Source organism: Catharus ustulatus, chromosome 3 (assembly GCF_009819885.2).
Source record: "Catharus ustulatus isolate bCatUst1 chromosome 3, bCatUst1.pri.v2, whole genome shotgun sequence".
Classification (NCBI taxonomy): domain Eukaryota; kingdom Metazoa; phylum Chordata; class Aves; order Passeriformes; family Turdidae; genus Catharus; species Catharus ustulatus.
The window spans coordinates 46,939,693-47,513,508 of NC_046223.1; the positions used below are offsets into that span (position 1 = coordinate 46,939,693).

The 573,816-nt window shown below is 37.3% G+C and overlaps 2 protein-coding genes across 22 annotated transcripts; both read left to right on the forward strand.

The window, feature by feature from the left end:
- The first annotated feature begins 2,339 nt into the window (after positions 1-2,339).
- Positions 2,340-52,950, forward strand: MTR (5-methyltetrahydrofolate-homocysteine methyltransferase). Of its 7 annotated transcripts, none has more exons than XM_033055027.2 (33): positions 2,340-2,363; positions 8,176-8,387; positions 10,830-10,919; positions 11,752-11,821; positions 12,895-12,987; positions 13,077-13,183; positions 14,412-14,471; positions 16,969-17,063; positions 20,663-20,763; positions 21,120-21,181; positions 21,897-21,964; positions 23,188-23,264; positions 24,370-24,482; positions 25,808-25,948; positions 26,585-26,770; positions 27,349-27,528; positions 28,497-28,613; positions 28,712-28,852; positions 31,328-31,417; positions 32,055-32,207; positions 32,762-32,869; positions 35,674-35,774; positions 37,706-37,773; positions 38,625-38,745; positions 41,715-41,796; positions 42,555-42,653; positions 43,310-43,385; positions 44,523-44,678; positions 45,380-45,576; positions 49,502-49,702; positions 50,439-50,631; positions 51,335-51,447; positions 51,604-52,950. In XM_033055027.2, the coding sequence occupies exons 2-33, from the start codon at positions 8,190-8,192 to the stop codon at positions 51,694-51,696; spliced, it is 3,750 nt and encodes a 1,249-aa protein (XP_032910918.1). In that variant the 5' UTR covers positions 2,340-2,363; positions 8,176-8,189; the 3' UTR covers positions 51,697-52,950. The 7 variants fall into 7 exon arrangements, with proteins under 7 accessions (XP_032910918.1, XP_032910916.1, XP_032910915.1 ...); XM_033055025.2 differs by lacking the exon at positions 2,340-2,363 and adding an exon at positions 2,554-2,609; XM_033055024.1 differs by lacking the exon at positions 2,340-2,363 and adding an exon at positions 2,564-2,609 and having other exon boundaries at positions 8,173-8,387.
- Positions 52,951-84,682: 31,732 nt separating this feature from the next.
- RYR2 (ryanodine receptor 2) lies at positions 84,683-471,676 on the forward strand. 15 transcript variants are annotated; one of them, XM_033055730.1, is made up of 107 exons: positions 84,683-84,777; positions 180,290-180,409; positions 199,023-199,127; positions 217,765-217,785; positions 228,093-228,107; positions 237,332-237,406; positions 238,156-238,234; positions 238,696-238,808; positions 252,248-252,347; positions 256,607-256,703; positions 266,659-266,733; positions 269,707-269,863; positions 275,919-276,083; positions 277,148-277,269; positions 279,212-279,395; positions 280,077-280,212; positions 282,941-283,036; positions 289,920-290,038; positions 290,426-290,559; positions 294,107-294,348; positions 297,535-297,727; positions 299,346-299,562; positions 299,785-299,889; positions 304,008-304,111; positions 308,220-308,303; positions 311,262-311,421; positions 322,669-322,816; positions 325,759-325,967; positions 327,842-328,016; positions 332,915-333,123; positions 333,988-334,340; positions 334,569-334,683; positions 337,461-337,621; positions 338,254-338,413; positions 338,553-338,639; positions 339,373-339,599; positions 340,954-341,755; positions 342,265-342,465; positions 342,597-342,702; positions 345,049-345,192; positions 347,010-347,283; positions 349,948-350,062; positions 350,676-350,808; positions 351,971-352,074; positions 353,439-353,574; positions 354,256-354,442; positions 355,301-355,406; positions 356,557-356,677; positions 357,737-357,906; positions 359,571-359,791; positions 361,060-361,150; positions 363,581-363,721; positions 364,388-364,551; positions 366,458-366,536; positions 367,109-367,198; positions 368,300-368,437; positions 369,306-369,383; positions 372,128-372,203; positions 374,060-374,186; positions 377,266-377,381; positions 378,915-378,979; positions 381,000-381,121; positions 384,124-384,173; positions 387,840-387,900; positions 389,571-389,809; positions 391,999-392,080; positions 394,034-394,164; positions 395,944-396,264; positions 397,609-397,849; positions 398,261-398,348; positions 400,519-400,611; positions 400,981-401,151; positions 402,099-402,158; positions 405,923-406,057; positions 409,328-409,440; positions 410,072-410,168; positions 414,467-414,570; positions 415,112-415,163; positions 415,298-415,351; positions 416,948-416,971; positions 421,777-421,833; positions 422,931-423,030; positions 423,918-423,997; positions 426,562-426,638; positions 427,949-428,022; positions 429,830-429,847; positions 435,906-435,986; positions 436,972-437,060; positions 438,466-438,594; positions 439,881-439,985; positions 443,515-443,596; positions 444,414-445,717; positions 446,134-446,198; positions 447,987-448,134; positions 449,642-449,728; positions 450,557-450,781; positions 452,801-452,931; positions 453,530-453,572; positions 455,637-455,770; positions 459,722-459,782; positions 461,052-461,198; positions 462,096-462,230; positions 464,540-464,696; positions 466,486-466,550; positions 467,309-467,409; positions 468,897-468,948; positions 470,620-471,676. In XM_033055730.1, the coding sequence occupies exons 1-107, from the start codon at positions 84,730-84,732 to the stop codon at positions 470,713-470,715; spliced, it is 14,976 nt and encodes a 4,991-aa protein (XP_032911621.1). In that variant the 5' UTR covers positions 84,683-84,729; the 3' UTR covers positions 470,716-471,676. The 15 variants fall into 15 exon arrangements, with proteins under 15 accessions (XP_032911621.1, XP_032911622.1, XP_032911624.1 ...); XM_033055731.1 differs by having other exon boundaries at positions 374,063-374,186; XM_033055733.1 differs by lacking the exon at positions 429,830-429,847.
- The last annotated feature ends 102,140 nt before the right edge of the window (positions 471,677-573,816 follow it).

Genomic DNA, 573,816 nt, shown 5'->3' on the forward strand with positions numbered 1-573,816 from the left:
GCCCTCTCTTCCTGCTGCTGTTCCTACACCATCCCTGGAGACAATTCTGCTGCAGATTAATTTGGGACTGACCTTTCACAGCATCACACAGTCCAACTGGCTTAATTTGATTGCAAAACTGCAAAGGAACTGGGATATGTGAAACGATCCTTTTCAAAAGCACCTTCAAATCTGCAGCTTTTTTTTTTTTTTGTCCCACTGACCTACTTTGCAGCAGTTACACAAACAACTGCATCAGCACATGCAAGGACGTGCTGAGCTGTGGTACAAAGATCTGTCGCCACAAAGCAACTGCGTAGACAGTGAGCTTTTTAACCTGCATTGCTGCCAGAGGAAATTTTCATAGTGTGACATGACAAAAAAAGTTTAGAAGCTGCCAAAAAGTCAAGCAAGGAAATGCACCCCCTAAAATCTCACAAAGAACAGTTCTCAAAGCATTGCCCATCTCTGTAATACATGCAAACTGTGTGTATTAGGGATCAAATTAGGCACTCATTAGGAATACCTAACTTCTACTTGTGTTTAGTGTATTTTACTTCTGTTGTTAGGTTTTTAAAGATTATCAGTTTCCCAACAATCACATTTTGCACTGGAATTTTGGGACATATTTTTGCCCTAGGAGCTCAGGCTGACCACTGCAATGATTTGCTGATAGGTAAGGTCTGCTCTCAACAATGTCTCCTGGCATTCAAAACTGGAGCATGGCCTCTACAACTGAAGTTGTAGTTGACTTGTGGGCTCCCTTGTATTTCTTCTGAAAAAACATAAGGCTATTTTTTAAATGTATATACTTGACTTACCATTGACCAAAGTAACAGTTTATTATGAAAATTCTTACATCACACAGGACTCAAAAGAGTTAGTAACCACTGCTTCTGTGTCTCAAAAGAAGATTCAAGAGTAAATATTTAGCTTCCAGGAATTGCCTACATTAGCAGCTTTTAACTCATTCTGAGTCCCTTAAAGACTCTCCAGGGGAAATGCAGAAGCCATTATTAAGTAGCAACCCATACTCTGAGCTGATAGAAAGCTTTACATTGCCGCACACGACTGAGGCCCAAGCGCCTAAGGGAGGGAAGCCACCTCAGTTTGCTCCTGTTGACACAGAACCAGCAGTCCCTGCGTCTTCACCTGCAGCATTTGCTTTGCTTGCTTAACTTATTGCAACAGGAAGGGCTGGTCAATGATCCATTTTACAGGCTTCCTTCTTTTCATATTTTGACCACTGAATAATGACAATGCTCCCCTTGCTTGTTATTGGCACTTGAATTACTAAGATGAAACGATAGGACCAGTTATTCCTTTGAGGCACTCCAACTCTTGCAGCACATTCTGTGCACAGCATGGTGATTGCAGAGCTGCTCTGCAAATGTATCTTTCTTTTAAAAGGTGCATCCTTATTGCGATAATTGATAAAAGATTCGTGTTAATCATAAAAGTATTGGGGTTTGTATAAACCAGAATACTAAGGTCTAAAGCGAAGCATAGGCACTTAATAGAGAAAAAAATGTGATTAAATCATTCTGTTTTAAACGCCCCTGTTATGAATATTATGTTTCTAAATAACTTGTATCTACTACTTGTCTGTAAAATCAGACTTTCCAATAGTCTGATTGATTTTGCAAAATCAGACTTCCTGCCTTTGTTTTATCAATGACTGCCTATCTGTGAAGACCAGAATTTCCTGATTTCTGCCAGTTTTATCTGCCAAGACCAGATGCTTATCTATGGGACTGACTCCTAGACACTTTCACATGGGTGTTTATTTCGGCTACCACTGCTTGCCTGGCAAAATTATGACAGCAAGAAAACAAAAATTATTAATTACAACGAGAAACCATGTTATAAGAAGAAGCTGCAAACCAAGGTTCGACGGAGCATGGAGTAGGCAGTGGCCTCTCACACTTCCCCAGCGCTGTTTTGATCTGTCAATATAAAATAAAGCAATCTAAATTTTGCTGAACATTGAGACTTTTGTTTCTCATTTATAACATCATTTATAACATATAAGCAGTTAAAAGGATGGACCACCTGGAAAAGAAACCCTTGTTTCAAAATATGTCACATTTTATTTGTTTTGTTCGACTGTCAAGCAAACTGTGACTTAGATTTGATTCCTTTAGTATCATCTTTCTTCCAGGGCTGTATGTACCCATACATCACTGGCAAGCTCGACTTCCAGTTTCAGTAAGGCACATTTACATGCCTCCTCTCAACACCACGTTCCTCTCCAATTGCAGCACATCTGCCGCGTGTGTTTGAAAGAAATCATCCCCCTACACCGCATCCCCGCGATGAGAGACAACTCAATTTTACTGAGCTCTGCCTGGCTCCAAAACCACCCCCGGGTCACTTGTCGAGAGGTGAGTTAGGTCGAAGGGCGAGCTGCCGCTGGGGTCTGTGTGTCTGTCTGGCTCTGTGTGTCTGTCTCGCTCTGTCTGTGTGTCTGTCCATCTGCCAGCCACAAACGCCGCCGCTCCCCTCAGGCCAAGGGCAGCGCGCGCTCCCTGCCCGCGCTCGGGGCGGAGCTCGCGCGTCACGGGCTGCGCGCGGGCCCCCGGCCGCGGGCGGTGACGTCTCGGCAGCGATGGCGCCCACGGGGCCGCCGGGTAACGGCCGCGAGCGCCGGGCGCGCGGGGGGACGCGGCGGGGTGGCCGGGCGGGCCGTGAGGGGGCGGCGGCCGCGCCTGCCCTTGCCATTCCCTGGTGCTGCCCGCGGCTCGGTGTAGGCGGGGGCGGCACTTAACGCACCGCGTGTAACTTAGCGCACCGCGTGTAAGCCGCGTGTGGCGTGTCTGGACGGAGTGAGCGAGCGAGCGAGTGAGCGGGTGTGTGAGTGAGGGCACTTTTTGACGCCGGCCTCTTGGAGCAGCTGCATCCTGCCAGGGAGGGGTCGGGAGGGACCTCCGGGGTGCCCGCACCGACCCGTCCGGCCACGCATTTATGCCGGGAAAGTAAAAACTGGGGTGGGAGGGGCTGGGTGTGCTCCAGCCGCTCTGGGCTCTGAGTGAAAAGTACCATTTTATTTGTTAAACAGAAGTCGTTGGATGGGGAGGATAAGTAAAATTACAGCTCCTAACTGGCGTTGGTGATTTAAAATGCACTGGTCTGTCACTGGCTGCTTTCAGTAGTGCTGCCGCCAGCGGAGATCCCAAGCCGCTTTTAATACTCGTGAGGGAGCTGGTGGTGCTGAGCCTGTGCTTCAGCTCGGACTTGCATCCTTCGGTATGGAGAAACAGCCTGCGGTCCTGCTCGGCACCGGCTCCATAGCTAGCTTCGGTGGCCACAGGTTTCTCCAGGTTCCTCTGGCAAAGAGGATGTTGACGTGACCTGCCCTGCTCTTTCTCCCGTGCCATTTGGGGTCAAGCCGTGGGCTAGCGACTGTCCTGCTGCAGAACCGAATGGGTTTGGCTGAAATGGGAGGTGTGAAGGTGTTGTGGCAGCAGCTTGAGAAGTGGTGGCAGTGGGAGAGAAGTGCTGCATAGACAGAAGCAAAAATTGCATGATGGGGGTGTTTGTGGAGGCCCAGTGAGCAGGCACGAGGCAGGAGGTGCTGGTGTGTCCCTCTGTCAGTGAGGCAAAGGACCTGGGTTCAGGAGTGGGTTATGGAGAAGCTGAGCACAATGCTCCTCCCTAGCCTTTGAGGGGCAAGGCGTCCCACAAAGTGAGGCCATGCAGGTCTGTTTGCCTGTGAGTCCTGCCTGTAAATCTGTTACGAACAGTTTAATGTCAGAAAATAAACAATTGTGCTTTCTAAACCTGGGATTTGCATGTTTAGCTAGAGGCACTGGGCACAGCCAACAGGACTCTGCTGTTCTGAGAATTCAGTGACTTTTGTAGTGGTTGTTTGCCTTCCAAGCTAACTCTGTAAATGCATTGGCTATGTAAGTGTCTTGTCTGTCTGGGCTGTCAGAACGAAGTGGTTCATAAGACAGGGGCCCACGTGGAAACACTAGCAAGGTGCACATAGTTGCCCAGGGTGAAGTGCTAGGATGCAATACTTCTCTCTTTGGATAGGCTGGGTAACAACATAGCAACAGGGTGCTGCTGCCCCGTGTTGCAGAGTACCTGTGTAACATCTGTTGCTGCAGTTCAAGAAGCTCTTACTATTGCCAGAGGGCATCCAGTTGAAGACAATTTAATTAATTGAGCAGCAAATAATACTGAGGTTATGAGCTGTCTGTGGCAGGCTGATAGCAAGAGCATCCTTTCTAGATACTAATACTGTAAATTCTACATGCTGCACAGTAATTTTTTGAATGATGGGGAGACTTGTGCTTGGAGCTGTTGGGGGAGAATGCTGATTTGTTGAATTTAGATGTGCAAATATGGAGAGACAAAGACCCTGTTTCCAGTCAAGAGAGGAGCTGGTCAGCCTAGGAAACTGAGTCCTGTAAGTGCCTTTCTCTCTGCGTAGTTCCTCTGCTTGTGTTCTGGCACACTAATGTGATGAAAATACTTTAATACTGTCACAGTTGGGTTACTCCTTTATAAAAACTTTGGAAACAGCTTCTAATCATTTATTCCCTTCCAAGTACTTGTATACAGGACTGTTTTATACTAAAAGTAAATTTGTAATGGAAGTGCATCAATAATGAAAAACAATACCTTTTGAGAGTCATTGCAGGCATCACAGAAGTTTGATTTAGATCAAATTGCAACCTTTGAAGTCTCGTTTCTTGTGGAAAACACACATCCCTTTAATTCTGCACATATGGCCTCTGTTGTTTGGATTGGGATAAGGCGATGAAGGAACATCATCTTGCCTTATTCCCTGAGTGTTTAGCTGCTTCCATTGCGAGAAATGAAAGTTTAGAGTTGGGGGAAGTTTATAATTGTTAGTGAATGACTGTAGGGGTGAACAGCTACCCTACAAGGAGCAAGAGTTCTTGTAACTCAGATCATTTCTCTGTTGCAGACAAGTAATTCCCTTGTTCATATGATTTCAAGACAGAGTATTTATCTTGGGGAAGTAAAGCAGGGTATTAGGACTTTTTATTTTGCATTCTGTATCCCACTGACTTTTAGGCAAGAGCTGTTAATTTTGTTCGTTCGCTATGGTCTTTAAACTAGTTCCAGCCCTACAACACTCTCTGGTAATGGGCTTTATGTTTTAAGTTTCAGTAGAGCGTAAAATCCAGGTAGTTGGTCTTGGGTCCTGTTACCACTGCTGATTTGCTACTATTTCTGATATAGCTATAGCAGCAGTTTGTTTTCCTGGACACTCCTAAATGTAAAAGGATATCCATTTCCCAAAGCTCACCAGTGACAAAACAAAGCCAAAATTTTCATCAACTACTGGCTGAATAGAGGTAGGAGCTGGGTTCGTAAGCAAAAACAACAAAAAGAAAAGGCTGACCTGATTTTTGCCTACCTAGGAATTTATGCAGACATTTTTTTCTTTTGTTCTCTAATATTTTGCACACTGTTTATGCTGGAGAGGTAAATTGCATGAGCTGAATGCTGAATTCAGATGATGGTACTTGTTAGTAGAACTGATTCCCAGCTCCCTCCCTGCTTTTGTTCCAAGGGCAGAGTTCAGCACTTCCTTAATTTCTGGAGTGTTTTTGGACCTGTCTGCAGACTTTGTTTTCAACATGAAATTGCACCATGAGTATGCCAGGGCACGACTTCAAGTAGTCCGTGCTGCTATTGGAAGAGGAGTCAGATGTTATCCATAGCAAGGACAGGTAAACTGGCTTTTGGTGGGCTTGGAGCTGTTGCATTCCTATGTAAAACAGAGTCTGCATACCTCTGGCACTGATGGCCACCCTCATAATCCCCACCCTGTTTTCTTCAGCTTTTTGAGATGCTGCTGAAGAAGCACAAATTTGGAAAACTTGAGTAAGGCTCTTGGAGCGATGAGGCAGGAATTTGTGCTCCTATGATCAGAAAACCGTAGACTGCTCATTGCTTCTGTTCAGTGAAGCAAGCATAGAGAAAGCAAAATGGACTGGGTGAGGTGCAGGATTATAACCAAAGGGTAAATCTTCGCCTCCCAGTGTGGATGAGGAGATAGTTGAAGCTGTCTGGGCTGCAGCTCTCAGGGCCAAGGAGTTGGCTTAGGAGGTTTATTAAAGCACCAGTGAGCTTCAGTGCTGTGTGTCTCCCTGGGCTGTGGCTTTTGGAAGCACATGAGTTACACTCCACTGGGAGTCTGCACTGCAGACCTACTTTCAAATACATTTTTTCGTGTCTTGTTTCTAAAAGCCTTTAGCTCAAGGATTGATTTTATTTTCATGAATAATTTGATGGTTTAGTGTGAGTAGATTTAAGCTCTTATGTAAGAACCTGCTGAGCCTGCCTGTGTGATGTTAAAACTTTCAGCTTGAAGCAAGGGTGGCTTACTTTTTTGGTATTTTAATCTGCCTTCAAATGCTTCATACTTGGTAGAGAGCACATTTTCTTTGACTTCTCTTCATGCTGAAACTACTTCTGATTTAGAGCTGTTTTTTCCAGAGTGTTGGTAGAAATGGAACCTTGCAATGCTTTCCTTGTGACCTTAGCTTCTCTCCATCACATTGCTTTTTAACAGTACTGATGTCGAAACAGAAGATGCATTGCACAAATGCAGAAGGAAAGAAGTCAAATCAGTTAGCAGTTGCCAGTGATTTTTAAGTACCATTGTGTGCAGTAGTAAGTTACATTGTAAAGAGACATGAGGATATTTTTGTGCCTTGGAAATAATTCATTATTTTTACAAGGGCTTTGATGATAGTTCATAACCCAAACACAAAACAGTTCTTTAAAAGTAAGATGAAGCTAAATTAAGGAAGCAGATGAAGAATATCACATCATTCACATGTTTATGAAATGTCAGTGGGGTCCTACTCTTGTAGTTTGGATTTTTGGTAAAGAGGTTGTTTGATTATTTTGCTGTATGTACAATCCTATCAATGCCTGTAAGTATGTAAAGGGAGGGTGCCAGGAGAATAGATCCAGGCACTTCTCAATGGTGCCAACCAACAGGAGAAGAGGCAATGGGCAGAAACTGATGCACAGGAAGTTCCACCTAAATATGAGGAAGAACTTCTTCACTGTGAGGGTGACCAAGCACTGGAACAGATTGTCCTGAGAGGTTGTGGAGTGTCCCTCACTGGAGATATTTTAGAACTGCCTGGTCTCAATCCTGTGCCAGGTGCTCTAGGACGACCCTACTTGAATAGGGAGGTTGGACCAGATGAGCCCCTGTGGTCCCTCCCAGTCTGACCCACTCTGTGATTCTGTATGTGTGTTTGCATTCTGAAATAATTCTGTGTATGTTCTAAAAGGGAAAAGTATAATTATTTTTGCTGTGGTCTTGGGGGTTTTATCAGGGTTTTAGTTTGTTTGTTTGGGGTTTTGTTTGGTTTTTTAATGCCTCAGATTAAGCTTTTTGCTTAATGTTTGGGATCTTGAAGCAGTACTGCATCTTACTTTCTAATGATAGTGCTGAAATGTCTACAGTATTTTGTTTCAGTCATGGCTACATTTACTCTGTTCAATATCTTATAAATAACTGTGTGATTTGCCTGATATGTTTTCTTCTGGCATTATTGTGAAGGAAAAGGGTATCTTTTTACTTTTGTGCAAAAGAAAGTAAAGCCTAGCTATTATCTCTTGACATATCTTGGTGTTTGTCAAACTGTCATTTACTACTGTAATCCTGAGGGAATTTAGGACTCAGTTGAAAGTTTGTTTTTGCTTGCTCAGTTTATTTCTTTTTGTCATTACAATATAGGCAAATAGAGTAGATGTGGGTATTTATTTGTTTTTTTACTGACGTTTACTAATTTCTGTTTTGCACTTGTGTACCACTCTGGTACCAAGAGGCAGCTCTGTATTGCTGTTCAAACATTGCTGGGGTGGAAATTATCACACTTTTCAGTTTTGGAAACTAGTTTATGTAGAGATTTTCACGCATGCCCTTGTGAACTTCTGTTAATTTTTTCTGTGGTTGACTGTGTGGGTGACTGTCCTTAGGTAAAGGACCAGTTGAGCCTAATTGTATTTAGATAGATGCTAAGCTGTTACCTTATATCAGGTGACTGGAACTGCAGGTGAAGTAAACCAATTACTGTCTGATTTCAGTAGAGGATTAGTTACTTTACTTGAATGGGAAGAGCTCAGGTTGGCCATGTGTATAGATAGGGAATTTCAGAACTACTTAAATATTTGGTTTGTCTTTTCCAGCAGATCCCCAGAAAAGTATGGAAGATGAAATTGAGTGTATTCTGCAGAAGCGGATAATGGTTTTGGATGGGGGCATGGGGACCATGATCCAGCGACATGCATTGACAGAAGAGGATTTCCGAGGCCAGGAATTTAAAGATCATTCCAGGCCTCTGAAAGGCAATAATGACCTTCTCAGTATAACTCAGCCTGATATAATCTATGACATACACAAGGTTGGTGGTTCTGGTTTCTGTCTCCCAACATGAGAAAGGGGGAGAACTTGGCCTCTGCACTCCCCTTTTCCATACACAGACTTCTGGCTCTTCACTGTCTTTTGGGGAAAGGGAAAAGAATGCTAGGTAACCATGTGAAAAAGAATGAGCAGATTTGACTGTTCTGGTTGTGTGAGCACAGCATTTTTGTCTTGGTTCCTGATGTCAACCAGGCAATGGTCTTTTAAAATCCCTTTTTGATTCATGTCCCTGATGTATTTCTATTAATTGTAGATTCTGTTTTATTTCATTTTTATTTCCTCTTATTCTCAGCTAGCACTTGAAATACATCTAAGTAGGACATATCTGAATTCTGGATATGTTTCTTTAATTTGTATTAAGGGGCTGTTAAATGTGGCAGCCTGAAGCAGACCTCTGTAGTTAATGAGTATATGAGCTTCCTAATGAGTGTATGTGCTTCCACAGTCTTGTTTTTCCCCTAGAATATTAACATGTGGCTCAGAGAATAAAACAGTCTAATCTTCTGATGATTAGGAATTTGCAAACAGATTTCATTGCTTGCCTGTCTTCAATTAGAAAATTTAAAAAGCAACTTCCTAAGTCTTGTCTTTATTGAGTTGCAGGTATTCATAGGTCTTACTGTAATAATTGGAATGCTTGAATAGTGTTGCAGCTCTTTGTTATTCAGTTGAAGCCTCACATCTGTTGTGGGCTTTTACAATTATTTATTGACAAAATCTGTATTTCATTTATGAGAATAATATTTGGCTTATGTTGGTTAAACTTGGAAGGTAATCGGTATTTTTAAATTAAGTTTTAACTGCCATTCTTTGGATTTTAAGAATGATGAGCTGGAAGGAATCAGTCTTTGACCTATAAGAATTTCAGAAGGAAGTATTTGTAGATTGAGTTCAACTGTGCAACAGTGCTCATGAACCTTGGAATTTATAATAGTATGTGGTTTTAATAGGGTAAGCTACTTTAACAGTTGAATTTGGCAGGTTTAGCAGAGCAGTAGTGATGTGATTTGAGAATGTATGTATTGACTCAAACCAAGTGACCTACTGTTATCTCTGTAATGGCTAGTTATAAGGGCTTTAGGAAGAGTGCAGAAAAAGAACTGTCTTTTATGGTACCCATGCCTGCAGCAGCTATGGGGTCAGGGGCTTTCTGAGCAATGGGTGGTGACTTCATATTTTGCAGCTACCAGGGGTTGTTTCTTCTGAGAACTGGACAGAAGGAACTTGCAATAATAGATGAAAATATTTCTACAAAGAAGTACTTTTTTTTTGTTGTTGGTGTTGTTAATGACCCAGTGCATTAGATCTCACAGATATCAGTAGCTTAAAAAGTAAATGTTAGCTGAACCTTGGCTGACAAGGTCAGATTCAAAGGCAAGAGACGTGATGTATTTTCAAAGGCAAAAATTAACTTCCTGCTTTGAGTATGTTATTTCCTTCTGTGGTGGTAGACAGTAAAGTTGGAGGGCTTTTATACATTTAGCACGTTAAGATGATTTTCAGAAAATTAATGTTATTGGTTGACATGTAAGAGTTGCATATATTCATATATCTATTTGTACATATTTTTATATGCTTTCAAGAAAATTGAGAGAAAGCATATTTGTTTGCAGCAAAACATGTTTTAAAACAAATTTATATTCAGCTGTCATTTGGATCAAGACTTTATTTGCACTGTTGAACTCAACAAGTTCTTCTGCTTCTTGTAGGAAAATCAGAGAGGTTTATGTTCAATGGTGGCATCAGTATTTTTGATTAACTAACACTTCAGGTGTTTTAATTTCCTTGAATATGATCATGCCAGGGTTCAAAAAAATAGGTTAGGGAGAAGGGCAGCTGATAGAGCTTATAGCAATGCAGGCTAGAATCTGCAAAAATGTTTAAGTTTGCCTTGATTTTGGTTTACTTCAGTGGGAATTAGACAACCAAAATGTTTGGTGAATCTCGGTCGTGAGTTAAACTTTAAATGAGATCTGCACAAAACATAATTCTCCTAAGCTTGTATTCTGTCCCAGCGTGCTCTTGTGCTGTACAAATTCCATCAGAACATTTAAATTTTCTAATCTTTTCTGTTGTCTAATTTGAGCCTTCTCTGGGACTTCATACAGCAGCCCTTGCTTGCTGATGGTGATTGGACTGTGTCTGACCATATCCCTTTGCAGAAATCTAGAGTGGGCTCCAGTGGCAGAGGTGAACATAAATGTCACTTGTTAGTAGAAAGTGTGGCTGACACTGAAACTCTGAAAATTGGTTGCATGAAACACTTCAATTGCTTTGGCTCTGTGGTTTTGAATAAAGCCTTTAGAGTTTGATCAGCTTTGAATTGGGAAATGATTTATGACTTTTCGTCAAGTGGATGCTACCAAGTAGTTGGGTTACTTGCATTCCATACCTCAGGCTTTTTTTCTCTCATGTCTTGCAGGAATACTTGCTGTCAGGTGCTGACATCATTGAAACCAACACTTTCAGCAGCACTCGAGTTGCACAGGCTGACTATGGCCTTGAGCATTTGGTAAGAATGCTAGACTACTTACACATTAAAATATTAATCATGTCCTAGCAACCAAGATTAGTTTAGTCCCAGGATTCCTTGGTGTTGTGCTTATCAGCTGCATGCTGCCTCTTGTGCCATGTGATGGGATCGCAGCTCCTTTCCGCTGCTGTGGACAATTGCACTTGCTGTCACAGACATAGTGTGCTTCTTGTTGGCAGAGGTACAGGCAATAATAATTAGCCCTGGTTTTTGTTTGAGCATTCACAGGATCTCTCAGTTCTGTGAACAGGGATGTTTTGCTTCAGTCCTTCCAACTTACCAAATGCCGCAATAGAACTGCTTTTTTCCTGGTTATTACTTACGTGTAGTTTGTGCTGGTGTATGTAGAAGTCCTTTCTAGTTTGCATTTATTATGCCTATTCTTTGTTATGTATTGTTTTGAGAATTTGCAGAAATATATGAAACTAAATACTTGGAAATACACTTGAATAAAAAGTGAATTTAAGAGTATGCTAATTTTGTCAAAGTCCTGTCCTTCAACTTCTGTTGGTCTCAGCAAAATTTATTTATTTATTCATTTAATGAAATTAATTCATTAAAGAATGAAATTTTATGATTGGCGGCTGTAGGCTGGGGCACGCGCGGGGTGAACCTGCCGTGTAACTTTGTTGCTGAGATGTATTTAACTGTTCCTCTTGAAGCCTCCTGATAGTGCTGATACATACTTGTGTGACTTGGGGACCCTTCAGAGTGTATGGCAGCTGCTGGATGCAACTGTTGTGTTTCTTTGAAGATGAGTTACCCTGGACTGAACTAAAGGTTGCTCAGTAATTTTCTGTGATTGTTCCAGGCATATCGATTAAACAGAGTCTCTGCACAAGTGGCCAGAAAAGCAGCAGACACGGTAACAGCTGAGACAGGTTAGTATTATTTTAACTTTTTACTTGTTTGTGTTTTTGACAATGCTACAATCTTTGAAATGTTGTAACTAGAGGATAACTTGATGGTTTGCATTATGGGGACATAAAATGATGCTGTGCATGTTTACAAGTTAGGCACAGTAACAGCAATTTCGTATCTCTATTTATATCACACTAATTTCATTATGTTTGAAGGATCTGGTCCTTAGGGTGCTCTTCAGCACAGCTGTCCGGTGCCTGCCTGGTTTAGACTGCAGGTGATACACATCTTCAGACATGTTTTAGAGAAAATAAATTCAGCAGGGACTGTTAGAAGTTTCTTAGGTTTGTATGGCTCAAGTTTTTGTACTCCAGAACTAGGATAGCTGATTGTAGCTTAATGTGGATTACCAGTTAATCCTAGTGTTTGTCTAGTGGTTTAACTTTATTTGGCAACTAATGGAATCATCTTAATATTTTCATTTAATTTCTACCAATGCCTTTCAGGCATTATGTGAGAGGGGTTTGAGCTCCTTTACACTCCTGTAGACAGTGCTATCTTTCAGACTCATTTCTGCTTGTATTCTACAATCAAACTGTGTTTCAGTCTAACAGTGCTGCTGCTGTTCAGACAGCACCTTACTGATGTGATTCATAGTATGCAATAAAAAAGTAAGATTTGCAATATGCTTTTTAAAAGTGGGGGTTTTATGACACATGCCAGAATATTCAAATAAGGTTATGTAGTGAAAAATGCCAGGACAGTTCTATGCTGTGCATTTAGAGTAATTAAAGAAGTTTCTTGTGTTAGAGACAAATGATTCTTAGAAGATAAATTAATTGAGACAGGTGACCTTTTCAGAAATGTTCTTCTGTCCTGTGAGTATACATTGAACATCTTGTTGGATTAAAATAAAAAAGTCAGCTGTGCTGGATGATCCTGTGCTGACTAAATTCTAGATTTGAGACAAGAGTTTCCTGTTTTAAAGTTCTTCATCTTTGAATGATATGCATGTCTTGGTATCCTTGGAGGTATTTTGACTGTCACTGTAAAGCCAGAGGTAAACAGGGTCTTTTTCCCCTCCTGTGCCTAGGAATTAGGAGATATGTTGCTGGAGCCATGGGTCCAACAAACAGGACACTCTCTGTGTCACCATCTGTGGAGAGACCAGATTACAGGAACATAAGTAAGTATTCATAACCAAGTTATTTGACCTAGGCAGTAGTCTTGAAAGACATTTCTCCAGATGAAATTAACATCGTTCCTGTTTTACAGCTTTTGATGAACTGGTTGAGGCCTATACAGAACAAGCCAAAGGACTTTTGGATGGAGGAGTTGACATCTTACTGGTGGAAACCATATTTGATACTGCCAATGCTAAGGTGAGACTTCTAGGGAAAAATCCCCCCCACACTTATGTAAGTATTTGGTGTACTACTTAAGGAAATTCAGGATAATATTCTTTGAGCTGCTGTTTACTAAATACATGAAAAGGCTCTTCAGTTGATAGTGGGTAGAATGTGAGGAGATGGTTTTTAATCAACCTTTTCTAGAAGGTTTCTCTTAATATGTGCCATTTTTATCTTTCTGGCTGTCTGTGCCAGCTGTCCTCTTATTCCCAGAAGCTCTACTGTATTGCTCAACATCTCCAAATGCATCTGATGGTATTTTTCACTGTAAGCATGTCTATCCAAAGGATACCCACTGGAGATGGAATGGCCAGTGAATCTGGTTTCAGGCATGGGAAGGCTTGTAAGGCAGTTCTATTAAAAGGTGGTTTTTGGGGGAGAACTCTGCCATCAGTTTTAAAAAGGAGCAGTTTGGAATAGAATATTAGAAGGGTAAAAGTAGAAGGAATAAAATGTTGAAACATGCCACAATTCATGGGATTTTAACACCTTTTTCTTTATCTAACAATTGCTCAGCACAGGGGGTTATTGGGGTACTTAAAACTGTCTTGGGATTTTATGTGGAAAAGTCTGGCTGGATATGTACACATTGTTTCTTTAGGCTTTTGCTACAGGCTGAATAACGTGTGCAGTGACATCACCTGCCTTTTGCAGATGTGACCAGTCATCATGGAGGTTTGGCTAGGAACCTATAGGTTTAACATAATGCTAAGGGCTTGTTCATGGGCAGCTGTCTTACCCTAAGGAGAGAGGACATTTTCAGGACCTTCAAAGGAGTCGCTTGCAGTTACTGTAAAAATTTGTGGTGGTTGGAACCCTTTGGAAACTGTGTGTCTAAACAGACTCAAGGGCAGTAAATACAACCATGTTTGGGATGGGGATTGTGCTGCAGGTATGTGGGAGAAGTATGTGCTGACGTGGTTTGGGTTTCAGAGTTGTCCAGTTTGTTTTCCCTGTGATACTTCCTTTCTACTTGTTACCAAAACATACTTTGGAACATCTGGAAGATTTTGGGGCTAAGGGTAAAACTTCCTGAATGTAGTAAGTTCTGGCAGGCAATATGAGCTAGCAAGTTGCATAAACAGCCATAGAATAAATAAGTAAATACAAAAGGGCACCAAACCCATAGAAACAAAAATAAATGAACAATCTGAAGAACTCTTAAAACATCATTAATGTTTTGCAACATATTCTTCTGTAGGCAGCTCTTTTTGCACTCCAGATGTTGTTTGAGGAAGAATATGCTTCCCGACCCATATTTGTAAGTATATTTCAATATTTTACATATCCTTAAGCTTCATTTGTGAACTAGCCGAGATGGCAGTAGATTAAAGTGCTTTGAAGTGAAGGAAATGAGTTTATTGGAAATGTACTTTTTTCCACATGATTGTGAAAGTAAAACCTCTTACAATTTTTTGAAATCAGATTTGGATAGCTCTGTTCAGAGATCAAGCCATAGACTAAGGAATGACTTTGTGCCAGTTTGCATTCATTCTGTGTGTTTCCACAAGAAAAGGTCTAATGATTTTTCAGACTTGCTGTCTTGAGGGAATAGGAACTAGTACTTCAAGGATGAAATTAAGCATATTCTAACATATTTTCAAGTAGAATGAGTGGCCATTTGAAGTCAGAAAAATCTGTCTTACTCCATATTCTTTCTCTGATGTGTCTTTTTCTGATAGTTGTTGGTCATGAATGCATTGGAAGAAATACAGAAAAAGAGGAAGATTGTTTTGAAAGTTCTGATGTATTCTTCGAGTTTTCTACAGTTTGCAGTCTAGGCTTTCTGATTTGCAGTTGGTATCTGTTTGTAGGCTTTTGTTGAATGCGTTTACTCCTTCCTTGCATCTGTGTTCCAACCTGTGTGGGACCCAGGCATCTACAACATAACAAGCCAGTAACTTTCACAGCTTATGAATATTCTGGTTTGAAAGTTTGCTTACTTTTGGGCAGTCCACCTGATAACTTCTATTGTGTCTTGCCATTTATCTCTTGAAAATGATAATGAGCAGCTGTTCTATGTTCCCTTTGCTGCATAGTTATGCCATTTGTAGTCCTTTGTGAGAGCCTCCTTTAGTCATCTTTTTTTCAGTCTGAAGAGTTCTCTTCTATTTAGCTGTTTCATTTGGTTAATTCATTATTGTCTCATTTTTGTTTTCCACTTCCTCAAGTCAGAGTGGAATGGCAATAGAATATAGCATTCAAAATGCAGACGTCAGGGATTGTGTGATAAGCCTAGTGATGTTCTCTGCCTTTTCCATTTCTTTCTTTGTAGTTTCTGATATTTTGCTTTACTGCTAGTAAGATTGGAAATTGCATTAATAAAAGTCTCTTTAGTATATCTTCTAGAACAGTAAAGGCTAGTTTGGAGGTGTCATTGTGTAAAAGTTCTGTGTTCACAACTTTGTACTTGGTCAGTTAGCACAGAGAGTTTTTTGAGTTGAGTTTTTGTCTTCATTGCCCTAACAGAGTGGTCCTTGAGCCTGGTTCCTCATTCTTTGTTCACTTTTCAGTTCAGTTATGTTGAGAAGTTACAACCCTTAGCACAACTCTCTAAGATTCCACAGATCACATTCCTTAACTGAGTACTTTGAAGATGGGAAGTGGCATCAGTATTAAAGCATGCTTTGGAGTAAATAGTGGATTTACTTTTGTGTAGAGTCTTCTAAACCCATTCCATCTTCTGGGAAAAAGGACTTTTAGACTTGATGTTGTGGTGTAGGAATGGTACTCTGAAAATCAGTGCCCTTACTGAGATTCTCCAACCATGTGCCACTTTCTTCTCCTGTCTCTTTCCCTGTGACAGGAAGGAGGGGAGAATTGGAAGCACAAAAGGCAAAGATTGGGGGTTGAGGTATGAACAGTTTACTGGAAACAGCAGTAAGAAAAGGAACAGTAACAGCAACAATATTAATAACAAAAGTGTATAAAACAGCAAGTGATTCACATGGAAAAATGCCACCCTGACTGCTCACTCTGGCTTGGAACCAGCATCTCCCAAAACCTCTGTTGTCCTAGCCGTGCCCCCTCCTGGCTGCTGCAAGAATTAAGCTTGTCCTGGCCAGAACCAGGACATCTGAGAAGCCTTTCCTGGCTCACCCAGATGCCTCCCAAATTCTTGACTTCATAGTTGTTAGCTGGGGTCAAGACATTATTTATTAATTGCAGACTTCCTTCTGAATACTGCTAAAGAAGTGTGATTATACAGATTAAAACTTATACTTCCACTACTGAGTTGCAACATTTGATGTTCCCTTGTGGTAAAATGAGTAACTTGTTTTTAAGGTCAAATCCACCTCTCCCACCTTTCCACCAAACACCACCAAACAACTTAATAGCAGTCCTGAAACTTGAAATAACCTAAATGGGGAGGTGAGGAAAAGGTGACTGCTGATAGCTGCCTGAACAAAAACCCTGCAGATTGGTTCAGAGGCTGTTTTCAGAGTGATACCATGGTATTCAGGCTACCTTGCTGCTGAGTGGTTCAGGGTAGTTTTCTCCTTTTGCTTTTGTTTTCTTTTTTGCCCTCTGAAGAGGGGCAAGAGAGGGAAAGACAAAAACCTTTGACCAGTCTTTCTTTCTCCTAGAAAAATATTTAAACATTTATATGGTAGAAAGGGTTTAATTTTTCTGTTTGAGTTGTGCCTCATCACTGTAAGTGAGCACAGGTCTGCCTGAGTTATAGCATTTCACCCATTTTAATTTTTCGTTTTGTTGTGCATTTAATTCTCCTTTCTCTGTGTTCAATTGATATTTAGGTTTCTGGAACTATTGTGGATAAGAGTGGACGTACCCTCTCTGGCCAGACAGGCGAAGCATTTGTCATTAGTGTTTCCCACAGTAAGCCACTTTGGTAAGGAAATGTATCATTCGTTCTCTTAGTTAATTATTTGTAGATTGAGATTATTTTCTATTTTAACCCTTGCTAAATGGAAGCTGTGCAAACTGCGATCATGCATAATCACTTGCATTGCTAATGTGTTTTTCTATCATTCTCTCAACAGAAATTATGTTTCCAAAGAAAGCTCAATTTTTAATTCATTGCTTTAAATAATCTGGGGCTCTGTGCATACTTTCTTGGGTTGTGCAAGGAGCCAGTTCCTTGTACAGGCAGGCTTTGTATCTCTTTCTTAGCGGGAAGCAGCGCCAGCTGAAAGGGTTTCAGGTTGTCTTGAAAGAACAAAGCATAAGATACTATTGCAGTGTTCTTTTTACTGAACTCTTAGAAAAATGTGCCCTGAGTGTTTCTCTCAAGAATGTACATGGTTGTTTTGAGAGCTTCTAATTTACTTTAATTCTTTTCTATCTAGGCAGAAAAACTCAACTAAATATGGGGTTAAGGTCTGTGCAAATGGGTAATGTGTCAGATTTGGTCATTGTGCGAGGTTTTGCATGTTCATTTGAATACCTTCCCCTGGTTATCTATTCTTCTGTGTTTTTTTACCCTATCCTACCTCCTTCTTGTCTTGTCTTCTGTCTTTGCCTTTTTTCATTCTCAGGTTGGTTCTCTTCACACAAAAGCTTACACCAGAAATAGATTTTTTTTTTCCTTAGGATATTCTAACTGAAAGCATTTAGTTCACTGTTAGTAGGGCACGCCCTGCACATTATGATGAGCCATTGTTTGTTTTTACAATAAAATTTCAGCTAAACCACGCAATCTGTCATCTCAGTAATGCAGAAGCAGAAGACTGCATTCACAGTTTTCCTGACTGCCCTTGAGGCTCCACTTTCCCAGACCAGACGGTGTTCCAGAAGTAACATATGGAGCCTCTTGGAACAGTGTGGTAGTTGACTTCTTCTCTCAGCATCACGGCCTCATGATCCATATTTGGCATGAGTTTGTCTCAGATAATTTTGCTCTAACTCTCTTGCTTCTGAAGAAGAGAGAAGGGCACTGGAGTGGGAATCAAGAATTTATTAAAGCATATTTCATAAAAGCTGTCTTACGGGTATCAGTGTTTAGGGCCTGTTTCTCATTTGTGAAAAGGCTACTATACAGCAGTGTAGCAGAAGGGTTTTAGTGGTTGGAACAGATTGCATTTAATGTTGTTTCTGTGGCCAAATTGGTGCAGAGTGGCTTTAGGGTTATGAGAAAGCTGATTAATAGTAGTGTCCTAGGAATTGTCTTATACGTGTTCATGTGTTATTGTTTGGGTTGTGTATGCCCTGATTAGCGGGATGTGTCATCCTCACTTCAGTTTGGTTTGGAGCCCACCCTAAAAAGTGTGTGCTTTGTGTCTGGGTGATAGAAGTGGTAACTGAGAAACTTCATGAACTGTACTTAGTAAGTGCTGAAAGATGTGTCAATCTGCTTGCCATGAAAGATGCTCAGATGTGTTGCTTCAGGTCCTGTGATTGTTTCTGCTGTGGCAGCATTGAGAAGACATACACTGAGTTTTGGGCCATAATGTGGATTTTGTTCCCGTCCCAAGGGCACTCTGCTGCCTTATCTTTCACAGCGGTTTATGTACAACTGCTGTGGGGAAATGAGCAAGAGAGAGAGGTGGTGTTTAAGATGGGTGTGTGGTTATTACACTACTGTAGCAGAGACAGAATATCTGCTATCTGGCTCAAGGCTGCTGGCTTTTAAGGCATGATTAACAGTTTGCTTTTCTCAAATGTTTTCTTGCATGATGTTGAGTGCTGTGAGGAGACGCTACTGGCCACAGAAGCTTTTTGTTTCTAAATGAATGTGCATGTCTGTGCTACAGCTCTGAGACAAGTAATGCTTGGATTGTATCATGCTCATGAATATACTTGTCAGCAACCTCTGTAATGGGTAATCATTCAGGCAGTTTGGAGTGTGGGGAGTATGAGCTGGAATCTTGTAAATTGAATGACTTAAGAGTAGGAAATACACTGCATTTTTTCTGCATTTAATAAGGGCAGTCTTGACTTGTTTTGCTTTAAAAATCTTGAGTGTGGGGGAGTCCACACTTTGAAATAAATTCCAGAACCTCATTGCTGTAATGGAATGTGTATTCCTTGGGCTTGCTATTTGTACCCAGGAAATCTATATGATGGATTTAAAGATATGTAAACACCAAATCTTGAAATGAGGGGAAAAAAAGGGTTATTTTCAAATTTTTCTGGCTAGTATAAAATGTATTAGAGAAAGCACTTCAAAGATAGAGCTTGCTGTTTAAGAAAACCATATACCTTCCCCCTCAAACACCAAACCAAACCAAACCAAAAAAACAACCAAACCCTTACTGTCTCAGCCGTAAGTTATTGGACAAAGAGGTTTGTGTGTTATTTGATCATGATCTGTGACTGTGATGTTCAAGATTCTTGGTTTGGATGTTGCTGTGAGCCCCTCAGACTTCAACAATTTTCATTCTGTTCAACAAGTAAATCTGACTGCAAGCATTTATTGCTACTACTGGTGAAGTTACCAATGTCCTGCCTGCTTCCTGGAAACAGGAGAAAAGTCAAAAACCATTTCATGCTCCCAGCCTATGCAGGGCTTTTCTGCTTTTGACCTCTGTGAAACTCAGTGGGTGTACAGGTACTTAATTAGCTCGGCTGCCTGTGAAGCTCAGTGAGCTGGGAGATGTGGCTGTTATGTATTCCTGTTTCAGTGGGTTAGTTTGCATCCTCTCTCAGACTGTTATTCCAGGAAAAGAGAAAACTTTTTTACATCTTCCTCTTCCAGCAGCTCTATGAACACCTTTGAGTTCTGTGGTGCTCACAAAGGGTTTTCTGGAATGGTGCAGAAAGATCAGAAAATATGTCAAAGATATCTTACATACTTTCTGTTAGAGAAAATTCAGTATTTAATACAAATGTAGATATTTTGAGTGCTAGTCTCATTTAAAGAAAATACGATTGTATCTCATGTACTGGTAAAATTGTTTAGACACTCATGTAAAAATTCTGCTGTAGTGTTGTCTTGGTTAGTAAGATGTAGCAGATTCAGTTGCCGAAGCTTAGTGCTGCCATGAGGTTTCTTGAGGGAGGCACTTGCTCTCTTCCAAAGCTGACATAATTTATGTATAATTTGTAAAGAAAATGATGAGTTAGTAGTTTGAAGCAGGTCTTGCCTTTTCAACCTTTTTTCATACTTTTCCTGTAGCGCAAGACTCCTTTCCTATCTGCCATTCTCATTCCACTTGTTCTCTCTCTTACCTAGAAAATACAGAGCCATCGTGTTGCTGCAGTTGCTGTCAAAATGCTGCCACTTTCCTCCTGGATTTTGAAATGAAATCTTGATCTATTGTTCCCAGTTCAATTCAGTCCAGCCCCCTTCCCTCTCGTGCTTTTCTTCCACCTGAGGGTTCTCCTTTTGCACAGTCATGCTGTATTGATGATGATTAAAGAAATTGGAGATCAGGTTGGTTTTGTTTTAGATGATTGCGGGAGTTAGCAGTTGCCAGCACTAACATTCATCTGTTCTGTGTGTAAAAGGTGTTTTTACTTCAACATAATTTTTGAAAATTTATTTTCCAGTATTGGCTTAAATTGTGCTTTAGGGGCAGTTGAAATGCGTCCATTCATTGAAACAATTGGAAAATGTACAACCTCCTACATCATCTGTTACCCCAACGCAGGTGTGTTGGTGCACATGTTCCTATGCTTACAGGCACATGAAATGTGACTAGCCTGTTCCATCTCATTAGCAGCAATAGAGTTGAAGTAGCTTGAAAAGATGATTGCTTTTACTATTAAAAAGAGAGTAAGAATATTTTAAACCGCTGAAAGTAACTGTTGCTAGTTCTGTGACAATGAATCCAAAATGCTTTCTTGCATAATTAATAATCTGCTGAGTAGTGATTGCAAGGGTGATAAGGCCTTTTAGTTCTCATACAATTGTAGCTGCTTTAAATGAGCCTTTTATGAAATTTACTTCTTTTCTTTTGGACTTTAAATGCACTTTAGTGATACTAAAAAAAAATTATGCTTTAAGGTCTTCCCAATACTTTTGGTGGTTATGATGAAACTCCAGAAGTGACTGCCACGCATATAAAGGTATAAAATACTTCTGATTATGTCATATCTGAGGTACTGGTAGACAAGAACTCTGCTTATATCCTGTGCATACTTGTTACAATATTTGGGTTGGATTTTTTTTCCCTTCAGATATCTATATATGCCATTTGGATTGTTTATAGACAACTTGCTGAATTATAGTGATTTGAGGTATCACACTAGGAAAACTACTTAGGAAACTGAAAACCTTAATTACTTTTATATCCTAAGCCAAGGTTTCCTGCCGCTAATCTGTGCAGGTTACTCATTGCACTCCTGTGTTCTTACTGTTATATTTGGAAATTGTTCAAAAAGCTGAGTGGTGTTTATGAACTTGGCACAACTTTGCAGAGTTATGTGTACAGGAACTGCTGATGTTGGGGGTATTCCAGTGCAGGATGTTCTTCCCCATGCCACTGGATCTGTGCAAGACAGAACTGTGTGTCTGAAGCTGCAGTATGTCAGCAAGAACACAGTATAAAATAGGTCATTTTCAAATGTAGTCTTTTGAAATTACCTGTTGAAATTACTGGTTTGCCTTGGGAATCCAATCTCAAATCCTAAAGAGACAATATAGTGCTAATTGGTTTTTTAATTTAGTGTTTTTCTTGTGAGCTCCCTGAATTGCTTCACATATGGAGAAAAACAAATAAATAAATAAATAAATAGAGCATAGCTTTAATAACTTTAAACTAAACATTCCTTCCTCTTACAGAATTTTGCTTTGGATGGTTTGGTCAACATAGTTGGAGGTTGCTGTGGTACCACACCAGCACATATCAGGTACTTCATCTGTTACAGCTCTGGTGGACTGTGAAGTAAATTTTTGTGCTGTTTCTGTGGCACAATGTTCCATGGCTTATAGTTTCTTAGTTTCCTGAAAAGATGGATCACTTGAATGCGAATAGCAGCAATATATGAAGTGGGAACAATTTGGCTTTCATAGTTGCCTATCATGAAGAATGAGTAGAGGTATGGTTCAAACAAGGATTAAACCTCTTTGGTTTTGTCATCTAAAATTGTTCAGGAATTACTTCTCCCTCTTTATTGATGGATAGAATACACTTCCCATTCTCTGCTTTATTGTGCTGCATCTTCTTTCTTTCTTTTTGCAATCTTAGCCACAATGTGAAACTTGATGGTAGATGGAAACAAGGGGTATGTGTGTGTATTTGTTGGGGAAATTCCTTTACAGAAGTTCTCAGAATGCTGTACAGCTGGTACTGGTCCTTGCTAGTCAGAAGGAGCATTTGATGTCTTTCTCACTGCAAGTAGGTCACTGGGAAAGCCTCCTCTTTTCACTTAAACTTGAAAAGCAAAGGCCTGTTGTGATTAATTTTTGCCCTGATATAAACTGGGAAGAAGTGACATGTAAACACGTAGAGGACAGTGTGTGTCAGTCCTGACTAGAGTGAAGAGAAGGTGAATGTGAACAGCATGAGTCATTCTGGCATCTGAGAAATGTGTCTCAGTACAGAACAGTGTTTGTCCCTTGGGTGTTTTTTTTTTTTGTGGGGGCTGGTTGTTGATTTTTTGTTTGTTTTGTTCTGTGTTTTTGTTTGCTTGGGTTTGGTTTTTGGGATTTTTGGGGGTTTTGGGTTTTTTATTGCTGTTGTTGTTTGCTTGGGCTTCTGCAGGGGTTTTTTTTGGTTGGTTGGTTTTGGCTTTTCAGTCATTAGCAGTTGCTCAGCTCAGCAAGTCATAAATATGGTAAGAGTCAGTGTTGTTGAGAACTGAAATCCTTCAAGTGTCCCATTGTATCTCATTCTGTATTTGAAAAACCTTCAACCTTGTACATTTCCTGCAAATAGCTATGTTAGGATCTTCTGGGAATATGTTTTTTGCCTTTGGCCTCACAAAGTGAAACTACTTAATTAGTCTTGTCTCTACAGGGCTAAATTGCAAATGTAGCTATATGTCTAGTATATTCTGTTTGAGTCTTGTCCGGAGTAATTTAATTTTAATTGAAAACTTTACTTCTTTACTTTCTTGTTTCTGTAACTCAGAAAAATTGCTGAAGTTGTGAAATTCTGTAAACCTCGTGTTCCACCTTCTCTGTCTCAAGGATACATGCTGCTGTCAGGTAAAGTGTGTAACGGTTCAAATTTCATAACTAATGCAAGTGTCCTTTATAAATTTATTGGCTGTTTTTTGATAATCAGAACAATGCTGTGAATGTCTGATTCTACCTGAATCCAGCAAGCTTATGGATGTGTATCCAGATCTAAGTATTACTGTTTTGGCTAAAGGACTAGTAGAACATTTTTGTTGCCATCTTGTATAATATAATCAAACCAGAATATTTACTCAGACGCGTTGTAATGGTGAATGAGTATCTTTGTCTTCACTTTACAACAGGGAGGGTCAAGCCCAGAGAGACCAGGTAATTTGGCTCCAGTTATTGGCAGAGCTGAGATCCTTGTACACCAGCTGTGAAAGGGCTGCCCTGTCTCAGATGCTGATTCAGTCATACTGGGACTGTGCTCCAGCAATACATCCAGGTCTAGGACATGTTTTGTTTTAACAAAGTCTAGATCTGTATGTTCCACACTTCAGGCATTCTTTTAAGCCTTTGAGCCCTGTATCTGAGTAAAATGGTACCATCTTTTCAGTCTAGCATTTTAACTTCTGGCCAAATCAGTTTGGCATAAATAAAATATATCATGGTTGGCCTGTGATGTCATGGCTTAGTTCATTTGGTTCTGCTGTAGAGTTTGTTTGCCTCTGCATTGCCTGCTCCCCAAGGGTCCAACTGGCCTTGCTTCTCTGAATTAGGGTATGTGGTTACAAACTACCCTTTTTGGTCAGTCAATTCTGTGGGCTGCTGCTTCTCTCAGGGTGTCATGCATGAGGTAACATAGTTGAAAATTGAGACAACATGCACACAGATGTCCAAAGAATCATAACTTCGCTTCTGTATTGGAAAAGTTGGTTATTATTTTTTATGGGTCTGGTAAATTATTGATTGTCATTGAGGAAGAATAGAAAGATCTCGTCATTGTATTGGCAGTTGTTTTCATTGCATTGCTTTGCTGGTTACTCATTAGAGCACTGATGTGCTGAGAAATCACTATTCGTAGAGAGAGAGAGAGACCTTTATTTTGCAGCTCAGAAAAGAGATTTTTGTCTTTCTTACACAGTTTTTTCTTTTCTGTTTTAATAAATATGTTCAAAAATATCTTTTTAAGGTCTGGAGCCATTCAGGATTGGGCCATACACCAACTTCGTTAATATTGGTGAACGCTGCAATGTTGCAGGATCACGGAAGTTTGCTAAACTCATCATGGCAGGCAACTATGAAGTATACATATTAACAATAATCTCCTATGAACAATAATCTTTCTAGCTGATGCTCTGATTTTCCATTGCTCTATTACACTATTATTGTTTGTTTTGCTGGCATAAAGCACTATTTTACACCAGTTACAAGAGTAACAAAATGTGGAGGATTTATTTTTTCACTGTTCTTTGTTTCTCGGCTTGCCATTTATTTCATGAGAAGGGCTTTACAAGGACTTTTTTTTTTGACAAGTGTTACAGGAAACTTTTGATTTTTAATTAGTTATACAACTGATAATGGTTTAGAAAATTGCCTGGTCTAGGTGGGTGTAAGCCCCTCTTTCGAGATATGAGGTACCTCTGACTCGGGATAGATCGTAGCACGGTGCAGCTCTCACTCTCCCCTTCCTCGCTTCCCCAGTTCTGCTCAGCATTATGATTACATCTAATTTCTACCTACTTTGATCTCTGACTCCACCAATGCTCATGCTACATGAGCATTGGTACAGAAAAAGATGCTTAGAAGGTAATTGCTTTCTTGAAGCTACCGCAGGGCAGAAATGAAGAGGCTGGAAAACTCATTCTTTACTGGTGGGAATTAATACTGTAACATTGAAACAAATAGCAGAGTGATTTTTATTGAGAGCTGAGACTGCTCCAGAGTATACTCTGATGTTACATCAAATCAAAATGAAAGCCTTAATTTGTTTTTGGAAGTCTGATTCTTAGGTTTGTAGAAGTCATGAAGCACATTAGGTGTATTAAATGAAGAAACCTTTAAACACAAGTTGTTAGAGACTCTGCAGAATTACAGAAAAGAGAAAGTGAACAGACATGGGTGTTCAGATGTTTATGTAGGCTAGGGAAAAAGCTTTAGTTTTCCTTTTTAGCACTTGTGATTATTCTGCAGCTTGCAAAAATGTTGAACTGCCTTTAAAAATTAAGTGTCCTGTGTTACAAAACACCAGAGCTTGTGATGCAAGCCCTTATTTCATACCATCACAAAGATGGTATTTTCCTCTAATCTTGTGGAGTCACAAGTCCTTGTTACCATGCAAATCTTAAATTATTCAATTAAGCATAGGAGCAACTCTCTACAGTTGGTGATATTACCAGCACATCAGGTCTCTGATGTCATATTCTGTAAACAAATTAATTATAGGTTTTCCATATTGGCAACAGTTCTGTATTGTTGTACGTCACAGACCATTTCCTTATTTTCTTATAGGATGTCTTACAAATTTTTAAATTTTTTGACTGCATGCTTAGTTCAGAGAAGTGAAATGTTATCTTGAGAATAACTTTTTCTTTCTCGGTATTGTTTTGGTTTTTGACTTTCTTCTCTAGGAAGCCCTGAGTGTAGCCAAATTACAAGTTGAGATGGGGGCCCAGATTCTTGACATAAATATGGATGATGGGATGTTGGATGGTCCTGCTGCAATGGCCAAATTTTGTAATTTGATTTCTTCGGAACCTGATATTGCAAAGGTTGTAATTGAGTCACAATAAAGAACATGTTACTGTCTTGTAAATTTCATGCTGAATGTGTTGATACCATTTCATTTAATAACCAATTTATGTGTTTAGGCAGATATAGTTGTCCCCTGAGAGGAAGTGATACTGTAATAGAGAAGGCCTTTGGATGAAGCAGAGGCTTTTCTGCCCGTTCGTACATAAGTATATGCCAGTCTTTTTCGCTGGCTAGAAAAGCTGGATGCAGGTTTGTTCTGGAGCAGTTATGAGCCGTAATGTATATGCTGGCAGTGCATAATGGTATTGCTTTCCACAAAACTTAAAGTTGCTATGGATATAGAATGGCTTTAAAAGATAGTTCTGCAATGTGCTTTCTCTAAAAATGAGTATCTAAATCAGAAACACAAGATATTACAGGGAGAAGTAGAGATCTCTACATATGTGATGGAGATGCTGTGGAAGCTCTTGAAATAACTTTTCTCGGAGTTTTTCATTTAAAGCAAAGTGAATCTCTTAATATCATGTGGAAACTTATTTGTAAATACTGATTAGTGTTGTGTGCATTTTTATGTCCAAATTGGCAAAAAGCACATAGAACTGTAATTGATAACTTCTGTATATTCTCCTGGCTTACTTCTCTATTATTTACAGGTGCCATTATGCATAGACTCTTCAAATTTTTCAGTGATTGAAGCAGGTTTGAAATGTTGCCAAGGGAAATGCATTGTAAACAGCATCAGTCTAAAGGAAGGTGAGGAAGACTTTCTGGAGAAAGCAAGGAAAATTAAATTATATGGAGCGGCTGTGGTTGTTATGGCTTTTGATGAAGTGGGGCAGGTGAGTGTCACTTTAAAGGAGAGGTGTTTTTCTTCTGAAGTGTAAGGCTTTCTGTTTTTCAGGACAAAGTTGTTTTGTTTCATTGACACAGTTGATTCAGAGAAGTCCTATATAACCTTAGCAGTAGTTTAGACCCTGATTTGTAAGCATTTCTTATGCTGCTCAATTGTTTGAAGAATCCATGTACTGATCTAAGTGGAACTCTGTTAGTTCAAGAGCATCTCTTGCTATTCAGACACGCTGAACTCTTCCTTCATAAAAGATATTTTTAGGTCAGAAACTGTTTCTCATGAGAGTGAAATCTTAGTGAATTAATTTAGTTATGTCAAAAAACACATATTAAGCTTTGAATAGGATGATGAAACATTGGGCAGTGGGATTGCTTTTTATAAGCTGAGTGAAAACTCCAGGTAGGGGTGGTGATATTTAAAATACAGTATTCTTATATATAATCCTTTTCCAATATTTGTGATGTTCACATTCTGAGTCTTGATTCATTGAAGCTGTAAATGATTTCTGGAGAGTTTATTTTTTGTGTGGTCTATAAGTTTCATGTCAGAATTCTTTTTCTTCACTAGGCAACAGAAACAGAAACCAAGATTGCAGTCTGTTCCAGAGCTTATCATCTCCTTGTGGAGAAAGTGCACTTCAATCCAAATGATATAATATTCGACCCTAATATTTTGACCATAGGAACTGGAATGGAAGAACATAACCTTTATGCCATGAATTTTATCAATGCTACTAAAGTCATAAAAGTGAGTTGAAAACTTATTTTAACCTGGAGTATATTACTTAAAACCCTAAACCCCCATAAAACAGAAAAACACCCCCCACCTTCAAACACCACCAACAACAAAACAATGCTGAAAAATGTTAAACATTTTATCCTAGTGAGGAGGACTACTCTTCTGAACTCCAAACATTCCCCAGTATTTCTGTATTTCAGCTTCAGAGTTCTATACATTTATTTCAGTCCATTTTCTGCACTGTAAAGATACTGCCTTAATTCAATGAAGTAATGATCACATTTATATGCAAACTAAAAGGACATCTTTGAAGGTGTGTGAAAAGTGCTTTTTTAAAATAAAATTCCCTTTTCTGTAGAAGGAATTTGTTCAGCAACCTGACTTTTTCTGTAGCCAAAATATGTGTAAAGAAGTATAGCAGTGAAGAACATCACTTGCATATGGCCAAGGATACTGCATCGCTGTGTTTTGCAAGACACCCTAATAGATGTGGAGGTGCTTTGTCTGTAGCAGTCTGGGACTGAGGCCCCACAGGCTGCTTTGTCACCACAAGGCTCATAGAAGTGGGGCTGCACCCTTGAGTTTAGCTGCTCAGCTGCAGCCTCCTCCTGAGACATGCAAGCAGGCAGACTGACTGCTCCTGTTTCCAGAAGACTGGGGACAGGAAGAGCCAAAAGTAGGTTTGCATGGAGAAAATATGGAATGCTGCAGTGGGAGGACTGATGTGTTCAGAACAGCACCTGTGACAGTGGAAACCACAGTAGTTGTGGATCTCTCCTCTACTTGTAAATTTTCCCGCAGATTTGAATTCATTGTTATGAATTTGAGTTAACTAGAAGGATCTGGAACAGGGAAAAGAGGAAGGGTGAATAGCCAGTGCACTGAGCTCAGGGGCCAACTGTTTCATGAACTGAATGCTTTACTTAGATTTCATTTTTTGAAAGCACTTTTCTAAAATCTGTGTGCAATTCCTATAGGAAATGCTGCCAGGAGTCAGAATAAGTGGAGGTCTTTCCAATCTGTCCTTCTCCTTTCGAGGAATGGATGCCATTCGAGAGGCAATGCACGGAGTGTTCCTTTACCATGCAATTAAGGTATGATGTGCTTTTGGCTTCCATATGTTTGCACTTGGCAGATGTGCAGTGCTATGTCTGACAGCTTTATCTGGGGGATTCTGTATGTTTTTTTCCAGAATGGCATGGACATGGGAATTGTGAATGCTGGGAATCTGCCTGTGTATGATGATATCCACAAGGAGTTGCTACAGCTGTGTGAGAATCTAATCTGGAACAAAGATCCTGATGCAACAGAGAAACTTCTACATTATGCTCAGGTAACTTCCAGTTTTAAGCTTTGAACAGTAGTTAGCTTAGCACCTGAGCCTCACCACCTCCCTGCAGGTGATAGGTAAAACAGTCTATAAACTGCATGTGTCAGTATAACTGGGTGTGAGACTTTACTAATGATGCTACAGGTGGTTCAGTTATTAACATAGAATAAAATGAGTAATATGTGACAGATCAGACCTCTCCAGTTTCATGACATGGAAGAGCCTGTGCCAGAATTCTTCATATACTTCAAGAGACCAAGCTGCATAGATATTCTGTAAAGAAAAAAACCAACCCCTCAAAAAATAAGAAGCAAAAATCTCAAAAAAACTTTCCCCCAAAGAAAACCCTTACAAACCAACAAAAACAAACAAAAACCAGAAAAAAGGCCCACTCATAAGCAAGCTGATCTTAGTGCTGGAACTTAATTGACAAATGCATGATGGGAGACAAAGAGTAAAACTCTCTCTCTGGCAGCAATGGTTTGCTTGGAGTATATAAAAAGGTGAAATAGTTGTTTGTGATTTGTGACTGTGCCATAGACTTCCAATTCATGTCATATGTCAAGACTGAGGATCAGCTATTTAGTGTTTTTGAGGTGTTTAATGATGGTGGTGATAAAGGACAAAGATTACATATTGTCTGTAAGGTAACTGGTGAAATTCTGTTCTGAATGGAAGATCCAGCAAAAGTCTCTCTGGGTTAGGTGGCTCTTAGATTCAAGTGCACAGGAAGATTTGCATGCCTGTTTTGTAGCTCCTGTAGGCAGTATTTCTGTGCAGAGCTTCACTTGGTTTGTATTTTGCCCTGTGGTGGTGCATACTTTATAGCAGCAGTGGCAACATGTCAAAATCTAGTACAGGAAGACTGACTCTCTTTATCCTTTGTGCTTAGGCTACTTTAGATGATGTTCTTGGTGTCCAAGCAATTCACCTGGGAGTGATCTTGACTGTTTAAGCTGAGTTTCACCATTGGGGTATTCAAGATTGCATAAAGAGGAAGAAAAATAAAGGGAGAGTTAGAAAGGGATTACTTGAGTCTTTCAGAAGAAGACTGGATGTGAATTTAAATGAAGCCTTAAAAGTGGACATGAAAGTGGAGGATGAGTCTTAGGTCTATAAGTTTGGGAAGCCATTGCTGGAAAATCTGCTTGTATTTGTGGTGGTAATTTTACTGAGGGAGTAAAATAGTCTAGTGGCAAGAAAGAGGAACTTAATCCTTGCAGATTTAGGGAATCAGTCTTCATTTGAAGTTTGAGATTAAAAACCATTTTCCGTGTTCTGCAGACATTCTCAAACACTGTTGTTCTTGCATGTCCACCTTACAGTGTCATGGGTTATTTTTAGGCTGGAGTGGTTCACTTGTTAAACTCTTTGGCCAGAGGTTGAAGAGCACTTGGTATCATTTCAGTGAATCACATGAGGTGATTCCTGAGGTGGAAAGAGACTTCTGGAGATCATCTACTACAAGCCCTCTACTCAACTCGGGGGCCAGCCAAGATCAGGTTGTTCAGGGACCTGTCCAGTCAGGATTTTATTATAACTAAAAATAATTACAACTCTGCATTGTCTCCAGACATTTTATTCCTTCTTTCATTCCCTTCTACAAATTAAACATATGGGGGAAATAAGATTAGGCAACAAGAAGCGATTAAGTTAGCTAATATTTATATAAACATGAATGAAAGCTTGTTCTGTTTTCTGTTCCCTTGTATGAGGTCTTGTCTCCATATCTTTATCTTTAAAAACTTGCTGATGAGCATGCAAAAGCATAGGAAATTCATGAGGCCTGAGAGATGTCAGATTATGTCTAATGACTGAGTAAGGAAAAGACATTACTTGCCTGAAGTGTGTTGGCTGAATTAATGGATAAGCTGCTTTTCCACAAGCCTTCCTGGGGTGGGTACCCCTGGAAAGGGCATGAAGCCCTTTTGGCCTCTGAGTTCATAGCCAAGGGGAGTATGAGTGTGAGACAAAGAAGATACGTGGTAGCTTGGGGCAGTCTATGTGACAAACAGTAGTTTTGTAGGCTGACTGATTGAAAACACGTCTGTGATATGGAATAACATAACCTATTCCAGCAGAAACTGAATTAGTGCCAAATTAATTAGAATTTTAAAATTAAATGTAATGTGTGGGCCAGGAATCAATTTAAAATATGTTCCCAGAAGTAAATCCCTTAGGATTAGTCATATCATCAATTTTATGAGCATAAAAATTGTCAAACTGCTCTCTCTATTTTAAAAAAATTATTTTGTTTATATTTTCATTGAGGTATGTACCTATTGGGATGCAGACTCCCTGGGTGCCTGTACTACATCACAGGTGTTTGCAACATGATTTGCATGTATATAAACATTTTGAATAGTCTAAAATTGTTTTACGAGTCACTACTTTGAAATATCCTCGTTTTTCTGAAAGGGAAGTCCATAATTGTACTTCTTCTGCTTGCAAGCTCCTATGGATATCTTTTCTTTTCAGAATCATGCTGAAGGAGGAAAAAAAGTTGTACAGACTGATGAGTGGCGTAAAGGCTCTGTGGAGGAAAGACTGGAATATGCTCTCATAAAGGTGAATCTGTGCAGAAAACTGTCCTACCCATCAGCACTCAGAGACATGATCTCAGCTCACACCTTAAGGGAAATACTTGATTTTAAAAGTTCTTCAGCTACCACTTTTTCACAAGCTATTAATTAAAAGTGAATTACAAATGCAACTGATATATTTAACTTCAATAACAGAGAAAACTTTAGAGGTGTGTCTTTAAGCTTAAGAACTTGAAGTGTTTGACCCTTAGTATTTTATTCCACTGGTGTGGGTAGAAACATACTGCTTTTACTTTGAACACACACTTTTTACTTCCTAGGGCTTTTTTTGGTCCTTTAGTAGTACTGCACTGAGTGGCACTTGCACTGTGAAAGCAACCTTTGAGTGCTGGGTTTTTCTGATTACATAGTTAAGGAAAATGAACAAATCTTTTAATACTGGGGGCATGCTGTGACTAACTTTATATGCCTAAGAGCTGCTGTGTTTTGATTCCTAAGAAATCCTATTTTCAATACACAATTGAGCTATTTTTAAAGGCTATTGTTATCTACAGTATCTATTTGTACTTTCATTATGAGGTTTTTCTGGGGAGAAGGCAACTAAATAAAAGTTGTATTTCTAGCAAGATAAAAGCTTCTCTTTTTTTTTTTTTTTGTCTCAGGGCATCGAGAAGTATGTCACTGCAGATACAGAAGAGGCAAGATTAAATCAGGAAAAATATCCTAGACCTCTAAATGTAATTGAAGGGCCTTTGATGAATGGCATGAAAATTGTTGGTGATCTTTTTGGTGCTGGAAAGATGTTTCTGCCTCAGGTAATTAGAAAACAATATCATATAGTTTCCTACTTTACAATTTCCAGCATTGTAAAATGTAGCCAAACCATTCTGTACTGGCTGTTTTTTCAGATACAGCACAGGAATTGTAAAAATTCAGGTACAGCTGAGAAGCAGACATTTTCTTATTCTACTTTGGAACTTGACTTTCTTTGTGTATGATTATGTTTGTTTCAGTTCTTCCTGAGTGTTTTTGTTTTATTTGAAATGTAGTTTTAAGTCTTAGCCCATGAAGCAAGAGAGAAGAAAAGCCCAAATAAAATTTGCTGTGTTTAGCACCTTCCAAGTCTGGGCCCATCTGTAGGTTCTGTTGGGAGTGGTCTAGGAGGCTGCACTGTGGAATAAAGTGTTGTGTGTAGAGCCTTATCCCAGTAAGGCCAGCAGCCTGCTGCCACAGAATGATCTGAAAACTGGCACCTGGAGCTGCAGATGGAGTTTCATTTATTGCCTGAATGAGAAAGCTAAAAGAAAACTGAGGTTATTCCTATACCTTGTCTTTTTTGTTTATTCTTTCCCCACCTTTATCTATGCAGGTGATAAAGTCTGCTCGAGTTATGAAGAAAGCAGTTGGCCACCTTATTCCCTATATGGAAAAAGAAAGAGAGGAAAGGAGAGCCAAGCAGGGCAGCACAGAAGAAGAGGCAAGATACAGTCCTTTGTGCTATAGTTCTTTCGTAGAATACTATGACAAATACAGGAACTATTTGTTGCTATTTACATGTATTATACTGGAGAGTTGATGCAGTTGTATGGAAACTGACAATCTCAGCATAATTTGAAGTAGGTTTGAAATTCATTAAGCGCAGATTTTGTGGAACTCTGCTTGGTATGTGGCTAAGCTCACATAATTTTCAGAATGATGCCAATGAGCCTTTGTGGGTGCTTTATGTCACCGTTACTAATTTCTTGTATTTTGACAGGCATTTAATTCTAGTGTTACTTATTCTGACTTTATGGCAGATTTTGCTACTTGCTTCTAATACTTCTGCCCTTGGTGAACTCTCTAATTTTCTTTTAAAATTTTTAAAGATTCCTAATTCTTTCCCTGAAATCTTACAGTATATTATTGGCTGTGCATCTGTGTGATTGTCCAGCATAAATGTAACAAATACAGCAAATAATTTGGAAAGAAAAATGGCCTGATAATTAAACCTGGCTGATCTTAATGAAAGAAGAAGAACGCATTGTCTCTTCTCCCGTGTTCTTTCTGGATGTGAAGGTGTCTTCTCTCCTCTATCTCAAGCAAATCTGTTCTCTGGCTGACACAAATCACCTTTCACTTCGTCATCTCTCTCCAGCTCATGCTCTTCTCATTTAATTCAGATGACAGTGCTGGTATTTGGCACCCTCTGTTTTGTTCTGATGTGGTTTGAAGTTGTATAAAATCACTACCCCATTGATTTTATGAGCAGTGGATTAGGATCTTCTGTGAACCCTCCGGCACTTTATTCTCTGGCTAAAAACAATTGAAGTGGAATTTGAGAGGTTCTAAAAAAGATAGCAAACACTCTTTAAGAGAGTGAGTGAGATGTTCTGTGTGGCTGAGGAGAGCAGGAGGAAAAAGGCAGGGCTTCTGTCATACTGCTTTCTCTGCCTTCTGCTGGGGAAGAGATGTGGTGACTTCCTCTTAAAAAGACATGTCACTGTATAGAGAAGCAGTGAAAGATAAAAGAGCTGCATCTATTCCCAAAGAACATTGACTTGAAGGAAAACAATTTGCAGACTCTAGTAACTGATCAGTCTGATGTTACCCAGGCCACTGTACCCTCCAGGACAGTTTTAGTCACAGACTGCCAGGAAATGCAAAGTGTTGATAGTTACATTTGAAGATAAATAGTTGTGGCTGTGGATCTCTATCAAAGATGAAAAATAAAGAAGGCCTTTGGATGTATGCCCAGAACTTAAGGACTTCCTTGCTTAAGACAATTGAAATAAGTGTGCCTTATATAGGGTTTATTTAAAGTGGTATGTACTGTTGCCCATGTTGTTTGCTACCCAGCAAAGATTTTTCTTCTTATGTGCAAAGCCAATTTTGTTTTTGTTTCAATCAAAAATTAAATAATCAGTAATTATTAGCTATGATTAGGTATGATACCTAATGTGGGACAGCATGTTTTGTTGTTCTTACAGTCTTGATTAATCTCTTTCCCCATTCTTCTATTCCGACAGTATATTTTCACCTGCACAATTTTCTGTTGATGTATTTGAGATGGCTGACATACAGACCTCCATTTTGCTTCCTCTGTTCTCTGGACTTCTGTATAACAGAAGCACTGGGGAGACATTAGATTTTAGTAAACAGCAACATTGGTGGGGGTCTAGGGATTTTATTCAACAAATGTAATAGAACCACAGGAAATACTAATACCACTCTTGGTAATATATCAAGATTTTTTAACCCATAATACTGCAACTACAAAAGCATTGTAAGTTCATGAAATAGAAATCTGCTTTATACATCCAGAAATATCACATGCTTTATAGAAGGATTCAGTCATCCATTTCTGCCATGTGCGAAGGAGATGAGATATTGTCTGGAAAAATCTTTTGTAGTTTCACATAGGATATGCTCAGGTTTCCACTTTATTTAAATTCTGTGCAATTTATGTAGTTGCTTACTGGCACCTGATGCTGCAGCAACTCAGACATACTACTGTTATAGCCTGGAGTTGTTCCAAATGACAGCAGTGATTATACAGCTGAAAGGGTATTGCCAAGTCCTGTGTCCTGCTGGAGAACTGCTGTGGGAAGTTCCACTGTTGTGCTGCTGGCAGCATGCTTTGTCAGGCTGAATGTCATCTACCCTAGGACCTGCTTGTGACAGAACAGCTTCCTTTCTTCAAGTTGATCCTTCTTCAGCCTGTTTGTTCAGCTTGGGTAGTCAGAAGTAGCCTGATCACTGCACTAAAAACTCACTTGTTATTTGTGTTGCATAAAAATGAGCCTCTTCTGCTTTTGCTAATTCCCTAATTTCCCTTCTAAGTTTGCTAATATCCCATTCTTCTCAGCATTGTACCAAAGACTGATCTTGATAAACAAGCAGATGTGTAATCATAAGTATTCATACCCTTTTATTCTAAGTATTTAATCTCTTTATTGGCAAGGTATATATTAGGAGCTGAAGTACCTTAGGAGTTCAGTTATTGCACTGCAAAAAATGCTGTCCATATTTGAAATGGTTTTATCTGCTATTTTGTTTTTTCAAACACATATTTTTGAATAACATCCATGCATTTTATAAGGATAATTCATGTGTAAGTTTCTATTACCTGAATCTTTGAAGATGTTTTTAAATACTTACTGTATTATCTGTATGATGCTTTGCAGTTGCTTGTACTGTAATAGAAGTCTGGGTCATGGATTATGATTGCACTGTTGAAGGATGTGTTCAAACATAACCAAGGCTTCTGAGTAATTTAACTCTTGCTACTTCTTCAACTTCCAGGATCCTTACCAGGGTACAATAGTACTGGCAACTGTGAAGGGAGATGTACATGATATTGGCAAGAACATTGTGGGAGTTGTTCTGGGCTGCAACAACTTCAGGTAAAGAGACATTGGGTAGCTGGGAGCACAACTGTAGAAGGGTCAGTAATTAGTACCTTTCTGTAGCTGCAGCTGTGGTGATAACAGAGCTGGGCATTTCTTGAGAATTGTCCTCTGTTCCCCAGGTTGTGATTGGGAGCACAGATCATAGCAGCTATTACTAAATGGGGAGGCAAGAAGGGAGTATTACGTCCTCCTTGAATACTGTTTTGCTAACAGACTGACATCTGAGGTGATTCTGCAGTTTAACATCAATTGGAATATAGATGAGAGCATCAATTTTTATGTTTGTTTTTATATCAGTTAAATATAACAACTGAAGAGATCAGATATGACAGTTGCAGTAGGCAATATGTAGGTTATGTTTGGGAAAATAGTCTTGTAAGATTCAAATGAATCTTGTAGTGTATTTTTCACATTGTTAACAATGCTGAGGTATGTTTTCTTAAAAAAGAGATGAGATTCTCGTTTCTGAGTTTCAAAAGTTAAAAATTCAAGAAAAGTCAGGTCTTTCATGGGCTGTGTACGTGCAGAAGGGTTGGCAGCAGTGTTGGAATGAATGGTCACGTTTTCATCAGTGTTCTTTTCAGGGTCTGTCAGACAATGTGCAAAGTTGAATTGGGTTTGGAACTCTGTCTTACTGTTCCTTCCTTTAGTTTTGACTTTGGGTTGTCATTTGCTCTAAAAAGAGCCAAAATTATCCCTTTATTTTAAATCACAAAGTGTTGAAGTCAGTAACCTTACTGTATATATGCAATATATTAAATTTAAATTTCTTCTTGAAATTGTTGAATTGTTGAAATTGTTGATTGGATTCAGGCTCTCTTGAGCTTTGTTTAGACTTACTGAAAGGAAGCCATAGTGTTTTCTGTCACTGTCAGTATGAGTCAGGCTGAATGAAATCAGCAGGCTGGGGTGGTTTGCTTGAAAAAAGAAAAAAAAATTTAAAAAGGAATAAAATGCTAACAAGGGAAGTTCAGTGCCCTGTTTCATAAGATGTATGCTTTAATAAGGCAAACAAGCTTGCTGTGAATCATCATATATTCCTGACGTAAGATATGATGTCCACAAAAGATTTTTGTACAATTCAAATAACTTGAGAAATGCTACTGCTGTAGGTAACCTGGTAGGTAGCTCAGCACCACACAGCCATTCACTCACTTCCACTCAACCAACCTCATGGGAAAAGAGGAAAGGAAAGAGAGAAAGCAAGAAAAATTGTGGGTGGAGAAAAGTATTTAATAATTGAAGGAAAAGTGGAAGAAGAGAGAAAGAAAAAACAAGTGATGTAAAGGCATCCCCTTGTCATCTCCTACTGACAGACTGGTGCCTAGCCAGTTTCTAAGCAAAATATGGCTAAGCCCTGCTAAGCCCCTTACTTTCCCTTTTTATTGCTGAGCTTGACTTCATGTGCCATGGAATATTTCTTTGGTTAGTTTGAGTCATCTGCCTAGTTGTGTCTACTCACAATCTGTTCCTTGGGGTGCTAGAGAGAGAAACAGAAAAGGCCTTGATGCTGTGAAAGCATTGCTCATCAGGAGTTCAACTTTAATTTGCAGTATTGTTTTGGCCACAGATCTAAAACACAGAACCATACCAGCTGCTGTGAAGAAAATTAACTCATCTCAGCCAGACTTAGTACAAGCACAAAAAATTGTTTTAAAGAAAAAGCTCCTCTTACACTTGAATTTTTAAACTATTATGCCATTTGGAACTCTTACTAAAAATTTTACCAGACGTAGAGGTATTTCCTATGAAAAATTTCCCCAATTTCGGATTTCCCAAAAGGTCTTAAGAGAAACAATCAAAAATCTCAATCTTAACTTCAATTTTTAGGTCAGTTATTTACAGCAAGAGGACTGTATTTGCCCTGTAGCAGAAATTTAATTTGTTATTTAAAGGTTCTTGTGTCATCTCCTTTCTTTCCACAGAGTTATTGATTTAGGAGTCATGACTCCATGTGATAAGATATTAAGAGCCGCTGTTGAGAACAAAGCAGGTATAGAGACTTCATTAGTACTTCTGAATTGTTTGATTTTTAAATCCCATTTTTTATTCCTGCTTATTGCATTCCTGTACTGTCTATGATTTGATCAGATTATCTTAAGAGGAATCAGAACTTCTGCTTTAATCATATTAATTATTTAGCATTTGGCACTTCTATGAAATATAGTTTGAGGAACTAAAACACTATATCAAAAGGACAACTCCAAGAGACATGTTGTAGTATTTGTTTTACAGATGCATAAATGGAGCCTTGAAAAGGTCTAAGTAACTTCTTGTTGGATCTTAAATCATTAAAAGAACTTGGCATTTGACCTGCCAGATCAGTGACTGTGAAATCAGGAATGAATTTTTTTAATAAATAGTGAACTTTCTGAACCAACTTGCAGTTGCTTTAGAATATTCCATTGCATCTTGGAAAAGATTAATTGTGTGGTGAAGGTGGTGAAGTTTGAAAGCACTTGCTGTTTCTAAAAGCAGAACTTAAAATTATTTTGTCTTATTTTCTTCCTCAGTGCTGAACTTCTTAGATTTGGAGCTTGCTAATCAAAAGGGCTGTTTATTTATTGCTGAAACTAGAGCAGTAGGTGTTCAGCAATTGTGAAGACTGAGAAATATCTTAAACTGGGGATTTGGAATCACTGTCATTCTTGGAAAGCTTTCATTTTCTAATTGGGTCAAACCTCCCTTCTAGACTAGTGACTATCCTGCTTTTTATCTCTTTACTTTCTATCTGATGCATGAAGCTATCTGATGTATGAGATAAACTTTTCTGTACTAATTTCTGTGTCTTTCTAGAATGGATTGGCTAAAAGTTTTGTGCATGTGTTTGTAAATTTGCAATAGATATAATTGGCCTGTCTGGTCTCATCACCCCATCTTTGGATGAGATGATTTTTGTCGCCAAGGAAATGGAGAGATTGGCAATAAAGATTCCTTTGCTCATTGGAGGAGCAACTACTTCTAAGTAAGATATCTCAGTTGGGAAGATGGGCAGCTATATGCAAGCAGTGTTAACTAGTGAAAAAGAAAATTTATAGCCATTTCTTTCCCCCTTTCTCTCATTTTTCTGCAATACACATACTGATAAGTGTATTGCATAGTATTAATATTCACCCTAAGATTGACTGTTATTTCATGTTTCAGAAGTTCTAGATTGTTGAGGTAAAATGCAGTTAGTACATAACAAATAATGGACATCTTAAACATTTAATTTTTGCAAGTGTATATTATATGTGGAAAAACTGTGTTTTCTCTAAAAGTTATTGTACATATGCAAATAAATATAGTTCTGTTCTTCTAAGGGATTGAATGATCTATTTTGATTCACCAAAGCATTCTAAAAATGCAGGATTTTCAGACTAGAAATGGTCTTGTTGACATCAGGGAGCTTTTATCTTTAAGGAAGTTACTGTATTTGCCTGTATCACTGTTCAATGTGGTGATGACTGTGTTGAGCCTCCAGTGCTGCCCAAGCATGCTGGTGGGGGATAAAGCTCTGCTGCTTGCCTTGAAGTACTTATGTTGATTTTGATATACTGAGCTGTTAAAATCTTGTTCTCTCAGATCTGTTCAAATGGAATAATACAGCTGCTGTGATTTATTTCCTGAAGACCATGTTGACAGCTCAGTGACACCTGGCGTTAGCATTACCACAGATGTGTTCTGGGCGTGTATAACAGCTGTGGGGTCATGCTTTGCTGACTAGTTTGTGTACAATATACTTGAGGAGGTGACAGCTCAGAAGTCTGTAGAGGTCATTCTTTGTGTAACTAAAAGCTGTAAGCAGTGTTGCTTTCTTTATCAGAGCAACGCATACTGTATTCTGTATTTTTAGCTTTAGCAAATCATGTCATAATTTGACAGACAGTGGAGAGTAGGATCACTACCTGTCTTTATTGTTCCTGAATGTATAATACAAGGTTCACTGTATCCCTTTTTGCCTTTTCCATATGAGCCTCTTCCTATCGCTTTGATGCCGAGAACAAGCATGGAGGTTTTTATCTTATTTAAAAAAAAAAAAAAAAAAAAAAAAAAAAAGAGAGAGAGGAAAGTCAAGGGAAGGCTTTATTCTAAGTGGAGGTCTTAGGAGAACCTTTTCGGATCTTCTTAGTGTTTTCACCCAGGGCATTGTGGCCTAGTACTTGATGTTAAATAACCAGCATCAAACAATTCTGCAGAATTTATTCAGAGAGGCATGTAGCTAACAGGCAAGCAGCACTACTTTTATCCTTGAATATGGAAATTACTAAAGAATATATATATACTTTTGAGTACAAAAATTTATTTTATTCATGTGAACTGTATATAAATATATACGTGTACATATGCCCAGATACAATGCAGTGTCTATAAAATATATGTCCATTAAAGGTATTGTTTATGGAAGATTGGATTCTTAATGTATATTTAAGGTTACTTTCCTAGTCTTAAATTTAACTTCCCATGGGCATTCCTAAAGGTTGTGTAAATGTCAGAGGTTGATAATGAAAAACCATCTGCATTTTTTTCACTGTAATAAATAGGCATTGTTATTTGGAATAAAGGGATCAAGAGTACTTGGAAGAGTGTATATTGAGATTAGTTTGAAAGAGAGAGGGAGAGGCTGCTTTTAGTCTCCAGAATCCACACAATAGAGTTTCTTCATAATTTACAGTAATGATGATTTTTGCATTCTTATTATGCTACTTTGGTAAATAGCTGAGAAATAATGCTTATTATTTCTTATTATGCTACTTTGGTGCTGAGAAATAATGACAACATTCTCATTGCCGTAAAATTTGCTTAAAAAAAAATACAAAAGTTAGCATGTAGTGGTTGATACAGTGCCATTTTGTTTCCTTTGTCTGTTCATATCAAAACAGAAGAGATATCTTTTTGTAAAAAATAGAGCTGCCAAGATGAAAAATGTGTCTCCTAGATGCAAATTCAGGGGATGCTGAACAGTTGTTTACACGGTTGTGTTGCACAGTCATGAGTAAAACTCCATGTCCAAGTGCTTTAAATATTTGACAGAGCATGAGGAAAAAGAGGCTCTTACCTTTGTTAGGGAAGATTGCTTCCTAGGCTCTGATTTAAGTTTAATTTTAGAAATGTTGTTTGACCTTAGCATACAAGAAAGTCAATTATAAGGCCGATAAGAGCTGTGTTCCTACACTTACTTGCAGAGTTTTGGTAGGACTCTGAGCAGAGCCCATTCTTGCATCACTAGAAACTGTTAGCAGTGTTGCTTTCTTTATCAGAGCAGCACAGATTGTAGCAGACCTATTAAAGTCCGTATTTTGTGGCTTCAGCAAGTAGTCTCATAATTTGAAGGCTGTGAAGAGAAGGGTCTGTCCTCATTGCACCTGTAGATATAATGCAAAGTTCGCTGCATCTTCAAGGTGCAAGTTTGTAATATTTATTCACCACTGGCAGAATTCATTCTTCAGCTGTATAGAGGATTTGTGCCTCTGATTTTGAGAAATGGAATAATCATCTCTGAATTAGGTTAATGCTAATCCACAGACCCAAAAATTAGATTGTGGGAGGAAAAAAATGTAAGATGAGCAAAAAGGATTAAGTTAGTTCTTGGTAGGCTTAGTTTGGAATATTCTTGCTCATTTCTGAGACTCAAAACTAATGAGTTGCTGATTTTCATTCAGCTGGTAAGACATTGAGGGAATGTGAGTTGGCACATTATTTATGAATTGTTCTGAGACTTTGAAGAAAAGTGTTTATATACCTGTTACAGAAATCTGTGTTTAATGATTCATGGATAGCAGATGGATGAATGAATTTCTTCTTTTGAAGTCTGGTCTATGCATTAAGTCAGGATTTATTTCACTGGGGATTTTGTCTGCTTTTTTTGTTGGTGGGTTGCTTGGGGTTTTTTAGTTTTGTTGGTTTTTTTTGCTTTAGTTGTGAAATGCTCACTCTTTTTCTTTTTCATTGAAGAACACATACAGCTGTTAAAATTGCCCCACGGTATAGCGCACCTGTAGTTCATGTCCTGGATGCATCCAAGAGTGTTGTGGTTGTAAGTTCTAAATTATAGTTTCTTGTCCATGCAAAGATATATGCCCTGTTTTTCTGTTGTCCCTTTCATCCTTTCCTCTAAGGCTTAATGTTGGGGCAGAAAATTAGAAGGGGCACATCAGAGACAAGTTTCTAAATTATACTTACTTCAGCTGTTTTGTGCTGCCATGTGGTTCTCAACTGGCTTGTGACAGTTATTGTCACTGGGCATTTTTGTTTAAATGTCCATTACTCTAGTGAGGGTGACATTCACTGAGTTCTTGACTGTAGTTTTGTAGTGAAGACTGATGGAATTATATGTGAACTGCTATGCTGGCTAATTTGGATGTATTTCTGATGTTAGTTAGATAGCAACATTTGTACTGAGAAATGTGTGGCTGGAGTTTTTTGGGATGGATTCTCTTTCAGAGGAATGGGTGGTCTTAGCTGGCAAATATGTGGTGGTAAAGTGTAGGACAAGCTGTGTGTTGCTTCTGTACTGTTCAGTCTCTGAAGTTTTGGAGTATTCTCCTCTCAGGTCTTTCCAGAGCTAAACTTGGCTCTGCTAATGTTACCTGTGTAGTGGATCTCAGTAATAATTGTCGTGTAAACATGGCTAGTTGGAATAGTTTGAATGTAGGTTGCAGATTATTGGTAAGGGTTATTTTAGTGTTGGCAAGAGTCCAAAAGACAAGTTGCCTAGTCTGAAATTCATACTCTGTCCTTACCATAGTGTGTTACACGATGTACTTAGCGCTTTTTCCTTTCTGTTCTTTTCAGTGCTCCCAACTCTTAGACAACAGTGTGAAGGATGATTTCTTTGAAGAAATATTAGAGGAATATGAAGAAATTAGACAAGAACACTATGAGTCTCTCAAGGTACAAATGCAATTGATTATCTTCTTGTTTGAAGTGGTTGGTACTTGCTGTTCATCTCTTTGAAAACCTTCAGGTATATTTGTTTTGATTTAAAACTTGCAGTAAGGGGGTGGTTTGAAAACTTCCAGAAGTGCTTATGAAATCAAATTTTCTAGCCTGTAAGGCCTTTTGCATGAGTCTTAACACATCCTTGGCAAATTCCTGATTGTCCTCAATGCCTAATCAGTGGTATCTAGGACTTCCATGGAGCTGGCAGTGCTCTCCTGGAGTAGTAGCAGGATATGTGGAGGTTCAGCTGGGTTAGTGAAAATGGTACTGGTAGCCTTTGCTGGTACTGAGCCACACTTTATAGAAAATTTTAAACCACCATGCTTTTCTAATATCTTAGTCTTGTTTCGGCAGGTGATCAGAGCAGTAAGAGACTGTCTTTCTCTGCCTGTATTTTAGTGTATTTTGAAGTAATAAAGGAAGACTTATACAGGCAAACATAATGATGTCTTACTTTACAGTTGGGAACTGGGAGTTGTTGAGACTGAAATTATCTGTTGTTAGATTTATCCTGAAGAGTATTTTGAGTAAAACTCTACCATGAAGTCCACAGTTACAGTTTGTGTCTGAAAGGTGGTGTTTTGAAATTAACCTTTATGTCTGTATAGGAAAGAAGATACTTGTCTCTACAGCAAGCTAGAGGAAAAGGTTTCCGTAATGATTGGTTATCAGGCCATATACCAGGTCAGCTATGTGTTGTTGTTTGTGGTTGCTGTGGCTTTAGTTTATTTTGTGTGTTTATTTTAGATATATTTTTAATTTTATTATGCTTGAAACTTCAGAATATAGCAGTGGAACAGCTTAAGGAAATTGGCATGTCTCAACAGAGATTTTTTTTTTGCATTAATTTGGACATTCTGTTTCTGATTTTTTACATCTCATTTAAAAATAAATTAATATTTAATAAAGATAACTGAAAAAAAATCCCAAAGCAATGAGTTAACCATCATGTAACACCATATAATCAAAGAAAACACTAACAACGACTTTTGAAAATAGTGTCTGCTTGGCTCATTACATGGTATACCTTACTGTACCATATTTGGGGAACACACACTGTAACAGCATTTATATCAAATTCCTTCTTACACTCTTTCCTACCCTTCCCCCATCAGTTTTTGTACTATTTTGTTTTTTTAAAATTATACTAGAAGTATAAACAGCATTCAGGTTGCAGCTTGCAGTGATGTTAACGCTGCTTTCTGTTGTTTCATTTACAAGACTCAATAAGATGCTAATTTTCAATAACTTATTTTAATGTGTTACAAAGTATTGAACAGACAAAACAAGTGCAAAGCTTGTGGCTTTACACAGATACTTGCTTTTTCACTTGTGTGTGTGCATCTGAATGTGTGTGGTGGCTGCAAAAGTTCTTAGAAATTACAAAAACATTTACAGGAATATTCTGCAGTGTCATTGTACATGTCTGTATAGAAAGGAATTGGTAAATATGAAAGGCCCATGAAGTATGTTAGAGATTGATAAGTTGTGTAGGTTTTTTGCATGTTGGGCAATATTCAGACCAATTAAGTTCCAAAGTCCAATATCTAAAAACTATTGATTTACATGGAAGAACAAAAGCCCTTAATTTTTCTTTTTCAACTTTATGTACCTTTTATGCTTTTTTTTTTTTTTTTGGTACATTGTAACTGTGGAGTATGGTATGACTTGGAAAAATATGACTATGAGAATTTTAGGATAGTTAGGTTTAGAAGAGGTCATTTACAGGGGTGGAGGCTGCTGAACATCAGTTATGCTGCAAATATAAAAGCAATTTTAAATTATTTTCATCATGTCAGATTGTACTTCTGATTCCTACAGTTAAACCAAAATTCATTGGCACAAAAGTCTTTGAAGATTATGACCTGAGGAGACTGGTAGAGTACATTGACTGGAAGCCCTTCTTTGACGTCTGGCAACTTAGGGGAAAGTATCCCAACCGGAGTTTTCCTAAGATCTTTAATGATAAAACTGTAGGTGGGTATTGAACTTGCATTTACTTCGTGTAACTAATCCTAACAGGCCCAATGTGCTGCAGTAAGCTTACAAATGTTTTGAAATACATAGAAATAGTACAAATACATACAAAGAATGTCACTGAAAGAATTTGTTCAAAGCAACGCTTAGTGAACCAACTGTTGCCATGTGAGGCTGAAAAATAAGTGTGGAAAAGTGCTCAGTCATCTTATTTAGCATTCACTTGTCAAAGCACAGGGAGGTATTTCATTAACAACAAATGGCAGCAGAGCACTTAATGTATCTGTGTTGCTGTTGTGGGTGAAGATGGCAAGCTTCTTTTGAAGCTATTCAGTAGGCTTTGAATTATGTGATAAAAATACATGGGTCACACTGAAAGCAATGTTCTGGGTCTGCTGCACTGTGATAATGTAGGTGCACACACCAGGTCTCTTGCTCGTTTTGTTCTGTGTTCTCTGCCTCTACTAGGTGCTGGCTGAAACATTTTGTGCTTTGTTTTTTTTTTTCCCCAAGATACATGTTGTTACAGCCCTATGATCACACTGCAATCTTCCTATTTGCTGTAGTTGACAGATCATTGCAGTCATTGGACAATTATGTGGAAAATGAATCAATCTTCAAACAATTCTTAAAACTATTTAGCCAGTTATGAAAACATGCCTTTTCTAAGGCAATTTCTTCTTTTCTTTTGTTTTTAATAGGTGAAGAAGCAAGGAGAGTTTATAATGATGCTCAAGATCTACTAAAAACATTGATTAATAACAAGAAATTACAAGCCAGAGGTGTGGTTGGGTTCTGGCCAGCTCGAAGTGTTCAAGATGATATCTATTTGTATGCTGTAGAAGATGCAGTGGGATCTTCAGAACCAATAGCAAAATTTTATGGATTGAGGCAACAGGTACAGTGACAGCACATTTTTTATGTGACTCTTTTTCCCCCTGACTTTTAGGAATATACAGTAATTTCACAATTATAAGCCGTACCATTTTGACTAAAATTTTGGTCCGAACCCGAAAGTGCGGCTTGTAATCAGGTGCGGCTTGTATACGGACAAAGAATGAAAAGTTGCTGTTTTAGTTTGGAGGACAGGTGTCTGCTGAGAAAGGCAGGAGCTTCTCTTTGAATTGGAGAATGTAAACCCCCTCCCTCCAAATTATTATAATTTTGAAATCAAGGGGCTTTCAGGCAAAAATAAGGGAATTAGGAATAACAGTTCTTTTCTAGGGAAATTAAAATAGAAATACAGTACTACAAAGAAACAAACTCCAAACCCTGACAAAGTCAGAGTACAACCTGACACCCCGTCAGGCAGGGTGTTGGTAGCAGTCCCATTAAATGGTGGCTGCATCCTCCTGCAGTGACAGATGTGATTCAGTTGGAGCAGTGCTCCTGTAGAAGGTGCAGTTTCCCTCCGGAGCTCCAGTGGTGATGTGGAGAAATCCGGTTTTCCTCTGGAGTCCAGTGGAGAAAGGGGCTCCCTTAGTGTCCCAAAACCTCTGTTTTTATTTTGGTGAGAAATGTTGGGCTCCTCCCCCTGGCTGGAGCAACTCCCAATGGGATGCAGTAATTTTATCAGTCCCACAGTGGGACTCAATGGGCCATTAGCAGAAAATGACTTGCTGGAGGAAGGATGGGTTGTGAAAAGATAAAGAACAATGCCCTGCCTGGTTTCAATGGATGGCCCATTAGCAGAATATCTGCCGTTGAGATAAGGATCACTGCCCCCACCCTCAACAGATGGTGATGGAATAGATACCTTTTATCACACTCTGTATTGTAACGCAAGACAGTTGCAAACACCCGGACGTGCAGCTTATAATCAGGTGCGGCTTGTAATCATGAAATTACTGTAATAGAAGTACCCTATTAAAATTAGGTGAAAATGGCTGTTGTAATCTCTCTGCAGTTGTTGTGTTGTCATTTCTTTCAGTAATAACGAGATCCTGTCAGTGATGAACCAGGTCTTTGTATTGTAGTATTTGTAGTATTTGGCATTGTTATAGTTTTACAAAATGCTTTGTAGGTTTGATATCTTCAGATATGGTGTGTATTTTCTGTCTCAGTTTTAAGATGTCCTAAAGCAGTGCCTTGCATACATTAATCACATGAATCTTGTGTTGCTAAATCAGAACCTAAACAAACCTTAGTTCTCTAATATCCCTGGATTCTACTTTAGATGGAAAATTGTGCTTCAATGTGTTAATGCTTAAACCCAGTCAAAATTTTAAAAACCTGGAAATAAAGCTCAGTGGAGATAAATGTTTCTGATGGCCTTATTTTTTTTGTAAAATTCACTGTACAAAGGGGCCATTTAGAATTAGTTGGCAGCTAATTTTTATGGAGAGAATCATATTTACTTAGATTTGTATTTAATTTGGTAGATTGAACTTGCAAGATATTCTGCCTCTCCTTTTTCCCCATCTTCTGATTTGACTTCTTCATAGTTCACATATTCAGTCATCGAATGTGGGCAGAAAAAATATTTGACTGCGTACATTTCTGGAGTACAATACTCTGTAAGCACAGTCGTGTGCCAACATGGCAGAACTGTACTAAGAAGTACCTGGCTCTTAAGTTTATCTGTTGCAGTTCCCTCAGATGGATTTAGTGCATCTTGACCGTCCATGGCAGATGTTTGTATAAAATGCTCTCAACAGGCACACAGGCATGGATGTTTCAGAGACTTATGGCTTAGTTAAACATTTTGATATCCCATGTAAATCAACTTTACTACTCTTTCTTTTCCTGGCTTTTTTCCCAGGATTTTCCAAAGGAAAATATCTGATTTGATGTTGTTCTTGTAATGCTTTTTATTATTGGAATACTGTTATTTTCCTTAGCCTTTTTTTACCTTGTATATCCCAATTATTTAGAGTTCTCTCAAATGTTACTGTCATGAAACTCTGTACATACTGTTTTTCTGGACTCCATGTATTTTAGCTGCATCTCTTCCAGCCTGGTGTATACAGTAGCTTAGGAGAGTTTTCAGCAGAGCAAAGTAGAAGAGAATAATGGTCTTCTGTTTCTTATATGAAATGTTCCTTTTAGTATACAGAGTTCTCTCCATGACATTGACACGAATTAAGGATGTGATATAAATCTAAAAGTTGGAGATGCTTGTAATATTTTCCTTAGCTCTAATAATTGCAAATGAACCTTAAAATTAGCATAAATTTCACCTGTGGGGAAAAAGGATATTTCTTTAGTTTTATGGTACTTTCTGTAATCTTGTAAGTTAATAGACAATTTGTTTCTGTTTTTCAGGGGTGGGAGTATTTATTTGTTTTTAAAGTGCAGTTGGGAATGGGTAAAACGCATTGCTAAAATATTGTCATAGGATAAAAAAATGAATCTTCAGCTAAGTGATAGCCATTAAATATCTTTCCTCTCTCTGTAAGTTGGGTAAGAACTGTGCCACCTCCTAAATAGCCATCATGCTTCCACAATGAAATACTGATATGATTCAAGATTTTTTTGGGTGCTCAGGCATCTCTTTCTGTTACTTTTGTTCCATGTCAGAAAAAGATCCAATGAACAGTATAATTCCCTATTCCACAGAGTCAATTAGGTTGGAAAAGACCTCTGAGGCTGAGCCCAACCTATGATTGAACTATTCCATGTCAACTAGACCATGGCATGGAGTGCTATGTCCAGTCTTTCCTCAAATACCTCTGGGGATAGTGAATCTACCACCTCCTTAGGCAGTCTATTCCAGTATCTAATCACATCTTTTGTGAAGAAATTCCTCGAAATGTCCAACCTTAACCTCCCGTAGCACAGCTTAAGACTGTGTTGTCTTGTTCTGCTAGTTGTTATCTGGGGGAAGAGACCAGTCCCCACCTGACTACAGCCTCTGTTCAGGTTGTTGTAGAGAGCAATAAGGTCTCTCCTGAGCCTCAGTTTCCCCAGCTCCCTCAGCCACTTCTCATCGGATGAGAGCTCCGAAACTATTAACAGCTTCATTGCCCTTGTCTGGATTTGCTCCAGCACCTCAGTGTTCTTCCTCAGTTGAGGATCCCAAAACTGAACACAGTATTCAAATGCAGCCTCACAGATGGCTGGTACAGGGGAAGGAATTACTTTCCTGGTCCTGCTGGCCACACTGTTTCGTGAAGGCCAAGGTGCCATTGGCCTTCTTAGCCACCTGGGCACCCTGCTGGTTCGTGTTCAGCTGGGTATTGACCTGCACCTCTAGGACCTTTTCCACTGGGCCATTTCCCTTTGCATAAATCCACTTGAAATTGCTTAGGATTCAACTTTCCAGTAGTTAAACACAACATTTTTTTGTGTTTGTGTGTGATTAGTAAAAAGTCTGCATCCTGGGCACTGTTCTGTCTGGATAACTGAGCACATAGTTCGTATCATAAGAAACTAGGAGTGTTTATAAATTTATAACCATTCTACAATGGGAGTTGCTGAAGAATTCTTCTGTTTGCACATCACCCATCAGTGGAATCTGTTAGAGATGAAACATTCCTCTCTTACCCAGTTGTTAGCACAAGAGTATTCCTTACTTTGTAGTAATTTTTTTGCAGTATAACCTGTTAAATCTTAGTAGCTGTAAATAGAAGTAAAATGTATGTTCAGTGCAACGTCTCTCTTTGGTGTTTTGTTCTTCAGTGGTCCAAACACCCTCAGAGTAAGACAGGTGATTTTCTTCTAATTTAACTATAGGAAAACTACCATGGCTCAAAGACTAGTTAGGTGTTTGTCAGAAATGCCCTAAGCCCTTTAGTCTTAAAAATACTGGTGTTTAGCTTTATAGTGCACTAATGATGTATTTCAAAATGTTCCGATTTATCGCGTTGATTTTGTTACTTTAGGCTGAAAAGGACTCTGCCTGCACAGATCCATATTACTGCCTCTCTGACTTCATAGCACCACTGGATTCTGGCATTTGTGACTATTTAGGCCTCTTTGCTGTTGCCTGCTTTGGTGTAGATGATTTATGCAATGAATTTAGGAAACAGGATGATGAATACAACATCATAATGGTGAAGGCTCTTGGTGATCGGTTGGCAGAGGTATGAAGTTTATCATGTGTTTCCTTGCAACTTTCAGCAAACTTGGAACCTCTTCCGTACAATGCAAGTGGGGGTAGCTATAACTGGAGACTTCAAGCTATAGCAGGGTTTCTGAAAAGAAAAAAAAATAAATTATTATTATTATTATTATTATTATTATTATTATTATTATTATTATTATTATTATTATTATTATTATTATTATTATTATTATTATTATTTACCAGTAACTGGTGCTGGTAAAATCACGTAAGCTGCAGGAGCAATTCAGAAAAGCTGTTACCCACTTTGAGCTAGAGGGAAGATCATCTGTTAAAAGGAGCAGCATCACATGCTTGTTTCTGATCCTAGCATGAAGGCAAGAATGATGTAGCCTTCCATAGGTAGATCTGGGCAAGACACCCAGATAGTGCTATAATGAAGTGTCTGTAGTGTCTGTACCATAGGTTAATTAATTTTTTCTTTTTGGATTACTTGTCCATGTCTTTATCTCTTTGAAGCAGGACAATCAAAAAACTATCACCTACCAATAAGAGAAGTAACTGAAATACTTGAATTAGCGAAATAAGTGTTTCATGTGAATTTTAATTCTTTCAAATGTCAAGAGCTTTCTTAAAAATGAAAATGGGAATGTGAGAAAGCATCTATCATTGTTCATCTTAATCAAACAGCTATTGCATCAGTCTGTACAAAGTAAAAAAAAAAAAAAAAAAAAATCTTTTCATTCTATTCCAAGGCATTTGCTGAGGAGCTTCATGAAAGAGTTCGAAAGGAATTTTGGGCTTACAGTAGTAGTGAGCAGCTGGATCTCTCTGGCCTACGCAAAATTAAATATGAGGGAATTCGCCCTGCCCCTGGATATCCCAGCCAGCCTGACCATACAGAAAAACTCACCATGTGGAAACTTGCAAACATTGAGGAAACAACAGGTAACTCAGCTTTACTAAGATTCTTAAATTGCTTTTTATGTGAAATCAACATTCCAACCAAGGAACAAATTGGGTGTTGCAGAACTAAACTGAAGTGCTTCTGGGAATTGCTGGCTTTCCCTTTTTATTCCCATTTTTATTTTGCTTATTCAAGGAAGAATTTGCAAAGCACTGCCAGTGCTTTTGGTGGAGGAGTTGTGTCCCTAATTAGCTAATTGCATGCAAACAGGCTTCTGATGCACAGAAAAAAATTCTGGCATCCTTATGATTGTAAGAAGACATTCCAGAGAAAAACAGAAAAAAGCCAATTCAGCAGAGTATTTCCTTGTCCACAGGAACCTTGAGATGGTAATTCTTAAAAAGGGATTAATTCCATTTGTTTTCCTCTGATATTTTGCATGTCAAGTGTTTCACTGTACTTTCACAATTCCAAAAATACCTTTCTTTGCTTCAAAACCTCTTTTGCCATAATGTCCAAGCCTTTTCCTTCAAACCGTGGAGTTACTTTACAGTAATTGTAATGAAAGTCTACAGTATGCTTAAAGCTCTGAGGTTTTCTTAATGGTTAACAAGTGAAAAAAGGGTTTGGTTTTAGCTCATGGTTTTTTTTGAGTTTGCTTGAAGCTGCCCAACATAAAAAAGGTTTTGAATTTGTGCTTATTCTTAATTCAAATAATAAGAAAATCCTCATTCTCTTTTCCAGGAATTGGTCTAACAGAATCACTAGCAATGATACCTGCCTCTGCAGTTTCTGGCCTCTACTTTTCCAGTCCCAATTCCAAGTATTTTGCTGTTGGCAAGATATGTAAAGATCAGGTAACTAACACTGTCAATTGTAGTAGTGTTAGAGCATTCAAAATCATCTTATGAGCAGATGTTTCAAAAACTTTGTAAACATTTAAAGCTGGAGTTTCAAAAACATTTAAACCTGGAGTTTCAAAATCTTCATGGCATTTTCTGGTCCCTTTGCAGGTTGAAGATTATGCACTGAGAAAAAATTTGTCTGTGGCAGAGGTGGAGAAGTGGCTGGAACCCATTTTGGGATATGATCCTGAGCAACTGTGATATTTGTGGGTGAACTTCCTTTTTTTTATGGTCCATTTGCCAGAAGGAACAAGAAAGTTCTTCCCACTGGAAACAGCTTTCTCCCATCCACCTCAATAGCTTGTCTGATTGTCTTAAATTTTTAATCAAGGAACTTAATGTTTCAAATCAAATCTGCCTGGTGCCCTTGGCTTGGGACCATGAATGTATTTAGTTTCTCAGTCACAGCAACATACTTTTATTTATTTTCTATTTTTTCACAAAGACTCTAGCAGACAAGCCAGGTGTAGGGTGAGATGGGGAAACTGCAAAGCCTTACTGTTCTTTGGAAGATTTTGAAATCAGGGGAAGAATTTCTCTTTCATGGCTGAGGATATACATAGAACAGAATTTGACTTCTGTGATTTTTGTGTGTTTTGGCAAGTCCAGGGACAGAAATATGACGCATTTTTTCTGCAAAGCCACAAAATGTTTTATACTGAGTGATCAAGAACAACTGAAGTACAACAGATCTCCTTTTTAAAAATCATCTGCTCAGTGTTTAATCTTGTCCTTGGGAACACACATTATTCTCAATGGTAGAACCATCAGAGTAATACAATCTTCTGGAGTACTATCAGAGATCTGGTTTCACAGAGTGTTGTGAAATGGGATGACAGAGCCCAGGGAGTTGTCTGCTTTGCGCTTCCTCTTCCTTTCAGCCAGTCACAATCTGTCTATTCTGTATAAAGGGTACTGGCACTTCCTACCTTACAGTTAATGTTGTCAAGCTAATTAATGAATAAAAAATCACTTGTACATGAAAATTAAGAGAGCAGCATATTTGCTACTATAGACAGCCAGAAAGCTTGGAGCTCACTTTTACAAACTTTTTAAGCTTCTAGAAAACTGTGTTTTAAAAGCAAATAGTACTGTCATATGTAACAGTTAATATTGTAGATATACTCTTCACATTTAACTGAGTGTGCTAATTGTTCATAGCTTCCAATAATCTCTGAAAAGTGCCTCAAGTATTATTTAAATGCTAATTTAGTAAAATATTATGACAGAACCCCCTCATTTTTTTTATCTCTAATTGTAAACAGAAGACCAATATTGTAAGGAAGATGTTCTTTTGATAGTATATTGCAATCTGTTAATAGCTGTGTAATTTTTGTAATGTCTTTATCTGGCTTTATGCTAAAAGAATCATCTGTATCAACAGTTTAATAAAGATGGTGTTATCCAATTAGAACCCTTTAAATGGCAAGAATAAAATGTGTGCAATAATCTGAACAGATAATGTTAAAATTAATATGTGCTTGTCCCATGAACCTGAAATTATAGAAGCTGCTATGGGGTTTTTTAAGTAGTTGCGTGAGTGTGTTCTTAACTGAACCTTTTAGAATGGCTCATCCTTTAATGACTTACAAAAATAATTTCTGAATGGATCTCCCCTCCCCCTGCCTCCCTTCATGTCAAGGGGCTTGTGACATGTCCTTGCTGAGCAGCTGATTTTTGTAGTGGGAATGTTTTCTCAGTAGAACACTTGTTTAGACTGCCAAAAATATAGTAAGATGTTCTTAATATAAAAAATTATTTGTTCCTGAAATTCGTAGCATGTGAAAATTGAAATCCTCTCTGCTTTGTTTTTGTAATTGCACTTCTGCTGATCTATTTAATGCTTGGAATCTCTCCTCTCCGGCATTCTTCCATATTCTTACTTTTGGAAGCAGAGTGCCTTATTAGTCTGAAAATTTGATTGTGTGGATGGAGTCAAAGTTTGACTTGCTCAGCTTGGTTTATTGATTTATTTTCCTGAAATCAGCGGCAGCCAGCTCAGTAAGTACAGCTGACAGCATGAGGTCCCCGCTGTCTAATAGTGGTGGTGTTACCTGGTGTACAAGCAGAGGGTTTCAAATGGTGTGCAGTTGCTTCAGCCCTTCATACATGGCATCACACACTGTGAAAACCTTCATGTTTGCCTGCAAAACTTGTTACTGGGAGAATCTAGAATAATTACTCCTTGTTATTATGCAAATGTTTTTATCAAGGACAATTCCTTTAAAGCTTTGTTATTTTAAATTGTCGGTTGACATTTTGGATAAAACAAATTTTCATTCTTGTCTCCAGACCTAAGGTAAATTGTGAAGCAAAAGAGTCTCATAATTGTACCAGATAAGACTATTTTACTTGAAAGACTGACAAGTTTAGAATGTGTTAGTAGTATTTAGAAAAGCACTGCAAAAACTACTTTACAAAGGTTCTAGATATAAGAGATGATGGAAAACTTAGAATGCTTTGTAAACAAATCTGGTTTAGTTCTTGTGAGTAATTTACTTTGGATACTGATTTTTTTTCTTGTAAGTCAGGCCAGCAGCCTGGAGATTTAAGTTTTGAGGCACATATATTTTATGACTCAACAGGGAATACTACCCTTAAACCTGCCCCTTCATTACCAGGTCTGTTTCAGTGCTCTGTTACTCCCGGGAAGAATCTAGTGCAGCTTATTTTGTCATGAGGGGTTACTATCGAGGTCAGGTAATTTATCAAAAAAACCCTGTAAAACTTGCTTTTTTTTTTTCTTTTTTTCTGTTGCAAGGATTTCTACAGTTTTTGTGAATCTTCTGCTTTCTTATTTAACAATGTGAAAGTTAAACAGCCTTTCAGTTGATTTCTGCTTCTTCATACACAAGTAATGTCCAGAAACTAAGGGGAATTAATAATAATATGATTATAAAATAATTAATAATATGGCCAGTAAATAAAGGAGAGGCCTTTGAGGGCCTTGCCTTTTCTAAAAGGATTTGTTTACTAATAATTGTGACATAGTTTCATTAATTTCCCTTTTTAAATCTTTGTCTGGTTTACCTAAGCGTCCCTTGAAAAAGTGGATTCAGTGTCTTAAAATGAAGAACAAGAAAAGAAATAAATTCATTAATTAGTTCAGGAGGGTGCTTTTCTTACAGAAACAGTAGCACATGTTCTCAGTCACTGGAGAAATGGATTCCTGTGCCCTCAATTTATCATGGCTTTATCAGGGCAAAGCCTGTTCAGCCCTGCTACAAAGTTCTTTCATTTGATTGTCAGGCTTCTGTAGGTGCCAGTTTGCAAATGAAGATGCACCGTGAACAGAATGCAAATATGTCCACCCTGCTTTCACACAGCATTTGTAAACTGTCCAGCTAAAGGCAAAACTGAAAAGCCAGTGGAGTTCACCCCCATGTTTGTTCTAATAATATCACCATGGCTGAATATTGCGAGTTTCTGACCATGCCACGTGCCCGATATAAATAGCTGTGCGAAGGAGACCTCAGCTGAGATTACCAAACTTGGTGTTTTGGATTTGTGATTCAAGTTCAGCCGGGATGGCAAAAGCAAGCAAGTAATTATCTTTGCTGGCCTGAAGCTGCCATGACTGCAGGAAGCAAGGCCTCCTTTTCTTCCTTGCTGCCCTAAGGCCCCAGTGTGTTGTGCCTACAGCTCCCGATCAGGCAAAGGGGAGTGATCCCAGACCGGGGTGGGTGGTCTCTGCCATTCCTTCCTATAGAAAGAGCATGAAGTATGTGGGGGGAGTGTGGAAACTCAAACTGACCCCATATGAGTTCTTGTCTCATGGTCTTTCCTATCCCATCTCCCTATCAAATTGACCTCCTCTTCCTCCTTTCCCTCCAGCACGCCTCCTCCTCCTTAGCATGTCAGGGTTCTCTGTAGTACCTGCCAAAATGAAACTGTAGGGGCCTTTTTAAAAAGTTCCTTTTACATCTGAACAAGTTACTGTTCCAGAAAGAGAAGATTTTTTTCACCTTGTAAGCATTGGACAGTATAAATAGTGCTCATAGCTCTGCCTATAGGAGCCTTACACTGTGTGTATGTCAGTCATTCCTAAAATACTAAGGAGAAGGCCACACAACTATCTCATTCTTTAAGCATCTCCATCTTTAGTTAGATGGTGTTTTTTATCTAGATAGCAAAACCGAAATGTGCATTAATTGCATCCTTTGTCAGTGTGCTGTTTTAGGCCCACAGTTAATAATAAACTGATAGTAAAACTAAATAAAACTAATGTAATTTTCAACTGAAGTATTTTAATTGTATGAACTACTAAGAAGTAAAGAATTTATCTGTGCCCTGCTGTTATAACAAATGCTTTTAAAATTCTTTAGGTAGCTGATGACTTAGATATTTTATGAAGCAAAATTTGTCTTGAGTACAAATTTGATTTAAAAGGCTTTATCACTACTTTCTAGAAATAGCTGATAAAAATGATTTACGAGACTGGAAAGTTTGCTGCACTATTGCAGAAATTTCTATGCATGTACTACATATAACAAAAGAAGCTAGAGTAGTGTGGGATTCACAGAGGGGGGTAGCTTAATTGCAGAAGAACAGGCAGTTCTTCGGAAGAGCTGAAAGATTAAGTGTTATGGCAAACGTAAGTCTCTTAAAACCCAGGTAGTCACAATATTAGTAATTGCAATAAATGAAAATAAAAATGTTTCCCTTATATATACATCAAAGTATAGGTAGAGGAATTTGAGAATAATTTTTAAGAAGCTTTCATAAATCTAATTTATACTTAAGATTGATGAGTTGCATTTGCACGTTTCAAAGTGGGAGAAGGAGGATGAAATAATAATTAGGTTGTCAGTTTGTTCTAGGGTTAAGTTAGAAGCCACTGGGGAAAAAAAAGCGTAGCCCATGTCACGACACCCTCCCCCTGTTTTGAAGTTGTTGGATTTATTGCTTACATGATTGTTTCTGAAAGGATTTTCAGTGACACTGGTATTCCATGACTCTGGAAAGATACTGTGAGAAATGAAAATAGAATAGCCAGTTTTTCCCATAGTTTTCAAATATTAAAACTCTGCATCAGGTCTGTATCTGCACATAGGTGTCAGTGCAATTTTGACCTGGTAATTCCTTAAGTCTAGCAGATAAAATAGGTCTGGGTGTGTAGGTGTAATGGATTTTTTTTTCCTTACTCAAGGTGTTGAAAACAATTTTTCCTCTTTACGAGTGTGCAACTTTTAGGGGGTGTTTTGTTCTTACTTTACTTCTTTATATACTTGGTCTGTACTTCTTTCCCCTTCTCTGGCTTCACAATACAGGTGTGGAGATGTGACTCAGAGTTCTCTAATGGCCTATGTCATATGTTTGTGTTTTTAACTAAAAATACATATTATTTTCAGGTTTTGTTGAATTTCATCAAGGTTCTTGCCAAACAGCTTCTTCCCAGGAAGTGGACAACTTTATTCCTTTTAATCCGACCATCAGTTGGAAATCTAGGTTGAGGTTCAGAAGCAGAGTGCAAATGTGAGGTCTGAAAAAGATGTCAGTTCTCTGTGGTTGGTGGACTCCTTCTGTACTTCTGTTCCTGCTGTGACCTTGTGAGAATGAATCTGTTTGTATCTCTCTGCCGATTAGGGTGGCGGTGGGATGGCGAGTCAGGGAGATAAAACGCTGCCCAAAGGACTTATTTAGCTGACTGTTCTTTGCGGGTGTATGGGTACAACATGTGCTCCTGCCTGCCTGGTCAGGGTGTGTCTTCTACTGCTGTCTCAAGCTTGTCTGTACTCAGCTGCTTTTATTTCAGGAAGCTGCTGCTCGTGAGATCTCCTGCTAAGCACTACGCGAGGCCCTCTTTGCATAATCGGTCATTTGTAATGGATGGCTTCACAGTAATTATCTGCTGGTACAGTTTTGGCCTTATTTAATTTTTCTGTAACCAAATAGATGGCTTCCTTCAGAATACTGATGCAGAGCAAATAAACACGTTTCTCTAAGGCCCATAAGATCAGATTTTACTATCAACACTTGACCTAGCAACTTTACTCATGTGGTCAAGGATTTGCTACTTACGAAAGCATGACCTTGTTTGTGCTTTATTTAGAAAATCAATGTAAGCACTTGGGTTTATTGCTTTTTCTTTCTTCCAAATATTGTTTCTCACCTCTCAGGGTAGCTAAAGCAATAAAAGTTTTGATTCAGTTGTTACAATACCAGATATACACATATGGTGAGGACTTCTAAAGCAAGACATTCAAAACTTAACATGATATAGGAGTGTACAGGGTGCTTACCAAATGCCATCTTGTCTCTAAAGATAAGCATTAGCTGAAGATGCTGTAAGACAGGAGTCGGCAGTCAGCTAGGGATACATGAAGATTTTAGATTTTCAGGTGTTGGATCAACGCTATTTCATTAGGTATAGTATTGCATACTTTGCCTATTTCCATGTCACTGTCTCCCACAGCTGGAGCCTGCTACTGCATCCTAATTCCTGGTTATTCCACAAGAAAGGTTTGACATGGGTTTTGTTGAAGATTTTTGTATGCATTTGCAGGATTGTTTTTTCAAAAGAATTTAAGTCCACACTGTAGATAAATTATTCAAATTCTTGAACCATAAAATACTTGTTTTTCCTCAAAGTCCCCAGGTATTGATATATTTTTTATTACTTAATGAACAGAACCAAATAGCCTTCATTTCCTCAAAGCTACAAGTATGCTGGAGGAAGGAGTGAATATCAGTGAAAGGACTTTTTGTGGTACTGTTTTATTCTCAGTTCTTGATCAGCCTTATCTTTCTGCTGTCATATTCATTGCTTGAGAGCTGAAGTGAGCTAGAACACCTCTTAGCAGGTTTTCTAGTGCTGATCCATCTGCTGTTAAAGCGTCTGGAGAAATTACTACCTCTCCAAAACACCAGTTTGATCAGTTGTAATGCAGTAATCTGGGAAGAATACTCAGTGTTCGGGTCTTGTTGAAAATATTTTTGGGGACTAACAGGATGTGTTGTTAAATTTCTTCAGTGCTCAGCTTCATTGAAATAGATGGCTGAAAAGTAATTTTTACTCTCATTCTGAAGCACTTACCTGAGAGAAAGTGCTACCCTATCAAGCCAGGAACAGATGAACTTTCCAGTCCAGTGTGATTAATGGTAACTATCCATCTCAGGGATGCTTGAGGGAGATTGCCCAACAGAACCAGCAGTGTGGGCATTGATTCTGTTCTGTACTCTGAGTGATGGAAGGTCTTAGAGTGCCTTGGTTCAGCAGATGAAGATTGGCAAATGCTCCAAAAATATTTTGTTTTCAAGCCTCTTGTGATTTTCAAACAAATACTGTTTAATCAGAATTTGAGCTTCACAGTCTTTGATAGCTGTGAATATACATTGTGCTAACTTTCTATATACTGTTAGAGTTTTACTTGGCCACTTTTTAAACAAGAGCCGCTTTTAGTTAAACTTCCTCCTTAAATATATATTTTGTGTTGTGTAATTCTACAAATATCAGGGAAATCACAATACTGTCACATCTTTCATGCTGTTAGTGAACACAAAGTGCTGAGCAATGGCAAGGCAGCTGCTGCAGTATGGTTATTGCTAATCAATCTGAATAAATTTGAGAATTTTACTGTGGTTTCTCTCCAGAACTGCCAGCATGAAGTATACAAAATCTCTTGTTTTTGTAGCTCAAATGAGGCCTGTAATGATGTGAAATTCCTAATGTTTTATAAGACTCTTGATCATTCAGTAAAATATGCCTTGATTGTAAGTGAACTGAGATAATTTCTTCATTTCCTTATGGTACTTCTAATGACCCTATACTTCTGTGGAACTTTTTTTAAAATTTATCATATTTCTGCTGCTGCTGCTTCCAGTCTTGCCACTGTAGTTTTTACTTGCCTTCTAGACCGTTACAATTCTCTTTCAGTCATGCGTATTTGCCAAGTATCTTGGATGTCATACTTAACTGTTTTCCTATCTTCTGTGGGAAATGCCACCATGTGCAAAGAGTCCCTGCTTTGCACTCAGCTTTATTGTTGCTGGGAATCTTCGTGAGCCAACTGCTCACAGAACTGACTGAGGAATTGAGGGTCCTGGAAAATTAGGCAGACGGAGTAAGTGTATGAATGATGTAAATGTTTAACTCTCTGCAGCTGGGTTACAGGGATATCTTTTTTACAGAAGGAGTCCTGATATTCCAAAGCTTACAACAGTGCATTTGCTGATTGCTTAGAAAAAATAAATGCCTGAACTGTGCTTCTGTCTCTTTCCCAGGTAAGAATCACTTTATTTTCTACAAAGCTAATAATTACAGGATTTGAGGAAACTACACATGAGACTGCTGCTAAAGTTAAATATATTTCTTTGCATTAAATTGACTGAAAAGCCCTTATATACCTTAAGAAGAAACATGAGTGGTTTTGGTTTTGTCTTGAAATAAGTTTTCCATAAGACATTTTCTGGTTGTGGCTGCTTGGTTATTTCCTCTGAAGCAGAAACTGAAGTGCTTCATATATTTATGCCACAAACATGGCAAGCTTTTTAGTATCTGTGGTAGAAGATATTTTCCCTTTCTGTAAGTAGTACATCTGTTGATGGGTATTGGGAAAAAGTCATTATTTGATCATAGAATATATTGAGTTGGAAGGGACCCATCAGGATCTTTGAGCCCAGCTCCTGACCCTGTGCAGGACACCCCAGGAATCATACCATGTGCCTGAGAGCATTGTCCACTTTTTGAACTCTCTCAGGATTGATACTGTGACAGCTATGACTGAAGGATAGCAGGTACCTGCACAGATTACTGTTCAGGGGCGCTAATCCCATGTTATCAAAAGTGAGATTTTTCCAAAACTGGCATTAAACTTTTAGGCCCTTTATTTAAGTACAGTAATTTCACGATTATAAGCCGCACCATTTTGACTAAAATTTTGGTCTGAACCCAAAATGCGGCTTATAATCAGGTGCAGTTTATATATGGACAAAGAACAAAAAGTTGCTGTTTTAGTTTGGAGGACAGGTGTCTGCTGAGAAAGGCAGGAACTTCTCTTTGAAATGGAGAATGTAAACCCCCTCCCTCCAAATTATTATAATTTTGAAATCAAGGGGCTTTCAGGCAAAAATATGGGAATTAGGAATAACAGTTCTTTTCTAGGGAAATCAAAATAGAAATACAGTACTACAAAGAAACAAACTCCAAACCCTGACAAAGTCAGAGTACAACCTGACACCCCGTCAGGCAGGGTGTTGGTAGCAGTCCCGTTAAATGGTGGCTGCATCCTCCTGCAGTGACAGATGTGATTCAGTTGGAGCAGTGCTCCTGTAGAAGGTGCAGTTTCCCTCCGGAGCTCCAGTGGTGATGTGGAGAAATCCGGTTTTCCTCTGGAGTCCAGTGGAGAAAGGGGCTCCCTTAGTGTCCCAAAACCTCTGTTTTATCTTGATAAGAAATGTTGGGCTCTTCCCCCTGGCTGGAGCAACTCCCAATGGGATGCAGTAATTTTATCAGTCACACAGTGGGACTCAATGGGCCATTATCAGAAAATGACTTGCTGGAGGAAGGATGGGTTGTGAAAAGATAAAAACAATGCCCCGCCTGGTTTCAATGGATGGCCCATTAGCAGAATATCTGCTGTTGAGATAAGGATCACTGCCCCCATCCTCAACAGATGGTGATAGAATAGATACATTTTATCACACTCTGTATTGTAACCTGCGGCTTATAATCAGGTGCGGCTTATGTATGGACAAAGAACGAAAAGTTGCTGGCACCTGGAAGTGCGGCTTATACTCAGTGCGGCTTGTAATCGTGAAATTACTGTATACTTATTTTGATTATCTGCTAGTTCTACCCAGTGCAGCTGACTGGTCTGTCCCTGGAAACAGCCGTGTAAGTAGGGAAATGTTTTGGAATAAGAAACTTAATCTGTCACTGGATTTATGACTGGGAGATATATTTTCATCCTTCATAGCCACAATAGCCACTTTCTGGGTTCAGTTCTGCACAGTATGGTGGAGAGAGTTCTGACACATTTTTGATTAATTTTTTGAAGACTGCAGTCATTAGGGCCTCTACTTATACATATTTAAATGGTTCTGAGTCTTGGATTAAAAAACTCAAACAAACCAACAAAAACTAATACAAAGAACCCAACAGCAAACAACTGTAAATTTAAATGCTGATCTCCAGGCTAGTCTGTGGTACTTGAGTCCAGTTTGTGTGTTCATTAACTGGTACACTCTTTACCTCCACTTAGTTAATGTGCATGGAACTGTAATAGTTGTCTTTGCAAGGGAATATTTCAAATAAATCCTTCCTGGACAGCTACTAGCAATGACAAGCCAATGTTCACCTAAATAAAACACCAATAGCTATACGGACTAACATTCGTTGGTACCAATCTGATGGCAGAGGTAAAAACAGGAGTCAGCCTGATTTTACACTTCAGCACTTCTGTTTTCAGCAAATTAAAAAAACACAAACATACAAAAGAACCCATGAACAACAAGACTTGTTTCAGCCTGGGGAGTGCAAATTGGTCAGCATTTGCCCTGCAACACTGCTGCAAGGGGAGATGGGCTAAGTGTAGCCTGCAGGATGCATCCAGTTTCTGGTGTACTCAGCTTTAGCATGGCCCTATGCCCAAATGTATGCAGGGAGGAGAGCCAATTGTGCACTTGGAGAATGATGTAGACTCATCCTGTCTGATGGCTAGGGATCAGTGAAATCCAGTTCCCATGTGCCACCTCTTAATTTACCATGAAGCTACTGTGGAAATTTGTCAGCACACAAAGCAGATTGCTTTCTTCTAACAGTTCATGTGAATTTTATTCTCAGTTCTTGGGATTCTTGACCAGCTGTTGCCACAGAGTGGCTGCAACTGTGCATGAAAGTATTGTCTGTAGAAGCAACTAGTGCAGCACAGTCTGGATGATACCACTGCTTATAGGATTATGGAACTGACAGCTGGATAACCATGCGACAGAGCACTTGAGATATGACTTAGCAGCCTGTAATTTGTGCTCCAATTTGAGCCCCGAGATGGTTTTTAAAAAACCAATGTATATGACTCCTTAATGAAAAACTGTAGATAATGTAGTCCCTGTAATCTTTTGATCCTTCTGTCAGAATGCAAGGATTAGCTGAACTCAAATTTATTATATAAACCTGATTCATTTTAGAATGTAACTGGCCTGACTTTAAAATATATTCTGTTAGTAGAGAGCAACCATGTTGCCTTTTCCCAGTAAAATGAAATGTTGCTCAATAGAGTTTCCCAGTTACTCTGTAGAAGCCAAATATACTGTACTCAAAGTTATACTTTATTAGCCAGCAAAATTCTTATTGATTCCAAAATATGAAATCTGTACATACCTTTTTTAATTCTAGAATGCATGGGCAGTGGATGTTGGATTATTAGACAGAAAACATTGCTGGGCTTGTTATATTTTCAAAGGTACAATAATTTTAAGAAATAACTTTTTGCTGGAAAAATGTGTATAACCATAAAATATTTCATTATTTCAGAGAGATAACTGGACAGTATAAATGTAAACAGATGAGTTAAGGACCAAATGCACAGATTGGATTTTGTTCCATAAATATGTATTTAGCAGGTGTGCCATCCTACAAGCACAGCGTTATGCTCCATAAAGGAGAGCTGGGGGAGCAGAGTGTAGTTAATCATCAATGCTTGTGTGGATCAGCATGAATAGTCTTTAGAAAGAGTGAGAATTCTATATTCAGCTTGAGAGTTTACAGCTTTTATACAATATGCTTTCTGAGCAAAGCTAAGCACAGTTCTTCACATGCTTTGTGGGCAATTGTATTCTTTGTCACATGTGAAATGGAGAATACCAACCTCTTCTGCCACAGAAATGTTAAGTGGAGTGATTAATTTTTCTACTGGAATGGGAACTTAGTCTTACAACTTTTGATTATGTAAAGGATCCAAGTGCTATAAAGGAATGTATAATTACCAAGAGACACTGTTCACATGGGAAGAACATTATGAACTTTTAATCAAGGTTCTTACTGAGGAATTCTTAGCACCCATCAACCAAATAGATTTGCTTTGTGCTGACAGCAACTGTGGTTTTTTTTCTTTCATCATTCTTGATGTTGGAGTAAGTATTACAAATTTATAGTAAGCACTGTTTTCAGGTACACGTTTGAGAAGCTGCTGGGCATCAGCACATCAGAGGGTAAGCAATAAAATAAATGCATGTACCGTGCATGTGGAAATCAGATAAACAGTTTGAACCTCTTCCTAGCTGACTAGAAATTAAGGTTTTGAGATATCCATTGACAAAATGTGAAGAGGAGCACTTTTTCAACATGCTTTCACAGATATCCTTTGAATGGTGTTATCTGTACCCCTTTATATTATTTTAGTAGTTACTTCAGAGAAATGCAATTTTAGTTCCTTTGTTTTCAAACCTTCTGGTTTTGCATATTTTAATTCCCATACATGTCATTACCATAGCAGTTTAGTAGATTCTTTGTACACAGTTTAAAATCACTTATATTTTCTCTTTCTTAAAACTGCGCATATGCATATCTCCTGCAACACTGTGACTTAAAATGGAATTCTGTGAAAGATTGACCTGAAGTTTTATTCTTGAGTAGTGAAGACAAACTGCTAGGAGTTTCAAGATTACTTGATTTATTTCTCATACCTAACATGGTACTGAGTTGGATCAGATTGTGTTCAGATTTATGTTCTTTTTGACTACTTCTAGTCCCATTTTTCTGATTTTCACTGCATTGTAGTAATCCTGTAGAAAGCACTGGAGTTGTCAGCAAGGTCTCTCCTCTGGAACCACAACTCTTGAGGCTTCTCTGCACTGTTGCCTCAAGAATTTTGCCTTTCTTTATTGTTTCCTCCTTGAAAAGGGATGCGCTTAGTGCAAAATTAATGATGACATTAAGGAGTGAGATGCTCTCATGTGAGGTGATGTGAGGCTTGCCAAATGCCTATTTAGACTGCACTAATGCACAGTGGGCTGTTTGAAGTGGAAGCCTGCCAGTGTCCTACTGGTGGTGTTCGTGCCTGGGAGCTGCTGCTGTCATTGCCTGGCCCCGTCCCCAGCCTCCCCAGTCATCCCTGCTGGCTCCAGTGCTCATGGCTGCAGGAAGGTGCCTCAGCCACCTTAGTGGCTGCAGCTCTGACCCTCCCTCCCCATGCTGCCTGGGATGTCAAAGCACCTAAATAACATTGTCTTGTGTCACTATCCAGCTGCTTACTGTGAATGTCCAAGAGAGATGCAGAGAGAAAGATGGGCAGGGTGTGAGGAGAAAGGGCAAAAGAAGCCATCATGTTTTAAGCTGGAAGGCATAATGCTACTGACAGGACACCTAGCTTATCCTGCCAGAGTTCATGTTCCTGGTTTGCTGGTGGTGTTTAAACTATTCTGAAGTGCTTACTTGAAAAGTGTAGTAATGAGATCTGGCTGAAAAGTCCACAGTTCAGACATGCACTTTTCTTTAACTAAAAGGGTAATTGACTTAGATTTTTATTGTTCAAGTTTGTTTATTCGTATTGAACCACTGACATCCAAGGACCATGTTTCAAGTTATGACAATACTATGAAGTAAAACGCATAGTAAAAATACCCATGCAGGGCTGTAATTATAACAGCAAGAAGTGCTGTGCAAATAAATATTTTGGACTGTCTAAACTTTGTTGCATTGTACTTCTCCTAAGCACTGAAAAGCCTTCAGAATCCATAAGTATTTGCAGGAGTAAATGTAGAAACAAAAGTCTTGACAGTTTTGCAAAAGACTTCTTGATAAGATCTAAAATGAAGGCCTGCCCAAATGTGGTCATGGAAGAGTGCAGAAGCGCAGTGATTTTTACAAGAGCCAAAATGTTAGCAGCAGCCGTATTTCAATGGGGACAGCTACATCCTTCCACATTCAGCCATGACTCCGTAACCCTTGTCTTAAATAACTGTATCATGTTTGTATGACCTAGCAAACACCAGCTGTGGAGGGCTCTGCTTTGTACAACAGCATAAAAAAATTGCTTTGTATGGCACAAAGAAGCTTTGCCAAGACCAGTGCTGCTTTCCTGATGCGACTATGGCTGCAGTCAGGGGTTTGTCTCCCAGGCTGAGTCGAGGAGGAATCTGCCTCCTCTTCCCCATCTTGCAGAACTAGGTTGGCAGGAGCCTGTAGATCAAACAGGAAGACAGGCTTTTATTTTTTTACACTCTGGTAATTACCTGATCAACAAGTCACCAAGTCCTGACATACCAAGGATTTTCTAACACAGCTAATTTACTGAAAGCTATCAGTCTTTTTATATGCAATTACACTGCAAGAGTCACACAGTGAAATCTCTGTTGCGCAATAGAGAAGTGACATAATGTGGTCAAAATCTGAAACTTGTAACCAGGATGGGACATTGTGGTGGCTCTGTCAACACTTAATTTTAGGCAAAAACTTGTCCCTTTTTTTCCTTATTTTTTCTTAATTGTACTTATTTTTTGGCCAGACTAAAGGACTACTACCCCAAAATATCTCTCTGCTCACTTACCAAAGGGCAATCCAAAACTCCCAGGCATGGAGACAAACCACAAGAGTTTAAGATGCAGAATAGCATTCTAGAAACAATTGGAAGGAACCCTAGACTGTTCTTTGAAGCATAGTAGAAAGCCAGTCATTTCAAAGCGCTTTTCAGACTCTCTGCACAACAGCAGCAAGGTGAGAAAGGCAAAGGTGGCACCTAAATCAAAGGGCAAAATAACTAAATCCCTCATTCAAGTCCAGGTCACTAACATTTTAATTTGTTTATTTAAAAAAAAAAAAAAAAGTGTCCTTTTGGCATATGGCAAAAAAAGTCCATCAAGCTGACTTACTGTGTGGGAAGGAAGAAAATTCTTAGAGGAGACAGAGGTTAAATGAACAGGGAGGGCCATCTCGAGCTTAAATTTTCCTGGACAATGGAGAATGTGTGGGCTACTGATAGGGGAGTCCCTTCCCCAGGCAGTACCCCAGGCAGTATCTGCTGCTCTTGCAGATGCTTTTGAGGGCTGGAAGGATGATTCTCAGTGGGCTTGTATCCTTACTCCATGAGTCATGCAAAGAGCAGAGTTCCCTCCTTGTCATACAGAGACGCTTAGGGGACACTGAGTAGGACAGGCTGAAGGCAGGCTCACGGGAAGAGAGAGGTGACAGAGGGGCTGTATCCAGACTGATCTCCATGCCCTACACCCCATCATCCTGCTCTCCTCCAGGGGCTGCTTGAAGCATGGACTATCTCCCTGTTAGGGATTTCCTCACCACAGAAATGAACCAAGGGAAGACTGTGGGGCTGAAATTGGAATATAGGCAGAGCCTAGAGTGGAGCTCTACAACTGCTCACAGATCTACTGCTGAAAGTGCAGCCCTGCAAAACAGATCCCTTGTAAAACATTAGTCCTTGGTCCTAAATCTTAATATCCCCTGTCCTGTATTTTCACCTTATTCATGCTGCTCTCTGGACTGGGCTCTTCCAGCCTGAAGCTTCTTCTCGTACATCATAATATGCTGCTGGCAGAGCTGAGATTTGGGAGAAGAGTGGTTTTACAGAACAGTGAAATTATCCCAGACATTCTCCATTCCCTTGGAACTGGGTGTGTTAGGAAAAACAGGTAAGTGCAGGCCCCTTGCTTTCACGACCCCTAAACCTCCTGCAGCACCTGGACCTTGTATAATCCAGAGAGATGACGTTTCCTTGGGCTCCCAGCTGGCCATGTAAGGCAAAAGCCACAGAGCACTTTCTGGCAGATCCATGTGGTTTGCACAGGTTTCTGCTGAATTAAACTCTGCCAGTGCATGAGAGAAACCTGCTGTGAGAGTGCTTTAGTGCTTTGCTTCAAATGGCAAAAGGCTCCCTTGGCTGTGGGTGGCAGTGTGTGCTATGCTGAGTAGGGCAGTCACGTTGCCTATGGGCACCCAGTTTAGGAATGTGGCTGTACTCGGTTCCCGGCATGGGCTAGGGAAAGAAAAATACTTATTTGGAGATGGATTCAGAACAGCAGCTAAACTGCTCTTCCAAAAGCTCTAAGCAAATAATTGTTATAAAAGGTCTACACAACATTAACTGGTCTGGTGAAAGACTACATTTGCCCTCCTGTACACACAGCTGTAAGGTCTGTGTTTCTTTACAGCTACTTCAGTCTGTTTTGGATCTTCTAGCAGACTGTGGCATATGGAATGGAAAATTACAACTTCTGATTTATCTGTTGCTGCTTTCCTACTTTGGCAACAGTAGAATACTACAAATATGAGATGACAACAAATATTTAGTTGTACAAATAACTGAGATGGTTGCATCTGGGAGCAGAGGGAACGGGTAATTCATCACTCTAATAGTTTCTATGTGTTGGAAGGGGCTATGTGGTTTTGTTGAAGAGAAGTAAATAGAGAAGCATTCCCAGCCCCCCAAGCTGCAAAGACCAGATAAAAACTTAGCTACTGCAAAACAAGTTTACATGAGCATTGCGAGCCTGATGGACACACTGAGAGTTAGCAAAACAGCAAGTGCAGTAAGAACAGACAAACACTGTGCATGAAAAATCTTGTTAATACACACATTCTCTTACCTAAACTTCCTGTGTGGCTGGTTTTTCAACATTTTCTTTTCCTCAAAAGTTTTAGGGAGTGTTCTAAGTTTTGATAATCTGTGCAATATCTGTATTATCTTGGAACTTGTGCAAAAGGTCAAGAGGCACTGCACTCCTTATGATCAACTTTGGGGGAAAAAAAAAGCAGAGCAAGTCTTTCATGGTTTTTAAGCTCAGAAGAGACTATTAAAATCATCAGTTACCTTAATCTCTTTTACAGAAGAAGATTAGAGGACCTTATCAGTTAATTCTGCATAATACCTTTACCTCAGATTTAAATAGCATCTTTCTTAGAAAGCCATGTAGGCTGTAGGATTAAAATATCTGTCTTTAGCTGGTGTTTGATTTTGTTTCAGAAATACCTATTATCTATAGATAGTATGATTCTTCTCATGTCCTTACAGACAATGACACAGGGGAAAACCTCTGGCTATAGTTTTCCCCTCCCAAATTTTTCAATTCCATTCTTTAATATATTCTTGCTGAGTTGTGCTCTGTTAGAAAGGTAGCTTTTGAGAAATAAAGCAATGAGACTTTTCCTCAAGAATTTAGATTTGCTGGGGCTTCCCACTCTACAGTTATTCATCAGTAGCTGGAAAGTCAAAGACAGGCCATAAAATCCAAATAAATCAAGTTGTCTTGGTGAGTGCATGGATGGAATTGTGCTGTTTTTAACGAATTTTGAAGACTAGGCATCTTTACTGTTCAAGTCTGTCTCTACAGTACTATGTATTTAAACTGGCTAACAATAAATCAAACACAGAGCCCTCACTTCGGCCAGTTATTAGCAAAAAAATATTCTTGTAAAAGTCAAAACATGATAGGGCTAAGAATATTCCGCCTGGGAATCTTGGTATTCCTCTTCTTATAGCCCTTGAAGTTTATGAAAATTACTGTGAAGGCTAACTAGGCAGGATTTAATATCGAAGTTGGATATATAGCCAGCCACCTTCTCAATTTCAGACGCACATAGTTCTTGTTTCAGTATGTGACAAATTACTATTTCTATTCAAAATGATACCTAGTATAATTTTGAAAGAAGTCACCAAAAATACCTGTTCAACTAGATGCAATTCTTATTATAAATGGAGCATAACAATCAGTTTTTTAGCATATGGTGATATATATATGTGTGTGTGTACCACTGGCAATTCAGAAACCAAACTAAAGGTGATAAAAGCTAAATATCAATGACCTTTGCAGGTAGAATTAAATCTTGGATAATGAATAAATATTTCTATCAAGTGTGACAACAAAACAGGCAATTGTTATAAAAGTATTAAAGATATGTAAGCAGAAATTCTATATGGTTAAATGAAGCTTCAGAGTGAGAACACTAGAGAATACCTTTTAAAAATGAAAAGGTACACTCTGATAGTCCCTTTACCTAGATAAAATCACTGAGATATGGGGCTATTAATAAGTCCAAATAGGAAAGAAACAGGGCAGTCAAACATCTTAATCACAACAGTCATTTAAATAGGCTCAGACTGTAATTCCATTTGGGCTGTTAATTGCATATCCACCTGATATCCAGTTCTGAAATTAGGTCTTTGTGTTCTTGTTAAACTGGTTATTTAAATACTGAATATTACTGAAGGAAGTAAGTCTGCTTTGCATTGAAAGGTTTCTTTTAAACGGGACTAAATTTTCTTCCATTAAAGCAAAAGAAAAGAATACATCTCTTTAGAGATTAAAATTATCTCTGTCTTCATCCATTCTTAGGCTACAAACAAAAACTCTTCTCACTCACCTAATTGTGGGGGGCTCTTAAAAAGAAAGGATCTCTTTATCTCCTGCAGCTTTTTCTCAGGGTACTGCTTTGGCTCAGTTAACTGTTGAAGGACAGCATAGAACTATGTTTGTTTTTTCATGTTGCTTAAATTTTATCAGAAATTCAAGTGTTTGTGCAGGCATCACTGTTACACAGGATGCACCTGTCTGGGTTCCAGCCTCTTTGTAAAGTTTGCCAGAGGCCTAGATAGCATTAGTGTATTTATTGTGATTCTTTTCTGCATCTTTCTGTTACAGGCTTGACATGAAATAATGTATTTTTTTTACCAAAAGTTAGCAAATTGCATGTGAATATGAGAAGAATGTAAATGCTACTTGAGACAAACACAGAAGTAGTCACAGGTAAGGAGATAATTTAGGAGATGGTAATTTTCCACTTCTGCATTTCTTAAAATATTTCAAGAAACTTGTCATCTGCCATCTTCTTTACAGTATCTGTATACTCAAAGATGTTTACTGCATTCCTTTCCTCTTGGCAGTTTTAGTTTGAAAACAAAGCTACAGCATGAGAGGTTAACTGTTTCAGTATCTGTATTGTTTAGAAAAATAGGGTCAAGTTACACTGGTCCATGTCACTGGCTGTCCTTAGTTTAACACTGTTTCAAGATAGTGTTGAAATTTTTGTACTAAAAATCTCCACTATAGCTGACAACTAAACGGAATCAAACCTATAAGGTTGTTTTATGTAGCACTGAAAGGGAAAGAACAGACCAGACTAAGAAGGAAACATTCTGTCAGTTGCGTAGCAGGCATTTAGATTTCAGCTCTTCAGTTTTATGTCTACTGCCATCCCTCAATATATGTGTGAGTGTCTGGAGAAGATTATCTGTCAGGAGACACACAAATATACAAGCCTTCTGGTCACCTGAAGGAAATTTTACAGCTCTGGACTTAGCCAGAGCTGTCCCTGAGTGGAGGAGGGCCAGAGAACAGCTTGGAGTTACACTTCAGCTGTAACTTTTGGATCTGTGACTGGGACTATGTAAGCTCCAATGTCTTAAAATTAATATTAAAGAAAAATGGGAAATTCATTGGGGTAGGAAAGAAGCAGAATGTATTTGTTGAGCAGAAGCCAGCACATACAGTGTAATGGCCTTTACTTTGAGATGAAATAGTAACCATCTGTACAATGAAACTCATCCTGCAAGCAAAATATGTGTTCAGATCTAAGCTTCTGTGATTTCCTCACCCTTTGAAATTATCAAATCTCCTTTTATACACTTTTATCTCTTCCACTGTTTTAGTGTCTCTCTGGCCCTCCTGCTCCTCCTCTGGCATGTGGTGTACAGCTCCATGGTCAAACAAGTCATGGTTTCATGCTTTCCTGCTGTCACCTTTTGCTTCAAAAACCCTTCTTAAGCATCAGGCTCTACTATTGCTTCCTGTGATGCACGCGCTAAGAAAAATCATTAGAGCTTGTTGGGGAGAGGTACTTCCTGCTGGCTTGGTTGTTAAGTATTACATAATTACATCACCTATATAAACTGTTTTATGAGTTGATCTTTGTTCAGTAATGCATTGCTGATATCCTCTTGGGTCTTTTGGTCTTCCTCCCATGGCATTGCAATGTTTGAAATTCTCATCTTGTACTGAAACTCTTGTTTGTTATAAGGGGATTAAGCGTGCTTATGCAACAGTGTTCTCATGGATGCTCCTCTACCAGCAGTTTCCCTATTGGCATTGGTTGTCTTCAGTGGAAATGGCTCTGGAACAGTTGTGTAACTTATACTGAATGTGTAGTTAAATTATCTGCAACAAAACAAAATATTGCAGTCCAAGCATTGTATGTTCAGAATGGCATGCAAAAACAAATCCAAGGTGTACTAAATATCCAGGGCTAGAACTGCTTTCCTTGTCAGTGCAGATCTCTCTGTGGAAAGGACATCCATGAAGGCACTTGCAGAAACTTCTTGCTGGGAAGAGGTGAAGGCACACTGAGCACACCAGGAGACACAGAGTTGGCAGGTGTGGTGCTCCTGATCGGTGTGATTCCAAGCAGCCCAGAACAGCCCCTGTTGCTTCATTTCCCCACAAGCACAGCCCTTCATCCCACAGATGTAACCTGCTGCGCCATACCTGCTTGTGGCTGTCGCATTGCCTTTTCCCTGTCATGGAGTGAGTTCTGTTTCACTTTAGAAAATGGGTAGCAAGCATGTGAAGAGATTTTTTTTGCTGTTAATATCACCACAGATGGAAGCACAGCCTCCCTGAGAAATATACATTGGATGTATTCCACTAAATGTAGTGAGAGAGGGCTTTTTCAGGAGTATGTTGTTTGTGTGATTCATGTTCTGATCAAAAAGATGGGAATCATCTATTAATGTAGTTTTTTAAAAGACAAATGACTTGTCTACTCCTGAAACATGTTCAGTTGCTGGGCCATTGTTTCTGCACATGAATTGATCCTTATATATGAATTCATCATTTCAGTTGCATATGAGTCTTGAAAACTTGTTCACATATCTTTTGTTTTGTCACATTCAAAAAGTGCCATTTTTGCAGTCTTATCATAACAAAGCCACCCAGAAGAACAAGAGTTGTAGGAACAGGCCCTTCAAAAAGTGCAAAAAATGCAAAAAATATTCTGCATTCTGCATAACATTTAGTAATAATATCCTAAATTATGTATGCTTTAAAGGATTTTTTGACATACTAAGAAGAATTAATAGCAAAAACATTAATAATTTCAGATTGACAACTGGTTTTTAATATTTGCAATACAGTTTCTGTGACATGAAGTAATATCCTGAAGGAATCTGAAAGATACAAACAAATCTCAGCAAAATACTAAGGAAGCTGCAACTGGCAATAACACTGGGATGGCTGAAAATCTTTATTATCTCTAGATCTAATCTTTATTATGTCAAGATTCTGTGGCAAGAAGAACAAATCAAAGGCAAATCCAATTGGACTTTAAACTAGTGACTTTTGTATGCTCAAGGGCAAACCTGATAATATAAGGAAACTGAGAAAAATAGGCTTTTTGAAAAATGCAGTTACTGAATGTTGCAGGGTTTAAGGAAATGACATGATTATCTCAGCTTGTGCTGAAAGGTTTCCTTTAGTACAAGTCCGATGATGTGCTTCCTTTTGCCGTGTCTGATTAAGACTTTTTTCTTCTTTTTAATAATAGGGAACAGAATATGTAAAATACTCCATTGTGTAAAAACAAACCAAAACTGACCTTTCTAAAATAATTAAACATTTAAAGTAAAGCTACCATCTTTCCCCATCATTGGTTCTTTGGGACTACAAATATTGAAATGAAGGGAGGGGCAGATGGGGCTGATGGACAATTGTCATCTAATCCTGACTGATTTGCCTACCTCCACTGAGGAGAGACTAAAGGGTGTTATCATTCCCCTAAGTTAAGCTAGCTCCATGACACCAAACGGAATGTATACAATGTACAACAGTTGGGTTTCTCCATCACCTCTTATCTTTTCTACCCTCCTCTTAGAGGTCTTGTTCTGACCTTTGTGTGTGGGTGTTTTGCTAGGAAGTGTGACTTAGCTGATTAAGGCTGTGGCATGTCTCGTTTCCCTGCTGTGAACCCATGACTAAAAGGGCAGCTAAAAGCAGCATTGTAGTCACCAGACGCTGCTTGGCGGTTGCCAAGTTTTGGAGTGGATGATAAGACCATGTGCTGGGACTGTCTTTTTCCAAGTGCAAGTGAGTTGAAATAGAAGCCATTTTTCCTTTCTAATTCCCATGCTTTGCACCCTTTGCTGTGTGGGTCTGATTGGCTACAAGGAAGCAGTACTGATTTAGTAGTTCTGGTTTCAACTAACTGTAACTTTGGTGCTCTCTTTCACAGAAAGTAAAGTTTTCCCTTATAAAAACCTAAAGACTGTAGGAAAAGGCAATGGAAACTCCTTTACTGTTCTGCTTAATGTGTTTTATTGTGGCTTTTTTTTCCTATTTAAGAAGAGTCAAAGCATTTTAATTTTCCCTGTGAAACCAACTGGATAGTATAAAACTCTCAATCCAGATGTATTGGCTGTCATATTTAAATAAAGACTTTTGTCCTTCCTTTTCTATCAAACTTCATATACTTCCCTGATCATATGACAGAAAAAAACACATGGGGTTTTTGGGGAATGACCAAACCACTTGGACATCTGTCTGGTTAGCGTCCTACCCTGGATGATTCTTCATAAAACGTACTTTGTACCTCTGACTAGCAAGAACAATTTTATTCAATACCAAAAAAACATGACATAATCTTAGACATAAGCCAAATGTGCTTAGAGTTATTTTCTCCCAGCCCTAATCAGAGACCAAGATATCTTTCATATGCAGAAATCTCCTCTAACATTCATTTTTTAAATGCAGCAGACAGAAAGTATGATCTAAGACTATGCTCTTCACTACTAGGAGCATGGGGCATAAGTATACTAGATAAATTTGAGGGATTTTGGTTTTAGTTTGGCAAAAATTAAAGGTATGTTGCCATACACAATGCAAGAAATAAACCCAGCTCTGTTGATAAAGCTAGTTTTTCTGTGCCAGTTCAAGTGTACTAAATAGTACTTTTCAGCTGCACTTACACTTTGAATGGGCAGAGCTCAGAAGGGGGGTTATGAAAGCACCACAAAGGAAAATAAATGAATGGAAATACCACTACAAATAGCTACCTCCTTGAAATCCAGTATATATTTCGTTCCTAGGTTGTTTCTTTTTTTCACCAGTGGTGAAGGATAATGAGCTTCAGAGACTGTGGGAACCTGCAATTGAAACAGAACCATGATATCTTGAAAACATAACATTGAAAGGACAGTGAGGAATCACACTTAATAGGAGAGGAACTACCAATGTCACTATTTGAATGACAAAACTTTATGTCAATACTCATGAAATGCTCTCCTTTGACCTTGGCCAGGACTAATATGTTTCATTTTAATGTTTTATCTTGTCTGTGAAAAATTATATTTTTGAACTTTGAGAGCAGATCCAAAGTGCAGAGGCCACTGCATGCTAAGGTCAGAGTTCTTTCCCCTGTAGCCAAGGGCATCAAAGTACAGCTGAAGAACCCAACAACCAACTACTGATCATACAAACTGAGGTGCAAGGACTGTAAGCAGTAGCAATATCACTGCAGAAAATACTGATCCTAAAGCTAGTATTACTTGATTTAGGCAAAAATTGTTAAAACACTTCCCTCTGTTATGGTCTTGCTAGGATTTAATTAAAGTAAGTTCAGCTGTCAGAAAGAATGATCTGCTACATGGCCTAAATGGAAGCCTGTCTTAATAAAAGCACATTTTTGCAACAGGAGAAAAGCATTCTTAGTTCTTCATTCTTAAAGTCAAATTCAGTGTGGATGTTGCAGTTGGTGCTGCTCTATTTGCACTGAAATCTCGTCCTCACTTAATGCTGCTGCGTGTACTCACAGTCTTATCTGTGCATATATGGGTAGTCTAATTATACCTGTTGTGTGTGCTAAGACAGGTGAAGAATGCTAACATTATCCTTTAGGATCACTAGGCAGGGACTGAAATGGATTAGCAAATTATTTCTGTTTCTGTTAGGAGACAAGCAGTGAATCACCAGCAAATTGTTGCCTTCTGCTAAATCAGCAGAAACATGAGTGTCCCATTGTTAATTGTTTATGAGCTTCTTCTAATAGTTTCCTGTAACAGTTAGCACAAAATCTACCAATATTGTTCCAAAGCATAAAATCCTTATGCTCTGCTGCTTTGTAGTGATATACATCTGGATTATGTGTATGTAAAATGTTATCAGTCTGTTGTGGGAGAGCTTTACACCCACTTTTTTTTGCTGGTGACTATACAGCTAAAAGGCAAGCATGGAACCAAGCCTTTAAAAAACATTTAATAAGCAGATTAGGCAGAGTTGTCAGAGAAACCTGAGCTGCAATGCTGCTGTTAATGCTGGAAATCATCATGTGTTGCTAAAAAAGAAAATGTTAATTGGACAATTAAAATCCCCATTTATGATATGCAGAAAAGCCTGGAGGTGCTGCTTTAACATAAAGCTGCATTTTTCAACTGAAACCATGCCTGCCTTGAAATGATGTGTGGAAATTTACTTATAGGTGGTTTATAAATATCTGTACGTTTATGGATCTCTCTAATTTCTAGGTGGGTGGCACTGCAGTGCAGTTTTCCTTCCTTGCTGGTCTGTTAGAAATGTTGGAACTGGATGATGCTTCAGTCATCCCGTGGTGTGAGAACATTCTCTTTACTCAGACTGAACCATCCTGCCCTGAGCTGCCCTTTTCACACTGTGATTACCAGGAGGTTAGCCCAACTGAGCTAGAGTTATAAAATCTCCAAAGCTATTGAAATGACCTCAGTAACCTCAAAGAGGAGATGATTTTAAGTGGACCATCTAAGTGGAGTAAGAGTGATTTTCTTGCTTTTAATGAAGTAAAATCATGCTGCTCAGAGTGACTCACTAACACCACTTTTCAATTGTTACTTCATGGATACAGTTTTTAGGTGATTATTTTGCTGTATCATAAGGCACACCATGCAGTGTCATATAAACATTCTTAACAGGCTGCACACTGTTTATTGAAAAACAGCTGTGCACTAGAAGGAGTGAAAAGAAAGATACTACAGTACTAATATTGATATTATAATATTAATACTACATACTATTAAGATCAAAGAGAAAAAATCAATAAGAAAGATGGGAAATACCTGATATATTACTTAATATTGTCTTTCTCTTTCAGTGACTACAAAACTAGTCTCTGCTGCCAGAAAAGCAGAAGCACCTTACTTAAGAATTTGAAATTATGCAAGAAGGAAACAGTTCAGCTTGTTTTCATTGGTTACTTGGTGAAATACCCATGCAAAGATGATAGAGTTGTTTCTTTAAAGTACTGTGTTCTGGGAAATGTAATGGAACTTTGCCTTTGGAATCAGTCTAAGGGGTAGAAAATATTTTTGAAACAGTCAATGATTTGTGTATTGTTGGATCCAACAAGAATCAATGGGTTTTAAGCAAGATTAAACTTGAATTTTGTACACAATAAGAAAACTTATTAAAAAATCAACTGCACAAAAGATTATGAAATAGATATTCAATCAAGATAAAAAATTTATGACTAAAAATGAGGGGAGAACTAGACAGTTTCCATTTGCATCAGTTCTTTGCTTGCCACAGAAGCTGACTAGAAAATAGCTCTCACAGATTTTAGGTCCAGTTCAGTATAGCAAACTGTATCTGTCTTTAAAATAACAATGCAAACTCCCAAATACTTCTTTTTCAGAATTCAGCATATTGTACTCTATAAATTTTGATTTAGGTGCATTTCAGCATATGTCCTTATTTTGTTCAGTGAACAGTCACAAACAGATGGTGTTTCCAGTTTCTAGAGGTGCGGAACTTCATTAGCACTATGGGATGAGATACAAGGTACCTAAACTAAATATTTATGTAAGATAGTTTCCTCACAGAGCTTCAGAAAACAGTTTTCTTTTCAATTATAGAAGGAACTGAACTATAGCAAATATAAGTTTTGTGATCTAGCAAGCATACCCTAAGTACTGTTAATGTCTTAATTTATTCCTGGAGTGTGGTACATGATTCCAGTTTAGGAATTTTGCTGCTCCTTTATAATAACTATTGTTTTTCAATAAATTAATCTATTTGTTTCTGCTTTACAATCGTGTTAATGACTATTTTCTTTCAAATTAGTGAAATGGACAAGTGAATGCTGGTTATTTACTATATATCATTTCCCAGATACCTTATCTACAACAGTTAAGTGCTTGTTGTGACTGGAATGTAATCTCAGTGGTTTTGGTTCTGTTACCTCCATGGAGCTTTCACTTCTTAATGGCTACAGAAACTAATCTTGAGTTAAGAGCCAAACATTTTTTCCTCTGCAATAGTGCAATGTAGTTTAGATTTGTGGCTTTTAATGTCAGAAGAAAATTATAGCTCATGCATGCCTTTCCAGGCAGAATGGTGCATGTAGAAGACATTAGAATAACTTAAAGGAAGGCTGGAATAAACTCATAATAATTATAAAGAAAAAAATATTTAACCTGTGTAATTAGCCTATATTAAAGAAATTAATAATTAACCGTGAAAACTAGGGGTCTGTGTTTATGGTGGCCTGTGAAATAATGGTGGGGAAAAGTAGCCTTGTTACAGATTTCTCTGAGGAGTATATGGGGAACATCTATTTCTTTCCTCAGTTATCTGCACTGGCATGTGCACAGGGTTATTTGTGCTTATGTACGGAATGTAATGCTTGTCCTTCTGACTCTATCACCCAGTGAGGCAGCAGAAACAATGCTCTGTCACTTACATGACACCACAGACATCACAGAAGCTGAGAGGTATTCCGAGGCAAAACCCAAGTGTATACCTCTGAAAACTACAGCCCTGTGTTTTGTTAACAATGCTGAGTAATAAATATGTTAGTGAATGACTTAGCCCACAATTCTTGACTCAAAAAAAGCTAAATTTGGTTCTTCACTCAGAGGGTGGTTGGACACTGGAACAGGCTCGCCAGGGAAGTGGTCACAGCACCAGCCTGACATAGTCCAAGCAGTGTTTGGACAAAACTCTCAGGCACTCTTGGGGTGTCCAGTGCAGGGCCAGGAGGTGGACTTGGATGATCCTTCCAGCTCAGCACATTCTGTGATTCTAACCATTTGTTCACAGTGAATAGTTTGCCCCCTAACTGTTGTAGTCCTGCACTTGTCATAATCACAACTCAAATAAGATGTTTGCATTATGACCAGTTTGAGTTTTAGTTTTAAGTGCTGGATGGTTTTGTGTCTTGTGTGAATATTCAAATCTTGGGCTTTATGTTATGATATACTTGAAGAAGTGTACTACAATGGCAGATAGAAGGTAAAAATTAAGATATTACTGTAACAATATTGTGGTACACAAGTTCAATATTTATAATTGGAAGATCTTGAAAGTTTTCCCTTTCTCTTTCTTTGTTTCATTTCCCCCCTCTTTTATTCTGGCAGCTTCTCCAGGCTACCACATCATCATCTTACATAATATGTATGAGAAAAATACATTTCACCTGCCGGCATAAAGGATATCCAGTTGGAAAATAGTCAATCTGAGTTTTTCATTGCTTACCAAATTCTTTTATCACTAATTTATAAGCATTTTAGGTAATGTAAATATTTCCCTATGGAAGAATATTCTTTTTATTGTCTCTAAAGACAAAAGAATTAGTTGTTTCTCCAGAACCTACCAAAACCTTTGAGCTTTGGTAGGTTATATCTGATTAATACCCGTAATGCATCCTAGTAGTAGTTTCATGTTGTTCCTAGTGTTTGTATTGTCTACTTTCATCCTTCCCCCACCTACAGTTGGTTGTCTCAGCATCCAAGGAAAAAATATTATCTCTTTAGAAAAAATGCAAGTCTGCTATATTGCTGAAATTTCATTTTTTGAAAATTAAAGTATGAAAATAATGCCTTCTCAAACAAGTTTTTTTTGAGGCAGCCAAATCTCTTAATTACTTGCATCACTCAAGTTTCAGAGTAGTGGCTATGGCTACTAAAATCTCTCCCAGACAACTGCCTGTTGCTTTAGGAACAGAGTTGTTAAATATCACAGAACTGAACTTCACATGGTAGGGACAGGGGATGAAGTTTTTCTGGTTTTATAACTTTAATGGAAAATTATACAGTGGATTGCTGGATAATAATAAGGAAAGATTTCCCTGTCTTTGTTTCAGGGAGTTATTTTAGTCCTCAAATATTAACTCAATCAGAATAAATCAGGAACATGGAATATCTGGAATCTTACTTTAAAAGATTTTGAAAAACCTTGAAGAGCTGATTCTCACCAACTGTTTGCAACAGCATTGATTTTTGAGACTGATATATGGTTAACATAAATTATTAACAAAATTAGAATTATCTTCCTGTTGATTCTTTTTCACTGGCTAAAAACTGATGGTATTTCAGTTGCAAGAATGTAATCTGAAGAAGGCTCCAGAAACATCTCCATTCATCCATACAAGTGTGAGAGATGGATATATCCTTATATACATTATAGTCATATAGTACATGTAAACAGTTACACAATGACATAACCTGCTACAAGACTGCTGGAGAAAACCAGGAAATTCTGTTTTGAGGGTGCTATTTAATATGCTCTTTTAATTTAAACCAACATTATTTGGAAACATGATATGTTATTGCCCCCCAAAATGACCAAAGGGGAAAAAATGCCCACCTTCAAAAAACCTATTTCTTCTGGGTTTGTGCTTCCCCACAGCTTCCAGTGAATTTATCAGAGTACATCAGAAAAAGATCAGAAGAGCAATAAAAACCTCAAAGGATGCAGGAATATGAAAACATAACCAAACAATTTTCCCCCCCAAAATAAGCCACAAGATCCATAGGTCCTCCTTAGTCTTAATACCAGCCTCCCCCACCACTCCCAATTAAATAATGAAAAGAGAAATTTAAAGCTTTGAGCTTTGCCAGGAAGGATGCTTCAGGCAGCAATGGTTTCTTGTTCTTAGGTGAGAAGTGCAATTTCCAGACTTTGGCACAGCCATGTTCCAGACTACACTTAGACGTGAGCTCAGTAGCTGCAGAAATGCAGAACAGAAGGTTTTATAAAAGGAAAAGCTTTCCAGTGTAAATGTTACAATTACAATGTATCTCTGTGTAAATTCAGGCTAGATATAGAGTACAGAATACTTTATACAGAGTACAGAACATGTACCTAATGACAGACATGTAATTAACACGACATACTTTATGGATTCAGGATAAACACTAAGTGAAGAAAATGCAGTATATTATTGAACTCCAGGTGATCATGACAAGCATATAACTACGTGATTTTAGACATAATTAATCTCACTTAAACTCTGCTAATCTGCAATAAAATCTTTTAAATTCTGTGTGGAATTGGGTCTTCTAATTTTATTTTTTCCAAATTGTAACTAGCATAAGTTTTACATTGACTCAATTTCATTGACCACAGGATGTTGATTTATGACATGTGATAGGAGATGCAAGCTTTCTAGTTTTACAGCATTTGGAATAACGTTTGCAAGATTGATACTTGGCTGAAAAATCTGACATGCTGTAAGAAAGAGCAGCACCAGGAAGAAAGGATAGTATCTGCCCCATTTAATTCCTATTGGCATTATCTTGTTCTGTGCTTCCAAGAAGAAAAATATTGTGGTAGTATATTCTGCTGTAAAAACAAAGAAACAACTGGGAGTTCATGTTACTGAATACTGAATGTTCACAATACTTGTTATTATTATAAACAGCAAACATTGTTTCATATAGATTATTACTTTGAGTGATGTGCACACAAAATTACCTATGAATCTTCTAATATTTAATTTAGGTGATTAAAATGTATGAAATGAAAGTGCTAAAATCCTTATAATAGTATCAATTTATGTTCAGTTCAGAATCCTGCTGTGATACCTCAGAAGCACTGTCACGCTGGTGCTGCTGTACTGCCTCTGCATCACACAAAGAGACCTGTTTTTATTTTTTTGTGAATATTGCTAAGGGCATATTATGGATCTTCACTGTGCTGCTGCCTTGATAATCGAGGCTTGCAGGAGCAAGAAGCCCTTGCTGTGCAAAGGCAAAATGCACTATCTGTCGTAGTGACAACTACAAACAGACATGGACATGGGCAGATTTCAAGTCAGATTTTAAGAACATAACAAGAACAGGACCAAAAAAGGTCTACAGTAAGTAGCAGGTTATATTAGGTGGGAGAAAAAACTTGAAAGGCTGCTTCTAGATCAGGTGAAAAAGAAGTAGACATACTACATGCATGTCATATAAAGAGAACTAAATGGCTATCAAAATGTAAAGTAGAGCTGGAAGGGGATGCCAATTTTCTTGTGAAAACTTTTTGTTAAACTTTAGAGGTTGTGTTAGAACCTTTACATTCACAAACAAGTACAGGATTGTTTTGGTCGAAGTAGAAACTTTTTTCTGCATTTTTTCTATGGAAAGCACAGTTGTCAGTAATAAAAGTCTTCAGACTTGTGGAAAACAGTGGGCATGATGAGACGTAATACAGATTGAAAATGATCAAATAACAGTGGGGAACACAAAGTGAATTGCTATGGGGAAGACTGGCATCTTGAATCTTGGGACTGATAGTCCTGGAGCAGGGAGCCCTGCTCTTCCACACCCACACAAAATATGCAATTCTTCTGAATTCCACCTGTAAATATCAGCCATGGAGGATGATTATTCTTTTGCTTTTCCCACTAGTTCATCTAAGAAATAATTCTGTGAACCTTATGCTACTTCCTGTTATGATTGAAACTATCATGTTATTTCCATTTTTTACAATTACTTTTCATTCTTTTAATCAATCAGTCCCTTTTAATTATTCAGTGCACTTAACCATAACTGCTGATTAAAACCTCACATCAGCTAAAATGCTGGAACTACACTTAATATGTATTTTGCACATGTGTACATACAATATTCTATGTGCACTACACATATGAGTATTTGTCCTTGATGAATAATTTAACAAGAAGCTTCCATCTACACTAGGCCTTTATCACCCTGTTCAGAATGTTTCTGAAAGAATCCTCACTACTTGTTAACTTTGTTTCCTAAACAAATTATCTAATGTGGCCAGATAGGGTGCATGTGTCTCTGTTACGGTATAATATCTTTTCAACTAAGTGGAAAATTCCAGTAATTTAACAGAAGGTTAATAGCATCATGCATGCTCCTAGCCATTTCATCAGAACTGATGCACAGGTAAAGAGGACAGCAGATAACACTCTTTGGTGTCTGAACAACTGCAGCATACATTTCACTCATATTAGACATCAACAAAGCTGTGTTTTAGAGAAATATTACTGCTGTAGCATGGAGAAGCTTCAGAGTGAGTTTTTTGTCTTCATGAACACCAAGGAGTCTAATTATGAGCTCCAAATCTGTTAGAAACCAGGTATGATCAGTTCCACAGCTCTTGGAATGACTTCCATGATGTCACAACATGCTGAAATGTTTCAGGCACTGATGTTACAGTGAACTATTTATATATTTTTTTCTTTCCTTAATCTCTGTGCTGTATATGCAGCAAACAAAAAAGGCATCTAACCTGATACTCACCTTCAAAGCCTTATGGAAAGTACCCTGGATGTTCTATGATCCATACCTTGGAGCAGGTGTACTGAGATTTAAAACCATATAAAATACACTCACAAATGGTTGTGCTGGAACTGACACATGCGCTAAGCAGGAGAAAGTGATAGGAGAGTATGATAAAAGATATTTATTCAGTGCCTTTTCATGAAATCTAATTTTTCAAACTTATCCAAATTCAGGAATTTTCTTCATAATTGGGGTCTATTTCAATAAATATCTCTCAGTCTAAGTAATTTGGAGAAGAGATGCTTAAGAGGTTTGAATGAAATATGAATGAACAATGTCAAAAAATCTCTTTATTTTATCTTTTTTAGAAGAAAAATATTTTCAGTCTGTAGTGAGCTTGAGAGGTAAAAGTCCCTTGAAGTCAGTGGTAACTGAAACCAGGAAATTATAGAGGAAACGCTTAAGCTGTCATAACTCTGGAGTTCATCTTCAGAACCTCTATATTAAACATTCATACATTACTTGCTCTAGAGGTCTTATGGGTCATGACTGCTTTGCAGTTTCCAATCTGTCAGACGAACAGCTTTTCTACTGCTGGAAGTAATGATAAAATCTCACAGTGCCGCACTTTTTCATGATGCCCTTGAACAGCACAAAGTTACAGATTATAGGTATAGCTTCTCTAGAAACATTTTTCACTTATTTTGCCACACAGTCTGTTTACCAAAATAATTGTGATTTCATTATGTTTACCAGTTTTGGTCCTCCAGAAGCGTTCTGCAGTTATACATCCCACACACATTTCACTCTGTCAATGATCCAGTGTTAATTTTACTCTTTTCTGAGATACCCTGTTGTCCTCCCCTCCATAACCATTGCACTGCATTAACAGAGGCTCTCTGCCATACACTTGTTTCAGAGTTGCTGCTGCTGTTAGGAGTCTGGTGGCTCTCCGGCTTGCCAGACTTCTCTCTGGAGGCCAAGTATCCTCACTAATGGACATAGGTGTCCTTGTAAAGGTATGATGTGCACGAATATTCATGAAAGATGAGCTATTCCGTGGCAACCCTTGACTTCACCCTATGGAAAATGCATGGTACCTGTCCTTCAAGGAATTGGTATTTTAAAGCCTGACATTCACCCCTGGTTAAGCTCACAGGATGGTTCAAGTACAACACCCGGTAAAGCCATATTGTACCTTCCATCTCTTCTCTCCGCCAGTACAGTCTGCTGACAAAATAACTGGCGCAGAGCCGTGTAATTCTCCCTCTCCCGAGGCGTCTCTCAATGCAGCACATCACACCTAACTCCTGCGGGACAGCGGTGCCCAGGCAGGCACAGCACGGGCGGCTTTCCCGGTGGCTCCCTGGGGAGCAGAGCCAGCCCGAGGCTCGGGCCGTGCGCGGTGCAGGCGGGCCGGGCAGCGGCCCCGGGAGCAGCCGCGGCTCCCCCGAGCACCGGCAAGGGGCGCTGGGCGGCGCGTTCCGAGTGCGGCGGGAGCGGGCTGCGGATCACCTGCAGCGGCGGGGGGGCCGAGCTCCGCCTCCCTCCTCCTCCGGTTAATCGCATCCCCCGCCCCGCGGCAGGCACAGCCGGCCGGGCAGCGCTGCCAACCTGCTGCTGCAGGCGCACGGGCACCCGCACCCCGCTCGCAGCCAGGGTCGGGCTGGGGCCGCCGGCTCCGCCGCCCTCGCACTTGCCCCGGCCCGGTGCGGCGCGGCCGTGACCCCCCTGCCGCCGCCAGCCCGCGGGGAGCGACCGCCGCCCGCCCGGGCACCGGGAGCAGCGCCCGGCAGGAGGAGAGACAGGGACAGCCATGGCCGAGGGGGGCGAGGGCGAGGACGAGATCCAGTTCCTGCGAACTGTAAGCGCCGCGCTTGCCTCCCTCCCCTCCGCGCTGTGCCGGGGCTGCGGGGGCGCCGGCCGGGGTGGGAGCCGGGCGGGGCAGCTCGGAGCGGGCTCCGGAGCCCCGGGCCGTGCCTCGCTGTGCAGCTGGCAGCCCCGTGCCGGTGCCCGCTCCGCTGGCCGTACCGGGATGGGCGGGAGGGGCCGGCGGCCGTGCTGGCCCCGGGCAGGGCGAGGGGCGAGTGGGGACGAGCGGGGGCGAGCGGCGCCTCCCCAGCAGCCCCGCTCCGCGCCGCTTCCCCGCCGCGATGTGTGCGCCTGCTGCAGGGACTCACCCAGCAGCCGTCCCCAGCGCGAAAGCTGCAGTCACGCTCCCTTCGCAAAAACAGGCTTGGGGGAAAAGCACCTCTGTCACCCTGTCCCCTCCCCACGGAGGTTCCCGCTAACTTGCGGGCGTTCTCGTCGCTGGGCACGGACTAACACGGCTTTTTCTGGCGTGCGCATCCTTACTTCGGTCCAGAGCATGTTAAGGCGCTAGAGCGCTTCTTCCCTCTGTTTAATTAATACATCGGGGCTGCTGCATCTAGTGCTTATCTGGATTATGGTTCTTCAAGCAATGCTTTTATTTATCTTCTCGGCCATCTCCCAAGTGCCGTTTATATGCACAATCCTAGCAAGTTTTGCAGATGGGCATCTGCATCTAGAATGGTGGTGTGTAAAAACCGTGCCACAGTTTGAGGGAAAATTGCTGAGACATTTGTTTAGTAGAGCTGGAAACACTGAGACTGTAGGATAGAGCTTAACTTCCCTTTTATTTAGTGCAGTCTGATTTAGAAAACGTTCACGTTCAATGGCTTGTAAGAATATACATCTAAAGGGAGAGGTGGAAAGAAAGCAACATAGCATATGTGAAACATACATATGGTGTTTGCTGCATTAAGAATCCTGGATCTCTTGTCTTCTATTTCTATCAGAAACTGCACAATAGTAGATGTATACCTTTTTTTTTTGTTTATTTGTTTGAGGATTCTTGGAAAATCTGCTTTTACAGAAAATACAGCTGTTACGCAACATTGTCATGAAGATTGGTAACTTTTTTTTTCTTCTCAGCGTGATGTGACTTGTAGTGTTGCCTAACACCTAAAGACAAAACAGAAAAATACTTCTGTGAAAGAAAATTTGTCATCTCAATTTATTATTTTATTAGTACTTCTCACTGGTAAAGCTTTTTGGAAGACTTGTGCAATGGCAGCCTTACTGCAGGCTTGAGTGTTAAGCTTAGTTCATGTTATCTGAATGCTTAATAGGGAAGGAGAAGCATTGAGCATGCTAATACAGCTCAGCACATCTACAGTGATGTTAAATTCCAGCACTTGACAGCAGCGTGTTATGTAAAACAGCACTCCTGATGTGTGTCAGGCTTAATATAGATTTGGCAAACCCGGTCTTAGATAATACTTAAAAATGTTTAGAATGTTACACCAGTGGTAAAATGACCTTGAACATAGTAAACTGAGGCTTTGGGGAGGCTTGTCATGTAGCTTAATAAGAAAGGCCTGAGAAACTCATTTAGTGTGAAGTTTTGAGTCTAATGTGTAGTGGTATGTAAGCAGTGATCTTTACTCTTCTCTCCCTTCCACTTTCTCCAAGTTATGAGTATTACTTGGAACAGCCAGTGCTTTCAGACATATTTTTTTATACAGTGTTCCACCTCTGTTGTTAGAAAGCTTGGATTAGTGCTCTCTAAAGCTATTAGATGTAACTTTCTGAATGCCATTGGTAGAAAGCACTAAAAATTTGATATTACCCGGATAATTGCTGCAGTTTTTCTGTTTTTTTTTTTTTCTTTTTTTTTAAAATATTAGTTAGGGACAGATGGATTCATAAATGTTTTGTAGATAAACGAGAACTTTTCAAAGAACACTGTATGCAAGCAAAAAGCATTCTGTGCTTTGAATACTTCCAGGATGACATCTGTAGGCCTACTACATGTAAACAGTGCTCTTCATATTTTCGTCTTCAGTACGACGTAATAAAATTCTGAAAATCTTTAGAGTTTACCCTGGAATGTAAACACTGTATTTTTTAATGTTTAAAATTTCACACGAGATTTTACTCAATTAAAAATGCCCTTTACTTGCATTAAGCTACTAAACTGAATTTGCTTTTTTGCCACGTGTTGATTGGAAATTTCAATTTTTCTCTTCTTGTCACACATTCCTGTATATCTAGTGATTCCTCTTCTTTACTTGCTGTGCTTTTTTTTTTTCCTGGTTTGTTTTTGTTTTGCTAAAGTGGCATTAAGCATTACCTCTTGCAAATTCTGCTGCTAGGATGGATTTCTGTTTCTTTTGGGAATAATTTGAGTTTGATATGTCACTTCTGAGATGTGAACATAACCATATTTCTGGAAGCACCAGAATTTACTTTGTTTGGGACAACTTTGGGCAGGCTAGAGCTCAGCTCTGTGCTGTTCAGTTTTTCTCAAGCAGCTCTTCTGTAGTCCTATGAATTACGTGCTCCTCTGGAAACAGGCATCTCCCTCATTAGTTTGCAAAGTGCTGCAGGTGGAGATGACCTTGTATTTTGTGTTGCCTTCTTTAGGCTTGGAGATGCATTCTTCAGCCTTCTCCCTTGGAATAAACATGTACTGTGCAGGAGAAGTGACGGGAAACAACTATATCCTGCTGTGTCTTTATTAGTTGTGGCAGGACCTCTTCCCTGCAGAGGAGTTTGTTTTTGGTTTGTTTTTTTTTTTAATACTAGAAAGATCAAGGGTATGTGCAGTGTTTAGTCAAGATTCTAAAACATTCATAGTTGATACAGAAGTTACATGGTTTTTGTTTGTTTTTGTTATTTTTATTAGGAGGTGTAATTTGATGAGAGTGAAAATAATTCCAAGTTCCAGGAGAAAACAGAAAATATTTTCCCCCTAAATGCATTGGCTCCTCCCTTAATATGCACGTGCAAGGACTGTTTTTTGTGACACAGAACCCCCATAAGGGAAGGCTTTTGCAAGAAGTATGGTGGCAAGCTGGTGAGAAGATTAAAACCAATTACAAGCTTTCAAAAAAATATTGCCTGTATTTGTCCCTTACATTTTTTAAATGTGTCCTGACTTTCAGGAGAAATATGTAACTAAAAGTGATGGGAAATGTGTAATTTAGCTATTTGATCTTGTGATGTTCCTGATGCCAGTGTGTATGGTTTTCTGGAGTTGTGGAGTTTCTTAAATTAGAGGCAGGTCTGCTTTTAGCTGTTTATGGTAGGAGACACCAACAGAACACACTGAAGTAGGGCTGACAGGGTTATGTTTTTTTTCACTGTCTTCTGAGACAGTGATGACTACCATGCCTGTCAGGAATCAGAAGCATAATCAGCGTGAGCAGCACATGCTCCCCAGGACCGATGGAGTCATCATCTCTTTTCATCTCTCTCTCTTTTTTTTTTTTTTTTTTTTTTTTTTTTTTTTTTTTGTAAAGGTTGGAATGCTAATGTTCTATGTTGCGCTCTTTTCTAATGCCTTTTAAACTTTTTTTTTTTTAAATTAGCTTGCAGTAAAACAGAACCTTTTCCTTGTGTGAACGTATTCTGTGCTGCCTTATTTTCTACATGGTTATAATAGTTATGAGTGATTGCCAGTGGAAAGTGTAAGTGTGCTTTGCAACACTGGAAGAGCAGTTTGAAATAAATTTCAACGTTACTTAGGATTCATGTTTGACATGCAAAAGGTTTTATTCACTCAATGCTGGGGTTTTGTACTTGAAGTAATAAAAGAATGAAGTTTATGGCAGAGAAGTTTGAAATTAACATTATGTGTACACATTTCTAGGACAGGAATTCTGTGATTCCAGAGTTTCTTCTATTCCTCATTACCTCATTCCTCAATAGCTCCAGGTATTGTAATTTAAGTAACTAAACAGTAGAATAATGATGTGAATCTCTCAGTGAAACAAAAAGTTTTTTTTAAAAAATATTAAAAATATTTATTTTTATTTTTATTTTTTTAAATCCCTGTATGTTTTTCATGTACTGCTTATTTTTTAAAGGGATTTATCAGAATATGTGAGATTCTGGTAACTGCAGTCATCAAACAAACATGATTGCCAGAATGCACTGAAGAAAATGCTTAAAAGCAATCATGGCTATTAGAAACAAATTTAGAATGAAGGAATGCCAAAACCCGCTTTGGATAGCCTTTGTTTATTTTAAAAAGGGTTTCTTGTACTTGTCAGTATGTGACTTTTGAAGATACACTAGGGATTGGCACAAGAGACCACTGTTTAACAGCTCATGTGAGGGATGGTATGGCTGAGATTGCAGCATTTGTACCTTCCTCTCTAAGGCACTGCACTGCAGTACAGATACTGAATATGATCTCAAATTCTATTTTGGAATTGAGCTGGGTGGCTTGGTTGCAGTGAAGGGGTTTTAGCTAGGACATGCAGTCCATTTCTTTTTCGAGGATTACATGTGAACCTTTTAGGTATAAGATTTTTTTATTCCAAAGTTGGTTGCCAAACACTTTCTGCCACCTTTAACATTCTATTACTGGATTAAATCACTTGTCCCATGTTCTGCATCTGGAAGTTGTCTGTATTTGATGTGTGAGAAGGCAGCTGGGGAAACTCTCTAGCTAATAGTTGGTCCACTAGGGAAGTTTCTTGGTAGCTAGCCCAGTGAGTTGGCTGACTGATATTCTGAGACAGACCTGCATTTCCTGTCAGAATCTGAAGATGTTTTGATGGATCCCGCTTTTTGGAATTGTGAAGACCTGAGGAAAATCCATTGTAGGAGCTTAAAATGTAGACAGACTGCAAAGAGAGAATACGGCTTATTTCTGACCCAAAATTTAGCATGGGCTTGAGAGCTCAGTCTGACTTGGACTTCTCTATTTACATGCTGTATTATTACAGGGATATTTTAAAGGTGTTTTTTCTTCTTACCTGACTGTGTGGAAAGTGCACAGGATGATTCTAATTCAAGAAAATAAACCAGTCTGTCTTTAGCAGGGATATGGATTTGTTGAAGCATTTCTTTGAATCAAAGTAACAGATTGGAAACTGTGTGGAGAAATGCAGACAGTGGACTGGAAGTATGTGAATTAAACTGAAAAGATAGAAATATTTTTCTTGGTTTTGATTCATGTTGAAAATCTGCAGTTCTGAGTTATACCTAGGATTTTCTTAAATTTCCTGACCTGACTGAAATGAAGCTTTGTGTAGATGATAGAAGGAAAGTATACGTAGTCATATACTTTCTAATAAAATTTTTATGACATAAATTTATTTTGTTTGGTAATAATACATAAATAACCTTTGAACTGTAAAATGACCACATTTTACCAGGGTGAATTAAAGAATTTTAACTTCTTACTGTGTGCGTTTGACACAGTTATACTCTGGAATTTCTCTCTGTAGCAAAGTAAGGATAGTCTGGCATAATTTCCTGTCTCCAGTCTGTTCTGCTAGAGACCTACCCTGTGTTTTGCAGGTGTGTGGCACTTAGGCCATGTCTGGCTGTGTTTGTACCACCCTGGAAATGGGGGGCCTCTGAATCTGCCTGATGCACTTCAGTAGCTTAGGAAAGGCATCAAGGAGCAGTTTGACAACAGTTTAAGCATTTTTATAGGCAACCACAGCAATGTGGGACTTGCAGTATGGAGCAATATGGAACTGCAACCACAGCCACACAACTGTGACCATCAGGGGCACAGCTGTTTTGTTTCTTTGTTCTCCTTGTAAGAAATAGGGCAGCTTAAGGGCACTGCCTGCACCATCATGAAGGGTCACCCCAGTTTCCTAACAAAGACTGGCAGAAGCTCCCGGGTGGTTTTACTGCAGTGTAGTTTTATACTGCAGTCCCTCGTTGTGAAGTGTGAGATTCATTAACTAGTTATGTATTCAGTTATTAAAGAACTTTGTCTTTTTAAAAAAAATTTTTTAGAACATAATGATCATGGTGCAACTTGTGAGCTGAAGGGTTTAAAGTCTTCAAATGTGTTGCTGCCCTTGAGCTCAGTGATGTTACTCAGCTACTATAGGTTGGAGCAAAGGTTTTTGAGGCATGTGATTTAGTAGAAGCTTTTCTTAGCTTCTCAGAATTGCTTAATAAAAACAAAGTGGTATCTAGATGCCTTCTGTTAGGAAAGAGAAAGATACGATAGGTAAGGTGTCATAACATGATCTGTGTTAACTTGTGGCAGCTGCAATTTCTCTATAAATGTAATGCTATAATAGATTTTAAAGTAATATTAATGCATAATGAATAAGAACATTCACACTAAAACTACGTAACATTTAAAATAAAAATGTCAGTCCTTTAGTGTTGCAGCATACTTGAATGTTTATCATAGTCAAGAATAACTTCCTTAGCATTTACATGTGCTTGAAGAAAAGTGAAGTGTATTAGGTTTCCTAGTAATTCTGTAGACTTCCCATTTAGGCAAAAATCTACAATGTATCAGTCTGTAAGATGCATGGATCAGTAATTTTTAAGGTGGATGACTTTTTGGTGCAGGACAAGTTTTTTGTCAGTGGAATGGAGTGACAAGATCATTGCATTTTGTGAGAGAACCTCCCAGAAGATTTGAGTAATAATGCTGCATAACAACAGACCTGTGTTACCTGGTTGTCTTTTACTTGACTGTGGGAAATAGCATCTGAAGGATATTAGCTGGCAGAACCAAGTGCCAAACACTGGCATGTCCTATCTCTCTACCTCTCTGAAAACCTCTCTGGAATTCTACTGTGAAAACTGAGTGCACTGAATTTGAGGTATATCTCTACTTAAATCCTTCTTTCAAATGAATGATGAAAGGAAACAACAAAAAATTTGCATTGACTGTCTGTGAGTTTTCCTGGGGGTTGCCAGAATGTGGAGTTGTATTAATGGAAACAAGCCAGAAATGGCTGTCTCTTACAGCTCTATTTCTTCCTTTTAAACCAGGCAAAGCTGGGAAAAACAAGTACCTGGGATTTGTGTGGGATGCGTTCTTTGGCTTCAGTAAAAGGAAAATGAGAAAGAGGAATGTATCTCCTTTGCTGAATATGCCAGATAATTTCCTGTGCTGCTATGAACATCTTCATTCCTGTGATGGGCAAGCAGAACTCCTTGTATATAAATTTAGGTGGAGGAATGAATTGAATTTTTAGAGTTTTCAGAGTAAGCTTAGGCAATTGGATAGATCTGCAATAAGGCTGAGTAAACTTCTAGATAGTAGAGTGATCCTCACCATACATCAGGAATGTAGCCATGTTGATAAACATTTGAGCATCACCTACTGTGTGTTTATTTCCTAGCTGTAAAATGGAATAATTTAGGTAGAACTGACATGCTAAGCACAAGCCAGATCATTAAACCTCTCTGCAGACACATGGTCTTCATCCTTAAGCTGTCTTTTTATAAGCATTTGGTTCCAGTGTTGACGGAAGCAACCTAAATACCGGTACAGATAGATAAGAATCCCTAGCCCTGCAATAGTCACAAGAATTCTGTGTGCTCCTGACACTGGGGATTTACCAAAAAATAAGTGTCAATCTCTTGACTTGTATTTTTGTCTATTTTCTGCCTGTTTATGAAGTGGATTTTGCAATGCTAATGCATAGATAGTAATGTGTGTTTGCAGTCTTTATGGTAAGTAAATGGAATGCATATTCCCTTTTCCACCCAAGAGGAAAGTAAAAAAAAATTCACAATGTAAAATTCACAAAGTAAAAAAATTCACAGGGAAATACTCAGTAAGGTTTTCTCCATCCCTATTTCTTTCTTCTTATGGTACAGGTAATTTAATAGCTCTTCATTGCTTAAGAGTTGGATTAATCTTCTTTTAAAAGCTTGTATTAAATACATGTGGTTTTTGGGTTTTTTTTTTCTGCCCCAGCTAACACAGAAAGCCAAGGTTTATCCCGGTGCCATGCAGAGTCTGCTGGGGTTTGACTTTGTGACGTGCCAGCTCCAGCAGGCTCTGCTGGGCTCAGCTGCCTACATCAGCAGTGTGCCTAGTTTTATTTGAATTATATAGTGGGTCCTGCAGAAAAACATTGTGAGCAAAAGAAGAACCACTAGTCTAGTATTTAGTAATGGCAGGAGGGTGCTAGCTGCACAGGTAAATCCAGAAAATTCAAATGCCATCGCTGTTGGCTGAATTTCAGTAGGGTAAGCTTGTGAATTGATGACTCATACCCCAAGAGGTTTTTCTGTAAGTCTTTGCATGATGGTCTGACTGCCTGATCAGATATGTCAGCCTTATTATTTAGTCTTTAATCACTTCTAATGTGTCTCATGTAATGAATTATGCATTTAAAGAGTTACTACTTTTGCTAGTGGTATGTCAATAGAACATTGAAAGCCTGGTCTTTGTTTTGATCTGACCAGGGTTCTTGTAGAAATACCCTGTAAATTTTCTTTGATATGAGAAGGTCCCTGATATCTTGTACAGGAAACATTGCATTTTTGGATAGTTTTAGAATATTGCAATGTTATGCTTTCAAGTCCATTTCTGGGATCTGTTAGCAGTATCTTTTACAAGAAGAGTACTGTGTTTGTTCTGGACCTTATCTTCTGGTGCATTTTAATTTACTTTTCTTTGGAGTTTTAAGGTCTGAGTACAAAACTTTTTTTAATCCCTGTCACTTTTCCTTGGTCTTGTCAGAGCCATTGAGATCCTTCTCCTTCAGTATTGGGTTTGATGCCTCTTCCTGATTTTGTGTGGCACAGCTTCAACCTAAGCCTGTGGTAGGATTTGCTATTTCAGTAGTTATGGATTTAAGAATTAATTCAAATTGATAGGTTATGTTCTGGATTTTTTTTTCCTGTTCTTTTTTTTAAGAGGTCTCTTAAATTTGGAATTTCTTTCTTTGTCTTATTTCTTTTTTTCTTTTAGATTTTACTCTTGGTCTGACAAAGGACAAGGTCAAGGTTTTGTTATTTTTTTATCTCTCAGAACAAGAAAATAAGTATTTGAAAAATGTCGTGTAAAGTTTACTAAGATGTCAGAAGTTATCACAAGAATTTCAGTAAAATTTATTCAGAATGTAATTTGTCTTGATGTATGGTTAGTCTGCATTTTCTTTCTTCTTTTCCTTTACATGCTTCACCTCTGGAAAGCTTAATCTTACTGAACTGAAAGACTCCAAAATCTTCAATTTCAACTGAACAGAATTTGTCTAGAAAGGGAGAGGGATGGAGTGTGGGAGGGAGGGATGCCAGAACTTGCAGGTGAGCTTTGTCATCCTTTTGGGAGGCATAGTTTGTTGCCTGGCTTTTCTAAAAAAAAAAAAAGCTTTTGCATAGAAAGTGTAATTTAAATTTAGATGCAATAAGAAGCACTTTCATTTTTCATCAGTGGGAGGTGAAAAATGAATAATTAGGTATTGAGAATTACAATTTCCTAAAGGTGAATGGAAATATCTTTTTCTAGGTGAGATGTGTTGCTAGTTCAGCAAAAAACTGTATACCTGCAGTTTAAAATGCTGAAATATTTACACTTGTTTATTGACTTCAAGCAACTGCAATCATATCTGATTTTTTTTACCATTCTGATCTTGGAATTCTCATACCTCTTTTAATCTACTGAAAATTGAATGAATGTGGTTTAAAGGTATATCATGCTGCAACATTATCATATTGTGTTGAAAATGTTACAGGCATCACTTTATTCTGATACATTATTTTTTCAGAAATAATGTATTGCTGTTTTTCCTTTTGAAATTTCCAGTTGGATTCTATCTCAATTTTTATGTCAGCTGCAATTGCAGCTGAATTTTCTGAATTTCTTCCTTCCTTGTACTAGAAATCTGTTACTGAAGCAGAATTAGATACTTTCTATTTTATGCCCATTTTTTATTCTGCTTTCTGTTCTGCAGTTTATTTTTCTCTTGACAAGCTGTAAAGATAAAAGAACATTAGTGACAATATTTTTCCCTTCAACACCAGTTTGTTTCAGGGGGCTGTCCCTCAGACTTGATAAATCAGCTCATTACATGCACCCTGTGCCTGACTTAGGGAATTATTTACTCAGTCCCTCTGCACAAAGTTACCTAGTGCTGACACTAGGGAAACCTCTAAGTGAGAGTTACTATATCAGTTTCTGAGGCTTTAATCCTGTAAAGTAATCCAATTAATATGGTGCTCAAGAAGTAAGTGCTCAACTTTCCAGACTTGATGGGGGATATTTCTTTCTTATGCATGGCATTTGCACTTCTGTTTACGCAGGAAGGCCCTGCTGCACTTTTTGATTTACTAACAAAATAAATTAACATGGGTTAGAACACACTTTCAATGAAGGAATGAGGTTAACTGGTGGTGAACTGTGTGGGATTATCAGTGCTAACAAAATTACTTCTTTATGTACTTCTGTAACTTCTGTTGATGAGTGAGGTTTTTTTATGATGATTTATGTCTGTTACAGAATTACAGTTTGACAATTGGAACCACACCTAGAGCTTGGGAAGCACACTTTGTTGTAGTAAGTTCTTATTCAAAAGTTACGGTTTGCTATTGGTGGTTGTACCCTAGTAATTTGTTTTATTGGGAGGGCAGAGAAACGAGGAGTTCCTCAAGTGAAATGGGTTTGTAACCTTACTGTAAACCTTTAAACAGAGTAGTCAGATAAAGAAAATAATTATTTTCCTTTCAAAATTTGTAGCCAGATCTCATTTTCCTTGCTTAAGGAGTAACTCTTAAATGAAAGAAATATGTGAAACAGACAGATTGGTATAACAGGTTGTTAAAGGTTATTCTATTAATAAAAGTCTAGAAGAAAATACTTACGGCACAAATACATTTTTTTGGCCAGAGGCCTGAAAACAAATCCTGTATTACAAAGACTGCTTCAAATAAAAACCTGGCTCTCTTAACTATTGTTTAAATGATACTGCAAATCAAATGTAAATTAATTATTTTTGTATGTTGTCTAGAAGAATAATCTGCTCTCTATTTGTTAAACATTCCATGAAATGATTTGTTGGTCCATGACTGCAAGGTCTCTGTATGGCCATGTATGTTTTTTATAAGTCTGGTTCTGTTCTTGCTCATGTTAGCGTCAAACCTCCTCTAGATTTTATCCAGAGCTGAATCATACACTGTGTTGTGTGCTGTTGTGTGTAGAGGCCTAAATGTGTTCAATTCATGTCCTTGTCTGCCATTTTAACACAATTAATATTTATCTTGTTTAGCTGCCAGAAGTGTGTGACCTGGCTTTTGCACAGTTAGTTTAAGATTGTGTGCAGGTTGCTAATTGTCTGTCAAAATATTTACATCTAATGGTAAATCGTTCCAACTTTGCTGCTTGTATAGATCATCTTGTCCAATTCAGCAAGGCTAACATTCTCTCATGTGCTTCTCTTTTCTGAGACAAAACTTAGATTTTTCTTTTTCTGCAAACCTCCCTGATGGTTGAGAGTTGCAGAGTTGCACTTCTGTGTTTTTCTGTTAACAGTGTGCTTTTGCTGTGTCCAGCATAAATTTTATTATGTCCACCACAGAACTCAAAGTCAATTCTAATTTCGATTTGAGATTATGAATACTGTATAATTTTTTCAGGAAGTTATCTATGCTGTGGGGAAATACTAGTTTTTAGGTACTAGATACATGCAAAATGCTTCTTTTTACCTTTTTTTTTTTTAACTCTTTCAGTGTCATATTTTTAATATTTAAAAAAAAATATATCTTTTCACTTAGTTTGTATTACAAGGTTGTGAGTTCTCTTTGTCTTAAAGCATTTACCGCTGCAATTGCTTTTGTTTAGTTACTGAAGAAAGTTTCAATTATACTTCAAAGTAAGAAATTATCTTGTCACAAAGGTTTCTGAAACATCAGCAGTGCACCTGTGATTTTTATTTGGTGTCTGCAAGCCTAAGGAAAGTCCATTTTAGGAATATCAGCACTTGGTGGAACTTAGCTCTTGCTGTGCAACATTGCTTTTTCAGCCTCATGTATTAACTTTGGCAGTGCTGAAATGGCTAAAATTATGTGTGCTTTGAAATTCATTGTAGAGATCAGGTAAACATTAAAATGAATCTGCTAGTTTTCTGAGTTCATCAGAGTAATTTACCTTGCACTTGGATTGGAGCACAATATATAATGAAAAAAATATATAGGTATAGAAATGTGTCTTTTGCATACATTTGTCTAATCTGCCTAGCCCAGCACTTGAGCTCTTGTCTTCCAGTAAAACTGGGAGGCTTAAGTGGAAAGAACTTCAACCATTTTTCTTGATTACAGTAACTTCACAACTATAAGGCGCACCCTTTTGACTAAAATTTTCCCCCAAACCCGCAAGTGCACCTTATAGTCTGGTGCGCCTTATCTGATGGACAAAGTTCAGAAATTTGCCTACCTGGAAGTGAGAGCTGGGAGCCGCAGGGGGAGCCAGCAGTGCCACGGCTGCCAGGTAGAGGCGGGATGGCCCCTCCAGAGGCACCCCCCAGCCCCGTGGAGGGTGCACGGAGGGGCAGCGGCCATAGCCCGGCTCTGGAGAGGCGGCACAGAGCAGCGGCGGGCATGCCCCGGCCCCTCCCGGGTCCAGGTGGACGGGGGGCCCATGGCTGCTGGGTGAAGGCGGGCCAGGGGGTCCATGGCACCGCCCCTGCCGGGTACAGGCAGGCCCCGGGTCCATGGCTGCCGGGTTGAGGCGGGGCCTCGACCAGCAACCGCGTGGGAGGAGCTGGGGGTGGAGCCTCGCTGCAAAAAAAAAGGTGCGCCCTATAGTCCGGTGCACCTTATCTGATCTACAAAGTTGCGAATTTTGCCGACTCCCGGGGGGTGCGCCTTATAGTCCGGTGCACCTTATGGTCATGAAATCACTGTACACATGATTTGCATGGCAATATCGGGTAACAACCTTTCCAGATTATTCCTGATGAAATAGTTGGTAAGTTTCTCAATATTTACTGGATCTTCCATTCGCATAACCAAATCTTCTGTGAATCCTTGAATGTTTTATTTTACAATTTCCAGCTGTCTTGTTCAGAAACTTCTATTGGAAACTAATTACTACAAATTATGGCATGGTCTCATGACTGTGTGTACTTGAAATGCTGTGTAGCACGTTGGTTATTTTTTTCTCCTTAAACTCTGCAGTTAATTTTATCAAAGTTAGGAAAATAGTGATACTTGTATGAAAACTAGTCTTGCTTTCTCTTCTGGTTTTGTGGATGCTTTTTGATTTGTATATGGGGTTTCCAGAATTTTTTTCGCATCTAAACTACCACATACCTGAAATTGAAGCCTTTCTTTCCAAAACATATATCTCCTTCATTGTGAAGAGCTGGGGTGGTGAGCCCAAAGTGATAGTATTTTGTCTTGAAGAGGATGATCTTGAGAAAAATTAAAGCATGGGTAAACAACCTCTTGCTCTCTTTTTAAACTGACCTACATTGTTGTCTTCTCCTAACCCAACTCTTGCTGAAGTGAAGATTAATGTATTTCTTGATTTAAACTTAGCATTTTTTTAAAGCGTAATATATTTTCATAATAAAGATTTTATGCCCTGAAGAGGTAAGATCATTGTCCCTTAAAATCATATTAGTTTTATAATTTAACGAACACAGGTTTCTTTTTTTTTTCAGGGTGGAAAGCAAGTTCTAGTCTGTAATTTGTGTTTCTCAGTAAAGAGCTACAGTATAGTAAAATCATAAATGACTGCATTTTTAAAGATTGGACACATTTTTCTGAAAGCTGCACTTAAATTTGTGACAGAGAATAGAAAAGAAAATGGGTAGACTTGGATACTACAGGTCTGTAAGGCAGCCCAAAATACCTATTCTTTTCCACACCTTATGAGGTGAGGGAAATCTTGTTTCAGAAGAGATTTCCATCACTCTAATCAATCCTGCAGGATGGAAAACAGATCGGAATTGGACTTCACAGATTTGGTGCTGACTTCCAGGAGGACTTTATTCCCCATTTGCTTTTAATTGTAGTAGCTTCAAACTTCTCAGCAGAAAGAGAAAACTCATCAGGAATGGATTGTACTTCTCCCATCAAACCCTCTGGTGTAGAGAAGGCAGTTTTGTCAGGCTCAGCTGGAAACATGAACGTTTTACTTCAACTCAAACAGAAGTTCCTGAGTTCACAACTCCTGGTGGCCAAGGACTTTTTTTCCTCTGGATATGTAAGAGAATTCAAATGAGAAAGTGAGCTGTGTTAGAATTCACTAGGTTTTGGTTGTGTAACTTGAGTTGCGTCAGTAGTGTTCTTTTAATATCTGATCTAGGCATGGCAGCTACTGCTCTTAGCTGTCATTTGCCTGGTATATTTTCAGAATCATCATTTGGGCCAAAGATTGGATTTTTACATGCTGTATGTTGAAATAGTTTATAACAAGTATTAGAGGCAAAGAGCATACAAAGCCAGAGCATTGTGATGAGCCCAATGCTGCACAATGTCAGTAATTGTAGAGAGGCACATTGCTACCTGAAGTTAGCACAGAGTCCATCATGAGCTTCTGGAAGTCAGAGATGTGTCAACTCAAAATGTTGTAATTGATGCAGCACAATGTGGTGCTCCTGTGCTGACTCTGGATGTTGTCAGAAGGTGCTGTTAGGAGATTTGGAGATGATCCAGGGAGCAGAGTATTATTAGAGATTGGCTGACAGAGGTATTGTTCCCATCTCTTTAGTCACCGTGACATCTGTGAAAGTGTGGTACAACTTGAAATGCAGTGTGTAACTCTTCTCTCCAATATTGTTTCAAACATAAGACTTATGCAGAAGCACTACTTGTAGATTGTGGCTTTGTTGTTTGTTGGGGCTTAAGAGTTCTTTTGGTTTGTTTTAACAGCATGTTATTAAGGTTACTTCAGGGAGCTGTTAAACTGCTGAGCTTCCTGAGAATTTTTTAAATTTTTTTTTTTTTTGTTCTGCAGACTTACTTTGGGCTTTAGAAATCTTGTTGCATTTTTCTAATACATTTCAGTGCATTGGTTGCACAGATCAGCTGGCATGGTTTTGCTGGCAAACTGGGTTAAAAAGAGTGAAAAAAGCAATTTTTTGGTTTTGGAGGTCGCAAGATAAAGAATGAAAAGTGTTTTTTTTTTTTTCAAGATAACTAAATATATTTAACTTAAATATGGATTGATTTTTAAACAAAAAAATATTGTGGTATTACAGTAATTTCACGAATACAAGCCGCACCAATTTGACCAAAATTTTGGTGGAAACCCGGAAGTGCGGCCAATATTCCGGGGCGGCTAATACATTAACAAAATTCTAAAAGCTGCCAACACGGAAGTGAGAGCCCGCGGCAGCCCCAAGCCAAGCTGGAGCCCGGCCGGCCCCGACTGAGGTGGGAAAGCCTGGCAGAGGCGGGGCCAGCAGTGTGGGGGGCGGGCGGCAGAGCCTGAGCCAGCAGGGCGGGGCAGGGGGGCGGCAGAGCCCGGGCCAGCAGGGCGGGGGAGCCTGGGAGAACTGGGGCTAGCAATGCAGGGGAGCATGGCAGAAGCAGGAAGGCCGGCGGGTGGGGCTGCCTGGCAGCGGGGGAAGCCCAGCAGAATCGGGGCCAGCAGCGTGGGGGAGCCCGGCGGTGCGGGGGCCTGCAGTGCCGGCCAGGGCGAGGAAACGCGGCGGCGGTGCAGACGGGACGGGGCGGCCGGCGAGCACGGCGGCGGCGGCGGCAGCCCTGCCGGCAGGGCTAGCAAACGCGGCGCGGGATGGCCGGCGAGCCCGGCGGCGGCGGCGGCAGCCCGCCGGCCGGGCGAGCGAACGCGGCAGCGGCAGCACCATCCGGCCAGCCCCGCCGAGCCGTGGCGCTGAGCTGGGCCACCCGGCCCCGTCGGCAACCATGAGCGGGCCGAGCCTTCCTGGCCCCGCCCCGAGCCAGTAAAGCCCGCTATGCCGCGATCCTGTTACTAATTGGCCAATTTGTGAAAGCTGCGCATGGATTCTCGCGACGAACGAAAGTGCGGCTAATATTCGGGGTGCGGCTTATCTATTGACAAAGACAGCAACATTGTCGAGGCACCGGAAGTGCGGCTTATAATCCGTGCGGCTTGTATTCATGAAACTACTGTAATTTTCACTTGGGTTTAGATTTTATTTGGGTCAGGGAGGGAAGTCTGATTGGGGGGCTTGAAAGATAGTGGGATCCAGGAAACTGAGAAGTTAAGTGCCACTTTGTTTAGTTAGAGGTTGTGAAGATCACCTGAGGAACAAATATTATGGATTCAGGCTACTTGTAGCATAAGAAATTTGGAATCTTTGCAGTATATTTAAAAATTTAGTCTCCAAGTAACTCTTGCCACACTATCCTAATACTTGACTAAGAATCTCTCTAGAAAGCACCTCTGAGTATCAATGTCTGTGGGTGAAGATTGAGGATCCGATGTTTTACCACTATAGAGAGTGTGTGGTCTAGCTGACAGCATGTTGGCTGAGGCAATGTGGCTTCTGATTTTTTCAAGTTCATCCTCTGAAGAAGCAGCTTAAGTACAGTGTTGTTGGTAACGAAGCAATCCTCAGAACCGTCTTTAGGTACTGAAAACCTCAGCTAAACTGAGACATATATTCATTATATCCTCTACCTCTGCTGATAAAACTGGATTGGTAAAATGTGTATCAGTGTGGGAATTCATACCCAGATTTCTGTCTATAATATGAAGTCACATTCTACTCCCTGTATATTGCCTGGAGACTGATTGATCAAAATGATCAAGTCCCAATTAATTATAACCATCATTGTTTTCCTGCTGATTTTGGCTTTTCCTAGGAACGGAGCAGGTGTTTGAATTGAACTGGGGTTGCCTTGGTGATTATTGCAGTCTGAATAGTCAAAATTATTAGTGATGCAACACTTGGCATTTTTTGGATTTTTTACACAATCACTGAGGTTGAAAGGGACCTCTCAAGATCATTTAGTCCATTTTGCTATTGAGCTTTCCACAGATGCAGTTCAGTGTCTTGGGGCAATTTATACCAAGATTTGGAATGTCCACCTGAATGGAGTAAAAAAAAAAGTAATTTCTGGAGTTCATCTCAGGGCTCATCAACAGATTTAGAACCAGTATTGATCCAAGAAAGACATCATGAACTGTCTACGACATCATGTACTGATGTCATATAACATGACTGCAGGACTTTTTAATAATGAATAAAAGTATAGTAATTTCACGACTATAAGGCGCACAGGATTATAAGGCACACTTCCAGGTGTCGGCAAATTTCTGAACTTTTGCCCATATATAAGGCGCACTGAACTATAAGATGCATTTTTTTTTTTGCAGTGAGGATCTGCCGCCAGCTCCCCCCACGCGGTTGCTGGCTGAGGCCCCGCCTCAACCAGGCTGCTGCAGAGCCTTGCAACCCCGCCTCCACCCAGCTGCCACGGCGCTGCAGCCCCGCCTGCACCTACCAGCTGCGGCCCTGCCGGCTTCCCCCGCAGCTCACGGCTCACACTTCCGGGTTGGCAAATTTCTGAACTTTGTCCATATATAAGGCGCACCGGACTATAAGGTGCACTTCTGGATTTGGGCTAAAATTTTAGTCAAAAGGGTGTGCCTTATAGTCATGAAATTACTGTACCATTTTAGAAGAACTTAATTAAGAAAAATGGTTCACATTCAGAATCGAAATGGTTAGTCATTAAAGTACTCTTACAGGGTCAGAATTCCAATTGCTAGTCCCTATGTACCCTGCTCCAACTCCAGACATTGGAGAGAATTACAAGACATCTTAACGCATGGCTTTTCTTTATTTTCTAGAAAAAAACACTAGAAAGCAATAAAAAAGTGAGTATTTCTTATTAGGAAGCTACCTACTTTTTTTAAGAGACTTTGTTATGAGAAGAGAGAGATTACAGGAAAGAACATTTAGAAAATGTAAAATATGTATGTGAAATATTTCATCACTATCAGAGGAATTAAAAGGCACAATTAATCTGATGGCTGCAATGAACAAGCAGAATTGTTTCTGCAAATATCTAAATGAAAGATATAAAATTTAAAGTGTTTAAGTCAACTTTGATTTGAGAGAAATAAATGTTGAAGAGTCTTGCAGAGAAATATTTGGAGTCTTCAGATAGTTTCACAGATATATTGCGTGACTTAGCATTTGCAAAGCTGGATTTTCCTCCACTTTTTGAATGGTGTAAATCCTGCTCATGAGTTGCCATAATTTGACTTTTAACCTGAAGCAAGTTCTAAACTGAAGCAATTTTTTTTGGTCAATGTTTCCTGGGTGAGGATGGGGTCCCTAAACTGCCAGACAAGCTGTAACAAATCTGGCTGTGTTTGGCACAGTCCCAGTGCTAGACATGATGCTAAGATGTACTAAAACATTAAAACATCTTGATGTTTACTGTTTCTTATGTGGTGTTGCCTTGGTGGCAGTAGTGATGTGATGTTTTGCTATTGCAGATGACCTGTTTGTGGTTTAATCCAAATTTGACTTGGTTTTACTCAAAGTGGGGTGTTGGTAGTCACTTAAAATGTCACAAGTTGCTTCTGATTTCCCCACATTCATGTCTCTGCTGCATAATGGGAGCTCCTAAATAGTCATGTTAGAGACAGTTACATGGAAAAGACTTGTATTTTCTGTCTAGCAATAGGTACTTGCTATTTCAGAGACTGACACAAAGAAGTTGTTGATGACTGGTCCTGGCACAAAACACTAATTTTGATTTGAAGTTTGCCTTGCCAAAAGAGCTCTGGCTTTGTTGGACTCTTGACTGTTTGTGTGGGTGTTTATGTGTGTATGAGTATGGATGAAAGTACATTAATGTTTTTTCTGAGCATTTTCCTGTGTTTAATGTCAATAGGAATTTGAAATAATTTAAACCACTGTCAGAAGGCTCAATCTGTAGTGGAAGATCTGCCCTGGGTGCAGATTTGTAGTTCTTGTCACCAGTTGATTTGATAAGAGATAATGAAAAAAACAGTTTTCCATGTAACATTGCTATTTTAATTCTGAAACACTTTTTATATTTGTCTCTTCATTGTTTAATCTCTAAGTTTGAGGTAGCACAGACTGCCTTAAATTAGTAAAGAAAGCTTACCTGAAGGAAATTAATTTTGGACCAGAATTTGAACAAGGAGATCCAATTACTGTGTTTTTCTTAAAGAATTGGGTCTAGGTAGGAATAAGGAGAGGGGAAAAATAAATATCTTTTTTAGTGAGACAAAACACGAGCAACTACGATGTATATTCAGTTATCAGAGGAAAGACCACAGCAGTTGGATAAAAGAGAAAACAAGGCACAAAATTAATTACTGTTATTGATTGTATTTCATGGTGCCTGGAGGGCTCAGCTGAGACAAGGGTTGCCACTATGCTACTGTACAAATGTGCAGCGTGTCACAATTCCTGCCTCAAATAGCAGAGGAATGCTGAGATGAGACCAAGGGACAGGGAAATGAAGTAATGTGTCCAGGAGCACAGAGGATATCTTGGGGTTCATTCAAATCTCCTCTGGATTCATGCTGAATTCAAATATGGAGAGTCGGAGGTCTGTGCCATTGAAGATGAGGACATCCAGCGCAGTCACTGTGTGGGAGGATGCTGGAAGTCAGTGCATAGAATCAAGGCCTCATGGACAGAAGACTGAACAAAAAAAGGTGAATTTTTTCACAACTTATTCAGTGGTTGTTATCAGAAACATGAAGATGTCTTGGTACAAAATATGTAATACTGCTTACAATAGCATAGTTGGAAAAAAGATACATCGCAGTTAATTGAATTGCAAGGTCTAAATTGTGGTTGCCTGGTTGGTTTGAAGTAGTACCTGGTCTTTAATGGTAATATAGAATTTAAAGTAGAGCACATTGTGATTCCTGTGTTCATGGCACGTCAGACTGAAAAGACTGGGAAGAAATTCTCTTTTAGAAGCTGTTCTTAAAGGAAAAAATGAAAGGGGGGGATGCGGCAGTTATTCTGAAAAACTGCATAGCCAAATAATAACTGTAAAGCATGCATCCTAGAGACGTAAAAGTGTTGAGCCCTCCTGTAGTTTGTGGTGTGGGAGCATACACATCCTCACAGAAAATAATACTTGAGTAGAATGTTTTGTTATGAATGAGCAGAAACAGCAACCAGTTTGTTCACTGAACTGACTGAAGTTTCAAGTGTTAATGGATAAGCCCTGTCTGCTCCATCCATGTACTGTAAAACCTGAAAGAAGCTTTGGCATCTGTATAGTCATTATGAATGCATGTGCCATAAGTTATTTCTTTTGATTTCATATATCCATTAGAAGAAGGAAGCTAGGCTAACGAAGTAGGGGGGAATTTTTTTTGTCTTCTCTGATTAAAAAACTTGGAATTTCCTGAAGTGCCTGAAAATAAATTGCAACTAGAATTGAATAAATGTAGGAATCCTCTGAGAATTTTTCCAAGGAGATAGCTTTGGAGAAAGAAAGGTCCCTAATGCTAACATAAATTAAACTCTTAATTTGGACCCTAAAATCCCTAATTTTAGTTAGCTGTTGGTTTCCCTCCCTGAACTTCAGTATATTATTGTTATCGTAGAAAATTCTGGATGAAATATTTCAAATGAGGGTAATTAATTCTTACAGTCTGGTTATTCTGTCTGTTCTGTGAAAACAGTGATCATTCAATTTGATTTTATTTTTTAAAATTTGTTTGTTGGAAATTGTAATTTCTTGGTACATGCAAAACAATGAAAGAACAATGAATTATAAGACCTTACAGGTTTTGGGTTTTCTGTTCTGGTAAAGCAGTGAATTAGTAGTTAAAAACTTGAGTAAGAAAAATGTTGAGTGGTTTAACACAATGGATTTGTTTAATTTGTGGAAACTACCTTTCGTAAGCTTTTCATAGCTCAAGATTTTTACCTTTTGTTTCAGTTCAAGGATGTTCTTGTAGCCAGATCTTCTGTCTTTATTATCTTAGTCAAGTTACTACACAGATGTCTTCTCAAGGTATTACTAGGTTGTAGGAAGAACAAAAGATTTTATTGTTGCTGTTAAGTCCCAGTGAGAACCAAGGCTGGCATTTTTAGTGGATTTAATGACTCACCTGAAACTAGAATGCATATCTGTATGAGTGAATAAAAAAGGCAAACAGAAGCAAAGATGTGCAATGTGTAACACATTGTTTCTAAAATGAACAGAAATACCATATGAAGATGAAGTCTGAGGATTTAAGCAAAACAGGGATGTCACTCAGCATGCAGTACCAACTGTTTTCAGCTTATTTAGTATGCAAGAGCATAGTTGCAGATGACTCACAGTTAAAATGCCTTACATAAAATTGCCAAAGTATTTAGTTCACATCAGGTGATGGAAAGGCACTTTAAAAATAGTAATAAAAACTGTATTCAATTACTCTCACTGGTTTATATTTTTGTGGGGGGAGTTTTAGTACTTTTTGAAGATCCCTTCTGTAGTCTTAAAATATGAAAATGATGTCTTAAAATGAATAATTAAAAGAAATTATGCAAGTCTGCACTTTTTACTTGTGATTTAATGCAAGTTTACCTTACTCAGGAAATGCCAATTCCAGTCCAAAGCAGACATTGCTATCTGAATGTAAAGGCTCTTCTAAAACTCTTAACTCTTGCTAACATATTGCTTTTTTACAAATCTGTGTATCTTCTATACACTTCATCAGTGCTCCCAGAGAAACAGGCTAGACTGAATTTATCCTTAATAGCAGTGCTTTTGTGTGCTGTATTTATGTATTTACTACAGATTACATAACAACATAAAAATAACTGAAGATCAAGGGGTACATTTTGTTCAGTACTTTATCTCCAGTGGTGGTCAATAACAGAAAGGGAAGAGGACAAGAATAAACTTTCCCCATTTCTCTTGTGTGCTGTCAGCCTGTAGCAATTTGTGTCTTGGAGGAATTAGTCTCAGGCTTGGTGACACTGAATTTGGTAGCAAATTGAGTTCCTCAGCTGCAATGGATATTGAGGGGGAAAGCATCACTTTTTGTTTTTTGTATTTTCTAAGCTGCTGTTTTTAACTTTTAATTGATAATCCCTCATTCTGGTACTAGAAGGGGCAGTGAATCATAACTGAAAATAGTACTACATGCATTTGTAACTACTGTAATTTTTTTTGGGTAGGCTTATATGAAAGGTTCAGTACTTTTAAAATCTGTTGCTCAGTCTTAAGACCGAATCAACTGTTGAAAAAAAAAAAACCTGTGAGGTTTCTTTTAGCAGTAACTGGGGTTATGTTTTTTCTGTAATCTCACATTCCCCATTCACTTCTCTCTTTTTATACTTCTCAAGTTGTACATTTGCTGAAGACTTTGCAATTGCAGATTTTCAGAATTTTTATAGTCTTGAATCCTACAGTTGCATCTGTGTGTATCCTGTGTTCTGGGGGCTTCCTGGTCCTTTGTAGCAGCAGCAGCAGCCTGTTTGTGGCTATTGGGAAAGGTGTTTGGGGAATCAGAGATATTGTCAAGCATGCTTGTGACTTACACCTGAAGGGAGATCATTGCTACTTGCTTATTGTGCTTTCATTGCTGCACTGGAATCTTTTCCCCCATGGATGTGGTGCTGTACAGTTTTGTCTCTGCATCCTGAAATGGGGTTTGTGTGGCTGGGCTCAGTGTTTGAAAGCTCACAGGAGCATTTCTGGGGGTGCATAGAGAGGGCCATGGTGGCTGATGCTGCTTGGGCAGAGAAATCCAGCCTGCTGTGAGAGGGTGGGGGGTGAGGATCTGGGTGCTTCAAGTGAAATGGTAGGAACTAAGCACCAATGTATTTTCTTGGGGCTGTAATTGCTGATCCTCTCATTTGCCCTTCTGACATGTTGATGCTGTCATATGTTTGAGAGAGATGTGGTTGAGCTGGAAATTAAGAAACCTGCAGTTGTGGTGTGCAGTTCTTTTTGGCAGGACAGCCTAAGAAGTCAACAGCAGCTGTGGTCAGACAGTCATGGACAAGGCTGTGGCCAGAGGAGGAGCAAGGTGTCACCTTCCATGGGTGCACAGGCTGCCTGTTCTGCAGTGCAGGAACAGAGATCCATCCCTCCTTATCCCCCTGGTATGCCTGTGTTGCAAGGACAGGCAGGATGAGAATGGATTCAAGCCCTGACCTTCATGCATGTGTAGGTGAGCAGAGCAAATTGGGAACAGGCAGTGGATTATGCAGTGCTGTGAGGGGACAGGCAGTCTATAATATACTGCAGCTAAATGCTCACCCTTTAGTCAGGCTGGAGGACAAACTTACAGTCTAAATGCTTTATTGTTAAGGTAAAAAGGCAAAGTAAAATCTCTTATTGCATCCTATATAGTTTTACAGTAATAGTGCTTAGCAATTATGTCTTGTCTTTGAGTGCTGGAAAGTATTAGCTACTGCCAGTGCTCAAAGTAAATCTTGGAGGTGAAAAATAACTTTTTATCATTACAATAGCTGCAGTTTGTTTAAAAAGGCAACCAAGCAAAACCCAAACAGCAGTATAAGTATTTTAATTTTACTTTTACAGTTCAACTTGCTCTTTACAATAAAGTGGATTTTCTCTTCAAAAGGAGCTCTGAAAGATTGAGATTAATATTCAAAGTGGGCTGCTGTCTTGAATTTAAAAACAGTAAAGAATAATTAAAAATAAACATTAATAATTACTACTGTTCCATATGCTTAAATTTAATGGTGATGAGAACTTCCTCCCAGTCAAATATTCAAATGAAAGCTCTTGAAACTCCCAGTGTGAGGTTAGAAAGACAGTGAGATGAAGAGAATGTCCTTAGGTAGCAAAGAAAGTGATGTTGTGCCTTCTATTGCTCCTTTTCCATCTGGGCTGCTGACATGGTTTGCAAGTCCCACAATAAAGATTTAAGGAAGAGGGAAAAAATGCCCAGCTGCTTGTGGTGTTGGGAAATGGAAGTGTTAAGTACTGGGATGGCAGCTGAGTGGGAAGCATGTTCTGGGATGGAGGTCACTAATTCTTGCCTTTCAGTGACAGTCGCTAATGCTTGGAGATCCTGAAGGACAAAAATTGAAAAATACAAGGTTGGCTAAAATACTGTTAATTTCAGGCGGAAAAATTGTTAATTTTTAGGTTTCCATTTAGTTATGGTTTTAAGAAAACCATGTTTTTAAAGTTTGGTAATAGATCCTTTTTATTATATAAGTTTAAGGTCAAGATTCTTCAGAGCACCTCCATTCCATTTTCAAAAGCAGTATTTTCATTACAATTTAGAAAAAGTGCACATTATTTTTAATTATTAAGATATAAGAATAGAAAAGTCTTCAGCTTTGGACTTGAGGGTGTTATTGTCATTTCAGCTTTGGCTTTTAAAACCAAATTTATTTATTTTTTTGAGCAGAGAATTATGAGAGGCCCCCACCCTGTTTCCTTTGTTTTTGTTTTTGTTTTTTTTTCTTTAACCCACTGGGCTGTGTATTTTTGTAGATGGGAGGCATATGTCCCTGAGGGATCGTAAGTCTTCCCCTCCTCCCCAGTAGATGGACTTCTCACATTCTTAGGCTCATAGGGAGAATGATGCATTTACATTATTGCTTCATTTAAACAATAAGCTTTGATAAGAAATAAATACTTCATTCCCAAATGGCGTCTGCAGTACTTAAAGGTTTGGCAAGTTTTCAGGAGGATAGGCATGAATTCAGTACTAAACTGCTTCTGCTTCTGTGGAAAACAATGAGCTGTGTCATTTGATCAGGGACAAAGTGACTACTGAGCAGGGGTGATTTCGAGGAAGTAGCTTTTAATAATAAAGAAAAAATAGAATTTACCGTGTGAAACCATTCCCATGGTTTGTTTGTAAAGTAAATAAAGTAGTTCATGTGTTAGGGTGAACAAACAGAAATGGGTTGTAACAATTGCAGTTGCTGTCTGTTTCCCTAGAAATCCTCTTCTGGCTTTTTTGCTTCTTGCTGCTGCTGGTATGCTTGCCCACTGGTTTGTTTTGTGGAAACACCTCCCTGTATTCCCTTGTACTTCTCCTTGCATAAGAACAACAAAATATTTTTTCTTTTTTTCCCCTTTTCCTGATAAAAGAAGCCATGAAATATTCTGTTGCCTCTATTGAACTCATGGAAAGAGTGTTGCATGAATGAATGGAGGTCAGTTGCTATTCTGTAAAAAAATCTAGTCTTTAATTACCCGTTTTTTCTGGTGTGATTTGGCTTGTACAATTCAGTACTGTTAGTTTTACTTTGTAGTGTGTCCTGGTTCTGGCCAGGACAGGGCTAACTTTTGCAGTAGCCAGGAGAGGGCATGGCTAGGACCTGGAGGTTGTTCCATACCACCTCACATCATTGCCAGGGGCAGGGGAAAGGGTTCTGGTCTGATTGAATAAGTGTGATGGAGGGAGCTGAACAATCTGGTATTTGTCTATTTTCAGGGGGTTTCTCTGTGAATTGTTTCTTTCTCTGTCATCAACATTTTTGCTGTTACTGTTTGTTTTATCTCATTGCTGTTTCCAGTAAATTGTTCTTATCTTAACCTGTAATATTTGCCTTGTATACCTCCAATTCTCCTCTCCATTGCACCACAGGGGTGGGAGGGAGGGGAAGGCTGGGGAGCACAAGAGAGGCAGTGTGGCTTGAACAGTTTCAGTGGGGGCACTGAACTGAGCAGAACCATTCTTAAACCACAGCATACTAGGACAGTGTAATAGTCCTGGCAGATTTTGACATACTACTCTGAACTGGGATAAGAATCCGTGGATTGCTCACCCAGAAGCCTCTGAGACTTGTGTTATGTACCTTGGACAGGAGTAGTTTAGCACTGAGGCTTTTGCTGTGTTATCTTCTCTGAGATGTCACTATCTCAGAACTGCCTGACACTGAAGGCTCTCACTGATTTTTACTGGCAGTTGAAGCTACCATTTTTTAAAGTCAAATCCTGAATATGTATGATCTGTCTAAAAGTGGTTATGGTAGGCACGGTTTGCCATGTCTGCACTCCCTAAACTGCCTGTACTGTCTCTTGAGCTTATTTTTCATTCTTTCTGAGAGTGCCATAGCACCTTTGAATTGAGACACCTCATAGGCTGAGCTGTGAATGTTGGGGCTTGCCGAGCCCCCTGTTGCTCTTTGGTCTTACTTCCCATCTTAGCACAAGTCAAAGTTTTGCCCAGTGATTCCTCTCTTCTATGATGGGTAATCTTAAGTGTCTAAGGTTGCTCTTAAGTCCACTTGAGAACAGCTAGGTCGCATCTCTTTGAAAGCAAAGCCCTAAGCAGTTAATATTCTGTTATGAATTAGTAATTTCCTTTGACAATATATTCCTGTGGCTATTTACCCTCACAGTTAAGAATCATGCTTTCTTTTCCTATGACTTTTTACCCCTAATTTGTCCTCTAGTGATGTCTAATTACTGAAAGATAAATTTAGAAGGCATTTATAACCTACAGTGATGCTTGCAGTCTTTCTGTGAGATATGACAGCAGTCTCATTTGTACCTTTAGTTTGATTTGTGTATGGAGCTGGATTTTCCATGCAGCGGCTTCACCATAAATCCTATTCAAATAGACACAATCATTTCCCATATCCTTTATTGGATACATGTATCTCAGCTGCTTTCAGTAAATTTTTTCTACCTCAAGATTTTATAGTAGAAGTAGTTTGTCCTTTAAAACAATATCTGGTTTTGATCCAGTTGTAAATCACAGTTTAGGGCACTTTTTTCCCCTGTAATTTCTTCATTGTGCCAACTTTTCAGTTTTTCTTATATAATTCAGTAATGGTTTATCTTAACTTTTCAGTTTCCTCACAAAATGCATTTAATTGCTCATTTAATTACTGTTTTATTTTTTTCTCAAGGATCACTGATGTATTATTTTAATTTTTTTAGATATTTAATTACTGAGAAGTAAATGGGATAATGTTGGGTTTCTTTCCTGCTTTACATCTCTCAGGTTGTTTAGGTCTTCTGTTTATCTGGAATAAGTAAATTATCTATGCATTTCAGAAGAAATGCATTATGCGCTTTTTATCTTAAAAAAATTCATGTCATCTTTAAAGAGTAGGGTGCAACAGTATTTTTGCAGGTGTCACAATGTGCAACACAGTTCGGTTATGTAGCATAGTAAAAAAAAGGTAGGATTTTTGTAAGTTGCGTGACTAAATAGATTTTTAGTTATTTGTCCTACAGGTCTCTGCAACAATCAATCAACTGCTCTTGAAGCCTGTGGTATTGATTTTGATTTGTAATATCACAAGCAAGCCTGAAGGCAATGTGGTGATGACATGCTGAATGTGCCCCAGCAGTGCCTGTTAACAGAGGGAAGCACAGGAAGGGTAGAAACTGGTTCAATTTTCAATTTTTAGGTGCACAGATAAAAAGTAAATGACCTTATAAGAGTTGGTCTTGCACTGTATATTTAGACTTACTAAACCTTAGGACTTTCATTACATGAATGATTTAATAAATCCTTTCACACTGGAGACTTGTTTTCTGCTGTTGCTTACATAATGGTGATTTCACATAGTTCACCTCAGTGTGAAGCTCCCAGATGAGCATGAGTGCTTGTGTCAGTTGGGAAAAAAGTGTGTTTGGGGGTGGGTACACCTGCAGTTTGCCATCATGGACTAACTTCAAATTAGGTGCATGCATATGCACATGTGAAATTATTGAGATTCAAAATATGCACATCAATATGGCCTTCTAAGTTAGGCTAAGGCTGCAAAAGTGGGTTGAAATCACAGTAATGTAAAGGCATCTTTTCAAAAATTTTACCCCTTTACACTTGTACTGTGCTTGGTTTATCATTATTTTTCCATTTCTTTAATTGTCTCTTGTGATCAGGGCATACAGTATGACTTGAGATCAAAGTGGCAACAGCATTCTATAGTCATAGAAAGGATCAATAATGCAGTGATTTAAATTTTGTGAAACCCTCCAGAAGAGATTGAAGCAGAGAAATTATCAGATTCTTAGGCCTTAAAACCAATGTGTATTCATAAACTACTTCAAAGTTTACAAAATGTTAACGTTCTCAGAGCACCCTTTGCTGTATCTCATGATGCTGAGTCTTCACCATGCCTGAAGTTATTTCTTCTTTGCTGCCCTTCTACAACAACTGCTGTACTAAGGCTGCTCTTCTAGGCTAAATTCAAATGTCCTGTATCATGTTCTCCCTATCTTTGGAGGGACAAAGACATGTCTCTTCATTGGTAACAGCCTTTGTTTGCTTAAGTGACAAGGCAGTGCTTTTTGGCATTCTTCACAGTGTGTTTCAGCAAAGGATGTGCTTGGTGTGTCTTCCCACCCAGGCTGGATAAAAATCAGGCTTCTGCCTTCAGGTCTTGGTTTTCAGTGCAGTTATATTATGGTTTGTCCAGGTGAGGTGCTGACATAAAAATGAGGATGGTGGTTTTTGACTCCTGTCAACAACTATTAAACTAAGAACGCCAAGATTACTTTCCAAGCTCTGGGCTGACTTTGCCTTGGTTCCAGGCATATTGTGGGTTGTGATGTTGGAATATACAGTTCTGAGACTGGATTTTCCAGTGTCGAGTCCCCCAATGACAAGGACAGAGGAGGCAGATACACTGCAGCACAGTTCAGTTTACTGCAGTATACTGCAGTTCACTGTTCAGTTTTGATTCTGAAGTTTGACTTATTCTTAGGTCTATCAAATTTCCCTGAAGTACTCTACAAAAATTAGCATGGGTGCCACTGAGGGCTTCAGTGGGGCTTTGAGAGATTTGTTCATCTTTTCATAATGAAAACTGTCATCCGTTTAACTAGGTGTTAGATGTTTATTAGGCTTTGTCTTATTGATACCTGGTTGTAAGAAATGAAGAATAATAAAACGAATTATAATAAAATGAAAAATAATAAGACTTTATTAATTCTTGATCAACTATTGTTAAGGGCTGTCAGATGAGTGCTTATCATTTGATTGTATGTCCTCAATTTATTTTCAAGTCTAACTTATTAATTGAAAAGGAAGATTTTCAAAAACTCAATTTCAGACCCCTGAATCTATTTGAAAAGTTTATTGATATTCTGTTGTGACCTCTGTGGGAAGAATAGCAACATTTAGACTGTGTTGTCTGAATCTGCCTTCTGTAGTTCTTGAGCATGCTGTGTTTGCTAATACACCACAAAACTCAAGAGTAGCAATATTGATTTGAGTTCTTTCTGCCTTAAAACTCACAACTCCCAAAGCTGTATATTTCTGTTTGTCAGCCCTTAGCTGTCTGAAATCCATTATGTAAACAAGAAAAATTCAGTGTTCCCATGCTGCACCAAATTGTGATTTTTCTTCAGTTTTAAAACCATCACGTTCATGAGTGCATGAACAGGGACACTGATAAATTTGGCTTTCTGTCTTCATGTCTGTGAAGCCTGCCTGGAAGCTCTTAAAATTTGTCTTTTAAGTTCTGTCAGTGTTAGAATAGGTCGAGTTATAATCAGATTATTTTAAAAATCATGTAAGTGTGTGCAAAAATTTGTAAGGAAGTTTCCCCCTTTTTCCCTTGGAATGAAAATGCATAGTGGATTTGTAATTTTAATTTTATATCCCTGGTAGGAGGAGCTACATTTATATAAGCATATTGTACTTTTACATAAACAAAATCCAGTGGTTTGCTTTGCCATCAGACCAACTCACTGCCTGGTGGGTAAATTAAATTTATTGCTAGCTATTTACATAAATCCAAAAATTTGGATTAAGTCTTTTCAACTTGGAAATTCAGGATTTATTATTTGCTTTTCAAATTCAGATTATACCAGATTTTGTCTTACATCTTAAATTCTAGCTGTCTGTAGGATGTCCAAGAGCTTGACTATTTGCTCTGAGTGGATGCCTGGCCTGAACAGTGGGAATTTCAAAACTGTGCACCATCAGGGTTTGGTAGCTGGAGCTGCTGCTCTTCCACCCCTTCTGTGCAATGCTGACCACTGTTGGACCAACTTTCATAGATGGTTGTGTTTTCTTCATTATCTGATCAAAACACCTGGATCTGAGTTGGAGAAGTGCTGAGTGCTTACAGGTGCAGCAGAATCCAGTATGGGATGAGTTTGGCGCATGCAAATTGTTGTTTAATCATAAGCACTGCTCCCAGGCAATGCGTGTTGGACACTCAAAATTAGTTGGTCCATTTTACCTTCAGTTGGTTTTCTCTGTTTGCAAATTAAGGCAATGACACTTTACCTTGGGGGTCTTCTGGATGGGATTCTGCAGTGCTTGTGAAACTGTGAGGTGCTGGAGTGCTGTCTGCCTGACAGGGTGTGAACATGAAATGTTAAATACTCTGGTGGATGGTATGGAGTGGTGTGCAGTAAAGTGGCAAGACATTGGGACACGTACTGAATACCAGAGGTGAAATAATCTATTGAACATCTTTCACTCTGCACTGTTACAGGGCTTCATTCTGTGGGGGTGAAAAAGATGTTTGCTCATAAAATTAATTAACAACTACTTTGCAGTCCATATCTGTTTGAGACAAAGGATATGGTGATACTAATTGCAGAAAATCCAGAGGGAATTGTCTAATGCTATGGTAATTGTACACATATAGAATGGTCCATTGGAGCAGTTACAGCTATTATGCACAACTTGGCCCTCTGAGAGGTCCATGCTTCCTGAATAAGATTAGAAGCTCTTTTCCCTTTCCCTTCAGTTAATTTGGTGCTAGTGCATTGGTCTGGTGTTTTCCTTCTTGCTGCCTTACCTGCAGTCTTTTTCTTCATACCTTTTGAAATTGTGTTTTCAATTGAAGGCAGGTTCTATATACTTTTCTTTACCATGGGTGAAATATAAAATGCACAGTAGCTTGATTTAACTCTGAGAAATAAAGATATCTACAGGAAGTCCATCTCTGTGTACATTAGGCAATGTAAGATTGACTTGTTAAAGTTTCTTTCATTCCCTTTCACCTTGCTGGAGGCATTAGCATAGCAGAAAGTAGGTGTAGAATAAGTGCAGTGTAAGTGTTTCTGCATATTTAGCAGAAGTGTAAATTGCATGTTACAGGGTGCAGGATAACAGATTCAAGCTTTGTATCTCTTTTTATGCAAGTAGCAGCATTTTCTTGCATCTGGTATATGAAAGTGTGCCTGGTATTTCCCATTCTTAGTACTAGAAAACCATGGATTAAGTTGTCCATTATTTTCTAGTATTGCCAGGCATGGATACAGCAATTAGGCTTACAACCCTCACAGCAAGTGAAAGTTCCAATAGGTTACACCTATGCTGTGTCAGAGAAAACAAACTTGTTTACGCTTTTTAATTGGGCTGGGTTTTCTACTAATTAAGCAAGTTAAATATTTGCTGCAAATTAATATGTGAACCCCTGCCATTTTCAAAGACAGACTTTGCTCTAAAGTTTTCTAAGAAATGGTACAATGGGTGAATAACATGAATATTTTGAAGCTTTTTGTTACTTTCTAGCATCACTAACATAAATAAAATAACCAATTTTATTTCTAACACAGATTTGGTTTCAAAACTAAAGGACATTGAGGCAGTACATGTACTGATTCATGGAGCAACAGAACTTTAGAGATGGATTCAAATCTATAATATGTGCCAAGTGAGATTTTAGGTGTGGAAAAACAGAAACATTAAGTGAACTCTTCAAACCTTTTTGTGGGGCCCATTGCATTGTCTCTTTTAAGAGTTTTTGATTTTAGAACATGTGGACCAGAGTTGTGTAAGGGGAAGCTGAGTAAATGGGATGGAATTGAAGACTTTACCTCTTTGCTCCATGGTGGTTTGATGTTTTGGGTTTTTTTGTTGCTTTTTTTTTTTTTTTTTGGTGACTGCCTAAGAAATAGGTGTTTTTGAGAACAGTTTTCTCAAATCTATTCCAGACATTTTAATTTAGGCAAGTATTGACGTATTGTTGTGTATTGCAGCAATGTTTATGCTCAATGAGAGACTGGTAAATTAAATAGTGAGTCTTAGGGGATTCTTTTTATACAATTAGCTTAGGTCTTCCTCCTAGGTGTTTAAGATAAAACTCTCAAATTTAAAGCTGTTACGTTGTTATGTTTACCCCAAAGCAGAATACCAGGTAGGAAAAAAAAAAAAAATCTGAGGCAAAGTAGGAGATTTATAAATTAAGTTTTAAAATTTTTTTTTTCCCCATGAACTCCTGGCTACTTAGACTGTCTCTTGGAAGAGATCTTTAGAAATTCTCTGCCTCCAGAGAGCTTGCTTTCATAGCATCTCTAATTTGTCCAAATTGACTCATGTAAAAAGTTAGTCTTAAAAATCTTCTGTCCCATCTGCCAACTTCTCAACATTTTACAGGAAATGCTTCCCAAGAGAATCATTACATTCACCCTAGTGTACTGGTTAAAAGGACTCTGGCTGTCACTGGGATAGTTGCCATCTGGAATGTGGAGAAAATTACTCTCTCTAATATGGTAACTACTGGGAACCTCACTGAAAGAGTGGGCCCCCTTTGTGCTAGGTGATTCACTTAAAAGCAATGGGGGAAAAAAAAGCTTAGTTATTGATCTTCAGAGCATGCAATTCACATTTTAGACAGAATTAAATAGATTAAAGATATTAAAAGTGAGGAGGATATAATAATAAAGCAGAACTAGAAAAACTTAGTTTACCGCAGAGTAAGCTACAGTTAAGAGTAGTCAAATGATTTGTTAGATGGACAGCTGTGGTAGGCTTCTTTATCCAATAAATAATGGGAGAAAACATCTCTCAATTAAGTGGCTTTTGAATAAATTGTTATTTCACTTTTTCAGATGGTGTTCTGGTGGTGTTTTTTTCCTGGTTAGCTGTGAAGGAACTGTAAAAGCAAAGCTTCCTTTCTGTGAAGTGTGATAGGGGTTTATGGAATGAACTAGATTCTAAACTCTTTATTTGTTCTTTAGCACTTTCAGCTGCTAGACACTAACTCATCGTCCTGTTAAGAGCAGCAAGTCCCTTTATTTTCTACCTGTTTCTGTCCTGGATTTGAGTCCAGCTGGTACCCAGGCTGCAGGGGAGGACTGGAGCAGAGAAGCTGCTACTGTTGTTAGCAGTGGAAAGATCTGCCGGGCTCCTTGTGAGTCTGGGCACTTAGACAAGCTGCTCTTGTTTTTCTGGACTCAGTTTTCAGATGGTTTTTGCTTCACTTGATTTCTGTGTTGCTGAAGTAAGAAACAAGTAGGTGTTTTATTCCATTAAGCTAGAATTTGAATTCTGTCTTATGTCTAAGATGGTTAGGATTACTATTAGTTCAGATACCATCCCTATCAGAAGTTTTTCAGGAACATAGGACATAGTTACTCTAGTATGTTTTTCTTAGACAATATTATATTTTCAGTTTTTGAATGACTGAGTAGAGAACATACCACTAGAAGAATAAGACATACTTCTCATTATTACTGTTCTTTTGTGTTTCCTGGATACTGATTTAAACAAAATAAATTAGTTTGGACTTTTTTTCAAGAGATTGAATTCTAAACAAAGATACTTGCTTAGTATTCTTTAACACTCCATCCAAAAATGGTTGCAAACTTTAAAGAATAAACTGGATGTTAAGTATCTACTGCTTTTAAAAAAAATGATTCTGAGATTTTCAATTGCTTTTTTCCTTAGGAACAAATATTTTGCAAAATGAAAATTTTCCAAAGTTTATTACAGAGTGAGAAAGCTGACATAAGTGGTATCTGTGGCATTTTGAAATGATTTTACTTACAATCATTTTGGGTTTGGTGTAGAAACATGAGTAGATTTTCTTCCAACCATCCTACCATGTATCCATACATGGTCTTGTCAGGACTCTGTTCACTGGTAATTGCCATAGGATACCTTTTCCTTTCCACAGGTCATTTTCTAGACCTTGTGGCAAACTAATGGAATTGGTCACTGGTGAAAACTGAAGGATAATATTCCTCACAAAACCTGATTAACTTCTTTATTTGCTAGTATCGATTTCCTCTATGTTAGAAAAGGGTATCAATAAAGAGAAATGCTGCTGCTTTCAGTACTCTGAGGGAAATACATAGTATAAAATAAATGTGTATTGACAGCAGAAGCACAGATGTATATCACAGGGGGTACTGAGAGTGAAATCTAAGCAGCCATTATATTCTGGTATGTTACTTGCCTGCATTCTGCTTCACCTGGAGGACATTAAGTTTTCATCCCAAGTTCTCTCACGTAACTTCCAAACCTGTGCAGCAAGATGGAATAAAATCAATGTCCAAATGCAGACTTCATATGAGAATCTTATTGGCAGAAATGAGCAAAACTTCATTTGTTCACAAAATCATTCAGAAGGTGTAACCAAGTGAAGATAGAACTTTTAAATCTACAAAATGTCAAAATATTTAAATTTATTAATTTATACCGTTATTTTGGGAATGGGTTAAAATATTTGTTATCATGGTGAAGTGAAATTCAGTCTTGAATCCAGTAATTTACTTATTTAAAAAATTTTCTGACCCATCGCATTGTAATAGTTTTTGGAGTTTGTTAGTCAAAAACTGCATGCCACTGGAAAGTAAATAGCAGGAACATGAATAGACTTGAACAAATAGGAATGGAAGCCTAGAATTAATATCAATCATTCTATGATCTGCCACATCTCCACAATGAATTGAATAGAAACGTTTTGTATGTTCCTGTGAAATACTTATTTAGTGAGAAAAATATAATTAATAAAGGGATAGAGTACATCTTTACAGTTTCTGTTGCTTTTAGCACTGGACGTGAGGATTTTACATCATATCTTTTTAGGGGGCCTTCAGAAAATGTTTTTCCTATTGTATGAATACATTTCCAATAGCATCAATAACATTTTGCAATTCACCTGTAAAATAGCATTATAGTGTATACACAAACTAATATAGGAATATCTATGTATTGATGAACCCATCCAGTGTGTATAAAACTCATGATGTTCTCATGCGAGCATCTGTTCATGTGAGGATTTTGTCAGAGGCTTGTGTCAAGATAATTGTGGACAGACATAATTACCAGAAAGAATTAATTCCAGTACTCAAGGTATTAAGAAGGGCTGTTCTAGCATTTTCTTATGTCATACATTCAGCCTCTTGCCTTCAACTATATTTAAAAAATCAGATAAAAACCACTCTATTAGTCTTTTGTTAAATATTCACTTGCCATTTAAGTTCCGGTAGTGCTTTGACAAAACTGCAGTACAGAACTTGGTATCAATTTGCTTTATTGTTCTGCAATTTTGCAGGCATTGAGTATTAGAAGAAGTGAGAATATTTGGCCACAGGTGAATTTCTTTCCTAATGTCCAACAAGAAGCAAAAAACCCCAGAGTGGGAGAGCTTTGAAAGACAGATACCCATGAGTAAAAAAAAAAAAAAAAAAAAAAAGGAAAAGCTGCAGGGTAAGGTCTTTGGAAGCTTTGCTTTGCTGAATATTTGATGGAACAGACTGCAGATCTCTGCAGTGTGAATCTAGTAAAATCCCTGATGGCAACTAAGAGTTAGTTGTCCTTTCTGGGATTTGCAGTGACTTACTCTGTCCAACATTCCTGTCTGATAGAGAGGAGAGGGCATAGCACAGACAGCAGTGAACATAATGAACAAATAACTTAAACAGCACTCTTTGCATGTGGATCTGTTCAAGTAAAAATGAATGATTGGAAGTTATTAGTTCTTAATCAAGGATATGATTTTTGATTTGTAAATGGAGTAGGCTAGGCTCTACAGAAGATATCATGATATTTCTTTCAATGAAATCTCTTGGGGAGGATGTGGGTTTTTTTGGTTTGTGCTTTTTTTTTTTTTAATTATTATTATTAATTTATTTTTTAATGGATGCTTTCCTTATGAACCTTGGTTCTTGATTCAGAAAACCCACCTTAAGGCTCAGTAGAGTTAAAGGTAGATGCTCGAAGCCAGAATGCACTTATTGAATAGATGTAATAATGATAATGATTCTATGTGATTCTATGAAAAGACAGCTCTGTTTTGAGAGTGAGCTGCTTGCTGATTTGCAAAAGGTAAATGTTCATGCATTTACACCCTTAATGACTGTTGTAAAATAAGGATAAAAAATGAGATGAGAAATGCTGAAATGATTCCAGTGTGATTACATCCAAATTATACTGCTCATTTCTTTCAGAACAAAAAACAATGGCAGACTAATGAGAGCTCTACTTTTTCTTAATAGAATAAAGCTGCTAACTGACTGGTTCTGCAAATTTTTGTTTCTTGCAATTTGCATCTGTTCAAATGGCATTATAAGAGAGAAAAGCAGTTAGATTCTATTAGCTCCTGAAGTCACATAAAAGCCTAGAAAACTACTGTGGATGCAGTTATATTTTCAGTGATGCATTACTTCATCCAGCCTTAGGTCAAAATAATAATAAGTCACTATCACATATTCTTCCAGCTATACTCTGTTTTTTCATATCCCATCATAAAATTATTTATGGATTATTTGCAGAATTCATTCCCTTTTTCATATCAGGTTTCAATAAAGATAATAGCAGTCAGAGAGAAGACAACACTAAATGGCTTCATGCAACACTGCTTTTGAGAAGCAAAATAATCTTATCACTCTGGGAAGTGATAAAGAATCTTATAATCGAGCAGGTTAAATTATGGGCAGGTAAGCTTGAAGCAGAATGCAGGGTTTTATGTAAGTTCAGTAGTGATTAAAATATTTAAGTCGACCAGGCTTGTGCTCTGAGACTGATGTTTTCCTATTAATATTTGGGAGTGGAGGACAGGGACAGGCACAAGGAGGTACCTTTTTCCCCAAGCTGGGAAGTGTCAGCATCTCATTTTGAAATGCAAATTTTTGTTTCTTCAATTGATTATAATAAACTATAAATTGATTATACTAAACTAATAAACTCCAGAATTAAAAGATAGCTTTTGAGAGAGGCAAAGACTATGCCTTCAGTTGTTTTCCTTTAAACAGATCTCTGACAGTTTGTAGGGCTGTAAATCCCTATAAAATGCAAGTCCAGTAAGTCAAATCCAGTACCTCACTGCTACCTTTCTGTTCTGGTTATCCTGGTGTAAACATTCTGTCAATCTTTACATGTTTGTACTACCCACTCCTAGTGTGTGTATGCCTTGTGCTGGTGAGAAGTTTGGGAAGCAGATGGAATGCAGCCCTTATGGCACTGGTGCAGCCAGATCAGTCGGTGAAGTCGCTGAGTGTTGGATGAGACTGGGTGCGGAAGGGAGTGAGCTGAGTTAAAGCTGAGAAAGCTGAGCTCAGAGATGTTAGCTGGCAGCATGAATTGAAGAAGATGTGTTAGCCATAATACCAGATGCTGTGGCCAAGTACTGAGTGCCCTCTGTCAAGTGTGTTCTGAATCTGGGCCTGTGGTGATTCCTACCTGCTACTGGACTGCAGCAGCTGTGGCCACCAGTGCTCCTGTTTGGCCAACTGGCCTGTGTTACTGCACTTAGGCAGAGCTCTGCACAAAGTCATGCAGTTCTTTTTAATGTTTGTTTTTCCATGAATTCATTAGGTTTAATCTACAGTGTAATTACTCTTCTTCAAATTGTCAGGGTCTGCAACCTGCGTATTCATACTGTAGGAGATAACAGATTATGAATCACTCAATTATCTAAATACCTGTGAAGAAGCTATAGGCAAGAATGAATGCTGTTTGTTTTTTAATCTCTTCAGGAGCTCTCTGTTCAAGTTCTCACTAGTTTTTCTCCCAAGTATACACTGTATTGGATTTTTTCAGTCCTTCTCTTGAGACTCTCACCAAGAGTTATGTGTAACCTAGCAATATACGTGTTGTATTTCATAATGGCTTTGTCACAAAGAAACAATTCACACGAGTTCATGACAGTCAGAATGTGTTGGATACTGCCTTTCATTAGGGAAAAAATGACAACATGCCAGTATGTTCCATCTAAAGAGTGTGTTTAAAAATAGTAAGTGGTTCTAGAGAATTTCCAGGCTCACAAATAGCAGTAGTTTATCTCAGTTTCTAGTGGAACATCATCTGAGTGCTGAACTGAACTTTGGTCAAGATAACAAGGTGTTAGGATTCAGAATAACTGATGAGGAACCATGAGAAATACCAGGAAAGGTTCTGATCATTTTAAGTATCTCAGTGAATGTGTTGGTGGGATTTATTTTATTTATTTTTCAAGACTGTCATTGCTGTTACAGTAGGTCATGAAGCAGTATTCAAGTATTCACAAATTTACTCTAAATCATAAAGTATCTCTTAATGATACAATGATTTGTCACTAAGATACATACATTGAGATCACTAAGTTTTATACAATGTATGGATCACTAAGATACAAACAAGAATGAGTTGTGTTGTTTTCTAGTAATTCAGTTTTCATAGTAATTCAGACCTTGATTACAGTCCTTTTAGTAAGAAACTGGGAAGAGCTATAGAGATTTAGAAGAGTTCTTTCATTTTTATTGAATAATTTTAAACTGATAGGTAATACTTTGATTTTAAAATCTCGCTGTTTTATTCCATTTATATATGATCACAAGGTAACATTGAAGCACTGGCTACATTGGGCTAGGAAATGTTACATACCTTGTAAATGCAAGGTGGATAGAATCTCTCAGCTGCAGTGCAGCAGCTTTATAAAAAATGCACTGCTTTATAATGCTCTTGATAGATCTGTATCTCTTAAATTAGAAAAGCATGGATTGAATTTAATGTTAAGATTTAGTTGATGATTGTGTCAGCATGATCCCCTGGAATTGTTGTGTTTTCTGGCCAGACCGGCACTAGAAATGGCAAGTGGAGCCTGTATGAACCCAGTGGCAGAATAGCTGAAATTAGTGGTAACAGGGAGGGACCTGTGTGGTCTTTGTGCACCTCTGGGATGTGCTAAGCCATTGGAATAGTGGAATTTTGTGAAGCTTTTTCACAGAATCAGTTAGGATGGAAATGACCTCTGAAATCCTCAAGGCCAACTTCTGAGCACCCCTCTGAGGATGGTGACTCCATCACCTCCCTAGGCAACCCATTCAAAGGCTCATTTTGTCAAAAAGCTGCTCAGTCCTAGTAGACATTTTGAAATGGAAAAGCAGTCATGATAACAAACACGCTCTCTCCTTCTATGGGCTTATGGAGGTTTAAATTATTTCTTCTTTTATCTTTTTCTGTGAAGGCTTATTCTATGTAACTAGTGTTTATATGGATTATTCTACTGTTATTCAAAGATTTCTAGAAGTTGTTTTATTAGTTTTTTTGGCGTGGGTTTTTAAATTATTTACTGTCTTAGTTTAATATAAAAACTGTATTGCCTAAAAATGGCAATGCATAATTGTATGTAGCAATAATTGCCTCTGTTACTGGACTAGAGTCTTGATTAAGGCAATTTCATTTGCCAGAGGGCCTTGTCCTTCTTTATCGTACTCAGACATCTTGAATTTGCATTCAGCTGACTACAGTCAAAGCTTTCTAGTGAAAATGAGTCCCAAAACAGAATCTTCTCTTTTGTTAATTAAACATGAAACTGTTTCTGTTCCCTCCATGTTGACTTAAGAGATATAAGCAAAAACACTGTAACTTGAAAGCAACATTTTGCTCTGACATTCATTATACAATGGGTCTCTGAAGCCTAAGAATGTCCAAGAAGCAGTGTTGCTTTTGAAAAAGGCAGAATAATCTACTTGAGTAAGATATATGGTATTTCTGGAATGAGAAATCTTGACAGAGATGTTTATACCTACTAGTGAAAGTGTTCATTCAGGTAAACAGTTCGATATTCTGCACAGTATATTTATTTCTTAAATTTCCTAAGCTTTGTTGTCTTAGGTGTCCTAATGTGGTGGAGGAATCATCATATTCACTCTCTCCTTTTTTAACACGTCTTGTGGTTTAAACCTGCCTTCAGTCGTGACTTTAATTTCTTGGTGCTGTTGTACCATAGGCACTGCTCTCTTGAGCAGGGAGAACCCTTCTGTGACCCAAATATTCTAAAGCTGAAAATAGAATCAAGCTCAGAGCTTGACCAGAATTGTGTTCTTTGGACCACTTTAATATTTTTTTCTTTCAAAATTACCTGTTTTTCCATTTCAAACAGAAAGACTAGACAATGATATAGGTCCCTTTCACCCCTTCTTTGAAATAGGGCTAAATTAATTGATGTCTCTCCTTGCAGCTATGTTGGCAGGTTCTGTTAGCATCTTATGTCTTGCTTAATTCCTGCTGGGAGACACAAGGCTGCTTGCCAGCCTAGTTTGGGATTGTCTCCCTTAAGGACGCTTCCAGTAACTCTACCCTTGTTAGAAATCCCAGCTTCTCTTTAATTGCAGTATTCAGGAGCTCTGCTGAAATCAAGAGAGTGATGCCAGTGTGCAGATGAATGTGAAGTACTTAGCATGGAGTTCTTAGACTTTGCTCAGTTTTAGCCACAGTCTTGACTGTCAGAAAATCAGTACAGCTAAATGCAAAAGAACATTTTAAAATGAGAGAAGATTGATTTGTACAGAGCCTGCCTCTGGAGGCTTAGTGGATCTTGTCCGAGATCCTTCAAAGAAGGGTCTTTGTATTAAAAATTCTCTGTAATATAATCTAATCAGAATACATTATGTCTTTATTCCCTTTGCTCCAGAGTGAGCAGTAGGAACTTTGGCATTCATGGCTTCTGTAGCTTTGAAAAATTCTAACATTCTTCATAACATACCTGTGTTAGACTATTTCCAAGACCCTTGTAAGAGTTGCCATCAGAATTGCTGTATCTTCCTGACAGAACTCGCCTAAGTTCACTGTGGAATATTAAGAGAAGACAGGCTCAGTGCAATGTCCCATTACACTTGAGACAAGTGTGTCAGGCGAAGCTGTAAAGCTGTGAGGTCATTTGAGGATTATGAAATTACTCCTTGAATAATAGTGAGCCCTGGATTAGTCCCTTTAAAATATAATGGAGAAGTATCCCCTTGGCAACATTTGCATTCAGTAATCAAATGGAGCTTGAATTAAAGCCCCTCAGTTTATAACTCCTGTGAATGCAGTGAATGCTGTAGCAAAGAGGTCATGCCTGTGACACTGCTTATGCTGCTGCTTGTATGGTACCTAGTGAGGTGTGTCCTAAATTCCCTAAGAAGGCAGCAAAAACTTTGGGAAAAGAAGCAGCCAACCTCTTGGCTGGATGTTCTTGTCCTTATTTAAGCTTGCCCTGCTGTAGGGACTGTTCTACCCAGCTCCACTTCCCATCCCCTGCTGGATGTTTGTGACAGTGTAGTGAGAAGATCCAGAGAACAGTGTAGCATCAATTTATCATTAGTAAAATTTATACTGTTTGAGAAATAAATTAATTAATGCCTAGCATGAAAGAACTTCCTGAATGTCCCAGGAAAATGACAAGACTATGGCAGAAATGCATGTACTTATGCAGTGGCCTTCACTCATTAGTTGCAGTGTTAAGAGTGCAGAAGAAGTAATTTCTGGGTACATTTCTACATGGGTAGAAGATGACTGGATTATGCATGAAGGCATAATATAGTATAAATAATGCAATGGTGATAAAAAGAAACTTAGGTTGTTGAGATTTGTCCTTGGAAGTTGCTTAATTTGCATCAATTTCTTTTAAATTTCTAAATCCTTTTTTAGTTGCAACTTTTGGCAGGGAGAATGTACCACTTTCTTTCTGAAATTCTTTTGTGATTCTCGCCCTTTAAAATCAGTGAAAAAACCAAAGTACAAAACTGTGGAGATGAATTAACTTTAAAAAAATAATTAGAAAATTTAGTGGTCCAGTTAGAATCATGGCTGAGGAACTTACTTTTCATTCTCCTTCTGACACTGCAGATAGGAAATAAAAGAACTAGAAGACCAGACATCCAAACCTTTTCCTCTGTCTTCATGGTCCCTGAATTTTATGGACACCATTGTAATGCAATATGTTGTCAGTGAATAGTAAAGTATAAGGAAAAAGAGATAAAAAAGCATGATGAAGATTATTGACAAGATAGAGATAAGGAGCAGAGTAGGCTGAAAGGGTAGGAAAATGTTAAGATTGGAGAAAAGGTGAATTTTTAGATGAGGTGCAGGTGAAAAAGGAAGCAATAGGAAGATAAAGTAAGTGAACAGAGATTGCAAAACTAAAGTTGGAGGAAGCTATTCCAGGACAATAAGTGAGGAAAGCTTTAGAGGATAAGATTAGAGCCTAGTAGAAAGAAGATAAGGTGAAAGGACTTTCTGTCCTGTGAAGAAATGGATGAAAAGGATAAAGAAACTCCACACTAAGAGAGTGAATGATCCTTCAGTGATTCCACAGCAGGTGTTGTGTAGGAGCCATGAGATGGGAAAGAGAAACTAAATTAGAGAGAAATCAACACTGCAGAAGCAAGAGTTCTTCTGCCTTAGGGAGAAGACCAGGAGGAGTTTAGCTTAGTGAAAACATCCTACCACGAAACCATTCCTTTGTCTGCCTACACTGTAGGGACTCTGCAGGCACCCTCAGACATTGCTGTCCCTGCCCAGCCCCTCAGGGCTCCCCTCCCAGCCTGTCCATGTGCTGGGACCCCGCGTCAGCCCCCCAGCGGCACTGCAGCAGGGTCAGTGTGCAGCTGTCCCCAGCCCTGCTCTGCCCAGCCTCTGGCCATGCTGAGCCATGCTCGCTGGTGGCTCACACCCCAGCCTGGCTTTGCGCTGGCTCTAGGGAGCTGCCCAGTGTCTGGGGCTGGGAGGTGGGATGAGCCTCGGGTACCAGACCTAGAAGCACACCCCTCATATCCCGCTGCTCCTGGGCACTGGCACCCATGGAGCTTTGTCTTGGTGTGCACGTGGTTGGCCTTTGATAGCCTATTCATTTTTTCAGCTACTTTAAAACACTGTGAGGTCAAGCTATGTTCTTGTTGGCTTTCATGAATTATTGGCAAAATGCTGATTGAGTTGCCTGAACATGCAAGTTAGAGGAGCAGTTTGTAGCACCATATTATGTCTTAGGCAGCTAAATGCTTGGATGTAAACTAGCTTTCCTGGGACTGCCCTTGCCTCCCAAAGTCCTAAAGGCTGTTCTTATTCTCCCAAAACTGGAGGGGAGTTCTAAAGGAGAATACATTTTACTAAACACCTGAAGGCTTTTCTTCTGGAGGAAAGTTACTGGAAGCAGTACTTCTGGTGAGCTATGGGGAGAAAGTGGAAGGTTTGCTGCTCATGCAGAAGTACTTTGTTTGTAGACTTGAAGTCTGTATTTTCTCTCCAAATGGTTTTGTTTTAAATGTTTAGTCTTGAAGTTACTTCTTGCTGGTTTATCAGGCAATTTCTTAACTGTACTTCCAGGAATACTTAATTTATCATTGTACTTTAGATGATAGCTCCATTTTTTTTTCTTTTAACTCTAGACCAGAGTGTAAATGGTGTTGGACAGTGGAAAGTTTCATAGCTGGAGAAAATGGAAGTGGGGAAATATACTGTGCTGCATATGCAGAAAAAAATGGCATTTTTTTTTTTAAGTAATGATAAAAATAATAAGAGTAAACGTTGAACTACATTCACACACTTGCACATGCAGTGTAGACACGGAAGAAATATTTCAAATTGGAAATTTTATTTGTTGCAAAGTCAACACAAGGCATGTAAATTGCCTAATTTATGGGACTCAGTATGAACCAGTAATGGAATGTATTTATGAGGAAGGAAAATGCAAATATAGGATACAGCAAAAAAAGGTATTTCCAGTAGAAAATAATATTCATAGTATTGTATTAAGTCTCTGATGAGAACTGTTCTGTAATTTTAACTGTGGTTCCTGCCCCTTTTGTTCAGGAACTGTGAAATTTGCCTATGGGCTGGTTATAACAGGGGAAATTGACTGGGCAAAGCTTGCCTCGTTTAGCCTAGGACAATGCAACTTAGATTGTGGCCTTTAAAAATGTTGAGGATATAATCATCAGGGAGGAATAAAACTTAGTTAATCTTAAAGACAATGTTGGCACTAAAACCAAAGGGAGTAAACTGACCTTGAATAAGCTTAGCCTGAAATTAGAAGATGGTTTCTGATTCTCAGAGGAGTGGGACTTCATGCTGCTCCTGGATACGGAGATGAAGGACAAAAAAGGACTATGGTAAAAGCAGATCTTAGTGGGTTAGTTGATATTCTCAGATGATGTCTGTGATAGAAGCAAGGATGGAAACAAAGGTGCAGATTGTTTTTTACTGGAGAGAATCAAAAGCATTGCCTGGAATACTTTGCTTATCATCCTGCAGACAGTTTTTATATAAGATTCCTATTTGTTTTATTTTTATTCCAAACTGCTGAGGAAATAATCAGTGGATCATTCTTACAGGACTACGATCCATAATTTTCAGTTGGTGACAAATGCTTCACTGGTGTGCCAACATTTAAAGTGAACTTTAGCAAGTTGAAATACTTAAGTGGGCTCTTCCAAACCTGTGAATCGTGACTCTGCTCTGGCATTGCCTCCAACAGTGGCAAGAGTAAGGAGATATGGAAGGATGCAAGAAATGCAAACCATACTGTGATTCATGTCTTGATTGCACTGCTTCATTTAGTAGGGGCATAGTTGATTTGCTTATTATGCAAACCTTCTAATGAGAAACTTTTTGCTCTAAGCTCTGTAGAGGGAGCAGGATGTTCCTTTGGTAATCTTGTGTTCTTTAGGAAATCTCTATTTAATCTGTATTTTGCACTTCTTAAATTGTATCTCTGTGCTATGGACACAGTGTTCATGCATATGTAGTTGGTTGAGAGGGCTGTACTGTGGGCAGTAAAATCTTCACATGGACATGTGCAGGCCCAAAATGACACAAGCTTCCTCAGGGTAGCCTGGGAAGCAGCCCATCCTCAGCTGTCTCAGCATGGACTCACAAACCCCTACAAAAATGATCACATACATCTGACTTTGACAGTTGTAATGTGCTGATTACTTTCAACAAGTTATTATATTGGGGGAAAAAAATTGAACAAACCAGACTGGCTGGTATATGTAGTCAAACCAAATCCACTGCAAATCCACTGCTTTAAGTAGTATGGTGATGTCCTTTTTTTTTTTCTTTCTTTCTCTTTTTTTTTTTTTTCCTTCTCTGTTCCTGAATGCCTTGCCTGATTTGCCTTAGCATCTCTAGGGAAAACAAATCCCAACTTTTATGTAAGACAGTGACAACCTCTGAACAAATAAGCACCATTTAGGCCTTTCCTTTTCTTTGAACTCCCCAGTTGTGTTTTTTCCCCTCTTAACCCAATGTGGAGAATCTGAAAAAAGAAAACGTAATTCAGAATTCATAGCAAGTCTGTTTCTTATCAGGGAATAGGGCTGGAAAAACAGCACAGTGTGTCATGGCTCCTAATGGATGCTGTGAAGTCCTTGAAGAAATCCCAAAGATTATAAGGATGTACACGTCTGTGTATATGGAAAATGTCAGAAAGGGACATTTTGGAAAATAACGTTGACTTTCAGTCCTTTACCCTTAAGTGTAAGGTCCTGTGTGTCTTTAATAGAATTTGATAAATTAATTTTTGGAGGTTCCTGTGTATTACCTGTTTTGCTTATCACTCATGAAGAGTGATCTTCCTATAAGTAGTAGTAGTAGTAATAATAATAACGATCATGAAGTGACAGTTGTTGGCAAAGGATTTTCTGCATTTATTAAAGTAGTATGTTAGTTTTTCTGACATAGATATATAAATTAGCTTGTCCTGATAATTTATTACTGACAAAATGCTGACAGCTTTCAACTCACTTTAAAGGGACAAAAGTAAAGAGGAAAAGAGAGAAACAGTGGTGGTCTCTGCAAACGTCTTCTGACTATATAAATTTAAATGAAGAGTAAAAATTATGTTGTGTATTCTTCTATAGATCAGCTAAGTAATGTGATGCATTATATGTGGACTACACAGATTGTATTGTCACGTTTGTGTATGTGAGCTATTTATAAGGATGTAGTTATCTAAGATTATTACCTTATTTAAACAGATACACTGTCAAGTTTGAAGAGAGGGGTATTTTTTCATGGGGTTTTTTTGTGTCACTTTCAAGTCACTTTTGTTAACAGCTGGTTACTTAAGCTTACATAAGAATGTGAATGACTTATATAATGTGGTGATTTTCCAGTTTTACAATATAGAACTTTGTACTCTTCCTCTCAGAGCTATTCTTCAGCTGTATTGCTCTTCAGGAGTTACATTAGAGTGAGCCTTTAGGACAAACTCCAGGAAACAGCAAAACAAGAAGTGACTCTCAGAATGTTGGAAGCAGCTGATAGCTAAAAGAGCTCTTCTCAGCCAGTTAATGAGGATGCCATTTAGTAGTCCTTAAAAGGTGATGGAATTTTGTTTGCTCCTGCCTTAGGATGTGTAACTATTAGCTGTGACTAGAGGTTTATCTAGCCATATGAGTGCAAAACCCAAAGAAAGCAGTATAAATATCTATTGAACAGGGTACAGTTATGTAATTGGCACTTAAGGGTTATGACCGTGGTGATAAGCTAACGAATTCGTGAAGGGAAAGTTTAAGTGTTACCTGAATGTTATTTATTCTTCTTTGATGTAGGGTGAAATACAGCTGATGCTTAGCAATAGTAGATGGAACTCTCTTTTTCTTTCTAATGTTTCATTAAAAAATGACACTGCTGATAGAAGCTCAGAAAGTTTATTCTGGGGCATTAGTGTCTGTGTTGATTCAGGGGGAAGAGTGCCATCTGCAGAATCCTTAATCTTCCCTGCTATAACAGCTCTGTCATGCCAGCAGTGCTCAAATGTTGGTGGACAGGATTTACTCTTAGCTCGTGAGATCTGATGTACTCAGCCTTTTCTAAGGAAATCGCCTAAAACCTGCTACAGAGCAGACTGCTTTTCTGTTGTACTAAGAAAACTTCATCTATAAGCTCCTTTCCCCAATATTGTCCAAAAAAAGATCAAGATGCACATCCTTGTTGCTTTTATAATCTTCTCTAGATTAACTGTGAGGAAGCAGGGGAAAAGAGATGAGTATTAGGTCAAAGTGTTTTAGAGGGGATGAAAAAAGCAGCTGTTGCAGAGCAAAAAAAGCACACACTCCCAGCCAAAATCCCACCACCCAACAACTCCAAAACCTGCACAGAAAAACCTTAGGGAAAATTTATTTTTGTGGGCGTTTCCCTCCCCTCTTCACCCCCTGACCCTGAACACCCCCCTTCTGAATATTAAACTCAGTTACTCTACGCTGTAGCTCTCACCACTGTTTCATAGTTGAGGAGGGGGTATTCTCTTTGCTGCCATGAGTATATTGAAAGTCTCTTTTTGGAGGGGCAGTCATCTAGGGCAGGTTCTAACATACTTCTGTAGCCTTGTGTTTGATATCTAAGCTTCTACTGATGCATTCTCCTTCCAGAACACAATGAAAAAATGAAATGGAAGAAGGAAAGAGACGTTAAATGAAATACACATAGACAACTTTTTGACCTAGTAAAGCAGAACAGAAAAACTGAATCAAGACACAGGGAAGGAGAAGAATCAGGGGAGCCAGAAAGCAAGATTTTGACTGCAGTGACGTAACACAAGATAGCTCTTCAGCTAGCATAGGGTAGTGTTGGCAAGATACAGAGACCTGGTGCATCTTGCCAGGGCTCACATGATGCTCACAAGCACACTGCAGACTGTCAGATAACTGTGACTATCAGTGGAAAATGCCTGGAACCTGAGGATTAGAGCACTGTTTCTGTATTTATAGAAATACTTCTCCAGTGTTTTTAAAGCATGTGAGAAAGGAAAAATGTCTGAATATTGTCTTTGCATCTTGACAAGAGGGTCAGGGTCATATAGCAAGTGAGGTTTTCCTTCATGAGGAAAAGAGATAATGCTGAAAGTTTGTGGCTTTCATTGTGACTTGAAATTTAAGGTCTTTCTGGATTCCAAGGAGCTGAAGACAGAATCCCAGAGAATCTGTGTGCCTTGCTGTAAAGCCAGGCAGCTGGCAGAGCAAGCCCATGTGACACCACGCTTGGTTGGTGGTCTGTCAAATCTGGCAGCCCCAGAGACTGAAAAAGGCAGAGAATGCAAGAAAGCAGGAAGGCTGCCAGCCCAGCATGTTCACCTGCAAAGTCATGAGCAAGGGGCTTGGAGAGGCCAGGAATTCATTGGGATTGGTGAAGGAGTGGGGCAGTTCAGTCGCTCTGCAGCTGGGAGCCAGCATCCCTGGGTGCCTGCAGGCAGAGAGAGTAGGAAGTGTCTTCAGCTGTCCCAAAGAAAATGGAAGGCTTTTCAAGTAATATCAAAGGCTTTGTGTGTGTTCAATGTTTATTATTGTTGTTAAGGCAAGAAGGTAGAATTTTATGATGAGAATGAAGCACTGGAACAGATTGCCCAGAAAGGTGGTAGCTGTGACCAAGATGGTAGATGTTCCTTCCAACCCAAACCATTCTGTGAATTTGTTGGTGCTGTTGTTGTTATTATTATTATAATACCCATTTTTCCGCAAAGAAAAGATAAAATTGTATTTTAGTGGAAAAATCCTGACTTGAAAGTTGCACATTTTGATAATTTGGAAAGAGTTGTGTGTATTTATCCTTAAGCATGGGGAGGGAGTGGATATGCAATGCTACTGTTTTTCTTTTATGCATCCTTTTGATCTGTTCGTCTTTCTGGCTCACCTCACCTCCATCTGTAGGTTTGTTCCATCTGATATGCAGATTTGAGCCTTCTGGGATTGAGTTGCTTCTCTGTTGTGCCTAGTGCAGTGATATTTATGAGCCAGAATCTGTAGTTATTGAACTGTATCATCTTTGACAGTATTTCACGTAACCTCTGAAAAGTGAGTATGTAGGAGGCCTTTGAAATTCTTAGGAAACATATGAGAACTTAATAACAGGATGCAATGAATTGAGGCCTTTATTTTTTGCATCATAGGAAAATCTTGTCCATATTGCAATTTTAGTGGTTGCTAAAAAAATCCTAGTGGCATTTTTCTGAGCTGACTCTTGCTTCTCCACCAACAGTAGTTTCAGTAGTTCCATGGTGGAGCTCACTCATCTCATGTGTCAATGAGATGGTGGGGAATGCAGAAGAGTGATGATGAGGCAGGACTTTTAAAAAACATTAATAGAACTAAATATGAATTCTGGAGCTAAATAATTTAGGAAATTGTAACTTAAGTAAAATCTCTATGCATAAAGAGATTGTTATTAAAGAAAAGCACAGAAGATCTGGCTGGTATACTTAAGCATGCGTTTCACTTGTATCAATTTTGTGTCTTTTAAATTTGCAATTTGAATAAGGTATACCTTACGAGTATTGTGATTTTCCAGTAAGTAGGTGGTAAATCTTGAACCTGGAGATTTTTACTGCCTGAGCACGTGTGGATGAGATGTTTGTATGCTTCGGATACTTTGTGTGCTGCACCTTGTCTTTGAAGTGACTTTCTTCATGCTACTTATTTATTTATTTTTAAAAGTTGGATGTACAACACAGTGAATACATGTGTGTGAGAATTAGGCATGTATAAATAACAATATTAATTGGCAAGACCCTGGCTGATGAGTTTCAGTAGTGCAAGAGAAATTTGAAAATTGTCAAATTAGCCTCCAACAAATTTTGAAATAAAGATTGGTGGATTCCTTAGGAGAATTCAATGAGTAGTTGTTATTTTTTTTTTTTAACACAGCTTTTCTTACAGTAATGCAGCTTAATTTAGCCAGTAGAAGCATTTTCAGTTGTTTATTTTGAAGTGTAATTTAAATTTATATGAAAGTATAATTGGAAATGGGTTATTTTTGCCAAATCATCAATGAAATGTTGCTTTAGTAAAGTATGCAGAAGATATTCCTGGTCTCTCCATAAAATTTGACTATGCTGTAGTAAGCAACATGCATAAACATGAACTACAGCTGTAGATAGAAAAATACTATATGATGTAAAAGAATTGTAGGCAGTGTGCAAATATTTTATATGGCACCTAAGTTCATTGGGGTGCAGAGGAGATACAAAGTCTTACACTAACCCTATTAAAGTAAATGGATGGGAAGAAAATGTGATTTTTTTTTTTTTTTGGTACAATCCCTGCTTTGTTTTACTGTTTTCTTTCGTTGTATTTGTTCAACTTACCTTATGTTCTTAGCCAGTTATGGTTACATCACAGTATAGTCATGTAACACATATGTATATTGGTCATTTTTTCAGGTATATTTAAAAAAAAGTTTCTTAAAATACTCAAACTGTGTTGATTAATAATTTTCAGAGTAGTGAGTTTGGTTTTTTTAATTATAATTTTTCATTCTTCTTTTATGTATGTACAGGAGCTAAGCTCTTCTGAAGATCTCTTAAAATGACAAGTTCTGAGTTGTTTTAAGGACTCTGTCCCATTTCAGTTTGAAAGGTGAGACATACAAGAAAAAGATGACCTTTGCCTAAATTAACAAGGTTAAGTTATAAATGGAATGAATAGTAAAAGTCATTTTTTGTGTGTCTTCTTTCACAACCTGTGTAATAACCCAGAAATTATCTTAAGTGCTCTGAAAATCCTCAAAGGCAGTTTCCCTCAGCTTTATTTTGGCTCTTAGTTTTAATTGGAAAAATAGGCATAGGATTTTTAGTCCATAATTTCAGTGCTACCTTTACAAATATTGCATTTGTTTTTGTTAGTCAGCCCTTGGCAAATACTTTTCAGCTCTCATCACATAAAAAACAGATAACTGAAGCAGTCAGGAAATACAAATTCCAAGAGTTGGACATCTTGTTTAATGCTTCTGGGTTCTAAAACTTTGTATGGTTGTGCTTACAGGGAAAAAATTTTGTTTGTCACTTTTAACTGGGTTTCAGGTAATAACACATGTACTAGAATGAACTTTCTTTTCCAAAGCTTTTATTTCTGTTTATTGAGACTTGTGGTTATCAGCACCAACACTCAAATGGTTTGCTCAGCGTGCAGCAGATGAGAAGTTGACTCTACAACTGCCTTCTTGACATTAGAGCATCTCATCAATTGCAGTGTGCACTTGAGAGCAACTGCAAGTTGAGCCTGGAATATGGATCTGGCAGACTCTGGAACCCCTCTTCTCAGTCATATTACATGGATCTCATCCAATTCAAATGCCACATATTTATTGTGATGACAGCTTTTACAGTATGGTTTTCCTGAATCTAGCCCCATGGTCACTATATATATCATATAAACATGACCATCTATAATTGACTACACTACTTTTTTTTAGTATTTTTGTCTTATTATAGTGTAGTCCAGTAAAGTTTCTAGTATACAAGGGCAGTCTTTCTGTTATTTAGGAGATGCTTCTTAAAATGATGTTATAAAATTTTATAATTTAGTTAGTAAAGACTTTAACCTTCATAAACATATGAAGCCACAAAAATCCATATAGGCTTCACACTGAAAAACCAGGGAACTTTGCTTCTCTTGACAATTGTTTTTTGTTCTTCTATCAGGAGCAGCTATTAAACCTCAGTGGAACAGACCATTTTTAGCCTTACCTCATAATTTGTTGTAGGGATTTTTCGTGCTACTTGCCTAGAATGAAATTCTAAAATTGGGATGTAATTTTAATATACTTGGTCATAAATCTTCACCTTGTAGCCTTATTTCATAAGAAAAATGGTATTTTTAAGCCAAAAAGTTTGAAAATTAACTTTACTGTTTTTATGTACAAGCAACTAAGTCAAAACTTTAATACAGCTTCACGTGCTGTTTTTCTTTTCCAATATTTTATTACATTCCATATTTTAAGAATAAATGCCTTGAAATAAAAACCATCTTTTTTCTTGGCAGTTAAATAGATATTAAGTGTATGCTCCTTAATTTTCCTGTGTTGTGTATGCCTTTCTGGGATGTACAATTGCACTGATAGAAAGGTGTTTATTGCAGTATAATGTATTCCTAAAATACGAGAGATTCAGGGCATTTAACATTTTTGTATAATTTTCTTACTGTAGATAATTACATTAAGGTAATTACATTACCTTGATGATGTGAGTAGACTTGCATTATTTCTCAGGAAAGCTGCAACCCTTATGGCAGCTGTGTGAGTCAAGTATAGTTATGTACAGTAATGGGGATAAAAGGAGTGAGCTTATCCTACAAAACAAACAGTCATTCTTGTCTCTGATTCTTAAACTTTGTGCTGCATGACCCTCTGCTTAGTTCCTTCCTGCTGTAAGTCTTTAGAAGTAAGTTATTAAAAAATAATATTGGGCCATATAAGTTATGCAGACCTAATAGAATGCAATTTTTAGTTGTGTTCTTGTCCTGCATTATAATAATCTCTTTATGAGTTTGTACATGAATAGAGAATGGTACCTGAATTAGATGACCAGCCCCTCTAAGAGGGAATCTTGTTCTTTTTGGCTGTGAGAAAGAAATAAAATAATTGAACAGTGTATATATTACTGCTTTGCTGAAGGTCTTTGGTGGAAAAAACCTTGGTGAAGGTATGAGTGCAAAAAGTGTTCCTAAATTAAAGATGTATTTGTAATATATGTTTAAGCTGCCCTGAATATTAACATTATTTAATAGTGACTTATATGAATCTGATTCCATGAAAAAATTATATTGATATTACATAATTCTCCTGTTCCTAACCCTCATAATCTGCAGACTGCAAATTCTTGTTCTAAAAATTTGTTTTCTAAAAATTCATGGGAAATCTTTCAGTTGACTTCTAAGCAAAAGGATTTCTGGGAAGTAGTATTTGACAGGATGAGATTTCTGCAGTCTTTAGTAATGTCTGCTGAAAATTTTTTAATTGTTCAGGGGAAAAATGCCACACAACAGTAATCTGAATGCAAACACAACTGAAAAACTAGGTACCTTTAATTCTTATTACATGCCATGAGTTACTGATTGCATTATTGCTTTTAATGGCTGCTTGTGTCCAGTTTAATTCTTAGAAATTGCTTTTCTTGTCCAAATCTGCAGATAAGCAGCAGAACTGGTGAGGACGATGCTTAAGTGTTTTTCATAACTTTATCTAATTGCAATAAGGCTGCACCTACATAGTTTTTCTATTCAGCAATATGCAGTTGCAACTTTTTTCAGTGAATATATGAATGTTTTTATCACTGGAAACTGTCTACCTTTCCTTTATTCTTAAAGTGAACATGTAAGGAAAGTTCATGTTTTGTCTTGTTTTCTTGGATTTTCCCTTTCAGAGGGCATATGGCTGTATCCAAAGCCTGCAGTGAGCGTTCAGCATCTGAATGTATTTGTTGTCAGGCGGCTGCAGCGATAACAGGCTGCGGATGATGCAGTCTGCATTGTTAAGTCTTCAGGGAGCTTTGCTCTGATAAACTGAGCTTCATCCCACTGCCGCATCTCCAAGAATAAAGGGAGCAGAAATGAGCAATGTTATAAGTCCCAGATTAAGTTAGAGGGATGCACAATATATGAAAGAGCTTTTTCATCTGTGACTAAATACATAATTTTTCATCCGTGTTGTCTGTGCAAGAAAATGAATGTTATTGTTTTGCAAGTGTATTACCTCCCCCAGCTCTTTGCAACCTTAATCTGGCAAGCCACATGTAGTGTGGCTATAGTATTACTTTATTTTTAAGGAAACAGAAAGAAATGCATCCCACATTTCTTTTGGTCTTGTGTTTTGCATTCTTTTGCTTTTCTTCATTTTCTACCAAGAAGTTGATATAACTTATATAATAAAGAAGTGTAATGCAAATCTCTGACTAGCGACTAAAATATGGGTAACATTGGGTCTGGAATTAGTTGGTCTGTTCTTTTGTTTCTTTGCTGAGTAATTGCCTAGAATTGCCACCAGCAAGGCTTTGGCTTTAGCTCCTGGCTATGGCTGTGTCAGATGTACCCATACTCGTAACAACATGAGTTGGTACATTAAGAATCAGAGATTTTGACCTTTTCTGGAATTTGAATAAAATTTCCTTGTGTGATGGCAGAGCAGTCTTACTTAGGAAAACTGATTCTCAGTTTCTGAACAAGGACTGGTAGCACCAAGTACTGATTGGATGCAACTTTGACTCAGCACTTCTGTTGTTCTGAAGTGTTTCTGCTCTCCTCTTTTAGCTCTCTCAAAAAATGCTGGCAGATTCAGAGCCCAAGTAAAAAACAGCAGGAGCTGGGTGCAAGTACTTAGAGTGCCTTTACCAAATGCTAACTTGTTTCAGGCTGAACTCCTTGATCCTGGGGTTTGCCACAGTATGTGGAGACACCAGCCATCCTTTCCTATAATTCTTGGCAGCATGAAGAAGCTCAAAGGTGCAGAGGAACCCTTGGATATTTAGCTCTTTGTTAGCAAGGGGTCTTGTTTATGTTTATCAACAAAAAACCTAAAAGATGAATTAGAAAGACTCAATTTCTCAACAAGGATTAAGCGAACACTATTTTTAGAAGCCTTGATGGTAGTGCCTTTGTTGGAATAAGGAGAGAAATGATACTGGACAAACAAGCTGTGGCTTTTGTAAAAAATAGCACCCATAGACTTTCAGAGCAGTATTTGAGTTTCAAGAAATAAATATTGAAAGAGTAGCTCTAAAACTCCATGTGGGATTTTTGGGCTTTTTTATGGCTATTCTTGAATGTTGTGTAATTGTTGTTTTCTTATGTTTGAATTTTGTCCCTAGTTCTTTATATGGAGACTATGAAAATTTATGAATAGAATTTATGTAAATTTAGGAAGTTTTGGGTTTCATGTAAATAGTTGTATAACACTTAAAAATTTGGTTTTGCTTTATATTATTGTTCCTATCAACCTTTTTTCTTGATTATGCCCAGACTGGTATATCACTGTCATATTAGGAAATTTAGCAAAATTTATTTTTAGATTGGTTTATGTTATTACAGCAAAATGAAACTTATCACATGACTATTCCCTTAGTAAAAGCATTACACAAACATCTGCTAGTATTAAACTGATAGAGGTGCAGAGTTCCATTCTGCTGTATGGTCAGAAATGTAGCATAGAGATGGCTATTTTGATAGACTCTACACTCTTTAAGAATCTCTCTAATATTTGTAAGTTGTAATTCTGTTACCAACTTCAGTCTGTTACCTCTCAATGACAATTCCAGGTGCCAAAACAATTAACTATATGCTTGTATGATGTTCCTTCATAAGAAACAAGTGATTTCAGCTCTTGTACTGCTTTTGTGAAATTGCCAAGATAATACAGTGGAGCTGGAAGGGAGCAGTGAAATCTAAACACATTTGTAAATGTAAGGGGAAAAGGAGGGAGCTGTTTAGTCATCCAGAATCGTTGTAATATCGATATAGCACAGAAGCAGTGAGTGACCTTGAGGTCCTGGATGGTATTTCTCTCTGCTAACAGATTGTTGCATCCAGGTGTACATTTCTTGAATAAATAAACAAGAATGTAGCTAGTAAGTGGAAGATTGTGCTAGTTACCTGTAGTTTGGTGTTCTGCTTAACTTCTTGTATTGGTTTAATGTGGAAGGAGTATGTACAATTACATCTAACTAAGTGAAACTTTTTGCAATATTTATCTTTATCCCCCTCTGCACCCCGCCCCAGTATTTCTTTCAGAAGAACTATTGGTAAAAATTCTTATAGGATATTTGATCAAAAGCGCAATATATGAAAAAAACAGATCATTCGAAATTATGCAGTAAAGAAGTCAGATTTATTTTTCAGTTTTTAAAGAAAGTTAGCAATGTAACAAATATTTGGTTGCCACTGCAGGGGATGTGTTTTTATTTGTTAGTTGAGGCTCTCTGTTCAGTTGATCTTTCTTTGCTTTCTGTTTTCTGATATTTGTTGCCTTCTTAGCCTCTATCCTGTGGCCATGGCAGCATCACAGTGAACAACAGCAGCATAAAAAGTAGCATAACATATTTTGGGGTGTCACATGCTACACAGCCAGGAGGATTTATTGTGATTTTGTTGTCTAACCTTTAGGTCAGCTCAGAATACAAAATACCACTGAGTAAACTCCATCCCAAATTCTCTAATCTTTGAACAGAAAAAGGTTTCTGAGTATTTTTTTGTAGTCTGCTAATATAGGCCATATAAGGTTATATTTGCATTTCAAACATGATAGATGTTTACAGTGAAATTGTTCTTACTAGCATTTAATTTAACTTTAAAAGCTTTGAACAATAAAGTTACGTCTTTTGCACAATGATGAACTCTGTTTTTTTCCATTATTTATCTGCATTTAATCTGAAGAGTTTCTGTGATTGTTTACTGCTTTTAGGGTTTATGTTTGTGGAGTTTTTTTTTTTTTGTTTCTTCATTTTGTTTTATTATTTTGGTTTTTTAGGCATGGTGTACTCTTTTGAGGGTCATCTGATTGCTTAGCATATGAGTTTAGAAATTCTCAAGATGGGTTCTGAGCTGTTGCAATACATTATTTTTAAGGAAATAAGGAATTTAAGGAAACTGGAAGGATGAAATTGAGGCAGCTGTAATCCTTTCCTTGCCCTTCCTTGAAAGCAATGTCTCTGTTGTGAGAAAGTGAAATTCAGTGTAGGACAGGTGCTGGCAATATGGATTTGAGTGAATCAAACGTGGAAGTGTGGGAGTATCAGTGCAGAGAGAGAAGAGCTGAGATCTGAGTTTCCCTGCCGATTGTTGGGTCCTGCATATGATATAGCAAGTTTCTGCTGTTCCCTTTTACTGACAAATGCTTTTTGCCTTCTTCTAACCCAGAATTTTTCTGAAGTAACACTCAGGCTTTTTATGAGTGGTATTTATCCTGCAACTAACTTAACACTAATGTGTTACTGGATTAAACACTGGCTAAAGTGTAAGAAGAATAGGTACAATGCTTTTCAAATTAAAGGTGGTATAATCCATATTAAAAACATTTCATTAATAATGTAAATTTGTGTAAGAGTTATTTAAAATTGACTGCAGTGAATTCAGTGTTTACTTATCATTTGATGAAGGTTACTCCACAAGAAGGTTCTGCCTTGTGCAACAAAATCTAGTCTTTATTAAAAATAAATTAGCTGTCATATATTATTTCCTTTGCTATTTGTGTGAATCATCTGTGAAAAGTACATTATGTTCAAGTATGAAGATTATCTTATTATGGGCATCTTGATTTTTTTTTTTCCCCCTTCCCCTTGGAATGAGGTAAACGCAAAAACACTGTTGGAAGGTAGACCTAATAAGATTCTCTATATTCTTTATTAAGAGCCATGTACTTAAAATTTCAGTTTAAGGTAAATAAAAAAGTGGATCTCCAGAAGGGTTAGTCCAGGCTGAGAAATTTAGTAGAGTGATGGCAGATGAAAGTTAGCAAAGACACAAATGAGAGACTGTTTATGATTCAGAGCCTGTATGTTTTTGTAGTCTCCTGATTGGGGAGAAGGTTTCATCAGGAAATATTCTTTAGATTTTTCATATTAGAAAAGCAATGAGAAACTATAAAAACAGTTATTGTAGTAAGATTTGCTTCAATATAGCGTTAACGAAAGGAGTTCATGTAAGGATACAAAACAAGTACTGTAACAACAGAACTTCAAATGCAGACAGTGTCTGATATATAAAAAGCAATTTGGAAATGTGTTAAGGACCCTTCTGATAACTGCAGTATTGAAGTTTAAGTGCTTTTCATGAGCATCCATTAGCACACTTGCATTCTAGGAAATGGCTTGCATGCATTATGCAAAGTAATGAAACATATGGTAAAGGGTGGTCAGATACTATCCTTGATATGGTTCTTAGTGTATGGTAAAAATGCATGGAATGTTACTGCATTGTAAATCAGAAAATGGAAAACCTTGTACAGATGCTATAGAAAGGTGTCTGCAATGTAAAGAGAGTTTCATGGACCCTAAATCTTACTGTGTGGCTTAGTTGCTGTCTAGGACCAGCCCAGTCACTTGCTCACTCCCCAATTTCAATGGGATGAGGGAAAGAATTGGAAAAGCAAAAAGAATAAAAAAAACTTCTGAGTCAAATTGGGAGTGTCAAGTAAAGAAAAGAGGTGGGATACCCTTTTTAGCCCCAGTGATGCAAAAGCCATCACACCACCTCTGAGATGCAGACTGAGACCTAGCGAGTGTCCAAGCAATGGCTACTTTGGAAAGGTTATCCCTCAGTTTTTATGGCTGAGTGTGACCTGGCATGGGGTGGAATGTGCCTGTGGTCAGGGAAGTTGAGCTGTTGTGGTTGTGTCCAGTCCTGGCTGCTTGGCCATCCCTGATGTGCCTGCTGCAATGTCAGAATGAGGAGCAGAGCCACTGTGACACTGTGCAGGCACTGTTCTGTGTTTGCTAAGACACTGCTCTGCTATCCCCACACCAGTTCAGACACAAGTCCAGGACACAGCACTGCATAGGCAGTGGAGAGTTAATTTTATGCCAGTGAGACTCACCATAGTCACTCCTCTGTCTCAGACACTCCTGAAGTACACTTTCTGTAGTACCTAAATGCTGAAAATAACGGGTACAGATTTGTTAACTAAGGTTTTAGTTCTTTATCTGCATTTGTAAGGAGCAGAAAATTCATTTTACTTGTTCAAGTTCTGCATAGGCTGGGACATCTTGTAGGAAAAGACTCAAAATCAGCTTTACACTATAACATTGGTGATAGTACCTCATTTCATCTTCTGTGGCATTGCTGTCTACAAGTTGGGGGCGATCAATTGCTCTGAAGCTTACATCAAGTATTTTGAAATGGAATTGATTCTTGGATTAAGGATGTTTTGCAATTAATTTAACAAACTGTAAACCTCGAGCAAATGGATGTTGTATTTCATATCTGCTCAAGTTCTGTCATACATTTTTAAAACCCCCAAAAGGCTGAATTATTTGTGGAAGTAAAATTTTATAGTGAAGCTCTTTGCAGTCAAACTATTGAAAATCGCTGTTAGAGGTTAATTGTCCTTGGTTTCCAAATCTTTTTCTCAAATATTTTGACCTTGCTCAAAAAATTATATGGAATAGCGCCGATTTTCTTTACCATCAAGAATATATAAAACTCTTATCCTAGTTCCCTTGTACAGATAGTCTCTTGTGTCTCTGCTGGAGAAAGGAGGCCAAAACCATGGGATGGTGAAGATCAACCATCTACACAAATGCTAAATTATTTTAGTGAGAAGAAAAAGCTTTAATAAAATGTATCTGTTACCATTATTCTAATATTTTTACCAGATAATATTCTAATTCAGGTTTAATTACAGCTGATTAATTTCGTCAGTCCTGAGCACATGGGATGTTAGGAAAATTGTTTGCCTGAAGCACCTTTGTTTAAACAAGCAATGACGTGATTTATCAACATTAATCATGTTAACTTAACTGAAAGTAACAGCATTTTTTTCCTGTTTAGGGCACAGTTTTTGGTAGCATTGGAGAATGCAGGCTGCAGAAGAATTAAGGATTTTACTTTCCAGATATTACTCATTTTAACAAGGAATCGAAGTTCTTAGCCTACTAATTATTTTTTAGCTATTTTTATTAAGATTTTTTTCCCTTTTCATGTGTGATGTTCCTAGGTCCCAAAGAGCTTTAGAGATTTCTATTTTTAATGTAAGTTGCAAATGAAAAATGGATTTCTTAAAATTTTTTCTAGTGCACCCTTCTTTAGGGAGAGTTTGGATGCTAAATGCTAAATGAAAATTTGTAGCTATCATTTCCCTGAAAATTTGCCAATCATGCTGAGTGGAATTTATCTTTCCTTGATGTAAGCATTGAAAATCAAATAAATTTCACCTCATATGATGCATTTTCCTTGTTCTGATGAGAAGATGAGCTGCAACTAAATAGGTCAAATATCATACATAATAGTTCATCTCCTTTGATTAAATTCAGGGAGGGAGGTGTCTTTCAGAGTTCTTGTGCTAATGTTAATTGTTTTTTTTATTTTAAACCCTCAATCCTCTTCTTAGAGGAGACCGTTTATAGAGAGTTTTGCTGCAAGATATGTATGTTCTCTTGTCCTGCCACTTCTTTTATTAAGCCTTTTTTCCTATCTGTTCTTGTTAGGAGCCAGGACTATAATGTTTCAGGAGTAAAAAATACAGAGAAAGTGAAGATAGTCCCTGCATCAAAGGGATCTAAGCTTAAAAATAGGAAGAGAAACAATGGACAAATATGTCAGCATGATGATGATAATCTTGTGCTAATACCGTAATTTCACGACTATAAGGCGCACCCTTTTGACTAAAATTTTCTCTCGAACCCGGACGTGCGCCCTATAGTCCGGTGCGCCTTATCTGATGTACAAAGTTACGAAATGTGCCAAACCGGAAGTGTGAGCTGTGAGCCGTGGGAGGAGCTGGCAGTGCCACGGCAGCCGGCTGGAGGCGGGCCCAGGGGGCCCGCGGCACCGCCCCTGCCGGGTTCAGGCAGTCCCGGGGGCCCATGGCTGCCGGATGAATGCGGGCCTGGGGGCCCGCGGCACCACCCCTATCGGGTACAGGTAGGCCCGGGGGCCAATGGCTGCCGGGTTGAGGCGGGGCCTCGGCCAACAACCGCGCAGAGGGAGCTGGGGGCGGGGCCTAGCTACAAAAAGGAAAGTGCCCCCTATAGTCCGGTGCACCTTATGTGATCTACAAAGTTGCAAATTTTGCTGACTCCTGGGTGGTGCGCCTTATAGTCCGGTGCACCTTATGGTCGTGAAATTACTGTATTCTAAAAGTGACCTTTAGGTTTTGTCTAGAAGAGAGATTTTACTGAAAGCTTAATTGTAACACAGTATTTATTATGGGGTGACAATTATTTCACATCAGAAAAGTGTACCCTGCTTTGGACTGGGAAGTCTGGTGGTTGTGTGAATAGTGGCAGTGTTGAGTCACGTCTCACATGGCCACTTTTTGGTCATCTGGTGGGGATCCCTGTTGAATACTTGCCTGAATAGTTTTATGTGGCAAGTGAAGCCAAAGGCTATGCTGTTTGATCTTCTAAAGAAGAAAATCCCAACAAATTTTAACATTATTGATCTGTGAGGAATGCTGAAATAATTCTTTTTGCAACGATTGTCATTATTTGGCATGGATAGCAAAGCAAATGTGTAGAAATTAGATGGGTTTATAAGGTCATAATTTGCTTTCAGGGAAAATTCAGAGCTTTGTCAAAAGACTAGCGAAAGTCTAATGGTGCAGAAATTTTTACTAAAAGAGAAGCTATTAATACCTTTTTAGTATGCTATTTCTTTTTCTTCTTGAGCTTTCATTAGGATTAATTTATTTGAAGCTGCCATTGCATGAGGAAACAAATGAAAGCATGTTTTGTGGGAGTCTCTGCCTTTTGGTTTTGGGGACAACTGCCTGTCTACAGCTTCCACTGATATTGGTCGAACCCACATGTGTTCAGTACTTCTGGAAAATTTTTTGTTGCTCTAACTTAGAGTGAACATGTGCCATGAATCTGGCTTTTCCCCTGCTGAAAACAAACAAGACAGAAAAAATTTTTTTGACTTGGGAGGGGGAATTGTTGGTGGACAGTATTTTTAGGCAGCCCTAAGTGCTCCCTTCCAGCCTCGTCCTGGGGGTTGCTACAAGGATTCAAGCACCCGTGTTGTGGAGCTGATTAAAGCAGTGATCACTTAGTACCTGGGTTGTCTCACCCTGGTGCTCACTGCCCCATGGCTGTGCTCTTTGGGGGGCAGCGTGGGTGAGGAGAGATGCTGGGGAGCTGGAAGAGGGCCAAGGGATGAAGAGGAGATGGAGCCTAAGGGGAGGAATGGGGCTGCTGGAGGAATTGATCCTCCTGCTTGTTTTAGTGGCCCTGTTTTAATGTGAAATCATGTTTTTCATGCCTGTTCTAACAGACAGATCTGTTTTTGATACGGTTTCTTAATTCTCAGTCATGCTATCAATGCATGAAGAATTATATGAGAGATATTCTGATATTATTATTAGTGCAGTAAACTTTATTTTGCCATTGAATTTAAGGATCAAAACTCGGAGCATGGCTATGGCCCTGCACTGATGGGGGATGGTTTGTTTGCCCTCTGGTCCCATCAGGCTGTGTGGGTTTACCCCCATGGGTATAGAATCATTCAGGTAATTCAAATGTTGCAGCATTTGTTTCCTGCCTGCCATTAACTAGATTGCAATATGATTATTTCATTATTAATATTGCCTGAGCCATTTGATTGCACAATATCTAGTTCTCATATTAAAACCAGGAAAGTCAGCCATGAATCCTTAGAATAATTGTGTGGTTGATGTTTTAGGTAGACAAAAGTAGTTTCTCTAACAGTTGAAAATTGCAATTCTCTTGTGTGTAACCCAGTCAAAATCAGTGTAGAATATACTTCAGATAAGTTTATCTCAGTTTTGAAACATCTCTATCCCTCTTAGTTTGGAGAAGTATGACAACAAAGTATTTCCACTGCTCAACCTATTTGTAAGTATATGGGGGGACTCCGATTCCAAGCTTTTTTAATAATTGTTAACTTTTTATCAATAATTAAGGAAGTGTAAATTGAATCCTTGGAATTCAGTAAAACCCTTGGTCACATTATTTTCACATCAGGTACCTTTCTTCTTCTATTTTTGTGCTGAGTGTGGGAATGTATTCACAAAATTTTGCTGTGTCATCTAGCTTTGAAGATCTAGACTGGTAATATAAAAAGACATTTTTCTGTCTGACTTTGTCTTGAAGAGGAAAGAATTCTGATTCTTTCCCTGTGCTAGTGTGATAAGCTCAAAGAACTGAAGTATACACTTGATAGCATAAGATGAGTTTAAAATGCACAGCAGTGCATATTAGTATCAGAATTGTATAAAATTTGTTAGTGTTCTGTCATAACCTTTTATGAAAGATACTTTGGTTTTTAACTGCAGAGCTTGCATTTCAGCAGTTTATTCTTTGGAACCGCTACTCTTCCCTGTCAGTTGCATACAAGACTTCTGGCAATTGTAGCAATTATGTACCTGAGGAATTTATGTGCAATATGTCCTTTAATGAGCTTTAACTTCAGTGGCAGGAGTTGCTGCACAGATGTAAAGTGATTCCCAGAGGTACTGGCTGAAGTTCTCCAGTGGTCCTTAGAACATCTGATTAAGGCTGTAAGAGAGTAAGTAAGAAGTAAGAGATTAATAATAGAGGGTTACAGTGCTTGGCAAAAGATCATGGATTGATTACTGAGTATTCATATTTTTTTTACTAAAATCTGGCCATTTTTCAGAACTTGGACATTTGACCTTTTTTCCCAAGATCCTCCCCTTTGTAGCTATAAATAATGGTGTTGCCTTTAACTGTAAAGCAACTTTTAAGAATTATACTTTCTTTTTGAAACAGATGACAAACTAGAAAATTTATGCAAGTTGTTTTAGACCATTAGCTTTAGAATAATTTAAGTGAAGAACTCTGCACATAAATTGTCAGTGCAATTCTCTATTCTGCTGTTTGTGGTGAGTATAAAAAGGAATTTTTTTTTATTGGGATGGTAATTTTATTTGATATAGATGGAAAGGCAGTGCACTTTCATCCATCGTGGTTTGCTTTTTTTTTTAGTATTTGAATGATACTGAATTTGACTTGATGCTTGTTCATTGTCTCTGTCTATAAGCTTCCTTTTTTTCTTGATACTGCTTTTCTGCAGGTTTACCTTCAGTAGGGCTGAATAGTGGTGTCTGTCAGTTTTGTTGTTGAAAAAAATATTGGACAGATGTGTATTTTGTATGCAATGCATAGATGTTGGCTACTATGGAAGGGAAACACGATAATTGGAAGTTAATGTTTCTCACTTAGTGTTTTTTTTTTCACTACATCCTAAAAGCTAGTCTGTTGTTGGTGCAGATAGAATTTCCATGATCATGGACTTGTTTTGCATTTGAAGTCAATTTAGTGTTTATGAAAGGCTTCAGGAAGTTACTGCTGTTGACAAGAGTCTGAGCATCCTGCAGTGTACATGGAATTTTTTTTGTTTTTCATGGTCCACAGCTCTTCCACTGAGGAACCATATGCATGAATGAAAACCCATAATTTTCATGGTGGTTAGTGTTCTTTTGTTTCTTCTAACTGATTTGTGGGGGATTTTTTCCCCCCCTCTTTTTTCTTTTTAGTAGTTTGGTTGGTTTTTGACTGCTTCAAGATATGGATGTCCCTGACAGGGTTACTATCAGAAGTATAATTAAATATAATGATAGTAGTTATTTTTAGTTTAATTTGCTAAGCAGAACATGGACAGTGTTAGTTTTCCCTGTAATGTCTAGTGAAAGGAAAGCTTTGCACCCACTCTCCAAATTCAGCACTGAGAAGGAATACATATTTTATGAACTGACAAACAAGCTTATAATATCTAATAGAATTTTACTTCCTATGCCTTAGACTTGTTTGTAGCTACAGAGGATAGATAATGTGCTATTTGTTGGGATTTTATGTAAATTATGCTTTTCCATAAGGCTAATTGTAATTTTGTACTTCATTCTGATATAATCTTTGAAATATTTTATGTGCATTAATTAAGTCAAGGTTACTATGTAGACTCATAATATTTAGACAGTAATGTGATATTTGGAATCTGCCTTTTACATAGTATATATTTTCTTCAGTGAATTGCTTTTGTTTCTGTAGAGCTATAACATATGTCCTACCTGCTGCTATTATCTGCCCCATCACCGTTTAAAAAAAGGACTGTGGGGAACATTAAGCAAATGCTGTTTTGCAGTCACTGCTCCATTTAGATTGAATGGGCAGGATTTATGCATAATGCTCTCAAGATTTATTTGTATATTGTCTCTTACATAGCCGTGGAATACATGTAATAATGCTAAACCAAGGTGGGGAGCCAGAAATATGAACCACAGAGCCTTTGGTATCAGACTGAAGAGAATTAGAGCTTTTGTTTTTTTTGTTAGATAAGGTGAAAAAATACTTCTATAATATAGCCAAATCTGTTTTTCTTTGAAAGTGCATATACCAGTATCATGTTCTATGAGATAACCTTTAGTATAAACTAAGATGTTGTCAGGAAACCATTTTTTGAAAAATATCAATGTGTCAATGAGAGTTTTTTCCCCAGAGATATTGGGAGGAATTGAAGAAATGAAGTGTTCTGCGACTGTCTGGATTTTTTTAGGTGTTATGAAGGAAGACAGAATGTTCAAACTAGTAGTGAGGCAGCTTAAAGCCTTTAAGAGGCATTAAGAGAAAAGTTTGATGTACAGAAAAATGTTGTTTCTTGGGATTTTGATTTTCGTAAACTGATATGTGAGGAGTGCTGAAATAACTCTTTTTTTTTTTGATTGCAGGTTGTAGCAGAGGAAAAGCAGCATTTGCAGTTGCTCAGTAAATGCATTCAGGGATTTGCGAAGAGAAAAAGCTGTGCTAGGTGCTTATACCTAAAACAACAGGTGTATTGTTTTGTCATTGACCTTGCTGGTCTTGCACTTCGGGTTGCAAACTTGTTTATAGATTCAGCCAAGTATCCCAAAGCAGAGAGGTGATAATTGTGACATTGAAGTTATTAATGCAGCTTTTCAATTGTAGAATAGTATTATATATTGCCATGGATTTCATTTTTCCGTGATGTTAAAATGATAGAAATAACAAAGATAATTTGCACTTAAACCAGATTTATTTAGCAGTTTTAAACTTGCAAATCCTATATTCTGTATGTTCCATTCAGAGTATTAATCTCCCAGTAGAGAAATATTAATGGTGTTGTGCAAATTGCTAGCAAAACTCAATCAGTTTAGAGAAACTAAAAGCAAAATGAAGCAGAGAAAGAGGAGAATATGATGCAGAACTTATTTTATGAGATCAGTAAGAAAACAGCAACTTCTTAGTGGAGGAAAGTTTTAAGACCAAAAGGAAATCTAATTGTTCTGAGAGGAATAATACGTCAGGGAGGGAAAAAACAGAATTATAGAACCGTGAGGAATTTTTAAAATGTGAATATATACATTAAATAAAATTAAAGTGTGGTTTGGAAATCAAAATGAATTTCCTAACCTTCATAATTACTAGCTTCTCATTTCAGATCTGTGTAAGACAAAGTAGGTGCACTTAAGATGGAGGGAATATAAGGAAATAATAAGATATATGTGCAACACCAGCGGATTTATTCCCTGATCCAGGGAATCCCTTGTCATGTTTTTCCTATATTATAAATGTTTCTATTACAAGACATGTTTTTTAAAAAGATATAAAGTATGGATTAGGCATTAAAATTATTTTCTGAAAATATTTTATTAGATTGTTGGTGTTGTCCCAGACCTTCAGTGCTTCATGCAGATCTTTTGGTTACCTATGCTGAATACTACCACACAAGATTTTGCTACTCAGCTGTACCATTGAATCAATGGTATGTTCTGGCCTGAGAAAAAGTGAGTGAGTGATTTCTGAGTGGCTCTGACCAGTGCCTCTCTGAAAATTCATATGGAGAAAGAGTTTATGACTCTTTTGATAAAAGCCAAGAGCCAGGTCTGGGTGTTTCTGCTGTCAGGGAGGCAATCCATGTCAGGACTGGGACAAAGACAGGGCAGTACACTCTGCTGTAAATTTTCATTGAAAACTGCATGAAAAGTCAAAAAGTCTCTGATAGAAGCATAAAACAAGTCAGTTAAAAGCATAAAAATACACCAATACAAGCAGTGGAACCTGTGAAGAGATGGCTCACTTAGTCCAAGTCAAGCAGTGTGCTATGGATAGTCTTTGTTCGTGGAATTTGCAGGTAGACCCAGCATTGATTGGTGGCCAAAACCCAGCAGATTTACATGATTCTAAACAGACTTAGTAATGGATTTGCAATCAAGTGTCATTATTTCAATGTGATTCCCAGTACAGGATGATTGTGAGCCTTTATTAGCTTTGTGTCACAAAGTCCCAAACTAAAGATTTTCAGAATGAAGGAAGAAAATGATACCTCACTGTACTTTTTTATATTACTTAGGTGACCAAGCTGATTGATACTTCAATTGAGAGATGCTAAACAAAATCCTGAGTTTAGAGTTTTTGGCAAGTTATGGATGGCCTTGTTGTGTCATCTTTGGTAGTAGTGTCATCTTTTTAAATGTTTTATGTATTTGAAGACAACAGTGGTATGATGTATTAATCTTACCCCATAAGATAAGGGGCTAGTACTCCTAGGGTTAAGAAACTGAGAATATTTAGTCATCTAAAAGGAGAAAAGATTTAGTCCATTGCCTTAGCCAGAAACTCATCACTTCTCTGTATGTACATTTTCTGTTTCAGCTAACTGTAATATTTGAAGAGTTGATGGGCATTCTCTCCCTTTTCCTGTGATCCAGTGTTTGTGAAATAGAAAAAATTTCCATTTTTCCTGTTACTTTGTCACAGTCATGAATGAGAACAGCATCAAGCTGATAAAGGATAGCTGTTGCTTCTCTATGGGTGGCAGCTGTGCTTCTTGCCTTCTGAAGAAGTTGTTTGTTGCTTGGTCAGGACTGTCACACAGCTTTTATCCCGTCCTGGAAAAGGGGCAGACAAATTTGTTTTGCTCCCTCCTGGCTGCAGGACAAGTTTATGCTGTGAGCTTACACTGCAAGCTTATACTGCATGTTTTGTTTTGAGCAGGAGAGTGAAAGGAATTACTATTCTGATTTTGCACCAATTTGCTCACAGGGGGAAGTATAGTTAGGGTGACAAAACACAAAAAACTAGACTGACTCTCTTTATTTCTCATTTTTGGGTGAGAAAGGACTGTGACAATTTAGTCCTAAAAGTCCTCTTCCCAGTACAATGAGACATTTCAATTACTGTTATAAAAGGTCTTGGAGTGTGTAGCTGTATCCTGGGTAATTATATAGTGGTGGCCCTTGGAGACATTGATCATACTACAGATCCCCACTGCGTTACACACTGCACAGATGCATAACAAAAATCCAGCTCTTGCTATGTGTTTATGTCCCAAGAACAAGATGGATTCTAGAGGCAGGTGAGATGGAGACATACATACAGGAAAAGCAGAGACATACACACAAAAAGGTTTATCTTTATGATCCCTTCACAGACTGCCATGGTTGTCCAGAGAAGGAGCAAACACTGTGGTGGGAGATTAATTTTTTTCATCTGCCACCTTTCAAGTGCAATGTGATCAAAGCTAATGTTGAAGCAATGCAGCATGTAAAGGAATCTGTTTTCATTTAGCTGGGCTGTCTGATTTTGCATTCATTACATAAGGTGAATGTTAATTTTTTGGCAATAACTCTAGTGCTTCTTGCTAGAATAGTTACTTGCTCTCTGGGAGAAATCCTGTGCGTCCAGGAACACTGATGCTCTTCTAAGAGAAACAGTCACTTCAAAAATAATTTATAACGAAAGTGAACAAATATAATCAGTTTTATTACTAATGATCACTTAGCCTACAAATATGTTCCTATGTAGAAGCTGCCTTGGAGACCCTTTTGTTTCCCTTATTGCATAGCAAACGCTAGCAACAATTTCTTACGGAAAAATTAATGTTAAGTAACAAATACTTGAATTGTGATTTACACTGAATGCATTTCTATTGCTTTTATTTTTAATGATATTTCCCTGCTTATTTTGTTCTTTAAATTAATTTTGAGTTGACAATACTCTACCACAATTTTTCTGCCATCTTAGACTAGAAAAGTTTACATAGCTGATTTTTCTCTTCATTTAGTTATCTATCCCATAACACTGCTGGATGCATTTCCAAAAACTAGGTGACAAAGTGAAGTCCTTTATATCAGGGGCTGCCTTATTACAGTCTGAACATTTTGTGACCTCTTAACTTTCAGTCTTTCGTTTTTCTAATTTGCTTAGAGTTATCTGTTTTTATTTTAACATATTCCTTAGCATATACTAAGTTAAAAGATGCTCTGTTGGACCAGTTCCATCTTTCTGAGGAGCCCAGAACTGGAGACTCACTAGGGCAGAGTAGAAGGACAGGATCATCTCCTTTGACCTGCTGTCCACTCTTTTCCCCAGGATACCACTGACCACCTTGGCTGCAAGGGCAGCTGGCTCATGGTCAGCCTGCTCAGCAGGACTCTCAGGTCTTCTCATCAGAGCTACCTTTCAGTCTGTTGAAAACTTTGCAAGGATTTCTTCGATTTTTTTTCTCCATTTTTCCTTTATTTTCAGTACATTTGATCTGTCTTGTGCTTCCCTCTCCCTGTTTGGGTAAGTTTCCAGGTTTTTTAAACTGTTGGCTTTCTTACTGAGATAATCTCCTTTACTTTCCTGTTGAGCTAAGAAGGTCTCTATCTGTTTTGTTTTCTATTAGAAATGTTAGGCAGTTTTATCTGATCATCTAGTACATTGTTTTTTGAACAGCTCATGCTTGCATTCTTGCATGCTTTTTTTTGACCACTCCTTTTGGGTTTTCTTCATTTGATTTGTCTTCTTGCACCATTTCTATTTGTGTCCTTTCTTGAAATTGAATACCATTTTGCTGGATTTATTGGAATATTCCTTTTTTAAAATGTTATTTTAAAGTTTGTTGTGATTATTTTTAAACATTGTGTTTTTCCACTCACAACTTGATACAAGTAATTTGCTTCACTTCTCAATAAATTCTGAAGAGCTTCTCTTGGGGGATTTAAGACTAATTCTTCTAGGAACCAGTCACTGCATCCAAAAAATTGTATCTTTGCATCTTGTCCTGAGCTGACATTAGTCCATACTGCATATGGAGAGATAAAAATTGCTGCATCTGCATATTGAGTTTTTTTGTATCAGATAAAATGTCCTGATCAAAGTCTCCCATCTAACACATTTCTAGGCTTCTAATACTGTTGTATAAGCACTTTCAGTTTTACCTGTACTTTATTGTTCACTATTGCAGGTGCTGGTCAGCTGACATTGTAGGAGGTCAGACCTGCTTTTCTGGTTAATCCTGATTTCCCCAGTTCTTTGTGTATCTCCTCTTATCCCTCTTATCTCATGGTTGCATTGAAACAACCTATTTCTTGGCCCTCGGACAAGGATTTTTAATCCTTGTGGTGAATGCTGCCATGGAGTAAACTTCAGTTTCTAACTAAGAAACTGAATGTAGCCGTCAAAATACCCTTCCTACACTTCCCTTCTTTCCTTGTTGCCCAATTAAAACTAATCTAACTTTTTGGCCAGTTCTGCAGTCATTGCACTCGGTGGATGAATTATTTGTCAGTCCCCTTGGACTTTGCAAACCATCTGTCATAATGTTCCATTGCCAACACTGCCTTTTGCCTATTGTGGAAATTCCCACAGCTGCAGAGCCCCCTCAGAACGTGGGGATGGTGCAGTGCTGCCTCTCAGTCCAGCTTCAGCACCACTACTGCTGCAGCATTTTGGACCCTCTCATGTGGACCTCTTTGTGAAGGGCACTCATGTAAAATGTGCAAGAGATAGGACAGCTATCACTTCTTAGTTCAGAATGTCATCACTATTTCTGTCAAGGAGCCCATATGAACAAGTTTGGGGTTTTTTTACTTCACAGTAATTTGGAACAATGACAAATGAAAGTGATCATTGTACAAAATGCTTGAACTCTGAGTGTGTTTTTCATGTAATTCTTTTTGCGTAAGTATTCATACAAAGTAAGATGAAGTGGCTCTGTAATTGTACTGAAACATTAGGTTTGGCCTAATACTGGTAGTTGGTCATAAATCTGAACTCTTGAATATTTAAAACTTATTCTTTTAATAAATCTCTAACCTTTGAAGAATTCAAATAGTACCTTTTAACCTATGCCAGTATTACTTGTTCTGGTTCAATTTATTTACTTTTTATAGAGCCCACATGATTGTTTATATTTATTACTTCCATATGCTAGTATGTTCTGATATTGAAATAGTGAATTATTATTTTCCATGTCAATAATTTTAATATTTTAGCTAATACTTTATATTATTAGTGTAGTACTACTTATTTTGAGCATACATTAGGATTAAATCTAATACCCAGAAATGGGCAGTAATATAAGTATTAGAATATTTGTACTTGTCTGGCTAGGCAAGATGTGAGCGAGTTAAATGCATCTTCTATATAGTTTCATTTTAACTCATGTTTATGACATGGCTATAAGCTCTCAAGGAGACTAAAGAAAAAACATAGTTTGGGTTATTATAAGAAAAAACAGATGTTTTTATTTCCTTCATGTACCTAGAAAAAAAAAAATCTTCCACAGTTCACAATATTTATAACTATTGGAATTGTTTTGGTCTGTAGTCAGTATTCCAAAGAGTTAAATTAATCACTGTCCTCTTTTTGAAAATGAGCTCTAACTGAATTTCATCTATCCATGCTTCACAGTACTTAAGAAACCATTTCAAATTTTAGTTCAGTGTGTTTATTAGTTGAAAATCATACTTAATATAGAGGACCTACAACTGGGTGATCTTGAAGAGCGAAAATTTTATTTCCACTATTAGTGCCTTGGAAATTACATTATGAATCAGAGCATTTTATTATGATGGCTTTACAAGCTTAAGTATGAGTGGTTTTTTTGTTTTTTTTTTGCTAAGCTATATCTGAAATCTCATGCAGAAACCACTTAAAAGTGTTGATGAACTCTGTTCATAGAACAACACTGTCATAATCAATGTTGCTTATTTATTCCTTTTATCTCAAATTGCTTCAGAGAAGGGAGGCAGAAACCCTTTAATGAGAATGGGAAAAGAGAGATGTGGAGAAGAGGCATGATCTTGTGAGCATATATGACTGTGTGCATACTTTATTAAAGTTTGTTTGTTCATGGTTTCCCATCAAACCTGTTTTGTTTTCACCTGTAGTTAGACATAGTCCAGTCACAGCAAAACATTTTTACTAACTTCTTATTTATTTGAAGTGATGTAAACACTGAAGAGCAAAATCCCTCTTTGAATCCAGGCCTCTGGATGTACCTTCTTTATTTCAGAATCCTTCAGAAAGACTCAGTGTATTACAGACAGGTTTCTCTCTGGAATCATCTAATGAATTGCTGAAGACAAATCAGCTGTCTGGGCTATTTGGTTGGCATCTCAAACTCCTGCAGACTGTTTCACATGTATTGGAAGAAAGAAATTTGTTTTTGTGTGTGTTCCTATTATTGCCCATTTTGTTTCTTAACTAGCTGAGACATTTACCTAAACAGTTCTGTTTAATAATTTTAACTGTCCAGTTATCCAAGCATCATCTACATATTTCCACAGATAGTCCACCCTCTTGTAAGGAGGAGGGACAGTCTCCTAACAGTTTTTAAATTAATGTTTTTGCTAATTCAATCAAAAGAAGAGAGGTTCCCACATTTCAGCCATCCTCCATCCAGGTGACTCATGATTTTCTTGTACTGCTGGATATCAGGGATTTTCCACTTAGAGTTGTGCATGTGCACTATCTTGTGAAGAATCAGAATTGTTTCCTCTCCAAGTCCACCTCAGTTTTTTCTTCTGTATGTTTTAAAAGTCATATTTATAATATGGTGTATCATTTTTCAGGTACTTGCAATTTTAATCCATACTTGTCCTCTGCGTTTAAATAGAAGGTCTTATTTTTCTTTGACATTTGTTTAGCATATGAATACTGTTTTGAGTTCTGAGAGTTGTCTGTTGTTTGGCAGTTAAATATTAACAGTTTAATGTTAAATTTGCATAATAGCAAAAATGACTAAAGCACTTTGATGAGGAGGAGGAGTTCTGATTTTTTTCTGTGAGTGAAGGGATGGAAAAAAAATGGTCTACCCTGCTTATAGTGGTTCCAGTGTAATTTTCTTTGCCAGTCATGAGAGTATTCCTATTATTGTGCATGTTCTAGAATAAAGAACACAGTTTATCATTAAAGTATAACCATGCTTAAAAGTCTGTAGGCATTATTCTAATCTCCTTTTTTGCTGCAAGAGGGTGATGATTAAAAAAAAGGGGGAAAAAAAGCCCTTTCAAAATTAAGATTTTATCTTATTAAGTTGTGAGTTTTTTACCCTACCAAAGCAGTAAGCCTTTTCTTGAATTTCAGCAACTTTCAAGACCTAAATTTATCAAAAGACTGTTCAGATAATTTCCTGCTTTTGTGGTTTTCTGCAAAGAATGTATAAATTATTTCTCCATAATCTTTAATTATGCTGAACCTAAGGAGCTGTTAGAAAGCATGCTGGAAAGTCTTTCATAACATGTTAAATTCTGCATGTCCCATATTTTGTGGCTGGGTTAAAGAACAAGAAGACAGAAAACACAAAAATATTTTATCTTTCCTGCATTTTCTTGTTCTACCACCCTAAATTTTGGTGTTCTCAGTATTTCTCAGTATTTCACTGTTTTCTTCCTTTCCTTTTTTTTCTTTTTTTTTTTTAAGCCTCTTGGTGTTATCTTGTAGAATCCTTGACTGTAGGAGGGTCTATAGCATTCTTTAGTTAGGGCTTGGGATATATGGTGTTCTCAGTTTGCTGAGCTGTGTTTGTGACACATTCCTGTAGTGGCCACGTACTTTTGAGCTTCCAACTGTTGTGGTTTGAAGAATATTTTTCTCCTTTGTACTCTTAGGGTATTACATAATCTCCAATCTCTTTCCCATGTTATTGTATCAACAAGGGAATTTTGCAGATTTTTTTAAAGCATTTTTACCTCCTATATGACTTTGGTTGAAATAAAAAGGGATTCTTTGAACTAGGGCAGTCTGAAATGTAAGGAATTCCAAGGGAAGTACCACAACTCTGATGAACTGCTTTTATTTGTTCATTTTGGGTTCTGTCTAAAAAAGAGATTGTAGATACAGGAGTTGGATGGAGGAATATGTCTGGATGTTAGTCCTTTAATTTGAAGAAGCCACCTGTTATTGTGAGTATACAAGGAAAATTGGAAAATAACTTATTTTTAATGTGGATTATTTGTTAATAATATAGATCATGTTAGTACCAGATGTAGAAGTCTAAAGGGATTTGCTGTCGCAAAGCTTCAACCCTGACTGACAGGGCCCATTCTGCCTGGATTGGAAGAATTGAGGACCAGTGTGAATTCTTTCACTGACATCTCTGCAGGTACTATAAAGCCTTGCCTATAGTGACAGCTGTAGTGCCTTTGTGTTGAGATGTGAGCATTATCTCTGTTTGTTTTCTTTGATAATTTTGTTTGTTTCTGGCCCCTAAGACAGCTATCAGTAGACACCTGTCACTTACTGTCCCCAGTGACTGGTTTAGATAGGACTGAACAGCTATGATTTCCTGTCTTCCAACTACTCTGTATTCCTAATGCCTTCTTGTCATGTCAGGAAGAAAGGAGACCTGCCAGTAAGGAGTTATTACCATGAAGCTGGCTGCAGGAATGACTGTCACCAGCCTGGTCTCTGATGCACCGTGGCAGAGTCATGTGTACATTGATAAGATGGAAATGAGGGTTTGCCTTTCTGCTCTTTATAATGAGTGTTTTTGGGGTGACCTAGGGATTTATTTAAAAGAGAAGAAGATACATCAATAGATTAAGTGACACTTTGGGACTTCTATCTCGCCACTCTTCATTCAGTGTGGAATGGTCTCCCTGCCTTTGACTTTATCCAGTTGTCTTCCAGCAATTACAAAAAGAAAGGGTCATATTTACTTGCCCTTCAATGCTTGCAAAAGTTTATAATGCAACACAAAACAGAGGATTTGCAAAGCTGCATTTCTGAAGTCTGGTGGTGTTCATGAGATGTGAGTTTGAAATAAACACAGTAAGATTGAGGCAACTGTAAATTGGGATGTTTGGTGGTGGAGCAGTGCAATCGTGGTGCTTAGCCAGGACATTCCTTCAGCCTCCAGCAATTTGCAGCTTGTGGAGTCAGAGGTGATATCCTGCTTAACACAGTGCATCTAACAATGTGAGCAGTGCTCAGCTGTCTGCTGGGAGTAATGGCAGGGTGTGGGTGGACAGGACCATTAGCATTTTGTGGACAGAGTCCAGTGTCTATCGACAGAACTGACTTGCCAGTCACCTGAATCCTACATGCAGTGACAGTGGGATTGCATGGCTTCCTTCCCCTTCTAAAAATGCTGCATTTCTGCTTTTGAGGTGGCCATATGAGGGTGATATCCTCCCTTTAATTTACTAATGGATTACTGCAGTGAAAGGTTGTCCGTTGCTTTTGCTAATATCTGTTTAAGTTTTTTTTTTCTTAAGTTTTTTTTAAAAAATATTTTTCCCTCCAATGCATTCCTAGTTAAGCACATTGCCAACCCTATGTGCAGTTCTTGGATGAGGTTTCCTAACAGTGAAGTCACTTTTAGTAAATATGTTATCTCTTTCTAAAAAGACAATTGAAAAGAGACAACTTATATAATGCTGATTCATATGATTACCTCCATTTATGTAAAAGCTTAAAGTACAGACATTTGCTTTCAAACTCAACAGAATACTGAGGATCTTGTTACTGTGCAATGATTTAAGTAATTTAATTATAATTTACCACATTCTTTATTACTGATGGAAGCCAATTTCTCAGGGGCCAAACTTTGAGAGCTTCATGGTTACGGATCAATAAGTTTTTTATTTTCTTGAGACTCTGTGCATCTTATTCAGCCTATTAATTCCTCTATTCCAGCATTTTTGCTAATTGTGTATTTACTGTTTCAGATTTCAACTGTCTTATTAGAGTATTAACTTCATTAGTATGATAAAGTGCTTTCTTATCATAGCTCACCACTGATGCAGCTTTTCTTTAGATTCTCATTTTAATGACATTGAATAAAAGCAAATAAGCTTACTCAAGTAATATAAGAAATCTAAGACCTTAGCAGTTTTTCAGTGCCAATAAGAAAGGACATCACCCTAAGTTTTACACTTAGATAATTTTCATGGTGGAGTTGGCAGTTGTTCTGCTACCATTCATTTTTAAATCTGTAAGTAGCTTTTTGGTCTATATGATCACAACATACAGGTCATATTGCTGTTAGCATCATCTGGTATGGTGCTAATTGAAGTTAATTTTTTTTTTTTTTGGTATACAGATAAAGGTCAAGGTAATTGACTTGGTTTCACCTTTCTGTAGCTCTGAGTAGAGGTGCCTACTGCAGCCCCTTGAATTCAGCATGGTTATTTCTCTGAGTTCTGTCAGAGGCATTTAGTTGTGCACTTACCAGCAATGCTGGTCTGAATAGAAGTGTCCTCACCCCGCTGGAGAAAGACCTGTGTTTGAGTAACTCTGATAATGCTAAGATATGTGGTAGCACATAGTCCACTCAGGGTGTTTGAGAGAGCTGCCTGATCCTCAGCAAGGAAGGAGTTCCCCCATCCTGGTTCACAATGTCAATGGAGAGGGATTACGATCTTAAATTTACACTCTGTGAGTAGAAACGTGGGGAACTGGAACTAAGCAACTTGTCTGTCTTCTGTGCTCTGTGATAGCTATTTATCCTGTTAATGATAGATTGTTAATACAACTCCTGAAAATACTATTTTTTAAGAAGCCCAAACAATGAAACACTATTTTAAAGGTCTGTTGGCAGGTCAGTTGGTCATTGGACCAGAGGAATAGTAAAAATTATGTTCTTGCATTGCTTGTTGCTGTGAATTAAATGCTTCATTATATGCTTTTGCTGAATGGCTGCATTCTACAAGTCAAAAACTGAAGCATGTAAAAATTTGGCAAAACCTGAACATCTAAATGCAATCATAGTCATTTTCTCTATCTGGAGATCAGAGAGATTTGCTAAATTTAACACGTATATAGGAGAATATGCCAAAAGATAGCAGCAGTGGTGAGGCAAAAATGACTCATCTCCAGCTCTTGAGAACCAGATGGAATTTTCTTTTTTTTTTTTAACTGGAGGTCAGTTTTATAGCTATAATAGTATCAGAGCTCATTAAAAAATCTGTGAAGACATTTTTACTTCAAAATGATTTGTGTTAAAAGGATTTTTCTTTCTGAATGAAATGTTTCAATTTCCATTAAAATTTATTATTTTTATGCAAGACAGAAAATTATGTATAGGTTTCTAAAAGACAGATATTTTTTTAAAAAGTGCAGTTTGCGAAGGATTTTGATATCTGTTTCTCTTAATAACCTTCAGGAAAAGTTACTCACAATTAATTCACTTCCATTGGGGTCTGTAAATTTGTTGTAGGCAACTCTAGGATTAAAAGTGAGCAGAACAAGCTCAATACTATAATTACTGTAAAGAAAAGGAGAACACCCTGCTTCCCCTGCAAAGAAGAAATTTTTGGTACTACAGTTTCTTTTCTGTACTCTATAGAGAAGGTCTTTTGATTAAACTTTTGGAGGCTTCTGACTGTGGGATTAAGCAGTAGATAAGACAAAGCTGTCTTATTTTCAGAATAAACAGTGAGTCCTGTTTACGGTGTATGGTTAAAAAACACCCTCAATTGTTTATAGATCAGGAATTTTGCAGAACAGTAGGTTAATCATCTATAGTTAGGAACATCAGCTTGTTAAAATTGGGAATATATGAGTCTAAGCAAATGATATGAAACCAGAGGTAATATTTAGACAATTATCTTAAAAACAAATGAACATCCATACACAAAAAACCACCCACAAAAACCTCCTCCCCTCCAAGCCTGTTTTAAGAAAGGGAAAGTAACAAATACTGGTTAAATTCAAAATAAATTTACTTTTTCTTTTTGTCAGCTTACTTGTCTCTTATTCCAGGGATACATAGACAAAGTGGTTACTTTATTTTTTTGGCTGAGAAACCTTTTATAGTTATAAATTTTTGCTGGATTTCAGTATCACGCTGTGTTCATGACTTAGGGAAAAAATAAATGTAGTTTCATTAGCTAGTCTTGCAGCTGATTTTGTCTCAGCCGTAGTGGGGAAGACACAAGGCTCTTCCCAAACTCTGTTGTTGCTGGTGCTCTGCAGTGCAGTGTGTTTTTCCTCCCTCCTCGTGGAGCTGCATATGCTCACTGCCTTCCAGGGATGAGAGAAGCAGTCTGAGGTCAAAGGGGCTTTGGAGCAAGACATCTCTGAAGCTGAGAACTGCAGGCGTTGCACTGGTGTAGCTTCCTCCTAAGTCCTTTACAAATGCCTGAGGTCTTGCCTGGGCTTAATTTATAGTAACAAGTAATCTTTTATTGGCCCAGCACCTTTAATGGGTGTTTGGGAATTGCCTGCCACTTCTGGATAGATGCAGCTAACTGGTGTGCAGAAAGGTGATGACTATGTCTGTGTGGAAGGAGCTGCCAAATGCCCCAGCAATTGAGAGGTCTACGGTTCTGGAGGTGTTTTTCTCCATCTTTGGATGTGTTTTTTCATATTTGGTTAGAGGTTTAATAGGAATTTCGCATAAGCACAAACCATCCTCCTTTATGTAAATGTTTACTTTCCCATTCAAATATCTATTTAAAACTGCTATGATTCCTATAAATCTAAATCCCCCAGAAGGCATCTAACTTGTGTGTAATTGTTCTTGGAGAAGTAGCTTGTTTTCTCTTCTGGCTTTGCCAGGGAGATTGCTTAAACACACTTAGAAAATTATATAAACTTTCTAAACTGTAAAAGCTTCTTAGGCAGCCACCAGCAATAACAGTAAATAAAATGCTTGGGCTTTATTTGCACATAAACTCTTCTTTTTGCATAGGAATTAGGCATTTATATTTGCTTTTTAATACAAAATGTTTTCAATAAACGTAAAGGATTTCAGTAATGCAGAAAGCTGCTACAAGAGTTTTTTGAGCACTATGGAGTTTTCCTAAAAGCTACATGAAGGCAGTAAAGTGTGAAATTACATGAAGTTTTCTTGAATGTAAAAGTGATTTTCTTGTCATCTGCTATTCAACTCTTCTTAGACCCGACTCCACAATAATTTTCTTTTTAACCTGGAACATTTCTTGACCATCTCTAATGAATACCAGAGTTAGGCTAGACATACAAATTGGCAGGAGGAAAAGCAAGAAGATGATGAAAAAGATGACAAAGTCTCAAAGCAAAAGTTAAAGGTCTTCTTAAATTTTCATTTGAGCAAGTTAGGAGTTGTATTTGTTGAGGAAGGAGAATGTATTTGTTGAGGCAAGAGAAGTGAGTGGTTTGGTGATTCAGATACAAAGGAGCACAAGCTTGGAGAAAACTGGTGCAGAAAAAAATGCAGTGGCAGAATGATGTTCCTGAGAAAAGTCAGGACAGGGTATCATTTGGGATGTCTGGGGAGAGACTGAGGGATCCAAGCCTGCCACAAAGAGTTGAGGCTCTGCCTGCCGTGACTGGGCTGGAGAAATTGCAGATTTTGGCACTTTCTTGTGCGGATTATATGCACAAGCATATACCGTATTTTGGAGAAAGGAGCACATCAGATGCAGTGAGGTCAATCCAGGTGTTGCCTGTTTGGAAATGGTAATTGAAGTGATAGTTATGGACAGTTTCTTGGCATTTAGAAAAGTGTATCAATCAAATAAACTGAGGACAAAATAACGGCTTGTATGTTTAGAGTCATTAAGCTTTGCAGCAAGTCCTTTACAGAATCAATCTGGTTTAGGGTGTTCAGCACTAGTGTTTTTCTATTGTTTCTTAGTATTTGCTTTATATTTATTCTTACTGTCTTTGTACTTCTGAGTAGGTTTGTGAGATTGGTTTTCTTTTTGGTCAGCATGCTGCAATCAAATCTTTAATTCAGTGCAGTTACTTAACTCTGTTTTTGGGAAGTGTTGCTGGTCAGGTATTTTTCTGTCTTTAAAACTCTGTAGACTGTTGTTTCATGACTTGAGAATAAAGGGGAGGGAACATGAAAAAGGGAGTTGAAAAAAGTTGGTTTTGGCTTTTGGCAATAAGACCAAGAGAATTGAATCATATGTATTAGAGAAGAGCACTACGGAGCCCAAAAATATTTTGTTTTGTTTTTTTATAACAAAATATTTTGCTTCTGGTGAAACCACATAGGTATACACTTTAGGATTTTTGAAAGGATTCTGAGTTTGTGTAAATGTTATTAGAAGTTGCATTCTGATAAAAAAATTAGACAGCGCATCTAATTGCAAGAATTAAAGTGAATTGAATGTTGCAGGACAATCCTTCCCACCAGGCCCAGCTTAACTGGAAAATGTCAAAACCCAACCAGGTCAAATAAAAACTTTTTCTTTTTTTTTTTTTCTTTTTTACCCCCTCCTCTTAAACTGCAAAGTGGAAACTGAACAGACATGTAGACCTGTCTGGCTAAATGGAATAGATGCAGTGACCAGAAGATACTTTTCAAGCTGCTGAAATAAACCTAAAACAAACACATTACTGTTATCTATCCATCTATCCATCTCTTTTTAAAAAATAGAATATGTCTTGTAAAGGCACACCTTGATTACTGTTGATTTGTTATTGCATATTTTAGTAATGATTTAAGTCTGGTTTTGTTAGGCTCTGCCTATCATTAGCAATATGATATAGTGCAATGTGTTTCTGCCAAAAGCAGCACCTTCCAGAAAGCTTCTCAGCATGTCATAGAATAAATATAATCAGTCTTACAATGATGTATTATTATTGTAAGTATTTCCTGAGAAAGCCAAAAATGAATTGGAGCATCTGTGCACTTTTTATTTTTGCAATTTGTGATTTTACCTCAGTATACTTATCAATACATCAATATAAGCTTTAATTTCCTTGTTAAGTATGTGTGACAGATCTCAGGCTTTTAGGTCTTAAAAAGCAATCTTAAAAATATCTTGATAGGTTTGTATTTAAGTAAAGACCAAGTCTGAGAATTTCAGAAAAAAATATACCCGTTTTAGAACCATTCAAATGGAAAACCTGCAGGCTTGAGTCATCAGCTGCAATAAACAATGTAATGGTGATGTCAAACTTTTGTTTTATATTTAATGAATTTATATGGTCCTTAGCAGAAAAGTATCTTGTCAATTAGTAGTTCCTTGGGCAACCATAGCAGCATTTCCCTTCTGGAGCACTAAGGCCAGTGGTTGTTCTGGAGGGTTGTCTATGCTAGTGACCTACTGCTTTAAATTGATTTAATTCCTGCATGCTGTAGAGTTTTCAGGTGGTAAGGCACAAAGAGGCCTATATAATTTCGTTCTATAGGCTTCACTTTCCTTTAATTGTCACCATTTTTTTTTTAGTTCAATAATAAATATGGGGTTTAGGATGAACCTAAAAGGAGGTCAGTATTGACGTAGAGAATAATCTGCATTTGTGTAAGCAAAGTTTGTGGTTCAAATGATGTGGCCTTGTCTATATATCTTTCTTTCCAAAGAGATTTTTTTTCATACTTTTTTACATCTGCAGTATTGAGATCAATGGCCTGCTCAACAAGGGTCAAGAAAATCTCTACCTAGCCATTAATATTCTTAAAATTTATGACAGCATGCGGGGAAAAGACAAAATTTTTATATCTTATCACTACTTAAGATGAATTATTGGGAGCTGGAAGCCAAGTCAAACCTAAAATCTTGAATTCTAAGTTTTAACTGCCAGTAATACTGATTTGCTAATGATATAGGTGTATGTGTGAATATGTGTGTATGTTTGCATATATAAATCTTGTTCCATGGTCTGTAAGCTGTAATCCTACCAGCAGGTTCTGTCATGCCTTAGGCTTGCCAGCTTTTATTAAATATCCTTTTCTACTGTGGTACTTACTGTGAGAATTTGTGATTGCTGACCTGTACTTTAGTTCTATTAGCTTATGCCTGCCCATAAAAATTGTACATGAGGACAACTGGTAATGCTGACCTAACATGAGAAGTATAGCAGGACTTATGCCAGCTATTCAGTATTTTTTTTTTCCTTGACATTAGTTTCTTTCCTACTGGCACTAGCTTGGACATAGATGCCTAAAGACAAACTGCAGCAATTCCGCTCTTCATCCTGGGACAACAGTTGTGTGGAAGCTGGACCACCAAAACCTCACAAAATTTATACTTCACAGAATTTTCCTATGCTTTTTCTGATTCATCTAAATGTTTTGGAGCAGCTGACAGAGCACTGGAGAGTTGGCTGGCTCACAGGTCGTGCTAGCTGTGCTCTGTAAATGCTGAGTTGCCTCAGCATTTATTCATATTGCCATCATGTTGACTGTGGCCACCCCTTAGCTGTTTGGGGCTGAAGGCTGCATTTGTTGTGCATGTAAATTAATACCAAAACTAGGGAGAAACGAACCTTGTGACCCAGAGCTCAGGGGTTGTGAGTAGAGATCGAATAAATGACTGACAGCTACTTTAGAATAATTAGATTTGCATGTGATTCAGGTTGAAATTAATAAGCTGGCTATTCTTTGCTTGGTCTTTACTTGTAAGGCACTGTGCAGTGAAAGAATGTGGAGCCCTGGTTCACACCGTGCGAGTTGTTGTTATTTAAGATGCAGCTGTAATTTCAGTAGTTGTGCAAAGCTTGTCTAAATTTCTTGGCATTCTTCAGCTCTTGTGAGTTAGTTTTCATATTGCCTCTTCACTAAAAACACGAGAGCCTTCTGGAGAAGGCAAAAGATTCCCTGTTGCCTCTTAGTGCACAGGCTGCTGTAAGCATGCTAAGGCTTGGACTCATCACACCTAAACTGGGACGCCTAAGTGTTGGTCACCCCAGCCTAAGCTGAACATTGACAGAGTCCAAGGAGAGGGGTAGATACCACCTGCAGAAATAGGTAGTAGATAAACCACCTGCTGAGGGTGCTTTATCGGGGCTCTCTTTAGTCCCAGTTTCATAAGGTGTCTTGCTTTCTGGAAAACTGATCTCCTGCCATCCACTGCAAAAGAAGATGAAGCTGAGGAGCTCTAAGTGACAGATATAGTTAAATAGACTTATCTGAGTGAATTTTAGGTGCTTTTAGGGTGGTACATCCGAGTCTAAAGGTTTTGCTGGGGCTCAGTGAGCCAGATGGACTCAGTAGAGCCAAAAGAAATATATAAGGGCTCACGGTTCTTAGTCTCTTTGGTACACAGATGATTGTCAGCATAGCTTTGCTGCCATACTTAAATGTTTTTTAAGCAAACACTCAAATTAGTGAATTTAGAGGACAAGTATTGAAATATAATTGTGTTCCCAAAATGACTGTAAATGGCTGTACTGTGAGGAAATGTGAAAACTTCCATAAAATTGTGGATTATGCCTTTAATAGTAAATGTTAAAATATCAGTTCGAATGAATGAAGAAAGAAAAGTGGTAATGAAAAGTGAAATTCTTTTTAATAAATATGAATTACATTGGCTTCTGTGATTCAGACATATCTTACATTAAGAATTAATACATAAAAATATTCCAACACCACTCTTAGGCATGTAACATATGAAGAAATATTGAGAAAAAATGTCCAACATTAAAAGAGCCAGCCTTGATGTTTTTTTGGTTTTTTTTTTTGTTTTTTGGCTCAGATGAAATCAGATGAAACCATTATACTGAATCCATTCCCTGGTTAAAATGTTCTTTTCTCTTTCTCAGACATCTCTGATTTACAACTGGTAGTGGATTTTTAACAAGTGTAGCACTTGGTCAAGAACAACCTTTGAAAAATAGACCATACATAGAACCTCTTACTGAAAAGAAAAATGTTTATTTTTCTATTGTCTTTAGTAGCAATTCTGGCAATTTCTGGAAGCCCTTCTAGTAAATCAGATGAAGCTCCTGTGATAACATGATACTTTTTACTGTCCCAGGACTCTCAAAGTACAGTGGAAGCAATGACAGAATTTCTTACTCTAAAGAAAAATGGAGTTCAGCATGTGATCATGAAATCTGTATTTGAGTATTTTTCCTTTCCACCATTATTAAGCTACTTTAACATTTGTTTGGGAAAATGTTGGGTTTAAAAAAAAAAAGTAATATAGAAACACTGCCTAAACAGACATGACAAGAATTTGTTGATGTTTGGGGTTTTTGCCCTTTCTGCTAGTTAGAGCTGAGTGAAGTGTATTATTTATCCCATGTCATGTAAAATATATATGTATTTATATGTATGAAAGAACAAAACATGAATATAGAAATATAAACTTGTGATTTATAGTGTTTGTTTGTCCTTGTGCATAATTTTGTGTGTTGAAGCCTTTGAGAGTTAGAGTTGAAGTAGGTGAAACATACTCCTGCTGTTTCAATATTCTTGGTGATAATTTTCCATTTCATTGGCTCATGTACAATAGCTGGTGAGTTTGTTCAAGGGAATAAACAGGAAATAAAAATCGAGCTGTCTCTGAATGTTACATTGAAACATGTACACAAGCCTGAAAGGTATTTTTGCACCTGCTTAATAACATATTTTTGGGACTCACAGTTCGCTGCAGCCTTCTGTCACTGCACCTGATTAAAACCTGTGAAGAGTTACCTGCTGACTGGAGAGCCTGGTGATAGAAAGCCATTTTCCTGCGTGCCTGAAAATTCCTTAATGTTTCTAAGTTAGCAGTACACAGTATGTTAGTTCAATCTTCCAACTTTTCCATGAATTGTTCAACTCTACAGGAAGACTGTGAAGGACTCGAGATAAATTATTAAGTAACTGAGTGCCTTGAAAACTGGGGTAATGAGAAAAAAGGAAAAAATTCTTTTAGGAACCCAGAGTTTTGTACTGTTTCAAAAGGCAGGATCAGCACAGAATGCATGGGGGTCTGCTTACTATTCTGTTAATACCTGCACAGTGTCTTTAATAACCAATTTTTCTACCTCAGGATGAATTAATTTCTTACGCAGAAATTTTCAGTCTTATGCTACTATTGCACTGAATCTTTTGGTCTTTGTAAATTAAAGTTATATTTCAGTCTATGACAAAAAAAAATTGGAAATAACTGACAAATGAGAAGTTTTGTGATAGATCTGGGAATGAAATTCATCTGCCACTTTTGTCAATTTAGTGTTTTTCCTGTCAGCTGCACTATCCCTACAAAATACATTTATTTCCTGATATCTAGACATTATAATGTCTTAGATAAAAAGTTTGTAGTATACTGTTTTAAGACTACTGCAGTTTTAATTTTGTACATTGATGTTTTTCAAAATAGGTACATTGGGGCAGGTTAAGAAAAGTGTTGAACAGCAGCTGTCTTTGGAGACAGTGGATATTGTTCCTTTTTTTGAAGGTAAAACCAATATCTTTAATGAAAAAATTGAGATTTCTTTTGCACTTGATTATACAGTGAAGATATCTAGAAACTGGATTTTCAGTGTAATGATTGCTTGGGGTTTCATAATATGGTTCAGCTTCAACTGTGTGATGGCCCTTTTGTGGCATTTTAAGCTGGGTAAAGATTCAATATTGGCAATGGCTCTTTTTGACATATTCATGGGAAAGTATCCCATCTTAATGATTTTATTAATGGTCTGCAGGAAAGAATAGGTTATAAATCAAAGATGCTCAGAGGACAAGTTGTGAACAGTAGTCTGAGAATTTTTTCACACGGATTTAGTCTTAAGAAGAATTCAGAACTGTGGTAGACTTCTCACGGAAACAAGGAGGTATCTAACAGTAAATGTGTGAAGTAAAAGGGTTAATTTCATAAATTACAGAAGCTTCAGAATGAAAGCAGGGAGAAATACTGACAGAGGATTACATGGTTGAAAGAGATGAAGATGGGAATGAATCTTTCCCCTTGCTACAAAAATAAACACAGTGACAGGTGAATGTTTGGGAATTGGAAGGGAAAGTCACAGATTTATTAGGTTACTGTAAAATATCAGTTTGTCAGAGCACTGAATTGGAACAATTCAAGAAATACTGCTGATAAAAGATGAAGAGAAGAGAAAGTGAGCTAGAGTGGAATGTGCAGACTCGAGCAGATGGTCATATTACAAGCTTAGCTGCTTAAGACTGCTCACGAGATCCAAGACTGGGGGCTGATAAACCTTTCCTCACGTATTCTTCTTGTATGAAAGGGATGACGTAGGGGGCAGGTTTTGAATTGGAGTGAGAGGACCTTGTTCATGAGAGAGGTGTGTTCCTAGAGCCTTCTTGCTCTGGAACTCATTAATAGCAATAGAAAAAAGGGTGTTTGTTCAGTTTGAGTCTCAGTATTTTGTGACACTGAACAAATTATTTGCTTTAACAAGTGCCACTGTCTTCCAGCTGAGATTAATGAGGTATTTCTTAGAAAAGTGTTATAAAACTAAAACACTTCAGTGATTATTTTCAGATACAGCATTTTCAGATATTGGTGAGGCTTGGGATTTATTAGCTGTTGAAGGCTGTGGGGTTATTAAGTCCTTGATATTTGTTAGAGTCAGTTTGCTACCTTCCTAACTGACTCAGATAATAATCTCGTGTTTGCCTGCAGAATCTTGTGGACACCTCTTCTAGCATGCTCTCACCTTTGTCTTTACTGCTACTGTTAACACTAAAAAAATCAAATATAGCATAGAGATCTCCCATGCTGTAATCACACCTTTGAGTGCAGAAGAGGCATAGCCTGGAACTAGTGAGTGAGGGTGCAATGCAATAGATCCTTACCAAATTCCTGAAATAGGTGGAAATACATCAGAGATAAATTTGAAATACTGAGGCTGTTAAGAAGCTGAAATAGCTCACCAGATGTTTGTGTTTAATTTAGTAGCTACACTTTGTTGCAGATGTTTTCCATCCAGTCCTCTGTCAACTGTGTCAGGTGCAGAGTTAGCCATTGCTAACTATGGTAACAGACAAATTTATTATTAGACACTGACAGCTGAACTTGTTTTTTTTGTTTTTTTTTTTTAAGATTGTAGGACCACAGAAACTAATTGGTGAGAAATAATGAGCCATCTAATTTACAAATATGATCATTAGCAGACACATTTTTAGTAGAAGTCAATCAAGAGGATGCTAGCACATGCACATGAGTGCAGAAACCAAATTTGACACTGTTCCATGATGATTCAGTGGAATAAAGAGCTGGAAGAGGAAGCATTTGGATTTTATGTACATAGTACATCTGCTTTCAGTGTTGTGTGCATGTTTCTATCACTAGTAAATAGTTTGCTCGAAGAGGTGGCTAGCATGTGCAGCTGAAGGTTACAGTCACCTACAATACCCCAGCAGTGCCCAGTCAGACCAAAGGCAGTGCTATGCTTGTTTGTCCATGGAGCACTTCTCAGAGCAAGGAAGGTGCGTTGTTACCTGGTTGTGCTGGAGCTGTGCATTGTGTTTTTTTATTGCCTTCTGATCGTGCTCTTCATTTCCCTTGGGTGGCTGTGGAATGCACAGATTGGGATGGGCACGTGTCTGAGGCACTCTGAAGTGTTGAAGCACAGCTCCTAGATAAATTCTGCTTTGCCGTGTAGCATCACACTATGCATGTGGTGTGTAACAACTTTTTTCACTTGTATTTAGTGTTTGCTTTCTGTCAGGCTTTTTTGTTTGGTTTTTTTTCTACCACGTATCTTCAGTATTGCAGATTGCCATGACATTGCTGTAATGTTGCGAATTGTTTTGATGACTAAGTTAGAACTTTTTGGGGAAGGAGGAGGAGGTAACATGGTTATTGTACAAGCAGCTGGATTCATAGTACTGTATTGAGAACTACCAGCTAATCTGGTCCTTTGGAATTCCATCTGTTCTGCCTGGGGTGTTCTTTCTCAAAGGTGAATTCCATTGGAATAAGGTTGAATTCTTAGGAAATTACTCCTCCTACAGGATAAAACTAAAACATGTCCAATTAAATGTGTCCAGACCATTCAGAATTGCATGACCAGAAGTCATCTCTCTTCTTCACATCTTAAGACAAGTTCAGCTATGCATAAATCATCCTGAAAAAAGTTTTACTGAGCAGTTTTTGTGGTCTTGTATTGATGAAGCTTCTAAACTGCCCTGTAAAAATACTTTATTTTCAGAAAACTTTTCCCTGACTAATATTTATTTCCTTAATGCAATAATATTACCTGTCTCTATTCCATGTTATAGTCACAAAAATACAAATATTTTCCCATAATCTAAGTGGACTGCTTCCCAGCAGCTTTCCTAGATCTTCCCTGTTTTTCTGTAGGTATCATCAGTCTTTTTGCTCTCTGTCCTTCCCTTATTCAAAATGAAAGGTCAAAATGGCTGCATTGCACTATTGCAATGGTGACCTGCAACTGAGTTGTAGTTGTGGTTCAAGCTCAGATAATCAAAAATTTGTGGCCTTTTCTTATTTGGGTCACAGTCTTTGTATTCAGACGTCAGAAGCTCTAGAGTCATTGTCCTGGAGTGGTATTTAAAATTTGGTAGTTTGTTAAAGGCACTGGCTGATCAATCAAGAATAGAATTAACAGTTAAGTAATGCTACTCTCTGAGTGTTCTGTCACTGTCTTCTATACAGTTGTTGAAAAGCTATTAAATCTCTGCACATCATAGTTCTTGCACATTTTAGATGTGGTGTTTCATAAATCTTGTGCATCTAGGCTTCCGCTTGTTGTCTGCAGGGACTTGGAGAAGGAAAAAATACCATCCTAACTTGTGACTTGACTTCTCTCTTGTAGCTTTTTACCTTCTAAAACTCAGAAATGTAAAAGGCTCTGGGGCAAATAGTAGTAGTAGTAGTAGGGCTTCTGTCAAGATTTAAAGTGCGTTGTGTATGTTACTCAGATGCCTATCATAAAAAAGTCACATCTGATTTTTGATTTTTCTTTGGCTGGTCAGAGGTCTAGGGTCATCTTAGGGGATTGGTTTGTGGACTCTATTATCCTGTTAGCATATAGTTGCCTGTAATTATATGAGCCTTGTGCTTGATGACTCACAGGTTCTTCAAACCTTTATTCTATTCTGTAATCTAGTATTTATCACAACAAGGCAAAGGGAAGTTGAAGTTTATAAGTCAAGAAGTAATCTACAGTTTCCCTGGGCAGGGAGCAGTTTGTACTGGCTAAACTTCTATTTGTAAATCTACAAAATGCATTAAAGTATGTGTGGCACCTATTCCCATTGCAGGGTTCAGTTGCACAGCTGAGCAGTAAATCGGATGCAGTGAAGCAGAACTCTGCCTGTGTGGCATTTGAGGGACCTATTAAAAATTGAGATATTAAATTAAAGTCTGTCATGAGATCCTGATTTATAGCATAGAGAAGATGAGGAAATGTTCCACTAACTGCAGTATTTGTCATATAAAACAGCAGTAGGAATTTGAATGTACAAGCATAAGTTACAAAGTTTAATCTTTGAATATTGAATTTTGTAAATGTGACACTCTCTGTTCTCTACACCATTTCAGAATTGGTATATTGTCAGTGTACAGTAGAAACACAAAGTCAGCATTATATCTTTAAGGGAGGTAATTATGTATAATCAGATTGTGAAGAGCACAGCAAATTATTTAAATTAGTAATAACTCATGTGTTATTTGTTGCATTCTCTCCACAGGAGTAAAATATAAAGTATAAAATCTAAAGGAAAATACTTGGAAAGGGTTACCTGTTTTTGTCATAAAATGGAAGGAAAATACAAATGTTGTAGTCATGACGGGATGAGTTTAAGCACCTCGGGCTGAAGCACATACAGTGTTGCTAATAAATGTATTACTTGTGGTATATTGCTACTTTATTTATCTTCACCTTTTCCTGCAGAGGATTGTGGCAATAATAGAAACTACAATACTGTGCTATTCTTGCATGGTTAAAATAAAACACTTGGAAGTAGTAATGGGATAGTTTGTGAGAGGAGAATGAGATACTGTAGGAAAATATATTTTCATTCTCAAAGAATGGAGAAAAAAAAAAGTTTTTCTTATCTTTTGAGTCCCCACTACCCCATTACCAGATATGAATGAATTCAGAAGTTATAGAAATATGTGAAATGATTAGAAGTTTAAAGAACTAAAATGTGCAGAATAGAAATAAAATCAAACATGATGAATATTTTAAAAAACCCAACCAAATAAACCAAAGTATCGGGTTTCCAGGAAAATGCCACAGCAAATACTCCACCCTCTAAATCCCAGATATGGCCATGTTGAAGAAGTACTAACAGCTATTGCACTGTAGATGTGTAGATTCCTGTGCGAATTGCCAGATACTTAAGGATTAGTCAGAACTGACTTTACACGAGAGGTAACAATTTTCAGGGTTTAACAGGACACAGTAACACTGTTAAAAGGAAATATATGTGTGCATATGTATGTGTGAACAATATGACAAAAATATATCTACATATACATACATATTTATACATATGTGTTTTTGTCTAGTCATAAGTTTAAATTGGTGTTTTTGGAAAAATGCACTGTAGTCAGAACATTCACATTGGAACATCACATGCCCAGATCTTGACATGAGAAATTAACCTTTCTTCTTGACTGGATGGTATATGTTTAATGTAATCTTAGGAGACTTGCATGTATTTCATAGAGAAGTCAAATAATTTCTGAAAATGAATTTAAGTTCTATTAAGGAGCTTGAGAACTTACTGTTTTAATATTATCCCTTGAGAGCAAACCCATGCTCTTCCCTTAGAAATCCGGTCTTCCAGAGTGCCGTTCTAAGGATGAAGTTTGACAGTTTATGGCTATTACTGGCAATATTTTGGTTTTAGGTCCAATTTTTGGCTGTAGGAAATGCTGTAGTGCTGTTGAACGTGAGCAGTGATTTTTTTAGTCATTGAGTCCTCTACTAAATCATTTGGTATTTATTTAGTTTGTCAGTATAAAGATTTCATGACAAGAATTGCATAGTCCTTAATTAATAGATAATATTAAAAATCTACTGTGTTCTGCTTTTTAGCCAAAAACTTGCTTTCTGAAATTGGATGTTTTAAAAATAAGTTGGGGTTTTTGACATAGATAACATACCTGAATTTTTCAGACTACTTCTTGAAAAATCAGAAATAATATTGTAGAGTGCTAATCAAAAGCTTGTGCTGTTTGAGTCAGCATGGATATCTGACATGACACAGAGCAGAATATCTTCATGCTGGGAGATATGGTACCTTTAAAACTGGGAACTGGTGTACTGGCTGAAACACAAGGATTTATCAGTTATAATGGGTTACTCCAAGATGATTCTTGCTCATCATATTAAAGCACTGTATGAGGCGGATTATGGAAACTTTAGCTGCCCAGTGTCTTCTGCAAGTTCATTTCATTGAATGGTAAGAGGCTGGAAGGGACCTTAGAGGTACTTCCAACTTTCACCCTGGGCAAGGATACTTTCCACTAGACCAGGATGCTCAAGGCCTTGTCCAACCTGGCTTTAAACCTGCCAGGTTGGGGCCTGTTACAGTCTCATCACCCTGACAGTAAAACATTTGTTCCTCTTGTCTAACCTAAATTTCCCCGTTCAGTTTGAACCCTTTACTCTTTGTCTAATATGCAGTTCCTGATGAAGAAGTTAGGGGGAAGTTCCTTCCCTCTCTGGCTTCCCTAGTCAGAGATATTGGAAGGTTGCTGTGAGGTCTCCACACCACCTTCTTTTCTTCAGGCCGAACAGGCTCAACTTGCAAATCCTGTCTTCATAGAGATGGTGCTTCCATGCTCAAACCTGGGGAGGTGAACAGCTTTTTGACTCAGTCAGCTGGGCACTGTGAGCCCCAGTTCTGTCATCCCATAGGTGTACTCTGTTATTGGAGCTGGGTAGTATCCTCTTTGTTCCTCACATCCATACATTTGAGATGGAGATTACCACACTTCTGAATTCCTCAGTGTCTTGAAGCACCTCAGATTGTGAACTGAAGGATGAAGGAGACTGGATAGAAGGGTCATCCACTAATGTATCTAAACTAAACGGACAGCTTCCTCAGTTAGATTCATTCTTAACTGCAGGAAGTGTAAAACACCTGAGACTGTGTTCCATTGGTTTTCTAGTCACTGATGTTTTCTTCTACTTTTAATAATAAGCTGCAGCACCATTGTGCGCACAGAATTTGTGTGGGATTTGGCACCTACTTTCCCTTGCCCTCTAGATACCTCTTCTTGTGTATCCACACCCTGGAAAAACAGAAGATGAAGCAACATCTCTGAATTTACTAGTGAAAGCTGCTATGGTGAGAGGGAATTGAGATGAAAATAGTAAAATTTTCAAATTTCCATGAAGGAAACAGGCAAATGTTTGCCTAAGTGATGATTAATCAGCAAAAAAATGGTGGCAGTAGAAAAGACTGCGGGGAATTTGGGTTTGTGCTACTGCCCTTTCTTCCAAACTGTACTGGAGCTTTTTGAAGACTCTACAAAGTTTTGTATAATCTTTGTCTGTTGTGGTTGCTCTGAATATGAATTCTAAATCAAATACTGTTCTTAGTTACTGCAGAATATAGATACTGGTTTTTATTCACACTTTAATGAGATTTCAAAAATATTGACACACTATTAATGTGTTTATTAAAACACATTATCTTGATCTGTTACAAAGACCTATAACTGTATTATAAAAGACTGTTTTCTTTTGGGTATGTACTTCGTATTGTTAGTGCAGCTATGCACTGAAGTGCACAGACTTCTACATGTCTTAAACTCTTGGACAAAGAGCATTTTATATTCCATGTGGATGAAAGGTTTGTACAAGTGATTGTGTTTTAGTATTAAACACCTGTGCTTGAAGTTGGTTTCTTGAATTCTCAGATCTTTGTCTGTGCTTAGTTTATTGTGATATCAAATAACTCAACATTTGCAGATGTGTTTAAAAAGCACTGACATCTTCTCAGGAACTTTGTGCTGCCTCTACCCTCCTGAATTTTCAGTTATGTATGAAGAGAGCTGATGTGTTTGCTTAACTTTGGAAGGCTACTGTTACAACCATTTGAACTATAAATTACATTGATCAATTCTAAGTTGACAGGTAATAGGAAGGAATGAACCAGTTTGGTACATCTCAATTCAAGATGTAAGAATATCTGATAGATATTTTTCTTTAATAGACATTTAATATGATGCATATTGTAGCGTACTTCATAAAAGAGCAAAGCGCCCTTCGGTGAAGGTCTCTTGTGGTGTGACTTCAGATAAGGAGATAATGCATTTTTAACTCTCTTGATACTGGAACTGCTTATCATTTGCTGATTTGAAAACAAGTTTAGAAAAACACTGCTGCGATGCTTACCCACTTACCAGTCTGCTTTAAAGAAATGGAATAATGTATCTTAATATAATTCTGCAACACAATCAAGTTGAATATCTACAGGAATCTTCTGAACACATAGTCAGTAAAAGTTTGAAGACTATATCTAATGTGGAAGCTTTATTAGATAATTCTATAATGATGGGCAGAAAGTAACTGAACTCTGTGTGTGGAACATCATTATCTGTAATTACCTTTCACATGATCTGACAATGGCATCACATCTTAACCTTCTCTGCCAGTTGTTTCAACACCACCTGGGCTAGAACAATAAGTTCCACAACACTGTGACTCTGTGGCCTGAATTAAGAGAACATTTATTGTGACCATCTCCATAGAAAACAAAGGAAATATAACAGAGTTGAAATTTGATTTGTTTTAGTGAACATGTCCTGCCAACCCAGAAGCAAACTTTGGAAAAGGGTATGTGAGATGACTGATTTTCATGAACTTGTAAGCATTTCTTAATAAAACATTTTGTTTTGTTTACCAAGTATATAACAAAATAATCCATGTATGCTGTACAATGCACAGAGAAGGAAGAGGAAAATGCTTGCAAAATGAATTGAGTAAGTTTGTGTGTCAGAAAATTTAGTAGTTGCTATATTCCTGTTCTTAATCCTCCAACTAGCCAGCATCTGTATTATACATGTGTGCTTGGTAATTGAGCTTAATTGGTTTGCAGGGAAAGTTATGGAAGGTATGATCATTAACTAAAATTAAGTATATCAGGGACTTGCCCCAAACCAACTTATATTTTGCTGCTGTCAGCATAGAATAATTTTTTTAGATGGGCTATGTAGAACACTTTTCAGATGTTCTCTAAAGACTTAGCATACAATGATAGAAAATGGGGCAGTACAAAACAAAATTGGTGGTTCATTTCAGTAGAAAGTAGCCTTATTATGTTTGCTTCTGGCTGTGGCGGTACAATGTTAACATCTTCTTTAGTGACCCTTTTTGGAGACAACTCTAGCGCGATGGGGACAGGGTTACTGAAATTTCCATTCTGCTGGGGTGGTTACATCAGGAAGAAGGACTAGGAAGAGAAAGAAGGAGGATATATTTATATAGCTTCAATCTAACACCACTGTTTTTAACCTGAAAAGAAACTTTATTTGAATCAAGTGTAATTAATATTAGGAAATAGTAATATAATGCTTTAGGAAATAAACATAACTGACCACTTGCTGTCCCCCTCATATGCTCTGGGTTTTAATAGAGGATGTTACTTTTACAAAGAGTCCACAGCAAAGCTGTTAGGTCTGTATGTGTGGTCTCTTCGATCCTTGATATTGGCCTTCAGGGATGTTTTTGTTAGCTACGATTTTACATTGTGAACTTCAGCAGTAACATATGTGAATCAGGTTTTTCAGATTTAATGCCTGACTGGAAACAGTTATTACTTTTCACCTCTACAATTGGCTGTGGATTGCAGCATGGGCACTGTTGGTGGTGCACAAGGAAAACTGCTTTGCCTACACTTACCTTTTCCATACAGGGACAATTAGAAAGGAGAAACAGGAATTAGTTTTTTCGAATGTCTGATTAAACTCTATGTAAGCTCCATTCTTTTCAGGCTGAGATACACTTTAATTTAGTCTAGTTTAATTATTTGAGTGAAGTAAATGGAACCAAATGGAAAAACTACCTTAATTCAGGACGAGTGTGTATGGGTGGCTTCAAATTATTCAGTTCAATTTAAATTCAGGCATTTATTTAATTTGATGAACTTTTCTGAATATCCCTCTGTAGCAAGCTGCCTATAAGAACAACTCCTTTTTGGTAAACATTCCTGCTTTAATGCATGCATTTTTGTAGTCTCAGCCTGCTCTGCTTCCAGTTGCATGCTTCATTCTGTAGCTTTATTGTTTTATCTATTGTATTTTAGAGTGTTAAATATGGCCTCTTAACCATTCATTTGAAATTTATTATTGGAAACTCATAAATGAGTTGGCAGAATGCATAGAAGGAGGCTATTTTTTTATTCTAAACCAGAAAATCTTTGCAAGAAAATAGATTCATTGCAACAAAATTGTCTTTCTTTAACTTGATCCATATTTCTACAGAGGATCTTCAGCTGCTGTGTTACTTAGAACTGTGATTTAAAGAAGGGTCTGCCCTTTTTGTTGGGTCTTGTTGATAAGATCTTTAACTGTTACTGCATGGAATTAGATCTGTTAAATTTTAGTTAATGCATATTAAGGACTAAGGAACACTTGCTTTTCTGTGTGCAAGAGATCATTGGTTCCTCTTAGACCCTCCTTTCTCTGAAATACTGAGCAGAGCTATGGGACAGGTGTCCCAATAACTTATATTCCCTTTTAATGCTGAGTATTTCCTGCCTCTCTTTATATGCTTGCACATTAGGGTAAGCACAGAGCACTTAATTAGTAAGTTCATAAAAGTCTATTAAACTCGGTATGAGATAGATAGTGGTAGTACTTTTTCTGATAAGCTTTAGCACTCTGCTTATTCATCATACTTTTATTATCTTATATCACAGTCTTCCTCTCAGCAAGTCACGACACCTCCTTCTGTTAAGAAACTGGGTAGTTCTCTCCACAGATTTTACAAGGAGCAGCAGTGAGGAGGCACTAGTTTTTTGGAAGAAAAAAAACCTTTATTTACACAAGATTATGCTTTTCAACTTACTGAAAAAACATTAAGTTTTGAACTAAATTTACAAAAATCACTCTGAAGAAAGGAAAATTACTTTTTTCTTTGGTTTACGTATTTCTTTACAACCTTCTAAGCAAGTTGCAATGACTACAATATGTGCAGCGTATAAACAAGTTAATTCAAATGTGTATGGTACCCATTGATTTTAAGCTGTTCTACTTTGCATTGTATGACTGAACTATGAAAGAAATGACAATTCCTATGTACTTTATGCATAGTTAAAATAAAACTCCTTCTCTGACTTTATTATCAGGACAAGCAAACAGGAAAAGCATGTATGCAGTTATGATAATTATTTCAATGGATTTGCCCACATTTACAATACAAAGTAAAAAATATGCTGAGGTTTGATTCTGCTTGTGTTCAGGGACAACAGTTTGTGCATTTAACAGTGATTTTCTAAAAGCTTCCATAGGTCTTTTTGCGTCAGAAACATAACCCTAGTTCTCTTTTTTCTTGTTTTTTTGATAGGATGATGAAGTGGTTCTGCAGTGCACTGCAACTGTTCACAAAGAGCAACAGAAATTGTGTCTTGCTGCAGAAGGATTTGGCAACAGGCTTTGCTTTTTGGAATCCACATCTAATTCTAAGGTACCACCGAGTGTTTGAATTGTCATTTCATGTCATGAAGTTGAAACATTGCTTGCTTGTTGTAATAATCACAAATCTGTCAAGGAGAAGGGACAAATCAAATCTATCAATAATATAAGGAATATTTAATGCCCAATTAAAGTTTAATTGTTCCTTTGTCCTTTGACTGGGCTCTAGTGTGATGTTTTCTGTTTTGGGTTTACTTTACAACTAGTTAACTGCAGAAGTCCACCCCAAATAACATGCTTGTTATTTTCCTTGTTTGAGGTCATTTGTAGTAAGCCACAGAATAACTTTTGTGTACTGCAACTCAAAAGACAAATTGATTGCTCTAATTCTAACCCCACAGAAAAGACAGCAATTATTATATTTGTGCTAAGTTTTTATTCTGTAGTATTTATATTGAAATAATTATTACTTTTAGACCTACTTCCCTTTCTCAACATAGTGCAGGTATCAAAATTACCTCATCTAACGCATTTTATCTAAGCCTCCACTAACTCTGGTATATATGCAGTACATAGAGTAGTTTGAAAAAATAACTTTGTTTATTGCAAAGAAGGAATTTTATTTCAAAGTCACATATGATCAAATAAATGTTATGAAGACAAAAATGGGCCTCCTGAGGGCAAAACTGGTTTTGTGGACAAAGTAATGGATATACTTGGATATTTTATTCATAGAAAGAGAAGAATATTGTTTAACATATTTGTTTTTTCTTTAATTAAAATAAAATATTCAGTAAGAAAATATAATAAAGGTAAAGCATCTGGAAAGACATCTAGAAAGATTTAGAACAAAAAATTATGGTTATCTTACCAGCTTTCATAACATCAATTTGATTTTGTCTGATACTTCACAGAGTAATGCTTCATTTTCTGTCTCATCATTTTGAATGCATTATTCATAATAATAAATTTTTCACTAGGATATTAATGATTCATTATAATAGCAGTGATCTTGATGAAGTAATTCATGCTGCTCCGTTTTAAATGAATCTTTTAAACAATAAAAATGTGCTAGGATAGAAGTGGTTGTAGTGCTAGTTGCCTGTGAGGCCTGAAAGATCTATTTAATGAATTTGTTATCATTCAGTTAGTTTGGATATTTAATCTGCAGTCTCTCTCTCTCCCCATATAAAACTCCTGAATATTTCTGTCTTTAAGGAATACAGTGTAGATTTCATATCAGTTTTGTATGCTTGTTTGCTGATGATGTTTTTTCTCCTTGTTTTATGAAACAATCTGTATTCTGCTCATTCTTTATGAGCTTGGGGGTAAAAAAGGCAAACAAAAGAAAACCCATGCAGCTGATCTGTGTTTTAATTTTTACGTGTAGACAGTTGCTAGGATGAACTCATCTGAAGTCATTTGTAGATATAAATACTGAGGGAACCATAAAATTATCAAATCCTTAAAGCAAAGTTGACTATAAATAAGAGTAAATAAAAATGTTTATATTCCTCATGTCTTTATACATAGTATGTTAGTATTCCATTATATAAGGAGGAACATAGGAAATATTCAAAGAGGTATGTGATAATTTGAAAATAGTCCCAACAGAGTTCTTGAGCCTGTTAAAAAATTCTGTGCTTATCTCAAAGGCTGTTTTCCAGTTAGAGTGGGATTGTGATGCACTTTACTGCAAACAGTAGTGTGGCATGTGATGTACAGGCAGGGATCAAGGATGGGATGCAAATCCAAGCACCAGTATTAGGCCAAACACGAGTAATAGACTTCAGCCATCATTCTGGACTTGCATTTTTGAGAAGACTTGTTACTATCTCGTACTTTTCCCCAAAATCTTTCAGGATGTGTGTCCTCACAGTTTAGCTGATGTTTTATTAGCACAACTTCTTGTGAGTGCTTTTCTGCCCTGGGATCACTAAATAATTCTCACTACTTAACTAATGGACAAATTGAAGATATATTTTGATAGAATAATTTGGTAGCTGCTGACGATTAATACTTATCTCTGTATAGCAATAACACTGGGAGAAAAGGCAAAAGGTGCATGTACAAAGTAAAACAAGGAGTTCATTCACCTGGTCCCATGAGCAGGCAGGTGTTCATCTCAAGGAAAGCAAGGCTTCATCATGTACCATGGTGGCTTGTGAAGACAAATGCTGTCATTCTGAACACCCCCTACTTCCTTTTCATCTCCCTTGCTCTATAGGCTGAGCATGAGGTCATATGGTCTGGAACATCCCTTGGGTTTGTTGGAGTCAGCTGTCCCCACAGTGTCCCCTCCCAATTCCTTGTCACCTCTGGCATGCTGACTGGTGGAGGGGGTTTAAGAACAGAAAAGGTCTTGACTTAGTGCAGGGCTACAAATTACTCAAATTGACCCCATATCTTGAAGAGTAAGATAACAGATCAGCAAGACATCAGGTCTAAATTATGCCTAATTTTATTAATAAGACACAGTCTTGAATATAAAACACACAGGTTTGCCCAAGATAAACTCATGACTACCTCAGCTGTAGAGGAAGAAAAATATTTCTATTTCAATTTCTACCAATTTCAAAGCAAATCTGTCTCATCCTGTTCTAGGAATAGGTTGGAAGTGTCAAGCGTATAACAATATTAGATTTATAAACTATCAAAAATTTTTGACATTGAAAATGTTGCAGCAGCGAGAATGACAAAACCCAAAGAAATGTGCTGAAGACAAAATTTAAAACGCTTGCTTTCTTTATTTCATGCAATTACTTCTTCAGCAAGTTTTGTCAAATCCATAGCATGAATATTTATTTCGTAATTAAGAAGAAAAAATAATGACTGCGAGAAAAAAAAGGCAAAAGTCTCATCTTTGTGGTTTAACCCCAGCCAAGCCCCACACAACTGCTCTCTCACTCCCCCAGTGGAATCAGGGAGAGAATCAGAAGTGTAAAAGTGAGAAAGCATAAAAGGCCTTGGCTCTGTGCTAGCCCTGTTCAGCAACAGCAAAAACATCTCTATATTATCAACCCTGTGTTCAGTAAAAATCCAAAACACAGCCCCTGTACCAACCACTGGGAAGAAAATTATCTCTACTCCAACCAAAATCAGCAGACCTGTAAATTTCCTTTTTTGTCAACCATCTATAGGTAATTTTGTTTCACCATTGTTACTGTACTTTTAAATTCTTCCTTGTGTGGAAGACCATCCCTTTTATTAAAACAATAATTAAGATTAATTAACGTATCTCAGATTGAGATCAGTTTCTTTACATTGTATGTAAACAGATTGGTAATATGAGGAAGTCCAATCATTAAAAGATCATGTTGTCTGCTAGTGAGGTAATTCTTCTTTAGACTTAAACAATGCAAGGATTGCTGAAAAGCAAACAAGGTCGAGCTGTGTTTTAACAACTTCTGAAAACTATTCCTGTCCGTAGTGCAGAATGAAAAAACCTCAGCCCTGGGTCAGTCACAAAGGTGGTGTTGATCCCTTGTGAACCACTGCACAGCAGAGCACTGAAAGCTAAGCTATGCTTTTCTAAATGGCATAAGAGTTTGGTTTTTTTTCCAAATTTTTATGGCAGGTGGTAAACTCATATTAATTTCATTATGCTGTGGGGTATGGACCTACTTGACATTATTAAAAAGTACTGATAAAAGCTATGTGTGGGGCTTTTTCCCTCTTGAAATCTCTGTAATTTGGACTTAAGACAGGGGAGGGTAACATAATAATAGGACTTTATTGAAGGTCTAAAATGGCCTCCCAAATTGGTTTTTGGTTTTGTTTTTTTTTTTTTTTTCCCTTCAACTTCTTGAAGAAGACAGTACAGTGTGTGATTCTGTGGTTTGATTTTTTTACATATAACTTGCAGTGCTGAGAGCAGAGTCCAGGAACTGATAATAATTCTGTTTGTAAAGTTAAGGAGGTATTTCACATGGAAGTAAGACTTTGACAACTGATTTTCTATTTTGCTTTTGAAGAGTCTGTTCTGCGTCAGAGCAGGAAGATTCTTCAGATTTGATGCTGGGCTAGTGTAGGCCAGTTGGTTGGGAATTCTGACTCCATTGTCCAGAGTATGCCAGTGATGCTCCACTGTTTGATGGCCTCTAGATGTTACTGTTGTGTAAGGGGGTAGAAAATAAAGCCTGATGGTAAGACTGACAGTGTTTGTTGTGCTGACAAATACAAATAATTTGATTTTTATTTTTGCCCTTTTTTTGGACACATAAATTGGCAGGAGCTGGGCAGGTGGCTGTGCTTAAAGGGAAAAGGAGAATGGAGCAGGGAGGACTGGAGAAGGATATACCTGGCACAGGCAAGGCTACATGAAAGTATGATTCTTTAGTATTTATGCAAGCTGTTTCCATGCCAGCAGTCAAATTCTGTGTGGCTGTGTCTGGAGAAGGGTGTCATCCTGAACGGTGGGACATTGGCTTGAACTCCTGTACTCTGATTGCCTCTGGGAGAAAAACTCTTTTCTCTGTTTGTCTTCCAGAGTGTAAGATGTGAAGGCAAGGTTACCTTCTTTTTTTGTCTTTTACAGCAAACATATTCTCAGTGGCCAAGACAAATAATCTGTCTCCAGAGAGACTGAGTCTGAAACTTTGACAGCTGAGTAACAGTATCTGCAGTTTTTGATTTTGTAAATACAAATAGATAAAAAAGTATGTGGTGTCCATTAACATATAGATGCACGTAGATGCTTTTTGAGCAATTACTGACATAATGAAATAGTGAGATTTTTAAAAAATGTATTCACGCTGAGAAATTAGATCAGTGTTGGTTGCTTGTGTTTTCCTTGGGTCATTCTGTGAATATACTATTGAGTGAGGTGGTTGGTTGGGTATTTTTCTATGTAATTGCCGTGGTTCATTTCTGTACATGTGTTTCCACTTCATCCTCTTAAAATAATTAAAGAAAAAAATTCAGGGCTTTGTAGCTGCACCTCCAGGCCCATTTTAATTGCTTTTGTGTCATGTTGCCAAAATGAATATTCCTATTTAATGGTAAAGATGGCACTTAATCTTATGTAGTCTTATGTTCGGAGGACTCAATTTAGCAGACTTGGACTAAAACTGTAAATTTTAATAATTTAAATGAAGATAATTTAAGAATACTTACACATTACTTGGCCTACTTGACGTACATAAATTAGACACAGGTAGATGAGGTCTTCATAGGTGTAGATCAGACAGGATTTTATTCAGTGAATCATTCTTTTCCAGTACAATGCCCTGTAGGAGTAATGTAAATAAGAATGGTGTGTTTCACAACATTGTATGTAGTTTTATGCCACACAGGTTTACAAATTTTTAAATATTATCTTTATTATTTATGTATATACAATTAATTTTTTACTTCTTGTAAATATTGTGTAAATTTTGAGCCTAAATGCAGATTGATAGTTATATCCATCAGATGTGACTGTGATCCTTACACTTAGTCCCCGAAACCAACATAAATATTTCTTGAGATGGAAAGTGAATAATTAAAATGAATGTGAAACATTTGGACTATGAAAAAAACTGTCAGATCTCCATGGCTGTAAAGTAGCAACAGAAATATGGCTTTATATCAGCTGAAAATTGTGGGCATTGTTATTGTTGTAATAATACAGTTTAACATATTTTTACTGTCACTTGTAACACAGGTAGTTTTTAAAAAGGAAAAAAAAATGTGTGATATCAAGCATGTCACCACAGATTAAGTAGTGTAAAAATAATAGATCCAATCTGTGAAACCTTACTATATTCATTTTTCATTATATCTTCTGTTGAAGCAGATATTTTGAGTTTTATATTCACACAGAATGATTTATTTCTGATCTTAAAGAAATATTTTTATCAAATCTCTTTTTGCCAGAGACACACATTGAGTTTTAGCTTAATAAGGCATTATTTGCTATGTAATATGAATTTAAATCTTTCCATCTTCAAATTGTACATTCATAAATGGGAAAGAGTTTCTTTTAAAATCATGCTCAGTTAATATTTTTAAAAGCAAAACATTGTTGTTCTCTGATTTTGGGGATAACCCTGAGTTCTGAATACTAAGAATTAAATTACTAAATCAGTAAAAAAATAGTTAAATTACTTTAAATGTATTGTGTATGTGGGATTTTCTTGTCAAAATTTGTTTTAGAAATACATAAATGTGTAATTGATAAAGCACCTGGGATAAAACCTTCAAAGGAAAGTTCTGAATTCCTAAATATGTTGGTAGATTCATGACATGTAACCTGAACATATAGTGACAAAAGCTGAAAGATAGAATCAAAGTAATGTTGTAGGTCAGTTTATTTGATGATAATACTCCAAGTGATGGCACTGAAAGAAAGAATAGTACATATGATATCTATGCATGCATCATGTCTGCTATCAACTAAACAATGCAAGAAAAATTTCAAAATCTCATTTTTTTAATGAGATTTTGTCACACTATTAGTGACATAGAGCATCCACTCAAGAAACTTAACCCAAAGTTATGTAGTTTATGAAATTTAATGAGCAAACCATGAGTTTTAATTTCTCCAGTCAAATATGTGGTTTGGAACATTGTTCATTAGCTAAATGTATGTTAAAAAGTAACAAGTGCTAAATGTTTGCAAACCTATAAAGGATGTGGCTGTTTTGGGTGTTTTTTCTTTCTTGTTTTTATAGTTTTTTGGGGGGTTTTTGTGTTTGTTTGTTTCCATTTGTGTGGTTTTTTGGTAGAACAGATGTAGGAATTCCACTTCTGGTCTAAAATAAATTAAGAAAACCTAAAAAATCCCATTAAATAGTTTTCCTTTATAACTATATATCCCAGTAACTGTTTAGGCATCTCATTACTTAAATATTAAAATGTAAAAAGAAGCAGATATTATGCTGAAAAATCCTGTCTGAGATATGGCTGTAACACAAACACTGCGATGGAATAAAGTCAGATGTACTTTACAGTCCTGCAATTGGTTGGTAAGTTTCTAGAGGCTTCTAAAAAGCTGCCGGTTTGCTGTGATTTATATTCTGAGTCCTAACATTTTTAGAACAGTTCCTAGTAAAATGGCAAGTTGGTATAATTGCATGTTGGGTTTACATTTGCATTTTGACCAGTCTGATGAAAGCAGTGCCCTTATCCAAGTACACAGTTGATGGGTTTTCGTAGTTGGGTTTGTCTTTTCCCCCATTTAGCATATGAGTCTTGTGAATCCTTACTAATCTTGGAACTGCGTGTTCAGGACAAACAGATTACAGTAATTTCACGACCATAAGGCGCACTGGACTATAAGGCGCACCCCCCTGGATTCAGCAAAATTTGCAACTTTGTAGATCAGATAAGGTGCACCGGACTATAAGGCGCACTTTCTTTTTGCAGTGAGGCTTCGCCCCCAGCTCCCCCCGTGGGGTTGCTGGACGAGGCCCCGCCTCAACGCGGCAGCCATTGGCCCCCGGGCCCGCCTCCACCCAGTAGGGGCGGTGCCGCGAGCCACCGGGCCGCCCTGGACCCGGCAGCCATGGGCCCCCGGGACTGCCTGGCCCCAGGAGCAGGGGTGCTGCGGCCCCCCTAGTCCACGTTCACGCGGCAGCCGTGGGCTCCCGGGACTGCCTGGACCCAGGAGCGGGGGTGCCGCTGGCCCCCTAGCCCACCTTCATCCGGCAGCCGTGGGCTCCCGGGACTGCTTCCACCCGGGAAGGGGGGTGCCGCGGCCCCCCTAGCCCACATTCACCCGGCAGCCATGGGCTCCCGGGACTGCCTGGACCCGGGAAGGCGGGTGCCGCGACCCCCCCTAGCCCACATTCACCCCGCAGCCATGGGGCCCTGGGACTGCCTGGACCGGAGAGGGGCGGTGCCTCGGGCCCTCTGGCCTGCCTCCACCCAGCAGGGGCAGTGCCGCGGGCCTCTGGGCCCGCCCCCAACCGGCTGCTGCGGCACTTCCGGCTCCCCACACGGCTCTCAGCTCACACTTCCGGTTTGGCAAATTTTGCCGCTTTGTACATCAGATAAGGCGCACCGGACTATAAGGCTCACTTCTGGGTTCGAGGGAAAATTTTAGTCAAAAGGGTGCACCTTGCAGTCGTGAAATGACTGTACTTGCCTTCACCAAATGCACTAACTGTAATAAAATACAATGAGAAAGTCCTTGAAAGATAATTAAGTGATAAATAGTGGAAATCGAAATTATTTTGAGGTAGGAGTTCTTATTTGGGTACGTTCATGACTGATGCAACTTAGATTGCTGGCTTTTCAGAGCAAGCACAACCCCAGAAACTTCAGGCTTGCTGCCTTATCCTGGGAAACTCAACATTGCAAGGTTACACAGTTGGCATGTTCTGCCAAGTCCCCTGGAGCTCAGCATTTTAAATGTTCTCTCTGAAGGGTTTAGAGTGAAATGTACTTCATTAGTACATGCAGAGTAGTTACAAAGCAGTCATTTGAATTTTAATTAGACTGATGTGTAGCTGCACATTCTAAAAACCTGAAAAAACATTCATAAATCTGTGTTTCAAACCAAGAACACATAAAAGTATAAATGATTATTTTAAGCCTTTTAGATCAATGTTTGTCTAAAACAGCAATTTCAAATTAACTTTGTACCCCTTCTTAGCATTTCAAGTCATGGTATTTTTACTTTGTACTCAGTATTTTTAAGAACCGTTAGTCTAAATCTGGTTCAGAAGACTCCTACGAATAATCCTAGCCCAATGGGCTTTCAGAAATTAGGACGAAGAAATGTGGCCTATTAATGAGTGAATCTGTGTTTCTTTGAGGTATCTAATATTGATCGTATCTGAAACAAAAAGGAAAAAACAGTATCAAATATATTTTTGCATATTTCATAAGAATTTTTGAAACTTAGACCTTTTAGGTTGTGATTTTCAAGATTTTAGACTTCACCTCCTGGTTACTTCCCCATGAAAAAGGGGGAAGATTATTTGTGCTTTGTTGCAACTGAGGCAAGGTTGTAAGTTGCTATCATAACAAGAATATTTTCAACATTAAGAATGCTAGTTTCTAAATAGTCTGAACTGGATGAGGGAAGTTGAGCAAGTTGAAGTAGTTTGGAGTTTGAAGGTATATGCTTTGTGACCCTGTGTTTGAAACCCAATGCAAGTTGTTTTAGTAACTTTCCTAGTCCTGTCTGTTGGGTTACCATATAAAAATACCAGAATAACTTTTTCTGGTTTCACAAACAAAAGAACAGTTGCTTTATATTGCATTAGAAAAACCAAAGGCCAGATGGTAAAAGAAGTTTTTATGCTCTTAAAGATTATGCATAAATGCACAAGATCACTGTTCAGGCTGCCTTTCCTGAGTGTTTAATTATTTTTGAATAATTGCTGAATACTTGCTGTTTGTAGATAATAGAGATGGATATGCATTTGTAAAAAAGTGCTAATCGAAGTTTTTGAGCTTTAACTCCCTCCAAGTTCTCTTTTTCTTCCCTGCTGGATATAAAGAATGTATTTAGGAGTGGGAAGTTTATTCTGTCTTCCAGATGTTTGTACTGTTGTCTTGACATATTTACAAAGACACCATCCTCAAAAATGTTGCCTTTTCATAAGCACTGACTTTTTACAATGCAATTAAAAAAACCCAGGAAACCAATGTCACTGGGCAGATTTCAAATGTCAGATACAATCTTCCCTTAACAATACTGCAAACTCTACTTCTATCCCACATCTAAATGTCTTCTAAGATAAGAGTTATGAATTTCAGGTTTTCTTGATGTCTCTCCGAGTATGGACCATTTATATTTGCACAGTACAGTGTTTACAGCCAGCAATAAGACAATAATTGACAGAAATGCCAATCAAAATCAACAGTTACTCAAATGGCTTTATATAATGTAGGATGATTTAGTTTTGACAGTTTTGCTTCAAAGAGCCAAGGTATGTATTTATCTTTAAAAGAAACAGCAGGGACAAGCTTCTTCTAGCACAGGACTTGCATTAAAAGGTTGGACAGAGGTCCCAGAAAGCAGATAAATGTTCTGCTCAGTTCGATATGAAATATGAACTGACTTTCCAAGAAAGCATTTGAGTGCCCATTTTTCTATAAATTAGAAATACCAGCAATACAGAATTTCTCTTGCTAGTGTATGTAATTTGATTGAGTATTAACAAATAAAAAGGCCCATAGAAATTAAGTCAAATTGCAATAAGATCTTATTTTAAAATAAGAAGCATACCAAATTTTAACTGTTTTAATAAAGCTTAATAAGCTTTGAGTGCCATAGTTGATATTTGATTTGTTCTGAAGTACACTAACAATAAATCAAACCTCTTTGTTGATAAATTTGAAAAATACATCTAGATTAATGACTATGCAAGTCTTCGTTAGCTCAAATTGGCAAAATAATTCCTTTTTGTTTTGCATGTTTGTGGCTAATTTATCGTGGAGGTGATACAGATAACTGCATAATTCTTAGTAGAATTTTTTTTTTTGTGACTGTAGAAAAGGAGAATTCCTTAGAAGAATTAATGAAAAAGAATTTTGGTTATTTTGAAGAATTTACAATTATGTGGATTTCTTTTTGGCCTGTTTTTCAGAAAATAAATCAATACCAGATAATTGAAAGGCTATTTTAAACCCTGGCATGGAGAGGGACAAAGTAGTATTTTATAAAGGTCATCTTTCTGATGCTGCAAGAATCAAAGGGTAACTGTTTCCTTCCAGATTCTAAAGCAACAGTACCCTCCCAACTGATAATATCCTAGATTTTTCCATTACTTTTTGCAGTAGCTACAAATACAACATAATCTCTAAGAATAAAAGGGAATGTTAAAAGTTTTCAATAATGCACATAAGATTAGTATAATAAGATAGAATTTTCAGGATTAATATGAAGATAAACCATGTTTTGTTAATTTGGATGTGTGCCTAGACTCTCTGTAGCACTGTTGATCCTAAGAGCTTTTATTATTTTATTAATCAGCATGAAATTTTCCTAATTACCTTAAAAATTAACACATTTTCACTGCATTAGGGTGATACACTATTAATTGATGTTCATCTAAGCTTCTGGCTACAGCAGTAAATATTGTGATGGGAGTTGAGCTGATTGACCAAGTTTATCCATCAATGCTGCAGTAGTTGTATGGCTCCTTACCTAGTATCACTTTTATCTGTTGCTAAGAGCTTTAAATTTTCAAAAAGGAGATAAAAAGGAAACTGCTCTCAGTAATGTAGATATGTGGGACTTATGTCCTTAGGTTAGAAAGGAGACTAGAGGGAAGAGATGGAGGGTAAGAGGAAAAAAGCCTCTTACTCATTTTAAGGTGGAATGTATGCAGCCCTTAATCTACACAGAAAGTAAACACCATGCCAGGAATTACAGCTTCCAAGTGATTAAGATAGTCTGCTCTGTTAATAATGGCCTCAAGACCTTTGACAGATTTCAGGATCAAAGCTATTTCCAAAGAGCAAAAACTGAAAAACTGTAAGATGAAACTTTGAAACTGTTTTCAGCATAAAGCAAAATACTGAAATTATACTTAAGTAAGTACATCTGAAGTAGAAGTAGGTTTCTTATGGATTTTTAAAGAAGATTGTGAGAAGAAGAAACCCCAAGAAGCAGGTTCCTTCTATGCCTTCAGGTTTGCACAGATTAAGTTTCAGGCACACACAATTTTCTTTGCCAATGAGCTCTGTTACACAGTGACCAGCAGATGACATTTCAGTATCTAAAAATGAAAGTGGGGAGGGAATTTTGTCTTCACTGCTGTGTAAACTCATAGAGGGCAAAAACTATTCAATCCCTGTAATCAGATGAAAACTACTGTGGAAGAACGTTCGAGGTATCAACAGAAAGTATCTGCAGTGTATCAAGGTTTTTCCCACCGCTGGTTTTATCAAATCTAAGACTTCACTAATGGGAGACTTCTGCACTCAGAAATCTGGGCAAGATGGAGAAACTTTTATATATGTGACCAGAGAGAGTATTTTTAAGAAAATTAAAACAGTTGGTTCTTTAGGTCAGGTTAACAAGGAGATCAGCATGTGGCACAGGCAACCAACTCAAGAGACACAATTCAAGAGAACCCCCTCAGTTCCACCACTAGCTGATTTGCTGATTTTCTCTGTGTTTGTCTCCTTTTTCTTTTTTTTTCTTTTTTTTTTTTTTTTTTTAGATTTCTAGACCCTGTTCTAGATTTTATCCTCCTGTCAGTTTCTAAGTTTTATCTTCTGAAACAGTTTTCCTGTGGAAAAAGGACTCTTTTGAGCTTTCAAATGTTAACAAGAAACTTTCCACTATATGAAAATAACATTTTTCAGGAAATAGAACATGCCCGGATTTTTGAAATTTTTCCTAGAAAAGGTGAAAAGCATATTTGTGACAAAAAGTCACTCCCTTGTCAAACTGCTCTTCCGAAAACATGAGTGCCTTACAAGTTTTAGGTATGGTAAGAAAAAAAGTCTTGAATGTTGAGAATTTCTCTGCTTTTGAGGGAAACAAGTGCTTGGGATGGAATGTCCCATAAAAGCCTCACACAGAAAGTGATGGTTTCAGACTGAAATAGTCAGAAGCAACTGGTAGCAAACTTCCTGTAGGAGATGTCCAGGGAACACTCACAGTCTGCTCATGGTAAACACATGGGTGCTTGACACTGCTCCTGGGGGAGCTCTGAGGAGAGGACAGTGCTACTTGACTCTCCTGTGTACAGAACTGAAGCCATAAGGCTCATAACTCATTCTGTCTTTTCTGCTTTGGGATTTGATGAAGATGGTTCATTCTGTTCAACCGACAGGGTTTCTTGTCAGATCCATCTGTTTCTGTACTGGCTCCATTGTTTTGATGACAAGCTTGAAAACAAGGAAAACTAAGCCTTCTAGAGTCCTAGAAATAGAAGTTTTTTCTTGGTAATATTGAGTGTGTTTCATCACTGTCACCAGAGAATCTCATTGAAATAGAAGGGGGTGCCAGAAAGATAGAGATGTATAAATTTAAATTGTAACTTGAAAATAGCTGATGGATTCAGTTTCTTTCAGGCTACTCCCACAAACAGGACTGCAGATGTTTTGCTTAAATTCTGTAATGAATTCTAAAATGAATTTTCTGAGTCCTTCTACTTGGATTTTCTAAGCAAGACATCTAGTAAATGTCCTAGCATTAAAAAATGTTATGAACACCCACATCTCATTTTTTTGGCATCAGGCTGCTTAGTCAGGTGATTGTTTAGGCGCTGCTGTGTGAATACACAGTATACAGTTAAAAACAAAATATCTGTAAGTCCATTTAACTGGTAATTTGGTTAGAAGAAGAACAAAAATAACTGAGATTAGAAAAATGACTGAGAAGCTTGCAAATATCTAGGAAGAGAAGTAAAGCTGAGGTGAAGCTGCTTGTTCTTAGAGACAGAATTCTGTTTGCTGATGCAATTTATTATCCTTCAGTCTTGTACTAATATTTATGAGTTTATGAGAGGCAGAAGTTCAGTTTACATTCGCAAGATTACATGCAACATATTATATGAGCAGGTTGTACCTTACAGTGGCTTGTTAGCACTGTGTGATTGTCAGAGTAATGACAACAGCCCCGACTTTTGCATCTCACCCTCTTGCTACCATTGGAGTGTGTAAATAGGAATTCTCTAGAAAATTAAATTGAGCATAATGAATACATCCAGTACCCATGATTCACCTGTGGGTTGGAATAGAGTTATGGTTATTTTTAAATATATTTTAAGAGCTTTACTCAAAATACCTTTTTAATAAAGGGTATGATTATCTAATTTGCAAATTTGCCTCCCACAGAGTAAAGTGTAGTTTAATATGCAAATATTACTACAGAAAACTAGTGTACACAATAAATGTAGTTTAAAATGACAGGAAGAATAAGGAATTCACTAATTCTCTAAATAATCCAGAATTACTTCAGTAATGGATATGCTGTAAAAATTCCAGATGACCATTGCATCTATTTTAATTTGTCAGATTTGGTTGATTGGGCTATTACAAGCCATGATGAAGGAAAAATAGAAAAAGGTTGTTTCCTCCTCAAGGTACTGAAGCTCCTTTTGAAATGCAATGTACAATTTCTATTTATTTATGTAATAACTTTTTTGAAATTTAACTACTTGCATATTAAACTGTAATTATGACAACATAAATTTTCTAGAAAGAAAAATTAACAAGAGGGAAAATCTAAACATGAACTGGCAGCCAAATTAGTAATGCTTTAATTAATACTGAGATAAATTGGAGTTACTACTCTTTACCTTTTAAGTCAGTGAGTGTATTTTATATTCAAACCCATTAGAGTAAGATTTATTTTGCAAGTGTGTCAGAAATGAACTGAAAATAAATTATATCGAGTACTGCCATTGCTTATGAGAATTTTTCACTGATCATATGAACTGAAGTGACACACATTCCCTGGATTGTCCAAGGACATTCTATACTGTCACAAAGCAAACCAACCCCCACTTTGGGATATGAATTAATTTTCCTTGTCTTCATTAAAAAAGTTATTGCAGCAAATATAAACATGATGAAAATGGGTTGAAGATTAACAATATGGTTATTTATATCTGATGAGACCTCTGCTTTTGAGCTGATCAGGTTTTGGGGTTATAGTTTGTGTTCTGTTATCAAAATAGAGATGTGTTATTACCATTTAACTGTTATTTAAACCTGATAGTTTTGGTGTTTATTAAAAGTGCATTGGTGGACTGTTAAAATATTTTCTTTACAATTATTTATTATTTAATAGTGTGTTTATAGTCTAGCAAAACTGTCACTGCCAATACATTTCACCTGTCCTCAAAAAAGCCTGATGTTGAAAACTAATTGCTACAGGTTTTCCTTGCAGCCACTAGAATATGCAGTTGTTCTCCAGGCTGGGTACTAAAATCTACGCGGTACTATATCTTTGTATGAAGGTATATTTCAATAGAGAATCTTAGACTGCCATAGAATACCTTTATTTTTCATATGCCATCCTCTGTCTGTGAACGAGATCATATGAGAGACAATAAGGTAGATAATCAGAGGCCTGGCAAAGGCTCTTTTTCTTTCCTCATTTTTATTTTATGCTTTGAAGAGCTGGAAAAGACACTGTGAATAACTTTTGTTATATTTAAATGACAATTTTAAAATTATTGAATAGTTGTCTTTGGTGGGAGGAGGTTCCTCAAGAGAGGAACCTTCAGTCTGTGTCTGAGGCCCAAAGCCTCATCCTTTAAATCCATAATGTTGAAAGCATCAGCATTGAAATAAAGTGTTATAGGGGTGAGCAGAGCTAAATACATTGGCAGGTTGGCATCTCTCCCGTGTTTTTCCATGCTTTGATGTTGTATGTGCTGGGATTGATGCAGTCATGCCTGTTGGATCTTCAATAGAGCAGAGCTGGCTGAGGAGCTGCCAGAGAGGAAGGTCTAATTCTCATGCTCCCTGCAAGCATCAGTAGGCACATCTTTCCTCTCAGCTCTTAAGGGAAAAACATTTCTCCCCGAGGGCCACCAAGTACCCAGGCATTCATGCAACGAAGATGAGGTGGGATAATGTGCTCTCCCTTTTGCCTCATGAAAAGAAACCTGGCTCTAACATTTTGCTAGACTGTAAGAACACAGTATTTCTTTCACTTAATTAAAGCAAAATGATCTTATGCATACTTTTTTACTCCCTAGCAGCAAAAAGTGTGCCTTACCTCCAATGACAATAGCTGAAAAATGTTAATTGGGACTTCATACCTCATTTTTAAGGGGCAGGAAAGGCATGACTGCCTTGAACATAATGGGGAATGAAATGGATGAAGAAGTGTCCTAGTTACGTTGGTTTCATCAGTGTTTGAAATAATGCAGGATTTTTGATGTTGTAAAGTATATAACCTGTGGGGTAGGTTCAATAGTAAAAAATTTGATATGTCCAAAATTTTATGTGTGAGACAAGTTCTGCCAGCGAAAATGCTGATTTAAATAGCAGTAATATCAGTTGGGAATATTGCTAAGGAGACTGTGCATGTAGACACAGGAAAGGTAGCCTTGGTTCATTAGCACACAGTGTGTGGAGCATTTATTTTGTTCACACTCTTGTTTGGCAGTCTTCACTGGGCAGAATGGAGGGTGAGCTGCACTGTTGGGCTCACTGCAAGGCTTTCTAGACTGGAAAACTGTCCTTAGGTTAGCTGAGTACAAGCAGCACCTTGCAGCCTGAGGTTGTTGAGTAATTTCACAATTATAAGCCACACTGAGTATAAGCTGCACTTCCAGGTGTCAGCAACTTTTCGTTCTTTGTCCATACATAAGCCGCACCTGATTATAAGCCGCACGTTACAACACAGAGTGTGATAAAAGGTATCTATTCTATCACCATCTGTTGAGGATGGGGGCAGTGATCCTTATCTCCACAGGAGATATTCTGCTAATGGGCCATCCATTGAAACCAGGCAGGGCATTGTTCTTTATCTTTTCACAACCCATCCTTCCTCCAGCCAGTCATTTTCTGCTAATGGCCCATTGAGTCCCACTGTGTGACTGATAAAATTACTGCATCCCATTGGAAGTTGCTCCAGCCAGGGGGAAGAGCCCAACATTTCTTACCAAGATAAAAACAGAGGTTTTGGGACACTAAGGGAGCCCCTTTCTCCACTGGACTTCAGAGGAAAATTGGATTTCTCCGCATCACCACTGGACCTCCGGAGGGAAACTGCACCTTCTGCAGGAGCACTGCTCCAACTGAATCACATCTGTCACTGCAGGAGGATGCAGCCACCATTTAATGTGACTGCTGCCAACACCCTGCCTGACGGGGTGTCAGGTTGTACTCTGACTTTGTCAGGGTTTGGAGTTTGTTTCTTTGTAGTACTGTATTTCTATTTTAATTGCCCTAGAAAAGAACTGTTATTCCTAATTCCCATATCTTTGCCTGAAAGCCCCTTGATTTCAAAATTCTAATAATTTGTAGGGAGGGGGTTTACATTCTCCATTTCAAAGAGAAGTTCCTGCCTTTCTCAGCAGACACCTGTCCTCCAAACTAGAACAGCAACTTTTCATTCTTTGTCCATGTATAAGCCGCACTTTGGGTTCAGACCAAAATTTTAGTCAAAATGGTGCAGCTTATAATTGTGAAATTACTGTACTCTCTTTCCTGCTTTGTAAATTAAGGGTTTGTGATAGTACTTACAGTACAAGGGTGTTTTGAAGACGATCTGTTTGGTTGGTTGTTGGCTAGTCTTAGCATAAAAAAGACTGTTGTAGTGTCTGACTAGCTACAGAAGAAAAATGGTAACAAGAACACTGACAAATAATTAGAGACCTGACTCTGAAGGAGCTGACTGAAAAATATTCCATACCTAAGTATCATTACTTAAGTCAGTCAAGACCCATGCAAAAGAAGGTGCTATTAAAACCTTTTTCATCTGGCTGAAGCTTAAGCTTAAAGTACAATTTTACATTAATTTCTTTCAAATATAAGCATTGGAAAATAGTGAAAGATCTATTATGTATTAAACAGACCTCAATGGCTGTATTTAGTAGGGATGAACATCAATATAGTAAGCGAGTAGGAGTGTGAGGTATTCTGAGTAAACCAACTTTTTTTAGGGGGAAAAAAAAGAATTTGCAAATATCTTTTACAATTTGGCCTTGGAAGTTGTCTCTTCACTTTGTACACAGTTTGAGTAAGTGTACAGTTTTACAACTTTAGCAGGAAAAGCATTCATGGTGTAAAAAACTGAATTCCAACAATCAATAAAAGTATTCCTAAACTAAAATATGCAACTAACATGAAAATAGAAAAGGAATACGAAAGAATTTCTGGAGCCAAGTAAAGGTGTGTAGGAGTTGCATATTCTATTAACAGAAGAAAAGATCCCCACATAAAATCTAATTTTACTTTTCTACTTTGTAACTTAGACGTTGGTATTACAAACATCTTCCAATTTTATATGAATTTTAATGATAGTCTGGAAAATTAACTTTTCAAAAGTTCAATGATTTTTTTTTTCAAGCATGACAAGTTAAATAATAATTTTTGTAAGACTCTCTAGTTTTATCCCAGTTAGAGCAGCCTGTGGTGAAGTATGCTGCCCTGCAGCATGTGAAGCTGCTGGCTTGACCTTGGTATTTGGTGTCCAGTATGTCTACTATGAAAATTCATCTTGACCTTCATGATAAGGATGAGGTCTGGCCAACCACCAGTAGCCTAAAGACTGCATTTGATTTTTTCCTTACAATCTGAGCATAATGTCTGGGACACTTGTTCCATGTGCTAATGTCCAAGCAGACCTATTATTCCTTTGCTTAGGAGCCTTTCCATTCCCAATTTTATTCTGTAATTTTCTTTGTACAACTAGCATTGCTGCTCCTATTCCTTTCAAGGAGCACATCCAAAAAGAGTCTGCCTCTATTCCCCTGTAATGACCATTAGATTTTTAATGAGAATGGCAAGATCCCTCTCCTTCTCTCTGCAGACACACAGGGGGAGTGCACTAGCCCTGATATTCATGGCAGCCCTCTGCTGAACTTGATGAAATTTGTTGGTTTCTTCTTTTATGGAAAGCTTCTTTTTCAGAGGAGACTGCATAGCCCAGATATCAGCTTGCACATGCTGAGCAGAGCATTGCTGGATTTCACAGCCTCAGAGATGTATTAGATCTTTCAGATCCATGGATGATGAGGCAAAACTGAGCCACTGAAAAGTGCTACTCAGCAAATGTGTTACTAATGTGATCTTATGGTTCTCTTTTATAGAATGTTCCACCTGATTTGTCCATCTGCACCTTTGTGCTGGAGCAGTCACTGTCAGTACGGGCCCTCCAGGAGATGCTGGCTAACACAGAGGAAAAGGCAGAAGGGGTAAGTTATTGAATATTCACCTTTTTTCATCTTGCAAAATAGTACTTTTTTCCTATGGTACCACAGGTTTCATGATTGTCACATGCTTTATAGCATGATTGTATTTAATTTTCCTCCTTTGCTACAGGAATAGTTGGTTTTTTTGGAAATTACGAGTACTTGCAGTATCCACTGAAGTTTGCCAGAGTTGTAAATTCTGTGCTATGTATGTGAATTCAATGTGCTATGAGCCAGTATAGAGTTACAAGGGTGTTTTAGTTTGAGTCTCATAATGGGTCATAGAAAGCTTGATCACTTCTTCTGAACAATTAAGCTCTCTGGGCATTCGTGGCTATATTGGGTGAGACTGTCAAAAGGTCTTAAAATGGCGTGGATGTATGCTGGCTGTGTCTGGAAACAATGAAACTGTTGAGCTAAAATATACTCTAACAGATCTTTAAGCTGAAGATAAAATATTATGAGCCTTGGTGGACAAGAAGTAGCAGTCTGGAAGATGAAGGATATAGGAATTACTTAAATCCTGTAAGAATTATTATTATTTCTAATAGGAATTAATCAAATTTTTTGACTAGCAAGTAGTTATTTACAAATAAATCATAGTAGTGTAACTAATGTTCCCTGCAGTGCAATTAATTTGATTTGTTATGCTGTAATTGAATGTTCCATATGCACCTTATAGAGTTCATTTGAATGCTATGCTCTAGCTTAAATCCTGTGAATTTTTGAGGAAGAGTGACTGTAGGCATAGTAGTCATACAGGCAGAAGAGAAGTAGACATTATCCATAAGTCGATCACTCAAGAAAGCTAGCAGGAGATGAGCATGCTTCTGATATTTATGGGGATGCCTCAAGAAACCAAACTAATATAGAGTGCTCAGTCCCATGAAATGCCAGACACTTAGGGTGAAAATGGTATTTGGGAAATTAAGTCTGGGAGCAGTCCCATGGATGTTCCTAGAGAATGAAAACGGTATCTGAGAGAAGAGGTGGCACCTGAGTGAGCACTTAGGTACTTCTAAACCCCTCTTCCAGATGTGATCAGGATCATGAACTAAAGGAAGCATAGGGGAACATGTGATAAAGGAATGCTATAGGGCAGAATGCATTCAATTTCTGAATATGAAGTGTTGAAACTTCTCTTTAAAGCATAACATCAACTTGCAGATTTTCTGTTGCACTGTCTTTAAAAGAGTGCTGGGGCCATTTGTTAAGAGAATATTTGCTTTTAATATAGAGATCATACCCAGAGAATATTGGAGAATGAATAAACCTCTCTGCAGAATAATTAGAAAATGTGAGCTCAGGTATTCTGCTGGGAAAAGGGCAGACTTGAGAGATTTGTAGGTGTCTTAGGTGGAATGTTTGCACTAGTTCTGAACTATTTTCTGCACTAGATGAGAGTAGAAAAAGATTTTGTGGGACACACTGACCAATGAGACATACCATGTTAGGTGGTAATCTGGTATGTTTTGGAAACAATTTGTGATGTTTTCCGTGCGTAGCCATGAAGGTCGGAGCTTTGTACAGTAACACTCATATCTAAATAACACTGTTGGCTGCTGCACTGGTCTACAGTGCTCTGTACTCAAAGGTTTTCAGAGATGTGCACAGGAAAGATGAAGCAATAGGAACCTGCTTGTTTGTGTCTTGCATATTAATATATTGATATTAGAAGAGAACACTCTTGAAAATAGTGGTTTGTAGATAAACACAAGGTCATGTTGTCAACGTCAATATTTTTCTTTTTAATAAGTCTCTGAAAGTCAAGAGGGATGATGATACTAAAATGTCTGAACATGTACTTGCTGATAAATTAATAGAAGTGACATTTGGTATCTGTATGTGGTTTCTATAAAAATATACAAATTTTACCTTTACATTTATATTTGTATATCAAAGGGCAGGTACTTATACAGACAGCTTCGTATTTGTTTGAAGTAACTATTGAAAGAAGTTTTAAGATATGAGGTTATTTTTCTTTTCTTAAATTGCCTTCCTGGAGAAGCATCAATTATTTTATTAAAATAATAGTATTTCATTTAGGAGAAGAAAGTATATCAATTTTCTGAGAAATTGTTGCTATAAACTGGTTTCAGCATGACCTCAGTTTTCTAGTGGAAAGAATATTGCACAGGCAGGCCTTTTCAGTCCTCAGTTATTTTTCATTACATTAGAAATCATTGAGATGCTGTGCTTATGAGAGGTCTCCTTGTGCTGCTTTGCCCTTTGTGTTGTGTAATCTCTTGAATGCTATGTTTATATAATAGGTATTCTTGTTATATAACAGGTAAGTTAGCAGTAGTATAATGGTTAAGTAATATGAACAAAATCTCATGCTGTCTTGAGTCAGAACAATAAGCAGCTTTCTTGTGCCTAAGAAAGAATAACTGTGTGCACTTACTGGATTTAATGCTACTTCTCAATTACTATGCTTCAAGTGTGCAAGGTTACCTCTGCAATAAATATCTGCCTTTTTAGTGCAAGGATCCCAAAATGAGAATTTCCATACTTGGTGAGATCAGTGATCCCTCTATCTGAGTATACCTGCTTGACTCTCCTGAACCAGATAACTGCTAGTATCAAAGGCAACAGTGGAAAATGACTGAAATTTCCTAAGAAAAAAATGTGTGTGGTGCTCTGTTTCTTCTAGGCACTGACAAGCTACTTTGTTCTCTGAGGTTTGACCATTTCCCTGTAAAATATTAGGCTTAGTTCGGACAATTTATTAAAACACTGACATTCATAGCTTGATTGAATGGTTTTGGTTTCAAAAATAAAATTACAACCTTGTTTATTTGCTTAGGTAGCATTAGTTGCACTTTTTGTTTTAAACAGGTAATTTTTTTTATTTTGCTGGAGTATGGAGTGCTATATGCATGTACCATTTTCATCAGTTCATCTGCAGGAAAGAAACAAAAACCAAAAACCAACAAACCAGAAATAGATAAGGAAAAAGGGAGAGATCCTGTGGAGAGGGAATAGTAAATAATTATACAATGAGGAGAATCAACACATAGTCTGGTCTATGGTGTGTTAGGCAAGCAGAATTACAGGTGCTCTGTCCTACACAAGGGTGACCTATAGCCTAGGTATTATTTGGTAATTGTTCTGGCTTGGTTTTTAAGTGTAATTTTTTTGTTATTAGAAAAGCAGATGTAAGATGAAAATGGAAGTCCTTGTTTCTATAAAGCATTTAAGACCATAAAAAGTATTCAGGCGATCTATTCTTAGCCGGGTTGTTATTTCCAGTGAACCTTCTCTGGACCCAAGTGCCTTGTATTTCACTAAAGCTTATTAGTTGGAATGATCCTGAGAATCCATAGCTTCTGGAGTAATTTAGGAATGGTCATTGCAACCTGTTGGAACTGTGTTTTGCTTCTGATTCTTTATCCTCTGATTATCTTTTTGGGTAGTTTGTTTGATGTTGTTTTTTGTTTTTAAAAATGTTTTAATTTTTAAAAATCACATCTTCCTTTCCTAGATTCAAGACATGTATTATCTAGTACTTTCTTCTTGTGAAAGTGATTAAATATTATAATCAAATCAGTTCCTGGAAATTTTCCCTCATTTTCTTAGGAAATGAAGCCTGGCCATCTATCTATTAGTGCTCTTGAAATCAGCAACTTCTGCAATTTCTCGACAATATGAACATCATTAGAAACTTGGTTAGGTAGTTCTTCCAGATGCAATGGATATTGGGTAGGAGAAAGGTATCTAACCTTATATATCCTATAAGCGGAAAGGAAGGCAAAGTTTTCTGTTTTACCTTACCATCAACTGCTCTTATGCTATTGCACCTTCTGCACAGCTTTCTTTCACTGAGAAAAGGACACAGTCACAAGGACATGGGAAGTTGCCAGGTTTCAGGTGTGAGAGAGGGATTTATAATTTTGTAGAGGGATTTATAATTTTGTGTCTTCTTTCTGTTTTGAGATATAAATTACTTTTTTCATAAAAGCTAAACAACAGACCTGTACATTGCATGCTATTACCAGTCTCACCTTTTATGACAAGGAAAATTATTTCCCTTTGTCTTTCTGTATACCCATAGAAAAAGGTATCCAGAAGTAAAGGTATGCAGACATATTTGACATGGAATAATTTCTTAGTATTTTCTTAGCCTCAGTTGGTTCAAAAATGATTTAGATTTTGTCTGTAAGGTTTTTCTTTTTCAATAATCCTCAAGCAAACATGCTGCATGAAAACTAGGTATGAAGATAAACATTTGCCAAGAGGGTGTGCAAATTAAAATCAAGTATAAGGTAACCTTCATAAAGCTCATTGCTACCATTATTTGAACTACATTTCAGAGAGTTTTTCATATGATTCAATATGAACTATATTTTCTAATGGGAGGATTTGAGTATTCCAAACACCACTGCTCTCTGTATTTATATAAAAATGGGCTAGTTTGAACTTTCATTTTATTCTAATGATTTTCTTACTTCAAAGAGATAAAAAAGCCAGTTTTGGGCACAGTGACTAGGTACAGGAAATTAAATTAGTTTGGCATTTAGAGGACATTTTCCTGTAAGTGGACAAGCACAAAATCATCTATCATCTATGTTGGCTGGAACAAAAAATAAATGCCTGTTATTTCCTGAGTTACACTTGCTTTGCCTGCTTGTTCTGAAATATATCCAACAGACCCATAATATAAATAATGTACTATTTTTCCACCTTTTTGTATCTTTTATAGTCCTTCATGATAATTGTAATAAGTGAGACCACTGAAATTTGAAGATTCTGGATTATATTTTACATGCCATACATGATGAATAGACTACATACATATGTGTGCATTTATATACGACACATATAAATACAGGTGTATGTGACTTGCTTTCACATGCCAGTGTGGTTTACATCTGTGTGTGGGAGACTTTGTATCCCAAACAGAGAATTGTTTTTAACTGCACCATCCCATTGGAGTGAGAACTCTATTAATAAATAGTCTTTTACAGAAGCTTTAATTCGTTTTTGTCAACAGTGGTAAAACATTCTCTTCACTCTGGTCTACCAGAAGACTGGTGAGTGCCAATCCATTCTAAGTCTACTGTTGTACCATACATCCACAGGAAAATCTTGTATCATTGGGAGGGTGTAGAGTAAGAGACATATATTTTGGTGAGAGTTTCTGGAACTGCTGTTTGTTGGTCTGTACTTTGTTTTGCCAACATGAGGTGTATGCATGGGCTTTTTTTGTTCAGGTGTATATAGTATATAAGAGTATGAGACTCCTATAGGTTTTTTTGTTAGCTGGTTTTTGTTTTGCCCAATTTTATCAATAAAGTGTTTAGAACATTCAATTCCTTTGCTAATGGCTAGGCTTCATGCAACATGAAGTGCTCAGTAGTAAAATCATCTACACTTGGAATGTAATGTGTTTCCTTTGGAATTGTGTTTTAATGACTCCGGCAGGACAGATGCACTAAACTCATTTATCCTCAATGGAGCCCAATGGATTTCTCTCAGCTGCTTTTGTGTCCTTTCACTTCAAGTGTGAGCTTTTTGATTGCTTACTAGAAAAAATGTAGTAGTGGAATAAGTAAGCATTTCTTTGCATGTCACCTGTAGCAAGAAGGTGCTGTATAAGTAGTTACAATTTCTGTTTTGAATGAAATAATAAACTAGGAACTATAATACATCAGGAGAGTGTAGGACTCTCTAGAATTTATATTGAAATTATTTTAAGTGCTTATTCATAAAAATCACGCTCTATTTTTTTTTCTTTGAGAAAACTTGAAGTGGGGTTTTTTTTTGCTATTTTTCTTTCTAGACTTCATTATACAGAGGAAAAAATTTGTTCTCAGTTGCCATAGTATGCTTGAAATTTATGTAAAATGAAATGTAGGGTTAAATCCCTTTTTAGTTTCCTGCAAATTGATCTTAGTTGCTATATTATCTGCTGAACACTTCAGTCTGCAGTTTGCTGCATTTTCCCCAATATTTATTTGCCCAGCAACTGTGCTGTTCTAATACTGTACGCCATGAAGATCTGCTGTGCTCAGAAGCTCTCTCCTGTCCTCCTGCTTGGGTAATGAAGATGGGAAACTGTCCATGCCACTATCAACTCTTGAGGGCTAGTGTTCAGAGAGCTGGAGGTTCAGAGCTGGAAGCAGTCTTCTTTCTGTTTGATACTTTTGTGTGTTCTCCTAACCCATGTGAAGAAGAGAATTGGTTGTGGAAGGAAAAATCTGATTGTGGAATGATCTTCTTGGACTACTCGGGCACTGTTGCAGTTGAACTTAGGGAGAACTGTAGCCAATTCAATTCTGCCATTGAAGTGGAATGGGAAAGTGAGGATTAAAACAAGAATTGGTTCAGATTCCATGTAGTCCTAGCTAACAAACTGAGAATAGTTCACAAAAAGTTGCTGATTGAATATAAGCAATGTAAAAGTCACTGAAACTGGCACTTTTATGTACTGAACTGCCATGAGGACAGCTGAGAAATACTGGCAGAGAGATTAGAATGAGGAACTCAGGATGTGGCTTTTTAACTTGGACTAAAAATAAAGGGGATTGGTTGTTTTTATGTCTTTTACCTGTCAATTCTATAGATATTATCCCTGTGCCATCTATAAGCTATAGCTTGTTATAATAAAGTATAGCAACATACTGATGCTTTTCAGTAAAGATTCCCTGTTAGGTCCTGAAAGAGCTTGGGGTTTTTTAAAATGAAATTTTTAAGCACAGCAAAATTGAAAATTATACAGTTAAATTTGTCTTGTGAACCAAATTCCCCCCCCTCCTTTTTTAAATCAGCAGATGGAATTGATGTACTAAAGGCTATTTATGCAAAACGATGAAAAGATAAACCCCACCAAATCGTCACATTCAGATGCTGTTTTAGAATGTTGAAGAGTCTCAGTTTTGCTGCTCAATCCTGTGTAAAGCTGAGACAGTCTCCTAAACTATTCGTAACCACTCATTTTCTTAATTCTAGCAGATGCCTTGACAAAGCTAGTAACACACTGAGATTTTAAACCAGACCAGTGTAGATAAGCAGTTGGAATCAAAAAGCTAAGTGGTGATTGCTACTTGCATTTTTTTCTGATTTTGTTTGTCTTCATACCTCAGGACTGATTTATGCATGTGACTAATGTGACTCAGACTAACCTCCCTACTTTGTGTATTACATTGATTTTAGTGGATTCTTTAAATCTATTGATAAGTCATCTGGAGTATTGTGAAAATTGAGTTAATATTTGTGAGGTTAGCTTTACGGTAGTGAATATCATGAAATTGATAGCATTTAGTTGTTTTGTCTTTAGAAGAGGTTTTTAATCAATATTTAGTACAATGGCTGCACTACAAGCTGGAATGAAACAGAAGTGTAAGTGACCACCCTCTCATCTATGTGTTGCATGAGGCAGATTTGATGTTAGAAAGGTTATGGACATGTGAAAGGATGCATCATAAAACAGTGACATTTTTCTGTTGGCCTTAAATTTGTCAACTTTTTTGGTAAAAGTTAGCGTAAGTTTTTGAAAACACTAAAACCTTATACTTTAGCTTAGTCAAAAGTGTTTTGAGATATTAAAATGTTCATGATTCTATATGATTCTTGTCTGCTACAATTCTACTACTACTGATTGTACAAAGTGCAGTTTTACATTAATCTCTCAGCTGAGGCAAGGCCTGGATAAAGTGATACTGCATCACTGTATTCTCTTCTTTTGCAATGAACATAGCTGTTCAATTACTTCTAAAGCCCAATACCTTAAATTAAATAAAATAAACTTTTCCTTTTTTGTGTCCAGTTATACTGAGATTGGAAGTAATATTTATTCAAAGTTTTTAAACAGACTGCTTATATTCAATAAATATATCATTATATATATATATAAAATAGATATGAAAATTCTCCATGTCTCCATTTGTCTTGTGATGGCTTCTAATAGGGATAGCTTCCTGAAATATTTGGCTAGGTTGGTTCAAAATTTAAAAAAGAGTGGATCCTTTTTCCAACTCAGTGATTTAGAATAGCAAATTTAAAGAATATTTTGGTGAGTTGTGAAAAATCCTATCAATGTTGGAAATGCATAGCAGTGCTACAGAGGCTGGCAGTGTGCAAAATGTTAATGGTGGCTGCAGTACTGTGTAGCAAGAGACTAGTCTTCTATCAGGCAGCTCCATAGGATGTCAGCAGCTTGAGCTGGAAGATTACACATGGGATTCCCCTCTTGAAATGTGCTCAGTGTGCTCAGTCTCCAGGAGTTACCAATGCCTTCTGTAGTAATCAAAGAAAACAAGAAACCACCCTAATCCTCAAGTTCAGTCAAGATTTTTGTAATGTGAATTTGCTCCTAACTCTCCTTATCCTGCAGGGTTCAGCACCTTGGGGTGCTTTTGATTCTAATGGTGCTCTATATGCATCATAGACTTCCATATTGTTTAAGCTTAGATGTGAATGGTCCTCCCCATAGGGGTAACACTTGAACACTACCAACAAGGGTCACATTAAAATAAGAGATAGAACTGGTGTTATGAGACTTAGCAGGACTGAACAGACTGGATTCCAGTCTTGAACAGGAAATGAGAAGGAATTGAGTTTGGGGAAGGAATGGGTTCATCTCTGTATTGCTTCTATGGTGTGTCTGTGAGAGTTGCTGATAAATGTGCACCATTTCTTGGTGGCTGTCAGTGAACTCTGTTTCTGGGCAGGTCAGGATAGGGATGCTACACATGAGGATTCATCTCCATGTGTGTAATTGCACCTCCCCAGGGTAATAGAAATTTTGAATCCATGGTAGCTACATCACTGAGCAAATCTGTGTTGTCTTAGCAAAACTAACAGGTTTAGTGAGAACAGGTGTTGTTTGACCTCTCTCTGGAACAAGCATTCCTCTGTGGAGAAATTATTTCTTTTGGTGCCCAGCTATTCCTTCGTGACTGTGGTAGTGTTGATTTACCAAGAAGGTTTCTGGTTTTGTAATGTTTTGCTGGAGAGTCATCAAATGGTTTATTTCAATTATTATAATGAAACAAGAGCCTTACAAGCAGGTGAGTGCATCAGTCTTGTATTTAAGTACTACTGTAGTGTGAGGAGAGCTACACTATTTCAGGTCTAAAGTTAGGTCTAAGTTTTGTTTCTCTCTTTTCATAGAGAACTACTGTTTTTTAATTACTCATCAGGATGGTAAGAACTCTTGTATTGGGGGTGGAGGGAAGGAAAGTGAAAATAATGGAGGGATGTAAGACCAGGGTTGTTAGGTAAACAGAGAGAAGATGAGAACGGGGAGCAGGTCTATGGCAGAGGTGAGATTCTGTCCCTGGCCTCTGGGTGCATTATTTGTAGCTGAGTGTGGGACTTGAGCACAGCAGAGAAACCTCTGAGTGATCAGTGAACCCCTGCTCTTCACAGGGGCACTGACTTGCCTTTTTGAGTGGTAGGATCAGCTATAGACCATGAGCTTGCCTCAGTATGTGTCAGGATCACTCAGCTTTTCCTAAACCTGGATTTTACTTTTTTTAGTGTTTGAGTGGCCACTCTTGTGTGCAGTATGTTGTTCCCTAAGGTTCAGTCAGGACTGCAGGCTCTGGGAGAGGGAAGGGAGCTGCCCCTGCCTGCAGCATCCTGCAACCAACCTGCTGAGCTGCCTCTGGCCTCTGGGGAGTGGGTCCCACATCAGCATGATCCATTTTGGAGTGTTTGCAGCATCTCAGCAGCATTAAGGCTCCTGCTGTGTTCCTGCAGGCAGCCTGGATTGACTTCTTCCTCTTCAGAAGCATGCCTGATAAATATATATGTACTATCAACATGGTAAGTGGGAAGGGGAGGTATTATCCCCACATTTAGTTAGGTTTTTGATCTTGATCCATAAATTTTTTTTGACAAGCATGATAGTTGCTGAGCTCAAAAGATTTTCTTCCCTTTCCCCTGCAGTCTTCTCTTTCTGCCTAGGCTACAGTCTTTTTAGCATTTGCTAGTTCAACATTTAGTCTTTTAAATAATAGTCATTCCCTCTGTGCATAAATAGATAAGGCATTGATTTCTGTTTCTATGTGAAAAAAATGGGGGTGAAAACTCAAGCCTTATTTTTCTTTATGGAAATAATGTACTTCTTAGTACAGAAGAAAGTGTATTCAGGCTCCTGCTAGTAAACTTGTGTTCTAATTATGTTGACTGTTGTCATCTTCAGTTTGGGGAGTCCTGTATTGTTGTAAATGGTTTTCTGTAGTTAATGCAGATACTGCTGATGAGTGCAATGTGCTTGTAATGATGGTGGTACATGCAGCTTCCACTCCTGAAACAGCCTTTGATAGCTGACAATCTGTTGACAAATATGCAGAACACTCACTTTTTTGAAAGATGTTTCTATTAAAAAAATATTGGGATGAGTCACAAGATAACGGTACACAAATAGCAGAAAGAAAATGACAAATTTGGGCATCTTGTTTTTTCTTAGTGGTGATTATTTAATGTGGTAAATTGACATAGTCTAGTGTATATGTAGGTCATTTGGCAACAATCTATTTTAGTTATCTGGGTATTCATGCATTTTGGTCTTTCTGCAAAATTCCATTTCCAGGTGGTTTTTGTTAGAATATAAGTGATTTACTGGGTATAGATTGGCTTCTTAAAAGAACTTTTGCATTTTCCCAAATTTTAATAATGTCAGTAACTGATTAAATCCTTTGTCCCAAGAAATTTCAGGTGGGGTTTCTTATTCTCTCTCTTCAACCTTATATCACTTATTTTTATGTACATTTCTTAGGGAAATACAAAACCTTTATCCAAAAGAAATGACTTATTGGTGGATGTGGAGATCTACAGAGGAACATATTAGGCAGCCAGCATTTGCATCTGCCCAGAAGACCACAGTTCTCTTTCTGTATACTTTCTTGGTATTACTGCAAACCGTGTAAGACTCCAGTGCTTCTTGTGTCTCTCTGAGTTTTACAAGATGCTGCTAAGTATAAAATATATTTTTTTTTAGGGAACTGAGATCTTTGCATGGAAAAACACAGACTTGCTGAGTTTTGAGACTGCTCAGCCTTTTTGTAGCTCACATGTCTGACCCTACCTGGTTTGCTGAGTCCTTTCTCAACTCATGTATGCCATGGCATGGGCTGAGAGAAGACATAGCACATGCAATAAGCTTTCTACTAACACTTTTTCTGAAATTCCAGTAACTTTTCCAGTGAAATCCTAATAATTTTCATAGATTTTATTGGTTTGATGCTGAAAAGTAAAGAAAAATAATGCCTTAACACAAGGATCTAAAAGCTTAAGCAAGAGACTATTGAAACAAACTGATTTGTGGATCTTCATGGTTAAATTTGATCATTTCTGCTTGATATCTGATAGTTTATCAGTGAAGTACAAAAATTATTTTGTTACATGCTAAAATTTTTTTCTCTCATCATATTTTCCTCTTTCTTTTTTCACCCATCTTATTCACAATGTCTTTTACTACAGGCCACTCTTGGAAACCTTTTGTGGATGGGATGGGATGGGATGGGATAGGATAGAGTTTATGATAAAGGCTTTCCATGTAGCTTGACATGAAGATCTCTTGGGGATTCAAAGGCTACAAATATAATTCTTTCTTACATACTTATTGTACTTGTATTTAAAGCAGTTAGGAAATTTTAATTCATACCCATTTCCTTTTTATAGTCTAACTGCATTTCATAAAGGGAAATTTCCTTTGCTTCCTGATTCTGGGAGGATTTTTCACTTCCATCAGTTTCTTGTTTTTCTTTTGGCTTATTGGATCACTTCAAACTGAGAGCAAGACTGGACTAATCAAGAAGTCAGATTCAGAGAGCCAAATATGATGGAGCTGTACTGTAGCTGAAATTTGGAAAGAGTTTCTTGTTTCTTGAAAATGGGATTGTGAAAGTGAATATTAAAGGAAGTGATGCAAACACATAGCATTCACTCATGTCTAAGTGAAGACTTCAATCTGTGAGGATGTGCTTAGCTAAAAGTTTCATTTGTTCTGCAGCTTGGCGTAACCAGATAGACTCTTATTGAGTTAATTATCTTTCTAATATAAACCTGACCCTGATTTTTGCACTGATTTTAAAGTACAACAATTAAAACCAGGGATCTGTTTTTATAGCATTGATATAAAATTATTCCTTTTTTGTTAATTTATTTTGATAGCTTTTATTTCCTTTATTTATGCTGTTCTTTTTAGATCTGCTGCATATTTTTCTCATCATGTGAGACTGATTGTTGCTATACATTGTTGTCTCATTCCTGTTACTAACAGGAGAAACTTAACTTTGGAGCAGAACTGATTGACTGCTTGGTATGCTGCTTGCTTACCGACACTAAAATCCATCTTTTCTTTCCTTCCTTAGTAACATTACTTTTAGAATGTCTGTATTTTCTTCCAAATATCACAATCATTGCCTTGCACTCCCCCACCCCCCACCCTCAACCGAATTACATTTGAGAAGCACTGAAATGGATACAGAAATAACTCACGGACAGCTCATGAGAAAATAGCCATCAAACAAATATCATGCATTTAAAAGTCTCAGTAATATTGAGGTAAAGCATTGTAATTATGACTAGGAATTTTTCAGACTTGTGCACTCATAAATCTATGTCAGACCTTATTAGGAGAATGGAAGCATGTGGTTACACACTTTATGTGTGAATCCAAGGCTGAATTGTTTCTGTAATATGAAAAAATTTAATTTCACAGCCTCTACTCCAATAGTTGACAACTTCATTTTTCAGGAAAATGCTGTCTGCAAGATACCCATCAGTTAGGCAACGTTCTAGCTAAATTGCATCATGAGCTTATTAACTCCCATCTAATCGTCCAGTCATAGCTGATTAATCACTCCTCCTGGTGCCTTGTTTTATTAAAATCTGTTTTCTGTGCCACTGACCAGCAAACTGCTGTCTAATTTCATGTATGGGATAGTCTTTGCTGTGGATTAAAGTGAAGCCCTTATCCTCTCATCTGAAGGGCTGTGTGAAGGAGTGATCACATGCAAGTGTCTTGCATGTGTAATTATCCTTCTGTGTTTAAAAGATAGAGGTGTGTTTTCTCATGGAGCTGAAAAGCTTTCCTGTGCTTCTAAGACAGAATGGAACCATTTTGGGATAGGAATGCAACTGCAGCTTGTGGATTTTTGAATATTCAAATCACCTATCTCCAACTGTGGAACTCTGAATTCATTAATTACTTTGTATTAGTAAGCAGCAAGATAACACAGAGAGCTGGCAGCTTTGTCATTTTCTCAGCATGGGAGGAGAGGAAAAGTAATTTCATCTCTCATGCCAGCGGAAAGAGGTAACACCTCCCATTTCTTTTAATAAGTGTTCTGTATGTTAATGAATAAGCTGAGTTACCAAGGTACTTCCTAAAAAATACTATGAAGATTGGCAGTTAAATGCCCTCTTGACGATTTAAGCTCTCTGATTCACACTACAGTAGCCTAGTTAATAACCTATTTGAAAGCTAACAGCAGCTGTGAATATGACAGGCTGAAAATGTTTTCAGGTTTGCTAGAAGAACGCCCACATGTAGGAAGGAAGAGTCAGAAACGAACCAAAGGTTTCTTGATATAACAAATCAGAGCTGTTTTAGTTTCGTGGTACTGACCAGATAGTTTTCTTAATCAAATTTTTGAGCAAAAAGGCCAAGTTATAGCTTCTAAATTCTATACTTTGAGTTTTTTCATTAGTCTAAGGATTGTCTACAGGTACTAGTCATAACTCACTGAAATAATAAAATGCAGTAATTTTAAGAATTTCTTTGGATAAGTCTTTATCAGGTGGTGGTGTGTTATAAAGTGGGGCAGAGCTGCTATGTCAAACAACATTAATTTGTACTTACTGAAAGGTCTGCCATCCCAAATTTTTGCGTTTACATGACTTAAGTGCTTCTTACTGCAAAGAAAGTCACAGGAGGAAGAGGAAGGAGTGGAAGAGGATCTCAGTGTTTAATGCAGTGTGGTTTTTTTGTATCATGTAGATACAAAACATACATATTTGCTACCAGTGGAAAACTTCATGAAAAGATGAAATAGTTTGGAGTCTTATTCTACGTAAAATACTGACTACTCACAGCTATTTTCGAGATGCCATACTGCAAATAGGGAAAGAAAGTAAAACAGCGGGAAAGAAAGCATGGAGCTTTTACAGAGAAAGACATAATGTCATTTTCTCCTCAGTGCACCTCAGTGCATCAGAAGTGATGGTTAGCAGGCCATTTCAAATAAGGCACAAAAAGAATATGGCTCGCCTTTGATCAACTGCACTTTGATCAACTGCAAGTACTGGAAAAGATGAAGAATGGCAGGCACAGTGTTTTTGCACTCTGCTTATCCTCAGGGTCAAGCAAGGACAGGAATAAAATCATGATCTGTTTCAAATAACAGAATTGTGACATGTAAATACTTCTGGCCTGGGATATGGGTGCTTTATACATCCATGTTTGGGATGAGGATGTATAGCATAAAAGACAACACTTTCATTATCCCCGACAGGTTTCCTATTTTGGAGGTAGATAGTAGCAAGGGTTTTTCTGGCCTTGCCATGACCCTTGGAGTGCTAATGTGCTCAAAATTTTCTTTTTGGGGTGATGGTCAGGAGAAAATTTTGTTGGAGGGAGAGAACTTTGTTTCTACCCAGTAACATTTTCTGATCGAGGTTGGATGCAGAGAAGGAGTTAAACCAAATAGACATGAAAGCACAACTCTTGAAGTGTTTTGATGACAACCCTGGACTGGAAGACAAAGAGTATAATCAATTAGCTTGTTAAATATTAAATTCAAGAAGTCAAGGTGTCTATGAAGCTAATCAAGTGTTGTAATACAAGTAAGGAATACAATTCAATTTTGAATCTAATTCAATTCTACTTATTCGCACCTTGCTTATCTTTATGAAAGTTGTGGACAAAGATTTTGTTATATATTCTCAGTTTCCGCAACAGACAAATGAAAAAAAATACACAATTTTAAAAATAAGAGTTTGGTTTCGAAAAATGAGTTGAAATGCAAGGGAAGAGATAATATCTACTATTAGATGTTATACATTTCTTCATTAAGGTTTCAGTCACAATCCCATCTGTGGATCATGGCAATATATTATAAGCACCATGGAAGTTCTAGAGAATGTGATTAGGCAGAGTTAGCTGAGATTCTCCTATACACTGTGAGATAAAATTCCTTAGTGTTTTTGTGTACTGCTCAAGAAGATGAAAGGAAACGGAATACAGAAGCCAGAATTAGGAATGGGAGGTTGTTTTCATAGCTTAAAGTAGCTTACTTCGCAGCTTTCGCACTCGTAATTAATACCTCTGTATTCAGCGCATGTTCTGGATATTCAGTGCATGTTCTGAATATTCAGCACATGTTCTGTGAGCTTGCTTTTTGTCAAATTTAAAAAATGAGTTTGTGAATGACTCCTCATAATGCTGACGAGATCCCTCTTTATTTCTCTTCAGTTAGTTCATGGCTCCTTATGGCAAGAGAAACTAAGGGTAGCAGAATAAAATTCCTGCTCTTTTAACTGACTTTTATGTTTGGTTAGTGTAGTTCTGGATATCTGCATGCTTGGGAAAAAATTATGAAAAAAACAGCTTTCTAGTTTGGATTAAATGCATTTAAAATGAAAGCTTGACTGAAAAGATTGGAGCTCTGATCTGCCCCTGAAGAGAAGTCAACAAATGCAGATCATTCTGAAGTTTCTGGATTAGCATAGCAGTAAATTATTAGGCTTTGGCTGTGTGGTCCTCATTGAGAGTTACATGAGTTACATGAAATTTTAAGGGAAGTATTAAGACTTTGTAGTATAGTGCTCTCTTCTAGCTCAAGAAAGTAGATTATTTCATCATTCTAAATGCTCTCTTTGATCTTTTGCATAGTTCTTGGAACAAAACTTGGAATCCTTGGGTTTATTTTTATAGCACTACTTGTATATTTTAGACACCCAGATACATAGGTGCTGTACCATTTCATTATCCACAACTCTCTAGTTTCAAGTGTCATAATTTTCACTCATTGACTTATGTTGGTGGCTGCTTGCTGGCAGTAGCCAGTGAAAAAATTGTTTTGAGCTCAAATTAAAGCTTTCTGTAAAATTATTATTATAGTATAAGTAGTTCACAGTCTCTAAATAAATTCCAGAGATATTATATCCTTCAGTCTTTTGCTAACTCTGATGTTCTCATGGCAAGATAATAATTCCTGTACTCAATTGTGATATGGCAATTCTGATCTCCAGTGTTATACAGGGTCACGTTCTTTTCTTTTTCCTCAGAAAATTTTTGAGTACCCAGGTACATGAGGAAATAATATTTCCAAGTAGCACTCTGCCTTTGAGGTATAGATGCTTTATTATGGATCCTGCATAATTTAAATGTAAATCCAGATACTCTTTGGGTAAAGAAAAAGAGAAAAAACAGTATATACCTACCTAAACATCTTATTTTTTTTTAAAAAAATGTGACTTAATGGTCACATTAAGGAGAGAAAATGAGCTGGATGAAGTTATTGAATTTCAGGGATCTGGATTTCAATTTCAAAAATTCCTGTGCTCTGAGAAAGAAATGATTATTGTACTGTTCTTTTGCACTGTGTTTAATGTAATGTATGATTGAAATGAAGCAGTTACTGTGAGATGCCACAGTGAGAGGGAATTCCAGAAGTGACTGCCAGTCCCTGCCTACCATGTCCCCAACCCTCCCAGAACTTTAAACCTTCCTAGACCAGTTGAAATATCTACACTGCCTAACAGGTGAACAACTCAGCAAAACCTGGCTTGAGTAATTTATGGTAAGAACAGATAATTTCCAGTCCCAGGAACATTAAGCACTCTGAAAAAGAGAAGTAACAAGATGTGGTCTCGTAGAAGAGAATGTTAAAATTTGTTTACTTGTTTGTTCAGTTTCTGGTGTGTATGTGGATTTTTTGTTTGTTTTGTTTTGTTATGTTTGAACTTTTTCTCAATTCTCCTCTTGGATTAATGACTAATGCATATACAGCAACAGAAAATTTGAATTTTAATGTTTCTTGAATTTGAATGGGTGCTTGGAAATCCGTGGGAAAAGGGTTTCTATGGCTTCTAGTCTTGAAGACAGACAAAAGATGGAGGTGTCTGTGTGAAACAATTGGTATTTAGATGTGCTGTGAAGCATTTGCTTGCCTGTCTTCTGAATCATAGCTTAGCTCTTAGATACATGCGCTAGACTGAGGTATCCATTGTTTCATTTCTGTTTATGGAAGCTTTACATTTATTTTGATTACATTAGGACAATTACTCCTGGATATGAGTAATCATATTTGTTTCTAGCTTTACCTAATCTGCATTCCAAGAAATTTCCAGATAGTAAATATAATATTCTGTCATGCTTATGCCAATTTCCTCCCCTAAATTGGATACTGAATGTCCAGGTCACAAATCTTCCAGAATAGGTTCCAAAAGCAGACAAAATTTTATCTCCGTATGTTGCGCAAAAAAGTTTTAGAATTTGTGACAAAGTGGTCGGTAAGAAAGTCTTCTTGTGACTTGAGTCACTCAAAGAGCTCTCCCAGAGATGAAGTGGGAACACAGCAGGACCTTGGAGGGCTCTGAGGAAACTCACAGCAGACGGCCTATAAAATACAGCTGTAATTACGAATGGAAGATCTTATTGTGCTGTGTGCTGTGCCGCACTTTCAGAATTAGATATCTCTGGATAAATTCATAGTCTTTACCATGTAGGTGTCAAACTGTACAGTTTGACAAGTGTACATACACCGTTCAAGGTGCTGTCCTGAGAGATACTCTATTTAAACATGAATATACCAATGCAGAGTTAGTGTGTGCAGTGTATAAATACTAGGAAAATATTACACATGACTCATGAAGCTATCTGGTGTCCATTAAAATAAACAGACAATTCAATAGGTAGTGGCATACTAACTGTTCTAGTTGCTGAAATATGTTCTAGTAAATATTCTCAGTCCTTTCTGAGACTGTAAGATAGTTCAAAGACTTTTTAGAGAGAGTAATTTAAAATGCTTCCTTAATGGGTCCTGAAACAGTTTTGTTAATATAAAACCTTAAGCTTTTGGAGTTATTCTCACTTTCCCCATAGAAGAAATGGATGGCATTTTTATGTGCTGTTCTCTGTTCTTATCCAAATTCTCTCATATGCTGCAGGTTGTAGGGTCAGGGTTTGACAGGTACACCTAATTTTAACTTACGGCATTCTTTAAAATGGCAAACCATGAATAGCAGCAATGAAACCTTTTCAAGTGAATGATGTTCACTAATGGCAGAGCTTTACTCAAGAGGAAATGGAGATACGATTTGTAGGATATTGTGTTCTGTATTTTTGACTGGTTGGTACTGAATACAGTGTGGAAATAATTCAGCATCAGTCTTCCTTTGCTGCCTCTTATCTGATTTTAGATGGACATTTTTGACTTCTGGAATTTAGAATAATCTAAAATTATTTGAAGTGCTTTCCACAAAATGAAGACAGAAAGTGAGGTATTGGCATTTTAAAGAGAAAGTGTCAGAAGAATATCTTCATTACTAGAAGCTATAGTATAGAATACTCTTTCATACTAGATACATTTCTGAAAATATGAAATGTTAACTTCAAAATAGACTTTGATATGCTGTATTTAAGGAAAGAGATTTACTGATTTCTTGCTTTTTCTTTCTACAGCTAGTTGATGTGGAAAAATGGGTATGTGATTCTGTCTTTTATTCACTTGATCCCAAATGTTCCATGTTGCCACTGAGTCTAACCTGTCTGTTTTGATACCCTGTGTGTTCATGACCCTTCAACTTGCACGGCTCAAAAAAGACCAAAAAAAGAGGTGAATACATGGTCAGGTAAAATCTGGTCACTCCTGAATTGTCCTACCAAATTTCATGTTACCACAATGAACTGTATCTCTCTAAATTTGATCACAGAATCATGTAACATAAATGTATGATTATTGCCTTTCAGTTTTGAGCCCTGCTGTCTAACGTTATAACTCCATTCTGTAACCCACCCTGTCTTTTCCAGTATAGGCACTGTAACCCTAAACTGCATGACAGTAAGATAGTTAATACTGATAAATAATGTGTGATGCTGTGTGTAGCTGGAACTATACAAAATACGTGTAGTAACAGAGAACAGCCACTAAAGAATGAAACCACTATTTCCTAGATCTTAGCAAATAAAGCACAATTCTCTGCTTAATGTGTTGTTAAGGCCTTTCCTAATGTGTCTGTGTATACCATACATATTTGTTTGGGCATCTGATATAACTCTCCTCTGTGGGACATATTTATGTATGTTTTTCTTCAATGTAATCTCTAACACCAGTGTTATGTATGAGTTAGTGGTCATAAAATGTGTGTAGAATTGTTTGTTCACCTTGAAAATATTAGAGGCCTCTCTGAAGGTTTGGACTATAATAGGTCTCCTTGGTTTCTTAATACTTAGTTTGGGCTGCACATGACCAGAGACACCTCCAGGTGTCCTCTGAAATATGGCAAATAACATTACTATAGCATTGGTCTAATTTTATTTCAGCCAGAAATTACTAAATTTTAATCTTTGATTATTACATCTTTATAGTAAGTAGTGACTCAAGTTAGAGCTTGCCTGAGATTCCTGTAGGTAAGTATATTGTTTAAATAGGGCTTAGGCTTTTCAGCACCATTTCTACTGTACTCAAAAGTATCTGTGTCATGTCGCATATATAGGTAGATGTTTATAATATTTACTAAACAATGACTAATAGCTAACAATAACAGTTAAGTATTATTTTTTGCTAATTGTATCAGTATGACAGCATTATCCAGCATTACTCTATGGATCTGGTATTTAAGACGACCAGCAATTGTTATACAATTGATTTTAAGTGTTTTGAAACATACTGATGGTCAGGTTATCTTGTCCAATTTTTAATTATGATTAAGAAAGCTAGGTTATACATCTTTAGATTCTGTTGTTTTATTCCTATGAAAACTTTTTCTATAAAGAGGAAAAAAAGCAATAAAAAGCATGTTCAGTACTGTTCAGGCACTTCTCCTCATAGTCCACAACACATGAAATATATGCTAGAAGTTTATTGATGACACTGAGGTGGCTTATTTTTGACTGAAGTGTTTGTAATCTGTTCATGGAACATGGAAAGTGTAGTATTACTTGCATAAATAGAAATCAGATCTGCTGTTTTGTTTTTTTTTTTTTAATTCAGAACTTAGTAGCATAAAAATCTTGTTTCGGAAAGACATCTTCATCAAAATGTGTCTTTAAAGCATTTTAAAAAGAACTGGTTCCCATGAGAGCAAAGCTAAATGTGTCATTCCAAATTACATTGGGTCAAGTCTTTTCATTTACACTTCCTTATAGACTGATTCTATAACCCAGACAACCTCTCTGATGGGGATGGAGTGCATACTGGCTTTACTTCATGCATAAAATCATTCTCTCTCAGATGAAGCTCCAGTCTGGCCTGTAAAGCTTTTAACTCCCTCTGTAATTCCAGAGTGATAGCAGAGATCTTATGGAGGACTGGAGGTGCAGTGAATTAATGCAGTAGAAAGCTGGCTGTTGTAAAGCTGCATGGTGACTGAGGCAGACTCCTCACTCTAACATGTGTATTTCTTGATAAGGCATTTTCCAGTACAGAACACACAAGGTTAATGTAAGTGTGTTTGGTTGTATCTATCTGTGGAAACCTTAAAGCCCAAGCCCAGAGGGAAGCTTCATGTCAAATTAATGAGCAAATTACTAGCTGAACCTTGCTGTAAGCAGTTTCATGCTGTTCAAAGGATAAGATAAAGTAATTCACTTCTGAGCTGTTCTAGCCTGTAAAGTGTACTAACAAAAGTTTTAGAAGAAATTACTCCAGTTCCTGTGTACTTCTGTCAAATGACTGCAATTCTTCTTATGATATTGTTCCAAAATCTTTATTCTACTGAAGGGATGTACTGGTAGTTGAAACTGGGTACAAATTAAATGGTGTTAAGATACTTGTTGAACTTTTGCTTTCACCCTTTTGTGTCTGAGCAGGTGTGAGTGTTAAGGCTTGTAGGTCTGCTTCAGTGCAGAATCAAGCAGATTAAAGACATCTTGTTCAATGTAAACCCTAGTGGAAGTAAGGCATCCTGGTTCCCATTTCATATCTGAAAATGGCTTTTCTGCTTTTTATAAAACTACCAAGGTGGGGAGTCCCCAGTATTTGATCAAACGGATTTGTTAAGTTTGAACCACAACTTAGAAGACCCTGAATGTATTTTCTTTACAGAGGAAATGACAGTAATGAAGTAAGATGCAACTGAATTACACATAGTGAAAGGAATTCCTTTAATCTCCCTGACAGATTTTTTTCTCTTTTAATCTAGTTACGAAATAAGGGAAATAATCTTAAAGTGTCTTTTTCTGTGAATTAGCAAAGTGCTTGCAAATTTGTACAAGCAAGGGAGGTGTTGTACACTTGCATACAACAGGACTAATGTACTCATAAAAGTACCTAAGTGCCTGCCTTGACTGTCAGGATAACTTCTTAACTATGCAATAGGTTTCAGTGTAAGGATATGAAATTTTCTTGGGTATCTCTGGTGATACCATGATTTGACATTTTTACACATTTGACTACAACTAGTTGGTAAATTATTTTGAAAATTTGCCGTTAAGAGACATCCAGAATTATTGTTTTCAGGAGGGCTTACTCTGAAGAGCTTTTTGCCTGAAAGAAAATGAAATGTATTGTTTCTTAAATTCAGAGTGCAATATACAAGGATTTTCATGTTTAACCTGGCTAATGGTAAAGCTATGCTAATTATAACATTGTAGGATTGTCTTCAATTTTTGAGACAGAGAAACCTCTTCCACTGAGGGTAATGGTAAATTTTTTTCTCTTCCTCTTGAGTATTTACTATGTTAGCTCAGTATTATGCCACTAGTAAAGCTAATTTTCAATTTCTTTGGAGAAAAGAAACTTGCAGAGTAAGAAGACACTTTAGACACTTTTCAAAAGAATTGCTTTCACTACAGAGACTTCTGAGCTGAGAAGTAGTAAATAAATTCTTACTTTGATAGTGCAGGCTGGATAAATGCAACAAATGGAATTTGACTAGAGGAAACAACCTCCGATTCTTGTAGAGGTTGGAGTGATCCACAAAATGAAGCTTCATCAAGGGAAATGATTCAAGTAATAGTCTTCAGTGCTAATAAAGTAATTAATTGCACATTATTACTTTATAATCAGTATGATTTTCAAGCATAACATGAATTATATAAGGACAATTGTTCTTAAAATTTCTTGCTCACAGTTAATGTGCTTAAATATAGATTGATTTTTCATATTTCTGTGGGAAAATGTTATTTGTGCGAAAATGTTTAATCCCCCAACATGAAGAATTTGCGTTAAAATTTTAGATGTAACATAGACTGCGGAGGTGGCTCAATGTAGGCAGCCCTATGAGCAGTATTAACTCAGTTTTATGTACTGAGAACTCAGTTCTAATATACACCTTGAAGGAAAATGTGAGATAATACTGTATGATCTTAGAGTGAACAGGCATATCAAAATGCAATGACTATGGAAATACTGCTTAAAATGCCACAACTACAGTGATAGTTTCAACCATATCTGCAATTCATCCTTAGTCTATTGTATATTCTAGCAGATGCTAAATGAAGCCCAAGTCAGTTCACATCTGCAAAAGAAACTAATGCAAACGTTTTCTAAGTACACTTTTTAATGTCAAAAGAAATCTCTGTGCAAATTGATTAAAACTTTATCTCAGTCAAGTAGTGGCATTTCCAAATGTATGGTAGGGTTTCTTTGGTGTTTCTCCTTCAGTCCCTATTATAGATCTGAGAATTTCAAGCTGTGTTCTATGTAGCAATAGTAATTTCTGTGAATTAAGGCAAACTGTCACAATTTATTGTTTTCAGTACTTGTTGGATGGGTTGCTGTAAAGATCTAATATTTCTGCATAAACAAATAGAATGCTATAAGAATTGTACAAAAAGTGTAGTCAGGAGATGATCTCTAAATTAAAGGACTTTTGGCAACTTTCCTGTTAAAAAATTCCAAATAAAATAGAAATAATATTTTTCTCTTTGCATCTAACCAGGAAACCCGAGAATTAAGGTGAAATTATGATAAATTAGAGTGGTAAGCGATAAGCTACCTGAAAGCTGTCCAAGGAGCCGAGCAATATAATGGCCTCAAAGAGCTGTAAATATTTACACTAAATCACATACTTAGTGTCCTCAGATAAACTTTCAGTAAGTTTTAAGTGTCAATTATTTACTTTATTTTGAGAAGGAGGAAGTAATTAGGAAGACAAATAGAGAATGACGGATGTTATGTTCCTCAAATACAATGATTTGAAATTCTGCAAAAGTTTTTTAAATTACTTTGCCTTTTTCAGATCCTGTTCCAAGCCAGTCAGGTATTCTGGCTGCTGAGTGCTCAGTTTAGTTCCTCCACGAGGATGTTTGTTTCATGCTAAGCACTCACATAAGTATTTGTCACCAAAAGGTCAGATATAGCATATGCAACTGAAGACTTAATTAGAGGATTATGATTATCTTGTTGTTGGTTACATTCAATTACCAGTCCTGTGTCTCAGGACAACTTCTGAAAAAATTGGATACTAGAGAAACAGCATTAAAAATTAGAAGACACTGATTTTTTTCAACAAATGAAGGAGAAAGTGGTATTTTCAATGCATTAAGTCATCAAATTTGCATCGGTCTCGCTTGTACAGGATTTACTGTACTCACTGCTTACTCACTCCCCTTGCCCCAATCACAGTGGAGTGCTTTTGCCACTCATTCCTAGTCAGACTGACTTTGACCTCCAATACAGTCAGTTGCTGGGATGCCCCTGTCACTCCAGGAATACAAATGGGAATTGAAGGTATTACAATTGTACACTGGTGTCTAATAGAGCCTGTTACTGCTGTGGGTCTGATGAGCCAGGCCATTGGATCCATACAGTCCAGTAAAGCCCAGTTGTCCCTTTCACCCATCTTTCTGTAGGCAATGCCCTTGCAGTCCTAGCAATAGTTTTACTACTCAATTCTTGTAAATATGAATCCAAAGTCCCTTCAGTCAAGAGTAAAATCAGCCCTTCTGCTCTGGGGAATGTCCCACAGGAAACTGGACCAGGGTTTTCCTGGAAAAAACCCATTTTTGATTGTTTTTCCTTGCAATTCACGTATTTTGTGCCTCTAGGACTGAGGCAGGTTTTCCAGCTTAGCTCCTCATCTCCTCTCTGTGGTCACTCAGGTCAAACCACTCATCTGTGTCCTCTCTTTGAGCAGAGGAAGGCTTACTCCTAATAGTGGAGATACCGGCCCATACAGGTGGGAGTTGGAGCTCTGTACTGCTGGACCAGTTTTTCCGTAGCTAAGATGATGAAGGAAGAAAGATTTTCTTCATGTTACTGGAGCTGGCCACTCAATTCATCCACTTCCAGCACAGCACATTTCCTCAGGTGCTGGATACCTTTCTCCATGGTGGTCCACTTGCCTAGGTGACATATAATATCTTTCTCGAAGGAATATCTTTCTTTCATATCTGACAGAAGTCACCTTCAGAACCCAAGGACTTGCACCCCTTTTCCAACCACTTTGTCAATGCTTTGTTACCTAGAAAGAAATCCCAGCTGTTTTACTTCCTCACCCTCTAATTCTGGGCTCCTGCTCCCATTTTCCCAGCATATAAGCAGCAAGGTGACAATAGGCTTACCTAGACACTAGACAGCAGCTAAAATCTTTTCACACGTCTCCCAGCTCATTTAGGAAAAGAAATCCAGTGGCTGGCACCTCATTTGTGAGTTTTTGCTCTTTCTTCTCCCTTACCAGTGTCTGCCTCTCTTCCTCCTCCTGTTCTAGTGATGGCCCTGCTTTGGAGTAGTCTGCCTTGTCCACTTTTTCCTCCTGCTCCCTCTTAGGAGATGCTCTTTCACTCCTCACTAAATGGCCTCACTTTTGCTTCCAATATTTCCTCTTATGCACCTGGAAGACTGACACTGGCATGTGTTGGTCCTTTGGTTCAGCTGCAGTGCCTGCTGCCAGGGCTGGGGTCATTTTGCCATCAGATCCAGAGACCTTCTCTGCCCCTCGAGGGTACTGAGTTATGTTGAACAGGGCTCCATAGGCCTGGGTCAGGCCCAAGTGTGTGATTTGTGCCTTTCTGGAATTGCCAGGATGGCAGAATACTTTTCCAAATATTTCACTAGTTTCTCAGGATTCTGCACTTGTTCAAAGGTGTGATTCCAAAATTTTGGAGGTGTCCACTGTCCTAGGCACCTGCCTCTTCTATGCCACACACCCTGCCACTCATCACTATCCAGCCTCAGCACAGATCTGTGGGTGGTATTCATAAATAGTTGTTTAACATAAACACGACCCAAAACACATTCAGGAGCCCTAGCAATAGGAACATGCTGGTTTGGACATCCTGAGGATATTCAGAATTCTCAATCACTGTTGTAATTAGCCTGGAGAAGAGGAAGATGGAGGAAGGCATCTGCCGCTTAGATGGGCTCTCCTTGAAGTAAAGATAAAAGGTGTAATTAGTAATAGTTTCCAATAGATGGTTCCTGGTATACAGAGGTGGTGGCAATGCTGACTACCAACTCCAGGCTAGTCTCACACCCTCAATTTTATTTTATCCTAGTGCAGTGTTACAAAATACAACAAAATAATTGCCTTAATCCAGCCCCCAGAGGTGACAAACAGCACAACAGGCAATATGTACCACATGTAAAATGTTACATAATTCAGCTTTGAGAGCATGTGCAGCAGCTGTAAGAAAGATGGCCTTTCTATCAAGGCCTGTTGTGATAGAATAGGGGTGATTATTTTAATCTGAAAAAGTCATTCTGTATTAGTTTTTTTTTAATGATAAGAGCAGTTAGGCACTGGAACAGGTTGCCCAAAGACATGGTGGATGCCCCATTGCTGGAAACATTCAAGGTGAGATTGGATGAAGCTCTGAGCCACTTGTTCGAGTTGAAGGTGTCCCTGTTCATTGTGGGGATTTGGACTAGATAATCTCTAAATATTCCCTGCAAGCCAAAACATTCTTTCCATGGACTCTGAGGGCAAATAAATCAACATTGGTCCCAGAGACTAATAAACTAATAAAATGAATGCTTATAAATAATTTTTATAGTGTACTCTGGTCAAATCAATTGTTATCTCAACCCTTTGTGCCCCATTTTGGGCTCCAGAAAGGATTGATGGAGTTTAAATCTTCAGGCAGTTAAACACACTGCTAGCTCACTGCCTCCTCAACCACCAATAGGAATAGGGCAGGAATTGAGAGGAAAAAATAGTAAAATTTGTGGGTTGAGATAAGGACAGCTTAATAGGACAGAGAAAAAATTAATAATAATCATAATTGTAATGAAAAAAGAATTAGAATATTCAAAGCAAGTGATGCACAATGCAATTGCTCACCACTCACCAACTGATGCCCAGCCAGTTCCTGAGCAGCAGCCCCAGGACAGCTTTCTCCCTAGTTTGTAGATAAGGCATGACTCTATGTGGTGTGGAATATCCCTTTTGGCTGTTCCAGCTATGTCTCTCCAAGCTTCTTGTGTCCTCCAGCCTACTCCCTGGCAGGGTGATAAGAGAACCTGGAAAGTCCTTGACTTAGTATAAGCACTGCTTAGCAAAAACTAGAATGTGTGTTACTGACACTGTTCTCATCCTAAATTCAAAACACAGCACTGCACCAGCCATAGGAAGAAAATTAACTCTGTCCCAGAAAAAACCAGGACAGGAAGTTAGAATTACTTCAAAAATTTGAAAGTAAATGTGTGTTCTATCTGTTTAATTTTCATATATGCATTCTGAATTGTTAATGTTAGTCCAGAAACTCGTGCACAATTGTCCTGAGACATAGAGAACAAGTGTTAAGGAGCAGGAAGTTCTTCCCTCTGCAGAGAATGAGTTAAAGAAATTTCTGGTGTAACAGCCTGTTGCATATGTGAAGTACATAATTTCTGCTGGTTTTTTTTTTCTTTTCTTTCTCTCCCTTTTTCCCCCCAAGCTGAGAATTAATGTTTTTCAAAGTAAGCATTCTCCTTGAGCTAAGAGGAGGTTTGGTCTAAAAACCTTGGAGAAAGTTCTTGCAGAACAGTGTGACAGCAGTGTCCAGAATCCTCTGTGCTGGCCATTTGCTAGCAGCTGTGGCCCTCACAGGTCATGATACGTAACTTCTGAGGCTTGGCCTGAGCTTTCATAGGGGCATTCACTTTGCATTTGTGTAACATATGTGCAACGTATGCATTTGTGTAACATAGAACATATGTTTAAGTATTTGCCATGAAAACAATTATTCAACAATTGCATTTCAGAGTAAGGCGATTTTTTTAAAGCACTAGATAGATAAATAGGTACATGCTCAAACCTCCCTCATCCACTGTTGTCTTTCACGTTTTCTTGAGGGGTCTGTTTGTAGCACATTCTAGCTCTAAGAATGATGTGTAAATTGTCTAAAAAATTACTTAGGAACTAAAGTAGCTTTAAAGCACAAGATATGACCGACCCAAATAGATTAATTTTTTTCTCTCTCATTTACTATAATTTATTTAATACATCAATTGAAGAGAAAGAATTATTAAATCTGGTTTTTCAAAGAATCCAGCACAAGAAGCAGCTGTATCATTTTCATACTCAATGGAAGATATAAACTATTCACTTTAATTTGAAGGTAGTTTAAAGATTGCAGTCAAACATTTAAATAAATTACCAAGAAGAGAACCAGAAGGTTTTGCAGGGCTGTTTTCAATGTACTTGTAATATGGAGAAAAGCAGTGGAGTCATGTAATTCTCAGAATAAAATTTTATATATGAGAGCTGGAAGATACAGAGGTTTATTGGTCAATCTAATGTCCTTGATAAACTGACAGCATGTTGGCAAGTGAAAGTCTGTATTGACAAATATAGGAAAGAATTCATTTGAATTAATTATGTACATAAAATGTTTATGTAGTAATGAATTCACACACATCCCACTGTAGAAAGCTCAGCAAAGATTCCTAGTTAGTTTCTGGAGCCACCCAGTAAAAGCAGCAGAATTTCAGAGTGACAGGTACAAAGCTATTCTGATAACCAAATAGACCTAAAGAAGAGAAGTCTTTGAACATTTTAAGATGATTAGATTATGGGGTTTTTTTTCTTTTAGCTAGAACATCTTGTACATCTTTGAGAACAGATACTTCTCTTTAAAAAAGCACGTATGAAATGAAAGCAGCCAGCCTTTCTTGGAAGCTCTCCAGTTGGAATATCTTTTCATTTAGTATAGAGACAAACTTCAGTCCTCAGTTTCAACCTTTGTGATATCAAAGCATGAACAGATGAGGACAAAAGGGGAAAGGTGGCCAAAAATCTCTGACAAAGAAAAGCAAATCACTTAGTGTAACATATCATTCTCTTTTTATTTTTAAACAACCTTCATGAAAATTAACATAAAAATTTCCATAATCTTCTAGCATCTGCCATGTGGCACCTGATTTTTTTAAACCAGTGCATGAAGTCTTACTAATATTTAAATTTTCTTATTTTGCATTTGCATATAATATGTTACTACAATAATGGCGTTGCTCTTCAGCACTACACTTTGAGTGCAGGATTTAACAACTCACATTGTACTGGTTAGAAACTCATCAGAACAAGTTGTTTAAGATGATCAGGCATGGCTCCTGTTTTACCTGCATTGTGTTTAAGCAATAGTTGTTTCATGCGCTATATTATTTCAAGTGAAGAAAAATCTGATAAAACTATTGCAACAACAATAAGGATAAAAAGGATAAAGCCTTGTTCAGAGTAGCTGTTTTACTTTCTAGCACAAACTATAATTGTGTTAATTGCAATGATAAATGTTCCTTTTAAATGTGGTTTCTAGTGAGTGTTTCCCACTCACTTTTTCAGGGGAAACAAATCCCATTTTTATGCACCTGAAAGCAAATGTTCATTTCACATTTTCTCTTTTTTTTCCCCCTTCTCTTGGATCTACAGAAATTTATGATGAAGGTAAGGAAGTTAAATATTTGGTATTATACTTCCCGTGGATTCTGAAAATTTAATTGAATTAATGCTATTTATTAATTTTTAACATCAGCATCAAACTGGCCTTCTTGAACATAAAACATACTGAATTAAAAAAAATTAATTTAGAAATCACAGTGACACTAGTTTTTTTTGGGTTATGGTCGTAAAGGACCAAAGGCAGGTCATGGAGAAAGGACTTTTGTCTGGCTTCTCCAATTTTCACTTCATACTAATCCTTTCAGTGAGAGTGTAGCATTATGTGGTAAATACAAAATCTTGAGACAATGAATAAATAACAGAAGTTACAGCAAAACATTTTGGAAAGCAGGGACAGCACACTGTTTCTTCTGTCACAGGAATGCTGTTCTGATGGTTTGGTGTCTCACCCGTGGGGTGGTTGGACAGCCTTTGGGATGGGGCTGTCGCTGACCTTTGCTGGAGGAGCTGTGTTTCTTGAGGCTGCTTTTTGTTCTTTCTGTTTTGTTTTGTTTTTTATCTCATTAAGACTATGACAAAGCACTTGGTGAACCTCCAAGCATTTTGAATAACTGACATTAAACAATTAGCTGCAGTTTTCTCCAAAATGTGTTGCTTACTCATTTTCTACTTTAATTATCAGTATATTCCCAATTCAACTTGTAAACTGATTTCTGTACTGATTTTTATCCCCTAAGAGTTTACTTTTCTGTGGTGTAGTCTTGCTTCACTGTCACTCTCCAAAAGTGAGCAGTTCTCAGCTAGATAAGCGGTTCTATTTTAAGAGCTGGATTTAATGATGTCAGAGGAGTTTTCTTAGCATGATTCGTCTGCTGATCCATCTTTTCTTCCCACTCGGCTGTCTGTTTTATTCTTTATCTGTGAGTTTCCTTCTCAAGTGACAAGGATGATTCACATTCCTTGTACCATACAACAACAGAAAAAGCTTAGTCACGATCCTTAACCTGTAAAAAATGCCTCCCTCCTCCACTTATTTTGCTCCAAAATAACCAGGAAGATTTTTATTACTTCTTCTATGCCCTAAGCAGATAAGAAGGAGGAGAATGGGGGAAGAGAAATCCTCACTAGGCTAAAGGAAAAATCAATAAATTTTATCTTTCTGTGCAATTTCTTTTCCAAAACACTGGAAGTGCTTGAAAGTAGGCATTTGTAATGCAAGTATTGCCTCAGCCATAAATATAAATGTTTGTTTTACACATAAATCTGGAAACAGACAATCAATATTATTTACTTTTGATTAATTTTTACTGCTGTGTCTGTTTTTCATTGTTGTGAAGTTTCCCATTGGTAGGAAACTGATAACATAAATGTAGTGCCAGAAATATTAAAAATGAAGTATATTCGAAGGGTTTCTAATTCTGCCTTCCAACAGGTCAATATTAGCAAAATTTGGATCATTTAGCATGGTGCTGGCACAAATATTTGTCATCATTACTAATTATTCCAGTCTTTTTAATGTAGATAGCAAAATATTTCTGTGTTCTCAACTGAGTAAGACATGCTTATGTTTTTTTGGCCAGCTGCTTTATTCAAATTCAGAATTTTATGTGATATTTATATAGAGCATAATTGTGATGCAGCTTTTAATTCAAACCATCTTTAGGAAACCTACAGTTTAGCTGAAGTATTTTTTTCTGGTTAGGTGTTTGTTTTTTTTTTTTTTTTTTTTTTTGGCCTGGCACAAAATAGGAGATAATTGCTCATCAAGATTATAAAATAAGGTACTTTTGTTACTTTAATCTGGGATTAGGTACCAGCAGTCATCAATTATACTAATCTCCATGGCTGAATTTTTGCAGCATTTGCTGTTTGGTAGCAAATTTCACAGAAAGTCAATAGTGATTTAAAAGTAAAGTATAAAGACATGAATATGTATAGCAAACATAATATCTTGAGAGATTCACATTCATACTTATTCTAACATAACATGGTGTGTAAGCTACAGTGAGACAAAGAAAGGGGTTTTAGACTGAATTCAGTCTTTGGTATTGTTCTTACATGATAGGAGCAGAGTGAGGGAATATTAGCTCAATGCCTCATGTCAGTGAATTGATTTATTTTGCATCTTTAAATTCTAAGCAACTAAATGCTAGTTTGGTGCCAACCACTGGAAACGGAAACCCAAGAGTGCAGTAATTGCAGAAGGGTTAGCATTTTTGTTTTCTTCAGTAGACGAATTCAAGGGTTCTGGGCCTGGATGCCGTAACTTTGGAAAGGAAATGCTATCTGTTTTTGTATCACGATTTTAAAATAAAATGTATGCTTCTGTGAGCAAGAAGAACATGTAGAACTTCTTGGCTTATTCTCTGTAGCTTTGTAGTCTTTACTGCTTGCAGCATTTTCAAGTTCTCTGATGTTGCTGAAGGTTTCATTTCCCAGTGGTAGTATTCCAAGCATCAGTTGTTTAGTTTTGCCTGACTAATCTTGTCTCACAAGCCTTCTAGCTCTGTTCCAGGGTTACTTCACAAGTTCTGAAGTGATTCAGCCTGTTTCCACACTCTGTTTTCACCACTGCTTGGGTTTTCTGGACTCTGGTTGGCATTCATCTCACAACACTGAATGCCAGACTTAGAGCCATGGATATCCTAAGCTCTCTGTGTAACCACAAGCAGAATGCTCAGATTTTTGGTGGGCTGAATTACTGACCAAAAGGACCTTTGTTCTATCTGCTGGCTATTTAGTTGCCTTAAGCTACATTAATCTGAGTGTTTTGTCATCAAGGGTATTAGGTCTGGCTGAGATGGAGTTTGTTTTTCCCACAGCAGCCCTCACAGTGCTGTGCTTTGCATTGGTGTTGATAACACACTAGTGTTTTGGTTATTGCTGAGCAGCCCTGGCACAGAATAAGCACTGTCTCTCCAGCATTCCACCTCTCATCTGTGGGCTGACGTGGGAAAGATCTTGGGGTAGGACACACCTAGGACACTAGACCCAAATTTACCAAAGGAATATTCCATACCAGATGATGTCAGCTCATATATAAAAGCTACGAAAAGGAGAAATTGGAGGCATTTTTTACTTACATTTGCCTTCTGGAGCAACCATGATGCGTGCTGAAGCCCTGCTTCTGGGGGGGGAGTGGCTAGAGATTCCCTGATGATGGGAGTAGCAAATAAAATATTTTGGTTTTTTTCCTTTACTCTTGTGTATATATAACCTCTCATTTCTGCCTTATCTCTCCTTGTTTTCCATCTTACTTTCTCTCCCCTGTCCAACTGAGATGAGGCAATGGTATTGAGCTTGGAGGGCACCTGGCAACTAGCCAAGGTCAACCCTCCATATCAAGATTTTTGGTTTTAGCTTTTCATTTCCAGCTTTTCATAGTGGTATTAAGAGAACAAGCCTTCCTGTATTTTCCAACTGGCTATTGCTATCATTAGTCATCTGTAGCTGTGTTCAGTGTGAAAAGTGTTTAGACAGTATGTACTTGTGGGGAGCAAGAGGTCTCATTGAACACTGACCTGTTGTGACCTCCTATTCTAGGCAGATTGTAGGACTGCATCATTGCTGATTTTAGATAAATGCTGCCCTCCAGCAACACTGGTCTTCAATAAAATTAGAAATTGCACATTAATAATGAAATCAATAGTGAGTAGATATTAAATTGCTATGGAAATATTTTGAGAATCATCTCTATAGAAATGATTGTAGTATTGTGCAAATATTTGGGTAGAATCATGGCGAGATGGTTTTAGATTGTGGGACATCCTCCCCTCCTATTCCTCCCAGAACCCTTTTTCTTTCCCTGATTTCTTTCACTTCATGACTAATTCTGCCATCGTGGGTTTTTCCTTCTTCTAAATAAGGATTTAAAATTTTTAAGATTTGGATTTATTTCATATCCTCTCAATAATTTTCATTTTGTCTTGTGGGTTGCTTAAATGCAAAGCTTTTAATTTGCTTAAATGAAGGAAGTTGCAAAGAATTTTATATAAACAAAGCACATGTTTCTTGTGCAGTCACTGTTTTGTTTTGTGTTTGGCTTTGTTTTTTGGGTTTTTTTCTTCAGTAACTAGCTCAGAATAAATACTTACATTAGCCTGCTGGTTTAAAAGCTTTCCTCTGCATCTTGATAAAGGCATTGATTCTAATAGCCTTATATCTCGATCTTCACACAGGTTGTTTCAAATTGGGAACACCAGGGCCTAAATATACTTTTACTCAGAATACATGGTAGTTGAATTTTTTTCATGCCAGTGCATATGGTCAGACCCAGGTTTCCTACTTGATTTCTTTCTAGTGGATCAAACCCAGAATTTCAGAATGTAATGAATTCTCTGGAATGAAAAAATTGACAACTGCAGCGCGGGTCCCTGGGAAGGGACTTGGAGAAGATTTCAGCACTGGGAGAATATTTCCATTCTTATGTAAAAAAAATTCTTCAACATTTCCATCAGTGGTGGGTGCAATATCCTGCTTGGTTTATTTCTGTAGTGGTGGTAGGTTTACATTTAAGAAGGTTCAAAACAGGTAACTGTAGCCAATTCTGTATTTAATTCTATACTTTTGCTTATGCATTTTGTCTTAAGTGTTTAACTTTAGAAATAAAAGTATTTTTAAAATAACTTTGTAGTTAACAGTAGTCTAACAGTATAAATGCCCGAACTTCATGAAACTTGGAACATCCTTGTGATGGAGAATATGATGCCATTTGTATTCATATTTGCAACTGTCTTTTTGGAAGTATTGGTGTCCTATATTTTACAAGCTGTTGTCTCCAGCATCTGCTTTTAAGTTCAAGATGGCCATCATCAATATGTTCCATTTTAATGAAGTGTGAGTAGTCAGTGCTTTATAGGACATGGTTTTACTCAAGTGTACCTGTGAAACAACCACTAATAGTCACGTTTGAAACTTTTAATGGTGTCTTACAGTAGTTGCCTTGAAAAACGCTTGTGAAGAAAATAGGGGAGTATGTTGCTTTTATTGTACAGCCACTTTACCGTATTCAGTGCCATGAAAGCAGTTGTTTAGTATTTTTTAGAAACCTATTAAAGGCAATATTGATTGGTCATAAGTTCCATCTCGACTGTTAGGGCTGGATCTGGGGCACAGAGGAAATACAAGGCTGAGCAGCTGATTATGATTAGGTCGTGCTATACCATAACTGTAAGTTATATGGACTGCATTTTTGAAGGATTTACTGATGTCATTTATTGTTGCATTTGATTTTTTAAAATTATTTTTTGAAGTCTACCAAACTATTTTTCCTTAAATCTTAGTCTTTGTACTGTCATTTTTCCTATAACACATGTCAGTAATTCCATTCTACTAATATGGACCCCTTTTGGAATGAAACAGGAAAAGCAATTACATTATTCTTAAAAACTCGCTATGTTATTTTGTATGAGTGTTTCTAAAGTGTGAATCAGTTCCCATGTGACACATTCAGTATTTTTAAATTGCTTTTGTTGGTGACTAGACTTGTTGAAATAGCTATGTGCTAAATGCAACTGCCTTCAGGCTTTCTTAAGCATTACATTTCTGAATAATGACATTACAGAAGTTTTTCCTTTATATATGCAAAGCCCTGAAATAACTTTAATTATTAAATACTTTTGAATGCTTTCACATGGTTCTCTTTCTGGTACCTCCCTGAAGTTCAGAGAGTTTTCTGTTTTCTCACATATTTGAAGATTGTGTAGACCTGTGAAGAAAAGTCAGCAAAAAAATCAGCATTTGCTTATAGTAGAGTTCCAATTGGTCTAAAGGATGTTTTTGTCAAGTAGAAATAAGGCTGTTAGTATAAAAAGAATGGAAGGGTAATGGCTGACTCAAGATCATGGATGGTACAAGGTTATTCACCAGCCTCTAAAAGATCTCATTGTGAGGTTCCCAGAAGCACAAATGGTTTAAAAACCATTCATGTGACCATGATTAACTTCCTGCAGCTTCTCATGTGTTTCCAGGACTGCAGCAGTGCAGCCATAGGCACAGCAGTGTAGGTGCTGTTGTGTGAACCTTTTGGTCTGTGAGGTGATTGATCATATATCTGTGCCTGTGACAGTGATGTATGTGCAAAGTTGTACTGATACAAAAGATGGTGGAATCAGGTGTGACATATCTTACTCCATACTGGGTTTGTATTAATGGTAAAATGGATAACTTTTTTGTTCTATATTTGCACATTTTACTACATAGGTTTTAGGTTGTAGTTTTTGAGTGCTTTTTGGCATTTTAATCCTCTTTCTATTAAGAAAACAGAGAAAATATATTTCCCAATTTTAATTTATTTTTCTTTATTTTGGTTTGCAATAACACTCTTTATATCAAATTAAACAGCTCAGATCTTAATAATCTGCTGTCATGGCCTGGTCTTCAAAAGTATTGAACTTGAAAGCTGCTTATATTTTTTTGAATGCTAGCTAATTTATTCAGCTCTAATTCTAATTGTTCTAGTCTAAATTGCCTTTTCTTTAGAAATTACTTTTGGGTAGTGAGATGACTCCAAATTCATCTTGTATTCCAGCTGCAAAAATATTGGATTAGAGATGGCCAGTTTACATGAAATTTTCCCATGAAATGTGAATTTGTCAGTCCCTTATGCTTTCAATCTGAAATCATTATATTCAGTGTTTGCCAGTTCTGAAGGCTTTTAAGTATTTTATAACCCACAGTCTTGGGGAATAAAATGTGAGGAGTTTTCTGTTTATATAATTGATACTCCGGAATAGCGTAGCTTGTAGGATTTCAATGGATAAGTTATTCTTTGAAAACAAATGTAATGTATTGTTCAACTTGGAAATTACTCTGAAAATTGGAAATTAGAAACATGAAGAAAATAAGAGTCATGATAACTAATGTGGTTGTTAGCAACTGCCTTGTATTATAATGTCATTCATACATTTGGGCAAAAAATCTGTGGGCATTATGGATTGAATTAGTCAGCATTGTGGCTTCCAAGCAGTCTTATTTTCAGAATTTTCTGAAATTTATTATTGCAAGAAATTTAGTAAAACTTCAGTGTCAGATCTCCTTTTGCATGTTGCATCTTTGTCACAGAAGTCCAATTGCTAAATTTTTTTTTTTTTTTTTTTTTAATGTGGAAAATTTACAGTTTTTTGCTGGAAATTGAATGGGCAATTTTCAATAAATTTTCAATAAATGCTAGCACATAAAAGACAAATGGCAAAAAATAAACATGAAAGGGAAATAATTGCATGTTGCCATCATAGCCACTCAGTTAAATTGATCTTCAACACTGAAATGTAGCTGCCAGAGATGTAAGGTAGTATGATTTTTAAAATTTACTTTTAATGAATCTGACATTCCAGTCAAAAGAAAGTCAGTCTTGTATGGTAAAATAAAGGGTATAAATAGCATATATAAGAAATTAAATTCCTTAAAATTAAATAAAGCCTTCCTATGTGAAAGAATAATTCTGCTTATAGAGTTGTCACATTTATGGACTCATAAAATATTTACTTATCACTGCTTCTTGGAGAGTGTTCTGTGCATAATGTTACATGAGTTGTTCTGTCAGAGAAGTATGAACTTATGCTCTTGACAGAGACTTGTCAGACAGTCTCTGCTGCTGTCCAGTGTTACTCATCTGCATTTCAGCATAAAGAATACATAAATCTTCAGAAGAAGTTGAAGGTTTCTTCATGCCTTTACAAGATTTATTTATTCTTTCATGACTGGTTAAACTGATTATTGATAAATAGAAGCTGTAGTGAAAATATTGGGGGAAAATGATTGTAGTTTCTTGGAATAAAAGTGAATTTTATCACTTTAATTTTCTTTTACTCAAGATTTATGCTGTGTTTCTCGAGTTACAATTACAGTAATTTCACGATTATAAGCCGCACCATTTTGACTAAAATTTTGGTCTGAACCCAAAGTGCGGCTTATAATCAGGTGCGGCTTATATATGGACAAAGAACAAAAAGTTGCTGTTTTAGTTTGGAGGACAGGTGTCTGCTGAGAAAGGCAGGAACTTCTCTTTGAAATGGAGAAGGTAAACCCCCTCTCTCCAAATTATTATAATTTGGAAATCAAGGGGCTTTCAGGCAAAAATATGGAAATTAGGAATAACAGTTCTTTTTTAGGGAAATTAAAATAGAAATACAGTACTACAAAGAAACAAACTCCAAACCCTGACAAAGTCAGAGTACAACCTGATACCCCGTCAGGCAGGGTGTTGGTAGCAGTCCCATTAAATGGTGGCTGCATCCTCCTGCAGTGACAGATGTGGTTCAGTTGGAGCAGTGGCCCTGTAGAAGGTGCAGTTTCCCTCTGGAGGTCCAGTGGTGATGTGGAGAAATCCGGTTTTCCTCTGGAGTCCAGTGGAGAAAGGGGCTACCTTAGGGTCCCAAAGCCTCTGTTTTTATCTTGGTAAGAAATGCTGGGCTCTTCCCCCTGGCTGGAGCAACTTTCAATGGGATTTTATCAGTAATTTTATCAGTCCCACAGTGGGACTCAGTGGGCCATTAGCAGACAATGACTCCCTGGAGGAAGGATGGGTTGTGAAAAGATAAAGAACAATGCCCAACCTGGTTTCAATGGATGGGCCATTAGCACATTATCTGCCGTTGAGATAAGAATCACTGTCCCCACCCTCAACAGATGATGATAGAATAGATAGATTTTATCACACTCTGTATTGTAATGTGCGGCTTATAATCAGGTGCGGCTTATATATGGACAAAAAACCAAAAGTATGCTGAAACCCAGAAGTGCGGCTTATACTCAGTGCGGCTTATAATTGTGAAATTACTGTACTTGGACATAATTTCTGGGTTTTCAGAATCCCCAAATACTCTTGAGTTAGCTTGGATGCCTTTGAACGTTTACCTGTTCTAGCTGATAAAGAATTCTGTCTGATAGTATTAAAGCAGTGTGGGACAAAGCAATTTGCAGATTGATGGTCTTCAACGTAGTGGAAGACAACATTACTCTCTGGTAAAATAAGGAGAATATTCAGAAATCTCTTTCTGCATATCATCTGTCATCTGTCTAGAAAAGGGTATTATTTGTAGGGAAAATGGGTGAATATGAAGACATTTAACAATAGGTAAGTTTGTAGAAAGCTGCTTTTAGAGGCTACCTGCTTTCAGCATGAGGAAGAAGGATTTGAGATTCTAGAACATATTCTTTACCAAATAAATGGTGGCTCAAAGTACACAGTGCTCTCTCATTTTTCTTTCTTTATCAAAGGCTCTATTTTATTAAAACATACCAGTATATAATTTTTCTTTACCTTTCAGTCTGCTCAAGGTGGTGGACATCGAACACTGCTCTACGGGCACGCAATCTTGCTGCGCCATTCCTATAGTGGCATGGTATGTAATCATGGTACATGAACTGGGACCAGCAGTGATTTCTTTTTTGTATGAAAGTCATGTTTGGAAGTGCCAAGAATATTGCCATTTACTGATATCTGGAGAATTGCTCACATCAGAGGCATTTTACTGTGGTTCCTAGAAACCTTTGGGAAAGGTAGGTGCTTGGAAATACAAAACCAAGCCGGTTGTATCTGGGTAAGTGCCAAAACTAAGTCTGACTCCCCTAGTGCTGAATTCCCTGTTCATCAGTCTGGGTTGGTGAATTTTCATTTCTTTCCCCTTGGATTTTCCATATTGCTTAAGTTGTGACTGAATCTACAGCTGGCACCTTACTGTCAACCTGAAACATACATTAGAGACTGGGTGGAAAAGAAGATTCCTTCTTACACTTATTTTAGACAGAAGCGTTAGTTGGAAATTCCCTGATGAATTATACAGGTTCTGAACACTTTACCTACAAGTGGGGCTTCACGGAGATGAAATCTGATGCAACCAGCTCCTTTATTTCCACTCTTAGTATTCCCGTCTCAGTAAAAAGATAACCTCGGTAGACTGAGCAGTTATTTTAGATCATATATTTTTGTCAAGGCTCCCTGAATGCATTTCAGCTGATCAGACATGCATGTTCTTGGTAATAACTAATGGGAACAATCTAAGAATATTTAATCCTGTGTTAATAGGTTGATGGCTTTTTATATTATTAGAAGTGAGCAGAACAAGCAATGTATGCTTTTTTCTTTTGGTAGTACCTGTGCTGTCTCTCTACTTCTCGATCATCAATGGATAAGCTGGCATTCGATGTAGGATTGCAAGAGGACACAACAGGTAACCACTAGTTTAAAAGACTATATAATGAAGAATACTGTCAGTCTAAAAAAAAGTCTAAGAATTGCTTTGTTAAGTTTGCTTGTTTTGTAAAGCTTTGCTTCAGATAGTAGTAAGAGTAATAACTGCAACAATTGAACTGTTCAAAGATCTGAGTTCTTTTCTGAATAACATGGTTTTAGTTAAAGAAGCCCATCTGAGAGCAAGATTTATCATCTTATTCAACTCTGGAATCACTGTTCCAGTGATCTTAGTCTTTTGCTTATGTGTATTATTTAGAACTGAGTTTCTAACAAAGTGATGCAGGAATGATACTAGTTACAGAAACACATGGACACTTGGTTTAGCCCAGTAAAAACTGGATCAGGACTTTTAAGACTGAAACAACTGTGACAGTAACATCAGTAACATTGGGTCTTTTTCTTGTTTCATTCTTTGCTGTTACTCAATATTGATATTAGGTGAGGCTTGCTGGTGGACCATACATCCTGCTTCCAAACAACGATCAGAAGGAGAAAAAGTGCGTGTTGGAGATGATCTGATTTTAGTCAGTGTCTCTTCAGAAAGATATTTGGTAAGTTGCATAAAATTATCTGTACAGTGGTTCTTCTACAGATAAAAAAAGAGTTAATGAAAGTTTTACAGTAAAATCTGGCTTATATTTCCACCTCCTAAAAGTAAAACTTAAGATGCTTAATCTGTTTTTTTTTTTTTAATTATATTTTGCAAAACAGCACACTGAAGGTCTGGAAACTCTGGCTTTGATTTATGGCTAATCTAATTTTTATTCATTTCAATAGTGGAATAAGAATTTAAAAATTTACTTAGATGAAAATAAGCAAATATAGAAAAAAGAAATTCCAAATTGTATAATTGAGGTGTTTAGAATCCATGTGAGTGTTCATAGGTTAACACCACTATCATATATATTAGGACTTTGTACAAAATTTTGGGATGTCTAATGTAGGTACATAGGATTTGTGGGCCTAAAAGGTCCATATTTTATTGAGATGATGTACAGTGTAATATATAGAGCTACTGAAACATCATAATTAAATATAATTAAAATACTCAATGATTAAATAGAATTGAAATATTGTACAAGTTATTGTGCTAACTGCTTCTTATCACTGGTTTACACAACTTTCTTCTTCATGAAAGGATCTCTCATTTGCTCTGTAATGAAGCAGATCAACACTTTAACATTAATTTCCTTTCTTCTTCATTCTTGATGTTTCAAACACCTGAATTAGTCTTTATGGCAAAAAGAAGGGGAAAATATGAAGAAAATAATTTGCTGTAATCTTCTGAAAAATCAGCCCCACTGATTTGACCCATCAACTCTAAAAAATGATTCTTTAAAGAGAAAGTGTTATGAGTTTTTCAAAAATCTTTCTCAGATCTAGGAGGGCATGGAAAATGGTGAAGGGCCTTGAGGGGAAGGCATCTGAGGAGCAGCTGAGGTCTGTTCAGCCTGGAGGAGACTGAAGGGAGACCTCATTGCAGTTACAGCTTCCTCATACAGGGAAGAGGAGGGGCAGGCACTGATCTCTGCTCTGTGCTGACCAGGGACAGGACCCAAAGGAATGGCCTGAAGCTGAGTCAGGGGAGGTTTAGGCTGCATATTAGAAAAATATTCTTTATGCAGAGGGTGGTTGGAGACTGGAATAGGCTCCCTAGAGAAATGGTCACAGCATCAGCCTGGCAGAGTTTGGACAACACTCTTGGGCACAGCATGTAATTCTTGGGAATGGTGCTGTGCAGGGCAGGAAATGGACTCGATGATCCTTGTGGGCCCCTTCCAACTCTGGATATTCTATGATTCTATGAGATGTGCATGTATCATTAAACTTTACTGTATTATTCACTTCTTATTTTTTATGACTCTTTTTTTCCTGTTTCTTAAAGTATTTAAGAAAAGGTGACCAGTTTAATAAGATGTCAATTATAAAATTGAAAATATTCTCTCTTCTATTTGAAACACATAGGAAAATTAGCTTCTATAATTGTTAGAATATAACTAACTTCTAATTAGAAGCTCAATAGCTCACTTAATGCATTTTGTAATTAGGTATTTTGAAAAATTTCTGATCATCTTTGCATTTTAAAATTATTTTAAATAATTACTTTTATGAGAATTGTATCTACACATAGTGAAAAACAACTTGTTACTGACTGAATTTATGAGAAAGCTGATTAATAGAAAGGTTTTATTTAAAGACATTTGATTTCTTTGAATTGCTGAGTTGAGTTGATGAAGTTGGATTTTGGTACAGATTGTGTCTCTGTGTAGGCACGTCCTGGCCTCCAATTAATAATAATCAACTCAGCTTATTATTTAGGGTTTGTGCCTCAGCTGTTGATTCTCAAGGCTGTCACATGTACTTTTATACAGCAAGAGGCAAAATTCTGTCTGCAGAGACTGATTTTTCTTAAGATGTGGAGTTAATGCATGTACTGTGTGTTCCATGCAAAATATCAATATACTAAAAATAAATAATATTTTAATTGCAGAGAGGAATAACACTGTATTACAGTCTCAAAGTGTTTTAGAGCTAGATTGTAATGAATAGTTATTAAGTCTCTTCCAGTTATACAGCTCTGGTTTGACAGTAAGATTGAACAAGTATTCAGCCAATTAATTTTGCTCTAACGTGTACTCACACATTTTCATGAACAGATGATTTTCAAGACTAGAGCTGGTAAACTATGTAGCTCCACAGTCATTAAAATATTTTTGGTTTTGCTACCTATTCAGTAATTATATTAGAACTGTCAATAAAACAATGAAGCTTTTATGAAAATTGAAACAATTGATAAAGAATTATCAATGAGTTACCAATAAGTGAACATTTTTCATGAAAACTGTCTCTGTCTTAAATTGTTTGTCCTAATCCATTTGGATGTTTACAAAAATAACTTCAAAGAATATAAGTTTTAAACTACTTACAGTTCACTGTTTACATGTTTAGTGCAGTGTCATGTTGTAGCTCCTATTTTGTACAACTCTTAAAAGAATGTGGCAACTGATGCCTTTTACAAAGGTTCAGACTGTGGACAGATGAAGTTATTTTTGTGAATCTGCTCTGATAATGAGACCAAGTAAGCTCTATTGAATCTAGTTGAGGAATGCTTTTTCTAAGGGAGTGGAATTCCTCATACGGATTTCTTGACAGAAAGTAATGTTCATCAGGATGCTGAGGGTTGGGTTTATGTATGTTGCATACTCTACAATTAAATCTAAAATCTTAGGAAAACATAAGTTCTCCATCAAATGCTCTATGTAAATATGCTGTTAGGAGTAGGACTGGGATGTCACCTTGGTGTATTGCAGTACTGCTCTATGTTATCAAGTAATTTGCTGATTCTGTCTAAATGAAGAAAAATAGGTTAACCATCCCGGGGCAAAGATGTGTGTGTAAGAATAACAGATGAATAGAGTTCATTCACAGGGCATGGCTTTTTCAAAATGTAGTCAGGGCTTAGTTGAATTTGTATAATGCAAGAGGAGAGAACTATGTCAGTTTCTTAAGTTGGTCTTCCAATTGTCTAGCTTTAGTTTAATTAATTTAACATTGACACTTTATGATCTCAGTGAAATCAGTAGATTTTTGTTTGGATCTCATTTGGTCGGCAAGTATTAGGAAAATATTAAAACTTTGATGTAAGTTCTCTTTCCACAAAATAAAGTATTTTGTGACAATTGGCTCTGTTTTTTCCCCAAAGAGTTATCTTTTTACTTACATTGAACCTGTGCTAAAGTGATAGGAAGATCAGTGTTAAAATTATAAGATAAAGGTCCAGAGAGGTGGATTTTGACTTATGACTCACAATAATGTCCCAGGGCAAGTAGTTCACTTGCTCTGATTCTCATTATCTACCTGGACAATGGGATTTTGGATCCTTATTATCCCGTGTAGCATTTCTGAGGAAAAGCACTTACATAAGTGCTTGTGGCATTATATAATATGTGAGCTGTGCTATTGCCAAATACTTCAGAGAGGGAACTTGGCTTTGCTGAACCCTGTTAGCAGAGAGCAGAAAGATGTTCTGCTCTAAATATTGCCACTATTTAAGTTCAAGCCAGAGTTGCTGTTTCCTTTCTTGAGGCAGTACAGCCTGATAAAGAAGAGATGTAATGTTTTCAGCATGTTTTCCCAACATGTACATAGTAGTATCTAACTCAGCACTGAGGTTTGCCTATGCCTCTTGTTAGCTACTGATACCCTGATGGCTTTCCATATGGACAATTTCCAATAATTTAGAAGTTCAGTTAATTCAATTTCTTGCAAATTCATGAGGTCTCTAAATGGCTGTTAAACATAATTCAAGAAAAAAATCCTTACACATAAAGTTGAAATACAGAATGCATAAATGAAGAAAAAAGTGAAAATTGTTGTCCATGGGGTCAGTTTTATTCTGGCTGAGAAGTAAAGTAAGGAAAACCTCCCCAGCTTTGAATCTACAGGACAGAGATAATCAGGATAATACAAGAGTTGTATATATACCTTAGGTGTAACCCTAACCCTAGACAGAGTGTTAAAAGTTTAATGGGGATAGCGGTGGCTCGAAGCAAACTATTGTTGAGGCTGTCATGTTGTTGCTCTCCTGTGCTCTGCTTGGTGTGACTTTTTCGGCTGCAGGATCACTGAATCTCTGGGCATTGTGGTTTTCTGAACCCTACATAACCCTAGGTGTAACCCAAACCCTACCAGATAGTTTAAAGGCTCATGGGGTAGCAGTGATGACAAGCAAAAAATTGTATAGGCAGATATGTTGTGGCACTCCTGTGCTCCTCTTGGCATTCCTTTTTGTGCTACAGAGCATTTGGACCTCCAAACTTCCTGTTTTCTTGAACCCTACCTCCCCTAGATGTAACCCTAACTCTGGGCGTGACCCTAACCCTAGGCAGAGCACTTTAAGCTGCATGGGGTTGGAGCGTATGCCAAGAAGATAGGTGTGCAGGAAGCCATGTTTTGGCAGTCCTGGGTTCCCCTTGGCATGCATTTTGCAGCTGCGGAGTCCTAACCCTAGGCAGAGACCCTAACCCTAGGCAGAGATTTCAAAGATTCATGTGAGTAGTGGTGGTGCCATGTATAGAGTTGTGTAGGGAGCCATGTCGTGTCAGTCTTGTGTTCCCCTTGGCATGCCTTTTATAGTGGCAGAGTCATAGGATCTCTGGGCTTTGTGGTTTCCTGAACCCTTCCCCTAGGCTTAACCCTAACGCTAACCTTAGTCTCAGCATTAAAAGTTTCATGGGGTAACTGTGGTGCCGAACAAAAAGTTGTAGAGGGTGTCATGTTTTCGCAGTCCTATGCTCCCCTTGGCATTGATTTTTTTGCTGCAGAATCATTGGATCTCTGGGCTTTGTGGTTTTCTGAACCCTACCCAAACCTAGGCGTAACCTAACCCTAGGCAGAGAGATTTTAAAGGCCCTTGTGGGTAGTGGTGGTGCCAGGCAAACAGTTATGTAGGGAGCCATGTCGTGTCAGTCTTGTGTTCCCTTTAGCATGCCTTTTGAAACTGCAGAGTAATTGGATCTCTGGGCTTAGCGGTTTTCTGAACCCTAACCCTAGGCTTAACCCTAACCCTAGTCTCAGCATTAAAAGTCACATGGGGTAGCTGTGGTGTAGAGAGAAAATTTGTAGAAGAATAATGTTTTCACTCTGCTGTGCTCCCCTTGGCATTCCTTTTTTTGCTGCAGAGTCATTGGATTTCTGGGCTTTGTGGTTTTCTGAACCCGACCTTTCCTTGGGTGTAACCCTAACCCTAGGCATAACCCTAACCCTAGAGAGAGATGTTAAAGCCTCATGTAGGTACCAGTGGCTTCAAGCCAAGTGTTGTTTAGGCCCTCATGTTTTTGCACTCCCGTGCTGCTGTTGACATTCCTTTTTTGGCTGCAGAGTCATTGGAGCTCTGGGCATTGTTGTTTTCTGACCCCTGTTGGACCCTAGGCGTAACCCTAATCCTAGGCAGATATGTTCAAGCCCCATGTGGGTAGTGGTGGTGCCTTTCAAAAAGTTGTGTAGGGAGACATGTTGTGGTAATCCTTTTCTCGTTTTGGCATTTTGTTTTGTTGTGCAGTCTTTGGACCTCTGGGATTTCCATTTTCCTGAACCATGTGTTTTGTTTGTTGTTACTGTGATTTTTGTCTCTGTGGCTCTAATGCTGACCTGCCACTGCATTACACAGACCTATGGACAAACCTTGACAATGATTTTATTGAAATTACTTTTTCTTTTTTGTTAGGGTTTTTTTTTTTCCCCTACTGAATACTATTAAGAAATTAATTGGGAACTGATGGCAGAATTCCCTTTGAGAAATACTAGCATCCAAATTGGATTGAAGTATTTTAGATGTGGAGGTGATATTTCTTCTGAAAAGGAGGACAGTTTCCTCAGGGTTTCAAAGGCACTGCCTCCGTATCCTTTTGCATCAAATACTTACTTTGTTTGCAACTCCTTGTTTTATTTCTCTTATTATCATGTGCTTTGAACAGCTTTTAAATATCTGTACCACTTCTTGGCACAGTAATATTAGGGAACACAGTGGTTTGTGAAGTTTATTTTTTTAACGTAAAAAAAGTTATTCTTCCCTTTCACATTTTTTCCAAAAGTATGAAACTCACATTCGACTTTACATCCTTCTCTGTAAATTCACAATTCCATTGTTTCTCTTTGTTGAAAAATTATGAAAATGTTTTTCTAAAGAATAATTTTAATCTGTGTAAGCAAACCTGAAATTAGTGGAAGCAAGGTAGTGTTGAACTGCTCTGTTACACTGATCATAATGCAGTTCCCATGGAGTCTTTGTACAATGATTTGAAATGTTATTGTGTAGGCTGGTAGGACTTCCCAATAATTAAGGTTGTCAAGCTGCTCTGCCTTATAGAGTCCTGCTTCCACGTGCTTATAATTGAGTGCTTGTGATGCAAAAAATGACTTTCTAGAATTAGTAACACCTCTTTCTGTTCTATTTTTTCTTTTCTTTTTGTTTGTGGTTTTTTTTTAAATCAGTCTGTACTATTTTTTTTTTTTTTAATTTCATCCAGAAGAGATCATGTGTTATTGAGCTCAAAGACAGGGGGGAAAAAAAAGACACATAAATAAGAAAATTGATGTCTCTTTTCTGGTGTACTTTTTGGTAATTTATAAAATGCCCCCAAAAACCCAAACCAATCAAACAAAGAAACAAAATCCCAAACCAAACAAAAAAAACCCCAAAGAAACCCCAAAAAAACCAAACCCCCAAGAAAACGAATAAAAAGGCAGTAAGCTTCTCCCTGGTTCAACTTAGTAAAGAAGTATTCTCCTGAAAGAATGGATCTTTATTATGACCAAGGAAGTGTGTTTAAATTTTCTTTGAATAGGTAAAAGTCTGATGACCTGGTCTATTTTACATAAGCTACACCTCTTGTGTCTATTTTACATAAGCTAGCACCTCCTGTGTGTTAATGAACTGTTTAAACTCCCTCTGCAGTGAGTAACTAAATGCATGCCAACCCTGGTGGGAGCAGATATTCCTTGAAATGGATTGCTCAAGGCAGGAATGAATCCAGGCACTGTATTGACAGCTGAGAACTCAGTGCTGTTTGTGGTGCTGGTGATCTCCTGTCATTTAAAATATGTGGAGGAAGAAACTGTGGCAAAGTAGAAGGAACAAAAGGCAGGTGATGTATCAGTGGCAGGAGTGGGACTGAATTGGGGAGGAGTGAAACTGAGTGGGACTTGATGAGTGGCTGAAAAGATTGTCAACTGAAGGCAGGCAGAGACTAAAAAATTATCTGGGACAAGAAGCTGGTGACAAGGGAAGAGTAGGCACCTGCTGGTTAAAGGTGTGTTCAAAATTTAGGACTGAAAACTGCAGTTTTGGCAGGGAGAATTGAGAGAAAAATCAGTGGAGTGAGACTGGAAATGAAGGATGGCAAAAGAGATCTGTAGAGGAGGGAGCTTTCTGGGGAGAGCCAAACTGCTGGACAAAGATCCATAAAGAGGCCAAGAAATGAAAAAAAAGTATTGAGGGTTAGGAGTTGTGAGATTCTGGAAAAAAGTCTAATGCCGGCTGATGTGATGAGGAAGAGTTTGAGCAAGAAAAAAATCTAAAAGAATCTGCTTAGGCTTTGTAGGTCTAAGGAGAATCTTTTGAAGCCGGAGGAGGTCCTAATTCTGGGCCCTAATGTGGGCTGTAATCTGGTTTGGCTAGATGAGAGACATGGAATCAGAGATTCTCTGTTTGGGTTGGAAAGAGCCTGGAAGAACATCTCATTCCAAGCTCCCTGCCGTGGGCAGGTTCACCTTCCACTAGAGCACATTGCTCAGGGCCCCATTCAACCTGACCCTGAGCACTTGCAGGGGTGGGGCAGCCCCAGTCTCTCTGCACCAGTGCTTCACTACCCTCACAGGGAAGAATTTCTAGTGAGACTGAGGTAGAGGTTTGGAAAGGAGAAGAGAGTGGTAGAGCCTGGAGCAGTTAGGCTAGATGATAACTATAACCAGCAATTATCTAGGAAACTCATTGTATTAAGGCACAGCAGTTACATGTAGTATGCTGACAGCCAATTCCTGTCATGATTTTTATCATATGAAAAGGAGATGTCTAAAAAATGAGCCACATGAACCACAGGTAGAGAACTGTAGTCAGGCAGTTTTTCTCTTTTTTATATATATTTTTTAAAATTTAGGAAAACTGCATATAAATGGTAACACTTTTTTTTTTAATTTAAAACAATCACAGGCATTTGAAAATGCAAAAATTATAGTACTGGTAGTATATTTTTATGAAATCTCAAGTATTCAGCCCACTGGCTTTTTATGGAATGCTATTTCAGTGATGATAAAAGTTCAGTGGATGTGTCAGGGCCGTGTAGCAGGGAAGCTGTAGTATGAAGCAACTTGGAAGATGAAATTTCAAGCTGGGAATTGCATTTGGAGGATTTGTGCAATTATTTTCCTGGAGAATTAGATTCTGTACCAGACTCTGCTTGGAATTTGCTGAGTAGATGATCTTTTATACTAGGCTTGCTTTCAAGAGGTCACAACTCATCCCTTACTGGGAATATTCTTTACTGGAGTTGTCTCTTGCATCTCCTCCTTTTATGAGAGGTTGAAACCTCAGAGTTGCTCAGTCTTGATACCTGCAGCTGAGGTGCATGTAAGATGTGACTTGACCAACAAACAGCATATAATGCAGTCACCTCAACCTGGGCATCTTAGATTAATGAAAATTTCTTGGTTTAATCTCTGTACCTCCCTTCCACAATGGAAAATGGGCTATAATACTACTTCTTTGGGGGTTTGAGAAAATCTTTAAAATTTGTTGTATTTTGTGAAATACTGTAATTGGTGCAAGAGAAAAGCCTATGAGGAAATTAATAATTCTCTTTTCAAAGCTTTGAAGAATTGATTATATTGAATAAATTAGGAGGCTGCAGACTGAAGATTGAGGGGAAAACAAAGCACTGAGCAGCTGTTGACAAAGTGAACTCCATTATCCTGTATATACAATGAGGCAACACATTGCAAAAATTAGTATCATGCCATTGAAGGCTATAGTGTGATGTGTTCACTGGAAGCCATTCTTTTTCCATAGGATACTTAGTTTGACGTTTCCTAACTTTTGATGCTTGCTTCTGTAAAATTAATAATTTGTTAATGAAAGCTCTTGTGACTAATCATGGACAATGTTTGTCATTTGGAAGCCTAGTAGCGGATGTGCTTCAGGCTTTTCATGACACAGTGCAGAAGGAAAGCTATTATGAAGAGGGGGAATGCAAACTACCCCCTTCTATCCTCCATGGATCCTTTATGCCTTTTTTGCCATGCATCTGCAATTACCCGTGCTCAGCTATGCAGTAGCAGGGTAGATGGTTTTCATTGTAATGGTAAATTTCTGAGTATCTGAGGGTTTTAAATTCTACTCTCCCTTTCCTGATGGTAGATTTATGCTGAGTGTAGGAGTTGGAATCGCTTAGGACATTGCTGCAGTCTTCTGTCTTTATCAATGAAAAAATTCCCTTTGCTTTTGGGTTTGTGGGCCACCTGTTTTAGCGCTCTTTACAGAGGAAGAAACCAGGATTTTTTTAAAGATTTTTTTAGCAGTGTCAGTTTACCTATTTTTACTCAAACTTTTTCAAAGCATTCATAGATGTTTAAATGAATATAAATATATTGCCACTATGAAACATAAACACAAACCCCTAATTCTATAAACATGTCACACAAATGCACTTATTATTTTTAGTTCTGTCCAATATCTCCCTTCTTTGTGAATGAATATTTGTATTTGTTTTGACTGTTTCAATATAATTCTCTAACAGAATAATTTTAAAATGACTCAGGTAATAAATTTTAATAGAAATGACATGTCATAAGTAGGAAGTTATCAAGTGATTTTGTTTCTAGAGACTGTATTTAGTTTAACCTTTGAATCTTTACTGAAGTTTAATTCATTGGGGTTTTGATGCAAAATGTTTTTTTGATTCTCGAATTTAAAAAAAGAAAAAAACCCAAAAAGGAGTATAGCAGTTTTTTTTGTTTTTTGTTTGTTTGTTTGGTTGGTTTAGTTATAGATACAAGTACGTTCTTGTGTCTCTGTTGTGGAATTGGTGTCTGTTCTTGACTTGGAACATCTCAGAGATTCTTGGGTACATTGAGGATAGGTGCATAAATCGTTTGAAACTGCTTTTCTTTCGGCATCAGTGTAGCAATTTTAAGTCAGGAATCAAGGGCTGTCAGAGTCTCTGTGTACAGGAAAGGAAATAGCTCCCATCTATCTGTTCACCAGCTGGTACTAAGAAATCTGAAGGAGTGTGGTTGATACTGTGGTTGTGCAGTACTTCAGCATTCTGTTAAGTGCAATGCTTTATTCATAGTTTTCAAAATCTACCAGTAAATAGTGTTTATTTTTTTTGTTAGCTATTTTTGCTATTTCAAATGGCCTGAGATTGAAGGCAGAGTTATCAAACTGTAGATAAAAATAGATATTGCCAGGTAAACTGTCAATATTGGCCCACCTTAAGCAAGAAGAAGTCTGAAGCAAAAGTTTTTCTTTCTTTATATTTTTGTCTTTTCATGCATGAATGTTTTGGAGAAGAGAAACTTCCATGCAGATTGTAAAATTTAAAAACTCTGGTTATTCAGAGCTCTTGTCAATGCAACTATGCTGCAGCAATCACTGCTAAAGGATTCTTGTGGAAATTACCTTCTGATTCCCAAGCTCTTCAGCGAGCTTAAATATATTGTGTTCTTTTTGAAGACCTAGGGACAGTTATGATTATGTTACTTTGCTGCAGAGCAGTACAGAGTTTACAATAGGTCATTAAATTCAGCTGGGAAACCTGCAGTATTCTCAGAGATGAGTCTTGGAGTTTATCCTTAAGATTAACTGCCTGTGGACTGTAGTGTTAACCCATATTCATAAAATACCAAGATTTAAATCTGAAAAGTGATAAAAACCCTGTTGCAGGTTAAATGCTGGTTTAGGAGATTATCAGTCTATCAGTAGGGAAGACAAATCTAACTCTTTGCTTGAATCTGGACCGGTGAAGAAAAACCATAATTTGGTTGAGACAACCTGCCTGTAGTGGGAAGACCCATATGAAGATTAGAATTGACATCAGGATTCCTGAACCCAACATATTTCTGCTTTCCAAGTGTTACTACATACCCAAAAAATGTACTATCTTGTGGGTCTCATCAATGATGGTAACCTTCCACTTCTGCCAGAGGCACTGATATGCCAGGTAGCAAATATCTGTGTAGCATGTGTGGAGACTGTTCAGCACCAGCGTGAGTGTCATGTCCATTTCCTGAACATTGTGTTATGAAAGCTTTATTGTGCTGAAAGTACAAAACCAAGCAGGTAAACTCCAGAGAGCAGATAGCTTTAAAACAACACGAGGTTGTTAAAATATAGCACTAAAAATGTAGGCAACGCCAGGATAAATACTGGCACCTCTAATCTTCAGGGATTTTTCCATTGCATTTGATATAATTGAGTTTGTGGATATCCCTTAACAGGGTATTTTCTCTACATGGTCAAAGTTCCTTTTACCATTTTCTATGAATGGTTCCAGGGAGTCAACACTATAGTTTATAGAACTGTAAATAGTAGGACCCCTGCTGTCAACCGTAAGTTTAAGGATGCTGCAAGGAATCTAGGGAAGTAAGGATAAGAAGGGAATTGCAGAATATACTCTGCTTTGGAAGTCATATGTGGTATACTATAATTTTTAAAGTTATAATTCCCTGGTGACTCACCTTGAGACATCTGGATTAGAGTCAGAGCTGCAACTGGAATCTAATGAATGAATAAAAATTACAAGTACTCTGACGAAAGATGTCAGCAATGTATTTTTGTTCAGTGTCCTGTCTGTAAAAATGAAACACTAATTCAGTAAATAATACTGTGCATGAAAATAAGTTACTGAACATGTACAAAACACAGTTAGAAGAAGTGCTCTGTTGATGGCAGATCTAGACGACAGAGTTCTCCTCCTCCTCCTCCTCCTCCTCTTTTGTCTATCCTGAGTGACGTGTTTTCCTTGAAAAGTAATATTCCTGCTTTGTTTGAATTGCGTGTTGTCACTAACTAGATCCATGTGGTGATCTCAGAAGAGCCCTAACAAAATTAAGGCCCTCAGGGCAAAAATAGAACTGAAACTGTGCTGCAGATTCTAATCTCTCATCGTGGTCTGCCATTCATGAAGTTATATAATTGCAGTAAGTGAAGAATAGAAGGCAAATAACTTGTTTGTTCTTTCATGTTCTTTGTGACACGTGCTGAGTAGCATTGGTGCAGTGTAAACCTGGCTTTTGTGAGAACTCTTACTTTGTAGATCATTAGCTGTTGTGGGAGACTTCTAAATGAGCTGATGTGCTAGTTCTTGTACTTCTGTACAGCTAGAAGATGTACAGTGAAGAAGACAGAACTCTGCACGTCATGAGAACCTACCCTCTTCTGACTTGCACTGACATTTTTGTCTTTTGTGTCATTATTAATTTACCCAGAATTTGTTAATGTTGGTCCCAACATATGGAAACAGAGACCAATACTACTCTATAAACACAGTTAGATTCCTGTAGTAAAATTCTGATAAAAGCATCTAAATATTATTGCACTTGAAAAATTAATACCTGGTAAGATAAACAGCATGCTTCCAAACAGCTGTTTATTCACAGAATGTTTGGTTCCATAATTTTCTATAAAGTTATGTTGTTTGGTATTGGCAATCTATCCATGGAAGTGGCTGATGGTGTGGGAGGGACAAAAGATTTTGTATGGATGCATTGCAAGATGCTTTGAGATAAGAATTTTTGAGGCAATGTCATTGAACTAACAAGAACTCATGCAAACACAGCACCTGTTGCAGTTATGGCAAAGATCTGAAATGTTGGCAGAATGTAGGGAGTAACACAGCCGAAGAGCATCCATTGAATGCATAGGAAGGAAGCCTAGGTTTTAGAGATTGTTTCAGTTTTGCTTGGATCTTGAGAACTTTGTTCAAAAATATGTTTTGTGAACTGTCTTAAGTGACTTAGGAAGTAAGTAGTTTGTTTGTAATTTCTTTGACCTTTGGGAGTTTTAGGAAGCCAGTGACCTGCAAAAAATATTCAAGTGGTGAGTAACACTGGAAACACAGATTAGGGTGATATCCCAATATTAAAGCTTCATGGAAATTCTCATTATATGTAGAAGGAAGAACCCAAGTGTAAGAATTTTACAACATTTATGCATTAGTTCTTCAGAGTCTTCACTAAGTCTAAGAGGCCAAGCAGCTGACTCTGTTCTGTACTGCTCCTATATGGTTTTTTGAGGCAAATGTGCTTTACTATTCTAACTTTACTTCTAATGTCCCTTGAGGAACACCCAAGTCGAACTTTGTGTTTATTTATACAGTCAATGGGAACAATTAATATTTGAAAGAAACAAGAGAATGTTTGATACTATTATTGTATTCTGTAATGAGATTTTCAATTAACCTCAAATAAAAGCCTCCCTCTTTCCTGGTTCTAGCATCTCTCTTATGGCAATGGTAGCTTACATGTTGATGCAGCCTTCCAGCAGACGCTCTGGAGTGTGGCACCAATCAGTTCAGGAAGTGAAGTTGCCCAAGGTAAGATCGACTCAATTTTAGTTATTGAAAGACTGATAGCAAATTAAATACATAAAAAATCAAATTATTATGCCAAGCATGAGAGTGGTTTTCTTGTATGTAAGCAGTGAATACAATAAATAAATATACAGCTGTTCTGAAAATAGAGGGAAGGTTATACTAAAAGTAACACTGATAGTTTTCTACATATTTTTACTGAATACTGAACAGTTCATTCAAATCTCATTTTGCTAAAGATATGCTAACATTTGTAATATGTTTTTTGAAATGCCTTTTGGTCCTGGTTTAAAATATTATTGCAAATTATTCTAATGCATGCAGTCATGGTTACAAGTTTCTGAGACTGAGTAAAAAATGGGCAAGAGTCTTGGAAGCAGGATGTGAAATCCTGAGACTAAGATGGGAAATGGTTTTATGGGTAACATATGGTCAGAAAGAAAAACAAGAGGAGGGTAAGAAAGAGAACAGCTTTCAAGAACTATTTATTTTATTTAGGAATTAGGAAGGACTTTTAATGTAATTTCTAACATTGAAAGAACAATGATCCCGGAATTTATGCCATACTGGTTCCACAGAGAAGAACAGCATTTTTCTGAAAAGTCTGTCACAATGTAAAGCCTAATGATTTCTACTTTCCTGCAGACCGACTGTTTTGAGTGGGTGTTTTAATAGAATCTAAAGAAAGTTGAAGCTGCAGGTCATTCATTTTGTGTGAATTTTTTGGATACTGTTTTTTAAAGAGGCAATACACTGAAATTTCACATCAATTCTTTTTATCTGGCATATTTTAAAACTAAGTCGTGGAATGTTCTTGCAGTTTTGCTAATTCAGATTTTAGGGAGAGCATTGCCAACAGCTCTTTTTTCTATACAGTCATTGTGTTTTCTTGTATGAGAGTAACTCTGGACACACAGATTGTCTAACGTGGTTTATAGTACAAACCATTATTTAAAAATGCTGCTGCATTGCTTGGCAGTGTCCTAAACTTTATGGAGAAAACCTTTCTGTAAATAAGAAGAGAAGATATTTTCCTTTTGCTCCTTTCTGTTAATTCCATTCTCCTTGTCCTCCCACTGCTGGCAGCACTGGTGTGTCATTCTTGCTAATAATCCCAGCATGGTTTATATGCTGAGACCCAGATTTGCTTTGCCACATCTCTGCCTGGTGAACCTCACTACTGAGACCTGCCTGTCTTTTTGAGAAGCAGAAATCCACAATGACATAGTGTCATATTGTGTACTCATACTCCCAGAAATAAGGTGAAAATGATATAATACAGTTTTTGTAGCTGTGCATTTATCTGTATGTGCCTGCTCTTTGTTGCTATACTTTTCCATTTTCACTTTCCTCAGACGCAGACATTATCTTTGTTAAGCTAAACATGTTTTCTAGAGAAGTTCAACTGGCTAGTGTTGGAAAGGATTAGGGCAAAGGCTTTATTCTTGAAAAAGCAGCAACTGTTCCTGTAATCAAGGTGGTCCTGTGGTGAAGGAAGAGTGAATCTCACACTAAGTGTGTAAGGCCTTATCTCTGTCCTCAGTAAAACAGTGGCAAAACCACAGAAAATTACAGTAATTTCACGATTATAAGCCGCACCATTTTGACTAAAATTTTGGTCCAAATCCAAAGTGCGGCTTATAAAGGCAGGAACTTCTCTTTGAAATGGAGAATGTAAACCCCCTCTCTCCAAATTATTATAATTTGGAAATCAAGGGGCTTTCAGGCAAAAATATGGAAATTAGGAATAACAGTTCTTTTCTAGGGAAATCAAAATAGAAATACAGTACTACAAAGAAACAAACTCCAAACCCTGACAAAGTCAGAGTACAACCTGACACCCCGTCAGGCAGGGTGTTGGTAGCAGTCCCATTAAATGGTGGTTGCATCCTCCTGCAGTGACAGATGTGATTCAGTTGGAGCAGTGCCCCTGTACAAGGTGCAGTTTCCCTCTGGAGGTCCAGTGGTGATGTGGAAAAATCCGGTTTTTCTCTGGAGTCCAGTGGAGAAAGGGGCTCCCTTAGTGTCCCAAAACCTCTGTTTTTATCTTGGTAAGAAATGCTGGGCTCTTCCCCCTGGCTGGAGCAACTTTCAATTGGATGCAGTAATTTTATCAGTCCCACAGTGGGACTCAATGGGCCATTAGCAGAAAATGACTCGCTGGAGGAAGGATGGGTTGTGAAAAGATAAAGAACAATGGCCTGTCTGGTTTCAATGGATGGCCCATTAGCAGAGTATCTGCTGTTGAGATAAGGATCACTGTCCCCACCCTCAACAGATGGCGATAGAATAGATACCTTTTATCACACTCTGTATTGTAACATGCGGCTTATAATCAGGTGCGGCTTATATATGGACAAAAAATGAAAAGTTGCTGAAACCCAGAAGTGCGGCTTATATTCAGTGTGGCTTATAATCGTGAAATTACTGTACCCCAAAAAAGAAAAAGAAAGAAAAAAAGCTGTTTTTTTGTTTATATCTGTAAAATACTTTGTCATATTCATAAGTAAACTATTAATATTATAGGAGTAGCTGTACTACAATACCCAATCTTAATTAAAAATTCCCATTAAAATACTTTAATAAATTAAACTATTCAGTTAAATAAAGTTATTTTGAAGTAAAAATAATGGATAATCAGTCTGTAAGATGAAGTAGGGTATTAGAGGTAGTTCAAAGAAAATAATTTCTTTTTGTATGCATTTCTCTAAAATTGGCCTAAGCAGAAGTCAATTTATTGTTTAACTCAAAACAGAGATTCAGAGTAAAATCAAGCAATTATGCTAATTCTATCTGATGAAGTAGATGGGGATCACTTTAACAACAAAACCTAAATTATAGAATTATATTGAAACAGGTCCATGTAAAAAATAACGTATGTAACTGCAGTTACCTGGGCATACTGTGCTGTGTCAAAATCAAGAATTTAAAAAATCAGTGCTAAAATTTGCCACATAAATTCCAATTTTATACTGATCTCAAAGGTTTGAAAAATGTATCCTGAAATATTACCTGATATATTCAGGAAAAAGATTTCATGTAGTTTCGAAATAAATTCGTGAAAGGTCTGCAGTGGGACTGGAGGGTCTTCAACACCATTTTCCTATACAGATCTCTTACTTCACAACATTACTTATTAGTATAGGCTTTGCTTCAAAATATAATTCCAGGTATAACTTTTTAAAAATCGTGTTGCTATAGCACTAAAACCAAACATTTATGTTGCAGCATCCCACTCAAATGTAGAATTTGATATTAACTGTTATTAGCAGGAAGGGAAGGTGAGTTTAGGAAACAAAGAAATGTTTACATTTAACTTGTCAGACTGGAAAAATACCATTGAATTGTGCTTAAAACCTACTAAGTTTTAGTATTCTTCAACTGCTGATTATAATACAATATTTGTAGGATAACATAAAATTATATTTCTTTTTAATGTCACAGCTGTAATGCAAAAAGACTGATGAAAAAAGATCTATTTTGTTAAAATCTTTACTGATTTTAATTATAGCCTTATTTTCAGCTTCTGGCTGCTAAGTCCTAGGACTTCAAATATTGTGATGCTGTGTGTATGGTCTGTGCCTTAGTTTGTGAACACATTCACACACCTGCACACTGTGAAGTCAAGTGTTTGGCTGTGGACCTGCATATGCAGTGGAGGTATTTGCAATATAGGAGTTTCCCTTTGCAGTCCAAACAAATCATGATTATTGGTTTTGAATTCTCTGTGAAGTAGAGCTTGGAATGGATATTCCCAGAAGTTTATCTCACAGAGAACTGCCAAATACTCCAAAAAGTACTTTAAAAATAATGAACTAACCAAATCAGTCTTTGTTTTTGTATGTTAACTGGTGTTCTTATCTTAAATAAAATAAAATGAAAAGTGGTTAGGTAAGATGGGAGAGTTTCCCAATTCTTCTGTTGTAATCTGGGAGAGGAGTACTTAGTTCCTTGTTTTGGTTGGCTCAATCTTTTTCTGAGTTGTGGTAACTACGTAGGATCCCCTGCTTGTGGCTTCTCTTTATCCTGATCAATCCTTCCCTAGTTGCTGATTTGGAGCTTTTCTCACTTGGCAATGTTCAACTGCCTCCCTAGTCTATAAGATCTTCCCCTTCTTCACACTCTTTTTTTCAAAGTAATATAAAATGTCAAACAGAAAAAAAAACTGAAATCAACCTGATAGTATTTGTTACAGTTTGAGCTATAATTTTGCATGTTGCTCTGTTTAGAGAAATGAACTCGATTTTCTCCCTTTATTCAAGGATACCTGATAGGAGGGGATGTTCTGAGGTTATTGCATGGTCACATGGATGAATGTTTGACAGTCCCTTCGGGTGAACATGGAGAAGAACAAAGAAGGTAGGTTTCCATCTTGTAACAAAACAATAGTAATGAATGTTGCTGAATTAAGTGTCAAGTCATAGTACAGGTGTTTAAAAGGTGTTGTGATGAGATTCATTTCTAATGGGAATGAATATTTTTGAGATAAACTTTTTATATGAGCCTTTTGTATTTTCTTTTCCATATTCTGATTCCATAAGTATGATTTCACTTACAAGACATAAAAGGAGCAGTGATTTTTTTTTTATAATTTATTGTAATTTTTCCTGATTTAAAAGAATTGTGAATTAAATAGGTTGGGGTTTTCATCACTGTTTTTTCAGTAATTACACAAAATTCCTCAGGACAGAATGTGTAAGAATACTGCCAAATCCTTCAAGGCAACTAATCTGGGATTAATCTCAGGTCTATCTCTCATGTAAATTTAGAATTTAATTTATGGTTATTTTCTTGACTTAAAGAAGACTGACACAGTGAGTGGTACCTCTCAGTGGAGTGATTGCAGTAGTCCTCTCTATTTGCTCTAACATATGCCCTAAACTTCTTTTCGGTGGGGCAGTGTCGTATAATTGATTTCTACCTTCAGGCTAAATGTTGCTAAATGTTACTAAATGGTAATTTAGAATAATTTGTTTAATGCAATGTTTTGGTTAGCTTCATTTTCATGACAAAGGAAGTGCTGTTCATTAACTCACTCATCAAAATGAGTTTTCTTGGTTTGCAAATAGAAATTAGTTTTTTATTTATTCTCATTTTAAAAGATAAGAACAAGACTCTGGAAGCTCTCATAGCAAATTTCTATGAATTTTTAAATGTTAATGAGAAAAACCTCAGAGTTTTCTTATGCAGCTGGTGACCAACACTTCATGGATATTTCTCATTTCAGACAAGGGAATAGTTTTTGAATGCAGAAGATAGTTCATGATCCTGATACTTAAAATGTGATCAGTTCAGGTTTTAATTGTAGTTGCCATGTGAGAGTCATTACAACTCAATCACAGCTATTATTATCCTCAGCCTGAAAGTGAGAAAAAATCAAGGTGATAAATAAATAGGATCCTATAGTGTTTGCTCTTATTTCAGTCTAAATGCTGCAGAATTCCTTTAAAAAATGTAGTTGCAGTGTAACTTCAGATTTATGGGGTGATCAAACACTTCAGTAATGAACTTCAGTGCTTCAGAACACACTAAAAATCTGTCTCTTTTCAACAAGTCCAGCATTATATGTAAAGTACAATCACGAAGTTAAAAGTTGCAATTAAGAAAAATAATGATTTTCTCTTCTTGTGATTTCATATGATGAATCTTCTATAGGAAGAATATAGTTAATTTCTTAATCAACAGACCAGTGCCTATAAACAAATTGGAAAATTGTATTTCTTTCTGTGGTGTTTGAAGTGTTCTGTATTTCTTTTTGGCTTTCCTGTATCTGTCTAAAACCTCAAAAGAAGCAGAGCTAGTAGCCAGCAAATAGGATGTCGTTGCCTTTATTTTTCCTCATAACAATACAGAAAATTGCTTCTAAGTGCTTCATAAAAACAGATTTGATCTTCCGAAATGTATTATTTTTCAGGAACTTTCTTTGATAAACAAGCAAAATAAAAATAAGTTTGATGTTTTCCACAGTCTCATTTCTGAAGTTTTTCTATTTTTCTGAACTATTTAGAAGTGTTTTTTATTAATAAACCTAGAATATAATCTATGATTATTTTAATTATACGGAATTAGTTACAATCACTATGTGACCCACATTTTCTCCTCTTGAATTATTAGTACGTTTAGTTATTGCTTAAAACATCTAAACTTCAAAGCATCTAAACTTCTATCTCTAATTAATGTTCTTTCCAGTTGTCTATTCAAAATAATTTGTGGTTCCTTTCAGTTTTCAGTATGTATGCATACATAATTTTGATGGTTGTGATTCAACGTCTGGCAGAATTATGTTTAAACATATGGGTGATTCTGACAGGTAGGAAATTTTAAGACAAACTATTTTGTCTTTCGTTTCAGTTTCAGTTCTGTAACTTTTGCACATGAAGCGTACTAAGGTATGATATATTTGAAGTACACTAATTCCAGATTATCCTGTCATTGCCTCTTGAAGAGTCTGGTGATAGATTGTTGTGATTTTGTTTGGTTTGCTTTGCTCCAGCATACACCTGAAGAGCAGGTCTGCTCTGCATAATGACTGCATAAAGGAGCACTGAGAAGTACCATCCCTGTTATGACTGAATAATCCCTCTATCTCATTTTTATTTTTCTGCAGAGGCTTCCTATTTATGCCTTTTCAAATAAACAAAAAATCAGACAATCCTAAAATAGCAGTTTTATTCTATAATGTCACCTGGTATCTATTTCAGGGAATAAATAAATAGTTTAGATGTGAAGTATCCTCCTAGGCAGCTTCCAAAAATAACTGTAGTTTAGTTTTACTGTATTCTTAGAACATTGATGCAATTGCATACATTTTGAGTATAAATGTGTTTCAAAGAGTACCAGCAGTTCAAAATAAAGCACACATTTTCAAGCTATTTACACTCTTGTACATATGAGAGTTTATACTCCCACTTAGCACAGTGGAGACCTGTGAAGCAGTGACAGTGCAGATACTGCATTCATTATTACAGTACCTAACAAAGCTTCCCCTGAGTCTAGGTTGTTTAAATCTACACTGGAAGAGGCCTAGTAAGTGGCAGAAGGAATCATATAATAAACTTATAAAATTATTTTCTGCATCTCTTTTCTGAGTCTGTGCTATGGTCCTTTGCTTAATTGTTGAGCTTGTGTGTCCCTCCATGTGGCCCTTGGATCATAATACTGTGATGTTAGAAGGTAGGGTGGAATCACTGTGTTGTGGAAGAGGGACTTTGCTGTCGAGTCAGAAACTTAACTTTTCCTTGGGATGCTCTTTGAAACAGATCCTCTGTGAAGTTGCTAGATTAAGTTTACTTTGTAATCAAAAAACATTCTAATTGGAAGCAGTACAAATGGAGAAGTTTGTGGTAGTATCATGGTTTACTTGATATTGCAGGAGAGGAATATAGTGGTATTATTTTTAAAATGCCACAGGCAGGGTGAAAGACACCTTGGAGTCTTCACTCACTGACCCACCTGATCAACAAAAAAAAGGAACAGACAAAAGGTCAAGTACATGCAATTTCCCTGAATTAAATACAATTTACTGCATATTCCAATTAGGTATATCTTGGTTTTAAGGCATCTGGGTTGAGCCTTATGCATAGAATCCTTAAACTGTGTTTTTATTCCTCAAAATGTCTTAGCTATCTCTAGCAAGCTAGACCTAAATTTACAAAATAGCGTCATTTGACTTTAGGTCAGATTTCAGGAGCATTTCCAGGTAGAATAAAAAAATAGATAGAACTGTATAGACAGAGAAGGCCTAGTATCATCATTTTGGTGTTCTTATGGTGGTTACTTTGATTTCCATCTGCCTTCAAAGCCAGGGCAAGCCCTGCTGCAGCACATTAGCTGTGAATCCATATTTGTCTTGGCTCCTTTTCCTTCAGTTTCTGTCTGCATGGTTAGTGATGCAGATCCCATCATAGGAGCTGATATAAGCAGTTTGTCAGTAGGAATGAGGCAAACCCACCATGATTTCCTTGATTTATGTTTTAAACTTAAATAAAAGATTGCATAATCTTCTTTTCTACCTTTCCCCTCCAGTTTCATACAGGATAAATTTATTAATAATTTTTAACACTACTTTTGTGGGGTTTTTTTTTGGTTTTTTTTTGGTTTTTTTTTTCAATTAAGTGGAGTTGTTTTACTTTTTTGACATGTTATATTTCGTGTGTTATTTTTAGTTTCCTGTAGAAATGTCAACTGGTTATTAATAGAGGCATGACTGTAGCGTTCTGGATTGCTTTCTAGTGTTGGGGGGATGTCTTGTAGTTGGATTGTTTTGGGGTTTTTTTTATGTTTGCTTATTTCTTTTGGTGGTTGGTTGGTTTTCTGTGGTTTGGTTTTTTTATAGAAGTCCCCCAAAAAGCTAATGGCCGACAGCAGTAGAAGTATGTAATCAAAATTACGTGGTGAGCTTTAATTTTTGATTGGGTTGTGAGGCTTGCTCTTGATTATACCACAATCTTTCATATTCCTTTAGAATTTAAATACTTCCCAGAAGTAGGGCTCTGATAGTCACAGTTCTCAGTCTAGAAAGGAATGAGTGTTCCCATTGCAACTAATTTGCATTTTGATTTACAATATGTATTTAAAAGTGATGCATGCAGTGCAATCTCGACCCTTTAGAAATATTTCCTCATGGAAAGCAATTGCCTGTGGTAGAGAGAAAAGTGCTCCAGGCTTTTCAAAGTATCGTTTGGGCTGGAGCAGACTCCAGTTTCTCAAAACATCCTTTCAGAATAGGCCTTCATGAGGGAATGGATAAATGTAGCCTAATTTCAGAAGCAGTTTTACCATTCCTGCCTTTGAGACTTTCTTTGGGTGAAACATATTTTATTAAGGCTTTTGTAATTACATTGAACACTTAGTGTTAGTCTCAGGGATGGACAGGCTTTTAAAGTGATGGTTAAAATCAGTATGACTTAGTCAATTCCATCTCCTTTTTTATTTTCAATGCCATTCTCTGACACTTTTTCTCAGGGAATTACAAAGTAATGAGGTCTGTTGTACATTAGAACATTTGGGCTCTGGCATGTGTGGAGCATGATCTATGACTGAAATGTGAACTCACAAAGTTTTCAATCAGCATAAGTCAATAACCTTTCCCCTGCATCCCAAACAACCCTTGAGCCTTGAATAATGATTTCTGTGCTTTTAAACATACATAGAGCTGTTTAGTGACTGATTTTTCAAACTAAAACAGCCTTATCTGTCATTGAGAGGACTGGAAAAATTTCTTTCAGTTGAGCTTTGACGTCTTATTTGGATTTATTAATTTGTGTGTGATCCAAGTACACTACCGTTATTTATGTGGCCCCAATTAATTCCGATCAACTGAGATTTGTTCCATTATTTTCTTGCTGTGGAAGTTAGGATTTGCAGGTTCTTCAACCAAGACTGCTTCAGCAGTATCGAAACACTGTAATTTAATGTAATTTATTTTAACTTCATTTAATTCCCATTTGTAGTCACTGGGTTTCAATGAAATGATTGCCCTCTCTCTCTGTTGAACAATACTTTAATAAGAATATAAATTCAATAATGGTTCTCCAGGGGGGTTGACACGTGGTAGTCTATTTCAAACCTGTGTAATTAATTCATTATTGTAATTCAACATGATAGAGTCAGCTATGGAATTTTGCTTTTGATGCTTACTGTCTCTTTGCCTCTGCATCCCCTCTTGGAAAGCTGGAGGTCGCTGAGACATGAGTCGGTGGGAGCAGGACCGGTTCTCGCTGGGGCCGTGGTGCTGTCCATGGTGCTGCACACACAACACGGACTCAGGGAGACAAAATACCGTGCCCAGTCCCAGCTCCTGTTTGGATTAAGGCGAATTAAATAGATGAATTTAGTCATGAAAAGAGTTATGTTTTAAATTTAATGTACAGTCATTAGTCAGACCAAAAAATGACTTAATTACACCAACTAGCTAACTAGATGAAGGTTTATAATAAATATTAACTGAAAAGTCTAAAAGGTTCTGAATTACTTATCGATATTTTATTTTGAAATAAAGGCAGTTAATATCCTTAATCTACAAATGTGGAATATATGGATAAAATGCATTAGAAAAAATAGATAAATTGCCACAAATTAATATGATAGGTATGGCTCTGAAGATACAAGGCATCCCAAGCTTTGAGGAAGACTAATACTTATAACTTCTTGTCCTCTCTTTTTCCTGCTGTTCTTTGTATTTTCCTTATACACTGAAATTAACTACAATTTAATAATTAGGTTTTGTAGTCTGGAGATTTTCTCTACCGTTTGGCAAATAACAGGCATCTTCTTTGCACCTTGCAACTCTTTTTTTTCCACACTGTCAATGTGAATCTGTAGTAAATCTTAGATAGAGAATGCTTGTGTGTTACTTCCTGTCATTAAAAGCAATGTTTCATTTGACCTAGCAGTACCAGAACCTGATATGACTTACTAGTGTCAGCTTCCAGAAGGGTTTAAATATTATGAATCATCCTTTCTTTTTTAGCACTGAACTGTCATCAGAAGTATATAAAAAGAAATGAGGTGCATCCCATCAAATAGTGATATATAGAACAACTATTAGGGAAGTTGGGTTGAGCAATCTCAGAGCAGTTTAATACATTTATTTTTATGAAAAGAACTAAAAATGAACTTCCAATTCCTTAGCATAAAAACTTTTGAGATGGTCTGGGTTATGAACTTATTCATGTGGTCTGGGATGATGTTAAGCATGCATGCTGTTATGGTAAAGGCAAAGTTACAGTAAATTCACGAATACAAGCTGCACTGAGTATAAACCGCATCTCTGGGTATTGGCAAATATTTTGTTCTTTGTCCATAAATAAACCACACCTGAATATAAACCGCTCTGTCGTTCACAGCGAGGACCCGCATGCAACAAAGTTGCCAAATACTAACAGAACCGCGGCATGGCGGGAGGTTTACTGGCTCAACTAAGGCTGTGCAGGCTCGGCCCACTAGGGGCTGCTGACGGGGCCAGGTGGCCCAGCCCGGCGCTGCCACTCGGGGCTGGCCGCCGCCTCTGGGCTTGCTCGCCCCGGCCCCTCTCCTGCCGCGGCGCTGGCCGGGCACGGAGCGCCCCCTGCTCCCGCCACGGCGGCGGAGGGTGGGGGCAGAGCCCCCCCCTCCTCCCCGGGCCGCGGCAATGGCGGCGCGGGGTCCCCCCGTCTCTCCCCCAGGCTGTGGCAGAGGAGGGAAGAAGCGAGCTCTCCCACCTCTCTCCCGGCCCCCTGTGCTGCCTGCAGGGAGCCAGGGCAACACAGTAACACTGTAACAATCGCGGAATGCCTCCGAGTATTAGCCGCACTTCCGGGTTTCCACCAAAATTTTTGTCAAATTGCTGCGGCTTGTATTCGTGAAATTACTGTACTTCCCTTCAATGAAGAAATCTTTTATTCAAAATATTCTTCTACTCTTCTTTATCATCTTTTCTGTAACAAAGACAGTATCTATTTAAAAACACAGGAGCTTACACCCTGTTCTAATGCTTTGTGCTAATTTTTTTTTTTTATAAAATGTATCTTCTTTCCTGTTTCAAAATCTCGCTGCTTCATCCTTTATGCCAGCTTTCAGGTTTCTCATTTTGCTTCCCTTTAGCGATCCTTGATCCCCAGCCCTCCAGTCACCAGCTCTCTTTCAGTCCTCCTCCAGACTGCTGCAACTTATTCTTTTGCTGAGGCTCAACTTCTACCTCTTTGATGTTTGTCTTTAACGTTTTATTATTGTCTCTTAGTCTTTACTCCCTCTGTTGCTGCCATACCTGGTCATTCATATGCAGCTAACAGACAACCCTAAAATCCTTTTTATTTTCTCTAGTAAACAAGTCATATGGTTTTATTTAGGATTTCTTCTATCCATTTCCCATTTTCTCATCTCACATGACCATTCCAAGACTGATAGCCCCCCTTGGAAGGAACAGAGAAAGAAAATAATGGCTAGACAGTAATGTAAAAATAAACTACTTCATCCATGAGAAACCGTTCTTTTGAGTTTAAGACGGGAGATTTTTTAGATCTTTAATGTTAAACTGGCCCAGCAGCTATGTGTAATCCAGAACTAGCTTCAAAAGAATAATCAAACTGAGGAACTGATAACAGCTTTGGGGTTTCCATTTTGAGAAAGAACTTCGTCCTTGAAAAATAGAAAGATACCAACTTAAGAATGAAACATTTTTATGAGTTTAAACCTTTGCTTCCACCTGATTTTTCATATAATCAATGACTTGAAAACTGCTGAATAAAATTTAATTTTATATTATGCAATATGCAAGTGCAAGGATTCCAAATGCATTTTTGTCAGTGAGGTTTGTACTAAATAATCCAGGATGTAATCGGAATATTTCAACTTTGAAAAAGACCATCAACCCTCACCCAAGCTACCCAAACAAACAACCCACACCCTCCCAATCCGAACCAACCAACCAGGGTGACATCTGATCTGTTATTCTTGAGATATTGCTGTGTAAATCCAGTCTTGGTCTGTTAGCTGCAGAATAAGAATTTGAGCAAACACCTGAAGCACAGAGAGAATATCTGATCAGAGAAATAACTGAATTCAAGTTTGTTTAGCAATTGCATTTTGCTGTACTAATAAAGGTAAATTTCAACAAAAAATAAGATTGCCTTTGAATTTCGTTTCCTTCAGTGAGGGAAATGAGAAACTTGCTAATATCTGCCAGCTGCTCCTAACATCACAAACCATTGCAGCAAATGTCTGAGATAATACTTGGAGAAAATAGTGTATATAAGGTCAAGGGGTGAATATTGTACATATTTATATCCACCTGTAACTTCTTGCTACGTGAACCTGTGCTGGACTTTCTATTTATACCTGGGTCATGAATGTTTAGTGTTTCTGAGTCTGTAATTGCAGTGAGATGTATTTATTTTGTGTTTGGACTAATTTTTTTTCTTTTATGGTTCATCTTCATTCTTTGCAATGTTTTTGGAGTGTTTATTTTCATAATACCTTTTAGTACATTCCAAGGTGAATTTTAACACATCTATAGTTTCATGTATGCTTAACAGTACTGAGAAATATTTTATTTCTTTTGGTTTTTGAACTGTTTTTTTCAATGCTGGGTTTTCCTCTGTGCTAAACATTCAGTCCTGTATTATATCCACAGGAGGACTTTGAAAGGTAAAGCCTAGTAGGAAGTATGTACTGGATTCCAAAACTGTAGTTATCAAAAATTTGTTTTAGAAAAGAGTGGGGAATACCTACAATTTCATTATTAATATTCCCTAAAGTTATGCTACTGGCTGTTTTTGGTGGTGCCTGATCTTTACTGAAGTTCACAACGTTTACTCAATCCATCAGCTCTTCCAGGATCTATACAACCAGGCCGCTGTTTGGTAGTCCCTCCTGACATGCTTGATCTGATAAGCAAAGTGACAGCACTCCTTTGCATAAGTGACTATATGATGTATTTTCCCAAAGGAAAGGCCTAGGCTTTTAAATTCTGTCCATGTCATAGGGCAGAAATACAGGCACAGGCAAGACACAATCCAAAGAATTGGTCCCAAAATTTAGAATGCCAATGCTGGCTTTGCTTAGTGTTTACTTTGAAGCAAAACAGGGTTGTCTGCTCAAGGCTTTCGGTGCCCATAGGTCTTAACCATTTTGTGCATGCAGTATAGATCACTTATCTCTGTGTAGAATAATGGAGGAAAAAGCTCTTTTTTAGGCTTAATTGACATTTTTCTAGAGATATTTAGATTTCTTGTTATATGCAGGAATTAGAGGTCATTGCATATTAAAATTTGTAAATAGGAAGCTGTTAGCATCTGAAATGTGTGAAGACTCTGTCAGTGTGGTTGTAATATCTTAGATGTTATGGTGCTAAAATAAAGTGCTAAATAAGTACATCTTCAAAATTCAGTGTAATAAGTTGTAGTTATTTTTAACAAGCTCTGAGAAAACACTACCTTTCCTGGGAGATACATGCAGTGATCACAAATCTTAATCATTATTTACTACTTGGTTTTTGTTAGAATTTAGAAATGTAATTATCAGGTTATTGATACTGTTTTTTCCCCTAGAATCTTTATCCTTAAAACACTAAGAAAAATGTCTAAGCAAATGCTGTATAAACCTTGTTTGTATGAATGTCACAATTAGAGATGCTAAGGACAATTATAACAGAATTTAAATAACTAAGTCTGAAGGTTTAATTGACAAGACTGAGTTTTGAATCTAATAAACTTGAATCTGACAAATGCAATAATTGTTTTGAAAATCTTAAAATGAGAGATGTGGTTAAATGAACAAACACATACGATGAGGAATTCTGCTGAACATTTAGTTTGTGCCATTGCTTGGTTTTCAGAACTGTCCATTATGAAGGTGGTGCTGTGTCCATTCATGCTCGTTCCCTTTGGCGACTAGAGACTCTAAGAGTTGCGTAAGTAAAATCTATCTCAGAAAAAGAAGGACATTTGGCAGGACACTTTTTATATAGCAAGAGCAATCATATAAAATGAAAATAATTATAAATCTGGATGGGTAAAACTAAAATAATCTTTTAAAAATGTTTTGTATGACTTTCTTTAAGTATGAAACAAGTTCCTATAGAGAGAGTGTGTGTTTTGATTATTTTTTAAAGCTGTTATAACTGTCAGTGAATTCACAATTTACATTTTTAGCACATAAATGACAAAAACAGAACTGGTTTCCTTAAAATAAAAATCACATGTGACATTCCTCCCTCAGCTTGTTTAAGCCATTTAGAAGATTTTAAAAGAAAAACTTTAAAAGAAAAAATTCAACCACACATTATTGGAAGTATTGGAGTAATATTAAGGAATTGTGCCTTGTTTGTTAAAATAATTGCAGTGTAAAACTGCATTTAAATCATATTACGATATGTACTTGTGATAAAGTTTCTAGTGAGGAATAAATGATTGCTTTTTAGAGATTAAATCAGAACAACTTATGAAAAGGTTACACTCCAGTGATGCTGTTTTCTCTGTGTGCATTTTATTAATAGGATGACATTAAATGTCAGTGGTAGGGCAATGAGATTTTTCCTGTGCTCTAAAATGGACCTTGAGACAGTGACAACAACAATGAAACTGTGGAAAGATCTCTGGTTTTTTGTTTTTCCCATTACATTTACTTCCCTAATAAGCAGTACTGCAGCAACACGGGGATCCAAGAAATGACGTTTCTGGTATGACCATCATATATATCACTTTGACAGGCTTTGTATGCAAACTTTTGAAGAGTAAACATTTGAACATATATGACTGAAGGGAATCGTAAGAACTGTCAAAACAATTCTTACAAAGGGAGTGGTAATCTTTCTTTTTTAAAAACAAGATTTTCTTACCAGGAAAAAAAGAACCAAATAAAACCCTAAGAATAATACTCTCTCCTATACTTCCCTCACCAATCTATTTTCCTGTATGGTATTCTAATTGCTATATACTTTCAGTGTCGAATTGCTGTCCATTAATATTCATGCAAATGGTTCAATTTGTAGCTTTGTGTATGCATGCTTGAAGTTCTCAATCAGTTGTAGTCCTTCCCAGAATGACTACAGATATGTAAATTTTGCATGTTTCTAAAGGAACTATTTTTTTTTCTCAACTCTGTTCATTAGTGGAGAACTCTCAAAAAAATTGCCTGGGCAGTCTACATGGACAGATGCCCTTGAGGTGCCCTGCCATGGGACACTAAATACTGTTGCTCAGCACTGCTTTCCTTCCCAAAAGGCAGAGTTCATGCTCTCACATTGCAAAAAATATTTTTAGTAGTTAGAAATGGCTTCGTAAGATCCTTCCTGCTCAAAAGGCTTTTTTTGTAAGTGCACATGAATTGTTATTTTTCCTATCCTGCAGGCATGAACTAGAAGCATGGCTCAATTACACTACCTTTTTTTTTTTCCTATGGTCTGTACCTACTGGCACCAAAAGAAAATTGAATGAGCCAAGAGAAAAGGCAGCCCCTCGGCATGACCTGTAATATAAAAGGTGCAGAAAAGATGTATTTTACCAGACATGGCAACACAATAGCTGAGATTCATGACCTGACATTTTACTGACTAGAGAAAGAGAAGTTATGATAGAACACTGGACTCAGATGTCCTTTTGTGGAGTATATGGACTGCTGTGCAGAACGCATAAAAAGATAAATGTGTTTCTAAGATATAAAGCTTCCATATTTCCTTCTACCCCAAAGCTCCCTCAACTTAATTAGAAGAGATTCTAGTTTTCAAAAGAAAATAGTTGATGACAAAAACCTTCTTCTGTTTTCTTTAAAACCAATAACTGAAAAGGTTTAGAAGTTTAATCACTGAAGTGTAATAAATCCTGTTGCAAAGCAGCAGCATTTAAAAGACTGCACTTTAGAAATGTTTGCCACATTGGTTTGCACACTTTGCATCCAGTATGGCCAACTCTAAAGAAGACACATTTAAACAAGTCGGTATTGGTGTTAAATAGACAAGTGCTTTAACCTGCTACATCTGTGTGTCAGGGAAAATGAAAATTATTTAACTTAAACCTGTGTAAGTACTAACTTAAGAGATTTTCAGACTTCCGTGTGGATACATACAAAAACATACACATAATACGTTTACAGAATAAATACATTATTTCCTCTCCAAAATGCAGTATTCACATACATCTGAAGTGCAAACTTTACAAGATATTTTGAAGAAAGTTCTATGAAGACTAGGAAAATGTGAGAGTTTTCTAATCTAAAAAGCCTTTGTGAAGTACATACTCCTTAGCACCCCCTACACAGTTTATCTTCAGGAATTAAACAGGAGGAATGTCAGGGCTGAATATTCAGTTTAGGGCAAGAAGTTGGGAACCTATGACCTGTGTTTTAAGTTGAGTAATTCTTGGGGAGCTTAGATAAGCTTTGCCTTTCTTCCTTCTATAGAATATGAAGAATCTGGGCCATGTTTTGCTTAATAAATTTTCATGTTTATTTTAGAAAGTTTTCTGTTTTTTTATTTAGCCATTTTATTTTTGCTTAACATTTAAAGTGTGCTTAAAATCTCCTGATTGCTAAAAGATCTCTGGGAGAGTGGAGAATGGCAGCTGCTGGTAGATGAAATGCTGGAGAGGGAACTGGCAGATCTAAACTCTTTGTGTACAGCATGAACCTCCTTTTCCGTAGGCGGTCTGTACCTTCTCTCAAGAGGAATTCAGTCTGAAAGGCAGCTTGTGCAAAGGAAGACTTTAAGATTATTTAATAGAATAGTTTTGTAGGGTAAAACCATGAAGTAGCCACGTTCTTACTGATACTCCCAGATGTGAATTTTACATTTTGTGCAACTAGTTGGCAATATATTTTACTTTAAAATATTTTTGCCAGTAGTTAAAATATTTTTTTTTAATAAATGTTTTTTTATGGACTCTCTTAGGTGGAGTGGCAGCCACATTAGATGGGGACAGCCATTCAGACTAAGACATATAACAACAGGAAAATATTTAAGTCTTCTGGATGACAGGAGTCTTCTTCTTACAGACAAAGAGAAGGCAGATGTAAAATCTACAGCATTCTGTTTTCGGTCTTCCAAGGTATGGAATGAGTGCAGCATTAATATTACTAGTAATAATTCCAATCTCTTCAGAAAGCAAGATTTAGATACTTTCTGTTTGTTGTGATTGCATTAATTATTGGAGCCTTCTACTTTTCAGTGGTTAAAAAAAATCCAAAATGCAGTATAATCAATAACTAGAAAGCTTATTTCATCATACTTTATGTATTGCTGCCTGGCTGTCTGTTTGTGGGTTTCTTTATTTCTTTTTCCTTGTCAATTTGTTGCTTTTTTGTTGTTTCGTTGATTGGGTTGGGGACTTTTTGTACTGCTTGCCCGCCTTTGAGCAGTATCATAATTTCTAATTTGTTTTTCTGATTAACTTCTCTGCTGCTTCGTTGCTTCAGTTGTCTAACATAGGAAAATTTATAATATTGTGAGTTACTGAAATTAAATTGGAAATTCAGGATTTCTCTCAGCAGATATTTCACTGTATGCTAATCTGAAATTACTAGAGTCTGAATTTTCATTTTGACAGCTTCAATAAGCATTTTGAATTTAAACCAGTACTTTTCTAGTGGGTAAAGAGTTAAGAATAATACTATGATAAAATCTTAAATATCCTTTATTTCTCATACTTTTCACCTGTAGCATTTTGTCTGAAAATTTTCCAACAATAACTTTGTTTTTGTAAAAAACTATCTTCTAAAATACAAAGTAGCAGTATACAGAATTACTCAATAATCTATCTGTACCATTTAAAATATATATATATAAAAATAAATGATTTGCCTCCTTGGGAACATAATAAAAGAAAAGATATCCAAAAACAGATATAAAGACTTTTGCACATTGATAACAAATACTGTAGTTCAGGTGTTGGTTTTGAGGCCCAGACAATGTATCTTATTTGAAACCAATTAGAAAAGTCAGAGAAATGCTTAAATATTTTAGGGCAATGCAGTACAACCATATTGGGAATTTCCTGTTGCAACTAGTACAGATTTCAACACTTGAAAGCAAGAGGGATAGAGTAATTCACTCCCTGATTTTTCAAGATGAGTTGTCAGCAGGGATCGCTCCAAAAAGAGTGGAACAATATACTCTACTGTTATATACTCTCTGTGTTCCACTGTTACTTTTAGTCCAAAAAATACTTGAAGGCAAGAATTTTTAACAGTAAAGAATGTCTCTTGTTGATAAGAATAAGGTGGTTTATCTCTGTTTTCTATGTAGCATATGCAGATGTATTTTGGAGACAAGATGATACTGTATTTGAATTTTCTTCTTTTTATTTTTTTTCCAGCCTGAATTTGGAAGTCTCATTTGAAATTATTTTGAGGTTTTATATTTTGAAATTTTTTTTTCTGCTGTACTCAAAGTTTAACATTTACTGGGTTTTTAGTGGCCAAACCTATCCTATGCTGAGCAGAGCAGATGCAAAAGGCTTTGGGGCAGGTAGAAACTTGTTATGGTAATCAGTTGAAGTAATGAGAGAATTTTAAGAGGGGTATATGAGCTAATCAGCATATGAAAAAGATAATATTAATGCTGTTTAAATAATGCATTTTCAAAGAATTTGGAAGTCTTGAAGATCACCTTTGATGTAAATGTTGTGGATATCAACATTAATTTTAATGACTGACTTACTTGGAGGGAATTATAGAGATAATACAGAGGAGTATATGTATTGCTGAGGGTGGATTGGATCTGGATGCAATCCTGTGTCATGAGCTCTAGAATGACCCTGCTTCAGCAGGGAAGTTGAACCAGATGACTCAGTATGGTAATTTCTAACCTGACCCATTCTGTGATTCAGTCTCCTGCTTTGGACTTGTTATAGGAGTGTCATGTTTCACTTTATTAGGCTACTGACATTAAAAATTTTTAGGTGCCTTCTTTCTCTGGGAAAGAGTATTACAAAAGCCATTTCATATTACAGGAGTGCTAGAAAGGCTTCAGTAAATAAGGTTTGCAGATTTAGGGTCTCTTTTCCTCTGACTACATTTGAACGAACCATCCAAACTTTTGCTTACACTGTTGTATGTACTTAGCACCCAAAAAAATTATTAATGGATAAGAGGGATCCCCTAAACTTCTTTATTGAGTACAGAGTATTAAAACTTGTGGGTGTTTCAAGTAGCTAGGTTTTTCTTATTGAAATTTTATCCCTTTTTTTGCCACAGTCATAATTCTTCCTCGCAGTAACTAGAAAGAAGTGGGAAGAATTGTGAAGCTGCCACTTGTTGTACAATAGTAAGTTAGCTTTAAATAGGCAAAAACAAACAAGGGAGAGGAGAGTGTTAAAGGATCAGTTCCTTCTAGCAAGTGAGTAATGACTTCAATTTCTGTAAGAAAAGCAGCTTTCATGTTTGCAGAGATAGTGCTGAAAATGTATCACCTGCAAACCTAAAGATTATAGAGGCTCAACACTTATTTTTTATACCTTATTATTTGCAAGGGCTCATAATCTTTTAACATGTTAGCTTGCCAGTACTTCATTTAAAAATGCCCCAGAAGAAAGCTAAAGGGTTTTTGTTTGTTTGTTTTGTTTTTCTTTGTGAAAGCTTGAAAATATCACAGAGTGTTGCCAAACAGCACTCAGAAGATAAGGGTTTTCTGAGGAGCTAACAGTCACTTCATTTTTCTTTCTGGTAATCAACCTTTGTTCTCTGGTAATCATTTACTTCCCTAATAATTATAATTAAATGGAAAATATGTTAGCCTTTCAGGAATCTGAAATTCAGGAAGTTTTTATTTATTTATTTATTTTCTCTAGTAGTTCTGCTTCATTCAGCACAGGTTGTCCACAGATATCTACAATTTATTTCCCAAACGTATGGCTCTTTTAGTAGACTTGTGTTTGTAGAGATCAAGTTTTGTGGGTTTTTTCTCTTCCATTTGCTCAATATTGATTCTTTTTGATAACGAACATTGTTTTAATATCACTATTCCACTGAAATAAGGTATTTTTACCAATTTAAAAATGTTTGTACATTCTTTACTAAGTCTACTTTTCCTGTCTGTAGTCTTTTCCAGAGGACAGAACGACATAAATTTTAATAAAATTTTATGCTTGTATTTTTATGTCTTCAGCTTTTTCTTTCTTCTTTTTTCCTTCTAAAATTTTATGGAAATGATATTAATGTCACTTAAAAAGCGGCCATAAATTAGCTTCTTGCTAATGTTGGTGAGGTCTTAAAATATCAGTCCTGAAAGTGTCCCACAGAGAGCATGGGTTAGGTCAGAGGACAAGAGGTAAAGTTGAAAAGAGAAGCCTTAATCATGGCAGTCCATTTTGGAAAGTTATAATGAGTTAAACAGAAACATTAGACTGAAATAATGGTTAAGGTGAGGCTTCATAGAATAATTTTTCAACATTAGAATGAAACCATTTTTACAAGATTTTTTTCATTTAGCCCACAACAAAAGTGGGAAGATTGGCTTGTGTTCTGGTATACGCGGAATAACCACTGTTTACAAAGAGAACAGCGTTCTGGAGAAAATCTGCCCTATTGTTCAATAAACCTGCTTATTTCTGATGCATTCTTGTTTTGCCGTACTGAGATGGTTTACAGACTGTTGCAAAACCCACTTGTGGCTGTTTGTTTAGAGAAGGTTGATTGTATGAGAATGGGTCTAGACTGAAGGTTTTCTTTGTAAAAATGCTGTAGGAAAAATTAGCAGGTGGATCAGTAATGACAGGTTACATACGTGACAATAGTGTGGCTGGAAACTTGCACATTACTTGCACACATAATGTCTGTGCCAATGCACCATTATTAATTAGTGACATGATGATTTCTGATACTGTTCAGATCCTCATCTTCACTGATGAACTATTGTACTGTAGATAATGAGATTGATTCATTATAGGTACTTTCTCAACTACCTGCTGTTTATTGATATGCACCGAGCCCTCCATTCAAATCTTCCCTTTATAAAACAATTTGCGATTCCTGTTCACTGCCACAAAAATCTCCGTCTTGAAGCTCCCAAATGAGTGGTGTAATGCCTGCTGCCCCTACACCATCCTGTAGTCTTCTGTTTCTCTCCTACATGTAGTTCGACTTTGACACTATAATAGCTTTCCTGGCTACTATATTTATTTTGCAGGACAGAGCTCACTTTAATGGGATTGATTTCAGTCTGGGCTTCAAACATACATGCAGAGCTATTAGTGTACTTACATCAGTGAGAATAGAGATCTTGTTTGACAAATTGTTGGCACTGCAATTTTTATGCCAAGTAAATTTAATTCTAATTGGAATGAAAATTTCAGTATCAAACCCCTTCACTTTCTGTTGCAGCCAATAGATATTTTAAAAAGAATGCAAAAATACTTTAAATTAATAATCTCTCATCTTATTTACAGTGCTTTATGAGAAAATGCGTGCATTCTTGTATTTACATCATAAGAAATTAATTGCAAGACATGAAAAAAAGAAACTCTTACAATATAGAAGCACAGTATGCATTCACAGTATCTTCTAGTTATAAAGAGAATTCAAAAAAATGGAGCTTGAAATGAGGGTCAAATTCTTTTCTACTGTATCATCATTTGTTTGCAATGTCATACGTAGCTTTTCAATTTATAACTGTTACTACATTCAGGTTATTTGTGCTAGCTTTTGAAAGAATTGAATACAGAATTTAGAGAAATGATATTAGCAAAATACTAGGTTAATAAAGAGATAGAGGCAAACAATTGGCATCAGATTATTAATAAATCAGTTACTACCATGTATCAATGGAACAAGATTTTAATAAGAATTTCAGTACCTAAGAAGTGCTGAAAGTAATTTACTAGGTAGTGAAATTAACATCTGTATCCAGAAACAATCAGAAAAAATGCTGAATTGATAAATATATTATATTTGAAAATCTAATATTATGAAAAGGAATCATAAGAATTTCACATCCATACTATTGTACTTTTTTTTTTCAAATGCTTTAAAATGCATTTGTGATTGTAGGTTGAAAATCGAGTTACAGAATATTTCCCTTTATATAAAAAAATGCTTTAAAAAAACCTTTAATAAGTTAGAGTTTGTTGTCTGTTCATGTAGAAACCCCAATCTTTCCCAGCTTGTACTGTGAAGCTGTCTTCCCAAATTGTCAGGACACATGTGTATGAAGTAATCATTCTTCTAATCTTTCCTGATTGTAGACAGGTAGAACAAGAAGACGTTTTTGTCTCACTATTTGTAACATTACTCTGAGTAGCTGGAGGAAAATGCTTGTCATCTCCTGCTGATCAGGAGAATCCCAGAATGCTGAAGCTGTGCTTGGTAAAGGGGGTCTTGCATACTGAATGTACAGCTAAAGGTATATCCGTCAGTTGAGCCATATGTTTTTGGAGAGATCAACTGGATAATCTGCCACGAAACAGGATGCATGGGCTGTTTGCCCATACACTGAAGTCTATTCAGAAGTAGTTTGTGCCTAGGAAGACTAGGTACTGGGGAAACACCTCAAATTAGAGCCACAAACTCTAGCATTGTTTGGGATACTACATTTCCTCTCCTGAAACAACTGCTGTCTCTACAGGACACCAGCAGGAATAATGTGCTGTTATGCCATTAATAGTTAGTGGGACAGTCATGCAGAACTGGACTGCTTTTTTCCAGAAGTACTCTACCCATTGTTGACAGGTTAAAGACCATCTCTCAGTGATAGTTGGATGGAGTTTATCTTTTCAAGGCCGGATGAAAACCCCAAATGCCCAAGAAAAAGCTTGTGGAGATTAATGCCTGGTTCAGCTAGGGGAGTTAATGTATCTGGGGTTGTTCTGTAAGCTCATGTGTTTCAGTAATTACATGTATTGTCAGTTATGATCCTAGTTCTTTCCTATGCAAGTGAAATGAATACACACAACTTCTCTAGTGTACCAGGCTAGGTTTTTGCACAGATGGGATTTCTCTTTGTCTTTAACTGAAAGTTATGCTTTCCTATTTTTTTTTTTTGTAATATCTTTAAAGAAGGATCTCAAATATTCTTTTAGGTCTTGTTCTGGACAATTTCCTAATATTTATTGTTTTGTGCAAATATTAACACATTGGTTATATTTGTGTATACACCTTTTTCTTTATCAGGAAAAGTTGGACATAGGTACAAGAAAAGAGGTGGATGGAATGGGAGCACCTGAAATAAAGTATGGGGATTCAATATGCTTCATACAACATGTAGATACAGGCTTATGGCTCACATACCAGTCTGCTGATGCAAAGTCTGTAAGGATGGGTTCTCTGCAGCGAAAGGTAAGACTAGATAGGAATGCATTTCATTCACTCACAGTCTGATTGGGTGGGTGGGGACTGGGGGGTTGGGAAATGAAGGGAGCTACATGAGCCAGCTAATTTCTGGATTTCAAGTATTTTAAGCATGCTTGCCAGATGAAAGAGTGGGGTTTTTTCAGTCACATATTGAAAAGTTAAGTGGTCTACTGAGTTCTCAACTGAAGACCTGACGAAGTCTGTATGTTAGCCTGTAGACATTATCTCACAAATATTGATAAATCTGGATATATTTGACTTCAAACTAAAATATTAGCAGCAACCTATAGAATTTGCTATGATGCCTTTCTTCAATGTAGTTTGGATTGAGGAGGATTTAGTTCGGAGTATTTTTTTGCACATTGTAAGTGTATTGCATTTTGGGCTAGAATGTTCAACTCTTGAGTCCTGAGAGATTTCTTTATTTATAGAAAAATCTCAACCAAGCTGAATGCTAGCTCAGCATCATAAAGTAGGAAAAAGATTCTTTTGCAATTTAACACTGTAGTGTTTTCTATGAGTATTTTAGATACCAGAACTACACAGTTAGAACAGAAGTTTAAAATATTTATGTGAATTGGATTGAATACCTTAGAGCCATGAGAACTAGACATGAAAAACATTGAGTTATTGGAACATAGCCAGAAAAAGCTAGTAATGCCCTTAGAAATGAGGACCAGTAACGAATACCTGTTAAGACCTTCTCTGCTTTAGGGATTTGCTGCTCTGCAAGAGAAGTGTTTCAAATGCTGATGAAAACAAACAACAAATGAAAACCCTTCAGATTTTATTTATTTATTTTTTTAAAAAATAAGGTATGTTGTTTACAAATGCTATGGCTTTGAGATTATTATGGCACTAAACCTACTGGCTCAGTACAGACGTGTCCTTGAGCATGAGAAATTAAACCATGGAATTATCTGTTTTTAATAAAATTGTTATTTTTATATGTGACTTCATCATTTCCTAGCCAACCTTCCTATGTCAGTTTTCAGAGCTCTTGTTTAATGTCTCATTTTGCAGTGAGCGCTTCTTGCTTTCGTTTTCAGGCAATAATGCACCATGAAGGGCACATGGATGATGGTTTAACACTGTCCAGATCTCAGAATGAAGAATCCCGTACAGCACGTGTCATCCGTAGTACAGTCTTCCTTTTCAACAGGTTCATAAGGTGTGCTTTTAGAATGATCTATTCATCACTTCTTTTTTTGCTTTTCAGTTTTATTCAAAGTTTCCATTAACACAACAGGGAATAATTTATCCTTCCGGAAAAAATAGATCAATGTTTCTCAAACTGGACTTTATGTCAGTTCTTTGTGTTATCAGCAAATAAGCACCTTGACAGATACTGGTCAATTATTTTCTGTCTGCTAACATTAATTTATTGATCAGTCTTGATTCAAATGCACAAACATACTGAAAACGCAAATGAACCATGAAAAAGATTTTTCCTTGCCAAAATTTGCTTTAATTCATGTAGCTTTTTCTTTTCTAAGTATGGCTTTTAGAGGTGATCTTCCTTGAAAAACCTGGAAAAGTGAGATAACTGAATAACTATAGATTTGTAAAAAACACAAATATACTGAAGAAATTCAGTCTCAAGAAGTTTTTTTTTTTAAATTATACCTTCTTTCTACCCTCACATTACACATTGCTTATATGTTCCCTTTTAATGCTACTTGTTTCTTTAATATTTTGAAACCTGAAAAATGTTGTGTTATATTTTATAATAATTAGCTATTTAAAAATCCTGTCAGATGTATGTAATTTGCATTCATCTTCCTATTCCTAAATAACGCTGATAAAATGCTAATTCTCCAATGCTTGTGATTTCAGTAATTGATGAAAGACCTTTTCATCAGCGTAGCTTGTATTGAAAAAGAATGATATGCAGTAAGACTGTATGGAATGATAAGAATTTCCTAAGAACTCATTTGTCACAAGAAAAAGACATTGTGGGAGATAGTGACCTGAAGCAACCATGTCCTAAGTAAGGTCACAGACAAAGACACAAACATCTCAATTTGTTGAAAAACACATAACAAGGTACTTTAAAAAAAAACAGGACAAAAATCACCCATCTGGAAAATTGTCTACAGTACGAAATTTGAAATACAAAGGGAATGTAAGCCCTAGGTCACTTTGCAAATATTACACCTTCATAGAATCTTCTAAGAATGACATAAAAGATAAAGATAGAGAAAGGTAACTTAATAGAAAGGTTTCACAAATCAAGGTATTGCTAAATTACAGTGAAGATTTTTGTGGAGTGCACAGGGAGTCCAAGGCAGTGTTTAGCAGTTTAGATTTGGCAGGATGTTACTTCAAAAACAAAAAGCTGAATTGAAGAGGATGAAAATTATTCTTTTAAGTGTATGCTCCAGTTCTTCCTCATGAAGTCAGTAAAAAATTGCACTTTGGATAAAATGCTCACAATAAAAATTAAGTTTTAAAGGTAACAACTTTTGTAGCTATCCTTTTGAAACTTTGCATTATTTGCAAAGGGATTCAGCTGAGCAAGGGACAACTGTAACATGGATGAGAACAGTCAGCCCTCTACTACTGAGAGAATGTTCATAGACTTCAGCAAGGCCAAGCTTGAATTGGGTATCAGGGAAGCTGTAAGGCTAATGAAGGGCTGAGACAGAGTGTGTAGAGGTGCTGCATCTTTCCACACTGAGAAGGGCTTAAGAATAGATTGGAGATGTGTTTGAGAGCCTCTGTGGGTGATCTGGACCCTCCACAGCGCTGCAGGACTGGTCTCTCTAACTTGTGTCCATTCCAGTTTCGTGATGCTTTGTACCAGTTAACAATAACTTCATCTTCTGCTCTGTCTCTCAAACTACTGCATCCATAGGTAGGATATTAAAATGTGTTTTTTGGATTTGAAAAAAAAAAATACCACAAATAATACTTTTCATGCTTTCAAGTTTTGTTTGAGAAGGGAGGGGTAGGTTGTTAAATGGAGAATGGGCAGATATGAAGGATTTTGGAAAAGTTGTCAGAAAATGAGCTTTGTCATCTAAACAAACTTTGCTTTTAAATAAATAAAGACTTTGAAAGATAAAGCAAATTAATTTTCAATTCTCAGGAGACTTTGCATCTTCTTGCAGGGGCCTTGATTCTCTCAGCAAGAAAGTGAAGTCTTCCACCATTGATTTGCCTATTGAGTCAGTCAGTCTGAGCCTTCAGGACTTGATTGGCTACTTTCACCCCCCTGATGAACATTTGGAGCATGAAAACAAACAAAACAGGCTCCGAGCACTGAAGAATCGCCAGAACCTCTTCCAAGAAGAGGTACTTCTCTCACTTTTACTCCTGATTTTCCACTACTGTCTGCAAGTATTCTTTCACAATAGCTGTAGTGTTGATGTCTAATATGGATTATGCTTGCAGTGGGATTTTTTTATCCTATAAGAATCAAACTATTTTCTACATTCATAATTACTCTAGATCTGCTGGTTTTCCTACATATTTGAAGAAATACATTTATGGTCTTACTTATTTTTACCTTTACAATAAAATTAGATGACCTTGTGCCTTGAACTCTACCCATAATTTTCTCCTTATGTGTAATTAATTTTTTCTGTTATAATCTCTTAATGTTGAAGGATGTTTTGGTTTACTAAGCATTCTTTAAGCATTTTGTTTAATTTTATGTATTATTTATCTGGTAATAATAGTTACCTATACTTTGTCAGATGCCTAAACGTCCCCCAGAATAAAGTCATGCTGAAAATTATGTCAGTAATACTATTTATTTTTCTTTTAATTTGATAATCCTAGATGGCAGATGTTTTTTACCTCCATCAAGGAAAATTTTGTATTGGGATTGCTTGTTTGACTTCACGCATATATTTTTGTGTTGTGCATATCCTGTCCTTCATATTTGTTTTCTTAGATTTCTGAAAATCTTTTGTGTTTGCATCTAAAAATACTTGATTTTTCCTCTGATGATGAGAGCTTTTTTATTTCTAGGGTATGATCAACCTTGTTCTTGAATGTATTGATCGCTTGAATGTATACAGCAGTGCAGCACACTTTGCAGATGTAGCTGGGAAGGAAGCTGGAGAAGCATGGAAATCTATTCTGAATTCTTTGTATGAATTACTAGGTAAGGCATATTATGGATTACTTGCTCAAAATAGTGAAGAATAAAGAAGTATGTAACTGTTATACTGTTATACTGTTATACTGTTATTTCCACTGTGCAGAAACTTAGAATACAAATTAAGCAGGATTTTTGTATTTGCAGTTATTTCATGTGTTAACAATCAATTAAAAAGGTTATGTCAGGAATTATAAACATTTAAAAGTATCCAGCCTAGGTCCAGAGAGTTAACATGTCCATGAAATCAAATTATGACCTTTTGGGGTGTAGATGGTAGATGATGGAGCATAAAAGTCTGCGGTTTGGTTATTTGTAGACGTAGGGTAGAGTTGAGCTTTTTTGTTACAGTTTAGTTTCTCTGGTTCCATTAAGCACAGTGCAGAGTGGGGGAAGTAGTGGCTTGATTTCCAGTTTGCAAGGCTAGAAAATTCCTTTTGAAGAGTCTGCCTGTTTTGTGCAAAGTATTGCTTCCATGGACTTGTGATGAGAACAGCACACAAGCTTTTGTTGACTTCCCAGTCTTTGTGCCCCTCCTGCCCTCTGATGTTACTTCTCTAACTGCATTATCTTCTGGCAGCTAATGCTTAGAAAGCCTGGCTTTGATCTGGCTATGATGAATTTGTACATTGCTCTGTTCTGAATAATGCTGGATCTGTACAGTAATTACATAGATGACAAATGGATATTGCTTGCTCAGTCTTGCTTCAGCAAACAGTACTTTGTTTTTTGAGTCTGCACATAAATAAAAGTAAACTGTGATGCCAGTATTCCTGTCTTTTGTCATGTCGTTGATGTTGTGTTGTATTTCACTGTGATGAGGATGAAGGCATTTATAGATGCTGAGACTGGATACTGTCACATATAAAAATCATATAATCTTAGAATGCTTTGGGTCATATGAGACCTCTAAAGATCTAGTCCAGCCACCCCGATTGCAAAAAAACCCTTTCTCATAGTTAATCTAAGTCTACTGTCTTTCAATTTAAAATAATTGATATATATCTAGTGAGGCATCTGTCCATTCTCTATTACAAATACATACATTCCCTGTGAACTCATACTAGATCCTTTTGCATTACTAAAGAATGTCCAGGAGTATATGCAGTGATGTAATGTACATGTCTGACTGACCGCATCATGGTTTTTATTTCTTTAAAACTGAATTCTGATCTTGTTCAGAGTATTAGGCAACAAGAAAAGCAACTGTAGGATGTTATTTTTTGTTTTCAATTTTAAGTGTCTATATGCATCATTTAATGCACAGCTTTAACCAAAGAATACTAACTGTTCACAAAGTTGTGCTGAGCAGCTTTTATGAAACCATCTGTGTCTCATTACTGTTAATGAAGTTAAATTTAGTGATGTGTTAAGCACTGAACTGCCTTCATTTTATGTTTCTACCTGAAGTATAGTAAGATTGTGTGGCTTGCCTATAACCAATAAAAAAGTCACTGTCAGAAACCATGTTTAGTTCTAGTCCATATGTTTTAACAAGATGTTCCCCTTCTTATGATTTCCAAGTATTTTAAGATAACTGTGACCATAATTAATCAAAGGTGTAATATTTCAGGGTACATATTTTTTTCTATTATATAATACAGCATGTAAAAGGGTTTTGTTTGTTTTGCTATTAGGGTTTGATTTTCCTTATCAGAAAACTGGTGAGGAAACTGCCGGTTTACAGAACTGCCAATGCTCCAACATTGCTCTTCCTCTTTGCAGATAGTTTCATGTCCTATTTCTGTTGTAAGTTTAAAAATAAGTTCTTTAAGTTTAACCTTTTATAAATAAAACAACATAAAAAGATAGTTACAATATAATACATGAGGTTTTGCAACAACAAAACATGGATTTTAAGAGGCTGTTGCCTCTTAGCAGGACCAACAGTCTCTGCTGCTGGAAATAATCAGAGAAACTTCAGGTTGAAATAATATTTTGGTGGCACTGGAAAACAATCTTAAGAAAATCAGTTTGCACTGTTCCACACACCAAACAGAATTCTTTGTGCCTCAGTTCTTTCTTGGAGTAGAGCAGACGCTTCTCTATGAGCTTTTGTGTGTGTACACATCTGCAGATGCGCATAATCCAGAACAGTCCAAGCTTGTGGGTGCCTGCAGTGTTCAGGGAGATTTCAGTTCAGCTGTACCCACCAAGTCAGTGCATGATTCAGTCTACTTCAATCTTCAGCTTAAAGCATGAGGGTGAAACATATTCAAAGTAGTTGCTTCCTCCCTATAACCTTGTCAAAAGTATGGCAAACAGTTCCTATACATCTATCTTGTTTTTTACTTCCTATTACTCTTTAACGAATATATTGTAGCAGTAGAAAATAATTTGCACTCATCACCTATGTTGTTTACCTCACACTCTGCTTTTGCACTGTTTTCTATCGTTACAAGAATACTGTTTTTCAGAAACTTGTTTCTATAGTAGCAGCTGACTTCTGTGGTGTAAGTGCAGGCTTCTTCATGTAGAGCATTTTGTAGGGATTATTGAGATGATTGTAGAGCCAAAATAATTCAAATTCCTTAAAGGTCAATTTGATAACAAAGGTATTTCTTATGCTGAATTTTAACTATCACTTATATTACTTAAATTTAAATCTAGGACATGAATAATTAAAACTTAAGACTGTATCTTACTGGATCCTTTCTGACAAGAGAAGACAGGAATTACTTAAATGCACTTATAATTGTGATTTAATTTCTCTCTCACTCTCTTTTCCCAATAGCGGCACTGATTCGAGGAAATCGTAAAAACTGTGCTCAATTTTCTGGATCTCTTGATTGGTTGATCAGCAGATTAGAAAGACTGGAAGCCTCTTCTGGTATGCTTTTCAGTATTTTAATGTCCTTATTTGACCAGTTCTAAATTCTTTAAAGTTGGTGGTATACTTGTTCCACCTAATTATAATGAAGTTCGTATTATGAAAAAGTATAATATATTAATAAAGTGGGATTTATATTTGTAACATTTTTTACATACTGGTTTCAGTTATAGTTCTAGTTTAAATTCCAGCAGTCATGCATTTTCCTTGACCATTTGGATGTAGTGTTACCTTTTAATTCAGACAAAGTATTTGATAAAATGGCTGTTCAATAGTGTAAGCTCTATTAAGTTGTTTTCTAATTCTAGTATCTTCCCTTTTCTTTGTAAGTCTGCATGTTTTTCAGGATTTGCATTAAACTAAATGCAACAATAGTCTTATGGAATGGATAGAATTTATTCTGCCTAACAGTGTTTACCTTTGTAATGCATATACGTTTTCTTTTTAATCACCTCTTTTGCTCCTGAGGTGTAAATTTCAATTTAAAATTAACAAGAAATGTTTTTCAGTAGCAGTTGAGACTGTTTTACTTTAAATGTACAGTAAATTCACGAATACAAGCTGCACTGAATATAAGCCGCATCACTGGGTGTTGGCAAACATTTTGGTTTTTGTCCATAGATAAGCCGCACCCGAATATAAGCCGCTTTGTCGTTCGCAGCGAGGACCCGCGTGCAATTAGTAACAGAACCGCGGGAGGGCGGGGTTTACTGGCTGAGCTAAGGCTGTGCAGGCTCGGCCCGCTAGGGGCCGCTGACGGGGCCAGGTGGCCCAGCCCGGTGCTGCCGCTCGGGGCCGGCCGCCGCTGCCACTGGGCTCGGTCACCCCGGGTCGGCGCTGCCCCGCGGTGGCAGGCAGGGACGGAGCTTCCCCCGCTCCTACGGCAGCGGCGGCGGGCGGGGACGGAGCTTTCCCGCGCCCGTGGCGCCGGCGGCGGGCAGGGACGGAGTTTCCCCGCTCCTGCCGCGGCGGCGGCGGGTGGGGACAAAGCACCCCGTCGGCTCCCCGAGCCACGGCAATGGCTGCGCGGGGCTCCCGTCGGCTCCCCGAGCCGCAGCAATGGCGGCGCGGGCTTCCCCCCCCTCCCTGGGCCGCAGCAATGGCGGCGCGGGCTTCCCCCCCCTCCCCGGGCCGCGGTAGGGGCGGCCCGGGTCCCCCCTCTCCTCCCCGGGCCGCGGCAATGGCGGCGCCGGGCCCCCCCCCGTCTCTCCCCTGGGCTGTGGCAGAGGAGGGAAGGAGAGAGCTCTCCCGCCTCTCTCCCCGCCCCCCGTGCTGCCTACAGGGAGCCAGGCTCCACCCGCGGTGCAACAGAGTAGCGATTTGTAACAATCGCAAAATGCCGACTTTGCAGCTGCTCGGCTCAGCACTCTGGCAGGCACTTCTGAGGTTGTATTAGCCGCTCCTGATTATTAGCCGCATTTCCGGTTTAGGAGCAAAATCTTAGTCAAATTGGTGCGGCTTGTATTTGTGAAATTACTTTACTTTTTACAATTTGTTTGGAAGATGGCCTATTGAGAGCCTTTCAATACTTTTTTTTTTAAATAATGCTACAGTAAGTTCATAGAGCAGGAAGATTTGTAGTCAAACCAATGGGAAATACAGTTGCAATAACAGTGTTACGTGGCTCTCCAGTTACATATTTGTAACTTATTCCCATCATCTTCTTGGCTTAGTGTCATGTGTTGTTCCATGAAATGGAAGGAACATAATGATTGATTAAAGAGTTGTCCTCAGAAACTGAAATTGCATTCACATACAATTCTTTCCATTCCTCAATCATATGTCTGCCACAGACTGATGGTGTGCTGAGGAGTCTTTGAAATACTAAGGCCAGGAAGGAAGGAAGGATGTCCCCCATTGCAAAAGTTCTTTGTTTTACATTAGACTAGTAAACATTTTGGTGGAAAAAAAAAAAGGCACAGGTACAACACAGCCTTTTACAGTGGCATGAATAAATGAGAAATACTCTGCTATTGCTAAGTATTCCACATAGTTTCAGGAATACAGGTTACCATTTGGTATACATTAATAAATTTCTTACCTTGGTTATATTCAGCAGCTGCGAGAACAGATGTGTCCTGTAGAAAACAAGGTGTTTGTGCTCCCCTCAGCTCTGAATGCCATTAAATATTCATGGGCATTTTGTTTGTTTGCCATAAATCTGTTCCTGAGATGAACTGACCAGCAACATGAGAAAATATTGTCAAATGTCAGTGGCAGGAGTGTTCTCCTTCTCAGGGCTGAGGGTGAACTGGCACAGCATTCACTAGCTGATTGACAAGATCTGCGGTGGTTGATTGCACTTGTAAAGAGCAGTTACACACTGATACTTCTCCTCTCGCAAAGGTTTTTTTCTCTTGGGGCTAGGAGAGATTTTAAGAGTCAGTTTTTCTTGAGGCTGAGACTTTGAAGCATTTGCCCTTGTGAAGCCCTCCAAACAGCAATGTTTTATGGAAGTACTTTTGCAGAGTTTTGCTTCTTGTTTTAGTTGCAGATCTGTGGCCTTAGGGCAGGGGACCTGTTTTAGTACAGGCTTACTTCCTATTTCTGGCATGCATCTGGTCTGTTTCAGCCTGCTATGTTTATGCTCCGAATGCTTGAGCAGCTCAAGAGATGAGGCAACATGAACATAGGAGTCTTTGCCTGTATCACTACTTTAGTTCTCAGCTGGTGACTCAGACAGATGACTGCTTACAGCATGGGTGGGGTGTCTAGTTAGAGGTTTGCAGATCATCCAGTCATTGCAGCTGGTAAACTACACTTGGTGATCCTAACTAAATAGATGTTGTAACTGAACAAAATTTGTGTTGGTTTGCATTATTGTTTGGGGAACCTGTTCTGTAGATGCTGTGATCTCCTTGCTCTATCGAGCATTTGAGTAACTGAACTTAAACTGAAACAAGCATTTGAAAAATGTCAAAATTGTAAGTTAAATTATTTTTCCACTATACTTCATCTTTGGTAAATCGATTTAAGGAAAATGATCTCACAATTATGCATTTACATGGGATTTGGTTGCAACCTGCTTAATTTCAATGCATGTCACAAAATTTTAATGGTGGAACTGTTTCCTGAAAGACCTAATTTTACATCTGAAACTTGTAGGGTAAGGGCCTTCAGAAATAATACAAAACTTTTCGCTCAACTTTTGGAGGTTCAAGATGAAATTTCTTAAGACAGCTCTAAAAATGCTGTGTTACATGGTTTCTGTTGGGTACGTATGTATTTTTAGATTTTAATCTCAAATCAAAAAGATTTGAAAATTAAAAACTTAGTTGTTTATGATAGAATAGTAAGGTATGAGATGCATTCTGTAAACTACAGAGTATTTTGAAACTAGTGGCTCTGGGTAGTGAACCTTCTGTCATGCTGCAAGAACTCTGAATGTACTAATATTTGCAATACTCATTTGTTCTGAGTTTTCTGCTACGAACCGGGCCACTTGTACTCCATCTCCATCTGTATTGGTAACGTAACTTCCATGTTGCCTCCAAAACTGATCTTATAATGAAGACTTTGTCTGTTTTTGAGAGTATCAGTTATAAAAGATGCTAATTAAACTGTGCATTAGTTATCCTGAGAAACACAGTAGGTTTAGCTTTTAGTATGTAAATACAATTTTGTGATTTTATGTGGGATGCTTGCTGGCCAGATTTTGAGTTTTATTTGGCTTGATGGGCTGAGGATAGTCACTGTTTTAATTTACAGTGGTAGATCTTCAATAGAGAGAAATACTGGCTTATATTAAACCTTTAAACTAAGAATACTTTAATACATATATTCATATAAAATATTTTTTTTCTAAGGTAAAGTGTTTATGAGGAAGAAACACCACATTCTGTTAATCACACCAAACATTAAAGTTGTCAGCTACATCTTCTGTATGTGTTTTCTTGAATGTATTGCAATAAAGATTTGATACTACCAAGTATTATCTATAAAATTCCTGTTTTCACTTTTTTCTTGTCCTGGAACTAAAAGCGTTATGAAAACAGAATAAAAGCATTAAATATATAAACAGCAACTGTGAATTCATTGTACAAATTAGATCAGAAATTAATTCATTTCCCAAGCTTCACTGAAGCAAAAGAAGGAAAATTATTATATGTCCAAGTAGAAATATGTCCAAGAGTAGACCATGTTAGAAGTGAAATATCACAGAGCTACAATGCAAATGCTTCAGCTGTCTCTTCAATCCATAAATTAAGACTAGATTACTCTTTCACTCTGAAATATATTCCAGATGGGATTAACTAGCCCTAGTATAATTTTAAAGGCATTAAAACATAGGTAAAAAAATAGATTACATCAAGTTAGTAATCTAATGTTGAGGAATACATTCAGTGCAGGAAACTCTGTTTGCATCCCGCAGTTGAGCTGCTGGTTGAGCTCTGGGTGAGATGAGAAGCCTTGAACTGCTGACTTAGCGTAGCAAAGGTCCCAGGAACCTGTGACCCAGGCAGGTGACACTCTGAGACATGGCAGGAGTCAAAGACCCCCAGATTTCCGCATGCTTACATGGTAAGGATATAAAAGTCCAGGTGCCCACAGACTCAGACTGTACTGAGTTGAAAGGTGCCAAAAAAGATCCCTGAGTCCAATTCTTAAGTAAGTGGTCTTTACAGGGATTGAACCCATAGACTTGGTGTTACTAGCACCATGCTCTAACCAGCTGAGATAATCTCAGGTTCCCATGTTAGTAATCTGTCCTTGGTAGCATACAGCTTAAGTTGTTATTTGGTCAGTCATTGCACCACAATGAAACTATTTTAAGGATTGGGACATTTTAGACTCTGCTATGAGAAACTTGGTCTTGAGCTGGCACAGACACCTGATCTGGCTGTGCAAGTGTGGGGAGTGTAGCTCTAAAAGGGCCGTGGTCCAGACTCAGGTGGTGCAAGAGTGACTACCAGAGAGACTTCTGAATGGTTGCACAGGGAAGTTTTTTTAACATGAATATCCTCCAAGTAAAGCTACGCATTTTATTCCAGTATTCTACGGTAAGACATGAGAGGAGTCAACATATTGTCCTGAATATACATGCTTCCTTTCGTGTGTTAGTCATTAAGAAAATTTTCACTCTCCTTACCATGAACTCTGCATATCATACTGTTTAATTGTATTCGATTCAAATGCTTACTGCTTTACTGCCTTGAGCAAATCCAATGAAACTGGAAGAAACCTAGTATTCTTTAATGTTGTCAATCTAAAAGTGAATCAGTCTGAACAGACGCAGTACACATAAACCATTTTTTTCTGAAACACGGGGAACAAAATGTATTTGCTAATCAACATTCAGATGAATTCAAGAAGGTGCTGGGGCAGCTGGATCCAATTGATAACATGCATTTATTGAATGTTTACATCTTCATAGTATTTTTATTCTGTTATTGAAAAAATTAAGACTACAAAATGAACCCTATGTAGTATTTTAAGGTAAAAGGTTATCACTCTACCTAGAGAAAATTCAAGGATATGGTTGCCACACTTATGTGGTGTCATTTAATAGTGGGTTGCTATTTATATGGATAAAGTATGTTTCAGTGCTACAATGAGAGGTGGCAAATGTCCAGTACTATGTTTTGAATGAAATTATTTTTGTGCATTCCCAGATCACTGTGACACACAAAATTGTTGATCTTGTTCTAGATTACCCCTCTAAATTAAGGGTCCATTTGTAACACTTTTTTAACCTCCCTAGGTAATTTTGCCATGATCAGTGACCCCTGACTTCCTCTGGTTGGCAGGCTGGGTGGACTGTGCTACTACTATGTTGCTACAGAGCATCTGCTCTTTTAGCTGACTCTCATGACTCTTGCATTTCTATCCTTTTTAACAATATTGTTAATGTCAGTATTTATAGAATCATAGAATGGTGGAATAATGGAAGTGCAGTATAGATCACTACCAAATTCATGTTTAGTATGTTCCATTGTTTGTAGTTAAGACTTCTTGTGCTTAAACTTTCAGGGCTGTAGAATCGCTTTGGGAGTTCAACTCTAGCTCATCTACCTGCATTTTCTGTTTACATAGGCATAATTTTGTCTACAAATATATTAAGCAACATACTTCGTTTGAAACCTGTTTACTGGATGAATCAAATTGTCACTGTATCTCTTTTCTACATTTCAGTCCTTGTGTAATCCTTACTCTTTATTAGTGATGGCAGCCTATGTCCCTCAGACCTCTGGAAAAAAACATCAAATAGTAAGGGGATAAATGGTAGTGGTGTTGTAGCTTATCTGTAGTGGCTGATGTTCTCTTCCTCACTAGAATCCAAGGAAGGCCAGAGTACTCTCAATGAGACAGAGCCATCTGACAAAAACACTATTTTTCCCACATAAAGGGGAGTTTTCAATACTACAATTTTGTTTGAATAGAAAGAGGGAGCAGAAGACTCATGCTATGGATTTTGCTGTGCAAGGATTAAACTGAGTGTTTGGAGATATGGCTTGAATAAAGGGCTGAAGACAATGATGAGAGTTGTACATTCCTAATAGGAATTGCATATCTTTAGATTTAGGGCTTTTTCTCAGCTTTGCTTCAGACCCTTTGATTTTTCTCATTGTGGCCACAACTATAGCAACTGATAATGATGAACTACATGTACAATATTTGTCTTTCCCAAAGGTAGAAGATCCCAAAGCAGGTGTTGATTTGGTCCGGTACACATGGGAGATTGTTTTATTTCCCCATTGCAGAGAAACATTTTTGAGGCTAATGATTCTTCATGGCAATGGCTGCTGCTTTATTTGGTTTGTTTGTCATATACAATGATTTTGGAAACTAGTCCATGTTCATGAGCAACAGATTATCAACTATTATGTACAGTTATGGCTTTATATGCCCTTTGATGGAAAAAATCCTTTTTTTTTCCCCCCAGGAATTCTAGAGGTTTTACACTGTGTATTGGTAGAAAGCCCAGAAGCTCTAAACATTATTAAGGAAGGACATATTAAATCAATCATCTGTCTTTTGGACAAGCATGGAAGAAACCATAAGGTAGGTAAAGACTAAACAAGTATATTTAGGTGAACAAAGCAAGCTCGTTCTTCTGTGTGGAAGTTAATTTCAAATACTTTAATGCTATTTCAATAATGAGGAATGAAACTTATCCTAAAATGTATATGAGCAGTTTGAAGAAGCAAAGAGAAGTATTACCCTCTTTTTGGCAAAAACATTGATACAGAACAATTTGCGAGGGAAGTGGGGAGAATGTTTTAATGTTAGGAGAATTTCAGAATTGTTCTAAAACTAAATCACTGTGTTGGATGAATTACATACCATTATATGTCTTCTATAACAAGGTATAGAGCATTACATTGCCTGAAGTAAGGAACTACAATAATAAAAAAGTATTTAAGATTAAAAGAATCTTTTTTTTTTCAGGTGTTGGATGTTTTGTGCTCTCTCTGTGTTTGTCATGGGGTAGCTGTGCGGTCTAATCAACATCTAATCTGTGATAATCTCCTGCCAGGAAGAGATCTGCTCTTACAGACACGCCTCGTCAACCATGTGAGCAGGTACAAAGAAAAAGAAAAAAAATTTCATCTATGAACAAAGTAAAAAAACCTAACTTGTGCTTAAAAGAAATAGTCACTACAGAAAATCTCTTTTACTTTCAAAACTTTGGTTATGATATTTTATTCTTACTAGGATTTTAAATTCCCTTTGCCGTAGTGATTAAATTTGAAACATGGATCAGAGAGAGCTGTCACAGGCTATAACTGTCCTGAACTGTTTTAAGTCTGACAGCTGTAGTCTCTTCTAAAGATTATGGTCTAGATCTAGCTGTGTATTCAAAGTATTGTCAACTGATGTTCTGTGATTGCCTTTATATTTATGATCTTGTGAGGATTTCCTAATCATCTTTGGTCAAAATTAAGAATTTAGTGTCAAACACCTTCACCAGTGCCTAGAATATTTAGGGAGTGCCTTCACCCTTCCTTCCACTGACAGAAATTTTAGAAGCTACTTTAAGGAGACATTAATATCAAGATGAGGCTAGTACCGTCTTAAATTGGTAAAGTATAATTTACAAATATCATTAAGGGGTTTTTCCAGAGTTTTAATTGACGTTGAGGCCAAAGAATGTGGTTCTGTATGAAGATCTGTGGGATGTTCTGTCTCAAACTTTTTATTTTTAAAAGTCTCAATCATTAAAAATGAAAATTGAATGAAAAATTCCAATTCAGCGTTCATAGGATTTATTAGATGCTGAAAACCATAAAAAACTCACAGTGTATGTTGTAAGGGGGGGTACTGAAAGCTAAAGAATCTGGGGAACTGATTGATTGTCTCAACTTGGCATTGGTGAGGTCACGCCTGGAATACTGTCTTCAGTGTTGGGCACCTCACTACAAGGATGAACTTGAAGTGCTGGAGTGTGTCCAGAGAACAGCAATGGAGCTGGTGAAGGGTCTGGCGCACAAGTCCTATGAAGAGTATCTGAGGAAACTGGTTTGTTTACTCTGGAGAAGAAGATGCTCAGGAGAGAACTTATCACTCTCTAGAGCTCCCTGGAAGGAGACCGTAGCCAGCTGGTGGTTGGCCTCTTCTCCCAGACAGTGAAAAATGATGCAGCCTCAAGTTGCACCAGGACAAGTTTGGATTGGATGTCAGGAAGAATTTTTTCGTGGAAAGGATGGCGAAGCATTGAAACAGGCTGCCAGGGAAGTGGTGGAGTCATTATCCCTGGAAGTGTTTCAGAAATGATGGGACATGGCAGTTAGTGCTTTGGTTTAGTTGTCATGAAGACATTTGATCAAAGGGTTGGACTTGATCATGGAGATCTTTTCCAGCCTCAATGATTCTGCAATTCATGACTGAGTTTCTGGAATGACTTTGGATCTTATACATGGAACGTAGACTTGTCTTTCCCAAATAAGGTGTTAGAAAAAGCAAATTAGTTACTTCATATTTTTGCATTGCATTAGAAAGCTGTGAATGAGAAGATTCTTATTCTTGCAATTATAAGGAAAAGAATAGTTTTTCAAAAGTCAATAAGACCAAGGATTCATTGAAGACTAAGACATATATACCTTCATCCAAAAATATTTGACAAAGTAACTGTGTAAGTGGAACATTATTGGAACTTTCTAAGATATTGCTTTTTAACATACTTTTTTCAGGGAACTGGAAAATTCTATGTATAAACCTCTTTTGAATAAAAGGAATTTGGCTAATTAGGTTGATTAAATCATGAAACCTGTACAAAAGCATAATAAGGTGCTACTCTCTTCAGGCAGGTGATCTTGCTAATAATTTACAAATAATATAAATTTTCTGGATGATAGCTTTTGTCAAACACATTTTGTTTTTAAGGACAATAAGTTTTTGCCTTGGAACAATGTGAATAGTATCTATACTTAAACATTTGGCAAAAGACAACCCATATACTTCTAGAAGGAAAGTTTATTAGTCTTACCTGATAAAACTTTTTATTTTATAAGCAACCAGATCAGTAGTCTGCTATTAAACTGACTTGTATTTAACCACCCATACCAGCCCTGCTTCCTCACCCTGCATTCCCTCTACCAGAAAGCACACTGAGACTAACTGAGAGCTACATTTTTGTTGATTAGTCAGCCTGAATGGAGAAAGAAAATATTTATACCAGTAATAACCTAATATAGTGGAGGAATGTGAAGACTACACAGTCTAGAATATGTAGATACACTCAGTCTAGAAGTTGAAGAGATTTTGTGCAATATGGGTAACCATTGAAGAAATATAGCTAGTATTGATTTTGGACACTCCTGTGCTCCATGGCTTTAATTCAAGATTGAATGTCTTTCTTAGTACAAAGCTGACGCAGACATGACTGTCTGGAGACAGATTTTTTTAGTATGAGAGTTTATATTCAATATTATCCCCAAAATCTAATTAGAAAAGCATAAAATTTTTCTGTTTTTTTCCCTTCATGACCTTTAGATATGACTCTACATATTACTCTTCAGCTAGATATTGAATAAGGACCGTAGTAGCTTGCCTTTTTAAAGTAGTCTTGTGAAGTACTGTAAAACCAGTAGCAGTAGGAGCATCACATTGATATTAAGGATTTCTACAACCATATCAAATTAGTGAGTTATACAGGACTTGGAACAAGGAAGAGGTACAAGAGAATTTTGAAATACAACGACTCTTCACTATTGTACCTTTTAAAATGTTATTCTCTTGAATAGATAATCAGTATTACAGAATGCAGTTAGCTATGTAAAATTAAACCTGCAGTGTTTACTTAGTACACTTAAGTTGGTAACTGGTGAATAGCTGTGATTTTTTTGCAGGATTTAAGATCTACTAATTGTTCAAAGACATAAACCAATTACTATTGGCATCTGAGTGAGGATACTGTTTCAGTTGCTAAAGCAAATATTTTTTTTTTACTTTAAATGAATAGACCATTTTTCACCAGAATAAATGAATGAACAAATAACTAAACGTACTGCCTTCTGGGAGCTGATGTTGCCTAGAGGGTGCCTCAACTTGTCCAGAGTACAGATTGCTATCCATTGTTACTGTTCTCATGGAGGCATAAATGGCACAACAAGCTGAAACCTGGATAGGATCAAGAAAGACTGTAAAGTTTTGGGAATGCAAGTGAAAACTATTGGAACTGAAGCTACCTCTTTTTTTCCATTTTTCCAGTTAGAAGAACAGGTACAACCAGGAGTCACATGGAGAAGCCAAAGGGTAATGGGTACAAATATCTCCTGGGGTGATTCTGACTGGAGAAAAGAGTAACATTTTTCATAATGAGAAGAATTAGTAATTGGAATAATCTTACTGGGGAAATGGTGGATTTCCCAACATTGGACACTTACAAGGTTCAGCAGGACAGTGTGCTGGGCCATGTTGTCCTGACTGTGCTTTAGTCAAGAGAGGTTGGACCAGATATCTGTGCTCTTTTCCAGCCTGGTAATCTGTGTGATCCCATGAAGTAAAATTGCTTCTGTTGTTTTAATCACACAAAACGTGCTTGAAATTTGAGTCAATTAAAAGTACACAGCAGTTCATCTTGTCCTTGAGATAATATTTTAATAACTGTTTTTATTCTTTCTATTTAAGCATGCGACCCAACATCTTCTTGGGGATTAGTGAAGGCTCTGCCCAATACAGAAAATGGTACTATGAACTTATGGTGGACCATCTAGAGCCTTTTGTGACTGCAGAATCAACTCATCTACGAGTGGGCTGGGCTTCAACAGAAGGCTACTCGCCCTACCCAGGAGGAGGAGCAGAATGGGGAGGAAATGGTGTTGGTGATGACTTATATTCCTATGGCTTTGATGGTCTACATCTGTGGTCAGGTATTCTCTTGGGTACTTTGTGGTTGTTGCTTATTTTTGTTTGAACATTATGATTGTGTTTGCAATCCCAGTGAATTTGGTTTCAACAGCAGCCAAGTGAATCAGTTATTTCAGCTGACAGTTGGAACATACAGAAACAATACCCTGTGTTAGAATATGATTTAAACTGACATGAAGTAATGCAGGTAGACTAATAATTTACATTTTAGCCTAGGATTTTGGGGGGTGTGTGGGCAGGGGCACTGTGTGTTCATGGTAACTATGAAAATTTTATTTAAAACTTCAAAGCTGCAAAAATGGAAGTATGACAGTCATTTGGATTTGTGATTCCTATGTGGTAGTGTAAGAACAGGCTGAGAAATTTAAGTAACAGGACTCTTCATTTTTGATGTTTTTTTTGTTTGTGGTTTTTTTTGTTTGTTTGTTTGGTTTGGTTTTTTTTTTTTGAGCCAGATTTTTGTTGTGGGTCTTTAGAAGTTCAGAGATACTTCAGAAGTTAATAAGATTTTTAAATCTGGTGTTTTGTTTGTTTAAAGATATTTTTTAGGTAGTGATGTTTTATTTGCATACATTGAGACTGATTATTGCAAGACTTGCAGAATCACATTCCTAGCTTGTATATGATGCATTTGCTCAGGTATTCATCTTTAAAATGTTATTGGCTTGCTTTGGGTCTATTTGTTAATAGTAATTTATGCATGAAGATATTAGTATTAGAGAAAGCTCAACTCAGTATCTAAAGTGTTTTTACAATTGGACAGTCCTGAACTTCTTGAAAGGAGATTTTATTGTGATTTCATCTTTCTGAGAATTTTTTTTTCTTTTGACATTTGAGAGATCATTGCGCAGTGGTGAACTAGAGAACTGCCCGGAAACTGGGAAAGGCTAATTGGACTGGCAGTTCTTTCCACTATAAAGATATGAGAGGTTTTCTAAAGCAGACGAGAGATAATTTAGTGAGTCAGCTGCATCATCTAAAGTTTTTGCAGTTTTGAGGCATTTTGTCTTGCTACTTGGAAAAGAATACAGTTTTACATTTCAAAACAGCTTTCCAATCAAAATAGCAATGGGTTTTATTAATAAATAATAGCATATCAACTGGAGTGGTATCTTAGGAAAGAAGCTGCTACTTAATGTCTCATGTATAGTGAGAATTACTTTGGAACAATGATGCATAATTAATGGTATCATTACAGGTGTCGTGACTGAGTTTGACAGAAAAAGTATTATTACAGAAGAACCAGAAAATAATGAGCTAACCAAGATAGCTTTTGTACTTAAGGTCACTTTTAGGGAGGAATCAAAAGATTACAGAAAAACAAAATTATTTTTCTACCCACTGCAAACTTTTCAGTCAGAAATGTAACAGAAAAAATGAATAGTTTTTTGTGGTTCTCAAGTCAATAATCCTGCTGGAAAAAAACTAGTCAGATCACAATTATATCTCCTAATTTTTCTGTTTGTTGTGGATTTGGCTGGTAGATTTGAAAAGATTTGTGTTATCTTTCTTCACTAATATTATTGTGCAACACATACATACCTCTCAAATATGGAAGAACTTTAGGTTGTTGCATATTGAAAATCATGGCCTTTCTTTTGCTTCCACAATCCCAGACTGCATCCTGATAAGTCTCTGCAATGGCATTTTAGGAATAACCTTAGCATGAAGCCTTTACTGTATTAATGAATAGCAACAATAATTTTTGCCCTCAAGTTTCTGTTCTGCACCAAGCCTCTATGAGAATCACATATAATTTACATTTGTATGAGAATCACATACAATTTACATTTGGATTTTTAGTCCTGAAATGACCTATTATGAAGAAGTGGAACTCATAGATTCTTAAAGCCTAGGGCCAGAAAAGGCATTTAGATAATTTGATCTACTGTGTATTCATCAATGACTACTACGTATTTCTGCTATCAGTCAGCCTTGCATTGAGCTCCATAACCTATATTTGCCTAAATTTTAGTGTCTGAAAAGGCATCTGGTCTCAATAGTATTCTTTAAGTGGATGAAATATCCATTCTTCATTGGTAACTCTTTTCAAGTTTAGTTATCCCTGCCATTAAATAATTGTCGCTTTCTGTGATTTATACTCTCAGCTGTGATATTTTCATCTGGCAGTATCACAAAGTCATTTTTCATATACAGAGTTTTGGAAGTGTTGCTATTTTATTTTTCCTCAGGGGTCGGGGAGATATGTGCATAAAAATTCAATTGTAAAAAAAAATTACTGAGATGTAATTATTTTTGCTTCTGTTAAAGCCATATGCCATCAGCTTCTTCTTGGAAATGTAGTGCTAGTCGAGTCTTTTATGTGCACAAAAGTTGGACGCCCTAGTTAAAAAAGTTAGTGCTCTGTTCTAGTATGCATCATACCATATCTCTTGCAGACAGTGCATAAGTTATTTTTGGAAAACATGTGTAGACATGTTTTCAAACAACTGCTGTGATTTTCCAAAAATTTTGTACTGTAGATGGCAGGAAATTTCAGCCACCATCACTTTCTAATTCTTTAGCTTGTTTCTCTTGGGAATGTGTGTGCTTGTGTAAATGGAATTTGATGTAAGATAGAATAATCCTTTAGAATTAATAAAAAACTGATTAAAAATATATATTACTGAATACATACACCTTAAAAATGGACCTTTATATATTGCTGAAAGATCCTGGTTTGCAGTTTAATTATGAAACTGAATAGTATCATCTTGTACAAGTTTTGGAAGAGTACCATGATGTAGCCATTAACAGGGAGTACCTAATTTTCCATAAATAATTAAAAAGGAGATAGTTTTCTTTTTCTAAATAATGAAGCATTCTTTAGAAAAGTATACTAATTTTCATATTAGGTACTAATGGCTGTTTTCATTTTGCACTTCTGTAATGTAAAAAAATGTAGTTTTCCCAGTTTTGACTGTTTATAGGGATATCAGTAATTATTTTCACTTACATTAAATGTAACTGAGTTTCATTTTTTATGACTGAAATGGCTGTGTTGATATGATTGTATGCTACTATTCACTATGTTGCAAACTTAAAATCAAATCTTGGATGTCACAGGTTAGATACTTGTGTATTAATGTGTTTGTGCTCTATAGTGATGTTTTTCTCTTTTTACACTGCTGTGAAAAACAGCGCAGTTTTCACAAATTTCATTAAATGTGTCTCTGTTACTTCCATAGGTTGTGTAGCACGAACAGTTAATTCTCCCAACCAACATCTATTAAGAACTGATGATGTTATTAGCTGCTGTTTGGACCTGAGTGCCCCCAGCATCTCTTTCCGAATAAATGGTCAGCCAGTCCAAGGAATGTTTGAAAACTTCAACATAGATGGCCTCTTCTTCCCAGTTGTCAGCTTCTCTGCAGGAATAAAGTTAGCATCCCATGAAGTTTGTGTGGCTTTTTGGTTTTTTGGTTTTTTTTTCAAGTCTGCTTATTTTTCTTTTCTGTATAGATGAATATGCTGAATATTTCCCTGGCTGTCTGCTCTCATTTCTCATTATGACATCTGCTTTTTTTGGCAAAGTTCCAGTTCTTGGATAGTGAGATCTACAAAGAAGTCCTGAAGATACAGTGCATCTGTTGCTTTTCAGCACACCAGTGTATTCTGGTAGTTTGCAGATGTATCTTAGAAACAGCTTTTTAATAATTTCTTTGCTGACACATTGCTGCACATTCACTCCAGAGCAGCATTTTGCATCAGCCTTTGATATTAACAATATATTTTCCCTAACGCACCTGTAATGAGGTAGTAACTGTTATTTAAAGAGGCATTATCTGCACTTACCTTAAGAAATAGTGGGTGTACACTTCCTTTTCTGCAGCATGAGTTAATATGAATTCAATCTATATTCTGGTTACTGTATTGGTTTTCAATAAAATTTCAAGTCACACTTGAGGTGCCAAACATCTGCTTCCATCTATTGAGCAATTTGAGACTATAATATTAAAAAACATTACGGGGTGTTCCAGCAGGGAGGCAACTTTATCAGAACTGGCAAAGGTGAAGGCTGAAAGCTGATTTCTATTGGAGGCAGACCAGAAGAATGCCACAGAAGCTAAGAGCTATCACAAAGAGCACACGCCCATCTCTTATTCCAGATGCAAAATACAGACCTTCAGACTGTTACCAGAGAAGTTATTGACAGATATTATTTGTGTGGTGCATGTAGTTTTTTTACTGTGTATTGGTATAGCATTAACAAAAATTTTGTAAGATACTCAGTAAACAAAAAAGAGACAAAATTCTTCTGGTTCAAGGCCAGTCTTTTGCGTGTTTTTGATTCCTTCTGGATGGCAATGTTCTAGGGAGATTTTTCAGTATTAGGTCATTGCTATGTCATGTTGGTTTAATGTCATTGCTACACAGTTATTACCTCACTGAATGAATTTTTCATTTTGTCATGAATAAGAGTGCTTTCCCCTGGATTTCTGTTAATATGAAAAATAAAAGTTTTAGAGAAGGAAATTTAGGAGCTTTTGTATTGTGTCCTAAGAATTTACTGTTTTTTGAGAGAAAAGAAAGAACCGCAGGGTTTTAGGTTCATTTCTCAAATGAGATTGAACAGAGACCTCCTCAGTGGAGAGAGTTCTGAAGTGCTTGATTGATTACTCTGGGTTTTAATCTCTGCCTTTGGAGACTCAAAAGGCTGCTGCTTACTTTATAGGTGTGCTGAGTAAACTGATTATTCTCTCTCTGCGAGATGGTTGGTCCCATGGTTTTAAATGCTTCAGTGCAGTAGAATTAACTAGAAAAAAGAATTGTTTACTTTTCCCATGTTTTTTCAACCTCCTATATCATAAACTCCAACAGCAGTTAGAGAAAGTTGAACTGTAAACAATGAAAAGAAGCAGCAATATTGACATTCCCCCGCTCCCCCTTTCCACCCCCCTCTTTTTAAAATAGCATTTAATATTCTTTAGGCTTAGAGACTGATTAAGCTTTCCACCATAGGTGTCTTGGTTATCTAAAATAGTTCTGATACTTACAGGGTTCGTTTCCTGCTTGGAGGTCGCCATGGAGAGTTCAAGTTCCTTCCTCCACCTGGATATGCTCCATGCTTTGAAGCTGTCCTACCAAAAGAGAAGCTGAAAGTGGAGCACAGCCGAGAGTACAAACAAGATCGTAGCTACACAAGAGACCTACTGGGTCCCACTGTCTCTCTGTCACAAGCAGCTTTCACTCCAGTTCCTGTAGATACTAGCCAGGTATGGAAATGAAAAGATTGCCTTTTCCTTTTCAAACACACACATATTACATGCGTATTTTACTTCTTTTGGTTGAATTTGTACCTTGTCCCAAATTTGTTTTATTCTTTGGATTTGTTGAGATCTGGTTTGCACAAAGTTTGTCTGTTATGAAAGTTTGGGTGGCATGTAAAGCAGCTTATCTCTAATGGCCTGTTCTTCTCTTATCTCTTCTCTCTTTAGATTGTTTTGCCTCCCCACCTGGAAAGGATTAGAGAAAAATTAGCAGAGAACATCCATGAACTTTGGGTTATGAATAAGATTGAACTTGGCTGGCAGTATGGACCAGTATGTACCTTCCAACTTAAATTTCTGTTAATTGCATAGAATGATTCAGCACATTGGTTTTAATGTACTAATGGGACTGCATTTTTCACCATCCCCCCAAAATTAGTAAGGTTTTAAACACCTTCCTACTGAAAGCATGTGGACGCCAATGGCACTTGGGCGTTTTGGAAAAAAAATCTGGTATTAAAGCTATGTGGTGCTGAAATTTTCAGTCTAACTGTTAGCACAGAAAGCACATAGTGAGTTTTTCACTTCCTATGTTTTCTTGGAGCAAGATGTCCAACTGCCTGGTGGAGTAAGCCAATGAAAACAGTTATTCTTGGTTCTCTTTGCATGTGCTGACTGACATTACTCTTTTAGAAGTCCTAAAAAGTATTGCCCATAGAAAATTCCATTAAATCTGATTTTTTGCTTTCCTGTTTGCTACTTCTTCAGTCTGTATTAGGTGCTCTACATAACACTTTTCTGATCTCTTTCCTACATTTATGGAGTATGAAAAAAATTTTCTTTTTGAAGTTAATCAGTAAAAAATTATATGTGCTATTATGCTTGTTATTTGTTTCCCAAATGTTCTTTTATGAAGAAATAGTGCTCTGAGGAGTATACAGAAACATGCAGTAGGTACTAGATATAAGTGTAAAAATATGTATGCATTCTATTTTTGTTACTAGAAAGATTTGGGTCTTCTGAGGAGTTCAGGTTATGGATGTAAGGTAACTGGGCATAGTATTTATTTGGTGTGGCATACAGCAGTACTTAAAAGTATATTAGTAACAGAGAAGATCTCTAGATTTTGTTGAAGGTAATTTCCCCATGAAATCAAATGCAAAAGCTCAGTAAAATTAATGTGTGAAAACACTTTAATTGTAGTGTAATCACACCAACTGTGAAGTAATCTGCAGGACTTATAGTATACCATTACATATTGAGAGTCTAATTGTACAGTTGAACACTATTGAAACCATACATGATAAGTATCAAGTTAAGCAGTGATCAAGTTAGGTTCAAAATTAAATCTTTTAAATTACCTTGCTTTAATGCATTGTGGTGGGGAGTTCTCTCTTTGGGATCGTGACAGAGTATATGCTGATCATTTTGTGGAGGTTGATTTCTTAGTCATACTGGTTCCTCACAAATTATTTTATCAGTTTCACAAAGTCACAGAATAAGCTGAGTTGGAAGGGACCCACAAGGATCATCAAGTCCAACTCCTGACCCTGTACAGCCTATTCCCAAGAGTCACACTCTGTGCCCAAGAGTGTTGTCCAAAGCCTTCTTTAGGTCTGCCAGGCTTGGCACTGTGACCACTTCCCTGAGGAGACTGTTCTAGTGTCCAGCCACCCTCTGGGTGATGAGCCTTTTTCTAATATCCCCCCTAAACCTCCCCCAACTCAGCTTCAGGCCATTCCTTTGGGTCCTGTCCCTGGTCGCCACAGAGCAGAGATCAGTGCCTGCCCCTCCTCTTCCCTGTATGAGGAAACTGTAACTGCAATGAGGTCTCCCTTCAGTCTCCTCCAGGCTGAACAGACCTCAGCTGCTCCTCAGATGCCTTCCCCATCTTCATTGCCCTCCTTTGGACACTCTCTAACAGTTCAATGTCTTTCTTATATTGAGGCACCCAAACCAGCCCCCAGCACTGGAGGTGAGGCTGCCCCAGCTCAGAGCAGAGCAGGACAATGCCCTCCCTTGTCTGGCTGTGATGCTGTGCCTGATGTTCCCAGGACAGAGTTGTCCCTCCTGGCTGCCAGGGCACTGCAGACTCTTGTTCAGCTTGCCATCGACCAGGACCCCAAGTCCCTTTCCATGGCACTGCTCTCCAGTGTTTCATTCCCTGGTCTGTTCGTACATCCAGGGTTCCCCCATCCCAGGCGCCAAATCTGGCAGTTTTCTCTTGTTGAATTTTGTAGGGTTGATGATTTCCCGGGCTTGTAATTGGTCCAGGTCTCTCTGCAGGGCCTCCCTGCCCTCCAGAGAGTCAACAGCTCCTCCCAGTTTTGTATTGTCTGCATTTAAGCCACTGTTGCCGATTCTAGTTCTCTGAATTCATGCACTGCAGTTATTGAGTAGTGGGGGAAGCCATGGCATAGAAATTAGCTTATTTAGATGTGCACAAGTCCTCTAATATTAGATTTTGTCTTTAGCTCAGAACAAGAGACTTTCTATGTAGCTAGTACTGTTTTTTTACCAAGTCTAAAAGTTTAAAGGCTAATAGACAGAATCTTTAAATTGCCCTCCAGATTAAAAAAAAATCTGCTGTAGTATTTTATATTCCTCCTACATATCTGGGTCTGTATGTATTGTCATCAAAGTGATACCCACTATTGCATGTCATACTACTGCATTCTGTGCATGCAAGAAAGTAAAATAGCAAGTTCACGTGGAAAAACTATGGACTTTGTTAATTTGCTTCATTTCAAGTCTGAATATGTGTACTACTGAAATCATCAGACACATCTGCGTATCTTTCTTTGTGTTCAATGTCACTGCACATTTAAAACCAGCCACAAGAATAAAGAATTTATGGATGCCATGAGTTCTGCCACTAATATTATGTGTTTGCAAGGCAGTAGATTTTTATATTCTGCTCAGAAAAAGAAAAGGAAATGGGAAGGTAACCCACAAAATATGTTTACTGTATAATAGAATTATTATACATTTTAGTGGTAGAACAGAAATAGTGTCACTAGAGGAAATATATTAATATTGGAATTTTGATGAAAATATGTGACTATTAAGACTTAAATTAGCTGTACACAGATCTAAATGGAGAGACTATACTCAGTATTTTGGATACAGATTACCACAGAACTTAGGAATCTGTAAATAAATGTTTTCAGTGCTGCTAAAATGTATTTCTCATTTTATCTTCTATTAATTTTTAAAAGTAGTTTGATAGTTGGGTTGCCTGTATTGTCTGTCCAAAGAACATTAATCCAGTCAAATCAAAATAAGTACCCCCTGGAGACTGTAAAGATTTTTCATTCCAAAACATAAACAAATGACTGCTGTTCAATTTGAGAATTATGTGCTTGGATCTGAGTGCGAAAACTACTTAAGTCAGAAATGTTATAGAGAAATGTGATTTTTTAATGAGATCAAATAAATTAGATTAAGCAGTAGTATTTTATATAAAATAAATAATGTCATTTTTCAATAACTTCCACTTTGCAGGTTTAAAGGTTAATATGAATGGTGAATTTATGGTCCATCAAAGATTGACACAAAAATGTTATAATATATTGTTTTTAAAGTTGTCTCAACTATGCAGATGTTAACAACTGCATTGGGATCCTTTAGATAGTATTTTCAAACTTATGTATTTTATCAAGCCTTTATAGGTGTTATTGGCTGAACTCTAGCACAAGATGCTAAATTGAGAGCTGTAGAGTGCTTGGTAGTCCCAGCCTCCAAGGTTGCCTTTGTTGGTTATAGCCAGTGTTAGAATAAAACTGTAGGAAGAAAGCAGGTTAAATTTTTTTTAAATCAAATTTGTAGGTTTATAAAATATAGGATTTTGTAAATTATGGTCTATATGCTCTCGTATCACTACACTAAAAGTAAATTCATGTTCCAGTCATATGTGACTTCTGAACAGTCTCATTCTACTTCTGTGGTACAGGAAATAACTTAGAAATAAACATTTTCTGAATTAAGAGATGCAGAAGATTCCTTTTATATTGTTATTTTAATTGGGTAAGGATTTCAGTACTATCTGTATCAACATAGTTATGCAAACTAGATGTAGAATTTTTGAAAACATGGGGCTGAAGATGAGATGGTACTTTATGGCTTAAAAGTTATATGTTAAAACAATATAGATTGCACTGTTCTTGAAGTTTGCATATTTCCCATGAACATTTGTATAATAGCATGTACAAATTAGCATTTATTACACTTGAGAATATGCAGATCTGAAGTTTATTTGCAAATGCAAATTCTGCCTTGCTTGAACACAATGATCATGCTCTGAGAATACAAAATACTTTCTGTTTTGAAGTACTGTCAAGTCTGAATAATTCTAACAAGATCAGCTTTAAGTACCTTGTGGATTGGTCTGGTTTTAAATTTCTTTTAGTTTTTAAAGGCATGCTAAGCTTATTTTTTTACTGTTTTCTTAGGTTAGAGATGACAACAAAAGACAACACCCATGCTTAGTGGAGTTCTCGAAATTGCCGGAGCAGGAAAGAAATTACAACTTGCAAATGTCACTTGAAACACTGAAGTAAGTTGCTAGAGCTTTTGAAGCTTATAGTTAAAGAGTTTCATAAGGAGATTTTGCAGAATTATAAATTGACATGCAAATTAAAATTTGATGTGTAGGTGAGGGTAATAGTATGTGAATGAGGGAGTGAGATGATACATTAATGAATTATGTACTTGGCACTGAAAATTACTTTGATAGTCTTTTTAGAATTATTGTGATAATCCTGATTGCGAAATGACAATTCAGACAGTTTTTATCTACGAGGAAAGAAAGAGATCCAAACTTTGGGAAAAAAAAAATCTTTGCTTCTTGTTTGATTTAATTAAATTTAGTTTAATTTCTTTTAATTTTCTTTATTTATAAAACACACATTGACACTCACTAGATATTTAAATTAAGAACTTTGCTTCAGGATCCCTTGCTGCTGTTCCTGTGTCATTGCGCATGTTGCCACAGAACAAGCAGTAGTAGGCATTCCCTCCTTTTCTGGATGAGTGGTTAGATGTGTGAATGTCGTGGAAGCTCTCCAGTTGGAATGCTAAAAAATTTCAATGGGACATTTAAAAGTTTGTTGAAGTAATCTAGTTTTCTGGTTTACAAAATACAAATCCTCACCTCAGCTTTGTCAGTCAAGGAGGTGTGAGTTCTTACTTTGCTGTGAATTAATTGAAAAATTGATTAGTGTAAGTAATTTCTCCAATATATATCATTATACGTAGCCAACATGTAAAAATATTTCTCAAACTGATGAATGTTAGATGGTAGATATGGTTCTCCAGTCACCTGTTCTTGAAATCTATTCATTTTCTTTTCTTGTTAGAATATAGTTACTTTGTACTATTCAGAGTTTACAATGCTTATACATATTACTTTTCTGTGAATATTTTTCCTATATTATTAAAATCTTTGCCATGTAAACTGATAGTGAAATATAGTGTTTATACTCATAATAAGAGGACTTTATACCCTCATAGTAGAAAGCTTTGCAGAACACTCCTTCTAGAACTTCTTGCAGATTTCTTTTCAGGCCAGCTTATTTTCTCTACTTACTGGTCTACTGTTCCCATAGTAAATAAATTACTCAGTGAAAAACTGAGTACTTAGGGTTGTAGTTAGGACCCTAAGTGCTAAACAGTTTCTGGAGGGATATTTTGCCATTATTTAGAGGTAGACAATTTAGAGAGAAATTGAACTGGGAGGAAGTTCAAATTTTCTGTTGGGTAGATGTTGGAATTATAAGGAGAGTTTTTGAGCATTTCCCATCAGCAGAGCAGTGTGCTAAGGATTCAAAACACATTATTCCATTCTGTTTTATGAAAACAAAAAAGATGATGTCATTAACTTTCACTGCAGTTGGATCTTTTCCTAAAGCACTCTATATAATATGGCTCAGGCAGCAGAAAAATCGTGCTCTCATAATTTAATGCATGCTGCTAATGTTTCACTAAGTACTGAACATTTAAAGAGTCCTTACATGATTACTGGTTCAGTATTCAGTGCTTTTCTAATCTAACCCTGTAAAAAAACCCCAGGTTTTTGTTATATAAACATACAAGTTATGGATTACTCTTTTAAAAAAATAATTTTATTGTTTGCTCAAGAAAGAGTCTTTCCATTAAATGGATGATATCCCAAATATAGGCATTCAGTCCTTCTATGTGTTTCAAAATTTGTATATTTATTAGAACTAAGTCTCCCTTACTTCCTTGTATTAGTCCTTTTCTGATAAATGAAGTTTTGTAACATTGAGCTGTATTTGTCATGTAGACATCTGTTGTGCTGGGGCTAGGAGCTCCTTGCTCAGTTTGTTTCTATGTGCTTGAAAATGTGGAAAGATTAGTGCATTAATCAGTTCTAGGTGACCCATAGATAATTACATGAATTGTAACCTGCCTAGTCCTCTAGCTGTTAGCCTTGACAGAGGGGAAAAATGGGGAGAGGGAAAGAATGTTACTTTAAAGCTTCTAATAATTTTCTTTACAATTTGCATCAAACTACATATTTGAAATAGTTACAGGACATGGAGAATAAGGCTGGCTGTGATTGTGTTTTCCTTTGTGGTTTGTTGTCAGTTTTGTTGCCAGATGAGAGAGTTAGAAACCAAGGAAGATCTAAGTCATATTTTCTGATAGAACATTTCTTTTCCATATACTGAAAGCTGTGTATATTTTTAAATATGATTGAATACTTTTATAAGCTATAAAAATTATATACTGTCGGAAATGTCAAGGTGCAGGAATGAGTTGCCTCTGAAAATGTCATGGGATTAAAATATGCTTACTCATACTGTTTCTATACATACATATATATATTTTTTATATTTTGCTCTTGCATATTTTTTGTTGTTCTTGCTTATTATTTTGTGACTGACTTTCCCGTTTCTATGTATTTACTCAGTCTTGTGTGATAATTACATGTATGATTGTGGTGATGAGAGCTACATTCAGCCACTTTTTGTTTTCTTGCTTAGGTTTGAAGTACTTTAATTGTCTTTCAGATTCTGCCAGTACAGTCTGTCATTTTATCCTCCCGAGGCACTCTTATTTGAATTTGTTTTGTTTGGACAAAAATAACTACTGGCTTACATTACAAGAAAATTAGGGTTACCATAGGTTAGCTTCTCTGTACTGCATTTCTCTATTAGATATGTTCTCTCTCCGACTTATGCTGATGATAGCTGCATAGGAATCAGTTCTTTTTATGACAGTTGAAATTTAGCTGCATGGTGTATTCTTAGCAGATAGTGTGTTTTGCAGAAAGGGGTCACTGGATATTAGTTTCCTCATTTCTGATTTTACTGTCTAATTTTAAATCAAGCTTCAGTCTGTAGCAGTAGTACTTCAAGTAGCTAGCACTAAAAATATGCTGTAAGAATCTCCTTGAAACAGACAATTCATCTGCCAAGTGAAATAATGTTAGAAGAGTATTTATGCTCTTCTTTTTTTCCCTTCAGTCAGTTCAAGAGCAGTAAACATAGTTAAAGCAAGACATAGAAAATGCCATTTTAGCTAGTGTCAAGAACAAATAAAAACCTTGTTTCACACCTGTCTTCCACTTCAGGGAAATTTGGAATGGAGTCCAAGGCATTTATAGCTGTGATTTCTTCTGTAATCAGCTTCTATCAAATATATGGTTATCACCCTCAGGTTTTGAGAAAATTCTCATCTGACTCCAAAGTTAAGTCTCTGACTTTTGTCTAGGTTTTCTATTAATCTCAATGTCAATATTTTATTAAGGTACCTAGACTAAGGAAAGACTGTAAGCCAACACTGAATATAAATGCAGGAACAAATAATTAATAATTTACAGATCAAATCCTGGAGACAAATGAGACTTAAAATTTATGCTTCTGAACAGTGTGACTATAAGGAAATCAGGAAGTCTGAAGTAATCAGAAACCTAGTTAATGCAGTTGACCCTGTTTTAAGTTTATGTAACTAGTGTGTTTTTTTCTGAAATTAGCTGCATTTTGCAGTCAGCCACAATGGGCTGGTTCAGTGACTCTGTGGTATAAACCTTGTGGTGGGTACAAGACACATTGTCTTGATTGAATACGACGGCAGTTTTGGACTAATGCTATCATACATTCTGCTGTCAGTTCTCTCTTCAGTGGCATGTCCTAAAAAACTCCAGATCCAACTGAAATCTCTAAATAATAGCTTCCTCAGAAACAAGACACATTCTAAGGATAAGTGATATTTTATGCCTTTTTTCTTTTTATAGTTGTGATATAAATAACAAAACATAAAGATGTGGGTATGAAGCAGTATGAGTGAGTATGTAAGGGGTATGAATAAGTATGTAAAGCAGAAATAATAGTTCAAGGGCAATCTTCAAACTGATACATCATCAATGAAGTATGATATTTCCATTTTGAACTACCTTAATCATATTTTTACTAAATTTTTGGAGAATCTTTTGGCATTTTCTTAACTCTTATCAGAAGAAGGCTTATTACATATACAAAAAAGCTGGTGTTGCTATTTTCATATTATATTGTAATAATTTCCATAGGTCTCCTTTGTTTTATGCTGCCATTTATAGGCACTATAGTGTGCCTATAAACAGTAGGAACTCTAAATATAGAAAAATTGTCAGTAATTAACCCCTGATTTCTGTGCCCTAGAACCCTGCTGGCATTAGGCTGCCATGTTGGAATTGCTGATGAACGTGCTGAGGAAAAAGTGAAAAAAATGAAACTTCCAAAGAAGTAAGTTGAAATTCAATATGTCTTCTTGTTAGGCAGTGTGAATTGAGTCAGTTCTATTTTAACAATTCAGTATTTGCACTGCTAATTTTATTACTTCTTGGGCATGCATATACATGCATGAATTCTCAGGAATTTTCAGAAATACTTGCATACCATAATTCGCAGTTTTTCTTCCGATATGTGTCACCTGATGTGTAGACCAATTTTAGGGTTTTTTGTGCTATGTTTTAATTTCTGACATGCATTGTTATGTGTTCTTTTTCTGTATCGTGTGAATCACAGAGACTTTTCAAAGAATTTTTACGGTAAATTTGCCAATGTATACTGCGGATATTTAGTGGTGATCCTTTTGAAAGTTCTCAAATGGCCACGATTTGAGGTGTAGAGAGCTGGTACAATCACCTGACTTTTTTCTAAGTGATCTGTTGGCAGCAGCATTGCTAGGACTGGGCTTAGCCTGGTAAGGTGTAGTGGCCTCCACTACCACAGCTCTGAAGCCAGCTATCACTGCCCAGCCAAGTTACCCTGGCTTCTTAGTATCAGTGTACACACACAGAATTTGGGAATTTGGACACAGTTGAGATAATGGAACTTTAGTTTCATCTGCCTATCTGATAGCTCTACTGCCCAACAGACACTTGAGCCCATGGGATGAAGGAGGATTATATAATATGTAAAAAGTCAGAAAGGTAAATGCCACAGTTTTACTAGGAGATAACTTCTGCATGGTTTGGTAACCCTGAATTTAAGATAGTAATTTAGTTTCCTTGGTTATGACTCAGAGCATTGGTAACTGCTGGTTGCTGCACTCCTGCCACCAGCAGCAACTCATTGCTCTTTGCAGGAATGTGCTCTGTGCAGAAATAGCTGTTCCTCTGGTATTGTATATCTCTCTTATTTACAGCAATCCTTCACTGACCCATAGCCCTGCATTACATGCAGTCCCTGAGGCCTGTGTAACAAACCAAAAGCAGGTGCCCCATTCTGGCAAGATTCCTGCAAGCTTCTTGGTAATTCTTTACTACAAGGTAGCTTTAAGAACCTGGACCATCAAGTCTTTGATATCTACCACACTGCACAGATTTACATACCGTTAATATTACAGGTTCAGAATCCTTGATGTGGTGGCTTTGCCAGAATGAATGGGAATAAAAGCATGGAATTAAATTAAATTCCCCCCCAAACTGTTCTTCAGTTTCAGTATCCCAAAATAACTGTATATATCGCAAAGAATAAAAGATATCTTGGGCCTTCTGTATTTTCATTTTGAATTTCCTGGGCAGAAATATATGTACATTTGCAAGATTGTTCAAGTGAATCAAATTTCCTGCTTTTGAAAAACGGCAACTAAATCTCAAGTCTGAAGAAATTATGTTTTCTAATCTAAGAAGACCAGTAATGTTGAGTCTTTTTAATGTCATTAACCATCATAACTTTCGAAACCTGAAGTTGTACTGTACATAAAAAGTCAGAATTTTGATACCTCATATAATGGACTGAAAAAACTAGCAAAAAGGAAACGAAAATATTGTGGCTATATTCTTACAAGCTTGTGCAGAGGAGCATGACAGGAAGAACATGGTAATTGCCAATCTGACAAGTGTGCTAATTTCATATGTTTCACTGTTTCCATTACTGTCTTGTTTTACTAATCTCACTGAAGTGACTTCAGAGATACCTGATGAGAGGGAGCTGTGAGGGCAGTGAACTCCTGTGTAATAGAAACCTGCAGGATGGGAATTATATGGATGGCTGATTTTGGAATTATGTTCTTGAATTGTTGTTTTCAAACTTAAGTTTTTACTTTTTACTGTGGTAATTCTTAAGGAAGATTCAACCTCTTATTTATAGATGGTAATCCCTCTTAAATACCTGGTCATTTTAAATTATTGTTTTCAACAAATAATTTGTTTAAATTTTTTTAAAATGACTGTCACAGAAGAGAATTAATTAAGATTGGTAAAGTATTTAGATATTTTGGGATATAAATGGGGATAAATACTGTTTAATTTTATGGGTTTCACTCTGTCAGTACAAATAAAGAAAATACAAGAAAATTACCAAATTGTTTAGAAAATAATTGAGCAATTATTTAAACTAGTCATTCTTTATACACCCCAGGGTGTATAATTTCAATGAGAGAATTGTTGTTGTTTATTTTCCACAGACTCCTTTTGTTTCAACCAAAATCATGGCTTTGTATGCTGGAGGAGAAATAGGATCATAGAATAATTTAGGTTGGAAAAGACCTTTAATGCTTTACATCCTCTATTGAAGGATTGCTCATAAGTATAGTAGGACATTTCTATAATTAATTTAAAGCGAATAACTTTACAAAAGTAGCATTCCTAGGAGCACTAAAAAAAAGTGAAGAAACTGCCTTACTATTCTGAAGTCATGCTTAAATTTTGAACATTTGCTCCTATGATTTGAAAGATAGTTAAGGTATGAATTATGGAGACAAACTTCCAAGGTGGATTTTAAAACTGGCCTTGAGTAAGCCATTTGACCTGCTCTGTCTCTTAGCATCCCTTTATGTTACAGGAAGAATGTATTTTCTCTATTCAGTAGGACTAGGTAGAATTTAAGAAGTATTTTCATCTGCTTCAAGGTAGCAATAGTATTGTTGATATAAACATTTAGATAAACAACATCTTAATCTACTACTTTGAATATGTGACATTACTAAAATACTTTAAAAACATTTTTAGTTCCAACCATTTTGGGTAGCTTTCATTACCAGTTGCTTCACCCCATCAAGATGCAATTAGCTTGAAACAGAATCAAAATCAAAACCAAATCAGTAATCAAGTTTACATTATTATTCTTTATGTTTGAAGGCAGATGTCATATTTATATTGATATGTTGCATAGATGTAATTTCTTTCTTTTGTGTTTTCTCTTAAATTTTTTTCTTGCTGAAAAGTAACTGCAAGTTCTGTTTTTTTTTTTCAACAGCTATCAACTATTGAGTGGCTATAAGCCAGCACCCATGGATCTGAGTTTTATCAAGCTGACCCCCTCTCAAGAGGCTATGGTGGATAAACTAGCAGAGAATGCTCACAATGTGTGGGCAAGGGACCGCATCAGGCAAGGCTGGACATACGGCATCCAGCAGGTGAGTGCTAACTTCAGACACTTGAAACAGCACTTATCTATTGAGATACTTCACAACTAATGGAAATAATCGTGGTACACAGTCAGGGAGAAACAACTAGTGAATGCACGTTTGTCAGTCAAAGAAGACAAAACCACATAATTTAGCAATCCTGTTAAATAGCACTATGAGACGCTTTTACAAGCCGTATTAAAAAAAAACTTGGTAGTATATTGTTGTTTGCTATCTAGATCTCAGGGTGAGAAAATTGCATGCAGGAAGCTAATGTGCTCCAGTATTTTAGGAAATGTAAATATTGACTTTCACTAGGGGAATCATTTGAATGTTTGCAGTTCTGGGAATTGAATAATTTTGTTTATCTAGGAAAATCAGAATGTAAACTTCTGGTAATAACTTTGCTAAAAAAATATGTTGTATTTCTGGCAGAAGATGTGTTTAAGTGAAAATAATTTAAGTCAATCTCAAAGTTCCAGTTCTACTTTAGTCGTTCTGCTCCAGTGAATAGGATTAATATTTGGTGGTTATCCCAATGTGCTACAAGGGAGGAGAGTAAGAATAAAACATGGTGGATTATTAAAAGCAAAACTCAGGTTCTTTGGTTTCTTTAAAAACCCCCAAAGCCAGTCAATTTTGTATACCATGAGCCTAATTTAGTATTTTTCAAGACAGCTTCTACATCAGTTTTCCCTTAAGATTTTCTATTTCTTTGTGATGGATTATGCATTTTATATGCAAAAAGGCCTCTTCACTTGTGTTAATAAATGTGTGACAGCATTTCACAGTGACATTTTAGGACAATTTACCCCTTGGGGAAAAATGAGTTTCATGGTTTTGTGCTGAGCATAAAAGCTCAGCTTTATTATTTTTGTAAAAAAAAGAAACAGCTGTTTTGTAGGTACATACCCTTCTCTTCAAAAACAATGGCTTGGTTTTTGCCAAAAATTTGAGTTATATATTTCAGTGCCACATATGTCAAATTTTGTTCTTCTACAGGACCAAAATTCATTCTATTTGCAAAACTTTAGTGTAAAATAATAAAATAAGCTGAGTTTTTATATATCAAGTTAAACACTTCAACTTATTACATACAGGTATGCTCTTGTGACAGAATAAATGCTGCATATCTGCATTTCAGTATTGTTCATTACAGTATCTTACTGTGAAGTTGTCATTGTGTTACTTTATAAGCTATTTAGGAAATATACTGTTCTGGGTCTAGACAGACAGTGAGTCAATTCTTGTGTTTGCAGACTGGAATATATGTATATGCTCTACTAGAAAAACACTGAAGGTAATTCAGTGTTTGTGCAACTCCCCTACTTTTCCCAGGATCAAATTTTTCCATAATACTGCACCTTTAAGAAAGAAGTGACCTTTTGAAGTGCTGTTAACATTTCTGATGGAATATTAATCATGAGAAGTATTGGAAGTAATGATTTTCTGTTGTCAGATGGGGGAGGGGATTAATTAGTTTTGAACTCACTGTTTCCATCCTATGTTTATGGAGTCAGTGCACATTTCTAGAATGAAAAGCTGTATGCTCAGAAGTATTTCTGCTGCATCAAAGAATGCACTCAAGAATTTGTACCATGTCTCCCATTTTTTTTATTCTTCCAGAAGGCAATCATTTTCAATACAGGACCTTGCCAACTGGGAGCTTTGAAATGAATGAACGTTGGGAAATAGTTACAGCATCGATGGAAACTTGACATAGCCCAAAATTAAATGTAATTTTGCAACAGAATTTATTGGTTAAGATAAAGTTGTGAAGTTTCTGGATTCAAATATCTTAGCTAATTATATTTCTAACTGACTTTGGGAGAATTTAATCCTATGACTCACACATAGCAAATTTTCTTAGATCTTGAAGACGATTTAACCTACCCTTTGTATCAGTGTATTTTTGAAAAAACCCACAAATATTGCCATATTTATTGGAGGGAATTTGCAGCTAAATTGCATGTTTTCTAAATTAGTGAGGTATTAAGTAGGAAAGTCAGTTAAATGGTGATGTCAAAAGCTTTCCCAGTGTTATGGATTTGGGAATGATATGTAAAAGATGTAATGGGAGTGGGTGGCAATAAAAAAAGTCTCCTTTACATCCTCACAGTATTTTTATTATACACTGTCTTTATGTATGTTTTGGTGCTCCTGTTGATATAGAAAATTCTGCATTTGAAGAGGTGTGATGTGACAATAATAAACCTTTAGTTTTATTTTGGTTCCCAAAAGGCAGTGGAGTTACTTAAGGTCACAACTTGAGTTTTAAAAAAACACCCTCCAACCCCCCCAAAAACATTGACCAGACAAGTCTAATATGGGATATAACCTAAAATTAAACACTTCAGAAGAATGCTGAAGTCTGTCTTATGTTCTCAGTGCTGTACTTAGGGAAAGAGACTAAACTGACTGTTGAACCTAAAATGTTGTAGCCCTGTGAGGAGATGTTTTTGAGCCTCACCAGGAGAGAGCAGAGGGGGAAAAGGAGAACTCTGATCTACTCACTGAACAGCTCTCTGTATTTTATCCACTTACTCCTAAAATAATTTCCTGAGGGAAACGCTTGGAACTCTGGCCTTCCCTAGACTCTCTTCCTAATAAATGTCCTGCTCACTGAACGACAAAATATAACATGAAAATTAAATCTCTACTCATTTATTAAAATTTGTAGTCTGGTGTGAGAAAATTCATGGCAACTAGAAGTTTTGTTTAAAACCTCTTAGCCTTGTAATTACTGAGTGGTACATTACCCATTTTTCAAGAGTTTTGAAAGATGGACTCCACAACCTCACAGATGTCTGACTAGAGAAATAGAATTTAGGTATCTGCATCCTTTCTGATGACCAAGGACAAATTTTTGTATAAAAACATTATTAGAATGGTAGCCCCTAGTTAAGTTCTCAGGTATTTTTTTAGCAGTTGGTGTGAATCAAGCTCTGATTTTGACTACTGGGTTATGATCTGAAAGAGTCTTAGGCAAATGCTTCTGCTCTAAATCTTGGCAGGGCTTAGGTATATATATTATATATATTTAACTGTTCTTCCTTATCAGGACAAAGAAAGTTACGGGCATGCAGAGAAGAGTCTGGAGAATGTAAAACTAAAAAGCTTAAGTGCCTATGAAACTGATCATACTTGGAGTTGGAAAACCAATTAATTGGGGTTTTGCAGTATTGAGTGCTTATGGTTTAAACATCCAAGAATTTTTTGACTAACTAGGGACTTTTGTATCCTGAGTTGCCCACTGAGAATGCAGTGTAGTGGTGCAGTGGGCAGTGTCATAGCTATGCTTTCAGCAGAGCGTGATTGTTAAATGTGGACAAGAACTCAGCAATATTCATGATCTTGAGGAAGCAGATTTATAAGACCGACAGTATACTTTACTGCTTTATTCCTGGCGGACAAGTTGCCACAGTCTCATGGATAGTTAAACAGGAGGATGATATACTTTTTCATCAATAGTATGTCTTGCAGAAGCTGCCGTGCTTTGAATGTTGATGTTGATTTGCTCTTAATTTCATAATCTTTCTCTTTTCAAATGTTTTTTTTCTTTTGAGAAAAGACCAACAACTGAGTTTCAGGAGTGTTTACTTACAATATACAGATAACAAATACCATGTATTAAAATCCATAAGAAGAGAGCAGAAGGGCAAGGTACTCCTTTCTGAGTGCAGTGCAGAGAGGCCTCTCATTTAGCTGGCATACATATCCCATGGCAAGCTGCTAGCTCTGGCTGTTGTCCACTGCTACGTGCTTCTGCTTGACTCCAGTGGGTTTATTTCATGGGCTGCATTTTGTCATCCCATCATATTACTGTGACATGCTACAGCACTAGAATAAAGTGATGTGATGATCTGCTGTGTAATACTATAAACAGATCTTGCAGAGCTGTAAAATAGTTTCTTTAGGGAAAGAAGCTTACAGCTGTTTTAAAGTAGATGAACTAATCACTGGGAAATATGTTATGAACAGCAATTGTGCTGTGGCTGTAGGATGAGTTAAATAATCTAGTAGGTCTGTTCAGTATGAGCCTCTTCATTTTGTGATTACAGTAGTTTCACGAATACAAGCCGCACGGATTATAAGCCGCACCCCCGGTGCCTCGACAATGTTGCTGTCTTTGTCAATAGATAAGCCGCACCCCGAATATTAGCCGCACTTTCGTTCGTGCGCAGCTTTCACAAATTGGCCAATTAGTAACAGGATCGCGGCATAGCGGGCTTTACTGGCTCGGGGCGGGGCCAGGCAGGCTCGGCCCGCTCATGGTTGCCGACGGGGCCGGGTGGCCCAGCTCAGCGCCACGGCTCGGCGGGGCTGGCCGGCTGGTGCTGCCGCCGCCGCCGGGCTCGCTGGCCCCCCTCTCCCGTCAGCACCGCCCCGCTGCCGCGTTCGCTCGCCCGGCTGGCAGGGCTGCCGCCGCCGGGCTCGCCGCCCGCCCCGCTGCCGCTTTCACTCGCCCTGCGCCGCGCCTCGCGAGCGCCGCGCCTCGCGAGCGCCGCGCCCGTCCCGCGGCGCTTTCGCTCGCGGTGGCGGCGCTTCGCTCGCGGCGGCGGCGCTTCCGCGAGCGGCGGCGGCGCTTCGCTCGCGGCGGCGGCGCTTTCGCGAGCGGCGGCGGCGCTTCGCGAGCGCCGCTTTCGCTCGCCCCGCCGCCAGGGCTGCCGCCGCCGCCACCAGGCTCGCCGGCCGCCCCCTCCCGTCTGCACCGCCGCCGCGTTTCCTCGCCCTGGCCGGCACTGCAGGCCCCCGCACCGCCGGGCTCCCCCACGCTGCTGGCCCCGATTATGCTGGGCTTCCCCCGCTGCCAGGCAGCCCCACCCGCCGGCCTTCCTGCTTCTGCCATGCTCCCCTGCACTGCTAGCCCCAGTTCTCCCGGGCTCCCCCGCCATGCTGGCTCAGGCTCTGCCGCCCTCCCTGCCCCGCCCTGCTGGCTCAGGCTCTGCCGCCCGCCCCCACACTGCTGGCCCCGCCTCTGCCAGGCTTTCCCACCTCTGCCGGGGCCGGCCGGGCTCCAGCTTGGCTTGGGGCTGCCGCGGGCTCTCACTTCCGTGTTGGCAGCTTTTAGAATTTTGTTAATAGATTAGCCGCCCCGGAATATTAGCCGCACTTCCGGGTTTCCACCAAAATTTTGGTCAAATTGGTGCGGCTTGTATTCGTGAAATTACTGTATATACAATGAAAAAATTAAAGGGATACTGTCAGATATTTAATGCATAAGCCATTTCTTTCTTTAAAAGCTATTGGGGAAAATGCCTTCAAACTTCCAGGTTTTTTTTCTTGTTCTAAATCCATCGCTGCTTGTCGGGCTTTTTTCTTAACAAGATATAACAGTACTTTTGTTCTGCTGAGTATATACAGTATTTTTGTTCTGCTGCTGCAGAGCCAGCCAGCCAGCCAGGAGAGGGAGCACAAGTTGGCAAATAAATCCTGTTCCCAGAACTGTCCTGACAGCTGTGGTGACACTGATCGTAAACAATATTTTTTTTGTAGTACAGACTCATAGTTGCTTATTGCTCCATGAAGGGAGAAAGCAAAAGGAGCAAAACAGGTAGGAAAAAATATGTATTTCTGTTTAAAAGAACACATTAAGTAGCAAGGATAAGTGGAAAAACAAGCATAAAAATCAGCATGAAAATTCTTGACAATGTCCCTTTAAGAGAGAGCATGATTACCTGCAAGTTGATGGTCTCGGAACTGGGGAAATGGTAAATGAACAAGGGCAGATACAGGAGTTATATCCAGGCAAAGAAGCAATATATCCTTGCTCTGAATGAATTAAAATAATCACATTTATGCTATGAGAGAAGACTTCTTTTTTAAATTTTTAAATTTATTTTTTGCCTTTATGGATTTTGATATTAAGTCCTGTTATAATTACATGAGGGTTTTTGGGTTTTTTTGTTACTTTTAAGGATTTTTTTCTTAACAGGGTAATGGGATAATAGTATTGAAGTATAAAAGCATGTATTTGTGACAAAGTCTTTGCAATCTAATGGAAAATATTCAGAACTCTCATAAGTTTATCCACGAACTTAGGGTACTTTTTGGCATATCAATGAATTTAGGGTATTTTTTGACATTCATAAAGCTATGATTTTATGCATACAGGAGAATCCCAACATCCATATGAATAAGGAAAAGACAGAAAAAAAGAGAGTTGAGCTTAGAAATCAGAAAGCAAATGAAAATAATTAAAAGTACATTACCCGCCTTGTCCCTCTTCCTGAATACATGCCTCCCCACTGATTGTAGAGATCACAGGCATAGATTCTTTCACGTTTTACTTATATACATTGTCACGTGTCCAGATAGCTTAGTCAAAGAGTATCTTGCTTTTTTTTCATGTTGCATTGTGTTCTGGCTAGAAAAGCTAACAATCAGAAATCTCATTTATGCTGAAAAAGGAAAAAGTATTAAAAATGTCACAGCTTTAACAATTGTTTATAAATATTGGCAACCTAAAATTTTCCTTCCACTGTGTGAAAAGCATCTTAAAAATGACGCTCTGCAGTTCCTGTCCTAGAATAGTCTATTGGTATTTCCAAGCAGTTATATGAAATCTTACTTCTCCTTGGCCCAAAAATTCAAGACATTTTGGTCTTTTAAAGTCAGGATCTTATATTTTTCAGATTTATATTAAAGAAAGTATATGGCATCATTAATTGATCAGGAGTTTGTCTTCTCAGACTGCCTGAGGCTGCAAAGCAAGAGAAGCATTGCTCTGAAAAGTCAGGCTGGGTGAAATATGCATGTGTGGGAAAAATCAAGTTGCTACTAATTTTTTCATTAAATATATATAAAACCAGCATCCTGTTCTTGTAAAAACCACTTATGTTACCTCACTTTGACATTTTACATGATTTATACCAATATATTTGTAGTCAAGGCACATTCTGCCAGGCATTCCATGTGGCTGTGGTCCTCAGTGAAGATCCAGAAGCTGTACACATATTGGTAAGGATACACATGCTTCCAAGGTTAGAACTCAATTGCTAGTATTCCAGGTGAGGAATACAAGCTCTTATTTGGTTGGATACATTTGGATCATTAATATTGCTAAGAATACAGATTTGTGAGGACTTTATCGTGCTCTCTGGCTCTAATGCTCTGGACTTTGAAAATTTCTTTTTTGTTGAATGCCAGTTTAGAATTGTATTTTTCCTTTTCCTCTATAAGAGGATTTTTAATTTACCTGGTTTCTTGTTAAACATGAGCTGCTGTGATAGGTATGGAGAAGCTAGCCCTCCAGATAGCGAGGCATGAAAGGTGTGGTGTAGGTAAATGATCCTGCTCATGATATCTGTGCTGCACACACACAAGGTGGCTCGCTGGTTTTCTGGCAGCACTGCTGGCAAAGCTTGCCCCATATAATTTGTTGTGGCAGTTTCTCAGAAATCTCTGTGCTAGTGAGAGGTGTGGATCTTGCGTGTCGGCAGAGATATGACAGCAAGCAGAATCAATTCACAGCTGTGGAATGAGGGTTTGCTAATGGTCCAAAGGGAGCTAAGAAAACAACAGCGCATTTGTCTCACTGGATGTGTGCTGAAATACATTTGTTTTGTGCTTGTAGTTTAACAGTCTTGCTTATGAAAATAAAATAATTTCAGTACCACACAGAATATGTATCTATGCAGCTCTATTACTTAAAATCATAAATATATGTTCCCAATGAATTGTGATCATATTTTTCCTGCACTCTTCCTACTTTGTGTTTTAACTTCTCAGTCTTCCTTTCTTTCTGATGAGCACTTACTTACAAATATTTCTGGTGACCTTTTGTTCCCTTTAACCTACTGCTCTGAGCTGTTCCTGAACTTCTCAAAGATTTGGGGAAGTTTAGGAGTGCACAGACTGTTATAGCTATGAAAACTGCATTATTATTTTCAGATGTCTTTTATGGGTTTATATGATGCTTTGGTTTTGTTAGTGAATTACTGCTGAAGCGCACAGCCTTATTATAGCTTCTTTTAGAGCGGTTTTAGAATTTGGCTATGGTTTTCTTGCTGCTGTAGATGAAATGGACGTTTCTTGTTTCATTCTTATGTGAGATCCCTCTGTGCGAGTTCCAAGACCAGTTGTAGGTCCATAGACTCATTGAACAAAAGAATGCATTTTGCATCTGACGTGTTTCCTTTGAGTTACTTTGCAGCAGTGTTCTTTACCTTTCATGAAAGTTTTAGAAGGCCTGTTGATGTTTTTTGGGGTGTGTGTGTTTAGGTGATTTTTCTGTAGTTCTTTTCCTTTTAAGAGCTATATGTAGTTAAAAAAACCATGCAGTGAAATTGGCCCATTGTTCACCAATTATTGCCTTATTTATATCCTTTTATATGTGTGCCCATGCAAATAGTTGTTTGTCTATCACTGGCTACAGATATCAGAATCTGTTGTGTACACTGTGAAAAGTAATACTGACTTTTCATGGTCAGTGCTATATCACTATATTTAACATTATTACTTCCATCCAGGGCACATTCTTCCAAGCATCCCAAATTTTTATGGTTGCAATGTTTTCCTAAGTAAAGTAAATTAAATTCTAAATTATTAATGGATGTTTGTTGCATGAAATGAAGACAAAACTGTGTAATAAAATACATAGGCTTTTTCCCCCCTTTTTTTTCTTCCTGTGGTGTGATGGGTTCTGAATTCAAAGCAAAAGAATTATATAAATATCATGTGTTCTACCCAGCTCAAACCATTTGTCTGTTAACAAGTAGTTGCTAGGCAAACTCTGTACAAAAAAGTCTTCTGATGAATCATTAGACTGTCAAATATGGAAAATTCTGGCAAAAAAATTAAAAATCTTAGACTGAATATTAAAACTTATTTTAACAGTCTGCAATAACTTCTTTGTATTGAGGAGGTGGAATTCAGTCTCTCTACTACTTGGAAATGCACTCAGTAAAAATTACCACTCTTAGCTAATCAGTTTTCTTGTTGACTTGATTGCAAATGTGCAAAGCTCAATCACTGCACAGGATCATTCCCTACACTTACACCAGAGAGGTATGGAAGGTCATTAGTACAAAAACTTAATGATGAATATAAAAACAAGAATTCATAATTCAGAAATAAGTAACACATTCAAAATTTAAATAGATATGTAATAGGAAAAAAAAAAGAAACAAAGTTATTAAAAGGAAAATCTCTTCTCACATTCAAATTTAAAGACATAGCCACAGTCTGGAATAGCTGAAAAAGGTCACAATGCTAAATAAAATTAGATAGAAAAAAATTAGTTTGTAAAATCAAATTGGTTTAATACAGTAAATTTCTGTATTCCTTTTTTTTTCTCTCCTTATTTTGTGCTTAACCATTTTAAAAGCACTTTTACTATATTTCATTTTATACACTGTTGTCAGCTGGTTGCCTGTATGTTAATTTGTGTTAATGGTTGCTATGACAAATACAAATGCGTTAGTCTAACATTATACAATGGATAATACATTACATATTTATTGTTCTAAACGTTCATATTTTTAAAGACAGTATTTCACAATGTCTTTTGGACATATAGTGCTTCAGAGGAAATTATTTCTCTTTTTCATGTCCTTTCAATAACAAATAATTAAACTCATAGTGTTTCATCACCTCAGATGTTAATGTGAATGCTCTTATATTAAATAATAATTTCTCATAACATTTACTTCAGCATTTACTCAAAGGACACAACCCTTTTTCGCATCTACCAAATTAAACATTGGACAAAGCAGGATATCAACTTAAGAATTTGGAATAAATTCTCATCCCTCAAATGGTATTAGTGTTGGCCCTGCTACTGTCCTTTCCATTGAATATAATTAGAGCTGATATAGTTTCGTAATTTGTGTTCCCAGCAATACATTACCTTTATCTTTCTGTTAGCCCTTTTAGCATGTAGGTAATGCTTGACCCTTAATATTTCTTCTCCTAGAGGAATAACTAGTAGAACCAGATTTTATCAAGCACTGGTTTGTAACTGACCTTTCAATATCTGCTCACTATGACAAGGCAAGAGGCAGATAGCCTTGCATCTGAGCATTTAAAGGACAACAAAAGATGCCTGCAAGAATTTTTTTCAGAACGAATGTGCCATTTCTTCTCTATTTGCAAAGACATAATTGTCACCACATATGTTCCTAAAACTAGAACTGTAATGCTATCAAAGAAGTAAGGTACTCCCACTGTAGACACTGTCTTCTAAAATAATAGGCATTGGTTTTGGACTTTTCAATAAATCTAACCAATAAGGAGAACCTCTGAATATCTTTGGTATTGTCCTGAAGAGAACAAACAACAGCTATTTTTTTTATTATATGTCCAGTCTGTAATTTTTTTTTATAAATATAGATATTAGGAAAAAAACATGGAGAGTTCTTTGCATGGTTTCTCTTACTGCCAACAAATTCTGACAGGATGTGAGAAGAAATTATAAACAGTAAAACAATATTTCTGTTGTCACTAAAAATTAGATTAGCCATTTAAGTAATCCAGTTAAACACTGCTTTCAAATAAGATAACTTTGCAGTAGAAGAAAACCTAATCAATGTTTTTTAATAAACCTAAAATGCAAAGATTAAACCTTACCAATGCTTTCATTTTAGCTGGAGAGAGGTTAATTATCTATTGCAAAAACTCTACACATGGAGCACAAAAATCATATTCTTGCAAACACCTTTATTTTTGAAAAATATCTGTCTTAAGTAGTTGTTAGACTAAGGCACATGTTTATTACCAATTCTTTAATTTGTGTTGCATCCATTTATTATTTTTTACTAGTATTATTTTATCCTTTTGTTTTTATGACATTTATTATTTGGGCACTTCATCTATCGTGTTTTGTTCTACAATAATTGAACAAACACCTGTATATTTGTGGTACAGAAATGTCTCAGCTCTAGTTAGAAAAAAGTTTCTTGTTATGCTTCATAAACAGTGTATGAAATGTATTTTTTTTTGCTTTTTTGGCATACTATTTAGATCTATCCTTGTTTCTGTGGTTTGTATAGTTACTTTATTAAGTAAGTTTGACAGTAACTTACAGCAGATATAAGACACAGAACTTTGTTTAGTTGTGGGTGTGTCACTTATTTTTTAGTGAATTCTGTCTTGCAATTTCTACACTATTGCAATTTCTTTGATTCCTCGCTGTATTTGAAATTATATTATTTCAGTCTGAATAAAGAGTAATTTTTATGCTGCTATTGAGAACAATCTTGTCTATAAGGCAAAACACAGTTTCTGGAATTGAACTGATTTTTCATACTTTTGCAGGATGTGAAAAATCGACGAAATCCTCGCCTTGTGCCGTACGCTCTTTTGGATGATCGAACAAAGAAGTCCAACAAAGACAGTCTTCGGGAAGCAGTCCGCACCCTTCTGGGCTATGGTTACAATCTGGAAGCTCCTGATCAAGATCATGGTAAGTAATTTTGGCTTTTAATCACAAAAAAAGGTTAGAATTTTCCCGATACTGAATTTGTTGGTCCAATAAAACATTTTGAACGGATGTTTCCAGATCTAATATGTGCTTTTCTCCATTTTCTGCTCTCTTAGATTGTAATTTCTTTCTTTCCTCATTGCTTCCTTTCCTTTTTGTTTCCTTTCCTTATCCTGTGGCCTCAAATGAATATTTCAAAAATGTAACATTTTTACATTTTAAAGCAATTATTTACAATTTAAACCAATAAATTTTTTATTAGTTTTTATTTAATACTACGTTTGCTATTTCAAGAAAAAATAGGAAAAGAATACATAAACTCAGTAAATGTAAATTTTATATTTCTTAAATTTTAAATAGTGAAGAATTCTACAGTATGTGTACAATCTTGTATTTAAACACTTAAAACTACGATGAAATTTACTAAAATAAATGACTACAAACCAAATTCCAGTGAATGTCAACCCGCAAGTCTAGAATTAGATAGTCTGTTAGAGCCTTGAAGTTTCCTGGACTTTCCCTGGTCTTTCTCAGGTCTTGGAAGTTGAATTAGACTGTAAGTAAATTTTGAGTCACTTTTTACAAAGTTTCCTTTGAACTTGCATCATTGCCAGGTTGAATGTTTTATTGATATGGTTGGCAGTATTTTCAGTTTGAGACATCCTAGACAGGAAAAAAAATCTGAACTATTGCCAAAGAATTTTTAAAGCAAGTACACAATGTTTAACTCAATAACTGCATCATATATAACATTAAGAAAGTGCAAGAAATCAGGAGTCATAATGTACAAATAAAATAAATAGATCTAACGCCTACCAACTCTATTTTAGAAGTTCACTTAGAGATAAGGAAATATGGAATATTTGAAATTGAACCTAGCATCTTTATAATCTCAGCAAAATTTTGAAATGTTGAGAAATGTGTCTAAACATTTTTTTTCTTCATATAGTGATAGTGATAGTGGTTAAGTTTTGACCTGTTTAGGCCATAGAACTTCAGTAAAGTATTTCTGCAGAAGACATAACTCATACCTATATTGTACACAGGGAACCTACCATTTGGAATTTCTTTTTCAAAGCACATGCATGCTCTGGTCCTCAGCTTTTATGAAATACTGCCATTAAATTATGTTTAAAATGAAGCATTGCTGAGATCATGAATGTGTAACAAGGCTGGATTGCTGAATAGGTAGAGCAATGCTCCTTAGTGGAATGACAGTGTTGGTGGCAAAATGTCATGGTCTCACTCTTAAATCTGCCAAGATAGAAGAGTGTAACCCTGCTGCGTAATCCTAGAATTTCTTCTCCTCCCTCTGCTGGGAAGGGGATGCTGCAGAGAGAGACTGAGCATGACTTCTTGGTGCTGAGAAGTTGGGTTGGCTGGTACAGGAGGTCTTTGCTTCTTGTGAAGATATAGGGACTGTCTAACGGTGTAGGCAAAAGGGGGAGAGAGCACACTCCTCTTCCAAAGTCTCCTTCACATCCTGCTGAGCAATAGTAATCCCATTTCTCATTTACAGCTCTAAGAACCACATGCTGCTACCTTGTTTTGGGAATGAACTCTTGAAAACCACTGTCATTTTCCTTAGAATGCAGAACTCATTGAGCTGGTTCTGTGAATGGAGTTACTAATGAAATGCAAAGAGCACTAGTGCAATCCTTGAATCTGAAAGATGTGATCAATGCAAAATTCCCAGAGGAAAGGAACTGCAGAAAAGTGTCACATGAATTGGGCTTTCTTAAGCAAGCATTAGAATTTATTCAGCAGAAGATTTTTATAGTAATTTTGGGGCTTTAGATTTTGCAGTTTATGAACTTCTCAAGTTTTGGAGATGGATAAAACGTGTCACAAGGATCCTCTTTCATCAGCCAAAATTCATGCTGTTATTAAGGGATTTAGAGCCCTCTAGTGGTGTTTCGCATCTCCAATCATTAATTTTTATTTAAACATTAACTTTACAAAATTGTCTATTATTGCTTTTTATGTTTTGTTAATATTATAACTCACTGGTTTCCTGCAGCAGCTATATTTTTGGGATTGCTTAGACACTGGAAAGCATTTTGTGTTACTTAGAATCTAAAAGGAAAACAATTTCTCAGTTATACTTTGTGGTGCTTCATCTTCATAGATGAGGTACTAAGGGTCTTCAAAAGTGTTTTTAAAGCATTAATTGTGTAGACAATTAAAGAAAAAAATTTACTGATGAAGAATTATGTGGCAGAGAGTTGTGTTGCTTAGCAGGAACCTAATGAATTTCGCATAACTGAAGTCAGGCATGGCTTCACAAGAAATGATGGTTAATTCTCAAGGATGTGATTTTATGGGCTATCCTGGGTGATATTGAAAATGTGGACCTTGATGTGTGTGAGAAAACAGAAGAGAAAGGGAGACGTTCTTAGCATGGCCTAACAAACAGGTGCAAGTAGATGCAGAAAAATTTGATCTTATGACAAACTCAGGAAGAAGAGGAATTGTGGTGATTAGACTGGAATGCTGACTTACCAAATGTTCCACAGGTTTTATTTCATTCATTACGAATTTGTGGAAAAAGATCCACGCTTCTGGCCTTTTTTTTCCCCCTAATCTGAGAAAAAGTATCAGAGTGATCCTTCAGTCATCTATTTGTAGCTGCATTCAGATTTCTTGCTTCTCCTTTTTTTTTTTGTTGTTTTTTTTTTTTTTGTTGTTTTTTTTTTTTTTTTGTTCCTTGTTTTTTGTTTTTCTTTCCCTGATTCCCAGGATGGGCAAGGACACTTTTCACACATGGCACATTCTCTTTTCATGTCTATGTTCGAAGGGATTCCTTTACCTTTTGCTTTTCTTTTCCTTTCACTGGTTCTTGTCAGTAGTTGGAAATAGTACTTTCTGCATTGCTTTTTTTCTTTTTTTCACTTTATATTTATTTTTATTTTTAATCTTTACAGCAACAAGACTGGACATGTGCAGTGGGATAATGGAAAAGTTCAGGATCTTCCGCACAGAAAAGACTTATGCAGTGAAGGCTGGGAAGTGGTACTTTGAGTTTGAGGCTGTTACTGCAGGAGATATGAGAGTTGGCTGGACCAGGCCCGGTTGTCTGCCAGATCAGGAACTTGGCTCGGATGAAGAAGCTTTTGTTTTTGATGGCTTTAAGGTTTGTCTGTGTTTATCAGTAATAATATGAATGACTGCAAAAGTTTTACTTTTTGTGTCTTATTCCATATATCATTTGCCATCACTGCTTTCATTGATGTTTCATAAAATTATTTCTCTGTCTTTGAGAGCCTAGGTAGAATAACTAGAATCAATGTCACGTGGAAAATTAATTAGCAAGGTTTGGCATTTCTATGTTTTTTCACAAATTCCCATGTTTCTACAGTATATATAAAGAAATGAGTGGCTTAATCAAATTCAAAACACTGGAAGAACTGTAATTAGCTGTGAATATTTTTTTTAAAGTTTTACTTGGTTGTTCTCTCTATAGGAAGTGCCCTTAGGGAATAAATATAGTTAAGATTATTAACAGTAAGTGTTTGAGGCAAACTTTGATACTAAGTTTGTGTAGAAATGTAAGCGGTCCAAAGAGTATAGCTAGGTTTTCACAGAAATCCTTACAGTTTACATTGAAGTAAGATAGAACCCCTAAGGTTTGCTCAAATTTAACTCTGTGTGAAAAAAATGACAGTTTGAAATCTAGTCATAAAAATATATGGGAAAAACAAACCTTTATATTAATGATTATTGTAAGAATAGATTAAATGACTCGTTGAAATTTTTAATTTCAGTATGAGGGCAAGTGCAGCTGCTATCCAAACCTTAATTGTTATTAAGGCTACTGATGACTCATTGTATTTGGTATTGGAATTAATTTTCCGTATTACTGTTAAAATTATGTAACAGAAATCAACAGTATTTCTGGATGTAGCCAGCAAGATAAAGTTCTCAAGATGTATTTTATATATACTGTAGGAATTTATTTGTTTCCCACTCCTATGTTGCATGAGAAGATGCTTTGAAAAGAGAACTGGAAAGTTTCTTGGTAAAGTGTTTTATGTAAACCTTTCAAGTCCTCTACTTTTACCGTAATAGCTGTGTAGTTCTAAATCTTGGGGTTTGATATTTAGGTCTCAATCCACAAAGCTGTTTTGTTGTGTTTGATTTTAATGGATTCTTTCCTTGGTTGGAAAAAAAATGACCTCCAAGATATCAAGAAAAGTTCATTCGTTTTGTACAACTTATAGGAGGTGGATACAGAACATAAACATCGACTTGTGATGAAATACATGAATAGGAGTCCTATCTGTTATTAATTATTGATGCTTCTTTTTTTTCTGTGCTTGGTTACAGTAGTTCTTAACAGATGTTAATATATTTGAACTCAAATCCAACACCCCATTGAAAGTCTTTGCAGTCTTTGTCTTGAAAGTCAGTCAGAGGAATCATTAATTGTGTCCTCAGCTACTCTGGAATCTGTCAGAAACCCAGTGCTTGTCTCATTCACAGAAAGTTCTATTCCTTCCAAAATCTGATATGAGAGAAAGATTAATTTATTTTGCACAAAATATTTTTAAGAATTATACTTAAGGAAACAATATAGATTGTTTGCAAGTAATGTATAGGCTGCTAAAGTAAATAAAAGCAATTTCTTAAAAAGGGTTTGTGAAGTAGCTATTAAACATTGTCATTGATAGCGTATTATTGTGATTACAAGTCTGTCATGGAACTTCTGCACAAAACTAAACCATACTCTTTACTGTAATGTTGAAATAACAATTTTCCCTGTCAGCTCTCTTACCAGTATTTTATAATGCTGGTTTGAGGGGTGCTAGCAGGAATTTAATTGATGGATTTCCATATTCAGAGTCAGCTTGGAGTACTCACAGACAGTTTTTGAATGATATTCTGTGAAAGTGTTCATTTTAATGCCATCTTAATTGAGGCAGTTAGTTACTAGTTCTACCCTTACAGACAAGAAGAACACATACATTGTCACTATTTGTCCTTTTAAATGCTTCTAATTATTTTCAGGCACAGCGGTGGCATCAAGGTAATGAGCATTTTGGCCGCTCTTGGTTGGCAGGAGATGTTGTTGGATGTATGGTTGACATGAATGAGCACACCATGATGTTCACCCTAAATGGTGAAATCCTGCTTGATGACTCAGGCTCAGAACTTGCGTTCAAGGACTTTGAGGTTGCTGACGGTAAGTTCTGTAATATATCAGGCTGCTAACTTGCTATTGCCCAGTTTGTGCTCTGACTTCACTTCAACGTGTTTCTTTTGTATTTCATGTCCCTGTTCTCATCCCTGCCCCTGCCTCCCCTGCCTCGTCCTTTATTCTATTTGATTAGTATTAGCCTTTTGGAAAGAAAATTTGCTGGGTGTGACAATGAGGAAGGATTTTTATCTCTAGTGGTCTTTGTGGCTATCTTTTGTTGTGAGACCCTTTAACTGTTTTTTCAGGGATGTGTCTGAAGAGGCAGATTCATGACTTTTAGTATTTCATCCTCTCTGCAGTAGATCACCATATGATGTAATAGAATTATAGAGTGTATTACAAAATGATTTGAGTTGGAAGGGACCTTTTAAGAGCACGTAGTCCACTCCCTTGCCATACGGGGCAAGGACATCACATTTTATCTAGATGAGGTACTGAAACAATACCAAGTGTTTCTCCAATTAGTGAGAAACTGTGGTAGTGAGTTTAAGCCATCTTTAAGCCATCTTTAACACTGGGAGGAGAAATACACCTGATCCAACTGATACAAAACTATCCTCCAAAATATTCTGCTTATTTCTAAACCAGCAGATTGAGCTTTGTGCTTGTTGTAGGGTTCTTGGTAAAGGGTTCAACATTCACAAGCAGGTGCTAGTTTACTGTGAAGACATAACTTATGAGATTGCTTAAGATGGTAAAGATTTTGAGGGTTTGTCAGGTGGCAGATTGATTCTGTACCAAAGGAGTAATTTTGTTTGTAAATTTAATTATATACCTGTGTGCAGATAGAAACAGAAAAGGGGTAAGAAATTGTATTAAGTAAGTTAACTGCATAAAACTTCTGAACTATGGTAATGTTAAAAAAGAAATTAAGCTTTAAGCTTTCATTTCTTGTAGCTACATATATTCTGCCATAAATACTATACGTCTATTAAACAACACAGCTGTAGCTGAGAGATAAAGTTAAATTTTTTTGAACAATGAGAGCTCTACATGTTACTGTTGGGTTACTCATCCCTACCCTATTCCCATAGGAAAAATGAATTTCATACCTCTTAATTAACCAATTCCCTCTTTTAATTTTAACCACTTTATTTTCATTTGGATTTTAGAGTATTTTACTTTCAGGAGTTGTTTGGGAGATTTTTTTTTTCCTTCCTCTGTGATATATTAGGAATCAGAAATATTTTTACTTTATTTAAAATTACATAATTGCCATTAATTTTATGGACTGGTATCTGTTACTTTACTACCTCTGGATTTCCTTAGATGCAGTGGTGAGGGTGAGGACATGAGAACTGGCTTACTGTTAGTGTTATATGCAAAAAATCACCTTGGTGCCATTAAATTTTAATGGCTTTCCAGTTATTAGTTAGTGTACTCCCATTGGGGAATAGAGGCTTCTGAGAGAAACTCTAATTCCATTAAATTCTGAGGGTAGGCTGCATTTATTCCAAGCTGATGAAATCACAGTGGTGTACTTTTTGTGATGCTTGTTTCTAGCTGCAGGTTCAAATGGAAACAGATCTCTCTGCTAAAGGAGTTCCTGGCTTGACACGGAGCCTGAAGGCTTTGGTAACCATGTCAGAGACTTTACATTAAATCTCTCAGATTTTGCACAATATCCTTTTAATTCACATTAAATTCCTTTGGTATAGGTTTTGTAGGAAAGAACTTGCCCTTTGAAATAATATGTCCTAGTCCGTTTTCAAGGGAACATGCTGATTGATCTTAGATTTAATAACTCCAAAACTATATTTGATACAAAAATATTGGAGGCAAAAGGTGAGGGGAAGGGAAGACAACTGATTATGAGCGTGTATGTGCTGTGCAAACACACATACTCAAATTTATGGAGCTTTTTTTTTGTTGGTAGGCTGACTTTAGTTTGTTACTGGTCTTCTTATTGATTCTTGCTTAACAGCGCTGAGACCTTTCTGCAGGTCACTTCAATCACTGAATCATGTTCATGTTGTGTTACTGCACAAAGGGACCTTTTGCTTTAGAGGGCAATTAGAATTTCTGATGCAACCTTACAGTAAATCAGTCCTGTAGATTTAATTTACTCAGGAACAATGAAAAGGGAATAGGGTGCTCTGCCAGCTTAATAATATGGCTTGTGCTGCATGTTAGGTTGTACTACCAACAAGAGGAGCTCTTTGGAATTATGGCAGATGAATTTATTTATGAGATATCATCCCAGGAGTAAAATTGATAAGCATAATTACATATTATTATGCATTTGTAGCAGATAAATTTAACTGTAGATATGAACAGGTACACTTATACAATCCAAATTTTATTTTATCGAGTCGTGATCTCTGTGAGCAGGAACTGTTTGTAGTGTTTGGCAGATTGAGTGAGGAGGTTCATGTTGTACCCTTGAAAGTAGGGAGCATTATGAAAAGTGTTGCTGTCCTGTGCTTTTGCTATGTGTGACAGAAAATTTTAGATGGTTACTTTTAATGTGGTAGTGTTTAAATTTTTTTACTTCATTTGCTATTTCATGCAGTAAAATAAAAGTTACTCCATAGCCCAGTTAAGTATCTGGAGATTAGAAGCCAGGTTAGGGGTAAATAATCTTTTTATGTAGCCTCCAGCACGCAAGGGTTACATGGGATCTGTGAATAGTAGTATCTAAAATGGCTTGATACATATTCAAAGATGGCTATTGAAATTAATTTTTGTTCTGTAGAAAGGTATGTAGCTGCCTTAACAGCACACCCCCTATAAGATGAGATACTCTGTCTTTACCGTGGATACAAGAGCCTTGAAACACCTAAATGACAACTAAATCATTGGCAAATCAATGCAGAATTTCACCAGAGATAGAAATAGGATTTTCATGGTTAGGGCTGGGACTGGTGTTTTTATTCCATTTATGCAGAGCCACAGTTACTGTAGAGTTACAATTACGTGCAGGAACCAGCTACATGTACAGTACCTTCTGTTATCAAGGAGAACTGAATTTATTGGTGAGAGGGACTCTCATCTTGATTTCACATTGCCTCCATTGGCAAGTTTGATGGGATAGACTGTGTTAAGTAAAAATATCAATGACAGCTTGACCTGTGTAGGAGTTTTTCCAGTGTTTCTTTGTTTTCTTTCAGGGAATCTTGCAAATGCTCATTTTCATTTTATTGCATTTTATTTGTGTGTGTATTTAAAATACTTCTTCACATCTAATCAGTCTGGGAGGTTTGGGGATTTTTTTTGAAACTGCAGGAAAATGTGTAGGTAGAATAATTACCATTTTTTCAGTGATGAGGTGAGAATTGTAAGGGTATTAAAAACAATTTTGATTTTTGGCTTTCCTTAGCAACTTTTGCAACAGCTTGTGGATTCCTTTTACTCAACAGGGAGCCTAGTAAATTCTCCCTGCTAGAGCTGCTAGGCTTCATCATGGCACATATCTCTATATGAAAATATGATTTTCCTAGTTATGAGTTGTTTAATACAAGTTTGTTCTGTTTAGTGCTGGAAAATACTTGCATTATTGTCCATCACTGGATTTACACTAGCAGAATTAACATATATCATGTTCTCTATTATTGCTATGTTATCTGAGGAGTTGATGTCTCATGATTTAAAAGCCAAGCTGTGAAGATAAAAATCTGGACTTCAATTTATGACTAATAGTGTTATGTCTTTAAATTTGTCATGTCTAATACAAATACACATGACAACCAGTCTTGTGTATATATAGTAAAATCGTCAAAAAATGGTACTGAAGATCGTTTATCTGGTGGACAGCAATTCCTGTAGATGGTACTCTGGAGTGTGCTTTGTCTCTGGAGAACAAACATCATGAATAGATATTCTGCGATATTCTGCTCTTTTTTTTTTTTTTTTTTTTTTTTTTAATCTGGGTAGCCTAAAGAAAACTGAGGAACTACTTTGTATTTTTGTCCTTATATTTTTCACTACCTCTTATACACATGTGAATCACAATCACTGAACAGAGCTTCATGTTTCTTGTTGATAGAAAACATTCTGTTAATACCTAGGTCAAATGAATCTACAAAGCAGTTTGTAGCTGTGGAAATTAAAAAACAGGATGAAAAGAAATAGAGGAAATAAGATTTTCTTAGGTTTTTAGACTGTGAAGCTGAAATTGAAGAAAAAAAATATGGACATTGTACCTGCAGAATGGCCATATGGGGAACGTGTCCCTGGCCATTATGGAGAATCAGGAAAAAAAAAGTTTTTTGAAAAGAAGTCACAAATATGTTCCTTGTGCTAGTGAAACAGTAAGAGGCATACAAATATAAAGCTGATTCAAAAGGTAAGACAGAAAACATGATCCCAAACCAAAATACCTTAAGTTTCATGAAGCTATGTTGTCATTTTGTGAGTTCTCATTTTCTAGAACCAGAGTTTTCTGAATTTTTACAATTAATTAAATTGGAAAAAAAAAATCTATGACATACACTTGGTGCATATTGTGAGGTTTCTTCCACTATTATATCTGCATGGGCAAGCACTGTATTACTTTTAGAGTAAGATTCTCTCAAAGTACAATGAATAATGACATTTTAGGAGGAATACCAAAAGTAGTAAGACTTAAAGTAAAATTGGCAATATTCTACCAGCTCAGTAAAGAGATTAACCAAGAGCTGACTGTCAGACTCCGTGGTGTAGTTTGAGTGTTGCCTAAAAATATCCATGATTGTTAGAGGGCTTTTCTTTTTTTTTCAGAATGATGTTTAAGATACATTACTTGGTGACATGCAAGATGTGATGTGCTGTTGATGATTGCTTACCTTTATAATCTTTACTTTTTAGATCTTTTTTCACAAATATTTTTTAATTCAGTTATAGAAGAGACCTGTTCACCAGTGTTCATTAGGTACAACCCATGTGTTTTTTCATCTTGTTCTTAGGATTTCTACCTGTGTGCAGCCTGGGCCCATCTCAAGTGGGAAGAATGAACTTTGGAAAAGATGTCAGCACTCTAAAATATTTTACTATATGTGGCTTACAGGAAGGGTATGAACCCTTTGCTGTTAATACAAACAGAGACATCACCATTTGGCTGAGTAAAAGGCTTCCTCAATTTCTACCAGTACCACAAAACCATGAACATATTGAGGTTTGTGATCCTAGTGAAATGTTTCTAGACGCTTGAATATGTTTATGTTTCTACTTTTGTACTTCCAAACAAGATTTTGATGTGATATATTGATCCAATTCTGGATGAACTTTACACCTGTTACAAATTTCTTACATTTGATGGAGTTGCAAAGAATGTAATTGTTTGATTGGTAGTTTTTTCGTACAAAACCTGTGACATGTGTCATCATGACTTTCTGAGAGGCAAATTATACAAGATGTCCTAATTAAGAGCTCCTTGTGCAGTGAGAGCTATGTAAGCAATTTCCAGAAAGTGGACATTTTTAAATAACAGATACTGTGTTTTAGTGCACACACTTTTTGATTTTTCCATAGCTAATTGGTTTTGATTGTAATAAATGTTTATTAGCCAGTTGTGTCAACGCTTATGCCCCAATCAGCTGTGCATCTTGATGAAACTGAATTCATGCCTTGTAAGTTTGCCATGAAATCTTTCTGAAATGAAGTAATAAGAACTCTTTTTCAGCTGGTGTATGGTATTTAGGAAACAGTTTATGTTCTTTCATATGTACATGCATGATTTTTATTCCTTGGTCTGTGTTGTTCTGGGCATGGTTGGATTTATGTTGCAGAGTTATGGTGAGGAGCACAATTTCTTTGTGACTGTTTTTTAAAAATTTAATAATGGAGCAACAAAAATATGCACTCCTCATAGTATTTATTTCCCTTCAAAATGGCAGCACATGATTGCACTGCATTAGACTGTTGACACCATGCTGTTGCAAATTTTGCAAGTCATGAATGCTTATTGTATAACTATAAATTGAATATTTATGTGGCAGAAAAAGCATCAGCTTTAAAAACCTACATCTTTGTTTCATAGGTGATGAGAATTGATGGCACCATAGACAGCTGCCCATGTCTGAAGGTCACACAGAAGTCCTTTGGTTCCCAGAACAGTAAAACAGATGTCATGTTTTTTCGATTAAGCATGCCCATTGAATGTGCTGAGGTGTTCTCCAGATCAGCTGCAGGAGGGTTACCAGGCTCTGGTCTTTTTGGCCCAAAAAATGACTTGGAGGATTATGATGCTGATTCTGATTTTGAGGTTCTAATGAAAACTGCTCATGGTCATCTAGTTCCTGACCGGACAGAAAGAGAAAAAGATGCCACAAAACCAGAGTTGAATAACCATAAAGATTATGTTCAAGAAAAGCCCTCACGTCTTAAACAAAGGTAAGTAGCTTGCTACCTTTTCCCAGTCCTCCTTCTTCTGCTTCTCAATGTAGAGAAAAATGCCACTCATGTCTGACAGACCAGTCAAGTAATTTTTGAATAAGGTCTAAGGTCAGAATTAGTGTAAGGGTTTTTAAAAATGAACTTGTCTCTTTCTCTTTTCTGAATAATTTACCTTTGTTTCTGAGCTTTTAGTAGAGATTTTAATTTTACTTTTTTTTATTGCAGATTTATGCTCAGGAGGACAAAGCCAGATTACAGCACAAGTCACTCTGCACGGCTTACTGAGGATGTGCTAGCAGATGACAGGGATGACTATGATTATTTGATGCAAACTTCCACGGTATTGTAATATAGGATGATGTTTTATCTCTTTGGGGTTTTTTAGTTGTTTCGTTTGGGTTTTTAAAATAATTACATGTTTTTTTTCCATTGTAAGAGTTTCAGAAACAGTCTAATTTTCAATTTAAATGTCTGTGGTAGCTCTAAACCTCAATTTAAGTTCAAAATGTTATGTTCCTTTGATTTGATTGTAAGACTAAAACCATCTCCAAATAAAAACCTATAAACTAGTTCAATCAGTTTTTGAAACTACTGTTGATAAAACACCAGACATAAAAGAGGAAGATTATACAGTGTCAAAATAGTGGAATAAATTGGAGAAGGTACATTAAACTAGTAGGTCAGTGTTCAGGACCATTTGAAAACATCTCCACCAATTCTTCAGAACATTTGAAACATTTATGTAATGGAATTCCCAGTGAAAGTTTTTGCATGTTTTTTAGATTTTTCTGTGACAGGATCAGCTCCATAAGCATTTATTCCTCAATGTTCAAAGGAAAACAAATACAGTAGTTTCACGAATACAAGCCGCACGGATTATAAGCCGCACCCCCGGTGCCTCGACAATGTTGCTGTCTTTGTCAATAGATAAGCCGCACCCCGAATATTAGCCGCACTTTCGTTCGTCGCGAGAATCCGTGCGCAGCTTTCACAAATTGGCCAATTAGTAACAGGATCGCGGCATAGCGGGCTTTACTGGCTCGGGGCGGGGCCAGGCAGGCTCGGCCCGCTCATGGTTGCCGACGGGGCCGGGTGGCCCAGCTCAGCGCCACGGCTCGGCGGGGCTGGCCGGGTGGTGCTGCCGCCGCCGCCGGGCTCGCTGGCCCCCCTCTCCCGTCAGCACCGCCCCGCTGCCGCGTTCGCTCGCCCGGCTGGCAGGGCTGCCGCCGCTGGGCTCGCCGTCCGCCCCGCTGCCGCTTTCGCTCGCCCCGCGCCGCGCCTCGCGAGCGCCGCGCCCGCCCCGCGGCGCTTTCGCGGCTCGCGGCTCGCGGTTCGCGGCTCGCGGCGGCGCTTTCGCGGCTCGCGGTTCGCGGCTCGCGGTTCGCGGCTCGCGGCTCGCGGCTCGCGGTTCGCGGCTCGCGGCTCGCGGCGGCGCTTTCGCGGCTCGCGGCTCGCGGTTCGCGGCTCGCGGCTCGCGGCTCGCGGTTCGCGGCTCGCGGCTCGCGGCGGCGCTTTCGCGGCTCGCGGTTCGCGGCTCGCGGTTCGCGGCTCGCGGTTCGCGGCTCGCGGCTCGCGGTTCGCGGCTCGCGGTTCGCGGCTCGCGGTTCGCGGCTCGCGGCGGCGCGCTCGCGGTTCGCGGCTCGCGGCTCGCGGCTCGCGGCTCGCGGCTCGCGGTTCGCGGCTCGCGGTTCGCGGCTCGCGGCTCGCGGCGGCGCTTTCGCGGCTCGCGGCTCGCGGCTCGCGGCTCGCGGCTCGCGGCTCGCGGCTCGCGGCTCGCGGCGGCGCTTTCGCGGCTCGCGGTTCGCGGCTCGCGGTTCGCGGCTCGCGGCTCGCGGTTCGCGGCTCGCGGTTCGCGGCTCGCGGCTCGCGGCTCGCGGCTCGCGGTTCGCGGCTCGCGGTTCGCGGCTCGCGGCTCGCGGCGGCGCTTTCGCGGCTCGCGGCTCGCGGTTCGCGGCTCGCGGCTCGCGGTTCGCGGCTCGCGGCGGCGCTTTCGCGGCTCGCGGTTCGCGGCTCGCGGTTCGCGGCTCGCGGCTCGCGGCTCGCGGCTCGCGGCTCGCGGCTCGCGGCTCGCGGCTCGCGGCTCGCGGCTCGCGGCTCGCGGCTCGCGGCTCGCGGCTCGCGGTTCGCGGCTCGCGTTTCGCGGCTCGCGGCGGCGCTTTCGCGGCTCGCGGTTCGCGGCTCGCGGCGGCGCTTTCGCGAGCGCCGCTTTCGCTCGCCCCGCCGGCAGGGCTGCCGCCGCCGCCACCAGGCTCGCCGGCCGCCCCCTCCCGTCTGCACCGCCGCCGCGTTTCCTCGCCCTGGCCGGCACTGCAGGCCCCCGCACCGCCGGGCTCCCCCACGCTGCTGGCCCCGATTATGCTGGGCTTCCCCCGCTGCCAGGCAGCCCCACCCGCCGGCCTTCCTGCTTCTGCCATGCTCCCCTGCGCTGCTAGCCCCAGTTCTCCCGGGCTCCCCCGCCCTGCTGGCCCGGGCTCTGCCGCCCCCCCTGCCCCGCCCTGCTGGCTCAGGCTCTGCCGCCCGCCCCCACACTGCTGGCCCCGCCTCTGCCAGGCTTTCCCACCTCTGCCGGGGCCGGCCGGGCTCCAGCTTGGCTTGGGGCTGCCGCGGGCTCTCACTTCCGTGTTGGCAGCTTTTAGAATTTTGTTAATAGATTAGCCGCCCCGGAATATTAGCCGCACTTCCGGGTTTCCACCAAAATTTTGGTCAAATTGGTGCGGCTTGTATTCGTGAAATTACTGTACTCCTCTTTTGGATGTGTTCTTCTCTTGCTAAAAGATATTAGATAGTAGAAACTGGGTCACCTGCAGAATGAAAGTCGTAGTTGCTGTAGAAATATTTCTTACAATGCTATGATGCAGAAACCTTCAATATAAGCATATAAGCTGCAAATTTAAGCTTGTCCATTTTTTGGTTTAAAAATGCATATTTTGTTGGCTGTATTTTGGTTTGTGTTTATAGACTTCATTGCTATGCTTGTGAATTTCATGTGAACAAGCCTATGCTGCTTTTGAAGAGATGACATTTTTTCAGATTTAGAGCAGCAAATTAATTCTGAAACAAAATGATGCACTGGGGAATAAACATTGACATTTGACAATATTATTTTTTTATTAACAGTACTATTATTCTGTAAGAATATTTCCTGGTCAAGAACCTGCTAATGTCTGGGTGGGCTGGATTACATCAGACTTTCACCAGTATGACACAAGCTTTGAGTTGGACAGAGTGCGTACTGTCACAGTTACACTGGGAGACGAAAAAGGGAAGGTTCATGAGAGGTTGGTTACAATTTGCGTAAAAAGACCTATATTTTATACCCATGCAAGAAACTTGCAATTTATAACGTGTAAACGTACTCCATTTAATGTGGTTGGATTGATGTAGAAAAAAGAATTAAAACAGCAGAAGTAGGAAAAAGTAGTAATTTTTTACCTGTTCTTGCTTGTGAAGAAGCAGTGGACTAATGATCTAGTCAAATCAATAGGCACTGAAAAGTAAGATAGTGCAGCTTTCTATATAGTTTGAAATTGTGATCTTGTAAATATTGATTTGTGAGGCCAAAATTAGTACATGAGCTCATCTCAACACTTCAGTGACAGTGAAAGTTTATTATGCATACCAGAAGCTTTTGTTAGGTTTAACATTAAATGATTTAAACCCTTGACTTGCAAAGTCAGTTTTGTCTTTGGTATTTTACAAATGATTTGAATTTTTCGTACATTGTCATCTTCACTTTTTATTTTTTTCCATTATGATGTCCATGTTTCTTTGAATTTTGGCAGTGATTGGGATGTGATCCATTGTTTTTGGCCACAAGGCTCTGTACGTTTGCAGCCACACAAGGTTGTTCTTAGTTTGTTGCAGAAATTTTGCACACCATTCATAAATAAATTTATCTTTTGACATTCAGTATAAAACGCAGCAACTGCTATATGGTGTGCGCAGGAGAGAGCCTGAGCCCTGGACAAGGACGTAATAATAATGGTCTGGAGATTGGTTGCTTGGTTGATGCTGCCAGTGGCCTGCTCACTTTCACAGCTAATGGCAAGGAACTAGGCACATACTATCAGGTGAGTATTTTTTGATGTTGTCTCACAGTGGGAAGGGGGAAAACGGAATCCTTAGCCTGCATCATTAAAGTCTTTAGTACAAGATTGTAAGAAAAAGTAATCATCACTTTTATGGCAATAATTTTTCCCTTTGATCTAGGTTGAACCAAGTACAAAGTTGTTTCCTGCTGTATTTGCTCAAGCTACAAGCCCCAACGTTTTCCAGTTTGAATTGGGAAGAATAAAGGTAAATAATACTTCATTTTGTGCTGGTTTAGGAATAACAAATCATATAGAGTAAGTTTTATTTTATTTCTGCCATTTATTTCCTGCGGTGTGTTCTTGGTATTTGGGACTTCTTTGATTCCAAGTGTTTGCACTATTGCTGTTTTTATTCTTAACTCAGTTTTAAATACATAATGAATTTAAAATACAGCACATTGAATAAGAAGGGTTGCAACTGAGTTTTCAGAGTATGAGTGAAACTGAGATTCAGAGTTTTCTGAATCTCATTTTTCATGGTGAGACAAAATTACTTTTGTTGGTAAAGCAAATCTCCTAATTTTGGAAACAGAGCATGGATGACTGGTGTAGCTGAAGAATTTGGTTAGAGTTTTAAAATAATTTTGAAGTGCATTCAGATAGAACAAGAAAACTGAGCTAAATTTTGCTTCCTTTCTTTGGAGACTTGGATGTCTAAGAAATCAGAAGAAGAAAAAGAAAAGTGGAGTCCAAGGAAGTAACTACATGTGGCAGTCAAGTTTCTATTTCAAATTCAGCTGCTCTTAAAAAAAAAAATATGGAAAATGATGTCTTGCTGCTAATCTTCCAACAGTTCTTAGCTTGTTTTTAAAAATGATGAAAATGTTGATTTCCTGTTCTACTGTACTTTACTATATATCGAGTATATTTCTGGAAAAGAAATGCTGTATTTGGTAAAGATGAAGAAACTGATTGTCTCTTCCATTGGAATTTTCCAGAATGTAATGCCATTATCTGCTGGATTATTCAAAAGTGAACACAAAAACCCAGTCTCTCAATGTCCTCCACGTCTCCATGTCCAGTTTCTGACTCATGTGCTTTGGAGCAGAGTGCCAAACCACTTCCTGAAGGTGGATGTGTCTCGGATCAGTGAACGTCAAGGCTGGATGATACAGTGCCTGAATCCTTTGCAGTTCATGGCCCTTCATATTCCTGAGGAAAACAGGTTGATGTTTGTTTTGTACTGTATCAATTATGTTGGGATTATGAACCTAGTAAAGTAATTCCATCTATGTAAGAAAGGCCTAAGGTCTTCTCTGTATTTATAACACATGTAAATATAGACAGTGTGTTTTGATGTAACTGAGGATAAAAATTATCCAAATTTCCAGTGTTTTAAAATGTCCCTTCTTTTACTCTGTTTCCAACCTCTCCCAATTACAGTAATTTCACGACTATAAGGTGAACTGTATTATAAGGCGCACTTCCGGGTGTTGGCAAACTTCCGAACTTTTGCCAATATATAAGGCGCACAGGACTATAAAGTGCATTTTTTTGCAGCGAGGATCCTCCGCTGGCTCCCCCCATGCAGTTGCTGGCCGAGGCCCCGCCTCCACCCGGCAGCCGCGGTGCCGCGGGCCTACCTGTACCCAGTAGCCGCAGCCCTGCAGCCCCACCTCCACCCGGCAGCTGCGGCCCCGCGGCCCTGCCTCCCCCTGGCAGCCGTGGCCCTGCCGGCTCTGCTTGTGGCTCGCACTCCCGGGTTGGCAAATTTCCGAACTTTGTCCATATATAAGGTGCACCGGACTATAAGGCGCACTTCTGGGTTCGGGCCAAAATTTTAGTCAAAAGGGTGCGCCTTATAGTCGTGAAATTATTGTACTCTCCAAACGTGCTACTAGTATATACAGATTCGCAAAAAGTGAAAGAAACTTGGCTTATAAATTTTTAATCTGTAAAATAAGCAAAAATCTGGTTTTGTAGAGATTTTTCAAGATTTGTGACCAATTTAATTGAAACAATTGCTTTAATCTTGCTAAATTTAATTGAAACAATTGAAGACATTTAACTCTGTGTTTTCCTTGTCACCCAAATGTCTGAGCATTTTGACAGAGCTTAAATGAAAAACAAGTCACCAAGAGCCCCAACACTGAACCCTCTTCAAATGCACTGGTTAGTCTGTTGCCACTTTCCACCCCCAGAATTAAAACCAGTAAATGGTATAAATATCTTAACTCCAACTGGTTTTAAAACCCTAGTTTTCAGTTACTTGAATTGTTATTTGTGGTATGAAAAAAAATATTTTGTGTTAAGTAAACAATTTGGATTTTTTTTCCCACTGAAAGTGGTTTAAATAATGATTTTAGAGTGACTTGAATATATTTGCGATTAAACTTTAGTATTAGTCTTGATTATTACATTGACAGTGTTTCTCACATGAAAGCTGAAATGTGGAAAAAATCCATCTTTGGAACTGATATTGTGCTAATGTAATCCTCAGGGAGAAGTTTGAATCCCTTAAAAAGATATTTTTGCATATGTGATTTACTATGCTGTTTTCTGTTTTTTCTTCTCTGCAGAACAATTGATATTTTAGAGCTGACAGAACAAGAAGAATTGCTGAAATTTCACTACCACACCCTCCGATTGTATTCAGCTGTTTGTGCTTTAGGCAACAACCGAGTGGCCCATGCTCTGTGTAGTCATGTGGATGAATCTCAGCTCCTCTATGCTATTGAGAATAAATATATGCCAGGATTATTACGTGCAGGATATTATGACTTACTCATCGACATCCATCTCAATACCTATGCAACTGCCAGGCTGATGATGAATAATGAATTTATAGTTCCAATGACAGATGAGACCAAGAGTATCACTTTGTTTCCTGATGAAAACAAAAAACATGGCCTTCCTGGTATAGGACTTAGCACTTCTTTGAGGCCAAGAATGCAGTTTTCCTCTCCGAGTTTTGTCAGTATTAGTAGTGAATGCTTTCAGTTCAGTCCTGAATTCCCTTTGGAAATTTTGAAGGCCAAAACCATAGAGATGCTGACTGAAGCTGTCCAGGAGGGAAGCCTCCATGTCAGAGATCCAGTTGGAGGTTCTACAGAATTTCTGTTTGTCCCTCTCATCAAGCTCTTCTATACCCTCCTAATTATGGGAATCTTCCACAATGAGGATCTGAAACACATCTTGCAGCTGATTGAGCCCCGGGTTTTCAAGGAAGCAATGAGTCAGGAGGATGAAGTTGATTTCTCAGAGAAGGAGTTCAATTCAGATGAATTCAAGTCAGAAGAAGGAGAGGAAGAAACCAGAGGGGAGCAAATGCCAAAGGAAGGACTCCTTCAGATGAAACTTCCAGAACCTGTTAAATTACAGGTAAAAATACTGTTTTGATAGTGGTTGTTCCTGTTTTATTCATGTGGTGATTTATCTTTCAAGGAATAAAGCATTTCGAAATAAATTTCTTTAGTTAAATAGGTATTTTCCTTATAGAAGACTAGAAGATTTAGTATCTTTCTGATGATATAAACTTGCTCTCCATAGATCAAGCAACTGTGATTTCATTAAAAGAATTACTTGCTCAATGCCATCAATAGTTAATTCTTTATTTTTATGGATCCAAACAGAAAAGAAATTCCCAAGAAGAAAGGGGTCAATTCACTCTCTTATAACTTTAGTTATGTCTGAGGCACATTAATCTCTGGCAGATGCCAGATATTCCTAGTGTAAGATTGCTTTACATGGAGTAAGTAACAGCAGTAAATGACCCAGACTGTTTATTTGATAGTAACTGTTGCTGTAGGAAATCCATCCTTGCTTACATAATATGCAGAAGATGTTTCTTAGCTTGCCAACTCATGTCTCTTACAATACTGTTTTTTCAGATGTGCCATCTACTTCAGTACCTGTGCGATTGCCAGGTGCGACACCGAATAGAAGCCATTGTAGCATTTTCCGATGATTTTGTGGCCAAGCTCCAAGAGAATCAGCGCTTCCGGTACAATGAAGTGATGCAGGCCTTGAACATGTCTGCTGCCCTGACAGCCAGAAAAACAAAAGAATTTCGATCTCCTCCTCAAGAGCAGGTACCGCTTACAATGGACAGTTTCTTTCTTGTTGCACTTTATTTGCTTTTTATGTTGCACATTTCTGTTTGATTTGAAAGCTTTTCCTTTTGGAGGTCAGAGTAATTTGTCTTTTTTTTGTATTCTCTAAGATTAACATGCTACTGAACTTTAAAGATGATAAAAATGATTGTCCTTGCCCTGAAGAAATTCGGGATCAACTCTTGGATTTCCATGAAGACCTAATGACACACTGTGGTAAGTCTTGTTGCTAAATATTTTTGCTTTTTAAATTGTATTAGCTTTAGAAGCAGTTTTTATAAGTAATTTTATGTAGGAAACATCAACTGAATAGTCTATAAATTACGCTGTAAAAATTATAAATATTATCAAATAAAGATAATTAACTTGTAGTCAAAACCAAGGAAATATTGTTATCCTTATCTGATTAAACTGGAAGGGAATGCTGTGTGTTTTGCTTTGTAAGCATCTGTTTTGCAGGCTGACAAACTCAGTTCCTTCATTCTCTCCTTATAGGGCAAGCAGTCCAGACATCAGTGGGTCATGTTAGATGCTTGCCAGATTTTCAATATTTTTCTTCTGTTTGGTAACAGGAAATGTTGATTAAATAAATAATTTAGATAAACATTTGGAAAGGAAAACAAGCTTTATCTTTCGATTCTTTCAATTTTTCTTTAGTTGTTTTCCATCACTCTCCTCTCAAATTACTTAACATAGTTTTTGTCATTACCTTTTTCCTGTGAAGAAAAATTGGAATTTGCATTATCTGCAAGTAGAAAATTAATTTTGTGGGTCAGAGGGTGCATTATGAGAGAACAGAACTAATTACTCTCTATATTGCAAAATAAGTAAAATAATTACATATCCTAAGTCTAATGTTTGCTTGCTTAGTCAACCACCGCTTGGGGGTTCACATTTTGTGGAATGATTGAGAGAAATGTATTGGAAGTTTGCAAATCAAAAAAGCACAACTAGAGCTCAGGGAGTAGTGTAACTGTGGGAAAATAGACATTTCATTTGGGTAATTTCAGGCCATCTCTGTGTTCCAGTTGACAAGACATTTCAGTCTCTTTACTGTTTGTTTGGTTGAGGAGACTGCCATCCAAATAATTTTGTAATATGATTTAGTGTGTAATATGAATTTACTGATGATCATTGCTTAGTGTAGCATCAATTGCCCTGTTACATAAAAGTATAACAAAATAACTTTTAATATAAATGGAATTGTATCTAATGCAAGAAAATCAGACAACTAGAACCAGATGCAATAAATGGGGAAGAATGATGAATCATGAAGAAACATCCTGTGAAATTCAAGACTTCTTAAGAACTCTTGACAAAACCCTTAACTTCAGAACTTATTTTGGAAACTAAAGAATTCAGAAAATGGTTGAATAACATTTTCACTTAGACTTAGTGTGAGTACTGGTACGAGTCAAGATTTTTAATTCCTCTACAATGTATGCATGAATCAGTAAGTTTTAAAATTATAGAAATGAGCTGATAGGAATCCCATGAAGTTCAGTGTTGGGAAGTATAAAGTCCTGCATCTGGGAAGGAATAACTCCAGCAGCAAGGACAGGCTAGGGACCAGATTAGGAAGTAGCTTTGCACAAAAGCTGGGGTCTTCAGTACGAGAGACATGACCATACAGGAGTGAGGCCAGGGAGGAGTAGTCAAAGATAGTCGAATTCTTGGACCATTTTATGTACAAGGAGAGAATGAGAGGACTGGGGTTGAAGAGGAAATTCAAAGGCGGATGGTATCCATGTATATAAATACTTGTTGGGCAGGGGAAATTTAGAAGGCTAAGAGAGACTTTCCTCAGAGGTGTCTAGTGACACAAATTAAAAATCAGGAAATACTACCTGTGTTTTACTGTAAGATGATGGAACTCAAGAATAGGTTGTGGGGTCTCTTCATTTTAGGAGGTATTCAAAACCTCACTGGACATGGTCCTGGGCAACTTGCCCTTGTTGAACTTGTTTTGAGCTGGGAGGCTGGACTCTAAAGGCTCATTCCAAACACAGCTGTTCTGTGATTCTGTGAATCTTCACATTAATTGTTTTTTACATTTTTATAGCTTGTTATAGTAATGTCATGAAAGAGCACTGAGGGTGGTTACTTCTGACACATCACTGAGAAGTATATTATATTTATTGTATCACTTGTACTTTCATTTCTTTTATATCTTTTGCCTAAAAATCTTTACTACTATCATGTCAGCCACACTGTATCTCTAGGGACTATATCTGCACTTCTGAACTGCATATATCCAAAACACAGGCATCAGTGTTAGTGTGGAAAAATGCATACTAGGGGAAATATATTTATTGTATGTTATATGTATACCATCACATGATTTATATGCTAAATTTCTGAGGTTACCTGATCCTTATGTGCACTTTCCTGCTTGGCACATATGCCTGTTCTATACTTGCTCCAAATGCTGGTTAAGCATGTCCCATATAAAGCTCTCAGAGCAGAACAACAGTTCAGTTTACTTATGTTTGTACACACAAGATGTCTGTAGCTTGCTTAATTTTATTCTTTCACTACTTTGTGTATTTTTTTTAATTTCAGGAATTGAACTAGATGAAGATGGCACCTTGGATGGCAACAGTGATTCAACCATTAGGGGTCGCCTCCTATACCTTATGGAAAAAGTTACATATCTGAAGAAGAAACAAGCTGAGAAGACAGTTGATGATGATGATAAGACATCCTGTAGGCAAAATTAAATCAGTTTATTGCAACTTAATTACAGAAGGGAAAAGAAACAGACCAGGAAGTTCTTCACAAATTTTCAGCCAAAACAAAGTGTATAAGTTTGCAGCTTAACTCAAAACAAGCACAAATGAATTTATTAGACAGATTTGTCTCCCAGTGGGATGTAGAGGACACTTTTGCCCCACATCCTATGTCGACTCAAAAATCTTTCAGAATGTATCTTGTTTTTAATAGAATTAGTGCAGACTTAATAACTGTAGCAAGGTCCTGCTTTATGAGAACTTCCTCAGCTGCAACAGCTTCAAATCAGTATTTGCATGAAGATTACCATACGAAATAGTCTGAAATTAGACTGTAATTAGCAGAAGCCTCTCCATCCAACCTAAAATTCAAGATTTGCTGACTGTAACTGCTGTTCTGTCATTTTTTCTGATACTTTCTGCCTTTTTGATATGAATCACTGCCAGTGGCATCCTAGTTCTGCACTTGCTGCCAACTGACTATTTAAATTTATCTTTTTATCTGTCATTGTTGCTTTTAATCTTTTTAACCCCCCTTTTTCTGCGGTATGTGGCACTTCCAAATGTCCTTATTTTTTATGTGATAATTAGAGGCTAAACCCATGCAGAATCTGGTAATGAATCTTATCTCTTCCTTTTTTCCTTGTAGTAAGCATAAAAGCTCTATAAAACCTCATTCTCTCTTTCTCATGTTAGTAGAAAGACTATTATATTAAACAAACAGACCCACAGGTAGGTGAAATGCAGCATTGCAGTTATCAAAACAGGAACAAAGCGATTGCCTGCTCCTGCGATTCTCCATTAAAAAAAAACAAAACAGAACAAACCAACCCAACCAAAAAGCTTAGCATTGTGTCCCTTCTTGTTATTAATTAATTCGGTCCTTCTGAAATATCAGCCCAGACACATTTTATCTTTTACCTTATTTTAAAAGTGTTTTTAGTCTTCAAAAATGCTGTACTCCATGTCAATGGAAACACCAATAGTAGAGTGCCTGGACAGCAACAATGAAATACATTAGTACTACTCTTTTTCCCCCCTTTCGCTATATTAGCACAATTTCACTTCTTTGTTAAACATTCTATTTTCTGCAAACTCCTATTTATTCAGTGTATTTCTGTAAGTATTTTCTTTATGTTTGTTAGTTTGAGTTAACCTGGATTTACCTTAACTGCAATTACATAGTTTGTCTATATCAGCATATCTTTTCCAAGCATACATATATCCCAACTAATAAAGATTATCAGTGACACTACCAGATACAGGTTTTTTGCCTCATTAGAGACTGAACTGGGAATATGCAAATGATGATTTACCATTTATTTAATATTAGTGTCTCTATTTCTTTTGAAGGGCCTTTGGCAAAGGAATAAGTTAAATTATTTTGTTGTGTACATTATAAAACTGTGAGTGCATTCAGAGCCTAGACATGTAAATAAATAATATATCATTTAGATATGCTATCAGTATAATTTTTCAGCCTTCATAATAGGCTATAAAAGCCCTCAGACCTATATTAATAGAAAAATATTGAAAGCAATATACAGAAATAAATCTGGTGACTTCATGAGCATCCTCTATGTCTTCATAATTTGTAGTATAGACATTTGGTTTTGAGATATTTCTGTTTCTCTTGTGTGGTTTTATTTTTCTTTGATAGACTGCTAAAGAAACACCTAGGAAAAGATGCTTCTTAGGAATTCATTCCAATTCATGTTGCATAGCAGGTTCTGAGGGACTAGCAGTAGGGAGATGAGCAATTAATGGTAATTCTGTGATTTGTTTCCTTGACAGCTACTCTCCAGCAGTTGATTTCAGACACAATGGTGCGATGGGCCCAGGAGTCAGTGATAGAAGACCCGGAGTTAGTGAGGGCCATGTTTGTGTTGCTGCATCGTCAGTACGATGGTATTGGTGGCCTGGTTCGAGCCCTACCCAAGACCTACACCATAAATAGCGTGTCTGTGGAGGACACCATCAATCTTCTGGCATCTCTTGGCCAAATCCGTTCCTTGCTTAGTGTCAGAATGGGGAAGGAAGAGGAGAAGCTTATGATTCGTGGATTAGGGTAAATGAGTGTAACTTCTTATTTGCTGATTTTGTTTTTTTATTATTTGCTGTATGGTTATGGCCAAGGTTGTACATGAAGTTTGAATCTGAATATGGTTGTAAATGCAGGCACTGCTTTCAGTTATATACAGATAAAGATAAAGCCTTTGCAGCATTATATGTATCATATGGGGGAAGGAGCTGTTGACTGTAAGACTACTAAAAAATGTTGAAAATATGCATGTAATATCTTATGATACCAGAACCTATCTTACTACTACATTTTAAATAGTATGGCTGTGAAGATTTCTGTCAAGAATACTATCCATTTTTAATGAATGCACTGACTTTTGGCTCTTGACATGTATGATTTTCCGCAGCATTCAGCTAGTGGAGTTTTGCCTACCCATGTCTGCTCATATGCCATCCTTTTTATTGTACTAAATGTAGATGGTATGTTTGAGCTAGGAAGTAGTTCACACACTGTTATTCTTCCTAATTGTATGATTAATAATAGTGAAGTATAGGCTGATAAAGAGGTCAGCTGGAGGCAACAATAAAGCAAACATGATAGTCTCTAGTAGGAGGGAAGTTAGTTGTTTTTTTTTCACTCATGGTTTTCAAAGAGATGTCTTTTGATAATAAGCATCAGCTGTGATTTGTTGAAAATCTCCACTCAGCAATAGCAATGAGAACCAAAGACAGCATTATATAAAGAATTCCAGGAATGCAAGCAGAAGCAAAGCTTTTGTTGTGCAAAATACTACTACTTCTTTTTTTTTTTTTTTAACATACTGAAAACCTCAAATATCCAAATATTGTCTATACATAATTTTCTATTGTCATTATAAACAATGCCTACCTCTTAGATTACAGGCAGGTCTCATCAGTGTTTCATGGTCGTTGAAGTCTGGCATACTTGTATTAAGGCTTTGGCAAAAGCAGGGGCTGACATCTGTCAAGAGACATGAAGTACTGGCATTTCTAAATCTACCTTTTTATGCAAATTAAAAATGTTTCATTTCACTCCACTTCATGAAGTCTAAAATAAATGAGGATTACTAGATTTGGTTTTCATGTCATGTTCTGTATTTAGTTCTTACATGTTTTTTCTTCTACATTATCTACTGTGAATTAAAACCAAGATTTTCTGAATCTATTAAATATTAACGGTGTTTCTGCTGATTAATAAAAGTCTGTGACCAGTGTTCTCACTGCCTTTTCCTATCACCTTTCTTGATAATCCTTGATAGTCTCTATAAAGCCTTGTTTATATCATCTTTCTTGGTAGTCTCTATAAAGTCTTGTTTAGCTTGTAAGTTAACCAGCTGTGCTATTTGTACCTTTTATAGGCTGACCTGAGTGCCAACAACTATTCAAAATGCCATTTTATTTTTTTGATCTGAGAGGTATTCCTTTCTTTCAACTGAGAAATGGAAGTGTTACTTATTGCTCCTTTAAAACTCAGTTTCCTCAGAAATGCTGTTAAGATTTTTTCCCTGAGTGTGACATTTTATAATATAGTTCACAGTTAAACGGAACACTGAAAATGAATGTAATTTGCAAAGTAGGGCAATGTTGCTGGACACTCCTTGAGGTGACATTTTGACTTTCTGTACTGCTTTCTGTAAAAGAAAGCTGCTGCAGATAACAAGGAGTTTAGAATGTCTTGGAAGATTGATACCATTGAGGTCTTTTTCCAAGCCTGAAGCATTACTGCAGGAAGAAAATGAGACATCTCTTGGAGGCATCGGTGCTGATATGAAGTTTGGTTTTAGGTTTTGGGAAAAAAGTTACTGGGAGTCAAAAACTCAGTGTCAAATAGTCTTCTTCATGCCTCATCTTCTAAAAGGCTGAATTTTCCTTGCCTGAGTGAAGGAGTTTTAGGTCAGGAAGGAAAAAAAAAGCCAACAAAAAACCACTGTTTAAAATGTAGAGTGAAATTTGAACAGTTGCCAACAGTATTTTCTCTAGTGACCTGCTAATCCTTTTGTCCCATGACGTAATTGCTTTCACAGTTATTTATGGTTGTATTTGATTTCAAGACTAATTATAGTTTTTAGACATTTAATTACTCTTTAAAGGAGACATTTTTATTGGATATACCATGTCAAATAAAATATTGACATTATGATCTTAAAGTCTGATTTTAAATATGAAAATCTGTTCTGATGAAATATGTGGAAGAGTTCTGGGGAACAGTAACTCATGAATAATATTTATGTGCTTCTGATTTTGACACTTAGAAGATAGCTGGATACCTCCTTCCCCTAGGATTTTTTATTGCTTTTGATGGCAGATAACAAATGTCTCAACATTTTAATAATCTAAAAAGGATTTTGTGTCAAAAAATATGGCATAGTTGAATTAAAAATTAAAAATAATATAGCAGTTTTGATGATGCTCTTGTCAGAACATAGTTTTAGATCTGAATGGAATTTCTAATGAAAACAGAAGAGTTTTCTACTCCAGTATAAACAAGGGGTGCACTAATTATAATATGAGAAAACAAAGGTCATGTTCTTCCACACTGTGCATAGAAAAATAGACTCAATGGGAAAAGTCCCTGAGGCAATTTTTTACTTCAGGAGGTGGTGAAGAATTGCACAGTAAATCAGCTTTGCAAATAACATAATGGGTAAACTACTGGTCCATAACATTTTATTATTTTGTTTTCCTGTAGAGACATCATGAATAATAAAGTATTTTACCAACATCCAAATCTCATGAGAGCTTTAGGCATGCATGAAACTGTGATGGAAGTGATGGTGAATGTGCTTGGAGGAGGAGAATCCAAGGTAAAGCAATTCATTGTTAGAAGGCAGAGAGTTTAGGATAGAGCTGTTCAAAGCTTTTTCCTATGAGGTGCTGAGCTGTCACTGGAGGTATTAGGTGCTGACGTAATACTGGAGCTATTGGGATCACAACCCCTCACTAATTTCCATTAACATATTAGTTGAATAACTTTTTTAGAAAAATCTGTCCTTGCATTCCAGAGGAAAGTATTATTAGCATTGTAATTTCAGATGCTTTAAAGAAAAACTGCAGCACTTCCTCTGCTTATTATATTTTAAAGGGGAGATCTTTTTATTAACTAATTAAAAAACCTCTCATTATTTCTCTGTGAAACCGTGTATACACCTTCTTTCATGTTTGAATCTAGAATCTCTGGGTAATCCCAGCTTTAGTTTTTAAAGCTTATACCTTGATCTTTGAAACTTAAGGTGTTACCAACTACCTGAGAAAGTCCTGTTGATTCTGGTGAGAAATCTGAGCAGTTAATTTCCCTGAGGAGCAATGAGTACAACCCCTACATAGTAGTATGTTAAAAGGCTTTATGTAAATGATCCTTTGCCTGTTGTATGTCTGTATTAGAGTTTGAAATTGAGTCTGTTTTTATTTGCTTCTTAGGAAATCACTTTCCCAAAGATGGTGGCAAACTGCTGTCGTTTTCTGTGTTATTTTTGCCGCATCAGCAGGCAGAATCAAAAAGCTATGTTTGATCATCTTAGCTATTTATTGGAAAACAGCAGTGTTGGCCTTGGTAAGTATAATTTTTAAAATAAAATTTAAAACTTCCTGCTGATTTATATATGAAACCACCTGTATTTTTCTGCATCCCTCTGCTTACTCACTATGTATTGAAGTTTCTCCTGTTTCCAGTGCAAAATATCTTCATTAACTGTATTGCTAACTCTAAACAACTCCCCTGACAGTAGCATTAAGTTGAGCTAATTTAGTACACTTTGTTGTATATGCCTGAACATTCAGGGAGACTTAGTGGTTACTGGTGCTAATTTTGAGGAACAGAATATATTCCTGTTTTTACAAAGAGAATCATTATTAAGTTTTGGCAGCATTTCATTAAGGCTTACCTCTCACTGCTCAAGCTTGAACCCCCTACACTTTTTTCTGTGTATTGTTCAGTATACCACTGTGGCTGTGGGAGAAACACAGAACTCATTTTTGTGGTTAGTTGCAGGACTAGATTCCCAGAAATGAACCTTGGAACTTTCTTAAACATGTTTGCTTTCCTTTTCTCAACTGAAGTGTTGTAGAGAAAATGCATTTATCCTTACTTAATGTAGTACTTGAAATTGATGTTATATAAGTATTCAGGAATCATCATGGTAATTTTTTTAATGATCACAGATATATTAATGTAAAGGCATAGAAAAGATGTGTAAACTCAAAATCTTTTTGAAGAGGAATATCTCAAATCAAATGTGTTTGGAGTATAATATGAAAACTTTAGATTTTTCTAATGCTGTATTTACCACCATTTTTAAAAGAAATATTCAATTTATAATCTTATATTTTAAAGTGTGAAGATATTTTTTATTTCAATGGATTTTGTGGTATGTCTGTGTATGAGACAAAATCATAGCTGCATTTTCCTCTAAATAGAGTTGTGTCTGTTAGGAAAATGAGAATGAGATCTTAAAATACATTATGAGAAGAGGAATGTGTAAGACAAGCTGCTTTTAGCTTGAATATTCATATTGTATTTTCATTTCATATCAGCATTAAATTTTATGTAAGTGCAGGATGGTTTACTATAAACTGAGATGTATAAATTATATATATGTACTAATGTGTTAACTAATGACAAAATGTTACATCTTGTTAAAAAAAAATTAATGTGTTTCCTATGAATTTGTTGGGATTTATTAAATTGGTGTTAAAACTCAATGTTATTTTAACAGCCTCCCCTTCCATGCGAGGGTCAACTCCTTTAGATGTTGCCGCGGCGTCTGTCATGGATAACAATGAACTTGCTCTGGCTTTAAGGGAGCCTGATCTGGAGAAGGTTGGTAGCTTCTTCATCAAGCATTTTATTTCCATTGTGGAAAGGAGCAATCCTTTCTTGGAGCAAGCAGAATCCAAGATGATATGGGAGTTTCTGGTACTTTTCAGGGAAGACTGGGAATCTGGTTGATCTTTCTGTTGGTGATCTGAAGAGTTGAACTGAGTTTGTGGTGGTTATACACACACTTGTAGCCAAAAGGAATTGCTTCAAGAACAGCTCTTAATTTTGCACTAGTGGAGTCCATATCCAAGAAAACATTTTGCTAAAATCTTTCTTTGTTTTTCTTTTGAATGGTGACATGCAGTGGTGACATAAGACAGTAAGGGTTACTAGGAGCTTTGTGACAATTTGTTACGATATGTGACAAATTTTCATAGAGATATCTGTCTATATCTGTCATATTTCCCCCTAACATTTAAACCTGTTTCAGAAAAGTTGAATAAATTTGAATTAATTGCACTAAAGAATAAAACACTCAAAAGATCCTGTGACAAAGGGTAGTATGTATAAATTGCTGCGAGGAGGAAGAATAGAGTAACAGTTACTCTGTCAGTAGTGGATAAAAAAGGGGATTAAATAATGGAAAGACAGATTCAAGGTTGACATTAAAAACTTTCTAAAGAAAAGACAGAAAAATTACAATATCCAATTTCTTTTTGAAGACCTCAAATTCTGGAGATGATATAATCTTCATCGGAAAGCATCTGTCAGGAGTAATAAAAGCACAGATGTTCCTTTCTTAGAATAGGAAGATGGACCATGTGTTTATAAGGACAGTTTCAGTCTTACCATTCTTATAAGCACTCAGCAAGAGGAAGCTGTGCAAACTGGCTAAAGGCTATGCTTGCAATTCTTACAGTTCAGAAAGGAAAGGTCCGGCTGAAAATTACTACTGAGCCTATAGTCTGGAATTACAGGGAGTGTTACTGCTGTGTTTAAAAAAGAAAGGAAAAAAAAGACAAGTGAACATGAATGGTCAAAATAAAACAGTAGACCTTTTATTCTTTATAAAAGAAAATATGTGTTTTCAATTATGGCTGGTGTGTGGTTGGGGAATATTGCAAAATTTACTAATTTGTAATGTTCAGAGTTGCAAGAGAAATGATAGCAAAACATAATTCTAGAGAGAGAAATGATGGAATTGAGATAGGTAGGTCTTGCAGTTCATGGCAGGAGTAGGAAAAGACTGGAAAAGTGGACTGAGAAAGAGGGTGCTCTTCTAATTTGCCCAAAGCATGATGCGGTTTTGTCAGGGGTAAGAGATTGTGGATACCATATCCTGACAATGCATGAGGATGCTTCCCTTTGAAGCTGCACTGTTCTTTTTCACAATTAATATCTTTTTCATCTTACATTGCTTTTAGGTGGTTCGCTACTTGGCTGGATGTGGGTTGCAGAGTTGTCCTTTGTTGATTTGTAAAGGCTACCCAGACATCGGATGGAATCCAGTTGAAGGAGAGCGATATTTGGATTTTCTTCGTTTTGCTGTTTTTTGCAATGGTAGAGTAGAAGCCTAAGCATTTTATAACTTCCTACACTATCCAAATAAGATTGTAATTTAAAATAGTAATACAGGCCAGCTTGGTAAGCTACTATGCATTAAAAGAACCTGCAGAAAGAGTAGAATTATTCAAGACACACATTAACTTGTATGACTTGTGAAATGGGTGTCTAGGCATTCACCTAATGTGAGCCTGTACCCCATTTTTTGGATCCAGCATTGTTTTTTGAAATATCCACATCTCCTTTGGAAGTAGAGCAGAGAATCCCAAATTTTTTTGTGATAAATTCATGGTAGATACAGAGCCAAACCCCTATCTGTTTATGAAGATTTAGATAGTCCAGGTTTAGTGTTCAAATAATTATATTGGTCTCCTCATTAACCCTGGCACTTGACTGAATATTTACTAAAATTCAGTAGTTTCAGTGATGCTTTAAATATCCTTTACTAGATAGTTAATTCCTTGGCTCTAACTTTGAATTAAAATGTGTTTGATTTTATTTTTTTTAAATTTCATTGCAGTAATAGTATGTGTGTTTATGTAAATCTGTTGTGATATTTAAACTGTTTTGTAGTAAAAAGTATCTATGCCTTCTGCTCTTTTGTGTACCTTTTTCTGATTATATTTCAGAACTCTTTTTGCTATAATCTTGTATCTTGGTATTTGTTCTGTGTGGTAGGAGAGAGTGTGGAGGAGAATGCTAATGTTGTGGTCAGACTGCTTATTCGCCGGCCTGAATGTTTTGGTCCTGCTCTAAGAGGAGAAGGAGGCAATGGGCTGCTTGCTGCCATGGAGGAGGCAATACAAATATCAGAAGACCGAACAAGAGATGGACCTTCCCCAAGTAATGGATCTAGTAAGACCCTGTAGGTGCAGCAGAATTGCTTACATTGTCATGGTATTTGTTTATTTGTTTTGTAACTTAGATGTGAAATGACTTTTTTGTTTTAACACGTGAATTATCAGTTAATTCTTCCTTGGATTCTGTGTCAGACAGAGATTTATCTTTTGCTAAATTGTACCTCCTCTGCACTTTTAAGTACAGTAATTTCTCGATTCTAAGCTGGATGTCCGGGGTGTCAGCAACGTTTCATTTTTGCTCCATAAGTAAGCCACACTGGATTATAAACCGCACTTTTGTTCGCAGCGAGGATCCGTGTGCAACTTTCACAAAGTTGCCAATTAGTAACAGAACCGCGGGATCGCGGGGTTTACTGGCTCGGCTCAGGGCCGTGTGGGCTCAGTGCGGGGCTTACCCAGCACTGCCGGGGCCATGCGGGCACCGCTCGGCGCGGGGCTGCTGTGGGTTTGCACTTCTGGGTTTGAAAATTTCTGAAATTCGTTCGTATATTGGCTACTCCGGAATATACGCCACACTTCAGTGTTCGGACCAAAATTTTAGTCAAAATGGTGCGGCTTATAATCGTGAAACTACTGTAACTCTCTGTAAGTATTAAACCATCTCTAGAATTCTGTTTGTTCTTTTCCATTCCATTAAGAGTTAGTCCACTGATGCAAAATGAGACAAATAAATGGTACCAGTGGTTACAATGGAGATATTGGTACAATGTTTTAGGGACAAAATATATTGTGGTTTATTCTGCTGTAAATAATTTGTTAACAGATTTTCTTTATTTATTACTGTGGTTAAAAACGTTTTTTGGGGAATTTTTTTTTTTTATTATTTTAATCTTTTATTTTCTGTAACTTCTAACTAATTGCAGTGAAATAGAAGAACAAGAGGATGACACTATTCACATGGGAAATGCAATCATGACTTTTTATGCTGCCTTGATTGATCTCTTAGGACGTTGTGCCCCTGAAATGCATGTAAGTTTTATGTCTTCCTACACTGCAAGGTAAAGGCACAATTGTTTTACTCATCACTGGTTTGCCATTAATTTTTTTCTCAGTATCATGTTATCAGATACTAAAGCAGTGGTATGGATACATAGTATCTTAGTCGACATAATGTCTCATTCTGCAGATTGGAAGAGGTAAAAAGATGCTCAGAAGCTGTTCTTTTTTAACAGAATTGATTCCCTTGAACCGTCCATTGTGACAACAGAATTTCTCAAATGTCCCTATTTGCTGGGATGGTGTAGAGTGATATGTTTTTTATAAACTAAGGTTTTATTCTTCATATCCTTGTCTTAAACTGTCTTTTAAAGTTGCATGTAAAAACGTAAATATTATAGGGCATTCTTTTAAAAAAGAGTGATAAGCATTATACTTGGACATGCACGTCAATATCTCAAAATCTATTCAAACTGACAAACCTTCTCAAAGGAAAGATGCCTCTATTTCAGGCGTAAAAACTTTACCTCTTGTTTTGTAAGAGATTGAAACTATTCAAAAATATTTATTGTTTATGATTCAATATACATTATTATTCTTCAGGAATTTGGTTATACATAGTTTCTCATTTCACCCTGAAATGTCCCCTGATTAATATATATATTAATATATATTAGTACAGATCAGTATCAGATTTGTGCAGGGCTTCATAAGTGAGAGAGGAGAGAAATACCTGGTTAATAAGGTCAGTGTATGAATACCTGATTCGTTTGAATTTAAAAATTGTCTTGTTTTCTCCCTGTCTTGCTACCTTTTTTAAAAAACAAAACAAACAATTGAAATACTTGAAAGTATCTAATTTGACCAGGATAGAACCCCTAATTTTTTCAGTCTGAAAATCTGTTTTGTTTCCCCCCGCCATTCCTCTCACCATATGCTGCTACATTTTAAGGTTTTGTTCACAGGCTTTACCTGATTTCTGTTCTGAAAATGAACTTTGTTTTATTTAATAAGCAAACATGTAAATTTTAGACTCAGTACATTTGCATCCTTACTACAGCAAATCAATGCAGATTGCATGAAATTTACATTGTTAATTATAAGGCAAATTTGGGAGCAGTTGTTCTTTTGTACAGAAGATAAAAATAAGATTTTGCTGAATTTTTATTTGTCTTTTTATTAGCTAATCCATGCTGGTAAAGGGGAAGCCATTAGAATCAGATCAATTCTACGGTCTTTGATTCCACTTGAAGATTTGGTGGGAGTAATTAGTATTGCTTTCCACATGCCAACCATAGCAAAAGGTAAGATTTTTCTACATTTTTTCTCCCATCCTATTCTTATGGTTTGTAATTTATTGACATATCAACACTCATACTTTTTTTCAGCATTTAAAATATTATAAAAATTCAATTATTTATAGTGTAATTTAAAAGATCATGTGTATCTCATATATGTTTCAAAAATCTTTTGCATGCTGTAGTCAACAATTCTGTGTACTCCTAAATCAATGGTATAAATCCTGTTAAATTGAATTATGAAAATCTATTACAAGTTTGAAAAGAAGTTTTAAAATGCATGCTTTCTGGTTTTAGTACTATTTTAAAATACAGTTCTCAATAACACAATCCTTAGCTCTTGCTTTTCTAACCCTATCAATTGTTTCTAGCAGATCTTACTAAGACACCAGAGTTGTTCTCCAGCAACTGTGGTGAAGAGATAGGTGTGACATACATGGGCAAATGCATTTCTTTCCAATAGGTTACAGTAGAAGAGATAAAAAGATCAATCAGTCTATTTTACTATTACTTATGTTCCAAACAGGGATAGACCTATATCAGTCTATTTTACTATTACTTATGTTCCAAACAGGGATAGACCTATAAGTGAGATGTCAGTAGCAAACTGCATCTCGTAGATACAGAAGTGCTTGTTTACCTTCCAACATGAAAGTACCAGAATTTTAAAATATTTCAATGAATTCCTTTCAGATATCCTGAAATTTTTGAGATAAATAGGAGTTTTTAGCACATTCTTAATTCTTTGTCATATGTTAGAGATATGCTCCCCAATGCTGCACTTCCAGGATTTCTGATGTAGCATTTTTGTAATTTTTACTTTCCATCTGCTTCTGCTGAGAACTAGGAAGAACTGAAAAGCATGCAGGGACTTTGAGATGTCTGTGTAGAAATTGTCTTAGGCATTCTTTCTCATTTAACTGCAAATATATTTCCTTTGTGTAACAGAAATGTGGGGAATATGCCTTAACAGATATTCAAAAGCTCTGACAAGTAGCAGCATGACTGCCTAGTCTACTGATGAAGGAGGATCCCTGTCACTGAAGTCTTATTTCTTCCTTTTAGATGGTACTGTGGTGGAACCTGACATGTCTGCGGGGTTTTGCCCAGATCACAAGGCAGCCATGGTTTTGTTCCTTGACAGGGTCTATGGAATTGAGGACCAGGATTTTCTTCTACACCTTCTTGAAGTTGGCTTTCTGCCAGACCTCCGTGCTGCTGCCTCATTAGATACGGTAAGGGTTTCAGTCTGTTTTATTTTGGTTCTCTTACCTTATTGAACACTACAGCATTTTTCATTCCTCAAAAAAACATTTTTTATGTCTTCACATCTTCTGCGTTTCTCAAATCCTGACTGAAGTGCATGTTGCTTCTGAGCTTTGATAATACTTGAAGATGCATAATCTACTGTAATGCTCACTTTTTAAAACCTTGCACTGATACCCTTATCTATAAAAGATGTAATGCCTTTCCCCAGGAGACTTTCTGCACTTCTGCTATGGAAGCAACATCAGATGAGCTGTCAGTAAAGCAGCTGGGAAGAAGTGACTGGGAACCTCTTTCCAGAGATAGACAGAAAGTGTTCATCTCTGTGCATTTGTTAGGGACGCCTACGCTTATTTAGAAATGGACTACTATTTTAGTTCCTCCTCAATTTTGCTGCCATTTTTTCCCCCCCGTGAGTCTTATTTCCATCTAATTTCTTTTATCTGTCTTGCTCCAGAAAGCTTAGAAATAGAGAACTGTTATGAGGGCTAAGACATTAAATTTGGTTTTCCTATTTGGCCTTTTATGACAACAATTTTTCTGGAAATAATGTTGCTGTTATTTAGGATCACAGAATCATACGATTGTTAAGGTCAGAAAAGACCTCTAAGATTATGAAGTCCATCTGTCAACCTAGCACCGCCACCATATTCACCATTCAACCATATCCTCAAGTGCTACGTCCACTTTTTGGAATATATATGTGTATATATATTTTTTTAACATTTCCAAAATTATGACTCCACTACATCCTGGCAACCTGTTCCAAAGCTTGACATCCCTTTCTGTGAAGATTTTTTTTCCTGATATATAATCTAAACCTTTCCTTGTGCAACTTGCAGCCATGTCCTCCTGTTCTGTCTCGTTACTTGTGAGAATGGACTGACATGTACTACAGCCTCCTTCCAGGCACTTTTGGAGTGTGATAAGGTCTCTTCTGAGCCTCCTTTTCTCCAGGCTAAACAGCCCCAGCTCCCTCAGCTGCTCCTCACAGGACTTGCACTCCAGACCCTTCACCAGCTCCATTGCCCTTTTCTGGACACACTCCAGCACCTCTGTGTCCTTCCTAAAGGGAGGCGGCCCAGAGCTGGAGATTGGAGATGCAACCTCACCAGTGCTGAGTACAGGGATCACTGTCCTGCTGGCCACACTATTGCAGATACAAACCAGGATGTCATCAATCTTCTTGGCTACCTGTGCACAAGTTCATGTTCAGCTCTTGACCAATATCCCCAGGTCCTTTTCTGCCAGATATTTAAGAAAGAGTAGGTGAGGATTTTTAACTCACATGGAACTTGGCCTTGTTCATAGCAAAAAGGTTCTGACTTGTATTACCTGATTTTGGAGAGTTCTGTTCAGCAACTGTAACATTCTTCAATATAATCTTGAAAATTATTTGTTTTTGAATGGCCATGTTTACAGTTTTTGTTCATTAAAAACAAAACAAAAGTTTTCTATGAGACTTTAAAAGCAGCAGAAGGAGGTAGGCATCTAGCTCCAGTAAGTATCATATCCTCATTTCTGTGTTTTGGAAATTACCCCCTTTATATCTGCAGAACAAAAACAACAATTTATTTTCATTTGTAACTACACTGATAAGACAAATCTAATTTCTGTCCTGTTTAATTTTTAGGCTGCTTTAAGTGCTACAGATATGGCTTTGGCTCTGAACCGATACCTTTGCACAGCAGTCTTGCCTCTCTTGACCAGATGTGCTCCTCTGTTTGCTGGCACGGAGCACCACGCTTCCCTCATCGATTCCTTATTGCACACTGTGTACAGACTCTCAAAGGGATGCTCTCTTACCAAAGCTCAGCGAGATTCTATTGAAGAGTGTTTGCTCTCTATCTGTGGGTAAGAAAATACTCCTGGCTGTACAGGAATGCTAAGTGATGAAGTAATCTGTGATATAGGAATATAGGAATGCAGAAATATGCCACCAGTAATATAATCAAGATATTTTTCCCCCACTGGATAACTGTGATAGTTTTTAAGATAATGTATTCAATTTGCAGCTTTATTAATCACCAGTCATTCCTCAGTTCTTATTCATTCCTCAGTTATTCTACCATCATCAAATCTTTTAAATTAAAACCTTGGTGATTAACTAAGAGGATGCAAAAAGACAAAGATCTGGAATTGTGGAGTTATACATACACTGAATTGCCATTTAAATAATTCTATTTGAGGTTTATTTATGGTGTGTTCCATTTGAAATCCTAATCAATGACTAGTATTGTTATGTCTCTTTATTGAATAGCTTTGGGACAGATTTTGTGTGTCGACAGGGTCAAAATCAGTTGATTATTATGCAATTTTCATAAATCCCCAGGGTCAATTATGAAAAGCTGCAAATTCAAGTTCTAATTACAGTTAACATTTAGGCTTTCAGTTCACCAGAGGATTTGGTTTGGTTCTTTTTTTTTAGTATTTCACCATGACTTATTTTTTTAGTAGTGTGGAAATGTGCTGAGAAATTACAGACATTTATATTATAATACTGTAAAGAATGTGTAAAAAATATATCACCTTCAATGGTATTTTATATGACTATTTAGTATGTATATATTGCATTGATAGTAACTGATAAAATTGACCAGATTTTACTATTTATCTGGAAAGCTTTAATATCCATGCTCTTCAAAAATTCATGCTGTAACAATTTCTTCTGTCCTTCCAGTTGGTGCCCACTGCTGTGTCTTGTTTAGCACTTCTAAAGAGATAGTGCTCTTACGTCTTCATTAATTTCTAAGACATTTTAAGAGTCATTGAGATACATTACAAGAAATTGACATTATATCCTTTTCTCATGGGCACGGTGATCCTAATACACCTAATCAAAAATCAGTATTTATTTTCCTGCTTTTCTCTGTAGATCAGATGTTTTCTTGGTTTCTTTGAAGCATTTGATTTGCAGCTTGTTTAGTATATTTTCTTTGGTATACACTTGTTTGCTTTCCTCTGGACCCCTAGTGCCCTAGTGCCACAAGTAAAATCTTATTATTTTATGCATTTAAATAATTTTAACAGCATAAAACTGATATGTTGCTTTAATGTATTGATCAATTATTTACACTAAACTGTGCTGGTACACCCTTTTGAAATGTTTTGTCTGCTTCTAGGCAGTTGCGTCCTTCCATGATGCAGCATTTACTGAGGAGATTAGTGTTTGATGTACCTCTGCTAAATGAACATGCAAAGATGCCTCTCAAGGTAAAAGTACATAAATATTAGTATTCAACAACATTCTTTATAACAGAATGCAACAGAAAATAGGTACATGGAGAAGACTCTCTGTAATCTTTGTTATGTTATGTTATTTCCACTCTGCAGTAATCTAAGACCATAGCTTTTAAGGATAAATGGTTGCTTTGGGAGAAATTCAGTCTAATGTACATCCATCCATATGGAGTTATTCCTTTAATTATTTCCTGTTTGTGTCAGCCCATGTGAAAACAGAATAGAAAAAACCTTGGGAGCAGGGTGCAGAATCTAGTGCACAAAGCATAACAATTTACTGTTTGTATGTACCCTTACTTTTCACCTCTGCTTTGGTTTTCCTTGCTCTTGGAAAAAACACTCTCTTTCTGTTGGTGCCTAGAAATCTGTTACATAATGCTTAGTAGTAATGTTGCATTTTGTTTTCAGCTCCCAAAAATTTAGCTGTATCTTTTTATTCTGGCTCCAAATGCGTAAGAAAAATTTTTGGTTTTTTCCTTTTGGAGCTGACACATTCCTTAAAGATTCCTGATATTATCATCAGTTTTAATAAACATTTGGTTCCACACCTTCACTACTGTTTTTCAGCAGTCCTTTTCAATGCTTTCCCCCCATACATTTGAATTAGATAGTTAATATTTTCTTATTTAATATATTTTTATTATTTAAGAACACATCAGCACATCTACAACTCTAATATAAGAAGAGGAATTTAAATTATTAATCTCAAAGCCAGGGACTGCTGCTGAATTCATAATTTGGTTATGCCCCAAACCCCCTAGAAATCCTCAATCCAACTAAAGATTCTGCCATTCTTCCGTGTTTGTGTGAGAAAAGCAGTTGATAATTTAGTGTACTAATCTCAAGGTGACCCTTCTAATGCATTATGACAAATAGGAACTTGGTGCTTCCTGTATGGCTGTAGTGCTTCGAGGTTTGTTTCTTTTGGGGAGGAAGAAACAAACCCTGTTCCTGGACCTCTGTTCATGAAAAAGAACAGATTTTATGATACCAGAAGTCATGACTGCAGTGAGCTGCCCTCAGTAAGGAAATAAGTAAGAAAATAATAATTAGATCCTTTTGGCTAGTCAGGCTTTGTGAGAATACAGATGTGAAGAGAACCATGCCATTAGCACAGACAAAGGATTTTGCCCATTGACACCTGAAAGACTAATAGGAGTTTATGAAGGAATTGAACTCTTTAAATGAAAATAGACCTATAACTTTTTAAAGGTTTCACTGTCAGTAAACTGATTTCTAGTGATTTCACAAGGGACTCCTACCCCTATCTGCTGTGTTTCTGTTTTAAAAGTATTGTATTGTATTGTGCAAGCCAGTTATAGTAATGTAAAGAGGTAGCTCTAAGTTAATCAGGCATCTGAAAATGTAATTTTGAATGGGAAGAGAGAAGAAAATAATGAAGGCGAATCAGAATACAGGGCTGTCTACTGTGAATACATTTGCTGGTTTCTACAGTCAAAAATTGCCTCAGGTTTTAAGCAGTATGCAAATTCAAATCTGTTATGCTGTTCCTGTATTCCATGTAGTTCAGACATTTTGGAATAAGACTGCCTTGTTTTTATTTCCTCTTAAATAATATTCAGTGCTCCATCAAGGATTTCTCGAAGAATTAATGTACCTTTACTCTCTTGACTAGGTTTAAAAACATATTCGTATATCTTATTGTTCACATGTTTTCCAAAAGCAAACCTGTCGGCCATTAAGTAATTGAATATTCCGTGGTTCAACAAAAATGATAAAACTTCTATCTTTTTACATCTTATATGCATCTAAGTTCTTCTCTGCATTTTTTCTTTAATCATCCATCAATTTAAATAATAAATATATATTAACAGATTATTTAAATATAAAGACATACAAATATACTACATGTATTGTTTTGGTATTTTTTTCCTGATCCGTTGAAATTGTAAAAGGACAATGCGGTATCAAGATTATATTTTTGGCTATCAAAATCCTTGCTTCTACATATCAGCTGTGGGTTGGGTTTTTTTTGGTTGGTATTTTTGTTTGTTTGGGTTTTTTTTGTTTGGTTTTTTAAATTGTTTTGGTTTTTTTTAAATTCCTGTCTTTATGCACATATAGACGTTTATGTTATAAATGTCTGCATTTTTCGATATTGACGCTTTTCCCGACTGGAAAAAAGGAAATTGTCAGCTCTCTACTCACTGTGACTTGCAATATTTTCCAAAAAACTTTGCAAAATGGTATTGAAACAAAGATGAAAAAACTGCTCATTCTGGGTGTATATGCACCAGTGATTTAAAAAACACATATGCAACATGGCTTATTGATAAAAGTATAGAAATTTTTCTGGCAGCATCTGTGTAATATTTGCGTGCCAGAATGGAAGAACCTCAGCAGTTATATTTCTATTTGCTTTCAAAATATGTTCTGTTTCAGTTGCTGACAAATCATTATGAAAGATGCTGGAAGTATTATTGTTTGCCGAGTGGATGGGGTAACTTCGGTGCTGCCTCAGAAGAAGAACTTCATTTATCCAGAAAGTTGTTCTGGGGTATTTTTGATGCTTTATCTCAAAAGGTAAGTACTTTTAGTATCTGTCTCTTACTTTAAAATCCTTACTATATAATCTTTTTTCTTTCATGTGGAATTTTTACCAGTTTATATCAACACTGTATCATCCACTTTGAAGGGAAAAAATACAGGCTTTAGTAAATTCTATAGCTTCTAGTGTAATGTAGGTATAACATTTTATCTCCTAATTAAAAACTTATAACACTAAAGCAATAATTTTGAGGTGTATCTGTACAGATCTGTACTTCTCTGTTTAGTTGTACTTTCAGCACCCTTGAATCAATTCTGTGTTAAAGAGAGTTTAATAATATGTCTTGGTATGTATTTGTTGTTCATTCTGTGACTATTTTTAATAAACCTGCTCAGAATTTTATGAGTTTGATTTCACATCTAAGTGTTAAGGAATGCTGTGTGTATTGCTCTGCTGGGCTCTCTTCCCAGCATCTGAAAAGTGTTTAGCATTGCTACCAGTGAGGTCAACACTTTTCCCACTTGGGCAAGATTAGGACTTGCATCTAACTTTCTGCTTTGGACAGTCAGTTTTCTGCATTTTCAGAACAAAAATTCATTTTCACACTGAGTACAAAAGCCATTCTCTGTCTACTTGGTTTCACTTGTGATGTTGGAAGTTCCCATTCACTGCTCACTTTCTGTCCCCTGTGTGCTCCACAGAAGTATGAACAAGAACTGTTCAAATTGGCTTTGCCGTGTCTGAGTGCAGTTGCAGGGGCCTTACCTCCAGATTATATGGAATCAAATTATGTTAATATGATGGAAAAACAATCTTCAATGGATTCAGATGGGAACTTTAATCCTCAACCTGTTGATACCTCAAAGTAAGGAATTACTTTGTTGCACTTGGGATTTTTTTTATCATGAATGTGTAAAAGAGTGGGGACTGTTGTTTGGTGTGATGTGAACTTAAAGCATCTCTTCTGAATGCTTACTTTATAGATCTTAACTTTTTTTATTTATATATTTATTTTAAATCAAGTAAAGCAATAACTAGCAAGTTATATCATTAATTTCTTGGTCAACTTAGAATATTTTTAATGCATTTTTACCCAGAAAATAGATCTATCCAATTGTCTTTGCATGTCTGCTGTGAACAAAGCAGCATGCTCTTAGGAGCTGAAAAAGTAGACAAGTCTACATCATCCCTGTCATTATTAACATACATCAAGAAATTAATTCCAATTTGTGTGAAGGACGGTGTACCTACAGAAAATTGTTTGATGGTGCCTTCATATAATCTTTTTTACTATTACTAATGGGAATTGGGCAGAATAAGCTTCATTCTCTCTAAGCAGTCAGGCTCTGGCCCTGCTTTTTAAATATATTAGCCAGACAAAGCACGTATTTGAATGGAAATTTTCTGCCCAGATTTTTGACTACAGCATGTGTGCCATTTCTCTTTGTATAGCAGAGTCTGACAGAAGCATGGCTATGCACTATATCATTAAAAATTCCTGTTGTAAAACATTTGCTTCACTTGCCCCCGTGAGCTTTCTGCTGTATGAATATTCAGCACACAGGATGCTGTCAGGAGGTTGACACCTTCCTTACAGCATGCTTGTACATACATGTGTGCATATCTAAATACTGCACTAGAAGTCATAATCCATCTGGAGAATAGAAAGGACATTAGTGACCATTTAAATGAATTTTTTCTAAGATGTAGTTAAAATTTATGAAGGTTTAACAAAATTTCTTAAGAATGTTGTATTATCATTTATCTGAGTATTTATCTGGTGTCATTCCAGAAAAAAAATGTAGATAGCTTGTATAGATTTGAAAAAAACAGAAAATGTTACTTAATATTATGAAATTATATGTCACTTCATTGCTATAGGGGTCAAGAATTCTGTGTTGTTTCAAGACAAAGACAGAACTGCTGTCGTCATTGTAACCTCCAAATTTTCCTACCTTCTTTTAACATACAAATCCAGCTTTGCATTGCTTACTAGTACTGGACCTATTTGTATGAATTTATTTCAAGTATTATGGTGTTAATAGGGTTCCCCTCAAAATACAGTCTTTCAAACAAAAAAAACAATCTGCTGACAGTGCTGGATGCATGTTTTCTAACCTTTGTGTGTCTATCAGACTCTTGCAAACTGTTATTCTGACATGGTTTGGTTTTACATTTCTGTTTTTTCCACCTTAAGACTGAAAATCCAGACTTATATTTCACAGTAGATGGCACTCTAACACTGCTTGGTACTGAAATTCTTTATATTAGGAGGGAAGACACTACTATTTCATCAGTGATCAAAAGTAGTTATTCCCTTTCATTTGTAGCAAAGCTGATGAAGTAGACAACTGATATTTGATAAAATTTTTATTAATACATAAAATAATGTTTCAAAAAGGACTGTTAGCACACTTAGTTTATAGGTATAGACTGTGCAATAGGTTACTATCATATATCTGAAACTATAGGTTGTAGTTGTGGCTTTAATACTAACAAAATGCAGGACAAAAAGCAGTAGTGCTTGATCTCATTATTGATTTTTCCCTGCACACATTTCAAACTACAGCTGTAGTTGTCATCCAGTGCCTGTGAAATAATTCAGGCATCTTCCTTGATTTAATTTGGCCTTGAAGCAAACTTTGTGAGAGTAGAAGAGCATAGAAAAAGGTTGTATGCATTATTTATTATTTATTTTGAAGTGTTCTTTACAAAAAAAGCATTAAATTTTAGCCTGTATGGTATAATGCTGATTTTCTTTTCACTTTCAGTATTACGATCCCTGAAAAGCTAGAATATTTCATTAACAAATATGCAGAACATGCTCATGACAAATGGTCAATGGAAAAGGTAAAATCTAAATCCCTCTTAAAGAAAAATAATATTTTTTTATTTGAATCAATTTAATCTTTGGAATTTTTTATTCTGAATGTTATTATTTTTCACAGTGCTCCAAGTTGCTATGTAGGTAAAATATAGACATACTATTTTTTCGAAACATATTCTGGGAAAAGTTATCTAATTGCATATGAGTATTTTAAAAGAGTGTTTAATAATTTCATAATTGTTATTGCTGACTTTTGAGTAAATATACTTGCTAGTTGTTTAGAAGTTTTATGAACCTGAATTTCCTTTTTATTTAATCAAATAAACTTTTTAGCCTTATTCCTTTGTGCATTTTGTTTTGCAGTGTTCAAAATTAGTTTCTCAACTGTAGCACAGTATTTTATTTTATAAAAATATTTGAAAAAAAATGTATTGGTAAGGTTGCTTTGGTAATTGTTACTTTGCAAAAAGATGGCATGCTACATGAAACTTTAAGGGAACATCTCTTTAGAAGCATTAGTCAGTTACTTTTTTACAATAAAAATTATTTTTCATAATTTTTTGTTTGCCCATTTTATCCTTATTGCTGTTTTCAGTTTGCCAATGGATGGACCTATGGTGAAACATTTTCTGAATCTGCAAAAGTGCAACCATTAATGAAACAATATAAGTTACTGTCTGAAAAGGTAAGGGATTTGTTTATGCTTGTTTCAGGATTGCTGAAATATCACTGAAAATATTTTGTCTTCTTATCGTTTTACAAAAAAAAAAGTTACACTATATCAAGTAAGGTGTGGTTGTTGCCTTCCTCAAAATCCTGAAAATGTATAGAAGGGTTTTATTGTATAATAAATAGGCCACTCAAACTTTTTCCCACATAGCTGAAACTACATGGCATAACTTATAGTGAAATGTAAGTGTGATATTGCCACTCCGTTTTTGCAGGAGGGTCATACAAGAACACCTTGCTTAGTGAAGACTTAGGTTTAGGCTTTGTCTGGTCTCCAGCAAAAATCCACGAAGATGACATCTGCAGAACTTGATATAAATGAAGCAATGCTGAAGGAACTGTGTTTGTTGAGGCTAAAGAAGACAAAGTTGCTGGAGATAGGGTCTTGGTTTCCTGGTTCCTAAGCATTAGTTACAGAGAAGATGGATGTATTCTCTTCACAGGGGTGCACAGTGACAGGACAGGAGGCAATGGGTGTAAGCTTCTTTAGCAGAAATGCTTTCTGAAAATCCTTCTTATCTTGACAGCTTAAACAGTGAAATAACTTGCCCAAAGAGGTGGTGAAATCACCTGCATGTTGAAGGCATGACACAGCAAGACCTAGATAACCTAATCTTGATAGCCCAGTTAAGTACCTTATCTGACCCAACAGATGGTAGAGGCTGAAGATATCCAGATTTCTTGTCCAATACAGATTTGTTTGATTCTATGATTGTGGTTTTTTTCATTCATGTAGCAGATAAGACTCAGTGTTACTTCTGATAAATTCTGCTCCACCCTTAATTTCCTGTCTGAGAATGCTGTTAACATGCTGTATCACTGAGATCATCAGCTTCCTGCAGGGCCAGAATTCTTCTCCCTGCCTCTGAAATGATAAATAAACTTTTAAATACCTATATGATTTATTTGCATCATTTCAATAACCCTGAGCCATAATGGTTGAATTAATCACATTTAATTGCATCTCACTATAACCAGGGAAAAAGTCCAATAGTTACTTTTTGCTTGGTACAGCTACATAATAAACAAGCTAATTATTGCATTTTCTTTCTTCTAGGAGAAAGAAATTTATCGATGGCCAATCAAAGAATCACTAAAAACCATGCTGGCATGGGGATGGCGAATTGAAAGAACGCGGGAAGGAGATTCCATGGCACTGTATAACCGGACACGCCGCATATCTCAAACCAGCCAAGTAAGCCACTTTCCTAAAAACTTTGTGTTGGTCTCTATTAATAATAACTGCCTTTTGAAAGGAAGCCTTGAACTTTTAGGGTTCTGTATGCTCATATATGTGCATATGAAAATAGTATCACACATAGGAAGAAAACCTGGACACTGTTCTTTTAAAAGCAAGAGGTGTCTGCTACTGTAAAATCCATAGAGGAAAGCCTGTCAATGCCCCTTTTCTAGCCACACTTCTTGTGTCAGTGGCTTGTAATCCAGGGTACCTCTACCACTTTTTATCTTCTTTTGACCATTTGTGTCAGTGTAATGAGCAAACCTCTCTAACAAATTTATTTTCAGCAAGAAGAAAGAATAAAAAATGGTGATATTTTCTGGGTAGGGAGGAGGGACAGATAAAGGTAAAGGATAGCTATTTAAAGGTTCCAGTCTTAAAAGTAAATACAGGGTTGAAAAGCTAAATAAAAAGTTTGATTTTTACCTGAATTCACCTTAGAGTAGATTTTGTGAGATTTTGCCTGCTGAGAAAAAAAGAATTTCTAATCTAATGCAGAGATTTAATAATGACTTTACCCTCATCCACAAATGGTTCAAACCCTAAATGAGTTCAAGTGAAATTAGTATTAAAATTAAAAGGATTTGTGTCTGATGGCCATCTGTCTTGGGGAACAAACTCTGTTGCCCTTTCCCTAATTTTCACTGAAGTTTACCACCCCTGACATATTTTCAACTGGGCCACAAAAGATCCTTTTTCTCTCTCGAGATCTACAAGTGACTTTTTCTTTAAATTTCTTAACTATTTTCAGTATCTTATTGACGTTAACTTTTTCATTTTAAATGCTTGCATAACTCCACTGTTTTGCACATTTTTCATTCAGATCTCTGTAGATACAGCCCATGGTTACACTCCTCGAGCAATTGACATGAGCAATGTCACCCTCTCCAGAGACTTGCATGTAAGTCAGGAACACTAAAATGCTTATGGTTTGTTTTGCAGTCTAATTTTCTCTGCTTTGCTAGTTTATTTTAAACAATCTGGTATCAAATATTACCTGTTTTGATATACTTTGGATTTGGTGGGGACTTTTTGGTCTTTTTCATTATTGCTCTTTGATCCTCTGATTCTTAAAAGAAATGGTTCATGCTGAAAACCTTCAAAATTTTCTTTAGTCCCGGATTAATTTTTTTAACATTTGTCATTTTGAAAAGAATCCTGTTTAGAAGAGCTACCAGCATCAAATATTTCTGTTTCCCATTCATTTTTCCACCATCTTTCCAAAGCATATTGTCAATGCTCTTTTTTTTCTCTAAACCGAAGGAATAATAATCAGAAACAATTAAGTATTGTGAGAATAAAGAATGAAGTAATTGGGAGTAGGATTTTGGTGGATGTGTCGGTAGGTTGCTGTTATTTGGACCTGTATGTTTTAGTTGATAATCTGTTTGTGTCATTAGATAGGATTTTTTTCATGGTGTTTGCTGGAGTATGGTGCTAGGTTTTACCATCTACTAATTCCTTGTGAGTATAATTGCAATGTAATGTAGGCATATCCTAAAGAGCTTCCTATTATATCTATGTACTATCTATATACTAAATACTATATACTATCTGTATACTAAATGTAGGCATATACAAAATAGCTTTCAATTAGTTACCATGAGTGTTTGTACCAGTCTAGTGATGGCAACATAGTGTTCAAAGCTGATATAGCAGAGTCCTGAAACACAGGCTTAACTTTGCCCCATACTGATCTTTGCCACAGTGCAAACAAGCAGTGATAGTAAATTATTGACTAACAGTTCAGTATATACTCTACTGTACCTCTAAACAAATTCTCATATTGGATTTCCACTCCTTGATTTCTGTCTTGCTGTTTCCAGTTTCACAGTTCTAGCAGTTTTAGATTACTGACTAGCATTAAAAGAATTTTCTGCCAACTAAATGTCAGTACATTGCTGATCATTCCAAAAAGTTCATAAAACTGATAATTGAATAACTGCATCTGCCATTACATTCTTATTTCAAATTGATGACAAAGATTCCTTACAAATAGGGCATTGAATGCTTGTATAAACTCAGTATTGTTGAAAGACTTCACAGACTTTGTTTAATGCTCAGGAAACAGCTCATGATGTGCACATCATCACAGTATTAGGATGCAGTAAAGCAAGCCTAGCTAAAAGTAACTATCCTGTCACAAGTCACATAGAAAGGGTATTGCAACTTCTGTTAGTCCCTCGCTTATTTTTTTAATGCTGTGTAACCTCTATCTCGTGTCATTACTTGTATTTCCTTTGTAGCCTTTAGCTATAAGGCAGAACTTGTTGCTTTATGATTCATTTACCCTATGGAGAGAGGTCTTCTTTTAAAACTAGTTTCAGAATCTGTTATTTAAAAGCTAAACAAATTTAATTAAAATGCAATTTCAGCTATTAATTGTCCCAATACAGGTATTGAGGAAATATTTAAACATGTTGGGTTTTAATGAGAGCTGAGTTTTAAAAACTAACTATGTGTAATTTCGAACATTTTAGAAAATGTTTAATATCTTTCAAATTGGAGTTCAGGGTTAGCTAGCAAGAATCATGACCATGTCTTAAAGTGTAAGTCTGCAAAATAGTCCTCATTTTGGTCTTAAATTACCTGGTCACATCCTAGCTTCATGAGCAGCTAGGTCTTGCTCTAAAAACATCTTCCTAGCACTCTGCTTTGCTAGGTGCTATGAAAACACAGACTACTGCATCCTTTTGAGGTCCTAATTGGGATTGTCAGAATACCAGCATCAGAGTGTGACAGAAGACATCTACCTTAAAGAACAGAAATGTATCATAATTGATTCACTGGAAAAAAATTATGAAACAAATTGGCTTGTGAACGGATAAGATATAGCTGAAAAGTTTCTGAATTCATGAGTATTCTCACAAATAAAGAAATTGGTATTGAGAAATACTCATTACTCAAAATAATTACTAAATATGAGGTTTATGTAAGTTCATGAAAGAAATGTAAAGAGAAATCTGCAGTTAATTCCACTACCCTGTACAGTTAAAGAGAGTACACAACCAGGAGGATAGTAGATATGGGTTTAAAAAGTTGTTTCATGTTGGAATACTTCCTACTAAGTAAACACTGGAGAGCTTGTCTGTTTGGCTTGGTTTGGGGTCTAGCTTCTAGTTGACCAGCCTGAAGGAGTTTGTTTTATAGATATAGACTTATTTTTGCTCTAAAGTGGTTGGTGGTTTTAACAGTGTGATCACACAGATGAGCACAGTATCCACAGAGAATCCATGGGTTCATAATTAGTCTGCCACAGCCAGCAGTAACAATATTAATTCACTTCTCTGGCTTGCTGTTCTCTCTTTACCTTGACAGTGCCTTCAGAGGGTTCTTCTTGGCCTTGTCTTGAGAATGAAGTCCCCCATCTGACACCCCCAATACTATTTTCAGACTATTCTTCTCTTTGTGGTTCCTTGTTTTCTGTAATAAGAGCACCAGATTCCTGACTCATACCCATGCTGATTCTACCCAAATTCTCTATAATATTTTTTCAGTAAAATCTTGTTTCCAGTGAATCATTACAGCATAATTGCATTAAACTTCACAGAGAACAAAACATGTTTTTTAGTATTAACCAGAAACTTGTCCTTCTTGAGAGTTTTTCATTGCAGCCCACATTACTGAGCTCTCTATTTTCCTAAGGCTATGGCTGAGATGATGGCTGAAAACTACCATAACATATGGGCAAAGAAAAAGAAACTGGAGCTTGAAGCAAAAGGTAACGTTAACTACAGGTATTTGCAGTATTTTAAGTTTTCTGTGACTACCTTAGATGACACGTTTCAGAAAACATTAAAAACCCCAGTGAAGTATCTATTCTTGACTGTGAATTTTAGTGCCTGAAAGTTGTTATAGTAGTTTACCAATTCAAATATATCAAGGGAAGGAAACTCAAAGGTTGCAAATAAATCTAAGTCACATTAATCCATTTTCCTTCTAGCATTAATCTTTCAGACTATTACCCAATAGACTATGATTTCATTTGTATAGCTTCTTTTATTGCAGAGAGATCTAAAGGGTGTTTATTAAGTACTACACATATCATGTGTTGAATTGACAAGTGGAAAAACCTAGAGCAGATGCTTGATTCCGTATAAAAATTGCATGTGTTTTATGATTTCGGCTTGCCTAAATGAAATGGGTTTTTTTGTTGTGTAATTTACTGTTTTTCCTCTGTGTTAAAAGTATTTCTTTATTTGTGTTAAAGCTGATTTTCTTCCAGATAACACTACATTAGCACATGAAGAAAACAAGTTCTCAAGCACAAATGATTGAAGTTAGGGTTTTAACTTATCTGAAGGTGTCTAGTTGTAAATTGTATGCACCAAAGTTGGTCTAAATTTGTAAAATTCCAGGAAAGGTATAGCAGTTAAAGTTTTATGAAAAAGAAAACTTCCATCTGGAAGAGCCTTTGATAAACACTTTAAATTTCCATGCCTTTAATTACATATCCCCTTTATATAATTTCTATATTATTCCTTTTCTGTAAAACCTTCCTCAGGATAACTGTCCTCAGGATGGGCCAAGTTTGGGAAGTCACAGGCTACAGAAAGACGAGATATTTCAATATTTCAACTGCATTTCACAGCTTTGAAAGCAGAATTGTGCCTATGAGAAGCACTTCAGTGAGAATACTGTACAGGATTTGTTGTGTTGAGCAGAATGGGAGGACTGGAGGTGGCTGTAGTGATTGAAGAGGGTTCTGATGGAGGGTTTTTATATGTGAAAAGTAGATGAATTTGTCAGCTGAGCAAAACTTGGCCTTTAAAAATTCTGAGGGTTTTCCTTCACTATATTTATTTTTTTACCCTTGTGTAAAGAACAAAAGAATAATGTGGACTTATACGCATTTTGCTTGTCTTCAGCTGTACAATTACATCATGTTGATGATCAGATAATAAAATCCAATCAATCCAATGTTAAAGACTTGTACTTCCTAAAACAAATCCAGACTAAACAAAAAAACCCAATCCACCATCAGAGTGGTAACCCATTAGATTATCATTTTGCATGTAATTACATGGATTCAGGCAGAACTAATTGAAAATTTCAGAATATGTAGCTTAAAAAAGTCATCCACTGATATGTCTCCAATATTTTCTCTAGGGAATTTGTTTCTTAAAAAAAAAATCATTATTTTTAGATACTTTACTTAGTGTTTTTTTAGAGATAAATCTTATCATTACCCTTACAGTTTCCTGGGGTTTCGGAGCAATTGCCATGCGAATTTATTGTGTTATGTTATGTGATGGTGATTTTAGAAGTTGAACTCCTCAGAATTTTGATTTTTTGGCAGATATTTATATTAACAATACCAGCATTATTTTCCTTCCAAATTAAATATCTATATGGAGTAGATATCTATACATCAGATTTTAGTAAGCAATAAATGTCTAAGATTTCTATCTGAATATTTTTTAAGGTCTGTGTAAAGAAACAGAGAAGTATATTGTTATTTCAGACTAGAATTTACTGTAATGTACTGTGTGTTATTGTGAGCGTATACTTTTTATATTGGGACTTACCATGTCAACAGATAACTTTCTAATTTCTAATTCTCTTGATGCTCCATAGTAGGAGGAGGCAACCATCCCCTTCTTGTTCCTTATGATACACTCACAGCCAAAGAAAAAGCCAAGGACAGAGAAAAAGCACAAGATATTCTGAAATTTCTACAGATTAATGGATATGTTGTCTCCAGGTAATTCTCAGTTCAGTATTAATGTCACAGAAGGTTTCTGATAGTCCTCAGTGACCTTTTCTGTTTTGTTCTGTGGTTTGGTTGGTTGTGGTGAGGTTTCTTCATTTCTATTATTGCTCATTTTTTGGGGTTTCTTCTATCAAACAAGAACTCAGTGATCATTTTTTATGTTTCAGGACCTGGGAGTCAGGATGAGCTCTTTCATATAAAACATTATAAGGAAGAAATGGATTACAGAGTTAGTAGCAGGGTTTTTGAAAGGCAGAGTTCTCCAGAATCTCTGTATGTCTTCTAATGTCGCTCTCAATATTTCAGCTTTTTCTTTCATGCAGGTGTCCATGCATCCAACTGTTAGTAAACATATTAGTTTTCTATAAGTGATGGAATTATTAAGTCTTAGTTACAGGTTCATGCACGTCTTCAAGCACATGTCCCTCTCTAAAGGAATTTCTAGGCAATTGGTTAGATAAAATAGTTTTATTTCTAAAACATACGATTCATTTATTTCAATTGAGTTCATTTACAGTATTATTAAAATACTTTAAAAGTGAAAATGATGTTTTAAAATATTTTTTGAAGAATCCACAGTGTAAATGTAATAATAGTGAATAGTCTGCAGAATAATATGCATAATTCATTTTAATATGGTGTATTCACCTCCTAAATGTAGCATGAATAAAATTTTAATTAATTTGGAGTCTTTTCTGCTTAATCAGTATGACTTAGGTAATCAGAATCACTAGAAAAGGCACAACTGAGTCGGGTGCATTACTTGAACATTAGTAAGTGAATGAAACAGTCACTGAGATCAATTTAAGTAATCATTGGGAATTAATTAGCCTTGCATATCTACCTAAAATCCTCCTACTTCCATTATTTTCTATCACATGAATTCCAGCCTGTTTCTAGAGTCCCACAGGTAATCTAATAATTTTGGTAAAATGGAACAATTCAGTTTACTTGCTGTCAATACAGTAGGATGAATAAAGAAAGATGTCAGACAGCAAAGGTTTCTTTCCTTATGATCAACTGTATTCAGGAGTACTAATCCTTTTTATTCCTGTTAAACACAAGTGAAAAGTGGCTTTTGGGGTGTTTTTTGGAAATGGAAGGCTGAGAGGGATGGTAAAATAACCATTAACTTGGACACACCCATCGTCCAGTAAGTAGTTCTTGCTACATCTGCATCCTCCCATGCTGGTTAAACACAGCCTTTTCCATGATGGTAAATTCAGTGTACTTGCTGCACCTTTGACTACTGCCTTGTCTAAACAAACAAGGGCCCAATTCATGTTTTGGTTTGGCCTGCTCACCACTGTTCTTCCCACCATATATACCTTGTTCACATTTTCTTAGAGTCTTTATTTGTCAATTACCATTTGGGTCTCTGCCCCTCCAAACAAAATAGCTTTAGGGAAGATAGAAACATTTGCCCCCTGCCAAGCGTGTGGCATTCAGGCCCACTTTAGCTGCTGGTTCAGGAGCCCTCACTCATCTTACTGGCACTGCTCCTTCACATTAGCTGGAATGTTTTTATACCACAGCATTCCCACTCCAGTGGTAGGCAACTGGGACTTCCAGTTGCTGGAGTTGCAGACGCTGCTTTAAGTCTGACTGTCTGACTCCAGTGGCTACTGCCAAATGCACTTATGCCAGTCCCCTGCTGAAGCTGCCACTCTGGCCTCGGGGTCTGTAGGGTCCAGAGGTGTTCCCCAAAGCTGTGGCATCTCCAGCTACTGATTCTTGAGACCTTCACCACCCCATTTGTCATAGACCTGGGGGCACATACGCCGCAAGCCTGACTGCAGCTGCTGCCTCAGTATCCCGCTCATACAGGTCTTGCCAGTAACTGCCACCTACTCCTGACAGCACATGGAATAGTAAGTGACATTACACAGAGATGCAGGTATGAAAGCATTTAATAAGGATATAGGACAAACTCTAGTGATGAGGTGCAGGGCTCAGTCAGTCATTTGATTTGACAGGTCACAGCTGTTGAAATCTGTTTTCGTCTCTTCTGCACTTTTCTCTTTGTTGATTCTTCCCCCCGTACAGTTTGTTACTGCTTTGTGTACTGAGCTGCCTCAAATAATCCAAATTCTCATGTCCCTTTCTCTTGGGAGTTCCAAAGTTCAGGTGGCCCTCTCCAAAGTTGTGTCTGAAGTTTTTTAATGGTCTCGTAGTTAGTAATCTTGAGACTTTTGCTCTCCAGCATTGTCTCCTTTTTCTTTTGTCTACCCGATTGTGTCTCTAGGTGTATGCTTTAATTTAAAGCATAAATGTGCAATACACAGGCAATTCTATTCCATATATAAGCAGTAGGTATGTTTTTAAACTTGCAACCTAGCTGAGTACCAATATAATTGGTGCATGAGTCGGCGGGGGGATGAGGTGTGACTGATTCCCTTGCTGATTCCCGGCTTTATCATGTGCCATCAATTAAGTCCTGATCCTGCATAAACAAGGCTTATGCCAATGCCAGCTTGTCGCTAGGGACATCATCCCATGATATAGAGTCATTCTTCTGGAAAGAAAATGTGTTTTTTATATCAGACTAGTAACTAAGATGGATGGAACATGCTGGAAAAGTGATTCCATCACTTTGTTTTGGTTTTCCTCTGATTTTTCACAAATGCTACCTAACTATTCAAAACTTTTCCATTGCCACCAGACTTTTCAGGAAAAGTCATAGTGACAGATATTATATTTACCTCTAGTTTGATTGTTTAAATCTAAGTATTTTTTCAGCTTCCAAACTTCCTCACCCAAGAATCAATCCTTGTAGGGAAATGTAATTTTCCAAGTAATTGCAAGTAATGGAAAGAAATTATCATTATACTGGGTTATTTTGATTGACAAGTGTAATTTTTTTTCTAACCTTCTGGTTGGGAAATCTAGTTGTGTCTTAACAAATTGCTCAAAACCCAAGTAAGTGTGAGAGTGTTGTTCACATCAAACACAAAAATATGTTAATAAGCATATGATCATTACCAGAGGAAATGGTGTCAGACTACATGGAGAGGTAAGATGGCTTTGAGTCCTTCTGCATGTGTAAAAATTTACTCACTTCTTTTCATAGAGGACTTAAGGACCTGGAATTGGACACACCTTCCATTGAGAAACGCTTTGCCTACAGTTTCCTTCAGCAGCTTATAAGATATGTGGATGAAGCCCATCAGTACATTTTGGAGTTTGGTATAGTACCCCTTGCACATTTTTGAAACAATTATTATCTAAGATGTCTGATGTTATTAAAAACAACCAGAATTTTTTTTTTAAGATTAGTACATTTCTGGACTAACTTTCCCTTTCATTTCATGTGGTTAATGAAGATAATGAATTTTGGAGTTATGAAGCTGCCATTCATTCCAATTTCACACATTCATTCATCAGATTAAAAATTTTCAGCTAAAATTTATGACTTTCATTCTTTAAAAAAGAAAGCTAGCTGCCCCCTTGCATTTATGCACAAAATTATAATCTCTCACATGTGTACAATAGTAGTTACTATTTACATGTAATCCCTTTTTCGGAGAGCAAATGAAACCAATCATTTGTACCATTCTGAAATTTTCTCTCAAAAAGGGAGTAGAGAAACCTCTTCAACAAACTCCCACAATGGGAATGTTCTTTTACAAATACCCAGCACATGTTTTGTCAACAGCACTAAGAAGGATTTAACTTTCTTTGCTTTTGGTGAAGATAAAAAAATGCAAAAGTTTGGTGACCTAAGCCAGCTTCTTACATGAGAAGTAAAAACAAAAAAAGCCTGGCCAGATGCAGCTTCTGTTGTGACTATGGGAGTTGCAATGACACATAATATATACTGTGCCTCATAGTCATATATCCTGTAAATGACAGTGACAGGAACACCAGGGAGATGGAATAAATCAGTGCACATCTGAAAACCAATCTAGTTTTAATGTGGAGATTTGTCAAATTTACGAGTTATTATCATCTACCATGGTTACTTACAGTAGCAAAAGTCTGGTCTTGATAACTCACCACTTGATTCTGCTGTTAATGCTTGATTACCATGGCTTCATCATTCTTAATTACATAAATTTCAAATAACTGCAAGAATGGTAATGATTAAATACTGAAACACTAGAAACATTAGTGGAACAAATATAATTTGAGACCCTAAATAGATTAATGGAAAGAAGACATTAAATAAATGATAATAGTTTTGGAGCTGTTAGAGATGTTACTGTGAAAGAGATTTTGGTTTTTATAGTAAGGGAAGAGTGAAGCAATTTAAATTTTAGTTGGGTAGCTCTAGCCATTAATTTTGTTCTTTAGTACGAAGTTCACAAATGAGGAATGAAAATTTATTAATTCCATTTTTCCTGGGAACAACTGGAGAAAGGTGTTTTATTAGGATCTGAGTTCAGGTTTCCAAATTTTCACCTGTAACAGGAATAGATAAACATAGCACCAGATTTTTATCTCACTAAAACATCTATATCTCTTTGGACTATGAGATGCCTACACTTTTATGAAGATTTGGACAGTTATTCTTTCTACATTTATTTGCTGTTACTTTTCCCCTAACAAGGTAGTCATAAAATGTCACTTTAACTAGTACCTATACTGTTTGAGGTACCTTAAATCTACATCTAAAGATGACCAGTATTATCTGTTTATACTGTACACTTCCTAAGAAAAATGCAGATTAGACTGTAATTAGGACATATGACAGGGAACTTACTTTTCTTCTCTCTGCAGATGGTGGCAGCAGAGGCAAAGGAGAGCAATTCCCATATGAACAAGAAATCAAGTTTTTTGCCAAAGTACAGTATATTTTTGCTTTTTCTTTGTCAACATAGTGATTAACAGAAGTGAGAACATATTTTTGGTGACTGTCATTGTTATAGTGGTGTTTTTCTGTGTTAAATTAATTATTTGAATAATTAAAAACAGCAATAATAAGAATAGCTTGAAAACAATGTGGGATGAAGTGTAGATGTGGGAAGATTATATTTTTTTACTCTCATTATTTCCTGCTCCATGATATGCAGGTACTCATATAATGTTATTCAAAAACTCCCTACATTTTCTGTTTCCTGACTTTGTCTAAATGTGAAGATTTTTCTCTTTTAAAGTCTTCAAGAGGGTTAATGTGAGCAGTAGTTACTGGAATTAACATGGCTGTGTATCTATCAGTGTTGTGGTAGTTATTTCTCTTGTTTTAAACCATGCTGTTGTCTCCATCACGGGGTCACACCATGGCTGAGGTTGGAAGGGCCCTTTGTTTAGCAGTGTCAGAGGGACATGTCCAGGCATCTTTGGACTATCTCCAAGGGCAGTGACTCCACAATCTCTGTGGGCAACCTGTGCCAGTGCTCAGTCACTCTGATAGTGAAAATGTATTTCCTGATGGTCTGAGAGAACTTACCATATTTCAGTTTGTGCTCACTGACTGAGGTGCTGTCGCAGTTGGAAAGAGCTTGGGTCCATCTTCTTTACCCCCCTCCCTTCAGATATTGACACACATTGATGAGATCCTCCCTGAACCTTCTCTTGCTCAGGTTAGGGTTCCAGCTTCCTCAATCTTTTGTAATTTGAAAGATCCTCTAGTTCCTTAATCATCTTTGTGACCCTTCTCTGGACTCTCTCCAGTAAGTCAGTGTTTCTCTTGTACTGGCGAGCCCAGAACCAGTTACAGCACTTCAGATGTGGTCTCACCAGAGCTGAGTAGAGAGGAAGAACCTCCTCCCTGGACCTGATGACAAGCACTCTGTCTACTTCAATCCAGGATGCTGATGGCTGCCTTTGCAATAAGATTGCATTTTTGGCTCATAGTCTGTTTGCTGTCCTCTGAGGATTCTCTGGTCCTTCTTTGAAAAACTGCTTTTCAGCTGATTAGCCCTCAGAGTGTGCTGGTAACTGTAATTATTCCTTCCCAAGTGCAAGACTTTGCACTTCCCCTTCCTCCTGAAAGTCATGAAATTCTTCTCAGCACAATTGTCCTTTTTCTGTCACCATTTTACACATTATAAAACAAGAAAATCTGCTGATGCCTTTCACACTTAAAGGCTTGTATGATATTTACATATTCAAAATGCCTTTTGAATTCATTAGTGAATAAGAAAAGGCAACTCTTTGCAGCATTTTCTAGCTCTGGTATCCTTTGCAGTAAGTTGTTATTTCAGTGACTTAGAGTACTTGCATTTGCCAAGCTGATTGACTCAGAAACTATCATTCCACTCTCTTGTGAACCATGCTCCAAAAAGGAAGCAACTTCATATTTTCTTTTTGGCCATTTATTTTGGATCTCCTCCTGGCTGACACCTGTAGTGGGACACTGAGTAATAATCACTGCAGGAAGCAAACAGGAAAACTTCTGTGGCACAAGCACTTAGTAAGTGCGGTTGTTTTGGACGTTTTATTTGAAAAGTCTAGAACTAAGTGCTTTTAGCATGCTCACAGTTGTACGTGAATTTTTTAAAATCTACATTAAAATGAAAATCAATACTTGTATTTGGTTATATGGTATAGGAAAAATCTTAAATTGTGAGGAAAATTATATTATACTTTCTGCTTTTTACTCCTCCTAAAAATAAAAACACAGACAAGTCCCAGTGATAATGTAATTTTTTTTCTACTGCCTTTCTTGATGACATATTAAGTGCCCTGAATATTGAATACATTCAGAGGAATAGTTATTAAAGAAAAAAAACCAACCAGATAGAAGCTTGAAGACCAAAAACCTGTTTAAATTTTCCTGTCTTTATTTGTGACTTACAAAGAATAATACAGAACATAGTAAAGAAGGTCCTGAGATAACCAATCTTTCTGATATAATTTCAGGTTGTGCTCCCTTTGATTGATCAGTATTTTAAAAATCATCGCCTGTATTTCTTATCTTCAGCAAGTAGGCCTCTCAGCAGTGGAGGCCATGCCTCTAATAAAGAGAAAGAAATGGTGACAAGGTAAAGCTTAAATTAATATTAATGTCTATACATATGTGTGTTGGTCTTTAAAGAGCAGCAGTTGACTGTGGGAAAGTGAGAAGTGGGAGGCACAGAGATATTTTGATGTACAAACAAATTAAACATTTTTCACTTTCTTTTCCCATTAGGAAAATTCATTGTATAAAACAGAGAGGAGTACAGTTATTATTATATGCTGTTTGAAAGGTGATAATTTTAGCATGCAGGGAACTTCAATTTACCCTTACATCCAACAGCAAAACACTTGCACAATCTGTGGCACAGGCTATACAATTATGTATCAGTTTTCACTGTTAAAAATAGGTATATACTGAAATCATTATTCCTGCAAAATTTCATGTTGGATTTATAAGCCAAACTTATCTGTAGCTGAGTTTCAATAAATATCATTGTTACTGTCCCTCATAACAAATAAAAATAAGGGAGTTGCATTTTTTCTGCTCTTTAGTTTAATAAACACTAATGAGTAGTACTATCACAGAAATACTTGATTCTTTCCCAGAACTTACTCTTTTTTTCTTTTAAGACCAGCTCTCTAAGATGTTTTCATTTCAGTTCTGGTTGAGCTGAGACTCACATTTCCCATTTAGTAAAGTGGCTTACAAGCTTCACACAGGACCTCTTGAGTACCTGTGATGTGGGCATGTGTGATGGTTACCTTCTTGGCTGTCCTTGGGCATGAACCATACAATATTGTATTGCTGTATTTTGAGGCTGACAGCCAGTTGGTGGTCATACAGACATGCAGGGCTTCCAAGATTGTGTAAATACTGAGTGAAGTTTCTAGCTCAATATTAAGCTCAAGAAGTAATGGCTGTCATAACTTTGTGTCATCTCATGGACTAATCTGATCTGGCAGCTTATCTGAATGCTGTTCTTCAAGGAATTTAAAAGCTGTAATCAAAATGCATGCGCATAAATAATTTTCCAGCCTTATGAGCTGCTAATTTTCTGTCTGTAGTGTCCTGGATAACAGTATTTTTACAGTTGTTAGGTCATGCCAATGAACTCCTTACTTCTGGACTATGTCAGATATATCAGCATACCTGCTGCACAGTGATTCAGGATTTATGCACATATACTCTATAGCTGTGTGAGATTCCTGAACATACAGTCCTGCAAAAGATCAGAGCTGCTGCCATACTTGATTGGGTTATGTGCTATCCAGATGTGTCAGCCAAGGAGAAGAAAATAGATACAGGGAAATCTTGGATGAGTAATAACTAATCCTATTAAGTGCACCTCCTACACAGAATTTGTTTAAATCTAAGGGCGGTTCCTGGCTGCTTTCCTTCTCCGGTGAAAATAGACTTGCATTCATTAAGCTATGGAAGAATACCATTTTGGATATTGATAATGGAGTGAATGTCTTAGCATATTCAACAACCATTCCATATTCAAAAAATATTTTACTGACAAATATGGGTCAGGCTTCTTCCTGAAATGTGGTAATATTATATTCTGTTGTATTTGTAACCAACCTATTCATGATTGGGTTTTTCAAATTTCTCATCCAGTAGACCATGTTACAAGTTCTTGAACTACTGTAGTTGCATGAAATGGGTTCTGAACATCAACCTAGTTATTGGAAAATTTGGAGTTATTTATTTATTTATTTGTTTGACCTCAACTAAAGACATTGTGGATAATAGCTTCAGTCTCACTTTGTCAAAGCATGGCATCTAGGCATCTACTGAAAGGTACAATCAGCTGGGTAACATTTGTATGTCAGAGCATAGGATAGAGCAGTGAACTATTTATGTCTTTTCCGGAATGGACACAAAATCTATAAGATGCTAACATGCTTCTCTACAGCTTTTCCTGTTGGACTAGGTGATCCACGATCCACATAAAAGAATATATAGTAAATGTCCACATAATGGAATAAAAAGTAAAGAGAGGTCCCCAAACACACACCAAGCAGACTCATTTCTGAAGCAGAGCAGTTGCGGTTGCTAGAGTGGATCACTGTGCATTGGCTAATTAGCTGGATTCAATACCACATTAACCTGGCTGTTGTGATTCTGGACATAAATGTTTCCATTTGACATCATGCTCTTGTCTGTCAATGGAAAAACATGTTCAGATCTCATCCATAGGCTGTGCAGACATGCTTATTGTATCTTTTGCTTTTAAATCAGAGGCTAATAAATAGCCAGTGTGCCTATTAATTAAGTAGTTCAATAAAATGGCATGATATTGTTCATGTCATTTATAGCAGATGAAGGGGTTGCAGCATAGAATAATAACACCAAAATGAATATTCATGGTGAAAATTCTCACACCAAACCAGATAATGAAAATTGATTAAATTCCTCCTTAATCTGGAGCCCAGATCAATTTGGGTAGGGCAGTTTGCTCCTGCTTCTTTGAATTAACATAAAATTTCACTCTTCTTTTTTCTCAATGGAGTGCTATTCATCAGCACAGGAAATAGTTCACACGTGTGAAACAAAATCATTGATCATATTATTTTAAACCATGTAAGAGGTAATATTTAAAAAAAAAATTTGAAAATAAATTCCTCCTATGTTCAAGTTTACAAGATTGTAATTGAATTAATTAAACATCTACCATCACACACCTCAGTTAATCTGATTCCTTTGCCTTATGTTTTAAATTGTTAGTGGTATCCTGTGTAGCACAATGACCACATTTTAATTTTTAAAGCTTTGATGGTTATTTCCTTGTGGGTTATTGTATACAACGCTTTTATATTAATTAGCTTTGCTTTTAATTTTTTGTTTGTTTTTTTTGATTATAATATGTGCTTATTTAACCATGTTTGTTAAGGATATGCACTTGAAAATTCTTTCTTTAGTATTCTGTCCCACATTCTGCTCAGACAATTGATTCTTTCTGCGTGACATCATGTTGCTTTTCCTGCTCATATATCAGCTGTTATTTTTTCTTTCTTTTCTTCCCCTCCCTCCCTTATTTTTTTCCTCTTCCCTTCTCTTCTATTTTTCTTTTGTCTTCAGCCTGTTCTGCAAACTTGGAGTTCTTGTCAGGCATAGGATTTCACTGTTTGGTAAGGAGACCCTTGACAAATACTAGCATGGCCATCACTTGGTTTTCTTTGCAATTTTTGCATTGTGTTAAGTGCTGCTTTGTTGCATGCTGCATGGCTGAAATGCATGGTCTACACAGACCACCAATTATTTAGACTGGTAGATCAAAGACTTTTTTAGGTGGAATAAAAAGCTTTTGTAATTTTCAGTTTTGGGGGGATTGGGGTTGTTTTGTTTTCTGTTTCTTAACTGATATTTGAGTTTCATTATCAAAGAATTTGATGAGTAAAAAAGTTACTGATCTGTAATGTTATTCTAAATCATTTGGGAAAAACATTTGACAATCAGAACTGCCCATTGTATTGAAAAGTCATTAAGGAAAATTGCAAGTGGGCTGAAATGCTTAGTTATGTTCAATGGAATTCTTGAATATTCCCAGATGTGCTTGACTCCACATACGCATGTGTACTCTCTTTCTAGTACTATGTGACCTTGGCAGGAGCTCGCTGTTTGTCTTATGCCATGTGCAAATCACACATTCAAGTCGATTTGAAGTCCTATCAAGTGTGTACATATGTGGCACAGTCATTTTCTTTGCATTTTTTTCTTATGCCATGGTGCTAGGAGAGTTGGAATTGTACATCCTGTGCATACATGGCTTCTATGATGGATGCAGTGCAAACTGCAGTATCCATGAACATACCTAATTGAGTAATTACCTGGTGAATTAGAATTTGATTATGATAACATGCATCTAACTAAATTCCTGCATATTTCATTCAATTTGGAGGGAAGGAGCTCACTTTATGCAGCAGTGTGGCATTTAAAAATTTTACAGACCATTATGAAAAACATTAAACTAAGAAGAAAGATTGGAAGGCTTTGTAGCATAGTTGCTTTTAAATATTTTGGGAGGAGCTGAGTGGTTTTGTCTATAAAGCCAAAAGATCAAGGAGGAATGGAGTTATTTCTGCAGCTGAGTGGCATTGTTGAAGCTTTTTCTGGAGGGTGGAATATGTCACAAACCTACACATAAGCTCTGACTTATACCCTAGGTTGTTTCTTCAAAGAATGAACTAGCTCAGGTATACTATTAAAATTTTGGAAATCTTTTTTTTTTTTTTGTTATTTGTGCATTTCGTTTTCAAAGTTTTTTTTCTAAAATGAGTCATGGTTGAAATTAAAAAAACAAGTCAAGGTAACTGTCTTCAGCGGTAAAGAAAAGATCTTTTTTATTCCACATCTCAGCTTGCTTATTTCCTGTTGTTTGGCTGGATTCAAGTGCTAGGAGATAAATCAGATAGGATCAGCTGATTATTTGTGATGGCTACAGTTTGTTTTTTAACTCTTTTCTTAGACTGCAGTAACAAACAGAGTAGAAAATCTTTATGCCAACACAGTTGTTTTCGCATGAATTGTGACAAGGTCATTGTGAGACTACGGTGCATGATTGGGTTGTTTACTGTGGGCTTAATAACTGAAGGCAAAGTCTCCTTATAGTTTGCCTTCCCTTGCAAGTGAATTGCATCATGTGAGAAAATCTGATTAAGAGAGTCGCACTTCTTCCTGCAAAGTCAAAGACTGCATAGAAGAGGAGAAAATGCTCATAACTGAGCACAGCTGGGGCCTAGAGAGTTATTTGTGCATTTTGAAGCCATCTTGTGTGGGCAAACCTTGCTCAATAATAAATTTTATTGATAGTGTGGAGTTTGCTGTAACAAATATCAAAATTCTGTATAGTTTTGCTTTATAGGTATTTTATATTACTGTGAATTTAAATGGTTCTTCTGAATATACAGTTACATTTATGAAATTCATTAGTGAAAGTCGTGTAGCTTAAGATGTATATAGGAGCTTGTTAAAATGGGAAATTAAGCATGCATGTCTTACAGATGAATCTGAATAGTCATATTTGATATCTGAGAGTGTCATTGAGATTATGGAGTTATCATTTAGCATGGAATCATTTTTACTTTACAATGTGAAAGTAGATTTTGACTACAATAATTTACTGTTTGAGAGCTGTGGCTATACATTGGGAAGACTGTATTGATTTATTTTCATTAGTATTACTGGGCAGAAATGTAAAGATTTCAGTGGATCATTTTGGTGAATTGAACATATTAATTTATATTTTTGTTCAAATTTAAAAACCAAATTTGTGTAAGTAACTTGATTCAGTTTTTAAATTGCTTAAATTTCTAGTAAGCCTTATGTTCTGAAGTAGGTTGCTGAGATTTGTGGCTGCCCTGTCCCTGGAAGTGTTCAGGCTGGGTTAGATGGGGCTTTGAGCAAGCCTTGTCTAGTGGAAGGTATCCCTGCCCACAGCAGGAGTTTGGACCTGCTTTAAGATCCCTTCCAACCCAAACCATTCCATGCTTCTGTGATGGTCTAATCCACAGCCTGGTGTACTTTGCAGACTTCCCTCCATGCCTGCTATCATTAGCACAGTCCTGCGCTCTTATCAACATGGGCATTCCTATCACCAGGAATAGATGATAGGAATAATAAGGAAAAAAGTTTGATCTGACAAAAAAACTTAATCTTTGGGGGTGGTGATTTTGGTAGGATGTTTTTCGGTGGTCTCAGCTTACTTACCTGCTCGCTGTACCATTGCATGATCACACATGTCAGTGAAAAAAAGGTGAAGTTGCCTGGCTGAGCCAGCCATGGAAGCTGTGGTTCAGGCTTGTTGAATCTACTGTGGAAAACACCACAGGAGTGTTTCCTAAATTTGGTAGCATAGAACCAATTTCTCAATGCTGCAACCTTCTTTGCAATTTATCTTTTAAAATCTCTAGTTCACTGAAGCAATTACTAATTTTATTTGAATGTTTGCTTGTATTTTTAAGAAATAACCACCAGTGGGGAAATATAATATGCTGTATCATTGTATGCAGATAGAAGTATTTTCAGAAATCTACCTTAAATATTCAGTTTGTTTCTACTTTTTCTTTAGTCAAGAAAATCTAAACAGAAGCAAAAAAAGGCAGTTTTAGTTTTGAATAATTTAATTTTAAAAAGTAAATCTAAAAATAAACTGTAGTTCAAATTTGTGTACTGTACATCTGTTCTGGACTTAAAAAGTGATCTCAGAGGAAAGAACATTTTGGGATGTACATGTATATAGAAGGATTGTTGTGTGTAAGTCCTCTTTTTACTTACATAAATGGGAAAAAATAATTACAGAATATGTGTATTATGTCAGAGACTTATTTGTGTGAATCCAATTAAAACTGCAGACTATGGGGGAACTAACTTTTTTGATGACATTTTTTATAGATGTTCTATCTTTAGCAACTTTGGAAAGTTAATATCTTTTATGTTACTGAGAGGGGGAAAATAATCAATAGATAAACTTTAATTAAGCAAAACAAAATTTAGAGAAATCAAATGAAAACTAGACAATGCACTGCAGCTCTAATTAACCCCACATTTGAGTGCCATCTTGATTGCCTCAGCTATTTTATGAGAGATGCTTTCCTGCCTCTAGTTACTGCATTTCTGTAAACAAGGCTAAGACAAAAAACTGCATGTTTTTTAACTTGAAATGATGCAGAAGTTCAGTTGCTCTTCTACTGTGTCATTTTATTCTTTCATGAAATTCAGAGCTGCAGTTAGCAGTGTGTCAATAAGCTATATGCTATGCTCAGCTTAATTGGTGGATAATTTTCCTCCCTCTCTAGGAAATGATGCAACATCAATAGTCAACTGTCTTCACATACTGGGACAGACCTTGGATGCAAGGTAATTCTGATTATATTTTCTAAAGCACAAGGAAAATCACTGAAGAAAGTAATGTACAGTTACATTTGGGCTACCTGTGTAAGGCTACAGAATTTCAACACTCGAGAAGTTATAGAACTGAAAAAAATTCCTATTGCAAAACGGGTCAGTTACTAGGATTTGACAGGACACTATTTGTAGGTTACACTTTAAACTTCTTTATGGATCAGTGGTGTCCAGAAACTTCTGGCTGTTTATGTGGTTTTAATCGTGTAGCTTTCTCAAAACCACAGTTAAGTTAGAAATACTTTATTGTTTTCCTTACACTGTTTAATCAAAAAATTCAGGAGTTAAATGCACGGTAAGTCTGTCTCATAGAGCATACTTTTTGCAGAATTAATTCAGCTTCTAATTTAAAAAAATCCCAAACCCTTTGCCTAGAATTCAGTGTTATTTGTGTGTTAAATTGACCCGCTTGAGCTATTATTGTGAGGTTTATGGACAACCTTGATATGTTGGAGGGTAAGGTGTTGCTTTTCATTTACTGTAAAGTCAGCCATCTCTGCTGATAGCTGAATTTTAGATCTTTACAGTTTTAAACAAAATATGGTAACTTAATCTGCCTTCATGGAAATTTTAAGGTAACTTTTTTCACTTTGCATTAAGTCTCAAAACAATTGGCTGCATTATCTGCAGATAGTTCTTTTTCTCAATATCTTTGCAGTTACTTTTATGGACAAGTTTTATATTGCATTTGTTAGGGAGTAGAGTCATGAATATGGTCATTAATATGGCTCAGCTCTTGCATGGTATGCCTTCAGTGTGCAATATCTTGGATTTTTTTGTCTTAAATTGAACATGGTCCATACACAGATGGAATACAGATACAAATGAAGGTCAGTAATTCAGCTTTTGGTAGCGATGTGAAAATAGTTCCAGGTGGATATTAAGGAATTAATGGAGGTAACATGAAAGTTTAAAGATATTGCTCTTGAAACTGTATATATTCACTCTTTAAAATAAGCAATCAGACTAAAAGAACTGGGTTGATACTCAATTTACAAAAGAACATCACCTCAATTAATTTCAGGCATGCCTAAATTGATACTTTCCCTGAATCTTTATAATTGAGCTATTTAAATCCTATAAGGTAAAAATTCTGCTGGATTGTATCTTTGATTACGGTGCTATAGTTACATAATAAATGCATTGATTGCTTGGTTGATTTGATTTTAACAGATGTGTTTGTTTTTACTCATTCCTTTCTGATACCATTGTTCTGGAGACAGAATTGTGATTGTTATAATTAGGAAGATTTTCTGAGTTCCAGCTTGAGACAGTTCTTCTCTTTCTAGAGTCAGAAATTACAGATTTACTAATTATTATTTTTGTTATGTACTTTTTGGTTTTTTTTTCTCTTTGAAGGCAAATGAATCACTTTATAAATTTTGAAGGACTATTTGCTTGGCAGGAAGACAAATAAAGTGTCTTTGTGTTCTGCAGGATACTTATGAAACTTATTTTCAGACAGTTATTCTGCTGTGAGGAGATTTTACAATGTTGAAAGATTTTTCAATGTTGAAAGATTTTTCATCAGATCTCTGTTATCTATTTCATATAATCCAAGACTAAGTTTTATTCCATGCTTTTCTAACAGAATATTCTTCATTCTTTTTGCATGCTATAAACAGGACTGTGATGAAAACTGGTCTGGAATCTGTTAGGATGGCATTGAGAGCATTTTTGGACAATGCTGCTGAGGATCTGGAGAAAACAATGGAAAATCTTAAGCAAGGCCAGTTCACACACAGCAGAAACCAGCCAAAAGGAGTTACACAAATCATTAATTACACCACAGTTGCTCTCCTGCCAGTGCTGTCTTCATTATTCGAGCATATTGGACAGCATCAGTTTGGGGAAGATTTGATATGTATGTATCATATTATCATATACATATGTCCATGCCGTCATAATGCCGTTATAGTGCCATGTAGTAAACATTACTAGACCCACAATTCTATTAAAGAAGGACAAATCCTCTGTCATTTTGACAACATTTTTATTGATTCAATCGAACATTTGCAACAATCAACCAAAAACTGTCTTCAGGTTTTAGTGGACTCTAGATAGATATTGAAGCAGACGTATCCATGATTAAAAAATCAGAGGAATCAGTTGTGTTTATAACTTTACCACAGATCTACTGTGACTTACTTCACATGTGAGAATTCACTTTGTGTAAATTACTTTGTCTTTACTTTGTCTGTAAATAAGGTTATACTACAAGAATGATGTTACACCATCGTACATGCGCCTCAGTTTCAGTTAGTGGGGAATCTGAGTGGGTCCTTAAATTCTGAAAATTCAGGGGAAAAGAGAAAAGTGGAAGGAGCTCCTGAGAAATTCAGACACCAGAGAACTGAATGTAAAGGAGACCCTCTATATCGGATTTCTGTGAAGGTTCTGATTGTGGTGGATTCAGTGGTCCTTTATTTTCCTAAACCCAAAACTTTGCAGCCAAAATTTTGCAGATGTTGAAGTCTGCACACAGAACTTTAATTTTATATATTTTAGGAGCTCATGGAAATATCACTATCCAGATGGCACTAAAGGGGGAAATCCTGCCCTGCATAGCTAACTCAGTTGCTCAGTTATGAAAATCCACAAGAAGGACCTGGAGAAAAAGAATACTGAGTTACATTTTTTCCCTTTAGAATCTGCAAAAACTATTATTTGGAGTAGACTTAAAAGAACTCTTCCGAAATTTGGAGTTGCATTGATGGATTTGAAAGTCATGAGATGTAAACATTCACATGTTTTTGTAAAATTCCAGAGACTTTGATGGTACCCAGAAAAAATAATTTGTTCATCATAAACCACTTTTTCAGGCATCAACATGTTCAAACCTTGTATAATTTTTGGTCTCTGGTATCCCATGTTTTCGAACTTAATATTTAGCTTTGAATCTATATCACTTAAGTTGGTGTTCTTAATCAGCTATTCTACATACATCACACTGCTGTAGAACACTGAATTTAGAATTTATGAACTGAGAATAATTATTTAAATTTGGACCTATTTATTTTGCCTAGAGCATAGTGGAAAGACTAATTTTTCTTACACACAACTTCTCTTTACATTTTGTTAAGATTTATCTTACTTGTGAAAGCATCTTGGCCTGGTGCTTGTACCTGGGAGTACTAGTTATGAAGTATAATCTGTGGGTGGATCATTACAAAGATGGGTCCATCCACCTCAGGTTACTATTACAATGTAAAGACACTTAACTCCAAGATGATCTGATCTAAAATCACAGTACAATAAAGGACTGGGAGATGTAACTTTGGTACAATATCTTGTAGGCTCTCCCAGCCTGTGAAGTCTTACCCTGTTTTACTCACAGTAAAAAATTCATTACCTGTTGAGGGGTGATATTAGCACTGTAGGAGAGACTACAAAAGATATTTATGGCAAGAATGGAAGTATTGTCCTTCTTCATCGTACTTACACTGTTGTTACACTGTTGCTGCAGAGTGCATTACAAAAGCACTACAAAAAATCTCTTCAAATAGATTTTTAAGATTATTCTCACAGTTTTATGACTGAATTATTCTGTAATTTTAAAACATCCTTTGGTGAAGTATTCATATGGAATAAAGAATTATTAATTGTTTTTAATCCTTTGTAAGTTTAAAGTGTAAATTTATATGCTATTAGCTGGTATCAGTGCCTAAATTAAAAAATATATAAACCATTATTAAAATACTTAAATATCTATTTAACAGGATTGCCTTTATTTTGCACGCTAGTGTTCTATTTGTAAAGGTGCCATGTGTAAAGAGTTGGTGTGCCATTAATTTAATACAATTAGTGCACTAATGAAATAGGTTTACTGTTTTAGCTATTAGCATGATATTTAAGTAAATTGAAGTTTTGAGTAAAAAGTATAACCCACAGATGTCCAAAGAATTTTTGTATTTAGTGGGTAATTTATGTGGATTGCCTTTGTTAGCGTAATAATTTTAATTCTGTTATTGTCTAAAGAAATATATTTTAATTATTTGGGAATACTTCGCAAAGAAAAATCTCTTTGTAAATATAGTTTTCTTGTCTCTTTAGTGGAAGATGTTCAGGTCTCTTGTTACAGAATATTGGCCAGTTTATATGCTCTGGGAACCAGCAAGAGTATCTATGTAGAGAGGTAAGAAGGAAAATGGTTCTTCTGTTTTTAATACTTGCATTTATATTTAGCATAATGAATTTACAGTTCAGAGATTTATATAGAAGAGTATTATTGGAAAGATTTCTTGAGAGAAAAAACAGCTCTTAAGTGGAATGCAGATGCATTTACTATAATATGCTTGAAATATACCATTATATGTTTGTCAAATTATTTTTCTTAATTAAAAATTACAAGTAAAATTATCTGACTTTATAATAAACAACATTTGATTTGAGGGTTAACTGAGGTGTTGTAAAATTATGTCATTCAGCTCAGCAATTGTTATATTCTTCCTTCTCTAATGTTTAATTGTGATGTGTATTTCATTTTCGATACCCTAAATTTAATTGACTTTGTCACTTGTACCACACTGTTTCTTTTCTAGCTCAGTTACCCAGGTAAATGAGGGATTGCAGTTGTTATTTTACACATTTCTGTATCTGCTAACCCCCCTCCAAGTTATATTTGGTCTATGTAAACCATATTTGGTCAAAAAATAAAGATACCTAGAAAAAAATCAGTTCTTAAAAGACTAACCCTGTTCTGCAGGAAAGCTAAACTGAATTAATACATCTCAGATATTGGCAGCAGTAATACAGGAAGTTCACTGTCTAGGAAGTGGCACTCTCCAGCAGATCTTTCTTGGTGGCAGTATCATAGGCAACAATAAGGAAAATCATTGGGAGCAATATTTAAGAACCACCACCCCCCCCCCCCCCCCGCCCCCAAATCTGTGGAAAATCAGGTCTCGTTGATTTCATTAAGCATGTAAAATTAATTCATTTTGCTGTTTGGCAAATAAAGGATATAAAGGGATTTGTTTGGAACGCAAAATATATCAGTGTAAGTGGCAATTTTTGTGTGTGATTGTCTGCCACCGTCACTGCAATCAAAAAGCATATAACGTGTGATGGTATTAAGTTTTATTTATGAAGACTTAATGAAGGGGGGAAAAAAGGAAGACGGAGAAAACAGTAGGAATAATAATGGGAATTAAGTTACATTTAACAGAATCAACTTTAATGAGTTAAATCTAGAAAGAATAAAATCTCCAAGACCGAAATAAAATATAGACTGAGGATGAGCCTTGCTAAATCACAAGATCTGTTTTGAGGTATTTTTTTCCTTTTAACTTGAAAGTTCATGATCCTTCTGAGTTCAAATTCTCTTGGATCACATGTGTGATTTAGTCTCAGGGATTTCTCACCTCTCTTAATTCTTCTGTGATCAATTCAATTGAAAATTAGAGAGTAGTTTAACTGTCCTGTGAAGAGACCCAAGTGAAGTGCAGGGGCATCACTTACTTCTTCCTAGAAAAAGGGTACTTAAAATTTTGACACAAAAAAAATTTTGGTTATCAAATAAATGTCATATATTTGAAGATATTAAAGCAATGTATTTGTGCTAAAATTTCAGAGTTCTTGATCATTAGGAGCAATTTTCCACTCACTGAAGAACTTGACTTTCATACTAGACTAAACATGAAAGTGATTATCACTATTTCTCAGAAAAGTGAAATATCACTTAGATAAAATGATAGTTAATTTTGGTCTCTTGTTCTATCCAGTAGGTTTTTAATAATAATAGGGATTAGTACAGTCAGTAAAGCTGAGGAAAGTAGTAGAACAGAAGTCATTTTTACAATTATTTCGGTTTCCCTTGCATGTTTTTCATTTTCTGTAAGCTGTGTATGTCTTTACATATCATTCATATATTAACAGAGGGTTGCTAGATTTTGACTTCTATTGCGTGTTCTTGTGTTGATGATCCCAGTCCCAGTAATGTCGTGGCTTCTCTCTTTGAAATGCTTTAATCTCAGAGTACAGCCCCAAGGTGTGGTCAGTACTTACTAGCTGGCTCCCCTGTGGTCCCTTCTAACCTTATTTTGTGGCCCTTTGATGTGTGTGGTTAATGGTGTTTGTTAATTCACAGGCAACGATCTGCACTTGGAGAGTGCTTGGCTGCTTTCTCAGGGGCCTTTCCAGTGGCTTTTTTGGAAACTCATTTGAACAAACATAATATCTACTCAATCTACAATACCAAGAACGCGAGAGATAGAGCAGGTATTTCCAGAAATTGGCATCATGATTATGGAAGCATGATTTCACTATAAATACTGCTTGCCTTGACGCATGTGGTTTTGCATATATTTTATACTGCAAGAATTTTCTTGTAATTTCATGGTTGTATTTATTGTCTAAAACTTTCTTTCTAAATCAATTTTCTGATCAATTTCTTTTCTAAATCTGATAAAACTGATTATGCTCCTAATATTACCAATACTTTAATTTTGAGATACCATCCTCAAAATACCACTTTGGAGTTCAATTAATGTAGAGGCTTTGCACATTTTAGTACCTCAGCTATTCTGTATTTGATGATAAAATTGTGTGTTCTGAAAAGTAGCTTTGGTTCCTCAGTTTGCACAAACAATATTGGGTCCCTAAAACATACTGAAGGTATGCAACTGAAGGTAAATAGCTTTGCTGTATTAAGTTCATATTATTCCCTTGTAAAATGAAAAAATTGCAGAGCAGTATGCAGATTGGTTTTTAATGTTGTTTGGCATAAAAAGAAGTACAGATAATTTGCAGTGACATTATGTATGTTTGATTTGCACGTATCTTTTTATTCCATTCTTGATGTTTCTTGTTGAATAATGTCACGTGCACAAACTGTTCCTGCAATAAATAGAAGTTGCAATAGAACTTTGCAAGCACTGCATATATGCTGGGTCTGAATCACATTACAGATACACAAAGATGACAGTGTAGGTTTGTATAAGATGCCAGTTTATAAGGCAATAATTTTATAACTTCACCTTTAGTTTTTAAAAAATTGAACTTAGCAGATTTATTCTCTAAGAGCTGTAGTATCCAAACTTGTAAATATCAACAATTATGCATACTTACCATATATTTTATCTATTTTAATGTATCTGGAAGGACAGACCACTGTATTGTCATGATTTTTAACAGAAAATTGATTTTCTTTTCCAAAATTGTGTAATCTTTAAGGAAACTATGTAATGTCTGTATAAAATACATTTGCTCTAAATAGGAGAAGATACTGCTTTGCAAAAAAAGACTGGCCTTAGTACAAGGAGTTATGGAATGCTGGAAGAGACATTTGTATTCACAAGTTGCAGGCTAAATTTTTGCTCTATAGATACCTGTGCATGTCATGTTATGTGTCTGTTATTATCTTAGACATTCAGGTTGTGCCTGCAGATATTTTTTTGTAGATGAAAGGAATGGCCTCAAAAATCAACTGCAACTGCAAAAATCAACGACAATTGCAGTGCCTTTTCAGAGGAAGTTACGAAAAATTCAAAGAATTCAAAAGTAAACATTTACGATCACGTATTCACCTCTAGAATCAGTTTCTCAAATCTGCTCAGTTTTTTAGGACAGGCAATGGTTTCTGTTTGTTGTATCAGAATTCCAGGTCTCATCTGATGTGTTGTTGAGAGATATTTCATTGTATCAATTTGTTTCCTCATCTGCAAAACTTACTCTGGAAGGGATTTTGAAATTTCAGCTTTATTGTGTATATAAACAAGTGTATCTGATTTCTCTGAATTCATTCCACAATATTCAAATTGTGGATGCTTTCACATAGGAATTTTAATTACAGAACTGTTCACATTAACTGTTTATTGCTCAGCAGTATGAAAGGATGCATTTTTTATTGTTGTATTTGGTATGCTTCCTTTGGATCACAAGGGTGCAAATGTAAACAGAAAACAGAAGTTTTATTGAATAGCAGCTGAAAAAGATTGTTTTCCTTTTATGACCTAATTTATTAATTTTTGGTTTTGGCTTTTTTTTTTTTTTTAATAGTTCTCAATTTGCCAACTAGTGTAGAAGAGGTTTGCCCAAATATTCCTTCCTTGGTGAAGTTAATGGAAGAAATAGTGGAACTGGCAGAATCTGGTATTCGTTACACACAAATGCCACATATCATGGAAGTCATACTGCCTATGCTGTGTAGCTACATGTCACACTGGTGGGAGCATGGGCCAGAGAACAATCCTGACAGGGCTGAAATGTGCTGCACAGCCTTGACGTCAGAGCACATGAACACTCTGTTGGGTAACATATTGAAAATCATCTATAACAACCTTGGTATTGATGAAGGAGCCTGGATGAAGAGATTAGCAGGTAAGATGTGAAAATAAATTATTAAACAAGCAAACGTGCGTATGTATATTCAGAATGTATATATACACACAGAGTGAATCACATTGTATTTACCCTATTAAAGCTGGAGTAGAAGAACACTCATATTTTTCTACATTTTTAAACAATACACATCATGCTGAACCAGAAATACCAAGAATAAAGAAGAAGTAGTGTAAACAGTATGTTTTAATCTCTCTATAAGTAATATAAGAAGTACATTATTCTATTTATTTTTTCTGGGAATATACATGTACGTTTTGCAGTATACTAAATTCAATGACTATAGTAATTTAGCCCGTTTTCATTATATAAACAAGATTCATTTGCAGGCATTATGCAGTTCCTTGCTATTCTGTATGAGTGCTGAATCCTTAAAACCTAGGTTTGAAGGTGTATATCTAAAATTCATTACAATGAAATGTTGAAATTCTCATGTCATTTTAGTCGTACGTTGACTTCATCTCATGAACAACTTGAAATTCATTAGAAGCACTTTAATTCTCAGTATTACAATATCTGAGGAAAGGTCATTTCAGTGGTGTGGATTCAATTATTCAATTAGACTTTCTTATGACTTTTCTATATTTACTGTAGTAGTTATATCATTCATGGTTGCATTCAGAATTTCTAGTGTTTTAAGAGTAATGTAGTCCACTCTGAGGATACGTGGCAACGTGCCTTGAATTCTGTGTAATTTAATCAGTGTGTTACAAATTGTTTGGTACCAATGGGGCGACTTGAAGTGCTAATTTACATAATTGTTCTTACGAGTAGATTTTCAAAAAGCTTGTGCTAACAAGTCTGAAATGAATCTATTGAATCACTCATATTTGTGTCTACATACAAGACTTCTTAGTGTGCTGAAGAAATGCAGGCAAGATGTATCTGTGGGTTTTCAAAAAAACAGAGCATGCTTTCCAGTTCCCCTTCGCTCAAGCAAGGTTCAAAGCAGAAACCAGTAGATGAGAAAACTTGTGTATGCACTGTGTAGCTATATATCATCCATACCATTAAACAACTTAAATGGCATTGCTCAATAAAACTATGCAAATACCATGCTGACAGATTACCAGTAAAGAGATGTTTCAGCTTTTATGATCTTCCAGCTTAGTCTGTGAAGTTGCAATTTCTGCCCTCAGACAATGTGAATTGTCCTGAAATCCTGACCGCATTTAATTCTTGGCAAAACTTCTGCTGATTTCAATGGGGGCAGGATTTGTCTCTGTAGCCTGGAAGTAAGATTCAAGAGAGTGGGAAGAGGTAAAAGATTTTAGTTATATTTTGTGGCCAGGTATATATTATAATATTCATTGCCTTAAATAGTGTTTTCCCAGCCCATCATAAGTAAAGCGAAGCCACAACTCTTAAAGACACACTTCCTTCCACTGATGGATAAACTAAAGAAAAAGGCAGCAGTGGTTGTATCGGATGAAGAACATCTAAGAGCAGAAGGCAGAGGTGACATGTCGGAGGCTGAACTGCTCATCCTAGATGAGTTCACCACTTTGGCACGGGACCTCTATGCCTTCTACCCTTTGTTGATTAGATTTGTGGACTATAACAGGTATGTGGAGAGGAATAGGTCAATGAATCTCATAAAACCTTCCTTTTTATTGATACCACCTCTTATCCCTTGATGTGCCTAGCACTGAATCAAAGTGGCTTTTACTCAGTCTGACAATCTTGCTGTTGTTCAAGCTAATATTTTCTGACTTTTAGGAAGAACTGGGGTCTTTTTAAGAAGAAAACAAACCAAAATTGCAATCCAGATCTATTGGATTAGAATTAGAATTAATATTAAAGGATTTCAAGGGTTTTGAAATAGGACCTCACAAAGCCACTGCTACCAGAAAGGATTAAAAGCATATATTACTGGTTTTTGTTGACTTGTATCCTTGTAAAATGTTGAAAAGTAATTTCAAAGCATAAAGACAGTGAGGATTATCTCCTTTTTCACCCTTATGCCAAATTTTAGGGCAAAATGGCTGAAAGAGCCCAATCCTGAAGCAGAAGAATTGTTCCGCATGGTGGCTGAAGTCTTCATTTACTGGTCGAAGTCTCATGTAAGTAATTCCTTGGTGAATACATGTTTTAATGAGGTTTCTTTAATAGGTAGATCAGTTATTTAATGGTAATGTTTTTAAAATACATTTAATGACAGAAGTGGAACTGCAGATGGGAAAATATTAATGACTCACATTTCTGACACTTTTGAAATGGCAGAGAAGATAGGAGAGTTGGATCATATTTTGTAACATAGTAAACTCATTAAAGATGTTTTTCTTACAGATTCTGGTTTGTTTGTTCTGGATTTGTTGTTTGCTTGGCTTGTTGGGTTTTTTTAATAATATATTAAGCTCATTTCCTTTTGTATCCTTACAATTTTCTTTTCAATTATTTTAACCCTGTAATCACACCTCGTAAGCACTGATACTTCTTAAATAAAACATGATTCAGGGAATACTGGAACACAGAGAATTAAAAACCCAAAAGAGTCTAATTTCTTTCATGCATTAAATCTTTGTGTGAGCTGTTGTCTATACTAAATTTCTTTATTTGCTATAGCTTCAATTCTCTGAAGTCTGGGGAACCAGATGCCTTATAACTTCAGGTTTTGTGCCTACATTTGACTGTAAGGTTTATCATAAACCTCACTGTGCACAAAAAGCGAATACACTGTGGATAAATAGCAGATAATGAAATCACCTGTGTGTTTATAATTTCAGTGTTTTATTTAAATGTTTTCTTAGGTACCTGAATATAGTAGAAATTTATAATGGTGAAGAAATGAATGAATACAGTAAATTCACGAATACAAGCCGCACTGAGTATAAGCCGCATCTCTGGGTGTTGGCAAATATTTCGGTTTTTGTCCATAGATAAGCCGCACATGAATATAAGCCGCTCTGTCGTTCGCAGCGAGGACCCGCGTGCAATTAGTAACAGAACCGCGGGAGGGCGGGGTTTACTGGCTGAGCTAAGGCTGTGCAGGCTCAGCCCGCTAGGGGCCGCTGACGGGGCCAGGTGGCCTAGCCCGGTGCTGCTGCTCGGGGCCGGCCGCCGCTGCCACTGGGCTCGGTCACCCCGGGTCGGCGCTGCCCCGCGGTGGCAGGCAGGGACGGAGCTTCCCCCGCTCCTACGGCAGGGGCGGTGGGCGGGGACGGAGCTTTCCCGCGCCCGTGGCGCCGGTGGCGGGCGTGGACAAAGCACCCTGCCTCCTCCCCGAGCCGCGGCAATGGCGGCACGCACTTCCCACCCCCCCCCCGGGCCGCGGCAATGGCTGCGCAGGGCTCCCGTCGGCTCCCGGAGCCGCGGCAATGGCAGCGCCCCCCCCCCCCCGTCGGCTCCCCGGGCCGCGGCAATGGCGGCGCAGCCCCCCCGAGCTGCGGCAATGGCGGCGCCCCCCCACCGTCGGCTCCCGGGGCCGCAGCAATGGCAGCGCCCCCCCCCCCCGTCGGCTCCCCGGGCCGCGGCAATGGCGGCGCAGCCCCCCCGAGCTGCGGCAATGGCGGCGCCCCCCCACCGTCGGCTCCCGGGACCGCAGCAATGGCAGCGCCCCCCCCCCCGTCGGCTCCCCGGGCCGCGGCAATGGCGGCACCCCCCCCCCCTCCTCCCCTGGGCTGCAGCAGAGGAGGAAAGAAGAGAGCTCTCCCGCCTCTCTCCCCGCCCCCCGTGCTGCCTGCAGGGAGCCAGGGCAACACGGTAACACTGTAACAATTGCGAAATGCTGGCTTTTACTGGCCGGTGCTTGGCTCGGCACTCTGGCTGGCATGTCTGGGGTTGTAAATGTCAGAAAATTATTAATATATTAGCCGCACCCGACTATTAGCCGCACTTCTGGGTTTCCACCAAAATTTTTGTCAAATTGCTGCGGCTTGTATTCGTGAAATTACTGTAATTCACTAGTAAGGGAAAACCTGGGAAACCTATAAAAAACTATTTTTATATTGAACCGGAGGACGAGTGAGATTATTATCATGTCTTTTTCATAGTTAGGGAAACATTTCCTTCTCTCTAATATAGGGAAAATCCCCAAACATATGCCACCTGAGTTATGCAATGTAAATGAAGCTGAAATTCCATGACATTGTTAATCATCTGTTCATTTTTACTGCCCTGTTCTTAACTTGTGGATGTTACAAATTTTTACTTAATTTGTATTTTTATTGAAAGAATATTTAGGTAGAGTACTCATATAAATGCTTCTAACTGAGATTTTCTTTTTATTTCCAGAATTTCAAAAGAGAAGAACAGAACTTTGTGGTACAAAATGAAATCAACAACATGTCTTTTCTTATCAGTGACACCAAATCTAAGATGTCTAAGGTAGCGTAAAGATGTTCATAATTTTTCTCTTTGCAAAGGGAAGGAGTTAGGAAGGCTCCAGGGAAACACCTTTTATTGTTTGATAGTTTTTTGTTTGTTTCTTTGGGAGGGAAGGTGTTTGCTTTTGGTTTTGTTTTTTTTTCTGGTAAAGAAATTTGTTGAAAACACCAGGTTAAGATGCAAAATACAGTCATTTGAGAAACACATGGCAAAATATTGGCAATGTTAAAATGCCAGTTCCACTGGATAAGGTCACACCTGTATAGGTAATAAGGAAATTGTTGAACTAGAGGCAAGTACAAAGTTACTAGTACAATTCTTTTATTTAATTGGATTTGGTTTCTTTTTCATCTTTACTTTATTCTGCAGGCAGCGGTTTCTGACCAGGAAAGGAAGAAGATGAAGCGAAAAGGTGACAGGTACTCTATGCAGACCTCTCTCATTGTGGCAGCACTGAAGAGATTGCTTCCAATAGGCCTAAACATTTGTGCTCCTGGAGACCAAGAGCTAATTGCACTGGCCAAAAATCGATTTAGCATGGTATGTGCTCTTTTTGCATTTCTAAAAGGTAGAAATATTTACTAACTTATTTATTTGAATTTCTGTGTTTATTCTTACAGCATGAGATAGAGAATCAAGATTATAATTCTGTTTTATAAGGGCACAGTGGATGATTATGGTATATTTCAGCATGTTTTCCTCATGGCTTAAAACATTCTAGTTTGAACGTACTTATGGTCAGCATGGATACATTTTAGAATGATCTATATATGAATAGAGATAGCATTCAGTAGTTGAACTAGTTATTTCTCTCTCTTATTTTTTAATGCAAAGTAGTGTTTGTTGTATTTTATGAAGCTTGAATTTGGTTGATCTCAGAAGTCTTTTCCTATCTAGTTGATTCTGTGACTCTCATAAAATTAAGAACTAGCTGTTTCGTAACTTCTGTGCCCAATAGCATAACTAATTCCTTTTAATTGCTCTCACGTGAAGGACAGAATTTCTGTAGGGATAGACTGTTTTAAGAGGGATTCTTTTGGGTATATACTCCCAGTGCAATAGTTTGGTTTTAATTTGGAATATACTCCTTTTCTCAAACTGTAATACTTCCTATAGTTTAGGGGAAGTGACCATTGGACTGAATCCTATAAAGTAAAAGAGCTCTGCAAAACAAACAGAACTCAAATCACAGAAGGCTCTGTTCGTGTTATTGGTTTTATTTGGTCAAACTTTCGGTTTGTGTATACGATCAATTTGAATTCAGACGCACATTTGTGTGTTACTGTGAACAGATGTGTATGATGCCTTCCAGAATCTGATCCTGTGAGCTTGGACAAGAAAAGATTTCCCTCTGAGATTTTTCTCAATCTTTCACATTGTCAGTTTCATTCACCATCTCATGAAGCCCAAGACTGATATTTAAATGAATCATAATGTTTACTAATTACCTTCTATCCTAATTTATATGATTTGTAATCTATTGGCAGAAAGACACTGAAGATGAAGTACGAGATGTCATCCGCAGTAATCTTCACCTTCAGGGCAAGGTAATCTATATGCAGTTTTAAAATTTGATTTTTTCTTCCTTTGAATGCTTTTGTTGGTGCCATATAATGACAACCTGCCTTGGTTAATTATGATAACTTATAGTCCCTTATTCTCTTCTGTCAAGTAATTTATTCATATTAACTGTTAAATGCTACTTTTTAAATATGTGTATATGTGCATTATATATAGTAACACATGGCCCTTCAAATCTCTCTCCATTCACACCATTAATACAAAATCGGAGAGGGAAGGAAGCTCTATCACTGCTTAAACTCCACCTACTACTATTTGAGATAACTGCAGAGTGCTCAAAGTTAATTAGTATCTACTTGATGTATAAATGACAAGGAAACTGCCATTTTGATGTACTCTATAAAGTGAAAAATCTCCAGTTTTCTCAGTGTGGTTCCTGCTTTACAGCCCTGGGAAAATAAAGTATTTTGGGAAAAAATATAGATTTTTTGTTACTGAATTCCAGTTAGTGTCAAGTGAATAGTTTTAGGGAGAAAGTCTTAAAATGGCCAGTATAATTAAACTTTTTATTAATGCTTTAAATAAAAAGAAGCTGGAATATGGAAGTGTAATAAAATTATGCATATGTCTCCTCTATGGAAGAAAGATGGAATCATACCTATGGATATTGCTTTATTTAGGATTGTCCTCTACCTCCTCCCCCTGCCCCATGTTTTGTTCACCTCAAGAAAAAACTAAACTACTGTTTTCTGTGCTTATTAAAAGGTTGCAAAATAGTAAACATAAGTTGAAATTCTGGTACTTTTTTTCTGAGCAGTTATTTAAGAATAATTCAGAAGTCTAGATTCCACTGCAGTCAGTGCATGGTGGTGATATTTTTTTTTTAATGGGCCAGTGGTGTGATGATTCTTCCTGAATAATATGTGAAGATTAATTTTCTCCCATCATAATTTCCACATGTCACTGCCTTATTAACAACAGAAGTGTTTAATTCAGTAGCTTTAACTTAAAGGGTTTGCACATAGAAAAGTTTACTCTAAAAGCAAAATATTTGGTTAAATCCTAAAACCTTGAAATACTTACCTTATATAGCAAACATTTTTATATACTGAGGAGCAGAAAACACACAGACAAGGTACTAGCAAGAAGGCAGAGTTTCTGAAGATGTTAATGAGCAACAGTACTTAAACAGTGTGAAGGCCATGAACATGAAACATTTGAACATGAGGTGGTTTTGTGTATAAACTTCAATAGTGTTTTCCTAGTGACAATGATCGATATTTCTGTACTGACATTTTCAGTATTTGTACATTTTCATTTTGTGAGCCATGCAATTACAAGCCTTGCCTGGGATTTCATGTTGCTATTTTAGCACTTATCCTCCTGTTTTAACTACTTCAGTTTCTGTTTTATTTCTTCAGTAATACATTCTGCTGTTAAGAAATTTCTGTCTGTTACTGCTTTGTTGCCTGGTAGTCATGATGCATCATAATATCTTGGCCTGTGCTTTCTCTTCAGAAACTTCCTACTCTTCAGTTAAAAGTTTTCAATTGTTAATCAACATATGTCTTCTCTGTTTATACTACATGAGAATAAAAGTGCTTTTAAATTTCTTAGATTGATGCAATTTCACTGTACCTTGATGATTAAGACAAAAGTAATTTTAGGTAATCCAAAGCCCACACTGTTGGATTTTCCCGTTGTAAGCTTCATGAGAGACTATAGAATTTACTATTTTTAAATGAACTCCCAGTGGAAGATGAAAATCTGAAAGACAGCCACATAATGCATAGATAACAAAACTAAACTGCTATTGTAGTTAGCTTTATTTTATAGAAGTTTACATATTGCTTTATTAACTTTTAAAAGCTCTGATTTAGACCTGTATGTGACAAGTAGTTAACTGTAGACAAGAATGATTTATCAGTGACACATTTAGAATTAACACTAAATATAAGTGGATGACTAATTACTTAGAGTATAATGCCTATAGTTAAATTAAAATGCTATTTATTCTGTAATTCTCTGATGTCATTAGGATTCAGTAACTATACAGTCAAGTGTGATGTTTCTTGTTACAAAAATGATGCCATCATGCAGACTACCCTTTTGTTGTCTGATTGAGTCAGATATAATGGGAATGTAGGCCAAATGGTCTTATCAATTTAAATTACTACTTTCTACTACGAACTAATATGTAACTTAGTTTTAGTGGTGTTTGTGTAAAGTGGCTTTCAAAATATAGGAAAAATACTGCATTTTGAATACTGGTTTTCTTCCAACCATAGCAATATTCTTTCTTCAAATGGTGTTCTGTGTTAACCACTTCTTCTCACAGACACCTAACATTCTGTTATTTACATTAGAGCTATAGATTCCTTTTTGGAGTACTGCACTGTTAGAGAATCATCCTTCTGAATCTTTGGCTGTTAATGTTGTGGCATCTGTTTCATGCATTTGTCTACCTTTGTCTGCATTTGTACATTTGTCTTCACCCTGTTTCTGTCTTTCCTTTCCTTGCATGCCTGCATGCTGTTACTCAGTACCAAGCCTTTTATTTCAAGAAATTGATGACGAAACTTGCATTCATTTTGACATGGATGAAGCTCAAGTCACCAAAATCTTCTTCCAGCCATTCTAATTCACACCTTGAAATGCCAACTACTAATACCCTTAGGAAACTACCTATACAAAAAAACTGTACCTTGATAGAATGTGAGGAGTCCTCAGATCAAAAGACATCACCTGTGATTAAAAAGTCTTTTGTGGACTATCCATTCATGATGATCCAGTCAAATGCTCAAAGAAAGACTGTGGATGTGACAGTTGTTAAGAAATGGAAAAGCCGAAAGGTGGAAGAAATTCCTGCAAAATGTGGCTTTCTAGGTTATAATAAGCTATTAATGAACGACTGTGTAAGTTTTTAATAATTCCTGGAACTTGAGTAAACTGTGTATCATAATATGTTTTGTGGAACTGAATTAGCATTATTATCTCACCTTAGGCACAAATTGAAATCTGGATGTAAAGAGAAAAAATTGATAAAAACCCATTTTGCTTCTTACCATTCTTTGTAATTTGTAGACTGATAAGCAAATGCATCTCAATTTCATTTTTCCAAATTACCTTTTAATTTTTTTGCTAATGATCATTAAAATTAGGATTTTCTAACAATTAAAAAAACTTTAAAAATAGACATAAATAATAGCAATACTACTAATTTCCACGACTGAAAACTAAGTAATCCCAGCTGGTAGAGCAACGCTTTCAATGTTGTTTCATTTAATAATGGGAAAGGCAGTGTACTAAGTTTTGTCTGTACCTCATATTCATTACTTTTCATCAAATGTTATATTCATTGCTGGTGCCAGTGCTATTTGTTGACCAACGATTTTTTGCTATTTGTGTGATGATTAGTGTTTTAGTTCTGTGGTACAGGTTGCACACAGAAAACGTGGATGCATCATCTCTGGAAGTATTCAAGGCCAAGTTGGACATTGGTTTAAGAAATCTGGTCTCGTGGAAGGTGTCCTTGTGTATGGCAGAGGGGTTGAAAGTAGATGGCCTTAAAGAGGCCTTCCAACCCAAAACACTTCATGTTTTATAGAAGCTCTTACAAAGCATTTCACAAGTTAGTCTTGTTCTCACAGTGTAATGAATACTATATGGGTTAGACAGGTAAAGGTGCAGGTTAGCCGCATAAAGTTTTTCAGTTTCTTTGAAGGTGTTTCTCTGTTGATTAAATGTTTGGAACATTCTGCCTTGGTGACGTGAAATCTTTTTCCTGCAGCTTGAGGATCCCGCCATTAGATGGCAGATGGCACTTTACAAAGATTTGCCAAACAGGACTGAAGACTCCTCAGATCCAGAGAAGACTGTGGAAAGGGTCCTTGATATAGCTAATGTGCTGTTTCACCTGGAGCAGGTTAGGCTTGTTTTACCAATTCCTTTGCTTCTTAATCTAAATAGATTTTTACTTTCACCAATAATATTATATATACTATTATTATATATTATTATTACTATATTATATATAATAATGTGACATTCTTTTTTCTTTCTTTTGATGGCTACTGTTTGCATGCTTAATCCTGGGTTTTGTAGTCCAATATCATGGTTATATCTGTCTCACAGTGTATTTGCAGCAGCTCCGACAACATTTTGTTTGGCCAATCTGGCAAACTCATACATTCCTTACTGCATTCAAGAATCAACAGAAGCAGGTTGGAGGAATATTTTTCTCTGAAAAAGATCTGTCAGAAACTTTACGTTGCTTCAGAATCTGGCAAAAAGCTCTATTGTATCATTTAATATTTTTTGTATTAATATATGAGCTTCCCATGTGACCTGAACTACAGTAACTTTTGTTTAAGCAATTCTGCATTTTATTTTGTGTCTTTTTCATATCCTTTAAAATATGAAGTTAAAAAATCTCCTATATGGGTACATCTTACAGGTCAAAGACTAGTTGATAAGTTATTTTTGTGACTTTTCTTTTTGAATTATTGCCTATTTTGCACTTTAGATTTATCATGTTTTTTCCTTTTTAAAATGTAGTGAAACAACAGGGCATTAACTTGAAGGATGTTCCTGCTGACAGAGATGAACATTTCTGGCTGCACAACATAGGCTACGAACTGCCTTTGATTTTTAATGATTTTTTTTTCCATTTCAAAGAACATTTGAAAAGTCAAGGTTCTCTTGCATTCTTGTTAGATTAGCTGGTTTCACTCAGAAAGTTTTCCGATCCAATGTCAGGAAGTTTCCTCAAGGTCAGGAGGTCACTGGTTCCATCAACAGGAACCTGAGAGATATGTAAATGTGCTTGTATGTACACTCTGCAGAAGGTGTGTTGATGTGAATATCTGTGTCCTGTCTGCTGCATCACACAACACTTCTTCATATAGTTTGCCAACCTTGATATGGGTTCAAGTTCAACAGCCTTACACTGTTTGGTAGAGGAGAATGAAGAGGACTTACTAAATTTTACCTGTTGCTGAGTATGTGTGGAGCAAGGAAAAAATGATAGAACATGGAAGAAAATCCTTGTGAATCATGGTTTGCCTTACGAGAGAGCAAGAGAGGAGAATGGGTGCTGGTTTGGAGGGATATAGGGTTGTCCTGAGGAAAGAGACTAGAGAAAAGCTGGAAATGTGGGGGGAGGGAGGGAAAGCTTTTCTCTTCTAACCTGGTTTTATCACAGTTGACTGAGATGATCCAGCAGTAGTACAGAACAGGATGGATTCCCATCGTAATAATTGCCAGATCAACATTTAAGATCAGTAATTCTGATCGGACTTAAACAATGACTTATTGACAAGTTTTCTGCTTTTTTTACACTTGTTTGTTTAAAGATTTAGCTCCCGAGCTTTACTTACTTTCTGTAGATAAATTCTCAGGATAAATTCTTTGTTAATGAAATGGGAAATCTGATATCTTTAAAATGAATGAATATATGAGCACTGCATCTGTTTTTATGACAGTCTTGAGTAATCCTTTGCTCTCTGTATACAAATACTCTGTTCTCCATATATACATAGTCTAAATGTTTTCTGTATTGCACTGGCAATGATCATTCCATTCTTTGTGTTTTCTTTCCATGCAGACCTAACTTCTTTGTTTTTACTGTTTTCAGAAATCTGCTTGCGTAGGCCGAGGCTATTTCTTTTGGGAAAGTATAGAGGGATTTGTAATTGTTTGTAAAGATCTTACTAATTATCTAACTTTCACATTTGGATTTGTCTGATTTTTAAATTATTAGCTCTGGCTTTTTTTTTTTTTGTGTCTGTGAACATGTTTGCAGTGAATGCTTTTTTTGTCCTTTCTCTGTAAAAATACTTTCCATTTGCATCTTATCTTTTAGAAAGAACTTGTTTACGATTTAATCTTACAAGTATAATTATATATTTCACTGAATGGCACTGTTTTTGTCTGTTTAATTAAGTGTTCATTGTTTAACTATTAATATTTTTTTGTATTTCACTAAACTGGATAACCAAATTTGGATTGAATATTGAGTCTACATAAATATAAGAATTGCCACTACATATTTGACATATAATGCTTGATTGTGTTGCAAAGGAGAATTACCAAGACTTTCAGGGTAGAAATGCTAACTTCCACTGACTTATTTGATGCTGTTGGAACACAGATGAGTGTAGTTGTTTTTGTAAAAGAAACAAACCCCCCATAAAAAAAAAACAAACAGCCCTCCTAAAGTTCAACTCCCCTCAACTCTGCAACAGTTGCATAGGTTAAATCAAATTATGGAAGGTGTGTGAAATAAAGTGCAGAAACCCTAAATAGACTGTGGGAAAGGAGTGATCCGTAGCACAGCCTGCAGTCATAGTTCCCAGTTATCCAGTCAGCCTCTATACGGAAGTTGGCAGGTGCTCTTCAGGGTCACAGAAGTAATTATCTTTGGATGGAAAAAAGAATAAAAGGGGGAAGAAGAAACCCTAAAAGAATAAAAGATAAAGAAGAAGCACACCTTATTTCATCTCATGCTACTGTAGAGCCAAGATGCAGAAAGAGAATATATTTTAACACAGAGCTGTAGTTTTATGAAACATAGCTAAAGTGTTTTGAAGTATTTTATGTATTCAGTATTCAGAAGTATTTATGTATTTTATACCCATTCAGTCTGTGCTGCTTCTGAGCAAAGATTTAGTCTTAAGTCTTTGTACTTGTCACACTTTTTAAAAGTTAATTCCTTTCCATTGTAGTTGATCATGGTAAATATTACAAATACAAGATTATTTGTATGTGTGAAAATTTCTTTAAAAATATTGTCTGAGGCAATGTGAAGGTGTAAAATTTACCTGTACGTGTGCACAGAGTTGCATATAACAGATAGAATGAATGAAGATTCTTTGCATTAAAAGTTAAGACTTCCTCAGAGATGACCTTATGGATGATGAGATTCTATCTAAAAGATAGAAAAAGTAGAGTAAAGTAAAAAAGAATCATATCTATATCATACCAGGAAAGGGAGATTTTTGTTTTATTTTCTAAATTCTGATTCTATGATTTGGCTGGATGCTTGAACTCTGTCTAGAACACTTTTTCTGATCTATTCTTCTTCTCTTGCTTTTCTACTTGATTTATCTGTTAACTAACATTTTTACTAATATTACTGTTTCCAGACACTAGGGACATTGCCACATTATTTTTTCATGTGTATTTTGTGTAACAGGTTGAGCATCCTCAGCGGTCCAAAAAAGCAGTGTGGCATAAGCTGCTGTCTAAACAGAGGAAGCGAGCAGTAGTGGCCTGCTTTAGAATGGCACCGTTGTATAATCTGCCAAGGTAAGAGCTGTGTCTTTCACAAATGCACTAATGCTCATAGAGAGCTATTTGGTAAGCTCAAAAGGAAAAAAAAGGAAAACCAGCAGTTGATAAAGTACGTGGTATTATAGTTTGTACATTGCTTTCTTTTATTAGATTTAATTACTTTTTTCTATCTTCTGAGAAGAATGAGAAAAAAAATAATTTTCAATTTCTAATTTCAAGTCTAATCCTGAACATAGAAAATGCAATTATTTGAGCACAATCCAAAGTTATCTATTGCTTTTATCTTAATATTTTTATTTAAAAATATTTAATTATTTTATATTAAAAAATAAAACTCAGCAAAGTGGTAATTTATTTAATTTATTGTATTTATTTATTAAATTTCTTTAAATTTTTGTTTATTATCTGTTCCTAAATAATTATTGCTATGTTTTAGTATTTTAGTGGGACACAGTTTTAAATATAACATTTTGTTGTAAATTTTCTTTTTAAATGGTTGCTTTGATAGGTTTAACCGTCGAAGTTTTGCTTCCCTTTTAAATTATTGTTGTAATGACTGGACAGTTCTTCAATCTAAATGAAATTCATATTGGCCAAATCTTCTTTTTAGAAGTTTACAGCTTTTGTTTTAAATGTTCCTTTCTAGACACCGAGCCGTCAATCTCTTTCTTCAAGGCTATGATAAATCTTGGATCGAGACAGAAGAACACTATTTTGAAGACAAACTGATAGAAGACTTAGCAGTACGTCTGGGTGAAGGGGTCATAGGAATGTATTGTGGATTAACATTCATCTTGTATAGTAATAATTATAAATCTGTGAAGTAGCTAAGATATCACTTAAGCTATTTCTACCCAAAAGGATGAACTATAACCAAGTCACTCTGACAGCTTTTTAAAAATTACTCGCGATGGAGATTCCAAAATCCCCTCAGGCTGTTTGCTTCAGGGCTTTAGTAACCTTTTATAAAGCTTTATTTCTAAATTTCATGTCAATTGTTGCTGTCATTCCCCTATCTCTTATCTTTTGCCCTGTGGAGAACTGGAACAGCTTTTCCCTCCTGTTTTGCTGCTAACCTTTGTGTATTTGAGGGTTACATAATCCACATTAAAGCCATTTAAGTCAAAAGGTTAGAATATGAAACTAGAGGAATCTAGTCTTAGCTCAGTCAATTCCTTAGGAGCTGTCAGAGTCTGCTCCTTCACAGAAGAATTCTCTTGTCAGGGACATGAAGATTTTTCCCAGTGGTGAAATGTTAGAGCCACATCTTTAGCCTTGTAAATTCCTATGGTGATTTTCATTTAAGTCTGGGGTCCTCATCCCTTACAATTGTCTCTCTGAAAGGTAGCTTTTTCACAGCTTTGCAAGAACTAGTGTTAGGAACTGTTTAAGTCTCTGACAGGTCCAACAGAGCAGTCTTTTTATTGTAAGGAGAGCCTGCTCTCTGCAATAGAGGAAGCTGACTGTAAAATTTCTATTAGAAAAAAGTAATAATCTGCTTTTACTGCTTAAAGTTTATACTTAAAACCAGCTACCCATGTTGTAAACAAATTTTAAAATTAGGATCAAAATAAGGAAAGGGGAATCAGCAGCAATGAGCTCAACACAGACAGACTGTGGAAGTTTTGCCAGCACACGTGTAGAATTAATTTCTTGTGGCATCTTTATTGTACGAACAAGCTTTGTGAAAAAACAAGAGACTTGTACAAATGTTTACTTTATATACGGCCTTTTAAACTGATATCCCTATGTATCCCAGCACAATGCAAGTGTTTTAAATACTGCAGGTTCAGTCTCAAAAATAATTATGTATTAGCAGTTGGGAGCATGAGTTTGCAGTGGAACATCATAGGTCTTTGCACATGTGCATGCATGTGCAGGTGTGTTCATGTAAAGAAATAACCCAGCGTGGTCATTTGGCTACACTGACATGGATTACCTCCTTACCTCCACAATGAACCTATATATTTGCTAAGTTATAAATAAGTCCTTACCAACTGAGAGCTTGACAGAAAAACTGCCTCAGAGAGGACAGAAACAGACTGGCCTGGCTTTTAGATCATCCTTTATTAAAACAAGTACAAGATTTCCCTTGTAATTCCTCAAACATACGGGTATGTGTGTGTTTCCATTGCTCTCCTGTGGAGAGATGTACTGCAGCTTTCGTTCAAAAGAGCACACAAAACTCCATGTGTCTTTTAAAAACATTTGCATCACATTCATACTGCCTTAGAGCACTCAGTCTCAGAAGGGTGAGAGTTTGAGTTTCAGCTTTGTGGAACTGACACAGAATGCTTTGTGGATATCATGGAAGATGTGGTTTTGTTGCTGGTGAAGGTTCCTGTTAGGGAAATAATACCCTGGTTTACAAGGAATTTTAGCAAGTTTATTGAACTGTCAAGATGGAATCACAGCAGAGACTAGGGTAGCAGAATTCATCTGGAAGGGGAGAAAGGAGGAGCCTTGGGCTCTCTGATGTGCTCTTGAAGGGTTGTCTGAAGTTTCTGGGCTGTTCACATATGAAATAAGAAAATGAATCAAATCAGGACCCAGAACTCTAGGCAAGATTCCTGTCCTTTAACTCTCTGTAGTTTGTACACTACAATCTTTTATGCCATAGTGAGTTCTTTCTCAGTACTGAGAACCTTGGCCATCCTTTTCTGCTAAGTAAAAATAATTTAAAGGAACAAACACAGTCAAAACTGACTTCCTGACTTTGCCAGATCCTGGCAATTTATAGACTGGTGGTAAGAGCTTTTTCTGGGATTTGAGAATTGAGCATTTCCATCACATAAAAGCAGATAACTTGACTTACACTTGCAGTTTTGTTCCCTGAATCATTTGTCCTTAAGCCTGTTGTACAAAAGTAGAACTCCTTCTTTCACTTGTGAAATTAAAGCAGAAAAGTATACACTTGTGCTCTTTTTGAGGAGCTTAATTGGGCTGATTCTTAACTGAGATTCTACAAATCAAGCCTCTGAGGAAACTAGACTTTTAATATTTGATTTTAGCATAATAAGGTATTCAACATTTTTATTAATTGTAAAAATGCTTCTGCTTAAGTAAATAGGTTATATGAACACTTATTTGACATAATTGTTTACTTGTTTTATTGGTAGATGTTAGTGGACATAATAACTTGTAAGAACAATATGTTTAATAGAAATTCAGATGATATAAAATAATAATAATAATAATACAATTAGATTATATAGAATAATATTTTTTAAGTCTTCAAGATTTAGAAATGGCAGCTACAACTTACCTGACCTATTTGTTTTACCCTCTTATAATACATTCAGGTAAAGCTTTTTGTTTTGCACTTTAATAATAATAGGGCAAATGTCTCAAGACATTGAAAATTAAGCATACTTATTTCCCAGAAATATCAGAAAATCACTGATTCTATTGTTCATGCTGAGCTTAATAATTTCTACTTAACTCAATCATTGGTGACTTTGATCCTCCATTTAATTTCAATAAATCTATGTAAACTAGTAACACACTAACACAACTTCTGCCCTTTTGTTTCATCAGTTTTTATAGCATTAGGGAGATATTTTGGTTGATAACATTATGAAGTACAGAATACTGCAAGTTAATTAAAGAGAAAGGTCAGCATTCTAAACAAGATTGAAAAAAAAGAGGAGAGGAAGACATCCATAATTGTTCTGGTCTTATTATTGATACTATAAATATTATCACACACTGAAAAATGTGAAATGATCCTTGTATGGCCATTACAGAGTGGCATATGAAACAATCATTGTGCACAGACATCAGCTGAAGGGAATTCTCAGCTGCTACCAGTCATGTTTGGTACAGCTGCATGGGAAAGGTGAACTTACCAGGCCCATAGAAATGACAGTATTCATAGGCAGTATTCATCTTAAAGCATTCCCACAGGCATCTCTTTGGCATGTGAAATTTTTTTTCTTAATAGACAAAAATCCATTTTCCTTGTATTTCTGAAGTGGCCAACCCATCCTTATTCTTAACATGTAATATATGGCAATATAATAATGTAATATTCAATATATTTATTTATATATTTTAAATATTGATATAACATATAATATTACTTGTACTGTCTTATCAATGCATGGAATTCTTTTTATATGTATTTTGGTGTATAGTGCTAGATGAAAGCAAAGAGGAAGAGTGGGCATATTTTATGGAACTAATTTTCTTTGAATTACCAGATTCTTCATAGAAAAAAGTGACTGGGTGAAGCAATTTTGCTAGTAACTTGATAGGCAAAACACTTTCTGAAATGTTTTTTGGCAATTGATAAGAAGTCAGAGGACAGATTTGTATAGATGCTTTTCATAACTCTGCTTTGATCGTTGTCATTATAGTATTTAGGACCACATTTTTCTTTCAAGGAAAGCCAACTAGAGATGTCTAAAACTGAAAACAAAATAACCACATGAAAAAAGTGCCCCTCTTTATGCATTTATATATTATTATTCAATTATTATTGAATAATATATGATTTTTTTACATTATTGATTTGTCATCTCCTAAAATTCTACATCCTGCCAACATTGCTGTCATTGGTAGATAGAGCTCCTTGTGTCTAAAACTGTTGGTAAGCTTGAGGTTTGGATTTCTTCTCCCTCAAAGTCTCTCAGAGTGTCTCAGTGAACATTATACCTAGTACAGGCTTGAAATGGGATTCTCATTTTTATGTGATGAAACTGATTAACATAGCAACAGACAGTATAATAGTAAATGATGGCATTGGGTTGCAACTAGTTTTGGATAACAGAGTAAAAGATTGAAGTTCTTCTCAGAATCTAGGTAAGAGGATCAGTTTTTATGGGGAGAGGAAATCCAAAACTTTGCAAGTGGTATCATCTTTGTAAGTCTTCATGGTCATAAACACAGTCGGTGTTCAGTTTTATCATATTTCGCTTGGAAGTTACTTCCTCTTGGTTGTCCAAAATTACATATGTTAATATTTACTAAATTGCACAGAGTAACACGTTTTCACTATAGATAATTGAATATACTTTTAAAATTTCTTTTTTCCCTAAAGAAACCTGGAGAGGAACCACCAGAAGAAGACGAAAGCCTTAAAAGAGTTGATCCTTTACATCAGCTTATTCTGCTATTCAGTCGAACAGCCTTGACTGAAAAATGGTAGGGATGGTGTGAGAGCCTACAGAGTGTATTCAGATTTTCAGATTACTCCTGTATTTGAAGTCATATATGTCTCTTTTCAAGTGAGATTGCATAAGCTAGGCCAAAATGAGCAAATGAACATATGGTGAGTTTGAGTTACACTCAAACCTCTTTAGCTTGTGGAATGTAGCGATTTTAACATGACTTTTTCATGGATATGGATACTATGTTCAGGGCTTACTACCCCTATGTCTTCTGTCTGTGTTCCCTATTGACAGTTACATTCTGAATATGAAATATATTCTAGTCAATAATTAGCAATATTCACTTTACTAGAAGGTGTTTATGAATTTTCGAGTAGCGTGGTTGTAGCTGGCTATACTTTTCTATTTGTATGAGTTAACCAAGTCTTCATTTTCCAAAAATGCTTTTGTAGTTATTTATGAGCATAGAAATGATTTTAAAATATTTTAAGATGTTTAAAAATATTTTGGCACTTCAGTAGTTCTGCTATGACTCTAATCTTCCTCATTTTACCTTTCCTCTCTCTATTAACCAGCAAATTGGAAGAGGATTTCTTGTATATGGCTTATGCTGACATTATGGCAAAGGTAACTCATTTGATGCCTATTGCTTATTTTGTGTTTTAATTAAGTTAGTGAAGAAGTTCAAGAGAAATCATTTGTGAAGTGTTATTAGTAAATTGTGAGTTATCAGCAAATGTTTTCTTTCTACATGATATCAGAGCTGCCATGATGAAGAAGATGATGATGGTGAAGAAGAAGTGAAGAGTTTTGAAGTAAGATTATACTTGTTTTGTTTTTCTTGTCATGTTAGACATTATTTCATAGCTTCCAGCTGACATTTATGTTTTTTGGTTCATGGCTTACTGCAGCTTATTATGCCAGTGAACTGCATGTCACAAGCTGGATATGGCAGATATGAGTCCCCAGATTAATATTAGTGAAACAATAACATGCAGTGTATTACATAATATACAATTAAATAGAGAATAATTTAGTGGATCTTACGCATTTATCTCATTTAATTTTTTAGTTAGGTATTACAGATAGCAACTTATTCTAGAATAAGTCTGAAAATAATAGACTGTATCTGTTAAATTATTCTGCCCTACCTTTGGTTTGGATTCTTAAGATACTGTAATACTACTTTTTGCAGTAGTCGTTTGCATTCAGTACCAGTAATTCATACAGTTGTTTTATGTTCACATGTATATTAGTGCTTCTTAAAAAATGTGAACTTCTCTTCATTGGTACTGCTAAGATTTTTGCTTGTGTTGACAATAGGGAATCTATATTTATTGCTGTTTAATGTTGAATTTTTACTGATCATCACTGTTTAAGGATACATATAGGTTGATTAAAAGTGTAAGTGTTGAGTCCTTGCCATGTGCTTGCTCTAGGATCTGTCTCTCTTTTTCCATTAATAAAGTAGAGTTTGTAAGAATTTTATCTTTTTTGAGTGGCACTGAGGGAATTAGCTCTTTATTTTTTTAAATATTTTGATGTGTTTTGGCATATTATGATTCTGACATTAAACGATATCTCTTTTGTCTTTCAAATCAATTAGTACTTATGTTTCATATCTCTACTAAAAGACAGATACATGAAATAAACACTTCTATGGTTTCTTAAAAAATTCTAAATATACTGATTGATTTGCTTTAAAACTATCTGTGCTATTCTGATTGTTAAGGAGTGTTTTGGGTCCTGTTTACTCCATTGTTTTATAGAAATATAATGTTCTGTATGTTTTCTACATGATGCTGCATGATATAGCACTGATTTAAGTACATATTCCCTATTTGACTGTATAAAGAAATCATAAAGAATATCAGTACTAAATTCTTTTCAATCATTCAGAAGTCCAGTTGAGTTACAATTAATATACTCAATATATAAACTTTTGTTTCTTGGTAAATATCTCAGTATGAACCCAAATTTCAGTGGGTTTTTCTGAGGTTTTTTTCTTTTCCTCTGGAAATACAGTATATGACAGCATTGACAATCCTATATGCTCTTGTCAGGAAGCCTGTACATGCTTGTTAGATATCATGCTTATAGATATGAAAATTGTTAAAAAGAAGTCATTGAGTTGTATGAAAAAATTTATCAGTAAGGAATTTGTTAGTGCTCCTTACCTAAGTTGTAATGGATTCTTTGTTCAGCATTCAATTTTTTGTCTTGAGAAAAGATCCTATTCATTTGTTTCTCTTTATTATTTTTCCTGTAGCTGTGAAACTTATCTTTAAATAATGTATTTATGTGTTCAAAAGACAATTTTATGTATGTATTTGGTCAGTCACCTGCAGAAAAACATTTTGGACTTCTTTTTCTTATTACTATTTTGCTTCTTGTCCTTGCCCTTCCTTAAGGTGACAGGATCACAACGCAGCAAGGTAAAACAAAAAAATATGTGTGTATTTGTCTGGGTCTAATTTTGTGATTTTTCAGGCCCAACATCTTGGATAAGTTCAACTAAAGGGTCTTGAAATAATTTTCAGCATTTCAGTTCCAGCATGACATCTATACCAAACCCTTTTTGTGCGCAAGCTCTTTAAAGATTTCAGGAATTATTTATGCAAAATATGCCATGTAAAATTTTGATACTGTTTTGGGGCAAACAGAATGTCATTTGGCTTGTTCATGTTGTTTTGCTGTTCATGCCTTTTGTGCATCAGTTATCTTCTTTCTGGTTATAACTTAATTTGAATTATTAAAACAACTTATTTGGCTATTAAGGGAAAGTAGTTGATGTACTGGTAGAATTCTGTTTCCAGTATTTGTCACAGAGAGAGCATCAATCATAGTTCATATCTGATTCTGATCCTTTGGAGCCGAGTCCTTAGCCTTCATCATTATAGTATTTGACAGAAACTCCTTAGATACTCCTTAGCTTAAATGATTCCTTGTTCTTCCATGTTTTCTCTTAGGGCATAGAGGCAATAGCTCTGAAACTTCAGTGTTAATTTTTTTATTGGCTCAATTTCTTACACAGCCTTTTGTGTCTCACCATGAAAGCCTCACCGTTTTTTTCTGAAAGGTGTCCCGTGGCTGTGCACCAGACTACTTGCCTGCTTCATGCAGGTAGAAGTCTCGGTTCCCACTGTTGACTCAGGCCACCTGCTGGTAGTGCTGCAAGGCACTGGGATATTCTGGGAGAAGGTATGGTGTGTGGAGAAGCTAATTTTTGGTTCAGTTATTTGTGCTGTGGCTGGTGACAGCTAGAGTGCTAGAGTAAGCAAAGATGACTTGCTTGAGATTTGAAATGCAGAGATTTAGCTAATGGTCAGACTTCAGTCAGTAACTTCAAATTTTGTTTCCTATGGCAATGTAACCTTGTAACCTTCTCCCAGGAAAAGAGTAAGGTGATTTTAGTTGTTTTGTTTGCTAGCCTTCTATTCACATTCAGATCAAAGAAGAAAGAGGTTCCCATGCATTTGTGGGGAGAGAAGATGTATATCAGAATCAACTTTACTCTTACTCCTCCAAAAATTGCACAGGTCTGTTCTATCTTCATATGATAAAGACATTATCCTGGAAGATGAATTTGCTCACAAAAAGTTATTTAAAAGGTATTGTAATTGCTATGGACACAAAGTGCATATTAAAAAACTTAAAGAAAATATATAAGCAATCTAATAATATAATTTCTTTTTAAAATTCCAATAATTCAGCTATCCAAATACTACGTCTATCACTCTGCTTACCTGGTTGCCATACACTAAATCTTATCTACTCCATAGAAATTTTTTTCTTGCTGACCGTGAAGTATTTTGAAAGGGAAAAAAACACAACAAGAAATAACTGTTGCTTTCTTCATACATGCATTAAATAGTTGTGCAGATGTGAAACTGTACATACCAACTGCGTGTGTGCTTGTGTGCACATTTGTGTGTTTTCTTTCTGTCTGGCGATCAAATTTTAATGTTGAAGGCAGTTCTTCTATTCTATCCTGTGTGTGCATGTGAAAAGAGTGACTGTTCAATTTATATGGGGATAAAAGTCTTCTGCTTCTCTTGACTTTAAAAATACGTGGCATTTGAAGTCTTTAATCTCTTCACAGTCAGAGCAATAGAGAAATTTGGGCAAGCCTAAAATGTGACGAAAACGCTGAGTGTATTTTATTGACTGTTTTTTTTTTTTGCCCATATCTCATGCAGTGTAGTCTCATTTTTGTACAATTAATCTATTTTGGTTTAATAGTGTGGACAATAGGGATGTGACGATAATGTTCTCTGTATGTTAGTATGTTCCTGTCAGCATTTACCTGTGGGTATTTGCTTTGAGTTACTACAGTTGTCTTTGCCCCTTCTCCTTTGTCTCTAAGTTAACTTTTTATATAATGAACAGATGCTCAATGGATGGCCTGTAAAGTTGGTGTCATTGTCTCCTTTGATTCTATATAATAGGAAATTCTTTCAAATCAAACTGTTCCACTAGCTGAATGCAAATAATTTTCTGCACTTAAGTCACTCCTACATATTAATGTGGGCTAAATACATGTAGGATGGGAACTCAAAGAAAGAGAAAAATTAGCTCATATTTTTAAATTGATTTGTATTAAATTGATTTAAATTGACTCTTCACAGGAAGAAAAGAAATGGGGGAATAGGGTTCCTATGTCAGTTCTTTTCATTCCTGTTACTGGTAGCAACTTTTTTGATAGACTTCTGTATTCATATTTTTTTTGACAAAATGATACATTGTGCTGTCACTTATCTCAGACAAAAATTTTCAAGTTTCTGTAGAAACAAATAATGCAACCTCATAAGGCTCCAGCCCTTTGAAGTCAGTTGCCTTTATCTCTTACTGTCACAAATCCTGAATAAACCACTGAGTGTCCATATACCACATATTTACAATAAGTAACTATTAAATGAATTAAGATCAGACTCTATAATCAATTTTTCAGTTCTAAGAAAGTAAACATTCCAATCACACCATGTAAAAATGTGTTTTTCATCATCTTTTCCTATATTTAATGGATTGTATGAAATCTAATACATGCTTTCACTCTCTACACTACAGAATGCGTTATTTATTCATAGAATAGTTCTGGTTGGAAAGGACCTTTAAAGGACCTTGAGTCCAAACCCCTTGCAACAAGCAGTGGATGCTTCAATGCAGAAGTCCAAAAGGAGTGATTTAGGAAAAATTCAATTTTATTTATAGAACAAAAACCAGCATATATTGAACTTAAAGGATTAAAGTATATATAAAGATGTATATGTAAAAAGATACAGAAGTTTTATGCATGAGTTCTTGATATTTTAATTACATAGCTTATACTTACGCATGCCTGACTTTGAAATGAACAGATGTTTTGCCAGCATAAGACCTGCCTAATAGGATTTGTTCTCTGGACTAAACAGAAGTCTTGAAAATTTTAAAATATCAAGACAATTCAAAGGAGAACAATTCATCTTCTAATAGCCGCGTTGAAAGCTGTTTCTGTTCTTTACATATTTTTATTTATTCTCTTTAACTTAATGATTTTGTTAAAAAAAAAAAAAAAGTATATACTCTGTAAAAGTATGAGCTTATGCCAGCAGTCTGTCTTTTGGGGCTTGCTGGTGGCAGTAAACAAACCTTTCCATATGTCCTAGTTCCAAGGAGGACTCCAAGAATTAGTCTCTGTATGAATTTCAAGAAAATTAAAGAATTTCAGTGACACACTTATCAGTTAAATCTTCCCTTTAGGTTTGGCAGGCTTGTTTGCCTACAAATTCAAACTAAAACTTGTGGTTTTGCCCAACATATTTTGACATATGGTTTCATAATGATTTAAAACTCAAAAAACAGATAAAGTAGAAAATATTTGGGTCTCTGTTTTCCAAGAGTATGATTCAAAAGTTTCCTTGGTTTGGTAGGATTCTGGGAAAACTCTATAATATGAGAACACTTGTATGTACATTTGGAAGTGGTCAACTTTTTCCTATATAAATGGAAAACATCTAAGATAAAATAGATTTGTTCTTCATTGAGGATTGGTTTTGTTTTGGGGTGTGTTTCTTTTGGTTTATTTACTTATTTTTAAAATTCTAATTTTAAAAAAATTTTAATTCATTTTAATTATTTAAAATGTTTCATTTAGTGAAGTATTTTTGCTGTTTTTGTAATGGTTTGGTGAGTGACAGAAAGTTCAAATCATTGGCTAATTACTTTGGTAGTTGTCTTGGCTTCAACTGGCAAGGAAGTGGATGCAGTGCAAAAAAGCTGAAACTGGTAGCATAGGTAACAGTGCAAACAGTAAACACATCTTAGAGAAATGGGAATAACCTTAATAATTTAGTATACTTTTTAGGCAATGGCTGCCCCACTTCCTGTAAGTGCTGCCATCACATATATATATTTATATATATGTATTGACTTGGCATGGAGAGAGCAACAGTGAAAATGCATTGTGAAGCTGAAGAAGGAACCATCATCTTTGTGGGTTATCATCAAAGAATGGTTGCTTTTGAAAGAAATGCTTGTGGGTTTTTTTTCTTGTTGGTTTCTTTGTTTGGTTTTGGTTTTCTTTTTTTGGTCTCTTTTGTTACTAATACTCTAGACTTCTTGATTTCCATGGAAAATGCCAGTTCTCTCATTTTAAGCTGTTTGGCAATGCCTCTTCCTACTGTTCTTCTGTACTGCCATTGCAAGAAGTTGGTCTGTAGATTATGCAGATACATCCCTAAGCATCCTTAAAAATCTTTGATATTCTTATAAAAAATATTGTGCAGTGAAAGTAGTATAGCTGATGTTAGGCTTTTGAATAGTAAATTTTGCAATGAAAGAAAGATGAAAGGGTGTTGGATATAAAACAAAAAGTACCTAGAAATAGGAAAGTTTTTAAGAAAAGAAAGGTTGATCAATTTTCAGTGGCTTCTGAAGCAAATGAAAATATTCTACTGTAGCTATATTGAGCCTGTGATGTCATGGTTTTCTGGTGGTTTGTGTGTGTGGTGTGTGTGTGTGCGTGCGTGTGTGTATGTTTCTGTTTTGTTTTTGTTGAACTCCCAGGAAGAGGTTTAAACATGAAGGCAAAACTTTCAAACCCTAGCATGGCTAAATACAAAGCAACGCTGCCATTTTTTTTTCCTTTTTGTGCCTCCATCTAGATCTGTCACATAATTTAAAGCAAAAAGAAAGATACAATTTAACCACAGGAGAGCTAATAGTGTGAAAAAAAAAACCCTGATGAATTTTGTTTCCGCAGCACGATATTATCAAAGATTTAAGAAACAAATTTGCCAGCCTCGGCGAGAACTCTCTGGTAACAGCATAAATGTCTGTGTTGGTTTGCTTTTGAGTTAAAGGTTTATTTTTCATTCATTTGAACATATTTCTCTTTTTTACCTCTTCTTTTTTAATTTATTACTCATACCCTCTATTTAGCAAGCCTTCATTTTTTAAACCTCTTCCATCTTCCAATGTATTTTTTCCGTAACTTGGATGGAAAGTTTATGGCAGCAAAGCTGTCATTCTGACTACTTCTGCTGCAGCTGTTCCTGCTTTTAGGTCATACATGTTTTGGGCGTTGTGTTTTTGGACATGATACTAACTGATTGTGTCATGTTCCTTTTGAGTAAGCTTTTTACCACGCCATCTGATGGACTCACTGTCATAGGGCTCTATGCAACTTCCATTTTGCAACTTATACTGCTTAGTCATCCTCAATTCTCCAGCAAACTTCAATTTACCTGATGAAAGTTGAAACTCATCTGGAATTAACTGTGCCTTTATGTTTGCTCTTTATGCTCTTTGTGTTTTCGGTAGTAGTTTAAATTACAAAAAAGAACCTTCACCATTGCTCAAGCAACGCCATGCAGTATTGTTTCTTGCCGCTAGAGAATACAAAATATAAAAGCACAGTGTATTCTATCAAATATTCTGTTAGTAGGGGGATAATCTATATTATAATATAATGATGTGTTTTGAAAAAAATTCTGAGATGCTTCTTTTACTCTGGTATTCAGCAACAACTTGCAACTCAAGAGCCACATACTGAGCAGTATGAAGTTATGGTCACACTATAGAAGATTATTAAGAGTATGAACTGTTACACAAAAACACAGCACAAAAGTGCAAGTTTGATACATGCAGTATGTGTAATGAACATGGGCTTTGAACTAACATAATGATTCACAATTGAGATGACTCTTTTCAGATAAACTGCTAAAAGCATTTTAAAGAAAAATACCAAGTGGAGATTATTACTTGAACCTGTGAATTATTTGTTCAATAGCATCGTATGTATTAAAATGGTTCATGATGTTGCCATAGAGCCCATATACTAAGAGAAAACCAAGAACCTTTGGGGGATTGATAGTAATTCAAATCTCATGTTAAATGACTGGAATTTTTATTCAGGAAAAAGAAATGGAAAAGCAAAAACTTCTGTATCAACAAGCCAGGCTGCATGATCGGGGAGCTGCTGAGATGGTTCTGCAGACAATCAGTGCAAGTAAAGGTAAGGTTTTGGTGTGTAGATTAAATTTTAAATCTTATATATAATGAACTTTAAAGTGATTTTATTTTTTATTGGGCAAAATATACAGATGTTTGGCTGTAACGTTTGCTTTCAAAATGAACTCAAAAGTTCAAAGTTTTTGACAGCTAATCTAGAAAAGTATAAGTAATTTTCATGAGACTGTTGTTTCTTTTGTAGTTATAATTAATATTTCTAGTGCTAATTTTGAGGATGAGTGAAGTACTTCACAGCTTTAGCAGCATTGAATGACAAAATGACTCTCAAACTCTGGAATGTGTACAGTTCTGAAGTAGGTGTGGATTTAAGCCCTTTTGTTATTTTGTAGTCTGCAAGTATCTGCTTTATTGGTGTACTTTGATCAAACATTTCAGAAGTTTAAATGATGTTTTCTTCCCTTAGAAACCATCTTATTCCAAGGTTTTATGCTTTCATTCTTTTCTTTTGTAATTTGTTTCCACAATAGTGATGTTTTAAAAATTCCTGATTACAAATTATCTTTACTGTAGTTAAATGCTTGGGTCACTGTCATTTTCTGAAGAAAACAGAAGAAAACATCGAAATTTTCATGCAGAGGGGACACATTTTTAAATTTGAAAACTAGATTATCATTGTGAGCCCAGCCTTAAATCAGCCGTTGGATTCTCTAGTGATTGAAGCATGATTTATATTCACTGAACTCAGTTATTCCTGCCTTATGTCTTGCTTCTTCTGTGTACTTTGTGTGCATTACACTTTGTCCATAGGCACTCTTGAAGAAATTAAGGAAAAATAGGTCAATTTTGCAATTAATTGAATGGATAAATAAATTAATAAAATATTCTTAATTTTATATATGATCCAAAAATCTATTTAAAAATATTTTTAAGGTGAGATGGGGCCCATGGTTGCAGCTACCCTAAAGTTGGGAATTGCCATCTTAAATGGAGGAAATTCTACTGTTCAACAGGTAAGCTACTAGTTTCTTCTACCCATTCTAGCCAGTATAGGTCCATATACAATGGTCATTGTTACTGCAGTAGCACACTGTCACACACTGTTTATCCTCTTACTCTTACTCTTGTTTACAGGATAAAATTGTATACAAAAGTACCTTTGGTAGGTATTTCTTATTTATTTACAAGGGTGAAAGAGATTTGTTTTGCACTTCAGGTGTAAAGGTGAAATTTTATGTTATATCATTTACAGTAATTTCACGATTATAAGCCGCACCTGATTGTAAACCGCACATCCGGGTGTGCAGCAACGTTTAGGTCTTTGTCCATATATAAGCCACACCTGATTATAAGCTACACTTTCGTTTGCAGCGAGGATCCATGTTCAACTTTCACGAAGTTGCCAGTTAGTAACAGAATCATGGGATCGCAGGGTTTACTGTCTCAACTTGGGGCCACGCGGGCTTGACCTGCTCCAGGCTGCCAACAAGGCCGAGTGAGCCAGCTTGGCGCTGCCACTCAGGACCGCCCTGCTGGGCTCGCTTGTTCCTGCCTGCACCGCCAGCGCTGGGCGGGCTGGCTCTGGCCCGGTGCTGCCGGCCCCACCGCCGCCACGTTCAGTTCCCCCTGCCTGGCGCTGCCAGCCCCACCCCTGCTGCGTTTACTCTCCCCTACCTGGCGCTGCCGGCCCTGCCGCCGCCGTGTTCGCTCCCCTCAACCCGGTGCTACCAGCCCCATCACCGCTGTGTTTGCTTCCCCCAGCCCAGCGCTGCCCCGCCGGGGCTGGGTGGGCTCGGCTCATCTTGGGGCTGCTGCCAGCTTGCACTTCCAGGTTGGCATATTTCAGAACTTTTTCATACATTGGCCTCTCCGGATTACAAGCCGCACTTCCAGGTTCAGACCAAAACTTTAGTCAAAATGGTGTGGCTTATAATCGTGAAATTATAATCGTGGAATTCTTTGGAAAGGAGAGCTTTGTTGGAGATTGCCAGCAGAGCAAAACTGCTGACCCCAGTCTTCACCAAAAAGAATGATATACAACTTCAGAAGTCCTTAGCTTATGCACTGGAGACTCTTGCAGATAAAAGCAAAGAAAATACTGAATAACTAATCTATTATAAAATAATTCGGTTCCCGGTGGACAAGTTTGATATGTTAAAATAATCCTGCATGTTCAATGTTCTGTGCTTCTGTTGAAGAGTCCTGTGTTGAGAAGGGTTTATACCTATCATTACTAAATTATTGTAGCACAGTTTACAGAATGCAGACAACTGGGAACAATTAAGGTCCCAAGTGAATCAGCTGAATGGAAGCAAAATAATGTTCTTTTCAGGAGCTGTCATTGCCAGGAATTGACATGAAATTCCTACAAGTAGTGCAGAAATTATTTACTTGAACCACTGCCAGTTCTTTGTGATGTCATATTAAATTAGGAAAATCATGAAATTTGTAATCTACAATCTCATTAAAAAAATAATTTGTTAAAATCTTAATGAATCAAAATGCAGGAAACACTTAATATTTTTACATTGATAGAAATACACTAGTCTAAATTACATACTTATACCATAAAAGCATCACTAATACAGTTAGAATTCCTGTTTTTTCAGTCACCTCATTTCTACCTGTTTTTTCTGGTGGTATGCTCAACTTTCCAATTTTCCTTTAGGTCCTAAGGTCAACTCTTCAGTCTTCCTTGGGAAGAATGGTATGGGTGGGGGTAGAGGAACAGTATTGGTTTTGAAAAGTCATTATCATCATCCTCCCCTGGAGTTCTTGGCTTTGATTGGTATAATATTGTTGGTTGGGGCATTCTTTTTCTGTAATCTTGAGTCTACCTGATTTCACACTGTTATGTTTTGCTAACGCTGTCTGCTTATGTGCTCTCCATTTTGGAGGTTACTTATTATCCACTTTTCCTATTATTTTTACAAAAATAGTTTTACTTCATTCACAACATGAATTCTTGTAACTTTCCTACTAAGGTTGGCCTTCACCATTGTGGGTTTTCTTCACAACTGTGAGCTCTGGTATCCTATCTTTATTCAACAATGCATTGGATTCTAGAATCACAGGCCACTCAATAAATTCTTGGCATTGCAATCTGTTTTCAGATAGTTATTACGCATTATAATAAAACTAAAAAAAATTAAAATATCAAGTTGCTAATAACAGGCTGTTGCAGCTAAAATAATTTTAAAGAAACTGAGGTCATGAAAAGCCCCATCTGGTGTTGAAACAATAGTGTCAACACAAATTTTTAGCCTGGTAGTGGCAAGATTGTGTTTATATTAAACACTAAATTCTGCTGGCTGTGTTGACTTTAGTTACTATCTTTATTTTCCATGCTTTAGGAAGGCATAACTAAAATGTATGACCTTTTCTATAAAGTACATGAGCATTAAATGTTCTTTTTGGGTTTTATATCTGGATTTTTCTCTGCAAGGCTCTTAAATATTAGAGATATTTCCAAACAGCAACATCACTAATGTATTGAATCCATATAGTTTTAAGTTACCTAGGTTATCACATAATATGGATATTAATTCTCTGCATCAATTATTTGTGTTTGCTGCAGAAAATGCTTGACTACCTCAAGGATAAAAAGGATGTGGGGTTCTTTCAGAGCCTTGCTGGTCTTATGCAGTCCTGTAGGTAAGAAAGTACCGACTTGAAAAATTTATTATTTTGCACTCATATTTTATTCCATGGCATTTATAGTTATGGAATGATCCTCTACCTAGATTTTGTAAACAGCACTTGGTGATTGTCATGTGCTATTTGGGTTAAAGGACAGGGTGGTGCTCATGGTGGGAAAATCTTTGTAATATGGATCTACCTTTGTAAGAAAGCTCTTTTCAAAAAAATTTTTCGGAATTTGAGTCTACCTGAGATAAGGCAGAAAACAACTCAGTGGTGAATCCTTGACTCTGGTGGTATGCAGTAATCGTGCAGAGATCAGGTTAATTATCAACGTTAAGTAACCATAAAAATTTTGGGAAAACCCAGCTTTGTTAGAATTATTCATAGGACTTCTAAGAAGTCAGAAAAAGAAATTAAATGTCTAATTTATTACTAAATTAATGAATTTTAATAAGTTGAGATTATACTATGATTTTTTTGTCCATTCATGCTTATTTCATATGTAAAGTATGTGTTTTAATGTTTTATATGTAATTTCCAAGAATAAACAGTATCAGTAAATGATGTGTTAATGAACATTAAACATAGGACTAAAAGGGGCTCCTTGAATCAGGTGATTCAGTCTTCTTATTATGTCCAGGGTATGTATTCTTTTTTCTTAATTATGTATTCTTTTTTCTTAATTCTGTCTGTGGCCAAGTTTAATTTTGAAATCAGTGAGGTTTCTTTCCAGCAGAGGTGCTGTAATAATGCTGTGTTCACCTGACTTTTATAACCATTTGTGCTTTTGAACAAAAGTTATCCCTGGCCAGATGACATGCAAAGCTCTGAAAGACAGAACCTTGCAGGTTCACAAATGAAATATGTGAGGTATACGTTCCTTAAGTCTGCTTAGTTGAATGCATATTTCCCTTTGGCCGCTTCAGCTTGTCAGAATGTGGAGGGAGAGAAACACTAAGTGGAATTAATAACAACAGTTTCTTAATGGACCTTGCTGCTTGGTATGAACTGGGCTATAATAAAAAGTAGTCAATAACTTGGCTTCTTTATAGCACCTAAAAATGAGTATGCATATCATAAATGCATACATTCTGTTTTGGTTTTTTTTGTCAGAGCTGATCTGTGGTCACTTTCAGGGCAAAAGCAGGTTAAGGCTGTTAATCTTGTAACAGACACATATATCAAGCCAATGAGATGCATCTTTTTAATACTAGTATGCTTGTAAACTTCAATGAAGTCATGCATCCTTTTTAACTTCCACAAAATTAAATATTGCACATATTTAATTAATCACAGGAAAAATGTAATTTTTCTCACTGCAGTGTTCTTGACCTAAATGCGTTTGAACGTCAGAACAAAGCAGAAGGCCTTGGCATGGTGACTGAAGAGGGATCAGGTACTATTGATTCAGCAGAAATTTTCCATGACCTTTTTTAAATTTTGCAGAAGCAAGCTGAACTTGAGAGAACCATGGGGAGGTTTAAGTTAGGTATAAGGAACAGGTTCTTCACACAGAAGGTGGTTGGGCACTGGAACAGGCTCTCCAGGGAAGTGCTTGCAGCACCAGCCTGACAGAGTTCAAGCAGTGTTTGGACAGCGCTCTCAGGCACATGGTGGGATTTTGGGGTTTCCACGCGGGGCCAGGGTTTAGAATTTGAAGGTGCTTGTGGGTCTTTCCACCTCAGGATAGTCTAAGATTCCATGAACCCTGTAAATACATAGCTAGAGGCTGAAGCTAAAACAGGTTTCCTAAAAGTGATTTATATTTAATTGACATACCCTAAGTGAGTTCTTGTCCACAAGGAGTCCTTGTCCACAGTAAATCATTAGCTGTGTAGAGTTTCAGAATGGTCTCAGAGGACTCTTTCTCATCATTCTGAAGAAGTGAAGACATTACATGTAAAATTGAAAGCATATTCCAGTTATAAACAGCAATGTTTATGCATGTAAAACTTTTCAGAAGTCCCCAACCGGTTTCAGCATAAAATGAGATTAAAAGTTTCCACCTGATCTCTTAGACTGAAAACCACACCACTTACTTAAGCCATAAACTCAATATAAGAGGTTAATGGAAATGTATCTGCTCTGTGGAAAAAAGTCTGGAAAAACTTTTTCTTAGAAATAATATTTTTTCTAGTTGGCTTTGGGGAAATACTGCAAAATTTTCACTCTACTTTTGACTTTGAACCAATTTGGCTTTCCACCCTGAGTGTTGTTAGTTCACTGTCAATTTCTTCCTTCTGTTTGATAGTAAGTTCTACTTCCCCCTTACTGTGATTGTCTGGATACATTAAGTTCATTTTTACATGCTTAATAGAACTACCAAAGCACGTTTTCTTCTCTTATCTCCAGAATTTTTTACAGTGTGTTTTAATGTTTAAATCCAACAGTGACCTAGCCTTTTAACATGTTTTTATCTTAAAAGCAAGGTAAAAAAGCTTGACTGTATAATCCCTATTGCATTGAGGGATCATAATTCATACCAGCAACACTGCATATCTCATTGTCCCTTGTGCCTGTAGGTCTTTTATGCGGCCTATTTCTTTAATATTCAACTGCTTAAATAATAATTTTTCATTAACTATCATGTTTGTCTGAATGACTTCAAGGCCAGTCAAAAATTCCACTTCTCCGAAAGTGCTCTCACAGTTTAAATTATAGATTAAATCTTTCTAGACTTACATGAGTGGAAAAAAAGTGAACCCATGTGGATAAAATTCAGTTACAAGATTGTAAGTTGAGCACTGGTACAGCTATCTGGCATATAAATTTTGTCCATTACTATCATGTTTTACTGAAAATTATTCTGCACAACGTTTTGTTCTTTGGACAACATTTCTACCATTACATAACTAAACTTACTCATAATGTTGGATTCTGAACTGGACTCTTAAGATATTGGCTCATTATTCTTTTGACCTCTGCCTCTGTTTCTAGAAATGACTGATTTTGCATGCAAATATAAATAAATCTTTAAATGCTGCATAATTGACTCTACTAACGTTAAGAGTATTTTTGTGCTTCCTCATTTGAGGGATTTTTTTTTCATTTTGATTATTTGATGTTTCTCTTTTAGTACAGAACTAAATTTGGCAAAACCAATACTAACTATATTTTGTATTTACTAAAACAAATTCTCACCTTTTTTCTTTTTTTCCTGTTTTTTTTTCTTTGAACTAATTGTCCTGTCCTCCCTTCCTCAGTCATCACCCATGAGCGTGGTAATTATTAAAAACAACTGCCTATTCCTTATTTTCCCTGCTCTTAGCTATGTGTCAGCACTGTATAGCTCCTGAATATCACTTTTTTTTCCTGTAAGAATTTTTTTTCCTGTAAGAAGTCTAAACTAGTGTGATTTTTCTGTTAATATTGCAATTGTTTATTCTGAAATTCTTGGTTTGCACATCAAACCTTCCCATTTTGGTCTTCCTCTCTTTCTCAGGATTTGCACAGTGACTGACACAGTAGATGTAAGAGCAGCAAGCTTTTTTATACTTTTCTTTCCTGTTATTTTTTAATTTGTTTTCATTTTAGCGAGCCCAGTATTTGCAATGGATGAATGTTAAAAGGAAAAATAATAATATATACATACACAAAGCCTTGTGCTTTAGTCTTCCTGTAGCCTTTTTGTTGTGTATTGAATGTGGCTTTATTGCTGCATTGATTTGTGCAAGCACAGGAAATCAGTGGTGGATCCAGTGAGGATTTGAGGGTGGTTAGTAAGGAGAGGACTTGACACTGGCTAGGTTTATCTAATGCGGTCAGGAGTTGATACAAGAAAGAGGTGGTGCACATTGCTAATTTAGGGGAAACAGTACTGTGTACAGGTGATTGTTCCTTACTGTGAAAGCTACTTGGTGTGTTATGGTTGATATACCTCACAGTTTCTTCACTTCAAGTAAAGGAAGAGCTTTGTAGGAGCATTTGGCATGAGATGTTCGTGTCACCGTGTGAAAAGAGATTTTAAAATACAAAATGTGTATACCAGTCAGCAGAAACTATGAACTCCAACACAACAGGTGTCTTTTCATTAGCCAAATGTTGGGTAGGAGGATGATCTGGTGTTTTATTTATTTTCTCAGTAGAAATTTTCTATTTGGCAGCTTAACAAAATTGTCCACAGTGATTAGGATAATTTTTTTGCTGTTTGTTTTCATTGTTACTGAGCAGTAGCAATGTCAAGATACAGGAATCACTGTGTCAAAGATGTCTTGGCACAAAGAGATAATATTTGCAAATACCATCTTTTCCTACATATTAATATTTAACCACTGAAAATTCAAGAAAACCAAATCCAACCAAAAAAGACTGTAATTTTCCCTTTCAAAGTTACATTATTATTGATAATATGCTACCTTAAAATAGTATTTTTTTTTCAATATTATGAAGCACACCTTTTTCAGTTAATTGAAAAGTAGTTTAAGTAAGAGCTGTACAGGTACTGGTATTAATACCTGATAGCATTAAGAAAGCCAAGCCAGTGTGTCTGTGGGGAAACTCCTGTAGGGAACAGTTTCAAAGTATCCTAGATTTTATAGGATATAAAGGATATATAAGATATCTTATGTCTGCAATCCTGTGAATAACCATCTGTAAATACTACAAAGGAAGTACCAAAGATGAGAAAGATTTTCTTTTGTTTGTTTGGTCTTTTTTTTCTGAGAAAGATACTTAGTCTATGAATACTCAATTACTCCTCAATTAATGATAATTTTATTGACTCCCAAGGAAATGATGGGATGTAAAATGTGCATTTTAGCCTATTTCTCGTTTCATCTGAATCAGCTACAGAAGCACATCCATGAGTAATTGTCATTGACTTAGCAACCTACACCTGAAATGATTATTCCCGAATTCACAGAAAAGCTTTTGAAACTTATGGGAATAAAGTCAAATTTTCCTCATGTGCAGTTCTCATTTCTGGCCCCATGCCAACATTAGCAATAGATAGAAAGCCCTTTATTGAGTCAACATGGATGTGAAATTTATTGCTGTATTCCAATTGTTTCTTTGTGCTGTCCACATCGTAAGTGCCTTGTCCTGATATTCCTCTGACTGGTACTACCTTCCCTTTCCAAACCCTGGAACCCCCACTGGTAACAACATTGATGGTTCTTAAGCAAATGTGTTTCTTACTTGTTTTTGTGGCATACTCAATGTTGTTTCTTCTGTATGTATTTTGTTTTGATTGTTGTTTCCTTTTCCAAAAACGGGGGGTTCAAAATCAAAGACACATAGAAATACTTGCAGTAGTTTGTCATTTAACACTCATACTCCTTTGCCATTTCACTCTGAGTCACAAAAATCTTGTAAGTGCAATGTTTTTCTCTTGTTTTTTTTATATGAAGTACAAAACTTAAGAAGTTCAGTTTACAGTTAGATTATATTACCTCTTTCCCCCCTTTTTCAGGAAATCTCTATTTTTATGTTCAAATTTTTAATATTTTATCATGGTTTACTTTAATTTCTCTGTAAGTTCACAGAAGCATTGTTTTAAAGTAATACAATTTTGGAACGAGACTAGGTCATAAGGGACTTTTACCAATGTGAGAAATACATGTGGTATAATAACTAGCTTAAGTGTGGGTTCACATCAGGGCTGTTTTCAACCATTATTAATGTTGAATTAATAAATAGGCTTTTGGCCTTCACCAACCTAGTCACACTTAAAGTAGATGCTTAAATTCTGTTTAATCCACTGTAGCCTGCATTGGAGAGGTGTTTTGCACCTTCATAAAACTGTATTTGAATCAGTGTTTGCATTTAAAAGGGAACTTAAATAACTTAAGAGGATTTCACTCACTGAGAAAACAAGTGCATTTCTTAATTAAATTAGAATGTTGAGGCGTCAAAGACATGCAACATTCGCAATCCAACTCAATACTATCTGGATCTTGTGATAAGAATAAATTCACTTGCTTTATCATGGGACAGATTTGCTCTTGTTTCACAGCCGTCATGAAAGAAGTTCTGTTCCCCTTTGAAAGTATTTTTATATTTCTATAATAAGTACTATGGACCCCATGATTCTGAGTAACAATAGAAGTCAGATCTTTTCTACTGAGGATTTTTAAAATAAAATTGAGAAAGAGGGAGAGAATCATTGAACTTTGACACATGCACTTTCAATGAAAAATAACGCCATGTATTTAATTTTTCATTGAATTTTATTTTTGTTTCCTACACCTGATACCTCTGTTCCTGTATATCACAAACACAAACTGCCAGTTTTGCAAAAGCTGCAGGCTTAAAGCCTTTTTGGGTACAACCATTCCATTAACATACAGCATGAGCAATGGCAGCATTTTAATATCTGAGCAGCTGTTTGCCAGAATATATCTAATATCAACAGAAATTAAAGAATGTTTTGTTCATAATAATCTAAATCATACTATATGTAGTGTGCTTGTTTGTAAGTACATTCTTTGCAAATCTTGTGGGAACTGGCATGAATTTGTGTGCACAGCAGCAAAGGTTGCTCTCTTGAATTTTATACAAAGAAATGGTTCTCCATTTCAGTAGTTGCCAGTGAGGCACTTCTTCTAGTCAGTAAGTGCAATCTGAAAATGATAATTCCAAAATTGGTTCTAGTCTCTTTTTGATCAGGTGTAAAAATTGAAAACCAGGACACTGTAAATCATAGTGTGGCCAGATGGTTTGAGATGGACTTTTTTTTGCTTCATTTTAAAATATGTAAAAATATTTCTTAAAGGAAAAGACCTTTCAGCTTTTGTGCAATGATGCACCTAAACAGCTTCTGATTTTGAAGAATTTTGCAATAGCTTGTGTTCAAATTGCGGTTTATTTAAAGACACTTCCAGGCCCTTCCAGTAATAAGAATGGAATTTATTGAATAAAAATTCCGGTAACTGTACTAAAAGCCAGGGTCTTTAAAACATTTTAACTTGAGATTTGTTTTCTTTTTTGGTCTTGAATATCTTACTTCCTAATAAAGCAAGAAAAACAGAGATCAAAAAGATTAAACTGTAACTTATTCTGTAGTCTTATTACTACAAATGGCTTTGATTCAGTGGTGCCTTAATATGCAAGAAATAGATGATTGAGCCTTTCATGGGCTTGATTTTTCCAAGCAAGTTTCCTGATGAATTATTTTATAAAATCATTGCCATCTCATCAGTCAAGCTACAAGCATTACATGTGTGATACAGGCTTCACCATATATTTGGCTTTCTGTAATTCTTATTTTTGCACCTAGTTCAACAAAGCATGTGACTTAATACATAACTTAGAGCGTGACAAGAGTTCAGTTAAATTAAAAAGAGGTAACTAACCCTGAGAAATCTTTTCTAGTGGCATTTGGCCAGCAGCATATGAAACTCTCTTGCAGGACTGCATATAATATTGAATAATATACTTCTAAGAGCCCAACTACCTCCTGTTTTTGCCTTCTGGGGCATATATTGCATGTGTATGTTCATCAGCAATGACAGAAATAGTCATTTATTTTTCATTGTTTAATTAGCTAAAAGGGTTTTCAGTCTCCTGTGACTGCAAAACTATGTGCCTGGTAGTTATGTTTTCAATGGAGAAAAATGTCATGGAATGTCATTCAAAGTATTTTTTGTGACTGCCCCAAGTACACATCTAGAGTTAGGAGGAAAAGCATCCTTTCTTTCCCTATGGTACAAGAAATTATTTTGGCATATGCCTTAGTGATACATGCTCTTAATACCAAACATTGTCTTGAGGGCAACAGAAAAGTGTGAAATTTTGTACTTTAAAATATTCCTATTAGTTTTCAAAATGCTTTTGATTCCTATTCCTAGTGTACTGAAGATTCTCACTTTAAAATTCAGTCTGTGGACTGAGAAGTCCATTACCTGGAAATTATAATTGCTAATGACTTTATATAAAGTTAAACTTCTGATAATGTCTCTGTATACTCCAAATCATACTAAATACTGTCTGTATTTCAGCTAGCTAGTATGAAGAAAATTAACTTGATCATAGCCAAATCTAGCCCAAACAGTGATAATCTAATTATAATAATATAGTAATCTGTAAATGTGGATATTATAATTAGAATTATCTAGCAGCTGAATAGCATGAAAGTAATCATTAATTTAACTAAGATATCTAAATTAGAAAAAAAAAAATAATGCCTTTACTTACTTTTCTGGTCTCTTCTTCACACACTAAATATCCTGTCATTGTAGAACCTAAATTATATCCCCTCCAAGAAAAATTCTTTCAAACTGTTTTGCAGTTTGCTTACATTTTAATATCCCTCCTTTTCCTGTTTAAAAATAGGGCATGTTATATATTCAAATTATGTATATTCTTAAATAGTACAAGTTTCTGTGACTTCTATCTTTGCATATATAGTCAAAAATACTACCCCATGGTTCTATATGGGAATTTTCTTACTTTTGATAGGTGGCCTTTATTGCTTTAAGACCTCTAGTATTGTCCTCGTGTGTCATTGTAAGCTATTCTACATTTTCCTCAGTTGTGATTGTTTTCCTGGGTGAATGGTTATTTCTCTTCTTCACATCTCCCTGTACAAAGTTAACTGTATGTATTGATGTACTTGAAATAATTATGTGCTAAATGAGGGCTTTTTAGGATGCTGTTTTCCTGTGGGGAAAAAAAAAGGGCTTGAAGCTTTATTAATTTGGATATTAGATGTTTACCAAAAAATTAACTGAAGGGCCTAATTCAGTAAAGCATTTTGGCATTTGGTCTTAATTAATTATAAATGTCTTGCTTTATTTTGTCAAAGGAGGCACATCCACTTTGTGTCAGCCGCAGACAGGTACTAAATCCTCAAATATTTCAGTCTAAATGGTTCTTGAGAGTACACATAGCTGTAAATTTCATGGGTTGTTATAGAATATTTTGAAATCAAATAGTTTATTTGAGGAGTGATTTTCATAACCTATTGATTAAATCTCAAACTATATTTTAAGTACCTTCTTTTGTGATTAATGGGAACCAAATAGATCCAACCCTAACCTTTGTATGTGACACAGCCTCCATGCCCAGTGAAGTCAAACAAGGATGTAAATCAGGAATTATTTGTAAAATGTTGCCAAGCTCATGCTGCCATATTTTAAAGTTAAGTTTTGTAATTTTTTTTTTATAATAACCTAATAACTATCTGCCAAGCACATATCATAGGTGCTTCAGATAGATTGTGGTTATAAATTTTCTCTCCCCTTCTCTCTTTCTTAATATTAATTATGGAGATTTTCTTCAGGGGCTGTGGGTGTTACTTGGCAGACTGTGATAACCTGCTTCCATCTGGCCTTTCTACAGGAGAAAAGGTGATGCAGGATGATGAGTTCACCTGTGACCTCTTCCGCTTCCTTCAGTTGCTTTGTGAAGGACACAATTCAGGTTTGTGGGCAGGCTGCCAGGCAGCCAAGTCAAGGTGATGGTAACTGATGATAAAAGCTCTTAGTTGTTGAAGGTTTGACACCCTTCGTGAAATATTATGGAAGGTGGAATAGCTGCTAGACTGTTCATGAAGGGAAAATCTTGAAGTGGAATTAAGATGACAGTGTTTTTTAACAGCCCTAATTTTGTAGATAAGACAATAGTTTCCAAAATGGTGGGTCTTGGATCTTGACCTAGTAGAAAAATTAAATTTCCATAGGAAAATATCTGTGATTTATAAATTCTAGGCATGGAAGATTCAGAGGAAAATGTAGGAGGAAGTTGTCTTTATTGTCCTTTAGCGTGCATCTGCTTGCTGGTGCACACTGCACTAATGTCAGCTAGAACTGTAGATGAAGTCACTATGTACGCCATACCTTTCTTGGAGAAATAGCATATATTTTACATATTAAAAAAGCACATTAAAAATTGAGAATTTAAGTGTATTTTTTTTAATTAATTCTATTTCCCTGTGTTCTCTGTCATTCTTAGGCAATGAAAATAGAATAAAAAGGATATTTTTCCTTTTTAGGCATTAGACATATTTCTGACTTAGTTATCAGGATTTATATAATTATGTGATTTAATTTTACTTAACAAAATATATTCTAAGTAGAATTGCATTGATATTGATGTAGTTCTAGTTATAAATATGTTAGAGTTTTGCAAGTGAAATATATCAACAAAGTTTTGGTTTCAGTAGTTCACCGGTATGTGATCTCTGCAATAAGTTCTTGAAACACTTACAATGGTTTATCGACACACACACACAAAAAAACCAAACAAACCCTCCCCCCCCCCAAAAACCACAAAAAATCAAAGAGAAGAAAGCCCAATCCATACCTGTAAGCTAAACTTTTCTAAATCATCGTAAATCAAAATTGATTTTCAGAAGTAGTTTTTAAATTTAAATAAATTGAAATTAAACTTCTATTTGAATTTTTAGATTTTCAGAATTACCTGAGAACTCAAACTGGTAACAACACAACTGTTAATATTATCATTTCTACTGTGGATTACTTATTGAGAGTTCAGGTAAGTAATTTATGTACACTAAGTAGATGAAAATATGATTTACTTCTATACAAGTTTAATTACAGGATTGCATTCATTTTTCATCATACTTATTGTGGTAGCCCAAGCTGACGAGAAAGGCTGAAATTCTCTAGTGGTTGCAGTTCTTTAAGAATTTTTTATTTTATATTGGGAGAGTCAAAGGTAACATACATGTGAAATGGTTTCAGCCTTTACCCACAGGAATGTGACAGAGGCTGTTATCCAAAGACAGCAGCAGGAGGTGGGGATGTGCTCAATGTATCCTTGAGCACAGGAAGCCAAGTGTTGACTGAAACTACCCTGTGAGTGAGGAACATTTTGTATTGCTCAAGTTCAGCTTCAGACAGCTTTGTCATCCATATTCTGATTTAGGCTGAGCACTGACCGCTCTGTGAATGAATGCTGAGAAACTGGAGTGAAGTGTAACAGAGCACATTTTCTAAGGAGGGGAAAAAAGGCAAAAGGAAAAAAACTATTAAAAACCCTTTTGATCATCTATTTTAATTATCTCACAAATCCTTGTAATATGAAAACATTTCATTGTCACAAGAAAGTAGAAAGTAATGAAAACAATGTACTTTGTTTCCAGATTGCAGCATGTGAATGGGGTGAAAACATATTTTGTGATACATGCTCCTAATTTTTACCTATAATTCTCTTTTTTTTTCTGAAAATCGCTGCATGTGATAATATATTATATTGTGGTTTTTTTAAAAAAACCTATTTATCTTTTTAAGTTCCCATTAACCATTCTTTATTTGCTCTGAGAATTCCAGACTTTGAAAATTATTTTTCTTTTTTTTGTTTACACTGCTGCTTCTATCAACATTGCTTTCTATCTGTATGCGTTCTGTAGAAGTTGTAGAGACAATGCAGTGATTTTCATTTTGTTGCTTACTTTGTTGAAAAATTAATAAGATTGCATTTGGGGAAGATGGAGAGAAGAATTGTGCACACAAAGCAAGATTTGCTCCCACTATTGACTAGGTGTCAATCATGCAGTGTAAAGAGACATTGTTTAATGAACAGTGTGCAGCATGACAGTACTACTGAGCACTCCTTTTCAGAATGCAGGTGGTTGTATTTCTAAGATCAGATACCAACTCATCTAATTTTTAATTTATTTTATTTTGAGGTTTGCTGTGGGGTATTTAGGTTATTTCTTTCCTTACATTTGTCTTCCTATTGATTCCCTGGAGGTGAAACTACAATTCTTGAAGTAGTACTTGAGAATCACTGGGTGGTTCATTTAAAGCCTTTATAAACCAAATAATTTTCAGAACTAGAACTGTCAAAAACTCTTTTGTTGTATTGATGAATATCCAGCTAGAGCCAGTTTGGCCACAAAATCTCTTTGTGCTTCTCACAACTGGTTTTTCTTTAGGAATCCATCAGTGATTTCTATTGGTATTATTCTGGGAAGGATGTTATTGATGAGCAAGGACAACGAAATTTTTCCAAAGCCATCCAGGTTGCAAAACAAGTTTTCAATACTCTCACAGAGTATATCCAGGTAAATTAATTTCATTAGAATGCTATGAACTTGAAAGAAAATTCATCATACCGTTGACATGAAAATATAAGGTAGCTAGACATAACCTAGAAATATAATATAGATGCATTTATTCTTCAACATTATTTTAGTGTATTTGTTTATGTACGAAGCAAAATGTTCAAATATATGTATATACACCTGTCACTACTCTTTTGCAATCTTATAAATGTATTAAAATGTAGACTGCTACGGCCTTTACTTTTAGTCCACTGAGAAAACTAATTTCAGTGTAGATCATAGCCGCTATTTAGTCAATATAACATTAGATGGTATTTTCTGTCAGGAATTAGATTGTTTTAAGGCATCAATGCTATGTTTGAAATGGTGAGTTCACATTTTATATTTGAGAATGGTGGAGATGCACTTGAGGTGGACTCAGAAATAAATGAGATTGGGATCAACTCTGTCAAAATGGAAATATAGCAGTTCTTCCAGGATATCTAAAGAATTCAGTGTCATTTAGTTCTGTATTAATTGCTTGTGTAAATAAGTTGACAATATTAGAATTTGATTCTACATATAATAAGTAGGTTGGAGAGGATCTTGTTAGACTGTTAGGTGTCTTTTACATTGGTGTCATTCACCAAATGAAAAATTATGAAAATAGTATGTTGTAGTTCATGAGGATGAAATATGATGGAATAGCACTGAATGAAAATGAGAAGAGACAACTTCCATGCATTTGCTTAAATATATTTAATGTATACATATTTCTCAAATCACAAGCAGTGTTTTTATCTGGTAAAGATTTTATTTGTTATCCTTTGAGGCTTAAAAAGCTTTTGTGCTCCTGTTTTTCAGAAGTTAGAATTTTCTTTAAGTATTTTTTGGCACTGGGCTTTACAATATGCTGAGGGGAAAAATCAGGAAACTGATTCTCTAATCCCTTATGTGAATTTTGCATTAACCTTCTCTAAGGTTTTTCCTAATTTACAGAACTACATAAGGAAGAAACAGCTTGAAGCTTTAGCATTTATTGTTTGAAGTTGCAAACATATGCACACTTTGGGGTTCTGAATTAGTATATTGAGACTTGGCTAAAACAGGTAGAATGGTTATTAGGAGTAGGCATTGTATACAGTCAGGGTCTAATTAAATAGATAATTCTAGATATGTTTAATATTTTATAGCAGTTTCTAAAGGACAGCCCCAAGCTATGCACTTATGTGTATTTCTGCCTGATTTTTGTTGAATTTCTTGCAAACAACTTTGGTTTTCTTTTTTGTTTGTTGCCTGAACAAAAGGGGCCATGTACCGGGAATCAGCAAAGTCTGGCACACAGCAGGCTGTGGGATGCAGTAGTTGGTTTCCTTCATGTGTTTGCCCACATGCAGATGAAGCTGTCTCAGGTATCTTTCTGTTTTACTTTTTACTTCTTAATTCACGGGCATTTTTGTAAAAGAGGGACAAATGCTAATGTGTTTGAGTTATTAATAACAACAGTTGGTAGGAAAAACAAAAGACAGAGATGATAGAATACAATGAAATTGAAGGAGTAAATTGAAAAGTCAGAGCAGGTGTGAATAGCAGACTGGCCACAGGTACAAAGCAGATTACATCAAACTGCAAACAAAGCATATCACTGATATTCAGAAAGAACTTTCAGTTCTGGTCTTCAGGACCAAAATTCTCTCACAGCATTTTCTGCAGTTTCCTTTTATGCAGGACCCATCATGTTTGCTGATGGCTCCTACACTGAACACTAGTTCATCATTATTAAACCCTAGTTCAACAAGTCTGCATCTAAACCTTTTTCACTCTTAGTAAAGAGTAGTCAGACCTTATAATGGGTGAATTTCTTTTGGGTGTGAGTACTCATTTCATAAGCTGTAGAAATAGTGAAGAGGTCTGGTACAAACAGTTACTTAGAATGTGAAAATTAGGTGCGAGGAATCCTATCCTTAAGCAGTGCGTTTTTCTATTTCTTAAATTTTTAAAAGAATTACACATTTTAATTGAATGTGCTAATTTTTTTACATAACTGGACATTTTTAGAGAAAAATGTCATATGCTTGTGAAAGTGTTATTGTTAAGAAATACAGCTCTGAAGTCTCTGAGGTTTTCCATGTAGGTATTCTTTGCATAATTAAAGTAGTCTTGCTCAGATTATTTTTCTCCCTGCCCTTGGAGGTTAATGGATGAAAGTAGACTGCTTCCTTACATTTGTTGACTTTGGGCTACAGGTCCACTTCTTATACCTTATGGCTAAATATAAACCTTCTTCCCACAAATGGCATCACAATCAAACCTGATTTTCAAGAGAAATGCATTGCATTCCTACTGAAGTGCATTTAAAAGTTCCTATAGATACCATTCTGGTTTTGAAACATCTTTTTTTATTTTAATAATTTTTCAATAGTCAATGTTTGGGTAGACCACGGTGAAGGTTATTGAACTTTCTTCCTGTTCCACTAAAGCAAACTGGGAAGAGGTATTTAAGTAGGTACTGACAGTCAGTCAAACACATGGCAGCTATGTGTTGATTATGAAATACGGTGTGGCTATTGGCAAGATTTGCTTTTAAAGTAATGACAAGTTTATAGTCTCAGCTGTGCTCAGAGTGGTTTCACAACATCTTTGATTACTGAATCTAGAAAATAACAATACTAATCCTGCTGCTTCAAAGATAGCCCAGCAACTTTGCACAACAGGAGTATGGACTTGTGATGTTCTGTGGCATGAGAGAAACACAGTCTACTCCCAGTGTATCCTTCCAAATGTATCACAAGAAATAATGATGGTGTCTTTCTCTTGCTTGCACAAGCTTTTGCCTCAGCAAGAAATACCAGAATAGACATGGACTCTTCTGTTTGTTAGTATGCATGACAAGAATATATTAATAAGTTTTTCAGATTCTGTTAAAATACCAGTTTTCAAAAGTGTTGAGTGTGACTAAGGGGAGTTAGAAGTTGCTCTATGGCTTTTATCTGTAGGAGGGGCCTGCCTAGGCTAAATACTTGGGTTTTGTTTCCAATCCTGTGTTTCCAGAGCACTTTTGGAGAACATTTGAAGCAAGATTTTAACAGGAGCAAAATTAAATCACTCTTTTGTTTGGGGTTTTGGGGTTTTTTTGTTTGGTTGTTTTTTTGCATTTTAATTCTCTGTCTTCTCTACCAGTAAGTAGCAATGTGATAATGGTAATACTACTTAAAAATCTAAGGCAGAAAAAGAAACTACAATTTTTAGTCCAAATGAACAAAGATCCTCCGGGCTGTAAACAACTTTTGTAGTTAAAAGTTTTGTAATGAAAACGTACAGGGCAAATCAATTAAAAATCTTGTTATTTCCAAATTACACCCTTTTCAATCCAAAATCCAAATTGTCATTGTTGAGGGTGGAGTGAGTGCTTTAGGCAAAAGTTTATTATAAAAACCTTTTATTTGAGTCTGAAGAACAGAAGGAACTCCTTTTTGCATTTAAACTCCTTCACAGAAAAGGGTTTAAATGAAAGTAAACCCTTCCTTAGCTTCAGATTCTGCTAACAGTTTAAATTGAAGGAATTACAGAGGTATGATTAAATCACTGTCCTGTTTTAAAGATGGAAAATCAGATAAATTTATAAAAGATGAGTTACTTATCAAGAAAAATGAACAGGCAGATCTTAACCAGAATTACTTACTACACAGTATAGAAGCTAAAATCAGTGGTCAACTATAACACTAAATGTCAAAGCGCACTACATGAAAGCAATTCTGTTAAAGCAATTCTATGCAAAGTAGTAGAAGAAACTTTACCTAGAGGTTGATGACTCTCACCACACTTCTTTCTGTGATTTACTTCTTCCTATTTCTCTCAATCCTTGGGAAGTAACTGTGGAGAGGCATCCCAAATCCACGAGAAAAATGCCATACACTTCAAGTTTGTGGAAGAATGTAACTGTATGAAAGTGGTCTGGGATTTTTATAGTGGAAAGAAGTTGACTGGCAGTCATAGGGCTCTAGGTCAGTTTAGAAGCTTATCTGTCATGTCTGACTTCAAAGTACAGATATGTGTTTAAAGATGGTAAGCCAGGCCAGCATATGCTGGCATATGCAACAGTAAAAAATACCACTGTGGTGCCACCAGTGGCTCACCACAGATGACTTGCACTGCCTTGTCTCCTGACTGGGTTCCAGGCCAAGCAGATGAGCTTTATCAGGGCAAAGCATCCTACCACAGCCATAAAATACCTTGAGATTGTTGTACCACCCTCTGAAGACCAGCACTGCACAAGTATTTGTTATCAATTGCATGATGCAGCAGTGTATCACTGAGGAAGAAATTAAGTAGTTGAATAATTCTGTCCAGATAGACTCCAGACAAGTGAGTAGTAAACTCAGTAAACCCAATGAGACAAGAGGTGGCTAAAAAATAAAATCAATTTAATGCATGTCTAAGGACTTACTAATGGAACTTTATTAATAAATATTTTAACATTTTATTTCAACTTTTCTTTTTCCCTCCAAAACTTTTGGTGGCCTATAATGAAATTGCTCATTTTGAATCATGTTATAATTTGATCTCTGTGTGCTACTGCTATTGCTGTTTTTACAATTTTCCATATCTGTAGACTTGATTATACCAAAAGTGACAATATTTTAGCTGACAGGAAACATTACAGAAGCATTGTCTGCGACCTTAACATATCCAGTTATTACTTTAAAACTTTTATCACATTCAGTTTTGTTTTTATTAAATTACTCTCTCTAAAAATATGATGGTGTAAATATACTGGGAGGAGTTAAGCAATTAAGTATATTTTCACTCTATTACCATTTTTGAAACTTCTAGCTTCTTAATTTCTGTTTTTTATAAGGTGGAATATGCTTGCACATAAATAACTCAATATCAAAGAAATCAATGTATCATTTATATTTATATTCTGTCTTTGTTATTTAGGATTCCAGTCAAATTGAACTTTTGAAGGAATTAATGGATCTTCAGAAAGATATGGTTGTCATGTTGCTGTCTATGCTGGAAGGTAGAAAAAATGTGAAATCTCTTTAGCGGTTGTTCTAGCAAAGTTTTTACCTTTTGTAATTTTCTTAATTTGAGAGATAATGCTCTATATTTCTTTGCATTTTTAATTTTCATGTCTCAATTGTGAGAAGACCCTTCAGGACTGAAAGTGAATGGTAGATTTAGGTAGGGTAGTTGACGTATGTCCTATTAATTCCAAATGCCAGAACTTTATAAAATCCAGAGCTAGCAGAGGTTTTATTTTTTTCCATGAACTTGACTTATCTTTTGGATTAGATGAAAAGACTTTTACTATTTAAGTTGAAATCCTGAGTTCTGGGGATGAAACCATTTGTCAGTCATTTTATTGACAACCTTAATATATATCTATATATAGTGATCTTACCCATAAAGAACAGTTTCATTCATCTAGTGACTATGTTCAAGGTCCTGAAATTATGACTCCCCAGGCTTTAGGCTCATAGAAAGTTCCTTAGAAGCAAAGTAAATTCTTTAGGCTGTGCTCTGCGGGGAACCTACTGAGCGGCTCATCTAGATGATAGTGAGCTAGTGACACTAGATCTGTCTGTGCTCCACTATAGTGAAATTTATAATATGCTACCTCACTTTTAGTACTGTATTAAAAGTAGGTTCTCTCTCTACAGGCCTTGTTAATTCTTCCTTTCTGTAATGGCAAATACTTAGTCAAATTTTTTCCAAGTCTTAGGGTAAAGTTAACAGTAAAAGACTTTAGATTTCTTATGTAAGTGTGTTATCCAATAATTGACTTTTCTTTGCCAAAATATTTGCTGAGATTAATATCCTGTCATCACCTCTAGGTAATGTTGTGAATGGAACTATTGGAAAGCAAATGGTCGATATGCTTGTGGAATCATCGAACAATGTGGAGATGATTCTGAAGTTTTTTGATATGTTCTTAAAATTGAAAGATTTGACTTCCTCTGATGCATTCAAAGAATATGACCCTGATGGTAAAGGGATAATTTCGAAAAGGGATTTTCACAGGGCAATGGAAAGCCATAAGCACTACACTCAGTCTGAAACTGAGTTTCTGCTGTCATGTGCTGAAACAGATGAGAATGAGACTTTGGACTACGAGGAGTTTGTGAAACGATTTCATGAGCCCGCAAAAGACATTGGTTTCAATGTTGCTGTTCTCCTGACCAACCTGTCAGAACACATGCCCCATGATACACGCTTGCAAACGTTCCTTGAGCTCTCAGAGAGTGTGCTGAATTACTTCCAGCCTTTCCTCGGACGTATAGAAATCATGGGCAGCGCAAAGCGCATTGAGCGCGTTTATTTTGAAATAAGTGAGTCAAGTCGGACTCAGTGGGAAAAGCCTCAGGTGAAAGAGTCAAAGAGACAGTTTATATTTGATGTTGTGAATGAAGGTGGGGAGAAAGAAAAGATGGAACTTTTTGTTAACTTCTGTGAGGATACCATCTTTGAAATGCAACTGGCTGCGCAGATCTCTGAGTCAGATCTGAATGAAAGGTCAGCTAATAAAGAGGAGAATGAGAAAGATAATCCTGAGGAAGAAGATCCTAGAATGGGTTTCTTCTCTCTCGTGACCATGAAGTCAGCTTTAGTAGCCCTCAAGTATAATTTAATGACTCTTATGAAAATGCTCAGCATGAAGAGTCTAAAGAAACAAATGAAAAAAGTGAAGAAAATGACCATGAAGGACATGGTCATGGCTTTGTTTTCTTCCTACTGGAGCATTTTGGTGGGCTTACTACATTTTGCTTGTAGTGTTGTCCGGGGCTTTTTTCGTATCATATGCAGTTTGCTGCTTGGAGGAAGCCTTGTAGAAGGAGCCAAGAAAATCAAGGTGGCTGAACTGTTGGCTAATATGCCGGATCCTACTCAGGATGAGGTGCGTGGGGAAGAAGAGGAAGGGGAGAGGAAACCAACAGAAGCTGCATTGCCTGCGGAAGACTTGACAGATCTTCAGACTTTAACAGAAGAGAGTGATCTGCTCTCAGATATATTTGGTTTGGATTTGAAACGAGAAGGTGGACAGTATAAATTGATCCCTCACAATCCAAATGCTGGTTTGAGTGATTTACTAAGCACTCCCTCCTTAGCACCAATGCCTGAGGTACAGGAAAAAATCCAGGTAATCATATGTTCTGTTTCTGATAGATATTTCTCTCTTTCATATATTAAATGTAGTCTTGAAATAAAACTTGTTTTTCTGGGTTTTCTGACCTTTTTTTAAAAAATGTATGATTTACTTGTATAATTACAAGTAAATTTACATAATTTACATGTATAATTACTGGTGTTTACTATTTCTGACATCACAAACTTGAATTTCCACAGCCTTCTCTAAGTATGTGCTGTTTTGGATTGCTTTTAATTCAGTGTTAATTTGCCTATCTTCATTAAATGTAAATTGGATTATCATATTGTTTTAGATTTTACATTGTTTAACAAAAAACAAGACCCCTAACATTCTGCATTCAGGTTATTATTTTAACAATTTCTTTGCTATATAATGTTTACACAGTTTTTAATCCTGATTTTCTGTAGGAGAAGGTGAAAGAAGATGAAAAGGAAGAGAAAGAAGAAACAAAATCAGAACCTGAAAAAGCTGAGTATGTAATACTTTCACCTGTGATCCTACAAAAAAACCCTTTTGTTTACTGAAAAAACTTAGGTTCATTTGTACTTCTCTGCCTTTAATTTTCTGTTCATTAACATTCCAGTTGGTTCGGGTGTTTTTTTAACAATCCTCCTCATTTGTGCATGTTTGCAAGGAAATGCCATGTAATAAGCACCACTCTGATTCTATGAATTTCTCTCTTCCCAGAAGCATCCTTTGTCATGTCAATTTAATTTCTTTTATTATGTGCTTCATTGATTAATTTTTTATTTTCTTGGCAAATCTCAAAGCTAGAAAAAAAGAAATTTCTTGAAACCTTTGTAAGAGCACCTTAGTTCCAAAGACCTGCTATCCATCAGTGGTAGGGACTGAATCTGCTTTACCCTCTTCCATATGCTATTACATGTTTTGAGTTATATGCATTTTGCAAAACGTTAACATTCCAGTACAATTTTAATGAATTACAGAGCACTCTCACATTTTTGAGATTTGATCAATGATAATTTAAACCCTTTTAAGATATGTTAAAATCTAATGTTAATGCTATTACCTCAGAATAATAATAATGGAAGGCAAAATACAGTGTTTAGTTTTAACCAGTAAAAACTGTGGATCTCCATCCCTGTATTTTATGATTCCTGATACATGTACGTTTTTGTGTACAGCTTCTGCAGCTGATTTATCACTGCCAAAATTGTAAGACGATCCCTTAGTCTCAAACTCTAATGATTGCTGATCTTCTGGGATGGCAAGCACTTGTCCATGACAAAAACTCTTCTTAATCAGTGCAGCAAATTTCTAGCTTGGCCACTATAACTTTGTGAGGGGGAATCTTCCTGACTTTTGAAGGTCATTAGTTGTTGATTGCTCTGCTTGACTGCGTGAGTTGCAGTAATACTTGATTTCTCTGCCAGGAGTGCAGTGCCTGGCACTATTAGCTGCCCTGAAGCTGCTCCTTACATGACAAACTTTCATGTGAAAGTGTATCAAATGTCTTCTCTGAAGAGGAGCCGGCTTTGGACATCAGTCATTCTGTTTGTAGATAGGAACAGAGAAATAAATAATGTAATTTAGAAGTTACCTCTCACTCTGGTATTGCTTCAAATGGACTTCTGTGATCTTTTCATCTATTATGCTGACAGTTCAAATTAACTTCTAAGACAACTCTCAGTTCTTTAGTTCATGTGTTTGGAGAAGGTAGCCCATGAACTCTGGCTTTCTCTAATGAGACAGCATGGTGAGACCCACACACCAGATGCTGACAAAATCTTACTTCATCTCCTCCTGGAATAGGTACTTATGACTTTATCAGGTGGGCAGAAATGCAGAATTTAAAACTTGAGGTTTGACTTGTAAGTGCAAGAAGAGCCCGAGATTTCTGCAGCCTTTGTGGGAACTAGATTGTTTAAGTGCATGAGGTTGGGGGGAGCACTTAAACACTCATGCAGACATAGAGCTGTCAGCTTACAGACATTTTATCACTGCAAGTATCAGCTGCACAATCATGAAGGACCTCTAATAGCAAGTTTGAGCAGATTTTTGATTACCTGCCTCTACCAGCTTCAGGGTGCCAAACCAGTAAGTTCATCTACAACCTTAACCAGACTGTCACTTTGCCAGCACTTTGGACTGAAGAGGGATATTTGTCATGTGCATGAGCTGCATGAGTCATGGCTACTTGAGCCTCATTAAAAGATGCAATATCCTATTTGAGGGTGTGCTTTTAATTTAGCAATTTTATTAATTTGACATATTATTTTGCCTTCATTTGTATCCTAAGGGGAGAAGATGGAGAAAAAGAAGAGAAAACCAAGGAAGACAAAGGGAAACAGAAATTAAGACAACTGCATACGCACAGATATGGAGAGCCAGAAGTCCAGGAATCAGTTTTCTGGAAGAATATCATTGCATACCAGCAGAAGCTTCTTGTAAGCTGTTCTCTAGTGTCTGTGTTTAGCTGTTGGCAGAGATGTGTACCACCATATTCTAACAATGTAAAGACAAATAACATCTGCTGGACATCATTTTTCTATCCACCATTGTCCATAAAAAGGACATGAAAGCAATGGTTTAATGGGAATGTTAGAGAAAAGAAACACACAAATAACTTGGTATACAAGATATTAATTCTTAGGAAGACAGTTATTGTCCCAAACCTAGAAATTCAGAGATGACTGTGCATCATTGTAAAACATCCATGCATTTTTCTGCGAGTAAAATTCCTGAATTTTTACAGCAACTAGTGAGACAGTCTTATTTCTCCTTCATTGAGAGACACTTTTGGGAAATTCCAAGCTGTCCTATAAAAAAGTCAACTAAGATACAATGCTTAACCTGAAGTGAATAAGAAAATATGTTACAGGGGGTTTTTTTTGTGAAATAGCAAAGCTTTGTCAAACTTTTCAAAACCTGTAGAAAATAAGACTTAATGAAAATGTAAAACTGCATCTGAAGTCTCTTAGTAAAATATCAGGTAATAGTTGCTCCATAACTGCTTAAAACCTATGCTTTTATTAGCTAGGATATTCCGTTCATATTCTCTGAGGCTAGAGTGAAATGCAAAGCAAAAAGAAATACACTTGTACTGTGTATATAGTATATAATTGTGTAGGGGTGGCCTATTTCTAGCATGAGAACATAGCAAAACTACAAAACTACAGTCAAAATCTTATTAAGAAATTAAATGTTTAAATTTGGCTTTTGAACTGAGATACAATTTTAGGGGAGTCACATTGCAATCGTGTTATTTTTTTCCTAGAAGTCTCATTTTATATTTCACTAATAGCCATCTATGATTAGGGCAGAAAAATGGCAGAATTCCTGTTGGTGTGTTAAAGCATTCAAAATGTGTGCTGTAAAGATTTGTGATTTGCCAGGAAGGGAAAAGGTGCATTTCTGCAGTCCTTTTGATAGCATAAAAATGTCAGAAAAGCTTTCAAGTCATGGTACTCTGGTCACACGTGAATTTTTTCTGGCCTGGTAAAATGCAGTTGATTTTGGAATAGAAATATTTAAGATAAACTTATATGCAGGATTTTCAATTTTTGGTAAAAGTAGCAATTTGTTATAAGTATGAATGTTGAACTACAGGGGAGATAGAGACTTCTGTATTATTACATTACTCTTACATTGTGAAGTTTTTATGTTGTCTCCAAGTATTGAGAGGACAATGAAAAATTTGTGAAGAGGCAATTAGAAATCCTTCATCCTTTGTGAATGCAGTGGAACAAAAGGTCTTTTATTCGTTATTGTACATGTGGAGTAGGAGACAACTTGTACATCACTCAAAATGTTTGTTGGATTGGGGTCTTTTTTGTATTTATAATTCTATTAAAAAAGTTCCATATGGGGAAAAAAACCCTCTCAGCAGCAACTTACTAATGATGGTTGAATCTTTATTAGGCAAAGCATATTTATGTTCTGTTCTCTTTTCAGAATTATTTTGCACGAAACTTTTACAACATGAGGATGTTGGCATTATTTGTTGCTTTTGCCATCAACTTTATCCTTCTTTTCTATAAGGTAAATTTCTCATAATATTACTTTTCAAGTTGCACACTGGAAAACATCTGAGTTTTGTAGTCAATATGCTATGGTAAAACTGACTAGCTTAACAGGTTAAATATCTGATTCATCCTACCACTTCAGAAATCCAACACGGTGAAAGCTGAAATGTTTGTGTGAAGTAAAAATAGACTTCCAGTGCACAAATAGCTATTGACAGGGCATTGTACTGGGACAAAGGCAGCACGCAGAGAGCAACACCCTTGCCTCAGATGCTCCATTTCTCAGTACAGTGAACCAGCCAAGCTGAGCCTTCATAGGTAACTTAAACTAATCTATGTCTGTTGAGATGTTTTTTTGTGCCATGATGCTCTCTTGAGAGGGTATGTACAGCCAGGAGTCACATCATTTTAAGCTGCCTAGAGTATATTGACACTGATTTTTTTCAAGACTTTTAGTATCATAAATACAACTCTAGAGTCTTTGGATTTAAATAATTTTCTGGCAGAGAGCTGTGATGATAAAGACTACTGTCAGGGGTTTCTTCTAAGAGGGCTGTGCCCTTTCTTGAATTTGAAGCGATAAAATTCATCATGGACCAAATTTGCTAACATAGTGAAAAAAAGGGATAGAAAAAGCATATTATCACAGATTGGTGTAACAAGAGAAAAAGGTCTTCCTGAGGTATTCTTTTTGGGCATTTTTCTGCAAAAAAAAATCTTTGCTTAAAGCTTCTTTGCGGTTATATTGTTTTTGGTATCATCTTTTCAGCTCAACAACTTAGCTTGTAGTGTTGTAAAGCTCCTATCAAAGGAATACAGTTGCAATATTAAGTATTTTAAACAGGTTTCCACATCTGCTGTGACAGAAGAAAAGGAACTTCCTGTGGTGTCTGATGGTGAAAGTACCAAGTTGAACATCCTGGAAAGTGATGATGATGATGAGAGGGTCATTGCAGTGCATTATGTCTTGGAAGAAAGCAGTGGCTACATGGAGCCCACACTGAGGATTTTGGCCATCCTGCACACAGTCATCTCATTCTTCTGCATCATAGGGTATTACTGTTTGAAAGTAAGAAAAAAAATTACCTTTTTTTTAATAGGTCTAACTTATCCTTCTAGTGTTATAAATTAGAACAAAGTGAACCTGCTTAAGCAGATTGGGGCACTGTGTAAAGAAACCTCTTTTGTTAGTGTAATGTACACAGAAAGTGTGTGTTAGGTGATGTGTCTATTCAGGAAGCTGTAGGCCAGTCTGAATTGCTGCCAGACAATTACAGCAGTCACCTGCTTCAGAAGCTGCTTGTGACTGCTGAAGATAAGGTGTGAATGCACATGAAGCAGATGACAGTTTTAGATGCTGCATTACTAGTCTGTCAATTAGGTCATTTGAAGAGACTGCAGCATTTTGGACTACTGCTGCTGCATATTGTGACTGTAAAATGACTGCTCATTGTTCTTACACACATACATTATGGCAGTTTTGGCAGGAGCCTAAGCAACTTTCAAAGGAATATCTTGGAGAAGTTCTCTGTTAGGGACGTGAAAGCTAAAGATGCCGTTGGTGAAATGATGGTTGTGGTTTAAGAAAACCAAATGTCATAAATCTCTGGAACTGGGAGATGTGTATCTGACATGTTCTTCCCCCATTTTTACACACTTCCAGGTCAAAAGTCTTAAGTCAAAGTGCAGGATAGTACTAAATTAAATGGACCCTTCATGACCCAGCTCCTCATTTGTCCTTATATCTTTATTAAGGTTTTATGTGGTTCTAAATATTTTTCTTTTCCTCTTTTAATGGCTAATAATTTGTTTTATGCTAGAAGAACCAATCTGCATTAGTAGCTCAATTCGTTTTACACTTTTAGTGTTCATTTTCACCTCCACTTTTAGAATCTCTTCAAGTCAGCAGACACTAAACCAATTTTTCTTGCATTGGTTTCCATGCAGCACAAAAGCTTAGATTTCTGGTTTTTGAGATGTTTTCTTCTCCTGACTCATACTTTTATCTTTGTTTTTACTATGACTTTTTATGCTACTTTTTTTGAACATTTGCTCTTTGACTAGACTTAATTTCCTTCTTTCCAATTCTGAAACCAAAATATGGTCCAAACATGGTTTCAGTCTCTGTTTTGGGGATCTTTAAGTCCAAAATCTTCTGAACTGCAGGTGTGTGATAGGTTTGCTTCTAAATATTGCTTAGCATGAAATTAATTGTATTTTTCCTCATTTTCCTCATTTAACTATCTGAAAATAATGTTGGAACTCTTTTTTATTGTATCTAATGTAATCACCATGTTGCATGAGTAGTCTTGATTTTCATTATTACTGTTTCAGTATACTCATGTCCACTCTTGACTGCTATTACAGTCAAGGTGGGTAATGCAAGGTTTCGTGCATTTTGGGGACCTGTGAGATAGTTCCAGGAATGAGTAGAGTTTACTTTTTTTTTGGTAACAGATTTCTTAGAAAAATTCACTGAACTTGGACCACTATTTACATCTGCCTTATTGAAATGTTCTTTTGAACTCATCCAGCAGATGAAAGAGAGTTGTAGGTAAAGCCTGGCTGGGTGTCTCAGCTGCTGACAGTTCTCTTTTTATTGCTTACAGTCTCCACTGTTTGCAGCAAAACACTTTGTTTCCCACTGTGAAACCTCAAAAATTGTTTAACAGATAAAAGGAACCTCTAACATCAAAATTAAATCGAAAAATATCATCCCAAAATAACATTTAGAACTAGAATTTCTAAGGATTAAAAAAAATATTTTAGCTCTCTTTCACTTGACTACCTCTAATCCTTTCATAGCACTCAAAAACGGTTTTAATTGAAGGACCACTCTTCAAGTGTTTTGAACATCTTTTTGCAACTGTTTAGTACACTGTAGTTTAATGATTCAGTATTACCTGAACCTAGTGTATCAATATCTTTTCTGTGTTCTGAGGAATTGTTAAGTCTTTTAATTTTTTCAAGTACTATTTTTGCTTTGTTCAGTTTTGATACTTATTTCTTCTTAAAAATCAGCTTTTCTTAAAGTTTGCAGACATATCAGTGCATTTTACATTATTCCTGTGTATTCTTGCAATTGCAGGTTCCACTGGTTATTTTTAAGAGAGAAAAGGAAGTGGCAAGGAAATTGGAATTCGATGGGCTATATATAACTGAGCAGCCATCAGAAGATGATATTAAGGGACAGTGGGATAGACTTGTAATCAACACACAGTGAGTTTTTACTTACTCTGTCTCATTATAGCCCTGAAAGTAATTAATTGTTCCTCTATTTCCACAATTACATACTTATCATCCATCTTGCCTGAAATAAACAATTATTAGGGATATATTTCTAGCAAGGATATACAAAATTTCCAGGTACCTGCAAGGCTAATGTTTACTGTAATTTTTACTATTACTGTTTAATCTTATGCATTCCAAAATTTTTACCTTGAAATTATTTCCCTTCATAAAAGAAAAAAGAAACAGGATGGGTTTGTTTTGGCAAGGACAGTGATGATGGTTGTGCATTGCTGTCAGTTCAAGAGTGTGCTGTGCTTTGCATCACAAAAATGTGCTTTGCATCATATTTAAATTTCTGTTTCTCTGCCTGCTGGGACTGTGTGTGTGGGATGCAGCTGCGCTAGAATCCTGTCTGCAGGCTTTGGCCCTGATATGCTTCTCACATTTACATAGTAGGCTGAACACCATTTGGCAACTCTCACTCCAGAGGGTTCACAAGTGACTAAATGGCTATAGCCACCACACAGAGACTCTTAGAATCTGTATATTTGTCTAAAATGCAATCTTTTTAATCTGTGTTTTTCAGGTCTTTTCCAAATAACTACTGGGACAAGTTTGTGAAAAGAAAGGTAAGGCTTATTTTTAAAAAGATTTATGAGGTTAAAATAAAATTCTAATGCATGTTTCTGTTCATGTTTGGAGGAATGTGGACTACTACACTTCTTTGAAATATAACTTTAATTCAGTGTAAATTTTCGTATTTACAGTTTTAAAGTACACAGAATTTCTTACCCCACTCTTACAACTATTTTTAATATATTTAAAACTTTTTCTACACACAGATTTATATAAAACAGGAATTCAAATACCTTCATTAAATTACATGAAGAATTTTGTGTGCACTTTTATGTACAATGCAAATTACATAAAATATCTTGTCTGTATTTATGTATTCACCTCCATACCTGAAGAACAATGTCCCATAAACAATAGAAAGTTAAAAAGTAGTTAACAGGAAGACAGGACAGATTGAGATATTTAGGCACAGGGCATAATCAGACAACTATCACTGCCTAGAAGGTGTATACATTGCCTTTTTTGTCCCTATTTTCCCATGTTTTTTTTTCCCCAAGTCACCTAAATCCATCCCTTTCTCCATCTTTACTCTCTCCCTGTAACATCCCATAATATGCCATTTATGGCATGTATATTGTATGCATCCTTTAGCAGTAATCCTCTTAGTCTGATAGGGGAGCTGGAGAGTTTTCACCACTGACTCATTTTGACAGGTTTCAGATTTGGGTATGAGGCTCTCCTGGGACCACCCTGGAGAGCATCCATTGACTGTGAAGCCATATTTTGAGTTCCTGCCTGCCCCTGTGCCACTGTGCCACTGTAGCTCTCTAGGCTTGGGGAAATGGGCCTTTGATGGCCCTTGGACTAGCTGTGCAAGGTATTCTTTGTACTCTTCCCCGAGCATTGTGTCCCTGGGCTCTTTTGTGGGTGTGCAGGTGAGCTTTTATTGCATAACCTAATGATCTCTCAAAAACAGTCCTGTCTAAGCAGGGACTGCAGAAACTCATTTCTTACAAATGCTATTGTAAATGTTGTCTCAGCTTGCTCTTAAGAAATAAATCTAATGTTTTTACAATAGCTTATAGCAAAAATAATCCTTTTAGTGTATTTGGTCAACATTGAAAAAGAGGGTGTGCATGTAATTGGATCAGATTTACCCCCTTTAATGTCAATCTTGTGTCATACTTTTGGGAACATATCTTTTTTAGTACTCTTAGCTCCTCTGCTTTGTAAAGTCTTAAGTCAACCTGACAAAATGATTCCTTTGAATTGTGTATTCATTTTGCTGTGGAAAATGTTTTTTTTCATATTTCAGGTTGTTATATACAGATTTCTACTTGTCTCTCTAAGCAAAGGTGAAGCAGTAGCTCTCACAGAGTACTTGAGAAAGAAAAAATTCTACATTGCTTCTGTCATTTGGCCAATGTAGTTGGTCAAGGAAGGGTCAAATCGAAAGAAAAGAAGTATGGTTTTAAGTTGTGTGGAAGATTTTGTACCTTAGCTTTGGCTGAAGAACTGTGCTGTATGATTTAAATGCCTTCAAATACATTATTTTGCAATGAATGTCTTCTTTTATATATATTTGTATTTTAATTCCCAGTCTACAAAAGAATCCATATAATGAAGCACTTTTTTCAGGCTTGTTACAAAAAAGGCTTCTCTAAAAATCTGCGAAAATATCAATAAATATTTAAAGCATTTCCTATTAGAAAGCTGGCAAAATAGCTCCTCACCTGCAGAAGTCACTAATTTATGACCTTGTTCTAGAAAAATTTGTATTTCTTGACTATTCTTTTTAAAATGAGAAGAGACATAATATTTAGGAAGGAACTGTGTATTCAGTCAGAATGAAAGCAAGTAAGCGTTTATTTCCAGCACAATTACTTACGAAACATGTTAGATTTTGTAAGAAAGAGATAGGGACTAGTTTGAATTCACTGAAAATAATATTTTGCTGTAACTCTGTGTTCAAGATCTTGTGATCACAATGTCATGCATAGTCATGAAGCATTGTTTTCAGGCTCCTTGTATGTTAAACCTCTTGTCTTCAGATCCAGGCCAAATAACTGCTGATCTACCCCACTGATTAATGTTTTGAATATTCCTTCTAATTTTAGGTAATGGATAAATATGGTGAGTTTTATGGCCGTGACAGGATCAGTGAATTATTAGGAATGGACAAAGCTGCTCTTGATTTTAGTGATGCTCGAGAAAAGAAGAAACCAAAGAAGGATAGCTCCTTTTCTGCTGTGTAAGCATTTACCTACAGTTCCTTTTTTTTATTATTATTATTTTATTTTTGGGGGTTTTTTGTAACTTAAAATCAGGTGTTCAAGGTCTGTTGTTTAGACAAAACATCTGTTGCTCATCTATATATATTTGTGTAAGAAATCAATTCTTATGTTGAATCATATAGTAAATTTATTTAATTATAGACAATGTATATGCAGGATTCCTCTGTTGCTTTTATGTATGAAGATTTAGTCTAGTGCACAGCTGCTTGAAGACATCACATTCCCACTCTTTTGATAGTGTCATTATAGCTGGGCTGGAATCTCCTTTTCAAGTTCTCAGTTCAGCTCTGCTAGAAAAATGGGCAAAAATGGCACTGTTCTGGTTGTAAAGAAATGGTGGAATAAATTTAAGTGCTAGTGTCCAGTAAAATCTGGGAATCAGATGATTAATGTTCACATCATTTTGTAATATGTTTTCCCTAAACTATCCATTTGTTTATCATTTGGGAGACAGAAATAAAGAAAAGCCCCTAGACATTCAGAGTATTAAATTCTCCTTTGTAGGACAAAGGCACCTTCAGCTTTTATAATGCACCAAAAAAAAAAAAAATTCCAGTTCTGTTTTATAAAAAAGGTATTCAACTAGATAGAATGTATTTTAACAGATGGAACTTAAATGCTATAGAGATTCTGATGTAAGGGTTTATTTAAACTTTTCTCTAAAAGCAACATTTTATCTATGGGTGTGCAAGGATTATGAGAAGTAGGCAGTGAGACTACTGGTAGATTAGAACTGCATTTAAGCAAGAGCTGATTTTGTAAGGATGGTTCTTTTATCCATCTTTATAAAAGGTGGATATTAATAAATAGGCAGGAGTCTGAGCAATAAATCAGGTGCAGTGTAAAGGCTCAAGGGCTCTGTGGCATTTCAGTACTAAACAAAATTTCATATTGTGGCACAAGTACTTTCTGGAATGCTTTCTTCCACGCTGTTTTGTTCCTGCTGGATTATAGTAGGACCCATACTTGAGTTTAGGAAAAAACCCGACTACTTTTATTATTGATATAAAAACAAAATAAAAGTACTTTCCCTTCCCTGTGTGCTCATACTCATAAAAGGGGGAAAATATTAAAATAATGTTTTTCTGAATAATCTTGAAAAACAGACCAGAATGAAGTTGATGGAGAAGGCTGATATAATATTTAGTTTAAGAATCATGTCTGAAGGATGCCTGGGTTTTTTAACATCTCTAATATCTCCTCCATGTTATATACAGTTCAAAAAAAATTATGACCTCATCCATCTTTCATGTTCTCCCTGAAGGAATCATCCCATACTCATAACAGATTAGTATGTTGCTGGAAAATAAAAAATCTATTATAAAAATTCGCAGAAGCAGTCACATGAAACAATATAGTCTTCAGGAAGATACATTTATCCACTTTTTAACAGTTTCAAAAATGAATACTAATGAAGCTACTAAAACTTAGACATATTCCAGATTTCAAATTTGACATGTAGTTACCATGCAGTGAAGAAAGAGGTGGGAGAAGCATTTGAGCTGACCCCTGACTGCAGTACTTTGGGAAGAAAATAGAGAATGGTGTGACCTGGTGCACGTTGCCGCTCTGGTGCTTCTGCTTCTGCCTGTGCCAGGGGGAGGTCGCGCAGGCTGAGGCCAGACCAGACACCTGTGTCTCACAATATAGAAGGGAAGTGCACTGCATAGCATTTTCATTTTCAGTACAAGTGAATGGGTCTCCTTGACCCCTGCTTTTCTTTCCCTTTCCTTTGCATCTGTCTTTTTGCTTGGGACTTAAAGCACTCTACTTGCAGGTGACCATACTTCTTCAAAAGCTTCTGCCTGTCCCAGTGCTATAATGTGTTAAAAAAATCTGCATTTTACTGACTCTTGAAGAGCCATCCAGCTCATCGATGCAGCCTTGAATATCTTTAAAGTGTATTTAAATAAATGTATAAATATTTTAATGTTTAAATAATTATTTAAGTGTGTTGCAGTATTATTTAATTATAACCAACTTAGAGGGCTGAGGCAGTTGGAGTTCTCCTGTAGATTAGACAGCAAAGACAGTTAAATTTTCCACACCAAGACTGAGACAGAGGTCCTGTTTTTCCACTGAATTAGTGGCTTCTTTTGGGTGAATGATATTAAGTTAGACACATCATAGATGTAGTATATTTGAGAAAATAGTATGGAAGACACAAACATGAAAGTTAATATTCAGAGGTGCCATTGTTAGTATTATTTCCTTGTCCCTTTACCTTTCTAGCTGCTATTGTTTCTGTGATCATTAGTTTAGTCAGAGTCGATAGAAGAGGCAGATAAGGCTCCAGCATCTGCAGCAGGTGGTAACACAAGGCTAATTTGGCTTCTGTCAAATGCTTATATGGTAGAAGAATTCTTCCACTTTCAAGAACAGAAAAATTGTAAATAATTTTCTCCTGGAAGATCCAAAGTTATTATAGGTTGGTGAGAGTTAAACCATATCCTAAATATGAAGTGTACAAACAGTGAATGTAGTTGGCCTAAGAATGTGGAAGAATATTCTTCCTTGCCATGAGAAAAAATAATACAGGTTTTCAAAAGATTCTAGAGTGTGTAATCCTATTTGTAGCAATGTAGTATCTCAGAGAACAGGGTTGTTCCTGGAATACTAGCAGACTTTTTTCTCAAGTGATAGTCTATCTCTTACTCACTCTTGCTAGTGAAAAAGTAAGGAGTTTTACTTGCAGTAGTTTTTACACCTGTAGTCTCAAGATTTATACTTGCTGTGATGACAACTACAGGATTTACACAAGTGTGGATGTGCCTGGTTGTCTAAGTAGAAGTGTTTATCTGCAGGTGTGTAGGGGCTTCAGCTGTTGTGGTTGATAGGCAGGCATAGTCACTGTTAATGTCCAAATTCCCAGCCTGTTCCATTGAAAGGAATGATGCACATGTAGGAATCTCAATTTCAAACCTTTGCCCTTATGGATGCTAATGTAACATACCTCCTCCTTTGATTATTTACTTGGGAATCTTAAGCCTAGTGGATCCTTGCAGAGGCTTTGTGGAGGATACCTCAAAATAATAATAATCTATTCTATGCTCTGTTTTCAAGACACACAGAAAGCTGACAGGCATCCTATAACTCTTTTTTTTTGGTTCAATGCTTTCTTTTTTGTAATGGTCAACTGGCACCATTCTTAATGAAGTATCCCCTGTTGATGTTCAATGACTGTCACAAAATTTTGACACAGTGCAATAAAAAGGGTATTTCCTACCTAGTTGACAATTAATATATAATTTTTTAATTTGATGGGATGCTTTCTATTTTACAAAAAGTAACATTAATAGATTTTCCTAAGTACCCATATCAAAACTCATTAGCTGGTAAGAATTATCATATTTTCATTAATGATTTTCCCTTATATCCTTAGAAAAATGGGTCAATTTTCTGAACAAGCTCTGAGATTCATCTGATCTAAATTTGTCTGAATTAAATATGATCCAATTGTGTCATTCAAGGTATGCTATAATTACTAAGGTAAAGAATTGACATTTTAGGGTGCAAATTTTTAACTAGCTACTTCAGGCTTAGTTGGGTTGCATTAAAAAGAAAATAAAATACATTTTTATCCATGGATTTAAAAGTCAGCTTATTTCACTTATTTCAGCATGATAGCATTTTAGAAATCAATCAGCAGTAGGTCTGATGAATTCAAAATAGTACTTATGAATCTGATTTTCACCTTTTTTTGGTTTGTTTTTTTGTTGGTTTTTTTTGACAGATTCATCCCAGAGTAAAAGTGTGAATTAGAACAAGGTTCTGATGTATTTCAGCTTTTGGAGAAATTGATCAGCTGTTGACTCCTGTTATGTGACAATACACTTCCTACAGATTGTGTTTCATGTTTTCCAGTTGGGTTTTGCTATAAAATGCAATTTTCTTTTTTATTTTTGCAGGCTAAATTCCATTGATGTTAAGTATCAGATGTGGAAATTAGGAGTTGTTTTCACTGATAATGTAAGTTTCTCAGTACATACACATATATATAGATGTTCTAAAATGAAATATGCAATTGTTAAAGCAAAGTGCTTCAACGAGAGGTATGAAATGCTCTGGATTATATTTATTTTACTACAATAAGAAAATCTTGAAAGCTTAAAGAGACATTGTCAAAATATTTTCACACTTACATTGGTATTAGTTAATAGAACCTCAGTCAATTCCTGCCCTGTGTTTGATATGCTTTATTAGAAGCAATAGGAAAGCACTGCACTGTAGAATTGGAAAACTGACAGTATAAGTGCTAATTGCCATTTTTCCTATTGTTCATAAATATTATGAACACTTGAATATTCCTGGGGCACAATCAGATCAATATGGTTAATGTATCTAGAATTGCTAAATTTGTATCACTGAAACCAACAGTAAGATGTGTCACAAATTATTTCAATAATTTGAAAAAGGGAGTCTTTAAAAGGCAAAAAACAAGGAGAGATAAGAATGTTAAAGTGCAGTTTAAGAAATCAGTCATCATATGATTTTTCAGTCTTACAGTTATTGTTTACCTAATTACTTAATTTACTCATAAGAAAAACAGTTGGGGAAAAATTATTTTGGAACTAGAACAGATGGAAAATGCAAGTGTAATCTAAAGGTACTCAGGAAAAGTGAAAACAGTAATTTTCCAAGTCTAGAGACAGCATGATCTGTAAACAGTATTTGTTTATTTTCTTAAGGGATGGAATATAATTTTTCTTGTAAGTACTTAAACTCAATAAAAATTAATTGATAGAGGATCAGATGAAATTTACCTTTTTGGTTACTTAAATAATACTTACATGTTTAAATAGGAGTTAACTCAAATTAATTATAAAATTCCTTTTGTTACTTGCAGAGTCCTGTAATTGTCATTTAACTAACTTTTGGTGTTAGTGCATTAATGTAATTATTTAGAAATTATTTTAAAAAGTAATTTAAATCAGGAAAAAATTACAGTAGAGGCATTTTCAAATAAGGGTTTAACAATTTCAAAATTAGTTTTTCTAAGATAAATTCTGAATTTCTTGATTTTATCCATCTCTTGTTGACTTTGTATTTGAGGATTTCATATTGTTGCACAAATAGAAAATTCTCAATGACATCTAGAAGTGTCTCTGTTTAAAAAGAACTGTTTTCTATTTAAAGAAAAGCATATTTAAGAAATTTCTACTTTTCCTTATTGTCTTGAATTACGCTAAAGATGAAAACCATGAATTTTATTTTGAATGTACTTGTTTTTTCTGTTAGTCTTTCCTTTACCTAGCCTGGTACATGACCATGTCAGTCCTTGGCCATTACAACAATTTTTTCTTTGCTGCTCATCTCCTTGACATTGCAATGGGGTTCAAGACATTACGAACTATCCTGTCATCAGTTACCCACAATGGCAAACAGGTATCAACTTTCATCTCTTCTCAACTTCTTTACTTAAGGTGTACACAGGAGAGATCCCTTCATTAATGAGTCAGGTGCTCTGCAGGTTGACAACAGAAATGGTCTTTCATCATGAACTCTAAAACTTGAGTTGATGACGAAACTAGACAATGGGGTTTGTAAGCAAAAGAAAAAAGTATTCTCCCTTCTAAAAATAGTCCTGAAGTTTTAGCAAATTCCCTATGCATCAATGGGGTATTATTTATAAGGAGTTTTTTAGATCTGGGAGCTACACGAGTGAAATATCAATTTACAGGATACTGACGCTCCCTCCAAGCTGCTTTCCATTAAGCTCACAGCAAAATCTGAATGATGCTGCAGTTGAGCACTGGAGTACTTGTTGCTGCTTTACTGAGATATTAAAATGTTAGGAACAGGGGTTTTTTTATGTGTGATTTCATACATGTAAAAAAAATTTGCTTTCCTATTAAATTTGCAGCTAACTGTATTTCAATTAATTATATACTAAGTGATAGTAGTATTATTAGGTAGTGAATTTTCAGATTTTTTTAATCCCATTATGGGGATTGTATATGATTCTAATGGATTGCTTCATTGTGTATCTATCCATAAGATTTGTCTTTGCAATTATGTTTCTGAAACATAGTCTTTGATCAAAATAAAATGAAATGCACAATCTTTGTATGAAAATATGCAGATATATTAATATTTATTACAAAAATGTGATACAAGCTTCCCTGCATCCTCCTCCTTTTCCATAAAAGGGAAAAGGTTTCCTGCTGCTAGTACAGTAGTACAATTTATTGTTACTTTCCCTTTTTTTTTTCCCCCCTCCTGAAAGAAAAGATAAATCACAATTCCATAGTGGTGTTACAATTCCGTAATTTTGTCTTCCAGCTTGTCCTGACAGTGGGGTTACTGGCAGTAGTGGTGTACTTGTATACAGTAGTGGCATTCAATTTTTTCCGCAAGTTCTATAACAAGAGTGAAGACGGTGATATGCCGGACATGAAATGTGATGATATGCTAACAGTAAGTCTTATTTTACTTTCTGTTTTTTTTTCCTCTGTCTCAAACTGTTGTGGTTTTGTCCTGACCTTCTTGTTAATTGGTACTCATACAAGCATACCATTAGCCAACAGGCAGGAAAGATTGTAGATGAAAGCAAAGGGACAAATATGATGATCAAATCCTCAACAAATAGATCTTGTGTGTGCTCAACAAACTCATCTATAAAGGAATAGAAGAAATGTGGTACTATACTTTGCTATAGTTGTTAAAAAAATGCAAAACAGCTACAAGCTGAGCTGGCTAAAGGGCAGCACTTCTGAATCTTGAAATTCAACAGGTTATTCAGAAGGAGGGTCAGTTGCAGGCAAGCATTCTCATAAGTAATGCAAATACTTAAGATTTAAGCTTTGAAATCCATCCGTTTCTCTTAGCATGAATTGCCATAGTTATCTTTAAGAGGCAGTTCAGTAACTATTGTCTTCAGAAACACCTTAAATTATTTTGTACTAGGACAGTACCAGGCTTTGGAGTTATGGGTGGTAGGTAGAGCTTAAACCATGAAGAATTTCCAAAATTTCCTTTAATATCTCTCCAAAAACAATATGTACCAGAGTTAAAAGTATTTCAGTGTGCTATGACACATGTATCTCTTCCAGGGAGTCAACAACATTTAAAAGCCAAATAAGTAGATAAACTGTTGAAGCAGAGTAGTGTGTCTATATTTTTGTCTGGTTTGGGATGTTTGGCACACCAAAACCAGGTAAACTGGAACACAAATCAGTGAAGGACTGCTAAATTGTCAGGCGCTGGAGCACTTTCTGTGGGAGGAGAGTCGAAGGGAACTGAGCTTGTTTGGCCTAAAGAGAAAGTCTCAGGGTGAAGGGTGTGCAAGAGAAGCTCCCAGTGTCTGCAGAGATGATTGGGAAGACAAATGCAAGCTCATACCCGGAAGTGTATGGCAGGAGACTGTGGACATAAAGTAGAAAAATGTTTTCTGTCTGGGGGGCCAAGAAATGGATCACATTGCTCAGAGAGGTTGTTGCAGTCTCCAGACTTAGGAAGTTGAAATGAACTGACTTGGATAAAGCCTAAACCAATTTTTTCTGGGGTTATAGTGGGCTCTGCTTGGAGTAGAGACCTCATGAAGTCACTCTGACCTGACCTGCTCTGTAATTCTCTGAAAACACACTTATCACAAGGCTATGACAGAGCACAGGAATGAGTTAGAATAATGTGTTATGCTATAAAATTGGGGTTGTCTCTTGTAAAAACACTGTGACTTGAAATGGGATTTAAAAGAGAAAATGAATGTACATAATTTTTTAGAAATAAAAGTCCAAAACTTTTTAGATTGTAAGATGTTAGATTTTATTGTAAGTAACAATACATTCACTCATTAAGTTAATTATTACTTTTCAGTCTTGGGGTATAAACTGTCCCTAGAAACTGTTAGATTTTTCAGGCATGGATCACTCAGCATTGTATGGTATTGTATCAGTTTCCTACGGAAGGGATTTTGGGGGACAGTGTGGCATAGAAATAGAAGAATGGATTTTTTTGCATGGTTAGGTTTTAGGAGTTAGTTACTGTCATCACTAATTTTTGATAGAGGGTGAGAATCCCTGACCTGTAGTTTGCAAAGCTACTTAAAGGAAAAATCCAATCGCCTGCTCTAGACCACTAGATACTGATATCATAATTTTCTATTAAATTATAACATGATAAAGCTGGAAATTTTGTATTTTCAGCATCCCAGGCAACTGTACTGACAGACCTGTTTATACCACTTTTCATATCATAGTTTCACAGTATTATTCTCAGACATTTTCAATCATTGGCCTGTTCCCCACACAAGCATTTACAAAGATTTTTTGCTTGGTTGTGGGTTTTTTTGTTTTATTTTGGCTTGAGGAGGAGGGTAGTTTATTTTTAAATTTGAATTTGAAACACTAAAACCAGGGAAAATCATTCACTTTTGAGCTAGGAAATTGGAAGAGGAGGTGGCTGTAATGGTGATGATATTTCCTATTTGCACTGCTGCAATGATTTTGCATGAATCATGGGGTGCTACTGAGCTTCTGGTAGTTGAACTTTTGATCTTATTGAACTGCTACCTAATGACAGAACATGAAATACTGCAGCTTCAGCTGTATGCCAGCATTCCCCCCCATCAGAAATATGCATAATCTCAAAGGAGAGAAAAAGATGGCTTGGCGTGTCATAGTTCCTACACCACAGACCAGTTCTGCCAATTACTGAATTTGTAACACTGGGTGTTTTTGCTTTTAGCTGCAAACAGCCTTTGTATCACATTGTTTTGTCTTTCCTAGTGCTACATGTTTCACATGTACGTTGGAGTACGTGCAGGAGGAGGCATTGGTGATGAAATAGAAGATCCAGCAGGAGATGAGTATGAAATCTATAGGATTATCTTTGACATCACTTTCTTCTTCTTTGTGATTGTCATCCTGCTTGCAATTATCCAAGGTACGCATTTGTAATCCTCAGTGAGACTGAAAGCACTATTTAGCAGTACAAAGATCTTAGTGCTGTGGTAATCACAAACCTAAGATTCAGACAGAACAGCAGGGCAGATCATGAAGGATGCATTTATATGGAAAAATCACACCCAGCTGACTCTCATACGCTGCTCTTCTGAGTGTCTGTAAAATCAACAGGCTCTAACTGGATCAATAGAAAAAAAAGAAATTTTTTGCCCTAAGAATACTGATGTCACTGCAGTTTCTGTCTTGTCATTGCCTTTTCTAAAAGCCTCCTATAGAAATCTCGTGGCACAACTTAAAATTGTCCTTCAGTGCAACCCATCTTACGTGAGCTTTCATGGATGAAATCAGTACTGCTGTCAGTATTTCCCCTGCCAATATTATCGGTTCTTGACTATCTGGCAGATCCTCAGATTGGTAATCGTGGTGTGAAAATTGGACCATAGCTTTAAGAGGCTAAATAGTTTCTTACATAAAAATTGCTGTTTTGTGTGATGCCTTCTTATTTGAACAATGTCTAAGAGTAGAAAAGGTACTTGAAATGAAACCGCTTTAGTATAGCCTGGTTAATGACACTAGAAAGTTAGCTGCCATTAGTTAGCTTTGGAATTTCTGTAAAACAAAATTTGACTGATAATGCTTCTCACTGTTGTAATCCAGATAGTGGATACCTTATTTTGGCATGTCAAGGATTTTTTTATTATGCTTACATTAATTATGTTCACTGTTATTACCAGAAGTACTTAAACCCCTATTTGTTTCCATAATGTACCTTTAAAATATTGTCAATAATACCAAAAAGGTTATTTTTTATCAAAGTTCACACAAGTTAAGGAAGTATATTCTCAGTTTTGGAAAAATTGGTATATAGTTTTGCTGGGTTCACTTGCTGTCCTAAATACTGATACTTCATTGCTTTCTGTCAGCTGACAGATAACTTAGGATACTTTTGACAGCAGTAAGGGTACTTTCTCACTCACTACAAGGAAATTCAAAAGGCAACTTTGTGCTTGTGGTAAATTGTTTATCAATTTTACTGAAGTGACAGGTTTCTTTTGAAATATTTGGGGAGGGTGGAAAATTTTTATATCCTGAAGTGGCATATCTGATGTGGTTTGTTTCTTCATTTTGAGGGTGGCTGAAGAACAGAGCCCTTAACTGTCAATCTTTGTGCACGGGAGTGTCAATAGTCCTTGTGGAGTTAGTTCTTATTTGTATTGGAGTAAGTGAAGGGAATGCTATAAGCCATTTCTAATCTGACCCTTAGAGCCTGTGATTCTCCTTCTTCTTTCTGTATCTCCCTCAAATGACCCCTTACTTTTGTCAGAGCTCCTATAGTGAACCTTATACTACATGGCAACCATCTTGAGAGAGGATGCATGAAGCTCTGAGCCTCTGCATCTGCCATGTAATAAACATCTCAGCACTGTTAAATGTACAGTATTAATTTTTCTATAGTAGGGTCATAATCACTGTAAACCCATGTGTATCTTAATGTACTAAGTCAAGATTAGAGCACTGGGAATAAAACAGAAGTCTGTCCCATTTTATAATTCAAAATAGTACCGCCAGCCATGTTGCTGGTGTTCCTTTGGCTTACTCTTTTTTCTTTATGGTTTTGTTGTCTTTGGAATGTATATTGGCTTCTTGTATGTCTGCAGAAGATTCTCATATAATATTCTTTATCAGAATTATGTTATCCCTGGATTTCCAAATATTCTTTGTCAAAATTCTGTTCTTGAACATTAACTATCATTTTAACTTAACCCTAGGTTTAATTATTGATGCTTTTGGTGAGTTAAGAGATCAGCAAGAGCAAGTTAAGGAAGACATGGAGGTAAGAACATTCATTCAGCTGCTGAACCATATCTATTTTCACATTTCACAAGTATGTGTTTTCAGTCAAAATACAATTTAGCTAGTGGATAGTTTTTCAAGCTAAGAGGAAAATACAGTCCTGTACATGGTCTGATATCATGCAATGTGAATTATAATGAATTGCATGTCTGTGACTATCTAAGTCTTTTGGATCTTCAAACTAGAGGTTTCTAACAGGTTATTAACACTGTCATGTTGCATTTAATATCAGATGTAGTTTCCTTTTGGTTAATATATGTGTGAAAGTATCTTGTACTTTGTGGTTTTCTATTCTGTCATTGAAGTACATATGTTAGAAGTCAGGAAAGTGTTGCAAACTGCTGTGCTTTGTAATGGGAACTTGGAGCATATTCAGTTTCAGCTGGAGAAGCATTGAGGTAAATATTGCCATGTGTCACAGTAAGTGCTGTTTAACATTAAAAAAGTCAGCTGTGACCCTTGTATGCCATTCTGCCTCCTGATACCTGTTCACTTAGAGCTGGCAAAGATTTACTTTTTTAAACAGTAAGAAGCTATTCTGATAGTAGCTAGGCTTCTATTCAAGTGTTTTTACTGAGGTATCCAGTCTGAATCATTAAAATAAAAGCCTTTTTGTTCAGCATGTATTATATGTGATGCATTGCCATTTTCAGGAAAATTGTTAATTTTTTTTGCCTTTTCTGAAAGCAGAGAAAGTGTTACATGTAGTGTTGAAATGCTCTCTATTTTTTCTCCTAGACGAAGTGCTTTATCTGTGGAATAGGAAATGACTACTTTGATACAGTGCCTCATGGCTTTGAAACACACACACTACAGGAGCACAACTTGGCCAACTATTTGTGAGTACACTAAAAATACACTCCTCACTAACTCATGATCCTTGCAGCCTCCTCAGGTACCTGATTACCTCTCTTGCATAAGTAATAGTTGGTACTGTTCAGCTTTGATGTGCATTTTTACTTTCTGATTGTATACTTTTGTGGCAGTGACAGCAAGGAATTAAAAAGTTTCATATCCTACTTTCCATCTTGCTTGTGCCACAAGAAGTTTATATAGATTATAGGTGGAAATGAACTTGATATGTGGCTACAGAGGCCACATAAATTGTTAGATTGAATGAGGTGTGTAAGGTACAGAGAAGCAGTATTACCTGGCCTGGAGACTAATGGAAAGAGGTAAAAAACATAGAAGTAAGACAAAAAAAATACATTGGACAAAATATTTCATGTGGAGTGCTGCGGCTGACTCAGAGAACAGGGGACAAAGAGAGGCAGGGGAACTGTAATGAGGAACTAGAGAGAGATCAGCCAAGGGCATCAGATCCACCTTTGGAAAATCCAAGCAGAGCACCAGTGACCTCTGTATAAAGCAATGACCACAAATAAAGCCAATTATCAGGTCTACAATCAGTGTATCATACTGTTCCTCTCATGGAAAATCCAGTGCCAGAGTGTATTTTATACTAGTGCTGTCATTATGAAACAGGGAATGAATTGAGTCTTTGTGTTTTTAAACTGGCACTGTGTATGCACAAAATAATAAGATTGCAAAGCCAAACATGCCTATAAAAACCTTCCACCTGAAAAAAAAGTTGCGCAAAAAATACACTGAAAGCACTATCATATGGGTTTTTGGTCCTATTTACTAAATACCGAACAAATAACATACTATAGCATACTTGCTTTAAAGTGCTTCAGGTCTGAGGAATTCTTTTTTCTTTTTGTGCATGATCATATTTTATGTTTTTGCATATGTTTGAAAAGCATGTCTCTTATGAGTGAAATTTTGAAATTATCACCCAGTGAATGTCAGCTCAAATCCTCAAGAGGAATATGTATTATTTTTAAATTATAAGTTCATCTGCTCATGTTGATCTTGCATACACTACTAAAATAGCCCCAACCTGTAATTTCAACAACAGAAATCTCTTAGATATATTCAGCATTTTTTATTCAGTGGGGAGAGGAAAAAAAGAAATTTCCAATTGCCATTTTCTGTCTGCTTCCAAGTGGGTTTTCATGGGCAAGAAAATGTCTGTTGTAATTTTTGGCTTAGAAAGTTTATAAAATCTTCATTTAAACTGGGTTGCTAACTATAAGTCAAACTGATTGTCATCCATTATAATATACTACTCATTGAACAATGAATGTCAGCAATGTCAGGAAAGTGTTTAATCTGTCTCAGAATATTACCATAGATAGAAATCTGGAACTTGTAAGTCCATGAACATCATTATCACTGTACATGCTGAAGAATATCCATCTCCTTGTGGGATGTCTAATGTTTCCAAACACTCCATTCACAATAGCTGTTTCTTTGCTTGTAGGTTTTTTCTGATGTATCTTATTAACAAAGATGAAACCGAGCATACAGGACAGGTAGGTTGAACAACTCTATTAATGCCAGCCAATTCTAAAATACAAATCATTCAGGCTTGGAAAAACTAATATTTTTTTAATGGATAACCTGTATGGTATGGAACTTAATTCTCATTCTTTTAAGCAATTCTTAAGACTTTGGTTCCTTAATGTTAGGGAGTATCAATTCTGTAACACTTTCTTTTCCTTTTTTAGTATCTGAACCTGTTATTTTTAAATCGTTATTTCCACAAAATATAAATACATACCATAAACAAAAATAATGAGAAACAGAACACTGAAGTATTCTGTGAAAGCAGCACCCTTCATTTCTTCCTTTAAATTCTTTTTTTAATAGTCTTTGTTTTGTATTATTATGATCTACATATAGTCTTCTGTGTCTACATTCCTTAATAAGCCCATATGAAAGAACTTGTGCATATATTTTAAATGAAAATGATGTAAACTTTTGTCTGGAGGTTTCTTCTTCTTCTTCTCTGTTCTTTCAAACTTCTGGTGCCCCCTTCAACTTTCTTTAAATATATTAGAAGTCACTAAGAAAATTCAGTCTTTTTCTTTCCTAGTGATAGTCTTTCAGCTGACTAAAGAAATGCTCCAGTGTTGCAGATCAAAATCCAAAAGAACTGAATAGTGTGACATATATACCCTACAGACTTGGGTCAGAGGAGTGATTTGCTATAAATCTATGTGAATTACTTTTTCTGAACTCTAACGTGTGCTGTTAACGTCTTCTTTCCATAAATCTCAGCCTTGTCCAGTATGAGATTTTATGTGTTTGCTTTATTATTTTTGAACATCCATTCCTCAACTGAGAATTTTATACTAACTGAGATTTTTAAAAGTCTTTTTTATTTGCACTTTCTATTTTCTCGGCAGTGTGTCCTACTGTGTTCCCTGAAAATAGATTTCTGCTAACTATTCAGTTTTGATACTGTTAGGTGATAGTTTGAAAATTAAGAGTATTTATACTACATAACTTCTAGGAACATGCTTTCATGGTGGACTTGGTACTAGTTTATGGTTGGATTCAATGATCTAAAAGATCTTTTCTAACCTAAATAGTTCTCTGATTCTGTAACTGGTGTAGCATATGTCCTTTCTACTATGAAATTTGCATAATAAAAACCACATTTAAGTGATGTGATTAAAATACAAATAAACTGATGCATTCTTTACTATTCTTTGGAACGTCTTGACACAGAACCCTACCCAAACAAATAATCAGAAAGGAAGAAATACCAAATGCCACTGACTCAGAAAACACTGAATATAAAGGTCATTTTGGTTTATGGTTTGGTTTGTAGACATGTTTTGAAATGGCTGATGCAGAAATTCAGTCAAATTTCTATGACAGAAAATATTCTACTTACCCTGCTATTTGTCTTGTGGTCAGCTTTAATTGAGCTTTACAGTGCTCCTTGATATGAAAAAAAGAACTAAATTACCTGGTGCATTTCTATAGTGCTTTTTGACCAGGTGACAAAACACTAAAAGCTATTCTAAACTAATCAAAATCATTGACCTGATTTTGTAAATCAATGTTCAACAACTTGGCATGCACAGAACCAAAAAAGTGAAGTGATATATGAATAGAAGAGAAAAAAACAAAAAAAGGGAATGGTTGATGGTTTCTCATTAAATCGAGTTAAATAATTTGTATGTTTCTTTCAGGAATCATATGTATGGAAAATGTATCAAGAACGGTGCTGGGAGTTTTTCCCTGCTGGTGATTGCTTCCGAAAACAATATGAAGACCAGCTCAACTAAGCAAAAATGAGGATTTCTGGACAAAAATGTCCGTGTATTTCCCAGCTCTTTTGGGAATGTCTAAAAGATTTCTTAAATCCCCAAAGCTGTGTGCGTTTTGGAGCACCAAAGCTCTGTTTTTAATGACCCAACTGCACTTTTATTTTCTTGTGTATTTGCTTTGAGAACACTGGAGTAAAGAACAATGAAAAATTACAGCAACTTTGGAACCAAACCAACCACTTGCACAGACAAAAGATGTCCCTATACATAACATGCACACACAAGTAGAGACTTGAGACAGCTTATTTTTGAAACTGCCAGATGATACCCTTGTCTAAAAGATCACACATGGGGTGACATGGTAGCAACACTCATTTGGTCTGTTTATTTCATCATCCTGGAAGGAACTATATGTAGTTCACAGAGCACCATAAAAGATTGTTGTGGACACTAAGTTGTGGGGAAATAGTGCCTTACTATATGTGGGTTGAGCTATGCAGAAGATGAGTGCATGATGACTTTTTTTTTTTCTTTATGTCTTCCCTTCCAATTTAATATTTATTTTGTGGTTTTGGTGGGTTCGGGAGGAAGGGATTTGATTGTGCACATCTTTTTAGTAAGACTGGAGTGTCTCAGGACAAGATTAGGTTATTCTCATCAAGTTCATTTCACATTTACCTTCCTCTTTAGCTTTTGCTCTTATTTTGGTAATGCTCTGATACAACACTGCTACTTTATGAAATCTTTGTATGAATACAAGACAGCTGCAAAAAACACTTTAACAAGAAATGTTTCATTGCATGTTTATTATGCAAGTTTAAAACAATCAAAAAACAGCCTTCAGAAACAAGTTGATCAACATGAAAAAACATTCACAATAATTATATCCATAGTAATAAAGTGTTGTGGGCTTTATTGTACATCTGGAACAAGTGTCATCAAACAACAATATGAATATATGTTATGAATTTGACAGTAATTTTGGTTTCTTTTTTTTCCTTTCTTTCATTTCTGCCACCTGTGATCGATAGTGGAGTTGAAGATTTTCTTGTTAAATTATTTTTTAAAAGCAAAGCTGAAGCAATATCCATTCAGGGACTCCATCAGTTGCATCATGAAACACCAATGATGTGTACATTACTCCATTTTGAGTCCTTTTCAATTGTAATGCCAGTCTTTACAAATAAAAAGAGACCTTCAGAATGGAAAAAAGCTGGTTTTGGTAACATTTGAAGTCTTTGTTATAGAGTCTTCTTATCAGTCCCTGAATTATTTTAACCACTTCAAACCAGGATTAAGCTATTCTTTCCTTGGTTTTTGGTTCCTGGACTTCTTGCTGTTCTGTTGCTCTCCCTCATTTCTTTACAGGTCACAGTTTTGTCATAAAAGAAATTTTCTGTATTAATATTCAGTTATAACTTAAATTTTAAAAAATTTACAATTAAGGGAATAGTCACTTAAAGATGGTAAGGGGTTATTCTCAAAATTCAGGCTTTCAGTTCTGTGAATTTTGCCAATTTGGTGTCCTGTTCACAGTTCTGGTAAAATTCTCTCAAACTTTGCAAGATTTGAGGCCAGAGGCTGGGCAGGCTGGTACAGTAACCACAACTTGTATTCAATTTTTGAGCCACTCCCATCCAGACTGGAATGTTCAGTCCAGCTCTGTTTCCTCCCTATTTGGAACAACTTCATAAAGCACCTTTATTCAGCCTTTCTGGGATTTGTGTCTAAGATTTAGAAATGAGGAGTTGTAGTGATGTTTCTCGTTGGGTGTGCAACATGATAATAGTTGTTTAACACACATAGACACACAGTTTATTTTAGTTTTGCCCATTTTGCAGAAAAATACATAACTAATGATTCTGAGGGAAATTTCAAGTTTCCTTTATCTTCAAAACAAATTCAAATGGGTTTTGTAGGTAAATACCAGAATAAATGTGACGTTTCTTTAACCTCAAATTCCAAGTCAAAGAACTCCTTGGGCATCCTTCCTGTTGAATCCAGTATGCTGTTCAATAAATATTTGTAAAGCTGCATTTAAATACCAAAGGGGTTTTTATTATGAGATCTACCAATTATATGGTGATGCAAAATGTTTAAGTATGAAAAAATATTCATTTATTAAATCAATTTTAGCTTTCACAGAAGCAAATTCCTACATCTAGGAACTGGTCAGGAGAGTTTACAAGATTGGTGTCAGTGCTGAAAAAGCATTTGGTGTTGCTTTGACAGACCTTCAGATTCTGGTTTATGCAGTCCCCTCTGCAGTGGCTGTAGGCTTTCTGTGAGTCCCTGAAACTTGGCATTTCCTGTTTGATGCACTAAGTTTTTAATGAAGACCCTTTATCTTAACAGGTAATTCAACAAAAAACCTTCTAATGTGCACTTTTAACAGGGTAATATTATTCAAGCAGTCCACATACTATATAGTACACACTGTGGGAAAAAATTTAATACTGTTAAATTTGTTTTAGTCTTAGGCAAAGGTTAAACAAAGTTGAAAAAATTCTTAGATTTTACTAAAAATTACTGAACTTCCTGTGACAAATGCAACATCTTTGAATTTCTGTGTTGTAAACAGTCAACCAATACAGACAATTCATGCCTTTAACAGTTGCATCTAAAGAAACCAACATTGATGCAAGTATCCTGTACACTAGCACAGTGTACAGGAGCAGGTGATAACAGCATGTCACATGAAAACTCCAGTTTTAGAAACAAGAAATTTAAAAAATTGGTGTTTGCGCATTTTATATTCAAGGTAAGGTTATACTTACACATACGTTTGTGTATGTTAGTTTTTTTTTCTGCTAGTAGTTGAAATTACTAATAGTGTCAGTAAAACAGTAATTTTTAGGGGAAGAAAGTATCCCCCATACATTATTGAAAAAAAGTAAAGACAGAATGGTTGCTGTTTATCTCTAAATGTCAAAAAAATTGAGATCTCCAGAACTGATGATCCCAGCACATCGATGTTGATTTCAGCAAAGGAATGAAGAAATTAAAAGCAATGGAAAAACAAAGTAAGATGAAAGTGTAGTTGAGGTGTGGTTTATTTGTGGAAGTTATTACCTCCTTATATATTCCTCCCTTTAGAATTGACAATTTTTACACCTTCTTCTGGTAATCTCTTCTTATGTCTTGCCTATCCCTAAAGTTTGAGGCTTATCTGGGTTTTTTTACTGAGACAAGCAGAGAAAACAGAAAAGAAAATTATTCTGTAATATCCTTGGTCCCTGCATGACTACAAGATTAATCCTAATAGCACTAATATGCTATTTAAGTTGTTCAGTATTTTAATTTTTTACTATCTTTCTACTGTTACAGAGCCCTTACTAATACGAATTGCATTAATGTTTATTTCTATAACTATGATAATAATTCCTGCCATCTTCTGAGGCACTGAATAATTCAGTTTACTTATATAATCACCTGTGAAGTATTTATAGGATGTAATATTTTCTAAACTAGAATATTTAAAAATTTGTTTTGTTCATTAGCCAAAACAAATAAAACTGGTGTCCAAAGCAATCTCTGTCAAATAAGACATCTGTCACAGAGAGCATGTGTGGGTATGTTCTTTGATTTAATCTGTCTAATATTTATGCTCATAAATAGAGCTTCTGCAAACTCTCTCCTTTAAGTCATAGCTGCTTTTATTTGTATAACTATTTGCTTCTTTTTCGATTTTCTTCAGCTTTTTTAAAGCCATGCTAAACCATAGAAGCTAGGTTACGAATACAATTTCAGACTATAGAGATCTTAAATAATTTCTTACAGAAAATTTACAAGATATTTAAGCAGAAAGATATGTTTATTTTTTTTTAGGATTTTTGAAGAGTTTTTCTGGATTGAGGTTTTCATTTTTATCTGCATAACATTTTAAATGTATCCATGCCACTCCTTCCATTTTACTTCACAATTATCTTTTTGATTTGGATATTGTGAATTGGATGTTTAGGCAAAAGGAAGTCTCTCTCCTATGTGGTAGAGAAGACCCTTCTCAGCAGTTATTGAACATCTCCATCAGCCTAACAGCATCCTTCTGCTGTGTCAGTGGAGGTCAGGAGTTGAGACAATTCTTGATATGACCAGCTTGCTTCTGTAATAACATGGCTATGGGCTAATCTCAGTTACAAAGGCTTAACCTACTTATTTGCTTCTGGATGGAAACACCTGGGCTAAAGTTCTCATGAAAAGAGCATATTGAAATTTTTGGAATGGAAGGGGGAAAAGCTGAAAACATCACAAAATAAACTAAGGTCCTTGCTGTCGATCCATTGTGTAAATGCTTCAAGTTTGCATGCTGACTTTGCTCCAAGATGCAGTCGCTGACTTTCTTTGTAGAAATTGCAGTTACATGGAGTAAATGCCTCTCTCTCTAGATATGTTTTTATAAGATAAAGCTTTGGAATGCTGAAAGGATGGCAAAAGAATTCTGGATCATAGAAATGGAGAGCTGAAATAGATCAAAAGGTTCTGGTTAGTTGTTCTTTATGTAGTGCTAGGAGGATAGAATGAAAGTGTGCAAATTGATTGCACTGAAAAAACAGAATCGTGCTGGGAGAATCAGAGAAGGGAAAGTCCTCAAGTAACTACAAGTGAATAAATACAAGAAGTGTAAGTGGTCGTATGCTGTTGCTATATTTCTTTGGAGATTAATAAATTGCAGTGATTTGGAAGAAGCGTTGTTCTCAGTGTTATCTGCACGGCAGGCACAGTGTGGCTCAAAGAAGCCTTGTTGTGTGAGCCACGCTGTGCCTGCCGTGCAGATCAGCGGGAAGGGAGGAGAATGGATGACATCTGCCTTAAACAGTGCATCCACTAAGGCTGCTGCTCCCTCCTGGGGTGATGTGCTCGTGCTATGCTCAGTGCATCCAGTTCTGGAGGGATCCCTTCCCATCTCCCTGAGTGCCAGGGAAAGGCAGATAAGTGACCAGCTGTGTTCTCTCGGTTGTGCCATCCTCTGGCAGCAGCCTGTGCACCGCTGTACCTGCTGAGGCACGCACGCTTCCAGACACCTCCTTGTGAGAACAAATTGAAGCTAAATTGGTTAGACAGCTGCTTGGTGCTGACAACAAGGCATGTCCTTTTATCATGTGGTCCATCCTAATGGAAGGAAAGTTGTAAATTCACTGACTAGGAAATAGAAAAAAATTAATACCACTGGACCATATAATGGCAATTGATTTTTGGTTCTATCCAAACAAGTTAAAATTTCAGGCTCTAAGTAAAATATTGTGAACTTTTTAGGTGTCTACAATCTATATTAGAATAAGTGTAACTACTGATCTATTTTAAATTGCTTTACAATGTTACCCTAAGATATTAATAAACCAAGTTATTAATTTTGAATATTAATCATACGATATCTCAAGCTGGAAAGGACTCTTAAGAATCACCAAAGCTCTATATAGCTCCTTCTTGTTTAAAAGTTTTATCACCCTTGGTGATCATCTATGTGCCCAACTTTAAGCCAATTCAAGAGATAGGGAAAATTATCTTTCTCTAAAGAACAAGGTTTTAGAAAAGAGTGGTGGTTCATAGTTTTCTGTGTACATCTGGGAGACCACTCTGTATTTAAATAAATCTGACAGAATGGAATGAGCTTTGGAGAGGAAATACTGACACTGAATTTATTTTCTTTACTGGTTCTTAATGCTTGGACAAGTGTGGAATTAATAATAATTTAAACACGAGATTGTAAAGATACATCCATAATCTCAGAATTTGTCTCTCCCTGATTTAGCTTTCATTATTCTTGACTGTCATGAGGCAATTTTTATATATATTTGCTCAGGCTTCTGCCCCATATCAGGAGGTTAATATCACGTATTTTGCAGTACTTGGAAGTGGTTATATACAAAGACCAAAATAGTCTTGGATCATTTCAGAAAAAAAAAAAAGCAATATAATTTTCCTAACAGATAGTCCTTGACAATATACAGAATCCATTTTTTCATTTTTTGTCTAAATTTTGCTTGTACAAATTATTTCAGAAGCCCTCTGAGTGTCACAGGCTGGAAATAGTTTTTTTTAATCTTTTTCCAAATCTTTATTTGTCTGATCCTTAACATCTAAAAAGCATGCAAATATAAATTAGGGACTTCCCAGTACTTAATGCTAATAGCAATCTCCAAAGTATATAATCAATAATCTATACACTTTTTGCTTCTATATGCATCCTGGAGCTGATATATAATTACTTACTAATTAGTTATAATGTTTTAATAAAGAATCTTTGTGCAGTCTGAATTACAGATTACAGTAGCCTCTTATCTGGACTTACTTGATTTTAAAAAAAATAATAAAGTAATTAATATGCCTGCAAGACTAATATGCATATTTCACCTAGATCATTTTTACACAGGCTATGAGTTCCTTGCCATAGAAATCCAACAGAGTTACAAAAGAATCGTTAAAATAAACTTCCGAGGGACAATCTGAATAATACTGCTCAAAATGTTCTGCCTGGGGGTTGCTAAAAACCAATTCACATTAAATTCTCCTCCTATTATTTGCTGATTAATTTGTCAATTGGGGCACTGTAAACTACCAGAATCTGTAACTGTGAAAGGAAGTTACTGTACAAGGTAGTTTTATAGTTAATATTTTGCATGTATGAGCAAAACTTGGCAAACTGTGGCCCAATTATCCAGCTTGCAGTTTAGCCATGATATGTGTGTAGAAACAACTGTGCTGGCATTGTTTTTAAGTTGACCTAGAAGCAGTAAACAAGCTTATCTGTTGTACTTGTGATCTTACCACTGCAAACTGGTGAAACTCAAGTGTCTCAGAGCCCTACTCACATTATCTGGTATCTCTTTTTGCCTTTGCATCCTCGTTGTATCTTGCTGTGGCTTAATTTGTGTTCCCACAGTTTGGATTATTTTTACTACCTGAGATCCTTTAAAGTTTCTTCACTATATGTAGATTGTTACATGCTCCAGAAACTCACAAGAGCATGGCCGGGGGGGTCTAAGTGGTGCACCAGAACTAACTGAACATGGACATGTTGGGCTAAGATGGATTATGGCTCAGGCAACTGTATCTAGGGGGCCATATTTCTAGGTCACATGGATAATTCTATTCTGTGGACCAGACATGCACAGGATAATTATAAAAACCTGTCCAATTGCATTGAAGCAATGGTGGGTTTCAAACAATCACAAAAGCAGGAAGTGGCAATCCTGAGAAAATAAATGAGGCAACTCACAAAACTTTATACAAACCAGGTCACTAAATAGTCAGGAGCAGTCAAAATGAATTGTTTTGACAAAACTAGTATTATTCTAGTCACCCAGAGGCAACTGAGGAACATGGAAGAATTAATGTATTTGATGAGATAGATATTCTGACTGTGTATTCTGACTGTGCTGTGCTTGTATGGCAGAGTTGGATACATAGCAGTGAAAGCATGTTCAACTGTGCAATAAGGTATGGCATATCCTACTGGAAAAGGGAAATTCTGGCATAAATACTAATTAGAGAAGAATTAACATTTTAAGTGGAAAATAAACTTTTTTTGATGCATACAGATATTGTTAAATACTTTATCACTGTTATTACATGGTGAAATGATATAGTGCCCTCTTAATATTCAAAATTAACTTACTCAATATGGGATCTGAAAAGATGAATGTTTCTGTATATTGCTTTTGCAATTCACCTGTATTAATATTATTCAAATTAATTAATCTGGTCTAATTTGGAGTCATAAAATAAGCATAAGAATAATGTTGGGAAGAAATATTTATTTGATTTTGAGTCTTATAACCCCATAGCTTTTTACAGTTTAATTAAAACAGTGAATTTCCCAGATTTTCTTATGAGTTATGATACAACATTGCAGCCACAAAAGGAAATCAATTCCTAGGGTAAACACTGTCTTCATTTCTGGAAATTCATGAGGACTGTATTGGTCTGATAAATATTTATACTTTTCTCCAAGGAGAACAGCCTTTGAAAACTATTGTTACTGTGTTCTTAAAGACAATTCTTTTCTGAGGGGGTAATGGTGGGGGAAGTCAGCATTACAACAATATGAAGCTTAATTTCATTAAATCATAATAATAATTGCATCTCATACTTAGTTCTGTTAAAGGTTTGACTAACCATTTTCTGAGCTATTTGCAGTAACTTTGCAGGAAGGGCAGTTTCATTGGTCAGGATTCTTCCATTTATAAAAGTGATTACTTTGGAAAAATATCATACCAATTAAATAAAAGAAACAGAAGTCTAGAAGATCATGAGTGTCCTTCTGAGAGTGTATGGGAATTGGTTGTGCTAACCCTAACCCATCATACAATGGATAAAGGGAATAAACAGTGATTCCTAGGATTTAGTCCAGGAGTTAGGAAAAATATGTTCACTAGGAGAGAGGTGCAGCACTGGAAGAGTTGTCCAGGGACTCCCCTGTTTGGAGATGTTCAAAGTTCACCTCTGAGTAGAAGCCTGGACTTAAATGCTGTTAAAAGTGCTATCCAAGCAAGACTGCTTTGATTCTGTTGGACAGAGAGATCAAAAGCGTTCTTACTCTTTCGTAAGCCTCCAGTTAGAGGGGCAATTAATTTTGGATACAAATTGCTGGGCTTCATGTCCATTTAGTCAGGCATAGTACAGCCACTCTAATTTTGTGCTTCATTACATGTCCTAAAACATTGTATAGAGCCTGTTTTTTTTTTCTCCAGAAGTTCATTGTGATTTAGAAAGGTGATGGGAATGGGAAAGGCTTTCAAAACTGGAGTAACTTTTTTTTTTTTTTCACCTGAAATAAATTTCCAAGTTCTCAAAAAACTGGAAAGTAATTCTGTGATTTAAATTTTATTACTTTCATCCATGAAAAGGAATAGCACCAGTGCCCTTGGAAGCAATAATCTGAGTATATAACTGCTTGATGACAAAGCCATTGTTGTGGGTCTGTGACTGTTTGAAAGAGATTGAAGTGTGTCTGAATGAAGTGTTAGAATGCCTAACAAAAGTCTACTAGGAAAAAAATTTGACTACAACTTTCATTTGTGCTTTCTTCTGCTCCCTTTCAGCTGTCATGGTCTTTATAAGTCTGTTGCCCAAAATATCCTCCTGTGACCTATTATATTACTATTCACAACATTAAACTGTTTATCCTTAAACCCTGAAAGAACAGGCAGATAAAATGACCATCAGTCTTTTAAAAAATGCAAATTGTTGCCCTGTCAAGATTAATTGTATACAACACTATAGGAAATTAATATTGCAAATTACATTTAAGAGAATCCTGTGGTCAAAACAGGTTTTATGGGATAAAACACGTCTAAGCATACATGGGGTTGCGGAAATAAGTAGGTGAATTCAGTACAATAAGTTTCACATCTTATCAGTCATAATCAGTGGAAGAAAAATAATCACTAATTATTATCAAAACCCTTTCTGGGAAAAGGAAATTACTTAGAAAATGTATTTAATGACAATTAGATGTGCTCTACAGAAGTGCACAAAAGCGTTCAAAAGTGATAACTCATTTATAAAGTAATAAGGTTTCTGAAACCTTTTTTTTTCCATAGGAAAAATAATTTAAAATTCGGGGTTTCTATTAGACTTCTTTAGAATGGTTCAGGATGCAATCTCTAGCTAAAGATGACTTGGAAAAATAAATCTAGAATACAATGAGAAAATGTTTGTGTTGCCCCAGTTTTAGAAATGGTAGGATTTGGAAGAGGGCAGATATATGCCTGAGCACTGCTTGTGTGGCAGTATTCTAGCATGCCTTCTTGGTTGTGGCTGAAGTGATTAATGGACTGGATTGCAGCTGCCCTGGATGCTGAGAAATGCTAAGCCTCTTTTATATGCTTGACTCTATGCCATCACCAGGCGTGCAGCAAAGACAGCCAGTGGGGAATTAAAGACACAAAATTATCTTCTCAGTTTCTCTGAGTTGTTACAGACGCAGGTAGAACACAGTTATTACCAGGATTTACCCACTGCGAGCTCTGTAACCAAAATGAAATTATTGAACCATGCAGCATGACTTTTAAGAGAGTTCTGGGAAAAAAAAAAAAAAAACAAACCAAAAAACCACTGAAAAAGCACAAGGCTTCCATACATCTTAGAGAGTTTTGAATAGGCTTCTAGCCCTTATGTCAGTAAACAACTTGAGGAGACACCTTCATTTTTGGAAGGGATATTGAAGAATTTATCTGTTAATCTAGTGTGGGAACCCAGGGTATTCCCCTGGCTTCCCTGGAGCCTGTACAGGGGGCTCAGAAGCCTTGGCAAGGTGCCAGAAATCTCTGTGAGTTCGATCTAAGTCCCTGGGAGAAATTACCATCTTTATATACAGAATTACAGAGTCACAGAAATAAGTAGAGTGTAAATTGATGTGTTAGAAGGTAGAAAAATAAGGTTTTAAAGATTGTTTATATTAAGGGGTTTTTGGACACAAGATGGAGGATTTGTGGCGTAGTAAGAAATTCTTCTTCTTCTTCATGGCATCCATCTTCTGGGTCGGGATGCCAACTCGGGATTGGTGAAGGGAAAACTGCTCGGTGTAAAGTGGGTATAAAGTATTGGTGATTAATTGTAAATAAAGTAGACGTAAATTAGAGTATAAAAGATAAGTCCTGCCCCGGAGGGCAGGAGAACAGCCTTGGATGAGTTGCAGAGTGGACCGCTGTAAGGTAGACAGAAAATTCCTTAGATAAGGAAGAATAAACGACCTTGGAAACCTCAGAACAACAGCTCTCGAGTCTTCTTTCGTGCCCTGCTGCGCCCTGCCTGCAAAATAAGAACTCTTAGACCACCCTTTACTGTACAGGTAAGCGACCTCAGACCATAAAAGAGGTCGCCGCCTGTCACAATCTAGTGAATGGTTACGACTGAAAACTTCCTTCTTTACACTAAAATATTAGATAGAAAGATATGAAAGTAGCCTGAGCTCTCTGGTTAACAAGAATAATGAAAGAATAAATAACTTGTGTGTACAAAACTTGAAGCTTGATATTTGCAATTCCTTTTAATAATGTGATTATTGCTTTAGGAAAGTGACAGAAACAGTATTTTATTTAAAAAAAAAAAAGAAATCACTATTAAATCACCAGGTTGTCATTTTCCCCCTTCATTTATATCTAGTGTATTTGCATTGTGGAATGTCTGATTCCCAGAGTGAGGTGAGTTCTCAGCTGAACAGGATTTGCCATTCAGGCTGAGACCCTGGTGTGCACCAGCTTGGGGTGTCTGTGGTGGAGTCTCTTGAGGACCCTGATGTGTAGGTGTTGCACAGCTCGAGGAGATCAGTCTGGTAAATTAAATGAAGAAAACCTTAGCAACCATGAGCAGGATGTGGCACAGTTACACAGGTTTAGTTTTTACTCCATGTCTGTTGGAAAAACAGAATTATTACTTTTTCACCTGAAAATTTATGAGGCTTATTTTCTCATATCTGTGTTTACTAAGTTATTATTTCTGTTAAATTTTTTATTATTTACTAATCTCTAAACTCTCTCTGGATACCAAAGTTTTCCAATGAAAGGTTTAGAGTAACATGCTCACCACTTAAATGAATGTATTGTGTATCAGACATGAAGGAGGAGAATGCAATTAAAAATAATGACCCAATGCCATTCCAAATTTTTTATTACCTCCAGCAATTGCTAAATTTGGAATGTTATCACATGCTTCCAGCTGCAAAGAAAACATGTCTTCACTTGAGTAGGCTGTAATGTTCCTGTTAATGTCAACTGTGTGTCATTATTCATATATTTTCACTTAAAGATTCAAATATAAATCAATTAAACATAATTCCCTCTATAAGATTCCTGTCATGCCTCAAAAAAAGCAATGGTGAAGAACAAAGAAGTAAAAAATTAACTACTTTAGCTTAGTATCTTTTCACATTTCATTTAAAAAATAATTGTCATGTTGTATCAAAGCAATGAAGACTTGTTAATTTAATATTCTTGGAAAAAATTCCAGATGTGTTGATGTGGAGTGAGTTTTCTCATATATATATTGAACTAAGATCTCAGTTTCTGATATGCAAAAAAAACTTTAGAAATCCTAAAAGTAAAAAAAATCTTGGTCATGAAAATAGAAATGTTCAGATTTGGGTCTTTGCATTTCATATGTTATTCTTATGAAATACTTCTAGATGTCATTACACACTCTTACTGTTTTACACGTTCACACTAGTTGGCTCCTTCAATTGCTTGTTTTGGTTCAAATAGAACCTTCTGTAGGCTTTTCCAACCAAGGAGGCCAGTGGCAACTTTGAAGGAGGACAGACTGTGAGAAAGGGTGGCCTCTGAATTTTGTGAGATTACTCTGACTGAAAATGTTAAACTCATTTCCTTTCACAAATTTTTGAAAGAAAGAGCATAAATTTAATATTTTGTTCTAGTTTCTGTATAGAACAGATTTATTTTTATAGAGTTACACATAAAAAGTTGTATTTGAAGAGAACATATCTCTCAAACATCCTACTTTTCTTATATTAATGTAACAGATTATACAGAAATAAACTTTTCCTTGTTTATTTCAGTGCTTGATCAGCCTCAGTTATAGAAATTGAAACCTTATTTATAAAGTTACTTCATCAAGGACGGCAAAAAAGAATTTTTCTATCCTTCACCTATCTATACTTTATTTTTTCTAAAGCACTTTTTCATATTCTATTTTTCACCTCCACAAAGATGTTTGTTTTCTATTGAGTCATCTCTCAATTTTGTTCTGATGAATTAAGCACACTGAATTCTTTACATCTTTCTCTGTAAGACAATTTGTTTGGACCTCATAATTTTTTTGAAAAGCATGTTTTTTTCAGGCATGAGGAGGAAAATCATATGTACTGTTGAAGCATACATAGAGACCAAGTGAGTACTCATAGGACTTCTTTATGCTGACAGGGCTTGGTTAAATCCTTTTGAAAGAAGCATCATGCTGAAAACATGACTGTATTTGCTCAAACAGTATCACAATTGCATATTTTCAACCCCACTGCTTTCCAGGTTAAGGTGAGATTATATTAGTTATTTGTGAACCTGTGACCTGTGCTGTGCTGTTTTCCTCTTGTAAGAGGTTTTGTGCTGTTTGGTAACAGTATTTAAATTAATTTCCGTTAAAATACTATTCCTGGTCACCCAATACTAATTCCAACAGAATGCCTTATGGAAGTTTTCACTTCTCTGTCTTCTAAAATGTCACAAGAAAATGTTCTAGGTTCAATTGATAAAAGGAAAATAATTAATACTATATGTTCTTTCTTTATGCAAGTGGTCAGTCTTTTAAAGGTGTTTTAAAAAACCTTTGGATATCAATATTCGTCACTAATCCAACAACTCCCTACCTTGCCTGGCCCAACTTCCCCTTGGTGCTTTCACTTCCTTTCCTCCTGCTTGCTTTCTATAAAGTTCCTTTGGAGGATGTTTTGGTAATGACTTCTAGATGTTAGAGCCTTGGGAACCTCATTGGTATGGAAAGGGTGCTTTGCTTAACATTAGCTGAGTTTTCTCACAGGGGCTGATAATGCATTTTCAATAATTATATTATGAATAGAAGCCATACTTCACCTCTTTTGATGACACTTCTCTTCAAAGGATCTGATCTTTCCATTGACATCTGTTATTGTCCCCTCCTGAATTCCTCTTAAAATGCTTAGGGGGCCCAGAGGAAAAGACATTTTAGCTGACATTTGGAAGTCAGGATTTTACTTACTTAATTTCTCTTTTGGTTTTGGATGCAAGGTGTCGTTCTTGTTTCCATTCAAATTAATTCCTGTGTATGTAGCTGCACTGATATTTTGTGGAACCATATGAATTCCCTGTGGAAGCGTGGCAACCAGAGCAGCCTCCTCAGGAAAGGCAGTAGTCTCTGTGAGATAAAGCATGTGACCAAATGCCAGATGTGCCTCCTCCAGACTCTAACTGGTAGCACATGTAGAATAAAGTGTAAGTTGTAACAGCGATTTGCTGCCGAATTCCTGCCATGGTGGAGCATAGCAGGAAGACATAGAGGTCGATGTCTGCAGTAACTCTGTTCAGGAACACAGAGGTGCCATCAATGTCCTTTAGACAGTGTTCTATTCTCCACTTACTTTGCAAGTACCATATGGTAATGTCAATAGCCCCTAGAATTATCCTATTCAATGTTTCAGGACTATTTTACTGGACAATTTATACCTATCTCTTCCATGAACTTTGGCTACTGACTTTAGATGCTAATTTTTTGATTGCTGTCATTTTTCTTTGTGTTAGAAATGTTGTATCCATCTCCTGAGGTCTTGATGTGAATAATTCACAGTAATTCTAAAACTGGCATGTTGTGTTCATATGATTTTTTCACTACAGATTCAGAAACCATTTAAAAAATGTACTTTTTATGGAAAACCTGATTCTAGAGCTTGAGAGAGAGGGTTTTCACACGTGAAAATAATTCAGTAGCACATTGGTTTTTAAAGACAAAAACATGCATAATATTTTAAGCATTTATGTAGGCCTAACATCTTTTAATGTTCTGACAGAACTGCTTGATTAAAGATGCCCAGAGAAGATTAATGACTGCAGTAAGTATACGACCTTATGGCATCTCACAAAATTGTTCTCTGAAAGTTTAATGTAGGCTTAATAAATAGTAATTATTCCTTCCCACCATATGGCTGATACCAGATACATGAGGGTGGAACCCACTTGAAATACTATTCATAGTCTCAGGTAAGTTGAATAAAACATTAATTACTTGTATAATGAAACTTAAGAGGTGATTGCCCCTAGGGGAAATGTCATGTTAATAAAAATACTTGCTTTCAATGTCAGAAGAGTTGAGAAATGTGAAGAATTTTTACTTCCATACAGATTCCTTTGTGAGAAAATCAAAACATTTGAAAAATGGGTAATTATTATTTCAATTGCTAGCAAATTAATGTGAGAAATCACAAAAATAAGAGCTGGAATTTAAAAGTTATTTTTTGTATGTATGTTTATTAGATATAACCAGGCAAAAGATGCTGATTTTATGAAAGTATGCCTAAGATTTTGGGTGCTTGTTCCATTGATTTCAGTTGGAGGTAACCAAAGCCAACCTCAGTGGTAAGCTAACGACCAGAATGTACTAACAGAACAATAACTCAGATATTTCAGATTTTTCTGGAATCAGATTACACCAAAATCAGGTGCACACCAAAAACAGGAGTCCAGGCTCTGGGAATGAACTGAATTTTTCTGAAGTTCTGTATTATTTGAAGCTGAAAGTAGTATTACAGATTGCTTAAATTTTAGTCCTTAGCTAAGGTGATAATCAAGTGGTCTCCATGGGCTGCATCTATGGAGCTTCCTTCAGATTGCCTGGTCCATCCTCTGGAGAAAGCTGGTTTTCTCTGCTTGTGGTTTTTCATTCACTTCACACCATACAGCTCTCCATGAATTGCTCATATTTTCACACAGGAAAATATGGTATCATAATTTATTATACATTACTGTATGTGTGAAGTAATGGTATGTTTTGAGTCAATAGCACAGTAACAGAATAGAAGAGCTCAAAAAATGCTCATTCTCTTCTGTGATTTTTTGTTATGTTACTCTGTCTTAAAATATTCTTTCATGGTTTGCATTCACGGCAAAAATAATAGTTACAGTAGTTTCACGAATACAAGCCGCACGGATTATAAGCCGCACCCCCGGTGCCTCGACAATGTTGCTGTCTTTGTCAATAGATAAGCCGCACCCCGAATATTAGCCGCACTTTCGTTCGTCGCGAGAATCCGTGCGCAGCTTTCACAAATTGGCCAATTAGTAACAGGATCGCGGCATAGCGGGCTTTACTGGCTCGGGGCGGGGCCAGGCAGGCTCGGCCCGCTCATGGTTGCCGACAGGGCCGGGTGGCCCAGCTCAGCGCCACGGCTCGGCGGGGCTGGCCGGGTGGTGCTGCCGCCGCCGCCGGGCTCGCTGGCCCCCCTCTCCCGTCAGCACTGCCCCGCTGCCGCGTTCACTCGCCCGGCTGGCAGGGCTGCCGCCGCCGCGCCGCGTTCGCCCCGCGCCGCGTTCGCTCGCCCCGCGCCGCGTTCGCTCGCCCCGCGCCGCTTTCGCTCGCGCCGCTTTCGCTCGCGCCGCGTTCGCTCGCGCCGCGCCTCGCTCGCCCCGCTGCCGCGTTCGCTCGCCCCGCCGGCTGGCTGCCGCCGCCGGGCTCACCGGCCGCCCCCTCCCGTCTGCACCGCCGCCGCGTTTCCTCGCCCTGACCGGCACTGCAGGCCCCCGCACCGCCGGGCTCCCCCACGCTGCTGGCCCCAATTCTGCTGGGCTTCCCCCACTGCCAGGCAGCCCCACCCGCTGGCCTTCCTGCTTCTGCCATGCTCCCCTGCGCTGCTAGCCCCAGTTCTCCCGGGCTCCCCCGCCATGCTGGCTCAGGCTCTGCCGCCCCCCTGCCCCGCCCTGCTGGCTCAGGCTCAGCCGCCCGCCCCCCACACTGCTGGCCCCGCCTCTGCCAGGCTTTCCCACCTCAGCCGGGGCCGGCCGGGCTCCAGCTTGGCTTGGGGCTGCCGCGGGCTCTCACTTCTGTGTTGGCAGCTTTTAGAATTTTGTTAATGTATTAGCCGCCCCGGAATATTGGCCGCACTTCCGGGTTTCCACCAAAATTTTGGTCAAATTGGTGCGGCTTGTATTTGTGAAATTACTGTACTCAGAGTCTCAAAAGAGTGAATGTTTGTCATATCATATTAATCAACATCTGTCAGATTTATTTATCCTCATCTTCTCTCTTCAACCTAGAACTTCTTTCCACATACTGTATTTGTTTTGTTTCATCTATGAGAGTATCAGAATTCTCTTGTGAAAAAATGGGTCAACAAATAATTTAAAATGAGAGTTTGACATAGTGCCCTTTAGAGAAATGCTCTTGCAGTGAGTTTATAAATATAAATACTCCAGTAAATATCTAGTTTTGTGGTCAGAGGTAATATATCAAAGGTTAGCACTAATTGATGATAAAATGAATCCCACTGTTTAACTCAGTAGAAACTGAGTTAGTCTGCATGCATTGGAGTAATTTGTCACCCTTAAATAGAGTTGGATCTAGCTAAATTACTGGTCATATTGAGGTATTTCAAAGTACAATACTTTCACGAGTATAAGGCACACCGGAGTATAAGATGCACTTTCGACTGGCGGCAAATTTCCGAATTTTGTCCATAAATAAGGCGCACCGGCATGTAAGGTGCACTTTTTTTTTTTACAGCGAGGGTCTGCGCACAACAAAGTAACGAATTAGTAATGGAATTGCGCGATCATGGCGTTTACTGGCTCAGCTCGGGGCTGCTGCAGGCTCGCACTTCTGGGTTGGCAAATTTCTGAACTTTGTCCATATATAAGGTGCTCTGGGGTATAAGGTGCACTTCCGGGTTCAGACCACAATTTTAGTCAAAAGGGTGCGCCTTATATGTGTGAAATTACTGTGCTTATTTCTACATGTGAAGTGTGTGCGTATGCAGTATGTTTTCTTGGCTTTACAGAACAGATGTGCTCATTTTTGTGGATCCCAGGGGAAACTTGCCCTTATTGCTGTTGTGTTAATGTTGGAAATTCATTTGTTGCAAAGTTTAATCTTACTGTAGTGCTTTTACTGGGAATCAGATAGATAAAGTGAGCTGTACAGTGAGATCTTGAGTCCTGCTTGTTTGTGTACTAGCTGGGGTTGGTCTTTCTGCTCTCAGTCCTGTGTGACTGAGGCAGAGGGGAGGACAGTAGTGCCAGACTTCAAGGCAGGCCAAACTGGAAAAGATAAGGGCTTGTCCAAACATGGACTTCTCCCAGTCAGTGGAATAGCCTTCCAGTTTACTGTAGCTCAGTGAGAAGACTGTTGCCCCTAAAGCTAATTCTAAACCTTTTAGTCACTTGGTTTTCACATAATCATCAATCAGAAAGATAGTGTGTGTCAATTAGTCTTTATTCTGTACTACACTGCAGGAGATCACACTGCCCCCCCAAGAGAGTTAACAGCCCAGAAATAGACATTGTGAAAATATTCACTGAAACTATTGCAACTTCTTGTACAACAGAAGTTGAGTTGAAGTGAATATTTAGTAACTGCCATTATTAAATCCTTGATGGATATGTATTTACTTATTTATACGGACACATGGATACTTCAGTGGTGGATTTATGTAGTAATAAAATTAATCAGCCAGGACTCAGTTTCTTCATGCAGAAAAGCCAATTCTTTAATCACATAGTGAATTTTTATACAGTTTTTACAGACCTTGTGTTGAACTCCTATTGGTAAATAGTTTTCTTGCTATTTAATTCACTGGTTGGAAGGCGTTTTTGTGCATATGTGCTAAGATTCAGGTGTTTACATTTTTCCTTTGTGGATTCTCATGGGATATATCTATTGTTTATAGAGGTGCACTTGTTTTTCTCCCCAAGAATAGGTTGTTGTGTTAACAAACTTCTCATACCTAAGATTGTTTTGCATGGGAACTTGCAAGTTGCACTCAGAAGTGACAGGTTAGCTTGGTAATTCAGGAGAGCAAGGCCTGATTTCATAAGGCCTATCTTCTATAACATCTTTTACCTGTCTACAACAGATATACTATAGGAACTTGGAGAAGAAAGAAAAGATCTGTAATAGCAAGTTAAGAAACTTAGAAACATTGCCAGTGGGATCTTTTGAAACATGCAAGAAGGAATGTTCAAATGAGAAGAGCAAGGAGCATGATGCCTGCTCTGCTCCTTCAGACACATGCATTCATTTGTTTCAACACATTTTATATCTGCTTTTTCCAAATGGTGCTGTGTTATTCAATTCTGTATGTCAGTAATGCCAGAGAGATGTAGTGGCCAGTTCATTAGCCTCATTAGACAGGGCAGCTGCAGCCCAGGATAATAGTGAATGAATGACTCACAATGCCAAAACAGAAGACAGGCAGCATTGCTTCACTGGCTTCATTACATTCTTCTGACACTTTTGGGGAGATGTTAAAATTGATATTTGGTTGGAAATTGCTCTTGTTAACAAAAAAACTCAACTATTTGCCTTTTCTTTCTTCACAAGTGTTCTGTTTTGTAATGGTCTAAAATCTGAGGGTGACAGGGAGTCATGGATCGTGTCCCGGGTGCCTGTTAGTGACAGCCACACAAGCCTCATTATAAAACCTCCTGTTAGAATGCCAATCAATTTATAAACTAACAGCTCCTCTCTGTAAATTCCCCATTGGCTCTATAATTATCTTTGCTACTTAATTATTGATTATTAGTGTGCCAAATCCTGGCTTAATTTCAGTGAGGATTATAACCACTAGCAAGATAAGGATATAATTTGGAGATAGAGTGTAAATTGATTTTTAAATAGCAATCTTTGCTTGAATGGAGCAAAAAGCTATTTATGTTATCTTTCTCTGTGGTTGTATATGCAGCAGCTGCTGACAGACCTGCACTGGCTTGCAACAATCAGATGAGAAAGGTGCAGGCTGTGGAAGTAATGGTTCAGTTTGTATGCAGCTTTGTGTTACTTCTGTGAGATCAAGATTAGATTTTACTCAAACTTCCTGCTTGTAAAAATCTTATACTTGAACCTTCCAAGATTTTTCCTAAATTTAAGAAACTGATTGTCTTCAGCCTGTACCTTAGAAACTATGGCACAGATTGACAGTGATTTTTTTTCTAATTTTTAGCAATAAAGTGACAGAAGAGATGCAAGAGTAATCCTTTTGTCTTACTACCAAACCAGCAGCGTGTTCGTTTCTAGAAAACACTTGAAGCATCTTTGCTCTGTTGCATGAGTTTCTATTTTGCTAAAATTTGCCTACCATAAGACCAAGTACATCAATCAAACCCATGATCTCTGTCTATGTCCATGACCCAATTAATACAAGTCTCTATACTGAACATTTGTCTTGGCTTTTTTTTTTGTGAAATTGGAGATTGATTCTTGGGAGTTTGGTCTGTCTGAAAAAGGAACATGGTCTATATTGATGTCAGAATGAGTAATTATGGGGGATTCCCTTTTTCATCACAGTGAGGCCTGAGCACAAGATGTGATGACCAAGGGCTTGATGCTACTTGCTGTGCTAAATATTACCAGAAGATGTGATGCAATTTTTAGAAAACTTAGGGTGTGTTTGAAACAGCTCTTGAACATTTGGGTTTTGTCCCTGTCTCAAGGATACATGGCCTCCCATCCATTCAACTGGAATCAGCCTGCCTTGTAGGTTTAGGAAACCTCATTTCAGGAAGCTAGTTTGGTTTTTAGTATATGATGTCTGTTTCACTCATAGCTTTCAGTGTTTTGTAACAACATTTAAACATGGGCAAAAAATAAACTCAATGTGTGCTTGCACAAAGACAAGGAGAAGAGTAGAATAATCACTTATGGAGTAAAATGAGCCTAAATTTAACCAGAGTAATGTTTTCTTCCTCTGGAAAATGCCAACAAAAGTATTGGTTTTTAGTCTAGTAAAGAATAAATTCTCCTGGAAACTGGTTGTTTTGAGAAAGGGTTCTCAGTTTTCTTACTTTGAACTTTTATTTTTAACAACTACAAGAAATTTGAAACTTTATTTGAAATTAATGAGATGCACTCCGTTTAGAAGTCTATTCTAATATAACGTGGCAGGATAAGAAGGCATTGAAACAGCTGCAAATTATCTTTTCAAAGGCAGAACAATGAGAAGTTGCTCTTTGCAAACAAGCATAACACCTTTTGTGCATTTCTTGCTAGAGGAAGTTTTATAATTACTAGGTGTGTGGCTCTTTTCATTCTGGGTAATTAGCACCAAGAAAATGTCCTACCAAAGCAGAAAGCTTTCCATCTTGAAGTATTTGGATATGAAATATAGGAATTTTTTTATTTTAACATTTTTCATTTGGTAATATAATGTCTTTTTTTGTGAAATTCAAGTCATATGTATTTTGTTGGAGTGGAGAATGACTGCTCAGCCTTAGTGTTAGTTGCTCTACAGGTAAATCTCATTAGTTACACAGCAAACAGTGGTTTTGTTATGTCTCTGAAATTTTATCTGTCTTAATCATTTATTAGCAGTACTTTCCTGCAAATAAAACATTTGTCTACTAAACAGATGTAAATTTTTTCAGCAGGTGTGATTCTTTGTGTGATTCTTGGTATTGACCTGTTATTTACTGCTTTGCTAAATTTAAAAGAAACTATGCTAGTAGTTCTATAAAGTAGTGCTGATCAAACAAAGAAGTATCTTATTCTGCTCCTGTTGATGCCAATTAGTTTTTATTTGGTAAGTAGTGGTAATTTGCAGTCCTTTTCTGAGTAAAGCATTACCTTTCTTACTTCTAAGTCTCCAACAAGCAGTAATTTGGTGTCAAACACTGCACTGAGAAAAAAAAAATCCACACTGCAGATTGATCCTTCTCTCTTTAAAGCTGAGACAGCACTAGCCCCACTCTCCCAGGCTTGTACTTGCTTGTGTATGTCCATGGCAAGGATGGAGCCACTCTAGATAGGATCTGTGTCCGGGGAGCTGCTGTGGTGCTCAAAAGCTGACAGTGAAGCACAAACACCTGTCTGCAGCTGTGCAAGGAGAGAAGGACATGTGTGGGTGTTAATACCATGGTTTGTGTTCGTGTCTGATGCCAGGAAGAACAGAAACCAGACTGACTGCTTGACTGCTTTAAGGAAGTTCCCCTTGTCTCTCTCCACTGAAGTCATCCTCCAATTCGTTTGTCATCCTCTCCCTTCAGGTGACTTTGTTCAGCTTTCTCCTCACTGATGAATCGATGATCTGTCTCCAGTGCTACCTCATCTAGATCTCTTCAGTCCTGCAGTCCAGCCTATCTCTAGGTGTCTGTTCTTGAGCTTGTTTTGTGGACTTTGTGGTAATTCCAGCCATAAGTCTAGAATAACTCTAAAATAGATAAAGAAAATACAGTTTTTCATAATCCCCTGCTGGTTACCTTTGTATCTTTTCTCTTCTTTATGTGTATTAGCACCTATGCATAGTGACTATAAATCCATGTTCTACCTACACGTAACATAACCTTTTCACTTAATTCTTTTTTTGATCCTTACAGTGCTGTGTGTGGATATCACCCCCAATGTTCTTCCGCTAGAGAATTTATTGTATTTTATTTGCAAGATGCCTCAGTTTTCTAGGAAAAATTGCTTTTTCATAATTGCTGTTGTGCTGCTTTAAGTGGATCAGGTCGATAAGTATAAATTACATACTATTGTCCTCTTTTCTCACATCATGTGTTTTTACACTTTCTGTACTTTGTGCATCCATCAATGCAAGGATAATGATTTTCTGAATGTTCAAATCATGCCTAGCACATAAATCTCAATTTGTGATGATGTCTTTGGAATGAAGATGCTGATTAGGTCACACAGTGCTGAGTATTAGCACCTATTGGATCAGCTTTGATGTATATGTATAGTTGCAAATGAGGCAAGAGGGCTTATTGATCTCTTTGCTGGACAAGAGCTCCCCTAGGTCAGCATTACCTCAGATTTGTAAAGGTTATCCAAGAGACATAGAGACTTTCCCTTTTTTCCTTTTTTGACATGCAGCCTTTTGTACTGTGTCTATTTCATTGTGTGAACTGTTTGTCAAACTCCTGGCCACTAATATACTGTTTTCTTACTCTCCCTAGTGCATCTGATCCTGCTCATTAACCACCTCTGCTGCTGATTTGTGGTGTCACATCCCCCAAATAGCTGAGTATTTAATTATCTTTTCAATTTCTGTCTTGGGACTCTTTAATATTATTTTAGCATGCTCAGAAGCTTTGCTCCTGTCAAATTTTCTGATATATATTAGTAAAATCTCAGCATATAGACAGACAGGAGAAACAAAGTAGCCATATCTTGCACAGATCTGGGTAGAATATGGTTCAGACATGGAAATATGTAATAATTTTTTTATTTAAAATGGTGGGATTTGGAAATAATCTAAGGTTTTATGGGATTTGGCTTCTGACAAGTCTGCTTATTTTCCCACGCTGTCCTGTACCTGATACATCTTATAAATATCAAATACTTCCTTCCCACCTAATACCTGCTGGTAAAATTTTATCTAGTTCTTGCAAGGTAACTAGAAGGTATTCCAAAAAATAAAGCAAACTGAAATTATGAGAGGACTTGCTCTTTTAAACATAATACCAGACCTTTTTTATAAGCATGTTTTCTTTTTTATGTATCCATAAGATTGTGCAAACTTGGTTTTATTTTCTAGCTGATTTTGAATGAGAAATTCAAAAGTTCTCTTTATTATAAGAGATTTTTCCTAGTTCTGATATAACTGAATCCTAAAATTAGGACGAAGCTATCCATGATATCTACCTTCTCAGTAAAGAAACAAAAAAAAGAAAAGGTTTCTGTTGCTGTTAATTTCACAAAATAATAGCCAGGCCATTTAAAGGAAACACTGGCTAAAGGAGAAATCCTAGGATATTCTATACACTTTCTTCATGTGATAGGCTGTAATGTTTAGGATGGCACAAGAAATTATCAAAGACAGAGGGATATATCATTCTTACAGTGAAAGGCAATTAAATAATGGAGTATATTGAAATCACGGCTTCATTTCTTTTCTCTGCCTACAAAGTAACATTTCTTTTCTCTCAACAATGATGGCCCACTGGTTTTGTGGCCCACTTGTTTTTCTTCATCCAAGTCAGAAGTTTCTTACTAAAGACCTTATCTCATACTGGCCCTTAGCTTTCTGTCCAGTCAAGCATAAAACTGCGCAGGCAGTTTCATAAAAATCCATCTGATAGTAGAGACTGAAACTGGGGAAAAAAATATGCTGACAGTGAAGGAAACACTAGCTGTAAATTAAATAAAACAGCATTTTTTTGAGTTGGGAACAACATTTAAATTGTACCTCAAGCTAACAGAGCTGTGAGGACATACCAGCATGTTGACTAATGGTCGGCAAAGGTTTTTGTTTTTCAGTCTGCCTGGGCTATTCCAAAACAATAAATGCAATGTTGCTCTTCTCCAGATGTCCCTATTCATCTGCAAAACTTTTAGCACAGATTGTTCTCTTATTTGTAAACAAATTATTCAACAATCCCAGTGTATCACAAGAATGACAGACAAACAGATGTGATGTGCTATCAGAAGTGGCTAATTTGAGATTCGATAATTCTTCTGTGCATAGTGCCAATTAGCCTTAAAGAGTAGAGGAATGCCTGGCGGAAAAATGCTTCATTTTACAACCATCTGGTTTGTTATTGAGCCTTGAGAATCTTGTACATATTGATGATAAAGTAAAAGAAGCAATGTTAATACCTTTTCTTTTTTATTCTTCCCAGTCAATGTAATTTTAATGAGCTTAAGTGATTTATGCTTCTGATGTTGGGCCTTCTAATCTTCCTGAAAATTTTCCTCAAAGTTACCTTGTTAAGAAAAAAATTGGAAAAGAAAGGAGTGACAAAGCCTGATGATATCCTTCGCCACTTGCTATTGCCTATAAATTATAATTTTCTTTTAGACTAAAGAAAACTAAACCCTGTATTTGTTTCATGGTCTATTCTTGGCATCCCTTACTGTCTCTAAAAAATGTTAAGGCAGACAAGGCTTCTACCTAGAAGATAACAGAAGGCTAGATTGAATGAAATATGTATTTGTGCTTGTGTCTCTGAAGAAGATTGTATTTCTGCATTTTACTTTTAAACATTCCCTTTTCTCTGATTCTGCAGACATTCAAAGTTATATGCTTAAAATCTTATTTATTTGCTTTCCTCTTACCTAGATAATAGATGCACATGTGGTCTAACAGCTTAAAATATATTATCCTCCATTTTAATTATCTTTAGCCCTGCTAGAGATACTGCTTTGAGCAGGGAAAAGCCAGGCTACTTAGCTTAATTGTTAAAGTCCATGGATGAGAGTGGAGAAGGAAGAATCTGGGAAGTCTAATTTTCTGTGCTTCAAATTTATTACATCTTGCATTAGAAATTTGTCTGGAATCAGGTTTCACACCATTTTGTCTATCTCTGCCTATTTTCTATTGCACTCTTGGCTGCATTTCTCCAGTGGAATACCCTGGAATTTAGGAAAGATCTTAAAGGTGGTGTGGGGAGAGAGGGATTTCACGCAAAAGTGAGCAGCATTTTCAACGAAAGTGGCTGAACAACCCAGCTTCCAGTTTCTACCAGTTTTTTAGTTGCTAAGTCCAGTAGCTGCTGGGTCTGTGCTGTCCAGCCCATGACTCTAACTGAGAACCAGCTCTTTCACCACTTCACTCTTCAACTGTGTCATTTTCTTGTTTCCACAGGAAGCTCACATGATATGTAGTGCCAAATCTGTCTAATACCCTCAGGTTTTCTGACTCCTGAAGCCTGGAATTTGAAGTCTTCCATGAATTCCAGAGTCCTGCGTTAGCAGTTTGTAAAGTGTCTCTAGATTAGTTTCTGTCTAAAAGCTAAATGCATGAATGACATTTAGGTTATGCTTTGTAATGTTTACCTTGAGGTGTTCAGAATCCAGAGACAGAGACTCAGAAAATGCCTGTTTTGACTTCTGTTGATGAGGAAGAAGGAAGCATTAAGTTTTTTACTGTCTTTTATTGGTAGACACTTAAGTAACTCTGGGATTCAGCAGCTGTTAATTAAGAGCAGCTGTTTTGGACACATAAACATCAGGCTTAGGCTTCATGCCCCTTGTTTCAGATACGTAAATCTCTTTGTTGATATAGCTCTCAATTGTGTTGTTCTATCAACAGTGATAAGGAAACAATCAAAGTCTTCACCTACATCCAGTTTTGTTTCATTAAATGTACAAAAGTGTAAATGAGCAACTGAAGTTGTTGAAGCTGCAAATCTAGTTCCCTAGTTGAAATAAACTGATATTACTTTGTTGAAGCTTTTTTTCATGACATGATGTTGAACAAACTTTTATTTTAGCGTCACAATTATTCCTATGGGGCTTGAGAAATGGGAACAGTGCAATAATGAAGATAAAAAATGCAACCTTAGGATGCAAAATGGGCATAAAATAAGTACTTGATTCTCTTTTAATCTAGGATTCATCTAGTCTTATTTCTGATACATACTTTTTGCCAATTGCTAGAATTATATCTAGCCTCTGGCTGAATTTTTAACCTTTTTTTTTTTTTTTTACTTGATCAAGGAGTTGAAAACAAAGTAAGACTGATTCAGTCTCCAGTGAGACCAAGGTAACTCAAGCATGACATAGAGGAGGAAGAAGAGATATACTGTAACAAATTCCTTGCATTGCAGGGGAAGCAAGATGTAAAGAAATTCAGCTGTTTTTCCTTTTTTGCTAAATGATTATATTGCACTATGGGCCATTGGGTAACCCATTTTGTTTTGCATACATTGCTGTAAATTTTAACTTGCTATGAATTTATTGTTTATTTGTTCTTTAAATAGCACTGGTATAATAAATAGAAAGGTCTCATTTGAAGCCCTAAATATGCTATCACAATTGAAATGATCATAACTTGTCAATTAAGCCTTAATATTTTTTTTTTGCTATGGGTCCCTGTTTGCTAAAAGATTCAGCTCAAATTGGTCCAATTTTTGCTATGCAAATTTCTTAGAATTCTTCCAACAAGACAGGTCTAGTAAATAGAAGGCTGGGCTTCTAATTCCTCTTCTATCTCTCTCCTCTTTTGTATTTTATGCTATGTGCAGACTACGTTTGGTAATGTACTCTATTTGAAAATCAATATTCTTTTATTTCAGATGGTCCTCAAATTGTCATGAAAGAAATTATCCCTAAGCCTCAATACTAACCTCTCAGTTGTATTTTCTCTTGAATTTATTCCATTTACTGCAGACCTTACTTTTGCTAGCATTGTGTCACCTTTTTCCCTTTAAATTCCCCCTTGTGTAAGCTTTCTTTCTGTATTACTCTCTCCACTCTGTCTGTCTCTTCAAGGAATCTGTTATTTACTTTCCAGGTAGACTTCAGCCATTCAAATTCCTCTTTACGAATGGAATTGGTTAGAAGCATAGGTCTCATTCAAAATTTCTTACTGTTTTTCTTATAGAAGGATATGAGGAAGCACATGTGAGGTGGAGAAAGTGGAGTCTAGCTCAACAGAACTGCCTTTTATAAATTACCTCTTGCTCATCCCTCAAGCAATGCTGACTGTAACCATCAATATTTGATTTCTTGCCTGTCAGAGAACATGGTATAGGCATTTCCACTCTTGTATTTCAACTCTGATAGTTATATGAAAAGGGATTTACTCAGTGTGTATCTCTCAGCTTGTTTATACGAGAACATCCAGCAAAATTAAGCCTAATTTGTTTTCCACATGGATTAGTTAAGCAGTGTTGAATGCCTATATAGATGCTCCAAGTCAGAACAGAAATGGTTCCAATGCTAGTCACTTTAATTTGCTTTGAAAATAGTAATACTAAAATTTAATTAAAACTCTTTTATCCTGAATTATTCTTTAGTAGGATATTTAAAAAACATTAAGAAGGAGGACCTTTAGTTAACTTGGTTTCATTTTCCTCGGTGACTCCATGTTGCCAAGTCCTTATTTGCAAAATTCCATCAAGAAAAGAGATCTTGATGACTAAGTTTGTTTAATCGCTCTCAGGTTTTAACAACGCTTTTTCAGACATGAAATTTGTTTTCTGAACTCTCCAAACTGAACTATCTGCAACCACTACTGGAGCAATGTTCTTCTGTGACATTATGTTGTCACACAAAAATAAATAGAAAATGCCTGCTGAAGTCCAATACTTGGATGTACCAGCTGAGCTGAAAGGTAAGAAATACTTTTATTCAACAACAATTGAAATAGTTGCCCTTTTCATTTGAATTAATTTGTCTTATTCTTCATCTAATTCTGCAGAATTTATTGCACTTAAATTAGGAGTAACTTTGGCCTCATATGTTTGGAAATAACTGTAAGTTCCCACTATAGAAGCTAATTATTTTTCTGGACTTTTGTTAATCAAGATCCTGCTGTAGTCAATGATCAAATCAAAACATATGATTTTGCACCAACACTGTATGTAAGCTAGACTGGACTGCATTTTTCCTGGGTTATTACAATCCCAATAAGTCAAACCTAGATTAGCAGCTATACATATCTTGTCTTAGATGCAATGACCTTTTGCAGTAGGTGCTGTGAAGGCAGAAGCCAGGTTCAATGTGACCTTTTAGGATTTTGAGACTGGTAAAGAATCCAAGACAAATCTATGACAATTGTACCTGGGTGGTAACCATCTGAAATGGATTTTGTAGCAATTTGTGAAAAAATTCCCTTTTTGTTCAGGGGTAAAATAGTTAACTATCAGACAGGAATAGAATTAAACAAAGTGGTTTGCAGAGGTTAACAGGTGCTACCTATTTAGCTGCTATTTTAGCATGGGCAGAAGTAGGTAAAATGGCAGAAAAAAATTAAATCCATATAGTTTTGGACTTGCTTAAAATGAATATAAGCTTAATGGTTGAAAACGCAACTTGAAAAAAAAAGGAACACTGAACACTGAAAAAGAAAATGTAAATGCTTATCCTATTAATAAAGTCAGAAAAAATCTGGGAAAATTATGTGCTTCAAAACTCTTTTGTCAGGAAGATGCAAGATTTAAAGTTTTAAAATCATGTGAAACAAAAATAGAAAAGTAATACTTTTAGGTATTCAGAAAATGTAAGAATCAAAGGTATTAATTTTAGCTTCTCAAGTACAAAGTATCACCACAAATGTACTGCAGTTTGTTTTAAGTTATTCCAGGAGATTGGTCTCAGCTATATAGTGTGGGAATAGCCAGAATCTTATATCTTCTGCCACCATACATAGACCCCCATCACGGCTGAATATTTACAACAGAAGAGTTTCCAAGAAAAATATCCTATGATGCTTGAGCTGCAGAACTGCTGAACTACAGAAATTATTTGCAAAATGAAGAGACTTCACAATTCAGTTACTGTGTTGTAGAGGAGAGGCGGCAGAGAGATTCGTATCAAAGGGTCACTGAGCTGGTTTTTCCATCTGCTTCACATTTCTCTTGACACAACAAGAAATAACAGCCCTATTTCAGTGGCTGGCAAAAAAAAATTCTGAATGCAATATGTTTAAGTAGCCTGATATTTAAGTGATTTGTGATTCACCTAGATGAATGATGCTACAGAGATGTGAAATCTTTGTCTTCATTATGACAAAGGATCATTGTATGGCAAACACTATGAATTATGAATGAAAAGAACCTGTTGGCTTCTGGCAGAAGTGCTTCAGATAGTCCCACGGTAAATATGACAAATAGACCCACTATACTGCAGCAGCAATCTGCTTCTCTGTACTTAATGTTTCCACTCAGTTGTTACTTTCCCTCCAGGATGAGACACCTGTCTATAAAGATGCTACACTTATTTTTTTGTTAACCTCTGTCAGTTCAAGTATTTCTTTATATGTGTTTACCTACACCAGTGGGGAAATATGTGTGCCCATTTAGTCCAATCTGTACCCTGGAATAGATTTTCATTATTTTTCAACAAATCTTGACATCATTTCATCCGATCTATATACAGTAATTTCACGAATACAAGCCGCACCAATTTGACCAAAATTTTGGTGGAAACCCGGAAGTGCGGCTAATATTCCGGGGTGGCTAATACATTAACAAAATTCTAAAAGCTGCCAACACGGAAGTGAGAGCCCGCGGCAGCCCCAAGCCAAGCTGGAGCCCGGCCGGCCCCGGCAGAGGTGGGAAAGCCTGGCAGAGGAGGGGCCAGCAGTGTGGGGGGCGGGCGGCAGAGCCTGAGCCAGCAGGGCGGGGCAGGGAGGGCGGCAGAGCCTGAGCCAGCAGGGCGGGGCAGGGGGGTGGCAGAGCCGGGTCAGTAGGGCGGGGGAGCCTGGGAGAACTGGGGCTAGCAGTGCAGGGGAGCATGGCAGAAGCAGGAAGGCCGGCGGGTGGGGCTGCCTGGCAGCGGGGGAAGCCCAGCAGAATCGGGGCCAGCAGCATGGGGGAGCCCGGCGGTGCGGGGGCCTGCAGTACCGGCCAGGGCGAGGAAACGCGGTGGCGGTGCAGACGGGAGGGGGCGGCCGGCGAGCCCGGCGGCGGCAGCCAGCCGGCAGGGCTAGGGAACGCGGCGCGGCCGGCGAGCCGGGCGGCGGCGGCGGCAGCCCGCCGGCAGGGCTAGGGAACGCGGCGCGGCGCGGCCGGCGAGCCGGGCGGTGGCAGCCCGCCGGCAGGGCTGGGGAACGCGGCGCGGCCGGCGAGCCGGGCGGCGGCAGCCCACCGGCAGGGCTAGGGAACGCGGCGCGGCCGGCGAGCCGGGCGGCGGCGGCGGCAGCCCGCCGGCAGGGCTAGGGAACGCGGTGCGACCGGCGAGCCGGGCGGCGGCAGCCCGCCGGCGGGGCTAGGGAACGCGACAGCGGGGCGGTGCTGACGGGAGAGGGGGGCCAGCGAGCCCGGCGGCGGCGGCAGTGGCTGGCCCGCCGGCAGGGCGACTACGTAAACAGCGCAGCGGCGAGGCGGCCGGTATGCCTGCCAGCGGCGGCAGCGCCTGGCCCGCCGGCAGGGCGACTACGTAAACAACGCAGCGGCGAGGCGGCCGGCATGCCTGCCAGCGGCGGCAGTGGCTGGTCCGCCGGCAGGGCGACTACGTAAACAGCGCAGCGGCGAGGCGGCCGGTATGCCTGCCAGCGGCGGCAGTGGCTGGTCCGCCGGCAGGGCGACTACGTAAACAACGCAGCGGCGAGGCGGCCGGCATGCCTGCCAGCGGCGGCAGTGGCTGGTCCGCCGGCAGGGCGACTACGTAAACAGCGCAGCGGCGAGGCGGCCGGTATGCCTGCCAGCGGCGGCAGTGCCTGGCCCGCCGGCAGGGCGAGTATGTAAACGTAGCGGCGAGGCGGTGCTGACGGGAGAGGGGGGCCAGTGAGCCCGGCGGCGGCTGCAGCACCACCCGGCCGGCCCCGTCAGCAACCATGAGCGGGCCGAGCCTTCCTGACCCCGCCCCGAGCCAGTAAAGCCCTCAATGCCGCGATCCTGTTACTAATTGGCCAATTTGTGAAAGCTGCGCACGGATTCTCGCGACGAACGAAAGTGCGGCTAATATTCGGGGTGCGGCTTATCTATTGACAAAGACAGCAACATTGTCGAGGCACCGGGGGTGCGGCTTATAATCCGTGCGGCTTGTATTCGTGAAACTACTGTAATATAATCTTAGACACCAGTGAAGGACCTGTGGTCTAGTATTGCTTTCAGGGTGAAAGGATAATTATTTCTGGTTCTCTTGGATGACTGCAAAGAGGAAAACTTCCTACAAATGGTAACTTTTTCCACCAAAACAACAGCCTAATGAAAGGCAGGCATAGAAATCTATTTTGTGTTCTCTTTGGTATTTATCAAAATATTAGGTTTTTTGTATTCTTGAAAATAGTAATTCATAGGTAATCAAGGAAGGAAGCCAAGAATGCTTGCTGTTGTGTCCAAGAGAAATGTTTTCCCCAAACTTGTCTTTTCTCTCTTAAAAGGACCCAAATTTTTCAGGAAAGAACCAGACATCCGCTGAGTGTGTTGAAATACTGCTTTTCCAGTTCTATTGCTATGTGTTTGCATTTGCCTTGTGAAGAAAAGTTCCCAAGTTCTCAAAGGATGTAAAAACTTTTTTTTTCAATAGTCATGTTTGCTGTTTTTGTGCCTGAAAAGTGGCTGGTTTAGTAGCCACCAGTCAATTGTGTGCTTTCCATGGAGTAGATATTACAGCCCAAATTCAATGTTTTCTTTGGTTTTTATTTTACTTATAACAGCTTTCAAATACTGAATAGTTTAAAATATGTGCAATCAATATATTGTTGTACATTCACCGAAGAAGTTAAGAATTTACTTTAATTCTATCTTTTATAAATCAGGTTTATACAAGCTAAGCACAATCACATACACAATCCCTGTCATCTAAATATAAGGAAGGCCTAATTTAAGTTCACTGAAGTCACAACACAAAGTACTACATGAAATATGGAAGAAAAATTAACCTGCGTAGGTGACATCTCTGAATGTTCTTGGCTTTCAGGTACTCAGAAAAAGCTTGATCATATGTGTAAGAAAGAATCACTTATTGAGCAGCTATAGCAAAAGCAAACAAACAAAAACCCAAGAGATTTATTATTACTTATACAATGTCCAAAATCTTGCCAAAATCCAGTACTTTGCAGAACGAAGTGTTTGGAACACTTATCTTTCTCTTTTGTTATTGATGTTGTTTATTTGAACTGATTTTTATTTTTTTTAATGTAATGGTTTTCAGGGTTGCTTTTGAAGGAATATCTTTAATAATTTGATAGAACTGGGTGGGGGGAAAGGGATAAAGAAAGGAATCAAAGTAGAAATGGATTTTCTAGAAGGAGTTAAAGGTACTGACCTATTCTGAAGCCTAAAATCAGTGATTAGACAAGGAAATTTAAAAAACCAATATTTTTCAAAGTAACAAAAATTAAAAAAAAAAATTTTAATAGGAAAAGGCATCTGAGAAGCCCAGTCTGGGAATTAGAAGTTTAATATTATTTCAGAGAAAAGATATTTGGATGGACATTAGGAATACTAAAGTAAATTTCCTAGATTATAAATTATGTACTAATCAATGTTTGTATTTATTTACACGCATATTATCAAAGAATTAGAATTATGAAGCATTCCTGCCCTTTGGATGTGGCTTCATGTACTTATCTCTGAAATCCATTGGTAAGTTTCTTACAAAACAAATATCCAAAACAAGATCTAATTAAAGTAGATTTTAGTATAAGCTGTTAACATACATAGGTGAACCATCTGTCTTGAAAATCACTGGCAAAACAGGAACAATTATACACTTTTGATCCAGTGCAGCCTTATGCTGCTAAACTTTGAGTCTTAGTGACATGATGATTTGCAGTCCCACAGTATTAGACTGAATTTTGCATTATCTCACATATTTAATACTGAGAAGTGCAGTTTTATTTTAATTCTACACCATAGGAATAATTTGTGTATTAAGATACCAACATTAATGGTGCTGTTAATGGTATATTAATGTAATTTCAAGGGTGAGGTATTATGTAAAGGGGAATGATTAAGTGAAGAAAGAGCAATCCATAAATCCTTCGAGAAGTGTTTTGTACTCAAAGAATAGGAAATAAGTTCAGGTTGTAAAATTATAGAATCGTAGAATGGTTTGTGTTGGAAGGGACCTTAAAGACCATCTAGTTCCAACCTCTCTGCACTTTTCCGTCGAGAGGGAGAAAGACTTTATAGTTCATACCAGCAATCAAATCCAATCTTAGAATATGTACTGTAGTCACCCACTTTTACTTTCCCAGCTTAGTTTTTACAAGTGGAACAGTTTTGCCTGCATTCTCTATGAATAGTTTTGTGCAAATATACAGGAACAATCTTTTAATATGTGTTCCATGGGTAAGCTTCTGCCTAGGCCTTCTTTACTCCCTAGGGCTCCGCTTCTGCCTATATGTACTACATGTGCTAGTTGGTAACTAGAATTATGAGTCTAATATTAAAACTAGAGATACCTTCTTTTTTCTGTCCAAATCTTTTCCCTTTCTTCGTGTTGTCTTCAGAGTCACCATGACAATAGAGCTTTCTTTTCTTCACTTAAGGCTGCATCTGAGCCTCTGTCCCCAAAGATAATGAAATGACAATACAATTATTGACTTTCAGGATGACTCCTGTGTGGTCTTCTGAGACAAATGCAAATACTAGTTCAAAGCATCATTATATTGGCACTCTCCTATGGTTGAAACATCCTCCCTGTTAAACTTTATGTTGAGGAAGTAGGATTCAAAATTAGTATAAAGAGCAAAGATTTTAGGATTTAAATACTAGGGATTAATTACAGCAGGTTTCATTCACAGCATCTAACTTCTAAAAGCACTTTGGTATTTAACAGTCCTCAGAGAAGCAGACTGCAATAGTTTTGCAGAGATAGCTGTTAACAGAAAATGCTGTATTATATGAGACAGGTCTACCAGAGTTGGAAAGCAATGATCAAAAGCAATGAAGGTGTAATGCTTATCCCCCCTAGGGCTTAAGCACCATACTTGAGCTCCACTGCTTGCATCTACGCAGCTCCACAGTCCAATTCATGGTACTGAAGAAGTGGCAAGCACTTATCTTAGACTGCAGCTTGACAGGAAGATCTCAACTCCAGTATTTCTGCTGGTAGATCTCACCACTAGGTTGAAATGCCGCATATTCCTTCTCTCTTTTCTAATCCAGTAGGTAATGCAGTAAGATGAAAAACTGCAATAACAGGGAACGAGCAATCTAAAATCAAGGTAGGTAATGGTTATGATATTTATTCTGCGGGTAGGTTCAAGGCTCTCTCCAGTCTTTGGGCAAGGACACCTGCTGACCTGCAGAGGAGACAGAACCAATAGTAACTTGTCTTGCCTAAACCATGTATAGACCTAGCTCTAGGAATAACTTATTTTAGAGAAAAATGCCATACTCAGCAGTACCAAGACTTACACAGATCTTTGGGTATTATATCAATCAGTCAATCAATCAATCTAACACAATTTTTTAGTAAGTCCTATTTAATAAGGGCCTAGTGACTTCAAGGAGTTCTTGGATAACACAGTAAATTTTGAGGCTATAAAAATCTCAATTTGTATGCCAAAAGGATAGTTATGTTGTCTAACCCAAAAAATGCATGTGATTTGGAAAATTTCATTTTACTCCACTGTGCTGGAATATGTCCCCATCCTGCTGTAAGGGGAGCTGGGGAGGATTCTTTTTTGATAGATTTCTTAGATGAAAATAAAACTCAGAAGCAGCAAATATTGTATCTGAAAACGGTTTATTGATAAAGGATATGGTCAGGACTGGAAGGGGATTCACAGCTTTTATGCTCTGGGGCTCCTCCCACAGCCTGATTCCCTGGGAATATTTTCCCAGGCACCCAGGTGTCTGCCTGCCCCCAAGGGGGAAGTCACTGGCAGCTCTGCCATGGATGTTTTCTCTCCCCTGAGGGACTGTCAGGCAGAGTCTCTCCAGGGACACAACCTCCCTTGATTTTCTCCCAACTGCTTCCTGAACATGTGGCACCTGCTAAGGCTCCCAGCACGTGTACAGCCCCTGCAGTCATTTTTCACCCCGTGTCACAGACCGGATTTGTAACATATGTTGAGGCATAAATAAAAATTAAATTGGTTCTTCATAACATGTAAGCTGCAAGAGAAAGTCAATACAATGAAGTGCTGTTTACAGAAAAGTAGAAAGAGTCTGAAATTGGTTTAGGGCATTGAAGTGATAGAAATTGCTGTTTTGGTCATACTCTCCTGCTTTTAATGAGATTGTTTTGTGAAAATACCTTCTAGGGGAATTAGTTTTATGAGTGTGCAGTGAATAATTTCCATGTTTTGGAAAGGAAACCTCTAAGAAGACACACACCAGACTATAAAATGACTTTGTGAGTTTTGAACAGCATTGAGACCCTACAACCTAATCAAATAATTAGTTATACACTTAAAAAAAACAAACCCTCACACATTTTTCACAACCACAGAAATACCTGCTGTTACTGAGATTTTGTCCCTTGTTTGCTTAAACTCTTCAACTTTCTACATCTTTTCAGCTTCCACCTGCAGGTGTAGGACTTTACACCATTGAAATTTTATCTGTTGGCCTGGGAGCTCTAAAATAGTTTCATTTATAGTCTTGGGATGCAAAAAGAGAACATTTTCTAGAACAAGGTAATTTTAATGGGAAAGCCTGTCCCAGAGGCATTGAAATAAAGGTGTGTTGGGGTATGATTTGAGGGTACAGACTGATAAAGAAACTCTGCAATAGTCCTTTAAGCACCTAGATCTGTCTTAGCTTACAAAACCCACTAAATTAGATACAGTAGATAAATTAAGTACATGTAGATAATTTGTTATATTAAATCCATTTTTATGTTTACTTCCATTTCTCTAGATTGAATTCTTCAACTTGAGGAAATTGTTCTGAGTGTTTGCAGAGCTACAGGTCATATATCCTGACTGAAGGGTTTTCTGGAGGAACTAGATGTCATTTGGTCTGTCGCTTTATTGTGTCTTATAAACGGAGCTGCAATAACCGAAAGTCTGTGTCGCATTTTAGCCTCTTTTAAACGAGTTCATGCTGTGATTTCATTAAGTCTAGTGATAAAGGGGAGGGGGCAGTGCAGACTTTCTTCTGGTAATAACTCCTTTTTTGTGAGAAGTATGGATATTACCCTCCCTTCTCTTTTCTTTTTCTCCTTCAGAAATTTGGTTCCTGTGAAGGCTTCATTTAGAGAAACACGAGAGAGAGGGATGAAACTAAATCAGTAACAGATTCTGATTTAAATATAGAAAATTAAATTGTGGATAAATAACTTGCCTGTCATTTCTTACTGATGGAGTTGCCTTTGGATATACAAGCATTCACACCATATATTTGGCTAAGCAGCTCTGTTGTCAGAGTAGACTGGTTTGTCTGTTTATTTTAGCTTCAGCAGTAGGGGGAAGATACAAAAGAAGGTGAAAAAAAACAATATGATGGATGCCAGTTTGTAAAATTCAGTTTCAAAAACTATTATAAACTGTTAGTTTAGCAAAGGCTTTTAAAAATATAATATATTCAAGTTTTATGACTGATTATCAACTACCAGATCTTACTATTATGGTGGTTTTTTGGAACTTGAGATATGAACTTCTTTAACTGAATAACTAAGTTCCTTAAGAACAAAGTGAAATGTTTGCTACTTCTTGTGGGAAACATAAAAGAAATTCAATTAAATTCACAACTGGAATCTTTATAGACTATCATGGCACTATGGTTATTATTACAGGTTTGTGGAATAAGTATAAACTCTGGGTGTAAAAATTACTGTTGGTATGTGAGAGATTAAAGTGAAAATATGTTATTAGTTGTGCTGTGATAAATCTGTATGGTAAACATTCAGTACTCTCCAGGCATAACAGTAAGAGTAACTGAAATATTTTTATGGGAAAAAGACATCTGAAAATGGATTTTTTAAAATGAAGTTATTTCTTCTATGTCATGATTGTACATGTCTGAAAATGCAATATTCCAAGGGTTAAAATTCTTTCTTCCCTTTCATTTCATATGAATTTCATTGCAAATGCAGTTTCAGTACATATATATGTTTAGATAGATAGATAGATATATGTACAGTAATTTCACGATCATAAGGCGCACCGGACTATAAGGCGCACCCCCTGGGAGTCGGCAAATTTTGCAACTTTGTAGATCATATAAGGTGCACCGGACTATAAGGCGCACTTTTTTTTTGCAGCGAGGATCCACCCCCAGCTCCCCCAGCGCGGTTGCTGGCTGAGGCCCCGCCTCAACCTGGCAGCCATGGGCCCCCGGGCCCGCCTGTACCCAACGGGGCCGGGGCATGCCCACTGCCGCTCCGTGCACCATCCCTGGGGCCGGTCTATGTCCGCCGCTGCTCCATGCAGCATCCCCAGGACCCTGCTGCTCCGGGTGTCCCACACTGCACGGGCGCTCCGGGAATTCCCTGGCGCCTCGGGTGTCCCGCGTCCCCCTGGCACTCTGGGAACCCCACGCTGCCTGTGTGCTCCAGGAGTCCCCTGGCGCTCCGGGTGCCCTGATGCCGGCGGGCTTGCCCCGCGCCACCGCTGCCCCAATGCCAGTGACTTTGCCCCTCCTCCCGGGCTGCGCCGCCGTGCTTTCCCCCCTCTCCGCATGGCCACTGCCCCAATGCCAGCAGGCCCACCCTGTGTGGCCACCACCCTGATGCCGGCGGGACCACCCCACACGACCGCTACCCCGATGCCGCCGGCTTTGTCCCCCCCAGCCCGGACTGTTCCGCTGTGGTCAGCTTTCCCCCTGCACTGGCACTGCCCTGACGCCGCCGGGCTTGCCCCGGCCCGGCATTGCCCCGATGCCGCCACCGGGCGGGCTCTGCTCGGCTCGGGACTGTTGCGGGCTCGCTCTTCCAGGGTGGCAAATGTCGCAACTTTGTCCATCATATAAGGCGCACTGGACTATAAGGTGCACTTCCGAGTTCGGGGGAAAATTTTAGTCAAAAGGGTGTACCTTATAGTCATGAAATTACTGTATATGTATATATCTCAATATTCCCAGCTGGAGCACTGTTGAATTCTAAGACAGAATTGACTTGGAAATTTAAGCCAAGCTCTGGAGCAAACTAAATGATAAGTAGAAAAATAAACTACGATAAAGCATACAGTACTTTTCTACACTATTAGGGAAGGATCCATGTTTCCACACAGGAATTAAGCAGACAACACCTCATTGCTTAAGTTGTGCCAGTCCCTCCACTCTCAGCTCTGGCACCCACCTCACATCTCAAAGCATGTTGACCCAGATTTGTGTATTGAAAGTTCCCTTGTGCAAAGTACCTATCTCTCCTTATATGCACAAGAGTGTCACCTTCTGTTCTGCCCCTGCTTCTGGGAGCTTCATCATCCAGGTCCTGTGACCCTACATCTACCAACCATCTCATGTCAGCAGGGTTCAGGAAACATGTACATGGAGCAGAACTGGGCATCACAGGTGAGCTTGAGCTAGTTTGAGCCGTTGTGTTAATGGATAATAGGCATGGAGATACAGACAGGTTAACAATCAGAATTTAGATGGCATCAGCATATTCATCAAGAGAGATTAAATAGTGATAGGGTTTGGGGGAAGCATTAATGCCAGGATATAGACAAAGACAAATGGCAATGGCTGTACCAAATTTTACTCCTTAGTGCTGCAACCTGCACTATCTTGCTGTGTCTAAAGGTTGAAGCAGAAAGCAAAAACTTATATACATTCCTTAAAATCCCGACTTAATTAACCCTATTTATAAAGTAAAAGTAGTTACTTTTATACATGATTGCTGAATATACAGTGGCAAAATGTGATGACTGGCAAATCAGAGAGGTAATTCTTATTGAGAGAGCAAGGTACAGAGCAAGGTTACTAATCCTATTATCCTCCCCTCATAAGCTGTCCATGCGCTCATCTTCTTTTAACAGGTGCTTGCTCTATTCCCAGAAGTCAGTCCATTTCTGCTTCCATTTTCCTGGCTGCTGCACCAGATTCTTCTGACCTGTCTGTGATGCTCAGATTGACATGCTGCTAATTTGCCTTTGAAGTGAAAGACTCAAGTAATGTGCCAGTTCTGCAAAGAAGAGAAAGAGAGGTCTCATGGTCACCTGAAAAGTTCCTGTGTAGGGTGTGGGGAAAGAGGGAGCTGGCAGCTGGCTGCTGATGAGGTAGATAGAGAAGAGCTTTCTATTGCTGACTTTAATATTACATTGTCTTTGATGTGGAGTAATTTCTACCTCTGGTCATTTGTGTTTAGCTTATGGCTATTTTTCCTCTTCCATTATGGTTGCTAGCTGGGACTGAAAAAAAGTGTGGCTACAATAATGTAAACATCAGAGGGATCCTCAAACTCTTATTCTCCATGCAGTTCTTTGGTGCTCCTCAGCAGGGTGAAGGTTGTGTGACCTTTTCACATGCCATGTTGCTTGTCTCTAGCTGCCTTGAAATTTTCTGTTCTATACATATCTTTGCTTTGTTAGAGATGTTTCTCAACATCATAGGTGTTGAACAAATACCCAGTCATACCTTTTTGTTACTATAAGTCTGAATTTTAAAAACATTAATTCAAATCTTTATCTTTTTTTTAATGCTCATGAACAGTATGGCAAGCTTCTGACTGTCTACAAATATTGAGACACTAGAAGCAAACCAACTCAAAATAGTGTTATTTAAGCTCTAGAGATAAAATTACACACATTAATTTCAGAAGAAAATATCTGTTATCTAAATACTGAATTAAAAAATATTTTAATAGGGATTCTGTGGAAATTAAGGTATTTAAAATGACAGCAGTGGGACAGAGAGTAGACTTAGGTTGTTTACTCTAATATGCATGTCCTGAGGAAGAAAAACAAGGAATCTGTATGAATCAGTCACTGCATACAACCAGGTAAATTATCCTGATAGGATGCTCTCAGTCTGGCTTTTCTGAGGCTCTTGACTAGGGCAATTTTTTTCTGTGAAGGTCACAATATCAGTTTCATACCCATGCTCTCTGACGTGTTCTCTACAACTCGTCAGTAGGCTTAGGTCCAACAAACTCATTGTCACCAAAGAAAATTCTGAAAGTTATTGAAATAATAGTTTTCTAAGCATGAGTTCCAAGTCATTATGTTATTGGAGCCTAAGAATAAAATTCAATATGAACTTTACTCAAATGGGAGTAAATGGCAAATTTTGTGTAATGGTAAGTGATTATTTTTTTGAAGTTCAGAATAGATAAAAATTAATAGAAGGAGAGTGGTTGTGTATATTCACACCCTACTCATCAGTTAGCAATGCAGATGATGTGGTCATTGAAATTTGTTCAAAATTAAATGCTAATTAACCATGGACTGTGAAAACAGAAAGCTGTGTTTTCTCCTTCCTTTCCTTAGTTTCTTTGGTAGGCTGATACAGGTGTATATTAATCTTTAGCTTTTTTTTCTCCTCAGTGTCAGAAACCTCTACCATATTTATGGAGGTCAGGAAGTCTGTTCTTTCTGTCTGAGTAATCCTTGTACTTTAAATGTTTCCATTCTACCACTGACTTTTCTCATGCCCTCTGTCTCCAACTAAATCTAGCTTCCTTTTTGATTGTTCTTGATAATTTATTTCTTTAAGAAGGAACTAGCTGATATCAAGTTTTAATTGTCAAGACACTAAAGGACTTATTTTCACTCTATTTTGTAAATACAGTAGTTTCACGAATACAAGCCGCACGGATTATAAGCCGCACCCCCGGTGCCTCGACAATGTTGCTGTCTTTGTCAATAGATAAGCCGCACCCCGAATATTAGCCGCACTTTCGTTCGTGCGCAGCTTTCACAAATTGGCCAATTAGTAACAGGATCGCGGCATAGGGGGCTTTACTGGCTCGGGGCGGGGCCAGGCAGGCTCGGCCCGCTCATGGTTGCCGACGGGGCCGGGTGGCCCAGCTCAGCGCCACAGCTCGGCGGGGCTGGCCGGGTGGTACTGCCGCCGCCGCCGGGCTCGCTGGCCCCCCTCTCCCGTCAGCACCGCCCCGCTGCCGCGTTCCCTAGCCCTGCCGGCGGCCTGCCGCCGCCCGGCTCGCTGGCCGCCGCCGCGTTCCCTAGCCCTGTCGGCGGCCTGCCGCCGCCCGGCTCGCTGGCCGCCGCCGCGTTCCCTAGCCCTGCCGGCGGCCTGCTGCCGCCCGGCTCGCTGGCCGCCGCCGCGTTCCCTAGCCCTGTCGGGGGCCTGCTGCCGCCCGGCTCGCTGGCCGCCGCCGCGTTCCCTAGCCCTGTCGGCGGCCTGCCGCCGCCCGGCTCGCTGGCCGCCGCCGCGTTCCCTAGCCCTGTCGGCGGCCTGCCGCCGCCCGGCTCGCTGGCCGCCGCCGCGTTCCCTAGCCCTGTCGGCGGCCTGCCGCCGCCCGGCTCGCTGGCCGCCGCCGCGTTCCCTAGCCCTGTCGGGGGCCTGCCGCCGCCCGGCTCGCTGGCCGCCGCCGCGTTCCCTAGCCCTGTCGGCGGCCTGCCGCCGCCCGGCTCGCTGGCCGCCGCCGCGTTCCCTAGCCCTGTCGGCGGCCTGCCGCCGCCCGGCTCGCTGGCCGCCGCCGCGTTCCCTAGCCCTGCCGGCGGGCTCGCCGGCCGCGGCGCGTTCCCTAGCCCCGCCGGCAGGCTCGCCGGCCGCGGCGCGCCGCGTTCCCTAGCCCCGCCGCCGGGCTCGCCGGCCGCGGCGCGTTCCCTAGCCCCGCCGGCAGGCTCGCCGGCCGCGGCGCGCCGCGTTCCCTAGCCCCGCCGGCGGGCTCGCCGGCCGCGGCGCGCCGCGTTCCCTGGCCCCGCCGGCGGGCTCGCCGGCCGCGGCGCGTTCCCTAGCCCCGCCGCCGGGCTCGCCGGCCGCGGCGCGGTGCGTTCCCTAGCCCCGCCGCCGGGCTCGCCGGCCGCGGCGCGTTCCCTAGCCCCGCCGGCGGGCTCGCCGGCCGCGGCGCGCCGCGTTCCCTAGCCCCGCCGCCGGGCTCGCCGGCCGCGGCGCGTTCCCTAGCCCCGCCGGCGGGCTCGCCGGCCGCGGCGCGCCTCGTTCCCTAGCCCCGCCGCCGGGCTCGCCGGCCGCCCCCTCCCGTCTGCACCGCCGCCGCGTTTCCTCGCCCTGGCCGGCACTGCAGGCCCCCGCACCGCCGGGCTCCCCCACACTGCTGGCCCCGATTCTGCTGGGCTTCCCCCGCTGCCAGGCAGCCCCACCCGCCGGCCTTCCTGCTTCTGCCATGCTCCCCTGCACTGCTAGCCCCAGTTCTCCCGGGCTCCCCCGCCCTGCTGGCCCGGGCTCTGCCGCCCTCCCTGCCCCGCCCTGCTGGCTCGGGCTCTGCCGCCCGCCCCCCACACTGCAGGCCCCGCCTCTGCCAGGCTTTCCCACCTCAGCCGGGGCCGGCTGGGCTCCAGCTTGGCTTGGGGCTGCCGCGGGCTCTCACTTCCGTGTTGGCAGCTTTTAGAATTTTGTTAATAGATTAGCCGCCCCGGAATATTAGCCGCACTTCCGGGTTTCCACCAAAATTTTGGTCAAATTGGTGCGGCTTGTATTCGTGAAATTACTGTATATTGTTTCTATGCATGCACTCATGCTATTCAGAGGTTTGTGAAACACCAAGCTCTTGGATCCTTTTTAATAAGACATTTTGAAGATTCTAATAAAAATAAGGACCTATTTCCCAAACACATATATTCACAGTATTCATGCTTATGTCCAGACTGTTAAAATGCTGTCTCAGCTCAGCTAAGTGCAAAGGAACCAGCAGTTTTTGTGCAGACTCAAAAATCTCTGAATTTTTCTAACTGCCTTGTTGCACATGGACCATTTGCAAGCAAGACAGAGTCAAAACTCTCTGACAGGGATTGCAAGATGAAAAGATTTATAGCCTTTGCTGGAAAGCAGTAAATGGCTTGATGGTAATTAAGTACTATAAATAAGTGTTTAGATACAGAGACCAAATGATTGTCTCCTACCTTTTAATTATTTTTTTGGTTAAGAATACATGTGTTTAAGGAAGAACATTTATTTCTGCTCTAGAAATGTTAAAAGTTAAAATAATAGTTCTATAAAAATATTGTTTCAATTAAAACACCAGATCTCAAATCTAGTTTTAAATACATACACATATATATATGCATATATATGTGTATATATATATATATGCATATATGTGTGTATATATATATATGTATATGTATATAGATATATATAAAACTGCTAAAGACTTTCTAGGTGTTACAGTGAATTTACTGAAGGCTGAATGCCCTCTTCAGCTGTGAAAATTATTCTTTCACCAGCATGTTTCTGACACCATGGGTTTTTTTCAGTGTTTTGTTTTTTACTGGGGACATTGGACTGTGTTGAAAGAACAAATAATTTTCTCTTTCTGGTGCCTTCCTCATGGCCACAAAATGCATAGGCACAAGAAAGGCATGTATTAACTTATTTCAGATGCTACATCAGGCAAGAAAAGAAAAAGGAACTTATTCACTTAACTTCAAGTGTTAAAACTTTGAAAAGAAAATAAGGTAGGGTACTGCAAAGAGAAGTAATAAAGAAAGACATAGATAAATACAGAGAGGTGTGGCCATATGTACAGATTATCTTTGTGGTATCATCTTTTGGATGTCACTTTCTCTGATCAAAATCAGGCCCTAACACTGTCAAGAGAAGAGACACCAGGACCAGGCCCTGCCTGAGCCAAACCAGGTGTCCAGACCCCATGAAATGCCCATCAGCTGAAACTCTAACCCCACTGTGCCCACTAGAATACATTTAATGATAATTCCTCTCTTGTTAGTTCCAATTCTTTAACTGATTTCTAGATTTCAATTAGCATCATTTCAACACGTTTGGGTTCTTTTCACTGCACCTTGTATCAGCCTATTCCATTTAATAGTATTAATTCAATTTCAAAATTTTCTTCTTATTTTTTCAAATAGCATTTCATTTCATCAAGAAAGACAAAAAGAACCTTGCATAGCAAAGAAAGCCATCTTGATGAGAGATGAGTAGATAAAGCTATCAACCTACCATAATAATTAACAGCTGAAAACACACAGTCCTTAATATTGCACTTGAATGTGGCTGTTGGAACTATCTATGTTTCATGGGAGAAAAACCAGAGACTATTTCTTTTTATGTTTTGCTTTCCATGGCATGAATTGAATAAAATGGAAAGTCATAGCCAATAGTATTTACTTTAATATTTACCACCATGAAATTGGTTGTGGTAAAAAACTGGGGTGTATGATTAAAATCAACACTGTTCAGAAAAATATTTCAGCAATTATTAACTGCAAGTAGCTTATAAAGTCCTACAGAATTGAATTTGAATGGAATTTGAGCATGTGTGTACAATTAAAGATATTGATATGTACAATAGGACTTTGCAAAGGAAAGACCCACTTTTTGTTTGCTCCAAATATGTCTTTTTCTCTTGTCCTCATCATATAAATCCTTACGACACCAAAATATTTATTCATTTGTTTTTCACAGTTTTTCAAGATTCATAATGGCATTTTACAGGGACAAATTTGGATAGTAGCTGGAGGCGGATTGTTTTGGGAAAAGAGACTGAAATTGGCTGAGGTACTAGATAATAAATGGGTGTAATCTGTGTGATATTAAAGGCTTGCCTTATTAAAATTCCCCACATTGGTACTGATTTGATAAACACCTTTGTTAGGATATATCACACAGTATATTGAGAAAGCTGTTAATGAAAAATGAATATTGCAAAGTCTTTCTGGCAGGCTGAATGCTCTTTTTAATAATTCAGTTTATTCCTCAAAATATCATTTTACTGCTAGAACAGAAAATAAGAGCATGACATAACTAGAAAATAAGAGCATGACATAACTGCCAAACCTCACTTTTCCCTTTCCTAGCAAGGCACATCTGGCTGATGCCCACCTCCTCTCAGGTTTTCTGATGCCATGGCACTATATAATGACTCAAGAAAGGCTCAGTTTTTGACATGAAGAAAGGGCTGTTATTTCCTGAAGAATGGCAGATCTGAAGGATTGACCTTCATTTTTTAGACATGGTATGTTTTATTTTCTCTGTAGAACTGGTAAATTTATGAAGCTTCCTGTGTCTCCTGCATTTAGGGGAAATGAACATCTGATTTGACTTGCAGTCCATTTCCCTCTCTAAGAGGTCAGATAAAGTATGAACAGCAGAGATAGCGTATCACCTCCTGACCCTGACAGGTCATCACCAAGTGCATAATTCTGTTTTCCTGAGCATTTATTTCTTCTGGTTTTCTCTGTCCAGGTAGTCATATTTCATTATGAAGTTTCCTGTATATTTTTAAATTTTGCTCTGCTTGCTATTTTTGCTGTAGATGTCTTCCTGGGATAAGAAGCTTTCCAGAAATCAGAGAAAGCAAAAAGAATTAAACTGTCTGGGATGTTGCATTTGTTAGTTTACATATCAATTAAGTTTATCTTTAGTTTGGCTTCCTAAGAGTTCGCTTTTCTACCTCTTGCTGTCAAATGTCTGGGGACTGAGAAGAAGCTGGAGATTTTTTTGTATGGCTCAGGGGATGGAAGACATGATTGAGTTATTGTATAGGATGGACACCCATGGTGTTCAGGGAGAAGCTGCATTGTTGTGAGAGCAGGGACAGTTTACGTGGCATAAGTCTAAACTTGTAGGAAACCAAGCATCCCAGCTAATAAAATAAGGCTGCTCTCCTCCCCTCCTTCTGCTGCCCTAGGTTTACCTTTGAAATGATAATGCAACTTTCTATACTTTAGGATACAGGACTGGTGGTGTGCCCTGGTTTCAGCTGCAGTAGAGTTAATTTTCTTCCCAGTGGCTGGTAAGGGGCTGTGTTTTGGGTTTGTGCTGAACAAGGGGTTGACAATACAGAGATGTTTTCGTTATTGCTGAGCAGAGCTTACACAGAGCCAAGACCTTTTCTGCTTTTTGTAAGACCGTGCTGGTGAGGGGACTGGGACTGCTTGGGAGGCTGGAAAGAGACAGCCAGGACAGGTGACTGAAACTCACCAAAGGTATATGCAGACTATATAGCATTACACTTGTTATGTAAAGTGGCAGGGAGAGGAGGAAGGAGTGGATGTTTGGAGTGATGACTGGACACCTGCCTGCCCATGGGAAGCAGAGAATTAAATCCCTTGATTTTGTGCACAACTTTTGTGCACAACTTTTGATTCCCTTTTAAGCTGTCTTTAGTGCAACCCATGTGTTCTCTATCTTTTACCCTTCTGTTCTCACCCAGGTCCCAGTGGTGGGGGAGTGAGCAAGTGGCTGCCTTGGGCTTGGCTGCAGGCTGGGGTTAAATGATGGCATGGTGTTATACTTTAAATATTGAAACTGTTTTCTTAGTGAGTGCATGTATTATACTTCAAGACATCTCAGACCATTTCAGGAAACTTCAGGGCATGAGCCTGAGATTCTGTGCTTACTCACTCCCTCTGGAGGTGTGTTTAGATTGGTTATCTAATGACAACCAAAATTTCTGGAACTGAGCTGGTTGTAAGAGTTGCTGTACTCCTCTGCATTCAATATGAGCCTCTTGCTAATTGTTCATATGTCTGGGCTGTGTATTTCAGATGTCAAGCTGCAGGCATTCAGTTCCAAAATCTGCAACCTTAGTGAATCAGCTTTAAAACATGATGGAAATGTTCTGCCAAGGTGACACAGAGCCCAAATTGTCCTTAATACATATTCATGTGCAGTCAGAGGAAAGCTGAGGAGAAAATAAAAATTATTGCTTTTTGTTTGCATTAAAGGCCACAAATCAGAGTTGTGAAGATTTTTTTCCTTCAAGGTAAGAGAACAATAGTGGAAATCAGATGCTTTCAGCTGAAAGGAATGCATCACTAAAATGTAGCAGAAGCTGTTTTTAAATTTTCACATTAAAACTACTTGCAGGATCCCTAACTGTAAGAAGTCATGTGCCCTTAAAAGTTGCCAAGAAAGACTTGTTCAGGAAGGTTTCTATTTTGGCATACAATAGGAATATTGGTTATGTTCAGTTTGTATTGGTCTTCTCCCCTCTGGAGGCTTGAATTGGACAAAATTGAAGAGATATAGCTTCTTTCATTTGTTGTTTTCATTGTCAGGTTTGGCAAACCTCTGAGTCAAAGGTGATTTTCAGTAGCATGTTATTAGACAAACACCTTCGAGGTGAGACTCCCATCAATACTTGCAATGTGTGAGTTGCTGTTTCTGAGCACATTGAACTTCCTCAGCCCGTGTCATAAGCTGGACCCATGAGCCTCACTGATCTTGTGAGGAAGGGTCGCTCTGCCTGTCAAAAGCAAGTGGTGGATTTGCAGCTTGTATTCAGGGTGATGAAAGGGCCCTCCAAGTCCAACACATCTGCTCTCCTGCAGGGCAAACCAGGGAAAATAACTGACTTTTTAAAATGGAGAAACATGGATTGAAACTCTAGAGAGCACCAACCATGGAAGAAGAAACAGCTCCCATCATTAATTTTTTATGGATGTTTGTTGTAGGTACCATTCACTCAGGTGATTGAGTTGACTTTCTGTTATGCTGAAGGAGAGCGGTATTACCTCTGAATGCCTCAGACAGTGAGAATTTAAGGGCTTCTTTGCTTTGGGGTAAATGGGAAGAACATTTATAAAGTGTTACAACAATTTCGTCAGATGATGAACGCACTTAGAACAGATTGGAATAGAAGTGCTAGAGACTGCCTCAAGTTATGGCTGTCTGCTTAAAAATTACATCTAGCATAAAGCCATTAATAGCTCATTTCTCCTGACTTATTCAAGTCCATAATCATCATCCATTTTATTGAACATCCCTCTCTTGCACACAAAGACACTATTTTTGCTGCAAGTGGAAATAACATCTTGGTTACATGGTTCAGATGTTAGAAAAGCCAGGCTATATTTCCTCAGTTCTACAACTTAAAGAAAGATGAACTGTATAAAAAGATGTGAAGATACAGCTTGTCTCCCCTAAATGTGTAATATGTTGATACTCCATTGGAATTAGTTTCTTAGTTTCTAGAAACAAAGTTTTATGAACAATAGAGGATGCAAGAGGGAAAAGGAGCAAAGTTTGCCCTACTGTTTAAGGGCAAAAAAGAACCTGTGAGAGACTGGTTTCTCCCTGGTTACTGAGGATGACTCCTGTCACAGGAACTCACAAATGAAAGAAAATGTTAGCCTTTTCCAGTTAACAACTTGAAGTCCTACATATAATTTGCATAGAAATTACAGAATGCAGTAATTACCACTGCATTTTTTCTTAAAGCAGTTCTGCCTGACAAAGGCAAATAGGAACCCTTTAGCAGGCTTTTACGGACTCCAGTGAAGAGTCTCTCAGTATTATCTATGACCTTGGGAAGAGAAAAGCAGTTATAGTTTTCAGGAGTATCACCCAGCATTCCTTGTGTAGTCTTTGTGTTTCATAAATGCCTTGTATTTTCATGTCTCAAGATATGTCAGCTGAAGTGTGTAATCTTTGGATGAAAAAAGGATGCAAAATGATATAAAGCCTGAATATAATTTTTGTTAGAAACTGCAAACTGAAGAGCAAAAGTACCCTACATTTACTGTTAGCTGTTTTATTTTAGTTTAATAGCAGCCAGTGTTGTTAAGAGGGTGATGTAACATCACCTTTTGACTGGTGAAAAAGATACTAAGGTTGGCATGAAGCTTTATTTATTGCTGTGTTTGAACTTGCAGTGGGTGGATGCTGGCTGGGTGCCAGGAACCCACAAAAACCATTCAATCCTTCCCCTCTGCAGCTGGACAGGAGAGAGAAAAATAAATATAGCAGAGGTGTCAGGCATTGAGACAAGCATCGGGAGAGATTACACAACAAAGGGAAGTGTTACCTTGCCTTATCTCTTTACATGTATATAGTCTTATGCACATACAGTGAGTAAGGGAGAAAATATATACCTGAGAGGCATTTTTTAAAGATGACTCTTCAAAACTGTCCAGAATTTGAATTAAAAATTGTCTTGTAAAATTTTGACTTAAGGTGCAGGAGGTGAGAGGATAAAAGATTTAACAAAAAAAATATTAAAAATTAACCATATCTGTGAATTGTATCCAAGGGATATATTTTAAAGTTGAGAATATATGTGTAAGCAATGCACCATCTCACAAAGCACAGTTTTTTAATAGCACTTATACAGTGCCAAATATAGATCTGGAAGATGTTTCCACCATAAAAATAATACTTCTATGGATTTGGGAGAATGCCAAATTTCTATTACCAATAATAAAGAAATAATCACAATATTATTCCAAATAAAGTCAGGGAAATTAAAGTTCACACATCAGGGCATTAACTGCTACCTCACACAAAAGCCCAGTGGCAATCTGTGATGCTGGCTTGGTGAATAGAGTTATCTTCCTCCCCAGGAGGCAGGACTTGCTGGATGCAGCTAGCATGCATACCAGTCTGATTGCCATGCATTTTTATACACCTTTCAAAGTGCCTCTGACTTCCACCTCTCTGATGTCCTTTTAAATTTTGAATTATTTGCACTTGAAGCTGTACTTAGTTTATTGATCTTCATGTTTTTATCTTGTTGCCCTGTAAACAATACTGACCTTTTAAGGTTTCTGAAATCTGTGGAATGATTTCAAACCAAGGGTGTGACTAACTGCTGTGCAATTTGTGTTCCTGTCATGCAGAACTGTCTCCTTTATTGTATAATTGCAAGCAAGAGAAACAAAAAGAATTAAATTGAGCAGAAGAAAAATGAAACAGAATAAAAGGTGAGAAATGTATGAAAAAATTGTGGATTACTGAAAGTTCATAAAACCAAGAGGACATACAACAATACAGCTTTCCTGATGAGACTGCCCCATGTGTCTTCTGTTTTTCCTTCATTTCCATAATGCTGAATTAGTGACCCATTCCTAAATAAGCAAAGTCAAACTCAATCAGTGTCTGGGTAAAAGACCTCTTAGGCACTTACTTGTATTACAGTAATGGAGTAGATTTATTCTCATGAGACCTTGAGGTAGTATTAAAGTGAGTCCTATTGCTTATGTCAGGTATTTTGATTTATAGATGCATTACTGGGGACTCATCACCATCAGGTTAATTTTTTTTTTTCCACTTCAGAACAGAGGTTGGTTCTGCTGCTCTGAAAAAGTAGTAAATTGAAATTGTACAGTTCTTAGCTTTATTTTTGAACCAGTTTATTTGCATTAGTATCCCTTTTCAGTCCCAAACAGTTGTGGAATACAGCAGAGACTATTTTAGTGCAGACACATGTGAACTTATGTTACTCATATCTTTGCTACAAAATCCTGCAGAGGAGCACAATGAATTTTAATGTAGCTTTTACCTTTCATTATGGCTGTATGATTTACAACATTTTTCATTTGCCAGAAGCTCCTCCATTGCAATGCAGATTCTTGAAATTAAGTATATTTGAGAAGTAGGATATGAAAAATTAGAGGGGAAAAACTGCTTTTAATCAAATCAAAAGCTGATCTTATAAAATTTTCAGGGTCCTCATATCTAGCCTATGCAAACACAGTTTCCAATCTGAGAGATCGTCTTCAGTGTTATGATCTGGCCTTGGGTCTAAATTTGAAAAACTTGAAGGGATTGAATTTGTATTCACTTCAGTTTAAAGGCTTGATAAGGACAAATGGCATAATAGCTTAATTTAAACATTATTCCCTTGCATACCACAGCTGCAGATGAAATTTTATTAATACATTAGCCTAATGGTGCTGATAATGAAGAGTGACATAGGTAAAAGGAAGAATCTGTAAAATAATGACAGTTAGAGCAGTTGCCTGTAACTATTTAAATTAGAGGTCATTCTAAATTCAAAAAAGGAACCCTTGTATAAGCATAATTCTTTATAGCTCAAATCCCTCTGAAGAAATTATTTTATGTGTGGCTATAAACACTGTGCTCATGATAAGAATAATTTAACTAAACCAAAACAATTCAAGAGATATATGTATTTTACATGGTCTCCCTTTTTCCTGGTGCACTTTTGCCTGTGGCTGAGCTATATTCTCCAAAAACACAGCTCTCTCTTTATATTTACATTAGGCCTGGCTTACTGGTAGTGCTACTAATATGTGCTCTTAACAGTATGGGAAGGCACACCACTCACACTTTCTTATAGTCTAGGAGATAGATATCATATTTTTTCATCTGCTGAAGAATCTGGCAGGAGTGTGCTTCCATAGTGCTGGAGTCTGTCACCTCTTTCAGAAGGTATAGTGGGAGAAAGTAAGGATCACATTAAGATTAACCATAATTACAGATAAGGAAAAGTTTGGTTGTTGCAGAGTGCCAATGTACAAACTCAGACATACATGCTTGTGGATGCTGCTGTGGTGAACAGTAGAGTTCCTTTTGTATTTGTAAATTTAATGACCAGGTTCTTAGTTCTGTTTCCTATTAATGAGAGAAGGCCAAGTATATTAATTACTTAAGAACAGAGATACCAGTAGATGGAAACTGTTGTGTCACTGTAAAGATTTTGAAAAAAGACTTTTTCTGTTTTCACATATTTGTATTTTTCTTTCATAAAACACATCATCTTATACATACTCCTAGCATGTGCTTGCTTTCTCTGTGATTATGCCTATATATGTTTGCAAATGCTGCTTTTTCAGTGTGAATATAACCTTCTTCTTGTAGGACAGCTATGACACTGGGACTAGAGCTCCCTGAAGAGGAGGCAAACATCTGTGTGCCACTTCAGAGAATTCACTGTTTGATGTACAGTTTTGGTGTCCTCAGTGTAAAATGTGGCTGGCTCTGGATGTGCATGTCTCTTTTCAAGTTGTAGAAATTCCAAGAAAAGTAAAAAATCAAACTCCTTAAATATCCATCTGGGTTTTACAAGATTTAAAAAAAAAAAAGTGTTCATAATAGAGGACAAGACATACCATACAGGAGAGTTGGAACTCAGAGATCTTTAAGATCCCACCCAATCCAAGCCATTCTATGATTCTGTGATATGTGTTGTGATGTGTCTTTACACTGAAGGTAAAAAATATAATGTCTTACATTTGAAAATTCTATGATATTGTGTCTCTGATTTTTTTTTCTTTTGGGCAGATGTTAATCGACTTTTCTGCAAGATAACTTAAAACCTTAGAGAAATATTTACTCCTTCTGGTATCATAGAGGACCTTTAACTAAATTATACTCTAGGCACTTCAGTTATAAGGACCTTTAGTAAATAATTGATATGGTGAACTGTACATGTGTAAATCAGCTTTGACATTAATTTTGGCATGCCTACTTTGATTTACAGAAGTTGCTATGGAAGCACTTTGGACAACTTGGAGTTGGAATTCCACATGGAGTTGGAATTTTGAAGAATTTAATCATGTAACAAAGAGCAAAGGTATGTGAAACTCAAAGAACTATTTGAACTTTCAAGTTTGGAATATATTTTTTCTCAGACCTGCCCTTTAGGTTTCTGAACCTCATTGAAAATGAAGAGGAAAAACCCTGAGGCGGTAAAAACTGTAGGGAGAAATGTAATAAAACTTACAGACAAGTATCTTTTCAACTGATACATTGAGAAAAGTTGAAATATTATGCAGAGTCCTCAAAGAGTAGTAGGACTACATTCAGAGTAGACCAATACCATTTAAACCTTTTTACCAGTGTGAAGGCTAAGAAACTTTCCCAGGCTAAAAATATTTTTGATGATCCTGGTGAAATGAAGGCACTCTGTAAGAAATAAAATCAAGAACATGAGAGAGATGGAAGGTTATTACTGTGCAAGAAGTGAGGCAACATATTTTTAACTACAAATGATGTTTTATTAAGGTAATGTTTGTTTTTCCCATTTTATTATAAAATACAAACATAATTTCTAGAAGCTGTCTCTAGGAAACTTGACTATATTCTGGCTATACAAAAAAACCCCAACCCAATCCCCCTACCCCAGACGTCCTAAACCACAAACCAAACAAATAAATGAAAAAAATCAGCACCCTTCCCCCCAGCCCCCCCACCCTCTCAAACACCGAACCCAAAAAATCCCATGAAGAACAAAAAGATCTGCTGAAAAAAATTTCCTCCTCTAGTTGCAATGTCTTCAAGTCCTCTCACATCCTCAAAGAGAATAAATTCTCAAATCTGGTAAGTTTGGCTTTGTTGAAAATGTTTTGGATTTTTTCACTGATGTTAATAGCCCAACTCAACCCTGATGATTGAACAATGCTGACTTGTTTATGTTCTGTTGCTTCAGGTAAAGTGGCAGAGATCACAGTTATAGATATGATATGTGGTGACAAATGCAGCATCTGGTATAGTTATAATCTCATTGATCAGACAATGCCTCTGGCTTCCTCCTTGGGGGTTCCAGCTGTCTTCTCTCCTGCCTTATTATTCAAAAGTTACAACTGAGGAAAAATGTCATTTGGAGGCTGTATGCTGATACTTAAATTATGATACCCATGCCTGGCAGACATCCATCTATCTATCTATCTATCTATCTATCTATCTATCTATCTATCTATCTATCTATCTATCTATCGATCTATCTATCAATCTATCTAATTGTCTATCCAGCTACCTCTGACAGACAAATAGCCCCTCTCACAGCCACGTGGAAATCCTTGTATTACTTCCAGTTTCCTGTTCACATCTCATTCACTTAACAGGCCTTCTCAAGTGTCGCCTGAAAGTATTTCTTTCAAAGGCAAATGCAAGGACTCATCAATGATACGGTTTTGGAAACTTTTAGATGTGTTAATCTATCCCTACCAAACTAAGGAAGAATGTGACCTTCCACTGTTCATCCCCTGCCTCATCTCCTCCATCCCAGCAAACATTTGAGAAAGCCACATCAGAAGGGGCTCTGCCATGGCTGCTGAGGTCAGTATGGGGGAAGATGGATTATTGTAGGTTCTAGTTATTCTAATTATATTTCTACCCTAAATAGTCAAAGCAAAAAAAGCCCCAAACTGGCTATGCTGAGTTCCTTGAAAAGGAGACTTTCATGATACAATAATCTTACAATGAGAAAATATGATTATGGAAAGTAATTTCCTCAGAGTAATCATGTTGGTATTATTGCAGAGTCAGACAGTCAAATTTCTCTTAATAAAATTCTCTTTCACAGTTGAGCTGCTGTTTTTGCCTACTCCTTCCATCATCATCCTGCATCTAGAGCATCTATTCCCTTAGATATGAATATGATGTGAAAAAAAATCCATGGTTAGAGCAGTGGGCTATTCAATTTACTGATTGCTTTTTAAGGGGCAAAGTGACTTCTAGACACCTCCTGTCCAACTATCTGTATAAGTAACTGTACCTTCTCACTTCAATGATTACATAGTATTCCCTCCAAATTTCAAATTGTAACATGGATGTATGAAAATATATTACTAATAGCAAAGTAGTTCTTCTTTATTGAGTGTATAGTAATTTAGTCCCAAAGCACTAAAGACAAAGCATTTGTCTTTGAGCCCTGGGCAAAGCTCTACAGATAAAGAACGAGCAGCAAGAAATTCATGGTGTGAGTGAGCTCCCTACTCGTGAGAAGGTACATTGGCCGTGAGGTTCTGTAACTGCCAGAGAAAATGAAGCAAGTCCCAAACAAAGTTTATACTTTTGCAGGTGCAGTGCTTCCACACCAACTTAGCAGACCAGTTCCATCTGCTGAAAACGTGGGAAGTGATGCCATGATATGCCTGGACACCACAGTAACTGCTTCTTGAGCTCTATGAGGTAAAAACATGAGGCACAGTAAGCATGTAAAAGCTGAATTATTTTGTCTCATTTTCTAAAATTATTTTAAGTTTTACTATTTTAATGTAGTAACTTACACGTTGTTATTTCGTCAAAGAAATACTCAAATGAGTAAGAATAATATTAAAAATTCTTATGCCATGCAATATTTATAAGCACCATATCTTCCACCCATAGTACCTTGATGGTGAAAAAGGTCTGTGGCTGTGATTTAGCCTTACATGACAAACAGAAATTTGGTTGTTCTTTTAGACTTGTTTTGTGAACACCTATGAGTATGAAATACAAACTGACCCTGAGGAAGGAGGCAATAATTTTGTTTATAGATTTCTCCTCTAACTAATTTTCTGTGAAAAACCAAACCAGTTTTCAAAGAATATACCTCTGTATAAACAATAAGACATTGTGGATAGTTTAAAAATGTAATTTATTTCTGATTTTTTGAGCAGAATGTATGACAACATTTCTTTTGTTATTATATTGGTATAAAACATGAATAATGATACCAGAGGTAGAGTGGTCACCCTACTGTGTGGTAAAATCCAGCACATGGAAGTGGAAACAAGAAAAAACCAGACAATTTGTTTAGTTCAGAAGTAGATTAACTGTTGTAAGACCTCAGATACTTTTTTGCTCTATTCTGTCCCTGGAAATTAAAAGAAAAAAAAAAAAAATCACAGCAGTTAAATTTGACACCAGGATAAATTCACGGAAAGTCCAAGTGTTAGGTGGAAGACCAGAGTTCATGATAAGGTTGTTCCTGTCTGGCTTTTGAATCTATTAATCTTAATGAAGAATGCAAATGTAAGCCATTTGTACTTGTCTGGTGAGCTCTGTTTACAGCTGCCTGAAGAGGAGATGATGTGTTTCTCTTTCTGTATCCTGGGCCTCAGTGGGGACATGGAAGTTAAAAGTAACTGAGCCAGATCTTGTGACTGTTCTAAAAAAAAAAAAAAACAAAAACAAAAAAACTAAAAAGAAGCTGCCAAGTTCACAATGGCTAGAATTATTCCTAATATACCATTCTCTGTTTCAGTGCTCCAGCTGTAATTTCCACTGGAGTGGGAATAATTCTATTGTGTAGAGGGGACAGAGTCTCTGTTATATTATCAGCAACAAGGCAAAAAATAATTTTGATTTGTGAAAGACAATGAACTAGGAAGTCTAACACTGTAGAAAATGGTTTAGAAGTGGCAAAGGAAAGATATAGAGAATGGTTAGGTTTGCTTTCACGTTTCAGCTTTTATAAAGCTTTTCTTTGCTAGTATTAAATTTCATCTATACATTTATTTCACTACATTGTTAGTACAAGACTTCTAGCAGCTAAGAAATAACAAAGGTATTTTCTCAATTAACTGATCTTTATTGATTGTTGCTATTTGTTAATGCTACTGAGCAGAGTAAGACAGTATGTCCTCCACAGACCAAGCCATTTAATAATTCACCTTTATTTCTTTCCCCTTTTCATAATTTTTTCAAATAATTTCATTTCCTATAGCAAAACTTTTTCTTTGAACTGTATTTATAAAACTGTGATGGGCAATGACATACAAACATTTGCAAATTAAACATTTACATTTACAAATTAAAATTTCAGCTTCTAATCTCAAAATATTTGCTAGCTGTAGGTGTACAGATGTGTGCCTGCATACACACAGGCATACTGGTGCTGCAGAAAGCAAGACTGGAGGAAATAAAAATTCTTTTGCTAATGGAAGTAGTGAACAGTCAGTACAGCACAGACCTAGCTCTGCATAATCTTAGGGAATCTTTTAAAACTCCTAGATTAGAAATCCAGGATCTGTCTTTTGTAAATAGGCCTTTTGTTGTTGTTGTTGTTGTTTTGTTTTATTTTTAAGGATTTGCTTTTTAAAAGTCCAGAGTTTAAACTCGAGGTAGATTACAGGTGCTAGGTTCAGCACAGAGTTTAGGACAGACACATGAATCAATATAATGAGTGAATGAGACTGCTGATGGAAACAGATGCCCTGTCAGGTCATCAGTGCAATCTCCTGAGGAAGCAGGTTTATCCTTTGATGTATATCTTCCAGTTTTTCTCCTAGTACATGGAGCAGATAGCGTATTTTATAGTGACATGTAACTCTGAATCCTGACCCTACAGCAATTTTTCTGTAGAAAATATTTGCTGAACACTGAATTCTCTGAGTGTTAGCAGTTTGGGCTTATGTGACAAAGGAACTACTGTCTGACAGATGTCAGCTATTATTCTTAAAATTTCTATATGTATTGCAGTGAGACTGCTATAGCACCAGAGATATGAACCAGAGCTGACAACAGAACTGAATGTGTCTAAAGGGTTTTGTGGTTTTGTTGCTCAGTAAAAGTTACCATAAAGATGACTTTATGACTTCAGGTAGATGATTTAAGAAAAAATACATATTGTGTGTCACTCTTCAGGAAGACTGTGTATTTTATTTCCTCATATTTTATGTTCTCTTTAAGCTAGAGGGTTTAGTCAGACTGATGAAACCTTCATACTTTCAAGTCTGCAGGCAAAAAAGAATCACTGAACACTATTACCACTAAAAATTTAATCACATATTTTCTGTAAGTATCCCCCTTGCAGATTACCCCTAGATTTAAGCTCAGCGCTGTTGTGAGTGATTAATTGGGTAGCAGCCAGTCTGCTCTGCAGTATGTAGGATCCACGAGAGCAAAAAAGAGTAGTAGGCATGATATTCATTGTTACTGGAACCTGGGGTTCTATGAACGGTACACATCTGGGAAAGTTTAAGTTGTTTGCAAATAGGATCACATCCAAACTGTAAGTGCACATAGTAGTATTTTTCATGGCTAACACACAGAGTGAGTATCTGAAATAAAGACATTGCTGTGCAGACAACCCCAGTTCAAACTCCTGCTGGTAAGGCAGTCATCAGCCAGGTAGGGAAGTGTCAGCCTTGGCTGCTCCCTAGCACAGTTTGAAGCTTGAAGTTGATGTGCTTCTTCTGACTTCCCTCTGTCTTTCTAAGGACCTTGTCATGTTGGTTTACTACTTGAGTTTCTATTATTAGTCAGAAATTTTCCTATTGTGTAAGTAAGAAAATATTTAATTCTCTGAATGTATGAACTACCATGCTACAGAGACCCAAAATTCCTTATAGAAGTCCCATGGGCATATGGTAGGATTTCACACTTTTCATTATTTCTTTTCATTATTTGTTGAATATGAGAAGAACCATTTTAAAGCTGACTGGAAGACAAGTTAATTTCACCACTTTGAACCAAGTTTTAGAGCTTTTTTCTCACTGAAATGCTTATTTAGATTCATTCTGCATGAGTGGTCAACAAAATTCACAGTGAGGTGATTATCCTTTGGGGGCTTCCATAAATGAGTCTGATTTTTGTGGCTAGTCCTGTGGGTAATTACTCCTGACAAAACTCCTGCTGTGGCTGATTCAGAGCAGGAGCATGTCCAATATGTCCATGATGAAATACTCCTTTAATGGTGCAAATCACATCTTTCCATTATGGAATGAGTCATTGATTAATCATTTTGTAGGTACTTTCTTGCAGAAACCCTCAGTCAATTAGGTATAACCTCTGCTCCTTTCCCTTGCACCTCTTAAAACAGTGTAAAAATTCCAGTTAAATATTTTTTTTTAAATCCCATGTAAAAGATAAAAGCTATAGATGAGTCTTATTACCATCAAATCTGTAAGGGTCACAGAGGCAAACGTATGTAAATAAGAGTATTCAAAAATTGCTAATGGTAGATAGTCTATGAATAATATAGGTCAATTTTCCACTGTAGATTATCCTGTGGGTTAAATAATATTTTGCACTTTCCAGTCCTTTTGGAATTCTTTTGATGTATGTACTTTGACATACTAGACTGCAGTCTCACGAGAGGAAGTGTTAAGTTCATATTTGACACTCCACTGTGTACATTCAAGGACCTCATTTATGATTCTGGTTGACCATTTCACACTGTGTTTCTGACAGCTTGGCGCTGGGGCAGGCTGTGAGTCACAAACAGCTGAGGCAGCTCTGTGCAAGTGACAACCATCTGGAGCTTTCTGCTTGTTTTGAAGTGACTGCCTTGTTGTACTCTTTGAGTACTTTATTCAGTTCTCCTTCTCTATTGCCAACTGAGATGAGCAACAAAAGCAACATTTTGCTCTCCACCCTCCTTGCCATAATTTCTCTGGATAATCGTCTGGCATTTCTGTGCTTATGTGAGCTTTTGATGCCAAGTGGGCAGAGAGCATTCAAGAGCAAAGCTGTTGTTCTTTCTGCTGTTAACCAGCAGAGACAGGATAAATGATTAACTCAGCACAGTCATGTCAGAGGAGTGAAGTGGTGCCGGCTTCTTGGGTCAGAGTTTTAATCATCTCGTATAACTGAAAAAATGCCACGCAAGCTTTGTGTCATGCTTGCCTTGTGCTGGCAATATAGCACTGTGGACCACAAGCAATTGAGAAACAGGCCCTTAAATCTCATCGCTGAGGCAGCTCCACTGGTGCCCCATAAATGGCTTCAGCACCAACCCCCTGACATAATTTAGTGGAGCATGACTCTCTTGATGTTGTGTATTATTTTTATTGTCACTCACTGTACCATTGCCTTCCTTTGCTAGCATTTCATTACATGTTCACAGACACATCTGTTACTGAGCAGAAATATCCACTGGGAGCTGCTCTAGGTGCCATTATTCTGCTATGCCCATATTTTGGTAACAGTACAATCTCAGGCAAAAACTAGGCATACTTTGTCTGTTTTGTTAAAGCTGGGGATCAAAACTGCAAAACTGTAGCATAAATCCTTTTTTGGTAAAAAAAAAAAAAAGAAAAGAAAGGGAATTAAAATAATTAGCTTTTTTGTGGGCATTTAAATATTGTTTTGTTGCTCCATTGTGCTTTAGAACCAAATGCTAGAGACATTGGCAAGGTTCACCTTTGGCTCATAGCTGTGCTGTAGCACTGAGCAAAAGAAATTATGTCTGCATTGTCAGCTAGTAACAGTGAAGTCTTCTGTGCTAGAATTTTTGGTGTTATCAAGGACCTTGTGCAGAACTCAAAGTCTGAAATCTACTCAGATTTCAGTGGATGTAAAATAATCTATTTTCTCTTTGGTTCTGCTTGTCCTATTTCTGTTTTCAGGATGTATTTCAGAACATATTTCAGGCAGCTGTGCTAACATAGCTGAGGATCTCTGTCTGTTGGGAGTACTGGAAAGTGTTAGAGACATTAAAGCAGTGACAGCTCTGTGGGTTGGCTGCACATGAACCTCACACAGTTGTAGGGCTGCCTTCCCTGGTAAGGCTTGAACTGAGACCTTGAGTTCAAAAGGAATAAACCTTGCTCACAGCATCAAAGAAATCATAGTTACATATTCATTATTGCACCTCTAGATAGTCTGGCTAGTTTTTGTGGGGTGATAGACATGAAGTGTTACTTTTAAGACATTTTTCAAAAAACAAAGGTTAAGCATTTCAATTGAAGGAAGATCAGTAGTCAAATTTGAGCAGATAACCTTCTCCTGGATTCTGGCATCCCAGTGGAGGTGTGATAGCTCGGTACACTGCTGAGGGAGGAAAGTGTGCTGAGAACTGAGACTTCTTTTCACTTCTGCTGTCAAGCCTTTGCAGTCTGAGAGGAAAGTTCAGCCTGAGAGGAGACTGCTGTTGTGTCATTCTCTTTTATGTCACAGCATAAAGCTGCTTCATTTGGTTATGAAGTCTTTTTAAGTCCCAGCTTCCCATTCAGATGCTCCTCGCAGCTGTTATAGTTGTTTCTGTTATCAAGCATCCCTCATACAACTGTATTAATATTTTCTGCAAAAACATGTACTAAAAATATGTTTTGTCAATTTGTGACATCAGGTATAGATATTTTTCTTTCAAAGTCAGTTTAAAAACGTATATATTTTTTTTAATATATACCCAAATCATGGAAGCGGGGCCAGTGCAAGATGGTTTGCAGATCACTCACAGAAACTTGCATAGGCACCATAATTCCTTATAGAGGGTTTGCAATTTAAGCTTTCTGGACAGAGGGACACATTTCATGGATTTTCTGGAAGTAAGTCCTTGTTTAGCTGAAGACAGGTGCCCTAGCAGAGATATAGAGGGTGTGATTAGAGGCAAAGCCAGGCAGGGCAGAATGAAGCTTGGCCAAGCTGGTGTTTGTGCTTTGGATACCACTAATTCAGAAAGAGGTATCTTGAGTTTCACCAGAAATCAGTGGAAGCAAGAGTCCTAACTGTCTTTTGAATATGGAACTCAGACTTCCAAGTTACTGATGCACTTTTGAAAATATTTAGCATTTGCAAATCAATTGGTGTCTAGAGTTGCATTTATCTGTGGTAGGAACCTACCAGATGAATCTTCCTTTATAGTTGCTTGTTATTATTTATTTTTGATTGAACAGACTTGGGAGAAAGATTTTTTTAGTGTCAGACCGCTTACTCAATTCAAAGTAGGTTTCTTAAGGAAACTCAGGGAACTGGAGGAAAAGGCTGGTTGAAGAGAAACAAAAATGCCACCGTGCTACGTTTACCAGAGGCCTTTCTAGTACTTCTGTAGTTTTTGGCTGTGCAGTCACAAAGCATAAAGTCTGTGCAAGTAAATTGTGGAAACAATCACACTTTTTTCCTTCTTTATCCTTTCATTAGGAAAAGAGAATGAAGCAAACAAGAAAAAATAAAAAACAAACCAAAACCCCAAACCCACACTACATTTATTTGTGAAGTCATGGAAAAATGAATAAAAAAATAAATGCTGTGTGCAGACCTCTTGAGATAGTCTTGCAGACAGTTTTTGATGGCCAGGATAAACAAATAAGATAAAACCTATCTAAATCTCTGTAGCACCTACAGAGCAAAGAAGTGTGGGCTTTTCCATTTAGGAGATTGCTATTTCCTGCTTTATCAGGTATCTCATGACATGTGTGTTGAACACTGGAACAGTGATTTTGTAGGAATCTGAGTAATTTTTTTTTTCAAAAGATGTTTCTCATTGTGGAAAGTAAGTGGAAAGCTTGACTTCTAAGTGCTCAGAAAAAAAAAAAAGAAAGAGAGAGAGACCACAACTTGCTGGTTTGGGAATGAGATTTCAACATATATGGGCTTGATACATTTTGAAGAAAACTGATCTCAAATTTCTGAACCCAGTAGGCCCCCTTTCTTCTGTTCCAAAGTGCATCTTCAAATGCTTAAAAGAACTGTTGGAATGGCAGTTCTCCATAAAGAAATAGAGCATGATACTGAAAATGCCAAATGCCAAATTGTGGGTTCAATCCCCAGATGGGCCATTCTCTTAAGAGTTGGACTGGATCCCTGTGGGTCTCTTCCAACTCAGAATATCCTGTGATCTGAAAATGGTTTGCTGAGGTTGGCTGGAGAGGAACACAAAGTCTGGCTTGAATGAGTGCAATAATTTGGAACCACCATCCTGTGGCTCCACTTTTCTGTGACTCTTTCCACTCTGGAAAGTTTGGCTACTGCAACAGCCTAAGTGACATGTTAGCCAATTGTGATTCAACTATTCCCTCATTGCGATTCAACTATTTTTTTCTTGAGATGGTGGATTTTCTTCACTTTATTAATATAAGCCATTGTTAGAAAAAGCACTTCTTGGTCAGGAGTAATTCCATCTATGCTATATGGGTTGCTCTTTTGGCTGTGATGGCAGACCTTCACTAGAAACTCCAATACCATGGTCCTCAGAAACAGGCACAGCTAATACTGCAGCAGTGATCTCATGAGAAAACAGAGCTCTAGAATCCTGCTTTTCACTTGCAGACTGGTTTAAACTTGATCTATCTTGATTTTTCCTGCTGTTGTCAGAGAAGGGTCATCACACTTCCCTAGTGTCTATAGTATGACAGTAGCACTGAGATTGCTTGAGAGGGTACTGGTTTAGGTCTACAATAACTCCTACTGTGTATTTAATCTAGACCAAATATTGTTGATAAAAAGGACTGGTTCCTTTTTTTTTTTTTTTTTTCTTTTTTCAAACTACTCCTTGAAGTTTCTGAATGTTGTTCATGTCCCTCCTGCAGTATGAGGTGGTAAAGTTTTTGTTTTCAGGAATAAGAGGCTATACTCATACATACATATATATATTTTGCATTTGTACCACTTCCATGTCATCTCCAAAACAGCAGCTCCTTTCTGGAGAAAACTTAGGAGGGGTTGGAAAGCTGTTATTGCAAGTTGAAATGCTTTTGAGTGAAAGCAAACCTGTTTTTATTGCAAATGAATCTTTATTGGGGGAAATGATACAGCATGATCTCTTCCACAATTATGCATTCCACAAAATTAAAACAGAAGGATGGGGCTGCATTAATTAGGGATTTTCCCATTTTTGCTTTCGAGCATTCCTGTCCAGTTCTCCATGATGTTGAGATGTTGGGGATTTTCTGGATTTTTTTCTTTTTTTTTCTTGTATGGTTGCACTGCAATTTAAAATTGTAACATAACCAGTTATCTAATTCAGGCTAAATTAGCAAATTTGTGCCCAATATGGTGCTTGAAAAGCACTGATGGAATGATTACGTTGCTACCATCAGTTTGAATCTGTTTTGCCATTCCTGTTGGAAGTTTCTCCCACTGCCCATGGATGACTGGTGTTATAGGCAGTACATTCTCTCACATTGCAGCCTATTAAACTAGTGTTTAGTCCACAGATTTTGTATACAGGATGCTGTTACAGCTCCACTGAGGGTGTATCTTGACAATGCCTGCTTAGGGAGATATTAGACTGTTAAATATTGATGTGATACACTGCAACAGTTCCTTGAGTGCAGTTAGCATGTGCTATGTTTATGTGAATTTAGGAATTCTTTATTGATTGATGCAGGAGAATTATTACTTAGCCTGGTAGATGCAGTTATTGATTATGCACAGTGCCACCATAATTTATAGAGGGTTAAATTACTTCATTCAGTATGTTATTTTTCCAGTATTCTGAAAGACATTAACTGATGCAAAGGATTTTTTTACTCTAAATGTGCCTGTGCCTGCTTCCACATACCACCTCACCCACAGGATCCTGCTACCAATATAGTGCTGACTCTGGCTTCTTTCTGACAGTGTCCTCACTGACACCTACAGCTCTGTTTGCCCAATTCTCTTGAGACAGTGCTGCTCTGTACTACCCATAGGACTCCTTGGGTCTATCATTTTTTGTTCTTTTACCTAAAGTGTGTTTTTTTTGTTTTGGGCTTTTTTTTTCCTGTGCTAGAAACATCTCACATGCCTGGTCCTTTTGCTTCTTTTCCTGATTCAGTCTAATTCCTTTCTGTCCTTCTCTGACTTTGGTCTTCCTTAGTTCCTCTCTATTATCTTTCCAGCTGCTTTTCTGGGACCCCAGGGAAAGACATCTTTTCTCCTATGTTACTCTACTTTCTGCTTTCTTGAAGTGTATTGAAGTTGCTCCCCTGACAATCCAGATCCCTTAAGCATCTGATTATGATTATGTATTTGTCCTGACCTACTGTATGTTTCATTCATTTTCTACGCTTATGCCTCTCTTCACAGCTCTTGAAAAAAGTCTGCACAGCTGTATGGGGATGGAGAAGATTTTTTCATTTTCACACCTGTAATAAGGACAAAAGAACAGTGTGCTGTGTTTTCACAACAGAACATGAAAATGAAACACATTTCACATCTGTTTTATTTTTCGTGCTCCTCAATTCCCTTTTAAACCTCACCCTTCTTGAAAACCTTGCAATGATAATGTTTCAAAAGAACATTCATTATTGTTTGTAATAACTTTCTCGCTTTCCTCCTTTATTCCTCATTTCTTCCTACTTCTTATCCTCTTCCTCCTCCAGATCTGGCTGCTCTACTTGATCCTTGCCACTCATCATGTTAGGTGGTGACTGCTGGAGCTTGGAGAGACTCTAGCAGATTGACCTCTCAGAGCATGGCTACAGAGAGAAAAAGATCTGTCCTTTTCATTCTTAAAAAGCTGAACTTTTAACGTTTTCCCTGGCTTAGTATCTTCCTTTTAGTACCTTACCTTGCTCACATTTGGGAAATTCCTGCACTTTTCTTCAAGTTTTTGCAGCTGTTCTTGGGACATTTTATCTAAGCCCCAATGGTAAGTTTTTTCACAATATGTTCTTGATTATTCTTATGACACTTTCTCACCCCATTCTTAAAGGCTCATGATGAAACGTACTGTCTTTTGACCTTTGTCTCCCTGTCTGACTTACAGTTGATGTTCCACAAAACTGAGTCTGGTCTAAATTGAGATATTATTTTACAGTCCTCTGTTGCAACTAATCCCAGATTAATTAGGGTTGGATAGGACCTCTGGAGATCAATTATCCAGTTGAACCTCACTGCCAAGGCAGGGTCACCTCGAGCAGGTGACACACATCACCACATGTCCCAGTGGGTTTCAAGTGTCTCCAAAGATGACTCCACGATCTTCCTGGGCAGCCTGTTCCAGTGCTCTGCCAGCCTCAACCTAAAGAAGTTCTCCCCCATGCTGAGTTGGAACTTCTTGTGGTTTAGTTTATGGTCATTGAAACTTCCTGTGTTTTAGTAAATTCTATCATATTTTTATTATCTTTCATATTCTGAAATACAGAAATATCAAAACTACCTATTTTTCAGTTTCAAAAGATGGCTTTTAGTTTTGATTTCTTTCTCAGTATTTTAGGGAAATAAGTGTTACTATTAGGATTGTTGGTCTCTTACTGAGGCACAGTATATTTTTATCACGCATCAGTGAAATTTAAGGGCAGTTTGTTGTGTTCTGCATGGTGAAGGAAGTTGGTTTAGCAGATGGTATTTCAGTGTATCAAGAACTGGCTGTTAATCTCTCACCAACTAGCTTTCCAATGAAAACTTTTTATACAGGGTAGAAGCAAGAGTTGACATATCAGAGTTTGTCTCAGGACTGAAATTTCGTTTTAAACTTTCCTATAATTCAAATTTTATGTTCTAGTTAAGTGATCTGTCAGTGGGCATGCTCCATAAAATGGCCAGTTAGCTTTAAAATAAGCCTGCTGTGGGTATTGATCCTTTTACTAATTGTCTGGAAAATGAGAGTCAAAAGATATTTACTTCACTTTTATTTGTGATCAAATATCTTCTCCCCTCTGCTTTCCTGCTCTTATACCTTCTTACTCTAGCTTCTTATTTTCATAAGAGATTCAAACTCAATTCCTAATAAAATCAGAGCAAAGATTACAGGAAAGTGAAACCACTTAGTATTATCAGAAAAAGCAATCTCTGTGAGAAATCCAGCATGTGTTTAAAATATTTATTAGTTTTCACCATTGAGACTGTGCACTATTTCTTGACATTTTTTTAATGCACTTACTAAAGAAATTCTTGCTTCACTCATTACATCAGTTTCAGAGCAACAAATTGGATTTAATTTCTGCTCTTAGCTTAGGTACCAGTTGTGAAAATTAGTAGCTGAAAAGCTACTACGGAATAGATGGAGTTTTCAAAACTATGATCCTGCTTCCTTTTACGAGCAAAAGCTTGTAAATTGTCAACTGAATAAATTGTCAACTGTCAATAAATTGTCAACTGAAAAAAGATGAGATACAGGAAAGGAGGAGAAAAACAAGTGAGGCTCAGGGCAGTTTATACCTTTTCCTTGAGGCTAGGAAAGGAGAATTAGTTCATGTCTCTAGAAGAGCATTAATGTAGGATACAGCTTGTGGAGGAGTTGCAAGTCATGCTGCTTTCCCTCTCGTCTCTAATGTGTGTGCCCTGGGGTTATGGCCACGTGGGGGATGCTTCCTGCAGCACAGACTCTTCCAGAACAGCAGGCAGTCACAAGGGTGGCAATTTTCTGTGATTGAAAGTAACCTTTTCTTCCACAATCAAGTTCCTTTATCTTTTTTGAAAGCAAATAAGAGTTAATACCTTGGTGCTTGGCTGATGTGAGTTAGCAGCCAATTGGTGATAATGGCACCTGGGATCTGTCTGTATGTTATAGTGCAAATGAAGGATGGAAAGCTATGTTCCTGTATGGATAGCTTGGCAGATCTCCAAGAAAATCTATGCATACCAGAAGAAATGTAGATGAAAGAGCACTGAGAAGATTTGTACCAGTCAGATAATTCAATAATTTTAAAAGGCAATGATTTGTTGTGAGTCTGTGTATTAGAATGCTGGCCCCTTCATGGTCTATGCAGACATGCACACAAAAACCCTAAAAGCAAAGAGTTTTGGTACAAAAAACATTTTTAGTGCTACTGAATATACAACCTGAGTTGCACTATTATACTTAAATAATTTTATGGCTATCTTGAAGTACAGTCGTGAATTTGCCTTCAGTTTAATCTGAGTATGAATTTGCTACCCACTTTAAATATTGCTCAGGTTGCTGAGAGAAGCAAAAATATATGTCAATGGGAAAAGTCTGTGCTTTAATATTTTCCAAGGCTTTCAGGGCATTTCAGTTCACTCTGCAGCAACATCTGATGTCAGTTGTTGAAGGTACCTTAGCCCAAATTTGTTAGCTTGAATTAAATTTTTAGTGGAGGTACAGAGCATGAAAGGACTCTAAGACCAAGGAAAATGTTTTTAAATGCTTAGGAATGGCTAGTGTAAAAGGACACACTATGAATAAATTACATGGTCAAGACAGAACACTTCACTTCTCTTTGCCTACCTTTTTTTTTTCAGTTTTGTACACATGCACATGTGTTCATACTCAAAAACATCTATGGAGTTTTTTGAGTAATTTCAATCAGAATGAGATCCATATACAATTGAGACCTTCACATATTAATGGTAATGAACAAGAAAATTCCAAATAAATACTTCCTGGAAATATAAGCAAACACCTGAAAAAAGAAAAATATTTCCTCTTCAAAGTCTATTTAAAATTTTAAATTGCTGCTCTCTTCTTTACTGTATCAAAACAATATGGGGGTTTTTGGCTTTGAGAAATCATACAGGTAAATACAAAAATAGCAATTAAAAAACTTTCATTAAATTTGTACTTCCTAAGTGTCAGAATAAACCTGAATTCTTTTAAGGTAGAACCTTGTCAAAGACAGCCATAAAACTTTCAAAAGTATGTGGTGCTGTCAGTTGTGACAGGAAAGAAATCTGTACAAAGACAGACCAGGAATGAATGATATCCCTGACATGTCTTAATTCCCAAAGAGAGGACAGGTAACTTTAGGTAACATAGCTTTAAGCAATGAAGAGAACCAGAAAGTATTTTTTACATATAAAATAGAAAGTAATAAAATGTGTGTATCTCTTGGGTCTGGTAGAGTTTATGTAGAGTTAAAACCTAAATTTCCTGGGGTTATTTTGTTGCTGTTGTTTTGTTTGGTTGGGGTTTTTTTGTTGTTGTTGTTGTTTTTTTATGATCACACCTTTTCTGTGACACTTCAAGTTTAACATTTGTAATTGTACCCACTCTTTCCCCTCACACACACACAGAGGACACTGGATGTGTAAGAAGTGATTGAAAATCATCCAGACAGAGAAGAAGCTAATTCATAGGGAAGCTGAAGAAGGGACTAGAGCATTACTGAAGGTAAAGTGCTGAATTTAATTTTTATTGCTCTTCTCACAAAGAGATAAGTGATCTCAGTTGAAAGTATTCAAAGATTTTTAATCTAAAAGAAGATATCCAACTTGAATACCACAATGTGGCGAAGATAAAGACCTGAAAGACAAGTTTTACAATAGACACTGACAGGTAATTGGAAGAATTGTGAATTACAAACACTAGAGTAATTAATCTGTGAATCTATAATTTCACTAAGAATAAGCCACTTGGCAAAATTATTCTGTGTACTATTCTCAATCTCAAATTGAATAAAATATATCAATAGTTCAATGAATCACAAAGAAAAAAATGAGGTCATAGTAAGCCCATTGTTCTCATAGCACCACATGAGAATATTTTGCATGCAGACATGTATATAGTGTTGGACACATTTTTAATTGCAGCCATAAAGAGGTTAATGTTCTACAGATATAAATATTTTTGAAGAGCTCTAGAGAAATCCTGCATTTGCCTACCATACTGGGTTTTGCTAGGGGTGACAGCTAGGAAAGAAAAATCAAATTTTGTGGTAGCATTCTCTTGTAATGGATGAAAATACAGAGGGAAAGTAAAAAGTGACTGACATGAAAACGCAACAAAACCTTGTCCTATTATTCAAATTCATTGCCTGTCCTGCATGAAAAAGTCTAGTGTCTGCTTCATGCTGTGGGATTTAGAGTTTTCAAGGTGCCTTATTCTACAGTGAGGGTCTCTCATCAAAGAGCAAAAACCTGGTGGTGCAGGTCTTCCAGTGTGCTCCTGCATTGGCAGGGTGAGGAGGGAGAACTACAGTAAAAAACTATTTTCTGTGTTGATCTAACAGGATCTGAGAGGATCTGAGATATTCTGAGATTATGTAGAGGGAGAGGATGGGAACTGACCTGCAGCAATCTCTGTGCTAGTCCCAGGAGATATACCAGCAGCATCTTCACTGTACTTGGGCATCTAATCCAGTAATTATAACCCAAATCCCACTTCTAAGCACTGTAAATCTTAGTAGCAGAGACAACAGGATGTACAGGGACTGAAAAGTTAAGTGGATACCTAAAACACAGAGTTAAAGCATGGCTGAGAGTATGAGGTGGCGTATCTTCCAGAAGAGTGAGACAAATGGACAATCCTTTCACCAGCCTCTCTTGTAGCAGCACAGAGGAACTCTTCAGCCAAAACAGAGCCTGTAAAGAAATTAAATGCTGCTCCAGGAAAAATATTTCTTCAAAAATTGAAATTTAATACTCCAAAAGCATTTTTTTGGCGTTGACTCAGGGATTCAATCCAGGCGCAAAAATGTTGCTGACTAAAGAAACAACATTGAATATTTTGCTGAGAGGTGTTATCTGACTTTTTGAAAATGAGAGCTTGAAACTGAAAACAATAAGGGGATTACTGTAGAAACAAAACAAAACTAGAGATTCCCCTCAAATTAGGTGATGAGGCCCAGTGATAGCTTGGATCTGCTGGAGGTTGTGCACTGTGAGGAAGGAGAAAGCAAGCAGCATAGTGAGCAGTTTCTTCACACAGCTGCTCCAAGGTTTAATGATAGGAAGCATCCATACATCCAGTCCTCAGATTTACATGGATAACCTGTTGCTGCGGGATTTTTGGCTCCTCAGTTCTCCTTCCCTAAAAGAGTAAAAGTTTGATTATTTTAAGGAAAGACAAAGTTGTAGATGTCATATATTATGTTTCGGCAGACAAACTGGGAGTGTGGGATGCAAGTGCCATAATGCCTGTGAGCAATAGAAGAAGGAAGCCAGGAGTTCTCAGTTATTTTTGAGGGAATTGCCTTCTTTCAGCATTTCTGTTCTCCTGCAGTTCTGAATTCAATTTGAATTCAAAATTCAATTTGTCTGTAGGAAAGGGATGAAAACAAGCTGTAATTGCAATTGAAGTATAAATATTTATCCTTCGAGCTCTAAGCCAGTTGCAGTGTTTTGACTTTCTTTCATTAGAAATTGCATCTTTCATGTAAAATTTGATTGAAGTCAGCTCCCTTAAAAGATAAGGGTAGGGAAATGAGCTACATAACAGAGAAATAAAAGCAACCTTTTTCTTTCATGTCTAAATGAAATATTCCAAGTAAACCCAAAATACAGTTTTCTAGAGTTGTTTTCCCTGTGTTTCTTCCATCCCTACACAGTGTTGGTTTTACTTGAACAATTACCTACTCATCAACTATTTAAAATCCTAATTTAACCTTAAAACCAAACCACATAATGTTATAACAGCCTTAAAATCAAACTTCATTTTTTCTTTCTTTGTCCACTGCCCAAGTTCATTATTTCTCCCATTGTGATGCACTTCAAAAGATTCAAACAGAGATGTATCCAGCTGCAGAGACAGTTTCATATTAATATTTGAATGAAGATGAGCTCGATTTCAAATAGCGAATGCTCTTTGCATTTTACTGTTGGGTCAGAGGAGGACCGCTGTTAGTCACACTGAAGGGTTTTGTTTAACCTCAATTACATTTTTTGTTCTGACCCTTACAAATCCATTGAAACGATGAGTTTTCTGACAGGCTGAAATTCAGTGGGTTAATTTCAGCATGCTGAAAGAAAATGTTTTGATGCTGTCAAAATGTCTTCCCCTCATTATTTTTCTTAAAAATATTTGTGGAGTTTGACCTTAGCTGTAACAAGTGTTAATGTTCCCACATTCATATGTGTAGCTTGTTATTCTAATCACTGAACTGTTGTTGCAGTCTACTTCATGACATCAGCAATAACAGAATAAAAATAGGAAGAAAGAACATCACATTTAAAGGAAAAACTGAGCGATAATGTGTCAGCTGGACAGAGCAAAGGCATGAAGATGCATGTTCATGCATACTCCTGAGACTGAAGTTGTCCCCCAGTTTCTTACTGTGCGTTGGAGAGCTGGCAGGTGTTACCAATAGCCTCTGCAGGATTTCAAAGCCTCCTGCCCCTGACACTGCTTTCTGCCAGATCTGGGCCGTTCAGATGCATCACCTTTAGGAGATCTTGGTTGTGCTGGGAAGACCAAGCGCAGTGTCCCAGCTATCTGTTTGTAATTTTGCTACACTCCTGTGTGAGGAGTGCCTTGTTTCCATTCAGTTAACCTACATGGAGGTCAAGATAAAGACAACAGATTAAGATTTGTTAAGAATATCTAGAACAGATAATGTGTTATAGTACATGTTTTCTTTTATGCTTTTGTTTAAAGCTTTTTTGTGGATATCTATGACTGTCCTAGAGTAGATAATATGGATAAACAAAACCGTGTAAGATTAGATTTTTCTCTTTCTCCTTAACTGTCATGCCATCTTGCTCCTGAAATGGCTGTGCTATTCAACAGGACGTATTATTTTCTGCTTTTCCTCTCTTTTGAAGTTAGGTTGGTGAGGATCTTGTGAACCATAAGAGATCGGGACAATGATACAAGCATTTTCTCTTTCCATTTTATGGCACATGACTAGCCAGTGAATGGCAGAAACTTGGCCACAAGTTTCTTGTTTGCAAGGGACAGGTCTCCCCAGTGCGTTTTGAGATACAGGTAGTGGCCCTTAGCTGAAGGTAGGAACTCAACTCTCTAAAGCTCTCCAACCTGTTGCTTACTCAATTATTCCTCCATTGGTTTTTCACATCTCTTGCAAAGCACTTCTTTTTTCATGCCAGAAGTCTGTGCAATGCTTTCCTCTTCTGAACATGGCTCTCATGAGCTTAATAGGGCAGAAAGATAAGAGCAAATGCACAATAAATCTTCAGAGCTTACTGAATAAGGATTTTTCCTGAGTGATGCTACAGTGAAACACAGAAGTCAATGGTGATAGCATATACTGGAGAAGCTGGATGACAATAAAGAGAAAAGTTAGGAAAGGTGACCACTCCTCTCTGTCCAGTAATAAATGAAGCAAGAAATCACCAAATACTCAATTAAAAAAAAAATGTTAATTGATTTTCAAATCAAGTAGTCCATTTACACTGAACATTGGAAAAGCTGTAGCCCACCTTTGTACACCTATAACAACCTTTTTGGATTTAATCAGGCACTGTTGTATACCAACTAAGTAACCACTGAAAAGAGAGTAAACTGACTTTATTGCATGTGGTAAATCCTTTTTCCACTTTCTATGTCTTTAGCTTAAAACTAAAAAAAAAACCAAACCCAAACCCTAAAGGCAGGAAAATTATATTCTTTACACCTTGCTGCACAAGCAATGCAAGATGGAGTCATTAAAACTCTAGTAGTAAATTGGATGGTGTCTTCTCAAATTAGAAACTAGTATCCAAAAATCTATCTTAACGTTTTTCTTTTCCTATTTTTTTTTTTTTTAGGTAGCCACTTAAATGTGTTGAAGTAACATTTCTACTCATAATAAGGGCAAAGGTACAAAATGGGTAAAGCACTAGACTTTTCTTGGTTGTCTGCTTTCAAGCAATAACTTCATCTTCAGCTAATGATTTTATAGAAAGAAGTGTCCAGGTGAAAAAATAAACTCTGGCTCATTTTGAGAAGGATGATTAATGGGGAGGAGGTTATTAGGAAATCTTCCAGTGAGATATGAAATCCTCTTTTATTTAGTGCAAGGGTTTGTATCACAATGTCAGGTTTTGATCATTTCTGGTTTTTCTGTCTCTCCTCTTTAGGGCCATCAAGAATGCTGTAGTGCCCCTGGACTCTGCTATCTATTGTAGAAAAAGACGCAAATGAGCAGTGTATATTCATATCAGCCATCTTTTTGCTGGCTAAGTAGTCCAGCTTATAAGCATTGGATGTTCAATAGAAAGGGTAAATCTTTACTGAAGGTCAGCCTAAGTAGGAGCTGATTTTATATCCTTGTAGTTGCTTTCTGGAGATTTTTTTTCCCTCTCCTAACTAAATAGAGACATAAGCAAAAAACGTAACACAGAAAATCAGTGATCAAAAGATGGTGGTGTTAAATGCACAATCCTGTGCACGTGCGTGGATAAATTCCTGTTTCCACTGAGGACTCAGCATGAAATTCTATTCTTGCTGTTCCCCCCCAGAAAAGTTCATGCAACCCTGCTTGTTATGTCTGTGTCACACAAGCTGGCACGAAGTCCTTTGTGATCTGCTGAGTGCTCTGCCACCTAGACAGGAGATAACACCTAATAAACAGCTTGCCAGGGATTTTCAGATTATTCAGAGCCCAAATGCTGCTGAGGAAAGGACTTTACCAGAAAAAAGGCATTTAAGTGCTTATAAAGCTCCCAGTGTGTGTCTGTGATGTTACACATGGTTAACTTTCACATGAACCTATTAAGCTATAGCTTTCACCCTAATTGAGTGTTGTAGGAAGCAACTAATCCCCAGGTCATTATGCTGTGAGACAGCAGATTCAGAAGGAACAGTTTTGCTAGCAGTGGTGCACTGTGGAGATTTGGAGTTTTTTGTTGTTTCTTTGTGGGTTGTTTGTTTGTTTGTTTTATTTTGTTTTGTTTTTGTGTAGAAGAATGCAGCAATTCTCAATGCAGCTTTTGTGATAACACTTCAAGGTATGTTAACTGAAAACTGAAATTAAGGAGAGGGCGAGAGGGAAAGAGTCTGAGGCCAAGGCTTAGTAATGAAAAAAAGGCTTCTCCTGGGTCAGTAAGGTGACAGATCTTCTCTCTGGAGACCTGTGTCTTTTTACAAGCAGCAGCTGAAACAGATGTTTGGTAGAACATTAAAGGAAAGAAGTGAAGGTCTTTCACCTGGAAAGTTTTTTATGGCTTTGTAATGATTTGGCAACTGTACCTATTAAGATACTCTGCTCCATGTCAACAAGCTTCTGTCAATCTGCAGCTTAATAAGGCATACTATTGCACAATTTATTTACTACATTTCGGGGTAAGTGGGCTCAACTGTAAACTAAGAATGTGTTTTGATTTAGAGGGGTTAATGTTTACAAACATAGCCACACTTGGTAGTGTAAAACACTCTGTTCTTCCTTTATCCATATAGAAACACTGATGCTTATTGCTCTTTAAAGAATTTTGTTGTGCCATTTGTATAGACATGAAAATTTGGGGACAAAATAAATCTTGCAGGTATTATTTTGGCCTTATATAAAATTTGTGTTGGCCAGAAAAAAAAGCAACTTGTATGAAATTAATGAACCAGAGATACTAATGGAAGGGATGTTTTCCTTATACTTTGTAAAACTGAACAAAATTTACTAGGAAAAAGGCCTGTTCAAAAATCTATTTAATATTCTTTACTCTTAATAACTTGCTATTGTTGTAGTGCTGATTCATGACTTTGTGGGGCATGGAATTTTGTTCCAAAAATTGCTTCAGCATTTCAAAATATTTTCTAACATATTAATTTGAATGTCTCTTACTTTGCACTTGATTTTTAATTATCTATATAGCAATAGAAAGCAATAGAAAGCTCAGTTTTTGGAGCTGATTAAAGTTTCAACTTCCTCTCAGGCCAATCTTGACAGCTGTACATGGCTTTCCTTAACCCCACCATGATTAGCATTTAATTCCAAAGTGATATGGCTGGGATACAGCACGCTCCTTTTGAAATACATAAGTACTGAAACTAGGACAGGCTTAGAGTATTTAAATTTTTGGCATTTCCCATCCCCACCTTTAAATACGGTTTCATTCAAATTATTAGAATGGCAGCATCAGGTCTTGGTAAATGAAGCACTGCATATAAAATGGGAAAGAATTATGCCTTAATTTCATAGGCCTGAGGTTCTTTAATAATTTCTTAGCCTCCTTGGTGAAATGTGGACTATTTCTCTTCAAGGGGAATCTTTTAGCTTACTGATGGCTTTGTTGAAGAGATTCTACAACATATGTTTCTGAAGAGCAGTGAAAGTGTGTCACTAGATTTTTGAAGTGGAAGCAAAGCTGGAGAAAACTCCAAAGATAAATGAGTTAAAAGAAAGAAGTGATGGTAATTTTGGTAGTGCTGTCTTGTAAAAGGTAGCCAATTCATTGAATGCTTTTCTCATGTATAAAAATGTGAGGGAGAGACCATCTCATTTTTCCTAAGCATTTTTATGTTCAAGTGAAAGCAATCCCTGGTGCTACAGAAGCCCTCAAATAAACATTTCCTTAGCCAGCCTTATTTCTATAAAATAAGCCCTCTTAAAGATGGTCCAAGTCTTCTGCTTCAGCTTTCTCCATCTTAAATGCAAAGGAATTAATTCCCTGCAAGCTGGTGCTGATGGGCTATTGCCTACTGCTCTGACAATCACAGTGTCATTGCTGTCCAGTGACTCAGTGGCAGCTGGGGAAGGGGCTGCTCTTCTGTAACCTGTGGTCTGTAACAGCCTAATTACTGCAGATGTTTGAACTGCTTTCTTACACATTTTCCTGTGATAGAATACTCTGCAAACCACAAAGGTAAGAGTTAATCCATTCAGTTTCCATGAGAAATCCATGGGTCCATCTCATATATTGCCACCTCAGTCAGGAGCTTGTTCCTGAATTACAGAGGAATTTGTTTAGTCAGTACCCCAAAACTCCCTATAGGCATTGCCTGTGTCTCCTTTTGCAAGCAGTATGGATAAGCAGGAGCAGATTAGAAAGGTGATACCTTTGATACTGAGCTTGAAATGTCCACAATAGTTTCAAGAGTTCTAGTTTTTGAACTAGAATGAAAGAAGATTAAAATTACAGTAATTTCACGATTATAAGCCGCACCATTTTGACTAAAATTTTGGTCCGAACCTGAAGTGCGGCTTATAATCAGGTGCGGCTTATATATGGACAAAGAATGAAAAGTTGCTGTTTTAGTTTGGAGGACAGGTGTCTGCTGAGAAAGCCAGGAGCTTCTCTTTGAAATGGAGAATGTAAACCCACTCCCCCCAAATTATTATAATTTTGAAATCAAGGGGCTTTCAGGCAAAAATATGGGAATTAGGAATAACAGTTCTTTACTAGGGAAATTAAAATAGAAATACAGTACTACAAAGAAACGAACTCCAAACCCTGACAAAGTCAGAGTACAACCTGACACCCTGTCAGGCAGGGTGTTGGTAGCAGTCCCATTAAATGGTGGCTGCATCCTCCTGCAGTGACAGATGTGATTCAGTTGAAGCAGTGCTCCTGCAGAAGGTGCAGTTTCCCTCTGGAGGCCCAGTGATGATGTGGAGAAATCCGGTTTTCCTCTGGAGTCCAGTGGAGAAAGGGGCTCCCTTAGTGTCCCAAAACCTCTGTTTTTATCTTGGTAAGAAATGTTGGGCTCTTCTCCTTGGCTGGAGCAACTTCCAATGGGATGAAGTAATTTTATCAGTCATGCAGTGGAACTCAATGGGCCATTAGCAGAAAATGACTGGCTGGAGGAAGGATGGGTTGTGAAAAGATAAAGAACAATGCCCCACCTGGTTTCAGTGGATGGCCCATTAGCAGAATATCTGCCGTTGAGATAAGGATCACTGCCCCCACCCTCACACTCTGTATTGTAACCCAAGACAGTTGCCGACATCTGGAAGTGCGGCTTATAATCATGAAATTTTTCTTAAAGAGAAATTGCTCCATATTTCTTCACAATAGCAGTTCCCTCATTTTCTCCTCAAATATCTGTTTTTGCCTCTGATGGGTGGATCACTGAGAATGCTTATGCTCAGCCAATAAATTATCCCTTTAGTCCTAAAGACACAGAAGTAAAACAGCAAGCAAGGTGTTACAGTTTTCCTTGTGGCTTTCTCATTTGTTTTCATTAACATTCAGCCACCCAGGTGATGTTTCCTTTTCACTATCTTCTCTTAAAGGCATTGTACTTAAGCCATTTTCGGGCATGTGCATCAAGCAGCTTACAATTCTTCTTGGATTCTGAGCTGAGATTTTAAGCACCACAAAATGAAAATTATTTGTCAAATCAATGACTTCTAAATTAGATCAAGAAATGGTTGTACTAATCTATTCCTAACATAATGTGAGATGATTTATGAGATTCCTTGCTTAATATTTTTCAACTTTTAAGAATAGATAATATTTGCAGACAATTTATACCAGAGGACAAAGATTTGTGAAATATTATAGCATGTATTTTTTTCTTTGCCTTGCTTTTATATTTTTTTAATATGAAAAAATGTTTTTCACTGTTCCTGATAGTTTATAGTTTGTCTTTATCTCTGTTCATATGTGGATTATTTAATGAGTTTTCCTGTATAAAAAATTCAAATTAATATAAGGAGATATAGTCAGACAGTTAGAGAAAGACCTATGTCCAATCAACCTGCTGCTTTGCTTTTCTTATTATATATGTGAATGCCAGAAATGGACAAGATGAACTAGTTGCTCTTTCCAATCTTGATTCTTATACAGAGAGAGGTGTGAAAATATCCAAATTTGGCCAATTAGTTTTGTTCATGAATCTCGGTATCTGAAAATTTATCATCTAATCTGGTAATTGTGTTTCTTTTTACTCTCTACACTCATGCCTGCAAACCTCTTCTCTCAAAAACTGTTCAGCTGTTACTCATCTAAAAATATGTTGCTCCTCAGAAGAAAGACAACTGGCTATATCCAGCCAAGTAATATAAGAAGCAAAATCAGAGTACTGAAAATATGGCCCAGCAGACTGACTTTTATGAGACAGACTCAATGCCTTCTCAGGTCAATATAAACTCACTGTTTCATCTTCAAAGACTTTTCCTATGCTTCATTGTTTACTGGAAAACACAGAAAAGATGCCTTCAGGCATTTGGAAACCCCTCTTCCCACAGAAGTCTGCTAAGATAAGAGACGTGGTGGGACGAAGTCTCTTAAGCACTGTGTTTGATGGCACTGCAGTGGCTTTAAAGCATCCTGCTTGTTCTCCAGCTTCCACTCTGGCAGGCCATGTGCTTCTCCCAAATCCTCAGGCAGGCTTGTGCTTTAGCCAAATGGTTCCAGTTATTTCCAAATAGACCTTATGTTTCAAGGATTGAGTTATGCTCTTACTGTCTGAACTATTACCACTGCCTCTATAGAAGGAAGCTTTTTTACTTATTAAGAAAAAATCAAGCAAGAAAATAAGGACTGCTCTACCTTTGTGTAGGTAACCAGTTTAAATTCAATTTATCCTCCCATGCAAATACTTTTTTTTTTTTTTTACCTGAAGACATGCATAAAATTATTTGGAATTTTAGCAGAAGATATGGTCATGCAAAAATATGCTGTATGGACTTAAATAGCTCTTATTCTGATTTTGCTGAGACTTTTTAAAATCAAAACCCATGAATAGCAATTATTTTCAAACAGAATGTCAAATGTTGTATTCTAATAACTTTGCACCCTGCTTGGCTGTAATTAAGATTACCATGAGCAGTAAAATTTAAACATTCCTTCTGACAAGAGTTTACTTTTATTTTAATTATCAGTTTGGAACTAGTCTGCCTCCTTTCTAGTCTGTCTGATCTAGCCCTGAGTTATGAATTTATTGGAGTGCATTTGAAAATGGAGGTCTGAGAGTACAGTTTATGAAATGTTGTGCATTTCATAATAAGCATAATGTAGGCGTAATAGTGGGGACAAGCAGGCCTAACTTGTTGAGCTGTAACTGTTCCTCCCCAATCCCTTCCTTTTATATCTGTACTTCATAAACAGAGGTGCAGTACAAAAAAGAGAAGATTTTTGCTTTGTGCCTTTGGTCTTTAATCCCTTTTGCCTTGCAGGCAAAGAGAGAGCTTTATTTTCCGGAAGAAAGTAAAGCTTTCTTATGAACCCAAGAGACAAGATTCAGCTGGGTTACAGAATAAAAACTGCACTGGATAAAATAGCTGTCAGAACAGTGTGGAATAGTCTTGTTTTTATTTTCCTGCCATGTTTGAGCAGAAGTGTAGGGTTGGATAGTGTTCTTTTTTGGGGGATTTTGTTAGTCTTTTTTTGAAGCCCAAAGTTAATGGAAAAAATCACTTTTCCTCTTTCACGTTTCTTTCTTGGTTGTTACCTGGACAAATTTCAACAGAAATCTGGAAGGATGCGTATAACTCTTACTATTGGCTGTGACCTGTGAGAGGAGCACATTTGGTTTTAGAGTGTTGACTGAATTTAACAACTCAATTAAACAATTCATTTAGGAGAACAGTAAAAGTGTATAGATTACTTTTGATTTACTTTACTTCTACCTTTTATATTACTATTATTTTATAGATGAAACGATTCTACTTTCATGGTAACGAGCCTCTACCTTCTGAGTTGCCAGTTCTACTCTCGTTGTCCCTTGTAAGACTCTACTATTAGTGAACAGCAAAACCACCAGAAGCAATAGGGCACAGGAGGCTGGGGAATGGTCTCATTCTGTCACCTGTGTTTTCTTGATGGCACAGAGAATGGCTAACTGATATTCCACTGAGTTCCCCTCTCACCTAAGGGGGTTCCCCAAGGCCTATAAATCTCTAAGATTCAGCACCTTCCTGGAAATGAAGCAGGTAAGTGTAGCTTTGAGCATCACTGGCTGCTGAAAAGCCTCAGGGCAGGGGAGACAGGCAGAGGGCAGAAGGCAGAAGGCAGCTTTATCCACAGGAACACGGAACTTTGCCTTAAGGCAGATTTCAGGCCAGTAAAGGTTTTAAAAGGCTTTACTGCGATGGTGGCCAGAAATCCAGGGTGGCAGGAATATTCCATAAAGCTGTTCTCTTTTCCCTTCTGACCAAATGAAGCAGTGGTGCACAATAAAGATGTGGTTGCACTTCAACAAACACACCCTGAAGTCTGGGAGAATGTCTGGTGGCTTACTATATTTTTGTAACTGTATTGCTCATCCTCAATTTGCAACAAGACAAATTTATGGAAAATAAATAATTTTTTTTCTAATATAAATATTTATGTGACTGAATTGCAGTGATTGGTATTTTGGAAAAAACTATAATTCAAAATTCTAAACACTCCCACCCCAATGTTGACTGATATCTGAATTCCGTTAATGAAAACATATTCAATCTCTGTATTTTTAATTTTCTATATTATCCAACAGGCAGAAGAGAGTGATTGTTACAATTTAAATTTCAGTACTGACAATATTATCTGACTATCTCTTGGGTCATATTCATGTGGACTTCAAAGCAATCAAAGACAGCTGTGAGAAGGTATGAAGCAATCACTCAACAATTTCTTATCCTATGTGCTTACCTCAAAGCTGTCCTGCCTTAAGAAAAAACCCCTCCACAGAAAATAAATATGATTAAGTACAGGCCAGAGCAACTCAGCAGGTGCAGAACTGAATGAATCCAAAGAAATTTTAAATTCATTCCGAGATGTAGTGAACAAACAGAAGGGGCTTTTTTGAGGAGGGCAGGAAATGAGATTGTAGATGACTTGACTATGGAAACAAATTGCACACAGCTCTCTCTTAACATTAGGCATAAATTCATGTATGGGTCACAGCTGTAAAATATGGCAGCCAACTGATGGACTTTAACCACTTTCAGGGGAAAGAGAAGTACAGAAGGACACAAATAACGCAGGAAGTTTCTGCTGTGCACTGTGGAAAATTTACAAACATACATGGAGAATCTGACAATGGAAGATGCTGTGATGGACCTCTCACTTTCAGAAGCTTGGCATTCAGGATCCTGGCACAAACTTGCCTTATTCTTGGTGGAAGAGGACCTGGTTAAGTAGCATTTTTTTTAAAATGGACACACACAAGTGTGTGAAACATTAAAAAAGACCTATGAAGCATGGGCTAGGGAAGTGGACAGTGAGGTAGATTTAAAACTGGATGGATGAATGGTGAAACTCAAAATCCAGCAGCACAAGGATGAGTTAGAGGCCAGTCCCTAGCAGTGCTTCCCAGGTGTCAATGCTGGAACAGTACTGTTCAACATCTTCATGAATGATGTGGACAATGGAGCAAAATGTACTCTCAGTAAGTTTGGAAGAGATGCTAAAGAAGGATGGGTCTCTTATACACAAAGTGATTTTGCTGACATGCAGAGAGATCTCAATAAACTGGAGAACTGGACTAAGAGCAACTTCATGCAGTTCCACAGAGTTTTGCATGTGGGGAGGCATAATTCTCATGTAACATACACTGTTGTAATGGCAAAATAGCTCTGCAGAAAAAAATATAGGGGTCTGTCCTGGTGGTCAGCAAAGTGAGCACAAGCAGCAGTGTGCCCTTGCAGCAATGGTGGCCAACTGCATTGGGACTGCATTAATGCATGGTGTTGCTAACGGGTTGAGGGAGGTGGTCCTTCATCACTGCTCAGCACTGAGTGCTGTGTCCAGTGCTGGGCTCCTCAGTAGAAGACAAGGGGACTGAGTCCAGTGAAAGATCACAAAGCATCTGACAGTGTGTCTTTGCTCTTCCTACGCTTAGGACGCTTCAGCCTAATGCAGGCTGTACCACAGTGCTTGCTACCCCTCCATTTGTGTCAGAGTCCTGAATAGCACACATAAGTGAAAGCTGAATCTTTGATCTTGTTTGTCCTTTCACTGTCATTTGATCTGTTCTGTTCCTTATTGCTTACCTTGACCTAAGGCTCCCTGCAGACTTTACAGAAGTCTGGCTTTGGCACCCAGGAGAGTTGAAACTTTTTTTACACCTCTTTGTACTTGTGGCCAAAAAGGGAGCTAGAAGTAAACAACTAAACCATCTGAGAACCAGTATGACCCAGGGGAGGACAAGTCATGTCTTGGAGACTGGTAAAACTGTGCTCTGTCTATATTTCTCACAAAGCTGTATTGAAAACAACATAGATTAAGAGGCAGAAATTGCCTTGTCATCCTTGTAATTGTTTTCTTTAGCAATTGTGTGTCTCGCTGTGTTTTTCCGAAAGGAAACATTATCTGACATTAGTCAGATGATATTAAGTAGAGCTTGATATACTACAGTGGATATCACACTTTTGCCTCCCGCAGGTATCATCCATAGCACTAGTGGAGGAAGAGAAGGAAAGTCCTTTCACCTGTTCTTCTGTCAGCTCTCAGCTTCTACATTCATAGAGAATCCCAATGTACAGTTAAAATTCAAAGCAGATTTAACACTCTAATGAAATATTTAGTTTTCCTTTCATTGAAGCTTAATATAGGAATAATAGACACTGTTGTCTGTTTTCCCACTGACAAAGGAGATCAAGAGTTTTTATTCACAATCTTAACCAGGATTTAAATGTCTGGACCTGTTGTATAAGAACATTAAGAATGTAAGAATAGCCACAATTTGATACTTAACAGAGGTCAAGATTAAGATGGGTGTATTTCTCTCATGATACCTTGCTGAAAGTTCTTGAGATGGATGATGTTTCTATATGTTTCCATCTATCACAGTCACCCATTGATTTGTGTAGTGCCACTATCAGGCTGTAGAATCCTTTATTACTTTATTATCCGTGACAGATTTGACAAGGAGTTTAACATTTGTGCTTATTTTTTCCATCAGAATTAGTATAGTAGCACCAGGCAAAGGCATGCAGGATTTAAGGCAGAGAGAGCAACATAAGGGACAGATCACAGTACCTGTGGCAATGTAGAGTTGTAGGGATGCTGAATGAAAAACAGCTTTTTTTGTCTTATAATAGATCACAACAATTTTCGCTGAAGTTTATCAATAATTTATTTAGTACTACCTTTTTCTGTTTTGGGAGACTTCACCTTTTTTTAAAAATGTGCTTTTGTTATTAAATTACTGACTTAAGTGAGATTTCTCCAGGATATAATGACAGAGACAGGTATAGGTTCCCAGGCAGGTGAGTACAAATTGATGTGTCACATGCTTCTCTGGTGTTGTGCCAGAGTTGGACTTACTTCTAGCCAGAGTATATTTAATTTGAAATGCATTGACTCAAATGAACCTCAATGTCATGGGTAGGGGGAAAGCAGGGAAATCTCCTGAACAGAATATGTAGGGATTTCTCTCCTTTTAGCATGTTAGCTCAGAACAAGAGTATCCTTTCAGTGTTGACTTTGGATGAAGATGCTGCTTGCAAGATCATTCCCTTTTTTTTTTTTTTTTAAGAGTTTGAAAGTAGTTGAAAAAGTTATTCACTGGAGTGTTATAGCGTAAGGACTTGAAGCACTTGAACATGTCATCCTTAATTTCTGGTACGTAAGAGTTATCAAACAAGAACCTTCAAAGTGAGGATTATACCACTAGAAGGCTGAGGCAGAGGCACGAAGTTATTTACTGTGTGAGGATTAAAATCTACATAGGAAGAATTGCAGGGGGTACCCAGGTCATGGTCTAAACATCACATAATACATTTGACCTCACTGCTAAGCTATTAGTTAAATTCTTTATTTCTCAATACTTGTACAACTTCAAGGGTAATGTGCTTGATTTGTTATTAGGCATTCGATTTTCTATTGATTTGAGAGTAAAATTGCACTGCATTTATCTGAATATTATATCTGTATAAAAAGTTGAGAGTAGCTTAACTTTTATCTAAAAGCAAAATAAAGAAGAACAGCTCAGGGAAAAGCCCTGGGTTTGAAAAATATCAATAGAGTAGTAACGGCAAAAAATTATTTTTAAGCTGGATCAGTTCCCTCTTGGCTCTCAGTGTAGTACCACAATTAGTGATTCTTGGCATTGCAAAAAAGTGATGAAATAAAGGAAGGGAGATGAAGGAAAGGGGGAAGTCTTTAAAATCTGCTTCAAATCATGGCTGAATGAACAGAGGTTTTCTTGCTCTACATAGCAGATTGGAGTGAGGGTTGTGTTTTTAACCAGGAGTGTATATAATTTCTAAAGGATATTGTGACCCAAAGGGAACATTGCACACTGTACTACAGTTGCATCTGATTCCTGCCCCACAAAAGGTGTCTAAGACCAACACCTATCTCAGGAAAATTACATGGGATTCTCAGTGAGAAGAATGATCATAACCTGAGTCTATGTTAGCATTACCTTCTAAAGACTTTCTAAACTATATAGCAAAGCTGAAAGGACTTACTGCATCATTACCTTGGCTAGAGATAGTCTCTGCTAAAGGCATATATTGCACATTGAGCAATTTTTCTTTCAGTACTATCAAAGCACTACTGAAACTGTACCAGGGGTGAGGATATGGACCCCAAATTGAAATTTCTCTGCTGTTATAATTTGGCATACATTACACTGTCATCTGTCGGCCAAATGTATTCATGACACTTGGGAGATTTATTTAAACCATTTCTCCTAAACCTGTCCTTTCCTATTCCATTGTATTAAAGCAAGCAGCAGCAGTTTGACAGCTAGTTGGCTGCCAGTCCTTGCTGGAGAGTGAATAATTTATGGTGACATCAGGGAGATTCCTAGCTATCATCCCTGAGATTTACTGATGTCATTAACAGAGGTTATACATGGTCACTTGGGAGAAGCAGATTGAAATGATGTGTGCACAGGTGGGTAGATGGAGGGATTAGAAAAGGACTAGAATTAATTTCAAGGCTGATCTACATTTATTCTATATGATTTTGTGCTTGATGAATCGGTCCTTTGTGGGGAGTTCATCAGAGCTCTGTGCTGCTTGAAATTCTCCTACTTTTGATTTCTGTGTTTTGTATCTTTAAATATCTAAAAATGTACCTGCTTGGAGTAATGATAACCATGCCTTTTCTTCTTAGCAACCTGTCAAAGGCTTACTGACTTTGGAGCTTGCCTAGAGTTCACCTAAAGATAAGGCAATACATTTAAATACCACTCCATTAGGTGAAAAGTATGGTACAGACAGAGTTCCAATAAATTCATGTATGCACTGTTACTTTTTTTGAAGGCATTCTGTATCCTGAAAATACAGTGAAAATATGGCTCTCATAGCCATACAAGTGACTTCACATGATAATATGGATCACATCCATGAGTTTGCTTGAAAGCAAAACAGAAAAATTCTCATTTCTTTCTTTCACACAAGTCTTTTCCTTACAATTTTGAATAATTAGGTGCCTTTTTAATATGCCATTCATTATAATAGCTATAGCGAATATTGATACCAATAGCAACAAGGGTTATATTCTTGCTATAAATATATGTTTTTTTACAGTGTAAATTAAAATAAGGCATTTAAATCACCTTCCAAAGGCTAGATGTCCATAATATTTAGTTCCTGATTTGTTACAAATACAAAGTGCATTGAAAAAAGTCTTTCATCAGCCATAAGAGTGATTTCTTAAGTCTCAAATCCCAGGGGTTTTTAATAAACAGATTTTTCCTTTTTAGAAAGAGGCTTTTCAGCTACTGCATTTTCTCCTATTTTGAACAGACTCCACGCTGGAAAGCCTCATATCTTATTCCCCAAATACTTGCAACAATTCCAATGTTTATTGATCACAGCAGGGTTCCATAATTGGACTCACTTCCTTGGGCTGCAGAAAAAGACCAATAACAGCATATGCAAATTGAGAAAAAACCTCCCACAGAAGCAGATTGTGTCAAACTCCTGACCTCCCAAAGTCAGGATCTGCAGATGCTCTGTAGCTCACGCGGGGAAAACACAGGACTGCATGGAGAGAAAATAAATAACACTGCTTGGTACAACAAAACAGAAACCATCATCACAAAATAATACTATTTAACACTTTTTGTCTCCAGAGAAGAGAAATGGTTTTCTGAATAAGGTGATTGTCAGCCACTGGAGTAGTAACCTTGTGCTGAGATTAGATTAAATTTTCTCCTAAGTCTCTTTGTCTGTAACCATGTATATTTACATAAAGACTGTTTTCTGTATGCCAGGTAAATGAACAGTGAGGTGCCCCTGGGTAATTATGATCTGATATTAGGTGTCTAGCATATGAAAAATAACTTCCCATCAGTATATTTATCTTCATTAGCATACAAATTCAAGATTTTTTTTTGTGTATTAACGAAGGGGCTGTATATTTTCTGTAACAATCGGTGGCATTTTAATGGATTTTCTTAGATTTGGATGTGATTTTATTTACCATGGAAAATTGTATGCTGATTATTTTCTTTTTTTTTACAGATGTCCTAAATTGAACATTACTAATTTTTCTAAATTAGTGCTCCTAAAAGTAAGCCTGATAAGCACTTGCATTTGCATTGATATAGTTACTATAGCAAGTTAGACAGTTTGGACTTGATTGTACTTTACTAAGAGAACTGCATTCCTTTTCTGTCTACTTCCATGATTTGATGGGAGTATCCTGGTGATGTTCTCCTCCTGTTCAGAGATGACAGACTTCAGGAGTGCAGGATATTGACAGAGGAAGGAGCATAAGTCATGACCAGCACAAGGGTAAGTTGTCTTATAAAATAAAAGAAGAAATTATTTTGATTTACCAAAATATGAGTACTGGTCTAATACCAATATTCAACCCTGACAGACAAAAGACTCTCTAACAATTTAAAGTTAGAAAGGGTATGTTTATTCAGTGCTGGGCAGCAGCGTGGGGTAGCCCCCTAATACGCACTGCGAAATTACAGGTGGGCACAGAGTCTATTTATTGACAAAAGGTACAAACAAATACATATTCATAATACCAGCCCCTCCCATCCCCTGCTTCCTATGATAATTAGCTTGAATAGCTGTTAAGCATGCGTGGTTGGCTTCTTGAATTAAGTCTGGGGTCGTTTTTGTGGGGAGGAGTCTTAGAAGGAGGAAGTAAGGCGAGCCTTCCTCACCCTGATCTTTTCTATTAATGACAATACAAATGGCTTTTGGGGCAACTGCAGTTTTGCAAAGAATGAGTTTCTGGTTGCAATTGTTTGTGTTCTTTGGACCTAACTACTAGTTTCATCCTTTTCCATTGCGAGCACAGCTAAGCAAACACAAATTGACAGGCAATCAATTATTTAAGTTTCAGGTAACTATCTCAAGCTCAGTTTCTTTTTAACTTTTAACTTTTAACTTTTAACTTAAATCTTAATGTCTTTAAGATTAGTGTTTCAATTTGATAGACACCTCTGCCTTCCTTTTCCTTCCTCTCCCTCTCTGTCTTCTCCAAGGGATCTGAGAACTGATGTTCCTGCCAATATGAAAATCAGAGTTCAAGTAAGTCCTATTCAGTTTGCCTCGTGCTCAAAGATATTGAAGTGGTATTACATGAGTGCCCTGCTCAGTCCTCTCTTTCTCATTTATGTCACAAAATGAATGTGATAAGGAGCAATTGTTTTCATTTGGAGACTCACTGTTAAGACAGTCAAGTTCGAACACTCTCTGCCAATCTATTTAAAGCTTTATAAGAAAACCACAGTCCACATTGACCTTATTTTCCTGCTCAGCCTGCACATTTTCCTTACTTCAGCAAAGCTCACTGAGAAATACTAATCACACAAAAGTGCTTCATGATAATTCATTGATTCTATCCAAACCTTCATATTAAATCGTTTGGGAAGATGGGCCAACTAGCCCTGTTTCCCTGCCTCATGTTTTTCCAATCTTCCCTGGTTTCCTGGAGGCTCTCCCCTCCCTCACCTACCCAGAGAAATTTTGGTGCTCCCTGGCCCCATTGCCCTGGCCAATGAGCTGATGTGCAGGTGGGAGGCACCACCCTGTCCCCTCCCTGAGCACCTGTGCCCTGCTGGCCCTCAGAATGGGTGTCCAGAGAACAGCTGCATATTTGGTCTGGATAAGCTGTCCCCTGGGCTCTTAGCTTTCTGCTCTTTTTTTCCAATAAGCTGGATACAAATAAAGAGAAAATGTTGGCTCACTATGTTGGATACCTTCTTTCTGGTTCTGAAATAACACAATGCAATGAAATTCTGCTGCTTTTTTCTTTTCAAATTCTGATGCAAGATGATATTGCTCTTTAAGTTTGTGTGTTCCTTGGATAATTTTTTATTCCAAATAAGTTTTAATTCCAAACCAGCTGGGAATAGATCAAGAAAATTGCATTTAAATTCTTTCTAGATAAAGAAGGATGCATATTAAGCTATATCCCCACTGCTTCAAGTAGATCAAAAGAAGTAATGAGTTGTCTTAGCAGGAATAATTAGCTGTGGGAAAGTTAGTTGTGAAAATTGAAGATGATCTTTGTCTTTGATGTGCATCATTTTCTCCTTGAAACTGAGAAAGGATTTAACAAATAACCTTTTTTGGTTTTGCTTCACAAATTTCAGAAAAGACTTTTAGATTGAGTTGAATTGAAAGAATTGCAATTTTTATTTATTCCTCTCTTTACTTTCATTAGATGACAGTATCTCAACTTACTCCTTCCTTTCTGGTGAAGGATTTAGAGGGTAAGCCCTGTGAAGAATGGCTGAGGGAGCTGGTGGTGTTTAGCCTGGAGAAGAAACCTTACTGCTCTCTACATTCCCTGAAGGGAAAGTGTAGCCAGGTGAGGGTTGGCCTCTTCTTCCAAGCAACCAGTGACAAGACAAAAGGACACAGCCTCAAGCTCTGGCAGGAGAGATTCAGACTGGACATTAGGATGGATTTCTTGGTGGAAAAGATTGTCAGGCATTAGAATTGACTGCCCAAGAAGGTTGTGGAGCCAGTAAATAGGAGAAGGGTTTAACCCAGAACGATAAGCAGCAATTTTCTATCATTTTGATTTAACTTCCACCATGAGATTCTCCCCTGAATTCAAGTCCCCCATCCAAAGAGACTGGCCAAACTCAGCAGGAATCAGGGGCATTCAGGAGGGGAACTAGAAATTCCCACAAGCTGGGTGGGTGATCCTTGACCTTCTGCACAGCTGTAGAAGCTGAGAAAGGCCACCATCTTTGGCTTCTCTGCAACCAAGGGACTGGTAAAGGCATTCAGGTGTTTCCAAAGGGCAGGGCTGTGGGGTGTACTGTAGTGGGAATTTCTGCAGGTCTCAGTCTCCATGGTAATTTCTCTTAACTTCCACTGAAAGGGCTCAGTAGGCAATTTCCTAATGTTCAACTTTTATGTTCTTCCTCATGCTCACTTCCCACTGTGATTAGAGAATGTAACCCAAGAATGCAACAACCTGCACAATCACTGCTTTTATGCCAAATCCTGAAAAAAGGTAATTCCCAGAAGAAAAAAAGAAAGAAATGCTATGTTGTCTTCTCCTTTATGTTCAGTTTGCCTCATTAGCATTGCCACATCTCTTGGGATAATTAATATGTTGACACTTTTGCACATCATTAATTTGGTAATTCACAGTAGGAGATGTATTCTATAACGGCTTAAAGTATAATTTATTAATTGAGGTCAATCCCTCCCTATAAGCATGAAGATGGTTCCATCACTATCTTAGCTAGCTGCCTAAATAGTGATATGTTGCTCATTTCTTAGCTTGTCATAAAATGAGTTATAGCAGGTAAGAAATGCCTTCTATTTATCTTACAGTCCATTGCAGAGTGTATCCCAACAGAGAAGAGGAAGATTCCTGATCCTTATGTGCTTATATGAAATTCAAAGCCCAACCTGTGCTTTGCTTGGTGTAAGGCATCTGGAAAACCAGGCCCTTCAGAGGGGTGACCTAAAGGCATATGGTGAGTAAGGAACTTGTTTAATGCGATGAGCTACCAGGGTCATCATGCAAACTCATGTGATAGATCTGACCCCTGTTCTGAAGGTGTTTTTTATCCTCTTAGGGCATGCATGGGGAGACCTAGGAGTCCAGTGATGATGTGAAAACTGTACATGCTAATCAGCAAGTTTCTTGAATTTTTCACTTGGAAATAAGCTAGGCACTGTAACGGCTGTACAGCCCTTAGCACAGGGGTACCAGTAGTTCAAATACTACAGCTCTGAGGGGCTGAAACTTCCTTGATAGAAGTACCCCAACCTTTGGCAATAGAGCAAGAGATGAAGCAGCACGGTACTTTCATGCTGAAGCTAGAATATATTCCATCCAAAATTGCTAAATAATGAAACTACTTGGAAAATGAACAAAATGGAGTCTGAGTCTGTAGCCAAGTGAACAGCTTAGTTCCTTGTGTGAACCTTGAGTTTTGGCCTCTGATTTGAAGGAAAAAAAAAAAAATCTATAAACTGCCTGAAATCCCAGAGTTAAAAAGAAAAATTATGTATGAATGAAAAAGGGAAAAATCCCAGCATGACACACTGATTCTTATCATCCACTGTATCCCTTATACTTACTTTCCTACAAGTAGGGAAATATTTAAATGAGTTTGCTCTTGTTGTTATAGAGCTTTTTGCTTTCCAAGGGTGAAATTATTGCATTTCAGCAAAAAAGGCTACAGATGACTCAACGCTTTTCTTGGAAGGATTTCATGTCTATGATATGTCTTTTCAGATACCATTGTCAGTAATGTTGTATAATTTGATGGTACTGTTGATGGGGAGCAGTGTTTTGTCTGTAATGAAGTGTATTATTCATTAGTGTTTTATTCCTGATGGCTTGTTTGGTTCTGAGTACCAAATTCCCACTGTGTATCATTTTCTTTTATTGCTGTTATTATCACGAGATAATCCAGTGTGATTCATGGATTAAATTTGACTTTATTGTTGTAGGTATTAGAGTGATAATTAACTGCAAAAGACATGAAGACCAAACTCATTTAAACTTTAATTAGTTGAACTAGTGTTACCATTTCTATTCGGCTGTTTTCACAGCTCTAGTGACTATAACTGTAAAGAAAAACTAGCAATTAAAAGTATTAGAGAAGTATTGCAGTGATCAATAAAAATTCCTCTTAAGTTTTATCTGTAATAGGCTCCGTGCCTTAGTGAAGCATGTGTTAGATTAATGATTAGAGATGTAGACTCTCATGCTCAGGAGATTCCATCGTTAATCTCTTCAATTGTTTACAAGAACTTGTGGGCACAGGCTGACTCCTGCAAGCGCTGCCATGAGAGCACCTGCAGGGCTCCTCTGCATCCCAGGGCCTTATCTGACTGATACTTATCTGCAGCACAAAGGGACAAAGGGGCAGAGAAAGGAGAGGACTTCAGGACGATTTGCAAAGATGTGGAACTGAGTCATTGCCACCCACTTTAAATGTGCTTTGGGAGGCTTGGGAGGTGGGTGCGGAAATCTGTTGATGCACAACTTCGTGACTACAAACTAATTGTCCAGGTCAAACTGCCTGAATCCAAGCTAAGTACATTGCTCCTGTACATTGGTCAGTACCACATTAAAAAATAGTTATTTTTATTTTTGTTTTCACAAATTCCATTGAAAAATTATTCCAAAACATAAGTGATTTGGAAGTACATCAGTATTTTCAGTGAAATTTTAAAGCCTCTATTCATCTATTTATTTTATAACACTAGTTTCCTGCTTGGGGTTCCTCTTTCCTGTACATATTTGAAATGGGTTCTAGAACTGATGTTTCCAAGCATGTACCACACCAAAGATTTTCCCAAGTCTGGGAATGAACAGAGGAGGCGAAGGGGATTAGTTCACTCTTAAGTTTACTGCATCTCAAATTTACCTACCTTATTATGTTTAACTCTGTAATAGCTGATTCCTTTCTCCCTCTTTTGAAAATACTGCATTTGTTATAAAGCAGAATTTTACACTTTGTTGGCAGGAGTGATTTGTTGATCCAGAAGGTTTCACTGGTGTGATGGATTGCAATCACAATTTCACCTTTGAGCTGACAATGATAATCATTCACACTATCAGGAGGATAGTGTGTGTGTGAGCACTCACATGTTCTCTCCTTGCAAATTGTGCTGCAAAACAGAGCAGCTGACCTCTTCCACAGGCCAGATGCAGCTTGTGCAAATAGTGGTCTGATGGCTGGTTCCTTTCCATCGTTTTTCCTCCATGGCAACAGGACCCATGCACCAGCCTCCCCCTGATCACACTGCAGATGAACCATTTAGAGATGAACTTCCAGCTCATTAGATAACTGCACATCATGAATGACTGTCAGGGGTGCCTCTTGGCTCTGAGACAAGCACACATCTGGTCACAAGTTGAAAATTTACAGTGCTGTGTTCTTCTTGAATGCTGCTATGTGAGGATGTGAGGCATAACCTGGACAAAAGTTTCAGCACCTCTATGCTGCTACCGAAGAGCTTTGAAGAAAAATTACTAAAAGGGGGAAAAAAAAGATCATATCCATCTTACCCTTTCAAGTTTATAAAATTAAAAGGGGAAACATCAATCCCATGTGGGATTATAACAGCCTGGGTTTTCTGTTCTATGGATTGTTATTAGGAAAAGCAAGATTTACAGCAAATCTTTTCTAATAATGTTTCTTTAATGGCTGGATTTGTAATGGAAGAACTGCAATGGCAGCAGGCTAACAAACCAGGCAAATATTGATTGCAAATGTCAAAAGGCAGACGAATAGAGTGGGGGTAGGTGTCAAGTTCTGCTGGGGGTGCTGTGACAAGCACGAAGCCCTTGTGTACAGATCAGTGCTAATGAAAATACAACACTATGGGCAGTACCCCTCATCCGATCACAACAGGGCTGCTGAAAAGCCTGTCACCATCTTCCATGGCCCCTTTCAAGCACTGAAAGCCTCAATAAGGCTTCTCTGGAACCTCTTCTTCTACCAACTGAACAATCTCAACTCTTTCGCGTTTCAATCACAGGAGAGGTGTTCTGTCCAGCTGTTAATTTTTGTGCCTCTTCTTTGGTCCTGCTCCAACAGATCCATGCCTTCCCTCTGCTGTGGACCCCCCAGCTGGACATAGTTCTCCAGTTAGGCAGTACTTCTGCAAACAGCAAAGACTTTCACTTACAGGACCATGATATGCGGGTTAGGATTTCAAGCACAGTGACAAAGAAGCTCTTTCTAGCAGAAACTAAAACTTTTTAAGTCTGGTCCTCTCTGGGCACTTGGGAAGCCATTACTCAGGACTCAGAGGGATGCCAGATTCACATCAGTTGTACAACATAGACAGACAATGCAGCAAACACAGGTTGCATTTGTGGTTTATTGTCCCTGCAGTCCTGGAGCTCCAGATTCAGATTCTCTGATAGTGAAGTATTGCCAACAAAGAAAACAATATTTTTAACAAAAAAAAAAAAGTCGTGTGAAACCATTATTAGGATCTTCATGAGTCCTATTCAATAGAGAGATATTCTCATCTCTGCTGACACGAACTGAACAATTTTTACTGGTGCAAATGAAATCAGAATCCAATAGAGCATTTATATGGGAGATCTTGAGAGTTCATTACTTTGGGATGTGAATTATTTTTCACTTTTATGGATCAAATTGCCAAGCCCTCTTCATATAAGTAATTTCACGATTATAAGCCGCACTGAGTATTAGCCGCATTTCCAGGTGCCAGCAACTTTTCCTTCTTTGTCCATGTATAAACTGCACCTGATTATAAGCCGCATGTTACAATACAGAGTGTGATAAAAGGTATCTATTCTATCACCATCTCTTGAGGGTGGGGGCAGTGATCCTTATCTCAACGGCAGATATTCTGCTAATGGCCCATCCATTGAAACCAGGCGGGGCATTGTTCTTTATCTTTTCACAACCCTTCCTTCCTCCAGGGAGTAATTTTCTGCTAATGGCCCATTGAGTCCCACTGTGTGACTGATAAAATTGCTTCATCCCATTGGAAGTTACTCCAGCCAGGGGAAAGAGCCCAACATTTCTTACCAAGATAAAAACAGAGGTTTTGGGACACTAAGGTAGCCCCTTTCTCCACTGGACTCCAGAGGAAAACCAGATTTCTCCACATCATCAATGGACCTCTGGAGGGAAACTGCACCTTGTACAGGAGCACTGCTCCAACTGAATCACATCTGTCACTGCAGGAGGATGCAGCCACCATTTAATGGGACTGCTACCAACACCCTGCCTGACGGGGTGTCAGGTTGTACTCTGACTTTGTCAGGATTTGGAGTTTGTTTCTTTGTAGTACTGTATTTCGATTTTAATTTCCCTAGAAAAGAACTGTTATTCCTAATTCCCATGTTTTTGCCTGAAAGCCCCTTGATTTCAAAATTATAATAATTTGGAGGGAGGGGGTTTACATTCTCCATTTCAAAGAGAAGCTTCTGCCTTTCTCAGCAGACACCTGTCCTCCAAACTAAAACAGCAACTTTTCGTTCTTTGTTCATATACAAGCCGCACCTGATTATAAGCCGCACTTCCAGGTTCGGACCAAAATTTTAGTCAAAATGGTGTGGCTTATAGTCGTGAAATTACTGTAATTTATCTGTCCATACTGCGTGCACAGGAATTGCCTGTCCCCCCATTATGGGTCGTTAATTTTTTGTATAGGTGCCTACATGGCCAGCAATATTTTTTCGAAATGTACTGCCAGGGAGACAGCCCAGTCATTTATTAGCAATATAGGTTAATAACCAAACATAAGTCAAAAGACATTTCATCCTCTTTCATTACTTAATATCTTTGTTCTTTAACTTGTTTTCTATCTTGTTATTTTACATTCTGGGTAGGGAAGTAGAGGAACTCATGCACAGAAGCACAGATGGCACCTCTCAAGATTGGTGTGGTATGAAAAATCTCCTGTTAAAAGCCAGTTCCTGTTATTCTGTAAGGTTTTGCAGCCACAGTTGGAGATACCTGCTGGTACACCACTTAGTTTTCTCTTGAGAAAAGTATATTTGCATTCCCTCCCACAGGATTTAATAGTGAAGACCTGAGGCTCACATGCCTTATAGATGGGTACTGCTAGCAAAAGCACTCAGTTCGTGGTGGCATTGAGGTAGTTTATTTACTGTAAAAAGGCAAAAGTGCTGCCACAAATCAAATCTGCCGGAAGACCCAAAGGTAATCTGTAGTCTTCTCTGTATCTTTCTGCAGCCCTACTCCTGGGGCTCTTGATACATGAACTTTTCATTGTGTGTAGTATGGATTAGTTGCCAACAATTCTCGAACTAAACATCTCTAAACAGAGACTGGTTTTGTGATGGCATTTTTCAGAGTGCATCATATTTTGATAGCAGCTATTAGTGTTCTGCACAAAGGATGCAATAAATTAACTCTTCATAGATCTATGAAATAATTCCCCACTGGATTGCCCCTTGTTTGTAACAGGAATTATATAAATGTTTAATGTTATTCAGTACCACTCTGGGGAATAGGTGGACTCTTTAGACAACATCCTCAGGCGCTGTTGGACAAGCTTCTTATCTGGCCTTGGTTCAGTGAAGCAGTATTAGTTTAGAGTTGCTCTATCTTCTACCTGCTTAAGGCCTTTAAAAATAAAAGTTTTTGTAGGAAAATTAATAAATTGTTACTAAGAAATTGGCACCAGGTTGAAAGAGGGCTAATCAGATACTACTATCCTGCTGACACCACTATAGTTTGGAAAGATTCTTTACCAGCGAAGAAGGAAAAGGTTAAAGTTTGACAATTATTTTCTGTTATAAGGCAAGATAACAGTGGTGACGTAAGAAGAAACTGAAACTGATTTGATGTCAGGGAATTCGCAATCATTTAGCAGCAGAACTCAGAAAATTTTCAGTGGTTTTTAGTTTGAACCAAAAGTAGATTTCAGACAAAATTCTACATTTCTCTCAATTTGTGGTATTTTGTCTCACATCAAAGAACGGTTTCACAGTCTGAAAGTGAGATTTCTTTTTATTAAACTAAACTAGAAGTGTCTCGATAAAGAGTTTCACGCAATAGAGACAGATTAAAATGAATCAGAAGTAATTCTATTGTCCCAGAAATGAAGAATGAAAAACAGGATCTTAGAGATTTGGCACTGACTTCTTTCTGCCTTTAGATCTTCTCTTAGTGGGCTGTGAGGCTTGTTAGTGTAAACATGCTTTGTCATCTTAGTGCTTACTAAACTACGTTTGGGTTTCTCCTTTCTTTCAAATCTGACAATATCTAAAAACTTTCAGACAAGTTACACATGATTTTTTTCATTCTTCTGCTTTCCAGACAGATGCCAGCTCTATCAATTTTTCTCACTGAAAGCAAGGACCTATGAAAATATCAGGCATAAAACCACTCAAGGGGGTGATTTTAAAGTTAAATCCACTCATTCCACCTGTCTGTCTCCCTGTTACTGAAAAATGTCTAATTGAACACGGGCACTTATTTGAGCAGCAATGACCTCCAAACCTCTTCAGCACTGGCTATGCAAGGTGAGGCGTGCAAAATCCAGGCACTACCACACAGCCCATTAGTGACATTCTCCACGAGTGCTGCATGACAGTGCTTGTTCCTCTGTGGAGCATTTGCTTCAGAATTAGTATTTCCTAGTTCTCACAGCTGGCCACCTCCTTGGAGCATTAAAATCTGATGGGAATCTTATGCCCTTTCCATGACCTACAGAAATCCCTTAGAAGTGGGAAGGAAATATCAGGAGTGGATTTTGGTATGGAAATGCTGAGTTTGACATCCAACTGTCATTTGAGTGCTTAATAAAGATGTTAGAAGAATAGCCTGCAAAAAATGCAGCCAATTAGTTAACAGTGGAATAATAAGCATAAAAGCTTTCCTCCAAAATACTAAATGCTGTTTTGAATAACTATTGACAAAAAGAAACTTTGCAAATTTTGTTGAGTTTTATTTCTCCTCTCAGTTAAGTTTTCTCCATATTGTGAATGAATGATACAGGGTCACTCAAAGGATTGCCATTAATGGTATTAGCAAAAGTAATTTTAATATGAACTTCTAAAACTGAGACTTGACAATGTTCCATGCCAAGGTTCACTCTGTTGTTTACTACATGGGTGAAATACACAAAGGAAAATTCAGTAATAACTGATTTAAAATTAATTACACAGAGACTGAAGATGCAAAAGGATAAGGTAATACAACTCCTGTTGAGTCATGAGGCTCAGAGTGGACCCCATTACTTTCTGAACCTCTGATAGAGCTTAGGTGAAGCTAGGTCTAATCTTAGCCTCAGACTTGGTGAATGGTTTTTATCTAATGGAAGAAACATGTGAATTTCATTGGTGTTGATTTAGCATGTTACCAGCAACGTACCAGGGGTCTGTTGTGAATAAGGGGTCTCTGCCTGCCTTGGGTAAGGAAGCATCTCTTAGTGTCAAATAAGGAATTTAAAAACTGAAGAAGTGTCCCAGCAGTGAAGGAGACCACAGCCATGCATCCACAGTACTGTGCAGGGGGATGTCAAAGAAGGCTCACTTATTGACAGCTGTCACATTTTTGGGATAAAGTGCTTGGCTAATAATTAAATTGCAAGGGAAGGGTATGCATTAGACTCCTTTTACTGACAATTTTCCTTGTGTATCTTAGAATCTGCTATTCATGTACTGGTCACACAGTGTTCCAAGCTCATATGCACTGATGATGATCACTGGGTCAGTTTTTGGCATTTCTGGAGTGGGTCTTGTCCTGACAATGCCTCAGGTCTTTGCCTCCTTTGGAGTCTGTACCAAACTATGGTTATTTTGTTTAAGGAGATTGAGCACATCCACCACACTTACTTAGTTGTTTGAGTAATTTTAATTCTGTTGTTTGCATTTTCTCTTAGAATCTGTTCTACTGTTTTTAACGATAAATATAAAGCAGAGACAACTATTTTCCCCCTACCTTTAAGTTCCTCCAAGCAAGATGGATTTGAATATTCAAATCAGCCCAGAAGTTCTCAACAGTGCATCCTTTTTTCTTGACAGGCTGAATGAGGAAAAAAGCCATGTGCAGAAACTTGGCTGGCAGGTAATGGAAATGCTGAAGCTGATCTAAAAGTTCTACTAATAAGGCTCAAGAGAGGGAGAGGCAGGGAGCCAGTAGGTTTTGATTAAAGCAGGCATATGATACACACACACCTCTGTGTATGTGGGGGAAGATTCTCAGCTGCTCAACCCACACTGTGGAACTCAGCAACTCCTTATATAATGTTTAAAACCAGATTTTCAAAGAAATTGGCAGAGGCACTGAGTGAAGATGTCATTTTCCTAATAAAGAAACACAAACTTGCATTTAGTGAGCTGGAGTTCATTTCATCAAGTTTTTAGGGTAGACAAAGGGACAGAAAACTAGCTGTAATGTTTCAATTTTGAAGCCAATAAGGTTTCAAATGTTTGATTTGAAATGAAAATTTTACCTTTGGGAGTTAGTTTAATAATTTTTAAAGGTTAAAACAAACCCAAAAAGTTTGAGTTTTTTTACAGGTAGCCGAAAAATGTTAAAATTCTTGTTGATTAAAAACATAATTATGCTCACAATGCTCTCTGCTATCCAGCACTGAGCTCTTCAGAAAGTCTGATAAGAGCAAGACAACTTTTCCTTGACTGTCTATTTCAGAATATTCTTCTATCTTTCACGGAGTGTAGAGAAACCTTTTTATAAACTAAAAAATAAAAACCATGGTAAGAAAAATAGAATTGTGTTGCAGAGAAAGCCTGGGGTACAGAGTGACCTCATGCAGAATGCTGCTGTCCAGCAGGATTTGTGCAGGTTGAGAGATAGATATGGCAGTGATGGATACTGAATGAGGGTCTATATTCCAAAAGGAGAGTGCATTTTCTGGTAAGCCCTGTTCTGTTTGGAGTTGAAACCTTTATTTTCCTCCTCTGTACATTGTGGGTCTAGGAAATCTTGGCTGGGTCTCCATGATTCCTGGCAGAGGCATAGGTCCTTTTAAACCTGTGTGCCTGGGAACAGTCTTGTGCCAGATTCTGGGGTCTCTGAAATAGCCACCAGTATGTTTCTATGTTGGTGTGCATTGTGTTCACATTTTATAATATACAAGGTTTACTTGTTTTAAGGAAACCAGAAGTAGTTAATTAAGATGCCTGTTTTGTTTAAATAACACAAATACTGAGTGAATGCCAGAATTGCAAGGTACTGATCATAATGGACATTTGTGGATGTGGCACTTGTATTTCCATATTTTTGAAACTTTGTGTGTTAAGGAAACTTTTATTTAAACTTGTGTTCTTATTTATAGATAATCTGTCATTAACAAGTTTGTGTTCAGAAAATTAATTCCAGCTAGGCCATAGACAGCAATCTGGAAATCCTTACAGTGTTTGGTTTAATTAATGCTTCATTTGATTTGTTCACGTGTTAATAAGCTCTTGAGGATCAATAAATTCTCATTCAGTATAAATAAATTGGATTGGGGAAGCAGTTAATGCTGTAAAAATCATGATGTCCATATGGGCTGGTTTGTGTACATATTTCACTAGTTAATCACCAGTCAATTTGAAATGAAATGTGCTGCAGGGTCTGAATTAGTTTATTTTCTTTCCACTGGCTGAGAAACAGAATGATCTGGTGTGAAAGGCTTCGGACACTGCCTAGCAAAAAACTCAGTCTGGTTTACCACAGAACCTTTTAGTTTGACCTTAAAATGCAGACTGCCAATCAGGTAATTTTCATCTTTCAGTCCTCACATCATTTACATGTCTGTCATTTAAGCTTCTGAAATTTTTTCAAATGGTTTGGGTTGAGAATATTTAATCCTCATCATGATGCCCTGTGCACATTTTGTTTCTCATCAAGATTTTTAAGGCATGCGCATTGGTAATGAAGACTAGTGGAGCACAGAAAACATTTTCATAAGGTGTTACAAATTCTTGAGGAAAAATGTCTTCTGTGAATTTAAGTTTTCTCTCGAAAAATATTCACTTATTATTTGAGTACACTTGAAACCTGCTGTGCTGATAATTTTATAGAGCAAGGGGTTATCAAACAGCATCCTGTGTTTGTGACATCTCTCACATAAACAGAATTGCCACCTATTAGAAATGTCTCAGAAATCTTATCACGGGATAAATGTGACATAGGATTGATTGTATTGCAGTGATCCTAGACATAGGAAGGAAAACTAATCCTAAAATTATAAAATATGACAAAACCTACATGCAATAAACCCAGTTGCTCAGAATTTTCTAAATATTTTAAGATGTGGACTATAAAATTAATTTTATGGAGATAATTAAAAGGTACTGAAAATCATCTGAAGTCACACATCTGAGTCGGCTGTGAGGATGCTTAGCTGCCTTTATAAATCTTAATAGTATCCAGTGAGCACTTAACTTCCTTTTCATAACTTTATTTGCATTCCTCCTTTCTATGTACTTCACACAGTTCCCTCATTCTACAGTCCTTGTGCTCTAAAAATGCTGCTGCTTCTATGGCATTTCTCTTTTGTACAATGACATTGACACCAAATCACCCATGTACTTATAATTAGTGGTTTTTATTGTGTACTATTTGACTGCTAACATCTCTGCTGTTAGGATTGGCAGATTTTAGATTAATGCATTGCACAGTGATCTTTGATTCATTAAATCCTGAAAACAGATCTAAGGTCAGGTGCCACAATGAGCACCTTGGCTTCTGCAGTTCTTTGTACTTTCAAATTGCAAGAAAATCAATGACCCTTCAAGACATTAAGAGGTGTTAATGATACTGGCACCTTATGAAGCTGATGTAAATGCAGCTAAACAAAAGATATTATAGAGATCAAAGCAACTATACTCTTTTGCTAGTGACCAATCTGAGGCACTGGGTTTTTTTCCCTGTGTTTCATTAGCACGGCTCCCTTTCTTACAGGGGTGTCTTTGCTCTTCACAATGTTAGTTTTTCAAGATTTGCACTCTTGAAAATTCAAGCAGATAAGGAGGTCACAGCTAAACAGGCTTCAGGGACTGAACATTTTGCTTTAATGTTCAAACAAAAGTGCCTTCAGTGAAGTTTATAACATTACACTTAATTATTAGCTTTGTGCCAGTTTAGTGGTTATCTTAGTGACATTAAAATAGCTGCAAATCATGACATTAGTATAAAAACCTCAATATGCTGCTAAATAATGATTTTATTCCATTGTAGCATGACAAGGAAAGAAGAATCCTCCTCTACTGATTTCACTGCCAGGCAGACAGGATTATTTTTTGAGCTTCTATTCACCTTTGTTGCTTGCCATCCCCCGAACTACCACATCTATGCTTGATTCCCTGATTTTGGAACTTGTTCAGGGTTGATCAGGGCTGGCTGTGAGAGCTGTGCAGTCTCCCCTTATGGAGCAGGATGTGATGCAGCTGCAGCAAAGGGTGAGAAGGGCCCCTCCTTGCGAGGGAGCAGAGGTGCAGGTGTGGGTGGCAGAGACCTGCAAGGTCTCTGGGGGTGTGTGGGGCATGTAGCCCTTAGCCAAGCCTGCTGAGCTGCTGGCAGGTAAAATCATCAGGTGTGATGTACTACACAGCTGGCAGGTGCCATGTTTGGGGTTACATGTTTTGGAAACTGGAGGTGAAACAAAGCAGAATGTCGAGGATATCCAGGAGGGAATTTCTGAGCTTTGATTTTGAGTCAGTCTGGTTTTTATGCCATGTTTTTTTATGCCAAGTTGTCTGGTTTAAGCTCAAGCCAATAGGACAAATCCTGGCTGTCATGGTTTGAATGATGGGTGAGTGTGACCTTTGCTGGTAGAAGAGACCTTGAGGTTTTCTGTTGCCATAAGTGGATTTGTATTTTAAGGCTTCCCTGTTGAAAGGGTTTTTTTCATAAGGATTATTGTTAAGGAAGTGTGCAACTGCATTCTGCCTGCTATTTTATTAATGAATTTCTATGGGAGTCTTTCCTTGCTAACTTCTCTTGCAAATTACAGAGGAAGGAATACGAATACTTGTATTAACCTCAAGTGTTGGTCAACGAGATTATGTAAGAAGTCATGTCATGTAATGGATAAACTGACACTGATCTTTGTAATCAATTGCTCCTTGATTGCTCCCAGGAGATATATGTTTTGATAGGAAAAAGGAACTTGTCTTCAATTCAATTATAGTATGCAAACAAAGTTCAGGATTTATCTAAAGGAGATTGAAAAGGTGATGGGGAAAGTTAATGGTTTATGTTCACTTCAGAGAAAGTTGATTTTATTTGAAATTACCTACAGCCTATCAATATGAACACTTTCCAATATGCTGTAATGTTAAGAGCATCGTGCTTTTTCATGCCAGCATACTGCCTGCCAATAAAAAAAATAATTTTAACAGTTAGCCTGTGATTGAGCCTAGCCATACTTGCTCTGCTTGTGGTGGATAACCAGAAGCTCATAAATGACTTTAAGTACCTGGAGTGAAGGCTTAAGCTGTGAAGTTTGAGGCTGGCTGAGTCACGCCATTCAACTGCATTTCTCTGAACCATTTGATTTGTATACTTATTTTAGTTTGAGATTTCTGTAATACCCTATTGGAATAAGCTGGAAATAAGATTCTGGTTCCAGCTGATCACTGTGTTGAAAATGGTTGTCTAATTCAATCCTACTTTATAGATTCCAACATATTACTCAAGCCAACAGATGTAAAAAAAGTGAGTTTCAGTCGATGTCTATCTGAGTTGGAAAACCTCTTGTGACTACTTTTACATTCAAAAAAGAAAAAGAGTTCTTGCATATAAGGCTAAGAATTTATATAAGTGGAACCTAAACATTCTAATAAAAAAACTATTGTTAATGCAGATCTAAGCAGGAAAAAAAATACAAGAATGCTACATGAATGAACAGAAAAGCTCTGAACAATAAAATGTGAGTCAAAATGCATATTATGTGCTTGTGCATATTTTGTGGTATTTAACCCCTTTCTAGATGTCATGTTCCTCATAGCACTGCTGTTTTTGTTCTAGGGTTGGTAGTGGGGTTTCTTTGGTGGAGTACAGTGGGAAATCAGCATCCTGAGCCCTTTGCCAAGAGGAAGATAGTATAAATGCTTTCCATGTCTTCATTCTAGGATCTACTGGGGATAGGTTTTATATATTTTTCTTACAAGTTTTTGCATTGTATTACTTCCTCATTGCTCTGGAAGTCCAGGTCACTCTGTACTCTGTAGTGAGTTTGGTAGGTGCTATTCTCATATGAAAAATGGCTTTTATAGCTAAGCCAAGCAGCAGTAAAGCCACAGGCAGGACTTGGCAGGCACAGAGTGGGACAAGCGGCAAACCTCAGGGATGGGCCCCAGCAAACCCCCGGGCACAGCCTGAGGCATGAGTGCATTATATGGTTTGGTGACATAGTGACATTTAGTGACAATTAGGACATAGTTTAGTATTTGACTTGACAGTGCTAGGTTAATGGTTGGCCTTGATGATCTTGGAGGTCATTTAACCTTAACAATTCTATAATTCTATGGTTACTGGGCTGAAGGGCTGCTGTGCCTTCTGTGGGGGATGGATCAGCTAGAAAAAACAGTAGCACCTACAATATGCTGTTAATGTTTTGTGTAAATAATAGTGTATTTTGCCCTCAAAGAATGTGACACACTGGTATCAACAGAATGATAGGTCTTACCTTTGTAAATTGTTGTAAATATAGGGAACTCCATAAGAATATCTTGTACGGTATTTCTGCTATAGTACACAAATTTA

Bases quoted from the DNA above. Each gene is read 5' to 3' on its own strand.
- MTR (XM_033055024.1), top strand. From the start codon at position 2,588: ATGGCGCCCACGGGGCCGCCGG. The intron at 14,472-16,968 runs GTAAGTATATTT...ATTGATATTTAG, and splicing joins ATGCTTCCCGACCCATATTT to GTTTCTGGAACTATTGTGGA. The intron at 24,483-25,807 runs GTATACATATTA...TTTCTTCTCTAG, and splicing joins TCATGGCAGGCAACTATGAA to GAAGCCCTGAGTGTAGCCAA.
- RYR2 (XM_033055730.1), top strand. From the start codon at position 84,730: ATGGCCGAGGGGGGCGAGGGCGAGGACGAGATCCAGTTCCTGCGAACT. The intron at 252,348-256,606 runs GTAAGATCGACT...CCTTTATTCAAG, and splicing joins AGGAAGTGAAGTTGCCCAAG to GATACCTGATAGGAGGGGAT. The intron at 352,075-353,438 runs GTTGGTAGCTTC...CATTGCTTTTAG, and splicing joins GGGAGCCTGATCTGGAGAAG to GTGGTTCGCTACTTGGCTGG.